We start from the raw sequence: 487,587 nt of genomic DNA on the forward strand, positions 1-487,587 counted from the left end.
GCAGCAAAAGTTGACAACCCTGAGGGTGCAGAACCAGGAACCAACCCACTGTGGTTTTTATGAAATGAAAAACAGGTAAAGAGACGCTTTCCAGTGAAAAGAAATTATACCTGAAAGATTAAGAACTACTTTGACCAGAAGGCTGTGCATGCCACGCCCATTGGGGAAATCATTTTTTGTTAAAAAGTGAAGTGAAATCACGGAAGTCTCGCTAGAACAAACAAGCCATTGAGAAAGGGAGATGAACTTACCCGAAACGCGTTTGGCTTAATGATGGTGTCCTAGTTTCTGCACTGACGGATTGTGGCTCCAAGTATAATAAAGGGAGAATGAACTTACCTGTGAGGCTCTTCATTTGTGGTGGCATTTCCTGCGGAATATATATATATATATATATATATATATATATATATAACAAGAAGAGTTCCCCACTCCAGCAGATAACTGGAACAGGTACAGACCACCACACGCTGAGAAATATGTTTCGAACAGGTTTATTCGTTTATGTCAGTCGGCATGACGCGTTTTGGCCGTGTTGCCACGGCCTTGATCACATGACACCTGAAGAACCATACAATTCAGATATAGTAAAATGTTGACTCCTCCCTCATATATGAGCCAGTGGGATAGCGGCATACAAAACAGCAAACTTCCACATTAAACCAAGGGTGATCTAAAAAAGAGAAGAAATACTCAAGCTGTACAAAATTTAGAAACATGTTGGATGGCAACCATAGTGGTACACAGATAAAACGCACCCTGAAGTAAAACAATGTGCTCGCATATCCTTAACATATGCCTTATATGGGACAACCAGAAAGAATCAAAATTTCAAAATTATAAATGTAATGTAGCAAAGAAATCGCTACATGCGGACAAACCTCTTCATCATAAACCTATAGGGCCCGATTCACAGAACTAACTTAAGACAAAATCCTAAACTTACTACCATTTTGGTATTCACAGAAGGCACTTACTCATTTTGGTATTCACAGAAGGCACTTACTCATTTCGGTATTCACAGAAGTTAGGAGTCCTAACTTTAGGACTCCTAAATGCCTTCTGTGAATACCGAAAGTCTTAAAATTAGGATTTTTCTCAGTTTAGTAGTAGTATAGTTAGGACTCCTAACTTTAGGACTCCTAAATGCCTTCTGTGAATACCGAAAGTCTTAAAATTAGGATTTTTCTCAATTTAGTAGTCCTTAGGACTACTAAATTGAGAAAAATCCTAATTTTAAGACTTTCGGTATTCACAGAAGGCATTTGGGAGTCCTAAAGTTAGGACTCCTAACTTCTGTGAATACCGAAATGAGTAAGTGCCTTCTGTGAATACCAAAATGAGTAAGTGCCTTCTGTGAATACCAAAATGGTAGTAAGTTTAGGATTTTGTCTTAAGTTAGTTCTGTGAATCGGGCCCTACGAGCCCTATAATATACATAATGCAAATTTGATGTAGACCATCATTCAATGATTCCCATCTAGATATATACTGTATTATTGTATTGTTCCTTCATACAAAATCGGCTGCGAACTACAAAATGACATATATATATAAATATATTATCAACTGGCGGTCGCCAGTAGATAGTTATAGTTACAACCTAGTTTCCATAGGAAATCTCAAAATTCTATTTTGAATAACTTTGGCACGGTTGACGAATCCTCGCGAAATTTTCAAAACTAATGGGGCGCTCCGTTCAGCTCCTACCCTGAAAGTCTCGGGGTGATTCGTCAAGCGTACGCCGAGAAAAAGGGGGGGTCCCAAAACGCGTTTTCCCCATGCATTTTTCCATAGGACGTTTAGTCGCAGCTACAGCCCGAACGGCTGAACAGAATTACGTGGAATTTGGCAGAGAGGTAGCCATAAGGTCAAGGAAGTGCCTTTTGCTGGTCTGGTGTAAATCTGTTCAGTATTTCCTGAGAAAATAGCATTTAAAAGCATATCAATATCTATACGCGCGCACCGTGCGCGCACCCTGCCGTGCGCGAGCGCAATTCTGATTGGTTGTTAGATGTCGGTAAACATTCGAATCGGTCGAAACCAGGAAGTGTCGGCCGCCATTTTGTCTCTCGCAGTTTGAGGGGGTGAAAAACAAAGGTGGAGAACGTGAAAAGGGGCCAGAGTGGACATTTCCTGACCCCCTAGCCTTGGTCAGGGGGTCACAGAAGGACCCCCAATGGAGAAAAAAACAATTTTTTTATTTTTAAAAAGTCGCGAGGTGCGCGCAGCCTGCGAGCACTGCGAACCGTGGGCGCACGGTGCGCGCACGGTGTAAAAACTGAAGAAAAAAAAAAAACATAACTTAGCATTTAAAAAACCGTACAAATTCACTGAAAAAAACATAGGTTTCACACACGTTATAGTTACGAATTAGCATTTAAAAAACCTTGCACATTCACTTAAAAAACCATAGGTTTCACACATGTTATAGTTAGCTGGACATTTCACTCGTAAAAAACCAATGAAATTCCCCCGTTATAGTTACTGCAGGCAACTATAACTCACGCGACCGCAATCCTCTGCTGATGACGTCAGATATTACATCACTGATGACATATGTGTCTTTCTGAAAAAAAAATATTTGTAATATATGTATAGCTAAAGATTAATGGAAGAAGACATGGGTAAATAAGTGTCTAAATACAGTGATGTAATATCTGACGTCATCAGCAGAGGATTGCGGTCGCGTGAGTTATAGTTGCCTGCAGTAACTATAACGGGGGAATTTCATTGGTTTTTTACGAGTGAAATGTCCAGCTAACTATAACATGTGTGAAACCTATGGTTTTTTAAGTGAATATATATATATATATAGATATATATATATATATATATATATGTGTGTGTGTGTTTTTTTTATGAGACTTGTGAGGTAACAATGTATTTGACTAGTTTGTATCTGCCGTGCATATGCCCTTGTGCTGTACACACCACCACGTGTAGGTGGGGTTTGTTGGGATTCTTGCATTGTTGAGTCAAAGAAGTGCCAAGAGATAATTTTGATACCCCCCACTTTGAACCCATGCTGGTATGGTACCAAGTAAGCTAAGAAAGTCCTCAAAATCCACCCCACAGAAGAGCCTGCTTGTCTCTTCAATCCAAGTATCAATCCATTCAACCTTTCATCCTTCCATCCACCCGCTGCTATCCACCGTTTCACTTTTTTCTGTCATCCATTCAACATTCAATCTTTCATCCACCAGTCAGTTGTCTCCATTCTGTCTGTCCATCCATCCTTCCAATCCATATCCAAGCCTATCTCTCCATCTTCAAACCTATCCATCCACCATTTCACCCAGTCATCCATTCTTTCGCTTATCCATCCCCTCTTTTATCCATTCATTCATCCTTCCTTTCCCTCATCCATTCATTTACCTTTCACTCATACATCCATTCCCTCGCTCGTCCGTCCATCCATCCTTTCACTAATTTATTCATCCATCCATCCTTTCACTCAACTGTCCATCAATTCACCCTTTCACTCATCCATTCCTCATCCCCTCCATACAGCCATCCTCTACCATCCCTTTCACTCATCCTTCTATTCTTACACTCATCCATCCTTACATCCATACTTTCACTCATCCATCCTTTCACTCGTCCGTCCATCCATTTACCCTTTCACTCATCCATCCTTTCACTCACTTGTCCATCCATCCTTTCTCTCCACATCCATCTGTCTACCCTGTCACTAATCCATCCTTTCACCTTTTCACTCATCCATCTATTCATGCATCCACCCTCCCTTTTACTCATCCATCTTTTCATCCATCCATCCCTCCATTCACTCACTCACCATCCCACCCTTTCACGTTAATTATGAGCCTTTGTCTGCCAAGCTGCACACAGAAGAGGCGACTTGATTGGAGTGAGGCGTTTAGATGGAATGTTGTTTAGGACATCATTTTTCATTGGACAGCGTGGAGGTGATGTGAAACAATGGACCTGTAGCTCCATGAGATTCACATCAGCGACATTGTGGTTGAAGGCCTCGCGGGTTGATGGTGAACCTCTATAGCCTGTGATGTGCTTGTTTTTCATGGCTAAGCGGTAGTTTGAGTTTGGGTTTGCCACCAAGATGATGACAGCGCTCTCATGTATGAGACCCAAGTACACAGAACATTTGAGCTGTGTTTTGGGTGTAGCATATGGTGCAGCTTTGCCTGGTGCTTTTTGTGGCGTATATTGATTAAGCAGGCGTCTCCCAGCCCCAACCCCTCACTTACCGCTGCCCGGTCCTCTGACTAGACAAGGTATTCGCAGACCCCACTCCAGTGCGTCTGAGGCTTCTACCTTGTGCCAGCTGCTTCTCCACTGTATCTCGTTCTTGCTACATTCTCTCTTCAAGTTTGTTTTGCTGATTTTGCCATTGTGTTTCTCTGTTTTGCCTATGTTCTGCCTTGTTTTACTCTATTGTTTTTCTGTTTTGCCTCTGTTTTGTCCGAAGCCATGCCAAAGGCAAGCTCATCTGTGCCCATTTGTGCACCACCCATGTCCAGCGATGGAACCCTTGTCTCCCCTCCCCCACCCACCTCAACCTGCTTGTTCTGAACTCTGGACCCTGCTCGCCACGCTGCCACTGTGCTGCAACAAACAATATTGAAGGGTCATTCTCCTGCACCGCCTGCACGTTATTCTTCAATCTGCAACACCCACTGCTCTTAAGATATGGGACCTGCTCAATGATCTTCCTCAGAGAGACCTGACAGATCCCCGCAATAGCCCCCAACATCGCTACCACAAACCCTTCCAGCTACAAGATCATCAGAGAGGACAGGCTACACACCTCTAGCAGTAAAATTACCATCATCTAAAAGGACCATCAGCTGACCAAAGCTGTGGACCCCCCCCTGCACCCACTCCAGCAACATAGAACACCTGTCGCTTCACAGCACAGTCAATTTCACCCTAAGTCACACCCTCATCTACAGACCGCCAGAAACATCCCAATCTTCAGTAGGTAATACTGCAAGTACTACACCCAAGTCCGTCCTGCAAACACTATTGCACACACCTGAACACGACTGCACTACTCGAAGAATTGGATAATCCTGCCTCACACAATGCATAACAAGCATTGCTATTGCCAATAGGTCTCGCCTCTGGGACCTTATAAGTGTTTAGCCATGCAACAGGTGATGTTGTTGCACCAAGGATATTGTGCTGCATAACTAAATACTTATAAGGTCCTAAAAGCGAGACCTATTGGCTTTGCCAATGCTTGTACTTACTTTGTTTTGCTTAATTTTTCCTGTTTGCCCTTCGGCCTGCCACAGCTTTGACTTATTGTTGTGTAGAGGACCTTACTTTCACTTCCGGCAGACCTAGCTGTTCCATTTCCTTTTCGTGCCACTACCATGCCTCCATTTTTGGTAGGTGGCAGTCTAGTGGTTCTGGGTTCAGTTCACCCAAAGCCTATATTAGGCTAGGCTCATGCTATAACGGATGCACGCAGCCGGCGCGCAAAGGGCAAGCCTGTCTGTCTGTCTCTAACCGTCGCCAGGACACCTGCCTCTCAGGCCGTAGATGTGAGGCCCACAAACAGAATTAGGTGCCCTTCTGCGGCCCTTACTGAACTTAGAGATCATTGTGTCTATTCAGGCAGATCTGGGTTTTCCTGTGACCACTTTCCTTACCAGAAGTTAGAAAGGCCAATTTTGTGCAAAACCTGCAGGCTTTCTTGCCCAAATGCCCTCTCCTGTCTCCTTTAATAACTATTGAGGCGAGCACTGGTTCTATGACAGGGTCCCAATCTTCAGTCCAACAGCCGCCCTCCTTAGGTACTACTGCAAGTACTACACCGAAGTCTGTCCTGTCTCTTCGAGGCATTTATTTGCAATGTCAGATCTAGATTGGATTACGCGAATGGCTTGTTCTTGGGTCTGCCTAAATACCTTATTCAACGCTTGCAACTGGTCCAGAATGCGGCTGCGAGGCTATTAATGCAGATTCCATTCAAGCATTCCATCTCTCCGCATCTTCGATCACTTCATTGGTTACCAGTGGCCAACAGGATCAAATTTAAGGCCCTTACGTTAGCCTTTAGATCCTTGCATGGCAAATGCCCAATATATTTGAAAGATCGGTTGCCAAGATACACACAGTCCCGTTCTCTTCGTTCCAACTGCCGGACCCAGCTAGCAGTGCCTCGTATAAAGAAGGCCCGTCTGGGAGGCAGAACGTTCTCGGCAAATGTAACGATGTTATGGAATTCACTACCCCATGAGCTTCAGCAGGCTCCTTCTGAACCCCGTTTTAAGGATTTGTTGAAGACCTGGCTTTTTACTCAACCTTGTTAATGACTTGAATTCCGGTTTGTCTTTTCTGCCGGTGTCCAGCGCCGGGACACCTCCGTGCAAGGTAGCTGTTCGCGCTCAATAAAATTCTGTATTATTATTATTATTATTACCTAAACATGCTACTGAAATCTGGGACCTTTTCTCTTCATCCTCCCCAAATTTCTGTACCCTTACCGAAACCTGGCTTAATGCCATAGTGCTACAGTATATTCCCCTCGCTCTACATGACAGTTAGCTTGGATAGAGAATTTAGACCTGGAGGTGGTATAGCTATTGCATTTCAAGATAATGTCAAGGTCCAACTCATTGAAACCCCCGAGTGGAAATCTGCATTTTGAGCTATCTGTCGGGATTCACTGGAAGTGTGTGGTCATCTATCGCCCGCCAAGTGCCAAGAGAAACTTTAGCAGTCTTCTTGCTGATCGCATTGCTTCTTTCGTTCTGTCCTCTAACAACTTTCTTTTTCTGAGGGATTTCAACTTCCATTGGGAAGACGTTGTGAATCCTGAGGTTAGCCAGCTTCTCACTGACATTGAGATGCTTTGCCCCTGACAATGCGTAGTTGGACCCACACACATTGCAGGCCATACTCTCGACTTAGTCTTTACTAACTCCATGCATCTAGAAGTGGAAAGGCAGCTGCTGTGACTCAGACAGATCTCTATTTAATCAAATGGCAGAAAGCCCAGATGGACAGGCTAAATCATCCTATCACAGTAGCAAAAAATACCTACAGAGCCTGGAACTATATCTCATCAGAGACCTTTTTCAAATCATTTGCCCAGTCAGTTGGAGACCAGGGCTCCAATATTAATTCTGCTTTGACTATCTATCATCAGGCTCATACAGTAGCATTAGATAAAACTGCACCGACTAAGTAGGCCAAGCCTGTTTCCTCCAGACCCCATGCCCAATGGTTCTATGCAGAACTGCACTTTATGAAAGCAGCCTCTAAAAAGTGGGAAAAACGTTGGCTACAGTCCAAATCACTGAGGGGCATATTATCAAGAACCGGCATTAAAGTTATCACCGCTTTAGCGGCAGGAAACTGCCGCTAAAGCGGCAATAATGGGCTTGATAATTTGCCCTTGTGAATTCCAATAGAAGCCCATGTTCTGGTGTGAACATGGGCTTCTGTTGGAATTCTCAAGGGCATATTATCAAGCCCATTAGCGCCGCTTTAGCGGCAGTTTCCTGCCGTTAAAGCGGCGATAATTTTAACGCCGTTCTTGATAATATGCCTCTGAGTATCTTACGAGATACCACTCACATAATACCAGGAAATCTTTCATCGCAAACATAATTGAGTAGGTTGGAAAATCATCTAAAGAGCTCTACCTAGTCCTCAAGGATTTTATAAACCCCACAACAGCTCCCTGATTATTCCGGCTTCCCAGCAGCTATGTGACTCTTTGAAGAAAAGATAGAAACAATCTATAAAATGTTTCCCACTAGCCAGACTCATATTAAGCCATTGGATTTGGCACCATCTCCACCTGAATTTTTACCCCTCCTAGACAAGGTTGAATCTTGTATGTTAGACCAATTGACTGGGTTATTGGTTAAAGCAAAATCCAGTTCCCCAACCGATTTGTGCCCACCGAGTTACCGCTAATCTCACGCCTTTCATCGCGCCCACCATTCTTTCTTTCGTCAGCCTATCTTTAGACACGGCTAAAATCTCACAAGCCTATAAAACTGCACTGGCCTCCCAGATATAAAAAAAAACAAATGCAGACCCCAAAATTCTAACTATTGCCCCATCTCTCTGCTCCCATTGCTGGGAAAGATTCTGGAAAGTCTAGTTAAGAAACAGCTCATGCATTTAGGACGATAAAATCCTCGATGTATCTCAGTTGGGATTCAGAGCTGGCCACAGTCCGGAGATATCGCTGGTGGCTGTCAATGACACCATTCGCCTCTCTGTATATATGGGCTCACTTCAGAAATGCAGGGCTGCAATATATTTACAAGAATATGGTGCAGCCCTGCGTTTACCCCTGCGATGGCGCTACACTTAGCAGCCTAGCACCAACGCAGGGGTAAACGCAGGGCACCATTGTGCAAGGGTGTCTGCATGCAGGGGAAGATTGTTTATGTGAAGGAATGTGCCCGTTTCTGCACATAAACAATCTTTAAATGCTTAATGCAGCACACATAGAAGTTGCAAAACGGCAAATATGTTTTTATTATTGTTTATATGCAGGAAGGGCGACCTTCATGTACATAAACAATCATTGGCCTTTTGCTATTTTCATGTGTGCTGCGTTGTGCAGCACACATGAAAACAGCAAAAACAAGGGGATATTAAACATTTCTCCTCATTGCGCCAGGGTAAGACCAGGTTTTCCCTGGTCTTTATTCTGGCGCTGCCTCCTATTTATGCCTCCCTTGTAAATAGGGGGCAGCTTCAGAATCAATGGGTGTTGCGGTGGAACGCCCACTGCAACACCCATTGCCCTCCCCTTTCACGCTAAGCATAGCATGAAAGGATGCCTTATTTACAAGGCAGTGTTAAGCCACGTTAAGTGGCTTAATGCTACTTTGTAAATAAGGCGAAGCCCCTATCGCCATCGGAACGTCCTAAAAAGTGACGTTCCCATGGCGATAGGGACTTGTAAATACACCCCTCAGTCTTCAACCAAAACCTTGGCTTTGCTGAGAATTCCTGCCCTCCCTGAGTCTGTCTAGAGGTATTGAGGTCTTGAAAACTGCATCAGAGAAAGAAGGAGACAATGGGAAAGGGGAAGAGAAAACACAGGAGCACTGGCTTTGGTGAAGTGGTGCTGGTAAGACCCAGGCCGACCTGTCATCAGTTATTGGACTGGTAAGCTGACTGACTCTCAGATAATAGGTGGAGTGAGTTCTGGATAGGGATGGTGAGTACCCTCAAATTATAGAACATGCACCAAATATAAACTCAAGAAAGGTAACATCCTTCCCACTCGGGATAAGTATCTTACCCTGCTCCTGGGTGGGAGGAATGGTGATCTCAACTGCAAATCTCAACCAGGATCATTGTGATGATCCCCAGCATGCCATAGAACAGAGAACACTTCAAACAGCAAAAGCCTGATAATAGACAAACAACGCATAAACAACATGGACAAAGCCCAGAAGCATAAGGGCACAGTCTAACCTTGCAAAGGGCAACTAGGAAAGGAAAAAGTAAGAAAGGGGTTTGGATGCAAGGTTAGGTGGACAAACTCAGCAGGAGCAAAGAACCAAAAATATCTAGGAAACATTGCCAGCCAAAGATCCATGAGAGCAGTGCAATTGAATATGCTCTACCACTATTGACCAGGAAGGGTAATCCTACACTAGGAAGCTTCTACCTCCACCGTGGTTAGCAGTCTAGTAGTTCTAAGATATACAATTAACCCATCTTCTGGGATTTCCAATCCCCTCCGCTCCCTAAATATGATGATTTTTGTGATTCACATGGATGATAATGATGTGATTCTGATGTTTATGGCACATATTAGCAGATTTTACATTGTGTGGGTGACAGAAAACCCAATCCCCAGGAAGCGTTTGAGCTTGGCTTTGAGTGTGGGACTTGTGTTGATGTTCTTTAGGATAAGGATGAAGCTGGGATGAGGTTCTGTCTGAATGATTCCCTGCCTGCCTGTACAAGGGCTGCCGCAAGTAGGAGAAGACCCCTTAGCCTGAAGAGCCACGAAAGATTCCAGCACTTGCTGTACTTTCTGCCCCAGACAACATGAAAGCTGCATGGTGGGGCACATGCACTGGCAAAGTAAAGGATCTAACAATTCAAATGGCATCCCAACAAGAAAAGAACTGTCGGTCAACCTCAAGTGGAATAGAGAACCTGACTAGTGAGTTTGTTCCACTGCACAAATAAAAGAAACTCTTTCTCTGAGGGTAAATTACTTTGCATAATGAAAACATGGTATCCTTTGCTGTTGAGGTTGTTTGTATAACTACATTTTCTATATATCTTGTCACCTCTTGGTCTACTAATGTCTCCTTCACGGGGTCCATGTGGGCAGTATTCCTAAAACGGGACTTTTCAAAACTCTAAGGCCCTAATTATGAGTGGGTCGGTGTTTTCCGACCCCTTAGCAAACTCCATTTTGAAGAGGGTTTGGATTTACAAGTTGGGTGTATATTCACAAGGAGCCATAGCCGACTTAACAGCACATTATCGCAGCCAAAGTTGCGATAAAGTTATCGCCCCAATTACAAGCTGGTGTTAACAGCCCACAGCACCAGTTTACCCGCAATAGCAGCTGCAAAAAACATCGCCACAGACGACCCCCGCAACTATCGCTAATGAGATGCAGAGTAGGCATTCCCGTGCCAAAAGCCGCGAGAACACCACACCTCAACATTCTCAACCACCAGCCAGATCGGCGATAAGAACACAAAACAGGCGATAAGGCGCGTTTGCACCAGGAAACTAACACCTGCTCAGACCTGGTGCAAATTCGGACGGCAGCCTGTACCCCAAAACGGAGCACAGCCCACAGCCACACCTGAAGAACTAAAGATGCACCCGGGCAACTGAACATGCAGCCCGGAGGGACGAAAGGGCAACAACACCCGCCGCCACCACCCTCAGGACCCCCCTCCCCGGCACCCCCCCCCGACCACAGACATGCCACATCAGCAACACCTAAACATGTACAAAATAATCTGCATGATGTCGCACAATCACAACTGGTGACATGCATGTGTCGTCACAAAAATGAGCATCACACATTCACTTCCGAAGCAACAAATGAAACTTTATTAAAAGGAACACAGAACTGAAATGAAGACACATGGCGGCTCCCCTCGGGACAATCCGTAGGTCACAGCCTGCAAGACGAAAACCATGATGAGAAGGTGTGTCCTGCGCACATCAAATGACAGAGAGAGAGCGAAGGAGAGAGAGAGGAAGAGAGGGATAGAGAGAGAGAGAGAGAGAGAAGACGAGAGAGAGAGAGAGAGAGAGAGAGAGAGAGAAAAGAAGAGAGGGGGAGAGAGAGAGAGAGAGAAGAAGAGAGGGGGAGAGAGAGAGAGAAGAAGAGAGAGAGAGAGAGAAGAAGAGAGGGGGAGAGAGGGCGAGAGAGAGTGCCGCCCCTGCGCACCCAGGCCACACTGCTCACCTGCTGCCACCGGTGTTTCTCCAACCACTTGCCGGTATGTATTGCAGTCCACCAGGTCACACATCTGAGACAGACCCGTCATTTGAAACAGAGTCCAGATACATGATTGGCACAGTACACACAATTGCACAAGACAACATCCCCTGCCCGCCCCTGGGCAGCCAGGCAGATGCACCCCAGCCCCTCCCACCACCCAGCGGTGCATGCCTGCCCCTGCGCAGCCAGGCAGATGCACCCTAGCCCCTCCCGCCGCCCAGCGGTGTATGCCCGCCCATACACACCCAGGCCTCACTGCTCACCTTCCGCCACCGGCATGCATTATTATTATTATATATGAATTTGTTAAGCGCGCAGCTACCCGAAGGTTTCCCGGCGCTAGAGACACAAGAGGGGAGGAAGAGGTCAAGCAGAAGAGTTTGAGAAATTGAATTACATTGAGAACAGCCAGGTCTTCACTCCTCTGCGAAATTTAAGATAACAGATTTCAGACCGTAAAAGAATGGGAAGCGAATTCCAGAGTGAGGGCGCCAAATAAGAGAAGGAGCGACCGCCAACTCTAGCACGCTTAAAACGGGGGACAGAGAATCTGCATTGAGTCGAAGATCTGAGGGTGCGGGAGGGACAGTATTGATGGACTAAAGTGGAAAGATAGTGAGGGGCTTTACCCGCTTTAATACGATGCATAAAGCATAAAGCTTTAAATTTAAGATCTAGAATCTATACGCAGCCAGTGAAGGCTGCGCAAAGAAGAAGAAACAGAAGAGGTTCTGGGCAGATTGCAAAGTAAGCGGACAGCCATGTTCTGGACTACTTGAAGTTTACGAGAGACCTCCTTGCAGGCGCCCAGAAGTAGAACATTACCGTAATCCAGACGCGATGTCACCAAGGCCTGGACTACTGACTTCTGGGTATCGGGAGGGAGCATCCATAGGATCTTCCTCAGCCACCTGATGATGGTGGTACAGGTGGCGGCTACGTTAACCACATGTTGTCTCATGGATAGCTGACTATCAAAAAGGACCCCGAGATTGCGTGCGGCTGTTGTAGGCACAGGTAGTGGACCCATTTGCTGAGGCCAATGTTGAGGGCCCCAGAGAGCGGAGTCAGGACCAAATAGGAGCAGCTCAGTTTTGTCGCCGTTCAATTTCAGTTTGTTAGTCAGCATGCATGAAAGATGTTCCACCACGTGCCGCTGCAAGCCACAAGCCCAGGGCCCTCCACATCATGCAGCCCCGCTCCGCAGGCCACCAGGTCTCACGTTTGGTTCTGGGTCTTGATTACTCCATGGCAGAGGACATACCAGTGCACAGGGCATCAACGCAGGCTGCACACCCACTCAGCCCAATAGGTGCCACTAACTCTGTGATCCCGGAGGCGAGACCACGTGGTGGTAGGCCCACGCTGCCCGCTGGCTCTGGCCTACACTGCGGTCCAGCAGGGCACACAAAACCTGAGCTGTCCGGACCACCGGGACGGGGCATCATCGCAGGTTGCACACCCGCTCAGCACTACCTCAGTACACCCAAAGTCACCGTCCCATGGCGGGGTGCCTGTGCTAGCCACAAAGCTTCTGGTGCCACTAACCCTGTGTAACCCCAGTCAGTGCCACGTGATGGTATGCCCGTGCCGTCTGCAGGGCCTCGGGTGCCACTAGCCCTTTGCAACCCCAGTCAGCACCACATGGTGGTGGGCCAGTGCCGGACGCAAGGCCTCGGGTGCCACTAACCCTGTGCGCAACAACTCATGGGCCCTTTATGATTGAGAACCGTGGAGCGTCCGTCATCCAGTCACCACTGGCAGAGGGGAATGTGACGTCGTCGGCCCCTTATGTTGGCGGAGTCACATGACCTGTGACGCCTGTGCCGGATGGGTGTCGTGTGTGTACAAACCTGCCCTCAGGGAGTGGCTGTGACATACTGACAACTAGACCAGTGACCTGCACACCACCAGCGAGTACGCCTGCGATGGGTAGCAATGTGGGCCCCCCTCGGAGCATAAGCAGAGTGGTCTGGCCTTCCGTATGCCGGTACAGCGCAGGGCTTGCAACAATGACTTGCGGGCTCTGGGCGTGGTTCAGTCCATGTCCGGACAAGAAAGTGACTGATGCGTGTGTCCCTGTTGTGGTGTCCACGGCAACCGGAACACAATAGGCAATGTAGCACCCTCTGACTGGTATCCCACAGGATGAGCATGATTGACGCAAGGGAAATCACTGTCCCTACATTCATCCACACATTCATACATGGTTGATGAAAGACATGACACAGCAGTGCGTTGCTGGATGTTTATTGCACATCCAGTGCAATTTTGCAGCTGGAGCGGTACAGGGCCATGCCAAGCACACTACATAATATGGTCACGTGGTGGGCCAGCCAGAGTCCATCCGGGAATGACATTTACTGCGGAAGAGGAAGGGTAAAGTCCGCAGCCTGGTCGCCATGTCATTGGCCTTCAAACAGGATATGGCAGTACATGTCACTGTCCAAGGTGAGTGCATCAGAGTGTATTGGGGGTCAGTGGAAGGTCATGGGGCCATGTGCGGCACCAAGCAGAAACAGGCCAGGTGGCGGAAATGAATGCTAGTGCCTCCTTCTGAACACAAACTCATCCACGTCCTCGTCCCCGGAAGTGTGCTCTGCCCCATCTTTGGGTGTTGCAGTACCGGCTGAGGCACTGTGTGCCACTAACACATCAGGGGCTGGAGGAGGATTGTCGGCCGCACTGTGTGACAGTGACACATCAGGTGCCGGAGTGGATACACCTGCTGCACTGTGAAGCACTGGCACACCAGGGGGTGGAGGTGTGGATGGTGTGGGGGCAGCAGCATTCATCAGCGCCATGCCTGGTGGCAGAAATTCCATGATGATGATCTGCAGAAAATGGTAGATCCCAGCTACATTTCGCTGATGTGCAGCGGTGGCTGCCATCCTTTCCGCCTCCATCCGCACCATGTCCAACCATGAGCATCCGCATATGTGCCAGCTCATGGCTGGTATCGTTGGAGCCCCTCAGAGTGGACAGGTGTTCTCTCCGCGTCATGACTCCAGCGATGTCAGTCAGGACTCGTTGGAGACCATGGAGCGGGCCTAGACTCCCAAGGATGACGTCCATTTTGGTAGCCATGTGGCCGAACCCCACCCACACCCGCTCAGCTGTCTCCCTCTGGCCCCCCAGCACACGGCGTTGGAAGGCCGTGTAATGTTCGTGGGGGTCTTGGGAGACTGCCGGGGTCGTGGGTGCCTCCTGCTGGGTGTTTTGGGTGGTGGGTGGGGTGTCCTCGATGCAGCTGGGCTGCCCTGATCCTAGAGGTGTCGCGGATGATGTCAATGATGTCTAGGAGGGGTTGTGCGTCGATGCTGGGGTTGTCCTCCTTGTCATCAGTGAAGAGTGGCTGGGACTGCTCTGCAGGGGGTGTTGACGGTGGCCCTGCAATGTGAAAGGGAGATGGTGTATTACAATGTGTCCACATGTATGTAGCCGCATGGTACATGTTGACTTTCAGACAGCATGGCATTGTACATTGTGACAGTCTGTAGATCTGGGCGATGACCCAGAGTCATTGAGGGTGCGCACTGGGCTCTGCTTGATTGTGCATGTGTGCCATCGTGGCCATCTCCACCCGTCCCCCCAGTACCTGGTGGTCACTCACCCTGTTGCGGTTGTGTTGTGTCCTGTCGAGCAGTGTCCGATCCCCCGACTCCGGCCACAGTATCCACACTGATGACTGTCGACACCAGCTCCTCTATGTTATCCAGCACGAGCTGTGGCGTTGGGCCCCCACCTCCAGTCTGCATTGCTGCCTTCTGGTTGGCTGCGAGTTTCTCCTTGGTCTTTCGCTTGATGTCATTCCATCGCCTCTTGACCTTGTCCATTGTCCTCTTGTGCTCTCCGACGGCATTCACCTTGTCCACGATGTCCCGCCATATTCCATTTTTCGTGCCCAATGACACGTTGGAGGTGCCGAACAATTGTTGATGGTGTTCCATCACCTCCGTGACTATGATCCTGTTCGCCTGCGGACTGAATTTCGTCTTCCTCTTCTTCTTGTCCTTGCCCTTCCCTATCCCCGAGGTCCCGGGCTGGTCGTCCAAGGTGCATGTGGGGTTGCGCTCGTCCTCTGCGCCTGCTCCGGCTGCCTCCATGGTGCTTGGGGGTTGGTCAGTTTGTGTTTGGATGTTTTTTCTACTTTTATGGTGATTTTTCCCACCTGCCAGGTGTGTGTTGCTGGACTGGCGCTGCCTATCGCTGATTTCCTCATCGCGCTTTGGCCCATCACAGGTTTTTTTGTGTTGTGGTTTGTGTTTTTATCTCCATCGAGGTGGTTGTATCGCGGACATTGTCCGCAATTTCGGCAGACTATCACATGGTACCGTCTTGTGGTGAATTCCACGTTAACACAGGGTTATTTTCCCGTGATAGTCTGCGATGTGTAAAGTTGCGTTACATTTTTTGGTGTTGTTTGTCACACGTTCTTGTGAATATACCCCACTGTACGTTAAATGTCTGAACCTTCATTAAATGTTGGCAGGTCAAATTTGCCAGAATTTAACAGGAAAAAGTATATGGTATTTACTGTACCATGGGGAATTTGGTACCTAAGCACCAAAATCCACTTCTTTATCCACAACCAATGCGATAGATGTTATTTATCGCATCCGATAAATAACATACCCTGCGGTCACAATATCAACAGAATATAAATAATAGCACCTAATCTACAATTAAGACATTATCAATATTCAATTTGAAATCCCTTTGGTTAAAATGTGGGACGTTACTTTTTTGTATTACAAGTGAATACCAAAAAAAGCACGAAAAGCCTAATTTTCACGTTTATTAGAAGAAAACTCCACTCCCGGCTCTTGAAAGCCCAGTGTCTAAAGTTTTGTGGCATTCGCATGCTCAATATCAACTACAAATAATAAAATAGTGTGTCATTGTAGAATGTGTTCAATTTGTGTTATTCTTTTATCACAATGAAGAGAATATGTATGAATTTATGGAAGAAATATATGTACAATTTTCTGAATATGGTTTTGAAACCTGGTAGCGCTGAATCTGCCTTTCATCCTTCCGAGTTTTATAAAATGCATGCCATTGAGTTTGTGCATTATGTCTGTTATGTACAGTGCTACGAGGATGCACAACAATGCATTTTATAATAAGTGATTGCTCCTATCTAACTGCCAATCGGAGCTCATAAATCACAGTTTAACTTGAAGACACAGTAAGTAACTGGGTAGATCAGCGGGTCAATGTATCTGCTGAAGCTGTCTGTGTACATACTCAAGTTTCAAATCCAAGTGACGTTAAAGAGCTCCTTTTCTCTTCAAGGTTGACAAAATGAGCTCATGGGGTAACAGTGACTTCTAGTATTTACGTTTCTACAAAGCTGCAAAATGGTGTCAGCCTGAACTACCCAAAAAATGTATTATTATATGGGTCCTTCATAAATCTATTTTTGCATCCAGGTTGAGCTCATTGCAGCCTTAACTTACAGGGAATGCTTCTATATATTTTTCTTTGAGTTACTTGTACAGAGCCTATATACCTCACAGTTGTTGTGGTATATATGAATATGTTAATTACATTTAGGTGCCTCCTAAAACAGCTCAAGCTTATATTGTAGGATCCTGATTCACAGAATTAGTTTCTGTAGAAATTTTTTACCCCACAGAGTAAATGTAGTACTATGGAAAACCTGCAAGTCCTCTGAATTATTCACAGTACTAAACTTAGGGTCTAGAATGGGAAAAAGGGTGCAATACGTAGGCTTTATAACCATTTTGCATGGCTTATTGCAACCCGGAAGCGCTCACAACACTACTTCTGCAAAAGATATGAGTAAGTATGCTTACAGGGTGAAAAAAGGCATCAGAAATGTAGTGAAATGTGTTTGCGCTCTAGGAAATTCAACCATATATTTTTGCGTTTTTTCCACCCTGCAGGTAATCCTCAGTATAAAGTCCAATGGACAAGTTTAAGTAAGCACCACCTTTTCCAATATGGTTTGAATGGAGTGTGAACAGTAAATAAAACCACTTTAGTGCCCAACACCTTCTCTAAAATAGTTTAGATTGTAGGGGTATAGGTAAACCTAACCCTTCTAGTGCCAAACACCTATGTTAAAATAATTTTGTATGAATTAGGAATAGGTAATGTAGTTTTATTAGTATCTAAGAATTTCGGGATAAATGGTTCACATAGGAGTTGGTTGTACATTTTTATATACAGTATTAATAATTACATATTTTATTATACAGTTTGAAATTTATATTTATATTTTTTCTTATTTATTTAATGTATAGATTTACAGTTTTCTTACATATATTTGTATTTAGACAATTTAATTTTTACTTTACATTTTGTAAACATTTTTACAAAACCTTTTTACATGTTTTAAATTTTTTTAATAAATTTTCATAAAACTAAATGTAAACATTTTTACATTAAATTTCCATTGTATTGTATGGGCCGACAGTTTTTTTTGTAGTTTCATTTAGCGACCATTTATTTACTGCTAACTTCCACTTTGTAGTCTTTTTGCCAAATTTTTAGTCCACTTTCCTGGAAGTAAGTTTTGAGTGTAGGGTGGATGTGGCGCTTTTTGTACATTGCAGTTATAGTGTTGTTTTCACTTTTGGTTTCTTGTAAACCAATATATATTTTTTTTATTTCCTTTTTTTGGGGGGTGTCCAGAAGAGTTTCTTTTTTAAAATACTTTTTAAATACTTTTTCGGCTTAGTATGATTTTTATAGACTTTCAATAGCTTCAGTGGATCTCTATTGAACTAGTTTTAATTTTGCATTTTTTTCATTTTTTGGTAGCTTTTTCGAATGTATTTTTCCATTTTTTCTGGATTAGCCCCACCTAAGATGCGTAGTGCTGTACAGGGAAGAACTTCGGCTCCGGGGTTCACTGAGGCCTTAAGAAAAAACAGAAGTGCGTGTAAATGCCTTGAGCGCCTATGGAGAAAAAAGTTTGATCCAATAAGTAAAAACACCTATAAACAGGCACTTAAAGTGCACTATGCAAAAGTTCGGGACGAGAAAAAAAGCTTTCTGGCCACTAAAATTGAACAAGCCAGAAACAGTAGCAGAGAACTGTTTAAAATTGTTAAAGATTTTGCATCCCCCATCGTCATTCAGAGCCTTTTTACTCCCACCCTTGAATGGACGAATCAGGTTGCAAAATTGTTCTTTGACAAAATTAAGACCATTCAGGATTCATTTGACAATCCTATCTGTGTGAGTCAGGACGTTGTGCCAGATCCTAAAGGCCACTTTAGGGAGGAAATACTTTTGGACTTCACGCCTATCTCCTTGGATACTTCACTTACCATCATGAAGGCGCTTAAGTCTGGCTCGCCTTCGGATCCATGTCCTGCTAAAATAGTGGCATCTGTCGTCGAGGTTCTGAATCCAGCTGTTAATCAAGTCCTGAATCTGTCCTTGTTAGAAGGAAAGGTCCCGGCAAGGTGGAAACAGGGTAAAATCCTTCCTCTTTTAAAGAAACCCTCAGCTGACCCAGCAGTGGTAAGCAACTATAGGCCAATAACACTGCTTCCTTTTTTCGCCAAGGCGCTGGAGAAGTATGTGAATGTGGGTATTACTGACTTCATTGAGGCTACTAATGCTCTTCATCCCAGTCAATCAGGGTTTAGAGCAAATTATAGTACTAAAACTGCCTTATTGGAAGTCACTGAAACTATCAAAGCCACCCTTTGATAGAGGAGACAAGGCAGTATTGATACTGCTGGACCTCTCGGCGGCTTTTGATACCGTACCCCACGGACGACTCCTACAGAGACTTAGTGAATGTGACATTGGGGGCATGGTTTTCAGGTGGTTTTCTTCTTTTCTGGAAGGCCGTCAGCAATCTGTCTGGTCCCCACCTTTTTCAGCGGATATTCCACCGCTAAATGTTGGAGTGCCTCAAGGCTCAGTTCTGAGCCCAACTTTATTTAATATTTATATGGCACCGCTGGCACCCCTAGTTGAACGTTACAACAAACAAATGATGGACGGAATGCTGACAATGCATGCATTCTCCCCCAGTCAAGAGATCTGGGTTAAATCCATCGTTCTTTTGCCCACTACACCACCCCAGTTTAGACATGGCCATATGCAAATCAGTCTTGACCCTGTGCCTTCGCCCTAAGTGGGATGGGTATTCCCAGACGTGGGACCCGTGCTCACTACGCCACTGGAGTCGAGCTATCCTGGCTGATGACGGCTGATAGCCAGAAACCGGTCCTAGGATGCTTGATTCCGGTCCAGGGAAGACATGGCTTTGCAGTTCGGGCTGGACTGTTCCCATGAGGCACAGGGTCAAGACTGATTTGCATATGGCCATGTCTAAACTGGGGTGGTGTAGTGGGCAAAAGAACGATGGATTTAACCCAGATCTCTTGACTGGGGGAGAATGTATGCATTGTCAGCATTCCGTCCATCATTTGTTTGTTGTAACGTTCAACTAGGGGTGCCAGCGGTGCCATATAAATATTAAATAAAGTTGGGCTCAGAACTGAGCCTTGAGGCACTCCAACATTTAGCGGTGGAATATCCGCTAAAAAAGGTGGGGACCAGACAGATTGCTGACGGCCTTCCAGAAAAGAAGAAGCCATGTCTTCCCTGGACCGGAATCAAGCATCCTAGGACCGGTTTCTGGCTATCAGCCGTCACCAGCCAGGATAGCTTGACTCCAGTGGCTTGGCAGTTCGGGCTGGACTGTTCCCATGAGGCACAGGGTCAAGACTGATTTGCATATGGCCATGTCTAAACTGGGGTGGTGTAGTGGGCAAAAGAACGATGGATTTAACCCAGATCTCTTGACTGGGGGAGAATGTATGCATTGTCAGCATTCCGTCCATCATTTGTTTGTTGTAACGCTTTTCGCCCTAAGTGGGATGGGTATTCCCAGACGTGGGACCCGTGCTCACTACGCCACTGGAGTCGAGCTATCCTGGCTGATGACGGCTGATAGCCAGAAACCGGTCCTAGGATGCTTGATTCCGGTCCAGGGAAGACATGGCTTGGCAGTTCGGGCTGGACTGTTCCCATGAGGCACAGGGTCAAGACTGATTTGCATATGGCCATGTCTAAACTGGCGTGGTGTAGTGGGCAAAAGAACGATGGATTTAACCCAGATCTCTTGACTGGGGGAGAATGTATGCATTGTCAGCATTCCGTCCATCATTTGTTTGTTGTAACGCTTTTCGCCCTAAGTGGGATGGGTATTCCCAGACGTGGGACCCGTGCTCACTACGCCACTGGAGTCAAGCTATCCTGGCTGATGACGGCTGATAGCCAGAAACCGGTCCTAGGATGCTTGATTCCGGTCCAGGGAAGACATGGCTTGGCAGTTCGGGCTGGACTGTTCCCATGAGGCACAGGGTCAAGACAGATTTGCATATGGCCATGTCTAAACTGGGGTGGTGTAGTGGGCAAAAGAACAATGGATTTAACCCAGATCTCTTGACTGGGGGAGAATGTATGCATTGTCAGCATTCCGTCCATCATTTGTTTGTTGCAACGCTTTTCGCCCTAAGTGGGATGGGTATTCCCAGACGTGGGACCCGTGCTCACTACGCCACTGGAGTCGAGCTATCCTGGCTGATGAAGGCTGATAGCCAGAAACCGGTCCTAGGATGCTTGATTCCGGTCCAGGGAAGACATGGCTTGGCAGTTCGGGCTGGACTGTTCCCATGAGGCACAGGGTCAAGACTGATTTGCATATGACCATGTCTAAACTGGGGTGGTGTAGTGGGCAAAAGAACGATGGATTTAACCCAGATCTCTTGACTGGGGGAGAATGTATGCATTGTCAGCATTCCGTCCATCATTTGTTTGTTGTAACGCTTTTCGCCCTAAGTGGGATGGGTATTCCCAGACGTGGTACCCGTGCTCACTACGCCACTGGAGTCGAGCTATCCTGGCTGATGACGGCTGATAGCCAGAAACCGGTCCTAGGATGCTTGATTCCGGTCCAGGGAAGACATGGCTTGGCAGTTCGGGCTGGACTGTTCCCATGAGGCATAGGGTCAAGACTGATTTGCATATGGCCATGTCTGAACTGGGGTGGCGTAGTGGGCAAAAGATCGATGGATTTAACCCAGATCTCTTGACTGGGGGAGAATGTCTGCATTGTCAGCATTCCGTCCATCATTTGTTTGTTGTAACGCTTTTCGCCCTTAGTGGGATGGGTATTCCCAGACGTGGGACCCGTGCTCACTACGGCACTGGAGTCAAGCTATCCTGGCTGATGACGGCTGATAGCCAGAAACCGGTCCTAGGATGCTTGATTCCGGTCCAGGGAAGACATAGCTTGGCAGTTCGGGCTGGACTGTTCCCATGAGGCACAGGGTCAAGACTGATTTGCATATGGCCATGTCTGAACTGGGGTGGCGTAGTGGGCAAAAGAACGATGAATTTAACCCAGATCTCTTGACTGGGGGAGAATGTCTGTATTGTCAGCATTCCGTCCATCATTTGTTTGTTGTAACCCCTAGTTGAACAACACAGGGCAAAAGTTATAACTTATGCCGATGACACCCAATTGTTGTTCACTTGTGAGAAGGACGAGCTGTTTAATGATAATTCAATTTATCTATGCCTGACTAAAGTGTTTGACTGGTTCCGACAAAACCAACTGGCATGCAATTCCGCAAAAACTGAAATAATCTTCTTCGGACATACCCCAGATGATGAATGGCAGAATGGGTGGCCCCAGGATCAGCCTCCACCTTTAAGTCCAGTCACCACCGTGAAAAACCTTGGAGTCATGCTTGACTCAGATCTTTCCATGAAGTCGCAGGTCCAATCTGTGGCCGGCATGTATTTTAGACTCCTAAAAACGATGAGAAACTTCTTACCACTGTTCCCTTTGTCCCATAGGAAAACTGTGGTCCAAGCCTTGATTATGTCAAGGCTGGATTATGCAAATGCGTTATACTTGGGCATCCCAAATTATTTATTGGACCGCCTACAGGCAGTTCAAAATGCGACCGCAAGAGCTATTTCTCTGGTAGGGCCCAGGACTCACATGAAGACTCATTTAAAAGCGCTGCACTGGCTCTCAGTGAAAAATAGGATTAATTTTAAGTATCTTGTGCTGGCCTTTAAGGCACTCCATAACAGTGGGGCTCAGTACATCAGAAAGAGAATTATACTCTATACCCCAGCCAGGACTTTGAGGTCATCGACCCAACATTTGCTATCGATGCCTAAATTTATCCGGACTAGGAAGGGGGGACATTCCTTCCAGGTGGTAGCTGGAAGATTATGGAACGCTCTGCCTCTCTCCCCCAGACAAGAACAAGAGCTTCTCAGTTTCAGGCGCCAACTTAAGACCTGGCTGTTCCATCAGTAATGAGGACTTGTTAGGATGAGATTGCGTAACTGTTTCTCTTTCAAGGGGGACCTGTTAGCAGCACCGGGACACTCCCTGGAGTAGCCGTGCGCTTTATAAATTCCCCATAACATTAACATTAACATACTTTTTGAGTACATGGATACAGAGGACGAACTGCAGCTACAGAACAGTTAGTCATATTCACATTCTTTGTTCTGGGTGGGAAATATATTTTATGATTTATATGAATTTTATGTGATTGCTATTTATTACATTATATTTTATGTGTTGAAATTAATTTTTAACATCAATTTTAGTTGTGATTTCATGTATGTGGCTGCTGAGCGATTAGCAGTTTTCAAACAATTAATAAACATAATATTTGTATTTATTAGTTTTATTTGAAATAGTAGATTTATGTATGTTTTGACTGATGTATATAAATATTATGTTTATTATATATTTAAAAATCTTTTTGTTATGTTGTTTTGGATTATATTTTTGATTTATTGGGTCTTCTGTAGCTTATTATTTATTTTATAATAGGGTTTTGGCTATTGATTCTAAGTAGTGTACTCCTTTCCAGCTTTTGTAGTTTTTGGAGTAGTAAGTTGATAATATTTGTGTGCTTTTTTTATTGTTATATGTAAACGCACACACATATGTATATATATATATATATATATATTATCTACTGGCGGTCGCCAGTAGATAGTTATAGTTAGGACCGTGTTTCCATAGGAAATCTGAAAATTCTATTTTGAATAACTTTGGCGCCGGTTGACGGATCCTCGCGAAATTTTCAAAACTAATGGGGCGCTCCGCTCAGCTCCTACCCTGAAAGTCTCGGGGTCATTTGTCGAGTGGGGGCTGAGAAAAAAGGGGGGTCCCAAAACACGTTTTCCCCATGCATTTTCCCATAGGACCTTTAGTCGAAGGTACAGCCCGAACGGCTGAACAGAATTACTTGAAATGTGGCAAAGAGGTAGTCCTCAGGTCAGGGATGTGCCTTTTGCATATATGGTGTCAATCTGTTCAGTAGTTCCCGAGAAAATTGCAGTTAAAAGTACATAAATATCTATAAGCGCGCACCGTGCGCGCACCGGGCGCACACCTTAACGTGCGCGAGCGTAATTGTGATTGGTGGTTACATGTCAGTCAACATTCGAATCGGTCGAAGTGTTGTCCGCCATTTTGTGTGTGACAGTAAAAAAGAAAGGTGGAGAACGTGAAAAGGGGGCAGGGTACAGAGTTCCTGACCCCCTAGCTTTTGTCAGGGGGTCCCTGAAGGACCCCAAAGGGTGAAAAAAACATTTTATTTTATTTCTTTTTAAAAAATTGCGAGGTGCGCGTACCGTGCGCGCACCGTGCGTGCACCGTCGCGAGGTGCGCACACCGTGCGCGCACGGCGGAAAAAAATCATTAAAAAAATAGAATTAAAAATCAAATTTAAGTGTTTAGATGTTAGGTGGCTCTAAAAAGAGCCGTTGTGTTAATTGAGGAACAGAGGAACAAAAAAATCAAAAAAAATTATGGGTTGCCGCATGTGTGCTGCTGTATCTTGCTCTCTACTAGTGGAATGCTGGTGTCACCATAAGAGAGAAGAGCATTGCACGCATTGCACCGTATATGCACCCTCTTGAACAGAGGGTGCATATCCAGAGGAACAGAAGCAGGTGAAGCTGCCGCCGCAGATGAAGTGCTCAGCTGAGCTGCCGATGATGTGCTCGCTGAGCTGCTGCGGATGTGCTCCGCTGAGCTGCTGGAGGGTTGTCTCTATCAGCTCGAGCAAAAGCCACAGGATGTACTCCTTTAACGTGCTTGATCATAGTGAAAATACTAAAAGAGTATTTCTTTTTAGGATTTCCTCTTGATAAGACAACACCACAAATAGTGCAGGTGACTTTTGGAGCATTCACCTTCTTCTGCCCCTCTGGAAATGTAAAAAATTGCCATATAAAAGAGTCATTCTGTTTCCTCTGTCTCTGTAGCACAAGGGTCTCCTGCTCACTCCCAGAAGATGACTGCTGCTCTGCCATTCTCAAGTACTGGAGTACTGGAAAAGCTGCTCAGCTCCTTCTCCCAGGGAATCAGAAGAAATAATGAGGGGAGTGGGTGTGGTGTTGGAAGTTTCTTGAACTGAAACTACTATAAACCAATGAAAAGTGTTGTTTCTTAATCACATGACCTGAAACTACTATAAACCAATGAAAAGTGTTGTTTCTTAATCACATGACTTGACGTGTGCACACCGTGCGCGCACGGAGCACGCACGTACGGAGCACGTGCGCATGCGCGTACAGAGCACGTGCGTATGGAGCACGCGCGCATGCGCGTACTGAGCACCCGCGTACGGAGCACGCACGACGTACGCATGCGCACGTGGAGCACGTACGCATGCGCACACGGAGCACGTACGCATGCGCGCACGGTCGAAAACCCTTAAACAAAAAAAAAACATTTAAAGCGTTTATAAGTTTTTAGAAGATATTAACTATGCTGTTCAACTTTATCCAAATAAAAAAAAAAAAGAGCTGAGCCATTCCATATTACAGGATACAGTCAATCTATAACTATATACATAGGTAGCTTATTGTAAAATAAATATTTCAAAAATATAATACATTCATAAATTAGCATTTAAAAAACCTTGCAAAGTCACTTAAAAAACCATAGGTTTCACACACGTTATAGTTAGGAATTAGCATTTAAAAAACCTTGCAAATTCACTGAAAAAACCATAGGTTTCACACACGTTATAGTTAGGAATTAGCATTTTAAAAAACTTGCAAATTCACTGAAAAAACCATAGGTTTCACACATGTTATAGTTAGCTGGACATTTCACTCGTACAAAACCATTGAAATTCCCCCGTTATAGTTAGTTCAGCTAACTATAACTCGCGCGCCCGCAATCCACTGCTGATGACGTCACATATTACATCACTCATGACATGGTCCGTGACATCACTTATGACATCACTGATGACATCTCAAATGACATCACTGATGACATCACTGATGACGTCATCCATGTGATAAATTACCACATCTTCTCACACCCTAATATAACCTTTGATACACCGACTCAAAATTTCAGAGTTCCATTCTCAAAACCATACATACTCCAATACCAATAAATACATACCCACTTATTAACTCTTAGGTCTACATACACCTCCACTCATTCACCTGTACAGTCACTCATACTTACAGTCACTCCATACAAGACTATCATATGCATTTATACACCTATATAGACACTCACACACCACCAATCATCCATAGAGGTACTCTCACACCTAGTCAGTCATGCAAATAATCACACTCCCATTTACTCACCTATGCGGTTATACACACTCCAGTTCACTTACTCATAAAAATAGTACCACATTCTTACACTCTTATAGAATCATTGATACAAGCACACACTCATCCATACAGTCACTCTCACAATCACACACTCTCATATCTACCCACTTATATACTCTTACACGCATATATACTGCCTTTCACATATGTAGTTAGTCACAAATGTACCACTGAGATATACATTCAATCCCTAACACACCCATACATACACTCACTCAACCATACAGTCCATCACAGATGCACTCTTAAAACCATGCACCTATAGAATCACCCACTCACACATCTATGCATAGAGCCACACACACCCTACCCACACAAACACTCAGGAACCCGTACAGATACTCAGACAAGCAATCAATAACTCATATAGACACTCATATAGCTATTCACAAAACCATGCAGCCACTTATACACCAACATACAGACACATACAGACATTCACACAGTTTTGTCACTAGTCCACAGTAAGATACATTTAATGACTCACTTATAGAGTCAGTTACGCACCACAGAAAATCATCCATTTACACACTTGTACACCCACTTATTCTTCAACAGGCCTTTCCCTATATATATTAAACATATTAAAATTGTCGGGAAACACATACTCAATGGATGATGTAATCAGTGATGTCATCAGTGATGTCATTTGAGATGTCATCAGTGATGTCATGAGTGATGTCACTGACCATGTCATGAGTGATGTAATATGTGACGTCATCAGCAGTGGATTGCGGGCGCGCGAGTTATAGTTAGCTGAACTAACTATTACGGGGGAATTTCGATGGTTTTGTACGAGTGAAATGTCCAGCTAACTATAACATGTGTGAAACCTATGGTTTTTTCAGTGAATTTGCAAGGTTTTTTAAATGCTAATTCCTAACTATAACGTGTGTGAAACCTATGGTTTTTACAGTGAATTTGCAAGGTTTTTTAAATGCTAATTCCTAACTATAACGTGTGTGAAACCTATGGTTTTTTAAGTGAATATAAATATATATACACACATATATATGTATATATATTAATTTTTTTAAATAATTATTAAATGTTTGTAGTTATTGGAAATATTTTGTTTTTAGGTGATTTCTATTTATTTTAGTAATGTGGAATTATTATAATGTTAAAATATTTATATATGTTTTAAATGTTTATTTACATATTTTCTTTTACCCCTTTACTGCCAGGCGTTTTCTCACCCCCGTGCTACGCCCTTTATTTGGATATTTGGGGTAGTTTGCGCTTAGGCCCGCATAACTATTTGTCCACATAAGGTATCCATGCCAAATTTGCGCCCTTTTCTTGTAACATGCTAAGGATTCTAAGGGTGCACTGGGTTTGTGGGTTCCTCTGGAGGGGACTGAGAAATTAGGCAAAAGTCTGCAAAATTTGGGATTTTTGGAGAAAATGGAAAAAAAAGTTCTGCAGAGGAAAGCCCCTGTTTTTTTCCTGAAATGGTTTCAATGAAGCGTTTGTGATGTTAAAATCACCATCTTCCCAGCCATTAGGAACAGGAAGACTTTTGTCGGAAACCAACATTTTCTACACAGTTTTGGCGGTTTACTGGGACATAGCCTAGTTTTCTCATTTTTTGTGCCTTCAGCCTCCTTCCAGTTAGTGGTAGAAATGGGTATACATTTGTGAGAAGTAGACACAATTCTGAATTCAGCAAAGGGTCATTTGTGTAGATCCTTAAAGGTTTTCCTATATAAAATAACAGTTGAAAAAATGAAATATTGAAATTTAGTCGAATAAAACCCATTTGTGCCTACATCTTCACCTGTAACTTCTTCTAACTATGGTAGATTTTTGAAAGCTATATACCGTTATATCGGCTGGACCCTTCTGGTTGAGGGGATATATGAGGCTTGTAGGTACCCGACGTACCCAAAGCCAGTAACTTGAGTTGCACCTTGCAATGGTTTTTCATTGTGTACCGGGTATACAGCAATTCATTTGGTAAAATATAAAGAGCGAAAAATAGGTATCAAGGAAACATGCATTTCTGAAATTGGAACAAGATATGGATTTTAGAAACAGTGGTTATTTGTGCATCTCTGAATTTGTGGGTATCCATATTATCATGTGAATTAGAGGGTATTGTTCCAAATGACTTATGTTTTACACACTGTCTTACATTTGGAAGGCAGAAATGTATAGAAAGACAAATGGTAATAACACTTGTTTTACTATTCCATTTGCCCCAAGTCTCTTGATACAAATGATACCTCACTTGTGAGGGTAGGCCTAGTGTCTGCGACAAGAAACATCTCAAAAAGCAATGTGGACACATCACATTTTTCCACAGCAAACTGACCGTTTTTTCGCAATGTGCCTAGCTGTGCGTTTTGGGCCCTAGCTCAGCTGGCACCTAGGGAAACCTAGCAAACCTGTACATTTTTTAAAACTTGACACCCAGGGTAATCCAGGATGGGGTGGCTTATGTGGCTCTCACCAGGTTCTGTTACTCAGACTCTCTTGCAAACCTCAAACAATGTAAAAAAAAACATTTTCCTCACATTTCTGTGATGGAAAGTTCTGGAAATCTGCAGGGAGCCATAAACTTCCACCCAGCATTCCCCTAAGTCTGCCAATGAAAATAGTGCCTCACTTGTGTGGCTAGGCTTAGTGCCCGTGAGAGGAAACGTCTCAAAATGCAACATGGACACATCACATAAAAGTAATACCTCACTTGTTTGGGTGTCCATCTAAACAAAATATGGTGCTTAGTGCTTAGTGTGCTATCCCCGCAATCTCTATGTTTTAGACCTTTCCTAGTCCCAGGCCCACCCACACATGTGAGGTATCATTTTACTCGGGAGACCGAGGGGGACGCAGGTTGGTTGGAAATTTGTGCTGGTGAGGGGAACCCAGACCGAAATGTGAGGAAAATATATTGTGGAGACATCAAAATTATGTATCACAAAACAACTTGGTTTTGCAAGAGGGGCACCTGCGTTTTTTGGTCCAGGGCTCGGCGACCATCTAGGGAAATCTACCCAAAATTTCTGAAAACTAGACACCCGGTTGAGTCTAGGTATGTGTGTCCAATATACGACATTACATTTACAACGCAGGCATTACAACGCAAGTCGTTACAGCGACTTGCACTGAAGGGCGCTGGATTTATGAATAGTATGATTTACTATTCCAACTCCAGCCCACGTTACAGTAGGGAAGAGGTTGGAATAGTAAATTACACTATTCCTTATCATTGTAATGACTTACGTTGTAATACCCGCATTGTAAAGGTATTGCGTTGTAAACACTGCGATGTAACCAATGTTTCCCATGTGTGTCTTGTGTGGATCCCCCAATGTGGTTTCTTACCCAGAATCCCCTGCAAACCTCAAATTTAGCTAAAAAGTCACATTTTCCTCACAATTCTGTGTGGGAAGGTTGTGAGACCACTGCACCGGGACAAATTTCCCACCGCCCAGCAGTCTCCTGATAAAAATGAATACCTCACTTGTGAGGGTGCCCAAAGCAGTCTCAGCCTAAAAACGTATGAAAATAAAACTGCCCTTCTGGACCCGATCAGTTCTTCATTTTATAAGATTTTAGGTTCTCTGCTTTGGGCACCCCACAAGTGAGGTATAATTTTTTTCAGGAGACCGAGGGAAATGCTGGGTGGTGGGAAATTTGTGCCAGCGCAGTGATCCAACACATTTTCCACACTGAAATGTGAGGAAAGTGTGAATTGTTAGCTAAATTTGAGGTTTGCAGGGGATTCTGGGTAATAAAACGCTGGAGGATCCACGCAAGCCATGCCGACAGCCAAGCGCCATCCATGCACACCACCAGCCAAGTGCCATCCATGCACACCGACCTCCAAGCCCCATCCAAGCACCTCGCCAGCGAGGCGACAGTCCACGCACGCCACCAACCATGAGATAGTCCACGCACACCTCCAGACATGTGCCGTCCACTTAGACCGCTAGCCAAGCGACAGTCCACACACACTGCCAGCCAAGCGCTAGTCCACATACACTGCCATCTAAGCACAAGTTCACTCACACCGCCAGCAAAATGCAGGTTCACACACAGCCAGCCAAATACCAGTAACCACAGACTGTCAGCCAAACTCCAGTTTACATACACACGCAGAAAGTTTCGCTAGTGTCGAGTGCTTTTCTGCCCCCCTTGGGATCAGATGTGCCTAAAAATATCGCAGATCTGCCCCAAAGGGGGGCAGAAGCAACCAAAATGTGTTCACAAAGAAAAAGGGGAGCAACCCCTGCCTAAGAGGGTCGATTCCAGACATGTCTCTGGTGCCTAGTGGACTGTCTGCCCCCCCAGACTAAGGCTATCATTTTACTCCTTGTCCTCATGGATGCCAGTTGGTTCACTTGAAATCTATAAGTCTGCAACTACCAGAATTCTTTAGGTTGTTGAAGAAAAGCCTGGGACTGGCAAACTATATCATTCATAACATGGAGTCATCTGCTATCCTTATTTAAAAATGCATAAACTGTCAAGATGGTAGCATCAAGAGCTATATAAAAATAAGGTAAGTTAATAGGCAAAACCTGGAGATGGGGAGAACACAGGAAAGTACTAGTTTATTTTTCAAATTAAGGTCCTGATTTAGAGTTTGTCAGACCGAGTACTCAGTCAACAACGGCACTGGAGTAACCTAGGGGAGAGGAGTTGCCCTAACAACTAGAGCGGTCGGCCTTGAATCTGAGGAACAGGGTTCGAGTCTCAGCAATGACGCTGAACATCCTGTGATTCTGGGCAAATCACTTAGGGGCTCATTATGATGGCGGGCGGACCTGAGTCCGCCCGCCATCGTTGCAGTGTTCGGGACCGCCCGCCACACATGCGGCGGTCCCACCACTGCAATTAGGATGCACCTGCCATACTGGCGGGTGCATCCAGGGCATTTAACATTGCGGACGGTGCTGCTGGCTGCAGCACGGTACGCAATGTTAATATGGCATGCACCCCATTTCCCTGCACTATGTGGCAGGCACCACGTGGTGCCTGCCACTTAGTGCATGGAAATGCAGGGGGCTACCATGGATATCCCCCCAGTGCACCCCCCAACACAGAGGAGTATTTTACTCCATCCGGCTGACAGAGTAAAGACCATCCTCCAGGCCCTAAATTGGTCCACTAAGTTAAGATTTCCACACTGAGGGCCAGATGCATCAAGAATTTTTCTCTTCGTAAATGGGCCAATTCGCAGAATCTGCCCGTTTGCGATCGCAAAAAATGCTTTTGCAATGCATCAAACCCAATTTTGCGATTCGGTAACCTGTTACCGAATTTGGGAGGGGCGTGTTTAGGGCGCCCCTTCCAAATAGAGAATCGTAACAGTATGCATGAATTTTTTGTGACCGTGAATGCAGTCGCAAAACATTTGCATATTACCACCTACTTGAAGTAGGTGGTAAGACATTCGCAAATGGGAAGGGGTCCCTAAGGAACCCTTCCCCTTTGTGAATGTTTGTGAAAGCATTTTTAAGAGCAGGCAGTGGTCCCACGCAGTAGTGGCTCCTGGAGGGAGAGCTGCGGGGCGGCGGGGCGGGGGAGCAGCAGGTTGGGGGGTAGTAAACTACGACATACGGCTGAACAGAGGTAAGTTAACAAATAAATAAATTAAACAAATTTCATTGCACACGCTGCATTGTCAAATGCGATGCAGCGCGCGCTACGAAATTAGTTTTATTTATTTGTTTATTTACCTCTGTTTGGCCGTATGCTGTAGTTTATTACCCCCCACCCTGCTCCTCCCCCGCCCTGCCTCACCACCCCGCAGCACTCCCTCCAGGAGCCGCTACTGGTCCCATGGACCACAGCCTGCCCTTAAAAAATTAAATGAAAAATTTTCATTTTGTTTTGTAAAGCATCTTGTTTTCCTTTAAGGAAAACGGCTGCTTTACAAAAAAAAATGTTGCTTTATTTAAAAGCAATCACAGACATGGTGGTCTGCTGATCTCAGCAGGCCACCATCACTGTGATTTTTGCAATTCCTAGGGGGTCGCAAATTGCGACCTACCTCATTAATATTCATGAGGTAGGTCATTTGCGACCCTTTAGGAATCGCAGAAAGTTTACTGCACACTTTCATGCATGGCATTTTGCGATTCTCTAATTGCGAATCACAAAGATTTGCAATTAGGGAATTGCAAAACATTTTTTGATGCATCTGGCCCTAAGTTTATTGCTTTGCAAATATTGAACCGTACTCTTCCATGCTCACTTTTATTATCTAGCTGTTTTAATAGCTTTTACATTAATTTCGCTGACCCTATAAAGAAGTGTAAATGCACGGTATACATGTATCAATAATTTCCACAGAATACCACATTGTGATTAAATTTCAAAGCCAAGCTGTCAGCTTGCTGCCAGTGCTCCTCCCACCCACCCTCCCTCCAATCTCAGCATGCTGCCTCTGCACGGTATGTCCATCTTCATTTATTAGCTTCCTTCCACAGCCCCGCCTACCCTCTCTTTGTTGTCATCTTGGTGCCCCAATACCTCCCACCCTCCATTGTCAGCTTACTTCCAAGCCCCTCCTGTCTAGCCTCCGATGTCCTTGTGTTTTCCCACCCAATCCTACCCCGCATTGTCAGCTTACTTCCCTATCCCTTCCCACCCCTCCTGCACACTCTCCAGCCTCAACTTACTGCCCCCACCCTCCATTGTCAGCTTGCTGCCCCAACCTCTCCCGTCCACCTTTGAGTGTCAACTTGCTGCCTAACCCCTCCTGCCTGCTCTCTCTTGTCAGTTTGTTTCCCCAACTCCTGATGCCCCACTTTTGTCAACCCTTCTGAATGCCTGTCCACGACTGTCAGCTTGCTTCCCCTTCCCCTCCAGCCCTCTGTTGTCAGCTTGCTGGACCAGCCCCCCACCTGTCCTCCGTTGTCAGCTTGCTGCTTCAGCCCCTTTCGTCCACCCTCAGTTGACAACTTGCTCCCTGAGCCCCTCGCCAGCCCTCTGTTGTCAGCTTGCTTCCCCAGCCCCTCCTACCTGTAAGGCATTGTCAGTTTGGTACTCCAGCCCTTCCTGCCCACCCTCCGTTGCCAGTTTACTTTCCCAACCACTCCCACATCCCATCTGGAGCCAGCTAGCTGCCACAGCCCAAGACACCCGTCCACCCTTAGTTCTCAACATGCTGATTCCACCCCATCCACCATCTGCTGCCAGCTTGCTGCTCCAGCCCCTCACACCTACCCACTATTGTCAGCTTGCTCCCTCAGCTCCTTCTACCTGTCCGCCATTGTCAGCTTGCTGACAGTATTCTGTTCTCAGCATGCTGCTCTAGCCCTGTCTGTCCATCTTCACTTGTCAGCTTGCTGCTCCAACTCCGCCTGTCCACACTTTGTTGTCCTCTTGTTGCCCGTCCCTCCCACCCTCCATTGTCAGTTTGCTTCCCAGCCCCTATTGTCCAGCCTCTGATGTCCTTGTGTTTCCCATACAATCCTGCCATTGTCAGCTTACTTCCCTATCCCCTCACACCCCTTCTGCACTCCCTCTGTTGTCAGCTTGCTGCCCCACCCTCCATTATCAGCTTGCTGCCCCAGCCCCTTCTATCCACCATCAGCCTGCTGCCTCAGCCACTCTTGCCTGCCCTTCATTGTCAGCTTGCTCCCTAACCCTTCCTGCCTACCCTCTGTTGTCAGCTGTTGTGCGCCCTGCATCGCAAAATGCGATGCAGCGCGCGCTACGAAATTCATTTTATTTATTTTATTGTTTACTTACCTGCAATTATCCATATTCCGGTTTTTAGAACCCCCCACCCTGCCCCTCCCCCGCCCCGCCTTTCCGCCCCACGGAACTCTCTCCACGGGCCGCGGCTGGGCCTCTCCTGTCTGCCCTCTGTTGTCATTTGCTACCCCGGCCCCTCACCCCAGCATTGTCAGCCCTTCCACATGCCTGCCACCATTTTCAGCTTGCTTACCCTTCCCCTCCTGCCCGCAGTTGTCAGCTTGCTGCCCCAGCTCCACCCACCTGCCCTTGATTGTGAGCTTGCTGTCCCATGTCTTCCCGCCCACTCTCCATTGTCTCTTTTGTCAGCTTCCTTCCCCAACCACTCCCTCATCCCACCCATCCTCCGTGTCAGCCAGCTTCCCCAGCCCCTGAGGCCCACCATTCTCATTGTGGTGCCGCGCTCCCGCACCCTTCCATTGTCAGCTTGTTGCCCAGCTCTGCCCGCTCACCCTCCAAGGACAGCTTGCTGCCCAGCCCTGCCCGCTCTCCTCCAATGTCAGCTTGCTGCCCAGCCCTGCCCTCTCATCCACCATGGTCAGCTTGCTGCCTTGCCCTGCCCCCCTCACCCTCCATGGACAGCTTGCTGCCCAGCCCTGCCCGCTCTCCTCCATTGTCAGCTTGCTGCCTGGCCCTGCCCGCTCACCCTCCATGGTCAGCTTGCTGCCCAGCCCAGCCCGCTCACCCTCCATTGTCAGCTTGCTGCCCTGCCCGCTCACCCTCTATGGTCAACTTGCTGCCCAGCCCTGCCCTCTCAGCCACCATGGTCAGCTTGCTGCCCAGCCCTGCCCGCTCATCCTCCATGGTCAGCTTGCTGCTCAGCCCTGCCCGCTCACCCTTCATGGTCAGCTTGCTGCCCGGCCCTGCCCGCTCACCCTCCATGGTCAGCTTGCTGCCCAGCCCTGCCCGCTCACCCTCCATGGTCAGCTTGCTGCCCAGCCCTGCCCTCTCAGCCACCATGGTCAGCTTGCTGCCCAGCTCTGCCCGCTCATCCTCCATGGTCAGCTTGCTGCTCAGCCCTGCCCGCTCACCCTTCATGGTCAGCTTGCTGCCCAGCCCTGCCCTCCCAGCCACCATGGGTCAGCTTGCTGCTCAGCCCTGCCCGCTCACCCTTCATGGTCAGCTTGCTGCCCAGCCCTGCCCGCTCACCCTCCATGGTCAGCTTGCTGCCCAGCCCTGCCCGCTCACCCTCCATGGTCAGCTTGCTGCCCAGCCCTGCCCGCTCACCCTTCATGGTCAGCTTGCTGCCCAGCCCTGCCCGCTCACCCTCCATGGTCAGCTTGCTGCCCAGCCCTGCCCTCTCAGCCACCATGGTCAGCTTGCTGCCCAGCCCTGCCCGCTCATCCTCCATGGTCAGCTTGCTGCTCAGCCCTGCCCGCTCACCCTTCATGGTCAGCTTGCTGCCCAGCCCTGCCCGCTCACCCTCCATGGTCAGCTTGCTGCCCAGCCCTGCCCGCTCACCCTCCATGGTCAGCTTGCTGCCCAGCCCTGCCCGCTCACCCTCCATTGTCAGCTTGCTGCCCTGCCCGCTCACCCTCCATTGTCAGCTTGCTGCTTCAACTCTTCCCGCCCATCCTTTGTCGTCAGTTTGCCGCTGCCCGCGTCCCAAGCAGTGGGACATCAGCAGGGCAGCACTCTAGTGGCCGCCCGTCGGAGCCTTCCCCCTTGCTGCCTCGCGCGCGAGGCTACGCCCACTAGGGTTATGACCCCCCAATAGTGTGGAGTTGGAGGCGGGCCGTTGGGGGCGCGGCTTGCCCCCTCTACTTAGGAGGCCCTCTCGCCCAGTTCCTCCTCTGTTCCCTGCGCGCCGCTCCAGCCTGGACACGTGTTATCCCGACGCGTTATCCCGACCGTCACACCTCGGTACCTGCTTGAGGCCGCCCCCCCCCCTCCGGCGACGTCGTGCTTCCGAATTCCTATACGTCCGGTGAGTCTTGCTGTCCTCTCCCACCCCGGCCCTGTCCCTGGGCATGACCAGGTGTACAGGGCCCTGTGGCCCGGGAGGCCATGGGTGTGGGGGGCGCAAGCCGTGGCCCGCGCCCCAGCGGGGCAAAGCGGGTGTTGTGTGGGACGAGGGGGGCATTTGTCGTGGGGCTGTGACGGGGTAGGACACGGAAGGTACAGACCTGAGTGCCGGCCCGTCCCGCGTGCAAGCGTGCATCCACGCCCGGCCTTTGTGCTGAGTGGAGGGTAGGGCCTGGGGGGTATGATTATTTATGTGCAACGCGTGTTGCGGCGCGCGCCTGGTTCAAGCGCCTGGGTTTTGCCCCCATCGATCACGCGACCATTTGGGGTTGGGATCGGCGTGGCCGTCGCGCATTGGGATTAATTTGGCGCCCTAGGAGCTGAGGCTTGCAGGCATAGGGCACGTTGGTGCTCGGTTCGACGGTATGGTTTCCAATTCTGCCTAAAAGTTGTTTTGGCGAAATGCAGCGGAATCGGGGCTCCCCCCCCCCCCCCCTCGAACCGCCAGGTTCAGCAGCCGGAATGGCCCAGTGGGGAGAGCGTTCGACTGATGATCTAAAGGTCCCTGGTTCGATCCCGGGTTTCGTCAGATGCCATTCCCCCCCCCCCTCCCTTCACGTTCAGGGCCCGAGTGTAGCGGGTATGGCGACTTTGTAGGGCTGTGCTCGGGGGGGGCAGACACACGCATGCTCTGTCAGACGGCGGTACCCGGCAGCATACCGTCCTGTTGGCGCACCACCTGAAGCCGCCCCGACAACCGGACCCATACCGCATAAGTTAGTCCCTGAGTCCGTGCTCTTCAGGTAGTGAATGCCCGTGCGGGCCAGCCCTCCGGCCATTGTGGCGACGGCAGCCTGGTCCCCACAGCGGCAATAACCAAGCAAGTGCGATCAGCCGGTGTAGGCAGAGGGTCTAGCGGAGACTCTGCGCCCGGCCCACCAGCGCACTAAGTTACGCCCACCCTGCGCGTCATCGCTGGATGGCGATGAATAATCCGTAATTCCTGGTGGTCAGCGGTAGACACACTAAACACAAGGAGGACGCAGCAAAGAGGGGAGTGCGCCCTTTCGGTATATACGGACGCCTTCAGTACCGAGCTTTCCTTCGGAGCACCGAAGCTGTATACAGGGAATTAATCGTATGGTAATTCCGAGACGTTAGCAATGTTAATTGGCGGACATCGATTCATAATGAAGAGGGTTGCGTTCACAAGGTTTTCGTCACACTGCCATGCCCTGTGTGCAATTAGGTAGCAATGTTAAGATGGCTGCCAGGTATGAGCAAACTGAATGATTGGACCGGGAGGGCAAACCCGCCTTTCTCATGGTTTGTGCCCGCCGTAAAGCGTTCGGCTTCAGCCACTCCAACCAGCCTCCGCCTTGTTCTTTGAGCGGAGTGGTTCTGAAAAACTTTGGCGTACGTAGGTCGCAGGTGGGCGGGGGGCACTTGGTCTGGTTACGGAACACTGCAGAGCGTGTTACGGTTGCAGCGCTACTTTTTTCCCGCTTCCACCTTTTTTACGCGCAAGTGCAGCAAGGGCAACTTTCACATGACCTGGCCTGTTACCGGGAAAGTCCCGCTGCAGGGTTTCCTCAATCGTCAGGGCCGTATAGCTTGAATGACATTGTTGCGGCGCGTTTCAGGAATGCACAGTGTTATTTTGTTTTGTTGTATATTTATATAGCGCGAGCAGGAACGGATGGTATTGGAGCGCTTTGCATGGCACCGTGTTACATCACTCGTTCTGGCACTTGGGGATTGGGTGATTTGTCAAGAATCACAGGCTGAAGACGCGAAATAATAGAGCTCCAAGGCTTTAGGCCTGAGTTCCCTCCTCTTTCCAGATTTGTTTTCTCATCGTGGTGCTTGTCATCAATTAACTACATGCAGTGCAGTCCTGTAAGGCAGGATAACACGCTTTGGCGCTGTATTTAAACATACAAGTGACCCTAGGGCAGTGTAAATAGATGCATGACTGTCTCCGCCCTGAAGGTTGCCGCCAGACCTGATGCGGTGTGCGGGTCATGCACGGATGTGTTTAGCCATGTACCCTGAGAGGGTAATTTTTGCGATGCGCAGGGCCATAGGACAAGCCGTGCGTATCGGGTACTAGCGGTGGGGTTAGGGATAACTAATGCATCACTTCCCATGGCCGGAGGCCTATTCACTGTAACTGCCAAGCTTCTGTGTGTAAGTGAGATGCTTGTCCAATGTACTAACTCTGCTCCTTTCCCAATTGCAGATTCGGTGAGGGACCGCCCGCGAGTATAGGGCTAGGACCGGAGGCGAAGGCGCTAAGGGACGCGCATAGCTGTACTGTCGGAGTATCCCACCCGCCATGGAGAATATCGGGACACCGGGTCCAAGAAACGTCGGTCGAGGAGACGCAGTCGAGCGCACCACAGGAAGGGGTTTGGGCGGACTTTATGGCGTTCGCCCGAGAGAAGGGCACGGCGTGGGCCCAAGGTTTTCTGGAGGGCCGCAGGGTGGAGGATTCGGGCGTTGTCGTAACCCCCCCCCCCTCCGAGGGCGCCCCAGGCTTATCCGGGTCAGAGCCCTGGAGGTCCACCAGGGTGCGTAAGCCCACATCAAAAGACATGCCAGAGGCCCAGCCGGCCAGGAAACGGCAGGCGACCGCAACACGTTCCGGCCTCCCGGCAGTCGCAACAACACCGGTACACGATTCTGCCACAGGACTAACTGACTTGGCCCAGATGGGCAAAGCCATGGACCAGATGCTTGGCCTCATGTCTGTTTTCCAGAGCCGCCTCGACGCGCTGGCCGCACCGCCACAGTTGCCCCCAGCCCCGGCCCCCGCACCTGCTCAGGCGCCCGTGCTACAAGTCTGGGCTGGGCAGAGTACAACCGTTGAACGACGCAATGGTGAGCTGGGGGGAGCCTTGGGGTTGTCAACACCAGGGGATGCTGGCCCCTCCACAAGTATGGCGGCAAGCACCCCCCCGGCCGGCGCACTGGTGCCCCCTCCACCCGCACAGGCGATTGCCACACCCTCCATCCCTGCTGCTGCTGAGTCTGCGCCCGCCATAGCAACAGGTGTGGCGGCGTCTGGAGGGGAGGGTGTAACTCAGGTCCCAAAGCCCCTCGTTACCCAAGCACCGCTGGCATCGGGCCGCTGCTCCCTGGCGTGGTTGGTGCCGCAGGCCGCAAAAGAAGGGATCTGGAGGAGGGAGTATATAGACATCCTGACATTACTTATGCATGGGTCTGCTGGGGTGGACACGAGAAAGATGGGGCGCAAGGAAGAGGAGAGGGTCAGGTACCAGCGATGGCCGGACAAGACGATCGAAAATTGGACATCTGCATTCAATATATTGGCAGCTGTCATAGTGCAGAAATTTCCCGACCAGAGTGAGGCTCTAATGCAGTATGCCAGCACTATACAAGAGGAGGCGAGGCTCTCTGGGGGTTTAGGTTGGTTCTACTATGACCAGGATTTCAGAAAAAGAATGGCCATATGCCCGGACCTGGGGTGGGACCAGAAGGAAATTCAGCTTTGGGTGGAACACATGTGCCGCCCCACCAGGGAGAAGAAGGACCAGGCATATAAAGGGCAGGGTGAGGCATCTGATAAAAGGAAAGACCAATTTCCCAAGCGCCCATTTAAGCAGCCTTTTCGGGGTGGCAGGGGGCGGGGGCAGCGGCAGGGCAAGCGATTCAATTCTGGGACGTGCCGCCTTTACAATGGGGGCAACTGCACCTGGGGGAGGTCATGTAAGTTCGCACATAGCTGCAGCAAGTGTGGCGCGCAGCACCCTGCCACTTCTTGCTCCTCCAGTCAGAGCGCACCGCAGCCCACAGCACCGACCAGGACTGATGCCCGACTCTGAGACCACACATGGGCCCCCTCCCCCGTCAGCAACCCTCCCTCCCACACCAGTCACGCCCCCCGCATTTCAGGGTGTACCACAGAGCGCCATGGCCCCTGTCAAAGGTCCTTCACCCATCATCCTGGGAAATATCCTTCCACTCATTAGGCGGTATCCACTGCTCCGGGACAGACCGCTCCTGGCGGGGGGGTTCATCGATGGGTTTAGGATCCCCTACAATGGGCCGCTGGAGTCCAGAGATGCGAAGAACCTTAAATCCGCTAGGGATATGCCCGGGGTGGTGGACCAAAAGGTGAGGAAAGAGCTGTCAGCAGGTAGGGTAGCGGGTCCTTTTAGCAGCCCGCCCTTGGACAACTTTTTGGTGTCACCACTGGGGGTGGTGCCGAAAAAACAACAAGGCACCTACCGTTTAATCCACCACTTGTCTTACCCTGAAGGAAATTCGGTGAACCACTGGCTGGACGAGGGTATTTGTTCTGTGGTATACTGCTCCCTGGACATGGCCATTGACATGGTCAGGAGAGTGGGGCAGGGGGCGTGGCTTGCGAAGGCGGACATCGAATCCGCATTCCGCCTGCTGCCGGTTCATCCAGCCAGTCAACATCTGCTAGGCTTCAAGTGGGCGGGGCAGTTCTTTTATGATCGCTGCATGCCGATGGGCTGTGCTGTCTCCTGCGCCTACTTCGAAGCCTTCAGTTCGTTCCTTTAGTGGGCCTTGGGGGAACTCCACGGGATCACACAGGTGACCCACTATCTAGATGACTTCCTATTTTTCGGTGCGAGTGGGTCAGACGAGTGTGCAGTGGGTTTGAGTCGGTTTGAGGAGCTGGCAGAGTTTCTGGGTGTTCCCCTTGCCCCAGGTAAGACCGAGGGGCCTGCGCAGGTGCTGACCTTTCTTGGCGTGGAGTTGGACACGGTAAAGGGCGAGTCGAGGCTCCCCGCTGAGAAGCTGCTGGGCTTGTTACAGGATATCCAGGCGCTGCTGGGCAAGGACAAAGCGACCCTCGGGGCTGTCCAGAGCTTGATTGGCAAATTGAATTTTGCAGCGAGAGTGATCCCAGCAGGCAGAGTGTTTTCAAGGAGACTGGCGGGGGCCACGGCAAAGGTGACTCAGAAGCACCACTTTGTAAGACTGACCGCGGGCTTGAAGGCGGACCTTGCCATGTGGGCGGAATTCCTCATGGACTTTAACGGGACGGTGATTTGGAGGGCCCCATGGATAGCCAGTCAGGAGCTCTGCTTGTTTTCAGATGCGTCTGGAAGGGAAGGTTTTGGTGTGATTCTGGGGGAAGAATGGTGCGCGATGCGATGGCCCAATGCATGGCGTAAGAAGAAGGTGACGCAGAATGTGGCAGTGTTGGAGCTCTTCCCAATTGTAGTAGCACTGCATCTCTGGCGGGCGGCACTGAGCAACAGGAAGGTTGTCTTCTGGTCAGATAACATGGCGGTGGTGCACGCCATTAACGGCCTGACTGCCTCGTGCCCGCTAGTCCTGAGCCTGCTGAGGGAGTTAGTCAGGGAGGGTCTGCGCAGCAACGTCGAGTGTAGGGCGCGGCACATCGCGGGTGTACGGAATGTGGCAGCTGACGCTCTTTCTCGCTTTCAGTGGCTCCGGTTCCGGGAGGCCTGGCCGCGGGAAAGGGCGGAGATGACACCATTCCCGGACCACCTCTGGCGCTTGCTTCAGTGGGAGAGAGACTGAGGAAGATGGGGGAGAGGTCCCTGGCGCCAGCGACGTGGCGGAAATACGACTCGCAGCTAGCGACTTTCAGAGCTGTAGGGGAGGCGCTGGGTGCCTCAGCCTTGGGGGCGGAAGAACAAGTGGAGGCCTTTGTGGTGTGGGCCAAGGAGAATGGCAGATCGCACTCCTGGATTAGTGGTCACTTGGCAGCAGTGCGCCACGATGCCAGGCTAGATGGTAGTGGCGACCCCGCGGGATCATCCAAGATTAGGGCGGCCCTGAAGGGTTGGGCCAGGGAGGAGGTTAGACAACCAGACACCAGGGCACCCATTGAATTCAGAGACCTCCAGCTCCTCCTAGACGTGTTACCCCTGGTGACTTTCTCACCGTTCGAAGCCAGCCTGTTTTCAACGGCCTTCTGCCTGGCATTCTTTGGCGCTTTCAGGGTCAGCGAGCTAGTGGCAAAATCTAAAGAAGACCTGTCTGATTGCGCGCTGGGGATTGCGGATGTGACCCTCAATACAGCACTGGAGCTACGGATTCGCAGATCAAAAACAGACCAGGCGGGGAGGGGGAAGACGGTGGTGTTACAGACCCTAGGGGACAACAGGTACTGCCCGGTTCACTTGGTCAGGGAATACCTGGCTCTGCGTCCAGTATCTCCTGGTCCCTTTCTGGTTCATGCGGACGGATCCCCCCTTACCAAATTTCAGTTCGAGCGTCTACTGGGAGCTTCGCTGGCTAGAGCCGGTCTAGCGGGGTGTGGGCGCAGGTTCTCCTCGCACTCCTTTAGGATTGGTGCTGCTACTTCAGCGGCCAAAGCCGGCTTGGGCCCGGAAGGAGTGAAAGGGGTGGGCCGCTGGGAATCGGACTGTTTTAAGAAGTATGTCCGTCCTTAATGCTGTGGTGCAGCCCTGACCTTTGTTCCCGCTACGGGTTTTTTGTCCATTATGATGAGCGTATCGTTTTTTTTTTTGTGTGTGTAATAAAGATACGATTACCTAAAAGCCGTTTCATCGCTTTATTGACAGGTCCCCAGGTCTGGTTGGTAGGCCATTCCTACATCACGAGGCTGGAACGCTGGGCAGCACACAGGAACTGGTCGCAGAACTTTGCTACTACACAGCTTGTGTGGTTGGGTTCCCCGGGCATGAAATGGAGTGAAGCCCGCGGCACAATTGAGCAGCGCCTGGCAGTCGTAGGGGTCCTGCCCTCTGTTATCATCTTGCACTTAGGGGGTAATGACCTGGTTGCCAGGGGGAGGAGGGCTCTGCTCCTGTCAATGCAAACTGACTTGCAGGCCATTAGCCAAGCCGGGGGGTCATGCGAGGTCTGGTGGTCTGAAATCGTCCCCCGTAGGTTTGGAGAGGGGCCAGGTCCCCGGCGGCAGTAGAGCGGTCCCGTAGGAGGCTTAATAGGTCCATGCAGAAATTCATGGAGCGCAGGGGCATGGGCTTCATCAGACATGCTTTGATCCAGGAGAAGGTTGAGGGGTATTATGAGGCGGACGGGGTGCACCTGTCCAGGGTAGGGATGGACATGTTCCTGCTTGACGTACAAGAGGCACTGGCTAGCAAGGGACATCAGTAACACCTATTAGGAGAGGGGGGCTCTGGCAGCGACGGTAGCCTCCCCAGAGCTGTGGCGGAGTTACAGGGCGATCTGGATGCAGACGGGTACAGTAAGGGTACCTCTGCGACAGGCGGTACAGTAAGGGTACCCCTGTCCGGCACAGTAAGGGTGCCCGAGCCAAGGTCCAGGAGCCGAAGGGGGTTCTGGGAAGACCGCGACGGCGCCCCGTTAGTCCTTCGGGCGGTTGGGGGGCCTGACCAACCGGGGGTGTGCCACAACACGCTCCGCCCCTGTCGGAAGGGGCGGGAGTAGGAGACAGATCACGTGACCCAGTGGATGATCTGTAAATAATTATGTGCCACACTGCCGGGCATCGACCCACCGTGTGTGCTGGCTCACCAGGCGGGCGGAGCAGCAAGGGGCTGCCTGCCCTGGATCGCCCGTAAGATAACCCAATTTTATTATCATACTGTGTTGTATGAAATAAACCTGCAGCAGTTCTTCACCCACAAATAAAGTGTCAGTGTAATCATTGGGTGACGTCTGTGTATGCGTGTTGACTGAAGCGGATGACGGTGTGGTCACTATGCCGCTGCCCGCGTCCCAAGCAGTGGGACATCAGCAGGGCAGCACTCTAGTGGCCGCCCGTCGGAGCCTTCCCCCTTGCTGCCTCGCGCGCGCGAGGCTACGCCCACTAGGGTTATGACCCCCCAATAGTGTGGAGCTGGAGGCGGGCCGTTGGGGGCGGGGGGCGCGGCTTGCCCCCTCTACTTAGGAGGCCCTCTCGCCCAGTTCCTCCTCTGTTCCCTGCGCGCCGCTCCAGCCTGGACACGTGTTATCCCACCCTTTCCACTTACCCCACGTGTCAGGCACAGCGCGTTATTGGAATGTTTTAATGTTTTCTTTTGCGTTGCAGGCGGAGTTACAGGGCGATCTGGATGCAGACGGGTACAGTAAGGGTACCTCTGCGACAGGCGGTACAGTAAGGGTACCCCTGTCCGGCACAGTAAGGGTGCCCGAGCCAAGGTCCAGGAGCCGAAGGGGGTTCTGGGAAGACCGCGACGGCGCCCCGTTAGTCCTTCGGGCGGTTGGGGGGCCTGACCAACCGGGGGTGTGCCACAACACGCTCCGCCCCTGTCGGAAGGGGCGGGAGTAGGAGACAGATCACGTGACCCAGTGGATGATCTGTAAATAATTATGTGCCACACTGCCGGGCATCGACCCACCGTGTGTGCTGGCTCACCAGGCGGGCGGAGCAGCAAGGGGCTGCCTGCCCTGGATCGCCCGTAAGATAACCCAATTTTATTATCATACTGTGTTGTATGAAATAAACCTGCAGCAGTTCTTCACCCACAAATAAAGTGTCAGTGTAATCATTGGGTGACGTCTGTGTATGCGTGTTGACTGAAGCGGATGACGGTGTGGTCACTATGCTCCTCCCAGCCCTTCAGTACTGCTGCGCTGCTAAAAAACTTATGTTAAAAGCATGTAGCTCTCATAGGCTAGACCTGCTGAGTTTGCCAAAGCTTGTTTAATGTGAGAGCGTTTTTCCTTTTCAGCTCTGCCTGAGGACAGGCCGCTTATCAGCACCACAGAGATTGTCACTGTACTCTCAGGACAGACTTGGCCAGAAGCTCCCCACCTCCCATATCTGCACCTCCACACTGTGGCCATTGCTTGGGCAACGAGAGCCGCCGCCAGGCACGCGCATTCTATCTTCATCATCTGTGCAGCGGAAACTGACTGAAGATAAACCGCGCTCGCAGATAATGAACATCCTTCCGCGGGCCTGATCCAACGAAACAGAGCTTCAATTGTTTGTGTGTCATGAAAAGAGGTAAATATACCTTTTGTATTACTGCCTGGGGAAGTTTAAAATATGCCTGTGAAGCTGCAGCAGCGACAAAAGCATGGATTGCGTGTGAGGTGCCCTGGGCGTTTGATGAAACACGAAGATTGCAGGTTCAATGGTCATGGAAATGGCGATAATCCCGTAACTACCTGCTCCATCCGCTTCTAGGCACCAAGGACCGGATCGTGATTCCTTATCCTGCGCTGAGCATGCGCAGAAGGGGTCAGTGCGCTTCCTTTTGGCATCTTCAGTATATACATTAACTTGAAAAGTCGTCGAGCTAATGCATGTTTTCACATCGCAGAGTTCAGAAATACAAAGAGGTAATTACTGCCATGCGTGAACCTGGAGATTTTTCAAGTAAACCTATGCGCTGGAAAATGCCAAAAAGACAAACTAACATTGGCACTGAAAGAAAGACTGAAAAACCGAGGCTCTACCGTAGTCGTTTCACTGGAAGAAAGACTGAAAAACCGAGGCTCTACCGTAGTCGTTTCACTGTGGAAGAAAGACTGAAAAACCGAGGCTCTACCGTAGTCGTGGAAGAAAGACTGAAAAACCGAGGCTCTACCGTAGTCGTTTCACTGGAAGAAAGCCCCATAGCTTGTTCCTAGCCTTGGCAGTGCCGCGCAGTGAAACAGCCTTCGTAGGAAGCAAGTGTTGCCCTGAGTCCCAATGGGAGTGATCTCTGTATCACTGCAGCCTTGTCTAACATGGCTCGCTGGCTAATGCACCAGTAACCATGGCAACCCTCAACATCTGGGATAGGTGGAACACCTTTGCTGCGACGGGGGCTGCGCCTGGCGCGCACACATTCAAAACCTTTTGGAAGAGGTTGGCACAGTGGCGTAGCTAGAGCTTGTGGCGCCCGGGGCTATCCTTCAGATTGCCGCCCCCCTGGGGGGGTGCTGGAGAAAAAGGATGGCGAGCACCTGAAAGAGGTCAGAGACACACGTAGTATCGCCGCTAATAGTTACCTCGATCATGCAAGTTACATGCACATACATGACACGGTCCAGGGCTAGACAGCCCCTGTCCTCAAAATATTGCCGCCTGGGGCGGACGCCCCCCACCTAGCTACGCCGCTGAAGGAAAAGCAGAAGGAAACCCAAAACTTACATCAGTTCTACCTACGCTGCTTGTGACATCTCACTCATAAAATCACAGCTTGTGCAGGACCCTTGTCCCCTGTCCCCCTGTCCCCTATCTACCCCGTCCGTGACCTCAGCAATGTCTGCAGACCGGTCCACCAAACTGGGTTTGACCACGATTCCCCTGGCAGGACCTTCAGGATACTACAGGTGAGTCCAATGCACCTGATCACTAGACTAACTTGAGTTCTGTAGTTGGGGCAGTACCAGCCCTGCAGTGAAAGCCTTCTCACTCCACCCAAGCCCCCCATGAGAGCTCAGTAGACGCCATCCCACATGCCCCTCCCAGGAGAGAGCAGTGGAGCCATCCACTGCCCCAGCCGCAGAAGAACTACATACCCTGAGCCCACCCATCCCAGGAGAGAGCAGTGTAACCATTCTACTCCTCCCTCCCGCCAAACAGAGAGCATTCAACACCAACTCAGGGTCGCCTACGGTCACTACAGTATAGTAATGTGAGTTTTTAAAGACTGTCAGTGCTCCGAAAGAATTTCAATAAGCTGGAGTGTCAGGCCAGGGAATGCAGTAGAATGTGTAAAATTCCGTTTTTACCAGGCCAGAAGGGGGATCTGACCCGTGGCCCAGCGTAGAGACAGCCTTGACCCTGCACCTGTCACTACAGACAGCCCCATGCCCGCAAAAAAGATGTAAAAATCTATAGAAATATTTTCCTATTTTTGTGGGGGGAAAAGGGTATACTAGGAGGAGACAACCCACGGAATCTGCAGAAGGAACCGTGGCAATGTATACTAATAACAGTTTAGTTTCCCAATGTAATATTAAAATGAATTGCACCCAAGGTGCCTCGTTTCAATATTCCTGAAAGTTTAGAAAGGAAAGTAATTGAATGTGAGTCCTGATATCATGGTATGTGCCAGTCCTCACAAACATCTCTTGTTAGCACATGAGTAATGCCAAGGTCTCTGCACTTTCATATCGCCCGCGCTCTTTTTGTGTGTGTTACTAAGAACACGCAGGTGTTGCTTGCCACATTCACTCTTCAGCTGTAAATGTCCACTTCAGCACAGACTTACTTTGCTGAGCTGACGCTGTAATCAAAAACAAGCACTGGCAAAGCCAAAAGGTCTTGCTTCTGAGAGCTATTGATTTGGCAATGCTTTGTAGCCATGCTGTACAGCATTGCAGATGCTTTGCAGTGTGGCTAAAACTAATTTTAAATGGCACTAATACACAGCCAGGGCTAATGCACTTTTACCCGATACTTCCCCTTAAACTATCCCAACCATCAGATATCCCAATCTTCCCTCACACTGTCCCCTTCTACCTTCAATCTAGCACTTCTATACTCAAATGATCCCTCCCTTTCAACCTAACCTCCTTCACCCAAACTGCACCAAAACAACCTCTCCAAAAACAAAACTACCCCATCTTCTCGCTACCCCATACTTTTAGACTACCTCTCCACTCAAACTACTTTCTATTGTCAAAGAACTCTGCCTACAGTCAGAGTATCTCCACTTACTACCTTCTAGAACAATGTCACCCCTTCAAACAAACTACACCTACCTTCATGCGAACTCCACCTTCAAACTACCCCTCCAATGCTGAAACTACCTCCAGTTGTAAAGTATTCCCTTCCAACTTCCTCCCCAGCACCGAAGCTACCCTATATTTTGTCACATCCCTCCTGACCTCTAAATACTTCCAACTTTCAAACTGTCCCCACTTCCTACTACTCCTATACTCAGTCTCCCAGTATCAACTTACCCTGCGCACTCAGCATGACCCATTTTACCTGAGCAAATCTTCGATGTCACAAAGTCAGCCTCAATACCCCATGCCCCTTCCCTTTCACTATACCAAGGATTTCTAGAACTGGGCTTATTTACTGATATTGAAATTCTCCCTCTCTCCTCTTACATTTTATTATTCCATAAATTATAATATATATGTAACAACATAATGTTGAGTAATCTAATTCTAGTCGCGTAGCACAAAACCCCTTAGAATTCTTGTAAAGTGGGTGTAATGGGGTAGGAACCACACCAACAGGCCTAGAACTCCAAACAAAGCCATATCAACCTAACTAAAGCCATACAAACTAGCGTAGCCCAGTACAAACAACAGACAATGGGAAATGCCAAAATATTTCAAAGCATATTAGGTGTGATATTTGCTAAAATTACACACAGTGCCTAATTTACCCTTAGGAGTCTGTCTGCACAAAAGAATTACATTCGAGGGTTTACTCAAAACACAAAACTCATACAAAGTATTGTTTCTCTGCCTTTGCATAAATTAAAAATCATATTTGTCACAAATAACAGAGTTATTTGCATGTGTGTGGCTGATGCCATCATTGTGGCACAATGCGCAGTAAATACAATGCAATGCTAATTTTGGTTGTGCAAGAGAGACTATTGCACATAGTTGCATAGTGTGAATCTTGGTAAATCTGCTCACAAGTGTACTGAATTTAGAACGTGCTAGATCAGTAAATGCACACAAACATAATGACCCCTTCAACACCCAAACTACTCCATACTCCTACTACCTCTGCCTTTTATTAACCCCTTCGGTGCTCATGACGGAACGGTTCCGTCATGAGCGTCGGTTGAGCTGTGCTCATGACGGAACCGTTCCGTCATGACCACGCCCGCGCAAGCAGCGCTCAGCACAGCGGGGGAATCCGCCCCGCATGGAAGGGGTTAACCCATCCTATATTTAAACTATCCAACCTTTAAATTACTCCTTCTACCCTCACATTATATCACCAAAACTCACACACTACACCAGGCCCGGCTCCAGGAACTTTTATTTGGGTGGGCCAAGGGTGCATTCGGGTGGGCCACTACAGGCCCGATTTGTCGCTTATATGTCTAGCCAGGCCTGCTTCCAACCCTCCTTTAGCTCTTCTTAGTCTACCAAGGCCCAGTAAAACACACTCTTTTCCAAATCTCTTTATAAATGTTATTACTCTCAAAAAGTGTTTTTTTTCTCCATGATATGTCCCTTTGATGGGAAGAGGAGATTTCTAAGGTGGGAGTATCAGGCAAGTGACACTACTCAGGCTCCCTCCGTGTGACCTTCAGGAAGAATCCCTCTTCATTACTACCTCCACCTGACCCCAGACTCTGCAGCGTGCTCCCTTACAGGCTTGCTTATCCACTTTTCTACCACCCCTCTTCATTGCATCTTATCTCACAGCTGACCTTGGGCCCCAGCCCCATATGAGCCACCATCCAGTTGCATTTTCATTATTCCTGGTAAAAAAACATTAGTAAAATCACCTTCAAACTTGAAGCATTGAATATAGCAGTAAATGTAATTAGCATGCACTTTACAGTTTTCCTAATCACCCGACTGTTAATTAAATATACGAAAACAGAAAGGCCATGACAGGGTTGGATTTAGTGCTGGTGCAAAAGTCTTTTTTGGGGCCCTAACAATGACCTCTTTCTCCGTGGATACCTTTACTACCACCCTCCAACAGTGTCCTTCATCTCTCCGCAGCCCCTCCCCCTCATGACCTCCTCCTCAGACTCCATCACTGCCACCCTCCACCAGTGCCCCTCATCGCTGCGTAGCCCCCGTACCCCATGACCTCCTCCTCGCTTACCTCACTGCCACCCTACACTAGTGCCGCTCATCTCTCTGTACTTCCCCCCCCCCCCCCACCCCATGACCTCCTTCTTGGCTTCCCTCACTGCCACCCTCTACTAGTACCCCTCATCTCTCGGTAGTTGCCCCCCCCCATGACCAGCTCCTCGTATTCCCTCAATGCCACCCTTAACCAGTGCCCCTCATCTCTGTTGCCCCTCTCTCTTATGCATTCAATTTGTTGTATAGCGCTACTCATATCAGTGTAAGGTGTCACAGTACTTTACATAACAGCACACATTATACAGAGAGAATGAATCAGTCTACGGGGAATGTCACATAGGCCAATGAGGATTACAAGTGTAGGAGTCACATGTCATCCATGCTGTTGGGCAATATATTTTACTAGGCTTTGGTCTGGAGAAGCACAAACTCAGGATTTAAAGAGTACTCCAGTGGTTGGGGGTTGGCTTTACTGATAAAAATGTATGACTTCCCAAACAAACTCTTTTTAGCGACATCAGAATAATGAAAGACTGGAGAAGTTCTAACTATATCACAACACAAAAAAAGGTGAAGTTTGTATGCAGCTCTTTGATGACAGTTCTGAGTTCACTGTCCTATTTTAGGATTGTAACTTCTGAACGGCAAGTAACACAAGGATCTCTGTGACAAAGGCAGTAACCCACCGAGCTACCCACATAAAATACAGTTTATCTGCATTTAAAAACTAACAGACAAATGATTGCTCTCTAGCAAGATCATAAATCACCAGTTATCTGAACATTTTTTTATTATTGTTGTACATCGGTTGCAGATTCATTGCCATTGCCCAGGCCCACCCCCTAGAACCGGGCTTGCACTACACTCCAGTTTGAAAAACTGCCCATTCATACGCAGACGCACACTGTGCTCTCCTACCTTAAAGTAAAAGTACATATTGGTAAACGGGTCCCATCCAGGGGTGTCAGGCACCATAGCCGATTCATCCACGTCATCGGGGAATGGTGGTGGGGTGCAGGAATCCATCCCAACCCCTGCACGCGCTCTCCCTGGCTGCACCAGCGTTGTGGGCTGCTCGACGTCGTGGTGCACGCGCTGGAGGCGGAGCTCGTTTCACCGCGCGCCCAAATAGCCTAATCTGGCAACGTGGTGCGTGTTCTGCATGCGACAATTTGTTGCGTTTCCTTTTTTGCAAGCACGTGAGCAGTGCTTGTATGTGAAACGGCGGCCGCGCGGCACAGGCCCGTTGCGGCGGCCTTTATAATTTATTTGGGTACACTGACTGTTAGTGTCTCCAAATAAATTATAAAGGCCGCCACAACGGGCCAGTGCCGCGCGGCCGCTGCCGCCCGCAAAACAGTGCCGCCTGGGGCGGGCCGCCCCCACCGCCCCCCCTAGCTACGCGCCTGGGTTGGCACCTGTGTGCCGGTCTAGAGCTTAGTTACTTAGGGCTGTGGCTGGGCTACTCCAAATAATACTGACTGGCCAAGTACAGCTACAAACATTAGTGGCCCAATTCACAAAGGTAAAATGAGATGAAAGTCTAACTTTACGACTTCCTGTATTCACAAAGGGCATTTACAACTTGTACATTTCCTTTGTGAATACCAGAAGTCGTAAAATTCAACTTTTGGTATTCACAAAGGGCATTTACAAGTAGTAAATGCCCTTTGTGAATACCAAAAGTCATAAAGTTAAACTTTTGTCTCAGTTTACTTTTGTGAATCGGGCCCTAGGTCTTCAAGTGGCAGCAGCAGGACTTTCAGGATGCTGATGTTGAATATCAGGCAATTGTGGTGTCACAGCTCACATATTCATTCACTCATCCACCAAATACATTCTACTTAGTGAGGTAAGCTCCCACTCCAGAGATCTGTCTGTTACCTCTTTGCAGGTCCTCTGAAATGATGCAGTTCAGCAACTGTGGTGCTTCCCAAATCACTATGGATTTGCTGCATTTGTCACATAGTCGATCATCGGCTGCATAATTTGCAAATTATAACAGCAACAAATTGATTCTAGCTCAAATGGATCCGAAGTTACTAAAACACATCACAGTGGACGTTCGCAAAGTTTGCATGTTCACTTTTCATTTGCTTATTGCTGCATTTGAGTGCTTAACTGGTACCAACGAACAGAAGATTGCAGTTGCTGCCTCCTGTGAGAGAGGGAAGCTTTGTTTTTGTTGCTGTGCTGTGTCTGTTCTGCAAGGAAGCAAAGCTTGCACTGCTGTAGTGCTGCCCAATTTCTACGTATCCCAAGCATAGGTTGCGCTGATACATCCCTGACCGTACCTGTCCTCTAAAAGAGGGAAACTTACAGTGTTTCTGCACAGGATGTACCTATTCCACTGCTTTTGTCCTTTCATATATGGGATATATTTACATAACAAACCATATGAATCAGGGACTGTATCACAAAATATGAGGTCAGATACAAATACCTATGGCCCTGAAGAAGATGCATTACTCTGAAGGGACAATATAAGAGTGCCGAAACAGGTTGACGGAAAAGAGAAGGCTAACACTCCTGTTTTTAATCTTTTGGTAGGGTGATACCTGTAAATAAATAGCAACTCACCCACGCACAATCTTAATGCATGTTTGACAGCTTAGTAAAGGGAGAATATAAATGCGTGCACAAGGGACATAACCTCACCCAAATGATGGTATCTATAACTTAGAGATGGTACAACCAGTGAACAGTACTACTCTTAGAAATGAAAAATGCCAGGTTCATTATCTTATGCGAGTACATGAATGGATGCCAATTCCATAAGAGGTTTGGCTGTTTCTTTCAAGTATGCTGAACTTTTTTTTTCAAGTATTTTATATAGGGCGAACTAGACCCGAAGATATCAGGTATCAGAGCGCTTTACATGAGCACCAGTTTCGTTACACAAGGGCACATTCATTTTGTTAGGCACTGGGAGATTAAGATTTGCCCAGAATCACAGGATGTTGAGCGTCGTTGCCGAGACTGGAACCAAGTTCCACAGCTTCGAGGTTGACTGCTCTAGCCGTAAGGCTCCATCCTCGCCCCATCTTCTTGTATGTTTGTTATGTTTGTTTACAGCGAATGTACAGCAGACCTTAAAATACTCTGGCAGGTTTTACCTGTGTTGTACCTGCTTTGCATGTGCGGGAGACTCGTGTTAGGTTTCTCTCGGCTGCCGCCACCTGTCCTCTGCTAATTCTTTGTGTTATAGAAGAAGGTTGTTCTGCTGCTGCCCGTGTTGTACTGTACTGCTTCTTTAATCACAAGAGAAAAATATGTGAAACATAATGATTGTCAAGAAAGTTGCTCCCCAAAAATGCCTCAAAAATCGCAATTGTTTGTTGCACAATTTCAATTTTTATGCCGCAACATTTCCTAATCCCTGCTGCAATATCCTTGGGTGGGTGGGGGTCTGTTTAAAGCTTAATTTGACACACCCCCCAGAACACATTTCTTGAAAGGCAGAGCATCCAGAAATCAATATGATGTCACTTGCGGCTTGAAGAGCTTTGAGGAAGACTTCAACTTGTTTTGTCGGTAAGTGATTTAGCGCGTGGCCTCATTGAGGTGAGCCACAGCCTCAACATATCACATGCTGGGAGACAAATTGGACAGAGTGGGCACAACCCAGCAGGGAGCAAAGAATCTCTACGAAGAAGGCAACCACATGGTGGATGGCCAACCCCAGCGCCATCAATTGTTCCCAGGTAGGTATATGGGGCGATCCTCTGCCCTTCAGCGGGTGGAAATTGTGCTTTTCCTAGCGTCAGCACAGAGGAAATCTATGATTGTATCAAAGTCAAGGAGGCAATTATAATATGCAAATTCGTTTTTCAGGGTGACTCCCAGCAGTAATGAAGAACAAACAAGAATGTTGTGATGTCAATATAACGCCTTCAACTTGTCTTACCTTAAATGTAAGTCAATGTATCCTAGTGACCTAAACTAATGCCTGCATATACACTCTGAAATGGAGGCGATGGTTCCCTGGGGCATCTCCTGGGGCTACACTGCTGCAGAAGGTGAGTTAACAAGGCAGCCCGCTGCTCTAATAAACCGAGTGGGTGATGTGTTGTGCTGTGAAATGCATATGCGGTTTCACCGGAACCATTGGAGGAATGTGCAAGCTGCAGAGACATACTAGTAGTTCTGGATCTTACACACCACCTCCCAGCCACATCCACTGGAGCTTGCCAATCGAGAATTCAAGGAGTACTAGAAGAGGTTCCCGTGGTTGAGACGCGACAGCACCCTGGCTCCAGTAACTGCAATGTGTTGCAGACATGAAGCTGCAATAAACAGGAAAGTCACACTATTTGAATTTAGGCATCCAATAAAAGGTCACAGTCAAACATGAAACCTGTATCCCTGTTTGGGAATTGTGGGTGCCCACCATGCGTTAAATTCCAGTGCCATCGTTGAAATATCGGTAGTTGTTAATCCGGGCCTTGTCCTGTTTGGCAATGAGTTTGATTTAACAATTAGTAAAAGGCTAGCACCATATAGGGTTTTTTTATTTCTATGTATGGCTGTGATGCGCCTTTGTATAACCTCACAGTGGCTGAGCCCGGATCCACCCCTTTTCTCTGAATGGAGGGCTAGGATTCTTGCATTATACTATATGGAAATGGCGCTATACAAACTGAAGGGTCATAGAAGAAAGCAACTTGGCGAGCAACTATGGGCATCGATAACAGGTTGGCTCTGAATAGTGTTGAATGTTAAAAAGCTCCATGTTTGGGAATTTATGTTCGCTTTGCCTTTGTACTGTATAAAGTTTGGCTATTATGTAACCTTTATGAAATCTGATACTGCTGAATAAAAATTTAAATAAAAAAAAAATAAAAAAAAGTTCCAGTGCCATCGTTTGATGATTATCAATGACCTCGTCTGATGATTGTCGGTGTGAGTGGTTGGTGGTTGCTAGTGCCCATTGTTTGCTGGTGACTGATGCCCAATGTATATTGATTGCCAGTGCCATGTTTGTTTGTTTTTTGGTTCACATTGTTTGGTGACTGCCAGTGCCAATTAGTTAGCGGCTACTGGTGTTCATTAGTTGGTTGCTGTTGGTACACAATATTTGGTGACTCTCAGAGTCGATTATCTAGTGATTGTCAGTGCCCTTTAGTTAGTTACCAAGGGTGTTCATTGGTGATTGCTGCTTTGTAGTGACTTTTATACTTGTTTTGGTGATTGGTAGTCGCAAGTGTCTACTGTTTGTTTATCACTGGTGCCCAATATTTTCTGGTCACCAGTCCCCACTATTCAGTTATTATTTTATTGCAGAGGCTCATTTTATGGTCTCTGCCCTTGAAATTCACTATTGGTCCCTGTGCCCATTATTTGATGATTGCCAGTGATCATTTTTGCTGCATGTCGATCTTCATTAAGTTATCAGTACCTACATTGCTTCACTTTGGAGATTGCTGCTACCCATTGTTTATTTCCTATTCACATTGCTTGATGGTCACTGATCCCCTTTGTTTGGCAGCTATCAGTGGCCTTTGAGCGCTGGTTGCTGGTACTTCTTGTTAGGTGGCTGCCGATGACCATTATTTGATTATAAAGAGTGCCAAAAACCACGCCCACAAATCCTCATCTGGGAGTTATTTTGATGTAAGCTTTGTATACTTTCCCTGGTCCATACGTGGAACAAAGGGAGCAGAGAAAGATGCTGAGGGATGGTCTGCCCTTTCCCCTGTTTACATTCTGAGGTCAGTGGAAAAGCTCACAGGAGCATCTGTGCACGAGGCGAAAAATGCATTAGCCTAAGTAGATGTCACAACAGGGCTTTCATTAAAAAATGGATTAAAAAAGAAAATTAGCATTGATCCAGCATGGGCCTGACTCTGCGGTAGCAAATATGAAAGATGGGCAATCGATTGCAAGGAATTAATACTGCAGGCAGCACATTTGGAGAGACAGTGCTGGTTGCAAGTGTGTGGTATCCTTTCGTTAATGAAGTGAGTAGGAGAGTTTCTGGAGGAACAGTTCTTCAAAGATTCAACCTTGTCCATCCTCCCAATCACACCGACGCTCTGTGTCCCTCTGAAGAGGCCTGCATGATCTTGCCTTGACTGAGCTATTTTTATCTCTATTTTATTATACGCTGCTATTTAAATATCCCACACCTCACAGGCGGCCCCATTCCTCAAGTGATAAAGACCCCGTCCGGCTTTAGCCTCATCCTATGTTCTCCCTCTCCTGCGGGCAAGACTCAGCCTCAGGTAAACTGGCGTGACCGAGGTCCATGTGAGAGTAATTGCTATTCTGTTTTGTTCACCATTGTACCAGGGCAGGTATGGACGTTGATTTAATAAAATGTCAGAAGTAGCAGAAGTGACATCACTCACTCTTTGTCATTTACCCCATTCCAACATTTGGCCCTCAACAGCGGGTACCGCTGCCAAGGGGGGCTGTGGTAATGGAAAGCAGTAGAAATTACAGAACGTAAAGTAAGTACCCAAGGACCTCCTTACTTTCTGTTTCTTTTTTAATGAGACCTAGGATGAAGGATAGTGGTACAAAAGGAACAATACTGGTACAGCAGGTGTTACACTTGTCTATTTTTTTACTTTTAACAGGTGGACCAGGAATGGACAAATAACCTATTTTGCAAACACTGCAAGCTGTACCAGAAGTGACATAACACACGATTTGACCGCCCCTATGACATCACAGGATTTACCTTTGTCCCTCCATCTAATCCTCAGCAGCCTTCTATTGCTGCCATTGGGCTAGGAGAACGTCATGCAGTGCAAATTACAGAAAGTAAAGAAGGGTCACAGAGCGCCATAGCAAATGCAGTGGCAATGGTGCGAATGGAAAAGCTTTGGGTAGCAGCCGTTACACTAAGCTACTCCATCGGATGCCTGTAGTCATCTTCTAACCTGGGATGGATAAGTGTAGCTGCAGAATTCCCACCATTGTCCTGTCTTCTTTCCTGTTCCTTTGCAGAATCTTCCACGTGCCTCCCTTAGAGCTATGTGGGGTACAGGCCTCTGGCTAAGTTCTAAAGATGAAAGTGAGATAGAATTGACCATGGTCCCGAGAACTAGGTACCCTGATTATTTGGTGGGGGAAATTCTGGGATGTGCTCAATTCTCTATTCAAGAAATAACTAGAGGAGGTAACCAATAAACCTATTTGAGACCTGGCGTGATCAATTACATGACCACTGGCATGGGATTTGTTCCCTCAAGCATTTTCCAAAACAGAATAGCACTACCCTGGACTTTAAACTTTGATCCCTGCGTGCCGGACGAATTTCACGGCACTATCTACTCCTGACCTTCCAGCACCCCAGATTGACTTTATTTCTCAACTATTTATTTGATTCAGACCTCACCTGAGGTCAACAAATACAAATACATAAAATTAGTATTGTTAGATTATAATAATAAAACTTTTAAAACGCTTTATAAGATGAATAATTTGTAATTTTGTCTGATCGACATGTACAACATACACTTAATAATTTTTTTTAATATTGTACGCTTTTCCTTTAAAATAACTTCAAGAAACTTTTTTAAATCTCATACAAATTATGACAAACGAATTCATTAGCGGGAGAGAAACACAACATGATTAAATCTTGAGCTAAAATAGCATTATGTCTTAGGCGAATTGGTAATATATATCGTCGTCGGGCCTCTCCCAATCTCTGGTTGGGACAAATTAATAAAACATGATGCACATCTTGTTGTCCACCTTTGCACGGATCACATATGCCTTTGGAGTTATTTGTGCCATCTCATCTAGCTGTGAATGTTGTTAATGGGAGAATACCCAGGCGTAATAGAAGGATACAACGCCTTACCCCATGCTCTAACTGAAACTGTAAGTAAGGAGCAGGGGTTTTAATGCTATGTCTTCTGCATAAGTTTTATAGTGCTTTAGTTGAATACAGTATTCTTTATCCTTTTCATAGCTGATTCTCGGGGCCATATGTTTCAGAAAGGGCTACAGATGCGCTGGAGATCAAACCTGTAAAAGTGCTACAGTGCATTTTGATACCTTAAGGGCTTTTAGCAGATTCCTATTAAAAGAATATCGAGGCGCTTCCTCTCTAAAAGTCTCCAGTTTTAGCATATGTCTTAAAGTATCTGGAGCTGTGTGTAAAAGTTTATACTCCCACCTTATAATGTTGGAGATTACTCGGGCGAATATTCCCGTAAGAGATAACTCGAGACTAAGAGCTTGAACTGGGACGGTATGAGATATTTTTATCAATTTTCGAAGGATAATTCCTTCCTTTATTTTTATTTGTTGACATGTTTTAATTTGTGTATATTCCATGGCATAAGATAATATCGGTGGGATTTTCATACCAAAAACCTCCAATAGAGATTTAAAATGTCTATTTCCTGTAGAACCGTAAAATCTCTATAAAGCCCCAACATGGGATTTTACCTTCCACCCTAGATGTTGGAGGAGGGCTGTATCTTGTAGATTATGCTTAAAGATGCAGCCCAAATAGACATACTCTTTTACTGTCTCTATAGGGTTACCTCCAATGATCATGTAAAAGAAAGAGGTTTCCTTCTTCCGCTAAAAGGAAGAGCTTTAGTTTTAGATATATTTGCAACCCAAAACATTTCTTTGCAGGCCAATTGGGGTACGGTCGAGTATGACAATATCATCAGCATACATTAAACAGTGTATGTCGACTTGTGCAAATTTCGGGGGGTAGTTCTTAATTTGAGAAAAGCGCCCCTGTAGATCACTAATGTAGATAGAAAAAAGTAAGGGAGCTAATAACCATCGATGTTTCAGACTGTTCTTCGTTGGAATTGGTTTAGTTAAACCCCTTTCTCCCCCCCATTTGGACTCTACACCATGTTGCCGTATGTAGGGAGATTATTATTATAAGAAGATATATAGGAATCCCCATTCCCTTCAATTTTCTCCATAAAGTCGGTCTATCTACGCTATCAAAAGCGGTTGATAAATCAATAAATGCACAATATAGAATTTGAGCATTTAACGTAACATATTTATCAAGAACTGTCTGAAGAACAGCAATGTTATCCAACATTGAATGTTTTGGGTGAAATCCAGCCTGTGTCATGGAGATCACATTATTCGAAAAAGTCCAGTCTTTTAGATGCTCCAGATTGACTTTACCTTTCTTACTCATTTTATTGGATTCAGTTCAAGCTGCCACAGTGTGCACTTTATTTCATTTAATGGTATAATAGCACTGGATACTTTCCTATGAGCAATTTCCCAATTATCACATTACTGAGCATCTTCTGAATTACATGTAATCTGGTCCTGATGATGACCTAAATTCATACAGGTCAAAACGCTGTTGACCGCTTAGCTTATTCTGTGGCGTTTTTCTGGTTTTTAACATGTTCTACATTAATTGTGTCCACATTACCCGTGTTCTGTAACCATTTTTAATATTGTTGCTCCTTTTTAACTGTTGCTTACACTGGTTATGTGTTCACTGTCACACGAGCACTAATGTGCACACTTGTTCTGGGATCACATCTGCATACAATGTAATAGTGCGGATGTAACTAATATTAAATGTATCTGCAGTTTTTAATGCAAAAAACTTCAATTTTTCTCAAAAAATTGCTGTGGCCTTTTTGGTTTTTGTTTTGTCGCAATTTATTTTGCACTCTATGAAATTGCCTTTAACCATTATCTGTTGAGACTTTGGGGCATATTATCAAAGACCGGCGATAATTATCACTAAGCGCACTTAGCGCTAGGATAATTATCGCCGGGTAACGTGGAATTTTATCGCTGAGATAGCTTGCTATCAGCAACGCTTATCTCATAAGTGATATAATTCCAAGCGCTAACTGCCAAATGTGAGATTAGCACTGGAAATCCAGCGATAATCTCACAAAGTTTGGCGATAGCTTGTTGATAGGGCAGGGCAGACTTAGCCATGATATCCCCCTTACATTGGATATAATGGCTAAGTCAAACTAAAAGCAGGCGTAAGGAAAGTAGCGCTAACCAAGGTTAGCGCTACTTTTTTTAGCGCTATGCCTGTTAGCGTGGCCATTGATAATTGGAGAAATGTCGGTTAGCGACATTTCTCCAGTTATTTTGGGATGGAAAGCCCACTTTGCATCAAATTAGAGATGCAAAGGTGGGCGTTACGGGAAAGGGAGCTAATGCAAGGATTCACGCGATAGCGTGACCTTGCTGACAAGGTGATAAAATTATCTCCGCTTTTCGTCCGAAAACGGACGCAAAAGCCGCGATAATTTTATATCGCCTCCTTGATGATATGCCCCTTTGTTTTTTACAATTCTCAATTTCAGCATCAATTCAACTCACAATACTAAGGTGACTACCTTTTCCAGCCACTTCTGTTTGCCATGGTGCCTTGGATGGTAAAAAGGGATAATCTACGTAGGCAGTGAAACTGACACCCCCACACACCAGTCTAGTTCCCCCATGCTTCCACCCTCACAAATGTGTACAGCACATGTGACATTAGAGCTAGTGCTTCACTTGTTCCATGTTTGCCCTAAATTCAGTGAAAAAAATAAAGGTTAGAGCGAGGTTATATTTAGATGACGAAATGAGACAAGAACTAACGTTAAAACACAAAACTCATGGAAATACAGCAGTTATAGTTTATTTTATTAACTATAACGTGTGCTCCTATCATCCACTGCTTAAGGCCATGTGCAGTGAGTGTTGGTCTCATGCAAGGTTTGGAGCAGGGCTAGGCTGAAGCCAGTACCTGCGGCCAACACTGCTGTGCACAGCCAAAGGCTGTGGGCAAAGAGGGGTGTGGTGGGCCCCCCGCCTTAACCCACATTTAAAAGTCCAAAAATTGACTGACAAATACAAAGGTTAAAGTGATGTTATAGGTAGGTGTTGGAATGGACATGATCTAATGTTAAAGAAAAAACAACTAAATACACCAGTATAATTTAGTAAACTTCCTTTATGACATGGTAAAACTGGAAAAAACAGATTTTAATGTGGGTTGCGTGTTTGCACAAGGATGGGTGCATGGCCTGGCCAAAGGCTACTGCATGATGGGTGAAAAAGTTATACTTTTTTGACTGTGCTATAACTAGTGTATTTAAGTGCTTTTTGGTGCTTTTAATGTTAGCTCATTTCTCATTTCAAATTTGTAAAGGGGGTGGGTATGTTTTCTGCTGGCACCTCTCTGGCCTTTGTGTCTATAGTCACTGGTGGTCACTGGTTCTGGAGATTGTGTCACTGTTAGTGTCCTTTGTGGCAATCATTCCCACATATTGCATCTCCAAGCCATGTACTCTGTGTGCAACTTTGTGTTTTGCCTCCAACCCTTCTATTCATGTTTACATTTTCTGGGTTCCAGTTTTAGCGCTTGTGGGGCTCGGTGCGACAATCACATTTAAAAAAATATATATATTTTTATTAACATTTTCAATTACAACACTATCTGCCATACCATACGGTTTCGTTGTTACATATATCACATCTACAAACTGTAGCCATACCATGAACAGCAAGGACCTGTTCGAAAACATGTCAGGTTTTTGCTCAACCTCCTCTTTGCCCACATTAACACGTGATATATTAATATCTCCTGTTTACACCTCAGCTAGTCGGAGTCTTCTAATAGCGATTCTTCCAGTGGGGGATCACAAATGTTTCCACGATATTCATTCCATTTCCCCTAGTCCCTTGTCCATTTTTTTGGGGCATCTTCTATGGATGTGCACTGATTTTTCAGTTACCATTAATTCGTCCATACTTCGACCCCATCCACTTAATGTGGGGGTCTGTCTGGCTCCCCATAGTTGTGCTATATTTCTTTTCGCTAAAGCCATACCAAGCGCTACCCAGATTTGTGCCGCATGATTGAGATCTGTTGGTTCCCAGATGTTGAGTATATCTCTTCGGCTCCGGCGCCACCGTTATACCTGTGACCTGCGAGATTGTGCGCATGATTGCTTTCCAATATGTGGCAATTTCTGCGCATTGCCAGAGTGTGTACCAGAATGTGCCTTATGCCCCACATTGTGGGATGCAAAGTGGTGTATCTGTCCTGTGTAATTTGTACAGTAGTGTCCTGGTGTAATATGTAAGGTGTAGAGCCTTCAGTTGTACTAATTTAAATCTAGCAGGGATCGCTACCTCCCTGGGGGATGCCATAGCTGCCTGCCAGTCAGTCTCGTCTAGTTCACCCAGGTCAGTCTCCCATCTAGTTTTCAGGATTGTTGTCGGGTCCGGTCGGTAAGAAGCCTGTCCTCGAGGGGTGATGATTCTGGTAGTTGCGTGCCCTGCGGGATCAGTGCCGTAAGTGCATGTCGTATTTGCATGTATCTGTAAGTCTCTGTGTCTGCCAAGCCGTAGTTCTGCTGCAATTGTGTAAACGGGATAATCTCACCCTTCCGCCATAAGTCCCTCACCTTCGAGATGCCTATTAGGTCTCATTGTCTGAAACCCTTCGTATTTCGTAGCTTGCCTAGTTTTTTACGTGTCTCATAGTGGCGTTGCCTGCGTCACAACTCCCTCCCATCCCAGGTCTTTCTGCGCCTCATGCCAAATCTTAATTGTATACGCTGTCGGCCCTGTGAGAGTCTTTGTTTTATTCCTATTATAGAGTTCCCCCATCATACTGTCCACACCCAGGAGATGTCTGTCCATGCGATAAGCCAGTTCCTCCTGCGCGGCGTGAAGCCAGTGATTTGTTACTGCCAGTTGGGAAGCCCAATAGTATGTTTTGATATGTGGGAGTGCTATGCCTCCATCATACCAGCTTTTTACCAGTTTGTGCATAGCAATACGGGTGGCCTTACCATCCCACAACAGCTTGTTTACTTCATTATTAATTGCTATGAAGTATGATGGAGGGACCGGAAATGGCATATTTTGTAGGATGTATAAGAACCTGGGGAGCGCCATCATTTTAAAGAGGGCTGACCTGTCTAGCAATGTAAGTGGTAGGGACCACCGGCGAAATCGTTCCAGAGGTTTCATGAGATTTTCTGCAATAAAATACGCGTCCTGACAAGTTATATGAATACCTAAATATTTAAACCCTTCGGTAGCTATCTGTATGTCACAATTGCGCAGGAGTCGCGAGGGAGCGCCCGAGAGTACGAAAATGCGTGATTTCGCCCAATTTTTGGTATATCCAGATACACGCCCGTATGCCGCACAGATATCCATGAGGCAGTTAAGGGAACGGGTTGGCGAGGCCAGATAAAGCAGGATATCATCGGCATAAAGCGATATACGATCCTCCCATCCCATTACCTACTTAAGACCACAGATTACTGGGTCTTGTTGTATCCATGCCGCCAGGGTTCCAATACAATTGCGAATAAGAGCGGTGATAATGGGCAACCCTGCCGTTTCCCTTTTGCCAATGGGAAGGTAGCTGAGATGCGCCCGTTGGCGACCACTTGCACCATTGGTTTTGTGTACAATAATTCCACCTATCGTATGAATTTGGGTCCGAATCCCAAATGGTGAAGAACCGCGAACAGAAAGGGCCATTCAACCATGTCGAATGCCATTCGCGCGTCCGTCCAGAAAGAGAATGATGGCGTCCTCTTTGATAGTGGATTTGCACGCCAGGACACTGTGGACCCTTCGCAGGTTCAATGCCGTGTTGCGTTGTGGCATAAATTCCGATTGGTCCGGGTGAATCACCATTTCTAAATATGGCTGCAGTCGTGTTGGAAGCACTTTGGCTAATATCTTAGCTTCTGCGTTGATAAGGGAGATTGGCCTGTACGACATGCAGCTGTGTGGCGGTTTGCCCGGCTTGTGTATCGCGACTATCGTTGCCAGGCGCTGATCTCTAGGAAGTTCACCATTCTCTAAACTATCAGAGTACATGTAAAGTAGGTGGGGTGCCAGAATAGCAGTCGTCTGTCTATAGAACTCCACAGGAATTCTGTTGGGTCCCAAGGCTTTACCTTTGTGTAATGCTAGTATTGCCCGTGTCAGTTCGTCTTGCGTAAGGTCTGCCTCTAATGCTTGTGCAGCTGCTTGGGTCAGCGTTGGCATTTTCATATCTTTCAAAAAGGCTTTATTTTAGTCCACTGTGGCCGTGGCTGTAGGTATATATATGTGTTCATAATGGGTCGCTAGTTCGTCTACTATGGCTTGGGGATCGGAGGTCGTGATTCCTCGTTGTGTGTCTAGCTGCACTATCCATCTACTGGCTTTTTCCTTTTTGTCTAGCCAGGCCAGGAGTTTGCCTGCCTTGTCCCCTTGCTCGTATACTGTGTGCTGTGTTGTCTTGAGTCTTGATTTTGTCTCCTCCCACACAAAGGTCTTATATTCTTGTTGTGCTAGCTGGAGCCCATGTGTAGTCGCCTCATTGATATCTGAGGCATGGTCTACTTCTGCCCTCTCTAACTGCTCTTCCAGCGCTTGAATTTGTTGATGTTGTTGTTTCTTGTGATGTGATACCAACGAGATTGCCTTGCCACGTACGACTGTTTTATATGCTTCACATAATGTCGTTGGTGACTCCACCGAGTGTTCATTTTCGGCAAAATATCGTTTCGTGGTGGTGATTAGTTTTTTCTTAATATCCTTAACCATCAAATAGTGTGGGTACGGTGGAAAAACCCTGTATCTACCCGGGATGCGTGAAGCATAAGTCATCAGTATTGGTGAATGGTCCGATATACCCCTATGCAGGTGTGTTCTATCTATCACCCTTTCCATCCCTGCCGCCATCGTAAATATATAATCTATTCTTGAACGCTGTTATGGGCCCCTGAATGGAAGGTATATTGATGCTAGTGTGGGTGTCTGGCCCTCCAAACATCTGTTAGCCCAATTGCATTAACGAAATCCTTCAGCTTGGGATTGGAACTGCTAGACCCTTTGGGGGGGTCGTCTGTCTATGGGTGCATCAATGATTGCGTTGAAATCTCCCCCCCTAATAAGTTCTCCTTGCGGGAGTGAGAGCAAGAATTTGCCTAGATCTGGGAGAGTGGAATTGTGTAAAGCAGGTGGGATATAGACCGATACCAAGTTATATTGCCTTCCTTCCCATTGGCATGTAACTGCGGCAAACCTGCCCTGGTCGTCTGTCCAGGACTTTTGTACTATCAATGGGCATCGTTTCTGTATTAAGACTCCTACTCCCCTTGAGCCCGAGGTGAATTCTGAATGTATCGCCATTTTACAACCCCATCTGTCCAGGGCTTTACAAGTGGAGCCTGTCAAGTGTGATTCCTGTAGCAGTGCCACCGTTGGTCCCCTCCTTTTTATGTATTGTAGGACCAGACCTCTCTTTATCTTGTCCCCCAACCCATTCACATTCCATGACATCACTGTGAGGTGCATGGTGTTCTTTTTATCATCTATTGCGTGCGGGTTGTCGGTTGCCATTGGTGTCCGTTATAGGTTTGTTCCTTGTTACCTTACTATATTGCATGGAGGCTTTGTTGAGAGTGTATGCTGTGGTATTAATGTGTATGATTTCCAGTCGTTTGGTATGCATTTAAACCTTTTGAAACAACAACCCCTGTGACTGATCCCTATCCCCCACCCACATCCCTGCGTCTCTGCCCGGCGGATTTCAAATTACCCACCACCCCAACTGAGCAGAGTGCTTAGTCCCCATAACTTTGTACTTGCGTGCCGGGGGGGTGGGGGGGGAGAGCCATTTGCGACTAGTCCCGGTCCCTCCCTCAGTAGTGTAATATTTCCACGGCTGTGTATATGTCTCATCCTGTGACATCGTCACCGTAGTCTAACAGCTTCTGCAAGTTCGGCACCACCCTATGACACTTTGGAGCTGTTATCTCAGTCCTTATCCGAATTTGGCGGTTCTAGCTTATACTTCAAGGAAGTCCTGTGGGGTCCATCCCTGGTTTCAATATCTCTGCCTAAGCGATCCATGCTCAATTTGAGTCTTCCTGTACGTTTTGATTTAATGTATCACCGGTTGCTCCCTTGCCTGACGAGTCTGATTCTGCTGATCTTTCAACGGACTGTCTGTGCCTCTGTGCTGATCCCCGGTGTCCCTTGGCCTTGCGCCATCCCTCCAACCAATCTGTATCCTCCTCCGACGATGTAAAGAACCAAGTCTTTCCCTCTGCCTCCATTCTCAGTTTTGCGGGGAAGAGCATTGCGTATTTAAGTTCTCTCTTCCTGAGCTCTTTCTTTACCTCCAGGAAGTCACGCGGTTGCTTTGTTACTAGCGCTGTGTAGTCCGGGAACATCTCTATTTTGCTATTATCTACTTGTATAGGGGGTGCTATACATGCTGCCTGTAGGATGGTGTCATGGTCACGAAAGTTGAAAATCCGTGCTAGTATAGGCCGTGGTGGGGCTCCCGGCCTGGGCCTCCCACCAGGCACCCTGTGTGCACGTTCCACCGAGAAGAAACTTGATCCTCGAGGTTGGAGTTTAGTTTTTAGTTTTGACAAGGTCTTCTACAAAGAGACACAAAGCCGGACCGTGTACACTCTCTGGCACTCCCACTAGGCGTATATTATTGCGTCGAGAGTGCCCTTCCTGGTCGTCAAGTTTCGCCTCCATTTGTTTATGAGCTCTTTCCAGAGATCTTACTTGTCTTTGTAACGTCGCTGTCTCTGTGGATAAGGTTGCCGTCGTGGTTTCCACCTCTTTCAGGCTGTCACTGATTTTAGACACGTCCACACGCAGCAGTGTAATGTCCGTGGAAATCATTCCAATCGACGTTTGCATTTGAGTCAGCGTGTGCATTATGTCGCGCAAAGTTATTTCTTTGGTTGTTCGGAGTGCGCGCCATCCTCACTTCCCCTGTGAGTCTCCGGGGACTAAGGTCTATCTCCACGGTAGGCATATTTTTCTAATTTTGTTGCTTGTGTCGCACGTTGGCCTCTTCCTCCAATGGTGTCAGGGCCAGCCGTCAGGTGCAACAGCTAGGCGGCAGGGAAATCGGTAATCGCCGCTGCCAGACTGCGTGAGGAGTTTCCACGCACGGCCTTTCGGTTTTCCCTCCTCCCACCGCCGCCAGCGCTGAAAGGTACAATGTTCGTGATACACCCACAGAAGGGTTAATGACTATATCTGTATCTGATAATGCTATGGCAGCCTGGATCTAGCTGCAGTGGGGCTGCATGACCTGTTTTTCCCCGGATTAAGGAAGGTCTCTGGGGGCCCAGCGTGCGGATATGTCCGTTCCCAATGTCTCTATGCTTCCCGTAATTATTCATCACTCCTTCGCAAAGTGACGTAACATTTATGCCACCCCAGCCACCATGAGTCCATACACACTCCTTTATATGGCGCAGAGCACCGCTTCTATATAGTGAGTATTAAATTGACCTAGGCTAGCATTTCATAATAGTAGGCGCCTGTGCAGCAGTGTTTGCAGCACAGACCTGAGCTCCAGGCCATTTATTAGATATGGGGGCCGGTAGCGGGGAGAGAGGTCTGTTTGCTGGGCTATCTTCTCACCTGCAGGCCCGCATCATCATTATTCCCGATCTACATGCTGCTCCCGTGGTCCTTCCATTTTCGGTTTCACTCCGCGCCCCGATGCGTGCAAACTGATTCTTCGGCCTGTCTTCCTTCAATTGTCCCTCTTACATACGCGATGCACTGGCCGTGTCTCGCTGCTGGGTGCCGTCTCAGGAGGTCCAGTCCCTTCGGAGCGCAGACTCGACCTGGGTCCTCGATCCCTCCGTCTTCGGGTGCTTCCGTTGGTGTTGGGCGTTTAGTAACGTGCTCTGAGCCCTTTGGTAGCAGCTCCGCCGTTACTTTTTCACCCGCTGCGCCTGCGTTCTATGACTGCGTCCGTCTTTAGACCCTGCCTCCTCTTACGTGCGCAGCTCTGTTTTACGGGAGTCCCAGGCAGTGGGTCTTGTGTGCAGGCCGCGATCGTGTCCTCGGCACTGTAGTTCTTCCGGTTGATACAACGGCCCCAGATTTTTGTTGATTCCAGCTGTAGCCTTCCGGCGGCCAATTCTTGATTTTAAATGCACCTTGTTGTCGGATTCCTGCCAGATTATCGGGAGAGACGCTGGTTGCCGCGGAGCTCTCCTAGGCTGCGGCCATCGCTGTTGGCTGCAAGCCACACCCCCCCTGACAATCACTTTTGGCGCCCCCACGTCCATGACTGAGGATTCTCTACTACCACCTGCAAAAGTGCCCCTCATCTCTCCTATCATAAGATATTGCTAAACACAGCGCACCCTGTGATCACAGCACCCCTCCAGAGGTCAGCGAGCAACACCAGTTGCACTGCCTTAAAGCTGGCCCTGCATCATACCATTATTTTCATTTAACAATGTCCATACATTCTTGTCTAAAATAGGTTGTTCTTTCTTTTTTTATTGGAGTAAATTTCAATTCATATAAAATCACAATGCAAAAAAGAGCACTTACCATCATCAGAGAAATAAGAAAACTATGAAACAAAATACCATCAGAGTCAATATGAAAATGCAGGGTGCATCTGATTAACAAAGTATTGCTGAAAAAAACAAAAGAGTTGCTTTGTAGAGAATGTGTCATGACTAGGTATAACCAGCCCGAAAATGGCTACGCATCCCCTTCATTGGGTCCCAGATTCTCCTTAACCTAGCACTATGCTTGTCATTGTTTATAAGGGAGATTTTGAGAAAGCCAGTATTCAGAAATTTATGCCACCAGAGCATAGGATTTGGGGCCTCCTTGAGAAGCCAATGTCATGCCAGCACTAATCTTACCAAAGATATTGCAAAGAAATATATCCACGCTTGCTGCAATGGAATTGCAGAGGAATGTCCTAATACTAGCAGCTTGGGATCCTGAACCACATTAGCCTGAAAAATGCAGTTAATTTTTCCCATAATTGCAACCCAATAAAGTTTAACTGGCAGGCAAGTGACAAAGATATGCACAACTTCCACCAGTTCAGCCCTATCCCGGAAGCATTTTGCACTTTGTCTGACCTTCATAATGTAGAGATGATAGGGTGTAAAATAAAGATCATTGATGAACTTAAAATGATGAGCTTTGACTCTCAAAACATACAAAACACGATGCACCAGTGAATTAGTGTGCTTAATATCATCTGAGGTTATCCCCACCCTGAGGTGATGGCGCCACTTATCTGCCCTGGATTGAAAAAGGTCAGTTCTCTGCCCCGCCTCAGCTGAAGAAATCATTTTGTAGGTGAGGCTTATCCCTCCCTTGAGGGGACCTTTCAAAGAAAATCCAGAAACCTGTATGGAGCACAATAGATGTCTCACGATTTTATATTGCCTAAAATATGCAGGACCTGAAGATACTGAAAGAATCCAGCACGGAGGAGGGAAAACCACTGACGCAAGATCTCATCAGAGAGGAGAACGCCATACTCAAATAATTGCCCTAATGTATGGAGTCGGGAGCCTTTCCTGCATTCCAAAAAACTCATGTGTACCTGCCGAGGCATAATTATGATACAGCATAATATTAAGAATCATCTTTTTTAAATAAGAACAAATAGAATGATACACCCACAGGGTCTTAAACCTTGTCCTTTTAAAGTACATTGAATCGATGATATAGATACGAGGAGCAATGAGGTCACCCCATGGTAAATACTCTGAAAACAAGTGTGACCTGGTAGTACACCCGAAGGTCGTGTAGGGAGAGAACCCCGCTCTCCCGTGGCAGTTGAAGGAAACTGTATCTTGAACCTAGCATTGCGATAGCACAGATGAATTTCTGCCAGGATGCCTCGATCTTATGTAAAAGTTTTAATAAGCTTACACCTCCCAGTTGTCCACAGATGTAATCTATACCACTTAATAAAGGTCTCCATTGTCCTTGAAAAAAGTTAACCATAAGTGAGCTCAATTATTTCTTCCATTTTTAGCAATAATTGAACCCCAAGATAAGTTGCCGAGCGTACCCAGTGCCTATCTTGCCCCAAGCCAGAGGCATTCGTCAGAACCTGGATCTTATCGATATTAAGCTTATATCCCGACACAGCCCAAATGTATACACAATTGTGTCTATTGCCGTTAAAGCGATAGCCATGGAAGAAGTGAAAATGGCCACATTGTCAACGCAGGCTAAGATCTTAAGCTCCAACCGATGTATTTGCAACAGGCAAGTCTTCTCGGCCACACTCAAAGCTTGAATATAAGACTTGATATATAGCGCAAACAACTGAGGTGACAAAGGACACCCTTGCCGAGTATCCTGGTGATCCTTATAGGGTCTGAAAAATTACCTGAACAGAAGACCCTGGCCGTCAGACCTTTATACAGTTGCTGAACACAGTTGATGAACCAAAAGCACTCATAACTGCCCTGAGGAACTAACTGGAGACCCGCTCAAATACCTTTTGTGCATCAAGTATTATCATTTCTTTTTCTTGTCATCTACGTGTGTCGCCTACTGCTAGAGCGCCGGGACACCTCTGTTTGCGGTAGCTGTTTGCGCTTTATAAATGTCGTTATTATTATTATTATTATTTCGATTGGGCCACCTTCGACCAACCCAGCTTTCAGAGCAGTAATAGGAGTATTAACCATCCATCCATCCACCCAATTTGATTAGTATAGCGTGGCAAATCTTCCGTGAGGGTATCCAGGCACTGAGGGAGTTGCTGCCTGGGCTCCATCTAATAACCAGGTCTTGACTCCTTTTTTGCATTCCAGCAGGGAGGATGAGGTCTGTAGGTCAAGTGGGAGGTCGTTCGAGGACTTTGCTGTGAGGTGGAAGAATTGTTGGACAACACAACCACACACACCATCCGGATATGTTGGCCGAAGTCCTGCTAGCTCATAGGGTACCATCTTTACCCCCTAACCTGACCAGGTAGCAAATGGATGTGCATCCTCAGAATATGATAACCCTGACTCCCCAAGAAAATCGTGATAATAGATCGAGACCCCTTTCACTTAGTTACTTATGCATACCCAAAGAGATACACATGAAGTACACAGTAAAGCATTTCAATATCTATTTATTGAAGCATTGTGATTCTTGAGTAAAATACTTGTGCTGCAATTATCAAAAGCTGGAAAGCTGGGTAGCATACCTCGCATGAGGTAAACAGAAATCAGCTTGGCTGGAATTTCAGCATGGGTCGACCTCTCAGTGCCAGCAAAATGCTCCTCTGTCAAAACAAAGGATTGACATCATATATATAATAATATCATCCATGTTACCATGCCAAAGTCCCAGTCAGGCTGCTATTGTTTAGTCTATTGTGATAGTTCTGTCGCCGAGCAGCCAAAACAGATAACAACATCTTGCATGATGAACTAAACCCTTGTACAAATGTTCAAGGTGTTCTGATAGGGTGCCTACAAAGTAGCAGTGTAAGCAAACTGAGTTCGAAGTATATTATACTTTATGTGCACACAAATTAATGAGTGTCAAATGTCATCGTCTTTAGGGAGAGAAGTCAACTTGAGCATCTAAAAATGGCATTTCTACCTCGGCCTAATGTAACCACGTGACAGAAGGAGCGTCCTCCACTGTTGCAGCGGTGGATGTGGGGGGAGTGGATGACGGAAGTGGAGCGCAAGTGTCTGGACGGTAGATGGAAATTCAGTCAGTGGTTGATGTACACTGGTCCTCGGTTGTGGAGGGCTTTGAAGGCGTGGATCAGCAGCTAGAACTGGTATCTCTTCTAGATGGGGGGCCAGTGGAGCTTCTTGAGGTAGGGGCTGATGTGGGTCCACTTGGGGAGGTCAAGGATGAGTCTGGCTGCTGAGTTCTGTATTGTCTGCAACTTCTTGAGGAGTTGTGTGGTGATTCCTGCATAGAGTGCCTTGGCATAGTCTAGTCGGCTGGTGACCAGGGCTTGGGTGACTGTGCATCTAGTGTCCATAGGGTGCTACTTGAAAGCCTGCAGAGTATGCAGAGGGTGAGGAAAGAGGAGAATGAGACTGCGTTGATCTGTTTTTTCATGGTCAGCTTTCTGTTCAGGATGATGCCGAGGTTGCGGGCTTGGTTGGTCGGAGTAGGTCGGAGTCCTAGTTTGGAGGGCCACCATGTGTCATTCCAAGGGGAATTGTTTCCAAAGATCAGCACTTCTGTCTTGTCTGTGTTGAGTTGTAGGCAGTTGGTTCTCATCCAGTTGGCAATGTTCATCATGCACTTGCGGAAGTTTGTCAGCATGGTGGTGGGGTCTTCTGATAGTGTGAGGATGAGCTTGGTATCGTCGGCATAGGATATGATGTTTAGTCCAAGTGATCTTATAACGTTGGCCAAGGGAGTCATGTAGGTTTTGAACGGGGTGGGGCTGAGGGACGATCCTTGAGGGACGTCTCAGATGTTATTCTTGGGTTCTGATATGAAGGGCGGGAGGGAGATTTTCTGGTATCTATCTGTGAGGAAGGAGGCAATCCACCTGAGGGCGTTTCCTCCGATTCAGACGTTGTGCATGCTTTTGATCAGGGTGTGGGTGTGATACTGTGTTGAACGCTGCCGATAGGTCAAGGAGGATCAAGGGTGCCCTTTTTCCTTGCTCGAGGAAGGATCTAATGTCGATCATGGCTGCCAGCAAGGCGGTTTTGATGCCGTGATTGGTGCGGGCTCCAGATTGGGAAGAGTCCAAAAGATCATGGTTCTCCAGATGTTTCGTAAGTTGTCTGTTGATGGTCTTCTGAGGACTTTGATGGGGAAGTGGAGCAAATAGATGGGGTGGTAGTTCTTCTGTTTGTTGGGGTTGGCAGATGGTTTCTTGAGGAGGGGCTTGACTTCTGCATGCTTTCATTCTACTGGGAATGTGGCCGTGGTGATCGATGCGTTGATGATAGTTGTGAGCATGCTGATGATTGTCTTGCTCCCGAGGTAGAAGATGTGGTGAGGGCATGGATCCGTGGATGTCCCTGAGTGAACGGAGATCATGATGGCAGTGGTGTCTTGCATGGTGAGCTGGCCCCAGATAGTGCGCAAGTGGCTGTGTTCTTCGTTTCTGGGGTCAAGATGGCTGGGAAAGTCAGTGGGTTATAATTAAGTTTCTGTCGATGGTGCAGATCTTGTTGTGAAAGAATTCTACCAGTGAGTCACAGAGTTGATGATATTTTCGGTGGCTGAGGGGCAGGAGAACTCCGTGACAATGTTGAAGAGTTCCTTGCTGTGGCTGTTGCTTGCTTCGATCAGGTATGCTTCGAGGTTCTTAGATAGGTCGTGTACCAGCTGGCTTGCTTGAAGGATCTTTTTGACCTGGTGGGTTTGCACGGGGTGACTATGTTGGCACAGTCTGTGAACACAAAGAGATGATGGATGAAGTGCTGAAACTATGCAGACACTCCCCCCCAGTCACAGATCTGGGTTGAATCTTTCATCGTTCTTTAGCTTACTTCGCCACCCCAGTTCAGACCCAGTCATATGCAAATCAGTTTTGGCCCTGTGCCTAAAGGGAATAGCCCAGCCCGAACTGCCAAGCCAGGTCTTCCCTGGACCGGATACAAGCTTCCTGGTACCGGTTTCGGGGTAACACCCCTCATCAGCCAGGCTAGCTGGAATCCAGTGGCAAAGTGAGCAAGGGACCCACGTCTGGGTAAACCCTGCCAACTGAGGGCGAACAACATAAACACAAAGAGTTAATGGACGGAGCACTGAAACTTTTCAGACACTCGACCCCAGTCACAGATCTAGGTTGAATCCATCATCGTTCTTTAGCTCACTTCGCCACCCCAGTTCAGACCCAGCCATATGAAAATGAGTCTTGACCCTGTGCCTCATGGGAACAGTCCAGCCCAAACTGCCAAGCCAGGTCTTCCCTGGACTGGATACAAGGATCCTGGGACTGGTTTCGGGGTAACACCCCTCATCAGCCAGGCTAGCTTGAATCCAGTGGCAAAGCGAGCAAGGGACCCACATCTGGGCATACCCTGCCAACTTAGGGCGAAAAAAGCAAACACAAAGAGTATGATGGACGGAGTGCTGAAACTTTTCAGACGCTCACCCCCAGTCACAGATCTGGGTTGAATCCATCATCGATTTTTAGCTCACTTCGCTGCCCCAGTTCAGACCCAGCCATATGCAAATCAGTCTTGATCCTGTGCCTCATGGGAACAGTCAAGCCTGAACTGCCAAGCCAGGTCTTCCCTGGACCGGATATAAGCATCCTGGGACTAGTTTTGGGGTAACCCCCTCATCAGCCAGACTAGCTTGAATCCAGTGGCAAAGTGAGCAAGGGACCCACGTCTGGGCATACACTGCCAACTTAGGGTGAACAAAGCACAGTCTGTGAGCCAGGCGGAGATGTTCTTGACTGACTGATCGAGGTTGGTTGCAGTGTGAGGGCAGTAGGTGTTGAGAGTGTCAGTCCATTGGCTCGCTGAGATTTTGTTCCAGCTGCAGTGTGACTTGCTGGGTGGTTTGGAGGCAGTGCTAGGGAATCATGAGCAGGTAGTGTCTCTACTCGGTATAAATCCATGCTGGTTCTCATCAACAAGGTTCGAGATCACAGAAGGTAAACTATTGGCCAAGATCCGGGTATAGATTTTAGGATTATCGTTAACGAAATCGGTTGAGATGACCACACAACATAGGGTCTTTCCCTTTTTTAAGAAAAATAACAATGTTTGTCTCTGACCAACATTCAGGCACCTCTCCAAGAGATTGAAAGGAGTTAAAGAGGTCAAATAGGAGAGGTGCGAGGTTATGTCAAAAGGCTGCATAAAACTCAAGGGGAATTCTTCCTGAATAAACGCTGGGTCATTGACCTTTTTTCCCTTATCAATAAGAATTTTGAGAATAGTATGTTTTGCTAGCTCTATTCTCAAACCAGAAGGCGTGTATTCAACCCATCTCTTCGTTATTTTCAAAAGTAGTTAATCGTTTAGCTTGAATCTTCTTGACTGATATGTCCCAAAGTCTCTCCATAAGGGCAGCCTCAGCAATTGTGAGTTGATCTAAGATTGATAAGAACACTTCCCTGGACTGGTTAATTACACTCTGTGCCAAGTGATATTCTATATAGCCATGGGAAAACTGTATATGATCCTCTGTCTTGCGCTGCTCCTTTCTTTAATACAATGAATAGTTTATAGTAAACTCTCCACCACAAACTTTAAGCGTATCCCATACCACCAACGTAGAGGTAGAACCATCGTTAAAGTCTTCATACTCCCTTAGTTCCTTATTCATAAACTGGATAAATTCATCATCAAATAAAAGCCTCCTGTCAAAGGTCCAGTTCTGAGCCTGATAAGTCTGAGATGGTCATTACACTGAAATAAACAAAGGTAATGAATTGCAATCAGGGATCGCTCTTGGATTCAACTGGATACGAAGGCGGGATAATATACAATAGCTGGCAAGGAACATATCAATCCGTGAACATGAGTGGTGAGGGGCTGAATAGAAAGTAAACCCAAGTTCCGTAGGACAACAGATCCACCGGGCATCAATAAGTGCTTTGGAGACCCTTAATAGTCTCAAAGCATCCCTAAGATGCAGCTTGACCTTAGGAGCCATACTCACTTTCCCACAACGCGAAGAGTCTAATCTAGGATGAAGAACAGCATTAAAATCACAATATAGTATCAATGGGTCAGGTCATTGATGCAGCCATGCCAGTAGAGCGTTAAAAAATGCAAGGTCATCCTCATTAAAGCCATAAACAATACACAGATTGCATTGAATGTTTTCTCGGGTAATAGCCACGATAAGGCATTGACTATTAGGATCCGAATTATGCCCCGCCATAGTACAGTTCTTGTACTCCACCAGGAGAGGTGATCCTCGCTGAGCACAGGTGAAGCAGGCGGTACAAAGCACTCAGGGGCATATTATCAAGGACGGCGTTAAAAATTATCGCCGGTTTAGCAGCAGAAAACTGCAGCTAAAGCGACGATAATGAGCTTGATAATATGCCCTTGAGAATTCCAATAGAAGCCCATGTTCTGGTGTGAACATGGGCTTCTATTGGAATTCTCCACGGCATATTATCAAGCCCATTATCGCCGCTTTAGCGGCAGTTTTCCGCCGCTAAACCGGTGATAATTTTAACGCCGTCCTTGATCATATGCCCCCAAATAACTAACCTAGATCATCGAACAGCATAGTTTTCTGCATGGTAAGATGAGTCCCCTGTAGGCTAACAATATGCGGGTGTAAATAAAACAATTCATTCTTGATCAAGTTAGGTTTATGGGGTGCTTTGATCCCACTTACATTCCAAAATTATTTTTTTTCAACTCTACTTTGTAGTTCCTTTCTGAATGGACGTAGGCAGCCAGTGTAGATACCAATATATAGAGAAAGTAAGATATTTCTTTGTGAAGTTGCATGCCTCCATTGTCATACGCTTGATATACGAATCATCTGTAGGTAGCATATGGATTTAGCATGGGGGAGCAGAATAGACACAGCTGTCATTCTACAAGTGGTAATTGATCAGGCTTCAAATGACCTTTGCTTTGTCACACTTAGGGGCATATTTACAAGGCGAGCTCCACCTGAACGTCACTTTAACTGACGTTTCGGTGGTGCAATGCCTTGCATCATATTTATAAAGTGGCTTTAAGCCACTTTTTGTGACTTAACACAGCTTTGTAAATATGGTACCCTTTCACGCAGGTATATGGGTAAACTAGGTGCGCAGTTTGTGTTACTGTGGGCGTTCCACCGCAAATCCCATTGCTTTTTGACGCTGCCCCAGATTTACAAGGATTTGTAAATCTGAGGCAGAGCCAAAAACTAACGTCATGCAATAGCAGGTGTTAGAAAAAGCAAAAACTAGGCAAAATAAAAGTATTTCTCCTTGTTGCGTCATGCAAAACGCCAATAATGATTGTTTATGTGCAGGAAGGTGCCCCTTCCTGCACATAAACAATCATTACATAATGCTGATTTGCTTCTTCTAGTTGTGCTGAAGAATGCAGCACACATAGGAGTAACAAATTGCCATTATTGTTTATTTATGTGCAGGAAAGGACACCTTCCTGCACATAAACAATCATTCGCTGTAGGAAAGGCAACCTTGCACTATGGTGCAAGGGTGTCTGTTTTGGCGCTAGAGTGCAAGGGGGTCTGTGTTGGCGCTACGCAGCTATTAGAGAAAACACAGCGGTGCATCGTATAGTTGTGCCTTTTGGAAATGGCGGAGCGCTGCAAAATTTGCTGCAGAACCGCGCTCCGCCACTTTCTTGTAAATATGCCCCTTGGTAATAAAACAGGATGTGGAAGAGAAGGTGGTTCTGAAATTAAATGACCTTAAGAACAGAATAAATCAATGCCATGAAACACTGTCTGGGATCAAAGAAAACTATGAAACCACAAATATGTTTCCTGGGAAGGTACCTGACGTGGATTAATTTTAACTTTAATGGGCAGCCATTTAAGCATAATGGCTATAACCCTTTATTTTGTGACCTGTCTCAATGTGTTGTCTGTATTTATGCTGACACACGAGAGAGGGATACGAGTATATTGACAATGGCTTGGCGGATAGTTCCTGGCAGGGTGATACAATCTTCTGTGCAGACCTGCATGTTCTCGGAGAAGTTAAAGTCATTTATGTCTAAAGGTGTGGAGGTGTTTTTTTGACCAGATGGGGTATTCCTAAGATTTCGAGTTCTCAGATGCATTGTGAGGAGCAGGTGGTTAGATATCCACATATGTGTTATGGTATAAGGACTGTGGCACAGGAACATGATGCATGTTTTATCTAGCCTTGTGGTGGGGTCCAGTGGTAAGTGGTATTGGTCATCAATCCACGTGGGGGGATGTGCTTTGGGATTTGCAGAGGCCAGGCGAGGAAGAGATGGAGATTTGGCTTCCCAAGGGTTTTCCCATTAGACCTTGGGGATCCAGACTGTGCCCTGATGAAGAGAGATGAGGTCTTGTGGATCAAGCTTGTTGATCCTACATGGCATTACTAATCAGGTCCTCCATTTGGTCCAGTGAAATGATGGTTTAGGTCTGGAGTCCGTGACATTGTGGGGTTATAAGGAGCTTTGGTGATTTGAACTTCTTGTGGGTTCTTGGGAGATTGAGACCAAGCTAAAGTGGTCTCCTTAAACCTCAGTGTGAAGCATATTAGCCCTTTTTAGTAAGCCCTAAATTTTAAAGCCATTTTTAAAAATCTTGAGTTGGCCATCCAAAGGTACGTTTGTTGTCAAACGGTATTGTATTGTAGTGATTATTTATGGAATACTTCCCATACCCTCGAGAGGTCTAAAGTGTTCTCCTGGTTGGTCCAGTTACATTATTTTGGATCGCGCTTTATACACCTAGCAAGCTCCGATTTGCATTGGGTTCCTGGGTGCCAATTGGCATGCATGGTTGAAAGGGTGTTCCTTCAGGTTTGGTCTGGGACATGTTGATGAAGTGTGTGAGGTTTGATGACGGAGGGATGTGATTACCATGCTGCATGGTTTTACCTCAATTCTGTTAGTCCTCCATTTTATTCCATAGAATATGCCTGTCCATAACACGTTACCCACCTAGATGACGCAACATAGATAAATGTGCTTTTTACCTACTGTTTGGCCGTGGTTTAGGGGTCGTTCATTGTTTCAGTTTTGATTTTAATGTTTTAAAAAGATTTTCTTAACATGATCCAAACTTTACCTTATGGTATGAACTTGTATTTGTATACCACATTCCCAATATTTGTTTGGTTCTGAGGGCGTCAGGAATTTGGGCGCCCTTTATAGTTCTGGGATGCTCACTGACTGGATATTATATTTTGATTGTGTTTCATATTTGTCAAGGTTGATCATGTTGGGTAGTGACTGTTAAGGATAAAGTGAATTTCTGATGAGTTCACTTGAATATTTACACACTGGGCCATACACGCAGAACCAAGAGAACCAGAGAGGCAGTAACCACTCAACACATACCTTCGCTTTCTTCATCGCTTTTATCGAGAATGCATTTACTAAACAAAGAGGTCTCGTGTGCCACATCAAACAATCACAAACAGTTGTTAATAAAGAAGCCACATGGTCGGTAGAACTAGGATCTAGTTTATTACTCTAGTTTATTATGTACGAGTAGCAACAGGCTAAAGCCTAAACGGTACAAACTACAAAATACCCATTGTGTTTCTGTGTATACAGGACAAACAATCATTGGCTCAGTGGGATTGTGAATATCACAAGAGGGAAAGCAAGGTAGGAAACAAAAAAGGCATGAAAAGTGCTTTGCATTCTGCGTTTTAAACAATGTTTTTTTCCCTGAATTCGGTCATCCTATCTATTTTCACAGCTGGGACGTCAGTCTAATGTTCTCACAACACTGGCAAGAACCAAATCTTCAACAGAGGGCTTGCTGGTTTTGTTCCCAGTGGCCCACTGTCAGCTGTGTCCCATTCCAATCTGAATAATGTATCCACAATGCGGACGAGTCACTCGCGCCTCGGGTCAGGTACCTAGGTAGGCCACCTAAACATTTAACTTATCAGGGAAAATTATTGACAGACCTGGACATCTTACTGTGTTTGGTTAAACAACAAAAACATATTTCGAGGAGAATACACCGCAAAGGCATTATTGGATGAACCTGAATGAAAGGTGGCACCTCCAAGACCAGCACTGGGACTGGGTGAAACATGTACCAATATGCTAGAGACAAAGAACTGGAGACCCTTAGGACAGAGAGCCATTTCTCAAAATAACCTGGTTAGCCCCCAGGTTCACAACCTTAAAAAATATATTCTCTTTTCATGACAATGAAGCAATAAACACGTACATGTTGTTTCACAAGAATCCCACTTCGCTGCTATGTTTTATTCCAGACAAACACACACTGCAACAACATGACTGTACATAGACGACATCCACCCAACTGGTATGCACACTCCATCCTCCAGCTCAGAGTGGTGCCGATTAGTGAATGGTTAGTTTTAACGACCCTCTTCATCTGACCTTTGGTCGCATTGTATGAGACACACCTATGGGTTTTACAATGAGATGCCCACGCACAGGACAGAAAATTGCTTTTATTCTTACATTCTGGTACATTGGCATTTTAGAAGACCGCAAAGATCCCTAGGGTGTCTGCGTACCTATCATTTGTGAACTTCTATGTTTCTGCCTTGTGGTCAGTGTGTACATATTGTCATGTTCATGTCAGTGAATTTGTGATGTTTCCTGAGAGGTAAAAGTTGAGCTCCAGATCCTAAGAGTACCTGTCTAGAACTACCCCTCATTGCGAGGGGGTCCTAAACCCCTTCCATTTGAAAAGGTTCCTCTTGGGGTGTTCCGCACCGAAGGCCACTGGACAACTAGGTGGAGAAGCCAAATACGAGTCTCAATTGAGCACTTCCCAATCGTCTGGTGGTCTCTCATCATTCAGGAGCATTAAGTAGAGAACTCCTCTTGCCCGCACAACTTGGACATTGCTATTGGAGAATCTGTGCGGCAAATGTTTTGCAGCCCTTTACTTTTCTGTTTTTCCTACAGTCCAAACACAACATCACCTCACCAGTGTTTACTTGCCGGGAGCTCAGTTATCACTCACTGGACGTGGCCTGTAAGGCAGCCGAGCCATTGGACATCTTGTACAAACAGTTCATGGTCTTTATTCTTGTAAAGTCTTCAAATTCTACACTTGAGGCCTTTGAGCTATTGAGATCACTGAACATCTGCATCAAAGTTCGGCCGCAATGGATTCTGGGAATCGGAACTGGACTCTTGACAAGAAGCCGGCTTTAAAATCCTAGAGCAGAGAAGCAGGGGAGTTTGCAACCTTGGAACACATGACACAACCACACTCCAGTGAGGGAAGGCTTGTCTTGGTTTTGTTGGTAATGCTTTGTCTTCCTGAGTGGGGCAGGCAGGCCTGGTTTCTTTTGTCATTGTTCAACTCTTAATCCGCATTATTTACTCTCTAAGTAAACCCAACTGGTTTTAAAAGCATGTTCCCAGGAGCATGTTGATAATCGTGGCATGTCTTTTGTCATTAGTGGGTGCGGGCCATCAAATTCTACAAGTCACCCAGCTAAGGAGGTAGATCATCGGGCAGTATTTGGTGCTCGTCAGTCCTGGCCGGTGCCTGACAGTGCCCGACAAGCAAACAATTCTCACCTATCCCTACCACTCTCTCAGCAATAACAGAGGACGATCCCTCTGCTGTGAAGACGCCTGGACTGGGAAGTAGCCGTAAACATAGCAAACTGGAACATGGTGGCCCAACTACTATGACACATCAGAGGGATGAACCTGCTGAGTCTGACCCCCTGCGTAACTCGCAGCAGGAAGCTGCGGGGCTTCTTTCATGGCTGGTGGCTTGCCACCTTAAGCTGGCCACCATTGAGAGAGGATGGCTCAGGCACTGCTCTTGCCATGACCACAAACTGCAGAAGGGAGCACTAAATGCATGGGGAACAGCCATTACAACGCGGTTTTTACCACGCAGTGCAGTTACATCGCATGCGTTACAACGCATGCGATGTTACAACGCTATGCCATTACAACGCAAGTCTTTACATCGACTTGCGCTAGATGGCGTGCTAACATTACAAATAGTGTAGTTTACTATCCCAACACCTTCCCTACTGTTAAGTGGACTGGAGTTGGAATAGTAAATTACACTTTTTTAATGTTAGCACGCCATCTAGCGCAAGTCGATGTAAAGACTTGCGTTGTAATGGCATAGCATTGTAACATCGCATGCGTTGTAACGCATGCGATGTAACTGCACGCGTTGTAAAAACCCGCGTTGTAATGTCATACATCCTAAATGCACTGTTGTGTACTGCAAACACTTTGGATAACACCCATGTGTATCCAAAGACGCTTTGCAACTGACAATATAACAGATTCATGTATTTCCTAGTTAGAAAATAAAGGGATTCTGTATTCCTTTTTTTGTGGTTGGAGGATGATATGAATCTGAATTTTTGGTGCAAGAAACATATTCCGTAGTAGAAGCAGTACCTGTATGTGTTTGGCTACACCAGGGACAGCAACAGAGTGAAAATCTAGTCTAAATCTGGATATTAGAAAAATATATATTTATACATATGTATTTTACAAAGATCATAGATCCCCTAAACCCTCCCCTTCGAAACAGGATTACCAACACACACACACACACACACATATATATAAGTATATACATATATAAGTATTTATATGTATGATATATATATGTGTATCGGCTTATTGATTGGATTCACAGTAGCAGGTTCTCGTATATTGCTCACCAAGAAGCAATGCAATGTTTAGGTGTGGAGATGCAAAGAGGAAAGCAGAGGCACCTGTTGCATTGTGCACTGTGCATCTAGCTGGAGAGTCCTCCCCCTCCATTTCAAAGCTCAGAACACAGCATGATTGTGCACACATAGCACACACCATGAACTTAGAGGCTCACACTGTCTGTGTGAAGTTTTATAGAAAGGTATTTGCATTATCAGTGCCTATATCGGTTTTGCTCAGTCTGGAGTGATTCTGGGGGGGTTGTCCCGGTCAGAACTGCGCCCAGTCAAGGACACACCAGACTCAACCAGGGATAACCAAACTTGGGCTGTGCGCGGCTCTTGAATGCTCCCTGCCAGCATCCGAAACTGGCAAAAGGAGGGCAGGATCAATGTACTCTGTTGTTGTTAATACTCCAGGTCAGAGGACAACTAAACTGAGCTTCGTGCCAATCGCACAATGCCTGAAAAATGAAATATAGTGTTCTCCACTAACAATGTTTTAACAACTTCTCCATTTAGAATGTCCCGTTTATCTTCTCTTGAACTTCTTTATATGCACATGTTCAATCAAATGCAACTGCACAGGTGCAGAGTAAAGGTCTGCTTTCACAAGAACACACATGGTGAAGTAGTCGCTAGTCGTTCTACTGATTACCATTCATGTCCTCTTTCTACGCCCATTCTCGTTTTAGTGGCATGACAGATAAGGTGACAGTCTCAGTATGAAAAATGCTTACAAAAGGGTGAACATTTCTAATGTAACCTTAATTTATTAGGTATTGCTGGCTTTATTTTTATATTTTATCTTTGATTTGTATCATGTTCTGTTAGCCAACATGGGAAGGTTCGAACTGGGAAGGTGGGCAGTCGGGCATGGGGCAATGGGCCGGTTCCTAAGGGTGACCTATGGATCATGTTTTTTGTTTTCCCCCTGCTTTCGCACTTTCGCCCACGAGGGGGTGGCGGTGGGGGGAGAGGGTGTTTTGACTCTGAAAATCAGCCTCGCTCCAAAGGACTCCTGCATTGTTTGCCTATCACCAGTGCTTTAAATGAGCAGATACTGTCCGGTACGGAGTACCTGCACTTCTTTAATTTGAAAGGGAAAGTACCTGCACTTCTCAGCACTGTTACAATACATTTAATGGGAGAGTACAGGCACTTTTCAGGAGCAAACAGGTACGCTGGACAGTGGGTACCAGCACACCTCTCTTTCCATTTAAAGCACTGCCTGTCACCATGGTACATGTGGAGCAGTGTCTTTCCCCTGACCCCTCCTCCGCCATGCCATCACCTTCTGGCAATGGTGAGCAGGGAAGGGTGGGAATATACAGGGGACTCGCTAGGGGGCCAGGTGGTTTGTGGCCCTGGGCCATCACCCACCTGGCCAAAATACAGTGCTTCTAGTTCTCACTAATCTTACTGGTACTGCAGGCTTTAAAAGGCTCAAGTTACCAAAACATTTCTCTAAAAATGAATCCAATGAGACTAACCAAAGGATGTTTCAAGAAAGTGCACAGTACGCTAAAGTGGGCCACTTCTTTGGGACTGACCCGGCGTAATTGCAATCCCAATCCAAACCTGAACATGGGCACTTTTAGAGATATATATATATGAAACATAAAAATAAAATAAAAATAAGAGATGGAAAGATTTTATTATTGGGAAAGTCAAAAGAACTTTAAAGAATAATACTATATGTTTGGAAAATATTATGTGCAGTTTCAATGATGCTACATCCCTAAAAAGAATAAGGGGCATTCAGAAGATAGAGTTTTGCCCCCTTTCCTGGACAGTCTCAACGAGGCCGAACCCAGCTTGGCACAACAAGTGTGTCTGCTCATCCTTGGTATGAGGAGACCATTTAAGTGAAAAAATAATTGTATAAAAGGGCGTAGCGGACTGCAACAAAATGATGCATTTCAAAAGCAGGGAGACGCATAACCCCTCTTTTATATTTTGTCTAGAACCTATTACCCAGTCATAAAGATATTAATATATACATGGATTTGTAGCAAGGGCATTTGCACAACGTTGGATGAATCAAGAACCGTCCCTCGAAAAAATGTCAGGCCACATCTAAGATACCCCTTATTTTTTTATGAAATTAAACTCTGAGATTATTTGTGTATCTCTTTGTAAGGAGGTCATACAAGGAATTATTAGAATTGTGGAATGTTTCCAGTCGACACACCATGAGGCAGATGTCTATCGAAGCCAGGTGGACCATCAGTGCATGGAAAAAGATCTCACCACCAGGCCGACGGTTCACCAGGGCCCCCTGAGCTGGGACCGGTACTGAAATGGTGGTTGACATAGCTGAGGGAGGCTATGAGTTCTGAGTACATACCGGAGAAGATTTCTGTAGCTAAGCTTCGTAAAATGGCTCACCCCTCCCCCCCTGAAGCTTTACGTACAAAGTTGCACGCCTCTATCATATCACCATATTGAGAACTGAGATGGGGAATCTGGGAGCGCAGGGCAGTCTTGGGGAGATAGTTTCAGCAGTTATTTTTCTGTACAACGAACAAAAGTGCAGCCTTGCCTGGATTGCCATGAGTAGTTACGGCGCCTCTCATGATTACCAGTCTATAACTGGCACTTGCAACATCTCTAAAAACATAGAACCCTCTGGACACTTGACCAAAGAACATCAAGACATCTACAACCATTGAAACAATTCCACGGTTACTGCACACCGTTTTAAATACACTGGATAACTATATAATATATTTATATATATATATATATATAAATATTGCTGATTATTAAGACAATGTAGTCCAATAGCAGATAGGCAAATTCTTCACACAAATAAATGTATGAAGACGCAGCCTCAGTCACTTGGCACAAACAATCTTGGTTCATGCTCCGAATAGAGACATGTGCCACTTAACTCTGTCATTTGCAAAACAATGTTCTTGGTAGGTTCACAGCCAGTCACCGGCCAAAGGTAGGGTCTGGCAAGGTTTGAAGCAGCTTCCGATAAAGGAGCTCAAACTAAGCTAAGGGCTTTTTTCTAGTTCGGGTACTAAAGCATAATGTATCTTTCCACGTCAATTGAAAAACGTTTCTATTGAGTTTGTCTTTCGTAGGAAGGCTCTCCACTTGGATCCACACAAATTCAGCTTGCCCTCACCCAAAAACCCTAAAGGTATACACTAACCATAAGTGACCATTTAGATAACTGTGGGCAGGAGGAAGGCACAGATCATTCCAGATTTAACTGAAATGTAAGAAAGAACCTTTCTGTTGAGCCAAAGGTTTCTTGGAAAATGCAGAAATATACCAGTGAGATATTTGGGCTATAGACAAAACAGCACAAAGGTCTCATGGACCGATGCACCCATTTTACCTCAACACCTCTATTGCTGCTATAGATTTATGTACAATGCACAATGTTGTGTTAGCAGTGATTCCTTGCTATAACATTAACTTGTCTGTCTTTCAATAGTTTATAAATTACAGGCATCCTGGAGAACTAGTTCAAGTCGCCTTCCATGTTTAGGTAATTCACACACTTTTTACTGTATTGCCATAAATAATGAAATTGACCTCTGCGCAAATGAAGTGAAGCCCTACTTTTCAGTAAATGTATAATCTAGGATCTCTTTTATGCAGAGCCACAGTTATGCACCAGTCTTTTGGTAAGGTACAGGTACGGTACAGCAAAGGAATCATCTTCTTTACAGGTCGAGTTATTGAAAATGGTCCTATCCACATACAAGTTAAATCATTCATCCTGTACAGGTACCGTAAATGACAAGTACTGGATAAAGTTAAGGATTTATTTCTTGTGCCGGTATAGTGGAGGATGCTTCTTCTCAAAAGATCAAGTTTAGGACCCCTTCTTTTTACAAGTACAGAATTTCTGAAGATCTTAAAACGTTTGAGGTATGAGGAAATCCTTTAGAGTGTCACTAGCTTTATTTCTCATACCTGGACTGCCATTGACAGCTGCTCTTTCATAGTACAAGATTACTGTGTCTACTCGACTCTGTTTTGATGTTAGGCTGACCAGTGCTGGCTGTGTCATATGGCTCCCCCATAAAACGACAAACCTTGGATGCCTTGGGCTGGGTTTCTTCAAATTGCCCTGTGGTCTTTGCATATCCACATACGGTGTTCTTGCAATCTTCTGTGACCAATGGAATCCCCCGAAGATAATTTGAATGGAAGATCTTCTAATGCATCCCACCAGATGCACATTGGGCTATGCATGCTGCTTCTCAACATGACTTATCAAAGGGACCCAGTTTGTTCACCAGATGTTAGTGAACGCCTGAGCTGTGTTCATGCTGAGCTACCTGATCGCATTCCAAGCAAGGTGTCACGACAAGGAGCAAAGGGGCATAATAGCACTGATGGCAGCATCATGAGAGGTCTGTGATGGAAGTCAGCTATTGTCCATTATTCACAGTTATTGGGGACAGTCCATGCAAAGTACAGTCTTCACAGTGCACCAGTGCTTGAAAAAATGGATTTGGAAGCCAATTAGATGACAGTGTTAGGGGAATGACCTGTGAGAATAAAAGTTTCATCAAACACATGTCTTCGAAAGAAAAGAAGCTAATATTCCCACATGAGGACAGAATCAGCTGGTTTAGGCCCTGTAGCCCTCTTCTCATCTCACATATGTTTTGGTGGTATCCGGGGAGGTTAAACACTTCTCGGCAGATGGATTTATTGCTTTATCACAGCCTGGACTAGCTGCTGCACTGTTCCATGTAGCTGAGCAGAGTGGCTGAACCCTAGTGGAAGGACACAGCCTCAGGCACACTGACCATGTGCGCATTAGATGGAAGAGGCTGGAATCACAAATGGGATTAATAAGGAACTTGATTGATCTTCTCCACCTCTGCCTTGATCACCTGCAACTTATTTAGCAGATTTGGACCACAAAAGAGGCATCATCTGCTATTACTTGGCATTGCGGCATACGCAAGTTATTATTAATGTAATATGCAAGTGAGTATCATAGATGCCTTATTTACATGCCACCGCCTTCTTATTAAAGACAAGTGAGCGAAGAGATGAACAACGATAACATTACTGCACAGTTTACGGATCATCACACAATAAGAATTAAGTCTGTCACTTGACGACTTCTTTCAAAAACTCATCTGAGGTTTGAAATAAGGATGCGGCAATGGGGGTAGGAGGACAAAATGGGACTCGAGACTTGCCAGGGACGCACGGTAGTCATCAATGAGTGAATTAGGGAGAGTCTGTTTAACGGTAGAGTGACAAAGAACATTTTGGTGACTTATGCAGAATAAATTATTCCTATTTCTACACAACAAGGCAGGTAAAAAGATAATTCTCATTCAAGGACCGAAAAGCACCCGATCTATGGAGTTGTGCTTTCCCAATCAGGAAAGGACCAAAAAGACGTTTGACAGCCTTGTTGTATAAAGGTGGGCGGGAGGCATTTTTATCTATAGTGATATCAAAGAAATATGCCCATTAAAAAAAGCCTCACCATTTTTGAAGCCACAAGGTCAATGGGACCCAAACTGTACATGGCTGAAAAGGCAATCTCTCATCAGAGGAAACCTGGAAGTGGCAGGTGCCCCTGTTATTAGGCTATTATAACATCTCTTGAACATTTTAAGGAATGTCCGCGGGTTTACGTTGTCCCATAGTAAACAAGTGGAAGCCTCTTGATTACTGCTAGGGGAAGACTGGCATACTGGGACACTGAGGGATTTATTCCACTGGCTTGCACCGCTGTAGAGCAATATCACAGTTTGCCAGTCCTTCTTCGACTCTTGAGGTGAATGGACCTCTGTGCATTTATGAATAAAATCCATCTGTGGAATATCGTCAGAGGAGTCAAGTTTTCCTAATAAAGAGCAAAACGCAGTTTATAGCAGTCGATCAGTAAATACATGGAAGTATCAGTTTCTCTGATTGAAAGCTTACAGAGACGTATAAACCCCAAACGGCAGTATTATTGGGTCCATTCTGCTTTGAAACTGTACAACTTCCTCCTCCCCAGCCTATACAGCAACACAGAAAATGTCTAAGATTTCTTTGCGGGCATTACTGGAAGTCATCTCTGAAACAGTCCTCAAGGAAAAATATAAAATACAACTCATATGACATTTAAAACAGAACGCAGCGACTTACCAAAAATTATGTATATACCTGGTTAAAAAGCTCTAAAGCTAAAGAAAACACAAGGATAATATTCTCTATACTTGTTTAAAATATCACCTTTCGATTTCGGGTTGGAAACTTGTGACTTTTTTGCTATTTCTTATCTTCAGATAAACCGGTTATATGAAACTCGGGCGGGAGGGGTGCCAGACACCTCTACAGTCCTGTAGGCATCTGCTAGGGGATTCTGCTAATAGGGTCAAAACAAAAAGGCAACATTCGAAACAGAAAATGTCAGGAGGTTCCATTAAAAACTTGAGGTAGAAATTGTTTTTTCTTTCAAAGTTTTGGAAGTGCTTTACAGTTGGAGCAACGGAAACATAACATAAAAGTGAATCAACGTTGAAAAAAAATATTTGTAAAACAAAACCCCAGGGAAATACCCAGGTCAGCTAGATGTGCGTAGCATGTGTTTTTCCTTTTCTGAGGTAGTACCAAGTGAGTGTACTGACCGAGTGTATTTGCACAGTTTATGCAACTCTAGTTGAGTAATGCAGGACTCGCCATTGGCTGCAGCTGCGGTGACATTCAATCAGGTTGAGGTAGATTACTTCTGTTGACCGGAGCAGTCTCTCCTTGTCTTTCGCAGTTGGCTCAGTGAAGGATTATGCTTTTCATCCAGTCCTCCTTCTGTGTGTATGTTTGCTTTTTTGTGTTTTTTGTTGTCGACAGCCAAGCAACAAGAAAACAGGTCTCCTGAGAAAGGGTGTATAATCGTGATACCACAGAAAGTTGCAGGCATCCGTCAAAGGTTGGCCATTTGGATTTTGTTCTCATTTGCTCCCTCCTACTGTCGAGTTGACCATTACTTGGACCAGGAAAGGATATAGTTTTGTGAAAACAAAAGAAAAAAAAAGATAAACCTTAACAAAACAGACATTAAGAATACTGGCGAGTGGCAGTGTGTAGAGTCCTTCAGCTGCCAATAGGATAAGAGACAAGCGGACAGGTGAGACGCAGGTGTGAGAGTTGGAAAAGGGTTTTGTTTAACTTGGTCCCTCTCAACAGGCTTGTCCCAAAATTCTTCTTCTGATAGTTGTGTTTTTTTTTTAGCAGCCAGTGGTAACATAAGAGAAAACGAAATCAGGATCCAGTCCTGATGAGGTCACAATAAAAAATTATTGGAGGCCTGAGATTGAGAGAAACACTTTGCAGGAGGTGGCGATTGCCTCTCCCCTCCTCCAATATATAGGAAATAAAACATTCAAAAGACCACCCCATACAAAAAAATAAAGACATTGCAGGAATCTTCAATTTGACCTGAGATTGAAAACTTGCTGTTCAAGCCAGCGGTGGCAGTTCCTTTGCCGAGTCCTAGAGAACTAGATAATGCTCAGAGCCGTGGGGGGAGGGCTGGAGCGGTATCACCCTTCGCTGGTAGGGTCGTGGTTCGAGGCTTTGCTTTCCAGTGAGACGCTGACTTGGGATCCAGCCTGATGGTCCTCCAATGATGGCCTCGATAGGGGTTTGATGGCCTGCTCTTCAGCGATGCTGAACTCGTCCGGCGGATGCATTGAGATCTGGGTGTCATCCAGTGAGGTAGGCAGTTTGGGAACAGGCTCCTAGAAGACAAGGGATACCCTTAAGTTGTTAATTAAGAACATACTAGAAACATTTTCCACAAGTACCATAAAATGAATAAACGTAAAAATATTTTTCATATGTGTGCAACATGAGGGCTCGGCTGCCTTAGAGCAAACCTGCCCAGTCACGTATCACTTGGGATTTTCTAGACATCTAATGTCCTTAAATTGCAAGTCAGACCCTCTTGAACAGAGAGTCCCGAAATAATGTTACTTACCTGGAACATGGATTTTTAAAGTTGTATCTATTATAAATTCACATAAGGCATATGATCACACAATGTTAAGGCTGGGCTCACAATATGTACTTTCTATTCCCAAAAGTTAAATAAATTATCCACCATAGGCACTTTATGAGCGACTCACTGTAAACTAAAACGCCAAGTCTTGCCTCCTGGTACAGGAAGTCCTAGCTCCCGAAACAGCAAAAGGCCCTCCAGCCTTAAACTCGAAGACTTGCTCTGTGAAACAGAAACTCTAAATGCTCCTTCCTGACAATGGGAAGTCCTGCCCCGTCCCACATTTGAAAGTTGGGATTAGTGTAAATCCCACCTCCTAAAACAGGAACTCCTTCTCTCTACTTCAAGCCCAGCCTCCTCCTGAGGTGACCGAGCATCAGGCATATTTAGTGATTGGGCAATTTTCACACGCCGTGTCCAGCAGAAACGGTCTGCCATATAAAATAAGTGTATCTGTTTCAGAAATAACTTAGAAAGGGGTAAATTGGTATAACTACTGTGGCTAAAGGCAGCTACAGTGACACATTGTTGACTGCTACTAGTAGCCGTCACATACACTCTTGCCAGAGCATTAAAATATAAATAAATTATCTCTTAAAATAGGGCATATTCACTCCACAAAGTTGAGAGCAAACTGCTCTTTTCACATTGAAATGGCCAACAAAGTTTACCGCATGTTTTTATTTGACGACTCTAAGAAATTTCCACAATTGGGAATCCATTTTGAGACAAGATGGTCTATTTTCAAAAATGTTTTGCTGATTTCCTTAAGTGAGCATTCCTCTGATATCCCTGTATCGTCAAATACATGCAAGTCTCTTATGTGGATATATTGGACGCAATGCCTGTAACGTCATGTCATCCATGTAAACCGTTTTGGAATTATCAGTATAAATCCCAGAGACCTTTAATTCTTCAAGCAGACCCAACATTCATTCCTTTTTGTTTATCTAATTGAACATATTCACTTGATCATTACCTCTATGCTACGTAGATTAATATGTATAAATGTAAACATTACTTTTAAAGCAAGGCACAAACGTTGACTAAAACATTCATTGCATGTGGTGATAAACAAACAAGTGTGGAAGCGTCTAATCATGTTTTATGTTTAAGTACCTATACAGCAAAGGTGAATTTCCACGCATATATAATAGGCTTTACATTTGTTTGTATACCGTTTTTATAAAACATGAAACAATTGTACAAATTACACAGATAAACTTTTCACAAATCTTTCCACAGGAAAAATGTGATGGTGCCGAAGTATATGATGGGGGAGGCAGAGAATGGCTGGAAACGCCATTTGCGGATGTGGTGATCCGCTTGTCAGCTGGTGTGTTCTGATATGTTTCGAGAAGCAAACAAAATCACCTGTGATTGATAAATCTGGGTGGAGGCATTGTGATAACGTATGAAGGTGTAGACTTTAATCCACGTGAAAGTGTCTCTGATAAAAATCAAAACATTATTGTTGTTCGGTAGGTAGAACAGTGAAAATGATGGCTTCCCAATGGTGTGTTTGTCTATACAAAGAGCCTCATTTAGAGCTTGGCAGATGTGTGGCGTCTGCCAAAAAGCAGCAGATATCTTCTCCACCCTGTTCAGAGTGCATTAAGGCCCTATACAAATGGCCAACTTAAAGAATATGTGAGAGTGCACAAAGCCCATCAGATGCCTTTATCTCCTATATCAAGCTGCATCTTACAGACAAACTTTACTCCAGATAAAGATATCTAGACATTTTAACCACTGTGTCTTAAGCTGCATGGGATTACTAAGGTTCCAATATTAAAATATACTCCAAACGGGGCAGAAACCTGAGCATATAACCTTACAGGGTCATTAAAATGTGCTGGTTCTGAGCACAAATCCGTCTACACATGAATAATAAACAGCAGCGTAAAAGCAAACGCTTGATAAAGATGAAACAGGGGCATATGCAATGTAATGGTAGTTCTAATGAATAATTTACTGATCTTTAACTTACATTACCTCACAAAGGACTCCCCCGTCAAAGGCTCTTCAAAGTGCATAGTCCTGTGACCACATGTAAAATATTACAAATATGGCCTTGTTCCTAAACATCAATAGTCCTGTCTCTCTTCTGCAAATTAGTAGTTCTGCTTTCCAAGAACCAAAGGCCTGACTCATGCTTCAGAACCATGATAGCCCTCTATGATCAAAGATTTTATAAAAACATTTGATTGTCCTCCTTGAAGGTGCATCAGAGACACTAAAGCACAATAGCCGGGGTTCCTTTTTCATCAGATAGCCCGGTTTCCACAGTTGGCACATGATCAAAAAGCTCTTCCACTAGGATGACCCTTTGGTCCTCACAGTCCTCAGCTCAATGTTTCTGGAGGCCTGAGATGGTGTGTGGTGATATACGGGTACACTTGTCAGAGTCTGCGTACCAAAAAAGAGGCAAGTGCAAAAGATTCAGATGGCAAACCACAAACCAGTTTACCCAATTAGAACCAGGGCTTCCTCTGTATTCCATCAACCAGCTAGAAAATGAACTAGGTTCTGATGGAAGAAGCTTTTGTCTTTGAAATAAACCTGCTCCTGGCTGATCGCCACTAGCCACAACTTGGGATATGTCCTACCCCATGGGATGAGTAATTTGTAAACCATCGTAACTTTGTGCAGACATAGCACATGTATTCTAACAAGACATTCGCAAGATTGCTGCTAGCTGATCCCTCCAAGCCAGGCCTAGAATTTGGAAGACATTCTGCTATTTTTCCCTGCCCTGGTAGAACAAGAAGCTGGAGTGCCCGCTGAAAGTAGAGGAGCTAGCTCCTGAACAGTAGGACAGACTTCAAGCAAAGCCAACTGAAATCTGCTTGGAGCAAATGAACTAGCAGGACCCAAATAAAACCTTGCAGTGATTGTTGCCACATTTGTCCCGAGAAGCAAATAAGTAGCTATAGGCTGAAGAGATGCTGGTTTGATGCCTTGGCTATAGACCAACATTGTCCATTGGGCCCCATATTATTTAGTTTTCTAGCACCCAGCATTTAAAAAGTGCTATTAAAGAATTTGAAGGTGGTAGCACCCACTGCTTCTGTGTATATCTTAATGCCAACTGCACTCTTTGAACAACATGTAAAGAAAACTGTTTCCCATTAGAAGCAATAGCTATAAAAGGACATTTATGTCATCTATGTCTATTGTTGTCATGCTGTATCCGAAACTTTAGTTCACAATCACCTCCTACAGTAAGCCTTGATTATTCAGCTACACTACCTTTAAAGGAGTACCTTGGCTGTCCATTTGGAGTGAAAAAGTAGAAGTGACCCCGGAGCACCAGTAATAAATGGCGGTGGCCACCATGGAGACTGTAGTAAACACTGTCTGCACCAAAACCTAAAATACAAGCCCTATGGTATAAAGGCGTCACTGCATTGAATAATGTGGTTGCACGTAAAAGCTTGATCGCTCAGGCATCAGTAACGACGTGGACAGGTGTGGCTGTGTGGTTAAGTGTAGACATGAACAGAGACTCAGTCAGGGAACAAATGCTATTCCATCACAACCAGTAAAGCCATTCATACTTATGGGGACAATAAAGTGAGTGTCATTGAATTCGGTAAAAGTATCACCTGTTGGTTACAGGAAGGACTTATAGCCAGCAAATCTATTGAATTTTTCATTGTATAATAAACACAAACAAAAAAACAAGAGTGGCTTTGCGTACAAGGAGTGTAACAAAGGCAGGTCTGCATGGACATGCGCGTCAACATAGATGTCACTAAGCATTAGAGATGTCACTTACAATGGTTCCCTTATCCTGAGAGGTTTGAGGATGGGAATCAGGGAACAACATCTCCATTTCATTCAGTTCTGACTGCTTCCCTCTGTCACGCAATTCCTCCACATCCCGGTGGGTTAAGCCATTTAGAACAGCTCCCGGACTCCGCTGGCTTCGTGGCACTTGCGGGGTGGACAGGTGATCAGACCCCTTTCTACAAATAAGCAACCTGGATGAAACAGAGAAGAAAACAGATATGGAGATAGTTGTAACATGGGACGACCTATTAAGTCTAATGCAGCATCTCTGGTACTGATTCACTTGAAATCACCATTGAAAAGCTTTAAATAACAGTATAATAATTACATATGAAGTATATAACTACATAAATACAGCCACTTTGCTCCATTTATCAGCAAGATTTTTTGACCAACCATTGTATTTGTAGCCATTCTTGGAATGGTCTCATGTGTAGGCGAATGTTGGGAATAAAATGAATGCATGAAGCCATCATTCCTAGCAGCTTTCCCACTGTCCTCACTGTCAGAGTTTGCCCCTTCTGGTATAGCTGTGTCCCCTTCAGTAGGGCTAATATCCTCTTCTTGCTTAGGAACACCTTCCCCAATATTGCATCTAATGTTGCTCCTAAGAAAACTTTTTCTTGTTCGGCTCTGGGAAAGATTTGCCCCCAGTGGATGGAAAATCCAAGCTGAACTAGTGTCTCCAATACTTGCTGTATATGTTGTTTGCAGAGTCTGTACGAGCTTGCTCTTACTAACCAGTCTTCTAAGTACAGGTATACATGGATTCCTTGTCTTCTTAGATGAACGGACACTGCTGCTAGGCACTTTGTGAACACTCCTGGTGCTGACTTTAGACCGAATGGCAGCACTTTGAACTGGTAATGTGTTTCGTTAACCACAAATCTTAAGAGCATCTTGTTCATGGGAATGTGTAAGCAGGCATCCTTTAAGTCTATGGTTGCCATGTAGTCTCCTTTTTAAAATTGAGGAATCACCTCTTGCAGTGTTGTCATTTTGAACCTTTGAGTCTTTAGGAATCTGAGGTCTACTATTAGACGCAGTGTTCCATCTATCTTTGGAATTATGAAGTACGTAGAGTAATTTCCTTTGTTTCTTTCCTTGTGTGGTACCTGTCCTATTGCTTCTTTGGCTTGTAATTCTTGTACTTCTTGGAGAAGCTGAGTAACGTCTCTTTTTAAATGTATTTTCCTCTTTGGTCCTTTGTTTGGAGGTTGTTTGATTAGCTCTATGCAGTAACTGTACTGTAGTATGTTTAAGATCCATTCGTCTGAAGTGATCTCTCTCCATTTGTGGAGGAAGTATTTTAACCTGTCTCCTACTGGTGTAGTATGGTGGAGAAACTGTTTGCTTATTTCATGTCGTTGTTCTATTGCGGGCACACTCCGTGGTGTTTCTTGAGTGTGTGTACTGCTTGGAATGCAGTCACTTTGTTGTTGTTGGTGCACCCCCTCTTTGTGGAAGGCCTCTTCCCCGGGGGCGTCCTCGAAAGGATTGTCTTCTTCGCTGGTATTGCCAATTTTGTTGTTGCCCTTGTTGTTGTCTTTGGCTTTCCCCTTGGTAACCCTGCTGATATACCTGATGCGAGGTTGTAGGGTGATGGTTACCTCTGCCCGCTGGCCTCCTTGAGGGGGTGCCCCTACATATGTCTCTGAATTGTAGAGCGCCCACAGATCTTGATGTTTCATTGTCCTTTTTTATCTGGATTAGCTTGTCGTCCACTACGCTTCCAAACAGCTGTTCTCCATTGAACGGTGAGTTCAGTATATTGTTCTGCACCTCTAGTTTGAAACCTGAGATCCACAGCCATGCGTGCCTTTTTTTGGTGATGCCAATCATCTGCCTACTTGATGTTTCTGCGGCATCTAGTGCAGATTTTAAGCATGTATTCGCTATATTCTTTCCTTCCTCTACTATGAGGCTTGCTCTTTTTTGGAATTGTTCCAGCAGGTGCTTTAGTAGCTCCCCTACTTGCTCCCAGTGTTGGTATGCATGCCTGTTCAGCAATGCATTTGAATTTGTTATACCATTGATTTGCCGCACTTCTCTCAACCTTTCTCCCCATAAGGTCCATCCTCTTGCTTTCTTTATATGGTGGTGGACCTGTGGTGGTTGGTACATTAGCCCTTTTCCTGGCCGTGGCTGTTATAATCAAGACAGTTGCCACTGACCCCTTAATGTAAATAGGGTCCTTGGAGGAGTGTTTGTATTTTCTCTCTCCTCTCGGTGTGACTACCCTACATGTGGCAGGCTCCTTAAATGCCTCTTTAACCTGATCCAGTACACTTGGCAACAGAGGGAGGAATTGGTTCCTTGATTGTGTATGCATTAAAGTTTCAAGTAGAAATCATGATTGTGGTTTTTCTTCCTCAAGTGGTACTCCATAGGTATCTGCAGCCTTGTTGATTACTTGGTTGTACATACCAATGTCGTCTGTTGGTGAAGGCCTCGAAAGATAGGTATCAACAAACTCTTCTGGAGAGTCGGCGTCAAGGTCTTGCCATTGTAGCTCTTGAACCTCTGAGGTTTCCGAGCCCACATAAGTCTGATCGTCTTCTTCTTCTTCACCAAAAAAGAATTCTTCTTCTTGCTCCTCAAGCGGTTCGGGTGTCATTGGAGGCTATAACTCCTCAACGCATCTTTCTACTTCTGTCAAATTTTTCAGCAGTATCTTGAATTGCTTCAAGCTTTTGTGGCATTCTTTATTTCTGTGCAAAATACTCACCATTTCAACTTCTAGCCGCTTCTTTTTCTTCTCGATCTCAGATGCGTGAGTTTCGGCACCGAGACTTTCTGCCTTCATCTTCGCGGTCGACAGCGCCTTCACGGCAGTCGAAACTTGTTTTGACCTCTCTTGCTTCGACGTTGAAGCGTCCTTTCCTTGACCGTCTTTCGACGTCTTTGATCCTTTGAGGGTCTTTGCCATTATGGAGTCCTTGTCTAAGGATCCAACCGAGTGTTTCTCTCTGTACGCAACTGTGGACGTCAAGTGCTTCGACGCCGAGGCTGTCTTCGAGGCCCTTGAGACCGTTTTTCGGGACTCGTCTAGTTTCTTCAAGGTCGACGGGTCTCTTACCTCTCTCGACGTCTTCTTTTTGACAACTATCAATTTTACGTCTATGTCCGCGTCGACCTCTGGACCTTCGGCGACATTGTCCTCTTCCTCGCTGGAGAGTCCCAGGTCTCGTAGTGATGGTGCTGCATGTTGTAGTTGGCCCTTCTCTGTCTCTCTCATACCCTCAAAGTGTTTGAGGTGAAAGCCGAACACACGTTGCAATCTTCACTTTGGTGACCCAGTGGTAAGCAAAGGTTGCATACAGGATGTTGGTGTGTGCATCTGTAGCTCTACATGCCAAGAACAGATGCATACTGGTAAGTAGCATTTTCCGTTCGAGGCATATGAGCTGCAGATAACACATTGTGCATAGATTGCATAGCAGTATTCCTCCTTAGCGGCGACCACCAATATCTGTTGCAGTAGTTTGAAATAGCGGTTTGAGTACAGCTTGGCCCACACTAGCTTGTTGTTTTGCCTGCACATCTACACAGTAGTATTATGTGAATGTGTGCGGTGTAGACCATGTAGCTGCTTTGCAGATGTCATCTAAGGTAATGTTCCCTAAAAATGCCATTGAAGCCCCTATCTTTCGAGTAGAGTGGGCTTTAGGGGGAATAGACAGTGTACGTTTTGCTTTGTGATAGCAAATTTGTACACATTTGACAATCCACCTTGCAATGCCAGATTTTGATATGGGATTGCCTTTATGTGGTGGTGAGAAGGATACAAAAAGTTGTTTTGTTTTGCGAAAAGGTTTTCTGTCAGTATAGTAAAGGAGTGCTCTTTTTACGTCTAGGGTATGAAGAGCTCTTTCTGCTACTGTTTGTGGTTGTGAGAAGAACACTGGCAACACAGCAGATTGGTTGAGATGGAAGGGAGAAATAACTTTAGGAAGGAATTTGGGATTTGTCCTGAGAACCACTTTGTTAAGATGGAGTTGTAAAAATGGTTCTTGAATAGTTTGTGCCTGCAGCTCACTGACTCTTCTAAGAGATGTAATGGCCACAAGGAAACCGGCTTTCCATGTAAGAAACTTTAGCTCGCATTTATGTAGAGGTTCGAATGGAGGACCCATTAATCTTGTGAGGACGATGTTTACATTCCACACTGGGGAGGGAGGTACCCTGGGAGGAATTATTCTTTTGAGGCCTTCCATGAATGCTTTAATGGCAGGCACCCTGAACAGTGACAGATGTTGTCTATTTTGAAGTAGGCTGCAATGGCAGCGAGATGTAATCTAATTGATGTGTATGCTAGATTACATCTTTGAAGATGCAGTAGGTAGCATATGATGTGCTGAGTGGAGGCATCTAGAGGATTGATGTTGTTATTGTTACAGTATACAACAAATATTTTCCACTTGGCTGCATCGCAGGCCCTAGTGGTGGGGCGTCTAGCTTCTTTGATGATTTTCATGCAATCAGGTGGAAGATTGAGATAACCAAACTCTAGGACTTCAGGAGCCAGATTGCCAGGTTGAGCTGTGCTGGATCTGGGTGTCTGATCTCTCCATGGTTCTGTATTAAGAGGTGTGGGGAGAGGCGTAGTTTTTGTTGCGGGACTACTGATAGTTCCAGCAATGTTGTGTACCAGGGTTGTCTGGCCCATGTTGGAGCAACTAGGATCAGTGTTAGCGACTGTTGTTACAGCTTGCGCATCACTAATGGAATGAGTGGGAGAGGTGGAAAAGCGTACGCAAATCTGCCTGACCAGTTCATCCTTATCGCATTGCCTTTGGACAATGGGTGTGGAAATCTGGCGGCGAAGCTTGGGCATTTTGTGTTCTAATGTGTGGCGAAGAGATATCTCTGGTTGCCCCCACATTTGGAAGAACGGTTGAAGAACTTGTGGGTGAAGTTCTCACTTGTGAATCTGTTGTGTCTGCCGACTTAACAGATCTGCCATATGATTTTGAATTCCTGGGAGATGTTGGGCTAACAGGAATATGTTTTGAGGAATGGCCCATCTCCATATGCTCTGTGCTAGCTGAGAGAGCTGGAGAGAGTGCGTCCCCCCCCCCCCCTGTTTTTGTAAATAGTACATTGCTGTCATATTGTCCGTGCGGACTAAGACAGCTTTGCCGGATATCTGTTTCTGGAATGATTTTAATGCCAGGAAGATTGCTAGTAACTCCAAATGATTGATGTGGAGTAGCCTTTGCTGAGGTGTCCATGTGCCCTGTATGGTGTAATGAAGTAGATGAGCTCCCGAGCCGGTGAGCGATGCGTCTGCTGTTAGCACAATCTGTGGAATCAGCTCTAGGAATGGTCGCCCTTTGGAAAGTTTTGGGTGTTCCACCACTGTAGAGAGCAATGTGTGCGGCCGTCCACCAACATCAGATCTGTTAACTGACCTTAAGCTTGGTTCCACTGACGTGCCAGGCATTCCTGTAAGGGGTGCATCTGGAGTCTTGCATGAGGTACTATGAATATGCAAGAGGCCATCATCCCTATGAGTTGCATGAACACTCGAGCTGGAAGTGAGTGTTGCGGCTGGAATCTTGTTATAAGGGCTTGCATGCTTACTACCCTGGCTGGACTGGGATAAGCAAGGCCCTTTGAGGTGTTTATTGTGGTGCCCAGATATTGTTGGAAGTGGGATGGTTGGAGGTGCGACTTTGCGAGGTTTATGGTAAACTCTAAATCGTGAAGTAGTTGGATTGTGGCATGTGTGTGATTTACACACTGGGTATGTGACTTGGCTTTTATGAGCCAGTCGTCCAAATATGTGAAGACGTGAATTTGTTGTCTTCTTAGGTGGGCTGCCACTACTGACAGACATTTTGTGACGACTCTGGGTGCTGTGGTGACTCCGAATGGGAGAACCCTGAATTGGTAATGCTGTCCGTCCACCCCAACCCGAAGATATTTCCTGTGAGCAGGGTGAATGGGAATGTGGAAGTAGGCGTCCTTGAGATCTAATGTGGCAAGGAAGTCGCCTTGTTTGAGTAGCAGGAGGACCTGTTGAAGAGTGACCATGTGGAAATGGTCTGATTGTATGTAGAGGCTTAATGGTCGGAGGACCAAGATGGGCCTCAGAGTTCCATCCTTCTTTGGAATGAGGGAGTACAGGGAGTAAACCCCTGTGTTTTGGTGATGAAGGGGAACTGGTTCTATGGCATGTTTTTGTAAGAGGAAAAGTACTTCTTGTTTTAGAAGCGTTAAGTGGTCTGTTGACATTGGACGCTGTTTGGGTGGTATGTTTGGGGGAGTGGAAGTGAGTTCTAGGCAGTAACCTGATTGGATGATTTGTCTCACCCACCTGTCTGTGGTGATGTCGTTCCAGACAGGCAGGAACTGTAGCAATCTTCCCCCGATCGGAGTAGAGTGGTACAGGGGGAGTGGAGGGAAATCATTGTTTAGGGGTGGAGGCGGTACGAGTATTGGTAGTTTTGCCTCTACTTTTGTTGTTATTGCCCCTGCAGCCTCCTCTGTAGTAGCCGTGTTAGATGAGGTCTGGGTGGGACTCTTGCAGGAAGTGGAGGGGTTATTAGTGGTAAAACCTCTAGAGGCGCCCTTATAAGAGGAGCAACGAAAGGAACTTCTGGAAGCTTACGATTGCAAAGCTCCCATTGATTTGGCAGTGTCGGTATACTTTTTCATCTTTTCTAAAGATGAATCTACAGTAGGCCCAAATAAGTGTTCCTGCTCAAATGGTTGATTTAATATGGTGGTTTAAAGCCAGAAATGCGTAGCCAGGCATGTCTGTGTAAAAGGACACTGGTATTATTAGCCCAGGATGCTGTATCTGCAGCATCCAGAACACAACGAATGGAGGTGTTAGTTATGAGCTTGCCTTCCTGGCTGAGATCATTAGCTCGTGTTTTGTATTGGTCTGGAAGGTGTTGTAGTAGTGTCTCTAGCTCATCGTAGTGTGCCCTATCATATCTTGCGAGCAAAGCCTGTGTGTTGGCAATCCTCCATATGTTAGCTGCTTGGGACGCCGTTCTTTTACCAGACGCGTCCAGCAGTTTTACCAGACGCGTCCAGCAGTTTGATTCTTTATCAGGATGTGCGGCATCTCCTTTGGTTTTCCTGGCGTTGGAGACCACTAAGGAATCTAAGGGTACTTGTCCTTTATTATAAACAGGATCAGCTGGAGCAGCTTTGTATTTTTTTTCTACCCTGGGGTTAATGACTCTGGCCCTTACAGGATCCTTAAACACTTCAGGAGCGTGTTTGATTACCCCTTTTAACACCGGGAGAATGGCAGTGGACCTTTGGGATGGTGTGAAAGTGTCCATGAGGAAATCTTCCTCTACAGGGTCTGTGTGTAAGTTCACCCCGTGATATTCTGCTGCCCTGTATATAAGCTGAGTGAACCCTATAGTGCCCTCAGGAGGCGATGGCCTAGATGGGTAGATGTCGTCCTGAGGTGTGTCTGGGACATCTGGTGTGTCATAATCCTCCCATGGGTCTTTTGGGGTACCAGGAGCACTGGGTTCCCCTAAGGGTTGAACATCCCCTAGGTCTTCAGAGGTGTCATAATCATCCGGAGGTGGAGGAGATGGTGAGGGGGGTGAAAATGGGATAGGAGAGTGGTGTGGAGGGGGAGGTGGAGAAGGAATTCTAAAAGGAGATGTTACAATGTCTCTTTTTTTTAAAGGAAGTGGAGCTGGTACAGGTTTGTCCATTTTCCGTTTCTTTGAAGGGCTAAGTATGAGTTGACCTGTTTTGGGGTCTTTTTGAAGGGTTTTTTGTGTTTGATCCGGTCGAAAAAGCTCCTCCTCTGATGTGTGTTCCTTCGGCGCCGATTTTTTCGAGTCCGATTGTTTGTGTGTCAGAGGCTTTGGAGTCGTTTTGTGCTCTTTAGGCCTGGAATTTGGAGTTTTCTTCGATTCCGGTATGGGCTTCGGTACCGGTTGTTTTTTCGGTTCCGATGATGTTTTCGGATCCATAGTCTGAGCGCCAGTGGTGATTGGAATCAGGAGTTTAGTCGGTTCCGAGGATTTTCTGGGCTTTGAAGGCTGAGCGCCCGAGGTTTTCGGAACCAGGTGTTTGCTCGGATCTGACGATTTTTTCGGAGCCGGGGCGTCCGTACCGGTGGATTTCGGCGCCGAAAGCGTCAATGTTGAACTAGGCGTTGGTGCGGAGGAAGGTAGTGGTTTGTTTTTTGGTGCCGGGGATGGAGTTTCGGCACTAACGGCAGGCTGGCTCGATCCCGAGTGGCCTGAAGGCTTTTTTATCTGCTTCTTTGCCGAGCCCGAAGGCGGGGCGTGAGAAGTTCTGTCCCGGTGTGCACCTAGGCCCGAAGGTGAAGGTGTGACAGAAGCCTTTTTGAGAATGGGTGGTGGGGAGGGGTCAACGTCAGTACTATTGACCCTCTGCCCCGGAGTGATGTCTTCGACGTCAGAGTCGTCGGCTTCGGAGGAGCTGATGGTGCTGTGTTGGATCTGCTACTGCTCTGGTACATTGATGCCTTCCTGGAATATGTCGTCAGGAATGGATGTCGATGATCGAGCCATGGTTCTTCGAGCTCGACGATCCCGAATCGTCTTCTTGGAGCGGAAAGAGGCACAAGCTAGACAGTCTTTGGCCTTGTGCTCGGGTGAAAGGCAGAGGTTACACACCTCATGAAGATCGGCGTGTGGAAACTTGGATCTACATTTAGGACACTTTTTGAAGGAAGTCCTTTCCATAAGCCGAAGGCCTGATGGCACAGGTAGGCCCCGAAGGCCTGCGTCGACGACCGGAATCGAAGATTTGAAGTTTGGAGGGATGTGCGTCGAATGGGAACGTGATCGAAACAATACCGAAGTATGGGTGAAGGATTTCACGTCGAAAAGATGATCGGTAACGACACCGACCTGGAGTGCGATGAACACATCGAGCCCGATGGCGGAAAAAAACAATCTGACGATGGAGTCGATGCCCATGCGCACTATTGTCCAAAGGAGGAGCCACCTATCTTGTGACTTCCAAAGACTTTCCAAGACAACAACAAAGTGCAAACATCCGGGCCCAACACCAGATGACGATCTATGCACAGTGTGTGATCTGCAGCTCATATGCCTCGAACATGAATTTTTTCTCAAAGATGCGGTTTTCGGGGGGGTTTATGTCCAGCACGCAGAGATGGCGGGTATGTTCCACAACCAGTGCTGTGTGTAGTACGTATACAAGAGCACATGCATTCGTTTTCCTCTCTATCTGTGTGTATGCATGTGCATTTTCTGGGTGTGTTTGTTTTGCTTATGTTTAATATGTGTGTCAGTGTTTGTGTGTGTTTTTGTGTATGGTTGCTTCCGTATAAGCCTACCTGAATGGAGAGTCTGGATCCAGGCACCTCTGCCCACCTCATGCTAACATGTGGCAGAGTGTGTGCACAGTAGCAAAGGCCGGGGTGTGAAAGGCAAGAGGTCAGTCCTGACTGTCTGGCAGCCCCAGAAAAGGGAAAAAGAAGTTTCAAAGTGCCACGAACTCCCAAAATACCATATCGACGCAGGTGATATTTTAGGGCTTTCCACGTCATCCTAACAGTGCCTCAGACAAGTAAAAATGGAAGTTAAGAAGAAAATGTGCGATAAACAAGTGGAATATCAAACTGCTTTTAAAAAAATACTTGGGTAGAGTTAAATGCTCTTTCTCCACTGCTGCAGACAAAGTGTAAATAAAAGAAAAATGTGTGAAGCCTGAATACACTTTTTTCTTGTATTTTCCTTGCTTCTCCAAACTTCAGTGGAGTTTAAATGAGGGTCTGAATATTCATTGTGCCGCTCTTCTTATAAAATAATGTACTTATAGCCGCTTTTAGCAGGAGTAATTGCACTTTTCTCTCGCTTTAGTCTTATTATTTTTGGCTTGCAGTTTTGTGTTTTCTTGAAAAACAATATAAGGAATATTTTTTTATTATTTGTAGCACCATTTGTCAGAGGCAATATTTTTTTCATTGCTGTGACTAAAACCTAAGACTGCCCCTGATTGAGGTTGCATGATCAGGGTTGGGGGGCTGATGTGCTCTCACTTACTGGTAGGGATGAGCCTCTGTGGCACTGAACTTAATCTGTCTTCATTCCTTGAGAACCTTCATTGACCGATGACCATTGACATGACGTACCCAGCTTCTTTCTTTAATGTGATTATGGCTGCTGCTACCTGCTTCCTCTTTGCTGTAATGTACCCATGTAGAGTTTGGCAAATTGTTGTGTTCTATATCTGTACCATTTTTCCCTTTGCCTTGTTTGCTCGGTATGCAGTTCGGGCTCTGGAGCTCAGAATTCTCAAGAAGGGGAGAGAGAGGAAGCGGGGTGGAGAGTGGACGGTTGGTTGTCTCCCTCTGCTTACTTCGACAGCTGCCGCTGTGCTGTGCTCACTGAGAATAAAGAAGCCAGTGTTGGACTTCACCTGTATCCAGCCGTACTTGCCGCCGTAATAATACAGATGCAGAGCATTAGCCATAGAAAATGACAGATGCACCGCCATCCAAACTTGTGATTCCCCCTCACCATCTTGAGGTGGGTTAAGTGAAGGATTCCCAACAGAAGCCCCTTAATTGACTACACCATCAGAAAACCTTGATCTTACGGCCCTTTCGTCACACGGCTGCTAATTCATGGTGATGGTCACTCAAACCTCTCTAGGTCCGGGGCAGAAAAATCAATTAACAGCCTTCACAAACAGGGCTCAAACTCTCTGCACGTCAGGGCGAATGATAATTTCTTTAATACTAAAAAACGTAGGGAGTTTGTTTGTGTTAAACAAATAGAAAAGCTGAAGAAAGCCCTGAGAGCATGGCATCCTCTCTGCAATTCAATGCCAACAGTAGAGCCTGCAGACCTGTAAACGAACGTCATGTTGAGTTCTTCCGCCACAATCTGTCCACAGAGGTGCTGTCCATCATATTGTATATGTATGAGGTGAATCTAGACATTTGGTCTAAATTTGAAGTCATGAATGGTGGTGCTGATCGGTCTAATGGATGCCTCTACCTTGACTAATGAAGACTATTAAAAAGAGTTAAATATAAGTTATCCTTGAAAAATAAGAAAAAGCACAGAATGCAGAGAAAAACAAAGAGGTCATTCAAATTATGTTATGGAAACCTTACCGTCCCCGGTAACCGAACATGAGAAAGAGCACACAGAAGATGATGCAGGTGACTCCGATGTGTATGCCGATGATGATGCCGGTGGTGGAAGTCTTATTGCTCTGGTCATCCTTGACACAGTCACAGGGTGGGTTCAGTGCTGTTCAGGAGAAGAAAGGGTTTATAAATATCTCTTAGGAGTATGGAAAGTACCATGAGAGAGGCAGAATGAACTGAGAATGGGTCATTCCTTCTACTGGGCTCAAGGATATCAAACGACGGATTAGCGGTCTAGTACCATCATCTGTTCAGACATTTTCTTTAGAGCTGACCAGGCCCCAATCGAGCACTAGAGTTCCTTAAGAGGAGATGGGTTGTGGCAATAATCTACATTTGCCTGACTAGGATCAAACCCAATTTTCTATAAGACTATAATCTATAGTAGAGCACTGCAGTTCTTCTATACACAAACGACTGTGGTACCAACCTAAAGAAAAGTACTGCAGTGATTGCTGTTCAGTAGTAATCACCTACAGGTGGACTGGAGTTGTATTAGATAATGTGGGAACCTCGTACAGGAGGAAACAGCAGTGGTTGCCATTAAAAAAGAAAAGGCTGAATCCATACCCGTTCGCTCCGCAGTCTCCTTCAGGGACACAAAGCGCACAGTTGCATTTCCATCCCCATGCTGGTTATAGGCTAGGAGTTTAACTTCATACACAACTGATGAATCTGAGACAGAAAATATAAAGAAAACAAGCATTTTAGACTTCGTAACTCACCTGCACCACCTGCCACTTTAAAGACCCATAAAAAAGGATTAGGAACATAATTGTCACAAAATAAATTCAGTACAGTGGTAACAATACATATAGTAAACACCCTGTTTCATAAGTGTGTGTTCAAAGTCTTTGGTTCCTCAGACCATGAACAAACTGAAACTTCATTTTGCTGTTATAGATCTTCAACATGTAAACAGAAAAATGAGGTTGAAAGAGTAAAGTTATATTAAAACATTTGACTTAATTCTTGGTTACCTAACAAGCTTCATCATTGGTCTGGTCACAAAAGTAAATATACCTGTGTATTTTTACTCATGTGTATATTTACGCTTGCAACTATTTGTAATGCTCCACTTTTTTGCAATTTACCATTTCACCTTGGTGTAGACATACATGTCTCCACCCCCTTCAATGAGAGGGTGGGGCCTCCTAAGAATGTATTTGCACATGTAAAGTTACTAGGAGTAATTTTATAACTGTATTTTATGTTGAAATTAGCTGACAAGCATGTTCGCCATCAGGGCGGACACCTCTGCCGCAGAGATCACCCTATGGTAAAGTACAGGGAAAGTATAGGTAATGTTTATTACTCAGAAAATAAAAATAAATAAAATTAACTTAATGTAGACTATAAATGTAAATTACAATATTTATTATTAGACTGAAAATAATCCAATACATTTTTACAGCAAATTAACTCCTCAAACCACATTAAAAATGTATTCCATAATAAAATGATTTAAATATATTAATTTAGTTTATAAGTAATCATTTAAAAAAAGCGACTTACTATGACTAACATTATTTTTTATCGAAGATTCAGTAAACTTCTTAAAAGTGATATATTTAATTTATTTAAAAAATGTAAAGTTATCTTAAAAGTTTAAACCTTTATTTATTTTTTAAATAAAGTTATTCAATTTAAAAATAAATATAATAACTATACACAATGTTTAAATCACTTAAAAATTTAAATATTCAATTATAAACGTTGAACTAATTTAATTCGTTTAACATTAGTTCCTATGTGTGTTTCTTTTTATTTCCAGCGTCCATTGTTTTCCTGTGCAGCAGGAACAGTGCTTGGCAACTTGTGGTGCATAACTTACTCCGAGGCTGGGCTGGAGTACATTTGCACTAGTTGTGAACCTTCCCAGCTGCAGTAACTTTATAAGTTTATTTGGTGAATTGCAATTGTCTTGTGGATGTGTATTTTGTTTTACAATGTCCCTACCAAACCCCGCCTTTAATTTTCCTAAACCCTTCTCATTTAGTAGTAATTGTACACTGTTTTAACAACAATGCCCCAGTCACTCCCACATTTACTAATAATTCATACACATGTGAGAAGATCTCTGCACAGAAGAGTTAGGCGAAATGAGGGTGGAGGTTTCTGGCCGTAGATTTGTGAATTGCATTTGGCAGTATGTGAGACAGTTGCAGGTGATTGCACGGCCTGATCCCACACTAGTAATGGTAACACAATGGCGGAATCGGTTCAGATTAAAGTGCAAAGATGCATTGGAGACCTCCAAAGATGAATGGCAGGTAGAATAATTGGTACTGAGCATACCTCGATAAGAGAGCTCTACCGGACCTTCTAGTTCTTAGCCAACTAGAAATATTACAGGATGTCCTCTGAATTACACTGAGATTAAAACTGTTACAGGAGATTGCTTGGCATGAGCCACACTAGAAATGGCAGTAAGTCAATGCCTGAAACTGGTTCAGATACAAATTCCCATGCTCTGAGTAAATGAACCGTGGTTACAAGACTTTAGTTGTTCCCTGGTAACATGGCACACTATAAGATGTACTGAGGCTGGTTATGGACTGACACACCATACCTTCTCAGCACCGACAACTTCTACAAATGGCAACTACCGGAACAAACGGTTTATACCTTTGCTGAGAGCTCTGAGATTGGGTGTAAAGTAAGCTGTGCAGCAGTGGTGAAAGGATTCCTCTAGGAGAAACGCAGGTCCAACAAATGTTGCCTCACAGGGCAGAAGGCGCTACTGCAGAAAGCTACAGCAATCGTTATCACCGCTTACATCTTTGGAGCTTCTAACCTCTTGAAAAAGTTGATTATAATCATCTTCTGTTTCTTGATAACTTCTGGCTGCACTTTTAAAGTTCCTCTGTCACATGATCTTTGTGATAAGTTGGCTATTTTTTGTATTGATGAGATCACTAGAGTCTATGACAACTTTCAGGAGACAGCCACATGGTGGCCTCTGGACTATCAGCTTAGCCTGAAGATTTGGAGACCGCTGCAGATCTCTGCTCTTGCCACAGACATCTGTGGATGAGGTCTGCAGATCAATTATGCGTCTTCAGCCTGGCTTTCCAGATGAATGCTGAGCAGTGGCCATCTTTCAGGCCTTGGCCTTAATTATTGGAGTCTACATCTGTAACCTCATAAACACCTCACAGTGTTTCGGCACTGTACCTGCCCTTTTAAAAGGGCATAGTATTATGTCACTACACATGAGCTAGTGTTATGTCACTAATCCAGATAGTGGAATCTGATTTGGCTGTTCTGAAAAATTATCTCCCCATCACTCTACTGACTGCCATTTTAACAGTGCTCGAAAAGAATATGCAAAGTGGCTTTCAAACTATCTTAATGCACAGTGGTTTTCGGGATGGGCTCAAGGAGTCTTTTGACCCCGGTACAATACTGGTTTTAGCCAGGGGCGGCTCCTCCATTAGGGTGGAGGAGCGTCACACCACTGCTTTCTCACAGTGCAAGAAACAGAAACATAAAATGGTAAAACTAGCATTTTATGTTTGTGCTTCTCGCACTGCGAGAAAGCAGAAGTGTTTGGTTGGGGACGGGAGGGTTGGCGGGTCGGGGAGGAGTGGCTTGCCCAATGTTGCGGGCTCTGACAGTTTTAAACCAGTCATGCGCACTCTCCCTACATGCAGAAAATGGCCTCTCCACAGGCGCCCGGCTGGGCGCCGTCCCTACCAATCACAACGCTGCCATTGCAGCGTTGTGATTGGCTTTTGGGAGGAGAGATAGGCTGCTTGCTTACTGTTCAGCTGGAAAACGGGACCTGGCTAGGAGCTGCGACGGCGGGGGACCCGGGATGGTAAGTTTCTTTTTTTATTTTATTTAACCTCCCCCCTCGCGAACCCCTCAACGATTCATGCCGGCCACAACTGGTTTTAGCACACCTGGATGAATTGTTAACTATTGGGGACAAAGGTGGACAAGGACTCATGTTGTTAGATATATGTGCCACAGGTGAGGTGCCCGAAGACGTCTACCCTCTCCCCATTCTTGAAACTAAATGGGAGCAAAACAGAGGAAATGGGGGTTGGTAATAGCATTTCTTTTGACTTACTGGTCTCCTATTCTGTTCCAGCAGCTTCTGTCATGAACTTGGCAGTCTTGTTTGGCTGAGATCTTTTTTTAAATTCCCACGTGAAAAAGGTTAGGGCCAAATGTTTTTCACAACTTATATTGCTGTGCAAACCAATACCCACCATGCATTCCACATTGACAAGGGCATGAGTGTCATCTCACCTCAGCTTCTGCAATGCCATCTACGTAGGGCTCCCTGCCAGGGTGGGTAAGAAGGACTGCAGTGAGGCTGTGGTTTGGTCTCTGCTGTTATGATCTTCTTTCTGTAGCGTGAGGGGCCTTACACCTTCTCCCAGTCAAAATGTAAGTGCACGTCAAGCTACTGTGCATGGTGCACTAGCTTCATCATTCTACCCAACTTTTCCTGGCACATGTCCCAGGAAGATCCTTAAGATCATTGTCTACTCACAGGCCCTTGTTTCAAAATGGCTGGTTTATCAGGAGAAGTTTCAGAGTCTTCAGCTCCATCTCTGGAATGCACTCTCTTTGGGTCCACACTGCTGCTCTAATTTGGGGCGATTTTACATCGTTGCGAAGATCTTTCTTTAGGTCAATCTTTACCTAATCAGTTGCTTTAGTACTTCTAGCGCCAAGATTTGTTAAAGTTATTGTGCACTTTAGAAATAAATTACAAAGGAAGGAAAGAAGGAAGGAAGCGAACGAAAGAAAGAAACAAAGAAAGAAAGAAATGATTAAAAAAATCCAAATATACATGATCCCTTGAGGTTTTTACCCGGATGGGAACTGTTTTGTAAGAGCATGTTTCCTGACCCTTGTCAAAATGTTGAAGACATTGCCCAAACTTTGCTCAAATTTTAAATGTTAAGTATTGCTACTTAACCATTTTCAAATGAGTGCTACTACAGCAGATTGTATGATCATCTCCTAAACTAGAAATGTCTGGCATGCTGCTCTGCACTGCTCTGACTAAGGTGAGTAGTGTTATAGGATACTTCAGTACTCTTAACTAGAGGATGCGCGAACAGTGTTATCGAGGTAGACGGTGTTACAGGGTGGTGTGATGCTCTTACACTATTACCCAAGTGAATAATGTTACATATTAATTACTGCAGCACTCTTACAGAGGTCAGCAAAGTTATAGGACACTGCAATGCTCTTACCAAGGTGGGTAATGTTGCACAGGGTCACATTGCTAGGCAGGATCTTCGGTCCGGTGTAGTGGGGTGTATGCACCTTGCGGTAGTAGAGCTTAAATCCGTCATGCTGTCCTAGCTTGGCAGAGGGCTCCCACTGAGCTTGCATGGCTGTAGTGTTCAAGACCTTTATGTAGAGCGAAGGCATTGCTGGGACTGAGAAGAGACAGATAGAGAAGTGTAAGTGCGAAGAGTAACAACAAGCTGCCCCCACAACCCACAGTACCTACAAGACATATTCCTTGTCTGCAACCCAAACATCTTGTGTGGCCATAGACATCTTAATACATTGGATTACAAGTTTAAATTGTATCAGTGTGTTGCTGTGAATGTGACGTTTCAGTTACCAGTACTGTGTACTGTAAAACATTTTGAAGTAGTGCGACACCACATGGGCAGCTCTATTACACAGCACCTGCTAACCTTAATTGGAAACACAACAAAGCATTGTAAAATCTTTCTGAATCACTTCTACTCGTTAGCCAGGGAAAGCCTTTTCAGAGAGTTTAAGTCACTGAGATTCAACTCATTTTTTTGCTGGTCCCTCTGACTCCAGGACTTTTGCTGCAGCCTCGTCCACAGCCATCTTGACACTTCTCGGTTTCAACATCCCTACGCTGAGCAGAGCAAACACAAGGAGGTGATGGACAGAGCACTGAAACTTTTCAGACACTCACCCCCAGTCACACATCTGGGTTGAATCCATCATCGTTCTTTAGCTCACTTCACCACCCCAGTTCAGACCCAGCCATATGCAAATCAGTCTTGATCCTGTGACTCATGGAAACAGTCCAGCCCGAACTGCCAGGCCATGCCTTCCCTGGACCGGAAACAAGCATCCTGGGACCGGTTTCAGGGTAACACCTCTCATCAGTCATGCTAGCTTGAATCCAGTGGCAACGTGAGCAAGGGACCCACATCTGGGCAGACCCTGCCCACTTAGGGCGAACGAAGCAAACACAAGGAGATGATGGACAGACCACTGAAACTTTTCAGACACACACCCCCAGTCAGAGATCTGGATTGAATCCATCATCGTTCTTTAGCTCACTTCGCCACCCCAGTTCAGACCCAGCCATATGCAAATCAGTCTTCACCCTGTGCCTCATGGGAACAGTCCAGCCAGAACTGCCAGGCCAGGTCTTCTCAGGACCGGGAACATGCATCCTGGGACCGGTTTCGGAGTAACACTTCTCATCAGCCAGGCTAGCTTGAATCCAGTGGCAAAGTGAGCAAGGGACAAACATCTGGGCATACCCTGCCAACTTAACGCGAACAAAACAAACACGAGGAGATGATGGATGGAGCACCGAAACTTTTCAGACACTCACTCCCAGTCACAGATCTGGGTTGAATCCATCATCGTTCCCTAGCTCACTTCGCCACCCAATTTAGACCCACCCATATGGAAATCAGTCTTGACACTGTGCCTCATGGGAACAATCCAGCCCGAACTGCCAGGCCAGGTCTTCCCTGGACCAACAAGCACCCTGGGACCGGTTTTGGGGTAACACCCCTCATCACCCAGGCTAGCTTGAATCTTGTGGCAAAGTGAGCAAGTGACCCACGTCTGGGCACACCCTGCCAACTTAGGGCGAACAAAGGAAACACAAGGAAATGATGGGCGGAGCACTGAAACTTTTCAGACACTCACCCCCAGTCACAGATCTGAGTTGAATCCATCATCATTCTTTACCTCACTTCGCCACCCCAGTTCAGACCCAGCCATATGCAAATCATTCTTGACCCTGTGCCTCATGGGAACCTTAGCATCACCATCCAGAGCAATGCCAACGTGAAGATGCTGGGTGCTTCTGGAGGAGTGGAACAGCATATATCACTTCTGCGAAAGAACAATCTCCCCAGGTGAGCTAACTTTCTTCCATATTTCAACCTAGATGCAGACAATGCTTTGTACATCAGGCCCTTGACAATAGCACAGGCATTGTGCTCTTGCGGAATGCTCAATGGGTTCCCCATCTACGACTATGTGTACCCTGCAGGCCATCAGTCTCTGGCTCAGTCCTTCATACTTCCAAATGAATCCTGCTGAGCTAGGTAATAATTTGTTCAGTTTAATTTGTGAACTATAAAGAGGGTGAGTGTTATTATGAAGAATCTCATTTAAGTTATGCTCTAAGATGCCATATCCCACAACAGGTGTTACAAATCGTGGTCCCAAACATGCACAAGTCTCATGAAGCAACATAAGCAGACTCCGGGCTGTTGAGACAGCTGACAGGTCCCTAGCCTTTCTTTGTTTTCTCTTTGGCTTACAATATCTGGTCATTTTCTGCATGCAATATCATGCCTGTGATGTCATAATCCTCAGGAGATGTCACAACCAGGCATCTGCATTGAAGTTCATTCTATGCCACTATATTTGATTCCGTACAAAGCTTTTAAAAAGGAATACAATGCCAAAAATGGTTGTCTTGGTCTCTCTGCAAAGCAAAAGCTGATACACTACACACATTCTAGGATAAAGGTGTCCAGAAATAAACAGAAAAGCTATCGATCGTAGGTGTGCAGTGTAGGTAGCAGAGGGCATGATTCACGCAGGACTGTGTGGAGACCCTCTATGTCATGGATTCTATTTAGAAGCAGTGTATATACATTTATCATGAAAGGATATCCTAACACTCCAGCAGTGCTCTGGCCCTGCTGGTCAAGCACTGATCCCCCTACTCTAGACTAGTTTACAAAATGAGTAGGTTTATGTCACATTATAAGTCCTTTCTCTGAAATGTTCTCTGCCTCACGAACCTTAACTAAATCGCCGACAAAAAGTTTTTTTAAGTGGAGAATCTTTATGAGCAACGTACAACTTGTGTTGTTTCGGATTTGGAAAGATCTGCATAAAAAAAGGTATACTAACATTTCCACAAAAGGCATTAAATGCTGCCCCTGAGGCTCCCTTGATAAGTCAGAGGAGCACCTGAAGCGGTGGCACACTTCACGCAGTTTTGTGTAATTAAGAATAATATTCTGGATGTAGATGAGAGGGGTCTTTTCTCTCCTGTCAGCTCTTCGATCGCAGATTCCTCTTCTGCTTCCATGTGGGAGGTAATTACGAGACAGAAGACAGAATGCCTCACTTTGTGGATTGTTGCTGTAACAGGTCGGTAAGAGATGCCAACCTAAAGCATCACAATAAAGCAGCCAATAAGAGCAAGGCAACTTTAATTGAACTTGAGGGTCAGTGCCCATTCTGACACCAGTTTGATACAGCATAAAACACTGCACATGGACAAACACATTGTGAAGCATTCTGTAGCTGCTAAGCACTAACCCCACTCTTGCTACATCAAAGCACACGTTTATTCCTTGTGGTACTAAGGTGTCACTGCATAAAACGGCACAGTATCAGCCATAACGTTTTCAAGATGAAAAGGTACATCCAACACAACCCCACAACAACTCTCCCTTGAGCAATGTGCATACAGCCCCTACTGCTGTCCATACATTACGCCTACAGAGAGAACAGAATGACTGTATAGCCAGACCTAACCGGCATCCATGGCTCAGCAGCTGTATCTTCCTGAGGCAGGTTGACTGATTGCACTAGTGTAGTGCGCTGTAGCTCTCGCTGACTTCTACGGGCCTTGATTGGGAACAGCGACAGGCCACAAACATTCTGCGTGTCCACATACTCAAGCAGGTGCACAGGGGGTTGATGAATCGCAAGCTCAGACGCAGACTGCTAAATAACGCCGATTCATGAACCAAGAAGGAGTGCCCACCTTTTGAGTTTATTTTAAATCTAGTTGCATTCGTCAGTCATTTGTTTGCTGAGCCATATAGATCTCGAGGGAAAATACACTGCACATTGTTTCTCAAGGTAGGTGCTCTTGGCAGAATTTAAATATTAAGCATCAAAGTATAAACAAAAAGAGTCCCTCCATTTAGTGGCCACCACTGCAAGGAGGTTCTAGACCCCAAATAAGTCTTACACCAATATCTTGCACTCTGGTGTTTGAAAATACGTTCAGCTGGTATGCCGGTATAGGGTGCCTGGAATGTAATAGCGCTTATACTGCTATCACTCGATGTGGAATGGAGCAAGAAACAGTTCAACGAGAACAAGAGCAACGCTAATGGCCATGTGAACATGGATATCAAGTAACCTTGTTACAAGGTGAATGGAGCCAGAAGGCCTCAATAGTCTTAAATAGGACAAAACATGTTGAATGACATCCAGTACGGCGTCATCAGGCATGGAGTGCAGTAATAGTTTCTACAACCAGATAGTGACGAAAGGAACTGTGTCTTCAGGATGCTGAGAAGGAAGAAGCCCTTCTGGCAATGCTGCCGGAGAAGAGGAATACATACGGCTTCGCTATACCTTTATAGGTGTCTGAGTGGGTCTTCTGGAGTTATGAGAGAACATCAGAGACAAAGACACAATGTATGAATGTGAGTTATTGTGTCAGACCACGTAACATACAGTGGAGCAGGCATTATAGTTTGTGGTGTTTTGCACTCACTTTGTTTAGATGTCCCAATTTGAGTCTACAATGAGGATATGCGAATACGCTTCTAATTTGCTCTCCATGCAAGACCTGATAAGATCAGCAAGTGAGTTCAGTACTACTACAGTGGGACGGTTTACTCCTTTCTTTCATATTCCGTAGACTCTTTAAAACAATGCAATGAAGATAAAGTAAAGGAGAGAGCACTTTGGTAGATAACGTATTAGAAGCAATGGCACATGATGTGAAATGTTCCCCCTTTTATAATGTGAAATAAAAGGTGGGCACGTCTTAATGTAAGAGCCTCAAGTATCTCTTGGTGCAGAGGCATCTGAATAAATATGAGCCTAATGTTCCAAAGGGAGACAGCATTGCTTCAGGGCAACCTATAGTCCTTCCCTGCAGAGATCTCTGCTAGACATACAAAAAAAGATCTCCTATCTCCCCAGGGGTCTAAAGTGCTGCAGTTATTCTTCCCACCTCCAGGAGCACTCTCCAGACCTTTCGGGAAGCAACCTAGAGGCCACTATATTTCTGGACCTTTTCCTCTTATCTTTCTCATAGCTCTGCCACATTCCACCCCCTGGGGGACAGCAAGTAGTTTCATAAGACCTCTTGCTGGTGCCATGCGAATTCCACTTTTTATTTCATCAATCATACAAGCGCTACTGCTGCCTTACCTTCACCGTAGGTCTGACCCACAACAACCTCTGAGGGTTTGCTGGCCCCTCGCGAGGTGTAGGCCTTGACGTAGAAGCTGTAGCTGGTAGAGGGCTCAAGGTCGGTCACAAGCTGCTGGAAGGTGCTTTTGCTGACCGCCTCCTGATACTCCATTTCCATGGGGTCTGTGGAAGACAAAGCATCATTAGCAGAATAATTCCTTAATATTTAGTTATGCATCAAGTGGATGTTGCAGATGTGAAACACGAGCAATAAGCCATTTCAGAAAGTGGAAGGAGATTGGGTGACAAACAAGACGTACACTACAGCTACCCATCCCATTAATTCATAAGTGTGTCATGTCGGTGGTCACTCGTTACCTTGTTATATCTCACATTATACACAGAATATCTTTATAAGTGCTGCGGACCTACTAATGCTTGTTGGCAATTTATAAAGTGCAAGGAGACCCTTACATGCAGTGCGACGTTAAACCATCCAATGCTCTAAATTTAGATGGAAGGAGGACAGAAGGATAATACATATAGTCAACATCACAAAATCACATATTTTAATGGGCACAGAAGGAACAGATAGAGAGCAAACATCCTATGGCATCAAACAATCACTCAATCTAACTGCTGTAGGAGAGAAAACACACTACAGAACACTCTAACTGTAGAAGGGGAGCAGCAACGTAACCACACCTTGAAACAAAACAAACAAGCATAAACTACTTTGTTAAACAACGTATTAACTTCTTCATGTCCTAATTTTCACCCCCCAGGCTATTCCTAAATTCACCCATTTATCTTCTTCATTCTCTCCTTTGGCACATCATTTGAAAGAAAATACGTAGCGTTTGCATCGTTGACTCAAACAGAAATATCTCAGAAGCCTAAAACTATGACTGTACCAATTATGTTAAGTTATTCTATTTGCTGTACCTGAGTTTGATTTTGTATTCTGTACTTGTTTCACAATAAATGATAATACATTTTAAAATCAAAATATCAAAGAACATTGTAACTACACAGTGGGAGGGATAGGCGAACAGCAAACACACTATGACATCAAACAAACATTTCAATGCACACGTAAAAGGGGAAAGAAATAAAAAACACAATAAGATATCAAACAATCAAATATTAGTATCAATACGGTATAGGTAAATGCGAGTAGAAATAATTTCAGGGAGAAAGTCCCCTCAATTGTTCATTATAGAGTTGCTGCTATTCACAGAGGAATTCCTTCATAAGGTCATGGAACACCAAAGTGACTTGTAATATCCTTTTAACATATGGCAGAGGGTATTTTATTCCTTATAATGAATGGTTACACCATTGGTCTGATGCACCCCCCAAAAAAACATACATTTTTGGTTCCTTGCTTCTTTACATGAAAGAGTATGGTTGCAGCTATGTAGAGTAAATGTGGAATCCATAGTGCAAAAGTTAACACAACAGTATAAAGCTAGTAATTTGTTGCTAAAACATTACAGGCAGATTAAGGTAAATCGCTTTTTCAAACAGTTGTAGTTTAGAACGTTTGGGAACATGCCAAACTTGCCTGATTTCATATTATGAATTAGGGTTGCAAAAACAGCACACACACTATAACAGAACACAATTGAATCTTATTTTAGGTCAAGCCTAGGCAGCGTGCATGCTCTGTCTGCAAGACCTGTTGTTATCTCATCTATCGGCTTTTGGCATGGAATTGCCATTTGTTCGTTGTTGTGCCATTTAGAAATACAGGGTTTTTATTGGTGCAGTGGGTCTGATTCTCCCACCTTTGCCTGCTTGGGTCACGCCCAGGCGATTTCACACATTTTTTGCTTGCGTTGGTCATCCCAATACATCCGCGGTTCCTCCTGGTCATCCCGATCTCCCTTTTTATTTTGTAGGCTATCAACATCGTTTTAGGCCGTTTCACGGAGCAATGCTCTACTCCGCACCTGCAAAGTGGCAATTTCTGTCTGGTAGCTGTTCAGCTATATTAATAGCTCTAACTAAAACAAATTAGAGACCTATTGCATTTCTACTGCTTGTTCTTATTTCCTGTAAGAAATTGTTGTCTGAAGTTGTTACAGTTATAGATCTGTGACCATCCTCAAAGTCCATGGGCCACTACACTGCTAGGTTATATTCGCAGTGAAAAAGGACAATGGTTCCCAAGGTTTCATCTGAATAACGTGTTTTTGTATTAAAATAAAAAGACCTTCTATGTTCATCTCGCATACTTTATGTCTGGAAACTAATAGTTCAGTTGCCTCATAGCATATAAACAGTACGTATTTCAGATCAGCATATCAATAACAAATACAAAATGAACCATTGTACCACACACACACATATATATATATATATATATATATATATATATATATATATACAGAAATATCTATATAGGATATGAAAAGCTGACAGCCCAATGAACGGTATGTACTCAGGTTCCTGTAGGAATATTGGGACTGCCCTTCACTGCTTTCTTTAAACGCTATATTCGCAGACAGCTTCAATTACAGAGTCAGAGAAAGGGAACCCCATTCCAGAATTTGGCTACAGTAGGTTTATTTTGTAATAGCAGGATTTTCAGCTTCTTACCCGTCAGTTGGCTTTATGCTCTATATTCTTTCTTTTAATTGATATAGTGATTTTTTAATATAACAGAAATCACACCCAGAACAAATGTTTTGTTCATTTAATTGTTTACCTTATGGCCTTATGATCATCCTAAGACAACTGAAGGTTCTAAATGAAAAGTGAATGAGACATGATAACCCCACATGCATTATGAAATGAAACAGTACAACATTCTAATTGCAAAAGGGACAGAGAAGCAGTACATGACTTACGATGTCACACAATAGAACATTCAAACTGTAAAGGAACTGACATAATTACAGATGCATTATTAGACTAAAGAGATCAAAACTCTGCTTGCATAGGGAAGGAATTAGAAGAATATTGTGCATTATGACTAAGGGTGGGTGAAGTTTTGGAAAATTATGCAAAAGTATGCATAGTATGCGAAATGCAAACCCATCATTTAGCAATATATTTTAGCAAGATATATGTCGCCAGTCAATTTTTAACGTGAGGACGCATTTCACACTAAACAAATAGCTCAAACAGCACAATTGCAGTGAATATCTTCTCAAGTTATAGTAGTTTGCTTTTGTTTCCATGCATCCAGCATTATATTATTACTGTGAACTACGGTGTAATTAAATGAATGTGGTAATGGTGTAATTTTGGGAATTTCTCATATCAAGTTTAACACAAAATTCCAAAAAGTACATGAATTTTGCTGGCGTAGTCAAAATTTCGACTGAGCCTAATTATGACATCACACAATCAATTACGACACCACATCTATCCACCAACAATGGATGTATGACATTACAAAGCATGCAATTACCACACAAGCCTTTACCATGCATTTCTTACAATGCATGCTTTTACCACGCATATGCCTTTACCACGCAGGTAAATATAAATAAGGTAAGCAAAAAACAAATATATTTATATATATATATATATACGACTCGTGAACAAGGAGGTGTTTCTCCGAAACGCGTAGAGTGATAAGGCTGTAAAGAATAAAAACACGCTGTGAAGGATTTTGTGGCCGTGGCATCGTTTTTGTGAAAACGGATGAACGATTGGTGTTGGATATTGGGAGTCGCTACCCCGCCGTGGCCCGCAATTGAAAGCGGCTCGGGTTTCTAAGCGAACAATTGGAAGTGGATATATATATATATACATATATATAAATCCACGAAGTTACTCCTTCTGAAGTTCAAGCCCCTTTTGGAGGGGTGGTGCGGACCGGCGGAGACAACCGGCAATTTTATCAACAAAAATTGGAGTCCCAAACGCGCTCTCGGAGACAAGAAATCACCAGGGAAACGGGAGGTCACTTAGACACAGGTAGGTTTATTAACGTCATAAACCTGCTGCAACGCGTTTCACCCGCGAACGGGCTTGTTCACACAGCGTGTTCAAAACAAATGCCACATTACATACTGTTTCGTAAAGATTTAGTTGTCATAGAAAGAGGACTTCGTGACTCCCACTCATTGGTACATGTATCAACAGATAATGAGTTGCACCCAGCGCCATGTTATACTCTGTTAGTACTGCTGGTCAGTATTGATAAATAAACATTGAATGCATTACAGTCATAGCAAATCATAACCTTACACAGTGGAAACTGGCATTCTCCATGGTAATGTAATAGTGAGATTAGGTAAAGCTATAAAATTAAAATGACACGAACTTTTAGATTAGTGGTCAAAAGTCGCGTAATTACTCGTGAGGTTGTGTGTCAGTTTGCCCTGCGCTATGTGTCATTCCCCGTGTGAGATCCATTGTGGCACTATGTAATCAAGCAAGGTTTCTTTCACTTTGTACAAATAAAACTTTATGCATGTCCTCTTCAAGAGACTTTAGGCGTTTTCGCATCTCTTCCAAGAAAGTCTTAATTAATTCTTGTTCTTTGTGTTGATTCAGACTCTCTCTCATCACCTCAATCTCTCTTTTGATGTTGTCTCTGTCTGACCAGGCATATTTAACCAAGATGGTCAGCATATTTCTAGAACTACTAGCTGAGTTAGCGGACCACTCCTCAAGCATCTGTGGATCTGGAGACTCGTATGATGGTGTTATGTGAATTCTGAGGCCACGCGGCACCATTGACTTTTCTATATAGTCTTGCAGTGACGTGGCCTCCCACCACTTAGACATCTCCTGCTTGTGTAGTTTTTCAAATTTCGACAGTGTGTCCATAATTGTTTTCTCTGAGGCCGTTATTGTTGGTGTAGGACGGCCTTTGCCAGGTGCCCTGGCAAACAGAGTTGCTGCCGCCTCTCTTCTCTCTCCCTCATCATCCATATTAACGGTTCTTGGGAAAGATTTCCCTGTCTTTGTGACCCCGTAACCCTGGTAAAGAGTACTCCCCCTTTGGTAATAAAGGGTTCCCCTTGCTACTCGGAATCCGGCAATTAAGGAATCACTGTTGCAATATTCTCTACGTGCCGTGGAAAAGCGTCTCGGAATTTTACCGCACCCTTACAAAAAATAGGTAAGTATAAATGTTCTTACCTGCACGATGTCGTCCTACGTGCAGTATTCCTGTAATCCGGGTGCAAAAGTAATCCGATCTGCAAAGTAGCGGCGAACTTCTCAAATTCAATAAATCCACGAAATTACTCCTTCTGAAGTTCAAGCCCCTTTTGAAGGGGTGGCGCGGACCGGCGGAGACAACCGGCAATTTTATCAACAAAAATTGGAGTCCCAAACGCGCTCTCGGAGACAAGAAGTCACCAGGGAAACGGGAGGTCACTTAGACACAGGTAGGTTTATTAACGTCATAAACCTGCTGCAACGCGTTTCACCCGCGAACGGGCTTGTTCACACAGCGTGTTCAAAACAAATGCCACATTACATACTGTTTCGTAAAGATTTAGTTGTCATAGAAAGAGGACTTCGTGACTCCCACTCATTGGTACATGTATCAACAGATAATGAGTTGCACCCAGCGCCATGTTATACTCTGTTAGTACTGCTGGTCAGTATTGATAAATAAACATTGAATGCATTACAGTCATAGCAAATCATAACCTTACACAGTGGAAACTGGCATTCTCCATGGTAATGTAATAGTGAGATTAGGTAAAGCTATAAAATTAAAATGACACGAACTTTTAGATTAGTGGTCAAAAGTCGCGTAATTACTCGTGAGGTTGTGTGTCAGTTTGCCCTGCGCTATGTGTCATTCCCCGTGTGAGATCCATTGTGGCACTATGTAATCAAGCAAGGTTTCTTTCACTTTGTACAAATAAAACTTTATGCAGCCTCGTGATCAATACACATCTTAATCTATTCGCCTAATAGTGGCAAGAGACTGCCTGTAATTGAATCACTTTACCGCCACTTGTACACGCATGCCCCAAAGATGTATAAAATATATAGACTTATACAAGGGGGGGCTAACCAATCAATGCAAATATGCCGATGTAAGAGTAACATGTAGATCGAGAGAAATGTAATATTCAGACATGTTAGTGCTTTAACCTCTAACTTGACCTTTTGTCATTTAGAATACCAAGATGCACTCTTTTCTCCCTCTCTATGATATGATTCCGTTCTTTTACAGTTTTTAATTTTGGCTTACACTGATGGTGTCTATAGGAATATAGATTTAACAGGGCAACTCAATTTGCCACATGCATACTTCAGATAACATCTGTTTGAGAGAGACCCAAGATAGGTGTCTTGACCCCTGTCACCACAAGGAGATCCCTTTGGATGGACAATATTGGATGCACTATTTGCATACAATTAGACATCTTTACACATTTTATGTGCATGACTAAGTGAAATAGAGTCTATGTTGCGCCACTATTGGGCGAATATTACATTTCTCTCGATCTACATGTTACTCTTACATCGGCATATTTGCATTGATTGGTTAGCCCCCCCTTGTATAAGTCTATATATTTTATACATCTTTGGGGCATGCGTGTACATGTGGCGGTAAAGTGATTCAATTACAGGCAGTCTCTTGCCACTATTTTCGGTGAATAGATTAAGATGTGTATTGATCACGAGGCTGCATAAAGTTTTATTTGTACAAAGTGAAAGAAACCTTGCTTGATTACATAGTGCCACAATGGATCTCACACGGGGAATGACACATAGCGCAGGGCAAACTGACACACAACCTCACGAGTAATTACGTGAATTTTGACCACTAATCTAAAAGTTCGTGTCATTTTAATTTTATAGCTTTACCTAATCTCACTATTACATTACCATGGAGAATGCCAGTTTCCACTGTGTAAGGTTATGATTTGCTATGACTGTAATGCATTCAATGTTTATTTATCAATACTGACCAGCAGTACTAACAGAGTATAACATGGCGCTGGGTGCAACTCATTATCTGTTGATACATGTACTAATGAGTGGGAGTCACGAAGTCCTCTTTCTATGACAACTAAATCTTTACGAAACAGTATGTAATGTGGCATTTGTTTTGAACACGCTGTGTGAACAAGCCCGTTCGCGGGTGAAACGCGTTGCAGCAGGTTTATGACGTTAATAAACCTACCTGTGTCTAAGTGACCTCCCGTTTCCCTGGTGATTTCTTGTCTCCGAGAGCGCGTTTGGGACTCTAATTTTTGTTGATACATATATATATATACATATATATATATATATATTTATATATATATATATATATATATATATATTACCTACTGGCGGTCGCCAGTAGGTAGTTATAGTTAGGACCACGTTTCCATAGGAAATCCGCAACATTCTATTTTGAATAACTTTGGCGCCGGTCGACGAATCCTCGCGAATTTTTCAAAATAGGTGGGGCGCTACGCTCCGCTCCTACCCTGAAAATCTCGGGGGGATTCGTCAAGCAGGGGCTGAGATAAAAGGGGGGTCCCAAAACGCGTTTTTCCCATGCATTTTTCCATAGGACCTTTAGACAGGGCTACAGCCCGAACGGCTGAACAGAATTACTAGAAATTTGGCAGAGAGGTAGTCCTCAGGTCAAGGAAGTGCCTTTTGTAGGTTTGGTGTAAATCTGTTCAGTAGATTCTGAGAAAATAGCCTTTAAATCAATATATATATCTGAGCCAGCTTACGGTGCGCTTACGGTACGCTTACCGTACGCGTACGGTGGCATGCGCGAGCGCGATTCTGATTGGCTCTTAGATCTTAGTAAACATTCGAATCGGCCGAAACCAGGAAGCGGCGGCCGCCATTTTCTCTCTCGCACTGAGAGTGATTTCTAAAATATAAAGCCCAAAAACATGTAAAGGGGCTGTTTAGACAGCTCCCACACACATAGCCATGTTGAGGGAGTCCCCAAAGATCCCCCAAGGCCAAAAACGGAATTTTTATTTTTTCGGTAATTTCGCCGATTACGCTTACCGTACGCGTACGGTAAAAAATTTAAAAAAAAAAAAATGATCCACACTCTCTCCACCCCGTGAGCAATTGGTGCCCGCAGTGCACCAATTTTGCATGGCTTATTAGAGATGAGATAAACTAGAATATTAAAAAAAAAATAATTAAAAAAAAAATTATCCACACTCTCTCCACCCCGTGTGCAAATGGTGCCCGAAGGGCACCATTTGTGCATGGCTTATAAAATATACGAAAAATTAAAATATTACCTTTCAAAACGAAGTGCATCATATGTCCTCCATGTGCGCACGGTGCGCGAAGCGCATCGTGCGTACATGGCCCATCTAGCGTAACGTGGGCACGCGGTGCGCGTAGCGCACCGCGTGCCCACTGTGCGTGCACGGCACTAACTGCGTAAAGTGGGCGCGCGGTGCGCGAAGCGCACCGCGTGCTCACTGTGCGCGCACGGCGCACCGTGCGCGCACGGAACGAACTGCGTTAAGTGGGCGCGCACGCCACGAATGGCGTAAAGTAACTTAGCATTTAAAAAAACGTACAAATTCACTGAAAAAACCATAGGTTTCACACACGTTATAGTTAGGAATTAGCATTTAAAAAACCTTGCAAATTCACTGAAAAAACCATAGGTTTCACACATGTTATAGTTAGCGGAAATTTTACTGATAAAAAACCAATGAAATTCCCCCGTTATAGTTAGTGCAGGCAACTATAACTCACGCGACCGCAATCTTCTGCTGATGACATATGTGTCTTTATGAAAAAAAAATATTTGTAATATATGTATAGCTAAAAATGTATGGAAGAAGACATGGGCAAATAAGTGTCTAAATACAGTATTAGCATCAGCAGAGGATTGCGGTCGCGTGAGTTATAGTTGCCTGCACTAACTATAACGGGGGAATTTCATTGGTTTTTTATCAGTAAAATTTCCGCTAACTATAACATGTGTGAAACCTATGGTTTTTTCAGTGAATATATATATATGTGTGTATATTTTTTAATAAATAAATTATGTTTTTTTTATTGGGAGGAAACCACCCCAAACCTCCCTTCATCAAATACCCTTACCACCCTATGCCCCTACCCACCCCTAAACCCTAAAGAAAACTTTTACCACCCTATACTCCTACCCACCCTTAACCCCTTGAAATACCCTTATCGCCCAATACTCTTACCCACCCCTAAACCCTAAAAACACCCTTACTACCCTATGCTCCTACCCAGCCCTAAAAATACCCTTCCACCATATGACCCTACCCATCCTTAAACCCTGTAAAATCCTTTATTACCCTAAAGCCTTAGCTACCCTAAAATCTAAAATACCCTACCACCCTATAATCCTCCCAATACCTAAACCCTAAAAACACCCTTACTACCCAATACCTCTCCCTACCCTAATCCCTGAATATACCCTTACCACTTCATCCACCCAACCCTCAGCTAGACCCTAAAAATACCCTTACAACCCTATTCCCTACCTCTAAACCCTAAACAATTCCCTACTACCCTATGGTCTTACCTACCCCTAAATTCTAAAATACCCTTAACACCCAATACCCGTACCCACCCATAACCCTTAGAAAAACCTTACTCCTATATCCTCCCTACCCATAAATCCTAAGAAAATTCCTTACTACCCTATGCCCTTACCTACCGCTAATCCCTAAAATATCCTTACCACCCTGTCCCCCTACCAACCTGTTAACCCTAAAAATATCCTTATAACCCAATATTCTTATCAACACCTAAACCTTAAAACAAACCTTATCACCCTATTCATATATATATATGTATGTGTGTGTGTGTTGAAATATACACACACACATATACTTACCTTAACTATACTTACCATGCGTAGTAAAGGGATATGTGTGGTAAAGATATGCATGGTAAATGATGCGTGGTAAAGGCATTGAGTGCTAATGACAACGTTGTAAAGGCTGCTTCCCCCAACCACACACATGAGTGTGGTTTCTTACTCTATTGACATAGTATTGTGCTAAAGTAAGTAAGGAAGGTATATACAAACTTGACTATTTGCAGCATCTCTTTGTTTCCATCATGCTTAAGCACAGCCATACGTTCACTACGACATAATAAGAACACAACTCTGAACCTCGCACACAGCAATAAAATACGTCTCCTGTAGCACAAAGACATCACATAAATAACCAAAGAACTGCCTGGAGAAAGGACACACAACTGCACGTTCATTATAACATCACACACAGTGATTGCAGTCCTGCCAAGTGCCACGCATCAGACTTTAGAATAACATATTTTTGGCCAATCCCTCGCATCGCCATTAGTAGTTGACACTGTCCCACAATCAGCTGAGTCCATATGTGTTGTGACTGTGTTCGGGCAATTTATTTATTTCACACAGGTCACAGGCAGTGCAAGCACAAATGGGGTCTGATTGGCTGAGCTAACCAAGGATAGAGGAGCAGTGTTCGGCCTCACTGTTCGTTTCTGATCGTGCTCTCATTGGCTAAAGTATTGAATCACCCATGGCTGCCATGGGTTGGACCCGTTGCGTCTATTCAAAGAGTATTCAATTTGGAAGCTCTCTACAGCAACGAACCACAGGTGACGTCCAAGAGCAGGGCCGGCCGTATATCAGATTCACCCGGACAGCACCCTGGACAAAAGAAAATGTGGTGTTTGTTGTGGGGTGGGGAGTCGGTGCGGTGTGATGGCAGGAGGTGTGAGGAAGATGGGAAGAGGGCAGGGGTATGATGGGGTGCTAACGAATACGCGGAGCTTCCTTACGGGCTGATTACAAAGTCTTTAATGGGAGGAGCCACTGTTTGCATGACATCATGTCAGGCAGCTCCCTGCTGCACCCCTCGGAATACTGGCGCCCCCAACCGGGCCCAGCTCGCCTGATCTCCCTGGCCAGCCCTGACAGGAGGAATGGCGGGAGAAGCAAAGACAGCCCAGTTGCTGAGATTCCAAAGTCAGAAAGGCATGCACCGGAGTAAGAACACAAAACACACGCCTTTGACTTTAAGTTTAACTTCACAGAGTTTGGATCACAGCAACGCCTCCAGTGGCCTCATGCCAAACTCAGCCATGCCTGGGTCTCATGGCCCTGCATGTAACTATTAATTGTCTCTGAGCAGTGGCTTAGCCAGAGCTTCTGACGCCATGGTGATCCCTTACTTTGCCGCCCAGTGGCGGTAAGAGCGGGCTTGCTTACAAAAGACCACGACGAGCCGGGTGGAGTGGGCGCGGTGGGAGGACACATTGCTGGCGAAAGACCACAGCAAGCAGGGGTGGGGTGCGTGCGACAGACGAGAATGAGCAGGGGTGCTTAGCAATGCTGACGAGGGAGAATAAAGAACAAGCATTTACAATGCAATGGTCTCGGCATTGGTAAAGTTAGAGCTATTGGCATTGCTCATGACATTTTTTTTTGTTTATGTTTTTGTTTTTAAAACATTTAAAGAAACGGCATTGTCAATAGCTCTAACTTTACTAATGCCGAGACCATTGCATTGTAAATGCTTGTTATTAATCCCTGACAGCAAACACCGACGGATGGAAAGTGGAGCCAACATAAGATCTTTAAAAGCGGGCAACTAGAGCCAAATTTTGTGGGGGGGTGAAAAAGATTTCGGGGGGGGGGGGGGGCTACGTCTTCCAGCCATAGGCAGAGTGGCTGTAAAAGCCTCATTAACGAGCAAACGGTCTTTTAAAGACCTGTGAAGTACTCTGGTCCGGCTGCAATTAGAGGGACGCCAGCCGGGCTGACACACATGGGGGGGGGGCTGAAGGCCTTCCTACACATAAACAATCCTCCCCTGCACACAGACACCCTTGCACTATGGTGCAAGGGTGCTTGCGTTGGCGCTACACTGCTAAGTGTAGCGCCAGCGCAAGGGGAAACATGGCTGCACCATATCGTTGTAAATATGGTGCAGCCTTGCGTTTTTGAAGTGGCGGAGTGAGGCGTTAAGCCATGAAAGCTACCCCCCCCACTGCGCCACTTCACTTGTACAGATCCCCTAAGTTTGCAAACTTAACAGTCTCTCTGCTTCATGCGCAAGCACTTGTAACGTGCTGCCTGCTTTGGGGCCATTGGAATTATGCTGCAATAGAGGACAAAATTATGCCACAGCATTGACTAAATTATGCAGGAAAAAAAAGGCTGCAGCGTAATGCAATATTTACACTGATACTTTATTATTTTGACATTTTACATATGCTAACAGTCTCTGAGAAAATGTTGCCTCATTAGTACCATTGTAAAAAACAAATGCAGCAGTTAGAGAGGTGATCAGTCAACCTTTGCAAAGGGCCGTCCTCTTTGCAGCAACATGTCACTTTTTTTTAACTTTTGATCCGTTTCAGCCACAAACCAATTATTAGTTAAAATTGTCAGATTATGCAGCAGATGATGTATTATGTGTCATATATGGCAGAGCAATTATATAGAAAACATTTGCAAACTAGTATATTTTGCTATTTATGTTTGAACTGCTCATGGGAAAAAAAGGGAGGAGAAGTGCTGATGACAAACGCCATGGCTTGGAGACAAATAGCTTGTGCTTTCACTTTTAAGCGTATGTGGGACATTCTGTGATTGAAAACATATCCCACTTTGTGAATGTATTTTAATGTCAATAACTCATTAAGCTTTAAATAATCATGTGTATCCATTTGGGTGAATTAAATAACATAATAAACTGTAACTGGTCAGTGTCAAACAAATACACAAAATTGGGATGTTTTGCCCGTTTTGGCCACACCTCTGACTCCGCCCACTGATCCAGTCCTCAGGTTATTCCCCCCTCTGATTCTCCGCCCACAGTTCCCCTACTTTTTTCCCCCCACTTCGACCACTGGATATACATACACGCATGTACACGTACACACATTTATATTCACAAGGCTACGTTTACATGATTCCATGGCATTAGCTACGGCAGGACCTCTACCCTGAACCCCCCTGCCCTTCTCCCCACTCTGTCTGGTCTCTGCTGGGAGCATTCACCCATCTCCTTATGCGTGCCTGAAAGAAACAACTAAAATGCTTAAATTGTTTCAGACTTCCAAAGCGATTGTGGAAAAAAGAGCAGAGAGAGTTTCATTTCAATTATGCTCTGCAGGATGAATTGACCTTTGTCCCAAAAACCGGGACATGTATTAAATGCAAGAGAAGCGTCGGGACACTCCTTTGGAAATCCCTACACACAACGCAAAGTAATGTTAAATAAAAATGGTAATGGAAAAAACATTGGCGATAGACAACATCTGCATAGTGCATACAGATTGTACATTGCATGCTTTTGTAGACTTAAGATGTTTGTAAACTGCTTCAGTCTACAAACAACACTGCAATTGTCTAGAAACGGATTCACTGTAGCGTAGGCTAGGAAGCTCTTGCATGCGAGGCTTCGCAAACCACCCTCTTGTATCCTGTAAACGGGGTGGGACTGGGAGGGAGGGTATAGCCCATCGTGGAATCCCGCCCAGCGCTACGCACGGCTAGGCCAAACGGAGGGTTTTAAATCCCTCCCCAATGCTTGCTTGTTTACTTTTGTTCGTGACTAATTGCAAGATGAGAGTTACAATGGGGCCGGTAGAGCCTCTGGAATGGAAGAGAATTTAAAACCAACCAAGACCAGATAGAACGGACACACGCCTTGCACTGTCGTGCATTCCTCATCTTAGGAATTCCCTGACGCATGTTATTATTACATGCAATCTTTCCCACAGAGACACAGTAACGGATTATTACCACTAACGGTACATTGTAAAAAGAAACGTGCTTAAGAGCACAACATACAGGTGACATTTCCGCGCTACTAAAAAAAACGGAAGTCATAACTGTCTTCAAAGTATTTGTCTGATCACCTTGTACCATTTCTACTAACACCATTAGAGGAGGCCTGGCAAGTGTGCTGTTATCACATTAACTCCTGAGACGGTCTTCTAATTGGATTTGAAGCATATCAGTACTCACAAGCATGGATACGTTAGACAAATGTCAGACACAATAAGTCCCTGCGGAGCCGACCAGAGCAGCAACCGGACGAAGGGGGAGCGGACGAGCACACGACCGCCTTTCTCCGAGGCAGAAATGCCTCGGAGAAAGGCAGCCTCCTTTTCGGATTCGGGGGCGTGTTTTGCTGTTGTCTCCTCCCTGAGACTTTTCGCAAAAAACACGCCCCCCGATCCGAAAAGGACGGGGCATGAGTGGAGTGACGGGACCTCTTCTCCAATGGCTGGCCAGCATTTACGAGGCCAGCCAATGGAGAACAGGGCAGAAGAGGGGCGGGTTCAAGCCCCTCTTCTCCCAAGTCATTAAATCTCCGGACTTCCGGTCTGCCGACCGGATGGTCCCGAGACCTAAAAAACAAAGCTTACCTTGCGCTCGTGGCTCACTGCCAGGGCCGGACTGGCCGTAGCAGGCATCGGGCATTTCCCCAGTGGGCTGACAGGGTGGGGGCCGGTTTTGGACATCTGGGGCCATTTTTGGTACCGGGGGGGGGGGGGCGGCAATATCGACTTCTTGTAACAACATCGGCCAAAACCGGCCCTTGCAAATTGCTCAACCGCACCCACCCTATCCCTCCAAGGGGGGAGGCCAAGCAGTTTGCCAGGGCTGGATTCGGTTCGTAGCCCAGCCCTGCTCACCGCCACCCGCAAAAAAGTGAAGCCTGGGGCGGACCGCTCCTCTCCCCTCACCCTCCAGCTATGAAACTGTCCCTGAGCCAACTTTTTGTGTCCCAAAAGGCCAAAGTCCCATGAACATTGTCTCTATCTGACATGAATGGCCCGAAGGATAATCTCCCTGGTCTCTCTTCTATGCCAGACATCAGATTCTTTCTGACATTACGTTAAGATTTCCTTGCTGCTGCTAAATTTTACATGCTGCAAATTTCTCGCCTGGAGAGAGGGTCTGGTTGTTGGGCGAGATCCCTGCTTCCAAAACGCTGCTTTCATCCATTTGTCAGTCCCCGTCCCTATTTCTTGACACATATACACACATATACACACATATACACACACGCTTATAATGATGCAGTCACTCTGTTCTGGCCTCTGGTAGGAATTTGCAGAAGGCTGTTTGACCAATGCCTCACACAAACAGCCTTTTATGGTTCAAGAGGGACCATATTTGCAGAAGAGTCACTAGGGGTGAGGGAGAGAGAAACAAGGAAAGATAAAGAGGGATATAAAAGCTGCCAAGGGAAGTGAAAACAGACAAACGTGAGAGAGTGGGACTTGAAAGGAAAGGGAGACAGAAGGGACAAGAATGAGAGGCGGGACAAGGGAGACGCAACACAATAATCACCACCATCGAATGTTTGAACTGCACAGGGAGTGGACATCCCGCGCCCACTCTATGGTATCTCTCGACTGAACATTTAAAGTCCACGAACAGTGGACAGAGCTGCACCTAGACTAGGACTTTAAACAACAGCATTTTGAACTGCACAGGGAGAGGGTGTATTGCACCTACACTATGATATCACACAACTGAACAGTCTAAGTGCATGGGTAGCACACAAACTGCATCTGGACTAGACATCACACAATCAAACCTTTCAATGGACATACCACACATACACTCTATGACACAATGGAACATTCTACGTCCACGCACAGTGCACATGGATGAGGATATCACACAATCGAGTGTTTGAACTGCACAGGAGAGGATGTGCCGCACAAACACTAAGATATCACACAACTGAACATTGTAAGTGCACAGGCAGCGTACATAATTGGACTAGGACATCAAACAATCAAACGATTGAACTGAACTGCACATGGACGAGGACATCACACAATCGAAGGTTTGAACTGCACATGGGCGAGGACATCACACAATCGAATGTTTGAACTACACATGGACAAGGACATCACACAATCGAATGCTTGAACTGCACATGGGCGAGGACATCACACAATCGAATGTTTGAACTGCACATGGACGAGGACATCACACAATCGAATGCTTGAACTGCACATGGGTGAGGACATCACACAATCGAATGTTTGAACTGCACATGGACGAGGACATCACACAATCGAATGTTTGAACTGCACATGGGCGAGGACATCACACAATCGAATGTTTGAACTGCATGGGGGAGGGTGTACCACACCAAGATATCACACAACTGAACTGTAAGTGCACAGGCAGCTAGACTAGGACATCACCCAACCGATCATTTGAACTGGACGGGGACCCCACACTATGATATCACACAACTGAACACTCCAAGTGCACACGGGCAGAGGATATTACTGGACCGGGAGCAGGACATCACACAACTGAACTTTGAACTGAACTGCACATGGACTAGGACATCACACAACTGAATGTTTAAACTGCACAGTGAGAGGAAGTAGTGCACATACACTGATATCACACAACTGAACCTTACACGTGCACTAACAAGTGGAAGAACTGCACATGGAATAGGACATTACAAATGCTTGAACTGCACAGTGAGGGCATGTATCACTCAGACACTGTGATACCATACAACTGAACATTCAAAGTGCACGAGAAAAGAAGTGAAGAGTAGTAGCGTGCATTGTGGCACCACACAAGCAAAGGCTCTAACTGCACATGAAAGGGGCCGAGGGGGAGCAGTTAGACTATAATTATGGTACCACACAACCAGATATTCCAACTCTGCAGGAAATGGACTTTGAAGAAGCTCTTGCATCACAACGTCACCCAACTGAGCATCCTAGCTTCACATGGAAGGGGAAAAGTTGAGTTTACTTGCACTTTTAAATCACACAGTTTGACATTTTGAGATGCATGCACATGATAGGAGATTTACCACTTCAGCCAGACTGCCTGCTTTAATCTATTGAGACCCTTCCAAACAGCCTTATCTTCCCGCCCCTCCCTCTTCCAGGATGTAGTGTGTTTCAGAGACGCTCTCATCCCAGTGACTGATTCCTTGTCACCCATCACGTACCTGCCGTCTTCCGAATGTGGACAACATAGCCGATGATTTCCCTGGTGTTCTGTAAAGCCTCGCTCCATGATACCTGGATAGACGTGGCAGAAGTAGTGACTGCCTTCACATTCTGAGGGGGTCCAGGTAAGCCTTCTGCCCAGAGGACAGTCAGCCGGGCGCTGGCCTGGGTTGAGCCGGCGCTGTTTTCAGCGACACACTGGTAGATGGCCTCGTCGTCCTGACTAATCCCATATATGGTGAGGGTGCTGGAAGCAAAAATCACAACACACTGAGGTTAGTCAGGGTCTGCTATTAAATGGTACAAGCTGAAGTAATTCCATAGAAATGTGTAGTCTATCGAGCGTGTCTCATGTCTGGGCAGATATTATTAGGTGATCACATAGATTATTAATTAAATGCAAGCGTAACCAATCTTGTTCCAAAGAAGAAAGGTTTAGTCCCATCCCCTACATATCGAAATATACAGCAACAAGATGGGGCCCCACAGTAAAAGTTGGTCAGGCTCCTAAAATTTCACTTAGACTGGTCGCCTTACAGAGTCCCCAAATGGATGAGGATCCTCAGCCCTACTGGGGTCTGAAGGACATATATTATGTCTTTGCCCCAAACACATATCATAATTAGAACATTTGCTAGGGAGTCAGTACACTTTTATTATGAGGCCATGATGAAGTGCTTAACGTGCAAAACACTTGTTGACCACTACTTAATGACGTAAAATGCTATAGATCCAGTGGTGTAACAGGGGGAGGGGGCTGTCCGCCCCGGACGGCATGTGCTTTTGTGGATGCGGCCTCTCCCCCACCCCCTGCTCTTATATGCAGGCGCTGCAGGCGGCAAACACAGAGACCACCACGGGTGACAAAAGGTCTAGCTACGCCACTGTGTAGATCAGAAGGAAAAGTGAAACCAGAGGTCAAATTTACAAGGGCATAGCAGCACCGGAGCATCATTGAAAGTGACGCTCCAGTGGCACAATGCCCTGCTCCATAGTTACAAAGTGGCGTTAAGCCCCTTTGCGTTGCTTAGCGCCGCTCTGTAAATATCGTACCCTTTCACTCAGGTACCTGCGTGAAAGAGGCATGCAATGGGTGTTGCTGTGGGCGTTCCACCGCAACACCTATTGCTTTTTTTGATGCTGCACCAGATTTACACGTATGTGTAAATCTGAGACAGTGCCAAAAACTAACGCCAATGAATAGCAGGCGTTAGATTGGCACAACAAAGAGAAATACTTTTATTTCTCCTCGTTTTTGCTCTTTCTGTGTGTGCAGCACGCATAGAAGGAGCAAATTGCCTTTAAAGATCGTTTATGTGCAGGAAGGTGTCCCTTGCAAGTCATTAACAATCATCCCTGCAACACGGACACCCACGTGCAAGGGTGCCTGCTTTGCAGGGATGATTTGCTGCAACGCAGGCACCTTTGCACCATCGCGCAATGGTTTCTGTGTTGGTGCAAGGCAGCATTTTTTAACGCCAGCGCAAGGGAAAACACAGTGATGCGCTGTATTCTTGTAAATAAGGCGCATCCCTGTGTTTTTTTTAAATGACGCAGCGCAGTTAAATTGCTTGCAGCACTGTGCTGCGCACTTCTTTTGTAAATATACCCCCAAGTTTTTCTGCCGCTGTTTGAGACGATGAGTGCGGCATGCAACCAACACCGACTGAAATCGGTAAAAAGTAAAATAAAAAAATAAAGAAAGAAATTCGAGAAGTAGAGTAAAAATGTCCTCGGCCTACACCTGTGATCTAATGCTTTCCTGCAGCCACAGTATTGTCGCCTGACAGCGCCTGCGCAGAAGGAAAAGTACTCAGTATATTGTAATGGTGACAAGATGTGCTGGCCAACGCAATCACGTTTATTGCTCGTTGATGAATTTCAGTGCATCAGACGCAAATACATGTACACCACGAGCACGGGTGCGAGCTCGCAAAAACGCTGCACACGAGTGCGCGCACGCACACCTCATTAGCATTTTTATGAGTAGTGCTACCCGAGCCCTGAAGTCGAAGACGTCGAGAATTCGTTCATGTATGACGTTCAGTGCCACTGATAGCAGCGCGAGTGAAGCCTCCTCTTGTGTAGGCGCTCTTCAGAGAGAACCGCTTTGTCTCCTGAGGAAGGATTGCTTTGATCGGCTTTAGGCAAAGCCGTAAATTCTTCACTCTAACAGAGCTCAAAAGATGTTTCAGAATTAGCGCAGATTAGACAATTAACTGGAGCGGGGTCGCTGCCAAGAATTACAGCCCTGCAGCTGCAAGCAATCAACTCACCTGGCCCAGGTTACAGCACTAGAGCGGCCTCTGCCACAGAGCCCCAGAGTTGTAGGCAATCCCTTCACAATTCTAGGGATGTAGGTAATCAACTGACAAGACCGCAGTCACAGCACTACAGCTTTAGGAAGGCAACTGATGAGGCCATGCTTACTGCTTTAGAGCAAACACAAGGAGATGATGGACGGAGCGCTGACACTTTTCAGACACTCACCCCCAGTCACAGATCTGGGTTGAATCCATCATCATTCTTTAGCTCACTTTGCCACCCCAGTTCAGCCCCAGCCATATGCAAATCAGTCTTGACCCTGTGCCTCATGGGAACAGTCCAGCCCGAACTGTCAAGCCATGTCTTCCCTGGACCGGAAACAAGCATCCTAGGACCGGTTTTGGGTTAACAGCCATTATCAGCCAGGCTAGCTTGAATCCAGATCTCTGTACTGGGGTGAATGTATGACATTGTTCTGCATTCTGTCCATCAACTGTTGTTTTTGCTACTGCTTTAGAGCAGCAGCCAATCAACTGAGAAGGTCATCCTTTCCGAACTACCCATGTAGGTGATCACCTGGCCACGCCATGGTTACAGTGCTGGAGCTCGAGGCAATCCACCCAGCGAGGTCATGTTTACACCCCTAGACCTGTAGATGGGCACCTGTTCACGCCATGGTTGCGGCATTAGATGTTTAGATAATCACCTGCTGACCTAGGCTTCCCCTAGCCGCGGCCCGTGCAGGTAAGAGCGGTGGGGCTGGATTGGGACAGGGATTTGACATACGACCACGAGTGAAAATTAAATAAAATAAATAATTTTCCCTCGTCGCCTTCTGTCGACATCCCCCCGTCCCCACCGCCCCACAGCTCTTACCTACACGGGCCGCGGCCGGCTTCACCATCACCGCTGTAGCTGGTCATCTGCGGTTACATACCCAGGGCTACAAGTGTCTGAAGGCTTATTGTCTGTATTTTGGAAATGGCTTAAGGTCAGATCAAAGATCTGAATACCACTCAGGCCCAAACCGAAATGTAAAATATCCACAACTGGGAAAGAGGGAGACGGTGGTCTCTCAGAGTCCACCAATCAATCACTGACCAGCACTGTGCTTTCTATAACTAAACATACTAGGAGAGAACAGATCAATGGGTTGCTGTACAATCAGCTGGTGGGTTGGAGAAAACATGATAGCCATTCACAAACAGCAGCATATTTGTCAAGTACTGTTACACGGTCTACTGCTGTTTTAAAAACATAAAACCATGCTTATGTTTTGTCCAAAGACACATATAGTCTGCCCTGGCCTCAGCTGTGAACCTCCTCTTGACAAAAGAAACCTTATCAAATGACATGAGGGCCAAGCGCAGGTGAGTTATCATAAAATAAAGACGTGTGTATGTTTATGTAAATTTATATATCGGTATGTGCGTGCATGTTCTTATGCGTAAATTGATTTCTATGTATTTTTCCACACCCTCACTATTTTTGTAAAACATTTTTTTATTGGCTTTTTGAAAAAAACATACAGCATTGGGGATGAGAAGAAGTTGTAAGCGTAGTGACAGAGTGGACTGCATCATTTGAGTAAAATATGAGCATCCAACGATGTTGAGAGACTTGTATATTTAGTCGCGAGTCCACGTATCATGGACTAGGATATTGCTCAATGAGTTAAGGGAGTTATTTGCCCTGCATGTGAGAATGAATAACTGGGGACGGAACTACGTAACTGGGGAGGTGGGGATGGTGATAGCGGCAAGGTATTGGCTACGAGTGAATCTCTGCTGTGGAAGAGATGCAGGGTATGGGCTGGTACAATATGGCAAATAGTAACATACTTCACACCCTCACTTGTCATACAACATTCTGGAAAAATCTGAAACCCTCTTTCTAAATTCTGGCTTTCACAAGGGCCATTCACGCCACTACTATGACCTTAATTTCCACCAGGGTTGCCATCTGGCTGGATTTCGTAGAGGCATTTCTGGCACTAAGTGCTTGTGTTACAAATGTTTTTTGGCTTCGCCGAAGACTGGACAAGCGCTGTCTGTTGTGAGACATATCGTTATTTAACAGTGGGCTCAGAGACCACCCATTGCTTATCATTGATTTGCTTCATTTTTACTCTCGTTTGCTGGCTTCTTATTTATCTGCTTCTGAGGGCTTTCCTTCCTCTAATTGTGTTTGTCCCTCACATGGAGTATGGACACATTACTTGTATTCTTCCACTGCTCATTTTTCTGTGGCTACTTTTTTCATTTCCCTTAAGCACTCTACGAGAGAGTGTGTTTGCCTTTCATCTGACTCCCTCATGTACTTCTCCCCTCCATGTTCCTCTTTCTCTCTTTCCATCAGTTGCCATTATTGCTTCCTCCCTGACCACCTTCCCTTTCCCCTCTTGTTTTCCGAAAACTTCTTGTCCGTTTACTTCCCCAGCCCTGCCCACTTTCTACTGTCTGTTTGCTCGTGCAGCTCCTCCCGCCCTCTTTTGTTCATGTGCTTCCCCATATCCTCCAGCCCTCCATTGTCTGTGTGCTTCCCAGCCTCTCCAGGCCACCCTCCACTATCAACTTGCTTACCCAACCCCTCCCACCCATCTGCCATTGTCAGCTTGCTGCCCCATCCCCCTACCTGCCCTTTATTGTCAGCTTGTGTCCCCACTCCCACCCAGCTGCTCTCTGTTGTCAGTTTGTTTCTCCAGCCCCTCCCTGATGCCCTCTGTTGTCTGTGTGCTTCTCTATCCCCTTCCAGCCTCCCTCCATTGTCTGTGTGCTTCCTTAGCCCCTTCCGCCCAACCTCTGCTGTCAGCTTGCTTCCCCAGCCCTTTCCATCCACCCTCTGTTGTTTGCTTGCTGCCCCAGTCCCTCCCACCCATCCCCCATTGTCAGCTTTCTTCCGCATCCCCTCTTCCTGTCCTCTGTTGTCAGTTTCCTGACCCATCCCCTTCCGCCCTTTCTCTGTTGTTGGCTTGCTTCCCCATCCCCTCACAGCTGCCTTCTGTTGTCCGTGTGCTTCAGCAGCCCCTCCTGCTCACCCTCCACTGTCAGCTTGCTGCACCAGTCCCTCCTGTCCACCATTGTCAGCTTGCCATTGTCAGCTTACTTCCCCAGCCCCTCCAACACTCCACTTACTTCCCATCCTCTCACAGCTGCCCTCTGTTGTCTATGTGCCCCTCCTGTCCACCTTCAATTGTCCACTTGCTTTCCCAGCCCCTCCTACCCACCCTCTGTTGTTAGTTTCTTGCCCCAGACCCTCCGACACCCTCCACTGTCAGATTGCTCTTCCAGTCCCTTACCATTCTCCATTGTCAGCTTGCTACCCCAACCCCTTCCGTCCACCCTTAATAGTCAGCTTGCTTCCCCAGCTCCTTCCACTCACCCTGTTGTCAGCGTGCTGCCCCGGCCCCTCTGTTGCCAGCTTGCTGCTCCATCCCTACACCCACTCTGCATTGTCAGCTTGCTTCTCCACCCCGCCCACCCTCTGTTGTCAGCTTGTTTCCCCATCCCACTGCCCTCTGTTGTCAGCTTGTTTCCCCATCCCACTGCCCTCTGTTGTCAGATTGTTTACCCATCCCACTGGCCTCTTTTGTCAGATTGTTTCCCCATCCCACTGGCTTCTTTTGCCACCTTGTTTCCCCATACCACTGCCCTCTGTTGTCAGCTTGTTTCCCCATCCCACCGCCCTCTGTTGCCAGTTTGTTTCTCCATCCCACCACCCTCTGTTGTCAGCTTGTTTCCCCATCCCACTGCCCTCTGTTGTCAGCTTGCTTCTCCACCCCCGCCCACCCTCTGTTGTCAGCTTGTTTCCCCATCCCTCTGCCCTCTGTTGTCAGCTTGTTTCCCCATCCCACTGCCCTCTGTTGTCAGATTGTTTCCCCATCCCACTGGCCTCTTTTGCCACCCTGTTTCCCCATACCACTGCCCTCTGTTGTCAGCTTGTTTCCCCATCCCACCGTCCTCTGTTGCCAGTTCGTTTCTCCATCCCACCACCCTCTGTTGTCAGCTTGTTTCCCCATCCCACTGCCCTCTGTTGTCAGCTTGCTTCTCCACCCCCGCCCACCCTCTGTTGTCAGCTTGTTTCCCCATCCCACTGCCCTCTGTTGTCAGATTGTTTCCCCATCCCACTGGCCTCTTTTGCCACCCTGTTTCCCCATACCACCACCCTCTGTTGTCAGCTTGTTTCCCCATCCCACTGCCCTCTGTTGTCAGCTTGCTTCGCCACCCCCGCCCACCCTCTGTTGTCAGCTTGTTTCCCCATCCCACTGCCCTCTGTTGTAAGCTTGTTTCCCCATCCCAACGCCCTCTGTTGTCAGCTTCCTTCTCCACCCCCGCCCACCCTCTGTTGTCAGCTTGTTTCCCCATCCCACTGCCCTCTGTTGCCAGCTTGTTTCTCCATCCCACTGCCCTCTGTTGCCAGCTTGTTTCTCCATCCCCTTCAGTCTTCTGTTGTCAACTTGCTTCGCCATCCTTTTCCGCCCTCTGTGTCCATGTGCTGTCCCAGCCCCTCCCGCCCACCCTCCCTTGTTAGCATGCTGCCACAGCTCCTCCATTGCCCACGCGCTTCACCAGCCTCTCCCAACCATCCTCCATTGTCCTCATTGTTCCTCGAATGTCCTCTCCCTCCACTGGTGTCCTTTTTTCCTGCCCTCTCTCCCTCCGCATTGCCTTGTTCCCTAACCAAATTACCAATTTTTTTCTTTCACATAAAAAAGCGCATTAGCGCTGGCCACGTCATAGTGGAGCATTAGCGCTTGCCCCGCTGCTGTACAACATAGCTAAAAATCATTGCCAAAGCCAATAGCTCTCAGAAGCGGGACCTACTGGCTTTGCCAATTCTTGTTTCCACGAGTGTCAGTCCAGCTGATTCAACAGAAGCAAAGCAAAACTACAACTAACAGAGTGCAACAGACTGGAAGTCCAGAGCTAGAAGCAGAGTGGGTGACAACATTGGCCAGAGGCCCTCAAACGTGACTGTGTGCTATGGATTCTTCGAAAGCACCCTGTGCTGGAATAAAGGCTTGTACATTAGTAGCCACATCATGTATGTGTATGTATATATTTATTTATTCATGTATCTCTACAAAAGTATATTTTTTTTCGTAGAAAAAAACCCCATAAAATTCTTTGCACTGCTCCAGAAGGATCGGTGGCTGTTGTACAGTTATGAAAAATAGAAATAAAATAGAAAACTAGAAAAAATACTAGCTTAATTGATAAAAGAAACATAAAATGGCACAATAGAAATAAAAAAATTGTGAGGTCAAGCACAGACAAACAATAGATAATATTCAGGGCGAACAGACTGGTGAACAAAGAAAGCAGAAGAGATGCAGCTCCAAGTAGCCCCAAATGATAAGGTAAACATATTAGAATATCAATTTGAAAAAGTTTTTTAGGGGCGATCCTATCTTAAGAGACTGCACCTTTACTGTAGTTGTATTTGTTATATTGCTTTATCCAAGCGCTACACACGAGAGAAGAATCGATGAATATATCGAAGAAATAATGAAACCGCGATTAAACGCTTGGTTACCTGGGGCCTGATTTAGATCTTGGCGGAAGAGTTACTCTGCCACAACGGTGACAGATCTCCTGTCTCCGAAAATATAGGATATAATGAGATTTATATTTCGGTGGAGGGGATATCAGTCACCGTTGTGAAGGAGTAACCCGTCCGCCAAGATCCAAATCAGGCCCGTGGCAAAGGATGGTTAGATATTTGGAGCAGAGGAGCTTTCAGCAAATGTTTGGATGTGGGCAGGTTTCAAACACCTCATGTAAGCTGGGAGAGCGCGCACAGTCTCAATGGCCAAGAGGGACAAAGAGTGACGGCAGGGCCGGCTTTAGTGCTGGTGGAGCCCTGTGCAACAATGTTTGTTGGCGTCCCCCCCAATGACCATCTTTGCTGCAGATTCCTTAACCTCTTCTGTGCCCATGACGAGATAGTCTCGTCATGGAGCACGGTTGCGCTGTGCCCATGACGAGACTATCTCGTCATGAACCCCGCCCGCTAATGTAACGCCCGGCACAGGAGGGGGAAAAGGCGTGGCACTGAAGGGGTTAACCCTTCAACAGTGCCACTCGTGTCTCCATAACCACTCACTCGCTGAGATGAATTTATTTAGGTTTATAGCACCACTGTAGGGTGTCAGAGCACCTTAAATCATAGACACATTACACAGAGATAATCAATCACACATGTGTAATCCATGTATAGGAAAATTACATAACACAGAGGAATACAAGGTGCAGGAGTCACGTCATTCATACTGGTAGACAGTATAGTTTAATCGTGCTTGGTGTGAAGAAGCACAAACTCAGAATTTTAAACATAACACCATAGTTAGGGGTTACATTTAAGAATTGATTTTTTTCTTTTTTACAGAAATTAGCCTATTTAACTGATACACTGCAAGGAACAAAAGGAGCGATCTGACAAAAGCACTGACCTCTTGAGATTCTATGCACTTTGTGATCTGCTCGGTACATGTACTTTGCATCAGGCATATTATCCCACTGAGCTACTTTTGGTTATGTCAAAACTTCCACTATACAAAACTCGGATCTCACTTCAGGAAGAACGTTCATCACCGGAGTTATGTAGGCATTTTTATTGGATGAAAACTGCTGGACACACGGAACGAGGCAGCAGGTGCTTTTAAAAGTATAACATAATTGTAAACATGGCGCCCCCAGAGGTCAGCACCCGGTGCAATGGCACCAGTCGCACGGCCCTAAAGCCGGCCCTGAGTGACGGTGAGATCAAGCACAAAGTAGCCACTATAACCCGATTCACTTCCACCACTTCCAAGGCAATAGCTCACCAAATTTAGCGTTGCGTGAGACAAAAACACGCGACACTGTGGTTCAGTGGGAAAGAAACTGCAAGAAACGGCTAGAGGTCCAGGCAAAAAAAGAGTTCTCCAGACAATCTATCTTCAGTGCGAACACACCTTCAGCGACACCCGGCACACCACTGCCACCCCGGCTTCATCCAGCAGAAGCCCACCTCTGTGGGCTTCAATCCCTCCCCCACAGCAAGCCATTGCCGTTAGACACCCCTCCTCCTCCTCATCGCCAGGCTAGCCCATAGAGCCAGCACCACCCATTTCAGGGTGAATTTTGCCAAAGGAGTCCAGGGGTACGATAAAAGACACAGCAGCAGAGCCAGGAGCTCAAGAGGGGATGCATATTGAAAAAAAGAGAATATGTTTTTGGCAGGGACAAAGATGCACACATTTAAAGACAAAACAAATGAACTTGAACCTAACATGAAAAGCAACCAGTGATGTTGTTTGAAAGAACTTAACTTTGATGCATTTTTTTCATAGAGTAGAAAGAAAAAAAAGATTTGTTTTTTGTATCCTATAGATTACAGACAGACGAGATTTGTTTAAAGAAAGTTAAGAGAGGAGTCAAACACAAAGCTGAGAATATGCACTGAGGGAGAAAACGGCTACTGGGAATGTAGAAAGAAGACTGTTGGAAAAAGCAAGGGAAAGGGAGCGGGCATCAATCAGATTTTAAATGTAAGTGTGGAATTTCAAACCAGAGGATATCTCTGTGCTGCACGATCCTAGTCTCATCAGAGATCAGTGGTGACGAAGATGCAACCAATGTATTTTAGTTAACATGGGAGCGTTTCAATCAAATTTACAAGCACCAGTCATCAAATAGGCCGCAGAAGATTCGATTTAATGTGTTCGGGAAAAGAAGGAAGTGAATCAGCAGAGCGCGGTCACCATTGGCTCTGGGCAAGGATCAACCCTGGATGGGGATTCAGGAGTCCATAGGAGTGATACATGATTTAACTTCTTTGAAGAGTGTTTTCCAACTGAGGCAGAACTTGAAAATGTTATCAATATGAGTTTTGAAATTAGGGTCCGAATGAAGAATAAAGCCAAAGGGATTCATGGTAGGCATAATTGGGACGGAAGTTTTGCTGTGAGGAAAACATATTTTGAACTGGGGTACAGAAAATGATCAGAAGTTGTTCAGTTTCAAGACACTGCTCAAAAAGTAAGAGGCATCCAATTCTCAAATGCACGAAGACTGTCTCAAAGGCGGGATGCATCTGTATGAGAGTCTCTTGGTGCGATTGTGGTCACACAAAGAGATAGAACTGGGTGTCATTCATCAGCATACGGGCGGAGACATACACGCCATGGCATCCACCAGCAGCTCTACATAGATGTTAAACAAGGGAGCCAGGCTAGCACCCTAAAGCTCTCTGCGAGGCATAAGGAGGGAAACTCACCCGGAGCTCAAACCTGTATCTGATTGTTCCTAAAACCAGGAGGTCAGTTAGAAGTCCTGCCCAGACGCGGGAGCATCCCCTGATACATGCTGGGTCCTATTTTCTTGGATGGTGGCTAGAGCTGCCCTGGAGCACATGCTGTTCATTGCCAGATGTAATGTTTATTAGAATATGCCCATCGAAGCCTTTGGAAGATAACTGGCAATTGAGCTGGCTGCTAAGTCAAGCCTCCATACCGCCTCTGCTTCATGCAGTCGGCGGGATTCAGTGGTTAGAAGCACACGGTGGCGCCCCTCACTAGCTCCGGATATGCTGACGAGAGTAGCAGTATCCCCAGTTGCTTTTTATGGGAGGGTGCCACACTGATTTTGAGTTTGTTCTCGGCTGAGCCGGGCAGAGTAGTCCTGATATAGTTCCACATAGAAAATCTTTATGGTTGATTGAATCTGTCCTCGTACAAACGATGAGAACCACTCATGGACATGACCACCAATCCCCATGAGAAAGGGGAATGTGGTTAACAGTGCCCAGTAGTCTACAGATTCAAAGACCACCAAACAATTGAGAAGAATGAGCAGAGAGGTAGCCCCAAATCCAGCATCCTAATGGCGCCATCCACCACCTTCAGGGGACCGTCAGTGTGCGACAAACCAGACTGATGATAGAGACAAAGGAAATAATGGTCAATTCAGGGTTTTTTTTGCATCTACACAGCTTCATAGATTCCAAGGCTGACTCTTTGTAGTCCTGCTTAAGCTGAATTCCCCCACAATAATAGATCTGCAAACATAACATGTGACTTACTGTGACCCTGTCCCACAGACCATTAAGAGGCCCTGTCCGCCTGGAAATTCTCAGCAATTTACTTCTGACAAGTCTACCTATGTACAGAGCTATTGAGAAGGGAATATTGTTATATCTTTATCTTATAGACAAAATATTGAGGCACAATATATCGAAAGGTAAGGTATGTAGAGATGTTTTATGCATAAGTCCACATATATGTACCTCGTGTATATATGTGTGCATGTATGTATGGGGGTGTGCGTGCATGTGCATGCACCTTCACAGTCAGTAGATATGGCGTTACGAATGGTAAATCTATTCTTCCTTGTAAGCACTTACCTTCCTATATTTCGGCCGGCGCTTCATATTTTGGCTATGCGATAAAGGAAACCCGATATCCCTGCACTCGATATGCGAGTAAACATCCGCCAATGTACAGAAATACGGCCTCCCCCTGAGAACCAACCCCAGCAGTGAATAAGGAAGGGGAAATCCCCTCATTGCAATCCAGGCCATGCTTCTCAAGAATCACGCACACGGCGGAAGGCACTGCAGAGTGTGGAGACATTCAACCGGAGACCATCCCCTGGAGCAGCCTCCCGCTTCACACTCCATCAGGATGATGGATCTCTCGGAGTTCAAAGGTTAGGGCCACGCGAGCCCCTCCCCTCCAGCGAGAGAAGCCCGTGAAGCCCGCAGCACCCTCCTCACTTTAGCAGCAGTCTGACAACCACTCACAACGGAAAAGATTCAGTGATCTGAGGGCAGAAAGAGGGAATCACACCTGAAACAATGGATCACCCTCTTACAAAATGCAAGCAGAGACCGTCCAGCTCTGATGGGTGGAAGGAGCGCTCTAGCAGTCTCCGTCTAGATCAGCAGCATTGTGAGAAAAGCAAGGTCGGGTGAGCCAACACTGGCTAAGCAGGCTGCATGTGAAGGATGACTGGTTACCGACCACCATGGCTGGAGAGTGTCCTGGCCAGCAGCCATCCCTAGGCATAGCTCGGGTGCCTGGCAGCAGCACAAGCGTAGAGCCCAGGCCTATCATTGGACAAGACACAACACAGCTCCTTCTTCTGAAAGATCACTTGACGCATTGACAAACCTCTCGTTATAGAGCTCACAAAACCTACTTATCCAACTTGAAGGTGGTCAACTTCCTGCAAATCCATGCGGATAAACAGACACTAGTGCCAATAGGCCCTGGGCACACCACAGAGAGCATCCGGCTCCTGAGTGGAGGGATGCTGTGATGTCAGAAAGGCCAAAGAGCAACAGGAAGCAGAGCTGTCAACTGGAAATCTCTCCATGTGCAAATATATGGGCTGAGCCAGTGAAGGGTCCAAATCAGTGGGTTAATTGATCCGGGGAGCTGGGTAACATAAGGCAACAAGAGCTCATGCCAGGCCTCTTTGGCAAATCTAGAGCTACCAAGGGGTGCTATAGTGTACAGAATGGCCTCGACTTTCATGAGGCAGAGGAGGTATGAAGGCCTGGCTTAACAGCCAGCACAATGGCCAACAGGGCTTCTAACACCTCAGAGGACATGCTTTCATGAGACACGCATCTTGAAATGGCGAGAATGTGCCCTAGTGCTGATCTGGCCACCATGCAAGAATATAGGACCCAGTCACACATTAGGAGAACGGCCCGTCTCTAGGCAGGACTGCTACCCAATGCCCCGATCTTTGTAATGCTCAGTTTCAGGGCTGGCCCCCCAAGCATAAAATGTTGACTAGGAAATGAGACAGGGAAACTGTCCAGGTTGGTCTAAAGTGACCCCCAAACTTCACTAGAATTCTCCAGAACAGAGAGACGGTGGGACATTATTAAACAGAAAATCCCACCTTCCCAGGGTAATTGATATCACCATATGCCGTTGCACTGGTGAGCAGAGAGCATGCAGTTTGTTCTCTCTATGCACACTTCAGTGGATCAGTCTGGAAGGGAAGGTTTTATTCTACATTGTAGGTGTGGAGGCATAACTCGTGCTACCAATTGAGAAGTGAAAAGCCCTCGTTACAAGTTTGTCGAAATAGGGTGGGGTATTTACGACATGCAGTAAATATCATTAACCCAGGGTGAGGCACTTACCACCTCCTATTTAAAGTTTTTAAAAAGAAAATTGAGCACAACATGCAGAATGGTTTTTTAGCTCACTGAATTCAGCATGTTTTGCCTTTCTTCTGGGCCTTTTCCCATGATACATTTCAGCAGGTTTAACCTCCTGGAATTTATCGTGGGAAAACTGAAAGGGCGTGATAATTAGCACACGACTTGTAATTCTGATCTAAAGGGTGCATGGAGAGAACGGGGAAACAACATAGGCGGCTAGTAACTTTGACTTCATATACTAATATTGACCATTTTTGATAGCTGTTGTGCCTCATACTAGTTTTTGTTTCCTGTTCAGGGTCCTTTCTTTTTATTACACAAAAAGTCTTATTGGATTTTTCCACTTCGATGTTCCATTGTAAGTGGGCTAACATATTACCTTTTAGATGTGCTTTGATGTACTTGAGTGAGGTGGAATCTCTAGTTTGTAGTTTGCTGAATGGTTTCAGAGCTCAATCCCACATGCTACCTTTCTAGTAAGGTGCCTTCATCTGATTCTGCATTTAAAGCCTTAGGAAATGTGTCAATACTGTTGAATCTGCCACAACATTTTTCTGATTCTTTTCAACATCATTTGGATATGTTGTTCTTTCCAAAGGTGGTCTCCATCTTTTGTTGAGATCAGTCTATCCTTTTCTGTTTTATTTCCTTGAACCGTGAGAAAGAAGGGCAATAAAAATAGTAAAGCCAAAATGAGTTGTTAGTACTTTTCATGACTCAGAATCCTACTATTTTTTGTGACAATCTCTAAAGTTTCGTGTCCAGCCAACCAATGCTTGGTTCACTCAACGGTATGCTTTGCTTGGGTATTAGACAGCATGATTAGTGGTCAGGGTTAGGACTTCATAGGTCCAGAGATTGCAGGAGTTGTGATAGATCCTTCAAAAAAAGCTTAGAGAGCCACAGTAGTTGACTGTCTGGAAAGGGGGACTAACCCTCATTATACAGCTTCTGACGAGGATGAGCCCGATGAAGGTTAATGAAGAAGCTTTTAAATATGCTGGCAGAGCCCGGACCTCTAGAAGAGAGATTTAGGTCCTGATTTAGTGTTTGGCAGAGGGGTGACAGATGTCCTATCTGCCGTATTAAAAGTACAACAGAATATAATGCACTTGAAATAAGGTGGACAAGATATCCATCGCGTTTGAGACGGAGTAACCCATCTGCCAAATTCTAAATCAGGGCGTAAGTATCATAACTATCCCACTTTCTGAATGGGTACAGTGCAAGGTTCTTGAGGGTTTCTTGTTAACTTCTGCTCCTTGGCTTTCTGGAACAGGAAGTCCTACTGACTGAGAACCTGAATGTCAATAAACACTTACTTTAATTGCTGTTTGTGGAGTTATAAGTCTCTGTGCCTTAAAGGGTAGAAAGGAGGAGTGCAGTAACTCATTGCCATCAATGTCAGATGGAAGTCAATAATGTGTAAGTTTTGGTGATGAATGGTTCTCATTGACCCCAATTATCTTTGCCACAACATCCCAACCCAGCAGTTACTTTTCATCGTAGAAGGAAAAAGTAGGACTCATAGGAAGCTGACTCTCTGCTTCCAATCAGCTAAACCAGCTCTAAGTCCCAGGGATGAAATTAAAGTAATTAATGGAAGTAGAGAATTACTGGAAATTTAATTAGTGTTCATTGCCATCCATTAGACAGTACGACGCAGCTGGGGCCTGTTTTGCTGGTGCATACAACACTCCTGTCTCGTTCCACATGAAAGGGCCTTATTTTAATTCGAGGATGCTCATTGCACTGATACATCTGACTCAGCCCCCGAAGACCACCCACTAATAGTCCAGGTACAATGTGGGAAAGCTAAACAATATGTGCATAGGAAACACTGTGTGAGAAGTTGGCCTGGTATATGCTGGCCACTAATTAAAGTGTGCACCTTGTACCAGTCCAAACAACCCTTATTGATGACTAGGTTAAAGACAACCTTTATTGAAAGCTATCATAGTGGTAGCTATGGAGAGCAGCCTTCAGGCTAAGTCTCGAAGGAATGTAAAGCAGCTTGTTTTACCAGTGTATAGTGTCCTGAATGATGAAATGAAAGGAGAACCACACAAGGAATATATAAAATATATGTATTTATTACTAAACACTCTCTACTAACCTCTTTATGAGATTAGAGAACAAAGCCCACAATATTAAATCACTAGAACAACAGTAAATAGCACAACACACAGTGGGCTCCAAACCATATACTAAGAAAGTGGTATAACAACCAAGACTTGTCTAGACTCAGTGCCTAGAGCACGTAGAATCTCTGGGACCCCAAGGAACCACCCTAGGTAGTGACACAGGGGACCTATGGAGGACGGGTGCAGTGTGAGAACACAGATGCGAGCTCCGTACAACTCTACGGGAAAGTTGCGGTTGGAATTTTAAAGATTAAGGACACTTCGGAGAGGACTTCAAGCAAACCCAGTTAAACATAGAAGGTTCTAAGGCCAGCACCCTTGAGAGTACCGAGATACCCGTGTTACCTATCCTAGAGGAGCCGGCTGCATAGGGGTCAAGTGACATCGGAAACCTTTGTCATTTTCAATGGCTTGAAGCGAAAAACTGGTGCTGCCGGGAAGATGAAAAGTGTCCGGTGCGATCCAAGCCTGGATCGGAGCTGAGAAGAACCTGAAAGCAGAGGGGACAGAGTCTGGGTCACTTCAGAGTGACCAGGGGCACGATAGACAAATGCCCACCGATGTCGGGTGTTTCAGGTGGGAAGAGTCTCTGCAGCCACGGGGACCAGGAGACGATGACGACGACCAAAGTCCAGAGGTGAACTGTCCCACAAAGGATGTCGAGTGCTGGGAGGGTCAGTGTCCGGATTGAACACCAACAAGCCTTGGCAACTGTAACCCACGCGGTCAGAGGAAAGATGCATCGGTGAGGACCAGCAAGGTCCTGGAGACGCTCCAAGCTATGGAGAGTCAGGGCACATCTGGGGCAACCAGGAAAGCCCACGGAAAGTCAAAGTTACCTTCACAGGGACCCACAGGTCGACGGACCAGGGATTGCGAAGGGACCTCGAGCTGAATCACTAAATACCAGCCCACGGAACACTCGTGGAGTGTAGGCCGGAAATCTTCAGTGGATTCACTGCTCGGGGTCAGGACTACAAGTAGCCCAAAGCACAGCCTCAGGGAACGCCAAAAAGTATATGCTGCTGCAAATGTACGCGGTGCACAGGGGTTCGGGTTGCACGGTCCCCACGAGGGATACGGGCCTCAGAATTGCTGAGAGCACAGATCAACCTCAGAGACCTCAGGAACCCACCTCCTATTTTGCAGAAATCTTCGGAGTCCTCAGGAGCTCGGGAGATGCAAATCGGTCAGATGCGTTTCAGGTGCCTGCCTTGCAGGGGAGTAACTCCTTTACTCCAAGGGAGATTCTTCAGTCATCCAGCGTCGTGCAGATCATTGAAGTACTTGGTTTCTCTAGCAGAGTTTAGTCCAGGTAAAATCTAAAGTCCTGTAGTCAGGGGTTCCTACTTTATACCCCAGGAAAGAGTGGGACAAACTCTGGGGACCCACCTATGGGAGGGTCAGGACAGAGGGGTGGCTACACCCATGTCCTTTGTCCAGTTTCGTGCCAGAGCAGGAGCAAATTGCTCCTGCAACCGGTTTGAGCTGGACTATGCACAGGGACTCCAAATGTGCCCCCAGTGCAGACATCAAAGCACTCTCAGAGTGCACCCACCCAGCCCCACTACACTAAAGCCTGTCTGGGAGGTGGTCACGTCTCCCTGTGACAGGAAACCTATTGTTAGGCCTTCCTCTGCTCGAGTTTCGTCCAGCAGCAGGAGGGCAGACTCGTGTTTGTGGCTTGCAGCATCCATTTTGTGATGCCCAGGTCGAGAAAGCTGGTACCGGGTGTACCGGTGTGTTGCATATGTCCCTTTAGGAAAGTGGAATCATACCTTCCACACCAATTACTGGCATGGAGTTATGATTCCAAGGTGTTTGACACCAAACACGACATGTTTCCATGCAGACATTTTAAAGTTAGCATTTACCGCGAGGTTATAATGCACTTAAGTATATATGGTTGGCTGCATCACAAACAACCCCAGAATATAGGTTCTGAAGGCTGCAGAGGGGCTCTGCTCATGCAGGTGCACCCTCTCACATAAAACTCAGCACCCTGCCTTCAGGATTGATAAGGCCTGCCAAAGGGGTGACTGATAGGTTTATATGTGCAGTGATATAGGATAGATATAGTGAACCTATATCTAAGTAAGGGGTGCGTGCACCACGTTACACAGGCTGCTGTAGCAGACCTGTGGTGTCATTTTGAATTGTCTCCCAGGGGTTGCATAATACATGCTGCAGCCCCTGGGAGGCCTCTGTGGTACCTATGCCCGGGGTACATAGTATACCATATACTAAGGACTTATAAGGGTACCCCAGAATCCAATCTGGGGTACCCTTATAGGTACATAAAAGTAAGTAAAGTAAAGTACATACAATCAATTTATAGGAGAAAGCAGCTAGACTGGGGTCCTGGATAGCAGAATCCCAGTCAGACTAAGTTGAAAACAGTGTCACATCAGCAAAAAGTGGGGGTAACTATAAGAAGCAGATCCTACTCTCCTACACATTGCACACATGGTTCGTAATTTTCGAAACTCTACCATTAATAATTAACTACACATATTCTGACTTCTTATGTATTTGAGCTGGTGAGTCAGCATGTGTCTAAGTGTGTATATCTTTGTGTATGCCTGTGCATGCCTGTTTGCGTTTTTCAGTCTGTGCTTCTGGGTGCTTATGTGCAAGTCAATGTAACACTCAAAGACTGTATGTGTGAACATAAATGCCTTTTGTGTATGTATCTGATCTTTATGTGTCTTGTGCATTTGAGTTTGTGTCTCTGCTTATATATTTATGTCTAGATCAGAGGTCTTCAAACATGTTTGCTGTGAGGCCTCCTAAGCAAAAGTTTTGAAGTCAGGCCCCCTTCCAAAACTTTCTGCAAGGCCTGGGAAAGTTGGAAGGGCAGAGCTGAGCTCCAAGGGTGGGGCTTATGAAATCATTTCAGGGGTCCTTTTTCTGTAGCTCATAATCTACACTAAATGCGAGACTTATAACAGAGCAAATGCTTAAAAAACAGAAACTTAGCAGAAAGTACTACTTTTCATACTTGAGGCATTGTGAGCACCCTCACACTCCTGGAACCTTATACAGCTGCACCTGCTACACCAATGACAGCTGTAGCAATGACCAGCACGTTGTCTCCTCTGCCTTATAACCCCTTCTTGACCATGCCTGGTCATCATGTAAACCTTAAAACAGGGTCTATCTTTCATTCACATGTTGCCCCCTCTTTGCTGCAAAGGTGCCCTCAGCCCTAATGCAAGGAAAATGGGCTCTCATTCCTCTAAAGTAAGACAGTGGTAATTGTGATACAGTGAGCCTGTCCCACCCTTGGGTCCCAGTGCCTCTGTACATGCTTCACTTAAGATAGCTATCTCCTCTGCCCTTCATTAAACACATACGTCACCATTGTGCCCCATCCCTCTCTATTTTACTGCCATCTCTCTGAGGCCCAAGGTGAGCTGTCTCCTCTGCTTCAATTTTCCCCTTTCTTAGGCCACTGCTTTGAAGTCCAAGCAACACGGTCACAGCAAGGGTGCACTGAGTCCTAATGAAAGATTGAGGGATAGCAAAACAGCCATGTTGCAAAGTCATCCTGTGCCCTGGGCACCCCCCAACTTTTTGCTGACTGGAACTGGCGGTAACTGACTCTGACTGACCCTGGGCTCTGCCTAACCAGGCCCAGGGCCAGTGCCAAGCTGAAAGGAACACATTAGATTTATATATAATATGGCAGGGGATTGAAACTACCTAGAGGTCCCCAGTATCCTGGGGCATGGCAGTTTAGAGGCCAGCAGCTTTTCTGCACTTGCATGTGTGCTCTGCTGAAGCCTGGGGTCAGTTTAAAACCAGCCCTGGTTGCCAGGACTGCTTTTAAAAAGTAAAGAGCTGCTTAAATTCGACTTTGATGCTAGAAAACCTGGTTAAGGAAGATCTGCAATATTTCTGCAGATTCAGAACCCCTAAAGTCCCCCTTCAGTGCCCGCCCCTTTCCCCGCCCAGTGCCGGCCGTTGCATTAGCGGGCGGGGTCTATGACGAGCTGGACTCGTCATGGGCACAGCGCCACCGCGGCCCATGACGAGTCCAGCTCGTCATGGGCACTGAAGGGGTTAATAAATATTGAGAGGAGAGGACTAGCCGGACCATTCAAAGACTTGCCAGACTGGTAGTAGTAAATCCAACAATATTATATTGTTGAATTTCTGCTAACGTGTACATACAAGAAGTTATAAGACTTTCTTGTTTGTAGTCCAAATTCAGCCTTCCAGTGGTCTGCCCTGATTGGTTAGAGATAAGTGGATTAGCCAGGCTGCTTTGAAGAGGTGATAAGGAACCACTCTGCTCGGAGGGCAGTGTGCTGGTCTATAAGGTATGCCAGGCCAGGAGGTGGAGTCGTAAACTATGCTCTTCAAAGGCAGAGGGGAGGCCTGGGTTTCAGTTTCACTTTGACACTCTTGACCCAGAGTCAGGGCTAGGCTTAAGGAAGGTATGTGCAGATGGTAGGGGGAGAGTCCATGGAAATAAGCCATCCCAGGGGGTGTGTTTAGCCAGCTCTTACCTCCTTGCTGGAAAATCAGCCATTATGGATTTGGAAGAAAGATGCACTCTGGGGCAACATAATGCCACACTCTGCCGGATGTGGTCATAACTATGAGGAGTTACCCTGCTTTCATTGGTCAGAAGTGACCTGTGGAAACTTTAGAACCCGCAAGCAGAACTTCAGGAAGGAGTTCTAACTGGACCTAGCCTGCTGGAGAAGGCTACACAGTGGTGAGATATTCTTCAGAACCGTTTCTAAAGGTGTGTCCCTGTCAGAGAAAACGAAATGACTAAAAGGGGCACTGTTGGTTTCTAAGCCCTAGAAAGTGACTAATATTTAAAAATTCATATCTCTGGTTCCCTACAGTGGATTTTTTTCGTTTTGGTGTCATTTAAAAGATAAAAATATTATATATTTGTATAAATTGGTGTTGGATTTTTATTTTGTGTTGTGTCTTAATTATTTACTGAAATGGTGTTTTTGAATGCTTTACATACCTGTCTTTGAAGTTAAGCCTGTCTGCTCGCAGCCACGTTACCAAGGGTTGAGCATAGGAATAATTTTCTAAGACCTATGCTGGGTCCTATTATGTGTTGGTGGCCTTATTGCTAGTGGCAGACCGACATTTGCCCCTACCAATAACCCACCTTCCAACATTTGGTGTTCAGCGGTGTTGATGTGGACTTGCATTTAAAAAGTACACCTTTCAGTGAAGGGTTTAAGATTATAAAAATCCTCTAAATTGCCTTAGAACAAAACGTCTGAGTTTGATTTTTGGAATTTTGACTAAACTGTTTTTAATCCATTGTTTTGATTTTTCCAAATTGTTTTAAGACTGTTGTGCCTAGTTTTTTGTGACCCAAAACTAGGGAACCATGGAGCTGGACCTGGCTAAACTGTCCCAGTTCGCAGTGGGTGATCTTAGGGTACAGTGTAGGCTTAGGGGGCTGCCTGCTTCCAACAAGATTAAGAAGACAGCGTTGCTTAAGTCCCTAATGGCCTGGGCTGGGGTAGCTGAGGAGACGCAAGGGGGGTGGGAGGATGTTCCCCCCAACCTCACCCAAGAGAGGGGTGAGGATGAGACCTCTCCCATTGTGACTAGTGTTAGCCAGGTGAATGAAGGTGGTGGTGGGAGTGGGGAAGGGTCCCTTACTCAGGTACCACTACTGTCCCTTGCAGAGAGACAGCTTCAGGCTCAATTAGAGCTGATTGCCTTGGAGAAGGAGAAATTCGAACTGGCTAAGAGAAGATGGGAGAGGGAGAGGAGAAGAGGAATGGTGGCAGCGAAAGTGAAGAGGATGTTGAGATGTCCAGGGTGGTAGATATGAACCTAAACTTCCCAAGGGCATAGTACCTAAGTACACTGAGGGAGATGACATTGACAAGTGGCTAGCAGCTTTTGAGAGGGCCCTTAAAATGAGTAGGGTCCACTCTAGGTATTGGGGTGCACTCCTGTGGGAGTTGATTCCAGTAGCTGGGAGGGAAAGGCTCCTGACCCTGAAGGGAGAGGATGCAGAATCATACCAGCAGATGAAGGCATGCTTAGTCAAGAGATTTGGTCTGACTCCAGAGCAGTACAGGGTGACGTTTAGAGGCACCCAGAAATTGAGTTCAAAGTCTTGGGTAGACTTTGTGGACATTTCAGTGAAGGCACTGGAAGGCTGGATTGTTGGTAACACAGTTGGCTCATATGAGGGATTGTATAATTTGTTTTTGAAAGAACATATTTTGACTCATTGTGCAGAAGAGAAGTTATGCCAGTATCTAGTGGACTCTAAGCTGACAGACCCCAGAGAGCTGGGAGAAGCAGCTGATGAGTGGGTGAGAACCTGGGTTTCCATTCAGCACCAGGGAGGTGACCAGAAGAAAGGAGGACAGGTCCCTCCCCAGGGGAAAGCCCAGGGAAAGGAAAGTCAAAACCAAGAGTCCTCCAAAGACCCACAAAAACCTGCACAAGTAGGGGGGGCCCCGAGCCAACCCAAATTCAAAGGGAGGGGGTATCAGGGAAAGAATGGTAGGTTCTTTGATCCCTCAAAGGTGGGTAAGTGCTTTGACTGTAACCAGCCAGGGCACAAACAGGGAGATGCTGTCTGCGCCAAGAAGCTCCCCCCTAAGGGGCCATCCACAGGGATTGCCAGTGTCAGTGTAGGGGTGGAGAGTGGTGCCCCAGAGAGGGGTAGTCAGGTGGTGGAAGCAACCTTAGTGTCCCTGGGTGGGGTGAATATTGCAACCCTTGCTGCCTTACCTCCAAACATGGACAAGTACAGGCAGAGGCCTAAAGTAAATGGGGCTGAGGTTGAGGCTATCAGAGACACTGGGGCTAGTGTAACTATGGTCCTGGATGAACTGGTGCCTCCAGAAAGGTTGTTACCTGGTGAGTTCCACCAGGTGACATATGCAGACAGCACTACCAAACTCCATCCTATGTCTGTGGTGGATTTGGAATGGGGAGGTGTGACAGGCCCTATGAAGGTAGCTGTGTCAAAGGTGCTCCCAGTCCAGTGTTTACTGGGCAATGATCTTGAAGCCTCTGTGTGGTCAGAGGTGGAGAGAGGACTCCATATGAAAATATTGGAGCTCCCTGAGTGGGTATGTGCTGTGACTAGGTCACAGACTAGCCAGAAGGGAGGGGCTGGACACTTGGACCCTGGAACAAAGGGCCAAGCATCCAAGGACAAGGGCACTGGGCCTGGTGAGCCAGCCCAGGGAACTCCAGAGGTGCAGGAAGAATCTAACCCTGATGGGGAGGATCTGGCCTCTGAGGGAGGGACTCCATCCCTGCCAGAGCTGTCAGATTTGGCAGAACTGACAGGAGCAGGTGGACCCTCCAGAGAGGAGTTCAGTCAGGGACAGCGTGACTGTCCCACCCTTGAGAGCTTGAGGCGGATTGCTTCTAAGCAAGAGGAGGGGGATGACAGTGGGTTTCACAGACTCTACTGGGAAGATGGACTGCTTTATACTGAGGCCAGAAACCTCAAGGAGGGGGCCACCAGGAGGTTGGTGGTGCCCCAGAAGTACAGAGAGTTCATCCTGACTTTGAGTCACGATATCCCCTTGGCAGGACATTTGGGACAGACAAAGACATGGAACCGGTTGGTGAACCATTTCTACTGGCCCCTTATGTCTGAAAAGGTAAAGGAGTTTTGCAGCTCCTGTGTCACCTGTCAGGCCAGTGGCAAGGCAGGGGGCAAGACAAAGGCTCCCCTAATACCACTGCCAGTGGTTGGGGTTCCTTTTGAAAGGGTGGGGATGGACATTGTTGGTCCCCTGGACCCACCTACTGCATCAGGGAATAGGTATATCTTAGTGGTAGTTGACCACGCCACTAGATACCCTGAAGCCATACCTCTTAGAACCATTGATGCTCCTGCTGTGGCTAGAGCACTGCTTGGTGTGTTCACCAGAGTGGGTTTTCCAAAAGAGGTGGTGTCAGATAAGGGCACGAACTTCCTGTCCAGCTATCTGACTGCTATGTGGGATGAGTGTGGTGTCAACTACAAGTTCACCACCCCCTATCACCCACAAGGAAATGGTCTTGTTGAGCGATTCAACAAAACCCTGAAGGGCATGATCAATGGGTTGTCAGAGAAACTCAGGAGAAGATGGGATGTTCTCCTCCCATGCTTACTGTTTGCCTACAGGGAGGTGCCACAGAAAGGGGTTGGTTTCAGTCCCTTTGAGTTGGTGTTTGGACACCCTGTGAGGGGGCCATTGAGCCTGCTAAGAGAGTCTTTAGAGAAGCCTCTTAAGGAAGCAAAGGACAATGTGCTTGATTATGTGCTAGGCCTGAGACCTAGAATGGCGGAGTACATGTACAAGGCAAACAGGAAACTGGAGGCCAGCCACGAGCTCATGAAGCACTGGTATGATCAAAAGGCTACTATGCCTGAGTATACTCCAGGACAGTTGGTGTGGGTGTTGGAGCCTGTGGCTCCCAGGGCCCTCCATGACAAGTGGAGTGGGCCCTATCCAATCTTAGAAAAGAAGGGTGAGGTTACTTATTTGGTTGACCTTGGCACCCCCAGGAACCCTCACAGGGTCCTGCATGTGAATAGATTGAAACCCCACCATGACAGGGCAGACATGACCATGTTACTGGTCACGGATGAGGGTGTGGAGGAGGAAACTGAGCCTGTGCCCGACCTCCTCTCCACTAATGTGCAAGATGGGTCAGTAGAGGGAGTTGTACTCTCTCCCAAATTGACAGACCAGCAGCACAGAGACTGTAAGCAGGTGCTGGAGCAGTTTGCTGGCCTGTTCTCTTTGACCCCAGGCATCACTGAATGGTGTGTGCACCACATTGACACTGGTGACAGCCTACCTGTCAAAAATAAACTGTACAGGTTGTCTGACCATGTAAGAGCCAGCATTAAAGCTGAGGTTGCTAGGATGCTGGAACTGGGGGTAATTGAACCGTCTGATAGTCCAAGGGACAGTCCAGTGGTGCTGGTACCTAAACCTAATCCTCAGGGGAACCCAAGGAGTTAAGGTTCTGTGTGGACTACGGAGGTTTGAATGCAGTCACAAAGACTGACGCTCACCCTATACCTAGAGCTGATGAGCTCATTGATAGGTTAGGGGCTGCTAAGTACCTGAGTACTTTTGATTTGACTTCAGGTTACTGGCAGATTGCCCTCACCGATGGAGCAAGGAGAGGTCAGCATTCTCCACACCAGAGGGACATTATTAGTTCAAGGTAATGCCCTTTGGATTAAAGAATGCACCTGCCACCTTCCAAAGGTTGGTGAACAGGGTGTTGTCTGGGTTGGAACAGTTCAGTGCAGCTTACCTGGATGATATAGCTGTATACAGTTCTACCTGGGGGGATCACTTAAACCACCTAAGGGAAGTGCTTCAGGCCATGCAGCAAGCAGGCCTGACTATTAAGGCAAACAAGTGCCAAATAGGGCAGAGTTCTGTGGTGTACCTGGGCCACCTGGTAGGTGGGGGCCATGTACAGCCTCTCCAAGCTAAAATCCAAACTATTTTGGATTGGACAGCTCCTGTTACCCAGACTCAGGTCAGGGCATTCCTTGGACTGACAGGGTACTATAGAAGGTGTGTTCAAAATTATGGGACCATTGTGGGGCCTCTAACAGAACTGACTTCTAAAAAGAGGCCCAAAAAGGTGATTTGGACCCCAGAGTGTCAGAAGGCTTTTGACACTCTGAATGCTGCTATGTGTTCAGCAGCAGTGTTACTGGCCCCTGACTATACAAAAGAATTTGTAGTTCAGACAGATGCTTCAGAGCAAGGGATTGGGGCAGTGTTGTCACAGCTAAATGAAGGGGGCCTTGATCAGCCAGTTGCCTTTATTAATAGGAAGCTTCTTCCCAGAGAGCAGAGGTGGAGTGCCATTGAGAGAGAGGCTTTTGCTGTGGTGTGGTCACTGAAAAAGTTCAGACCCTATTTGTTTGGGACTCACTTTCGTGTTCAAACTGACCACAGACCTCTCAAGTGGCTCATGCAGATGAGAGGGGAGAATCCCAAGCTGTTAAGGTGGTCCATTTCCCTACAGGGAATGGACTTTACAGTGGAGCACAGACCTGGGGTTGCCCATGCCAATGCAGATGGACTTTCCAGGTTTTTCCACTTAGCTGATGAGGACTACCAGGGTGTAGGTTAGTAACCCATCACCTTTCATTGGGGGGGGGGGGCTATGTTGCAAAGTCATCCTGTGCCCTGGGCACCCCCCAACTTTTTGCTGACTGGAACTGGTGGTAACTGACTCTGACTGACCCTGGGCTCTGCCTAACCAGGCCCAGGGCCAGTGCCAAGCTGAAAGGAACACATGAGATTTATATATAATATGGCAGGGGATTGAAACTACCTAGATGTCCCCAGTATCCTGGGGCACGGCAGTTTAGAGGCCAGCAGCTTTTCTGCACTTGTATGTGTGCTCTGCTGAAGCCTGGGGTCAGTTTAAAACCAGCCCTGGTTGCCAGGACTGCTTTTAAAAAGTAAAGAGCTGCTCAAATTCGACTTTGACGCTAGAAAACCTGGTTAAGGAAGATCTGCAATATTTCTGCAGATTCAGAACCCCTAAAGTCTCCCTTAGTTGCACAGGGGGTGGGGGTCCTGTAGAGATTAGGGAAATACTTATAAAATATGTTTTTATAAGCCCTGGTGCTAGAAAACTGACCCAAGTCATTTTCCCCATTGCAAACCCCATGGCCCATAGGTTAACATGGTAGGAAGTTATTGATTAATAAATATTGAGAGGAGAGGACTAGCCGGACCATTCAAAGACTTCCCAGAATGGTAGTAGTAAATCCAACAATATTATATTGTTGAATTTCTGCTAACGTGTACATACAAGAAGTTATAAGACTTTCTTATTTGTAGTCCAAATTCAGCCTTCCAGTGGTCTGCCCTGATTGGTCAGAGATAAGTGGATTAGCCAGGCTGCTTTGAAGAGGTGATAAAGAACCACTCTGCTGGGAGGGCAGTGTGCTGGTCTATAAGGTATGCCAGGCCAGGAGGTGGAGTCGTAAACTATGCTCTTCAAAGTCAGAGGGGAGGCCTGGGTTTCAGTTTCACTTTGACACTCTTGACCCAGAGTCAGGGCTAGGCTTAAGGAAGGTATGTGCTGATGGTAGGGGGAGAGTCCATGGAAATAAGCCATCCCAGGGGGTGTGTTTCGCCAGCTCTTACCTCCTTGCTGGAAAATAAGCCATTATGGATTTGGAAGAAAGATGCACTCTGGGACAACATAATGCCACACTCTGCCGGATGTGGTCATAACTATGAGGAGTTACCCAGCTTTCATTGGTCAGAAGTGACCTGTGGCTTGACCCAGAGAATTGTGAATAAGTATCTGAGAGGGGCAGAGCCCTCCATATCTGCTGCTTGAAACTTACTTGAAGCAAGACGTGCCCTGCTGCGAAGTTCTGCTGTGCAAAGACTTCTAAGGCCTGACCTCTGAAAACTGCGCCATCTGAAAACTGCAGCCCTGTGGATTACCTTGCTACAAAAGGACTAAAAAGTAGACTCCCTGCAAGCTACAGGTTAACAGAGCTCACCTGGACATCCCCACAAAGAATCCCCAGCCTGGAGTGCCAGTGGATTTGAAAGGGTTTTGTTCAAGTGGATTGCGGAATTGAAGTTTCACACTTTCAAGGACCCTCTTGGAGATTCCAGAACCTTGGACTGTGTGTTGGATACTTTGGAACCCGCAAGCAGAAATTCAGGAAGGAGTTCTAACTGGACCTAGCCTGCTGGAGAAGGCTACACAGTGGTGAGATATTCTTCAGAACCGTTTCTAAAGGTGTGTCCCTGTCAGAGAAAACGAAATGACTAAAAGGGGCACTGTTGGTTTCTAAGCCCTAGAAAGTGACTAATCTTTAAAAATTCATATCTCTGGTTCCCTACAGTGGATTTTTTTTGTTTTGGTGTCATTTAAAAGATAAAAATATTATATATTTTTATAAATTGGTGTTGGATTTTTATTTTGTGTTGTGTCTTAACCCCTTCAGTGCCCATGACGAGATGGTCTCGTCATGGGCCGCGGTTGCCCTGTGCCCATGACGAGACCATCTCGTCATGAACTCCGCCCGCTAATAGAAAGCCCGGCACAGGGCGGGGAAAGGGCGGGGCACGCAAGAGGTTAATTATTTACTGAAATGGTGTTTTTGAATGCTTTACATACCTGTCTTTGAAGTTAAGCCTGTCTGCTCGCAGCCACGTTACCAAGGGTTGAGCATAGGAATAATTTTCTAAGACCTATGCTGGGTCCTATTATGTGTTGGTGGCCTTATTGCTAGTGGCAGACCGACATTTGCCCCTACCAATAACCCACCTTCCAACAAGCCATAACTGCGGTTTACTTGGACTCTCACATGGCCTCTAAAATAATGCTGCACGGCCCTGGGTCCCAGTGCTGCTGCGCTTGTAGCACCGTTCATATCTATAGTCCTGTGATGCAGAGGGTCTCCTCTGCCCCCTCCACTGGGCCATTCCTTCTGGGTCTGAGTGACAAAGCAGGCCATCTGCCCCGTTGTGTACTAAATAGAACACTGCACCCCCCCTAGTAAGGCAAATGGGCCCCCATACCCCTTTTTGGTAGTAAGACATCCCTAATTGGGAATACAGTAGCCCTCATACCTCTGGCCTCAGTCCTACTGCACCTGTTGCACTAATAGTAGTGCTGGCCCTTAAGAAAATGAACCTCCATAACCTGCCCGTTCCCAGGAAGCTATCTCTGTCCATTTATAAACAAACACATTACCCCCCACATGGCGCTCTCTTCTCTGGGCCCTCTCTGTGCTGTTATCCATAGATCTTGACCCTTTACTCTTTCTCATGGGCCATTACTCAGAGGCCCCAGCAGTCCAGATGATCAAGGGTCTCCCTCTGAAAGCCACCCTGCTGGTCTCCTCCCTCCCACCTCGAGTGCATTCTTTGAAAGGACACTAATTAAAATATCTGCACTAGGTGCTGTAGTACTAAAATACATATTTTGAAAACACTTGTTTCATATGAAACTATAAGGCCCTGATTCACAATGAGTCGCCGCACGCGGGGAGGAGGCTCCGCCGTTGTAGCGGGATCTTCACACTCGCACTGCAGTGCGGATATGCCACCACGAGTGCAGCGATCCCACTATGACTGAGGAGCCTCCGCCCCGCGTGCCGAGGCTCTTTGTGAACCATGGCCTAAATCATTTTGCAGCAAACCTATCTTATGCTGTGTGCAATACAATTTTTAAATGACTTGCATATTCACAGTACTTTCTGTCACAGGCGGAGACCTCGTAGTACTATAAGTTCACAAGCTACCATTCCTCACTGTGCCAACCGGGATTCAATTTGGTGACTCTGTGGTCACACACCAAGAGAACTGCAGGGATCGTATTAAGTGTGTGGGGTTTCATAACGTAAAATAGTGCATTCACCCCACCAATTAGCTGAACTTGTATATATTTTTAATTTAAATTGACTGCACTCTTTTATTTGCACTTACAAGAAGGCAAAAAAAAAAAAAACATAATGGAGAGAGAATACTTTACTCTATTTAGCCACATCTTTTACCGGGTCCCCACACTCATTGACCCTGCCCCATATGCACTTAGGATCACAGCTCCTATACCTTTTTTATGCACATCAACTGCAGTATGTATATAAAGACAGCCTGGAAATGTGCCAAATAAACAAGTTCATGCTTCCAGGCCATCTTCATTTACAAGTACTTAGACCTCTTTTATTCTGGCGTCGCGTATGGAGCACCTCTGAACTGTCAACTTAGGAAAGGAATTCGTTAACAAGTACTTACAGAGGCGCATTCGCCCCATCAAGTATACAGACATGGACCCCCAGGGGGAGCGGGCCCCACAATTTGAAGACTTTTGGTCTAGATGTACAAATGTGTCCAAGTGTCTGTGTCCATATGTCTGCAAATGTGTCTGTATCAACTGCTATATGTCTATTTATAAATGTGTGTTTATGTATCTGGGTCTGTTCATTTGTTTGTGTACAGGGCCAATTTTATACATTAACCACATAGGCCGATTTCTAAAACACCCCCGCTTGCTGGGGCAGGTGCGGAACTCGAATGTTGTTGTCAGAATATCGTCTGACATACACATCTGAATATCGTTTACAAAAAGATTGCTCCATTGAAGTTAATAATAGAAAATCTTCCCTCAGTGGGATGATGATTTTTGTAAACAATATTTAGAGCATGATAGTTATGTCAGACGACATTTCTGATAATGGTATTCTGACACACAGCTGCTAGGGAGCCGCGGCAACCACCACGTAATCCTGGAGGGTTTTGCAGGTCTGGGGCAGCATGTACATAAAGAAGGGGGAGTGGTGGGCATCAGAAATGTATTACCCTTAGAGCACCAAGATACACTGAGACATCCCTTCTGGTGTTTAAGGCTATTGTAAGCATTGGAAGTTAATTTGAGTTCCTCTCTGCATGCGCTTGCTCGATTTGTTCACTTATAAGTGTATGTTTAAGACTGATTATGGTTAAGTATGTGTGTCTGCCTGTTCCCTGCTGTTCGTGTTTCTTTATGTGTGTTTCTGAATGGGTCTGTATGCATTTGCATGGTCATGCCTATCTGTGTCTGTGGATCTGTGTCTGTGGATCTGTGTTTGTCTGTGAAATTTGGAATATAATGGAGGCCACCGAGACATTCATTGGGACCTCTGTTCTAGCTCGAACAGGCATTACACTCCTGACCTGCATCATCACTCTGTTCTTATAGTAGTAGAACCGACGTGTGTCTGTCCATCCCCTCCGTTGCTGCTCCCCCGGGGTCCCAGGTTTCCATTATTGGCCTGAGAAACTTGATGTTTCTCCCACCCTCAATCTGATAAGACAGACACTGGTCCAACAGGAAGGATGTTTGCATTGTGCTCATGGATGAAATAATAATCATTACATACACCACACATAGTACAAACATCTTCCCTCCAGACCAGCTCAATGACGGCCGCACCATCTCTTGGGCTTCATTCGAGATCCATATTTCAAATCTTATCACAACAGTGACCCACCTGATTTTGGCAAAGCAGGTCAGTATTGAATGCCTTCTCACTGATTGCTTTAGTTCGAGTCAATCATATGCGGCAACTGTCTGTACTTCAGGTCTGCACCAGCCCTACCCCTGTCATGCCGCAAACCAGACTATACCAAGCTGCCACACAACTCTGCCAATGTATCCGAACCCTGATCTCTGCAACAGCATCAACAGACTTAGAATCGCAAAACTGCTCTGCAAGCAAATCCTCATTACAAGCAACCAGAAGCAAACCTGGCTCTAGACACCTTCCAGACCCTGCCGATGGGCCTCGATCCTGTACGGTGCTGATAGCACCCCGTACTATAGCCGTCCCGGCCACATCCAATATCCTGATGCATGTATCTTGATTCTGAATGGAAGTACCCTAGCTGGCTTCCATGTGTTGACTCCCTCAGTGGCATAAAATGGGCCCGCAGCCTCTGCGGTGCGGTAGGGGATCTGAGCTCCAGGGCCCCCCTCAGCACAGTACCCTGGCCTGAGAGCTCCTGGTTGAGTCCGGAGGAGGGCCCGCCTATTTACGTTGCAGGGGGGCCCCTTCAAGTTTCGTAATGACACTGGACTCCCGGCCACATAGCACTGTTTGTGGAGCTGAGTGTTAGCCTGCATTGCCTTGTAATATGCAAGTGCAGCCCACATCCCAATGGCTGACGTTTAGCGCTGGGCTGAGTGACTGAGCCGGTTCATGTCACAATAATCCTTCATCGCAATGAAGTCTCGTCCACTTCCGATGAAGAACCAGAACCCACTCCTCTCCCCAATCTGCCTTCGCACCTGTTATTGTTCTTCAGCTTGATGTGCTCGGTGGGTTCCAGTGTTTGACCGTTCTTCAGCCACACAATCTGAGGCGGCGGCTCCCCCTGGGCCTGGCAGGTGAAGATGGCGGTGGTCCCCACTGGGCGGGATATGGACTGAGGGTGTTGCAGAAACTCTGCAGGGGCTGCAAAGAAAACAAAAACAGAACCTGAGATTAGACATGGCACCAGTAGCTCTCAGTTTTGCTGTTTGACCAGTACATTCATTTATTTGTGATCATTTAATTATAAGGATATTTGTTTATATTCAAAATGGGTCCTGGTGCAGTTAGAGGTTAAATGAGTGGCGGCTCCTCCGCAATGGTGGAGGCGCATCGCCCCACGGCCTGGCCCAGAGCCAGCCAATGAAAAATAAAACGATGTTTTAGGATTGTTTTATTTTTCATTTGCCAGCTCTGAGACAGCTTGCGCAGGGAGGGGCGGGGGCACGGGAGGAGGAGTGCTATGTTTACTCTCTAAGTGCGCATATGTGTTTGGCTTTCTGTCTCAGGCTGACCAAAACATACATGCGCACTTCGGTTTCTCCAGTCCGGCTGCATTGAACAGCCAGGCTGTAGAAACCCCCACATACTCCCTGGCCTAAGGGGAGACTCTTTTCAGCCCACTCAGGCCAATCCCGGTGTTGCTCTCCTAGCATGAGAGCAGTGTGGGGATTGGATGAGAGTCTGTCCCGGGGGCTGCCGGGACCAGGAAGAGAAGAAGAAGCGCGACGCGGAAGGCGGGCGGCGGCTTCAGATAAGGACTTTTATTTTTATATATTCTAGCACCCCACCCCCCTTGCGGGCCATGCCCCCCTGCGCTCCCCCTCCCACGTTCCCTCCACCCGCCTCACCACCCTTTGTTTGTGCGGCCGCCACTGGGTTAAATTGTACTGTTGTTTACCATTGGTGTCCCAGGGTCACAATGTAGTTGCACTTACATTTTTTTAATCAAATTACTCAATTTAAGCACTCGATTCTTCAGTCTCCCAATTCCAGTTAATAAATAGGCATTTTTTTTTTTTTTAAAGTATGAAGATTGGGATTGGCTGGCAATAAGGCCTAACTTTGATTCAGACACCTTTGCATCGAGGCCCTTCCCTCGGTCAAGACCCGACACTGCCCTATAGGCCATTAAAGTTTACAAGACTCAGGCTTCCCATATCTGGATGTATGCCTTTTCCTCTCACGTCACATGCTTTGCTGATAGAAAGCACTGTGAGTTATTTGAACTTCTAGTTGCACGCTATAAAAATCACTCAAATTGAAACTACAGCCTACGGTGTGCAAGGTTTCGGCAAGGCATGTATTTTCACCTATATTTTTGTACTCTATATTTTCACATGATACTTCTCAGACGATATCCAGCCATGGTGGGTAAGGGCATGGACAGGGATGTGTTAATCTGGCACCCATGGCAACAAGGCCCTAGGTTTTAAGTGTAAAGGAGGCCTTGGCTGGAAGAGTACAGAGTGCCCAGTGCAAAGGTGTGCAAGGCATTTGTACCAAAGTGAGGACCAGAAAAAACCCTGGTGTGCTAAGCCTTGTTTCAGGGAGCCTCACTCCTATGACTTGGGAGGTGTCTGTGGGTCTTACTCTTTTGTAAAGGGTAGCATCCAGGGTCTCATCGCGGTCACTAACTTCAAGGTCAATTGTGGTCTTTCCTTTGCTGAAGGTCACATGTATGTGCAGGAGAGAAGTGGTCTGATTTAGAGATTGCCGGATGTGCACTCTGTCACTAAGGTGAGGGATACCCCGTCCGCCTCATTACATGTCAATGATATCCTGCTGCGCTTGTAATAAGGCTGATGGGATATCCTACACATCTGCCAAGCTCTAAATAAAGCCCAGGTCAATATATTTATTTATTAGCTCACTTCTCCTTGCCAGTTTATTGGGTTCATCGTACAAAGAAAACAAGCATTTGCAATGCAATCGGTCTCGCCTTTGGGACCTTATATGTAGCTATGCAGCACGTTAGCCTGGGTGCTGAAACATCTACTGTTCATTTACATGGAGGGAAAGTAAGTACCAAACTGCATGACACGCCAGGTATGGGAACACATGGAGAGAAATATTGCCTTTCAGCGGGAAATGGTGTAGTCCAAAGATCTGGTTTTAAAATAAAATCAGGGCCTTCTGTGGTCATAACACTGAAAATGCAAGATTTGAAAAAAATATTGTCTACGGGTGCACATGGAAGACAATTTCTATGGACTGGAATCTAGAGCATGCTAAAGTGATTCAGGTATTTTACTGACCTCTGCTGGTCGTTTTCTATCGAGAAAGTTAAATAGAGGCAGTTGCCAGAAATTTTTTAAAAAAGAAAGTCCCTCAGCAGAAAGCAATCCTGGTATCTTATTGACCTCTACTGGTCGTTTTCTATCAAGACAGTTAAATAGAGGCAGTTGAACAAGCAGGACGCAATTCTGGTATTTTACTGACCTCTACTGGTTGTTTTCTATCAAGACAGTTAAATAGAGGCAGTTGAACAGAAAAAACAAGTTCCTAAGCGGAAGCAGACAAGTCCTAGGGCTGATCTCCAGAGCCCACAAAGTACATACACATATAAGTATATACTAAAGAATATACAAGATGTCTCGACCTAAAAATATGTTGTAAAGCCACCTATCTTAGTGCTACTCACTGTATCGACCTTGAAGAACCACCCCACGTGATTCACGACTGTGACTTTGCGGTTGCTTACAGGTTTCCAGCAAGTAACCTGCTACCCCACCTCACTGATGGATATTAGCAGGCAGAAGAAACGATGGGCTTTTTCATTTCCTATGACATGGCTGTGCGCAGACAGCTGCCAGGTTCCTGAGCTTCTGGTCTTTGGCCTTTCAAGCAGCCTTGTCAGAGGGAGAGAAATGGCTTTCGTGCTTGAGCAGCTAAGCCCCTGCCTGCAATCCTCAACTGTGCAGTAAATCTGCTAAGGACCCATGGCAGGCCTCGGTGGAGCGCTTCACCTCCTTCAGCACAGCCCTGATACAGCCACACACCGGAGAATGGAGAGGATTTAAAGCATCCCTCTGTGGACCACCCAGTGCTGTTAAATGCATGCATCCCTTGCCATCTATGACGTGGCTTGAGAACCGACCCCTGCCCTCACTTCAACAGGATAATATATCCCATAAGACAGGACTATCCACCCCACTGTTCCAGTGTGTAGGCAAGAGCTGACTACACAGGGAGCAGGCTTGCTCTGAACGCTATGCTATGGTAGAGCAGACAGGCGGTTTTCTGCCTTCCTACGCAGGCAGAGTAGAAGGAGTCCATACGGAAGAGAGGCAGGCCAGGCAAGGAACCCGACGTGTTGGTACAAGAAATATGTTTTGTGTTACTTCATTAATAACCTCTTATATAGCACAAAACAAAGATTTTGGCACTTCATGGAGTGTTTATTACCACCCAACAATACCAAAGTTATAAACCTCAGAAACATGAAAAATTAGGCAAAATCGTCCAAGGATCCAATGGATGCCCTGCCTGTTACATGCAGCTGTTTGTAGTGGGTGCAAAACTCAGAGACACTTTATTTTTGGACCCCCGGATTACACATGGGTCTCTGCAACAAAAGCATTTACGTATTCAGCTATCTTACTTGGAATGCAAGTTTTTAATATTACATTACAAGCAGTGGGCCTTATTTATGAGGCCTTGCGACAGTTTTGCGCTTCCGTTGCGTCACTTTTGGTGACGCATCGGCGGCGTAAAACATGCCTCCTGTTGCGTCCTATTTACAAAGTGACACATCTAAGCAGATGCGTCACTTTGTAAACCCCTGCGCTACATTATACCTGTGTCAGGTATAATGTATGCAGGGTGGGCGTTCCCACGTAAGTAAGCTTCGTTGAAGTGACGCAGTGAAATCTCCGAGATTTCACTGCGCCACTTCTAGGGTGCAAATGCGTCAATATCTTACGCCTGCCTCACAGCCGGCGTAAGACTGACGCAGGCCCTTTCACATGAGGCTTGCCCCATGTGAAAGGACACATTGCTGGAGTTGCGTCACTTTTGTGACACACTCCAGCAATGCGTCACTTTTGCGCCTACAGATACATCAGTAAATACTGATGTATCTGTAACTCCTTGCGACATGATGCGCCATACAGTAAATATGACGCATCCATCATGTCGCCAGGAAGGCGCACTGAGAAGTGACGTATCGCTGCTTTCACGCAGCGATGCGTCACTTCTCATAAATGAGGCCCGTTGTGTGCGAGCAGGCAAATTAAATCTCAAAGTTATTTTTGATAATTCAAACCTTTGACTAGAGATGACGGAGAACTCTGCCTCCAACAAGTGCGTCAATTACCAGAGCTACTCCTAACCAACAGCCCGAATTATTTACAGCACTTCACAACAGCACAGCATGAAGAAAGACTTCACAAACCAATCAGTCATTCGGCGGCTGCTGAATGAAGGAAAACCAGCCTCAAGGTGCGACCAGCCTCGCCAATGCTGCGTTCAGATGGAACACCTAGCGGGCATTACCACACAGAGCCCGTCCCATTCACAAGAACATGGGTGACACCTGGGATCAATAAACCATGCAGTGTATTGATTCGGGGACTGACCTGATTAAAAGCAGTTGACAACTTGCAATGTCAAGTTGTGATAGCACAACCACGCCAAATCAGTTTCTTGTGAGCCAATGACACAGACAAAAAAACTTGTACAAATGAAGGTTTTAGAAGAAACAGCAGTACAGCAAAAATGTGTGTATGATTTGGCATTGCAGAAACATGCTACTCTTTCATCAAATACCCAGCATCCCCCAGTACACCATAACGAGCTGAATTATGTTTTTATTCTGTACAGTGCCCCTTATAAAACAGCTGTGACACGGCCCTATTTCACCTCCAAAAATGTAATTACCGGTTAAGCAGGGGGGTAAAATGTAATTTTAACCGACGTGCAAAAAAGCCATTTCATATGCGCGGAAAAGCCATAACGCTGAGAAACGGCCGCGCAATTATTAATGTTCCTTCTTTTTAAATGCATTAATGGGTTTTGCTGTGATCACAGGGGGGGTGGTAATGGGGAGGGAGCCCGTGTTTCCTGAGGGGAATTCATCGTCCGAGTCACACCGGTGGCACCGCCAATTAACGCTGGACAAAGGGATGGACCAGTAATTTTCATTTCTATGAACTGTCAGGAGGCACAAAATTATGTTTAAATTGCTCATTGCACACCACTCTTTACCCCACTCCCCAACCAACAAACTGAAGGGGATTGTTGGGAGGATTCATAAAAATTACATTTACAGTTAACATGGCAGCGTTTACAGGGCTTCGAAGTCACAAGCCTTTAGCAAGGAGTGCTAAACGAAACAAGCATTCGAAATGCAAAAGGTCTTGCGTAACTGATAGTTTGAGGTATTGGTGTTGCAAATAATAATGCAACGCCAATAGTTCATACTTTCAGTATTGCGAGACCTAGTGCATTGCAAATGATGGCGTAGTGAGGCATGAACCAGCATTGTATGTCTCAGTGCAGTACCGCAAGCTGCTCCTAGAGCTCCGTTGTGAGTAAGGCACAAGCATTGCATGTCTAGGTGCAGTACCGCAAGCCATGTCTAGAGGTCCCTAGTGAGCATCATAAACTTTGAAGATATGGTAAATCCACCCTACCCATAATGCATTGCATGCAAGACAGTACCACGAGTACATTCAAATATCTATGTCCATATATACAATTAATAGCTTTGAAATGTGACAAAACAATTATTATATTAATTCCGGATTAAGTTGTACTCTCTGGGGGATATTCTCAAGAACGTACGATAATCATCGCCAAAATCGGTTATCGCAATGTTTCATATCGCCGTCTATCGCGGGAAAATCACTCCGTGTTAACGTCCTATTCACAACATGGCAATAACATGCGATATGTTCCCGATAACGCGTCAAATGTCCGCGATAAAGTCACCGGGATGGCGATAAAAATGTAAACATCAAAGCGAAAAAAGTTGCGATGAGCCTAACCGCGATAAAAAAAGTCAGCATTAATCTCCGCCAGGCCTGCAAGTCACACACGTCAGGCGGGAAAAATCACTATAAAAGTAGAAAAAAACATACAAACAAAAGCAAAACAACTGTGAAGCACAATGGAGGTAGCCAGAGCAAGTACAGAGGACAACCAGAACCCAACAAGCCCCCCCAATAGGACCAGCCTGGGACCTCGGGGTCAGGGAAGGGCAAGGACAAGAAGAAGAGGAAGACGCAGTTCAGTCAGCAGGAAAACAGGATCCTGATAACGGAGGTGGTAGAACACCATCAACTACTGTTCGTCACCTCCACTGTGTGATTGGCAACAAAATATGGAATTTGGCAGGCCATCGTGGACAAGGTGAATGCAGTCGGAGTGCTGAAGGAGACAATAGAAGAGGTCAAGAGTCGCTGGAATGATGTGAAGCGTAAAACCAAGCAGAAACTCGCCAACAACCTGAAGGCAGTAATGCAGACTGGAGGTGGGAGTCCAGCGCCACAAGTGGAGCTGAACGAGATGGAGAAAATGGTGTCCACAGTCATCATTGGGGAGACGGTGGCCGGAGTTGGGGGACCGGACACTGCTCAACATGACCTGACACAACAGCAACAGGGTGAGTAATGACCAGGTACTGGGGAGACGAGGGAGATGGGCACAATGGCACACATGCACAATTAAGAAGAGCACATCTGCGGACAAACCATGCCCCAGAGTCCCAACTCCCACCAAGAGCCCCATGTACCCAAGTATGCAACATCTCAGCACTGTATAAGCACAGAAGTCAAAGGCACACCGCATGAAAAGGATAAGGGGCAGCAATATCAGAGCTGCAGGGGCGACTCACCCAAAATTCAGCACACACACATAATATACAGAGCACATCAACATTGACAACAATGTGGTACAAACCGCAACACGTCCACAACAGAACAGAGGACACAACTGGTGCCGCTTGTGTGTAGAAACTGGCCAATCACATTTGACATTGCAGGGAAATGTGAGTTGACAATGTACAAGTGCAAACACACATCTGTGACGTTGTCAAAATGTCCACTGTCCCACATCAAATAGGCAGCTCCTCCCAAATAGTCACAATGTACACTGTCATGCAGTCTGTATGTAAACATGTACAATGCATCAACATACATGTGGACACAATGTTAAACTGCATCTCCCCTTCACATTGCATAGGGAAACTCAACACCTCCTGCAGAGCAGGCCGAACCTCTCTTCTCTGATGATGAAGAGGACCACCACACCTTCGACACCGACGCACTCCAACAGTTCATTGACAGCTATGTCAACCCACGTCCAGGAGCAAGGCAGCCCAGCTGCAACGAGGAGACCCCACCCCCTGCACAGACCACACAGCAGGCAGCACCCACAACCCCGGCTGCCTCCCAGGACCCTCACGAAGAACACATGGCCTTCCAATGCCGCGTGTGTTGGGGTGCCAGGAGAAGCTGGCTGAACAGGTGCGGGTGGGGTTCGACCGCATGGCAGCCAAACTGGATGCCATACGTGGGTGTCTAAGTCCCATTAGGGACCACTCACAGGCCCTAACAGACACCCACAGTCCGCTCCATGCTCTTCAACGATCCATGGCTGACATCCCTGAAGTCCTGACTCAGAGACAAGAACAACTGTTTAGTCAGAGTGGCTCTAGCGATGTCACCCGGGAGTTGGGAAACAAATGCAGAGGATCATGGAGAACATGGAGCGGACGCAGGCGGAAAGAGCGGCTGCCACGGCTGCACACCAGAGAGAGGTAGCTGGGTTCTTCCGTGCCTTACAGACTCTACTCATGGCATTGCTGCCACAAGGCCTGGCGCGGATGAATGCTGCTGCTACCACTCCATCCACATCTCCGCCCCCTGAAGTGTCAGTGCCACACAGTGCGGCAGACATTCCACCTCCGGCACCTGAGGTGTCACTGCCACACAGTGCTGGAGACAGAACACCACCACCTACATGTGAGGCCCATGAAACAGCAGAGGACGGAGATGATGATGATTCTGCCATAGTAGTAAGAAGAAAGCTGTATCATTCATCTACGCAATATGGCCTGTTTCTGCTTGGTTCTGCCCTCCGCATCATCACCTTCCACTGCCCCAAATGCACTCTGCAACACTCACCTTGGACCTCGACATGGACTGCCATATTCCGTTTGGTTACCAATGACACAGCAATCAGACTGCGCACTGAACTCTTCCGATGTACTTGTCATTCCCTGAAGGACTCTGGCTGGACCTCCATGGGCCTACAAGGTAAATTGGGGTTTGCAAGGCCCTGTACTGCTCCAGCTACAACACTCCACTGAATGTGCATTAAACATTCATATTCACACAGATGTGCCATGTCTATGATCATTCAAGTGTGGAAATATGGATGAATGTAGGGTCAGTGATTCCCCCTTACGTTCATGTTGCTCATGTTGTGGAACTTGAGTCAAAGGGTGCAACATTACCGATTGCGGTCCGGGTGGAGCCGTTACTACAACAGAGACACTCGCATTAGTTACTTCCTTGTTCAGCCCAGGACGGAACCACGCCCAGAGCCCCGTGGTCATTGTTCACACCCCTATGCTGAACTGGCATACGCCAGCCCAGCCAACTCCGCTTACGCTTACAGGGGGGACGACAACGCTACATGTCCCAGGTCTTCCCTGTAGTGACCTGCTGATCACAGGTCTAGTTGTCAGCATGCCACAGCCACTCCCTTACAGTTGGTTTACACCGACACCACACCCATGCAGCACAGGGGTCACAGGACATGTGACCATGCCAATAAAAAAGGCCAGGCGCACGTGCTGGACGCCATTTCCACTCTCTATCTGGGTGTATCCGTGTGGTTATTATTTATGAATGAGGGCTTGGGCCCTACAACATCACATTCCCCACTGCCGGAAGTGACATGATGGTGTCCGCACCAGGATACCCAATCATAAAGGGTTCATGACTTGCAGTCCACAGACTTGGTGGCACCGGATACACTGCGGCCGGCACAGGCACAACGCCACGGGACGGTGACTTTCGGTGCAATGAGGTAGGGGCACCTTAAGTGATATGATCTCTGCCATTGCAAAATCAAGACCCAGAATCAAGTGTGTGACCTGGTGGCCCGCGGTGCAGGTCTGCATGATGTGGAGGCTGGCAAGGTCGCGGGCCCCGGACTTGGAGCTTGCACCGGTACGTGGTATGCCCTATTGGAGACACGTAGGTGGCCGAAGGTGAGCAGTGCGGCCTGGGTGGGTAATCACCTCTGGGCGGCAGGAAGGGCTGGGGTGCAGCAGCCTGTGTGTGCAGGGGCGGGCAAGCGATGATGGCGTGTGCAATTGTATGAACTCTGCCATTGATGAATCTGGACTCTGTTTCATATAAGGGACCTGGTGGACTGAAGTGTATACCGGCACGTGGTTGGAGACACACCGGTGGCAGCAGGTGAGCAGTGAGGCCTGGGTGTGCAATGACGGCCCTCTCTCTCCCTCTCTCTCTCTCTCTCTCTCTCTCTCTCTCTCTCTCTCTCTTTCTCCATCTCTCTCTCTCCCTCTCCCTCTCTTTCTCTCTCCCTCTCTCCCTCTCTTTCTCTCTCTATCTCCCTCTTGGGTGTCTGAGCTGCATGATCAGTGGCTCCATGGCATCTGTTGGTCTTCAGATGTGGCTCTGGGCTAGGCTCCCTTTTCTGGTGCAGGTTGTCGTCCGACTTTACACCAGGTAAGGGCAGGTGTTAACTTCCTGCTGCTAACACGCCTTATCGCCTATTTTGTGAGCTTATCCCCGATCTGGCTGGTCATTGAGAATGTTGCGGAGTGGTGTTGTCGCGGCTTTTTACACTGGAACTTCTACTCTTTGAAGATATGGTAAATCCACCCTACCCATAATTAATTGCATGGAAGCAGTACCCTAGTACATTCAATATATACAATTAGTAGCTTTGAAATGTGACAAAATAATTTTTATATTAATTCCGTATTAGATTGAACTCTATGTGGAGCTGATGAAGGGAAATTTATAGAAGGTCTAACATAGATGTGTAGGTGCAGTACCGCAAGCTGCGCCTAGATGTTCCTAGTGAGCATCAAACTTTTAGTCACATCTAGACAGTACCACAAGTACACTTAAATATCTTTATATATAATTAATAGCTATGAAATGTGACTAAGCAATTATTATATTAATTAATCTAATTAAGTTGTACTCTATGAGGAGCTGATGAAGGGAAATTTACAGAAGGTCTAATATAAATGTGAGATGTGTAGGTGCAGTACGGCAAGCTGCGCCTCGATGTCCCTAGGGAGCATCATAAACTTTGAAGATATGGTAAATCCACCCTACCCATAATACATTGCGTGGAAGACAGTACCCTAGTACATTCAATATATACAATTAGTTGCTTTGAAATGTGACAAAGGAATTATTATATTATTTCCAGATTAGGTTGTACTCTATGTGGAGCTGATGAAGGGAAATTTATAGAAGGTCTAACATAGATGTGTAGGTGCAGTACCGCAAGCTGTGCCTAGATGTTCCTAGTGAGCATCAAACATTTGGTCACAAATGGTACTCCCCTAATGCATTGCATGCAGGACAGTACCACAAGTACAATAGATATGTCTATATATACAATTAATAGCTATTAAATGTGACTAAACAATTATTTTATTAATTCTGATTAAGTTGTACTCTAGGTGAAGCTGATGAAGGGAAATTTATAGAAGGTCTATTATAAATGTGAGAAGTGTAGGTGCAGTACCGCAGGCTGTGCCTAGACGTCCATAGTGAGCTTCATAATCTTTGAAGATATGGTTAATCCACCCTACCCATAATGCATTGCATGGAAGACAGTACCATGGTACATTCGATATATACAATTAGTAGCTTTGAAATGTGACAAAGGAATTATTATATTAATTCCGGATTAGGTTGTACTCTATGTGGAGCTGATGAAGGGAAATTTATAGAAGGTCTAATATAAATGTGAGATGTGAAGCGAGTAAAGTAACCACTGCCAAGCTTGTTTAGGAAAAAGTGAGTGTCCTCTCTAAAGGCCTTTAAGAAAATAGTGCCTTGAGGTTGTAATTAAACCCTAGGGCGTAACAACACATGTAATAGGGGATGTCATCATGGGAGGTTACAACAAGAGACAGGGAGGTAGTAAGGAGGGTCGACAAAGCCTAATAACCAATGAAAAGCCACCATTCACAAAGGACAGGGACAGGAGCCAATTAAAACAAGCATTGGCATAGCCAATAGGTCTCGCCTTTGGGACCTTATAAGTGTTTAGCCATGCAACAGTTAATGTTGTTGCACCAAGGATATTGTACTGCATTACTAAATACTTATAAGGTCCCAAAGGCGAGACCTATTGGCTATGCCAATGCTTGTTCATCAAGTCAATGAATAGGGTGCAAGGACACAGTTCTTGTCATGCTCCAGAGCACCCGCAGGATACAAAGAGACCTCTGTGCACCTCCTTGGTGAACAGAAGGCTCCGTATTCTGTGTATGTCCTGAACTCTGGGCCTGACAGGAAAGGTTTCCTTGAGCGCCACGGTATCCTATTCTAGTTCCATAAAAGCTCATGGGGCTTGCAACTTCCCCCAGCCACCAAGCGCACCCCCAACCCAGCGCCTCCCCTCCTCGCTTCAACAATATTTACAAAATCCTCTCTTTTTGGTTTACTTCGCTCATGCAGTGTACTGACACGTGAGGCGTATTTTTATATAGGTTGATGCCGCTTATCTGGGTATGTTGGTGATGCCTAGCACCCACAGTGCTTTGATATTCCGGGAGGGGGTTTTGTTGCGCTCTCTTCATTCAAGACCGAAGATGCCAAAATTTTACCCAAGAAGTGTAACTTCCGCAATGAGGTGGAAAGCTTACTTATGCCTTTGAAAACAGATGGCGTGTCCCCACCCCCCTACACTCTTACAGCCAAGCACACTCCTACGGTGTATCGTCCGTTAATGCGCTTCGGCGCCTTCGTCAGGGGTATGAAGCGCTAAAGCAAGTACTAAACTATAAACACAGCATGTAGCTTTGAAATTCAGTGGCTGCATCCATGACAAAGCACCCAGCCAACTGTGGCCAGCGATTAAGCATCACTTTAATCTGGTCAAAGGTCGGGTTGCACCCAGATGGGCCTCTGATCTGCTGGTGTTAGTGCTATCGGCCTACACCAGCCTCCGAATCCAAGCTCTGTGCCCCGGAGATGGCATTGGGGATATCCGAGGATATGGGTCCCTCGAAGAGCCAGAGTTAGGCACCAGCTCACACTGTGTGGGCTGAGGTGGCCTGCAACTCATGACCCACACGCACATGTACGCGTGCAAGATCGGGCCTGCGCCTACTGTGCTGCAGGGCACGGTTACCTACGCGACTATACTCCCACTGCTTCTGACGTAAACATGCACATAGCATTCAGAGTGGGGCCACGGATCATTCAGCGGCTCAACAATAACTGATTGAACAGGACATGTGCCGGGCATTTTCCGCTTGCCTGGCCCCAGCATCTCTCTACACACAGACTAAGACTGTGATGCACAATACATTTACAGAGGATGCATAAATCCGTGACTGGGCCTTAGATGTACAGTACATTTCCAGTCTGTACCCACAGCCCTGCATTCCACTACACACCCACAGAACCTGCAATGCGTGGGACAATTTACCTGTATGCCCATACAGCAACTGAAACCGAATCATGTACATTTGCAGTGTAAGAATAACACTTTGCACAGCTAGACACTGACTGAACCCGAGATGAACCCCGAGTTTACAGTGCCTGTGCACGTAGTGTCTGCCCTTACACCCTCGAGAAGGATAGGGTCTTTACCGCGTGCGCTTGGAGCAATGCACTCTTAGAAACTGTGCACCAAAACTCAGCACATACACAGACTGGCTGAACCGTACCTAAAGTTGTGAAGGGATATTATCGCTTTTTGTAGCACAATTCACACTGGCAGAACATAAGGCATGGGACATTTACAGTGTGTGGACTGAACCCTATACCCCCTACACTCGGACTTGTCCAGATTCGTTAGAAGTGCAGAGCATTCACAGCGTGTGAGCATCCCTATTGCACAGACGCACACAGTAATGCAAGCCCAAGGGTTGACTGTGCATGTTCGCACAACGGTACAAAATGCTGCTGTCCGCAGCAGTAAACAGCTTCTCTTCCCTATTACTGCCTTGCATTAAAACGAGGAAAAACACACACCAGATACACTTACACACGCCGGGCTCGGCGAGAGTCATCCAGGGCCGGCTTCAGCGACATGAAAGGGAAAGCAACGTCGTACAGCGCGAGGAGGGAGAGGACAGGCGGTAGGGGGGAGGTGTGAGGAAGAAGAACAAGAAAGCGAGGAGAGAAAGACGGAAGGAAAGGGGGGAAGGAAATACCAGTGCCATCTTAAAGATTCTGGGCGCTCCAGGCAAGTCTGTATACCAGTATGAGAGATATGGTGTGGCAGTGAGCGCAAGTTGTCTTCTACATGCAGCATCTGCCATCTAGCGGCCGGCGAACGCGCTAATTAGTCATTGGAACAAAAAGCCCGGCAGTTGTGCGTAGGTGCGCACGCAGTCTGCTCCACATATTTGTACTTGTGGCACGCCCCTGCGTGCTACCGCAAGGTGAATGCCACCACAAGCACGGGTAGGTGCTTCCAAAAAGAGCAGAGCGATGGCTAAAGGTCCTCCTAAGCAGCGCCTTCACGCTGCATAGGCGAGACCTAAGAATGGGTGTGAAGTAGGCTGAGTTTTATGCACATATCCTGAATACATGTCTCGAAGAGACAGCACAAGCGCTGCCTAGGCAAGACCTAAAAAATATATACTGCTGCTGCCACTACTATCATTAACATTCTTACGCTGCAGTCTATTTAGGATCAGATCATATTGTTCTCTGAAACATTGCAAGGGCTGGTGGACTGTATGGCAATTCTAAACACACCTCTCTCTATGCCTCTCCCTTTTTTTCTCCTGAAGCACTCTGTCTCTCTCCTCTCTCCATCACTTTCTCTCACTATATTTCTCTATCTCCATCCCTCTCTCTCCACTCATTGGGGCATATTATCAAGAAACGGCGTTAAAATTATCGCCGCTTTAGCGGCAGAAAACTGCCGCTAAAGCGGCGATAATGGGCTTGATAATATGCCCTTGAGAATTTCCATAGAAACCCATGTTCTGGTGTCAACATGGGCTTCAATTGGAATTCTCTGCGGCGTATTATCAAGCCCATTATCGCCGCTTTAGCTGCAGTTTTCTGCCGCTAAAGCGGCGATAATTTTAACGCCGTGCTTGATAATATGCCCCAGCCTCTTTCTCACACTCTCTGCCTTTTCTCCGCCTCTCTCCATCTGTTTCTCTCACCTGACCTGACATGACCTCTCTCCCTCTCCCTCTCACTCCCTCTCCCCCTCTTCCCTCTCTCTCTCTCTCTCTCTCTCTCTCTCTCTCTCTCTCTCTCTCTCTCTCTCTATATATATATATATATATATATATATATTAATGTTTTTTCACTGAAAAAAACAAAGGTTACATGGACATTATAGTTAGGCTCACATCTTAGTAGGTAACATGGTGGTCGGCAGTAGGTAGTGATAGTTAGGACCATGTTTCCAAAGGAAAAGCGATTTTTGACTTGCCTATATCTTTAGTGCTGCTTGACAAACCTTCATGAAATTTTCCCCAAATAAGAACGCCCGTGATTCTTGTTGCGCATGGAAAGTTTCAGGGCGATCTAACAAGCAGGGGCAGAGCAAAAGGGAGAGGTCAAAAAAAGTGTTTTTCCCATGTTAATGCTCATAGGGATGTTGAACACGACTACAGCCCGAACCATTGGACGGAATTTCACCAAATTTAGCAGAAAGGTCGCTCTTGTTCCAGAAAGAATCCTTTTTTGTTATTTGGTGTAAATTCGTTTAGTAGTTTGAGAAATATTAAAGAAAAAACAAATTTGCATATCTAGGGACGCGAAGGCTCCGCGAACCCTGCCATTCTTGTGCTGTGATCTGATTGGCTGCCAACACTCAATCAGGAAATGTTGACGGCCATTTTAGGACTCGGCTTCAGCCGATTCCCTGAAAAATGGTTGGAAAAAAAGAAAGGTGGACAGGGTAGGAATATCTTGATCCCTTAACTCTGGTGTTGGTGTCCCAGAGGTACCCCACCAGGGCAAAAAAGCATTTCTTTTTTAAAATCTTCAGCCCAAAAATCGTGGAGAGTCCGTGCCTCCAGGCAAAATAAAACCCAAAAAATCCAAGAGCGCTTGTTTTGAAATGAGCCCCCAGGTGAGCCAGGTCTTGGGGGTATTCTTTTTTTAAAAAGGAGGGGAGCACATGGGGCCCCCCTTCTAAGGTGCATTGAGCCACAGGGACCACCACTTCACCGGGGCTCTAGCGATAAAAAAGGAGAGGGGCTTTGGCCCCCTTCCTGAGGCTCTACAAGCCTTCTGGACCACCACCTTCCCGGGGCTAAGGAAAGAGTAATGGGATGCTGCGCAGACCCGCCCCCACCCCGAGGCCCTGGGACTACCACCTTCCCAGGGCTAAAAGGCGATTACTGGTTGGGGACCCGCAGACCTCCTGGGCGCCAGGGAACACCAACTCCCTGGGGCAAAAACATTTAAAACAATGGGAAAGGAACCATGCGGCCCCCTCCTCCTGCACCACATACAGCCCGAGGACCAGGTTTCATCTCTTGCCCTGACCACAGACATGCGGGCAAGGAAAGAGATGAAATTATTGTTTTTGTACACAGGGGGCTACATTTCCAGCAGCTCCTTGTGTGCAACGGCAATGCTGGTTCACACAGGAGGCAGGGAGCCAGCAGGGACTGCGGGGGCCTGGATAGGCTCCAAGGCACCTAGGGAAACATGGCCGGGCCACGGGGGATGTGATCCCCATGGCCAAAATCGGCCCGGGGAGGGGGGCCAAGTAGCCCCTCCCCTTTTTGAATATATAAATTAAGGCACCGGGCCGAAATTGGCTTGGTTTTGTAGGAGTAAAGTCTGAGTATAGCTATAATGTCCCTGGAACATTTGTTTTTTTCAGTGAATATATATATATATATATATATATGAATATATATCCCTTTACTTCTCTGCTTCTCTCTCTCAGTCCTCATCTCTCTATCTCTTTCACATTCTCTCTCTCACTCACTCTCCTGATTCCTCTTTTCCATATCTCTCTTTTTTTCACATAACTGGGCTTCCAGAAAATATGAGGAGTTGAAACATTCTGGACAAGCCATACTATAGTTGATCCACAGTACCCACCTATTGCTGCCCTACGTAGCAGGGTTTCTGGTCGTACTTTAATCTGGAGGTACTCCACGGGTTCAATAGATCTGTACCGCTGAGATGTCATTGTGTACCACAGTCTACCCCAGACACAAAGGAGATGGTCACATGCTGATTAAGCGTTGTATTGAACAGTTATTTTTTGCAGTGATGCACAAGTAGAAATTTAAGAATTCATGGATTATTTGTATAGAATCAGAAGCTAGGCCCTAGGCGCACTCCAAAACAGGTGTAAGTCTTTAACCCCTTCGACGCTCATGACAGAGCGGTTCCGTCATGAGCGTCGGTTGCGCTGTGCGCATGACGGAACCGCTCCATCATGGCCCCGCCCGCGCTCAGAACCTTCAGCACCGCGCGGAAATCCGCGCCGCGCTGAAGGGGTTAAACTTTTAGAGGGAACCAGACAACAGTACCCGTTGTGTACATGGCAACATTTAGAAAAATTAAAGAGGAGGATTTTGGGGGAAAATTAGAGGTCTCCTATCTTTTTTTTTTTTTTAAATGGAGGTCTCCCATCTGAATCAACAGTGCCAAGCCTCTTGCTACCCTCTTGGGAGATCTAGTCTCTGGATGAGCAACTTACGTGGCTTTATATCGACAAAGGGTTACACATGAGGAATTGGAATAGCCATGTCTCTGAATTGTGATGTTTGGCTGTTTTTCAAAAACTCGAAGTCCAACCTAGCCACACACTTTGGGACTACAGGTCAGTGGTAATACCATGAACTTGTTTCCCTTTACAGTGAGCACAAGTAAAAGGCAGGAGACTGGCAAGTTGAGATGGTCGTCAAAGCTGATCAAGTCTAACCCAAACAAATTCCCGGACATGGTGAAACAAAGACTAAATGCTGTTTACAGTTTACAATGTCAACTGTCAATTGTCATCCAGAGTAGGCACCCCACGCGGAACTGGTTGAAAAGCGCACCATCTCTCGTGGCCATGTGCACACCCACAGCCAGGACACTATCAGACTGAAGACAAAGAAGTGCAAAAAAAAAAAAAAGGTAACAGGCAGTGATTAATTTGGGCTTGTGGTTTCCGGTCCTCGGCACCGGCACTTAATTGTCAGTACTGGCGCTTATAGCGCAAACTCGACCAAAAGGTATTGGAGTGCTTTTCATGAGAACCAGTTAAGGACACATTCATTTTTTCTAGGCACTAGGAAATTAGGTGATTTGCACAGAATAACAGGATGTTCAGCCTACGCCGAGACTCAAACCCGGTTCCCCAGCTCCAAAGTTGGCAGCTCTGGCTGTTAGGCCACAATCTCTCCCCACTTGCAGGGTTTCTTGGTTAGTGGTTAGTTTTGTTATAGATGGCACTAATAGGAGCAATGGGCTGATGCAAGCTGCCTCCTGAGGAGAGCCCAGGCAATTATTTGTTCACAAGTTAACCACTGGCAACAGGCCTTCCCCATCTGTATACCGAGGATAAAATGTAGGTAAGAGCGGAAGAAGCACCTCATCATAATGCAATAGAAGTCCACAAACCAGCTACCTCTTCTGTTACACGTGGATTGCGTCTTTGATCCTGTACAGCGCTCCACTGCCTTTCGGTTAGATCTGCTACATAAATACCACATACATCCGTATAAACATTATAGAATGTTATGGTGGCATCCTAAATACTACCCCCAGTACTACATTTCCTTCAGAGCATTCCAACTTATCCAGGAGATAGATCTTTAAGAGGCTACAGACATTTCTCGATAGCTCACGCGAGGCTGTGAAGGTAAGCCCGGCTGCCCTGAGGAAGGGCGGTATGGGGGCACCTGCCATTATCCGATACTGTTTGGCATGTTCCTTTTAAAGAAAGCTTGAAATACTTGGGCTAACGTGCATGGTTTATTTTATGTTATGTAATGTGTTCTAATTGAAAAGGCGAATAAATACAGTATTTTACTGTTTTGGCGGGAATAAATAAAAACTTTTTTAAAATGTGTAGCTCATGAGACTTCAGGTAAACAGAGCCAGTGGGCATACATCGTCTCTTGGGCCCCTGTAGCACACGAGGTCGTTGACACAACCTTGCTTTAAACTCAAAGGAACTGCTACTGACTACGGTGAGTTTCCAAATGGGCCCTATGGAGCTCGGCGAAACATTACATTCCAAACGTGTCTGCAGTCCTTCAAAGAGCACCACAAAATATATGCAAAACCCTTGTAGACACTAGTGAATGAATGTGCCACAGAGAACAGTCATTCCATCTGGTGAATTTTAGAGAAACACTTAGCTGTGGAGTGCAACATTGTCGCATAATGAATAGTCCATACCCTTTCGTAATTCTATTCTCGGAGGGGCATTCTCCATGAAGCAGCTAAAAAGAGGAAATGTATTCTCACCACAGTATATTTATATTAGAAGGGGGATTTTCAAGCCGGCACGGTAATCTTAAAGGTGAATCCTCCGTCGAGTATCGTGATCCCAGGGTAAATTCGCAATAGAGTGACATTATTTTTGAAAGACGGATTCTATAGTTGAATCAGAATACAGTAGATCATTTAAATAATTTATCAAAAAATGAAAATGTCATGCAGTTAGTACTACAGACAGGACTATAACTGACAATAACGCAGATTAATCCCACATAATGCATTCCATACAGTGTCCAGTAAATTCACAAAATGATTCCTATACAAAGTTCAGCAAGGCATTTTGGCAAAAGTTCTACAGAGGGATGAGTGTGAAGAGGTGAGTTGTTGATGGAGTGTAGTCTTGCAAGAAAGAGTTCTCTGTGATGGACGTTAATTTCAGAGGGTGAACTATACACATAATGAGAATTCTACACGGAGGCCAACAATTACATAAGGATACTTTTAATTACAGTCCAGTAACTTCAGACAATACATTTTGCAGTTTCCTATATCGAACTTCCCGGGAAGGAGAGTAATTCATCAGCACAACTATCGAGGCCCCCCACAAGTCCTTCCTTATGCTGAAGGTGAGGCTTGCAGGTGTTGGACTGTACCAGGGCACGGTGCCATCAGACACTCAGGGTGAGCCCGGGAGCATTCCCAGTTAACTAAAGGGAAGATGTATCCCCACCCCGAGGCAATATTGAGGGACTGATGAAGCAAATGACGCCAGAGAGTTTGGAACAAACAAGGTCATGTGGCAAGCTTTCTATGGTACCAACTTCTGTTGTGACAACTGCACTGTCTGCGGACGCCACGTGGAAAGCATCAAAAATGGTGGCTCTTGGTAAATGTTCCTTTTCGCATAGCTTTTACTAACAGGGCCAGCCTCTTTCTAATCACTCTCTGATTGGAGCAGGCTAATGAACTGAGGTACAAGAATATATAGGAATTTTCTCAGATCACAAATGAACTACCCTTCAAAATCTCGGGGCTTTTAAACATTCCCATGTGTGAGTCCTAACACCAGTGATATTGAGGCCTTTGGAGGCCGAATCAGAAAGCAGGGCACGTAACTACCAACATCTCAAACCAACATCAACAAACGTATTCAAGTATCTTCCATGTATGGAAATATATTCATAAATGTAAAATCATGCAAATTGAGCTTTGCAACGTATGTAAATGTAAATGTACTACAAACAAGTCGTCTGCGTCGCTTAAAAACCAGGAAATATGCCGTGCTTTGGGTTGCAGAAGAGACACAAAGTGGGATATTTCATATTGCAAAAGAAAACCTTTACATAGTTTGTGTCAGCGAGACAGCAAAAGGCAGGTGGGAGCAGAGGGGATTCAGATGCACTGCCTTTTAGTGGGTGAAAGAAGTTGTTGGAGGAAAGGTGATGGGTGAGCCCACTGAAATCAATCCTCAGGGGGTTTTGTCAAAGAAGAGGAGGGAGGCAAAGAGGATGGTGATGATTCGAGGGGGGGGGGAAGACAGGGAGGAGACAACATGACAGATGGACGGGAGATATGGGGGAAACTAAATGATTGCTGGAGGGGAAGCGGGAGATAAAGAGATAGTTGGAGGGAGGCAGTTCAGATGTATAGAAGAAGGGGGGGGGGGGAGAATGATATGTGGAGGGAAGGAGGAATCCAAGTATTCTTTGGAGAGGAGGAGGAAGACTAGGCGATAGCTGGAGGGAAACAGTCAAGGTGGAGGGAGACGGGGTGATAGTTACGGGCACTAGGGAGATGGGTTATAGTTGGCAGAGGAGCGAGACAGAGACAGGGCTGATAGCTAGAGGAGTGGAGAGTGGGAGGCTGATAGGGTTGGAGGTGGAGAGACAGTTTGATAGAGGGACATTTAGGCACAAACTGATAAAGTGGAAAAGCAAAGTCCCATAATGCAAATTCTTGTTGGCTGAAGAGCCAGGACTGGTAATCACAGATATCAGGACCCTTGACAGCACCGGCCGTTCTCTGTAGTTAAATGCCACTGTACAACCTTTAGCCTGTCACATGTGTATATGCGCATTTTAAAGTTACTTACATTAACTGAGCTACAGAATATTATTTGAAAATAAGCATTGGCAAATCCAATAGGTTGCGCCCATGTGAGGTATTGGCTTTGTCAATGTTTATCGCATTGTTATATAGAGGCACAGCTGCTGTGCAGCATGACACAGTTTTTTTTTAAAACAGCACTTTGATGGGCCAGTGCCTGCCATTTCACAGCACATTTTTAGTGCGGCGAGGTTTAGGCAACAGGAATTGGGGGCAGCAGAGGGGGCAACAAGTACATCAACGATGTGTGTGAAAAAAAGCACTATGATGTGGCTACCACTGGCCACATCACACTGCTTTTTGTTTTGGCAGTTCTGGGGGTAGCACAGACAATGGAGGGAGTCAGGTTGACAGGGGCAACACAGATAATGAGAGGAGGGTGGATGGGAGGGGCAACACTGATAATGGAGGAAGAGCTGGTGGGGGCAACAAGGACGACGAATGGACGGCTGATGGAGGCTACACAACAGGCAGCGAATGGGCGGTGGGTGGGAAGAACATGGAGGGGGAGAAGTATACTAGGTAGACAGCTGAAAAAAACACACTTGTAGTAGAGTGCTTAAACACAAAGAAACAAGTAACGCCTAAAAAATGACAGCACTCCCCCTCAAGTCCTCTCGTATCTCAACGAAACCCTCCGAGTCAAGCGATCTGGGAGAAGATGTGCTGGACATCGAAGCCCCGTTGATGCCAGAACCACACGAGGAAGAACAGGAGGACATCTTTGATTACGGGGAGGAAGAGGCAAACGGGCTAGAGAGAGACAGAGCCGGTTCGATGCCGAGTGGCAGGATTTTGACGCCGAATTCCCCCAAGGAAGGAATCAACAGCTACCCTTCCAGAACTTCGCCCTGGGTCTCCATGTACTTTGCAGGGGGTCCCCCATCAAATTTCGTTTTGCTACTGGTGGATGGAGTACACTACCAATTCTGAGTTCTACCCTTTGGGATAACATTTGCATACCCATACGTGGATGACTGGCGGGTAAAGGCAACCTCAAAACAAAAAAGGGACATGCAAACAGTCATCAGAACGCTCCAGAAACTAGGTTTTACTATAAACCACGAAACCTTGTCACCACTACCAGAGAGAGAGAAAGTGAAGGTGCTCCTGGGGACAACATTTGACTCAAGGACAGTGTGAGCATACCAAGTCCCCAAGGCTGCACCCCAATAGCGGAGCAAACTCTCCTCTACCAGAAGGGTCAGTCTATGGCAGTGAGGACTGCCACGAAGCTGATGGGCATGACGAATTCATGCATCCCCCTCATACCACATGCAAGACTAAACATGCGCCCCGTACAGGAATGGATCTGCAACGGATGGTCACAAGCCACTGGGAGGATCTAGTAGTTGTCACATCAAGAATTGAGAAGGAGATAGAATGGTGGACTCCGTCAAACATGAACATTGGGAGAACTTTTAAAACACCAACTCCAACAGTGACTATGACATTAGATGTGTCCCATAAGGGCTGGGGAGTACACATGGGGGATTTTGAAGATCAGAGATCTCTGGAGCCCAGTGGAGCTCTGAAACACAAACGACATGGAACTAAAGAGGGTCTTCCTAGCTCTGAAGGCGTTTCAGGTGCATGTAAGGGGACAGGCAGGCTTATCCAGACAACCAATACAATGACTATGTTTTACCTCAACAAGAAGGAAGGAACAAAGTTATTCCCGCTGTCAAAACTAGCGCAGGAAATATAGAGGCGGGCTATTCAAAAGGACTAGACCCTGGTAACAATACACCTTCCTGGTAAGCAGAACGCTGTAGTTTGAGCGGGCAAGAGAACACCTCCCATAAATGGGAGATGAAGCAAGAAATGCTGGACGTAGTGTTCAGGCAGTGGAGAACACCAATCAAAGATCTGTTTGCATCACCGGCAAACGCAAAGTGCCTAAACTTCGTGTCCAGGTTTCCACACCAACGGTCTGAGGGGAATGCCCTGTCGATAAACTGGTCAGGGAAATTTGCCTATGCCTTTCCACTGATTTCCCTTATCTGAACAGTTCTGGACAAGGCCAGACAACCAGGAATGTTACTCATACTAATTGCCCCACAATGGGCCAGATAAACAGGGTACTCGGATCTATTAGAGCGTAGAAGTGAGATTTTCTTATCTGTCACTGGTGCAGGGACACTCTAAGTCTACGGGTTCAGTAAATGAGGACCGACACTGGAGTGGAAACAAAACACAAGTTTATTACATCTCATGAGAGAGTCCCATCTTTCAGACACTGCAAGTGCCCAAGGGAGGGGGCTACCAAGTACAAGTTCAAAAATGGCATTTATACTTTTTGGTGCCTCGTGAAACACATTGAAACCACTTCGTCATTGTTACAGAATGCTTACGAAATCCCTTTGTATAATGCTTACATGCTGAACTGCAGAATACTGATAAAGTCCTACCCACGTCACTTTCATAGATAGGCAAGGGAGGTTACAGGCATTGGTGGGCTAACAGATAAAGCATCTGTTCACTTAGGCCCTTCGGCAGGGCTCCTTACTGTGACACGCGAGTATTATCAGTACAACCAGCTTTCAGTGAACACATAACTTCTGGCTTTGCAAAAAGAGGCCCCACAGAAACACAAAATGGGGGCTGATAGACAAAATGGAAGAGGAGTAGAGGCTAACTTAACAGAATACATTTTGTACCGTTCAACAAGAGATGTCCAATGGACAAGTCATGTCAATCATGGCAACTCAGAACCTGGTAACCATGCAGAAAGGAAAAGTGACTGGTCTCAATCTAGCCACACTCAACCTAGTGGTGTGGCTCCTGAATACCTGGAGTTCAGGTACCTTCAACTGCTCCCCAGTACAATGGGAATTCTGAGGGAGGCAAGCAAACAAAGCACCAGAAAGTGCAACACAGCCAAGTGAACCAGATACATGCACTGGTGCAGAGAACTAGGAAGAGTAGGAAAAAGGACTGAACATGAAATGGTGCTAACATACCTTATCTACCTACTAGACTGCGGCCTAACCTACACTTCATAAAGGTACAACTGGCCGCCATAGTCGCTCATACAAGGGGAACTACAGGGAACAGCCTTTTCACACTACCAGAAATGAAAAGATTTCTGGAAGGATCAAAGAGAGTGGCACCACCAAGAACAGCACCAGCACCATTGTGGAACCTGAATACAGTGCTCCTGTAGCTCATGGCAGAACCATGTGAACCAATGTACAAGACACAATTGAAGTACCTAACCTGAAAAACAGCTTTCTTAATAGCCACCACGTAACTCTGCAGGGTCAGCGAACTGTAAGCGCCGACAATTCTAGATCCATACCTTTAAATACACAAGCACAAGATCTTTCTGAGAACTAAGCCACACTTCTTACAAAAGTAGTATCACCTTTCCATGTCAACAAGAGTATCCAGCTACCAGCCTTCTTTCAGGACCCAAAGACTCAAGCAGAGAAGGCACTTCATACCTTGGATTTACAGAGAGCACCTGTACGGAGAGCACCTACAAGAGACGAAAACAATCCAGAGAGGGGACCAGCTCTTTCCTTCACTAGGGCTACTAGCAGTGGTACACCAGCAACCAAAGGGACAATTGTGCAATGGATAGTGGAAACTTTCAAAATATACCATGCAAGGGCTGGGAAGGCCTTGCTCATGTATCCTATGGTGCACTCAACCAGGAAGAATGTCGCAACCTTCGCATTCCTGCCAAACATCCCACTTGTCGACATCTGCACAGCTGCAACCTGGGCTTCTCCACACACTTTCATGAAACTCTACTGGGTGGACATACGTCTGAACAAGGAAGCGCAGAAGGGACAGAGAGTACTACGACTCTTGTTTGCCAATTTACCCTCTTTGCATCCCATCCTTCCCAGAAAACTAACCACTGCTACGTAATCAGATGCACAGCATGTGAATCCAGAAAAGGATTCATACTGCAATACGAAATGGGTACTAACCAGTAGGAGCAGTTTTTCAGTGTGAAGAGTTTTCTGGATTTACATGCGACCCTCCTGCTTCCCTAAGAGGGGAAAGCAAACAGGCAAGAAGAATCAGTGATTCGAGAGAAGAGGAAGCTTGAAGAAAAAAAAGGGAGAAAGAGAGAGAAAAAAGAATCTGAAGATGGTGGCGATGAACGCCATCTGACGTCACAAGGGATGAACCTACCAGCAAATGGTCAACAACGCCCACATACAAAGGGAAAAAAATCAGGAAGACAAAACACGATTCCGGACCCACCCACTAGATTGCGGCATAGAGGCACAGCATGTGAATCCAGAAAACTCCTCAGGCTGCAAAACTACTCTTGTAGTTTTGGTTATCAGTACCAAAAAGACTGGTACTGGTGACCATTCTGTTTTCAAACGTGGTAGGTTCTGTGTGAACCTCGTAGGAAGGAGCCTCTGTCCCAACCATAAAGACAAGACAGTGGGCCCGGTTCACAGACTACTTGGCTTGATTTAGGAGTACAAGGTATTAATAAAAGCTAAACTTGCACTTATGAATCCATTTACTCATACACAATATTGTCTTGTGACGGTGCAACACTGCATATGAGCAAATTCTACTCTGGTAAGAGGAAGAGCACATTGCAGGGAGGGTATCCCTAGGAAAGTTCGGGAACAACGACAACATTGACAGTTTATAAGCAGTTTTTGCAGACAGTCCTGTCAAAGCAGAAGTACACCCCTTTCCAGGGTGGATGAAAAATTAACAGCCCTAAATTGGTATGGGTGTATGGGGAATGTTTCTTGATGGGGAAAACTATGTTCTTTGTGCAGAATAAAAATAGGAAAAAGTAGTACAACACACGTCGAAAGGCATCTCTAGATGCATAATTGTACACTATCTACAATTTTGAATTCATAAATACATCCACATCACCTTAATTTAGAATTCTCAAAGAATTCCTGGAGTATTCAAGAAGACCTACAAGTTTTAGCAAGTTTCCTGTAGTTCTCTTGGAAACACTTGTCATTTCCAACAATCTTCAAATCTGCACCTATCCAAGGTAGTAAAACTGCTAATGGAGACCACAATGTTTAGTGAGATCGGCCCATTTCATTTTAAATGGTTGAGTTGAAGTGTACAGCAGTTTTCCCCCTGGGGTTACTGCCTCGTTTCATGTCGTCAGAACGCCTTATGTTTTCCCTTTACAGGTCTATGCCAAAAGACGCGTTATTCCAATTGGTTCAAAGGCATCCAACTAAGACGACAACTCCCAGGATGCATTAGGCTGTCAGATGAGCACCCAGGACTGATAAAGTACCGCCCGTCACCTGCTTTGTATGATCTTGGACAATACTTAGAAGCAAACGACTACGCGGGACAGTTACTGGAAAAATCATGGAGACCGTTTTTATGCTGTTGATATGCCAAATTGGGCCAGCACACAAATGTTTTAAAAAATGACGGCTGTGGAGCACTGTGCAGCAGGTTCACTTATGCCATGACCAGGAGAGGAAGAGAGGTGAGTCAGTATGCTAATGTGAAGCTTGTTTTTCAGTGTCACAGGGCTCTTTGGAAAAGTGGAATTCAGTTGACAACGTGCAAATATGACAATTGGCCCACGTCATGTGCGACACTTTCAGCCAGGCCTGACTTTTTTGCCAGCAGTACGTTGCTTCTTTTGTTTTAACACTGTTCAAGATGGTTTAAAAATCCCAGCATGTAAAGGAGGGTTGATTAAGGCCCTGAACTGGCCAATGGTACCGCACATGACATGGTGTACCTCTACGCGTGGGCACCATGACATGGTGCACATTTACGCGTGGGCACCATGACATGGTGCACCTTTACGCGTGGGCACCATGACATGGTGCACCTTTAAGCGTGGGCACCATGACATGGTGCACCTTTACGCGTGGGCACCATGACATGGTGCACCTTTAAGCGTGGGCACCATGACATGGTGCACCTTTACGCGTGGGCACCATGACATGGTGCACCTTTACGCATGGGCACCATGACATGGTGCACCTTTACGAGCGGGCACCATGACATGGTGCACCTTTACGAGTAGGCACCATGAAATGGTGCACCTTTACGCTTTCCTGGCTTTCTAGCCAACATCACTTGGCAAATGTGGCTTCTGTCATCCTTGCTGCATTCTAATTCTAGGTTTACGCGTCCCAACACAGAAACTGCTGTTAGCTAAAAAGAAAAAAGCCAGGCTTTGATGCAGGGATGAGGTATCGCACCGACTGGGTGACAAATGTGCAAATCAGGGTTTGTTTCACGTGGACTCAACCTGCTCCTGTCACTGCATCTCCCTCCCGTGCCACTGCCACACGCCCTCGAAGTCGAGTGCTTCGAATCCTCTGAAACGTAGAGATGTATTTACAGAGAAATAGAGCCAGTGGAACCAGAGGGGCGTGGGAGGGGCTTGATCTATTTTGAATAATTGGGACTCTGGGAGAAGGCTCCTCCTCCGTTCCCACGGCCCCCCCACCCTGATCTTCACTGCTTCCCCGGGCCCAGGGGGTAGATAGTCGGGGCGAAACAGGTGTTTAAGTGTTATGTATTCAGGAGCACATCTGTGGTGCTCCCGGTCCCTTCCTTGGGTCTCCTCGGGCGGGGCCTGCCTCCACGGCTGACAGGTGAGCTCTCTAATTGCAGGTGAGAGCTTAGCTGTCACTTCCGAGAGCGCTTTAATGAAAAAAAGCCCCTTCCGCAGGTGTGGTTAATGAGAGGATCAAGCGGGCGCGTGAGGTGAGTGCCAGTGAGCAGAGGTGGGGGTCACAATCAATCAGTTAATCGATGTGGTCAAATTTGATATTGACCTCGGCTTGAGGTTTACACATTCCTAATTTCAATATATAAAAACGTAACACGGTTGTAATACAAAGTGTAAAAAATAACCAACACACTCCTATAGCTAAACATGTTATAAGAGCCAGCATCAACGCCAAAGACTCTTTCACAGATGTTACACCTAATCCTGAACACAGCCCTCTGGAGCTGGACACACAACCAGTTAGCGCTGGAGATCAAGAACTCCAAGGTAACAACGTCACAGATAGTCAACAAGGTGTCAAGAGGCTGGGGTTCACTTCATGCAGCTCTGCATGCCAGCCGTGCTCTCCATGGCATCTTTGCACCCACTAACCACACCCAATCGTTAGATTCTTACCATATCAACTAGGCCAAGTATTATTGTGTATGAAATTCTCACCCGGTCCTTGCTTCTAATAACACCTCAAGGCCTGAGATTTTTGAACTCACAATAGAAATGTACAAGCAAAACTGCACATCCCAGAATGCGGTGTCACTGAATGCAGCGCCCAGAAGGAAGTCACTGAATCCATCCCCCCCAGAATGCAGTGTTACTGAATCCATCCCCAAGAATGCAATGTCACTGAATGCATCCCCCCAGAATGCGGTGTCACTGAATGCATCTCCCCAGAATGCAGTGTCATTGAATATATCCCCCCAGAATGCGGTGTCACTGAATGCATCCCCCAGAATACAGTGCTACTGAATCCATCCCCAGAATGCGGTACCACTGAATGCATCCCACACCAGAATGCATTGTCACTGGATGCAGTGTTACTGAATCCATCACCCTGAATGTGGTGTCACTGAATGCATCCCCCCAGAATGCAGTGTTACTAAGTCTATCCCCCAGAATTTGGTGTAACTAAATGCATACCCCAGAATGCAGTGTCATTGAATGCATCCCCCCAGAATGCGGTGTCACTGAATGCATCCCCCAGAATGCAGTGTTACTGAATCCATCCCCCAGAATGCGGTGTCACTGAATGCATCCCACCAGAATGCACTGTCACTGAATACATCCCCCCAGAATGCAGTGTCACTGAATACATCCCACCAGAATGCAGTGTCACTGAATGCATCCCCCCAGAATGTGGTGTCACTGAATGCATCCCACCAGAATGCAGTGTCACTGAATGCATCCCCCCAGAATGCGGTGTCACTGAATGCATCCCCCAGAATACAGTGCTACCGAATCCATCCGCAGAATGCGGTGTCACTGAATGCATCCCACACCAGAATGCAGTGTCGCTGAATGCATCCCCCCAGAATGCAGTGTTACCGAATCCATCACCCAGAATGGGGTGTCACTGAATGCATCCCCCCAGAATGCAGTGTTACTGAATCCATCCCCCAGAATGTGGTGTCACTGAATGCATCCCCCAGAATACAGTGTCATTGAATGCATCCCCTCAGAATGCGGTGTCACTGAATGCATCCCTCAGAATGCAGTGTTACTGAATCCATCCCCCAGAATGCGGCGTCACTGAATGCATCCCACCAGAATGCACTATCACTGAATGCATCTCCCCTGAATGCGGTGTCACTGAATGCATCCCACCAGAATGCAGTGTCACTGAATGCATCCCCCCAGAATGCGGTGTCACTGAATGCATCCCACCAGAATGCAGTGTCACTGAATGCATCCCCCCAGAATGCGGTGTCACTGAATGCATCCCCCCAGAAGGCAGTGTCACTGAATGCATCCCCCCAGAATGCAATGTTACTGAATTCCCCTTCCCAGAATGCAGCGTTACTGAACACATTCCCCCAAAATGCAGCGTTACTGAATCCATCCCCCAAGAAAGCAGTATTACTGAATCCATCCACAGAATGCAGTGTTACTGAATCCACCCCCCAGAATGCAGTGTTACTGAATCCATACTCCGGATTCCAGTGTCACAGAATCCATTCCCCAGAATGCAGTGTTATTAAAAGTATCCCTCCAGAATGCAGCGTTACTGAATGCATCCCCCCAGAAAATTCAAAATATCCTCAATTTGCTGCCTCCAATTGTTGACTAACGCGCCCCCGCAAACAAACACTCTGTCCAAGGCCCTCCCCTCCCTAGACACCTGTTGGAGTCCATTCTTCCTCTCCCACAGGAAACACTTTTGACATTGATTTCCTCAGTAAAAAGTGGCTCACCTAGGAACCCCGCACCCATGAATGTTCTGGAAAAAGTAGCACCCATAGTTGCCCCTACCATCACGGACGTAATCAATGCCTCACTTACCACACTAGTAGTACCCACCAACTGGAAGGGAGGGGGCTATGGTAAAAACACTCCTGAAGAAGCCTCAACTAGATCCCGCGGATCAAGGTAACTACCACCCCATCTCCCTTCTCCCGGGGATATCCCCCTTCCCAGAATGCAGTGTTACTGAATTCATTCCCCCAGAATGCAGTGTTACTGAATCCACCCCCCCAGAATTCAGTGTTACTGCATCCATCCCCAAAAACGCAATGTTACCGAATGCACACACAGAATGCAGTGTTACTGAATCCATTCCCCCAGAATGCAATGTTACTGAATCCATCCCCCAAAATGCGGTGTTAATGAATGCATCCCCAGAATGCAGTGTAACTGAATCCATCCCCCCAGAATGTGTGTTACTGAATGCATCCCCCAGTATGCAGTGTTACTGAATCCATCCCCCAGAATGCAGTATTACTAAATTCATCCCCAGAATGCAGTGTTACTGAATCCATACCCCCAGAATGCCATGTTACTGAATGCATCCCCCCAGAATGCAGTGTTACTGAATACATTCCCCTAGAATGCAGGGTTACTGAATCCATCCCCCCAGAATGTAGTATTACTGAATCCCCCCAGAATGCAGCGTTACTGAATCCATCCCCCAGAATGCAGTGTTACTGCATCCATCCCGAAAAATGCAATGTTACCGAATGCACACACAGAATGCAGTGTTACTGAATCCATTTCCCCAGAATGCAATGTTACTGAATCCATCCCCCAAAATGCGGTGTTATTGATGCATCCCCAGAATGCAGCGTTACTGAATCCATCCCCCAGAATGTGTGTTACTGAATGCATCCCCCAGTATGCAGTGTTACTGAATCCATCCCCTCAGAACGCAGTATTACTAAATCCATCCCCAGAATGCAGTGTTACTGAATCCATACCCCCAGAATGCCATGTTACTGAATACATCCCCCCAGAATGCAGTGTTACTGAATACATCCCCCCAGAATGCAGGGTTACTGAATCCATCCCCCCAGAATGCAGTATTACTAAATCCATCCCCCAGAATGCAGTGTTACTGAATCCATTCCCCCAGAATATATTGTTTCTGAATGCATCCCCCTAGAATGTTGTTGTACTGACTCCATCCCCCAGAATGCTGTGTTACTAAATGCATCCCCCAGAATGCAGTGTTACTGAATCCATCCCCCAGAATGCAGTGTTACTGAATGCATAGCCCCAGAATGCAATGTTACTGAATGCATCCTCCCAAAATGCGGTGTTACTGAATCCATCCCCCAGAATGCACTAAACTTGGCTTGAAGACAAAACGTGACAAAAATTATTTTTGAGATATTACTGTTATAAACGTGTCATCTGGGCTTCTAAGGATTTACATATATTTTTGGATAGAAAAGATATGCAAATTTGGCTGGCTAAAACAGTTCTGTCCATCATGCTGGCGGTTCTCGAACACTCAAGAGCAGCTTGTGAATTGTTGTCATCTTACTCTGTCACACTTGAACATTTTGTACTCAATGCCACTAGACAGGGAGTACCACACTTGAATGCACGCCATTACATTTTTTTAGGGATGATGAGAGGGGTCACACCCAAAACTCAGGGGGTTCAGGGTCGATCCCGGGATTGTTGAAATTCAACTTATGTAAAGAAAAATATATAAATTGCCACGTTAAAGTCGAGAACCCCAAATCAGTTGTTGAAAGTATTCAAGCACCACAAAAAAGTTAGGCCTACAAAGAATCCAAGAGATGACAGAATTCAGGGGGCCGGTGGGTGGTGTTTGTGTCTAAAGTCTGTTGCAGGTTTTGAGGCCAAAGGCACGGTGCACAGGTCCTCGCTGCAAGCCATGTGCAGCAACCGCAGCCTGCTGCAAATGACCACAGGTCCTCGCTGCAAGCCATGTGCAGCAACTGCAGCCTGCTGCAAATGACCAAAGGCCATGGACAAAGGGTCATGGACTACATACTGGGCACTGGAGGTGGGAAAATGCCATGGGCTATGCCCAACACCGATGCAGGCAACCACAAGTGCAGGGTGTGCAGTCAAGAGGTGTGGGTGTAACGTGTGGTCACGGGTCACGGCCTGCATCCAGGCCACTGTAGTTTGGTGGGAGTGGCTCTGCAGCCAAAAGGAGTGGGCTCTCAGGTGCATGAACTGTGGACTGCTTATGCCTGAAAGCTACAGCATGCATCCAAAATCATCACATAAGTCTTGAAAAAGGGTACTGTGGCACAGGGCCTGGCTGCAGTCTATGCTCTGCACAACAGGTTGATGTGGGTGGCTGAAGGCAGGGCGCAGAAGGCTCTAGTGATTAGAGGGAATGGCACAAGGTGAACCAGAGTTTGGTAATGTTCTAACAGTTGTAAAGCTTATCAAATAGGATTAAAGACTGCTCAGTGGCATCAAGAATGTGCACTGTGAGTACTGATGTTCGAGATGTGAGTGCATTCAGTTCTTTTTAGGAAAGTGGTGTTTTTTCTAACCTTTCAGCATTTTGTTTAAAAAGCTTCAAAATGAGGAGAGAAAGATTGAGAAATAGATAAAAAATACAAAAATATACCTAAGAAGCAAAAATGGTGGCACCTTGTGAAATGCGGGTTGTCACAATGATGTCAATGTGACTTTAAGCTCATCGATCGGTATTGCTTTGCCTACAGCAAGTGAGCCCTTGGGCGATCTGTTGGAAATATGTCTGTTGAGATGGACTACGCTCTGGTCAACGTCCTGAGTTCCGCACCACTTTACTATTGCCTGTATATGGAATGTCATTTTGGCTACAGGTGATGTTGCCTTCTGAATTGCAGTTAAGGGGGTGCCAAAAGCAGGCATGCTGGCAACCAGTTTAACTCCTAGAGAGTTATCTGTTGCACAGTGAGCTAATAGCTGCCTTGGGGTAAATGTGTATATAGACAACAAGGATTAAATTGATATAATTTGAAGAAATAGCTGAAACAAACAGTATTACCAAAAGATTATCACACATCAGAATACATCATAAACATTATTTGCCATATAAATACCTTTTATATTTGATTGTGTGTAATGTGTAGTAGACACAATAAAAAGGGGGAAAAAGTTGAGACCAGACAATATAAATAATCGTTAAATGGTATGTAACAATTTGTCAACCAATATCCCCTCATGTGGAGTCTCTTGCACCAATTGATTTTAGGCAGGTCTTTTTCCTCATAGCACCGCCTTTTCCTTACGTGACCAGTTTGAGAGCACCATGATATAACTCAGCTCAGGATATGCGCTATACAAAACCCCACTCTTGTATGGTCTAAAAGGCACCAATGAAGCTTCACATGTAACAACATTGGACGTATATACAGAGAACATGACAAAATTATACCTCTTGGCAATGTCACCAGAGCCCAATCGTATTCTTGAATGTTTAAAGGTTTATGTTTACAGACTATTATTTGAAAAATGTGTTTCTTAATGCACTGCTATGATCGTATGTATTAAACTGAAAAACAAATGTTGACAAAATACCATGTTTTTTAACATTTTATTTTAAAGAGTGTTATATTTTGACATGCCAATAGTTGCATGGCTTACACCCCAAATCTAGAGATTGCTCCACTCTTGCTCTTGCCCAAACCGGACCCTGGCTCGGCTCTCTCCAGTAATTTGCTAGCTTGACACCCTCCTTCGGAATATGTAGTTTGTCCCACACATTCTCGAGTAGCAAGCCACTAACATGCACAACATGCAAGTCTTCACAAGTGCAGGCGTTTGGAGACCCAGCATAATATCTGAGGATCACAATTATAAAATGTGTGTGCATTAGAGCAATATGTTGGGTCTAGCAATGCTTTGTTCTGCCACAAAGATCCAAGAACCTAAAAACCCGCTTTGTAGCCTCTGAAGGTGTGCCGGAAGCAGGTCTCCCTGGGCAAAAATGATCAGCAGTATTTAATTTGGAAGAGTGGTGGCCCATCAAATACAGGTCCCACACGAGGGCGGGATAGGGAGTCCCAAGCGAAGCTGCACCCATCACATCAAGGGCTGTAGGGGACACTGGAGACCCCTGTCAACAGCACTGAGGGACTGTAGAACAGGCCCAGCAGCGACCGAAGAGAAATGGCTTCTTCTGTAATGACTGCAGAAATGTACTTGTTAATAGGGAGAATGGTGGTGAGAGACTGGACTTAAGTCATGGAGAACAAGCATTTACAATGCAATGGTCTCGGCAATATTATAGGTAGAGCTATTGGTATTGCTCATTATTTTTTTAGCATTATTGTATCCCTAAATAAATGGCATTGTCATTTCTATTGGCATTAGCTTTTTTTTGCATATGTGATACCTATTGCATTAGCAGAGAGAGAGTGAGGTAGTGAGATAGAGAGAGTGAGGTATTGAAATAGAGAGTGAGATAGTGAGAGAGAGTGAGGTAGATAGAGAGTGAGGTAGTGAGATAGAGAGTGAGGTAGATAGAGAGTGAGGTAGTGAGATAGAGAGAGTGAGGTAGTGAAAGAGTGAAAGAGTGAGGTAGCAAGGGAGAGGGATGTTGTGAGGTAGTGATATATAAGCATAGAGTGATGTGATGTAGTGCCTCAGCCAAAGGCCGTCGCATCGCATGGGGACTCGCAGACACTTTTCTCTATGTCTGGTGCGCGCGGAGTAATCAGGCACCGCCCACTGGAGCAGAGCAGTACATGGAGGGAGTGTTTGGAGGGAGTGTTGCTCAAGTCTTAACAGGAAGATACACAATGCTCCGTTGCCCATACAAACGTGAGAGACTAGACCAAGAAATATTCACGATCTCCAATAGCTACAATATAGTGATCCTGTTTATGTCCAGTGAGATAGCTAGCTGCGTGCTCATGCTAAAAAAACGAAGTGATGTGTACACTCCTGTCAGGAACGCCAGCACCACTATAGCGGTCCGCACGGAAAACAAATCACACCCCAATCACTTGAAAGAGAGGAAGGACTAAAAAAAATCTAATGTTGCAGGTAACGCTCGTGAAAGAAATATGTGACAGATTACATACAATTCAATCAATCAGTCAAGTTTGTCAGACATTCCAGAAGGGTGAAAGAATATTTTGACAAGCTTTACCCGTGCTCTCTGGGCTGATTCTACAAGAAGACTCTTGCTGGTGGTGAACTGCGACCGGAACCATGAAAATGAAAAAGAAAAAACAAGGCCGGGTGAGATTACTAGCTGTAAGGGGCCCCACCTACCGAGAGGCTAAAAAGCGCTATGTTGTACTGGGTTCACATACCTGGTGTGGCTTCCAGTGTCACACTATTCCTCTGACGGAGTCAGCAATAGCACTACAGGAGAAGTGCCCACTTATAAGGGCTGAACGCTGCTCCCCGAGTGAGTTGCACATGCTATGCTTCCAGGGCCGAAAGCATAGCGCGGCGAGGGGCGCACATAGGTATAGATAAAAATAGTCGTCATGTTGAGGATATCGGCTGCCATCTTCAGATAGATGCGCACTAACGGACCCTGCGCCGGCTTTATCGAAGAAATTAAAGGATCCGCCGATAAAGAGAGCGGAATGGGTAACAGAGGCGCCAGAAAAATGAAAGGCCAACCTGGAGAGGAGAAGAGGTGGTATCAGCGATGAGGGGGGAAAAAAACGAAGTGATGTGTACACTCCTGTCAGGAACGCCAGCACCACTATAGCGGTCCGCACGGAAAACAAATCACACCTCAATCACTTGAAAGAGAGGAAGGACTAAAAAAAATCTAATGTTGCAGGTAACGCTCGTGAAAGAAATATGTGACAGATTACATACAATTCAATCAATCAGTCAAGTTTGTCAGACATTCCAGAAGGGTGAAAGAATATTTTGACAAGCTTTACCCGTGCTCTCTGGGCTGATTCTACAAGAAGACTCTTGCTGGTGGTGAACTGCGACCGGAACCATGAAAATGAAAAAGAAAAAACAAGGCCGGGTGAGATTACTAGCTGTAAGGGGCCCCACCTACCGAGAGGCTAAAAAGCGCTATGTTGTACTGGGTTCACATACCTGGTATGGCTTCCAGTGTCACACTATTCCTCCGACGGAGTCAGCAATAGCACTACAGGAGAAGTGCCCACTTATAAGGGCTGAACGCTGCTCCCCGAGTGAGTTGCACATGCTATGCTTCCCGGGCCGAAAGCATAGCGCGGCGAGGGGCGCACATAGGTATAGATAAAAATAGTCGTCATGTTGAGGATATCGGCTGCCATCTTCAGATAGATGCGCACTAACGGACCCTGCGCCGGCTTTATCGAAGAAATTAAAGGATCCGCCGATAAAGAGAGCGGAATGGGTAACAGAGGCGCCAGAAAAATGAAAGGCCAACCTGGAGAGGAGAAGAGGTGGTATCAGCGATGAGGGGGAGAGAGAAAAACAAGCACACCACTGCCTTTCTCCGAGGCGAAGCAATGCCACGGAGAAACGCAGCGGTGGTTTTAGATTCGGGGACGTGGCTAAAAAGTGGAAAGAAGAGCACGGAACACGCCCCCGAATCTGAAAAAGACGGAGCCTATTTGGAGGGACAGCTCTCTCCTCCAATGGCTGGCCTCCGTTTAGGAAGCCAGCCAATGGAGGAGAAGCAAAAAGAGAGGCGGGCTAAATAGCCTCTCTAAGAAACATTAAATCTCCGACTTCCGGTTCTGCCTTCGGCAGACCGGACGGTCCTCGACCTAAAAAAGGAATGACTGCTAAGGGAGCCTTCCATTCTCCACCAGTTATCCTTCGGTGCACTCACTCCTTCATTTACCCGTTCCCTCACTCGCCCCTTTACCAGCCATCCATCCTTACACCTATCGGGCCCTCTATTAATGCACTGAGTCACTCGGTGCACTTGTGCGCCCATTGATCCATCTATACGCGCATTCATTCATTCATCCATCAGTGCACTCAATCATTCATCCAAACATTGACTTTTTCACGCATTCACCACTCACTTGGTAATCATGCTTTCAGGCAAGGAGAAATAATTGTTTCCCAAAGACATTCTCATAACGTCAGTGCTCGTTTTTCTATCACCTTAACTGAAATCATAAATAGTGAAATGACTGGAATAACACCAATCACCTCGAGTGCAATGAGGCTTTCCGCACAGAACTTACCGCTGCTGCTAGATAGGTACCAGGGGTCTGAGGCTGCAATCCGAGGAGGTGAGGGAGTTTGTATTCATGAGGGAAGTTCGAGGACTTCCGTGTCTGATGATGATGTCACGCCTCGGCTTGGGGACCGGGAGATGTCTGAGCGACTGGGGATCAGTGAGAAGGGCTTGGAGGGAAGTCATGCCTGGAGGCTGTGGACTGAGGGGGATTTCGGGAGGTCCAGCCATGGGGGGGGTGCAGGAATCAATGTATTAATGTACCGGGACGGGCAGTGGGACCGGAAGTGCTTTTACTTGTTAATGAGTGGAATGGCTTTTTTAATCCCGTTACATTTTGTACAACGGATTTGAAACAGCAGTCAGTGTAAATTGTAATTATTCTACGAACAATTCATAAAATTGAAATAGGTAATTTCGCCACAGTGTTAAACAGCTGTCGTAACACATCTATACACGCATTCATTCATTCATCCATCAGCGCACTCAATCATTCATCCAAACATTGACTTTTTCACGCATTCACCACTCACTTGGTAATCATGTTGTCAGGCAAGGAGAAATAATTGTTTCCCAAAGACATTCTCATGACGTCAGTGCTCGTTTTTCTATCACTTTAACTGAAATCATAAATAGTGAAATGACTGGAATAACACCAATCACCTCGAGGGCAATGAGGCTTTCCGCACAGAACTTACCGCTGCTGCTAGATAGGTACCAGGGGTCTGAGGCTGCAATCCAAGGAGGTGAGGGAGTTTGTATTCATGAGGGAAGTTCGAGGACTTTCGTGTCTGATGATGATGTCACGCCTCGGCTTGGGGACCGGGAGATGTCTGAGCGACTGGGGATCAGTGAGAAGGGCTTGGAGGGAAGTCATGCCTGGAGGCTGTGGACTGAGGGGGATTTCGGGAGGTCCAGCCATGGGGGGGGTGCAGGAATCAATGTATTAATGTGCCGGGACGGGCAGTGGGACCGGAAGTGCTTTTACTTGTTAATGATTGGAATGGCTTTTTTAATCCTGTTACATTTTGTACAACGGATTTGAAACAGTAGTCAGTGTAAATTGTAATTATTCTACGAACAATTCATAAAATTGAAATAGGTAATTTCGCCACAGTGTTAAACAGCTGTCGTAACAGAAGAAGGAATGGATTACTGGACGGTACTTGTGGGGAGGAGCAGGGCAGACAGGGAGATGGTGTTGTTGCAGTTTTATATAGCGCTAAATCGACCCGATGCTATCAGAGCGCTTTACTTGAACACCAGTTACATGACAAAGAACATATTCATTATTAAGGCACAGGGAGATTTGCCCCAAATCACAGGACGTTTGAGCCTCCTGTGAGACTGGAACCTTGTCCCGCATACTATCGACTGCCAGCAATTAAAATTCCTTCAGCTGCTGCACCTCACGTTCTGTTGTTCTCGAGCTCTACTGTGCGTCCGGATGCCGGGACACCACCGCCTTTCTCCGAGGCGAAGCAGAAATGCCTCGGAGAAAGGCAGCGGCGGTTTCGAATTCGGGGGCGTGTTTTTCTTTTCTCTCCTCTTGCCATTGGCTGGAGGAGATAATCAGAAAAGTTGAAAAAAACACGCCCCCGAATCCGAAAAGGACGGGGCCTGTTCGGAGTGAGGAAGCTCTTCTCCAATGGCTGGCCAGCATTCAAGAGGCCAGCCAATGGAGAAGAGGGGAGAAGAGGGGCGGGTGCAAGCCCCTCTTCTCCAAAACATTAAATTTCCGACTTCCGGTTCTGCCTTCGGCAGACCGGACGGTCCTCGACCTAAAAAGGGCCAAAACACGCTCCATCATGATGGAGCGTGTTTTGGCCCTTTTTTGTTCCTTCACCAAGTTCTGAAATTCCTTTTTTTTTGGTTGGAAATCCCAGCGTTTAACTGTTTTTTCACCGGTTTTTCCATGATATTTAAACATCTAGTTAATATAGAATACCCAAATAACAGATGTCACTAGAAATGTAATCGCAAAGGTTATATGTGACATCATGTGTGACGACATGAGCAGTGCAAGGGAAACTTTCGGTTCTATTGCTCGCCATACCTGGCGCATTTCTGTGGTGTTTAGATTTTGCACAGTAACCATAAGGTACATTCAAGTAATACATTTTCAAAATGGGATGGATACATTCAAGTAAGGCTTGTTAGGCAACTACATAGCGCTCACATGCAAACACATGCACGCATGCACAGTCCTGATAAAGGAACAGAGCCCATGCTAGTGGATTAAACTGCTAACTCCCCGCCAGGTGCAGCCTCCTCTGGTGTGCACACTGGCCAGAGCACTAGAGGCAGGCCGGTGTGACGCAGCGCAGCTTACCTTGGACCACCAGCCTGCCCTGAGCTGTCCTGCGCACCCTGGTGCCGGGTTTGTTGGCAGCGCACACGTAGATGCCAGAGTGCTGCACGGTGAGGTCAGAGATCATGAGGTTGCCCGTTCCAAGCACCTGGATGCCCTCGACGCCGATGGGACGGCCATCTGAGGAGGAAAGAGGAATGCAGAGACAGTGTTAATAAACATTTGGAAAGGGTGAATACTGCCCCAAGACAAAGGATGGGCGAGGACCTGGCGCGTCACTCCCAAGTACACTATGCTCTCCAGTGGAGGATGATGAAGGGCCTGGGTAGTGGGTACATCACTTCTAAAACTAACTCCTGGGATGCCAGCGGTCTGGAGGCGGGCGGTAGCGTAGCTAGTCATGAGCCCTTAGTCAACCTAAAAAATTGGCCTAGACGCTCACCCTCAAGATCAGCCCTTCTGGCCCTGCCAGATTCCCCAAAAAGCCAGTCCGACCTTGAGAAGGACCCACCTTGAAAGGAGGAAGGACACGTGGTCTTCTAGGCACTGCTGGAACTAAAAAGAATTTTCTCTGGAAAGCTGGGGCTGTGACAGTGAAAAGGGGGTGGAGTCACGAGGGGCAGAGTCTGACTCTCAACTGAATACATTTATGTTTTTGTTAAACTCTGCCACAAAGAAATTTGCAAAAAGGAGAAATGAGACACTAAATCTGTTGTGGCTTATTGAATTGGTCACAAAGAGGCTGCTTTTCATAATAAAGGGCACCTGTTGCAGAGATCTTTGAGGGCCCAGCAGTTAGTGTATGGAATGAAGTGGCCCCCAGGCTGTTGTATTAAATATAAAATTCATCAATGATCCGGGTTCAGTGCGCCCACCTTATGCCTCTGGGACTAGGTGCCACCGCACCTGCTGCACCAATGGAAACAAACTACTTTCCTGGGCGGCGGACGTAGGGGCAGCTCTACCTCGTCTGGCTGATTCTCTGCCTTCTTAATCACCGCACTAAACTGGAATCTCTTTGGGGTGCGCTGGAGCTGAAACCTGCGCACGGGGCACCACCGGAGAGCCCCTGAAAGCGCTCCATACAAACTGAATATGCAACAGTTGCAGCGCCCCTCATTACTGCTCGCGACAAGATGTAGCGACTTGCAACGGCAGCTAATGTGGACCCCGAACGGACAAAGGCCGCGCCCCGGGCGGGCCTCGGAGGCCGCTTCCAGAGGGCCGGGGCAGGGCTCGCGTGGGCTCCGGGCAGACCGCAATTACCATACCCTCTCTCATACGGCAGCACTCGCCCATTGAGGGGTGAAGTGGTGAAACTCATTCCATTCTTCTCGAAGGCCTTGGAGAAAGGGGCCCCTGTCGAGGTGCGAGAGGGGGGCTCCCCCCGCCACTGGCTTCTGTCTCCAATAAGTTGCCCATTAATTGCCCGCTGCAATTGTGGCACAGTTTATCGTCTGAATAGCCGGATCTCTACCGATTCCCTTCCTGCTGGGTGACCCCTGACAACTTCTGTAGAACAGCATCAGATAATCGCAGGACCTGCTCCGCTTTTGTGCCGGCGTGCACCCCCACCGCAAGCCCTTACATGCGCACCCCCACCCCACCACTGAATAAGAGAAGCAATTCCTCTTCAGCGGCCCAGGAAAGGGCGGTAAGGAAAACACTCTTCATTACTGTAAGAGTCCAGGGTCGGGCTGGCCTACCGGGCAATCAGGCGGTGCCCGAAGGGCTGGTCGAACAGGTCAGTATGTTGGGCCGTTCTTCTGGCTGTTTGTGGGCCTGTTTTAAGGTCTGCCTGGCCGTTTTTTACTGTTTATTTCCCTGATATTAAAACAAAGATTGCCTGCAGCAAGCTCAAATCCATGCAGACTTCGATACATTGCAAAACACTTATACAGCTGTCTTTACAAGTTCAAAACTGCACCAGTTTTCAAATAAAAGCCACTTTTTAGCTTCCTAATTCAGTAATGGGGGCCACGTTTACTTTGGTGCCCGGGCCTATTTTCTTTCCAGTCTGACCCTGTAGGAGGTTTGTTTACTACTAACATGTCACGCCGTGGAACCTTCAATGTCGGACAATAGTATCTTGTGCTGCATTCAGGGCGCGCTCAAGATCTGGACAGACAAAAGACCCGAGGAACAATGGGTTTTATGGAATTGGAGAGGATCACCACATTTGACACAGGGAGGCTGGCATTATAACTCTCCGAGCTCTACCTTGAACTGATTAAACCCTCACACCCAGTGCAGCAGTGCTGGAACGGGAAACATTTAATCCGGGAAGCCATAAATTGGAGGCGTACTAGGGGTGATAATGAAAAGGGGTGTGGTCACGAGGGGCGGAGTCATACATAATAGAGTCTGACTGTCAACTTATACATTTAATTTCTTAAAACCTTTGTCGCACAGAAATTGACAACAAGGACAAACGTGACAGAAAATCTGTTCTGGCTTCATTGGCCACAAGGGCTCCATTTTTAAGTATTTTATGGGGTTAAGGCACATTCTGCAGAAATCTTTGAGTGTCTAGCAAATCCCAAAGGATAATAATAGTGATAAAAGAACTACGGTGGATAATGCATTTGCTGGAAAGATCTGTGTTTCACTAGTCATACTTTTGACTCAGAGTAGCATAGAGAGTTAACGTGTCTCCTACAAAGCACACTGTGTAACATGCAGGTCACAGATTTTTCTTCTATGAAGATGGGTAAGTGGGCCACTGATTTTGGCACAGCGTTCCTTTTGTTACAGCAGACAACCACAAGCACAGCATTATATTTTAAACCCTAACTCACGACCATGCACTCTTAACATAACATCTACCAATGTGGACGACATGTTACTCTTACTGCGTGATATGCAACTTCTACACTTTCTAATTCTTATTGTCTTATGTAACACACCCGTACAATGATTTTCACACATTTTATTTCCTATCAATGAATAATGTGTGTATGTGATGTAACTCGCTCTGCGACCCTCTGCTCGGATGACTGGCAGCATTATAGAAGTACGTACAAAAAATAAACAAGTTAGTGCTATTTAAATCTTTATTGGTGCAATTACTCATGCAGAGTGATACATCTGACATTCTTACGGTGCATAAACATCTCTTATATACAGGGTTTAGGCAAAGTCAAAATCCTACCTCCAACGTTCCTCTTAAGTATTTGTGAAGCGATAACAAGCTGTGGTCCTCTGTTTTCCTCCATTGCATTGGTATCTAGGTAATAGGCTCCAAATAGCCACCAGCCAGGATGATATTCACACAAAAGGAGGGCTGATGGCCCCTTAAATTCGACTTTCTTTTGGGTCCAGATGGAACTGAAAATAAGAAAGCCCCCTTTGCGTGTTGCTGCTTGGAATTGAAAGCAGACAAAATGTGTGTGCTGCTGAATGCCTCCCAGTATAGTAAAATTATACAGTGACATATTCAGCATATTTTACTATGTCCAGTCGGATCCCGGTTCCAGTTCAGTAATAGCTGCCGGACCCAGGATCCAGCTAGACCCCCTCGTTTCCTGCACTGAACAAGTGCCTGAACACAAATGCGGAGACCTCAAGGTGTTTCATGTGAGTCTCAAGCAGTTCACCCGCCCTTCATTTTTTTCTTTCCCATCTAACACTTATGGTTTTTGGTCTCCCATCACCATGATAATAATGAGTTCTTGCATAGGGCCTAATATAATTTTGGGTGTTTCTAAAACATTATGTACGTTTATGTAGCACTTAAAACTTTAGCTATGTTGTTTCCAAGCACTGTAAAAGCAGTTCCTCTTTTTACCTACTTTAATAGCAGTCAATTCCTTGATCTAAGAAAGGATGACACGCCCTGCTGGAATTTGAATTTGTGGTTTGGTGGTCACTCATATATGCGAGCAGCAATGATTATTAACTGAAACATTGTGGATTATTAATCAAAATTACAATTACCAGAATGCAAGACTTAAACCAGGACTGACTGATCTGGTCAGACCTAACGGGGCCAGCTAGGTATCTCTACAAACTTTTATATGACTTTTAGTGTAATGGAGAATGGTCTGTGTTCAGGGATGAATACTCGCACCAGATAAGGAAGCCCCCTCCTGCCACCAAGAATGAAAGTCTGCACCAGCAGGGCTGGACTGGGAACCAAACCCGGCCCTGGCAAAGTGCTTGGCCATCCGCCCTGGGGGTTGTAGTTGCGGCCGAACTGTTTGCCAGGGCCGGTTTAGGCCGATTTTGTTACAGGGGCCGATATTGCAGCTATGCTGCAAAAACGGCCAGGTGGCAAAAACACCCCCTCAGGGGCCCAAAACCGGCCCTCACCCTGGCGGCCCACCAGGGAAATGCCCGGTGCCTGCTACGGCCAGTCCGGCCCTGTGCACCAGAGAAGGCAAGCCATCTGCAGCAGCCAGGAAAGGTCAATGATACCACCGGTATCAAGGGAGGAAAGCCACCTGCAGCTGCAAAAAAAGGAACAAAGCAGCAGACCGGAAGGACATCCTTCTGCAACTAGTTACGGCCATCAGTAGCAGCCAGGGAAGTCCTCCGACAGCCGCCAATCAGGGTCAACTGCAACACCAGGGAGCTTCTGTAGCCATCAGGAAAAGCCAGCTGCAGCAGCCGAGGGAGATAGTAGCCACAGGGGACCAGCAGCTTCAAAGAAGGAAAGACTCCTGTAGCCCCTAAACAAGCCAGTGCAGAAGGCAGAGGAGCTAGCCTAGAGCATCCTTTTAGGCCCACCAGCAATTTGTCAAAAAAGACATGCACAGCGGCGGTTCCTCTATTGGGGCACCGGGGAGTTGCCCTCCTATATCGATTGCAGCATAGTTGTCCTCCTTAGCCCCCGTATTAAATAAATAAATTTAAGTTTAGGTTTTTTTTTTTGAGCCGCAGTGGCAGCATTCCTTTTTTCACCGCTGTGGGCCGGGTTGCCTAAAGTGAGCTGCAAGGGTAAGGCTTAAAAATAATTGACAGCAGGCACTCGTAACATCACACTTCCAAGTGTGCATGTGGGGTTGGCTGGCTCCCTTTCTACGACCAGCCTGACATGCGTGCTGGAGGCCTCTCGCTACCTGCGCAATTAGTGAGCCGGGGAGTTCACTGCCGCAGCAGCCCATTCTCCTAGTGCGCGCTGCACTCGCCTGCCCGAGCCAATCCTGGCGTTGCTCTCATGCGGTGTCTTGGCGCAGGAGCAGTGTCTGGATTGGCTCAGACACGTAGTTGGGCATCTGGCTTAGTGGGTCTGTACATGGGGCAGCGCGGGGTGGGAGGTTCCGGACCACGGAACAATGACCAATTACTGCATGGCTTTATTATGAAGCTGCGCAGTGACTGGCCATTTCCTTGTTCTCTTCCTCCCTCTTCGCTTGCAGTGCCAGTAGTGGCATTGGGCACGAGGAAGGGGTGGAGACGAGACATGAAGCTTCTAAGCTCCAGACCTGACCAGACCTCGCAGGGCGAAAGGCAGTGGATGACACCGAGTCGGAGGCATACGGAGTAAGGAAAATAATCACAGAGGTAAAATGACTGCATCACTATGGAATAGTGTTAACTGAGGCCAGAGTTGAAATACGTGGCTGTCCTAATTATGAGATTGAGTGCATTTATAACACCTCCCTCGGGGGATTGTGAAAGACTCGGTGTGATGGATCTAACAGTAGGCTTGGGGCAGCGCAGGGTGCAGTCTTACTCGGAGTTCCTGTACACACGTGGCAGACCCTTCTCCACACCACTGCGCACAGCTCTGATTTATGCAGCCTGAAAACCTCTAAGTGCTGTAGAAGCACGTGACCAGTAATCACATCAGAGCTACAGCGGGCGGGAGGGGGAAGGCAGGATAGTTTAGGGGCAAAGTCCACAGACAAGCGATCAGGGCATGTACCAGAACTGACGCAATGAGGATAGGGAGGGAGCGTGCGTGATTTGAGTGGAGCCACCGAGGGGAAACGAAAGTGAGGTGGGTGTAATATAAGTAAGAGAGCAGAGAGAGCGAATGTGAGATTAAAAGAATGAATGAAAAGGTTCTATGTTTATCGGGTGGTTCCATGCCACTGATTAGGCTAGGCATATATTGTTTAACTGCTGTGTATTGTAAGCTAAACTTGAAGTTACCACTTCTTAAAATCTTACATGAAATGCTTCTGTGTCTGAAATAATGTGGTTGTAGCGGTCTAGCTTATCTAGGCGCAACCCCCATCGTAGCCCATACCCCGGAAGCACCCACACACTATGTATCCCTCTCTGGCCAGGCGTGGCCAGAGAGCTTGAATAAAGGGGCCGGGGTCGCTCGGGACTTCCGGCCGGCACCCAGAAGCGGCGTGTGAGTGTCTGTTCCTCATGCCGTAGAAATGCCTGTGATCGTAGCGCGCAGCGAGCGAGGACCTACCTCTAAGGTCGCAACACTGGCGACGAGGGTGGGATAACAATATCCCCAGAAGACGGTGAACTACTCCGAATCCGCCCAGGCTGCCGAGACGAAACACAGAGCTGCGAGACTGCGGCCAACGTGTGACGCGTGACGAAGAAAGTTGTAGACTGAGGGCCTGTCCGGAGGATATCACATCCATAAATCACCGGCCCGTGAGTGAACAGCAAGCGGCAACCCCCAGCGCCCGCCTACACGCTAAATCCCCAGCCGTGACACAGAGTGCTGGTGCTCCCGGCAGGACTCCGGTCGAGCCCGCGCTAATGCTGGAAGTGCGCGCATGCGCAGTAATATCCTGACGCCACCAGGACCAATAGACACGAAATCAAAGGCCCGCTGACAGCGCCCCACCAGCACGCTAGGAGGCATCCCAGCCGACCGCAGTCTGTACGGCAAGCAGAAAATAACAAGCACTGGCAAAAACAACTGCCCTGTAAAACAAGAACAACAGACACTAGTCAGCCAGTTGCTAAAACAACAAGCACAGGCCCATCCAATTGCTACATGGAAAATAAATAAGAAGCTCTGGCAACCACGGTCATCACACCCAAAAGTCCAAGATAAGAAAAGGCGTCTTAAAGAACAGAAACTTACCATGGTCGATCAGGCAGCGGCAGCAGCCCAGCAACCAGTAGCCCCTGCGGCACCGCCACCCCACCTGCACTCCCAAGTCAGCGCATTTCCTCCTTTTAGCGAACTCATTGATCCTGCCACTGCATCACCTAGGTGGAAAGTGTAGATTGGCCGTCTCAACAACTATTTCATAGCAACGAGGAAACAGATGGTGCTGTCAAATGGTCACTGCTGCTACATTTCTCAGGAAACGAAATATACAAGTTACTCGCGCATCTCCGGAACACAGGAGCGCATACTGACTACGATGCTGCAGTCAGGGCCATGAACGCCCATTTTGACCCCCAGCTTAATCCCGATGATGAACGATTTAAACTCAGACAAGCCCGTCAGAGAGAAGGGGAGTCCATGGACATGTTTCATGCGCGCCTCAGAGAGTTGGCCAGTACGTGCACCGAAGACGATCAGGTCAAGGAAGTAAGGGCACAGGCCATCCAGGGATGCCGCAACAAGACCCTGCGGACCCTCATTCTTCGACAGCCAAGCATTTCCCTAGAGGACATACTGATTCTAGCACGCTCGCATGAACTGTCAGATGTCAGAGCAACTGCCATGGAAGCCGCACTCAACCAACCAGCTGAACAGGCGGTAACAGTCAAGACGGAGCGAGTAGATGCTATTCGTACGCCGACTCGCGGTGGGCGAGGCAGATGGCCCAATAGGAGCTCGCGACGGCAGCAATGCAGATGCTGCGGGAAGGAAGAACACCCTCAAGATGAATGCCCAGCAAAGGGAAAAACCTGCACGAAATGTGGAATCCCCAACCACTTTGCGAGCGTATGCCGAGGAGGAATGCGAAACAAAGGGACTCCAGGACGGAGACAACTTTCCAGAGCAGTGAGGCACCTCACGCTGGAAGAACCTGCCACGTCGAGGACACCAATGATAGCGGCCCACCACAGACAATGTCTGAAAGACTCGTCCTCAGATGAGGAGGAAGAGTGCCACCTTATATCCTTCGTGAACGACCTCAAGCGAAGATGGCGTCCACAACCAACATGCGCCATCGAAATCGCTGGATCACCCGTAACGGCCCAGAGCATCGGTGAACGTCATGGGGTGCCAGCACTACAAGTAGTTAAACCCAAGACCAGCGCTCACGCCGTCCAAAGTCAAAATCCTTACATACGGAAGTTAGACACCGCTTCCCCTGAAAGGAAAAATGTCCGTCCAAGTTAAGTCGGAAAACCACGAAGTCACGATCACATTCCACGTGGTCGACAGAGAAGCAGATATATTAGTCGGAAGTCACACCGCCGAAGATCTAAGCCTAGTCACATTTGCAAAGGCGGTGAAGTCACTTCAAACAGAAGATATCCTAGAGCTGTTCCCACAGTTATTTGAGGGTCTAGGGAACATGAAGAGACCGCCAGTGAAACTGCATATTGACACAGCAGTGAAGCCGGTCGCCCTACGACATCGACGAATACCGTTTCACCTAAGGCCACTAGTAGAGCAGGAACTCCTGAAGCTTGAGCAGCAGGGAGTAATAGAGAAAGTGACAGGACCGACTCCCTGGGTATCTCCCATGGTTATCTCCGAAAAACCAAAGCAACCAGGGAAGATTAGGATCTGCATTGATATGAGAATGCCCAACCAAGCAATAAAGAGAGAGAGACATCTGACACCGACGGTTGACGACATCTTAGCTGACTTCAACGGTTCCCAGTGGTTTTCAAAACTAGACCTAAATGCCGGTTACCACCAGTTGAAGTTGGCAAAAGAAAGCATGTACATCACCACATTTTCGACACATCTAGGGCTTCGACGCTACAAGAGATAAAACTCTGGAATATCCTCAGTGGCGGAGATATTTAAAAATGCTGTAAGAGAAATCCTGTCGGGAGTTCAAGGTGTCATTAACGTCAGTGATAACATTCTGATACATTCAGCAACAATAGAGGACCATCACCGCCGGCTCAGAGCCACCCTAAAGCGTCTCGCAGAACACGGAGTGACTCTCCACAAAGAAAAATGCCAATTCTTCAAGAAAACCATTGAGTTTTTTGGATGCGTGTTCAGTCAGGATGGGGTGAAGGTGGACCCCAGGAAATCGCAAGCGATCCAGCTCGCTCCCGCTCCCACAAAAGCATCTGAAGTCCGAAGCTTTTTGGGCATGGTGACATATTGCGGGAGATTCATTCCGGACCTTGCCACCATCGCAGAGCCACTGCGGAACCTAACTAAGAAGGAGACCGTCTGGCGATGGACTCGGGAGGAGGAAGAAGCATTCCACAAAGTGAAGTCGGCGCTGCTGGAAAGCACGACAATGGCCTACTTCAACACGACTCGGCCTACAGAACTGATAGTGGACGCCAGTCCGGTGGGTCTAGGAGCCCTGCTAACACAAGAAACCGAACCAGGGACCTGGGTTCCGCTGGCATTTGCGAGCAAAGCACTGACGGCAACCAAAACCCGCTACTCTCAGATTGAATGGGAGGCACTTGCTATTAAGTGGGCATGTAAGCACTTCCATCTGTATGTCAGTGGACATCCGTTCAGGGTGGTAACAGATCATCAACCACTGCTCCCGCTATTCAAGGGGACTGCACCTCACCCACCCCCCAGAATCGAGCGGTGGGCAATCCAACTTCAACATTATCATCTGGAGCTAGTATACAGGCCAGGTGCGAAGAACCCTGCCGACTTCCTGTCGCGTCATCCCGCTCACCCCGCAGACGGGAATTCTGATCAAGAAATGAAGACGGAAGACGTTGTCAACATGATTTCACAGTGGTCGTGTCCATGTGCACTCTCCATAGAAGAGATCCAGGCCCACATGAACACTGATGGTTCTCAAAAGAGTAACCGACGCTCTGCAGAAAGGATCCTGGGAAGGCTTTCTCCAAGATGTCCATGGATGGGATGAGCCGGATCGGACCCGGCTGGGAAAAGTCTGGAGAGTCCGAGACGAACTCAGCGCCACCGAGAGTGGCGTAATACTGAGAGGATCACGCATCGTTATCCCACAAAGTCTCCAAGAGCGGACGACCGCGTTGGCACACGAAGGCCATCAGAGCACAGGACGAATGAAATCCAGAATGAGGGAAAAGGTTTGGTTCCCTGGTCTAGAAGAAGCGGTAGACACCGTCATGCGAAACTGCAGAGCCTGTCAGCTCACCGGGAATCCAGAAGCACCAGCCCCTGTGATAACCAAAGATCCTGCTCCGTCGCCCTGGTCGTGGGTGAGCCTCGATTTTGGGAGCTTCCCAGATGGAAGAGTCACAGCCTTCTTGGTTGACAGCTACACAAAATATCCCATAGTGGAAGTCCTGCCATCTACTGCATTCAATCACCTGCAGCCAATGTTAGAAAAGACATTTGTGCTCTTTGGGTTGCGGCATGTAGTCAAAACAGACAACGGTTCCCCGTTCCAGGGCAGTGAATTCGAAGACTTTCTAACCCGGCTAGGAGTAAAGCATCACCGCATCACTCTGCAGTGGCCGCAAGCCAACGGCGAAGCGGAATGATTTATGCGGACGGTGAATAAAGTTCTGCGAATAGCGGTAGCTGAACAAACGGACCCCAAAGCTACTCTCCAAAAATTCCTGCGGGAGTACCGCAGTACCCCTCACTGCACAACGCAAAGATCGCCGTGGTCACTGATGCTGGCAGGGCCCCGACGGGACACTCTTCCCATGGCTGATAACTGGGAACAAGAACCATATGACCCAGCAAGTACCCAAGCTAGGAGGTTGTTGACCAACGAGAAAGCCAGTCAACAAAGGAGAGCACGAACCCGAGCGCTGAAGCCGGGATGCACCATCCTAATAAAGAACCGTAGGAGCGGAGGGACATTCCGAACCCCTTATGAATCAGGATCATGGACTATAAAGACAGCTCAAGGAACTGCTATCACTGCTGAGTGAAATGGAGAGACAATAACCCAAAACATTTCATGGTTCAAGAGAGTCCCTGTGGCAGATGTCGGAGCACAGAACTCAGAGCAATCGATGAATGGGGGGACCACGTGTGAAGAGACGGAACCCAGCTCCCCGGATGACTTAAGCCAGAGTCCTGCAACACCGACATCAGCTACAGACTCCAGCCCCAGAACCCCGGCTGGTGGACAGGAAGTGGCCAGCCCAAAAAGGAACCAGAATGGTCGCCAAAATCGATACGACCTCAGACCCAACCCCAGACCAAACCGAAGACTTGCTGATTTTGTCTGCTAACTGTTATTAAGTTGATTCTGGTTAAAGAACTGATTTGGGATGGGATATAGCGGTCTAGCTTATCTAGGTGCAACCCCCATCGTGGTCCATACCCCGGAAGCACCCACACACTATGTATCACACTCTGGCCAGGTGTGGCCAGAGAGCTTAAATAAAGGGGCCGGGGTCGCTCGGGACTTCTGGCCGGCACCCAGTAGCTGCGTGTGAGTGTCTGTTCCTCATGCCATAGTAATGCCTGTGATCGTAGTGCGCAGCGAGCGAGGACCTACCTCTAAGGTCACGACAGTGGTGTAAGGTGTTCGAGTTTCAGCCAGAACCAATCATGTTCTTGTTATATTCTTATCCCTCTGCACAGCATGTGAAGTCATTAAATTTTTTTTACATTACTGCAGAGGTCTTGATCGGGGTGCGAACCGATGCTGTCAACTGTTAGTTTTCTATTGCTCGGTTCACTCAGGGGACCCCAGAGTGGGCAATGCATACACCTGGCCGGCGAGGGGGCGGGGCATCAGTAGATTGTAGAAGGGGAGGAGTGCAGGCAGGTGCTGCGTCTGGAATGAGGAGGCTGACACCGGTGCAGGTAAGTGGCTCGTGTCTTGTTGAATATTGCGGTTTCCATTTGAGCACAATCTCTCAAAGGGAAGGATTGGTGCCTGTTGGCCCCTGTGTATCTGATCACAGCAACACACCTCTTGTGACCCAGCACACATCTTTTTTGTTGTTGCAGAGGTGGGGCTATACGACGCGCCATGGAAATACACTATTCCCCCAAGGCTGCCAGGAGTTAGTCAGGCATCGATGGAGCTCTAAATTACTTTTTAAATCTCGCACAGTTGAGCGTTTCTTTTTATAGTCGGAAGTAAAATTGAAAGTTGCATCCTGAGCCTTATTTATCTGTAATAAAATATTAATTTCCGTTGCCTGTTTGTGGCACGTGACTGAGTCCTGTTTTGTAGCTCCGTTCCAGACTCCGACCTCCCCATCTCCAGAGTTCACAAGTGTCCCAGCTAAATAGGTGAGTAGCTCTGGGGGTCCAGGTTAATTTTCTGCATTCTGGGAATTGCAATCTGTATTTTATGGTGGGATCAACAAAACTACAAATCCCAGACTACAAAGAAGAAACTGGAGAGGGGGAGCTATGAATGCATGAAATTGAGTAAAACGCTCTATATGCACCTCTGCATTCATACTCACTGCCTCCACCCCCATCCCCTTTGTTACTGCTATCAGCCCTCCTACTCTGTGGGCCCAGCACCTGCCTAGGCCACTTCCGGTCCTAGGTTACAGCCCGCTGGGTTCTGGTTTGTTTAGAACACCACCCCCTCCCCCATTCCACCCAGCTCTGCTGTAACCTGCCTACTATTCTCTGGTCCCAGCTAAGATTGCCACCTTCTTCGGAGAAAGAATACTGGTGCTTTGTTCATGATCTGAGATTCTGAAAGGGGCAGGATCAGTGGTTAGTAAAATCGTTTTAAAAGTCTCTGTATTCTTTTTTTTATTATTCATATTCTCTCTTTGTTTTTAAAATTATTCAGAAGCCATGTAGCCATCTTTAAAACACCTTTGAAGTGATTTGTATCTGTTGATTTAGGTTTATGTTTTGTATGAGAAAAAAAATATGACATTTGCTGACTTTCTGAGCTTGTTTTTTTATTATTGTTATTTTTTTACCTGCCATGCAATGAAAATAGTCCTGGCCAGTAAAACAAATGGCAAAATGTCAACCAAGTCCCTGCTTCCCTTCCTGGTCTCTGGTGCCAGCACCCCCTTCACTGTCTCTGAACAGGCGCGTTATGCCCATCGTGCACCATCCACCTTTAGAGAAAGACCTGCACCGTCCACCTCTGATGAACCACAATGGCCAACAATTTGTTCTGTGGACTCGTCTTTCAATGCCTCCTGCCTCTATCCCCAATGGCAGGTAAGACTAATTTGGGAAAGGTTAAAAGAGATGCTTTTTGGATTCTCAAAATAGGGGTGTTGTGTATAGGAGTTTGGGACACCTCCAACTGGTCCAACTGAAAAGTAAAATGTTGGAAGAGTAGAGAATCTTTCTTCAGATCCTTCTGTTGCACCTTTGTACTCTGAATACTAATGCACTGTATTGTCATTGTACTTCAGCTGTCCTGCTTTGTGATTGCAATAACTGGTGTACTCTATCATTTTTGTGCTTCTACTGTTTGATCTTTGTTTTTCCAAACCTGGAGTACTATACTATTTTTGTACTTCATCTGTCACAACTTTGCCTTTCCAAAGCCACTATACCATACCGTCTTTGTTCTTCTGTCAGACCTTAGTTTTAGGCTCTTTATTGATGTCATAACTACATTTTACAACTGCTTGATTAGCCTCTTGCTTTCTCAAATTTGCATGAAAATGCACCATTTGCCCACTCTTTTTTTTTAATGTTCCAGGGGGATGGGGAGGGGAGGTGACACACCTAATGTTCCTGGGGGAACTCACCCCCACCTCCCCCAAACCATCTTATGGCAGTCGGGCTCGCTCGCTACACACGCATATTTCAGGGTACTGATCCCGCACTTTTATGCCTCACCACTTTCAAATGTCACAAGCCACCACTGCTGCAGCAGGGAAGGTGACCCATTTTCAGAAAATAGAAAATACCAAAATAGTAAATAAGAAAACCAAATGGTGGCAGCAAGTGACGAAACGAGAGATGGCTTTATCAACTCACCAAGTCGGCTCCACGAAACAATGGGCCTTGGGTTGCCAGTTGCCATACACTCCAGGATGGCAGTCTGGTGCACAGTCCGTGTGAGGTTCTCAGGTCCCACCAGGATCATGGGGTCCTTATAGCCCGTGGAATGAGAGCCTGCGAAAACAAACAAAATTGTTATACTAATGCCAGAGCACAAGTGTGGTATTCATTCCTATTTGTCAATGTGCTCCCTCCATCATTCAATTGATTTAATTACATCAAGATGAGTGAGAATTGCAACTTCTCTCTCCGACCACTCTTTGCAGAGACTGTTGGTATTGGCAGCGCAGTTACTGCCCAGAGGCAAAGGTCTGTAGGGTTTACCACTACTTCAGGTGGGAAACCTGGCTGTGGGTCTCCATAGTAAAGTTCTATTCAGTCCCCAGAACTGGTGAAGGAGAGGTTCCTTGCATTCATCATGTCTAGTACACGTATAGAAGATGTATGTTGTGCTTATGCAGGATGTCTAGTTCCCAAGTGGACTAGTCAAAGAAGGAGTCTATTTCGACTCTGTGGTTGTGTGGGTGTTGGACAAAATGGTGGTCTGTTATGTCTTCGAGCAGATTATATACATCTCACATAGCCACATGCACTCTGCCTGTTTGCCTTCCTAAAGCCTAAGCCTGTTGAAGAAAATGGAGTGGATAGGAAATAATGGAGAGCAATGCAGCGATATCCTGTAAAAAAGGCAAAGTTAATTATTTTAAGAGCTAGAACTTTATGGATCACATCTGAATGTCGAAGAAAGGTGTTTTGTGGGGTTCCTACTGTTCTGTACATCCTTGGGAACTTCGTTATTTCAAGCACAGAACAGATTTTGGGGGAGTTTGGCCAGACATTTTGCCCATGATCTGACCTGCATCTGAATACCATGCTCACGCCTGTCTCTCATCATACTACGCCTAGAACTTTTGCAGTGAACTAAGTACAATATACAAATAGGTAGAAATGTTAAGGGGATTACGTTTTGTCTCCATTTTAGTTTTCCTTTTTACCTTGGCATCTTTTCACAATGGTGGTCTGTGCATATTTTTCACTAACACGAAAAAATGTCACCCACACATTTATTATAGCTAGACATTGGTGTTGTGTAGTGTGAATTGTTAGTTTCAGGAACACATACTAGAACGCAATGGCCTTGCTTTGTTTTGTGCTCGTAGGAGACAACTCTTTTAACCAGACTGAGTAAAGCTGCTTTTCTGCATCTCTTGCAAAATGAGATACGGCTGGTGTTTTAGTATTTAAATAGCGTCCGTTTTGAATTAAGGCGAGAGGTACTTTACTCCAGAGTTATAATGGATGCTGCGGAGAGCTATGAATGAGATGCAGCTCCGCAGGCGCCAACATACTTTCTAAGAAGGAAGCAAGATGCGCAGGCAGAGGTGTGTGGGTTTGCACACTGAGACAAAGTGCATTTGTTAAAGCACTGAGGCAGGCTTCGTGACACATTACACCAAGGTATGAGGTTAGACCACTTCAACTGGGTCTGGCAGAAGGGTTCTCACCCAATGCTCTCGCTAGTGTCAGGGTATTAGAGATAGATAGGGGTAGTATTAGGAATTCTAATAATGTTTCCAACAATAATGAGTCTCATGTGTCTAATAATTGCAGTTCATGAATTAATTACAATGATTAGATATTTTAAATGAACATTTGAAAATGTATTATTGTCTTTTCTCGTTGTGAAACCTTGGGCATGCAAAAGTGACATAGAAAAGGGTTAGATCTGTTTTCATGAATTCCTTGGTAATAAGATTAGTCATGTTAGAGGTTGCCAACAAGATCTGTGTGAGAAGCTGGCCTGGTATGTGATGTCCACAAATGTAACTGGGCACCTTACACCAGTCCAGACAACCCTTATGGTGATTTAAGAGGTCTTAGACAACCTTAGAAAGCTCTCTAAGTGGTAGCTGTGGAGGGCAGCCTTCAGGCTTAGTCCAGAAGGAGTGTAAAGCAGATTTTCTTTACCAGAATGCAATCTTATAGTAGAGATTAAGTGAAAAAGAACCACACCAAGTATTTATAAAAAGATATATTTATTTTATAATACTCTCTAGTACGTTCCAATATCACCTACACAGAGATAAACACAATACTTTAGCAAAGAAACGCAGTAAATAGCATTAAATACACAATGGCCCCGGGGGGGGACCAAACTATATACTAAGAAAGTGGTATAAGAACAACGACTCGACTCAAGACAGTGTTGAGAGGCCGTAGAAGTGCTGGGACCCCAAAGAACCACCCGAGGTGAGTAGATAGGGACCCCACGGAGAGCGTGTGCAGTGTGGGAACACAACTGTGTGCTCCGTACAACTCTATGTGCAAGTCGCGGTTGGATCTTTAAAGATTAAGGACCCTTTCCAGTCGACAATGGAGGAACACCTTGGAAGACAGAAGGTTGGAGAGCCACCCCACCCGTGGATACCCTAGTACCCACGTTACCTACACCAGGGAAGCCGGGTGCATACGCGTGAAGTGGTGTCGGGAACAAAATTCAAACCCAAAAGAGGACTTCAGGAAGGTGCCGCTGCTGGAAGAAGAGAAAGTGTCCTTGGGAATCCAAACATGGATCCTTGATGGGGAGTACCTAAAAGCAGAGGAGACAGAGTCTATGTCACTCAGGAGTGACCAGGAGACTTGGAAGACGAATGCCCTCCGATGTTGGGTGCTTCAGGGGAGATGACGAAGACCTTGACTCTGCAGCTGTGAGGCCCAGGCAACGATGAGGAAGACCAGGACCCGGGTACGAGCTGTCCCATGAAGGATGTCGAGTGCTGAGGGGTCGGTGTCCGGCAGGAGCACCAACAAGCCTTGGCAAAGGTAAGCCATGCAGGAATCAAAGAAGGAGCAACGTCGGGACTAGCAAGGTCCAGGGGACTCACCAAAGGCAGGGGAGTCAGGGCAGACCCTGAGGAATCAGGGAATCCCAAAAGTACCAAGTGTGACCTCAAGTGGACCTACAGGCCAGAGGCACTGGAGTTGCGAGAGGACCTCACGCAGCTCACCAAAAGATGCAGGCCACAATGCACACGATGCGGTGTGGCATAAGATTCTGGTCACCGGAGGTGCTCAAGGTTGGGGCTACTTAGAGCCCGAAGATCTTCTTCCAAAGAAGCCAAAAAGTCTTTGCAACTGCAAGTTGGATGCGGTGCACAGGGGTTCGGTTATTGCAACCCCCACGAGGGATACTGGCCTCAAACTTGGTGAGAGGATAGAGCAGACCTCGGGAGCTGTGGAAAACCACCACCTGTGTTGCAGAGCCCACAAAGTCCAGAGGAGCTCAGGATCTGCAGACCGGTCGACTTAGTTGCGGTGCCTGCAAATGCAGGGGAGTGACTCCTTCACTCCAAGAGAGATTACTTTGGTTGTCTTTGATGCTTCACAGGCCATGGAAGGTTCCTGTATGATGGATAGGCGCAGACGGTGCAGCAGAATGGAAGGGAGATGACGTTAGGCCCAAACAAAGTCCAGCGAAGTCCAGAGTGCCCAGAAGGTAGAAGTACAGTGGTGTCTGATCTGAATCTTATTCCACGACGAATCTAGGGACCTACACCCAGGTAAGCCATTAAGTACCCTAGGGAAAGGGTTGGGAAGATTCAGGGGACCCTCCCAGGGGAGGGTCTGGACAGGGGAGAGGTTACTCCCATGTTCTTTGTCCTTTTTCTTGCCAGAGCGGGAGCCAACAGCTCCCAGAACTGGCTTGAACTGGGCTATGCACAGGGACACCAAGTGTGCCCCTCATGCAGACTTTCTGGCACTGGCAAGCGCACCCACCCAGTCCCAATACACTAAATCCTGTCTGGGAGGTGGTCACACCTACCTGTGACAGGATGCCTATTGTTCAGCCTTTCTCTGCTCGAGCTTGGCTCAGCAGCAGGAGGGCAGAAATGTGTCTCTGGTCGACAGCAACCATTTTGTGCTATCCGGGTCTAGAAGACTGGTACCGGGAACACTGAGAACCTAACGGTGGGCTCTTCCTGTGCTTGGAATTATACTCCCACACCATTTATGGTGTGGGAGTATGATTCCAACATCTTTGATACCAAACATGATAGGATTAGTTGCAGCCGTTTGCGAGATGGTCATAACCTAATTACGCGGTGCCTCTCTATATAGTATATGGCTGCTTCACTGACAACCTGGGGAATGGACTCCGTAGGCTGCAGGGGTGTCCTGCTCATGCAGGGGCACCCTCTCACTTAGAATCAAGCACCCTGCCTTCAGGATTGCAGAGGCCTGCTATAGGGGTGACTTATAGGTTTTAAGTACAGTGACCCTTAGATAGACTCAAACTTTCCCATCCCAGCAGGTGCACATGGGCTTTCATCCTTCCAGGGTTGATACAATGAGTTGGACAACAAACACATTGTTCCTTGCCAAGATACCCCTCTAGGTGAATGTGTTCTTTACACATAATAGGTATTATGGGTCAGACAGTAAAAATAATTGTTCTGACATGTGTAATGGTCTGCAGACTACACGCTTAAATCCCAGGAAGGCCAATTTAACCTTCCAGTGTCAGTAAACTGAGTACACTTAAAATATGTAATAACGCCTACTGTCATTTAGAACACTGGGAGAGAAAACCTCTGGATCTGTGCAAACTCTGAGCAGACTTTTATCCTGAATCTGAGGGAAACATACATTTGTCCCCGAAATGGGATTTTATAACAGTTAATGAGGGCCTTAGAAGTAGCAGAAGTGCAACATGAGGTGCTACTAGAAAAGCAAGTCACCCTCATAAAGGATCACAACATGGTTCTCCTGCGGAGCACGTAGACAAAGACTGAAGTTGCCTCCCTAAGAGGTTTTTTTGTCCGCTAGGGTTGGTGCCTATTTCTCACCTTTCCGACACCGTGAATCCCTACTGCTATCAAACATTTATCTGAGGTGTTGGTTTAGTTACGTACATATAGGTCCCAGTCTGTGGAGTACATGAAGATCCTGTCTCTAGACTTCACCTTAACTTATGCTGATCAAAGGATGAGATAATACTTGATGCTGTATCCTTGCATAGGTATGGGTTACCTGTCTAGGTGGTCATTAGTAGATCCTGTTCCATTCTGCTGGTGTGGGGCAAGAACTGGCGAGCATAGGCCTTCCGATTCCATGCATCCTCACCCTGATCCGGTTTCTGTATCAAAATTTTCAATGCTTTCCAATAAGTAGGTGGTTGGGCTTCCCTGATCTGTCTGTAGTCCATTCCTTTTGTATTTCCCTGGGGCTGACTGTGGTGTCTCTTCCTTTTGATGGGCTCAAATAATCAATTCTTTTCGACCTTTCCAGAGACAAAGCATTCTCCTGCCAGCCGGTGTCCTTCAGGATGGTCAGAATCACAGAACACGGTGGGCAGGATTGTATCTGCAGCCCATGTATGGCACTTTCGGTGATAGCGTCCATGACAACCTACATCCTGCATATAACAATCATAGGAAGACGCAGAGCAGCGTCAAGGAGATCGCCAGGAGGATACAAGCGAAATGAACAGGAAGGCGCAGACATGAAGACACGACCTCCCATCTCCCATCCACCAACAAACACAGAGAGCACCATGGCACAGGGGACACACTCACATGGGTTTGGTGGGCAGTTGCCACACTGGATAACCCACAGGACCACCCTGAACTGGAATAACCGACAATCAACCTTGCACCCAGAAACACCTGAAAGCATAAAAGGACAGTGAAATGGGACCACGGGGCTGTAAAGAAAAGGCATACTCCAACAACATACGTATACAAGAAATATAAAATATGTCATTGCTGTAAAGAAACCGCCATTCTTTGTAGAATATTAATGATAGAAATATTAACATACAACTCATACAAAAGTCAATGGGTAAAAAGAAATAAAGTATGAAAACATACAAGTGAAAATTCAAAATTGAGCTCAACTCGCGTCAAAATAGAAAACAGAACGTGCCCTTTCTCGATGACATCACCCTCTATCGCATCTTTTCTGAAGACAAATGAAAGCTCGGGGTGACCACAAAGGCTCTACAGGGTCTCTGGACCTGACAGCAGGCATGGCGTCGAATGGAACAACTGGATTAGAACCCTAGCGGGACGGTGCTTGGATACCCCGCCATGTTCATCGTCTGGGGTTAACTTCCTGCCCGAATACCCCTGTGAAAGGGCAGCTAAAGCCTGGTGTATTTGTTTAAGGGCTGTTGGCGCCTACGGCTTTCAGGCTTCCCAACCTGCTGAGCGAGCAGCGAAAACAAAGCTCTCCTTGCCCAGAACAGGAGCCTGGTCTTCCAGGAATCCGGGATTCCTCTTCCGGAAGACTGGGCAGAGCTTCCGGGAATCAGCAAATTACTGCTCGGATCTGCGGTTTTCTAAAGGGAGGAATGGGGACAAGATGTTTGAGTAAATCCTTGGGTTATGGGGGCCAGTGGCCTGCTGGGTTCCCTCTGGCAAGAAAGGGCACACCATGAATTGTCTCCAATTTCTGTGAAAATGCTTTAAAATGTGTGCAGTGGCGGGAGGGATGTGGGCAGTGAGATGGGGGAGCCGGGTCCCCCTCAGCCAGAAGAAAGGCCACAGCGCGTGAACCTGAGAATTATTCTGGCCAGTGCAAGCCTAAAGAACTATGGGAGCAAAACGCAAAGCCCAGCTGTGATAAACCCCGTGCCCTGGAATGGGCAACGGATCTGAATGAGGATGAATTAACGTTTCAAAAAGCAGCAGATGGGCAGGCCCATCTTGAACAGGCCGCAGGGGTGCACCTTTGACCTCCGTAAGGCACACATATGCCCCCTCGCACTATCCCCGCATTTGTGTTTTTAATATGTGCTTTGACCCCGGTGAGAGTTGTCACCGTGCATGCCTCCCACGTCCGACACTGCTCTGCCACGGGGCGCTGCCCATCACTGACGCCCTTAGGTCTGTGATGGCAGCATCCATGTCTTCTGATACTAGTGATGCAATATTTCAAACCATGCCGGGGCGGCCTGGGCCTCTGTCGGTCACTGTGCTGGTTGGCTTGTGCTGCACTTTCCTTACTGCATGAAATAGGTCCACATCACTCAGAGGCGAATGGATGCCTCCTTAGGCGCCGAGCCCCTGCACCACAGCGGCTTCTGGGGCCTACTTTTCACCCCTCGTAGGAGGTAAACTCAGCAGTACAGAAAAAATTAACTTGCCCACATAACCATGTCCAGTTTATTACTTTGATTTACTGTTGTGACGCAAACGACCACCCAAGAGTTGAAAGGTCACCGAGCAGACCTGCCAGCTCAAAGAGAGTTTATACTGCAAGTAGTAAATGCTTACTCTTCTGTTTTGGAATAAGCTGCAGAACTTGGAAACATGGGCTCAAGAGACGCAAAGGACTGCACGGTACCCATCTGGCGCTCGTTGTAATTCATCAAAGACGAACCAGTGGTAATGGTGGATATATGAAGACCCGGGCCTCAGTGTCGTCAAAGTGCATTTAAGATTATTTAGTTGACGGGCCCCCACGATTCCCCGCCCTCCTTTACGGTAAGGCCTTATTGAGTCTGGCTTGACAGCACAACTGTTGCCAGATGTAATGTGATCAACCTAAAGAAGAAGTTTCAGGAGTTCTACAAAGAGGGGCTTTGGCTCCGCCCACATGCTGGTAGCCAGGAGTACACATTTTGATTGGGATAAGTTCTTTGTTCCACCAAAAAAAAGTGCTTTTCCTCCACACTGTTGTGATCTCTTGGTTTATTTGTCCAGCTGCCTGAGCCAGCAGCAGAACGGCTGCCTGAGCTTCAAGTTTCAGGGGCACACGCATGACACTGTAATGCTATTACGGTGTCTTAGATCATTTACGGTGTTTTTCTCTGGCAGCAGCACAGATGGGAGGATGTCAGTCATGAGGAATGTAGAGCAGTTCCAGCAACCCGCCTTTCCATCGTTAACTTTAGATATGGATTTGTAGGTTTGGTTTGGCAGTGCAACTACTGCCGGTCTTTATGTGATCAACAAAAAGATCTTTCGAGGGGGCGCTAGGTGGCGCCAAACCAAGATGGCCGTGCTTACGTGAGGCTCTGGCTGCCCGACCCAACGATTCTATAATTATCCGCTGAAAGACCCCTCGCCCACCGCTGCAACGCCTGCGAAAATGACCCTAAAGTGAGATTGAAGACTCGTTGCTGGTTTGGTAACGAATCGCGTTGCTGCCCTGAAGAAATCCGGCTCTGAGACGACCCGGGGAGAAGGCGCCCGTTGCCGCTGGAGGCGAGCGGCGGCTGCTGGGGCTACGAGAGCGCCGGTGCGGCCACGAGGAGGTAGGCCTGAAACTGCGGTGAGTGCGCCGCGGCTCCCCTGAGCGGCCCGCCTGTGAGCTGAGAGTGGCGCGGGCAGACTGAGACTCGCGTCGGGAAGCGGGCTGCCCCCTCCGAGCGCAACGGCTACTGCAACCCTCCGGATGGGAGCGGCGGCCTGGTGCTCGGTCCTGAAGCCGGGGGCCCGAGTGGAGGATCTCGGGGAGATTCCGGCTGAGCGGATGGTCTGGAGTCAGGGCACCGAGACATCGCTGAAGGCGCGCGGTGCACATCAACCACGCAGCTGGTGGGGAGCTGAGAGCGCCGGCGAATAATGAGCTGCGCTTGGACTGGCTGGCCGCGAAGTGGAGGCCCGACTCACCGCCTAAATGAGGGGCCATTGACCAGCTGAATACTGCTTAGGCCACGCTACGGCATATGAGATCAGGCGTTGGCGACAGGTGCGAGGTGCTGACTGGCCTGTGCACGGAAAGAATACGGCCTTAGGAGGGACATACGGCGCCGCACAGAACGCTGGGAGGCTGCCCAATTTGAGGGGATGCTAGCGACTACACGACGCAGGAGCGGGGCATAACTGTAAGAGGGCAGCTCCCAGGTACAGCAATAGAAAGTATATTATCCAAGCTGCGACGAGGGCGGATTGTACTGGCGCCTGGCAAGGCACGGCACTGCTGTTCTGGCTGTGGAGGCGCCCCTGCGCGCAGGGACCTGCGAGACTAGCCTAATGGGGAAGGCGGAGGCGCGACAATCCAGACTGCCTTTCGAGCAGAAGAAGGCGAATACGCGCACCACCGCTGCCGATCAGGATGATACTACTGCGGAGCCGCCGAATCCCCCAGAAGCCTCCCCTTCTGGAGAATTGAAGGCCATGCTCACAACAATGCAGCAAAGTCTTAATGCCCTCTCAGGCAAAATGGACACCATGAACACTCGCCTCGACTTCTTGGTGCTGAACGTTGACAAGCATGATGAACAACTTAAAGAAGTGGAGAAGAGGATCTCAGACACAGAGGACAATGCCACTAACGTGGCCAAGCAGTTGTCGCAGATGGACAAGCTGCTGAAGGTGATAGCGGCCAAAAATGAGGACCTTGAAGCCCGTAGCCGAAGGAATAACATCCGCCTGATAGGGATTCCGGAGACCACTTCCACGGGGAGAATGGAGGACTACGTGGAACGGCTTCTTACCTCTACACTTGGAGCAGACTCCTTCTCGGCGCATTTGATAGTTGAGCGGGCGCATAAATCGTTGGGCCCGCGACCTCCGGTTGGAGCTACGCCGAGACCCATAGTGGCAAGACTGCTTAACTATCGGGACCGTGATGCCGCCTTGCAGAGAGCACGGGACATTCCGACGCTGCAGTTTGAGGGGAATCAGTTCTCCATCTATCCGGACTTTACGTTGGCGGTCCAGGAAGCGAGACGGAAGTACGTCCAGGTGAAACAGAAACTGCTCAAGGCCAACGTCGAGTACGCCCTGCTGTTCCCAGCCAAACTGTGGATACGCCATCGAGACCGCACGATCATCTGCACCAACCCGCAGCAAGCGGAGGAGTTCCTCAGATCCATACGACGGCCTTCCCCGGCACAAGACGGCGGGGACGGGCGCTCAGGATCCCGGTCGCCCATGGGGGATGACTGAGAATGGAGCATTGTACTCATAATTGATTAGCCACGACTTGCCATGTACAGGCTGCGCACCTTTGGGGCGTCAAGGGAAGAGACATTCTGAAACTATTCTGCGGCAGGGAGGACACTGGACGGCTTTGCGGACTGCTGCCGCATATACGTAGCCATGCAGGAGCTGCAAGAGATGAAGTTGCCTTGAGTCTACGAAACCAATGACAGATGAGTACCTGGGTCTGGGGCTGAATTGTTTTGAGGAAATACTGACTGTGAGAGTATCCTATATGGTGAGGCTTGTTATGACCATCACCCCATCTTTGGCATCCACGCCTGGGACTACCACATAACCACCACAATCATCCATGTGGTTGGTTTCTATGGTAAGGTCCATAGTTCCCAGATGATGAAAAGCCACCTTTGGTGGGTGATGGGAACTTAACTTCTTGGCAAGCCCCAGTTGGTCTTTTGTTTCACTCTTTCCATTATATCAGTTTTTTCACACAGAACTCTAGACCCACAGTATTCTTTGTATTATGAGGCTTGTTATGAGCCATGGTACTAGGGCCTGACCGAAATGTCACATAGATTGGGCTTGCAGGGGTCTATCGTATAAGGGGCGGGCACCCTCAACCCTGGCCCTCCTCCGTCCCAGATCTGTTGGGGAGGATACAGGGAGCCCCCGCCGACCGGTGGGGCATGAGGGTTTAAGAGGCACACCAGCAACCCACTATGGGCGGTCCCCACTACCTGTAGATAGGTAGCTCTGAAAGCATTTGAAATTAGACTGTGTTTCTTTTTTTTGTTTTTCTTTTCTCCTTTTTTTTTTTATTGTTCGATGCTATTGTTCAGTTACGCTTATATATTATTGTTGGGGGCAGTGGGGGGAGGGATGAGAGATGCCGGCGCATTTGGGGTGCTGATGTGGGAGGGTAAACTGGGAGGGAAGGGTATGGGAGAGCCTCACGGGAGAATGGAAGTAGGTCATTGTATGTTTGCGTCTCGATGCGCTTTTGGAACTTTACAACACTGCAGGACGACAGCAGGAACTGCATCACAATACATGCCACAGTGGGAGATTGTATCGTATGCCGCGACAGCACGAGCGACCGCCCCTGATACTGGATCACAAGCATGGCAGAGATGCGGCGGGACTCGGTGAAATTCCTGTCATGGAATGTGCGGGGACTGCGGGACCCTAGGAAGAGGAGGCTAATCCTCTCTTACCTTGATCGACATGACATTAGCATTGCGGCACTACAGGAGACACACACTGACCCCAGATGTCCCTTGACCTTTGGCAGCAGGTGGGCGTCCAGTAGGGTTTTTTCAGCTTACTCCACGTATGCACGAGGTACGGCAATCCTGATCAAGAGAGGGACCCCTTTCAGATGTGCAGGGACGCGAAGCGATGGGGGAGGCACATTCTGCATGATGTGGGGCACCCTCGGAGCACACTCGGTGGTCATCATTAGCTATTATGGCCCCAAGACAGATAGCCCTGACATTTTGAACGGATTGTGGGGACAGATACTGGACATTGGGGCCACGCACGTGCTTTGGGCTGGGGACTTTAATACGATCTGCGACCCTGCGAAAAACCGGTCTGCGCACTTGCCTCAGCACTACACACGCAGCCAGGGAACCTTAAAGGGGTTATTGGCAGAGGGTGGGTTAGTTGACCTGTGGAGATATAGACATGTGGAGAGACGAGAGGGAACCTTTCATTCATCAATACACGCGTCCTGGTCGAGGCTGGATTATTGGCTTGGGTCCCAGGGAATATGCCCTTGGGTGTGTGATGTTAACCACCTAGCCCGCACACTGTCCGACCATGCCCCGGTGTGCCTCTCTCTGGACATCCCTAACTTGACCACCAGCCCAAGGTGCGGGAGACTTGCCCCTGAAGCGCTGCTTGACAAGGTATTCAAGACGGAGCTAGGAGAGGCTATAGCTGACTTCTTTGAGCAGAACAGGGGGCCGGTCGAGCGGGTGGGGACAGTGTGGGAGGCGATTAAAGTGACCATGCGAGGGATCTGTATGTCCAAAAGTTTTGGGGTGCTGAGGGATATCCGACGTCGGCTGCGACGGCTGGAGGGGGAACTCAAAGAATTGAAGACGAACATCTGGCGGACCGAATCTGGGGAGAGACAAGCTAGGATGAGGGAGCTACTGACTGATTACTCTGACACGGCAGAAAGAGAGGTGAAGTTTAGAGGGAAGTATGCCCAGGCACGACGTTATGGAGAAGGCGGCAGACCTGGGAAAGCCTTGGCTCAGGACATCAGACTGCCCCGGCATGCTAACTGTATTCTTGAGGTCGAGGATGGGGAGGGCAATAGCCATTATGACAGTGCCCGGATTCTGCAGACCTTTACTGACTTCTACGCGGAGCTCTACAGCTCTAAAGGGATCAACGCAGCGGACTTCCCAAGCTTTTTTGGGGATATCACGCTGGGGTTTCTAGAGGACAATCAGAGGGAGTTTCTTTGCACACCATTTTCGAACGATGAACTGAGAGAGGCGGTCCTTCAGTTACGGTCCGGAAAGGCGCCGGGGCCGGACGGCCTACCGAGCGACTTCTATAAGTTATACCTTGATCAGCTTGTCCCTGTTCGGCAGGAGGTATACGCCGAGGCACTGGAGACGCAGTCACTACCGCCCACAATGAGAGAGGCCCTTATTATGTCAATCCTGAAGCCAGGGAAACCGGCTAACAAGTGTGACTCATATCGACCTTTGTCCCTCATAAACGTTGATAGTAAAATCCTCACAAAACTGTTAGCTAACCGACTGAACCTACTGATGGATAGATTAGTCTTACCGGATCAGGCGGGCTTTATTCCCGGGAGATCCACTTTCCATAACCTCTGCACCCTCTTTTCGATCATTCATCAAGTGGCCCCGCAACTGCCACTGGCGGCTGTCTTTTTGGACGCCACCAAGGCGTTCGACTCGGTGGAGTGGGAATATTTACATGCAGTACTCCGCTGCATGGGGTTTTCGGTAGGATTTTCTGCTTGGATTAAATTGATCTATGCTGATCCGGTGGCTCATGTGCAAATTAACGGGCACACGTCTAAGGCTATACGCGGGGTACTAGGCAAGGGTGCCCGCTGTCGCTGCTGCTGTTCGCTCTGGCGATGGAGCCATTAGCGGCTAAGGTGCGCCAATATCATCAGGAGAAGGCTCTAAGATGTCTGATGCGCCCCATCCTGATTTCGTTGTATGAGGACGATGTCACCTTATATGTCAAGGACCCGATGCACATTAATCCGCTCCTGAGAGAGTTTGTGCGATTTGGGGGACTTTCTGGAATACAGATCAATTGGGCAAAATCCCAAATCCTTCCTCTCACGCCGGCGGTCACCCCCTTCATGGTAGACTTCCCGTTGGAGTGGTGCGACGCGACTGTTCGATACCTGGGTGTAAATGTCACCCTTGATCGGGAGGAATTGATTCACGAAAATTATGGACGTGCTATCGACAAGCTGCGCGACACCATAACCAGATGGATAGCCATGCCACTATCCATCGCCGACCGGATTTCTCTGGTCAAGATGATAGTGCTACCTAAGTTCCTGTACTACTTTCTGAGTATCCCCTACTATCCGGGACGCCCCTTCTTCACTACCTTGAGGACAGAACTTCTACAACTGGTATGGGGTGGTAAGCAGCCACGGATTAAGTGGTAGACGCTGGCCAGTCCATATGCGGCAGGAGGGCTTGAGTTACCCAACTTTGAATTATACTATATGTGCGCGCAGGCGCACTATGCGTACTACTGGTTTAATGGCCCGAAATATACCGCCCATTTGGCAACGGAGCATTGGCTGGCTGACCCCGTCCCGATAGAGGGAGCACTCTTGCGACAGACTTCGCGATGCGAGCGAGTCCCTACGACTGTGGACTGCACGGTGCGGGCTTGGCAGTGGATTGCACACAAAATGCAAGCCCCAATGATATACTCCCCCCATTTGCCGCTCGTGTTTCATCCCCGGCTGTCCCTCCTGCAAGAGGGTATTTTCAAAAAATTCAAACGACAACGGGGCATCCATACTTGGACAGATTTGTGACGATCCTCCACCAAATGGTATGGAAACTTTCCTTTACGCTCGTCTAAGGGAGGGGATGCGGGGCTGCACTCCGGGATACCCGCAGGAACCGTCGGCACTCTCCCAGTTGCACGCACTATTGGGGGTGAAAAATGCATCTCACTTGGTGTCCATCCTATATAGATCCCTCTATGTAGAACTGAGCGCATCGCAGAGCGATGCCCGAGTCAAATGGGCGCAGGAACTGGGACAAGACATCTCGGATCGGGAGTGGCTCTATTGCTGCATGCAGACAGAGAAAGTGTCTGCTAGCAACAGGTTGCGGATCACACATTTCAAATATTTGCAGCGATATTATTATACACCCGCTCGCCTGCACCGGTTTGGACTGCGAAGGGACGCCAGATGCGACAGATGTCGAGCTGATGGCGCTGATTTGCTGCACTTGGCCTGGAGCTGTCCGGCCCTTCAGGAATATTGGGAACAGATATTTAACGCAGTCGGGAAAATGCTGGACACTCCTCTACCACCGAGACGGGCTGATGGGCATACTGGGCTATACGGAGCGGCTCCCGGCGATACACAGGAAGTTCGCCTCGTTTTGTTTCCTTCTTGCTAAATGGAGGGTGGCCTGTAGATGGGGCAGAGGGAGGGCGCCTAAGTTCAAGGACTGGCTAGAAACGATGATATTTTGGCAGGATCAGCTTGCCCTGTATTCTGACCTCCTTCTGTCGGCGTCCCGACCCCGAGACATATGGGGTCCTCTGAGGGGTTATCTGTTGCTAGCTCCATTGGAGACTGCTGCGGATCCCCCTTCCTCCCCATCCAACTAGACGACTAGGCTGCGTGGGACGACGGTGGGAGGGACCTGAGGAGTGCCTGGGTGATGGACTGCTGCTGGGTGTGTCGGCTGAAGTTTCTGACGCTTCGCGCTGTCTGGACGCCGGGGGGGCTGGTTGGGGGCTGCGGGACACGAGGGAGACTACGCGGCTTGCTGGATGTGCTGGTTGGCTTGTCGCTGGGGCATGAGGGGTTGGGCATGCCGTGGAAACCTCCACTGTTGGACTTATGCGCTCAAACCTGTGTTGTGGTGTTCTGGTCGCTCTTTGGGTTAATGTGCTGCTTTAATTTCTGTACCACTTCCACTGTGAGGCTAGTTGGGGTATGTTCTTAGTTTTGTTGTTATTTTAAAACTAGGAGAGGGTGGGACCCCTTGTCCCATTAAACAACAAAGCCTACATGTATTTCTTGACGCGGCCGGCCCTCTTGGGTTGTTGGCGATTCGCTGTGTATGCCTATGCTCTTTCTTACTATAACACGCTGCCGGCCAGAGATTGTTGTAGGCATTAAGCTGTGTAAGGCCATTATATGCTAAATAAAGATTTGGAAAACTTAAAAAAAATAATAATAATAAGATCTTTCGAAGTACTACTGAGAGAGATTACACTATGAGACCAACTGTGGATCTAGAAGACTTGATCTGTGAGAATCCTTGCTCGGCGCTTCTAGGAGAACTTATATTTTGCTTAGCCAACTGTAACTGTGTATACCTTTCTAATGGTATGACCAAGTGTCTGATGGTTGTCTTGTGGAAAAGCTTATGCTCAAAACAGTAGGCCCGACTTGGTTTTGATGGCAAGCTATAGAACTGATTGGTGCACTGGACAACGTTATGTCTCGTGCCATACTCTTGTCTACTTGTGATGAAACATTACAACAAAAGGCAGTTGTTCTAGATTATTAATTGTAAAGAGCATTTGTTAAAGTCCGTAAACTTGTTGATATCACATTGTATTATACGCTACAGACAGGTATTTTGTTACTTGTAATCTCACAGATTACCATAGTAAGCAAGGGTTTTTGGCATTGCCCACCGACTCTGACAAACCCTGGGGGGGTTCACTGTGATTATTCTTGTTAGATGCTGTTGAGAGGGTGTTAGAAGGTGGTTCTGACACTATGGACCGCCCGGATTTTTTGCTTTTTGAGCACCTAATTGTTGAGCTTCTACTGTGGGAAGCCTCATAAATTGGGACTCACCCACAGTGAACTCAGGATGTAAGAGACTGCATGGGGATTTTACTGGTGTTCCCCTGGCTTGACCAGGCCACTGCGCAGCAGCTGGAGTAAGGGACGCCGGGCTGGTTACATGCAGACACGTGTGTACATGCGTGTGCACACGTGTACGGGCTGCGCAGGGGAGATTCCTAGCGTGCGCAGACCAGGAGCAGCTACAAAGTGAATGGAGTGGCAGGACTTATGCAGTATTGGGTGGTGACATGGAATAGGCTTTATACGCTGGAAAGAAACATGCCAGGGAAAGTCAGTGTGTTTTACTGTGTTTTCACTTCATTATTCCCCTAAGGGAATGTGGGGCCCATGGCTAGATTACCTTCCACAAGGCCTACAGTTTCCAGACACGCACTAAAGTCCATTGTATTGGAGGTGAAAAGAAGTATTCTGCAGAGACCAAAGTGATATTTGTACTGCTTTTGGGTCGTCCATAAATGTCATATTTCTCTGAGTCACTGGCTGGGGTCTGGCCCTGGCAGGTTAGATTAATGCCCTTTCTTCCCTGAGCAAAGATCTTCCCTCCAAGGAAGGGAGATAGGTGGAGCTACAAGCCAATCCATCAACCGCTGTCGTGGGTGCCAGGCACCAAGCTGAAGCCAGGTGAAGGCAGCACTGGGGGAAGGGGAGCATGTGGCCAGAGACACTGGACGACGCCATGTTTGAACAAACCCAGAGGCTGGACAAGAAGGAGGGAGCAGGGGCAGGGACGTGATGTGTCGCTGTTTGATAGGACCAACAGAGACTTCCTGCCAGCCCCCTACTCAACTTTTAAAAATTGCTTGCACAGGAAGAGAAGCTCTCTCTGGGGTGTGGTCGGCTGAGGCTGAAGGTGCTGGTGCCTGGCGCAATGGGCAGTTGGAAGGAGAGACCCCCTGACTGCCCCCAGGACCCTATCAGCACCAGAAGAAGAGCTCAGGACTGGTGCACAGAAGCAGGGGCCTCTGCGCAGGGAGAAGAGAGGTCCAGAAGGAGAGCCTGGCGAAAGGCTGGCGCAGGGAGCCAGTGAAGACAGCACACTGCTGAATCTACCCTCTCAGAGACCCAGAGGGCAGAGGAGAGTGTTCCCAGTGGCTGGGGCTGGTAAAGAGGAGCATGAAGCGCCCTATAATGCCTCGCCAGGCATTTGGAAATCTGCCGTTTTGGTGCTTTGTGGCCCCCAGAGGAGGGGGGTCACCCTCACTTGTGGAAAGGTGCTGGGGGAGCTGCTGGAGAAGCGCAGTCTTTCCCCCCCCCCTCCCCCCAGCACGAAGAAATCTGCAATTTTGGTGCCTGGTGGCCCCCAGAGGAGGGGGTCACCCTCATGTGTAAAAAGGGGTGCAGGGGGGCTGCCGGAGCACCGCAGCCTCCCCCAGCATAAAGAAGAACAGTCCACCCATAAGTTTCACGGGGCATCTGACAGAATAACCCATCAAGGGCTCAGCCTGCCTTTAACACCTTCTAGGCTGGAACTTATGTTCTACAGCTGAGGGTGTACTATGAAGTGCATCATGGAGTGAAGGGCTGAGTCGGGGATGTCTGGAGAAGGGCATCCCCTGGAGGTGAAGTGGTGTAATTGCACCGAAACCGCATCTAATACCAGGTCCTTGCATTCTTTCTCGATAATTACTCTACCTCTTATCTGCCTGTAAGGCTGCGATTTTAAGAATTGTGGCTTTTCCTGACGAAGGCGTACTTTTCGCCGAAACGCGCGTAGAAGATAATTATATGGCCACTGACATGTTTTTATTTTGTTCAATTATTGTAATTTGAAGAATATTATTATATTGAATTTTTATATTGTGCATAAATGTATTGTTGAATTGTTTTTAAACAAAACTTTCCCTGATTCCGTGAGAATTACATTAACAATCAAAATTATTGTGGATTTTTTTAAGTATTGTTTTGGCTACACTATTTGGATACGCTTTAGATACCATTATACTAGATACATTAATTGCCTAGGAAGTTATTATTGCATTGTGTAATTGCACCGAAATGCATTTACTATTGGTTATTTCTTTTTAGGTGGACTGGAAGTCACATGTGTAAAGTGAAGTACCTGTGTAAGGTGATGTTAAGCTAAATGGAGTTATGTTGCTGGACCTTCCTGCTAGGGGGTCTGGCTGTATTTACGTAATCCCATGTTTTTACCTGTGATTCCTTTTAAAGTGAAGAGGTGCACTGCAGGAGAAGTGTAGTTGCCAGGAGTACTTCTTTTGAAGGGACTGTAAGTCACAGGTGTAAAGAGATGTCATAAGCCAAGTGGGGTTATGTTGCCAGACAGTCCTGCTAGGGTGTCTGGCTGTATATGCACAATCCTGTGAGTTCATCTGTGATGCCTTTAGGGGCTGTAATTGCAATGCATTCAAATGATCAACCAAGGTGATGAGTACTGTCATTCTAAAGTGTGCGTAAACATGGATTCTTGCTGCTGCGCTTAGGTGAGGACCCCAGACTGCTAGCCCTTAAGATATAGAGGTGCATACTTTATGGTCAGTAGGAGATGCTCAGTCAGGGTCATGTGTCACCAAGGCAGGTTTACCCCTTTTTAATGCTTGTTGAGGTAATGGGGTGGGTCGCCACTGGGATGGTGCCAGTGCGCAGGACCCTCGCTCCAGGTTATGTTCAACTATCTGCATTGGGGGCAAGTTGATGTGCATACATGGGAGTGGTGATACTAGACCCCACCCCCCCTTTGCGGGAGGGGTGGAGATGTTATGCAATGTCACAAAGTAATTCCAACAGCTTATGTATATTTGTAAATTGGTGCATAGTATGGAGTAGTGTGTGTTTAATAAATGTACTCTTACTTTTATAAAGCAAAGTACAGACTGGACAAGGAATTATTGAGTGTTATTTTTGTGCACCTGCAAATGGCGATTACTAGCCCACCCCACCTCCCTTGAGTAAGCCTCAGACTGCTCTGCAACGCTACCCTCTGAGAGTCAGGCGCTACAATTGAGTGTTTGGTTCCCAGTGAAGGACAAATGTAGTCATGTTATTTGTGCAGGCCTCACAGATGCTGCCTCGTTTTCCAACAGAGGGGTTGTATATTGTTTTGCAAGCTGTATTTGTATACATATTTGTAATTTTATAACTATAAACATGATGATTGTCATTTTACATACACTTGAATGGCCTGGGGTTAACTAAAATGTAAAGCTGGGAAAAGTCAAGCCAGACTTCAAAGTTTGATCTCTTTATTATGAAACATTATAACAAAGCCAGTAGGCCCGACCTACTTATTGTGAAAAGCATATGTTAAAGACACAGTATGCTTTTAAGGATGGATTGTGGCTGCACTGTGCTAAAGGCTGTAGGCAGGCCTTTAGCTACATGGAATTTCAGATTACCGTACTAGGCAAGGGTCAGTGGCGTAACACAGGCCCCTGCAGCCCCTCGTGGTGCGGGGGGACCCCAAGCTCCAGGTGGCCAACTTGGCACAATACTCTGTCCGGAGAGCTGCTTATTGAGTCCAGAGGGGGCCCCTCCACGAACCTGGCGGGGGCCCCCTCTCAAGTTTTGTTACGCCAGTGGCATGGGTTTTGGTGTTGTGATCCACCTGAACAAACCAAAGGGCTAGACGATTTGCACTATGGAACGCCTTATTCAGCTCTATTAGCAGAGATTTTATATTTCTTGGACAAGTGCATTTTGTGCATATTTGTAGTTTTATTATAGTATACCTGAAGACCAACACAGGAGGTCTGAGTTTGGTATGGTAAAAAGCCTGTGTATAATTAACGATAAACGCAGTAAGCCTGACATATTTACTGTGAAAATGATATATTAAAGTCATTATGTATTTAAGGATAGATTGTTATTAATCTGTATTGAAGCCTATAGGTGTTTTTTTTTTGTTCCATGGAATCCGACAGATTGCCATAGTCGGAAAGAGGTTTTGGTGCTAGTTGTCCCCTTTGACAAACCGTGGCATCAGAACATTTTGCAGAAATAGAATCCGTTTAAACCCTCTTAGGAGTGATGCTGTTTTGCTTTGACAACTGTAATTCTGTATACTATGTAATTTTATAACTGTATGCATGATGGTTGCCTTCTGAGAAAGCTTAAGGTCAGTACCTTTGGTTATGGGGTCAAGCCAATAATAATAGCTAGAGGCCTGATTGTTTCACTAGGAAAAAATATTTCCCATGCCATAGGTCTGATCAGTTTATTATGAAAAGTAATGATAAACACAGTGGGCCTGGCATATTCATTGTGAAAAACATATGTATTAAAGTGAAAGGGTATTTAAGGGTGGCTTGTTATTTCTCTGTATTAAAGCCTACAGATAATTATTTTGTTCCATGCAATGTCATAGATTACCTTTGTAGAGAAGGATTTTGGTGTTGGTTACCACCTCTCACAAACCATTGGGGGAGATGATGTGCACTGTAATAATTCTTGCTAGAATCTCTCATTAACTGTCTGCTAGGATCTTGTAATTTAAAAATAAAAACCAGTAAATGATATATAAATCCATATATATTAATATATGTCCATATAAAAACACAGAGGACTTTTAGGTTAGCCCTCTTACGTCATTGGTCTTCCAGAGTGTCATATACTCTCTGTTTCCATCCGTATTGCTGGGGGAATGGTCCAGTCATTGGCTCTCTCATTCACTGAATAATGGCATTTTCTGATCACATGTGTACATCCACCTGAAAATCAATGTGGTTCAGCGTCAGGGCTGGTTGGCCAGTACTTTTGTTTTTAATTTTCTCCTTTTATAGTTCCCCCTTTCATTTCGTTGCTTCTCCGCTGTTTTGTTAAGTTTCTTAAGCAGATACTACTGCTCTTCAGGCGGTGCTCGTAGGAGTCTCATGCTTGCCACTCATTTCATCTCCAGTGCAGCTCATGCAACATGCCCACTGCCGCTACACCAGGAGACTACTATAAAATGCTCTTGTCCATAGTTTAGCATTATTTTACCCTTCCAACAAGGCCAACACATTGGTTCTAAATGCGGCGGTCATGCTGGAACTTTAAAGCAACAATAAATTATTTACAATACCTCTGCAATACGGACACACGCTTCTATGTGTAGTTCCTTTATTGCAATCATATGCCCACCATGCATAGAAGGTCTCTTGTTTTCTTATTCTGTATTTTTTTGTTTTCTCGTGCACATGTTATAGAGTTTCTGAATTGTTTTACTACGGTTGTGCCAGAGGGTGAATGCAAGAATGAATCGTTGAATGGATGAATAGATGCATGAGCACAAGGATGAGTGGCAGAGTGTGTATATGGTAACTTATTGAGTGCCTAAACCCATCAGTGAAATAAAAGACACTTTCATTCATTAGCCAGATCTATTGGCATTGCCAGTGCTTGTTTTCAATCGTGGTAGCACAACAAAGAAGCGAGCATTACATTTAATATCGCTGTTCGGCCTTTCATTTAAGGAGCTCTATTTTCTTCTTCCTGTGATGCAATTTTGAAATCAATGGCTCCACATCTTGGGGCCCGGCTCCCTCAGTGAACAGAATGTAGGGCTGGTCTTTAAATAATGCTAAGACACGTACAGGGTCGCGATAAGTGCAGCCTATCGACCGAGTGTTGTATAAAGCAGATGGTCTCCGCTGTGCTTGGCCTCTAGTTACTGGCCAGAGAGAGGAAATGGGTGGTCAACCATACCATAAATCTTTCTGTGGTTGGGAAATTGCATTTTTTATTCCTTTGAAGCCCTCTTTTGCTTGAACAGTATGTATTTTACCACTTGATGTGTAGTCCCCTTTTGTAGTTAATGGCTAGTGCATTTTTTCAAAGAGTTTACTATGTGTAGTAGGATCCGCTAGGTGCAGGTAGGCGGGTGTCTGTGCCTTGTATCTGTCTATGTCCTGAGGATGTATACTTTGGATAGAGGAAAAATGATGGCCTTGTTCACAAAGATTTTGCCATGAACAGGTATGGCTTTCTTTTGTAGTACCCGTGGATTACTCCTGAGTTCCAGGAGTAAGCCAGACGTAACCGCTGGCTCCATCCTGGTTTAGTCCTGGAATTAAGTAGTAAAGCAGGAAAACTAGAAGAGTAAGACACAGCAAAATCGATGGGAATGCATCCACCATGTTTCTATTGCCTGTCGTTTCAAGGGCCTAACTTCAGTGTTCTGAACGCTGGAACATTGCAACCCTGGCATCCTGACACATTCACACACCACCTCCCGATTTTTAGTATGAGGTCATCTTTTTGCTACCTGCATTAGTGGAGATATCAGAACTATGCATGAAAATCACTCTCCGCACCCAACACTTCCTTCACCAACTATCAGTAATCTAACTCCTTTCATTGTAGGAGTTACGTCCTGCATTCATTTCAGTTTCCCCTCCACGATGAGGACAATCTACAGATGTCCACCCTTGCTCCTTTAAACATGGCGACCTTCTTTGAAGTGAATTGTTTGCTACGGTGTCTGAGGTAGCTCTAACTTGCCTCCGTACCGCCATGTCAAGGAGGTCTGAGACAAGCTCAGGGTGTCCAATGCTGGTCCCAGAGAGACAGATCCATGCCAAATTTTCATAACAATCAATGGCAATAAATAACCACAATGTCGATTAGCTGTGTGCTAATTTATTGTATGTAACTACCTTGAAATGATGGCATGGACCCATGTCTCCTGGATATACCTTGCCCTCTGCGGTTGCAGAGTCACAGAAAGCAGAGTGAGCATCGTGCATTAAATAGTATGCACTTGGAGGTGATGCCCTCTGCCTCGTGGCAGCTGACCCCCGCCATGTGACCCTTCACACATCCCAGACAGGTAGCCTCTATATGTAGGTGACCTGCTTGGGACAGCAGATATACTCCGGTCTGAAGGTCCTTTCAGTGCAAATGGCCTAACACAGGGTCTTGTCAGTGCACATGTGGCGAACTGTGATGAATGTGTTCATTTCAGACTAGAGTTGGTCCCTTGTGGGAGTTATTTCACAACCACCCATTTCCCCTTCTATCCCCGTACTGAGTAAGAGTGGGCACTAGATTAAACTCTAATATGCGCAGGTGATAGACCAGTTTACTGAGGGATCTACTCCTTTCACTGTTTGTGCTGGTCTGAAGGGGTCTTGGGCTGAATACCCGGCTCAATCAACAAATGAGAGAGTGACGTGCTTTGATGCCATTTGGGATGAAACATTTTCACCCTCGTGCCCCTCTGGGGGGAAAAACTTTATAAAGGGTTGCTTTGTAAGCACTTTATCGCTCTTCAGGTAAAATTATGTTTAAACTACTTTGAAGTCATTGAGAATTGGCACTGTACAAAGTGTGCCTTGTGGTTTGTTTCCTCAATGCCATAGCCATTCAGAAATAATGGTGTTACATTAAGGATAACTCTTTGGACGGGTCCCTGATTCCTTTAACGCTTTAAAGAGTTACATAAAATAAAGCTGATTCTGAAGTACTTGATGCCTGTGTTCATAAGTGTTTAACAAAGTATGGTTATAGTAAAGTGCCTTGAAATAGGAAATATCACTCAATTGTTAACCACTTCGATGCCACTGAGGGTTCTAAATAGAATACAACACGTGGCGTATTGTAAAGTACCCTGTGAGAGCCACATAAACACACTAAATATGCAGAAGTCATAGCAACAGTGACCCTCCTGTTGGCTGACCTGAGACCACAAGCCGTGCCTCCGGGCTGTACTTGACGTTGGCGATGTTGGTGGCCACGCAGCGGAACATGCCACTGTCCTGGGCCCTCAAGCTGGTGATCTGCAGCACGCCGGTGGGCAGCAGGGTGTACCTGGGAAAAAGGAGAGAAAACAGAGCACTGACTAGGGAGACCTCTCTGATGGGCAGAGATGGCAGGGCGCTATCCCAGATGGAACAGTAGCAGGCATGGTGCATTCATAATACCCAAAGTGCAATGCAGGCAAACAATAATAATGTAAACCAAACACAGTAAATGCAATAGTTTGATTGCAAATCCAAAACATCCAATCCCGTAATACATAAAAAAATCAAAAGAAAGTTCAATGAGCCAACGCTAAACCTACCACTGACAGTAACTCTGGTCCAAAGCCCAGTGCTAAACCCTATGTGTAACCCTAGCCCTGACTCTAAGCCAGTGCCCTTCATTTTTTTTTAAGGCCGCACCCTCTTGTCTAAAAAAAATAATCTAGCCCCCAAGAATCAAAAACACATTTTTCACAATTCCTCCTTATAAAGGGGCAGCTCTGATGAACAGGGTTAACCATTCAAACACTGCATTGATGTTCAGTTGTCCCTTTTCAAATGTGAATTCATGATTTCTAACACACCATGGTCAGACTGCTCTCCGGAACTGTAAAGTATTGTAACAGTATGATCCTATATCAGTAATAGGGGAGAGGGTCTTTGAAGGTTAATTGTACCCCATCCTCACCCTACTTTGACAGCTGCTCCCAGCCAGGACATCAGAGACTGATGTCCTGTTGCAGAGTGGTTCAGTGCCTCTCTGTTTTTTCTTCACTAAAAACAGCAATCTTTTCCGAATGATGCTCCTCTTGGCCAGTGCCTGACCCCCTCCACAGCCCCCCCACCACAGATCAGCCCCCCACCCACCCTAGTGTGAAGGCCTCTGCTCTAAGCCAAGTGAAACCTTCATCCTACGATCACTGCAGCCCTGAATCTAAGTGTAACCTGCTGACCTCCGTTTTACATTTTGACACATTCCACCACCTCATTTCCCAAAAAAGTCTTACCTTGTGTGCAGCGGAGTCAGATGAACAGGGAGGCAGGGATACAAGGGACACGAGGGAGGGTACATTATCACCAAAGTATTGCCCTGAGCAAATCACACTTGCAGAAACACTTAAAACCATGCATCTGGAATTAAACAGCTCACCACCCTAGCAGCCCACTACCAGAATCAACTGAAACACACAGCAAAAAATCAGACACCACATCCACTCACCCCCAACACTCCACTAACATGTAGGAATGTAAAATGAAACCCGTTCATGAGGTCCACCAGGACCACCATCAGACAGACTGACACGGCTGATGTTGGTTAGGAGGAGGGTCGAATGCGATGCCCCATGAGGATTCAACCACAAATATGCCTCACACGAGTTTAGCCACAGGTGGCAATGACTAACCTCCGCTTTGGAACGCGACCACAGAGAACACCCAACATCCAGCCCACCAACACTTTTACTATATTGAGCATGGTTGGTCCATGGACACTCAAATGAGGGGCACTCCATGGTCCAAACCACAACCACAGATAACCTCCATGCGCCAGGAAAAAACGGTGCTGGGCCACGTAAATTATTTGCCATTCACATAATAAAAACATGCAGCAAACATAACACTAAATAATATAAAACAGAATGTTCACCTTTACATTTTCAATATTTGTGCTCTAGGTGTTTTAGATGTAACTATTAAGAATACCAAAAAGCACAATGCTGGCAAAATCGTTCTGAGCTGTGTACTCATATGGTAGAGAGTGTCACTTGCATAAGCCAGCAATCGCATATGCATGCAGGGCAACCGCTGTGTCCTTGATAAAGGACCATGTTCCCCACGCTTACTATATGTATTTTATTATTTTTCCACATAGTACTAATACCAATTAGTGGTGTCAAGATTGTAAACTCCTAGCATACTGTGAATTTATCGTCCTCTGGTTGCTTGTTTTTGGTACCTGTGAACGGTGACAGAACTTGGATGTTGGGAGCTTAAATTCAGTGCAAGCGCTTTACACAATCTGTCCATGTGCCCTGGGATCCTTGTACTGTCTATGTGCCCAGCTTTCCTAACACTGACTGTCCGCATGCTCCAAACTGAGCATGCCACTGCCTGTCAAGGAGCCTGATTCCAGCTCCCTATCTGCCCATGCACCCATAGCCACTCACTCTGCCCATGCAACCTAAGCCCCTCACTCTATCTGCCCATGCAACCCTAGCCCCTCACTCTATCTGCCCATGCAACCTTAGCCCCTCACTCTGTCTGCCCATGTGCCCTAAGCCGCTCACACTGTCAGTCCATGTGCACCAAGCTGGGTTCACTGTCTGAGAATGAGCCCCCAGGTGTTCATTGTTTTGCCACATTCTTAAATTGAGGCCCCTGTCTATCGGCGTGCTCCAGATCCCTCACGGTGGAGGACATGCTCCTCAAGCCATGTTATGCTGTTGGTCCCTGTGTCAAAAGCCTGCTCACGTAGTTGGCCACACACCACTCGTTCTTCACACGTTCTGTCCAGCCTGGTGAGGAGCTTCTATGATATGGGACTCTGTCAAATGTGAATCAGTAAAAAACACCCTACTGAGCACCCAGAGCAGAAGAGAGTAGTGTGTCTGTATTTCACAAATAGTAGGGCCACGTTTTTCCATATCTCCACTTCATTTCTTCATCTCTCTGTGCACTGATGCAGCTTACGAATAGTGTGTGACACCTAGAAAATTCCCAATAAATAATAGTGTCTCATAAAACCATCCTACTTGCCTTGCCTAGGTGTGAGTAACGAAAGACATCCTACCTTCCCTGCACCCAGGATATCAGAAACTAGTATTCAAAGTTCTTCACTTTCCCTACCATTAAAGTTAGGTTCGGAAGGTAAACTCAGTTCCGCACCCTATAAATGAGTATAGGTACTATCCTACTCTAACCATCCAAGGACTGAGTATTGAAAGTCACCCTACTCTTTGAGCCCCAGGGAACACTGGAATCCAGAAACTCTCACAATCCAAGGGCTGAGTATTGAAAGTCACCCTACTCTTTGTGCCCCCAGGGAACACTGGAATCCAGAAACTCTCACAATCCAAGGGCTGAGTATTGGAAGTCAACATAGGACTGAGTATTGGAAGTCACCCTACTCTTTGTGCCCCAGGGAACACTGGAAGCCAGAAACTCTCACAATCCAAGGGCTGAGTATTGGAAGTCAACATATTTCACCAGCCAGAAACTGAGCAATTTTTACCCCACCCATCCAAATACGGAGTATTGAAGCCATCTACACACACACATATATCATATTTCATGTACATTCACCTTGCATTGTCGGTGTCAATGGGAACTTGATTCCTCTCCCACGTAATGACAGGTTCCGGCAAACCGTGTATCTGGCACTGGAACCGTGCAACTCCACCTTCTTCTACCACGGCATTCTGGGGCAGGACATGGAAGTCCAACATGGCTGCAGAGAGAGAAGCAAAACACCACTTCAGCTAACAGTGCAAACAGAGAGCTGCTGTTCACCTCACCAGAGCACAGTTTACCATTGACACCCAAATAGTATATACATATCTCCACTAACAGATGCAAATCTGTATGAAAAGAAGTTATTTTGCATATTTTATTTAAAAAATGTACTTGTTTTTAATAGAAGCAACGACAGGTTATTCATATTATATATGAAAGCATAATTACTACCCAACAACCATTCTGTGGTTTTCATTGGAAAATATATTCTTGTATTTCATTGAGGCAGTGACAGTTTGTTCGCGATATCTTAAAGCATAATTAATATCTCACAAGGATCTTTAGGGAACATAATAATGACCCATTTTTCTGAAAAGGACATAATGAAATACGTAACTAGGCAGTGTATATTGAAAGCCGGAAATTATTTTATTACATTTTGCCACACATTTGTAAGGGCTTATTACATGGTACATATTTTATTGCGCCATAATTAACGTGTCAGTAGCACATTGACATCTAACTCTGATAAAGGAATATCTTTCCATACTGATATAACTTTGAATCTGAGGAATATCTCCTCTTTTATTGGCTGATTTTCTATATTAGTCGCCCTGTTCATAAGTCTTGTGTGAGGTAAAACTCAGATACTGCTGAGATTACTACCCTTGGCATCCACAAAAATCTCGCAAAATCACCACAAAGTGCAAGACGGCTGTTATTTTTTAAGACAGTCACTTATTGACATATTAGTCAGGTCCGTGGCTGCTTTTTATGGGTTTTGTAACCCAAACACATTGGAATAGGGGTTTTGTCACATCGATAGTTGAGTATCGAGGTATTGATCCCGTCCATTTGCATTTAGAAAGGTCATCCCCACCAACACATGGTTATTTCTGTTTTAGGACTATCAACACCTTGAATAGGGGTTTAGTCCTTGTCACAGCTGGTTATGCATATGGCAGTGTGAATTCTAAATATCGAGTAGGGAATATCGTTATACCTCAATATCATAGCCAAAATATCGACAGGTAACTTTCTATATCAAACTCCATACATATATACCTTGATGATATACATTCTCAAGGTATATTGATGTTAAGTTAAGAATAGTAGCTCTATTCTTCCATATATATGAACTTACTTTTCAATATTTTGGTGCCCCACATTTTGGCTACAATATTAAAGTACCAAGATATTCCTGTACTCGATATTCCAGATTACAACAATGTAAGGCAACAATTTGTCACAGAGGTCAGGCATTTTCTGAATTTACTTGTAATGTTATTTCACTATAATGTGTGACATTTGGGAGCAATTTGTGTTTGGGTCACTTTGGCCAAATGAAGTTTTCCACTTTTTCTGCACATGCTTCCCCCGTCTTCCCCCTTCTATGTCTCTTTGCCGCCATGACTTGAGAATGGAGGCACCTGCTTCTATACATGCATCGGTTTGGCTGTATTTAGGCCACAGTCAGGCTCCTTCATGTGCACAAGAAAGCATGCATGTGCATAGAGATGCTCTAACGTGTACACGCATGCCTGCAGGTCTGTAGGTGCACGTGTATAGACACACAAACAGTCTCAATCTGAACCCACGAGGGAGAAGATGTACCCAGAGGAAGCAATCATAGCACCGAGGGGCAACGTTTGGGCATGAATTTAATTCAAAATCAATCTGAATGGGAGAGAAGAAATCTGAGGATGGTTGCTTTAAAGGTGGCAAGAACTCAGCAGTCTCAGCGGGCAGAGGAGGGGCAGTGCATGGCTGAAGCCGGAGAAGGAAGGCGCATTGGTATGGCCCATGGGCATCATGGTGACAGTGTACGCTTTGTGAGGCACAGACAGTGAAAGAACATTTTACTCCAGCAGAGCAATGCACAGTCTATCACCCGGTTCAGAAACCGGTGTCCTGCACACCCTGCCATTCACAGGAGACGGCAAAGGTTTCCAAGATTGAGCGCAAATGACCTTCATACTAATCTACACTGAATGTCACTCAGCTCCAACAAACATTGGACAAACCTAATTGATGAACTGTCTGATCAAAAGGGCCCCCAGATTGAGAATGTGCTGCAATGTCGTGGAAATTGTGGTTGACTCTATACCATTGCAAGCATCACGTGTAATATGAAGATGTGTGCGAAAGGCAACATCAGAAGAAGGACGAGGGTGCAGGGAAGTTTCTCAACTTGTACCTTCACTAGTTGAGACCCCCCCCCCGCACATTGGGAATACTCATACATCTTCAGCATATACCAGCATCATGAAGTATAGAAGTGTGTGTGGGTGTGCTACATATATTCATTCATTCATATTGCAGGCCGAAGGAGCTACGAAACTTGTAGCCTAAAACGCACTGGCCACTTGAAGGCACGTGCTGTTTTTGAAGGGTGGAATGCTGTAAACAAATGTTATTTTTATATTCTACATTTATTACTCCCTACAGGATATTGTAAGCCCTCTCTTTTGTGTGCTTTTAGAACAGTATGTTTTCGGAAAAAAAAACGGTTTCCAGTCCTTTTTTAGGTCTCGCCTGAACCAGCGCATGCACTGGTCTGGCGAGACTTATTGAGAGGGCTCCAAAAAGTGCTACCAGGCCAGCCTAGAGCTACAGTGCCTGTGCGCAGGCACGCGCGCCACTTTTACCGCGATTACTTTCACTTTAGCGGCCACACAGTCGCTTTGATGTTTGATCGCGATCACTTTCACTTTTGCAGGCGCTTGGCATAGCCAATAGGTCTCACTTTTGGGACCTTATAAGTGTTTAGTTATGCAACTGTTGCATGACTAAACACTTATAAGGTCCCAATGGCGAGACCTATTGGCTATGCCAATGCTTATTTTATCTGTGACCTGTTGATGGCTTTTGATGAAAAATCCCATGCCAAAAACTTTGCTTTATTTACTCATGGTGTGATCACGAATAGGGATGTACAAAGAAGGTGATGAGTGTGATTGGTTACAGAGATCCTCCAATCAGAGCTTAGATCACACAGTAGTTGAACTGATTCCATCCAACCCAGGACACAATGTCTTGTGACCACTAGGTCTCTGCTTCAGAACTCAACACACAGCCCTCTCGCCCTTCTTACGCGAAGAGTTGTGCCACAGTCTGTATGAATGTACAGCAGGGTTGGATTGGGATTAAAAATCGGCCTGAGCACGCTAAAAAAAGTGGCCCACATTTGCATATTGCCTTTCCGCAAAACACTGCTTCGGCAAAATGTTATAAAAAAAAGGGGGGAGGGTGCAAAAAAATGCACAGATTAGTTCACACTGGTGAAACACACCTGAAAACAAGTGAGGCCACTTTTGCTCAGGCCCCCTGCCCCCGCTCAATATGCATATATTCATTGGCCGGCCCAGCGAGAGAAAGGGAGTGACACCTCTGCCCATTGATAAAAGGGAGGTAATGGACGCCCATCTGCTTCCAGAACGGCCACTCAGGTACCCACTGGGCCAGTGGAAGCATCCGAATAATGCAGAAACCGCACAAATCGGCCCCCCAGGCGGCTCAAAAAAGCAGCCCACAGCTGGAACTCAGTACCAGCCCCACGACCATTGCCCGAGTGCCCGCGTTACCAATCCGGCCCTGATGTACAGTATTCTGGTACAAAACACACGTTTCCTTGTTTTTATTAAAAGGCGCACTGATATTTTGTGTTGTGTTTGTTGGCTGCAAATTAACAACAGATCTGCTCGCTCTGAGCAGAATGGTGAAGCGGCAGCCATGGGATCCCGTTGAAGCCTATTATTCAATATTTATAAAGCGCTGCACTCTTTGCTGCATGATGAGTGATGTGCATACATCAAACAAGCTCACAATGCAGGCCACACTGTTTGCAGGCAGAGCACCGGTGGTCTGGTTAATGGAAAAATACTGATTGATTTCTCAACAATGACTGTAAAAACCTTTAAGGTCTTCTATACAGGAGACGCAATCCCTGTTTGCATTTCACGTTTTATTTAACCTTGCTTTCTCCAAGAGTATTTGCTTTTTTTCAGCATGAGGCGCCTCCCGGTGTCTGGGACGTTCAGGTAGCAGGTGGGCATTCATGACAGAGCACGAATAAGGTTGCTGAGGCCCCTGCGAGTTTCTCACAGTGACTACCAGAGGGTATTACAGGTGTGCAAACTACATGCACATCCAATCCTTGACTTCTCTGTAGAGAGCACTGTGCGATGGCCACGTGTGGGCTAATTGTGTTACAGAGGTACACAGCTATTGAAATATGGACCGCGCCAAAGGAAACAAAATGCAGCTCTACAGGTGAGTAAGCGAGCGAGTTGTATGTAGGGGGGAAATACTTGAGTGCAGGAGATGAAGAAAGAAGCACCAGCATTGGCACGTCCAGTAGGTCTGATTTGTTTTGGGCGTGTTGTGGGGCTGCAACACCAACAGAAAACTCACAGTGAGGCACCCAAATGCTCGTCAGGTTGCAGCTATGTGAAGTGCAGGATTTTAGTCTACATGTTTTAAGCCACTCCCTCAATTACATAGGCCACTTCCCTTGGGAAGAATTTGTAGTTGTGCTTCTTCAGACACAACTCTTTTAGACACCAACCGCCCCCTATTTTTCATCCCACTTAAAGGACTGCAAGGTTGTGACCTCCTCGGACAACTCCGATGTGTCCAGAGGCACACATGGAGGAAGCATGAAGACCTGTAACTCCTACAGTGGGAGCAAATAACAGAGGCTGAGGGAGCACAGCACATACATAGACCCTCACAAGTGTTGACTCATGCTGGCATTGGGGAAAGGACTCTTTCTTCCAGAAGAGCGGTTCGCTAACCCAATATGGCCCTCTGTGCTGCAGTGAACATTGCCCACCTGATGGCGAGTTACCTGTATGAGGCCTGCATCTGTGGAATCAGTGGGAAATGATAGCACTCAAGTCTGTAACCCGAGAGATGGCTCTGGTGTTAAAGGTTGGATCTTCTGCATAAAATCAGGGGTAGCCCTGTGTTTAGGGTACAAGGTAGATAGCGCTACTGTCCAAAACCCTGAATTTGAGCGAAGTTTGTAAATTCCTGAGTAGCACTGGAGGTTAAAACCACGACATTTTGTCAGCTTGGAGACAGCAGTGTTTGACGCATTAACAGCTGAACAAATGGCGGGAGACTTCTGCTGCCTGTACCAATGTGTTCACTGTAACCAGAGGATTGGGTCTGTTGTCGAGAGCTGGGGACCTGTAATATAACTGCGTGACTGCTGGAGGACTAGCAGCCTGGAAATTACTGCCTCATTTGCATAAATGATTCATCCCAGAATGCACTTGTGCTGCCTTTGCTCCCCTGCATTGTTTTCTGTCCCCTGACAATCATCCGACCTCTCGCCTAATGAAGGACACGCACATATATAATGGCCATGAGGCTGTTAGGGGCCAGAGAAGCATCTGGACACAGCCAGGGAGCTGGCAGAGAGCCGCGATCGCGGTAATTAGGCCAGAATGAGGTAATTAGGCCAATCTTGGTGAATCCTCCGACAGCAGAACGGTTCACCGGGAGACGAGGATGGGTCTGTGCCCGGCCACAGCGGGCAGCTCGTGCACTCGCTATTATCTTCGCGCGCTGCCCCCTGTTGAAGATGAGGCGGGAAAGTGCTCGGCGCATGCTGATTCGGGAGAGGCGACGCTGCCGTGTCCACGGGAGGGCAGGGAGCGTGGATTTATAGAGAAGCGAACAATGAGCGCGCAGAAGGTCTATCTGTCACGAGGCACTGGGGTGAAGGGGCGGGAGCGGGGGCTTGGCAGTCCACGCCTCCATTGTCACGAGCCTGACAGGGCCACGTCTCTCTCCAAGAGCGGCAGCCCTGCCATCTGGCACCCAGGGCCACGGACTCCCCATGGGGGCGAGGGCACCGCCCTCTCATCTCCCTATCACCGCTTCACCATCCAAGTGACGGGTCCTCAGGGGAAATCAGAACGTAAACTTCACATAGTGGTAATGTAATGTCACAGAGAAGGAAACCCGGACCTCGACCTCCGCTTCCCAAAAATGAGCCTTTTGACACGAGGGGGTGGGGGGTCCAGAAAGCCCGTGCTAACGTCCCTCGTGTATACAAATGCCTGCCCCACGACAAGGACACGTCCTCTCTTTCTGCTTCCATTACTCCCAGAGAAGACACTTAGCAAAATGATGGCCAAGGGTGAAACGTGAACCTGCACCTAATCGTGTTGACGGCCGCGTGACTTCAATGGCGGGCGCGCTGTGCTGCCTCTGCTCCAAGCTGGAGGCCTGTTTAATCTGTCGAGCGGCGTGCTGCATGTTGGGATACACGTGGAGGGTACATCATGAGCTGGGATTTGAGGCCGCGGTGAAAGATGGTTAAAGCAGGTGGTGAAAGGGGCTTCCCAGCCTATGCCCCGGATAGGTTTCTGATGTGTATTGGGTGTTAATATATAGTATACATTTAACTCTGGGACCAGTGGGTGCTGTACGGGAAGACTGGATTAGGGTAGGCTGGAATGCGGGGGAGGGGGCAGAGGGGCAATTCTGAGAGTTTACAAAGCCTGGATTAGATCCACTATGAACTTCAACTAAGCTTAGTCAAGGGTAGCAGCTGCGGTCACTGTCTTTGCCTTTGGTACCCCAGGCCTATTCTTGTTACTCCTGGTCTCAGTGGCCATGAAGGCCTGTGGCAGGAACAGAAAGTAAACAGCACTTTTAAGAGATCAGATTACACCCTATAGTTGCTCTGGCATCTTGCTGTTCTCCTACCCCCCACCCCCGCCCCCTCCCCAAGCAGGCAATATAAGGCTGCTGAGGGGTCAGAGTGGGACATGGGACCAACCCTCTTATGACTGAGGTCACAGGGCAAGTGATGTCATAATTAACAGTGGCCTTTCGATGAATCAGCTTCCATGGGTGATACAAGGTTCACAGTCGGTCAGTCTTGTGCCTGTGGACTGGAAAGCTTGTTGTTTAGGGTGAAGATGGAAATGCTCCTTCAAAAGGTGGGTTTTTAACTCCTTTCTAAGAGACTCAGCGAGTAGGGAGCGCAATAAGCGTGGGATGACATTGCTTAACTTCAAACCGTAGATTTTGAAGTGTTTCTTTCCTTGAGTCTGGCTATATTCACAGATGCCCAGTTTTTCCACTGGGAGGGAACACTACAAGGCTAGTAGGTCGTGAATATTTCATTGCATTACAATTGTCCCTGTGTGAAGTGATTGTACATGTATTCAGTCCTTCATGGGTGATGTCAGGTATGTCAGCTAAGTGGATGTTACTGCCGCCACCGCTCTCCTGTGTATAGAGTCGAAGGTTAGGGTTTTCAGAAGTTAAGCACCTGTGGAATCCCACCCAAGATCTACAATTGCCAATTCATTTAAGAAAGAGCGGGAAAACAGTGTTTATCTCCAGAGCACAGCAGTAGAAGAGAACTTCAAAGCTCGGTGTGATTAGTGAATGGACTAAGTATATACTAACCAAACCAACTTCGCTACAGTGCAGGTCTAACTACAGTGGCACATGCACTAAGCACGGGAAAGCACACCCCAGAAGTAAGTGGGTCTTCTGTAGCCTGCTCAAAAAAGTACAGCTTAAGTTGCGAAGTAGTGGGGTTGCATGTTTAATTCATTGGGCACATGATTTAGTAGACTGGCCAGATTACTTCCTTGGCGTTAGGATGCACTGATTTGCATAACGATGATCCCCCTCTTGAAAGACAGGCGAGCAAAGAAATGATAGCATTGCTAACGTAATTTCTTTTCAATGGTCTTGCAGCTTTGGCTCAAACATTTCAGATACATAATTAGTTCTCTGCTGTTGGCCCATTTCTAATATTCCTTTTGCTCAGATCATTAACAATGTGGTGACTAGCGATCAAGGTCTCCCGTCCCCAAGGCCCTTGGTGGTGCTCTGAAATGGTTAATCAATATTCAAAGTGGATTATGTGAGATCCTGGATCAAGAATACGCAGCCTCAGTGATCAATTGGAAATATCCCTACTGTCCCCACCCTAGCGAAAGTGAGGGGTATGTCAGTAGATGTCCAGAGCTGGTTCTGTCAGGCATAATGAGTTGTGGTACCCTAGACGGGATTACTTCAAACTGAACCCCTATAACTTGAAGTCTTCTTCGTAACTCATGTGCGTTGCCAGATTTATTTAAGACCTATATGCAGCCAATTTTTGAGCTAGTAAAGACGTGTAGCATCATTTTCACACCTGTATTAGTGATAAACTGTTAACTATGATTCTAGGAAGGCGGGGCCGGCATCTGACACGCCGCATGTATGGCGGTCCTGCCGGCCCCCGACGACCACACAGGGGCGGGCCTGTCACGCGCAAGGGTGACGCGACAGGCGCGTCCCGCCAATGGTTGATCTCTAGGTTGTTGGGGCGTGCCCCGGAAGTGATTGTAATCACTTCCGGGGCACGCATCGCAGCAAGGCTAGGCCGGTTAGAACCGGCCTGGACTGAATAGGTGTTGAATAAAAGGCTGGGGAGCGGCGGAGTCTACCTCTTTGCTGCCGCTCCCACAGCCTGCCCCTTAAGGACAACAGCCTCGCTAGGAGGCTGTATTTTAATTTCCCCACCCACCGTCCCCTAAAAGCAGGGTTTACAGGGTGTATTGTTAGGAAGTTAATTTTCAGGTTGACATGGTTACGTTTATCAGATGTGTGATGATTTTCTTTCCCATTGTTTTAGGAGATGGTTTTCTTGAACAGGTCATGTTTATTGTTGTATTTTAGTTCCTTCAAGTTGACATGGTTATGTCTATTCATATGTGTGATAGTTTCTTTCCCATTATTATAGGAGATTGTTTTCTTGAATAAGTTGTTTGTTGTCGTATTTTAGTGCTATTCCTTGGTCAGGCGGTAAGGTCATGATTGGTGAGCAGTAAATTTAAGGTCCTTAGAGGGCGGCGCCATTCTTGAATGGCGTCGCCCAAGGGGGAGGGACAAGTGGTCTCTCACAGAACTCCAGGGGCAGTTACAGCCGGTTGGCAGGATGGGTGTGGGGGAGGGGGAGTCACGCTTTTCCAGCAGGATGCTTGGCCACCCCGCACGTGCAGAAGGGCGCAAGTAAATGGTGCATAACTGCAAGGGCCCCTTATGGAGATAATTTACAGGACGTACGGGGGTGACCTGGGGGGGAAGTACCCTCACGGGAAATGGGCCCTCTGCGCATGCGCACTCCGGTTGGAGGGCGGGCATAAGGGCGTACGGGGGCGACCTGGGGGGAAGTACCCTCACGGTAAACGGGCCCCCTGCGCATGCGCACTCCGTTGGAGTGCGGGCATAATTTGATAAGGATCTGGCACCAGTTAATGACCTTGCCGTAGGCTCAAAAATAGGGATACGCAGAAAATGAAATGTTATTGTTATGATTATTGATTATGGAATGTTTAGATTCGGATAGGAATATATTTGTATTAGAGATATGTTAAGGTTCGGAAAATTACATCTGTACCTATCCAAGTAATCAATGTAATGTTTTTTTCTGCGTATTGTTTAAATATTATAATTAAAAATTGTTGATTTAATTTTATGTTAATAAATACGGCCCGGGGTTTACGACTCCCTAATCCAAAAAATTCCTTGTGCTAGGCGTGTTACTGTCTTAGTATTGATAAGGGAGGAGGGGGTCTAGGCTGTACCTGACCATACCACTTGAGATACTGTAAAGGACCGAGCCATCTACAGTGATACTCCGTTTTGGGTGAGATACAACTGTCTCATTGTTAGCAACATTAAGAATCCACTGGTATTTCCCTTCAGTCATGTCTTGGTTTGGCGTGCTCTTCTCAGTTCATCCTCTTATTTCCTAATACTTTTTGTGGTGAATCTCACCTTTCTACCTGCTGGCTTGCTGTCAATGAGGCCAAGTAAGACTTTTTCAACACTTTGCATGGCATTCCAACACAGTGACTTGGACACGGCTTTCCGATGTTGCAGAAGCCTGCACCGTTTGTGGCTATGGGCATCTGTAAGACACATTACAGGAGCCTGGTACGCCATTGTTGTTACTGGATGCCGGTTAAGTCTCAAATTATATTTCATGTTTTCACTATCGCCCATAGGGCACTGGATAGAAAAGTCTTACAATATTTGAAGAACACGCTGTTGTTTTTTCAGTTAGTAATAACCTTCTGCTGTCAAGAAAGCGAGCTCGATGGAAATGTATAGATTCAAATGTGTTGGGTGAAGTGGAAACAGTGTTTTTTCAAGGTTACTCAAGCTTGGGAAGATGTCGGGAGGCGCAATGACTTCTTCGCTGTTAGAAAATAAATGAAGACATCTGTCCTACGCTTTCACTCTGATCCTCACTGTCTCTTCATCGCTAACAGGGACCACGCGGTCTGCACTGCTGCGCAAAAATCAATTGCAATAGCATGGAATGGTGATTAAGAAGCATTGGCTCAAACATTTCCATCATGGTTTATCAATCCTAATAAAAAGTAATTGGTTCTTTGAGAACATTCAGTTAAATATGCAGTTTTCAGTGGTTAGACAAGCACTAAATAATGAAACTCAACCGGCCCGCTACGTGTTAGCGGCTGTCTGCACACGCACAAGACATTCCCTTTCAACGCATTCATGCTGCACAGGGCACTTCCTTCTGGTGGAAGCACAGGTGATACTCTACCTAGCCGCAACGTGGTAAAGCCCTCGTGTTCTGTTCGGGAAACAACCATTACATAGCGGTCATTTCAACGCATGCCATTACAACGCAGATACCATTACAACCCATTACCATTACAACACAAACTTTTACCACGCATATGCCTTTACAACACATGCCTTTACAACGAATTTCGCTGTGAAGGCATGAATGGTAAAGGCATTTGCATTTTAAAGGTAAGTATGGTTTTTTTAGAGTTTAGGGTGGGTATGGGTTTTTGGGTGGCAAGGGTAAGTTTAGGGTTTTGGGTGGGTATGGGTTTTTGGGTGACAATGGTATTTTTAGGGTATAGGGTGGGTATGGGTTTTTGGGTGGCAAGGGCAAATTTAGGGTTTAGGGTGGGTATGGGTTTTTGGGTGACAAGGGTATTTTTAGGGATTAGGGTGTGTATGGGTTTTTTGGGTAGCAAGGGTATTTTTAGGGTTTAGGGTGGGTATGAGTTTCTGGGTGGCAAGGGTGCTTTTTTGGGTGGGTATGGGTTGTGGGGTTTAATGGATATATATATATATATATATATATATATATATATATATATATATACACACACACATCCAATCTTAAATAATGTGTGTGAAAATATATAAAATATATATATAAATAAATATATTTGTGTGTATATATACATGTGTGTGTGTAAATATATAAGTAAACAAACATTGGCAATGCATTGGTTTGCCCTATGTAATGAATAAAGAGCAGTTTTCATCAATCATCATCTGGGAGAAAGGAAAGCGCTCCCTGACAGATAACACAGGAGTGGAAAGGATGTGGTGCAGCGGCCAGAGCTGCTGACTCGAGAGCTAGGGATCCCGGTTCGAGTCTCAGCGGCGCACGGTAACATCCTGTGATTCTATGCAAATCACTTAATCTCTCCGGGTGATGAATTGTTATATAAATATGGTGCAATAGTAAGAGGCAAAACATTTTGAAAATATAGTTCCACCAAAGCAGATGTTAACAGTATTTCGGCAGGGTAAAACTGATAAGAAAAGCAGACGAGGAAGAAACATTGATAAATGCAGGAAAATATGCTACAGCCTATAGAAATGGAGGAAAGGTAAGTGGCATGCACAGGGCGCAATGAGGAGCCAGGAACGAGAGGAAGCGGGATGTAAGTCCCTTTTTAAGTTTATATTAAAAACAATAGATTTCTCAAGCATAGGGCAAGCGCTGAGCAGGCGAAACTTAAAAAAGTGAGTTTACTTACCCATAAATTTATAACAAAACATATGCTGTTACCATTACCATGCATGTCTTAAGCACGAATATGTAATAATTGTATGGGTAAATAGGAATCTATTTATATATATATATATATATATATATATATATATATATATATATATATATATATATATATATATATATATTGGTTCAGTGACCAAGGCGGCAAGTCCGTCGAAACGCGTTTGGCTTTTGGTGTGAATAAAGCATTTTTCTTGATGTAATCTCCCACGGTGTCAGCGCCTTTTCAGTATCGTTTGGATTGGATTGTACAATATATATATATATATATATATATATATATATATATATATATATATATATATATATATATATATATATATATATATATATATATGTTATGCAGCACTTATAGCGCGCACAGATACTCAGGAGTATCCCGGCGCTAGAGCCATCTACAGGAGACAATATATGTGCACACACAAAGTATTTATACTTAACTGTAAAATACTTACATTTGCAAACGCAAACTTGATCACGTATGCCTTTTCAATCATGCTATTACAACGAAATTCATTGTAAAGGCATGCGTTGTAAAGGCATATGCGTTGTAAAAGTCTGCGTTGTAATGGCAATGCGTTGAATGGTAAATGCGCTGTGATAACCGCGTTGTAATGGCAAGGGTTGTAATAGCATGCAATGTAATGTCATATAACCATCCTGTTCTATCAGACAGCATCATATTCTCACAAGTCAACCAACATCACACAGTCACTTTACTATTGAACGGACATGTACACCATACTGCTAGCCGAAGAAGCCTCCAGACTGCAATAGAATCGTCAGAAAAAATGTGGAAGGCATGCAAATCGCTGATAGCAGTCTAGTCTCACTCCATAGCAATAAGGACCATATTTCTAGCCCTAGGCCCGCCCTCAGGTGACAATCTCAAACATGGTGGAGGTTGCAGTCTTGGTGTAATAAAGGGCCCCTGAGGTGCCCATATCCAACAGATAGTAATGAGTCTTGGACTCAATGGGGGGCACTGAAGGGGTGGGGCCCCCTGCACAGTTGGGGCTGCAGGGGCCTGTGTTACGCCCTTGCATTGTCATTTTGTCATTTCATTTACCACTGACTCAAAAGGTGGATTTTTTTTAGATAAGAAACCACCCACAAGTGAAGGAGGCTGTCATTTCATGTACTCCATGGATTTACTTTTGCAGCAGGTGTCTGAGCTGTCGTGCCGGAAGTGCTATGGATTGTATATATGTTTGTATACCTGCTGGAGGGGGTTGAAGAGGAGGCATTCTAAAGAGAGAGCTAGCAGATCTCCTTTTCTTTGCCTGCCTGAAGAAGATGGCGGCTGGCAGATAAGCGGGAATAAACCAGGACAGGAAGTAATTACAGCCAGCGAGAGACATAAATCAAGCAGGGTTCAGTGCGGGGAGCAAGGAGGGTGCAGGCCCCGGGAGCTGAGCAGAACTAGGGAACAGGCTTCTTTCCAGGAAGCCTTGGGGGAGACGCTCGCCCCCTCCCTCTCGGGAGGCTTTTGATGTCAGAAATGGTTTTAATTAGTGTTCACTTTGAGCTGCAGTGTTGAACCTGCATTTTGGGAAACAAAAACGGTATAGCAGGAAAATGTGTGGGAGGCGAGGGGAGGTTTAACAGAGGACACCATGATACGCGGCAGCGCGAGCTCATGGACGGGTCACAGGGAAGGACGAGTGCGCGAGCCGGGGGAGAGAGAATGCACAATCAGGGATAGAGGAGCAGGGAGGAGACAGGCCTGTCAGTGGGTAAAGCTGCCAGAGGGGATCCAAGGCTGGCTCACGTGCAAAACGTTGGCAATATTAATACATCTGTTGAATGCGCCAATAAATCTTGATACCGCGAGGTCTTGTGGTGGTGAGGTTCACTGTCGAGCTATTTATTCTGGAATACAGTGGTTTCTAAGAAGGAGTGAGTATGAGTGTCGGATGACAGGGGGATAGGCCCAGGGCACAAGTCCTAAACAAGCATTTACAATGCAATGGTCTCGGCATTGGTAAAGTTAGAGCTATTGGCATTGCTCATGACATTTTTTTTGTTTATGTTTTTGTTTTTAACCCCTTCGATGCGGCGTGGATTCCCCCGCGGTGCTGACCGTTTCTTGCGCGGGCGTGGTCATGACGGAACGGTTCCGTCATGAGCACAGCTCAACCGACGCTCATGACGGAACCGTTCCGTCATGAGCACCGAAGGGGTTAAAACATTTAAAGAAACAGCATTGTCATGAGCAATGCCAATAGCTCTAACTTTAACAATGCCGAGACCGTCGCTTTCCCTGTGTCACCCGGCCTGAGCCTCCTCTGCGGTTACCTGGGGTGAGGTGTCGCTCCCCAACGAAAGGCAGAGGTGGTGGTGCTCCTTGGGTCTGTTCGTCGCCGTGGGACATCAGTCCGCACCGCTGCGGGGAATGTCCCCCAGGGGACCCAGGCAGCGGAGCGCACCTCCTGCGCTTAGGGGACTGGGACTGCGGGCTAAGCAGGGCCTCGAACTCCATGGGCCGCTTCAGAGTGGCACCGCACGCCATGTCCGCCGCCGCTTACACCGAGCCCCTGGGCAACGAGAGGACGGAGAGACGCCCGGACACAGTCAAGGGAGCGGAAGGAGATAAATCCCCACGCAGCCTACCGCCACCCTGAGCAGCACTTTCACTTTGACGAAGAAACAGCAATGGCGTCTCTCTCCCGGCAGCCTGCCAACCGTCTTCGATTGGGACTTCACCTAAACGTCACACAGGGTACGCCTACAACAGTAAAGCAGGGGGCTCCCCAGGGTCACACGCCCGTGTTTCCTATGGGACCGGCTTTTCTCCGGCCAAGACACTGATACTTTTGGCAGAGGCTTATCTTCCGTTGCCAGTAATAGGTCATGGGGCTCACTCCTCCACTTTTTTTTTTTTTTACATGGATGACGCCATCGTTACAGTTGTATCGGCAATAGGCGAGACTTGTGATCCGTAGCGGCCATATTTAAACGACCAGGAACCTTTTCAGTGTCATACTGCCTGAATTTTTTTTAAGGTGTGCATTGCATACAAACAAACCAGTGGCCTGCTAATCTGTCCTCCCGTGTGTTTGTTCCGCCGGCCGGTGCCTACTCACCTAACCTTGCAGCTTCGTTGGCACTGGCAAGCAAAGACTGCTGTCTGGCGCCACATAAATTAAGTTCCCAGCTGGTCGTGTGTGCAGTTTAAACCGCGCATGACACAACACATCCACCCTGCCCACCCTGAAGGTCACGCATCAGCGCGCACCAAAGCAAGGACACAAACAGCTGAATCCGAATAAAGAGATCAGGTGAGGGAGCAACGCCGGGACACCACCGCCTTTCTCCGAGGCACAGCAGAAAATGCCTCGGAGGAAGGGAGTGTCCTTTTCGGATTGGTGGGCGTGTTTTGCTGTTGTCTCCTCCCTGAGACTTCTCGCAAAAAACACGCCCACCGATCCGAAAAGGACGGGGCAGGATTAGAGTGACGGGACCTCTTCTCCAATGGCTGGCCAGCATTTACTAGGCCAGCCAATGGAGAACAGGGAAGAAGAGGGGCGGGTTCAAGCCCCTCTTCACCCAAGTCATTATGTCTCGCGAGCGAGACTGCGCAAGCGCAGCCATCGCTAGCCGAGACCTAAAAACGTGCAAGGAACACAGACTGGGTTTATTTTTGTAACAAAAACATATGACAAGTCAGGTCATAAAAAAACATTTTCATTCTTAGGATAAAAGGTTTAAATACATCACATTAAAGAAGACAAAAATGAAAGTTGCTGAATTAAAGGGCCCTTACACTGATGACAAAGCGGAGAAACGTAACACTTCGCACACCTAATCACAGTGAGCTTTGGATCCCAAAATTGAAGCGTAATACACAGATCGTAAACATCAGGGCATGAATATATAGAGATAATTATCAGTAGTCAATCTGAAATTACAATTCTTTGAAGTATATGAGATGAAAAAAAATATTCACCACTACCTTTTTGTCATAATTAGGACGACAGACCTAATACAAAGCAATGCAGAACCGCACACAACAATCTGCATGCCAGAAAAACACATGCACTGTACATACATAAACATAATACCAACAATAGTATTTTTTCAATGTAATAAACCGGTTTCAGGAGCTGAAGTGTGTGCATTTTTAAAGGGGACTAAACAGTAACAGTATTTCCTTTGGACAACAGAAGACATGCCCAAAATGGTTGTGTACATAAAGGATCAACCATGAATTATGCAACAATAGAGGCCTATGTTTACATAAATTTGTCTTAAGAGACAATCACGCCGATAGCATAGTAGAGACCACGTCAGAAAGTAAAGGGTCTAACCGGCAATAACGAATTTAGAAAACCATGTCTAATTCATGAACACATTTTTTATTGAGGGTTGAAGATTAAATTTAGAAAGTCATGTCTAACTAATGAAGAGATTTTTTTACTGAGGGCTCAAGATTAAATCAATAAAATATCTTCAACAGCTATTTTCATTCCTAGAAAGAGGATCTGACTCATGTACATATGAACGACAGTTTTGGCCATGTATGTCTGCCCCACCACCTTCATCATCCCTATTTGGATAATGATGATTGAGGTGTCAAAAACACCGCCTCTACGCAGGAAGCAAAACTAGTAGTATAATAATAATACAGATAGTAAAGAGCTGATACAGAATTTAAAAGAGGAGTCGTTGATGCCGGACGCCTAAACCCTGGCTTTATAAACAATACAAATAAAATGACTTATAACATGAAAAAACATTGGTTACCTCCATAACCACCAGTCAAGAAAATCTCCTTATCATAAAACAATCCCACACCAAACTGCGGATCACAGAAGTCAATATTAGAAGTCAAAGCACAAAAAGTACTATTAATATTAGACTCTTTGGTGAGATGAGAAATATATCATAAATGGCCCTCTATATTCAAGTACAGTCCTGTCAATCATGACTGACCAACACTATAAATGAATACCAGGGATAGAAGGTGAACGTTTGAGGGTTACAGTGAAGTAATCGGCACATAACTGTCCAAGTTAGGACAGCCAGAGATTAGCCATCAATTACATATTAATTCCCACCTGGGATATACTGCACTCCAAATATACGTACATCTCCAAACAGCAGATTGAGACTGGCCACGTGCAGAAAAGGTTTACACCTCAGTCAATACACAAAATAAGCACGATGGGCAACCCATACTCCTCCCTGTCGCCCCGGTTGCTTCTGTATAAACTCAGCATGCATACATTTTAAACGCAAACAGAATGTTTTTATTACCCCGATTACTTTCTGACACAAATACCCATGTACCTAAATTGATGTGCCTCGTTCTTCCATGTCACATGATTTAACGTAACATGTGTTCTAGGGTAATGCAATCCGCTTTCCATTTTACTGCCCCAGATTAACTATCTGAAGGACTTAATTTCACACACACATGTTTTTTATCAAAATCGTTCACCTCTGGACCAGGTCCTTACTGAGCATACACCTGCAATCAATATGTAAACACTTGACTCCACTAGCCTTGCTCCCCTTATCCTCACCTGTGCCCTCCCCGCCTATCACAGCACACGAAGCTCTCCTTCTGCAAAATGTACCCTGCTCCACGTTCTTATCTATCCCAAAAGTTGCAAGAATTTTCTGCTCCAGACACTACGCCATCAGTCTAAATCAATATCGAGACGAGTTATTCTTGCTTTTTATGCCAGAGTAGTCCAGGCCTGCACCGGAAGCCATCTTTGCCCTAGAACATCCCACAATAAGAAGCCATCTACATAAACATCTCTACTTGGACAGGTATGCACATGACCCCTAACCTACCGTTCAGTGGCCCCTTCCGACAGAAACCCACTCCTTTTTCTCAGTCACCCATATGTTTACTCTCTGCAGAACACAAGATCGCCCCGGCCCACGTCCTATTTGGCAGCTTGTCCCTGGATTTATTCCAGCCCCCTAGTCTAAAGTTCTTCGTGTTCACATCAGCAATACACTCGTGTTTCTTTATGCCGTCCGTTAGCCATCTAACCAATTCCATTAACACTTCCACGTCACATCATAGCCCGCTGAAGGATATCCCCACAACCACATCAAGTATCTACTGTCAGTTAATTCCGTCCCGTTCTTTATGCTTGGAAGCCCCCAACCAGGCCATTTTCCCATCAATCCACCCTAGCCTCCTTTCACCACCTGTGGCCATCCTAACTGCTGACCCCTATACCATATCATGACCATTCCCTCCCTATGCCAACACCCAGCTCCTACCTCCGCATTATGCCCCCAACCCCTTTTCTCTCTCTACCCACCACCCTCCTTCATAATTTCCAGAGGAGTGCTCACCCCCCGCTGCTTGCAGGTTCGGCCGCTGGGGGGTGCAGTGTGTTTTATTCCCGCTCGCTCTGTGGCCCCCAAGGTCGGGGCCGGCCTCTCATGCTGTGTTATTATGGCTCTAGTGGGGGCGGGGAGCACCCGTCTCTCTTTACTGCCTCTTCCGCTCTCCGTTTAGAGCTCTCTGGATCCAAGATGGCGGCTGAGCTCTCTCTCTCTGCCTTTCTCTCTCTCACTGACGGTGACACGCCCCTTCCTCAAAGCACACGTGTTCGAGAATTTTATTGGTGGATAAACAAGTCAATCAAATAAGGAGACGGCTGAAACCATTGGACAATGATAGCAAGATCTTCCCCTCAAGCCCTTCTCCTGCACCACATAGGTGAAACAGTACCCGCCGTAGACACGATTGGAAACGAGCCGTGCATATGTCACCAGCCCCTCGGAGCCCTCCGTTGTGCGCCTTCGAGTTCAGCACAATGCAATCCTCCCTCCAGGTCACAGTGAAAACAAGCGCAGCCTTCGGTAGCCGAGACGTAAAAAAACAGAGAACGTCCTTGTAAAAAAAACAATGAGATCAGGTGAGAGAGCAACGCCGGGACACCACCGCCTTTCTCCGAGGCACAGCAGAAAATGCCTCGGAGAAAGGGAGTGTCCTTTTCGGATTGGGGGGCGTGTTTTGCTGTTGTCTCCTCCCTGAGACTTCTCGCAAAAAACACGCCCCCCGATCCGAAAAGGACGGGGCTTCAATGGAGTGACTGGACCTCTTCTCCAGTGGCTGGCCAGCATTTAAGAGGCCAGCCAATGGAGAACAGGAGAGAAGAGGGGCGGGTGCAAGCCCCTCTTCTCAAAGTCACTCCAACTCATTAAATCTCGGAGCGAGACTGCGCAAGCGCAGCCTTTCGCAGCCGAGACCTAAAAAAGAAGTGGGGGGACTAACCTAGTTAAGCGGTATGCAAGTGACGTCACAGCACGTGACATCACAGCGCATGACATTACATGTGGCATCACAGGAATTGACATCATAGGAAGTGGCATCACAAGCCACGACTTTAATATGTACGTCTGATGTAAAGCACTCTGACACTGTTTTGGGATGAGTAGCGCTATACAAGGAAAAATAGTCGTACTTAAATTATTTCAACGCCTCCACAGGGGTAGTAAGCGCTATATAAATGACATTTATTTTGTGTAAATACTGGGAGAGACCAACACATCTGACATTCTTACAGTGCATGCATTTCTCGTAAACAGAGCCTGAACAAAGTGAAAAGCTGCCTCTCTTAAGTATGTGTGAAGTGCTAACCTGTGTTTCCCCTCAGCTATATTTGCTTCTAGGTGTAAGGCTCCTGACAAATTCGGCCTTTGTTATGGGCCCAGCAAGAGTCTAAAATAAGAAAGCCCCATCCCAGCCTGCATGTTGTTGCTTGTTGCAGATGGAAAGCAGACAACGTGCAGGCGCTGCGGAAAGTGTCCCGGTGTTTGGAAATTACACCGTGATGAGTTCAGCACATTATTTAGTGGGGCCCAACTTCTTAGCAGGGTGGACGGTGTTACCCTATGAAAAATAGTGGGTGGACGCCATCCACCCGTGTGTATCCCCCGACTCGTGCCCTGGATAGGCCTCAGAAATCCAAAGGCAAATGTAATGGGGGGGTGCAAAGAGGCACAAAACGCTAAAGTAGCATAATAATGCATTGCCGTGATTAAACCTTATCTCTCACAAGGCGAGACATTGCTTGCGACACTTTCAGTTAGTCTTGGCTTTTTCGCGAACATGACTTTGCATACTGAGACTTGTAGTCCCATACTTTCTGACTGAAACTTAAACTATACGTTCATGTACAAAGTAGGCCTGAGCATGAAATTCTGCTCCGCTCGTGTTGTTATTCCACTCCGCGTGAGTTGGAAAAAACACTGCTCCCCATACCGGAGTTTTTCCCTCACTTGGCGAGCTCGAGCGGGGAAAATCTTACTACCCTCCCAGTGAGATTTCTCATCCCTGCCAGTCGCGAATGGCCGCTACTGCTCGCGTTGAGAAAACCTTCTGTTCATGTTGAGGAGGCTGTCGCTTGAGTAGAATATCTACACAAGCAGCAGAACGAAGCAGCGCACTCTTGGGCTGCACGCGGTGCCATTCACACTGATTTTACAGTGCGGGACAAATGCCCAACACTAAAAATCAGCACAAATGGTACGACGTAACGCACTCCGCTGCGTCTCCGCGAATTCTGTCCAGGCCTAGTACAAAGTAGAACCCTAGTTCTTCAAAAACGTACAAATGCTTTGCTGCAAGAGGACTGGGAAGAGTGGCGCTAGCTCTTCCCTCTTCTTACCTAGCCACCTCCTGTCACCTATTTTCTGTTCTCAGGCAATGGATTAGAGTTCTGGTCCAGACAGAATTAAGACTCAAGTTCCACGTGTGTCAAACAAATTGCATGTGTTTATCAAAGAGAATATCGTTGCTTTTAAGAGAGGATTGCATTGGGTGGGGGTGTAGAGAGGATATATATTTTCGTCAGAGCTCAGTGACATGCTTGCCACAAGGGAGACACTGAAAGAGGGTTCATAGTCAGGGCCAAGTCGAGACTAAGACTGCTCGATCCAAGTTGAACCAGGAGCACCGTCCAGGTCCGGATGCTTGAGTTCTCCACATCCCAGCAGGAACAATGGTAAGAACTTAAAAGCGAGGGTTTTCTGATGATTCTCACTGGGCAGTCATAAGAGGCTGCGGGATGATTCCAAGGTGGTTATTTATAGGTCTCCTTGTGTTGTTACAGGGGGGCTTCTGTTCTGCAAACACAAAGTCTCTGATTTCTTCAGGCTTGGCCACAGACTAAGGGATATATACATCTCAGAGTTTCAGCGTGCAGGAATATCATGCCCTGATATACACATGCCTTACTTGCTCAAAGGTGCCACTGCATATTCGGTTTGGGGGAGAGCTAGACAGGGTTTCAGCTCCAAAGTGAAAGTAATCGCGGTAAAACGCGGCGCGCGCGCGCGCCCGCGTACATGCACTATAGGTCTAGGCTGGCCTGGTAGCACTTTTTGGAGCCCTCTCAATAAGTCTCGCCAGACCAGCGCATGCGCTGGGTCAGGCGAGACCTAAAAAGAAAAGGAGTCCAAGTGTGGCAGCTCTTGAATGTCATAAAAGCTGGGTAGTAGAAAAGGAGCAGAAGAGATAATGGGGGCAAGAAAGGTAGGAGGAAGATGCGTGGAGACAGTGAAGGTACACAGAGAACACAACAGAGTTGGAAATCATGGTAAACTGTTTGAGAGTTACTAGTGCATGGCAAAGATGACTCGCAGGAGGCAAGAGACTGCTGTTTCTTCATAGTCTGAAATCACATACCTCATTTCGCCTCTACCTAAGACAGGCTTCTCCAGTGAGTAGCTCGTGAGCTACTAGTAGCTCTACATTGACTTTTAAGCTGCTCTCCTCTGTTCAGGCTGGCCCTCTAAATTAGAGGCTTTTGCTTCGTCGAATGAATATATTTATACTAAAATTGGAAAGCCTATATGTTAGAAAAAAACTAGTGTGCTTTCATGACTCATGAGCTGATGTTTGGAGAAAAATGGCGGGATTTCCGAAATATTTAAAGCTGGTGTTTGAATAATAAATCATGCAGCCTTTGGGAAGACTTATTACCAGTATTATTACCTTGGTGCCAAGGGTTTTGAAGTTGTGGTTGTTATGATTTACTCACATAGAGGCATTCTACATTACTACTGGCAAACCTGTACCCAGGTGATCGCTGCTGGTAGTCTTGCATATCGTGGCCTCTCATGTAATGTTGTTTGATATGATTGCTATTAAGACACTAATAACATTAGTAGCTCATGATGATTTTCATTAAACATAAGTAGCTCTTACTGCAGAAAAGGTTGTAGACCCCTGACTTAAGAGATAGTTTTGGCTGTGTGCCCATGGACAGATTGGCCTTTTATTGCATCACGCATTTCCACGATAGGCTGGAGCCATTGGAGGCCAGTATCGAAAGTCCGGCCACTGTGAATGGATGAAAAGAGAGCGGTAAAGTGAAGAGAGCAAGGCAAAAGGGCTGGTTTGAGAATTTTTGCTAGGACTGGTCTCGTTCCCCAGCCGGCACTGTGTGTACCCAAAGCTGAGGAGGGAGGTTGGGAGAGAGGACGCTAGGGAAATACTTATTTCCCCAGGCACTCAGACATCTGGGAAGACAGTTGTGTCAGGGATAAGAGGAGGAGTCCTCCAAATGGTGCAGAAAGGCTTGGCCATAGCACTCACTTGCTTAAAATTAGAGGAACTGTGCCATCCGTGCTCAATGCATCATCTAAATTACCTACCAGGCGAGTCTGTTGAGGCCCCTGTGCACCTGACCTGGAGTGGATTCCAATGTGGGTTGAAGCTTACTATTTAGGACACACTTGTGACAGTTAAAGGCTCAGATCAAAAACTCTGCCCATTTAGCTTCAGGTTTCCGGTGCAATGGCAAGAAGACAGGTTTGCAGCACCTGAATCACCTCCTGGCTGCTGCTGCAGGAAAGAAGATGGTAGATGGTCGTACCAGCAGAACTGGCCAACTCAGGCCACATTTAAACGTATAGGCACAGAGCCCTTTAAAAATAGTATACTTATTAAGATTACCATTTTCTACCCAATATTGAAGGTCGTGGGAGAAAGTCCATGTTATTGCGCTGCAAGGATTTTACATACGGGGCATCAGACCGCATCATTGGCGTACAGCAAAAAAGTGCTATATCCTCACACATATGTAACACTCTGACACCATCTAGCAGCCACGTCATAATGGAGGGTGAATGGATTGTATTCTCACTGACTATGGTGGGATGTACACTTTTAGAATCATCCAGAAGCTAAAAAGCAAAGCTTGTGTGAAAATGAATAAAATCTGTCCTTCTACCAGTAGAAATGAATATGATTTAAAAAGCTTGAGAAAATTTGAGAGTTCAGCCACCAAGGGAAAGGGAAATACATTGAAACTGTTTACATTATCTCCTTTGGGTGATGTTAATAGGTGTGGTCTCACTGGAAAAAGGGGAGGATTCTATTGAAATGACAACCGGTCAACAAAATGATAGAGAAAACCACTGCGCCTGCATATTAACTAAGAGAGCCATGGGTCGAAAGAGGCATAGGAATTTGTGTTCTTCTGTTAAGCCCCACTTCATAAGGTTTACAGCTTAAATTTCTGGCACACTATTATAACAAGCATTGGCATAGCCAATAGGTCTCGCTTTTGGGACCTTATAAGTATTTAGTTTTGCAGCACAATATCCCTGGTGCAACAACATAACCTGTTGCATGGCGAAACCTTGTACCTTATAAGTGTTTAGCCATGCAACAGTTGATGTTGTTGCACCAAGGATAGATATTGTGCTGAAGTTATCCAGCACAATATCCTTTGTGCGACAACATCAACTGTTGCATGGCTAAACACTTATAAGGTCACAAAGGCGAGACCTATTGGCTATGCCAATGCTTGTTTTTTCAGTTTTGTGTGCCTTTCTGGCTCTAGTTGTCACGGTTTGAGTTTGCCCCCTCCCTATGTGTCTCTCCGGAGTTCTAGTGCTAGGATGCCTGCGGATGACAGTTTCCTCTCTACAAATAACTACATAGAGAAATGAATGAACAAATAAAGAAAAGTACTGCATTCCTGCTGAGAAGTGCTGTTATTTTAATGTTGAAATAAAAGTAGTGTAGGTGCTAGGTACCGGACAGCCCTTGCCCATTTAAATCACCACTTACACTAATTACCTATAGTATTCTGAGTTTTCAAAATTAACTTTCTGCTCGATATCGCATGCTTGAAATCGTTGACTGTCAACTTTTTCTTTGAAACTCTTTGTTAAAGTCAGGAATCACAGAGAAACTTCCTGGTTGGGTTCTTTGCACCAAGGAAACCAGAAGGGGCTCAGTGTGACACTCCCCTACTGGGAAAGAGGGCTCAACTAAACAAGGAAGGCTGTTTCATAATACCATAACTCTGCGTCCTTGCTGCACTTGATAAGGAGCCTCGAAGCTGGTGGGGTGGATTAACAGGAAAACACAAACGCATGAAATAAATAAAGCTATACTTTTTGTAATGGAGGTAGGGACGTTTTAAGGATTTTAGAGGCCCTGGGCCAAATATATTTTGGGGGCCACTGTTTGGAACAGCTTTGATTTTAATGATCCAGTTTCAGCTCTTACATGCCCTCTTTGCTCAAATCCTAAATGTGAGTACTCTGATATTCAGGAAAAGTGATGTTTTGTTTTCAGTATTGTAACACAGCAGCAGCTCACTAATATTACTGTAAATCTCCGTGATACCCTCCCATTTCACATATGTGAGGTCCTGTATTGATCTAAAAGAAACGTTTTATATGGATGTTGCAAGAAACAAAGACATTTTGTCTGCCAAATGTCTGTAATAGACTCTAACCGATTAAAAATAAATGATAGAAAAACGCTCTTTACAACAATCTGTTCAAAACGTATTCAAGGTCATCAGGGCAAGGCCCTTTGCAGAACAGAGCTGGCTCTGTCAGGGCCCCCTGAAAGGCTGAGGCCATGGGCCAGAGCCCACTTTGCCCATGCCTTAAAACTTCTCTGAGTGGAGGGTGGAAATCGCATTACAAATCTGTGCAAAGAAGCTATGCGAGTCTCTGACGTTGATAGCCAAAGCACAGGCAACAGGAGAGAAGAATTTATGATCCTGGTTGTCTCATGAAAAATGGTCCACAGTGAGCGTCCACTTCAAATCAGTATCACGCAGTAAGCAGAAGGGAGGATGAGTGATGAAAGTGTCACTCCTTTCAGCCTTCCTATGTCATTGGGTGAGTAGGTGGGCGAAGCGAAAATGTGCGTAAGGGTGGAAGAATACTAGTGGTATCACAGATGTTTGCAGCTTCCCTCTTCAGGGATTGGATGGATGTATGCGTCGTGACGAACTCTGACCTTTATCTCTATACCTTTCGATAACGTTGAGCTATTTTTTTATTGCAAGGAGGGTTCCGAGCGAACGGTAGACAACATTGTAATATAGGTTAGATTTTCATGTGATAGTTATACATAAAATTGCTCTCACATTGAGCACAGAGGACATCAATACCCCTTTGAGGAATTATGGCTCTCATCAAAGATGGAAAGCCGAGTGGCCGCCCGTGAAAGTTAAACTGATCGCGATCATAGACACAAGACAAGCCCGGCTTCTAAAGTGGTGAGGGCGCGAGTGCCCGCAGCGTGAAAGTGAAAGCAAATATGTCATATGTTTACAGTTACGGCAAGACGCGGCGGGGGAGGATCGTTCAAAGAGCAGGCAAGAGGAAGGCAGATGGCGGTGTTAGCAAATTGGATAAGGAAGCTTTTGAAATGTACAGCGGAAACAATAGTGCTCCTGGGACAAGGTATCTTTTAGGGCTTTGGTGGAATGTGTTTTCCGGCCTGATTCATACAGGGGAAAAAGCAGGGTAGTAATGCTGCGTGGCCACCGTGAAAGTGAAACCGATCGCGATCATAGACACAAGACAAGCCCGGCTTCTAAAGTGGTCCGGATGCGAGCGCCCGCCGCGCTAAAGTGAAAGCAAATTTGTCATATGTTTACAATTACGGCGAGACGCGGCGGATCGTGGCGCGCGCGCCTGGCGGGGGCGGGGGAGCGCATTCCAGGCGGGGGAGCGGACCCTTTGAAGTATGATGCCGAGGCTGTGGCTACACGTGCACGCGCCAGTGGGCTGAAGCGCTTCCCCAAACGGATTGCATGGCAGCACGATGCACGTGATTGTGCGCGTGCTCGCCATTCAATCCACTTTTGGGAGCACTTTGAAATGCCCCTCTTACTAGAGTCTCGCATAGCGATTGCGTAAACGCAATAGCTAGGCGAGACCTAAAAATTGTTTAAAGGTCTTCAAAGCATCATCCGGAGAAGAAGAATCGAATATCCCAAAGCGTATGCAGTGGCCCTTACATTGACAGAGCAGGCCTAGTCTCTCAGAGAATGTATGCTCTAAAAAAATGCAATATTTTTGTACCACTTACAGAATTTACAGGTAAGAGAACTGTTCGACAACAAAAGATAAAGAGTGTCATGCAGTTCACTCCAATAAACAATCCAAGTTCAGCAAACTTAAATGGCTTTGAAAAGATTTTTAAAGAATTGTAAGAAATAGAGGACTCAGGGTCTTTAGTACAATGAGCAGTCCAGATATACACTTTGAAACAGGTTAGTACTCTTCTACTTGTAAATCAGTCATTCAGTGAGTTCATATGGAGTAAAGTTTGTATGTGTGCAGCATGTAGCATGCATTTAGCTTTTTTCAATCACATTAGTTTTCCTCGTGCTTATTCTTTCCTTTCAAACATCTACCAACATACTGCTCTTTATCCCATGATGCAGTCCTCTATTTAGCTTAGTAGTTAGAGATGTCAGTAATACCCCTCCTTCTAAGGGTTTGCCCTGAACCTTCTTTTTCCCTCACACTGGATCTAACCTGGCAGGGTCACATCCTAACTAGAGGTAGCGAGAGACCAGCAGGACCTGGTTTGATCGCGCCTGCAGTCAGCGCGAATGCGCTACTCTGCGAGACTTGCTGTACTGGAGTATGGAAAAGAAGCCCCGACCACTCTCCGCCCATATTTGTCATTGGCTTGTGTAATTGTCCTTTGTAAATGCTGACTTCTGATTCCTTACAAGGCTTGTTAGCCCCTCCTTAGTACCACCTTGTCTTAATTTATGACATCCTATGGCGACTGGCTCCTTTACTTGGGTTGTTACACGGTACGTGTTATTTCGTCTTGTAAGCACTATTTACTTTATTGAGTTTCTCCTACTTCAGGCACGATGACATGCTTTGCTTACATTCAGCGCGCCATGTGCGCTTTTATTTTTAAAGCAGCCTGGACAATGGCAGACACTTGTTTGCAATGCCGTAGGTCTCGCATTTAAATGCGAGACCTATGGCATTGCAAATATTTTTTTAACTACCAGCTCGTGGACGAGAGCTCCTTTTGCTTAACGTCACGTCCTTCTGTAGCTCAAAGTTAGTGGGTGGCTCAAATCCTGGTGGCGCTGCTTGCAAGGCACTGCCGGCAGTAAATTAATATCAGCGATGACCCCGCCGGACCCTCCCCACGAGAACGCGGTGGCTGCTGGAGCCTACTGTGCAGCTCAGATGTGCGTGCCTGCAGCAGAGAGTGAGACTGATGCCCGGGCAGTGCACCATATGTTTGCCAAACAAATGGGTCGTGCAGCCCGACAGAACACTGAGGAGGCGGCTGGCTGGCTCGTAACCGAATTGCCCTGGCTTCCCTGAGTCGTAGGTAAGTCACATCAGTGAGTGCCAGCAAGCCGAGTTTTAATCAAAGTTTGCTTTTAAACGCCTAGCGCGATCAGTTGCCTGCTTGTCAGTGTTACTAGCAGGTTCTGCCATGGCTCACTGAGGCAGCAAATTCTAGTATCTGGCCTAAGAGGCCACACTCCGGATACAGCTTCCCCATACTCTAACATTGTGTGATTCTAGGCAAATGGCTTCCTCTCCATGTGCCTTTGTTCTATACTCTGTAATATCTAGGCTAACTTGGGCATTAGCAATTAGCGCTATACCTGAAGACTATACAGATAATGGACACACTTGTCCAAGCAAGAAACACTTCATGGGTCACCCCGCCATCTCTGGGGTACCTGGAGCAGGCCCTAAACAGCATTTGCAATGCAATAGGTCTCGCGATTGCTAGATTCTGAGCTATTGGCATTGTAAATAACAATGCCTTTCATTTATTTGTTTAAAAAGCCTACAATAATAAAAGGCATGGCCATTTACAATACCAATAGGTCAAAATTTCTAAAATGCGAGACCTATTACATTGCAAATGCTTGTTTTGAGATTTGTAGTACATTTTTTAAATATTCTGATTCCAAGCTAGGAAAACTCGCCTATTCATCATTCTGAAGGTAATAATGTAAGTACTGTTGAGATGGGCAGTGATTATACCTGCAATGTAAGCTCAGGCAGGTTATCTTGTTTGTGGTACTGCTAACATTGTCAATATGTTTTAATCTAAATGACAAAGGTTTTCATTTGGCATTGATTGGTGAAAACTGTAAATTCATGTTTCCATTTCACCCATATCTTCCATGACCCAAAATAGCAGAGCAGTTTTTTTAGGTCTCGCCTGAGACAGCGCTTTAGCGCTGCTCTGGCGAGACTTATAGTAAGCGAGTTTTGGAAGTGCAAACAGTGGCTTTTCAGGCCTCCAAATACAGTGCATGTGCGTCGGCCGGGCGCGCGCACCATTTGGAGGCCTGAGAGCACTCGTTTGCTTTCACTTTCGTGGGCCGCACGGCCGCTTTGATGTGATCGCGATTACTTTCACACACACACATCTTATCTGCCCCATCCCTTTTGCTTCTTCTGTCTCACCCTCGTACCCCTATCTGTTTTTTCTCCCGTCTCCCCCACCCCACTTCTTTATGTTTAAGCACTTCAATAGTGCTTCCTACTTTGGTTATGTTCCTATTACAATACCACCAAATGCAACTGACTGTATTCGATGTTGCTTTCCTCAACCCCCCATACCCTCCTTCTCAATTGCGGCGGTTGGTTTCGCTTCGCACTTGAGAGTTCAGCAAGTGGAGACGCTTCAATGCTTTCCAGGCAGAACACAAACTACAGCAAAAATCAAACAGATAGTATATAAAAGCTTTAATCTGATAAGATTTTAAAGCAAAAATGATTTTGAAAATTTGGGCCCACTACCCATGCAAAATGCGCTGTCTACTGGCAACTTATACTACATTTTCAGTTTTAGAGTCCTGTGTCGTATTTGCTTTCTGCACATTTTCTGTGGCACCACTGGGAAAGTCAGCTGTAATATATTACATTTGTGCACCGGCAGCGGACTGAAACTTCCCTATATGAACGTGAGGGAACGCTGCTGGAAACCCCCACCTGCATTCCAAGGATGCCAGCAGACAAACAACGCCTCGAGACCTGCCAGCAAGAACCGCTTCACAGTTAAGCCTACACTGCTTCTCGCATGATTGACTATCAGGGAAGGCCCTTAACTGGCACAGGATATCTCCAGGGAATAACTTACATTATTATGCTTGTTTCGACAAGTTTCCTTTCCCTGCAGTGTTTGTAGGGGCCTTGAGTAAATGTTCAGGACGTACGCAGCTAAGACAATAAAAGCGACGCCCCCTCCAATTTCCTTCCAGGCCGACCTGTGCTTTCTTCATCCGGACATTTCACCTCACGGGGGGCAAGGAGGTTTGTTTTACAAACCAGAGGCTTCTGTGATGATAGTAGGTCTCCTTAATTGTTCACTTTGTAAACCCAGCAGTCCTCCTGGGGAGATCAAAGCGGCCTTCGGATAAAGGGACCCCCCCTTGGGCCATCTGATAATGAGGAGCCCGGAGCCGCCCTCCTGGGGGCGCAGGCGCGCGCGCCGACACCTTGCTATCTAGCTGGTCCGCCAGGGTCCTTTGCGACCCCCCCCCCTCTCTCTGGGACATCAAACACCGGCCCGCAGCGCCAGCCCCATTCAGATGCAAATGTCACCTCATCATCAAAGAGGGGAGAATCCACGAATGGCATCCGGTGCTCTTCCGGGAGGTCACAGGGCCCAGGCGTGCCTCTGCCCCGGGCCACGTGGAGACCTGTCTAAAGCACTTTCTCCAGAGGAAACAGCGACATGTCTCAGCTGGAGTACAAAACACAACATACCACAGACCAAAACCGGCACTCCGGTCGAATTCAACAAAGCTGGCAGCGCTCAGCTTGACTCTGCCCTTTCATGGAAATCTAAGGCTGGGATTGCAGAGACATCAACAGATGTCCAGGTGAGGGCAGCGCTTACTGGCAAAGACAACTTTACCTGGCCTCTGGCCAACATGTATCGACGCCACACTACAGAACTGGAACTTTCAAGGAACAAATCTGTTTGCACTGCTGTTTCCATGAATTTTATATCTGGAATCTTAACGTATAATTTATAAAGTAAAGCAAAAGGATGCATACACCCCGCATGGAGAAGCTCTTCAAAATATGATGCAATCCACTGAGAAAGAAAATGAAATACATCAAAGGTGGCAATCCGCAGAAAATAAGATTTTACGTAAACTTGAAGTCTAACTTTTAGGACAAGTCAAAAGGTAAAGAGGCAATTGAACCTCATGTCACCCTCAGTCCTTCATTTTAATGAACAACAACATGTACAAACCCCACAGTACCTCCAACTGTGCGATGAAATAGCGCAAACCATACAAAATAAAATGTGACAACATGAACTGATGGCGAGTAACAGCTGCACTGCTGCCTCACTTTTGAATTTCCTACCTTTAGACCATCCTCTTTTATTGGGTTTTAGACCAGCTGATTGAAACCTTAGCTTCTTTCCGTTAATTATGCCTATATTATCAACACAAAGGGCAGGAAAAACAAACATAAATTCATCGACAGAATGGCAAACACGGTCACCTAAGAGCAAAAACTAACAAGCATTTGCAATGCAATAGGTCTCGCATTTACGCGAGTTTCAGCTATTGACATTGCAAATAAAATGTCTTTTATTTTTGTTTTCGTTTTTAAAACATAAATAAAAGGCATTATCATTTACAATGCCAATAGCTTAAACTCGGGTAAATGCGAGACCTATTGCATTGCAAATGCTTGTTCTTTCTTTTTGTCTCTTTCTCCCCCATCAGCGTCCATCTCTCCCTCCCTCCTTGATCCCCCCCCCCCTCTCCTGCGAGACTGCCCTGGGTGCCCCTGCCGCTTCCCCATTAAATCCCGAGCTCACTTAGAGCCAGGGATGGCTGGCCTCCATTAGCCATAAAACAATTAACTTCCTAATTAGTCAACAAATACGTGTTTCGCCCAAGTAGCTATGAAGCCATTAAGCAAACTATTAGTATTTCCAGTGTAATTTCATGCTCGGCTGATGATGAGGAAATCCGGCCTGAATGAGGCCATTTCGCAGGCAGGATGTGCCTTCTGCTCGCTTCGGAATGTCGGCGGGATGCGGGGCCTGCAAGAGAAAGGAGCACGGCCTGGTCGGCGCCGTCCCACAGCCCCGGGGTGCTCTAGTCTGGACATGGGGTTCTATTGCGATAGTGTTATCCTGTCCCGGCTCAGATCGCGATACAGCCTTAAGACTACATTGCTTCATATTCCCTTCTTATCTACCTTGATTTTTCTTTCTTTCCCTAACCAGCTGCACCCTACACGTGGGCACTGCTTTAGAAGGATGCAATGTCCATGTTTCTATATAGTGCCCTTCTATAGCTCACACAATGGTTCATGTAAGGGCAACGTAAACTCTGTACAATATATGTCACTCCTGATTCAAACAACTCGTGAAATTCTTTCTTGAAATACATCTCGAATACAATGCATTATAGACTATAATATAGTGTAAAACTCAGATGCCCTCTGGGGCCTTCTTCACACTTATTTAAACTTTCCAAATAAATCGATAAATAGCCTGTTCCTAGTCACCTTGACTTGTTTGCACCACTAGTTTCTTTGCATGGTTAAAAGGACCCAGGAGCCAAAACCTAGGAAGCTAGGAGGTGGGGGCAGTTGGGGGTGGGGAGGGGGGGGAGGAGGGGGGAGCTGACCAGACCTACCTACTGTTGCTGTAACCTCAGGGCCTGACATTGAAATAAAGTACTTACCTGCTACCTGAGAGGCTCCCGGCTCTTGTATGAAGGCCCTGCCCTCTAATAATAACACACTCATAAATGGAAATTGTGTAGCTAACATCAGTTAGACTAGCTTACTTATCTCATGGTCTTTGCTCTGGTGCAACCTCTACCCTCATTTGAGTGCCCCCCATGTGTCTCCCACATTCCTTTGGGAAGGGGAACCCTTGGGGTAGCAAAGAATAAGCAGTGAAGGAACATGGAAGTTTGCCTGTCAGTATGAGGGTACTCCTAACCCCACTAAGTCCACTTAAAGTGAGGTGTGTCTCAATTTCCATTCTAGGAAACATGTGGCCTGTGACTTAACAACAGGCCAAGTCTGGCGCAGGGCACATATGCCGGCTAATGGAGCACGGTCCCAGAAGGGGCCCTATTTCCCCTTGTGGGGTTAGTGGTCCTATCAAATGGTGAACAGCAGTGTGTATGCCCACTTACTGCTGCTAGACGTCATCATGTCTGGGCAAATTCCACCTATTTTTTGTCTCCTGCATCTCAGTGTCTCGTATAGATGGCTCCCCCAACGAACATTTCCCCCTGTGCTTCGAGGGTTTGTGTCCCTGAGAGTCTTGTCCATTCTCCAGGAGATGCTCTTCTAAGTTTAGGGCCTTCTGTAGACATCTTTCATCGTCTAGCTCCCAGTGTCAGAGAGCAGCAGGACCGGAGCCTTTCTGGCCCGACCTGTTGGCACTGAGCCTGCTGATTCTGTCTCCAAGCACAGGGCTTACTAACTCATTAGAACTTTTCAGTACTCCCATCTCATCCTCACTCAGACTGACCTCTATACTCCTGCATCTCAGGCATAACTAGTGACTGTGTACTTTGCACCAATCTGGGCACAATAACTGCGGTGCCCTGTAAAGAGCCTGCAGGTGCACTGCGCTCCTTCCTCAAACACACCATAGATGAGTCCTGGTCTCCATGCACACTCTATACATACCATAGGGGACAGATCCCTACACTACACAGGTACAACAGTGCTGAACAATGAAAAGCCCTTGTAGTTCTGCAGAAAAAGACAATACTAGCAATTTAAGACTCTCACTCCAGAGAAAAAACTGCACCGTCTCCATATATGCTTCCACCGTCACTGAAACACTGGTAATGCGGCTGTCCCTTTAAACATTGATTAGTCTTGAAGAACAGTACTGCTACTGTCCCTCTTAGAGACCCTGCAGTTTTACTTTCCATTTCATTATAACAAAGATGCACTGGTCTTTAACAGCAAACGTGTTACAATATGCTTCAATCAGCACTAGTCAGTAGCGCTCTCGGCTGTATTCCCGACCATTGGTTTTTTGCTCATCTGTGCCTTTAAAAATAGAGGCCAACCAAGGCTCAACAAGGGTGTAATCTGGGTATGACTCTTGTGTTATGACCTGGCCATTTGTCTGAGTGGCTTCTGCTGGTGGAAGGGGGCGATCAGGATAGGAATGTCTCCTCATGGTAAACAGGCATGAACCTCTGCCCTGAGTGTCTGACTAGATATGAAACTGGTATTCTGACTTTTGTGTCAACCTAATCTAGCATGACGCCTGGGACAAATGATGGAGAGGGGGGTTAGTCCCTGGTATTGCAAGGTCCAGAACCTGTTTTAGTACCTGGAGGGTCTATGCGTGCCTCTATGGCTGACATAGGACCACTGTCCATGCCCTGGGTATGTCGCATAAAGTGGGGGCTGCAGCTTACCCAGTTTGTGTACCTGTAATATGACAAGACCCTTTTCTCTCTGTCAAGAGGGAGCATAGTTTACACTGTATAAAGTTATGGGGCCACATGTACGACCATTTCATTTTGCAGCTCATAAATTGTGATTTTTAGTGACTCACAATTAGCGAGCCACAAAATGAAATGCACTGATGTGTTTCAAACACATTTAGCGATTCCCAATAGGGTCGCAAATTACCTACCTCATTAATATTCATGCAGTAGGTCGCAATTTGCAACCCATTGGGAATGGCCTGTTACTACTGGGATGGTGGCCTGCTGGGGACAGCAGACCACCATGTCTGTGATTGATTTTTTTTAAAAAACAACTTGTTTTTTAAATGCAGCCTGTTTTCCTTAAAGGAAAACAGGATGCATTTTTTCAAAAAAATGAAAAGTTTCCTTTTCATTTATTAAGAGTAGGCAGTGGTCTCTGAGGCCATTGCCTGCCATAAAGTATGAATGTTTTGCAACCGCATCCCAGTCGCAAAACATTCATACATGCCCCTGCGATTTGCTATTAGAAAGGGATGCCCTTGGCACGCCCCTTCCTAATAGCAATTCACAGACCCTATTTTGCAAGTCGGTAATAGGTTACCGATTCGCAAAATAGAGTTAGTACATGCCAGAAGCTGTTTTGCCCTTGATTAAAGCTTCAGGCAGGCTGGTGACAGCCAGATGCAGAGATCTCACACTCCATTTTGACCTTGTTTTGGATACCCCCGGTTGGAGCCGGCACAATTGTTGAATGCTGTGAGAGCTATCACCTTGCACAAAGGATATGTCTGGGGAGCAGCAAATAAATTACACTTGAAAGAGAACCCATTCTGAAGACTTAGACAGGAGAACCACATCCCCTGTCTGTAAAATCAGTATAACAGCGAGATCCAAACCAAGCACTTTGTTCCATTTCCAGCTTCTTCTACGTCAAGAAAGAGAGTGCTCACAGAGTACGCGGCGGAATGCTGTGTGACCACGGCTGGTGTCTGCATTGCAGCCAGTTTCCCAGAATGAGGGGACACACCTGAAGTCTGCAACTTGCTGAAGAAGCTAAGGGTGTGCTAAGGCACCGAGAAGCCTGTTTGTCTGGTCAGAGAGGGAAGAAGAGTGCCTGGCACTACAGTAGGAATGACTGTCCAGGAAGAGATGCCCAGCAAGGTCCCAGAGGGGTGAAACACCCAGAAGTAGCTGACTTATTTAAGGGAGTGAATCCGGTCTTGACCCAAAGTGTAAGGATCCCCTCCCCCAGTCTCCTGGAGCAGTTTCTGCCATGAACTTCAGAAAAGGCTGCACATCAATGTGTCATCATGCTGCTGGCCTTTCCGGGGCTGGCCCCAAAGTGCCACAAGGGCTCCCCTGCACTGGCCTGGAGGCCACAACTGATGAAAACAGGCACCTGCCTGCATCTGCCCAGAGACTGCAACTGCTGAAGACAAGCCCCTACCTGCATCAGCGCTCACAGGCCGCATTTGCTAAAGATGAATGCCCACCGGCATCTGCCCAGAGGCCACCATTGCTAACAAGCCCGCGAGTGTGGTGTTCCAGGAAGTTGCACAACCCCCATGCAAGATTCCCCCATCCCCAACGCGGAAACCTGGGGCTGCAATGTAATTGATGACACATGCTTGTGATGCTGAGTCACAGCGCCATTTGAGCAGGTAAGTCAGGGCTAAGAATTGAGACTATGCTTAATACACGAAAAGAAAGTTTGCGGTTGGAATTCTAATCTTTGCCAATACTTTCCTGTACAGCATAAAAGATTATTGAACTGTCATATTATCTAACATTTTAGGGTAACTAATAAATATCTGCACCTGTGCCTAGTCCATGCCTAACCTCGTACTTTACTTGGGGTTACCTTAGATGGAGGGGAACTCCCAGTAATTCACTTAATCTTGTAGGTAGATTTGTACCGTACACCCAGTGGCGGTTCCTCCACTAAGGTGGAGGAGCGTGGCCCCACTGAACAAAAGGAAAAATAAAATGATAACTATTGTTATTATAATTTTATTTTTCATGTATACTTTAGTGCCTCTCAGGCGGGGTGGAGCTGGCAGAGTAGGGAGAGTAGTGATTTTCCCTCTGAAGTGCGCAGAGCTGCTTTGCCGGCACTCTAGGGCCGCTCCAAGCAGGCCTACGCACTTTGAATGTCCCCCACCAGGCTGCATTACACAGCCTGGTGAGGAACATGCAAACCCTCCCAGTCCCCAACTGAGCAGCGATCCACGGCGCTCAGACCGATTGGCTATGGGGAGGCTGGGAGGGCAGATGCTTCCTGCTGCTGGCCGGGAGTGCAGGAAGATGTCGGAGTAATGGAGGACAAAGGAGAGGCGGCAGCCTTTTCAGGTAAGTGTTTTTTTTGTGTTTATGTTTTCTTTTTTGGGCGTCCCCCGCCCCACAACCCAGGTCTGGTAGCAGCTGCTACTGTGTATACCTGAACTATCTTTGGAGTGTGTAGTATTTTGTTTTGCTGTAAGATTAAAGTACTTGCTTTTAACAAAAAGATAAGCACTGGTCTGGACAACACTATTGTGAGCGCATGCCGCCACACAGTGTCCTTGAGAAGCCTTTAACTGCTGTCCCTCGCTACCCTGAAAGACAGGTGTGGCAAAGGTGCACTTGGTCCGCCTTTGCAGAGCCGCATACTAAGACACCAGGACCCCCATGGTAAACAACTTCTACCACCTTCCCTATCTTGCGAACCCCAGCAGCAACCACGAGGCAAGCGGCAGCTTCCCATAGGCCCTCAGTGGAAAACGGTGACCTGTGCCTGGATATAGAAGTGGGGCCCAGGGGGATTACTGAGCTGACCCTCTATATTCTTATGTAACTCGGCACTTACTTTCTAAGCGGAGCTCACGGAGCCTGACTCTTTATTGGCGCCCACCAATGTATTTTCACCGGTATGTGAAGATGTCCCATTTGACAAGAGGGTAACGATGTTCCACTAGAACAATGGGCTTAGCTGAGGAAACAATCCTAAGATCCAGAGACAATACCACCTACAGAGTCTTGGAGATCAACATACTCGATTTGCCTGACCTTAAGATGGCTGCCAAGCTACACTCCCCTTCCTAACCTGCCACCCTTGCCAGCTCCACCAGCCCATCTCTGGTCTCTAGACTTTTGGGCCCTTCTTGATCCTCTTTTTATCCGGCGGAGTCCGAAATGTATGTCCGGTTCCCAGTGGAGCTGCTCCGACAGCTATAGGGAAGACAGGCTCTGGCACCCCGCTATGGCCGTCACCTACCCAGCTGGACCTCAGACTTATGTCTCGTCTCTTTCTCCGCTGCTGACTCCTCCCCCACCCCACCCGTGGACTCCCTGCTCTCCCGGGCCTTTTTCTTTTTTTTCTTTTTTTGTGGATCTTGTTTTTCATGGCCGCTAATAACTCCTGTATTGAATTTGTAACCTTTCTGTAATTAATGTGATTATTTTTGTAACTTGTAAAACGCTGTTTCCTCATGTAAAGCGCTCTGATACCTCCGGGTCTAGCCAGCGCTATATAAAACTCAAATAAATAAATAAATAAACACCACGTTAATGGCCCAGTAGCCCAAGTGTCCGTTGGTCCCCATAACAGGGTTGTAGTGGCACAGACTAGATAAGAAACAATGAAATGGAATGGAATTACCAGACGTTTAGACTGATTTATTAACTTCCAACCATTACATTTTTCCTAAGTGCGTCTCCCTATGTGGAAGAAGTATGTCCAGATAAAGAGCCAGAGCTCACAGTGCCACGGTGACTAAAGCTAAAACTCACACATGAGACCCAACAAAGTTAAAATGCCTGTGCTTCCCATTCAGAATGGAGGGGCTAGTAGTTTGGCTAGATTGCGCGATTGGGAGTGCGGCCACGGCTGGTTAGAATGAGGTCGCTTCCCTTCTGTAATAGCACGTATGAGCTGGAAAATTATTGTGTGGATCTCTACAGAGGGATGCTTAGACGGTTGCAGGCATTTCCATCCGTCACATTTTGCTGAATAAAGCACTTTGCCTTTAAAGTTAAAGTTAATTCTGTCTTTTTGTAGCAAGCGGTCCTCACGTGCAACATGGAAACACTTCCCACATAGGATTAAAAGAAAGACAACACACTTCCAGCCAAACACCCCACATAGTGCCGTGTGCTACCCATGTAGGCAAGCGCTTCAATGCCCCATATAGGGATAGTAAGCACTATATAAATGTTGCAATACAGTACAATACGAATCCATTTTAATGGCAAGGGATGTGCAGTACAAATGCCAGTAATATAATATAATGCGTTAGTAAGAGATATGCAACGATTCCATGGTCTGTGTTATTTAATTTTGGAACTTAAACCATATAACATAAACTAGTTGAATCCCTATTTTGCTTCAGACCGGTCCTAACTAAAGGTTTTGGTAACAGGACAAATACAGAATATGATATGTGTTACCGCTCTGTAATAGGGAGAATGTTCTGTGCCAGAAGTGGATTTACTTCACAACAAAACATTTCTGTGGGTGGAAACACGGCCAGGACTAATAGTTTTGTGGGTGCTTGCTTCACGTGGAGTGGTGAGTCTCTTGGTTGAAATCACCCATTTTGTGATTTATTTATTCCACTCAGATTTACTGTTGTCTCTCCCGTGCTGGCGAATGACCTGGTCATCATTGTAAAATGATTGAAACATCATCAGGTGAGCAATGCAAGGAGTCATCTAAGAGGGCCGGAAGCAGCAGGACCCAGATGTCAGGAGGCCTTGCCTGCCCAAATATTAAAAGGTATCTTCAAATGCTGCCCATGTGCATTTACTAATATTGACCCTTTACTCAGCCCACATCAGAAACTGAACTATCTAATATTGACCCTTTACTCAGCCCACATCAGAAACTGAACTATCTCTCTGCGTTTTCATTAAAAACGCTTTTATTACCAAAGTCATGGGTACTCCTTTCATCGACCTTGTGCGCTGTAGAAATTTAGGAGCTTATTTACAAGCTGCCAGGGCCTTGTAAATAAGCCCCTTCTTAATTTGCTGGATGTGCACTACAAATAAAATCAAAAACTAAATACATTTAAAGGCTGAGTCAGACTTCCAGCGTTGGTACATGTGACATGAAGGCGGCTAGCATCTCAGCAGGAGGAACTCGAGCCACTGAGCTATCTTACCATCCTTTAGCAGAGGTCGGTGGCCCTAGATATAGGCACTTGGAACAAAAGGCTACATGTATAAAGCATTTTTGAGGTCGCAAACGTTTGCAACCGTAAAAATGCTTTTAGGGATGTACAAAGCCCAAATTGCAATTCAATAACTTGTCACCGAATTTGCAATTTGGGTTTTGCAATTCTGAATCAGAAAGGAGCTTATTGAGGGAGTTCCTTCCTAATACCGAATTGGAATGGTATGTACAAATGTTTTGCGACCGAAATGTGGTCGCGAAACATTCATAATTTACCGCCAATCGGAAGTTAGTGGAAACCCATTCGCAAATGGGAAAGGGTCCCCGACGGATCCCTTCCCTTTGAGAAAGGTTGAAAAAATATTTTTTAAGAGCCTGCCTGCTCTTAAAAAATTAAACTTCCAATTTTAATTCCTTTCTTTTTAAATGCATCCCGTTTCTCTTTAAGGAAAGCAGGCTGTGTTTAAAAAAAATTGCTTTATTTAAAAGCAATCATAGACATGGTGATCTGCTGACCCCAGAAGTCCACCATACCGGTGATGGCTGCGATTCCTAATGGGTCGCAAAATGGCAACCTATCCCATTAATATTCATGAGGTAGGTCTATTTGCGAGCCACTTCGAATCCCTAATGAAACTCAAAAGAGTTTTATATATTATGAATAGCGATTTCATAACTGTGATTCGCAGGGAATCATAATTCGGAAATCACTATCCATAACTTTCGTACATGTAGCATAAAGTTATTCGATGCCTTAAGCGGATACTTTGGATGGGCACTGGGTGTAGTGCCAGGGAAATAACAGCTAGGAGGTGTTGGTGATCACTGGATTACCGCTGGGGAGGCAGGTAGACTCAGATAAACTAGCTTAAAGTGTGGCTAACCGCAACCACAGCAGTCCCTCCCGATTTAAACAGAATGATGAAATGTCGGCGTTTGTTTACATCATTGTCGCTTTCTGTTATGAGGGCGATGGCACAGCCTCGGGAAAAGCCTGGCACGGCTTTGCCAGCTGCGGCTTTGGGGCTCAGGCATCGACCGCAGGGACAGCACCTCTGCCAGGCGCAGTGAGATGTAGGGGCTGGTTACCATAGGGACCACACCTCTGCCAGGCGCAGTGAGATGTAGGGGCTGGGACCCAGGGACAGCACCACTGCCAGGCGCAGTGTGATGTAGGGGCTGGTTACCCTAGGGACAGCACCACTGCCACGCGCAGTGAGATGTAGGGGGGCTCAGGCTGTGACCTGAAGGACAGACAGCACTACAAGCATGTGCCATATGTGAAGTAGGGTCTGGGGTTAGGACCTCAGAGGTTAGGTCGTGAGTCTCGACATTAGGCTGTAGCCTTAAGGACACCTTTGAAATCACGACCCCGGGCTTGACCTCCGGGTCTGTCAGGCACAGGGCCGAGATCCCTGGCCTCAGGCCGGCTCTCCCAGCAGGCATCCTTGTTCTCAGGCTGTAGCATCTGGGGGTGGCCCTCATAGGCAAGGTCCAGACACCTCTGGCTGTCCGCGGGTGCTGCTGGAGCTCTAACCCGCGACTTTCTCGGGCTGTAACCTACCACCAGACTACCACCCTGGGATAGGCATCAGCCATCGGTGGCCTCAGGGCTCTGGCTGTAACCACAGTTGTGACGTCACAGACCTTATGTTGCGATCTCAGTGTTAGTTATACTGAACTGCTCAGCCCAGCCCTCTGTGGCCTCAGTCTCAGGCCTCAGTTCTCAGGTTACAACCTTGGGCTGTGCATCTGTCAGGAAGGCCCTGGCAGGGCTCAGGCTGTAACCACAGAGGAGGGGTCTGTCAGGTTCAGCTGTACTCACAGAGGAGGGGTCTGTCAGGTTCAGCTGTACTCACAGAGGAGGGGTCTGTCAGGTTCAGCTGTACTCACAGAGGAGGGGTCTGTCAGGTTCAGCTGAACTCACAGAGGAGGGGTCTGTCAGGTTCAGCCCCGCCATCTATGGCCTCAGACTCTGGTCTTTCGGGTCCATCAGAGGCCTGCCATCTTTGGCCTCATGTCCACATGGCAACCTCTGGAGTTATGTTCCTCAGGAGCAGTCCTGTCATCGCAGATCTTAGGTTGTTGGCTGAGTGTTAGTTCTACTGAACTGCCGTCTATTGCCTGAGGTTAGGTCAGCCGTACACACTCCTAACATCTCTGGTCTTCGGTCATTGCCTATGATAGGTCGACTGTCAGATACGGCCCTGCCTCCTCTGCCCTTTGGATGTGGCCTCATGTCTCAGACTGTAACCTCAGGGATTGTCAGGCAAAGTCCAGCCGTATCTGGCCTCTGCCTGTCACATCATGGCGCAGGCTGGCACCTCTGGTATTAGGTTCTGGATTCTGCAGTAGCTCTCCTGCAAGGCTCAGGCACCGACTCCGCCCCAGACCCATCAGCTGGGGAACAGTCTAGGACCCTACCAACCTCTCGGAGGTACAGGCCTGTGACGAAATCCTCTAATTCTCTATAGGCTTTTCCATTTTCTCCGTATGCAAAAGAAGGAACTGAGCCACTGTGAGAGCTGTGTTTCTAATGCTTTAGGCCACCGAGAACCCAACACTGCCCAGGGGCCATGGCAGAGTTCTTAGTTGTGCAGTTTTACACTTTCACTCCTCATAATTTTTCAGAAAATAAACTTTGAACGCGTGGAGAGAAGGAATGTAAAAAAAAAAAAAAAACCTTTCTATTGGCGCTTGCGAACTGCTTTCCCGAGTTCATTCCGAACACCTGAAGCAGTCGGCCATTTTATGACGCTTTCAAATTAGCCGGTTACATTTTTTATAAGCATATAAAAGTTCCGCTTTATTGGCCCCAGCAGGGAGACTGGCTGTGCATTAAACCTCTCGAGCACCATAAGTGAGCCTCGGTTATAAGGGCATGCTTTGCGCGCGCTTGTGCGTGGAAAGCAAAGGGCCATAAGGGTAATGTGCTGGCGAGGAGCTGTGATCTCGGAAATGCAGTCAATGCAGGGGGCCCAAACGGACATGCTCACTTCAGTGCAGGCGGCCAGCTGTTCTAATGGGGTGTGTGACCAACAGCGCAACCGGCCTAGGGGCAGGGCCGTTTCTAGGTGTTTTGCCGCCCTAGGCGAGAATTGAAAAATGCCGCCCCCTCCCTTTTACTACCATCACTCTCTCCCCCTGTCATCCAAGATAGAAGAATTACTGCATTAGATCTTCCCAAACTCATGTTTTTGCTGCCCTCCCCCTTGTGCCGCCCTAGGTGGCCGCCTAGTCTTGCCTAATGGTAGAAACGGCCCTGCCTAGGGGTGCAGAAGCATCTGTTCCATGTAGCGGCTCACGCTGACAGGATCACCTCAGTGCACCCAGGCAGGTGTTGTAAGGGTGTGTACCCAGCAGTGCAGCCAGCGCAGGGGAGTAGGAACACTTGTTCCCAGTAGGTAAACCAAGCACAGAGCACGCGTTACGTTATGTATATCTGTATAGCACACAACTCACCCGGTAAGGTATCCTGACTCTGAAGCAGGAGAGTGTGGCCAAGCCAGGGTCGGGATAGGTTTCTTGCAGAGTCAAGGGTTGAGGAGGCGGCACTGGTGTGCGGGGCAGGTCATTTCCGGCTTTAGGAGCGAGGCAGGAGAAGGCACAACCCCTTGATCTGGTTCTGCGTGTGCGGGGGTGTCTGAGTAGGAGTCTGGATAGGTGGCGTTGTCTGGTAGGTTTTTGGAAGTGTATGCAGTTGTTGAGGTACAAGGGGCCACAGTTGTGTAAGGCTCTCCACAGCCCAGACAATGCAGGGGCCCAAGAGGATTAGCTATCTCCCATTTAGGTACCATGGTGCTCTAAGGGTGTGTGTTTTGCATCACTTGCAAGGGAATGGTTTCCCCGAAGTGCAGGCAATACAAGAGTGCACTTTCACCTCGATGCACACTTCAAAGGTTTTAAAGGTGGTTGCAGTCAGCATATGGGTGCAAGAGGCTGCCTTCATCTCAGTGCAGACTGCATGGGGTTATAAGCGGCTGTGTTCCAGCAGAGCAGACCAGAGCAGGTGTGCAAGGTTATGTGTATCCTGTAATGCCATGTAGCAATGGACCACAATTGGCTTAGTGAGAGACTCTGCCATTCATCCTTCCGAGGTCGATATATTGAGTACCATAAATTAGGTAGTAGTATCATCTACTATTACAGGTCTTAGAAATGGCAGATACAGGAGAGGAGAGAAGGTCTGGGAGGCTCATTTATTTGTTGAGCTGGAGCTACAATGGGAACATGTCCTTTTTTGCCCAAAAGCAACTACCAGCCAACCAGTAAAACAAACCCCCCCACCTTCTCATCTGCTCTGCTTTCATGCAAAGGAATGGTCTTCCCAGCCCGAATGTATTCCAAAGCCCCTCCTGGATATAGGTATCAATTAGCAGGGAGAGCCGAGCCAGAGCAGACCACAGGTTTTGTGGGATGGGGGTGGGTCAGGGTACTTTTGTGGGCTGGGGATGGGTGGGGGTAGTTTTGTGGGCTGAGGGTGGGTCAGGGTACTTTAGTGGGTATGGAGTGGGTCGGTAGCTTTTGTGGGTTGAGGTGGGTCAGGGTTGTTTTGTGGGTTGAGGTGGGTCAGGGTTGTTTTGTGGGCTCGGGGTGTGTCGGGGTAGTTTTGTGGGCTGGGGGGTGCCTCGGGGTAGTTTTGTGGGCTGGGGCTGGGTTGGGGTTTGTTTTGTGGGCTTGGGGAGGGTCTGGGGTAGTTTTGTGGGTTGGGGTGGGCCAGGGTAGTTTTGTAGGCTGGGGGGAGGGGGTTGGGGTCGTTTTCCTGGCTGAGGGTGAGTCGGGGTAGTTTTTTGGGCTGGGGGTTGGGTAGGGGGTAGCGTTCTGGGCTGTGGGTGGGTTGGGTAGTTTCCTGGGCTGGGAGGGTTAGGGGCTAGTCTTCAGGGCTGGGGTGATTTGGGGCTAGTTTTCAGGGCTGGGGGACTCGGGTAGTTTTCCGGGCTGGGGGGGTCGGAGTAGTTACTAGGGCTGGGGGAGTGTTGGGGAAGTTTTTTTAATTAGGGGTTAGGGTATTAAGCCTCGGGACAGGGGAGGTGAATGGGTAGGCGGGTCGTTTTTAGGGCTATGGGGAGGGTGGGGCAGTTTTTAGGGCTGGGTCAGGTTAAGGGACTGGGTTTTAGGCCTCAGGGCAGGGGGCACAGCGTGGGGGTAGGGGTATTTGCACCTATAGGCGGGAGAGGGGTTAGGGGGTAGGTACGCTAGGGAGGTAGGGGCGGGGGTGTCGACATTAGCCACGCATACCTCTTTACCATTCATGCCTTTACCTTGAAAATTTGTGGTATAGGCATGCATGGTAAAGGAATGCGTGGTTAAGACACGGTCGTTATTAAGACCGTATTGTTTAGGCATGCGGGCTTAGGGAATTCATGGTTCCATCATACAACCATACAGCGCATATCCTCACTTCGCACATTTGAAGGTGCTATCATATCTGATAAAGAGCGAAACTTGAGCATGGTGAAATAGACTATTTGCCTAGGATCACACAGTTTGGTCAAGCAATGAAGCTGAGATTGATCCCAAATGTTGCAGATTTCCACTGTGCAATTTAGCCACTAGATGGGTATCTCTTTCTGACATCAAAGGTTGACATTTAGGGCCACATGTATCAACCAATTTTGGCTTTGCAAATGGGCAGATTCTGCGAATCGGTTCGTTTGCAAATGGAAAAAAGGCTATTTACATGCATCAAACCGTATTTTGTGATTTGGTAACTTGTTACCGAATTGCAATAGGGGTTAGCTATTCTGTATTTGGAAGGGTCATGTTTAGAGCGTCCCTTCCAAATAGCAAATCGCAGCGGTATGTATGAATGTTTTGTGACCATAAAGGCAGTCGCAAAACATTCGTAATTTACCAACTTCAAGTTGGTGGCAATCCATTAGCAAATTGAAAGGGATCGCCAAGGGACCCTTTCCCCTTTGGGAATAGCATCAAAAACGTTTTTAAGAGCAGGCTGGGGTCCCGTGGACCACTGCCAGCTCTTAAAATATGAAAAAGAAAACGTTTCATTTTAGTTTTTTAAACGCAATCCGTTTTACTTTAAGGAAAACGGGATGCATCTTTAAAAAAATGCTTGCTTTATTTACAAGCAGTCATGGACTTGGTGGTCTGCTGACCCCAGTAGGCCACCATCCCCGTGATTTTAGCAATTCCTAGGGTGTCGCAAATTGCGACCTACCTCATTAAAATTAATGAGGCAGGTCGATTTATGAGCCCCTACGAATCGCTAAATGAAACTCTTGGTTTTCCATACATTTGGAATAGTGATTACCTAATTGCGATTCGCTGAAAATTGCAATTAGGTAATCGCTATTCCAAATCTTGATACATGTGGCCCACAATCCTTAACACTTGGAGGATGACAATAGAGCCGGGTAACCGCCCAAGGACTTTAGAGCACTTCTGCTTCACAACTAACAAAGACTTCATTCCACTTTTTGTTTTCCGCACAGGTACATTTGCTGGGATTCACAAGATGCTGGGCTGAGGCTGGGATTCATGCTGGTGTCCTCATGATGCATAGTTGTCAGCTGTAGCCACTAGGCCACATTGTCTCCTGTAAAAGTGGGGCTCGTTTTTGGGCTTCAGGTTCCAAGAGGACCTTTGGTGACCCAGAGCCAATCATCAGGCTTGAGCCTGGCTTCAGCTCACCCACCTCTACTCCTGGCCAGTGTCTGCTCCTTCTAAACCCTGCCCTTTCCATGGACTGGGAGAAGAATACCGAAGGAAGTGGAGGTGGGCGAGCCTCTGAACACTCGAGCCAGGATCAAGCCTTTGAATGAAGCCTGGCTCTGCCTCAGCTTGAGATTCCTTTGGAATCTCGAGCCCATAAGGAGCCAAGCTTTCAAGCGGCTTGTGCCTGCCACCCATGATCTACCCTCATGCACAGAGGTTAAAACACAGCATTCCAACACTTGGGACAACTTTCTGCCCCTGACCACTGGCACAACGAATTGTATTTGCAGTACATTTTCTTATTGTCTTCATTTCTAAATCACTTTCTTTTCCGTCGTTATTCACTCCATTTATTCACCACTCTCGTACTCAAACTTTCCAATCCGCATGCATGGTATTACGGCACTTTCCCAGGCTTCTAATGCTCCTGCTGGACCATCCGAACCTCTCATCAAGAACACGACATAAGCCAAATTAATCAATAGCAGTTTATTCAAACCCAATGCATTTCGGGCCTGAAGAGGCCCTTCGTCAGGGGAAATTGTAAATGACAATTGATCAATAATTAAAATTCCATACCACCAATGTATACATAAACGTCTCATTTTTACAAATTTTTCTTCTCGTCACAGACTCAGCTATTCATGACCTTTAAATGTATTGTTGACATTACTCGACACAATCACCCCCTCGGTGCCTCTGTCCAAAGTTCGGTCTCTTCACTTTAACATTAACATTATAAAACTTGGTTTCGCACGGTGATTAATTACTATATTGCCCCGACTGCTTATACCTCCAGTCTCATCCTTCCCCATCAACTCTCTCCCAACTAAATCTTCCCTTTCCTCTCCCCCATCAAAACATCCCTCTTCATACTTCCCTTTGCTCACTCCACCCCACTTCCTTTCATATCTTCAACACGTACCTGCTAACAAACAAACTTCCTCCGCTCACCATCACGGACAAATTCTCCTTTTCCTTTTCACCCTCCTGTTTTTAAACAACTTTCGCTCCTCCCATCTAGCAGCCTGCCCCCTAATCTCCACATAATTATCACCTGCACCGCTTTCAAACTCCCGAGCCTCCTCAAAACACTACTACTCCCATAATACATTTCCTTGGAAAAATTATCGAGTACTAAATACGTTTAACATATTTATAACATTTCAAAGCAGCTGTAGTCATTTTAAAACAATTGCCAATTGTATACAACATATGTGTTGATCAAAGTTCATATTGGAAAAAAATAATATAATGATTTCCCATTCTTCTGACAACGAAAAATAAACATGCTTCATGAATTTCGATGTTCCGCCTTGCATTAGGATAAAACACATGATTGCCAAACTGTTTCTTTTAATACATTTTTCTTTTATGGGTGCTAACCTGATAGGGCATATCTCTCATAAATATAGTATATATGCAGTTTGCGACACCTTTCTTTACACAATTCGTCCGAATTTTTTTGAGTCCTTTGTGACGTAGCGTGCTCAATGGTGTCGTGCCCAGCCCAACAGGCACGTGTTTGACTGAACTCCAAAACTTGGGACAACTTTCTGCCCCTGACCACTGGCACAACAAATTGCATTTGCAGTACATTTTCTTATTGTCTTCATTGCTAAATCACTTTCTTTTCCGTTGTTATTCACTCCATTTATTCACCACTCTCGTACTCAAACTTTCCAGTCCGCATGCAAGGTATTACGGCACTTTCCCAGGTTTCTAATGCTCCTGCTGAGCCATCCGAACCTCTCATCAAGAACACGACATAAGCCAAATTCCTCGATAGCAGTTTATTCAAACCCAATGCATTTCGGGCTTGTAAATGACAATTGATCAATAATTAAAATTCCATACCACCAATGTATACACAAACGTCTCATTTTTACAAATTTTACTTCTCTGAATTTGGCTTATGTCCTGTTCTTGATGAGAGGTTCGGATGGCCCAGCAGGAGCATTAGAAGCCTGGGAAAGTGCCGTAATACCTTGCATGCAGATTGGAAAGTTTGAGTACGAGAGTGGTGAATAAATGGAGTGAATAACGACGGAAAAGAAAGTGATTTAGCAATGAAGACAATAAGAACATGTACTGCAAATGCTATTCGTTGTGCCAGTGGTCAGGGGCAGAAAATTGTCCCAAGTGTTAGAGTTCAGTCAAACACGTGCCTGTTGGGCTGGGCACGACGTCATTGAGCACGCTACGTCACAAAGGACTTTCAAACATTCGGACGAATTGTGTGCAGAAAGGTGTCGCAACCCGCATATATACAATGTTTATAAAACACAGCATTAACATCTGAGGTAAAAAAGGAGAGACAATTAGATACCAATTTAGTGGCTGATTTGTACAAGGCGAAATCAGAAAGTCTGGATTAATTGTGGCTTCCCTGCGTAACTAATTTGTGTGATCTTAGGCAAATATTTTATTTGATCTACCTTCCTTTTTCTTCACTATCACATATGAAAGAATCTACAAATGAGTTCAGAATATAGGCTGTGCAAAGGCGTACTGTGTTTTATTTAACAGACTATAACATTGCTCTATCTATGAGTGTCTGGGCCGCATACAGGGTTCACATTACAACTGGTTTGCCTCTTACTTTCACTAATGGCACGGTCGCCAGGATAGGGACGGGGCAGGAATGGTTCTAAGACCATGTTTAAAAACCATCACGTTTCATTAGTACTTCTCAGTGCAGTGCTATAATGTGACTTTTTAATGTTAAAGCTTTCACGCCTTAAAGAAATACACTTTTTTAAAATTTTGAAGAGACTTTACCATATTTACGTGATGTTTGCTGCATGATTTACATGGCAAAAGTTTTCAGGGCTTGGCTTGTACACCGGCTCTAGGAGCATGCCAGACCCTTGGCTCGACTCACTCTGTAAATTTGTTGGCTCGCCAACCTAGGGCCGGCTTAAAACTGGTGGCGCCCTGTGCGACAATGTATGTTGCTGCCCTGCCCCCAATGACCACCTCTGCCACGATTCCCGCACTAGCACCCTTTAACAGAGCCCCTCAAGTCTCCATAACCACTGTCTCTGAGATTCATTTAGTTTTAAAGCACCACTCATACCAGTGTAAGGTGTCAGAGCACTTTATATCACACACACGTTGCACAAAGACAATCATATGCGTGTAAAACAGTGTATAGGAAATGTTACATCAGACAGGACTATAAGTTGTAGTGTATGAGTGACATGTCATTGATAATGGTAGGCAATATAGTTTAAGAGTTTTATTCTGGTAAAGCGAAAATTCAGAATTTAAAACATCATTGTTAGGGGTTCTCTTTAATAATAAGAATTGTTTTCTACCCAAATGAACCCTTTGGCAAGTTTAGGATAATGAAAGACTGGGCAAAAAAATATATATAGCGCTAACATATACCTTGCAGTTTGCATGCAGCTCTTTGATGACAGTTAATAGCTCAGTGTTCTATATTTGGATTTTGACTTAAAAACCACAAGTAACAAAAGGAGCTTTCTTACAGAAGCAGTAACCCACTGACCTATTTCTATTATGTGCACTTTGTTACCTGCATGGTACACGTTCTTAGCAGCAGGCATTTGAACCCTCTGGTCTACCTTAGGATTAGTCAAAACTTCCACTAGGCAAACCTCCAGTCTCTTTCCAAGAAGACGATTAATCATGTAAGTTATCTTGACATTTTAATTGATGCCTGATAATTGCTGAAGGTCAGGAAGGCGGCAGGAGGTGCTTTGAAAAGGAGAATTTACTTGCAAAAATTACGCCCCCGCCCCAAGTCAGCGCCAAGTGCGGTGGCACCGATCGCACCGCTCTAGAGCCGGGCCTAGGAGCCCTGGGGTGGGTTTAATTTCATACTGCCATCTCAGCGGTTCGGTCCGTGTGATTTGTGCACTGAATTATGCAGATCGATGGTCCCCATGTTCTTCCATACCATAAAACATGCAACCAGTTAAAACCTGCTACAAAAGCTCTCGACAGGCAATTTAAACCTCGTCGTTGAACCTGCAGGAGCAGCTACGTCACCTCTGGTTAACCCCACCCCGTCCCATCTGCCGTGGGCCACGCTCGCCTGCTTTAGTGCCACCCTGTTCTCGCGAGTCTCACCAGGTTGGGCTTTATGTTGCAGAACTAATCCCGAGCCGCACAGCCATTAGCTCGCTAATGTCTCCGGTCTCCTGCAAACTGCCGCTAATTTATCAAGAAACGGCAATTGAGAGAGCTCTGCGCATGCGCGCAGTGTTGTCGCCGGCGGGCCTCATCCCAGATGTGTGACTATAATTTTTTTGCCGCACCCAATGCCTGTTAAGCCTCTGAATGAGTATGCCGAGGCTAATCTATACCCCATACGTATGGCAATGGGGATCCTGTGTGGCGTTGGAGGGACAGAGCGCTCTGGCATCCTCTCACTGCACGTCTCAGTGGGAGACACGCCCGTGCGCAAGGACCTGACTGCCTGTGAGGGCAGGAGATGGGGGAATACGCTGCAAGGCCAGAGTGAATACCTACAATACACCGTTGGTCGTTAACGTCCCCGCCAGCATGCTGAGGGAACTTCTGAAATCGAATTCATGCAGACCAGAGACCCTGACCTACAGTCAATAGAGCTAATGCTAAAGCAACAAATGTTCACAAGGAACTCATTCATTCATTATTGAAAGATATCTGCAAAATTCAAATTTTTTGCTCTGATTTAATCTTAATCAAACTAGAAAAAGGCCCATCACAATAATAATAGTCACCTATTACTTACTTCAGCCGAAGTAAGTGACATTTATTTAATTTTGTCAATTATACCACAAAAACATTTAATTATATATTAAACATAGAAGCATTTTTTATATACACATTGTGAGTGATTTGTGAGTCCCAGTGAAATAACCATAACCAAGCTCAGTGAAAAATTAAAAATAAAAAAGGGGTGAAAATAGGTTATTGGGGGAATATTAGAAGGAGAGCTATCTACAATAGCCAATGCATTATTTTAGGCTCTCTCTTATAGTCGACGGCGTTTCGACCCACTCTTGATACGGGGTCTCTTCAGGACAACGATTCTAGGGACGGTACACCACAAGGCATCTATTTCATGTGGATTCTTGAAAATATAGGATATAGCGTGTTACTGGCAGGAGATCGACGGACAGGACAGTGTAATAGCTGTACTTTTATACGCTTCTATGAAGACCAGGAGCGTTATTATGTTCGACGGAGAGCCCTTCTGAGGGGTCTGAAGTTATATAGCTACTGGCTGCAATACCAGGATGGTTTAAGCGTCGTTGTATAAACCTCCGTATGAGCAATGCTCTAGTTCGCTTCCATGGATACCGGGAGCGTTGTTAGAAAAACTACAGTCAATAGAAGCCCTACCTGTCCACAGCAGCTGGCCCCAGGAACTCGACGAATATCAGCAGCACCTACAGGAACATCTTGGAGTGATCATAGACTTCTGTCCAACACTCCTCTCCAGAGTCAATCGAGTGACAAAGTGAACTTGCAACACCATGCAAACCCTTCCAAGCGTTTTCCCATGGAACACATAACCTACCATCCCCCTTGTCCTGGGTCCTCTGCGCTACGCTAACAAACTCTACATAGGTGCCCCTCTCTACCTGCTACGATGACTTAAAAGAATCAAAAATACAGCTGCAAGACAACGTCTACACCTACGTGCCCAGATCTCACCAGCCCTACATGCACTTCATTGACCCATGCTCAGAAGCGTCACTTGCAAGCAACTCTGCATTGCCCACTATCTCACAGGCCCATCCTTCACATAAAAACTTCAAAGAAACACAGAAAAAGATCCCTCAATCTAGAGTGGTACCCTTTCTCATTGTCTGATCCTACACTTATCAGAGGAACCGCCTCCTCTGCACAGGTGGCCTAGCTATAGACTGTCTATCTGGCACAGGTAGGTAGGAAACATCCAAGGCTACATTTGCAACCAACACCCTTCCAAACAGATAAAACAATTGCATATTTTTATACAGCGTTAAATACTTACCACCTCTGCTGTTTCTAAGCCTTAAAAATAATAGATGTCGCCATTACCCAATTTGTGCCACTCACTGTACCCACTTCTGAATGCAATAAGGCTGAGTCAGCCTTGCTACGGTTTGCACTTATACCGTCCGGAACGTGCATGTGTCAATGGTGAGTGTTCATGTCACTGAGCCATCCTGCTGACTGTTACAAAGCTCAAGCATGCTGCCTCTCACCCCGCTTAGCTCCACATCATCTGAAGCACAGCAACATATGAGAAGATAACACCAACACTGGGTTCATCGATCACAGCACCTAAACACTGCCCACATGAGCAACACTACAAATTGTTACCCTTTCAAACAAACACAACCCAAAGACATATGTGGTACCCATCGGCCAAAGCAATTTGGTGCCACAATAGGGGTATAAAGCGTCATACAAATGCAACTACAATACGGTGCAATGCAAGACAATGAACCTGAAGCTGAAACCTCTCAAGTCGCTTTAGTACTCCTTTAAAGTGGTTGGTCCTTGTCTGCTGCATCACTCCTCTTTAACAACAAGGAGAACTAGGCTCTTTAAAGATGCTTTCCTTGTATTTCATGCCCCTAACTTGTCCACTCTAGCAGCACTTGATCAATAGAGAGGAACACTCTCTGACCTGAGTATAGTTTTTCTTATCTTAACCAAGAGGGCATCCTGTACGGTTTTTGAAAGGACTCTCCCCCGCTAGGGTTCCTGGTGGCATGCTTCACCACAGACTCTGCCCAGATACATCAAGTATATGGACAGGCTCAACCTTGATCGTCGAGGGAGCTCTTCTGTTTTTTGAGGGAGGGATTTTAAGATAAAATTACCAAGTGAGACCCTATTGATAAGATGTGAATTTATTTCAGGGTTCCCTTGTAATGTTAAAAACAGGTGGATAAGCTGTTTGAGGGAATTATTGTCTTCGGCATCTGCAGGTCAACATGTTTCAGCCAATAGACCTTACCTCTCTAGGTCAATTGGCTTTCTTCAGGATGTCCTCTCCATACCACCATAGATGATTCGTTGTTTGTGACAATTATTCTCTCAATTAAAGGCATTAATAGATTTCATCAATACTCTTATGTACATGCCTAACACAAAAACCCCACTGAGATCTCTCCTCAGGTCGGTATTTGCTAGGCGTTTTGGTCTAGCACCACAGGGTATTAGAGGCAGGCGAACCTTGTAGTCAAAGTTTTGTTGTAGGCCCATTATTAAACCTAGTCGGCTCCTCCAATTCCTACATATAAGAGCACACAATCACACCAAATGTTCCCCTTTTTAGGTCTCGCCTGACCCAGCGCATGCGCTGGTCGGCGAAACTTATTGAGAGGGCTCCAAAAAGTGCTACCAGGCCAGCCTAGAGCTACAGTGCACGTGCACGGGCGCGCGCGCCGCGATTACTTTCACTTTCGCGGCCGCTTGACATAGCCAACAGGTCTCGCTTTTGGGACCTTATAAGTATTTAGTTATGCAATTGTTGCATGGCTAAACACTTATTAGGTCCCAAAGGCGAGACCTAATGGCTATGCCAATGCATGTTCAAATTGTAATTGTGGTCTTTTGTTCTGGAAAGAAAGGTAGAGCCTAGCTTCAAAAAGAGATTTTTTAATCCAATATCCTCAGGCCAAACTGTAACCTCATGATTCCAAAAGGCAGGTGGAAGGGGTTGCCTGGCTCAGTGTTAAGTCACTAATGTAACCCAGGAGTGTCCTTTCAGAATGGAACTCACAAATTCACGCAACTTCTAATATATGAAACTAACTAGCAAATTACATTTTCTCTTTGGTAAGATTTCTGCCTTTGCCAAGTAAGTAGGCATATGCCAAATCTTATGCCCAATGCACCAAGCACAGCACCATGGCAAAGGATTGGAAAAAGCCTGAACATGTGTTACTATCCGTTGAGGTCAGTGTGTGAGTGGAGATTCAGGACATAAAGTAGGCACAATTCAAGGACTTTACATCTAAATGATGGCATGACCAATCAAATACATGTATATCAAAAGAGGAGAATTGAATTAAAACTCTTCTGCCGATTAGCAATCTGTGTGATTGCCTTGAGGCTGTAGAGCTTAGCCACCAAGGTCCTTTCATCATGCACGAGTCCTCTGCAATATCCAAGAGCACCTCAGAAAGATTGGACTTGTATTTGTATTTGGATTCTGGGTGCCTCACTCCCTTTGTGGTGGCTTGGGGTTTAGCCCGGGGATGCTTAGTCTGACCTCCATAAATGTCATGGCCGATGTGGGTCAAATAAACTTGTCAATATGATGCTTACAGGCTCTGATGCTGAAGTCACATCTCTGGACCATGTTAAGAACCATTGCTCAGTATTGAGTGTTGATCCAGCTCGCATTGAAAGTGACTTTTTCATCAAGATATACTTCCATGCAATCCTCCAGCTTACCCCAGGTTTTCAAGCATCGGGAAAGTTGTCTGTATACAAATATTCCCAAACTGCATCACCCCACACTGATAATGTCGCTCTCGAGGCCCGCTAACAGAAGGCACCTTCATACCTTAATGAACCGGTCTGAGTTGTCACTTCGGTGGTGAAAGCATGCTTAGAACCACTCAATTGGACTGTCAGCTCTGCATATGGAACGGACATCAGTCTCAGTGACTATTATAGGTATCCTGTAATCCATGATGAATATACACTAACACACATGTCCTGGGTATAGTACATTTTAAGGACTATGGAACAGATGATTGAATTAACCCTGTGGAAACACTATCCCTAGAACTTTGATCTTCTCTAGGCACAGAGGTGTCTGGTTTAGTGCCAGACAACTGGAAAGTATATGTGCATCATCTGCCGGAAGGCAGTCAGGCGATCAGTTGCCGAGGTGGAAGACAGAATAACTCCTTTCATGGAGCCACTGATCTCACTTCCGCGGAGCATGATGTGCATAGGCTAAAGTTCATGGAGTCTCCCACCAGCAGGTAGGAGGACACACTACTTTGGTCATGCAAATATTCTAGTCAGTTCACAGTGACCAACTGTGTGGATGTTTCCCTTAAACCTGACACCTCAGCAGCATTTCTGTTTTTTCTACATTAAGATGTTTATTAAGTAAACAGTATGCATGATATGTTGATTACTTTAACAAATAAATTACAATTCAGTTTTACACGGAATATTGCTTAATAGACTATTAAGTTCAAGATAGTTAGGTATCAAGGTAAGAAAACATTAAAATCATTAATGCAGTACAGTAATTTAATCTAAAACAAACACTTTAAAGTCACATGAAAAAAACTTGAATTATAAACATTTTGGTGGGTCTGTTGATACAGAGTGCAACATTTACTCTGCCAGCAATCGCTTTTTAGTCATACGTCTCTATGAATTCATGAAAACTTTTTGGATTTATTGAATGTCGTCACACCTTGTGTATGTTAGGTGCTCAGGAGGTGGCATTTGCACCATTTCAGCAATACATTAATTTATTTTCAGTGTAGAAGATTTCCAGTTTCTGAGAGTGAATCTTGTCATTACCCTGGTGATCTTCCTTTCTGAAATTTGTTACATGAAGACCCAAACTGAATTGTTGTTAAAAGAATGACCGTTTTCGTTAAACACACATCAATGAAGATTGTTAGATGGGTTAAAGACAAAAGTGTTTATACCCGGAGCTGTGATTGATACAAAATATTTACAAGGTGATCTAGAAAACCAAAGTCCTATTTGGAAAAAGAATATTCACTGTATCTAATCTTGGGGCTTTCTTTAAAGGGCTAAAGCAAAAGGAGTAATTTGGGTTTAGCGATTGTGGGAGAGCCACCACAAAGTGCCAAGCGCACAGCTCCCCACCCCATTGAGAGGTGGGGCCCTACCCAGCTTCTGATGGCAGAACATCAGCTGGCTCCACAGTTGGACCCCTTCAGGTCTACCATGTCACAAGGCAGCCCCATGGATATTTTACTGCCCAAGATCGCTAAGTAAAGTATGATGGCTCTGGGCAGGAATATAGCAGAATGTTACTAACCCGAAGGAAATGCTTAATTTGAGCTGGTGTTTCCGGTGCTCGGCACCGGCACTTACTTGTCAGCACCAATGCTTATGACAGTCTGCCTCAAGGTGGCGCTGTCTGGCTAATTCAGAGGTGACCACAACAACAGTTAATTATAAATTCCATATATATAAAAAATTACTATTATCTGCTGCCCAAGCCAATCTTAAAGCTTTGGGGGCCTGAAATAGTCCGAATTGTCAAATTTGTAGGAGTGTGAGGGTTAGTAGTTTTGTTGTTACTATCATTGGCAGCATGGCAGGGGCAATGTGTGGTGCAAGCAGCAGTGGCCTCTTGACGAAAGAAAGCCCTGGTACTTATTCTTTTTACAAATTAAGCACTGCTCGAAGAAGAAAACTCCCTCCACACTGCAAAATTGTTTTTCTGGTTTTCCTTTTTTTAGTAACAAACTTCAGCTTCAAAAGTTTGTTTCTGAAAAAGAAAAAAAACAATGTCGAGAGGGCTTATAAGAACTTGGACACACACTCAGCATTCAGGTTGGACGACAATCCATCTGTCACACCAGGCGATGCACATTCGGCAAAACAAGTCCCATCAGACAGCCAGGGATCTTTAAATAAAATGACACAGTAGTGGCTCCTCCGCTAAGGTGGAGGAGCGTCACGCCACTGTTTTTTTGTAGTGAAATAAAGGGAAAATAAAATGATAGCTTGCATTATCATTTTTTGTCTCTTACTTCCACAGCTTTGCGTGAGGGTGTCGGGGGCAGGGGAGGAGTGGTAGCACCCTCCTAACTGCGCAATGACTGCTTGGCTGCCCCTCTCGGGCCAGCCAAACAGTCTTGTGCAATTTGTATGCTCTCCATGCAGGCTGCATTGCAGCCCGTGTGCAGAACATGCCCAGGCTCCCAGTCAGCGCCTGAGCGTCGAAACACGGTGCTCAGACCAATCACAACGCTGCTAAGGTAGCGTTGTGATTCTCTGACTGGGAGCCTGTGTGCTTCCTGTTCAGGCCAGCAAGGGAGCACTACAAAGGAGAGACGCGGCGAGGAAGCTGCGAGGAGGTAAGTTTTTATTGTATTTTTTAATACCCGCTTCCACCGCGTCCTCCCCCTTTCCTGCCCCCACCCCCTACCTCCGATCCATGCTGGCCGCCGCTGAGGTGGGCAGTCTTCTGACTCGGGGATGGAAGTGAGGGCGTTTACCAACCTGAAGAGTGACTGATGCCCACAATTCTTTTATTAAGTTTTCTAGAAATGCGTATGTCAAACTTTCATGGGCAAGGCTTACTTACATTCAGAAAGATGGATAATAGTTTGGGCAGAACATTAGTCTTTATTGAACTTAATCTATCCAGTCCACACATTCAGACACAAGCAGTGCGTTCAATGGGCCAGTACTGTCAGGTACTGATCACCTCAGTGCTTAGTTTGTAAAAGAATAAGTGCCACGGACCAAAGCTTTGCTCAGAAGCCTGTGTCCGTCCAGTGCAATGAAACGTGAGCACAATGAATACCAAGGCTGCGTAGTCTTACATTCACCTCATGACTCTTTTATCCACTACCAGCTGCTCCCTCCCTCTTTATCTCACTCTTGAAGGTTCCCAATTTGTTCCTTTGTGACAAGTTTTCCAATATTTGTCTTCCCCAGTCTTTCCATTTTGTGTGTGTTTTTCCTCTCTTAATCTCGGTAAATATCTAACACAGAAAAATAAGTGCTGGTCCCTAAAAATGAGTGCTGGTGGCCCCCGGTGGCAACCACCGGCTCAAATTAAGCACTGCCTGCACTTCTTTATTTTGTGAAGGAGGGTTCATGCTCTTCTCAGCAGAGGCACAATACTTTTAATTAGAGAGTAGCAGCACTTCTCAGAAGCCAGTACGTACTCTGGTATACGCAGGGCTTTAAGTGGGCCGGGTCTCACCGGGTCTGAGCACCAGCAGTTTTTTTAAGGGGGCCTCAAAACAGGTCTCTATCGGGCTCTGTTTTGTGCCCTGGCACAGGTGGTCCGTTTTTTCCGGACCTCAGTGACAGCAGGCAGATTGATGTGCGCTGCTCACACTGTTCTCTTCTCGCTAGTGGAGAAGTTACGGCATGACGTCATGCCAGGGGAGTGTTCTAGAGGAAGGGAAATCCTTTAAAGGGAGTCATTTTCTCTCTGGATTTCCCTTCTCTTTTTGAAACTCAGGAGCAGCAAAACTGTGCTGGTGTCACCAGGGCTTTGAGTGGAATCTTTTTCAATATTATATCCAATAAGCAATAGTTGCTGCTTATTTATCTTATGCAACTAACAACCATTGACAAAGTCAATAGTCCTGTCTTGCTGTTGGTATGTTGTTACTTGTTGTATCATATATCTGGATGCCATGACAAACAGCAAAATACAAGTCGGGCGGCACACTATGCTAAGCACAGATTTTTAGCTTATGTGTTTTTAAGCCACGCCCTAAATTACATTGGCCACGCCCCTTTGAGAGACCCCCCAGTTTTTCATCCCACTTAAAGCCTTGGGTATACGGTACCCGCACTTCTATTTTTCTATTTGAAACACGGGATACAACCCTGGCCAAAGGTTAATGCTCTGCTTTATAGCTTGATAGCGGTTTTCTAATACAAGGCAGACTGCTAGGATTTTGTGTGGACACCTTGTGCACTGTGCTGATATAGTAACACACAAATTCAGATACAGACACAACCATCAAGCATAGCCAAATCACACAAACGCACACACGTACATGCAACGGCAAACACATAGATGTGCATACACAAACAAAGTAAGTGTGAAACAGAAAGCAGGAAAAATCCTCTACAGGCCTGACGATTAAGTCTGCAAGACCCACCCTTCCTTACTGGCACACCTCCATCAAAATACCCCCACACCTTGCAAGACACCCACCTGCAGTATCCATGGCTGGAGTATGAATCCAGCAGTAGACCAGCCCAGTGCTTAATTTGAGCCGATGGTTTCCGGCGCTGGGCACCGGCACTTAATTACCAACAACAGCACTTATGACAGCTGCCACATGGTGGCGCAGTTTGTGTCATTTAAAGTTAATCAAAACAACTGTTGTTTATTAGTTCAATATACATTGAAAACAACTAATACTTCCCCCCACACCATTCTTAGAGTTGTGGGGGCCTCGAACAGTCTGAATTGCCACACTTGTGTGGCAATTCAGAGTGTGACGGTCAGCACTTGTGTTTCTACTGTAATTGGCGGCGCTACCACTGGCTATTGGGGGTGCAAGCTGGAGTACACTGCTGACCAGTTTATCCTTTTGACAAATTAAGCACTGGGCCTAGCCCCACTGGAGAAATCACAGCCGTAGACCGTACTATAGAACACACCAAAAGACCACGCCATTGACGAATGCTGTGCTACACCCAGTAACAGAACACAGCATTATAGGCCCCCAAGCAAAACAGAGCACTGGGCCCAGCCTACACAACCACTCACAGGAATAAAAATGTAAATTTTTGATAAAATAAACTTATATGTATTGATACCTACAACAAAATCAGTTTGCGGACATTACAGAAACATGCTGCACAGCAGATATTAATCAATACAAACATTTCTGTGCATAGATTAGCATGGCCCCCCTATGCTCGTGTGCGCCCCCAACCCCACCATCCCCTCCCGGCCAACTGCCCCCGCTTGCCCCTGCGCTAAGACGGCACTGACATAACAGTCACACATTCAGACACATACATAATCACACCTGCATAGGCAAACACCTAAAGGCGCATACAAGATACAGACAAGCACAAAGGCACAGCTACACACTGAATCACAACCACACACGCAGACAGAAACACACAAACGCATAGACGTAAACATGAAAAGATACGAAGTAGCACACTGACAGCGACACACACTGGCCGGATTTTTTCAAATTTAGAAAGTAATGCTCAAAATGTCCAGCAGAGCCGGGAGCTTCTATTTTGTCTTGTTTACATCTGAGAAGGCGAGAGCTTAAGTGCCAGACATATGCTTATATAAGGAACATCAGAGGTCTCGCTGTTTTAAAGATGGAGGCTTCTGTCCACAGCAGAGGCAGGCAGACTGCTCTTAAATGTGTAGCATTAGGGACTAGTTTCACCGGCCTCAGGACGGGATAATAATTCTTAGCGGTTAAAAGGCAGATCATAGCCCATTCCCTAAAGTCCCTGCCAGCAATTAAAGTGAAGGTCATGGCCCCAGCCGGCCCCTCCCGCACCCCCAGGCATGTGAGCGCACAAAAAGCTTTTTTTTCATGGCCTTTCCCTCCAAACAGACACACACATACACACACACCCACGATGCAGACCAAGTGCAAACACGTAGCAGAGGGGCCTGTCTGCCCTGGAACTTATTCAGGGGTCAGTGCATTCAGTCACACCCTCTGTGACCACTGACCTTGCAGACTGAAAGGGAATAAAAAGCAGGCCGTGCCTGTGATGAAAGGGGGACCCTGATGCAGGCTGACAACTGGTCAAAGCCTCCTGCAAATCAAAGCCAGCTCCACTCTCCCAGCAGAGCCGGCTCTCCTGCTCCTGGGGCCCAGCCTAGGGAGGACACGGAAGGCTGCATTGGTGCGTGTGTTGAGCATGTGTTTAGTTAGCTGTTGTGCACTGTCTGTAGTGCCCAGAAACCTCAGAAGTGGCCTCACCAGGGACAGTCTTGGGGTGCCTCTCCATATGGGCCTCCTTACTCTCGTTTTCGGATAGTACCCCCAGAAACCTGAGCTTTCAGGTTGCCCTGGGCAGTTGCCCCTCCAGGCTCTTCTAGCACTAGTGGTAACAGGGCCGGCTTTAGGGAAGTGCGACTGGTGCGGCCGCACTGGGCGCTGACCTGTGGAGGGGGCGCCGACCTCAGGGTTGGGCGCTGTGTTTAAGCAAACATTTCTGATTGGCGAGATGAGGGGCTTTATGCCCGGTCGTAGTGAGAGATTCCGAGGAGGCGTTCATGTGGTGTGGGGGCGCCAAAAATGATTCTCCCACCGGGCGCCACCAGCACTAAAGCCGGCCCTGAGTGGTAACTCATTGTCCAGAATACAGTCAATGGGCATCTGGTGACTAACTATGAAGCTCTGCAGGGGGCATTTCCCCACCCCATTCCAGAGGTATCAGAGCCATATGACGGACAAAGTACTGCCTAAATGCTTGCACACCCTTCACAATTGTCCTGGCAGGTATTGATCTGGACAAAAACAGCTTTTCCAACACCATGGCCTGGCTGGCACCGGTATCTCTCAGAGCAGAAACAATGATCTTATTCACAGTGATCGGATGGAAGTGGTGAAGCCCACCCGTAGGGATCACAAGCCACCCTCTGAGTCGATCTCTCAACTAAAGGAAATTAGGGCATGTTCTAACCGCTGCTCTCTCTGCTTGTTCTTAAGACCAAAGTGGCAACCCCTGTAGGGTTCCCACTAGTGGGTGGTTTCTTAGGACAGACAGAGCCCCCTGCTTGTGTCCTAACTGAGAACAATTAAAGCACCGAGGCTGGAAATAAGGCACCTTGGGCCTGTGGTCACCAGAACCTCCTCCCTGTTTCTCAGATGGGCATGAGAACCCTTCCCCCATCTTATTCTTGGGACCTGTCTTTGTCACCTTGGACATCCTCCTCACTCATATCTTCACCCCAGTAACACGCATTTCACGGCTGTTACACACTGCATATGTCACTGCCGGAGATCTGGTAAAGGGTGTTTAACAACAACACAGCCATGTTGTTGTTATGGGGATCCAACAGGCCGCTGTTTTATCTGGACATTGTTTCAATCTGGAAATTGACACTAGGGTTGCTACCTTTCCAAAAGACAAATATGGCCAATTGTTTTGTTAAAAAGCATCTGCAAAGGCCCGGGCATGATACTTAAATAGAATTTCACATACAATCATCTCTATTCATTTGTAACATGACTTTCTGATTTTGTTTACTTTACAGTCATTAAGGCTTCTCTGGAGCACATTGTAAAGTACTTTTTTTCTTTTATTTGCTGTTTGAAGTATCTGGTGATGAGGGGAAAATATACCAGCTTTCGGTGACTTTCCAAATGTTTCCACTAGTCTGCCCATTAAAATAAATTTCATACCTGTAGAAAACTGGCCAGGTGGCAACCGTGAAACACCTTAAGGTCTGTTATCGACCAAGCTTTTAAATGTGCCTGTGTCATTTGTGAAACTTTCAGCCTCTCATAACATTTTGGCCAAAAGCCTATTTTATTCCAGGACCTGTACTGTTGCTTTTCCCTAGTAAAAATGTGACCCTGAAATTCCTTGCATGCAAAGTATTGATAGCTGCACAGCCAGGACTGGTGTATTCGGGGCCATGGGCCCTAACGAAAGCAAGGAAAATGCCTTCACTAGTCCTGATGTGGTAGTAAAAATGGTGGGAATTAAGCCCGCACACCCCAGGTACTCTGCTGTACTAATGACAGCCGCTCCCTTGGGCTAAAAGTGTCACGGATGGAAGAGGGCAACTGGTCACCTATGAATCTGTACTCCTGGTTTAGCTCCTTACATAATCTTAATATTCTTAAAGACAGAAAAACGTCTTGTGATATCCTGATCAGATCAGCTCTAGTACAAAGCTCTTGATATTTCAGCAGAAAAGTCAGTTCTGATTATTATCTACTCACCCACGCTTACTATAGGACCCATGTCAAGGAGACACCCTCTCCTCTACCAAACGCCGTTTAACAAAACAATGCTCACCAGGATCTGCAGTTCTCTTACCTACCCTGAACAAGTTTTACTTACACTGCTTTGTAAAACGGAATTCCACGACGGGAAGACTGTGTGCCTGATGGCTCGGCGCCCTTCGTGCGCACTGTTGCAATTGGGTTAGCTGTGGTTTTCACAACACAACCAGAGAATGGCTGTAACTGTTCAAATGGTTATTTCCTACTGGAATATATATTGTTTTGCGTTTTAATAATCCCAATTAAATCTTCAGATAGGATCACATTGTAAGAGAAGTGTTACTGTAAAAAGACTTCAACAAAAGAAAGAACGGCAGCCTCCTGAAGGATGTCCAACCATCACAGACGTGACTCGCAATGTCTGGTCTGATCAGTATGAGACACTCCACAGGCTTTCAGTGAAATGAGCAAAAAAGTTAGTTTATATCAAATATGTTCAATGTTCTAGCAAGTAAATTCTTGCTCCATTCCCACAATAATCCCAACTGTGGAGCTGCTTCAATATGCCATAATTCCAATCAGACCTGGATGGCAAAGGGAAGGGGAAGGACTTTTCCAGTCCAGTGGAAGCTCAATGTAGCCTCCAACAAAGCCATCCCTTCCCTGCAGTCCACCACAGACACACAAAAGCCCACCCAGCCATATAGGAGCCAACCTGTACCCTCGAGGTACCCACCCCAGCTCTGCAGAAGCCCACCTCTATTCTCAAGACTTCCAGCACTGAAAGAGCTTACCCCAGCCCTAAAGAAGCCCACCTCGATCCCCAGGACTCCAAGCCCTCAAAGAGCCAACTTTAGCCCTACAGAAGCCCACGTCTACCCTCATGAATCCCATCCCTTAAGGTGCTCACATAAGCCCCACAGCAGCCTATCCCAGTCCTCAGGGCCCCGGTGTAGTCTACCTAGGTTAGGCTGATAGGCTTCAGGGGACAGAACTGCAAGTAACTTGCTTGTTGCCACCATGGTCCTTCTCCTGTCCACCACCTCAAGCTCCCCACTCATCCCAAAATGATTGTTCAGCAAATACACAGACCTCTGGGGACAATTTCACAACGAGAAGCCTGGCACAATCTACCAAAGTATGCCCAAACCTATCCAGAGACAAACTCAGCTAGCCGACAGTGGACACATGAACACATCTATGAAAAAATCACCTAAGTGATCAGGAGCTCACCTAAGCCCGACAGGAGCTCCCATCCACCCAACAGGGGCTCACATCAACCCAACAGGGGCTTACCATAGGCCAACAGAGACTTGCCTCAGCCCAACTGAGTCTTGTCTTAGGCCAACAAGGACTCATCACCCCATCAAAAGCTTGCCTCTGCCCATCAGGACACACCGTAAGCCAACAGGGGCTCACCTCAGGCCAACCATGGATCGCCTCAGCCGAACGGGCTCACCTGCTTTCCTATACCAACAGGGATTCACCTCAGGCCAACCATGGATCGCCTCAGCCGAACGGGCTCACCTCAGCCCAACTGGTGCTTTCCTTTACCAACAGGGTTTGACCTCAGCACAACAGGGGTTGGCCTCACCCCAACAGGAGAGCACCTCAGCCCAACAGGGGCATGCCTTAAGCAACGGGGGCTTGCATTAGCTTAACAGAAACTCACCAAAAGGTGCTCGCATCAGCTCAACAGAAACTCGCCCCAGCACAACAGGAACTCACCTCAGCTCAACAGAAACTCGCCCCAGCACAACACGAGCTCACCTCAGCCCAACAGGAGCTCACCTCAGCCCAACAGGAGCTCACCTCAGCCCAACAGGAGCTCACCTCAGCTCAACAGGGGCTCACCTCAGTCCAACAGGAGCTCACCTCAGCCTAACAGGAGCTCACCTCAGCCCAACAGGAGCTCTCCTCAGCCCAAAAGGGGCATGTCTCAGTCCAAAAGGGGCATGTCTCAGTCCAAAAGGAGTTCACCTCAATCCAAAAGAGACTCTTGTTAGGCCCAACAGGGGATAGTCTCAGGTCAACAGGAGCTCATCAAACCCCAAAAGGTGTACACTGCAGCCCAACAGGGACTCTCCTATGCCACACAGAGTTTTGCTTCAGGCCAACAGGCGCTTACCTTGGCCCTGCAGGAGCTAGATTCGGCTCAACAAGAGTATTCCTCAGCTTAAAAGTTGCCCAGTACATTATATGAGCTTCATTTAACTGGACAGTGGTTCAGTAAAGATGAGCATCATCCATTCTATTTCAGATGCAAAATGTCCAAGTCTGGGAGGATTCTGGTGCTAAATAAATTCTGGTCTGGATGATTGAAAATGGGGATTGACTTCCTAGAGCTAAAAAAGATATGGGAGGGAAAACCATCCAACTTTCTGTTGTCGAAGACCTATTGTAGACTGTTCCAATACATACAGTGTGTTCTGGGCCTGCCCGCTGCTTACCATAGATTGGCTTTCTTCTCAGTCTGATTAACTTGCTTATTAGTCAATGGCTTTCCTTCCTCTTCTTGTGTCTGTCCCTCCTGTGGAGCTTAACTAACTTATTTACCATCTTTTTGATTGGATGACTAATATGCTTCCACTGTTTACTAGCAAGGAACTACTTTTATTTTCTCCTTCAGCAGGGAGTTTGTGTTTTCTTGCTCTTTCCTTCATTTGCTGCACCCCCTCAAATAACTGCCTCCTGCATGCCCATGTTCGCCCCCAACTGGTTCACAACTTCCCCAACCCCTCCCTGCTAGTCTTTTTTCCAGCTTCTTTTTAATCCTCCAGACTACGATCTCCTCCGTGCTCCCCCCTTCCCACTCCCTGTTGCTCCCTCTGTGTTGACTTCTCATCCTGCCTGCTCCTCCGTTGCCCCCTCGCCCCTCCTGTTGGAATATTTAAAAATAAATATTTTACAAAATGATCTTTAACGCTGGTTTATTTTTTAAGTGCTCCAAGACTGACATTCACAATCATAACAGTAAATAAAAAATAAAAGAAATGGCAGCTGTGCATGCACCTGCATGCTTTGTTACGCAAGCGCACTCATGCGTCATCATGCTGTGCCACTGTAGAGTCATGGCGCATATGTGCTCATGGGTGATGATGTATGCGCGCACATAATTCTTTTTTCTTTTTGCCAATGGCAAGTCAGTAGGTCTGCAAAAGTAAGGCCATGTTGGCTGTGTTAATGCTTGTTATTAAATACTTAATTTCATCTTTGTTGCTGGGCATGACAGCCCACTCCATCCCAGTATGATGCTATTATTGGTTCCACTCACTCTCCTTGCAGATGAGGTCGTTGGGAGCTGAGAGTGTCATTTCCTTTGGTTTTTGCTCTGTTCGCCATAAGTTGGCAGGGTATGCTCAGACGTGAGTCCCTTGCTCACTTTGCCACTGGATTCAAGCAAGCCTGGCTGAAGACTGTCTGAAATGCCAGAAACCGGTCCTAGGAAGCTTGTTTCCGGTCCAGGGAAAACATGGCTTGGCAGTTCGGGCTGGACTGTTCCCATGAGGCACAGGGTCAGACTGATTTGCATATGGCCATGTCTGAACTGGGGTGGCAGAGTGGGATAAAGAACGGTGATGGATTAAACCCAGATCAGTTGACTGGGGGTGAGTGCTTGCAATGTTCAACACTCCGTCCATCATTTCCTTTGGTTTTTGCTTTGTTTGCCATAAGTTGGCAGGGTATGCTCAGACGTGAGTCCCTTGCTCACTTTGCCACTGGATTCAAGCAAGCCTGGCTGAAGACGGCTGAAATGCCAGAAACCGGTCCTAGGAAGCTTGTTTCCGGTCCAGGGAAGGCATGGCTTGGCAGTTCGGGCTGGACTGTTCCCATGAGGCACAGGGTCAGACTGATTTGCATATGGCCATGTCTGAACTGGGGTGGCAGAGTGGGCTAAAGAACGGTGATGGATTAAACCCAGATCAGTTGACTGGGGGTGAGTGCTTGCAATGTTCAACACTCCGTCCATCATTTCCTTTGGTTTTTGCAGTGTCTGTCCGCTACCATGTGATGTACTCCTTTCTTCTCCTCCTCCATTATGACTCATGGGTAGTGAGTGGTTCCAAAGGCGAAGGGCCACAGCACCTTAGGGTCACTGTTTGAGGCCATCAGAGGCCAGGGAAGTCCATGAAACATGTGCAGGGACTTATTAATGAGGCTGCTGTGACCTCAGATGACCCGGAAGGTTTGAAGCCCTGCCCTTTTCGGAAATGGCAGCCTCGGGGAGGGGCTAATTAAATACATATTGGAGCTCATGGAGTCTCATTAAGTAACATCATATGCTGCCATACATCATTGCCCCTCTGCACCCTGCTACATCGCTCACAACTATAAAGATTCTGTGAAAACAACATTCCAGCCTCCATGCAGGCGTTCGCACATCAAATGGCGCTTCCACCTCGGAAAAATGTCAGCCTTTTCCAATTACTGTTTAAGTGGTTGCCTTCTCTCTCTCCCACCGCCTCCTGCCCCCCCCCCCCTCCCCCTTCCCACTCCACTGCTCTTCGTGACATTTAACCCCCAATCACTCAGAAGTTCCCTAAAGAAAATAGCCTGTCTTTTTCGGCAGTCACTGCATTTTCTCCAGGTGGTAAAAAAAGCACAATTGTTGAGTCTCCTCCTGAATTTTAAACAATTTCAAGAATAAACACGTTTTAGAAATGCTGTGTGCATGAAAGTGCTCAAAATTGGATCAGAAATATTTCCAGTTATCTTTTTAAGCTTACATATCTGTTAACTGAATTTCAGGCATGGCGAGCCATGGTGCAGGTAGATGAAAAGGTCTGCACAGCAATACTTTTATGCTGGCAGGTGGCACACAAAACTGATGCTAGGGTGCAGTCCACTGCTTAGCAAATAAATGATAACTTTTCTGGGGGAAGGTCGAGGAATGGTCAGTGACTAACACGGCAGTGAGATGATGGGATGAAGAACAAACAAGTAAGATGCGACAAGATAAAATGGGATGGTGGGGTGGTTTTAATACAGATCCCAATGCCGGGATAGACCCTAACTCCTATTGCATTTCTCAAGAACCTGAAATACCTGCTGGCACGTATGTTGGACAAGTAATCACTCACCTGTAGGGTCCTTGCAGCTCAGTGATGAGGTGAAGCACTGCACGGCTGCTTAGAAAATTGTGACACAAAGTCCAGTGCAAACTACAAAGGTTAAACATACAGATTCCAGACCTGAGCCAAGGGTAAAAGGGTGTACCGTTGCACAGACTCAGAGCAGAATTCCAGAAGGACTTTGATATTAGCTAAGTGGATTTACCTGTTGATAATAAGCTTTATCAACAAGTTAAAGCAGCCATTTTGGAATGGGACTCTCCCTATTCCCTCTCATGGGTTCAGACATCTTGGTATCGTTGTCTGTAATGTGATCATGAGCCTGTGATTGGTAGTGTTTTTGGTTTGGTTGGCCATCATGTGAAAGGTGGACGGCTTGGGTTTATGGAAATGTTCCCACAGCATACAGGAAATGGCTATTTACTAGCTGAGGTTGGTGCCACGCTTGGGTGCCATGCTTGCTCTGCTACCCATATCCATCACAGGTGAATCTGGAGAGAGAAAATGTGAATGAGTTTTGTTGCCATGAGAACCAGTAGAGACTGGGGAGTCAGACACAGGACTTTTATGGCATGGCGGGAGTTGCACTCATGTAGGGCCTACAATGGTGAGGGACAAGACAAATACTCAATTTCGTCAAGTGCGGAAGCTGGTTTTTATCGAGAGGTCTCTTCCAAGTGGTAGCTACTAAACCACATCTCATTAGAGAATATGGAGACTTAGCGGCATTGGCAGATCCTACTTACTATGCCTGCTTATCAGTGAACTATCATTGCAGGAGATATGCTGGACAGACTAAGGCCTGGTCATAGCAGTAAATCAAGCCCCACATGTCTGCTGCATTGCTTGCTGTCAGAAAATCTCTACACATGAACTCTTCAGTTAGACTCGTCACCTACCAAATTAATCCTTCACTCCACTTCAATAAGCTGATTCATGTTTTAGAGTTTGACGCTTTCAGGTAGGGTTAGGATATAGGTTTATCAATACCAATAGCAGATATCTCCAAATAGGCACAGCTAGTGCATCACTCACATGACTCCTCCTACAGACAGAGACTCTGCCCATAACCCTTCCATCATGTCATTCATGTGCCCCAGTGGGACTATCCCTTCAGAGTCCTGAGTGGCTCTGTGAGTGGCTTGAGTGGCTTTACCTGCAGCTATTACTGACGAGCCACTCAACAAATATGAAGTCATGCAACAATCCTAGGAATCATTATGCCCATTCATTTATATTAACATTTGCCTTTCTCTTTCCCTAAGATTTTAAGATGACTCTAGGTGCTATCTGTGCTTTATGCCAAATGTAAATAAATAGATCAATTTACCTGGCTTCTGCAACTTCCTAACTTAGAGAATGGTTGTAGGTTTATTTCTGTGAGTCCTGGGGCAGCCAGCGGTTACTGGACTCTGGAGAATAATGTTATTTACCACTGGTGTCCGACAGAATCAGGTATTATTGAACTCGAATTAGGTATGCAAATGCTCTGTGTCAAAGGATAGCTAGGCCAAACAGTCAAGCATTAATTAAGGAGGTGGTACAATGCGTGGGGATCAGATACAGTATGTTACAGTAATGAATTACCAGGAATTACTGGACAATGTTATAGTATGGGTCATTTCGCCCTCAGGTAACCTAGCTCTCAGACTTCTTAATACACTGCTTAGTTTACAGTCCTCACTTAATGGAACTAAAGTTGTTGACAAAATGTTACAGTGCAATAAGTATACCATATCTGCCCTTTATAGCCCCACTCCATATAGTTAATAGTCCAAATTCCTGAACAACAATTGTAAATAGTGTCTAAAGGACTGAAACAAGTAACTTGTAAAACATCAAGTGGAGAATATGAATCTAACCGAATAACATGCTACACCAGTGTTTTGAGGGAGGACATTTTCCTCTACTGATGCCCATGTTGCACCTTTTTGTGAAAGCGGCGGATTGTACTGCAGGTGTCTGTTTCATGCCTCTTCAGTGATCAAGGGAGGCTAGCGCTGCTGATACCCATGTGTTTCTTGCTCTGCTAAAGAAGGAAGGAAGCTTGCTCTGCTACTGCCCCTGATGTTTCAGTTTTGTGACGGAGTAAAGCTTGTACAATTTATGTCCATCCTGTTGCTATTCTGTGAGAGAGGTAAACCTGCACAGCAGATGCGCATGTGTCACGTGTTGTGTTTTGAGTGGATGTGTACTTACATTGCTGATGCGGCATTCTAAGGTGGGACTTAAGAATGATACTGATAAATTGCAAGTGAAACATCTCGTATGTCACAGAACTACACTTTCCATCAGTCGATAGGACTACACTTCCTCTGATCCTGTCATAGAGCGTGACATAGTTATGCAGGAGTACACATGGCATGGATACCCGCGAAGGAAACTCTGATGGACACGCGGCTATAAAGCATCCTCTCTTGACTCACCACTTGTTCGACGTGGCCCAGGTGAGTTATGTATGTGAAGAGAAGAGACGCTGTACCCTTGGAGTTGTGAGTAACCAGATATGAAGAATCTTTTCTTTACTCACAAAGATATTGGCCATTTCTGGGCTTTCGTGCTTTAAAAGAAATATTACTCTGTGTGGCTAAAAGGGAACAAACTCTGTTTCTTTACCATTAGGAGGATGTAAATATCGATGAAAATTATCGACTATAGATGGTGGAAGTTGTGTGTTTGTATACAGTCCAGTGATGTGTCCAAGGACTCGGAACTGATTATCTCTCTGAGCAAAAAAATAATTGAGTGCAAGATCAATTATTTTGATTTTAGGAGGATTTCCTCACTTATGCGTTAATGAGATATAGACGACAGTGATTGGCTCTCTGGGCGTGTTGTGGATTATTATTAGGGAGTAGGATTGCACTTATACTTACACAGTGTGAGCATTCCCTGCTACAGACATGGAACGAATGGGTGAGTTGTCTTCACCTCAGGTTTTCCTGAGTTGATTGAGTATGCTCAAGCAAAGTTAGTGCTTTTATTAAGTAATTAAAACCTCTCTCCTTTTTGGTATCCTGCAGGTTTCGTAAAAATTCAAAGGTAGGAGAGTCATATGCCTACTTATGTTCACTGTTCCCTTAGAAAAAGATAAGGGTATGCAGGAAGGTCTAGGTGTCCTGAAGAAGGCTGAGTGACCAGTCAGGCATTTTAGAATTGGCCAAAACATGTTAACATGATAAAGATGCGAAGACTATTGGTTTCCAGCTAAGAAAGATATTTAGGACGAACCGATAACCATTTCTATACTTGGCTGAACCCTCCCCCCCCCCACACCCCCTGGGATTGTCGAGAAAATTGAATATTTAAGTGCTCCCACACGAGGTGGAGGCCACCCAGGTGGCATTGTCCTACCAGGGTTAAAAAAAAAAGAAGACACCAATGATGAAGCATGCTACCACTTGGTGGGTGAGGTGTTTTCTTTTAACATTATTAATATTCCAGTAGGATAGCAATTAATTCCTGGGCTTCCGCATTTTGTGGTGCTAAGCTTACATTGCTGATGCACATGCTGTTCCATTTTCTGTGACAGAGGGATACTTGCACTGCTGTTTCACTTGCTACACCTCCTCTGATGTGAGGGGGTAAGTGTACCTTTGCTATTTATCATGCTGTATCTGTTGAGTTAGCAAGGAAAGCCTACAGGAACGATGCATTCTGTTCTGAGGCACACAGGCACTTGAACTGCTGATGCTATGTTGTGCCAGTTTTGTGTCAACTGCAGATGCAGTGCTCAAAGTATCCTGGAGATAAGAATGCTTGCAGCACTGTACCTGCTCTGAGAGGGATGGAAATTCTCTCTGCAGGTGATCCTGCCATTGCTATTCTGTGAAAAGAGAGAGGATTGCACCATTAGTCCGCATGCTGCACCCGTTCTGTGTACAAAAAAAGCTTGAACTGCCATGTAGCACCAGTTCTCTGAGGAAGGTAAGCAGGCACTGCTGGTGCTGGCCTGGTATTCAGCTGTGTGTGCGGGAAGCTTGCACTGTTGATGCTCATGTGGTACCGGTTCTCTGTGCCTTACTGAATCTTCAGAAAATACTTTTACCACACAACAGCCAAAATGATTGACATTGCCAAACCATGTACTGTCTTTATGCAAGAAATCACTGGGGCTAGGCCGGATTCGTAGAGTTTCACGCCACGGAGTTCCACGCTGTTACTTGAAAACTCTGTGAGACTCTGCGGAATTCTGCGAGTGGTGGAGTTTTGGTACGTCGCCCTGCTCACTAAGATTTTTAGAGCCAGGAGCTTGTTCTGCGCTGTAAAATCAGTGCGAACAGCACCACATGCCGCACCAGAGGGCACTGCTTCTTTCTTCTGTTCGAGTAGCTTTTTCTAGTTGAGCAGCAGCTTTCTCAACGTGAGTGGTAGTGACCTGCCACGGCCACGACCACCCGTGTTGAGAAATCTCGCCAGGAGGTGGTCTAGCACATGATTTTCTAGCTAGCCAACTTATCGTTGGCAAGCTGCGCGCAACAATAAACTCCACCACACGGCGGTTGGCAAAGATTTTCCGAAACTGGGCAAAACTCCACAAATTCTGCCGGAGGAGCCAAGTTTACTGCCCACCCCTGGAATTCACCCAGAAGTGGTGGAACAGAAGAGAGATTTGTGTTATACAAAGCAACATATATGGAATAAAGGACCCCCTGACACACAATAAAAAGACATTTTAAGTCATTGACGAGTTCCATTACCATGTAGAGGAGTGAGGCAAAAGGCCAAGTTCACTTATAAGGCCATGGAATTCTGAAGTGACTTGAAATGTCCTTTTCATGTACATCAGAGGGTATTGTATTCATTTTAATGCATGATCACACCATAATTCTTCCCGAAAACGGCGTAAATCCCTGGTGTCTTGATCTTTCATGTGAAAGACACAGTATGTTTGCGGACCCGAAGAATAAAAGCAGAACCTGTAATGCACAATTAAACATGCCAAAAAGCATTCAAAAATGTGTTGCCAAAATGGTTTGCAGAATCAGTTTATTTTAAGTCAGATTAAAAAATGCTGTAGCTTCAAATGTGTAGAAACATGCAGAGCATTTTTATCATTCTTGAAACGACTTATATCGTCGAAAAAATACCAAGCATTGGCATAGCCAATAGGTCTCGCCTTTGGGACCTTACAAGTGTTTAGCAATGCAACAGTTGCATAACTAAATACTTATAAGTTCCCAAAAGCGAGACCTATTAGCTATGCCAAGCGGCCGTGCGGCTGCGAAAATAATCGCGATCAAACATCAGAGCGGCCGTGGGGCCGCGAAAGGGAAAGTAATCGCGGGCAAGCGCGGCGCGCGCCCCCGCGCACATGCACTGTAGCGCTAGGCTGGCCTGGTAGCACTTTTTGGAGCCCTCTCAAAAAGTCTCGCCAGACCAGCGCATGCGCTGGGTCAGGCGAGACCTAAAAATGTTGCCATAAATATGCTGAACACTCATGCTTATTTTTTCTATGCTAAAGTATGTCATTATGCGGATGATAAACCTTCTGTATGTTTCTACACATTCTGACCTACAGCATTTGTTGATGTGACTTACAATAAACTGATTCCGATATCTTTTTTGATAGCAAATTTCTAGAGCACAGTAGATCTAAAGAAGGAAAAGCCTGGTCTGCAGCTCTAATGATGCTCTGTGCCCTGCCATTCACTTTGCCTGATTGCCCTAGCAGCAGGCCTTCTAACGTCACATAATAAGTCATTACAATTGCGCCACTACGTCATTTCTCACCAATAGCCATCTATCATTGAATAAATCACAAACATCACTATACAAACACGCACTTACCAATCAGTTCTAACAAAAACTGGTATTATTCCAAGGCATTTAAACACATACGAGGGAAGGAATCTATTTTTTAGTAAAACTTCCTTGTTTTAAGCCCTTGCATTTAATGAGCTCCATAGAAACACTCGGATGCGTGGAGAAATGGCTAATTTGGACTCGGGCAAGAATTTGGTATAAGAGTCCATTCGGCCTATGATTGATTACCACATAGAAAAAATGCATGCACGCTTCGCAGCCGATAGTGGTGCATAAATTGCTGGAAGACATTATTTCTTAGCACAGGCTCTGTGATCACAGAAGATTTTACAGTGGGTGAGCAGGGGCGTAGCTTCAGGGGGTGTTTGGAGTATTACGCCCCCTTAATAAATGTATTTTCTGATAAATAGTTGGGTACAGGTACTTTCAGTCAGGTAGGGTGAGGTCTGTCGGATTTCACCAGGAATGTTTACACACACACAGTAAGAGCACACACACACACTCTCCCTCTATCTATTCAGAAAGAGAATGAACAATTGGTTATTTCACAAAATAATGCGTTTTCTCACTTAGTACCCCCTACCAATCTGCATTACTCTCCCTTTTCACTGCTTCTTAGGCTCCTCTAGAGCCCCATTCTTGTTGTATAATGTATTTTAACATTATGGGGTATATTTACTAAGATTTTGTGCCGTGTTTGTGTCACCAAAGTAACACACATAGCCGCAAACTCTTTTTTTCACAATTTACCTTCCAGCGAAAACTTGTGATGGGAATTCCCTTGGAAGTAATGCAAAGCACTGCATAAAGCTGCTTTGCATTTCTTAGCACCCAGCGGGCATTCCATGGGTGGTACATGGGTGTTACCACGCAACCACCCATTTTGACGTAAAACTCCACTTACTAAAACAAAAAGTAGACAGAGATTTGAGTACAAAATATGCCCATTTCAAATAGCACTATCAAGGAGAAATGCTTTTATTTCTCCTTTCTTTTGTGCTTGTGCATTTCTATGGTTTCAGCTGGCGTATCAGTGACAATCTAATGTCACTAACTGTATCAACTCAGGGCAACATTACACACCCAGTCATCCATTCATTCATTCACCCACCCACGCATTTATCCATGCACACCCATTAATACATTCTCACAACCATTCACTCGTTCCCTTCAAAGACACTCGCGTACACAAACTCAGCAAAAAGTAAAAAAAACACCTTTGATTAAAAAGGTTGACATATTGCCTTGTTGATGCATGCATTAATGTAATTGCTATTTTGCAAATCACTACGATCACGCTTATTTGGGCTAATTTTTTAAGTGTTTGTCGTTTAGTCAAGGATCTGTTGCTGCTGGCAGAACGTGTTCTTTGGGTGGAGGCCGAGCAGAATATGCACCCCTCGGTTACGGTCATTATCAGCCTAGCAGTTTGCAGACTTTAAGGGCACGGAATGGAGAGCTGGTCACAGAGACCAAGCAGCGTCCATGCCTCACGAACCCCCTTCCCTCGAGCAGCGGCGCTCTGACCACTCAAGCTCCAGCCTGAAGAAAGCTTTCGGGACCTACAAATACTCATCCTTCCGATATAAAGCTGGGGAAGAGGAGTGGCGTCTTTTTTATGAGCTAAGCAGCTCCAACATTAACGTGAGGCGCAAAACAACCTTCAGTGAGTTCACTTTACCTGTTCACAACACTGACTGTGCAGCAAGATGTTTAACCAGTAGCGGCTTCTCCTTTAAGGTGGAGGAGCGTCGCCCCACTGCTTTTTAGCAGTGCAAAAAAGGAAATATAAAATGCTAATAGCACAATGTTATTATCATTTTATTTTTCTGTGCTGAAGCCAGTTTTGGGGCACGGCTTGGCTGTCGTCAAAGCCAGCAGGGGGTAGGATGGGTTGCCTCCTCCTCCCCCCCCCAAAACAAAAGTTTGCTGAGGCTGGTGCCGATGTCCTGGGGTGTTTTCACACCCCTTAATAGACGTCAGCAGTACAAAGCCTCTAAGACCGAACTGAAATCAGGTCCGGACTGGCAGTAGTGGTCACTGGGTGTTTCCCTGGTTGGCTGGAGGGGTTGGGCCGGTTTTCAGGCCGTGGGGCGGTTTTGTCACTGGGGGCCGGTTTTGCAGCAGTGCTGCAATATCCGGCCCCAGTAACAAAAGCATGAGCGGTGCATTTTACTAGCATGCCCCCTCCCAGGGCTGGTTGAGCAGCAATCTGCCAGGGATGGTTGCTGTTCCCAGTCCGGCCCTGACTGAAATCCAGTCCCAGCCACCCTGTGATATCGCTCCTCACCGGGAGACCGTATGATGGGTGCCAATATCATGTGTCACACAGTGGTACCGTGTGAGTTGGCAGGTATGCTATTTCCATGTACCAATCATTCTGGCACTATACTGGAGCTTTGTAAAACAAATCGATTCCAATGGAACTATTACTTTTGATCAAATGTAGGCTACACGTCATCAAGTGAACCGAATCGAAACTTAAATAACATTCGGATGTACTAGGCTAGATTTATCAAGGCTTGACAATATGTGTAATCTATCAATTGTACTAGCTGAACATACAAAGTAATCGGTACTTGTTTGACGAAACTTCAAAGTATAGAGGACGCGGTCAGTCCTACACACATCTACCTCGTGCCACCATATAATGTGTGAATACCTTCTTCACGTCGAGAGCATACATGCAGGGCCGGCTCTAGGGCGGTGCGATCAGTACCATCGCAACGGGCGCTGACTTGGTGTGGGGGTGCCATGTTTATTGTTTTAAAAGCACCAGATGCCACGTTCCTTGTCCCAGCAATTTTCAAGCATCAATAAAAATGTCATGATAACTGTAGAGAGACCGGAGCTTTGTCTGGTAGTGGAAGTTCTGACTCATGGCGCAGAAGGTTAATATGCCTGCGCCAAAGAACGTGTCCCATTCAGATCACAAAGTGCATACACTATAAATAGGTCAATGGGTTATTGCTTTTGTCAGAGAGATCCTTTTGTTACTTGCAGTTTTAAAGGTAAAATCCTAATATAGAGCAGTGTGCTATTTACTATACAGTTATACGTTTTTTGCCCAGTCTTTCCTCATGCTAATATTGCAAAAAGGGTTTATTTGGGTAGAAATCAATTTAAACTGGTATAAGTGGCACTATAAAACTAAATCAATCCAAGAGACAGTGGTTATGGAGACTTGGGGTGATTGTCAAGTGGTGGTAGTGAGGGAATCCGGGGTGAGGTGGTCATAGGGAGGGCCAACAAACATTGTCGCACAGGGCGCCACCAGCACTAAAGCCAACCCTGCATGCATGAAGTCCTTGCATCGCCTCGGGTGCATTGGAGTGCATCCCCACTATTATTCAGGGACAATGGGGTGCACCTGTCGTGGATGGGGAACGCATGCCATATGATGGAAATGCGAGATGAAATCAGTAAGTTGTGGAATGAGTCCATTTGGTGTTGCAGGGAATACTGAAGGAGGGTGACAGGTGCACAGGAACTGTTGGGGTGGGGGCAGGTAACCGCCCTACGGTGGTTCCCTGGTTGGCTGTACTTTGGAAGGGTAGTGAGTCACATACGGGCAGATCCACCCTTTGGGGGTTGGGAGGAGGTACACAGGTGACGGATGGCGGGGTGTGGGATTCAATAAGCACGGAAGGAATTCATGAGAGGATGTTTTGGAGGGCAAGTGATGGGAGAATGGTGATATGAAGAAGGTCGCAGAGTGAAAGGGGAGGAGTGAAACAGGTGAGATGGTTGGAGTGTGGTAAATATTTCGTTACCGGTACTATTTTTTATGCGGTAAAGTCTATCAAGAATAACTCAGTAAATATAAGAGGCAGAATCCGTGGTATTAGAGGGTTTAAAAGGCTTTATTCCTATAAAAAGGAAGACAATTCGAATTGTGGGCCTTCTATTCCATCACCACGAAAGTTCAGGAAGGAAGGAACATATATTATTGACAGATAAGCAGTTTTATAGAAAATACATTACAATGAAACAGATGCAAGAGGCGTAACAGCTGATAAAAGGTGCATACGTAGCTAATAGAGGGCGTAATTTAATAAACGTCATCATACATGATGTCATAAGTGGGTGGATCCATAAGAGAATCCTGCAATGTCAGCAGAAATAGTTGGCAGAGATGCGCGCGCAGCCGCATGACGTGTGATTGACGTGTAACTAGAGGGTGAAGGGGACTTGACATTTAGCTCTACATGTGGAGACAGAAGTCTGGGGTTATGTCAACCTAATCCCGAATCATATCTAATATCCTATGTTTAAAGAACTGTGTTATCGAAAAAGAGAGGTCTCTTAGGATAGAATCTTATTCTATACTGACTATACTGACTGTTAGTGCGTGTACAAGCGTCTAAGTGTCTACACTAGATGCGAGGGGGTAGGAATATTCCATGGTGACGGGGCTATGAATTACTTGCATGAGGGCAGCGAGGCCTGGCCCTTTGCACGAGAGCTGGAAGAATGTTTACCTAAACTACTAGACAGGAATGCATCGGATGAGGAGCGAAGGAGATAATCTCGAAGGTGAAATACAGTTTTTGGCAGGCAACTGGCTGGATCAGGCACCGTTAGCCGCGCAGGGAGTAGGACAAAGTTCATGGTCACAGATGCGGGCTCAGACTGGAGCTTTCAGAGGCAGAAGGCAGGAAAAGGCTTGATGACAGAATTCGGGCCTACTCGCCTGAATCCGTAAAATGTGGAAAGTGAACCATATAAAGTCGGTGGCCTTTCATACTTAGGAATGGAATATCTGACCCATTCATGGCGGATCTGAAAGAGGACATGTTGACGGTGGACGCACATATATTTGCGTCTTCAAAAGTGGAATAGGAGGGAACATACATGTACTTATAGCATGCACATGGAGCCGTTGGGGTCTACGATAGGGGACATAACTGATCACAAAATTCATATTTCCTCATTCCCTCCTTGTCCCCTTCGGACCCTTAGGAGATATCGATCTTCATCAATCCATCGATCTGTTCATATAGCATCATTTGTTCTTCTTTCTTCTTCCGGGATCTCGAACGAATACTTGGATGTGGGATACACGAGGTGGCACACAGACCACAAATCGCTGGCCCACATTGTAGACATAAGCAGCAACTGGATAGTATGAGAAAGCCAATACCTAGGAAGGATAGGATTCTCCATCCCCAGGCTGACAACACGCCCCAGAACCAACCGGACCAAGTCCAGGTGCCTGGACTCTGGTGTATCTGGCTTACAATCTTATGAAGGCGAGTTATGGCTTTATATACTGATGGCGAATTTTCTGGGATGAAAATGCAGCAACTTGATCCGATGACCCTACAAGCTCCGCCCCTATCGGCCAGGATGACGTCAAGGACAAGACGATTTTGGAGCACAACAATCCGCATAGCAGACTGCTCTTCTGTTAAATTGCCTAAGGCGGAAATAGTTTCATTCACTACTGCTTCAAGGGTTCTGGTTAATCTACGTATCAGCTTACTATTAGTGACTGTACCTATATAGGGAAAGAAACCTTTATTGAAATCTGTGTATTTCTCCCATGCTGTTTCAGTGTAATCGACAATTGGGAGATCTCTCTGCTGTCTATTGTGTACTAAATGGGTATTTCTATGATAATCAGGAGGAGCTAGGAAAACAGGTGGTAGAAGGAATGCTATGTAACAGGTACCATCCCAATCTAAAGGTAGACGTATATATGCGGTCTGGCCACATATAAAGTAGGAATGACGAGAAGCTCTAAATGTAGACTTGCCTTGATCACTGAATTTTATTACAGTGGTGCATTTACTATGGCCCATGTGTATGGAGCCATTCTTTCTTATACATAATTCCCCCTTTACTGGGAATACTGACATGGCGGGCAAGATTGGTGTAGCTTCAGATTCAACGTTCAGGATCATGAGGTTAAGTGTAAAATTACCTAATCCATATACTTCATTTTCTAGATCAGTTCCTGTTCTTTTGGGAAGTCCCTCCTTGTTAGGGTAGCAGACTTTAAGCAAAACTAAGTTCAGGTTTCCCCATACCCAGTTGTCTTGATAAACTGCGGAATTCAAATCTAGGGAATTAATCAAACTAAACCATGCTCCACAGGAGCCATTGTGTGTGAACGGATAGGGAAAGAGGGGCAAAACTCCCTTATAGTTCTGATAGGGAGGGAGTTGGCCACATATCCAACAATTTGTGGCATTGCTGGTTTGATGGGAATGATGTAACATACTAATGAATGTGTTGTTGCGCAGCGCAAATCTATAAGACAATTCATGTGGAGGTAATTCACTAAAAGAATGTTCTGCAGTTATATTGTAAGCACGCTTAGGAATAGGGTAATACATGTGCAATAGTATGCTGACAATGATGATCAGAAGACTTAGAAAAAACAAAATTAATAATGTTACTGTACAATGACTACGAAATGATTTACAATACGCTTGCTTCTTGAGCAGCATTTGATTATTTCTTTCTCTATTCCGGTCCAGAGGATACATGTCAGAGACAAATTCAACCGATTCACCTTGGAGAGGACTTAAACAATCAAATTGTCTGACTTACTGGACCTCAATTTTAGTTTATATAGTTCTGAGTTCGATTGCTCAACCAAGGGGAGCTTTGAGTCTGTCTGTGAGGGAATACAGGGGTGAGTCTCTACATTGGATGGTAGTCCATAAAATTTCTTGATATGACTCGAGTGCAACCACCCTTTTCTTCCTTCGATTTTCACGGCTGTCCTTGTGGTGAGTAGAACTAACTTCGGTGACTTCCACCTAGGATCCAGTTGGGTCTTCCGGTCAAAGTTCCTGACCAGCACCAGGTCACCAGGAACTACGTCATGGGGCTTCACCTCAGTATTGTCGGGAAAAGCTGCGGATACCTGTGAACGACAAGATTGTAGTGCAGACATCAAGGAAGCCAGGTAATCTGTCAGCATATTACAGTCAACGTCAGTGATTTTGCGAGGTATAGGCGTCCCCCACATATTTGGTGGTCTACCGAAGATCACCTCATACGGGGATAGCCCTGTTCGAGAATGTGCTACCATTCTCATGTAAAAGAGCGCAACTGGTAAGGCTACTATCCAATCGACTCCTTTTTCTCTACATATTTTGGACAATCTAATTTTCAGAGTTTGATTATGGCGTTCTACGAGACCTGCTGCCTCGGGATGTCGGACACAGTGAAATTTCCATTGATAGCCTAATAGAAGGGAAACGTGTTTCATTAGTTCGGATGAGAACGGCTGGCCGTTATCTGAATAGACAACACGTGGTAAACCGTACCGTGGGAAGAATTCTCGAACTAACTGTTTGGCAGTAGTCGGGGCAGTGTAATCTGAAACCGGGTATGCTTCTGTCCAACGGGAAAGAGCACAGACAACTACGAGAACATATTTGAATCCTCGACATCGTTCCATCTGGATATAATCCATCTGGAGGACTTCAAAAGCATGATCGGGAGTTTGGAATCCACCCTGTTCTACGGGGATGCTTTTACCTGGATTAAACTGACAACATATCATACAGGTACGAACTTTTTGTTTAGCTGCGGCTCGTAAATGTTTGTTGAACCAAATGTGTTGAATGCTGTCTAGCATAGCTTTTTCTCCTAGGTGCGCTGGACTATGTATAGTGTTAATGATGACTTGGACCATTGAGTCGGGAAGAAACCATATAGATTTTTCCTTCGTCATCCATCCTTGATCTGTTTGGATCCCTCCTAATTCAGTCCATTTCTTTATTTCTTCTGGTGTAGCGTGTGTCTGTATATCAATTACATCAAGGGCGGGATCCTTAACTGTCATGCAATGTGTTGGTGTCGGAACCATTGTCTTTGTCATGTCAGTTGTGTGAGTCTGATTCTGAGCAGTCTGTTTAGCTGTTCTGTCAGCTAGGTCATTACCCTGAGAAATGATATCGGTAGCTTTTGTATGGGCTTTGCATTTCATAATCGATATTGCAGTAGGTAGATGAATTGCGTCTAATAGGGCTTGAATGAGGGGTCCGTGTTGGATGTGGGCACCGTGAGAAGTTAAATAACCTCTCTCTCGCCACAGTACGCCGAAGTCATGGACGACTCCGAATGCATAACGTGAATCTGTGTATATGTTGACTTTTTTATTTATGGCTTGAATACAGGCTTGTGTCAGAGCGGTGAGCTCTGCTGCTTGAGCTGACAAAGTGTTAATACAATTTGTTTCAATGACTTCAGTGTCTGTTGTGACTGCGTAAGCGGCCACTAACTCTCCTGTACTTGTTCTCATACATGACCCATCTACATACAATGTCAAGTCTGGATCTGTCAAAGGGATATCTGTCAAGTCTTGTCTGGGTTTCGTCGTGATAGTAATGACTTCGACACAATCATGTGCCAATGGATCTGTTCCGCCTACTGGTAACAGTGTGGCAGGATTTAACGTATTACAACGTCTGATTTCTATATGTGGCTGAAACAATGTTAATTCGTAACCGGTGAGTCTTGCTATCGTCAAGTGTTGTGTTTGTGTGCGGTTCAAGAGAACCTCTACTGCGTGTGGTACTTGTACTGTCAGTTGGTGTCCTAACACTATGGCATCGCTTTGTCTGATTGCTAAAGCTGTTGCTGCCACTGATTTCAGGCACGCTGGAAGTGCCTGAGCTACTGGATCTAATGTACTAGAGAAATAAGCACATGGTTTGTGTGATCCTGCTTGTTCCTGAGTGAGTACCGACAAAGCAGTACCTTCGCGTTCTGTAACAAAGAGTGTAAACTGTTTACCGTAACATGGTGTTGCTAGGACAGGTGCTTGGCATAAAGCTTTCTTTAAGCTTTCAAAGGCGTGTGTATGTTCTGGAGTCCAAGGGAGGACAGTCGATGTGGCTGCCTCCTGTGTTGTCAACTGGATGAGTGGTTTTGCTAGAAATGCATATTGAGGGATCCACTGCCTACAGTATGAAGTGAGGCCTATAAAAGCCCGCACCTCCTTTTGTGTCTTGGGTGCTGGCATGTTAGCAATTAACTGGATGCGGTCGGGTGTAAGCTGCCTTCCCTCCTTGGACAGCGAGTGCCCAAGGTAAACAACTCGCTGGACACAGAATTGCAGCTTAGAAGGGGACACCTTGTGCCCCTTGTCAGCCAGAAATTTTAAAACCGTCAGTGACGCTTTTTCACATTCATGTTCGCTTCGAGCGGTGATCAGCAGATCATCGACATATTGAAGCAAGGCAGTGTTAACTGGCATGTGGATACTGTCAAGTTCTCGTTTCAGTGCTTGGCTATAGATGCTGGGGCTCTCTGTAAATCCTTGAGGTGCGCGTGTGAATTTAAAACTTCGTCCATTTAAACTAAAACCGAACAAATATTGACTTTCCGGATCGATTGGGACACTAAAGAAAGCATTCTTGAGATCAATTACAGTGAAAAACGTTGCTTCTGAGTCAATAGCTGTGAGTAATGAAGAGATATCTGGGACCACAGGGTATTGTGGTACAATGCATTTATTTAATTCGCGCAGATCAATAACTAATCGATATACTGGTGGAGCTTTTGGATCCGTTCTTTTAAGAATCGGAATTATCGGAGAATTACATACATTGGAGTCAGTTTCGACAACCACTCCTTGTGCAATGAGCTCGTCAATGATTTGCAGTAAAGCCACTACAGCATCTGGTGGTAACTTGTATTGTCGCATTCGTGGTAGTACTATTCCTGTTTTCAGTGTAACTCGATATGGTGTAATGTTCATGCAACCAACATCAGTGGGGCCTTGTGCCCATAAATGTGTAGGTAAATTCTGCAGTCGGTGATCCATGTCTCTGGATACGTAGTGACCTTTAAAGTCACGTAAAAATAGTCGTACTCCTTCCGGAGAACAACATATTATGGCTCCTAGAGCTTTCAATGTTTTTATGCCTAACAAGTTTTCCGGACATGATTTAGTAAGCAACAAATCTGTTGTACGTGTTAATGGACCTACTGTGAGTGCAAGAGGTTGTGTTACGTCATTAATTATAGGTTTTCCTGAGAATCCAAGGGAAATATTCTGTGAGCCTGAGAGGGGTGCCCCTGGAACTTCACTGCGTCTTATAGTTGTTCTGCTTGCCCCTGTATCAAGTAAAAACTTTCTGTCTTCCCCTAATAGTTCACTATGTACATAAGGTCCCTCTTGGTCTACAGGAACCTCAATAAGGGGTAAGCCAACTTCCCTTTCTAGGCTATCTCATGAGTATCGCTGATAATCGGGATAATCTGCTTGTGCATACTGATACATCTGTTGTGTTGTCGCTTGTGTTGCAGCAATAGGCTGCGCTTGTGGTGGTGCTACGATCTGTTGTGGAGCTGCCTGTTGTGGAGCTAATTGTTGCGGAGCTAACCTAGGTTGTGCCTGCTGAGGCGTCTGTTGTCGATTCTGATCCTGTCTAGGTGGACGTGGTCTCTCATGTGTTCTACCTGTGGCTATATTATGTTTCAGGACTGGACAATTGTGTATATAATGACCTGGTTGTTTACAATAGTTGCATGTCCCTTTCGTTGGACCTGCGGAATCACCCTTTTGATGACCATCGGCTGGAACTGACTGAGCAACAAGCATTTTAATTTTCGTATCTTTCATACGTCTTTGTTCGTGTTCTTGTTCTTCTCGAATTCTATTGTGATGATATTGTAACATCTGTAGCATCTGTGATGGGGTATTACCTTGCCAGGTACTTTCGAATTTCAATACTCTATTCTTGACTTGTAGCAGAGAATTTTCAACTAATTTTGTCACAAACAGATGTGGATATGACTCACTACTGGCTTTTATGCCACTATTTATACTAAAACATTTTTCAAATCGGGAATAGAAATCACTAGTGTCTTCATCTGGTTTTTGTTTACAGGCTGAGATTGCACCCCAGTCTTCCTTTTTCGTAGTTAATAAACGTGGCAGTACCTGTATTAATAATCCTGCTAATGCTGTAGTCTTTTCCCCAAGCCCTGCTCCTGCAGCTCGGGCCTTCTCTTCGTTTTCTAATGCTGTCCAATCTATATTTTGGTCTCCTACCTCCCATTCTTTTTCTTTGAGTTTTTCATAAACACCTGCGGGTAACAGGACTTTTAATATTTTCATAATGTCGGGGTAGGTATACTCTCCCATGAGTAACATGTCTTTTATCTCACGGTGGAAACCTGCTGGATCTTTGTCATGACTGGGTACTACTTTCTTCATTTCTAATAATTCCAGTTTAGTTATAGGCGTGTACACAAACACGCGTGTGAAATTATCGCCGGCACCTCTGATCGGGTGCACTTCGCGTAACGGGTTCTGTCTATCTATGTGATACATTTTTCTTCCCATTATGGGAACTGGAACGTGTTCTGGGCATACGAAATTTAAATATTGGTTTCGGGATTCTAGTATTTCCTTAATCAAATCAGTACCTGACCCTCTCCATATGTTCGTGAGTAGTTCCGTCAATATGTCAGGTAAGGGTCCTGGATCAGAGTGTTGGCTTTTATATAATATAAGGAGGTGTTGAATCATGTATATACTAGCTAAACGCTGTTCATATGGGTCTAGATTCAGAAACGTGTGTGCAAGTACATCATCATTGTATTCGCCGGGACTGTCAGCCCATTGTACTGCTGACCTGGCTAATTCTTGTTCGTCCATGGAATCGAGCACGTGGTACCCCCTTCGATCTCGGAGTAATTTATCAGCGGCTTGGAATAAGTGTTCAGGGGATTTTGTATTTAGCATAGGGTTTGGAAGATGTCTATTATATTCTGGACGTATTGGACGTATTGGGTCGTTAAAACCTCTGGTAGTATTATGGGGTCTTCCTTTACTTACATAAGCTATCGTGTCTACTTGCTCTGATTCCTGCTCCTCCTCCTCTCTGTTTAGGTCAGCGGCGTCTACCTCTAATCTTTCTTCATGTATTCGTTCTACCTCTTTGCGGATCTTTCGGTACATAGCTACTATACATAACTGTTTGTCATGTCTTCCTTCTGATATATTCCGGCCCCAAGTGACAAGTGTTTGCATTTCTTCCGGATTTACCCCAGGCCGGTCTTGATTTCTAATTACACAGTTTATGAGGAAACGTAACAGTTGTCCCTGTACTTCCGCTTTCTGGTACTCCATGGCTCTGCTAATACTTTCAGGACTTCGCCCTGACTGGACAAAGTGATATATATTTTCTAAATGTGTATTAATTCCTGGTAACTTCGTTAAATATATTGCAGCTCGTCTAATACGTAATGATGACAGCAGCATTTCGTCCCGTTTACCGGGCACAGGATCATATCTACAATCTACTAGAAGTTCCTTAAGCATGTCGGGAGTTGCTAGTTTGGGCGTACGTTGGTGTGCTAATTCTCTAAGGGAAAATTTATTTCCTCTGGGTGGCGTAGAAAAAATGTCTGTCGTACCTCCTGTAGCACCGTCTGGGGTGCTGGACGTGAAAGGATTTGTTGAGGGTGAGACAGCAACCGTCGTTGCGGGAAAAGCGGTGGAAACAGATGTGTTTGTCGGAATGTGTGTCGAAGCGTGTTGTTGCGGAGGTACAGACGAATGCTCTTGGCGATGAGCATCATCGGCAAGCGGTCTATGTGGTGCGGTGTTAGCATACTCGGGAGCTGCGTCATCTAAATAGCGGGAAAGGAAAACATCTTCTGCGGTTCTGGGATGTCCCTTGGGATGTGCTTTTATCGGGAACAATGGAGGTGGCAAGTCTTTTGGTATTTCCGGAGTAGCCTTAGGTAACCCTTCGGCCAGAAGTGGATACATACCATTCATAAGGGCGTTTCTTTGTCTATCTACTTGTTCTGATTTTACTCGGGTACCTTCCTCAAGTAATAGATTTTCTCGGACTTTATTTAAATTCTCCTTACCCTTATTTTCCTGTCTGAGTGCTTTTTCTGTACGTCTATATGATTCTTTACGCCATAATTCAATGGCATCTTTCTGTGACTGTCTGGCTTTCTTTTTCCATAATTCTTCTTCTACTCTCATGATGCAATCTGCATCCCAGGTCCCCGCTGCGGGCCATCTCTGACTCTCTGGTAATTCTTTGGTGTAATCCACCCATAAATCAAGAAATAATACGGCATCTAGGCCATGCTTATGATACATAAAGTACCCTGGAGTGTCCCTCGGTGGGATGGGAACAGCTTCTTCGAGTACACCTTTTCTAGTTTTGATTTGTCTTAGTTTCGAAAAGAGCGGCATTTTTAGACCTTATCACTAGAACACACTTTATACAAAAAACACAATAATGAACAGTCATTCATACCACAATATATAGAACGTATTTAAAACATTTAACACTTAATAGTTTTACGAACAATGATAACTAATAGGAAACTGGTTACTGACATAATACTGACACTAGATAATACTTATTTATATGCACAACATACTATATATACTGCTAAACAGTACAGATACACTGCTAAAACAGTGCAGACCGGATTTGTGTACCCAAACCCGTCTTGACCGGCACAGACTATGTGCACGTAAAATGCCTCCCCGGTAATGGTACTCACCGGGTAGCTCGGAACGGAAGGCCTCGAAACGGAACTTGAAACTGGACCGGACTGGACTCGACTCGACTGGATTCGGAACTTCGGAACCTGGCGGGTCTCTGTATACCTCGGATCTTGCTCTCTCAGCTAGGCTCTGGTCGGAATACTTCGCACTTCTCACCGCCTCGTCTGGGTGTTGATCGCAGCCTCAGTCGTCCCCGCTTGGCCGGAAGGAGACACAGGAAATCCTGTAGATACGCGTTTTTGTTGTCCGTTCAGCTGTGGCAGGAGACCGGGCCTGCAACGCACCGCCGGCGCGTGAGATGAGAAAGTGTCCCTGTTCGGGCGCCAATTTATGTGGTAAATATTTCGTTACCGGTACTATTTTTTATGCGGTAAAGTCTATCAAGAATAACTCAGTAAATATAAGAGGCAGAATCCGTGGTATTAGAGGGTTTAAAAGGCTTTATTCCTATAAAAAGGAAGACAATTCGAATTGTGGGCCTTCTATTCCATCACCACGAAAGTTCAGGAAGGAAGGAACATATATTATTGACAGATAAGCAGTTTTATAGAAAATACATTACAATGAAACAGATGCAAGAGGCGTAACAGCTGATAAAAGGTGCATACGTAGCTAATAGAGGGCGTAATTTAATAAACGTCATCATACATGATGTCATAAGTGGGTGGATCCATAAGAGAATCCTGCAATGTCAGCAGAAATAGTTGGCAGAGATGCGCGCGCAGCCGCATGACGTGTGATTGACGTGTAACTAGAGGGTGAAGGGGACTTGACATTTAGCTCTACATGTGGAGACAGAAGTCTGGGGTTATGTCAACCTAATCCCGAATCATATCTAATATCCTATGTTTAAAGAACTGTGTTATCGAAAAAGAGAGGTCTCTTAGGATAGAATCTTATTCTATACTGACTATACTGACTGTTAGTGCGTGTACAAGCGTCTAAGTGTCTACACTAGATGCGAGGGGGTAGGAATATTCCATGGTGACGGGGCTATGAATTACTTGCATGAGGGCAGCGAGGCCTGGCCCTTTGCACGAGAGCTGGAAGAATGTTTACCTAAACTACTAGACAGGAATGCATCGGATGAGGAGCGAAGGAGATAATCTCGAAGGTGAAATACAGTTTTTGGCAGGCAACTGGCTGGATCAGGCACCGTTAGCCGCGCAGGGAGTAGGACAAAGTTCATGGTCACAGATGCGGGCTCAGACTGGAGCTTTCAGAGGCAGAAGGCAGGAAAAGGCTTGATGACAGAATTCGGGCCTACTCGCCTGAATCCGTAAAATGTGGAAAGTGAACCATATAAAGTCGGTGGCCTTTCATACTTAGGAATGGAATATCTGACCCATTCATGGCAGATCTGAAAGAGGACATGTTGACGGTGGACGCACATATATTTGCGTCTTCAAAAGTGGAATAGGAGGGAACATACATGTACTTATAGCATGCACATGGAGCCGTTGGGGTCTACGATAGGGGACATAACTGATCACAGGGTGACAGGTGCACAGGAACTGTTGGGGTGGGGGCAGGTAACCGCCCTACGGTGGTTCCCTGGTTGGCTGTACTTTGGAAGGGTAGTGAGTCACATACGGGCAGATCCACCCTTTGGGGGTTGGGAGGAGGTACACAGGTGACGGATGGCGGGGTGTGGGATTCAATAAGCACGGAAGGAATTCATGAGAGGATGTTTTGGAGGGCAAGTGATGGGAGAATGGTGATATGAAGAAGGTCGCAGAGTGAAAGGGGAGGAGTGAAACAGGTGAGATGGTTGGAGAATGACTGGGGAGAATGAGATGTATGCTTATGATAACCAGAGGGCACTGCTTCTTTCTTCTGTTCGAGTAGCTTTTTCTAGTTGAGCAGCAGCTTTCTCAACGTGAGTGGTAGTGACCTGCCACGGCCACGACCACCCGTGTTGAGAAATCTCGCCAGGAGGTGGTCTAGCACATGATTTTCTAGCTAGCCAACTTATCGTTGGCAAGCTGCGCGCAACAATAAACTCCACCACACGGCGGTTGGCAAAGATTTTCCGAAACTGGGCAAAACTCCACAAATTCTGCCGGAGGAGCCAAGTTTACTGCCCACCCCTGGAATTCACCCAGAAGTGGTGGAACAGAAGAGAGATTTGTGTTATACAAAGCAACATATATGGAATAAAGGACCCCCTGACACACAATAAAAAGACATTTTAAGTCATTGACGAGTTCCATTACCATGTAGAGGAGTGAGGCAAAAGGCCAAGTTCACTTATAAGGCCATGGAATTCTGAAGTGACTTGAAATGTCCTTTTCATGTACATCAGAGGGTATTGTATTCATTTTAATGCATGATCACACCATAATTCTTCCCGAAAACGGCGTAAATCCCTGGTGTCTTGATCTTTCATGTGAAAGACACAGTATGTTTGCGGACCCGAAGAATAAAAGCAGAACCTGTAATGCACAATTAAACATGCCAAAAAGCATTCAAAAATGTGTTGCCAAAATGGTTTGCAGAATCAGTTTATTTTAAGTCAGATTAAAAAATGCTGTAGCTTCAAATGTGTAGAAACATGCAGAGCATTTTTATCATTCTTGAAACGACTTATATCGTCGAAAAAATACCAAGCATTGGCATAGCCAATAGGTCTCGCCTTTGGGACCTTACAAGTGTTTAGCAATGCAACAGTTGCATAACTAAATACTTATAAGTTCCCAAAAGCGAGACCTATTAGCTATGCCAAGCGGCCGTGCGGCTGCGAAAATAATCGCGATCAAACATCAGAGCGGCCGTGGGGCCGCGAAAGGGAAAGTAATCGCGGGCAAGCGCGGCGCGCGCCCCCGCGCACATGCACTGTAGCGCTAGGCTGGCCTGGTAGCACTTTTTGGAGCCCTCTCAAAAAGTCTCGCCAGACCAGCGCATGCGCTGGGTCAGGCGAGACCTAAAAATGTTGCCATAAATATGCTGAACACTCATGCTTATTTTTTCTATGCTAAAGTATGTCATTATGCGGATGATAAACCTTCTGTATGTTTCTACACATTCTGACCTACAGCATTTGTTGATGTGACTTACAATAAACTGATTCCGATATCTTTTTTGATAGCAAATTTCTAGAGCACAGTAGATCTAAAGAAGGAAAAGCCTGGTCTGCAGCTCTAATGATGCTCTGTGCCCTGCCATTCACTTTGCCTGATTGCCCTAGCAGCAGGCCTTCTAACGTCACATAATAAGTCATTACAATTGCGCCACTACTTCATTTCTCACCAATAGCCATCTATCATTGAATAAATCACAAACATCACTATACAAACACGCACTTACCAATCAGTTCTAACAAAAACTGGTATTATTCCAAGGCATTTAAACACATACGAGGGAAGGAATCTATTTTTTAGTAAAACTTCCTTGTTTTAAGCCCTTGCATTTAATGAGCTCCATAGAAACACTCGGATGCGTGGAGAAATGGCTAATTTGGACTCGGGCAAGAATTTGGTATAAGAGTCCATTCGGCCTATGATTGATTACCACATAGAAAAAATGCATGCACGCTTCGCAGCCGATAGTGGTGCATAAATTGCTGGAAGACATTATTTCTTAGCACAGGCTCTGTGATCACAGAAGATTTTACAGTGGGTGAGCAGGGGCGTAGCTTCAGGGGGTGTTTGGAGTATTACGCCCCCTTAATAAATGTATTTTCTGATAAATAGTTGGGTACAGGTACTTTCAGTCAGGTAGGGTGAGGTCTGTCGGATTTCACCAGGAATGTTTACACACACACAGTAAGAGCACACACACACACTCTCCCTCTATCTATTCAGAAAGAGAATGAACAATTGGTTATTTCACAAAATAATGCGTTTTCTCACTTAGTACCCCCTACCAATCTGCATTACTCTCCCTTTTCACTGCTTCTTAGGCTCCTCTAGAGCCCCATTCTTGTTGTATAATGTATTTTAACATTATGGGGTATATTTACTAAGATTTTGTGCCGTGTTTGTGTCACCAAAGTAACACACATAGCCGCAAACTCTTTTTTTCACAATTTACCTTCCAGCGAAAACTTGTGATGGGAATTCCCTTGGAAGTAATGCAAAGCACTGCATAAAGCTGCTTTGCATTTCTTAGCACCCTGCGGGCATTCCATGGGTGGTACATGGGTGTTACCACGCAACCACCCATTTTGACGTAAAACTCCACTTACTAAAACAAAAAGTAGACAGAGATTTGAGTACAAAATATGCCCATTTCAAATAGCACTATCAAGGAGAAATGCTTTTATTTCTCCTTTCTTTTGTGCTTGTGCATTTCTATGGTTTCAGCTGGCGTATCAGTGACAATCTAATGTCACTAACTGTATCAACTCAGGGCAACATTACACACCCAGTCATCCATTCATTCATTCACCCACCCACGCATTTATCCATGCACACCCATTAATACATTCTCACAACCATTCACTCGTTCCCTTCAAAGACACTCGCGTACACAAACTCAGCAAAAAGTAAAAAAAACACCTTTGATTAAAAAGGTTGACATATTGCCTTGTTGATGCATGCATTAATGTAATTGCTATTTTGCAAATCACTACGATCACGCTTATTTGGGCTAATTTTTTAAGTGTTTGTCGTTTAGTCAAGGATCTGTTGCTGCTGGCAGAACGTGTTCTTTGGGTGGAGGCCGAGCAGAATATGCACCCCTCGGTTACGGTCATTATCAGCCTAGCAGTTTGCAGACTTTAAGGGCACGGAATGGAGAGCTGGTCACAGAGACCAAGCAGCGTCCATGCCTCACGAACCCCCTTCCCTCGAGCAGCGGCGCTCTGACCACTCAAGCTCCAGCTTGAAGAAAACTTTCGGGACCTACAAATACTCATCCTTCCGATATAAAGCTGGAGAAGAGGAGTGGCGTCTTTTTTATGAGCTAAGCAGCTCCAACATTAACGTGAGGCATAAAACAACCTTCAGTGAGTTCACTTTACCTGTTCACAACACTGACTGTGCAGCAAGATGTTTAACCAGTAGCGGCTTCTCCTTTAAGGTGGAGGAGCGTCGCCCCACTGCTTTTTAGCAGTGCAAAAAAGGAAATATAAAATGCTAATAGCACAATGTTATTATCATTTTATTTTTCTGTGCTGAAGCCAGTTTTGGGGCACGGCTTGGCTGTCGTCAAAGCCAGCAGGGGGTAGAATGGGTTGCCTCCTCCTCCCCCCCCCAAAACAAAAGTTTGCTGAGGCTGGTGCCGATGTCCTGGGGTGTTTTCACACCCCTTAATAGACGTCAGCAGTACAAAGCCTCTAAGACCGAACTGAAATCAGGTCCGGACTGGCAGTAGTGGTCACTGGGTGTTTCCCTGGTTGGCTGGAGGGGTTGGGCCGGTTTTCAGGCCGTGGGGCGGTTTTGTCACTGGGGGCCGGTTTTGCAGCAGTGCTGCAATATCCGGCCCCAGTAACAAAAGCATGAGCGGTGCATTTTACTAGCATGCCCCCTCCCAGGGCTGGTTGAGCAGCAATCTGCCAGGGATGGTTGCTGTTCCCAGTCCGGCCCTGACTGAAATCCAGTCCCAGCCACCCTGTGATATCGCTCCTCACCGGGAGACCGTATGATGGGTGCCAATATCATGTGTCACACAGTGGTACCGTGTGAGTTGGCAGGTATGCTATTTCCATGTACCAATCATTCTGGCACTATACTGGAGCTTTGTAAAACAAATCGATTCCAATGGAACTATTACTTTTGATCAAATGTAGGCTACACGTCATCAAGTGAACCGAATCGAAACTTAAATAACATTCGGATGTACTAGGCTAGATTTATCAAGGCTTGACAATATGTGTAATCTATCAATTGTACTAGCTGAACATACAAAGTAATCGGTACTTGTTTGACGAAACTTCAAAGTATAGAGGACGCGGTCAGTCCTACACACATCTACCTCGTGCCACCATATAATGTGTGAATACCTTCTTCACGTCGAGAGCATACATGCAGGGCCGGCTCTAGGGCGGTGCGATCAGTACCATCGCAACGGGCGCTGACTTGGTGTGGGGGTGCCATGTTTATTGTTTTAAAAGCACCAGATGCCACGTTCCTTGTCCCAGCAATTTTCAAGCATCAATAAAAATGTCATGATAACTGTAGAGAGACCGGAGCTTTGTCTGGTAGTGGAAGTTCTGACTCATGGCGCAGAAGGTTAATATGCCTGCGCCAAAGAACGTGTCCCATTCAGATCACAAAGTGCATACACTATAAATAGGTCAATGGGTTATCGCTTTTGTCAGAGAGATCCTTTTGTTACTTGCAGTTTTAAAGGTAAAATCCTAATATAGAGCAGTGTGCTATTTACTATACAGTTATACGTTTTTTGCCCAGTCTTTCCTCATGCTAATATTGCAAAAAGGGTTTATTTGGGTAGAAATCAATTTAAACTGGTATAAGTGGCACTATAAAACTAAATCAATCCAAGAGACAGTGGTTATGGAGACTTGGGGTGATTGTCAAGTGGTGGTAGTGAGGGAATCCGGGGTGAGGTGGTCATAGGGAGGGCCAACAAACATTGTCGCACAGGGCGCCACCAGCACTAAAGCCAACCCTGCATGCATGAAGTCCTTGCATCGCCTCGGGTGCATTGGAGTGCATCCCCACTATTATTCAGGGACAATGGGGTGCACCTGTCGTGGATGGGGAACGCATGCCATATGATGGAAATGCGAGATGAAATCAGTAAGTTGTGGAATGAGTCCATTTGGTGTTGCAGGGAATACTGAAGGAGGGTGACAGGTGCACAGGAACTGTTGGGGTGGGGGCAGGTAACCGCCCTACGGTGGTTCCCTGGTTGGCTGTACTTTGGAAGGGTAGTGAGTCACATACGGGCAGATCCACCCTTTGGGGGTTGGGAGGAGGTACACAGGTGACGGATGGCGGGGTGTGGGATTCAATAAGCACGGAAGGAATTCATGAGAGGATGTTTTGGAGGGCAAGTGATGGGAGAATGGTGATATGAAGAAGGTCGCAGAGTGAAAGGGGAGGAGTGAAACAGGTGAGATGGTTGGAGAATGACTGGGGAGAATGAGATGTATGCTTATGATAAAAGTTATATAATTGCAGTAATGTATTATTGATAAAGTTTAATCTGTTACAACCTTCTCCTAATAAAATGGCCTCTGACGCTTCAAGTAACAGCCTGGAGTGTGGATATTGCCAGGGCACAAGTGCTAAACAAGCATTTGCAATGCAATCGGTCTCACCTTTGGGTCCTTATATGCATTTAGTTATACAACACATTAGCCTGGGTGCTGAAACATCTACTGTTCTTTAACATGGAGTTAAAGTAAGTACCAAACTGCATGGCATGCCAGGTATGGGAGCACATGGAGAGGAATATTGCCTTTCAGCAGGAAATGGTATAGTCCAAAGCTCTGTTTTTTATATAAAATCAGGGCCTTCAGTGGTCATATCACTGAAAATACAAGATTTGAATAAAATATTACTATCTACGGGTGCTCGTGGAAGACAATTTCTATGGACTGGAATCTAGAGAATGCTAAAGTGATCCTGCTGGTCGTTTTCTATCAAGAAAGTCAAATAGAGGCAGTTGCCAGAAAAATAAAAAAAGAGAAAGTCCCTCAGCAGAAAGCAATTCTAGTATTTTACTGACCTCTACTGGTAGTTTTCTATCAAGACAGTTAAATGGAGGCAGTTGAACAAGCAAAAAGCAATTCTGTTATTTTACTGACCTCTACTGGTTGTTTTCGATCAAGACAGTTAAATAGAGGCAGTTGTACAGAAAAAAAAGTCCCTAAGCGGAAGCAGACAAGTCCTGGCGCTGATCTCCAGAGCCCACAAAGTACATACATATTAAAGTATGTACAAGAGGTCTTGAATGCTTAACCTAAAAAAGAAGATGGGGGGCTAACCTTTTTATTCAGTGTGCAAATAACATCACGGATCTTAAGCCCTCACATATATGTTTAACATGTGTATCATGAGTACACTGGAGCACGTTTCGAGTGCACAGGGAAACCCTCCTGATTTAGGCAGAAGATTCACACTTTTGTAAGCTACACATAAAACAATGTTGCCTTTTGTCAGTGTAAACTTCCTCTACCCATAGTGCTTTGCAAGAAAAAATAGTGATATTTAAATTATTACAACACCTCCTCAGGGGGAGTAAGCGCTATATTAATGCTATTTATTTTGTCTACATACTGGGAAAGACCAACACATCTGACATTCTTACAGGACATGCATATATCCTAAACAGAGCCTGAGCAAAGTGAAAAGCTGCCTCTCTTGAGCATGTGTGAAGTGCTAACAAGGTGTGAGCCTTCCTTTCCCCTCTGCTGCATTTGCTTCTAGGTGTGAGGCTCCTGACCACTCTCAGCCAGGAGACTCAAGGTGGTATAAGGAGGCCTGATGACCCCTCAGATCCAGCCTTTGTTATGGGCCCAGCAGGAGTCTGAACTAAGAAAGCCCCCTCCCCGCCTGCACATTGTTGTGGCTTGAACAACAACGTGTCCCTGTCTTTGCAAATTATACGGGGACGAATTCAGCATATTTTTCAGTGGGACCCAACTTCTTGGCAGGGTGGACGGCGTCCACCCTGTGAAAATAGTGGGTGGACGCCGTCCACCCGCGGGTACCCCCGACTTGTGCCCTGGTTATTGCGCGAGGAGCCTCAAAGGATTCTAACCTGTGACCTCTCGTCCCTGGTCATCGGAGCACGCGCCTCACGTCAGCGCGTTAAGGCAGTGCTGAAGAAGCGCACCCTGCAGTCATCCCCTACAAACACCTCCTTCTCCGATTGCAAGCATGTATATTGCTGCCTGCATATCATGGTAGATTTGAGTATGGCTGTTCGTTGTGTTCTCGCGCTTTCTGCTTGGAAGCTGCTGCACCTGTCGTCCTCCTGCTAGTAGTTTATGCAATCGTTTGTCCTGTGTACTGCCAATGTTCTTATGTACAGCTCCGATCGAAATGCAATTTAAAAAATAAATAGTCGCATATCTGCAGCGTTAGTTCGAGCCACACTGAGCTGTCTTGCATAACTAGGAACATTACAAATAGTCCGCTGCTTCTCCGGAAAGGTGCGCAGGACGTTGTTTTGCAGCGTGACAGAAAAGTCTGCCGCATGTTTTCATAAAGAAAGACTGTTAAATCTTCATTGAAGCTTCCAGAAGCCTCTTTCCCGGAGAAATGCAAAATATTTTGACGTGCCTGGTGCAGCAGGAACAAAGCCCTCATTGACAGAGTATGTCCTCGCGTGTTTTGGGGCAACTGGGAAAGGGGAAACAGGATGGGAGAAATTAACTATGGGGGTGGGGTCTTGAGCAGCCTTCTAGCCACGTTCTTCACAAGCTGATATGAGAAGCACGGGCCCTCTTCCCCCCCCCCCTCCCCTTGGGATCCTCTGTTAATGATGAAAGCCTTTCATGTCATTTCCCTGTCATTCCCAATTCTCGTCAAATTTCCAGTGGCGCGTGAATATTCTGGCGAGGAGGAAGGATCGAGGCTGCACAGGGTAGGGAGAGGCCTTGGTGGCCTGTAGGCAAATCTCATGGGATTCGCACAAGTCTCTCCCGTTGTGCAGCATGAAATGACGGGTCCTGCAACACCAAAACCTGTCCACTCACGCTCACGCCACTCTCATAAATCACAATGCCTCACTCTGCTTAACCTCTCCTTGCTATCTCACAATATGTACCCTCCTCTGTCTGATTTTCTCCTCCAACATTTTCCACTTATATTAAATCACTCTAATAATTACAAGTCCTATTCTACAAAGCACCCCCCCATAGGGGAGAGCGGCACTTAGGACCTGGGACCACCATGGCCCGGGCCTTATCTCGAGCCGGAGACACGCCGGCCAATTGCTACTTCCCGGGAGACGGGAAATGCAGTCGCACTGGATATGTGTCACTGCCGCCACTGCAATGGCCAGTGGGTATATAAGGTGCCCCTTCCCCTGGCCTCTGCCTTGTACGGGAACAGAGCATCGCGGCGGCGGCCGGAACAACAACTCTTATTAACTAAATGCATCACCATTTCAAAATGAAGGGACTTCTTCAGTTTCCTAAGAGCAGAATACCTACCCAATAACCAACAAATCTCCAATAACAATAACCACTAACTTTGGGCTACGGAGTAGCCTGCTACCCGCCATAAAGCACTTCAACGTCTCTTCAGAGGTAGTCAGCGCTATGTAAATGCAATTACAATACAGAACAATGGAAAGTGAAGGTTCACTGCATATACAGAGAGGCCAGGCAGGCGGCCATTTTGAATCCTGCCGTCCCGCCAGTCCAGAAGCAAAGGAAAAACAAGCATTTGCAATGCAGTAGGTCTCGCATTTGCGAGAGTTTGAGCTATTGGCATTGTAAATGACAATGCCTTTCATTTATGTGTTGGCTTTTAAAAACATAAATAAAAGTCATTGTCATTTACATTGCCAATAGCTCAAATTCTCGCAAATACGAGACCTATTGCATTGCAAATGCTTGTTTGTAAAAGCACCCCATGACGTACTTTCCCTTTAATGGTGGCCATGCCCCTTTGTTTAGATGACCCACGTCTAAGGAAAGGTGCGAAGCCGCCATTAAAGTAAAAACACGGTATGGGGCGCTTTTACATAAAAGCACATTTGTGTGTTAAGTTGACAAACAAATATCTTTTTTGTAAAAGTGCCCCATGCCAGGCGTTCAGTTTAATGGCGGCCCGCCCCTTTCTTTAGACGCAGCTCGTTTAATATATGGTGTGCCGCCTTCAATAAAGTGAATGCGCAGTATGGGGCGCTTTTACAGAAAAAAAAAAAGCATTTTTTTGTCAAGTTGACAAACATGTTTTTTTTTGTAAAAGCTCCCCATTGCGCGCTTTCACTTTAATCGTGGCCAGGCCCCTTTCTTTAGAAGCTGCCATCTAAATAAGGGTGTGTGGTCGCCATTAAAGTGAAAGCGCAGTATGGGGCCCTTTTACAAAAAAAAACAATTGTTTGTCAAGTTGTCCCAAAAATTTTTTGTAAAGTGCCCCATGCCACGCTTTCACTTGAATGTCGGTCACGCTCCTTTCTTTAGAAGCAGCTCGTTTAAAGAAAGGTGCGTGGCCGCCATTTAAGTGAAAGCCCTATATGAGGCACTTTTACCCAAAAAAGCATTTGTTAAGCAGCATAGCGCGTGCAGAAGTGCCGCGATGTGCAGGGAGCATTTTCCAAAGATAAGGTGCCTCAATGTCAGGAAAACAGGGTGGGTTAGGGAGAGCCTGTTGTGCCTGCAACAGCAGCTAGAATAAAGACATTAAAGAAAATAGTGCTCACAGACTGTAGATAAAACAGACCGTTTAACAACACCAGTAAAAAGTCCAGTCCTTATGTATGGGAGATTACAAATGCAGATAAGGCGGTACTAAGGAGGGACTACTAAGCCTATTCATGAATCAAAAGCAACCATTTAGAAAAGACAGTAACAGGAGCCAATTGAATAGATGGGCGGAAATGGGCGGAGCTTCAAGTCCATACCTGAATACAGAATGCCTCGTAGAGCGGTACATGAGCTGCCCAGGTTCGAGCTAAAAAGCTGACTAAAATAACCACTTCCCTCCCACAATGTCAGCCTACCTGTGACGTAGCATTTGCACTGCCCGATCCCCGACTCATTCCTCCCCTATATGCTCCCTTCGCCCACCAATCCCCTGTTGGTGCCTGGTCGGCTCTCACGGGAGTGGGACCATCTGTGCACCTGCATGATCCTTGCGACCCAGTGCCTCTGGCCACAGAATCACAAGAGTGGGGGAGGGTAGAAATCCATGGGTGCCTGCCGCCTAACGCCCTACAGCCTTAAGCAAGGTATGCTTGCTCATATTCAAGGTACATCAAGGGTGTCCTGTTCAGCATAAACTGAAAAACTTGAGGTAACCTAGAGAATCTCGAGCCTACCACCGCTTTTTTAACCTAACACTTTTCAGTGATAGTTTTTTATTTTTCTTCTAGCCACTTAGCTGCATTTTTCAACATTACATATGTATTTCGCCTTCTTACCCTGCACAAAACCCTTAAGGCCTAATTGCAGGCCTAAGGGTCGGAGCCCTCTTCCCACCTCTGGAATGTTGCCAAAATGAGGCTGAGCCCCTTACAGGCTAGCTTTTCAGTTGGCTGTTCTAGGGTGGGGTGGGGTGGGGAGAGAATAACCATATGCAAGCGAGCAGCAGCCACCTCTTGAAAGATGGCCACCTGGGTGTCGGCTTCTCAGACTTGCTCGTTTGAAATGTGCGGGCTTCCCATCAGCACCTACTAGGATAACAGAGCAATGGGAGAGGCAGTCATGTCCTACAGACCACTAACCCCATGGGTTGCCATAGTTGCCTTAGTGCCAAACCGAGCCAAGCATTCAGCGTGTCTTCTTCATCCACAGGTTCAAGGCAGAGCGGCCACCTTCGAAGCAGTTGTGGTCACTGCAAACCCAGGCGGTGCAGCAGCTCCACCGGATTATTATCGTCGAACACTAAACAGCACTTCCTCTCAACACCCATATCCCCTAAATCCACCAGCACTTCCCACAAAGTCCCACAATGCAGATCTTTCTTTTATTCTTCTGTAAATTAACATGTGGAGCGGCTAAAGGGTGGGGGGGACAGGAAAGGAAAATAATGAGGTGATTTTGTGGAAAGGCAAGTCAGTGGAGGGCAGGAACCACTTCAAGCGACACAATACGCACAATACGCGCTACTTTCAGACCCAAGGCTTTCAGCCCTGCCATTAATCGGTGCACCCCCCCCCTATTTACGCCCTTTATCACGGGCATCAGTTGGCACAAATTAGACTGAAATGAACGTATTTACGTTGACAGTAAGTACCTGGAGTCAAGCTGTCAAACTGTCAACTCTGTCACTCATTTGGTCCTGTCCCCACCTTCCTCGCCCCGTCCTCCACTCACACTACACCCTTCTCTGGTCCCTACTGACATGGATGGGAGAATGAAGACCAAAAAGCCCAGACTGACCCACAATGGCGCCATGGTGGAAAGGCGGTAGGCCTCTGTTGATCCGCACACCGCGCGGCCATTATGTGCCGTTGGCCGCCAGCCAAGCTCGGCTCCACCCCACTTTCAGCAGTACACAAAAAGTCAACTTCTACCATTGAATAGTCCCCAACCCCCAGGTCCCAAGGCCTGCGTCTTTTCTCTGGGCCCTTCGAAAAGCCAAGCCTAAGCCATAAGGAAAGAGGGGCTTTTCGTTTGGAGCATGAATAAGTCCTAATTAACTATAGGAAAAGAGGAAAAAATGACAGTTTGCAGGGGTGGTATTCACTTCTTAGAATAACACATTATTGGACATGAACAATCGGAGATTGTGTGGGGGCTGTTTGTAGTGGCAGCTTCATCTCGCCCCAGGCACTCACATTCAATAATGGCGTGAAAGGACGCGTGAAGTGGTTTCTCTCTGTGGGGTTTGTCTTTTCTGTGGCCTGGCTGTTCACATAACCCTCCCCGGGCTGCCTCGGTGTCCACTAGCAGCAGGATGGCACCTCACACACAGTGGTTGCTCTACGGTCGCATAATTGCCCAATCTGTTTAAATTGGTGTTCAGCACCAATTGTCACATGACAAACAAGCATGGGCAAAGACAATAGATCTGTCATTGACTGCAAAAATCACAGTTTTTGTAAAACGTTATTGTTTATGGATCTGCCCGGCCCTCACCAGTATATTAAAAAACAATTGCTAAAAGCAAAAATATTTTGGTCTAAAAAAAGCACCCATTGACATAGTATTCCCTAGAACTGAAGAGATTACGTTCTTTGCGGATGTGCTTCTTGTGAAAGAACAGAATGCTGTCACTCAGAGTGAAGTTAGCCAATGGTTGTAGTGGGCTGACCCATTGCCCTACGCCATATGCTGCACTGGGTGGAAGAAAAACGTGAATGTTACAAGAGTAACAATGGATGAAGACGGCTAGAAGTAGTTTTATGCATATAATTTTAGTAAAATCAAACAGTCCGGGCCAACTGCTGCTCCTTTTTCCAAGGTAATGTGCATAGTCAGAACTGAATTGGTTTAAGAGAAAAGGACCAGATTTCGGAATGGCCCTGTAAAAAGCTTAATGGGCTGAGCACAGTTCATAACTCACCAGGCTGTACCAATATGACTGAAATGGACCACGAGTTACCACTGAACATATTTGATGGTATTTTCCAACAATATCAAGAAACCTAATCCAAGTTAGGAGATTACCTCCTGACTCCCTGCATGGATAGAAAGAGGCACGGCACCCATAACTGGGATGCAGTGGAACCCTCGCACCCATGGGCCCTGGAAGCACTGCTCTCGATGTAACATTGACAGCTATGCACCAGTGCACGTGGCAACGCCAATGGTTGTCCTACTATGTGCAAGTGTTTCTCAACATGGAGCTGCAGACTCTCAGACATCCCACAGTGACCAATTAAAGTAGGACAAGCCCACATTCTCTAAAGACTGTGCTGAGTTCACCATTTTCCACCCGTGTTTGGAAGGAGACACTATGATAGTGCAAAGCCACCCACTTTGTCCAGGGCTACCTTTTCATGCACTCAAAAGTCTTAATTCAGCAGCTCCATTTCAAAGGTCTACGCAAAGTATGGTGTGGTTGAGAAAGCCAAGGGAAGAAAGGACGTGTCAAGTAAATGTCCAGAGGCATTGCATCCATTGGTGCAGCAGGTGCAGTGGCACCAGCATCTCGATACCTGAGGAGCCAACTGGTCCCGGTTATTGCTGTATTTTATCATTCAAACAGCAGCCAGGGGACTCATGTCCTTCCTTGGTGTAGATTCCACGACACACTGGTTTCGTTACTAAAAATAACATTAAAGGAGTTTTGCTAGTAGGTTGATTTGGGAAGAAAATGCTTTTGGTAGAAAATATTCCGGCTTTCTCTGTAGGAGCCATCTTGCTGGAGGCCAACACTTCCGGTCGATAAAAAGCAAGGCTTCCTTCTGCAACATAAATGTGATTATCTTTCAAAATCGGTCGACAACCTCACATGCTATTCCACATGAACTGTCCACGACTGAGGGGTTCTCGGTGAGACCAAAGAGACTGGGGCTTTCAGGAGTAATCTGTGATGCACACTGCCGCTGAAGAAGGCATTGTGGGTTAGGGATGTGCAGTGCAGCCAGCACTTCCTTGGTTGGATACTGAAGGAGGGTCCTAAGTGTTTTGCGAATGCTGAAAGGGAGTCTATGGAATAGACCTACAAGTTTCCAAAGGCCACCATGAGAACCCTTAATGGATCGTGGGAAATGGCTCTAGATAAGACACAGGGAAAGGAGTTGTAAAAGTGCAGTCCATTAGCTGAATCGTACAGTAGCTGGTGTTTCAAAGTGGCTGACTCGACGCAGGTCCTTGCCCCCATAACACCTGCCTGTAGACCACATCATCTCCTTTACCTCTTGATCAAGACCATTGTTGAGTCTGTAGGGACCACTGGCTCAGCCCACTCCAGATTCTCTTAAGTCCCCCTTCTTACTCGACGGGGCAGAGCAGTGTTTAATTTGAAAATAAGTGCCAGGGCCCAAGGTATTGCTTAGGAAACTAAATCAGGTTGCACTACCGACTGGAACTGCCTTCACTGTCACGTGCCAGTATAAATGCTCCTTGCCAAACATCACACTGCTATAGATATGACAGGATGGACGATTCAAGCAATAAAGAATGACCTATAGAATTATTCTTTAAATGTGCATTTAATTGTTAAACTGGTGTGTGCCACACAGAAATAGAAAGATAGCGCCACCATTTGGGAAGTAAGTGCCGATGTCAATAATTAAGTGCTGGTGCAGAGCACCGGAAAACACTGGAACTAATTAACCACTGAGGCAGAGTGACATGAGAAGGATTGAGATGGGAAATAGGGTACTTGATGGAAAGGAGCCAAACCGAGACAATGGAGCCGGGTCCTGACTGAAAGAGGTATGCGGTTGTCACATAAAGAGCACATCCATTGACAAGGAGCCAGATGGGTTAGTTATGTGGGGCATGCTAGATCAGTGAGCACTGGTTGGGCAGTATATACTCTGGAAGCGGGTCAGGACGCATAGCCTATCTTCACATACCTACAAGGATGTTTGTGCACTCGGATTTTATCTGGTTGCACAGTTCTAACTCCTATTGATAAGATTTGCTATTTAGCCACAATTTTACAGCACTACGTTGCACCAACATGCATTAAAATATTCATCTTAAACTCACCCACAGGAAACTAACAGGCAATGAGGTGAAGCACCGACAGAGAAAGGAGCAATGTCAGCTAGTATCATGACATGGCAGGCCAACAGGAGAGAGTGTAGAGTAGCAGGTCAAATGGTATGGAAAGGGAAGGGCAGAAGAGTTATTTACTGCCTTGGGAAGAATTGTTTTCCTATCATCTGACATGATGGTGTCCCACCCACTGCTCTGAAAACAGTTGGAACAATCGCAGAAAACAAAGGTCTTATTTGGTTGGTTGATGCGCCTTACACCTCAAGGCACTCTGTCTCATGGGGTTTGGGTCTCACACTGTGAGGCACAGGCACCATATTTACTTTAATGCAATCACACACCTGGAATAGTCATCCTTCTATTAAAACATTCATGTTTGGCCCAAACCCCTCAGTCACTTATGTCCTGTGGGCCTGCTGATGTTCTCTGCACAGTGACCTAACACACACTAGAAATACAGTGTAAACCCTCTATCCCACTTAGTGATTGCTCTAAAAGTGCACTGGTATGAGTGTGAGAAGAGTTTGGGGGCGGGGGTGAAACTGCCACTGGACTGGTGGAATAGAGAATAAGAAGATACTCTTGTATTAGTGGGTTCTTGGAAATTTGCCCTTTCTGCAGGGTCACCTGGATTGTTTGCCTTTTTTGCTGGTTGTAGAACTATGTGCACTTTACCCCTGTTAACTAGTGGTAAAGTGCCTGTGCTCCCATTTTCAATATGATGAAATTTGGTATACACCCAGTTGGCATATTTGAATTACCTATTAGACCCTAGTATGTGGTACAAAGTGAACCAAGGGCATGTAAGTTAAATGTGGACTTGTGGACTGCCGCACCTATTGTGCCATCCACTCTATGTATTCCAGTGACAATGCAAACATGAATGCAGGCCTAGTTGTTGCAGTTTTAAAACTGCAGATTCAACCTATCAAAATAACCCCTTTTGACAGGTCAAAACCTTCCTTTGAAATATTTATAACCCCTAAGTAGGCCTTATTGTCCGTAAGGCAAGGTTCCTGGTATTTAAAAGTAGGATATGTAGGAATTTAATGTTAAACATGTCCCTACAGAGAAAAGGTCCCAAAAAGGCTATTTTCAAGGCAGCACGCCTGGCTGTTCCATAGGATGTGTGCTGCTTCTGAGACAGGATGGCCTGGGGGCTGGTCCTGCATACTTAATTCATTTCAAAGAGACCTACCCTGTCACAGGCAGATGTAGCTAACACCTAGGCCTGAACTCTTCGGTTTTCCCCAAGCTAGGCAGGCTTCTATCACATTGGGCCTATTTGTTTTTTACATTAGTGTCAAATCCTACTGGTGTGTCAAAACCTGCTTGAAAGGTCTTCTGGGGTGTGAGGCGCACTTCAAAGGGCGAGGACAGGATGCCACAACAATTCTTGTGTATCTACTGTCTAGTTGCTTAAAAACTCAACTTTTTTCTACCAGCGTCTGTCTCTGAATTTCTTGGGTGTACTGGATTTTGATGTTAGATATGGGAGGACACTATGATGACCATGGTACACTCCCACACACCCTCTCCATCGCTCAGAGCCCAAGTATAGTAGAGTGGAAGACTGCGGCCATCTTGAAAATGCCAAAAGTGGTTAGGGTTAGTCCCAGGAACCTTTACCCCATTGGTGAGGGCCTGCCCAGGGATCATTCCCACTCACTGGCATGTGTCAGGCATAAACGTGGCATCTCCGGGCACTTGTTTCAGAACACTCTTGGACCTGAGGAAGATCAGAGGTGGACTGAACCTGCTGTCTACAACCTGAGTAGAGCCATGCAGGACTTGACCTGCTCTCTCTTGTACCCAGGACAAAGAAGTGGACTTCAAGAGTCATAATGCTGACCCTCCTGTTCAAGCTACAGGCATAAAACAAGCTACAAGGGGCCTTTCCTGCAAATGCCCAGTTGATAAGTGGCAACTGGATCTAGAGTTGACTCTAGCTGACATCCTGTGAGTTTATGTGCCTCCCCTGAGGTCCAGGGTGCTTTAGAAGTGTACTCCTGTGGTGAATTGAGACAAAGACAAACTAACCTGGTTGATGTATCCAACAACTAACCTGGTTGATGTATCCAACCCAGACTTCATCGCAGTCTCCATCATATTACACCTTGGGCCAGTTTTATCATGAACCTGGACTATTACTTGCACTTTGTGCTTCTTGGCGCTTCTTGAATTTTTGCCATTGTTGGTGTAATTTTGTTTATTAATGTGTACTCTGTTTTTCTAATTGTGTTTGGGATTTTTATTTTGTTTTGCATTTCAACTTTATTACTGTTTTGATACTGCATAAATACTTTACACAATGCTTCCAATTTAAGCCTGTCTGCTCTGTGCCATAACTACCACAGTGTTGAACTTAGGTGTATTTAGTGATTCACCCTGACATGGATTGTGATTAGTACTTGACTTACTACGACACACAAAACTTTGTTAAGATAATTAACTCACGTTTACATTCTCTCATTTTATAGCCATGGCCACTGGAATTATGAGATTTTGCAGCTGCTTTGTGGCCTACATGATATGGATTTGTCTTACCCGCCATTAGAAGCATACTTTGCAGATGTCGACAAAAATATAAAATATTTTCTAACTCGGGCGAATCAAAATGTTCCATATGTGCGACATCGTTGCAACAGATACTTAACTACTGTTAACTGTGGCTTCCGATTACTCTACTTTATTTACGGATACAAACAAAAGAAACAACACAAGAACGTAATGGCTGTTGCAACTCCCTGTTGATAAATTTCCAAAGTAAGCAAAACCCATTTCCTTTAAAAATAAAATGGAATGTTCGGCCAAAAAACAGCAGAAAAATACAAAACAAGGAAAGAAAGTGACTAAGGCAATGGAGGCGTGGGAGGAATGAGTACTAGGGACTAGGTAGAGATAAAGGCACTAGAGTATAGGTTTGGGTAGAAGTAGGAGGGCAGAGGTACTAAGCTTTAGGTATGGACAGAGATTAATAAGTCTTATATACTGGTACATGTACTATATACAGTAAGGGTAGATACACTAAGGTAATCGAATGGTAAGAGGCATGGACAAAGGTGAGGACTGGAAGTAAAGTAAAAATAAGGAAAGGGGCGAAAGGCGTGTATAAAAATAAAGCAAAAGAGGAGGTCAGAAATAAGGGTCGGAAGTAGTGTCCCCTCAAACAAGACAAAGAGAAGGTAGCTAGAAGGAGACAAAGAAACAAACCCCAAACATAAGCAGAGTGCAATACTGCTCCGCAGAGCTGCTTCTTAACAGAAAGCTGTATCCAGGGGCTCTCATGGACAGAATAAAAGAAGCACACATTCCAATTCAATGATTATATACAAGTAGTCTTATTTTCTGTCGAGGGTAACATTGTAAAGCGCATCTATATGTACAAGCACACCCCGAAAAAACAAATATTTCACGACGTTGCCAAGACCACTTTGGCCAGGTCTATGGCACAGAAGTAATTTCCTAGACCCTGTGGCCAGTGTATGACTACAAGGTCAGGGCACTGAAGGGTCATTTCCAAGGCCTAGTCTCTACTATCAGGGCTTCTCAGAGGCCAATTCCAAGACCCCACTGAATAATTCATGACTTATGACTACTAGGTCAGGGCATCGGAGGGTCATTCCAAGGCATCTCTGAGCAGAGCCAAGTCACTGAGGTTCCTAGGCTCCCTTCCCAGAGCCCCTTGGGCAGAGCATGGCCAACTTAAGGTCATTTGCAGCCGCCCTGGGCAGTGCTTGGTCATCTCAGGATTCCTTGTTCCCTTGTCCAAATTCATTTTAGTAGTGGAGGGCTGGTTCATATTCCTTGAAGTCGTTTTTGAGATTTTCTTTCTTAATCCAGATCCGCTGGTGTCAGGGCATAATTCCAAGGGCTGTCTGCCTGGCACACACAGATTCATCCCAGTGCATAGCTCTGGGTGCCCTGGAAAGAGGGGCGCGGCACGGCGTTTGTGGTGTTTCACAAAACGCAGGCAAGGCCAGCTCCAAAACACCCACTCTAAGCAGATATTAATTTACAGAATTCAACCTCTTCTCTATAACAAGCAAGGATGAATAATGCTCCCCGATGGGAGAGGCGTGTCGTTGCCGTGGGAACGCCTGATTCTCTTGAAGGGCACACGCAGGGAGACCAATCGCCGAATTCCCTTCTTCCTTCGAAGCCCCTCCTGGAACCAGCTGCTATTTCATATCCAGGGAATGAGGCAATCTTATGAAAGGGAAAAGAATCGAGGTGCTATACTGCCTTTTACAGGAAGCCCACTCGCTCCCTGTATGCTTCACTGCGGAGTCTTTCTTACATCATGCATGAGCAGGCTATATGCTGGTGTGAGGAGTTGGACTGGCATATGCTGGTCACTAGTTATAGTGGCCACCTTGCACCAGTCCAATTCGACTCTTAAGGTGATAGGTTGAAAGACAACCTTTAAAGAAAGCTATCCTAGTGGTAGCTGTGGAGAGCAGCCTTCAGGCTAAGTCTTGAAGGAGTGTTAAGTTTATTGTTTTACCATAGATAACCTCTTGAATAACCAAGTGAAAGAGTAGTCCACACAGATATATATATAAAATATATGTATTTATTCTAGGAATAACCCCACTAGTCTCTTTATGAGGCTAGAGGTGAAGATACAATTCAAACAAGCATTGATAGTTACAATAAATAGCACTGGAATCACAGGGCCCCAGGGGGGGACCAAACCATACATCAAAAAAGTGGTATAAGAACCCCTACAATTCTACAGACAATGCCTAGGGCATTTAGGGTCGCTGGCCCCTTGTGAAACCACCCAAGGTAATGAGGAAGGGGACCCACGGGAGACGCGTGCAGTGGCTAAAGCTACTGTCGGTATCTCTATTAAAGCCTATGGAGAATGTCGCGGTTTAATTTTACAAGTTTAAAAACACTTCTAGCAGTAGTTCAAGTTCAATACTTTAGAGTTAAGCTTTTGAAGAGCCCACACCCACAAGAGTACCGAGGTACCACTGTTACCTGCCCCAGGGAAGCCGGGTGCATAGGTCGTTTTCGATGTTGGGTCGCGGGCTGATTTTCAATGGCAAAACGTGAAGAACTGCTGCTAGCAAGAACAGTTGTCATTGTCGTGAAGAATGAAAATGTAGATCATGTAGAGAAGGACCTGAAAGCAGAGGGGACAGAGTCTGGGTCACGGCACAGTGACCAGGGGGCTCAAGAGAAGGAGCCCTTCAATGCCGGGTGCTTCCAGGTGGAAGAGGTGTAGCTTGGATCGTCAGCTACGGGGTCCAGGAGGCGTCAAGGAAGGCCAGCTTCTGGAGGGCGACTGTCCCACGAAGGATGAGGGTCGCTGCGGTATTAGTGTCTGGATTGGATCCACTAAGCCTTGGCAACCGCAACCCACGCAAGAAACACAAAGCAGCTACTGGTGCAGACCCACAAGGTTTGAGCAAGGTCTCTAGCAAGGAGACTGAAGAGCAGGCCTGGAGTAACCAGGGGAACTCTTGGAATCGAAGATTGAACTCCGCTAGGGCCCACAAGTCAAGAGACAAGGGACCGCGGGAGGCAGCAACTTGGCGTGCGTAAAGATGCACCGGAGTGGGCTAGGGCATCGATATTTGGCACAGATGATGCTGAGAGGTTGGCACAAAAATGGGCCAAAGCACAACTTCCCCACTTGTCGGGGTCGGGTGCTGTGCAAGAGGTGGCCGGTGTCCAGGAGTATTGGGGATCTCGGCACCCACGGGGTCCACGGTGCTGAGCTTTGCTGCGCACACTCACTGGCCTCTGGGATGCTTGGAAACCCACCTCAAGGTAGGAAAGAGTCGTCGATGTCCGAAGGAGCAGCGAGGTTCCAACCGGGTCACTTGCAGTGCTTCAGGTGCCTGCCAAGCAGGGGGGTAACTCCTTTACCCCAAGGGAGATTTCTTCAGGTAGCTGTGCGGCAGCAAGTCGAAGTTCACGTCTGTGAAGTTCAAGAATAATCTGATGCTCTGGGGACCCAGTATTCACCTTTATCCAAAGATTTGGGGAGTGTCTAGATCAGCGCCCACCAATGAGAGGTCAGGCGGGAAAGGGTGGCTACACCCTCTCCCCTTTGTGTGTTTCCCACCAGGGCAGGGGACAGGATGCCCCTGAACCGGTTCCAGGCGGTGTAAGCAGAATGTAGGCACTGGAGAAGCCTACGTGGAACTCTGAAAGGCATCCTATGGTGCACCCACCCAGTTCCAATCCACATAGTCTGTCTGGGGAGGTGGGAACACCTCCCTGCAACAGGATTCCTATTGTCCAGCTGCCGTGGCTGGAGTTCTGCCCAGCAACAGGCAGCCAGAGTCGTGTGGGTGGTGGGTAGCATCCATTTTTTACTACGTGTGCACTTTTAAATTGGTGTCTAAATTCTGCCGCTTTTCCCATATCGCCCCTCTAGCAGGGGGGAATCATGCCCTCAGTCCCATGGCTGGATTGGGGGTATGATTCCTACATGTTTGACACCAAACACAATATGGTTCTGTGTAGCCATTCTCAAGTTATCACGCTGTCGCGCTATACTTATAATGCGGTTAAGAGTATATGGAATGGCTACACTACAAACAACCCAGCAATGATTTTACGAAGGTTGCAGAGGGGCCCTACTCAGGTAGGGGTCCCCCCTCACACATATCTCAGCACCCTGCCTTGTAGGATTAGCAAGGCCTGCTCTAGGGATGACCTATGAGGATATATGTGTTGTATTAAGTGGGATACAGGATACCTATATCCCTGTAAGGAGTGCAAGCACCACCTTACCCAGACTACAGTAGTGGTCTGGTGGTGTCATTTGGTATGGCTGTCCCAGGGGTGGCACAATAAGTGCTGCAGCCCCTGGTAGACCTCTGAGGGACCCATGCCCTGGGTCCCTAGGGTACCAACTACAAGGGGCTGATAGGGTGTCCTCAGTATCCAATTGGAAGGTACCTAGGGTACTCACATCAGTTTTAGGGAGGAAGCAGATAGGCTGGGGTCCTGGATAGCAGGAGCCCAACCAGACTAGTCAAAAACCATTCAAATACCAGGCAAAAAGTTGGGGGCAACCATATAGTCAGATTTTTCCTTCCTACAGCTGGGCACGGCATGGCATGCTCTCCTATTAGTGGGGATATTCTGTAAGGGGTTTGGGATTTGGGATATAGTGAATCCATAGTGAAAATCCATAGAGAGAATAGTGAAAGTCTATAGTCGTCTGCCTTCCGAGGACTTTTGTTTTGTGTTGCATTTTCACCCTAAGTGGGAAGGGTATGCCCAGACGTGGGTCCTGTGCTCACTACCCCACTGGAGTCAAGCTATCCTGGCTGAAGAGGGCTGAAAGCCCGAAACCGGTCCTAGGATGCTTGATTCCTGTCCAGGGAAGACATGGCCTGGCAGTTTGGGCTGGACTGTTCCCATGAGGCACAGGGTCAAGACTGATTTGCATATGGCTATGTCTGAACTGGGGTAGCGTGGTGAGCAAAATAACGATGGATTAAACCCAGATCTGTGACTTGGGGTGAATGTTTGACAATGTTCAACATTCCGTCCTTCATCTTTTTGTGTTGCAATTCCGAGGACTACTGCCTGAACACTCATTTCCATTATGTCTTAACATGCCATTTACTGTGCTTAGGGTGAGAAGTGCTCTTACCACTGAGCTATAGTGAATCTATAATTGTTGAGCACACTCAGAAATCGCGACATCAACAGACGAGCGTTGATCACCCTGCCAGGGTTGGACTGGCCTATATGGTAATCGGGCAGTGCCCGACTGGCTGGTCTGACAGCAGGGTTGGTTTGGGTAAAAAATAAGCCTGGGTACCGTACCCCCCCCAAAAAAAAGAGGCCCGCAATTGCGGATTGCGCCTTTTCGCAAAACACTGTTCAGTGTTTTAAGTATAATGAAAAGAAGGAGTCGGGGTTCTCTAAAAGAGGCATGTTTTCTTAACTTCTCTGAGTTTAAAAAAAATGCAACTGTTGCCAGGACTAATTGTACACGGATTAGTTCACAATGGTGAACCACGCCTGAATATAATTAAGACCACTTCTACTCGGGCCCCTCTACCCCTTCTCAATCTGCATACATTAACAAGCCGGCGCAGCGGGAGACTGGGAATGACATCTCCACCCTGTTGGTTAAAGGGAGGTAATAGAGGCCCATCTGCGTCCGAAAAGGCTGCTCAGTCCCCCACTGGGCAGCTGGCGGCATCTGAACAGCACAGACACAGCCCAAATCGGCCACTACGCTGGCCAAAAGAGAAGCCCACAGCTGCAACTCAGATACCGGCCCATTGGCCACCTTACAGATCCGACCCTGTCTGACAGGTCAGTGAGTGGGCTGGGTTTTGGCTGTTTTGGGCCTGTTTTATGGTCTGTCTAGCCGTTTGTTGTACTGTTGATTTCTCAGATATTAAACAATAAACATTGCCTACAGTAAGCACAAATCCATGCAGTCTTCCATACCCTGCAAAACATACTCAGCGTGTCTTTACTAGTTTAAAATTGCCCCCAGTTTACAAACATCTTTTTAGCTATCTGATTCACTAATCTGGGCTGCTTTTATTTTTGTGCCCTGGCCTATTTTCTGACCCAGTCTGACCCTGCATCCATCGGCACCCCTAAACTTGAGCCTTGTCTGCGCAAGCCTTCTCCAGGAATCACTGTAGCAGCTTCTCAGGCAAACCCCAGTGGGACCCAGAGGTCTGCCGGGTCCAGTCCTCCCGAGTCTAGATGAGTACCAGGTACCAGCCTTCATCCCGCTGAGGAGGGATCTTCCTAGTACCTAGAAGCCTTCATCCTTCAACAAACCCGCACACCCCGGGATATAGGGGAGAGTGCACAGAGTAGACCACCCATCCCCCAGCACACACTTCATGTAAATGTATAAGTAAGAGAGAGGCATCATGAAAGACCACACTGCACACTATGTGAGAGATAAAAGAGGCAATCTCTTTTGCCCGCGAATGGTATGCTTTTGCAGCTTCTCATGTGATAGAAATGACACACCAGTATCAAAAGCACAACCATATGCGTTGTCTACTTAACAAGGATGCTGGGTACTGGCTCTAACACAGATAGTTGAGTCTCAGTCGCCTTCTTTCACTCCCTTGTGTAGCTTGACGGAACATTGAAGGCCTCGCAAAGGTAGGTGGTGAGAAAGTTGAGTAGGTGCCTAAACGTTGAGTCAGATATAACTATGACTGTTCAGTCAGAGTTATTACTTAAATAAAAGTATGCTTTAATAAACACCTTAGAAATATAATACAGTAAAAATCAACAGTGAAATTCTACAATCTCTAGCGTTAATGTGACTACTGATAAAGGGTAAAATGGCATTGGCTTAAGGACATCATTCTATGGTTCATGGAATGCTTTGTGGTCTTTCAAGAGGTTAACTTTGGTGAAAAAAGTTCAACATACAAAAAACATAGGCAAAGCCAACAGGTCTTGCCTCTGCGAGAGCTATTGGCTTTGCCAACGTATGTTAGCCATGTTGTACACCAGCATGGTTAAAAGTTACTGGCATAGAGGAGAGTGACGTGGAGTAATGTGTCATAGTGTGGAGTGGCGCAGAGTGGAGTAGAGTGTTGTAGAGTGCAGCGGCATAGAATGTTGTTAAATGGCGTAGAGTGGATTGTAGGGTTGTGGTGTGGGGTAGAGTGGAGAGGAGTGTCATGGAGTGTGGTAGAGTGGAGTATTTTTGAGTAGAGTGTCATAGAGCAGTGTCGTAGTGTAGCGTAGAGTGTCATAGAATAGAGTGTTGTAAAATAGAGTGGCATTGAGTAGAGTGTCGTAGAGAAGAGTGGAGTGGCGTGGAATATAGTAGAGTTGAGTAGACTGGAGTAGAGTGCAATGTCGTGGAGGTTCATGGAGTGAAGTAGGGTGGAGTGGCATGGAGTGGTGTAGATTGGAGAAGAGGTGTAGAGTGGACTAGTGTGTTGTGGAGTGGCGTGGAGTGGAGTACAGTGGCATGGAATGGCATAGAGAGAGTTGCATAGAGTGGAGGAGAGTGGAGTGGACTAGAGTAGTGTAGAGTGTCCTCTGTCTTTGAATGCACAGCAAATGTGACAAGATAAGAAAAAAGTTTATAGGCCTGTTCACAGAAAGCGAGCACTGGTGGAAGAATTTAAGTAAACAGGCTATGATCCACGGGAGGGACAAACTCAAACTGGATAGCCTAAAACAAATTAAGCTAACAAATAGAAAGCAAGCAACTGTGTGTTACAAAAGACAAAGCCAATAGTAAGCAATGAGTAGAATGCAACCCCAGGAAAGCTTTCAGAGTGTCCCTAAGAAGTCTTGAGCAAACCAGACAGCTGTGCTGTCAGTGTTGTTCTGTGCGGGCTCAGCACCATGGAAAACTCTGGAGCTATTTAGAATGCTGAGCTTTTTTAATACTGCATTACACACTATGGATGGACTTTGGAGGGGGATGCTGGTTCAAAATCACAACCACTAATTTTGTTTATACTAGTCACAGTATAAAAACGTCAGTGCCCTTGGGGTACGGGTCTAGCCTCCCACTAGGTGCAGTTAATACTGAAATCTCGGTAATTTCTGGTCACCGTTAAAGATTTTAACACATTTGAGATTCAGGAAGCCCGACTTTCTTCCTATTATCTTAGATGGACCCTAAAATTAAGGACCGAGGAGACTGAGTACTGTAAATAGCATCACAGGATCAACAGTCCTGGGTTCATCTATAACACCTCTGGAAGATCGAAGGTGCTAAGAAGTCCTCCCAACCTTAGCAGGAAATCTTGAGATCCAAACCTGGAAGGGCCAGAGTGCAAACTTACCTTGCGGTCTTGCAGACTAAACTTACTTGTTTGGTCAGAAAATGTTTGTTGCTCCTCAATAATACATACAACAAAAACATGTTTCTAATTGTGAACCTGCTATGTATGAACATGTAGAAGTGTAGCAATTCATTTTATCGTCTGGCTACTAACATGTTTATCTGTCCAGTAAACCTGTGGTGAACAATACTTTAACACATGCATGGATTGGACGTAGGGCCTAATTCATTGCCTTTCATGTCCTTGGTCATTGCCTTCCTTGTCTATTTTTGTGCTAGTCCTCTCTAGAGGAGTTTTTTAGTCTCACCTGTTTTAGATTTGTTGAGTGATATATCGTTCCTTGTATGACATCAGGGTCTGTTTTTTCCTTTTGCACGTTACTGGAATCATTCATTTTTCATGGCTGATGGATATGTTTTGATGCATATATGGGTCTTTTTTTGTATAAATATTATGTGTAGCAACACGGACATCAAGAATACTGTTTAAGATTATCTGCCCTTCTTTCACCTTGGATGGCTGCATGACTGTGAGACCACCTCCATCCACTCGTCTTATCGCTTGGGCACTGAGGAAGCTAATGGTCATTGTGCCTTGTGGTGGGTGAGAATCCTTCCACAGTGATATTGGAGTTATCCTTGCCGTCAAATAGCCAGCACACACCTGCAGCACGGCATACCGTCCCCAAGGAAAGGTGGGTGAAGATCTCACTTAATGCAGTCATCGCTAACATCTGTGCCTCGTAAGTGGTCGTATAGCTCTCCAAGCTCAGCTCTAATGGCTATCCCAATATGGCCGCCAAACATGCAGGTTGATCAATTGCTGATCCTGTATGTGAGTCCGGCACCAGTAGTCAGCCCTAGTACAGCAAAGATAACGCCAACATTGCCTTAGAGTGGATTTTGGTGGATGCTAGACATTTTGGTACCACAAAGTGGTACAAGTTATGTTTTCCTAAAGTTGAGCAGAAAGAACTTTTAGACCACAAATCTTTTTTCCTCAACAACCAGTCTATCATGCAGTGCCTCCTAATTTGTTTTCTCAGTATCTGTATCAAACCTGTGTCAGAAACGAAGACCATATATTAACAGTCTGTTAAACAGCTCCACCTATATTTTTCTGGATACTGCAAAGGATTGTATTACGCATGTATGTTTATAACATTTTGGTAACCACTGACTATCACTTCAGCCTGAACGATTAGTGTAACCTGTTCACATCCATGTAAGCTTCTTCTTTATCCATTCGTGTAAGTAACTATTTATTGCTCATCCATTTCTCATCCATCCATAGACACACTCACTTATTCAACCATTCAATCTATGCACTTACCCATTCATCCATGCTCTCACTCACCAATTATTAGAGATGGGCGGGCAAACAAATTAACAGGGAGAACTGAGCCCAAGACCCATGCACAAGCAGAGCCATGGGAATGTTTGGCATGTAAATTGTACAACATACATTATATGACAAGCATTGAAAATGCAATAGGTCTCGCCTTTGATTAAGTTAAAGCCATTTGCTTTGCTAATGGTATTGTATAGCAAAGCAAATGGCTTTAACTTAATAAAAGGCGAGACCTATTGCATTTTCAATGCTTGTTTTTGTTTCCCCCATCTATACGCAGATGTCTTCATTTGCGGTCTAAGTAACGCGGTCTAATTTAACCCATTCTGAGATGTCCGCCTGGAGCAGACCACTAACCCCTTTCCCCTTCCAAGATGGCCGTATTTTAGATCTTGAAGGATAACATTTTCTTCCAGCACCGGAGCACGACGGCCAAAGTGCTGCGCATATTCTTCCAATATTTTTTGTTCACATTTTGAGCAGTTGAGGTAGGACCCGGTTCCCCGCACTTTTTGATGCATTAGTTCTGCTCCCGTGATAGGCACATCTGATGTTGTAGCTGTAATAACCGGAAGCTCCACTCTGACAGTCTTTCTTGTCTTCCGTCTGGGTTTGTAGTTCCACGTCCTCTCTTTCTCTAGTGCTCTATGATCCCCCTGGTGTTGCGCATGCTCGTTCTAGAGTTTGAAGTTTGGTGTCATGTCTCTTCATATTTGGTGGCGGGCAAGGAGTGGTGGGAGCAAAGGATGAGAGGGGGCACAGGGAGAATGAGTGAGGGTACAGGCGAAACTGGACTGTGAGTAAAAGCGTGTAAAGCACTGGGGCTGCGGGTCATAAAGGGGGAGCCGGATAAGTGCATGGGTGAGAGATCAGGTATCAAGGTGAAAGGAATAAGATGGGGGCATGGGCAAAACAAGGAAAGCCCGTCACCAGCTCATCATGCAACGGAAACAAGTCTGCCTCGCAGCGGAGACTGCTGCTCCTTAAATACACCGCTCGAGACAACGGATCTAAAGAGTCAAATAGAAAAACACGTAGAACTTTGCACCAACGCAGCTCTTAGTCCCCTTTCAATAAAACATATAGGTGGGCACAAATAATGCGTAACGTATATTTTTCACGAGGTTGCCGACAACTCAAACACACATGAAAAGAACACGCCATATTTCAATGGACCCGATTCCATTGAAAGAAACAAACCACAATGTACTATTTACTAGATCCTGTGACGGTCCAACCGAAAATTGCACTATTTAGATAGTTTAACATTTCGCGACATGATCCATTTAAATAATAAAAAAAATGCACACATTGAGTTTTTTACGTTTTCCTCAAAATCGAATTAATTTTCATTTAATAATAATTTGTCGAGCGACGTACATTACGTGCTCGTACACCAGCATAAACGTGCCTTTCAAAATCCATATTTTATGTCTACATATTACAGAACAAGCATCTGTGTCTCTGAGAGAGATAGAGGGAAGGGTCTGCTTGGGGAGAGAGACAGAGGGAAGGGGAAACAAATAGTGGTTTCCCAGTAATTATAGGCCATAGTCTAACGCCGCTGGTAAAAGATCCAATCCCGGTGGGCGGGGCCAAAAGGGGACAGGGTGGCAGCAAGGAGAGATTGATAGGCCTCAGGTGCAATCATTGCACAGCCTTTTGCATAATTAGTGACGCCAAAGGACGCGCACAAATGAAAACTGAAGGCGGAGCTGGGACATGACTTCGGAATCCGTATTGATTCCAAGAAGCACTCTGCGTTGCAAGAGCAGCGCATGCGCTACTTTCGCCAGGCCGAACGTAAAAATGATAAAGTCTCTTCAAAATTCAAAAAAGCATATTTCGTTAGGATGCAAAAGAGTGTAACTTTACTAAATCATATTGTCACTACATTAAGAGGTATTTATTAAAAGTGATAGTTTTTAAACATGGATTTCGAAAAATTAGAGCTTCCTACTACCCTGACCACAATGTCTTTGGTGAGCTAGAACACAAGTTGGTTGTCATGTGCACCCTATGTGTGGCCAGGATTTTTTGTTGTACATGAGGAATGTTATATGAAACACAATAGGTTTTTGTGCAGCACACATCCTGAACTCACATATTTCAAGGTGAACTTGTAAGCAATAATTAAGAAAAAGGTGTCATGGTGTAATAAAATATTTGCTTAGGATCACACAATTTCGTCAAGTGGGGAAGCTAGGATTGATCGCAGGTTTCCTTGTTTCACATTGTCCCATTGAGACACTAGATGAGAATCTCACTCTCCCGTGTTACATCAAAGGTTAATGATTTGCCTTTATTTCTTGGTGCATGAGGTTAGGGCATGGGTGGCAGGCAGAAGTCACATGAAAGCTCGACTCAATTTGGGCTTGAGGGTCCAAGAGGACCTTGAACTGAGTCAGAACTCAAGTGCCTGTCTCCTGGCAGGAAGTCGTGCTTTGAAACAGCAGAGAGAGACACACACGCATGAAGGCTGGGAGACAGCTTCGGTAAATGCCCAGCAGCAGCAGGTCAAAGATGAAAACGAAGTGGTAACTTTCATGTCACCAGTGGAGACGAACAGAGAGGGAACATCGCTAGATAGATAAGTAATTGATACAGTACATTCACGCTGTGTCTATCCGGGCTGTGAGAGGACGCCGTGCGCCTAGAGGCTCCTGGCTGGGGAACTGGACGCCACAGGAAACTGACAAGTTTTGCTGCAAGTTTGGGTCAAGCGGCAGCGGCTCTAGAGAAACTCAGGCGAGTGGACCGGCGGGGACAGATGCAAAGGGAGAGGCTGGGACGGTGAAAAGTAAACCGGGAGGGAACCCGTGAGCCTGGTGCATGTTGACAACCAGCAGGGGACCAGAAGGACACCAGCGCGAGAGCTGAAGGGTCCAGTCTGTGTCTGGCGGCTGAACACCATCACACCGGATTACACCCTAGTGCCTAGAACAGAAATTTGGAGCTAGCATTAAAAGGAGCTTTAGGCGAGTGAGCCGTGACCTCTCACCTACAAGTGAAAGTCGGTGACAGTGCAGGTGAGAGTGGACCGTCTTCCTCGGAAAATGGCTCATTCGCTGCCCTCATTCAAAGGGTGCTGAGGGGGTTTGTTTGGTGTCAGCATTCACAAATTGAAGGCCAGGTCCCGAGTGACACCTTCAGCCAGTCCTGGTTTTGGAGCAAACAGCACTCAGCTTGCGGGAATTTAAACCCCTGTTAAAAGTGAAACTTCAAGTCCCAGGCTGCACCTGCCTGTGAGGGGGCTGTTTTCTGTCCTTTGATCCTGCCGTGAGGGGAACGGCTGAACCTGGTCACCATAGACGCCGTGAGGAAAACGGCTTGAACTTTCCTCCGGACTTCAAATCCCAGCTGCCCCGGCCACGGCGTACTCCTCCTGGCGTCATTGCTTTGCGCCAGGTGTCTTTAAGAGCGCCCTTCATCGGGACGCGCACGGGCCGTGCCCGGGCCAAGGGCGGGCCCATCCTTGCACGTCAGTGACTGCCAGAGGCTGAGCTGGGCCATTTCTCTTTAATTGTCTACCTTATTTTGCCACAAGGTAGGTGCTCCTTAGATATATTTATTTCAAATCTAAAAGGAGTTCCCCTGTTTGATGAACAATGGGCAGGCGTGTAATTATTGAAAAGCCCCAAGAGGCTCCGGCCCCCGTTTCGCCACTGGTTCAACCAACAGCAATTGACAAAATGCTTCAAAGAGCTATTGGTGCCGTCGCTAATGAGATTGAACTAACTGAAAGACGGCTTTCACTTACCCCTATCCTTGCTCCAACAATGACTTTATTCTTTATTACTGCAAATTCTATTCCTCTAAATTTGGATTCTTCAACTTCACCACCAGGCAGTATAGCTGAAACTTCAAAGGAGATAGCAACTAGAGGCGCCCGTCCCAAAACTAGGAAAGTGGCATCCCGGACAAAATCAAAGACCAAGATTACCAAACAATCAAAATCCACAATAGACTTAAGTGATCTGGAACAATCTTCCCCCACTCATGTAGCCCAGGATCGACCATTGTGGGTCACAGAGGTTATATTGGACATACAAATTCATGTGAGGTCTATTGTTAGGGAAGAACTTAAAAATACCTGGGATCGGGTGGACAAGTTAGCTAAAATGGTAGAACAATTGGTCGATGGAGATAACCTCTGTAGAAGGGATAGAGAAACAAACCCTCCAAGGGGGACTACTAATGATCTACCTATTAGTTTAGCTATCTCTGCAGAGCAGGAAATAATTCAGGGTGCCCTAGCTGAGGGGGATATGGTCCCTCTGAGCAAAAACGATACTCAATGCTCACAGATAAGAGCTAGCGAAAATAGATCAACTATAGTATGTATTGAAGCCAACAATCCAGTTGATTCTAGACAAAAGTTTGTGTCTCATATGGGTGCCTCTGAACCATCCTCCCAATTACCCCGTTTAGATCTTCCACCAGCCTCAGCTTCCCTTGCTCTAATTTTGGCAGGCGTCCCGGAGCTAAAAAAAGGGCACAGAGAATCTTTTTCTGAACTAAGAAACAAAGCCCTACATTGGCTAATGCTAAATAAACAATATAAAATCAGGGACGCCAGGAAAATTATTATGGTACGCAGGGTGAACTGGGTGGGCCAAAGACGTAAAGACATCAATGGAGAGTGCATCGTGATTAATTTTAGAAATGAGTACACGGCCTACTCACTAATTAATAGTAGTAACATCAAAGGAGGGGGCAGTATTAGTCTTCTCCCACTTGGTTATTTTTATCCCCCAAATACTCCACAGTTTAGAGAAAGCAGAAATAGTTTTTCCCGGGACAGAGAGAACTGCTCCCAGAGGAATTTTTATCACCAAGCGCAGCAGAATCCTCTGTGTACAACACCCTTTTATAATGTTTCGGTTTTTAATAGATTCGACCCCCTGGATGCTGTAGATTGACATAACCTGACATAACCCCAGGATGTCGTTGCAAATAGATTTGGTCAATCATGAAGAGTCCCCACTTAGGGGGTGGGCTGATGTATCATATGAATGTCATATGCATAAAAAAGAATGCAAAGATTTGAAAGTAGATAACTTGGGCGATGCTCCTAGGTTTGTGACCCCCTAAGATTAAGAACTTGGTAAATGAGGGGTTGAGCCCTGAACCACGCCCCCCTTCTCCTGTAGTGTGTTTGCCTTTAGGCAGGAGGGTGCAATTAGTTGATTCTATGGTTTTAGATTCTTGTGCCCTTAATATACCTCTAGGAACAGGTGCTGCGCCTTTCCGGCTTCTCTCCTGGAATGTCGCAGGGATTGCACCCAAGATGGATATTCCAGAATGGATTGAATTAGTCTAATCATTTGACCTGTGTTTGTTCCAGGAAACTTGGGCCCGGTTAGAACCCTGTAAAGCTGGCTATGAAACCTTTTCTATTCCAGCAACACAGCCGGGAGGGGTAGACCCTCTGGAGGGTTGTGTACTTGGGTGGGAACTCATTTAGGATACGAGGTAAAGCAGGTAGATACACACTCCCAGGACATTTTATGTATTTTTTTAATTTTTGATAAAGGGACAACATTTGCCTTAATTAATGTCTATTCTCGACCAGTTCGTAGGGGACATATTTCTCCAACCTTAGCAGATCTAACCTCTTTCCTTTTATCCATACCTGGTGATATTGAGGTGGTTGTGGGAGGTGATATGAATTGCCATTTTGAACCCCTAAATGGACTTGACATGGGCACATTTGAAGAGGAGGACCGGTATTGGTCCATTCCCGAGTCAAGTTTGCCATCTGTTGACATTTGGACTCCATTAGCCTTGCAACTAACCACCCTTATTTTAAATTTTTCCTTAAGAGCATGCAATGGTAGGACCAAATCAGACAACCCAGGGGTTTGCACATTTAACAGACCTGGGCATACCTCTTTTATTGATTATATAATGGTCTCTACAAGCTCTTGGAATAGAGTGTGTGATTTTAAAATTATCCCTCGCATTGATAGTGATCATAATGCCCTTTCCTTAGAAATGTTATTGCCTTATGTAAAGAGTGCGCAGAAAAATAGTTTACATGAAGACCAGGGACTGATACAGGTTAATGGGGGTAGAAGAGTCCGGTGGTGTGAATTTGTTAAATCCCAAGATAACTTGGCAGCACTATATCAGAAAATTATCCCGTGTTTAAAGGTTGCCGGCCAAGCTGGTGATATTAAGGAGTTTCTTGAAGTCCTGGAAAACAACCACCAAGAGCTTACCAACTCTGTGGCAGTATTTTTCCACACAGAAAGGAACGGCACGGCTGGTATAATTCAAACTGTCGTAAAGCCAGAACCAACCTCCTTTATTCCATCAAACAGAGTGAGAGGTCAAAGATCAGAGAAGAAAGGGTTAAATATAAACTAGAGTTGACGAAGGCCAAAAGTGAGTGGGCATCCCAAATGTGGGATGAAATTAGAACTGCCCTAAAGACCCGTGATATGCGCACCTTTTGGAACCTTATTAATCAGGGCTCTAAAGAAGGTAAACCAGCCCTTGAACCCAATATTAGTGAGGGAGCCTGGAAGGCCCATTTTGAAGCCCTATATGTAGGAATTAGAGAGGGCGAAGCTACCAATACATACGATCAACTGCAAAGGACCTCCAGTGTTCCGGATCATCTCCTGATAACTTTGAAAGAGGTTATATTGGCATTAGGGAAGATAGCGCCGGCTAAGGCCCCATGCCTAGACAAGATTCCAGGCGATCTCTTTCGCTCCGAACCGTCTATATGTGCTCCTTACTTGCTAGTCTTGTTTAACGCAATTCTACAAGGGATGTCAATTCCACACTCGTGGGCTGGGGCAGAAATAATACCTATTTTTAAGAAAAGCTCACCCCTTTTGCCTGTTAACTATCGCCCCATTAGCTTAATAGATGTGTCCCAAAAAGTATTTGCTTGTGTTCTTCTATCGCGCCTACAGGCCTGGATGGAAGACTTTAATGTTGTCACCCCTCTTCAAGTTGGTTTCAGGGAACGAATGTCGACAATCGATCAGATCTTCAGGCTACAAATGATTTACTGGAAAACAGTAAAAATAGAACGAGGCAGTTTATACCTCATTTTTGTAGACCTGAAGTCTGCGTTCGACCTTGTACCACGGGATAAGCTCTGGAAAAATCTCTTAGATATGGGAGCTCCAGAATATCTTTGCCAGTTGATCAAAAGCTTGCATTTAAACAACTTTGCACAAATTCGTTATGGCAAAGTGGGTAGATTAACATCTCCTATCCCGGTGGAGAGGGGTGTGCGCCAGGGCTGTGTCCTGGTGCCTACTCTTTTTTCCTTATATATCAATGGCCAGGTGGACGCCCTTAATGCGGGGAAGAATATTGATGCCCCTAGGTTGGCCAATAGAAAAATACCGGCCCTGATGTTTGCGGACGACACTTTATTGCTTGCCAAGTTCCCTATGGGGATACAGTGGACGTTGGACAACTTTGGTGTCTTCTGCAAGCATAGGGCCTGGAGATTAATCTCCAAAAAACTAAATATATGGCCTTTAACACAGGCAGTACCACTCGCTTAAATCCCAGCCTAAATGGGCAAGCTTTAGAAAAGGTTAATACCTTTGATTACTTAGGCATTACACTTACCGAAAGAATGGATTGGGGAGTACAACTTATTAAAGCCAGTCTAAAACTGACTCAGGTAGCAGGAGGTATACAAAGATTTACAGGAGTGCTGCGAATCGTGCGGTCAGCCCCGCCCTGGAATAATACAAAGTACAGGCAAGGAGTGATACTTTGTACGGGGCAGAGCTATGGGGCCACTGTGCATTAAATAGGCTAACATGTATTGAAAATAGTTTCATCAGACAACTCATAATGTTACCATCTAGTACTCCTCTAGTACCATTACGTATGGATCTAGGCCTAAGACCCATTGCGGAGGAAGCCTCCCTAAGACCAATACTATACTGGCGGCGCCTATGGAGCACCCCAGAATTAATACATTTTAGGGAGGAATTGCAAGAATTGATGGGGCTACCGGGAGCCCAAAAAGTTCTCTGGCTCGGATTTGTAAAAGATACATGTAAGACCCTTGCCAGATCTACTCTTTGGAGTGCTCCAGAAGATTGCTCCATGTCAATTGCTAAGAAGGAATTGGCAATGAGTTATAGAGAATACAAGCTTTTGGCTCTTTTTAGGAGCCCTACTCTGGGCAGATTAACTTCTGAGTTTCTAGCTGTAAAGGAAAGCTATTCCATCGAACTGGTTCTGGGTGATATACAACCCTTTTTAGCTAAGAAACTCTATTTACAGTTTAGACATGGGGTTCTCCCGTTACGCACTTTTACGAAGAAATTGGAAAACTCTGGTATAGAGATCTGTCCTGCGTGCAATATCGCAATAGAAACAGTTCCCCATGTTTTATTTTTTTGCCAAGAATACAAACGAGCCAGATCCCGTTGGTTAAAGCAACTTATCAAAAATCTGGGCTCTGGGAGGTGCAATGAGGTTTATAGAATTCTTAAATATGATACTCAATTACCCATTGTTTTCTCTGTAGCCCGCTTTTTGTTCTCTATATGGTGCACTCGCAATGCGATCCTTAAAAAGGCTCTTTTAATAGTCTGAGCTGTTTTGTAATGAACTATAGCCTATTGATCAAACTCCTGTTACTCCTATCCAATCAATTTTAACACGGTTTACCTGTACTTTTAGAAAGGCTGGGACCTCCTTTTTTTTGGAATGCATATATCGTTACTTTTTTGTACTTTGCATTTTGAGACGATGGCCAAACTGAGCCCTTTGTTTTTTTTTCAATGATCTTATCTGTGGGTGTGGTGATGAAGATTCCGCTTTTTGTAAAATGTGATGATTGTTTTTACATATGTTTTTATATTTTTATTGTGTTTTCATGGCAGTATGCCGAAATAAAGTTTTCAAATGGAAAGGGAGTCAGAGCTGAGCCTCTGTCTCGGGCCTTCAGTGGCTCGCCCACCTCTACCCATTATCCAGGCACTCCATCACTCATTCATCTAACCATTAACTCTTTCTCATATTCACCTACTCGGTTTTAGTTATAAAATGGTGAGAATTGTTTCATTGGAAATGCTCAGTAATATGATCAGAGTGAAATAGCAGTCCATTTGAAAATATGAATGAGTTAAATTTGAGAAATATAGACACCAGACAGGAAACATTTCTTGCATTTTTGGGAAGGTAGCACACACCACTTTTTTCTGTCAAATGCCTGACCCCATCAGAGAGACTGTAAAAAGAAACCCACCTTTAGCAGCACACACCAATAACACCAAGAAATCCCATACCGTGAAAGCCACCTACCACAGCCTGCAGTTCTGCATTTCAACCTCTTCTCCTCTACGAAAAGATGCGCCATGAATGGTGCTAAAGTGCCATTAAAACCAGCCCTGAAAACATGTGCTTATGTTGAAGGAGAAAAAGTATAAAGTCCCCCCATGCCTTTGACGTCATGCTGCATAGGTATCCACCCAGAAGCAGCAGGAGCTAAAGAGCCCCCACCCCAGCCCCGGACACTGATCAAAGCTAAGCACAGCAGGATCTGTCTTCAATAAATACCACCTTGTGTCCAGATGTCCAGAAGCGACACTGGGGGGGCAGCATGGAAGGGAGATCGGGGGTGGGGGGCAGGGTGCCCACCACCCATGCCACCCCATTCCTAGTAACCTCCATTGCAAGGTGAGTAAGGAGATTGGAGGGACTCTGTGCTGGGCAGTAACTTACCTGGCCAGTCTGTTCCCAAGGCAAAGGAGGCATATAAATTGCCTTTAACCTCGCTGCCACTTGGAGGCTGGCACTCACTTGGGGCATGGACATAGGTAAGCTTCAAAAGAGAGGTACTTGGGCGCATTCGGGAGCAGTAAGGGGGAAAGACCTCGCTCTCGTTTGCCCTCTGCTTTGATGCAGAAGGCGGAGCCCTCAGGTTGTGAGAGGATGTATGCACTACACGTAGGAACCGTGGGCAGGTGACAGCAGCTTCTCAAGGACAACTGTGATGAAGAGGGGCAGTAAAAGATGTGAGAGTGTCAGAGAACCGAGGTGACTCAGTGGACTCAGCACATGGCGTCTGTGGTCCTTCCGGGATGCCTGAGTCTGCTTTCCTACATGATGCCAAGCATTACATTCAAGGCATACCCCTTTCCGATCTCAACAGCATCCCGTGTCTTTCCAGGAAATAGCGCCACGCGAGGCTTCCATTTATTAAGAGCTGTATCCTGAGAGCTGTACATGAACTCTGCAATTCATTCTAAAAAGAACATTTGGTTATCTCTGCGCCAGCTTTAGATTATGTATTCGAACATATGTTTAGCCTTCATTCTCCGTGAACGAGTGTATCCTTCAAGTAAAATTGCTTTGGCTGCAGGACGATCTGTCTTCCTGATCACATCTCAAGGACCTGCGGCGATACATTCTCGCTCTCATGTGATTACCGCTTCTCTCGTCAAAACAGACGTTTTGTTTGGGTCTTAGGGATAACGCATTTCACATTTCACCAGCTCTACTAAATGCACTGTTAACAATATTTACAATTTCGGTTTGCTTATATTTAACGCACTGCATGAAACGGCGCTATAAGTATAAGCCAAGCACATCTTTCGAGTTCTTTCTGTTTCGAAGTGCTTTTTGCCACTTCTAGGCGCCGTCAATAAGTGGTTGTAAGGAACCACTTGGTGAGCTACAACTCCTCTGTTTAAACCCCGCTGTCTTTAAAACGAAGTAACTTTCAAGGTGCAGCAGAGGGAATTTTCACATTAAACAGCACACGTTTCAAAATACAGCGCCACTCTTGCAAATAAACTGATTAAAAAGAGTCTGATATACAACGCATTGAACTCCTTACCAACATCATGTCATTAAACATAAACATGCACAGTCTATCAGGGTGTAAACAGTATTTAATGGTCAGTAATCAACCCTTGCCAAGTTGTGAAGTAAATATGCAGACGAAGCACATTGGGAATACACAGAACAAAAACGGAATCATTCTAGAGTAAGTTCACAAATGAATCACACGCACTCTTTTATGTCTCGAGCAAGGCATGTGAAATGCCGCTCTTGGTTTGTTTGACCATAAGGCAATATATTTGGATGATACGGCTATTGTTCAGCCTTGAGCCCGAAGCCACTGCACCTGCTGGACTATTGATAGCGATGCTCCAGTGAGGACCAGGGGGCACTCACGCCAGCACTCCTAGGCAACCCACAAAAGGCCATTTCTTGCAAAGCGCGCCAACGGAAGGAATTTACAATTTGTCTAGTGCAATATCCATCAGGAGTGGAACTTTCATTGTTTCTCATTTGCATGTTCTCAAACTTCAAAGCAGAAACCTAAAGGGAGACCTTCACGCCTAGACCCTAAATTAAAACAAAGTATGGGATGGGAGCACAGAGCTTGTTTCAGTCCCGGGGATGTGGCATTGTTGGGCCGCTCTTGTCTGCAGCGGAGCAGCTTCTGGGCTCAGTGGTTGGTGTCAGCCTCTTATTTATTTACAAAAAGCCCAGCAGCTCTCCCGCAGAGACAAATTAAGGGCCAGGGGGTGTGTGCAGAATCCGCCCGCCTCTGCCCTGAAATGCATGCCCCCACACTTCTGGGATCCCTCACCGAGCAGTGAGTGCTGGCGGGCACCAGGAGGAACTTCCGTGCCGCTAGTTTTACATCAGCACTTCGCAGCACCTCTTTGAGCATGTTTGGTGCGCGCGCTCCAAAAGACCACATGGGCGCTTTTCACAGGGACGGTGCGCGCGGTCACCTTAGAGGGAACCTACGAACCAACCGACAAAACTCTTTTTTCTTGTCACTACTCACTGCCTCTGTACATTGTGTGAAGATCTCTTCCCCCGTGATGTATGTTGGCGTCCATCCGGACTGTGTTCTCGCTATTGGAAACAAGCACTGGCAAAGCCAAGAGGTCTGGCGTTGGCAGTCTCCCTTTTGGCTTTCTCAATTCCTGCTTTGGCTTGTCATGGTTTTGGATCAACTTTATTGTTAGGAAATCTGCTGGGCACTCATTAATCTGAAAGTTACAAAAAATATCCGAAAGAAAAATTATTTTTTTATATCAATTAGTCCACAACGCCACAGTCATCCCTGCAACCGAAGGGAACTCATGTGTGGGATGGCGTGCCCCTTGCGAAATGTCCAATCGCCAACACTAATAGTGAAGTTAGCCAGGCTGAGGTGGGCTTTGCCCACTGTCCAATGCTTACACGCTAGACGAAAGAAAACTATGAATGACACAACAACCGACCAATGGATGAAAAGAACTAGCTGAAAGCCCCTATACGCATAGAATTTTAGTAAAATCCATAGGCCAGACCTAAATACCGAGGACGAAAAAAAGTCTAATAGTAAACAGGGTAGCCTGTGACGTTTACCTGCCATCAGACATGTTATGGTACTTAGAGGCCAAAAGTGATGCCCTTTCCTTTCCTGGCCTCCAAGAGGGCTCGGGCAGGCACCCATGGGCCCTGCCAGTGCTTATGCCTCTTAATTAGAGCGCTCGGTGGCAGCCATGTTGCGCTGCTTCCCTGCATGCATTGTCCCGCTCCCCTGACCTGTGAACGCCAGGCACTGAGCTCGGTGACAGTGCAGAGCGCAGGCCCAACATCAAAGCCGCAGACCGGGGGCCAGGCCAGGGGGACAAAGGCGCGGCATTAATCAGGGAATGCACCAGAAATGCCACCCCATTCAGGCCCGGGAGACACTGCTATTCTTTGCAGACACAAGGAAAGGGGCCTCGGGCTTTCCTATTCAAAGAGGACTACAGCGGCATGCTGGGAAAAACTGTCCCGCCCCAGGGAAAAGAGTTTACTGAAATTCCCCGGCACTCACTACCAGAGGTTGCCCTCTGATCGGTACCATGTTAATATGACCCTCTGCTCTGCGCCCTTGCTGCTAGAAGCGCTACTGGTACCCAGACGGTTACATTTGAACTCATTAGGTGTGAGTCTCACACCTTGCAGCACAATCTCACTCACTGCTGGGTGTGAGCCCCGCGTTCTGCAGCACAGTCAGTCCATGGCTCATGCTTTGTGCTCGAGTCTCACACCTCAGGTATCCCCCGGGCATTTCATCTCTAACTCACAGCGCGGGAATCTCTTGCTGCAGTCCCACGTTAACATCTCAGGTCTTTCTCTTGGAGTATGCCATTTACACATTATCAAGTACAAACTTAGCACTGGGAAGCAATGCAGCGATGAATGTAGCGCAGGGGGCGCACACATACAACATGCATGGAGCAGTAGGGTTGATGAAGGTTGTTTACATGAAAAGTGTTTAGGTGGGCCTTCATGCCAGATTAAGAATGTTTAGAGCAGAGTCTTGCATAAGGCACAGGGTCATTGCCGTCTTGCGGGATGCAAGGTGGCCCTATTGTGTAGGTCAATGGTGCTGTTTGATGGGGTGCGCCTTGAGCTCCTCTCTGAATTGTAGTACAGCGTGGGTCTGGCCCCTGTGTAAGGGCATGGATTGAGAATGCAGACTTCAAAGTCTTTGCATCCGTACACATGTGCAGGTATAGGGTTTTACAAATGGCTCTAATGCTGCAGTGTTGGCAAGAAACGATGAGCCCTCTGCTAAGAAGGCCGCTGATTTTGCCCTACCAGTCTTTTCAGCGGTTCAGCAGGTCTTGGAGATGATGTTGCCTACAGTGGAAGCCAGTGCAATTTAAGCAGGGTTGCGCTATGTCTTCCTCAACAAATCCAAATGAGACCCCGGTATGCGATGGAAGAAGTATGTGTTGCGCTACACTACCAAAAGGCTCTTCATTGCTGAACTAATGGCGGCTATACACCACACAAGAGCCATTTAACAATAACAGCAACAATCAACCTTCATGGAACTTTGAAGATTTGCTGTATCATGTGGGGCAGCATTTAATGGGGCCAGATATGTAGGAATCTGTATCAGGGTCAAGACAGGCGTTTGGAAGTACGTTTCTTGTAGGTAGGGTTTTGACTTGTGCAGTATGAGAAGGTGGATGCAACTCTGTTTTCATAATGGTGGTTTTTAAGCTAGCTATAGAAGCAGGGCATTTGGTTCTAAGTTCAAGAAGGGAGGAAAGCAGTGTAAGTGGGTGGATAGTGGGCTCCTTGGATATGTATCATGGTGAAATCAGTTGTGGTGCTGTAGGATTCAATGCAGCATCAAATATGGTGAGTTTCCCACCTTGCAGCTGTAGTGCAAGTTACTTACCTTCGGTAACGCCTTATCTGGTAGAGACTCTATCCGCAGATACCTAACCTTAGTATTATCCTCATGCATCAAGACTGAATTTGGAAAATTATTAAATGCCAGTAGGTGACATCGATTGGCTCTGTGTGGCATTGTCCGCGCCAGATGTGACTTGCGCTGTGCCTATCTAGGTGCCATCCAAGCGCGCTGTCTTCAGTTACTTTTTGCGACTTTCCATGTCAGGAGCACAGAGCCACAAAAGAATACCGACTACTGGTTTCGAACATTAGGGCCCTGAAAGAGAAAAGCCTGTCTCTAGAAATCTGTTCGCAGAGTGGGTAGGATGGATGGGACCAGATAAGGCGTTACCAAAGATAAGTAACTTGTTCATCTGATAGATACTTCTAGCTGCTGATTCCTTACCTTAGAATAGATACTCAAGCAATACCTCCCCGGAGGTGGGTCTGTGGACCAATTTCACACAAGGAAGTTCTGCAGGACCGAATGGGCAAATAGCCCAGCCCTACGGACCTCACTGTCCAGGCAGTAGTGTTTTGTGAACATGTGCAGGGAGGCCCACCGACCGGACCTCCGCATGCTAACACAGTGATCGCAGCCTTGGCCTAGTGGAATGAGCCCGCAAGCCCTCAGGTGGTTGCTTCTTGGCCAATGTGTAGCAGATTTTTATCTAGAGCATGATCCACGTAGAGATTGTTTTCCTCTGCACAGCCTTTCACTTCTTTACTCCGACATACCACACAAATAGTTGGTCATCCACCCAGAATTCTCTTATGCGGTCAAGGTAGAACAATGCTCTTTTTGGGACAAATAGGTGAAGTCGCGCCTCTGCTTTCGAGAGATGTGGCAGAGCGTAAAAAGTAGGTAGAGTGATGGAATGGCCTTCAAGAAAAGGAGTGACAACTTTCTGGAGAAAGGAAGCTCTTGTACGAAGCACCAGCTTGTCAGGGTAGAGGTTCAAGTATGGAGGCTTGGATGACAAAGCCTAAAGCTCACTAACCCTCTGGCACATGTTATAGCCACAAGAAATCTCCACACAAGAAGGCGGAGCGTTGACAGGTTTGGTGGAGAACCCTCTCCTGCTGCTGTGACAGAAGATCCTCCTGAAGGGGCACCATTACGAAGGACGCTCTCTCTTCCATAGCTCCTTTAGGGGGAGAAAGCATGCCAGTATCTGGAGAAGTGTCCATTTCCCTGGCTTGCGCCAAATCCTCACACGAGTCCACATTAAGGTCTAAGGGCTGGTATTCTTCAGGGTCCAGTGACCCTTCCCAATCCTCCGTTAATCCTAGCCCATAATATTAGGGCTCAGGCCTTGCCTGGAAGGCATGGCTCGAGTCGGCGCCAGAGTCAGCGTCAAGCGATGCCCATCAGGCTTCATGTCAGAGTCAGGGATCAAAATGGGGATGGTGCTACTGGTGGGCGCCTGTGTTGGTGGGAGCGCTGGCATGACAACCGGCATCGGCAAAGTTTTAGGGAGCCGGAGCTAACGATGTGAATCTAGCAGGGCCCCCGTCCCCGAAACAGTGGGGTCCGAAAGCATGCCAGCAGAAGTGGGTCCTTCAAATATGAAGCACATGGTCTCATAAAACTCTTGAAGCTAAGCGGAGGTCACACCGGATCCCGGAAACTCAAAGCGGATCCGAACCAGGCGCTGCCTCAATCGCAGAAGTATCCCTCGCATGCTGATGTTCCCTTGTCTCATCGGCCGACAGACCTCTTCAACTTCTTGTTCTTTTCCTTACCCAAGTGGTCCGATGACATTGAGTGCGACGAAGATTTTGGGCTCCGCAACCGACCACGGGACCTTTATCTCGACCGAGAACCAGATCATCTCAGCATCGCACGTCAAGCCTCAAGGAGCTTGAGGGATCGCTCCTTCAAGACATTCAAGTTCATGGTGCATCAACTGAAGCAGGCTTTCGGATCGTGGTCATTCTCAAAGAAGTCACACGCATACAAGATGCGGATCATCACAGACATTGGTGATAGGCGCCGCTGGGCTTGAAGCCGGCCTTCTGAGATAACATCCCTGCCACACCAGGAGAAGAAAAAAAAACACTTTGGCAAAAGTCAAAAAAGGCTTTGTCAAAAAAACAACTAAGGGGTCGCTCTCTTCGGATCTGCACTGACTGATGCAGAAAGAAAAGAACTTGCGTCAGCGTGCCAGGGTGGTGCATATGCAGACACTGTGCACATCACATCTGACGCAGACGATGATGTAACGTGGAGTCGATCAATGCCACCTACCAATGCGCAGGGGAACTGCTCACAAAATGTTTCTGGAACCAGTCTGACACCAGGGGATAATTCTGAGATAAGGAATCTGCGGCTAAAAGTCTCTATCAGATTGTCTCGTAAAAGTCTTGCTCCTTGAAACACAGAAAAAAATGGTGCTGGTTGCAGCAGAAGAAGAGGTATTATGTTGTTGGCCAAGTAGGCTTTGAGGAGATAATATTGACATGTGGATGAATTGAAGTGGTAGAGAGAGTTTGAGGAGGAGTAGCATCTCAAAAAGGAAAGGTTGTATGTATCGTGAAGTGTAGTGTAAAAGTGGCGTAGGGAGGAAAATGGTATGGTTGAAATCAATATTAATCATTTGTAACCATCCCATCCTCTCCCCCGCCTTCCACCATTTTCATTAACCTTAGGGCAGTGAAGCCTTGGTCTGGCGGGATCATGCATCAAGCCGAGTGAACGTTTTACATTGATGGAGAATGGCCATTAGCCGCTAGGTCAATGACTATTGATTTCTCTTCTGCAAAATGGCCAAAGAAAGTCGATTTCAGTTGCACCTGCACCCTCCCCATTATGAACGTATGCACCAAAAAAAAAACCATAACAAGCCTTTAGCAAGGGAGACTCATTTGTACCACACCAGCCCTAGAAAGTTTCCACAAATAGCCTGCTTGCAGTGCATTGTGCACTGTAATCATCCTGACTGCCTTGACAATGGCTTTTTGTTTGTCTCCAGGCCGAGAGGAGTTGTTAGATGTAGGAATCCTCATCTGAAATCCTTTTTAGGTCAAGCCTGGACTGCACATGTGCTGCTCTGCGGCATGCTTTAGCGGAGTATGGAATTAAAGCCCCGCCCACTCTCCGCCCATATTTGTCATTGGCTTGTGTCATTGCCCTTCGTAAATGCTGGCTTCTGATTCACTAATAGGCTTGCTGGTCCCTCCTTAGTACTACCTTGTCTTCATTTGTAACCTCCCATGAGGACTTGCCCTTTTACTTCAGTTGTTACAGGGTACATCTTTTTTAGTCTGTAAGCACTATTTTATTTATTGAGTTTCTCCTACTGCAGTCATGACGTGCCTTCTTGCAACATTCAGCGTGCCATGCGCGCTTTAACTTTCCGAGCAGCTGGGACAATGGCGGCTGCTACTTTGAATAGGTCTCGCATTTACAAGAGTTTGAGCTATTGGCATTGTAAATGACAATGCCTTTTATTTGTTAATTAGCAAAACAGATAAATAAAAGGCATTGTCATTTACAATGCCAATCGCCTAAACTCTCGCAAATGCGAGACCTATTGAATTGCAAATGCTTGTTATTACAGTGCCATCAGAATGAATTTTCGGACGAGAGCCGTGACATGAGCCACCATAGATTACAAGAACAAAAATCAAGATAAAATGTTTTTGGGGCTGCAGCAGCTCGGGGACATCTATTAATCAAGAGCAGTAGTTACAGCACGGGAGGGGGGCATCCTTTAGGTGGGCATATGATATGAATTGATTTCCGTCTTCAAGCAGTGCATTGTAGATTGTGAGCAGGTACCACAGGTTAGCTGTTTAATCTCTGTGACTGCAACATATTCATATCTCAACACTCATAGAGGGTCCTCTCCCACTCACACTGCTTCTGTGGCCTATAAAAGTACCCAAGTCATCCTTTTCATAGAGTATAGGGATAATCTTTACTCCTCTTTTCATTATTATAATAAATACATGTTATAATTACTAACGCCACCAGCGTTGCTTTTATCATCATTATCAATATTATCAGAATTCAGGTATTCATTACAATAATTTTGAGCAATTTATTATTCATAATTTTCTTCCTTGGCATACTTGTTTTCTTTAATATGATCATCATTAAGATGCATAGAATTGATATCTATCGTGCCAGTATTATTTTTATCATTCCTATTACTAACATTTTTTCAATTAAAAACAGGACGTTGAGAATGCTCATGCATCCTGGCCGTCACAATCATCGCTATAATGTTTTTACTGTCATCATCGTCATCGCGACTATCGTCAATACTATTATTATTGTTACTATCATCATGGTCTTCATTCTTACAGTCATTTCAATACGCAAATGAATATTATAAATCTGTAATTGTCACTGAACCTGGATCTCATCATAATGTGATAACACAGGGAAGAAGGTAAATGACAATGATACTACTACAGTTCAAGGGTCATCAATCAGGATCATTTTCAAAGCCTAAAGTCCACGCCCTAAACCTTCTCGCAGACCTAGGTCATGATTTAGCAGAGACGTTTTAAGGCCTGGGCACAGTGGGCAACCACCCAGGGCCCCCACCTTCCAGGAGGCCCCCTGGGAAAGTAAACTTTCTCTAAATTTGACCTCAGTCTATTGAATTTCTCTTTATAATTCTCCTTCGATCTCTGCCTGCATCTACCTCCGTCTCTTCACTGAGTGTTATCTAAAGGATTTTTGGTGTCCCGGGCAGGACAACAGCTTTTTGTGATCTTGTTAAAGTTCATGGCGTATCATTTGGCATAATGCAGGCTTGATTTAGAAGGAAATGTGAAACAGAATACAAATGTATTCCCTACAGGGTGCCCCAAAGTAATTCTTGATCAGGGGCACCAAAATCCTTAAGATGATACGTATTTAGTTCACAGTTGGTGCTACACGAGAAAACACATGCTGCCGCTCAGCACTTCCAGTTCTCATGTGGCCCGTGGCTGGGCTATTTTCTCCTCTCTTCTCTTCGGCCCATCAAATCATCAACTTTTATAAGGGAAGATCTGGCCACCAAAGACCCCTGTGTTGGATAAAGGCATTCTCTGCTTCTGGGCCTGCTGTACTCTTGAAGTTGACGGATGCGATCTCATGAGAGGCTCTCAATGGTTTTTGGCACTACCTTCTGGATTTCACTGGTCACTGTCAAAGCTTCTGAATCCTAAAAAAAACTCTTTTTAATACAAAGAATTATGCATTTTAACAGAAACTCTTTAAAATAGAGAGGCCCTTTACTTAAGAGACACAATTATAGAAGCACAGAGATCTTTAGTGTTCTTCTAGGCTGGTCCTTTTATGCTCAAGGTGCCTCTCTAGTCTGGCCTTTATTGCTAATATATTCCTTAATCTGCTAATGCCACTCATGCTTGCTTCCAGAAATGTGCAAGTTCCCTCCCAGAATACCTGTAGTTCTTCCAATGGGGAAACATCGTTTACATCGCATGCGATACATTGCATGTCATTACAATGCGGTTGTTACAACGACCGCGTTGTTACATCACAAACCATTACAATGCGGTTGTTACAACGACCGCGTTGTTAAATCACAAATCATTACAACACAAGCCGTTACATTGACTTGCTGTGGAGGGCAGGAGGTGTTGGATTTAAAATCCATCACCTTTCCTATTATTGCACAGACTGGAGTTGGAATAGTAAATTATACTATTTCAACATCCAGCGCCTCCTACAGCAAGTTGATGTAACGACGTGCGTTGTAATGGCTTGTGATGTATCGCATGCGTTGTATCGTGGCCTATTCCTTCCAATGCATGCCTCTTAGATGTAAGAGACTTCTTCCTCTCATATCCTCCTACCTGACAGCCTAACAATGACATATCTCTTTACAAAGAATCCTACTACAGCCTAACTCAATTTCACATCCAACCACTCTTTGCCCCCCTACCATCATGGTGCTGAGTGTTTGTGCTCCTACAGTTTCAGAGACGGTGAATGAAGACACGTCATTTGAGATGCCTACCTACCTACCTGCGAGTCATGCCGGCCGCCACTGATATCAACCACTGGGAGGCATTTCCACTCTCTCTCCTTAGCAGAGCATCGCTCTTTAAAATGGTTGCATTGTCACATTTTACATATGTACTGCAAATAGCCCGTACATGATTCCACCAGTATTTTTTCCTATGATAGATTACTCCGGGCCTTGCTATGGAGTAACAGCCCACCCCGAGTAGCGATGGCGACCTTCCACAGATCAGTCTACAATGGGAGTATAATGCTTCAAAATGGCCGTAGATTCTATGAGGCAGTTCAGGTTACTGTAATCAATGAATGTGTGTGTGCTCAATTGGACGACCCCGCATATAAGATGGACCAGGCCACTCCGGAACACAGAGAATGCCTACACAGTCTATATGGAGGGAAGATGAGAACAAATGCCCCACCATTATGTGGAGTAAGTTAATGAGGGAACTAGGATGAGACAAGAGACTAACCCCTCTTACCCCATTGTGGTATGGAACAAGACCCGGCCCGTTAACTGTTTTACCAGGTTTCCAAAAATGGGACTCAATCGGCTTCACAACACTAGGGGACAACCTCCAACTACACCTCACCCTACAGGTGACAATTCCTACTGATGATAAGGAGACCAAAGATGACTCCCGCTTGAGAGGAGATTTCTGAACGGACTTTTGACCGCAAAGGATATTTCCCTCACATATGCTGCCTTAATTAACAACACACAGGACGGCCTGGGGAGATGACGAGCCTGATTGCAGACAGATATAGGATGATTGGACGATGACGACTGGGGAGACGCATTGCGATTCCCTCAAGCAGTGGCAATAAAGGCGACTTTACACCTCATCCAGCTCTAAATACCCCATGGAATATACTTAGGCAGAGCACTGTTGTTCAAAATAGGTCGAATCCAAGACAATACGTGCCTGAGAAACTTAGGGCAAAAGGGCACTTTCTTGCATTCTCTATGGGACTCCCCCATAATATTATGGGAAGGGGTGGTATGTAAACTGGAAGAGGCCACAAAATGTAACTATTGAAGCACAGCCTCTACTGACATTACTGGGAATATGGAGGGACTCCGAGGCAACATCCTATAAGAGATTACTGATTAACTTAGGATTTCTGTTAGCGAAAGGGAAATGGGGCAGCCAAGCATGCCCAAGACTCCGACATTGGACAATTGGAATGGAATTACGCAGGTTTGAGGGACAAATGGTATACGAGGAAGGGACCCACAAAAATATGCACACAGGGGTCAAGAGCTGCAGGACCAACACACTGGTAATGAAAAGAAGGGTCAAACTCAATATAGCTGAATGGCTCAAGGACGCGAGAAGGAGGCACAGCTCCGGGCACTGGGATGACCTGGGATAAACCATCACAACATAAATGACTGAGGTATCTCCCGGGTTGTGGAAGTGAGAGAGGAGAGGGAAATGTGACGAACATCGCTCTAACCACGTTGTTTTTGTGTACGTTTGTTGGAAATGTTCAGCTGGTAATGTGCTGTTAATTTAAAACTCAAATAAAATATATCCCAAAAAAACAAATGCTGGGTTTCCTTGACTATGTTAGTCAACAATGTTATACTTCAGTAGGGGAACACAGCTAGGACACATACCTGCAACACTCTTTGGTGGGTTTGGTGTAACAATGATTGGCAGGGGCACAGTAATGCATGCAACCACAGAGATTGGACTTGGCTCTAGTTCTGTAATAAACCATTTGCCAGAAACCATTTTGCACACAACAGAGCCTCCGTACAGTTCCAACTTGCCTTTGCACAAAATTATTTATACCATGGAGAAATATCATAATATTAATGTAATAATAAAATACTTATATAGTGCTTCAAAACAAACTTTCCTGATTTGCAAAAGCTTTAAAATAAAGCAGTTACTAGCCCCAATTTAATGACAATTTACCGCCCTCACAAAGTGGAAGGTTGAGTCAAAAAAGGCAATTTAAAGGTGCACATCACAGCAGAAACCACTGAATAATTCTGCCAGCTACAGAAAACTCAAGGTTTGGGATCCATTAGGCTGACATGATCTGTTCCTTTTGAACATTCCGTGAGAAGTTTGGCTGTAGATGGACAGCAAGTGTCCTATGAAAAAAAGTTGGAAGGCTCTCTGGGCAGCAACAAGTACTGTCCTTCACATGACTTGGTAGGTTTAAAGGGAGATCCTGAAGGCAACATGGAGAGAAAAGAACACCAGCATCCAGCTTGGTGAAAACAGGGCTAACCCCGAGCTCTCTGGAGACAATATGCATGATGTATGTGGTATTTCTATAGCGCAAACCTAGCAGAAAAGGCTGCCGAGCACCGTATAAGACAAAGCAATCAGTTATTAATGAGTGGTAGGAGAGGTAGCTGGTTACAGGATAGTTACTGAATTGTGGTGTAATTGTATTTAAGGAGGTGTGTTTTCAAATCTTTCCTAAACTGGAGCAGATTTGGGGTGGTCCTTAAGGATACAGAAATGTTGTTCCAGGTCCTATGGTTTACACGTCTCAGCCTCCGTCTGATAGTGTCCTGGCAGTGAGTGCGCCGACAGCCACCAGAGAGGGTGAGTTTGTATCCTAGATAAGACGGGGGTGCCGATCGTGATGGCTTAGTAAATGATGCAGCTGGTTTTGAAGATGGTGCGGGCTGGCAAAGGGAGCCAATAGATTTTAAAACATGTGGTAATGCCAGCACTGTCCAAGAAACACTCATTAAAATCATGGAGTAAATTCTCCATGAAATAAGGGCTCTGCAACTAGCACAGTGGTTGGAATCTGCGGTTTAACACTTGATGTGTAGTCAGGTCTTATCGCCGATTTCTTCTGGATTTCTGTAAATGTAACCAAACCTATTCTGTATAGGTACATGTATATAGAAATTCATAGCTATGACGTGTCGATATGCGTTCTGGGGATGGATGGCACTCTACTCCAGAGGCTGTGCTTGGTTGGAGCAGTGTGGCTTTATGGAGTGGCTTCTGTGGGAAGGGTCTTAGGATCCTAACCCTTTGTAATATACTTGCGCAAAAAATGTATCAAAGTGGATGTTGATTGTTGAATACTTTTACACAACACTATTTCATGTTGACAAGATCAAGCAGATTGATGGTAGCTTAGCTGAGTGAAGACCACATGGGGGATTATTATCCGCAGCCATCTTTGGAGAAGCAAGGTGGAGGTCAGTCCTGTTTGCTGGTTTTCACTTATCCTGCTGTGCACTAAAATGTGTCACTTTACGTGAACCTGGCATTCCGAGCACCATCTTTATAATGAGTGGCACAAAACTGTGTAAAAACATTGTGCAGGGTTAATCCCAGCCGATCCGAGAGTATGTCATCCTGTAGTAATTACGAGTCTTTGTGCAAGTGGCCTAATTCTCAGTATGGTGACCCATAAAATAATCAGCCCGCTTTGTCTCGCCCTAATCCTTTTAGGCTCCCTTCTTGGCTCGCCGGCTCGATAAATGCTGCCTTTATTTGGTCCCCATAGTTCTTACACAGAGCTCTCCACTCTGAGGGCCTGCCAGGTTAAATACACTGAATGTACCCTCGCCAAGGGCATTGAAAGGATGCTGGGGAGGGAAGCCATGGTGTCCATTCACTTCCTCCTGGGTTGCCTCCCCTAAAGACGAGCCTTGGAAAGCAGAGAGGCAGAGAGGAGACTGGAAGAAAGCTTGTTTTCTGTAGAGGGAACTGTCAGACTCATCTGGTTTGTAGAACTTTGAATGATGAGAATGGCTCTGTGGACTTCACGGCACAGCCTGCTTGCCAGCCAAAGTGTGTAAAGGGGTGGTGTAAGGACTTAAGTCCAGAGCTGTAGCTACCAAGTGCAGCATCATGCATTTTTGGGGGATTTACTCTAATCCCATTGACTACCAGGATGGCGGCTTTTGCATTCCCATCAGAACCCTTAAAAGCCTTTGGCCCATGGGGTATCAAAACTTCCCCATCCTTTGTCCGTGGGAGTGAATTCTCCACTAGAAGATGTAGACATTGATGAATTGATGGCAAACTATCAGAATTTGAAGAGCGGACTTTATAGTAAAGCAAGGGTGAGACCTACTGGCTGCCCTGTGAATGCCCACCCATTTACACTAAAACCTGTTTTTGCAAACATCAACTGCTTAAAAAACGTCAAAACCCCCACACTGCCAAAGAACCGTGGCTCCTGCAGACCCCGATCTTTCAAGAGAGGCCTTAAATTACTAGGTATTCATGCACAGAAGAACATTTCAAATTGAAAAAACAAACCAATGTTAATGTCTGCTTAAAGCCCCTGATCCTAAAAGAATACTGTCTTAGGATAAGGCCCTCCTGGGCAACCCACACATCTCTCAACCACAAGTGGATGAAAATAAGCTACAAGTACATTTTTGATTTTGGTGGAGTCAAATCCTACCCAAGAGGACCACAACTCTTCAGGTGCTCCAGCGCACAGGTATACATTGACTTCCAGGAACCCAGAGATAAAACCATTCCTGCTCCCCCGTGAGCCCTACTCAGCACGACAAGGTTCACAACTCCATAGAAAATGCTGTTCGCAAATATTCAGTGGCATACATGCACCAAAATAACAGCTAACTGCAAGCTTCCTCAGTCTCCAGGACCATGTGGGTGCCAAAGAAGTATGACCACAAATAAAGGCAATGAAGTCTTTTTTTTTTAAAACAACTAATCTTTACAGACTTTGTGCGCAAACCAAATGGTTCCAGCATCAAGCAAACCTAATCATGAAAAAGTGACTCATACCCCACACTTTGAACCTTAGCTCTCAGACAGCCAGTGAGCGAAGCAAGCAAATCCAAACATACCCAGGCCTGCTCAGTGGGAGGAGGGAGATGTGCTACCGCCGAGAACATTTGAAAAGAAATGGGGCCGAATGGCCCATTTTACACCACAGTGTATTAAAGAATTTAGCCAAAAAGCGAAAAGTCTTCCAGGCGGATCTCAAGGGGCAGTCATGAAATAATGCACAAAATAAAGTACTGTTCGCTGACCTTCTCGGGGGGACCGAGGGTCCCCCTCCTCACAACCATTCAGGAAAGATAGGACCCAAAGGTGCATTACAGTACGATTTTCAAATGAAATGGCTACATGGTATACTTTTAACAACCAGTCCCGAAGAGCACTAGTATTCCAGTATTGTGATGGTGTGCCAGATAATTATTATCTTCACGAGGGCAGTAGTCTGAGAGAGAGGTTTATCCTCGTTCCCGAGAAATCTTGCTATAAATCGTGGCAAAATAGAACATTTTTAATCTTATTTCAATACTAAAAAGCTAAGAAAACACCGGTTTTACAAGCAGTTCAGAGATTCTGAATAGACAGTTTCACATGGCCTTCTATCTCTATTTTTCTAGACGTACGTAGCATCTTTCTTCCCTTCTGCCTTCTCCCTCCTTTCCTTTTCCAAACCTGCTATTCCCGAGTAGGTTTTCAGTGGCATATTATGAAGTCAGACAGGCCTCACAGACTCAGGCACTACAGCTACCGTTCATTCTACAGAGACCCTTCAGGTCCAGACAGCAAAATAAATACCTAATGTTCCACTCATCTTACATGCTCTGGTCTCGAACAGCAGAAATTATACAAATGTTGTAAAAATGTATATCACCATATATGATGAAATACCTGCCCATTAATGGTGTAATAACAGGCACAGCGGCAAGAGCCCTCAGACACTACAAAAGAAGCGTCAGTATTGTATATCCACCACTCAGCCTTAATGACAATTCAAATAGTATCCTTAAATATATGATGGGAAACAATACATTTGCCCTCAAACCTCACCCTGACATTCCCTGTAAAAACATTGACCCTGTTCTCATATGGCAGTTTTTTATTTTGGGTAAATGCTAAACATATGCTTATACTAGCAAACAATTTCAGGGATGCCCACTTTATGCCATGATCAGGCGCCAAGGGTAGCCACTGTTTAGCAGGGGTGCCTCATTGTAATTGTATTTCTATAGCGCTTACTACCCCTGACGATGCATGTTCATCATGATACTTAGGATGCTGGAAATAGTCCAAGGGAGGCCATCTTAGGTCATGGCTCCACGCATCCTGGGGGCTTGGTGGGCAGGCACAAGGCAGGCTTATGAAAATGCTCGGTGTCCCCTGCAACTAGCACGAGCTAGAGAAACTGGATGAAGCTGGTAGCTGCACACTGTGGTATAGGGACACGCCAAGAGCCTGAAAGCTGCATTCTGAAAGCAGTAGTCCATACCAGAGCATAAGTACTCCTGGAGACCGCACTCCACCGCCTCTACTCAGGAAATCCATGCAAACTGAAGTGCTTCGTGGCTTTGTCTGCACTCTGAAGCGCTACATAAATGCTACAATGCAAGAAACTGAGCACACACGTGGGTATGATGACAGTACTCCTGGTCAGCCAATGATGTAAGTGAGCCAGAGATGGCTTTTCAAACTTTAAACATCTCTGTAAATACCAAAAGAAAATAGAAGAGACCTCAAGTAGATGGGGCCAAAATATTAACATTATTTCCCATTGATAACATAAATGTATAGGATATAAGACATATACAAAACTGGCCGCTCACACAATGCCATCCATTTGTATAATTGTGCCAGTGTACAACAGATGTTCTATTACTTGTTACCGTTCCACTGCTCCTGCCCCAGCCCCCGCCAATCCGCCTGTCAGGAAAGCATTACTAGGTAGCCTCACAAAAGAAGGGGGTGCAGAACTGCGCCTTCCCGAGACGTGAACGAGCCACACGGCGCACGCCCTCGCATCTCACACAAGCGCCAAGAAGCAGTAACACATCTCCCTGGCTGCGCAGTGTCTTCAGAAGGCGCTGTGTTCTTCGTGGATCCGACAAGGACCTTCTCTGAAGGGGGCCTGCTGCCTTTGCTGCCTGCGGTTTAATTAAGATTACAAACATTAAAAAAACAACATTAAACGCGGCGGAATACATCAAATATTTATTGATTGGCAAGCCAGCTAATCCTGGGTATCGACGGGCTGTTCTCCCCTGGGACAGTCTTTCTTCCTCATATATCAAGCTTTTCCAGGCCCAGCGAGCTCATAATTGTGCCTGCCAAGGATGACGCACAGTGTAGAGCAAAAATAAAACTGGCCACTCTTCCTGCATCTCTGTGAAAGGCAGATGTTTGGGTTTTATTTGTATTACTTTAATACATTTACACTGAAAAATAAATCTTCCATTGCCTGTCTGCAGGGGAAACTCGAGCTAACCTTCGGATTTTAATCTACATTAAATTTGTGTCTTTTCCTTCCTCATCTTTTGTAATCTGACATTGCAAGGAGTAGATATCACCTTATAGGTTCGCCAGATCACCGGAGGAAGTTCCTCCACTGAAAAATCACATGATAATAAAACTATTTTATTATTATTTTATTTTTCATACATTATTTATTTATTTATAGAGGCTTTTATAACGCGCTCTGCTACTAAATAGTATAGTATCCTGGCGCGAAACATTATATCCAGCCGAGCCGAGGTTAAGGCGGGAGTGGGGTCATGCAGACGAGAATCACATCAGCAGTAGGTAGGAGTTGGACGCACTTATAAGTGCGCATGTCAGTTTGGCCCGCCGTTTTAAGCCGGCCAATCAGACATACACACTTACGTTTCTCCAATCCAGCTGTGTTGTACAGTCGGTATGGAGGAAAGCTGCAGGCTCCCTGTGACTGTGCGGGCGTTAAACCAGCCAGCTCAGGCCAATCCAGGCACTGCTCTCATGTTAGGAATAGCATGAGAGCAGCGTCTGGATTGGGTGGAGAGGCTATGCAGTGAAGCCCATCCACATCCGTGACAAGTGGAGCAACGAGGAGGCCGGCAGTGGGAGCGGAGCGGCAGGTAAGTCTTTTTATTTTATATTTAAAACCCAACCCCAAACCCTCCCACCCCGGCTCACCACTTTACTACAGCAGCAGCCGCTACTGCTGATCACTCCAGATCACCAGGACATCATGTATCCAACGAGGGGCAACAAGGGGTTTCCATTAACAAATGAATGTTACCAGGTACCAGATGATTCAACTAAAGGAAACAAAGACGACAGCTCCCACATTGTAATGAACACCCGATGAAGGAAACATGCTGTCCTGCTAACTTGGAAGGATCTAGCAACCTTGCAGTGAGCAGTGGAGCACTTAAGGCCATATGTACAAAGAAGAGGAATTGCGATTTCCAAATAACCATTTTATCGGCATTGCTTTGGAAATCGCTATTCCTTACCAATGAAACCTTTTGTCCCATACTTGCGATTCCTATTGGGTTGCAAATCAGTCTACCTCATAAATATCAATGAGGTAGGTCGCAGTTTGCGAACCATTAGGAATTACAGCCACCACAGGGACGGTGGCCTGCTACGGTCAAACAAAGCAAACACAAGGAGATGATGGACGGAGCGCTGAAACTTTTCAGACACTCACCCCCAGTCAACAGACCAAAATGTCTGTGATTGCCTTTGGATAAAGGTTTTTATTTTTGTTGAAATACAACCCATTTTCCTTAAAGGAAAACGGGATGCGTTTCAACAATAAAAAACGAAACATTTTGTTTTCATTTTTTAAGAGCAGTCAGTGGTCTGTTGCAGACCCCTTTCAATTTGCGAATGCAATACCACCAACTTTGAGTTGGTGGTAAAGTACAGATGTGTTGCGAACGCATTTCGGTCACAAAATATTTGTACATGTCAATGCGATTTGGTATTTGGAAGGGATGCCCTAGGCACGCCCCTTCCAAATACCGAATCGCAAAACCCAAATTGCGATTCGCTAACCGAATCGCAATTTGGGCTTTCAACATCTCAAAATGCATTTTTCCAGTCACAAAAGAGCCAATTCTGTGAATCGGCTCATTTGCGACCAGAAAAAATGGTTGGTACATATGCCCTTAGGTCCTTACTTGCGTGTATGTAAGTGGGCACTTGTACAGCGCCTACCTATCCGAGGGCATTGGAGAACTGAAAACGGGCAGTGGGCAAGGTTACGATCCATATTCGTTACAGAGGGGAGGGGAGCACAGTAGTCTGTAGAGGGAAAGGATATTTTCCAAGGTATCCGGCTGTGGTGTTCTTCAGCAAGGCGAGTCTTCAGCTCTTTTCTGCACTGGGAGAGGGTCGGGCATCTCTGATGGTGATGTCTAGTCTGGGTGAGGCTCCAGCCTTTCAAGCTGTGTGCGGAATCTCATTTCCGCTCCTGCCCGTTACTGCACACGGAGTGAATGGCTGGAGGTTGCCTGGGTCACTCACTTTCATCAGACAGAGAGTGGAGTGCGAGATGGCGTAGCCAGGGGGGAGCTTCCGGCTCTGCTTTAAACAGGAAGTGTGTTGAAGAGAACAAGAAAAGGGGGATATCAAGCCTGACAGATAGACAGACAAACACACACACACACACACACACACACACCACGCACAGTGAATTCCAGGTCCAGGATATTTCTAGGAAAAATTCACACAAGCGAGGAAATGCACTTTTAATACAATTTTATGATAACGCTCAAACAACAGTACTCATTTTAACATTCTTGGAATGATAAAAGCGTTTACCAACCCCCTGACACTAATCTACTGTTCATCTGATGTCAGTAGTTAACTCATCCTAAGAAAACTTCCAACAACAAGCCATTGGTCCCTGCTAAACAGGAAGTCGCGCCAAGGCCTTAGCCCCACCCAACTCCAGCAAATACTCTTCCAAATATGCAGCTTCCATTTCTCAGCAGGGAGATTTTAACCCTCAACATTGGTGGTTTACAACTCTCAACGCAGCGGCTTTCCTACTCAATATGGTGGTTTGATGTACTCAACCTGGCGCTTTCCAGCTCTGGACACAGCTGCTCTTAATCCTTAACACAGCAGTTCAAGCTCTCAATATGGCTGCTTCCAGCTCTATGACGGCAGCTTTTAATAAAGTCAATGTCATTTCCCCAGGGCGTAAAAGAAAACATATCTGGTAAAGTCGGCAGGGGGAAGGGTATGGGTGAAGCAGGGATGAGGTGCGTTAGTACGATTCTAAAGTCAGGATCATTTAGTACGCAATACTGGTCTACTCTTTCCTTTTGGAATGCTGTTGGTCATAGTTTAGCTTCTTGATGCTCTACTTAAGAGATGTTTCAGGGTCATCATGCTTGGTATTGCATATATATATATATGTGTGTTTGTGTGTCTGTATATGTGTGTGTGGGTGGGTGGTAGCGACAGGGTGTGTGCACATGTGAACACACAATATGTGCATAGATGTGGGCTAGCGTGTTAATATTACTGAATAACTGAGTGTAGGGGTTAGCGTGTGAATGTGGTAGCGGTTGACAATGCTACCGTTAATGTGTGCTAGTACACATTTGTGCTTGTGTTTGTGTGGATTGTGTGCTAGCATGTGAGTGCAGTGGTGAGTGACTCACTGAAACTCATGGACAGTGTTAATTTAGAAGGATTACCCGCCAATCACCCTGGGATGGGTCAGCAGAAGGGGCTTAAGAAGCATTCACTCATGCACTGACTACAGCTCACATATCACTGACTTGTAGTTATGTAACCAATGTATGCAATAGTGTAACGAAACATGAGGGGGCCCCCTCCACACTACATCGAGGGCCCCCTCATCAGTAGCTCTCACGCCAGGGTAATGTGCTAAGGGGGAACTCTGGAGCTCTGGGCCACCCCTGACCGCGGGGGCCTTTGTTACGCCACTGAATGTATGTGTCTGTACACTAAACATATGCACTACTCATTTCTGCCACACAACAGTAGGCAAAAGTAAACACAGGGACTCTGCGTGCCTGTATATTCTGAACATAGGCCAAAGACCACCTTCATGTGGGCTAGTCCATACTTCGAAGAGCAATATGTATTGGTAATGTCCTGATTACTTACTGGTAACCTGCATTCCTCCACATCCTAATTTCCTTCTCACAGGCCTCATGCACTTAAGGAATGGGACAAGGAAGATGGACAGGGTGGTAATGAGTACAACAGGGATATATTCTCAAAGGTGCTATGCAGACTGATAGAAAACGCACAAACTATCACCTGTAAATTTGCCAAGTTATGTTTTTTACGAGGTGAAACAATGTATTCGACTAAGGGACAAAATTGTCTCAGAATTCTGAAACCACCTCAGTACCTCAGACCGCACCAATCCCACTCAAGAATTCTGCAACTCTGCAGTTGAGCAAATGATTTTAAAAAAGCAGTTGGTTGAGACCCACCTCCTACTGCCAAGAAGACAAAAGTTGTGTCCATTTTACTGCAGAACGAAATATCTGCTCCTTGACATTGCGTTCCATAAAACTAACCAACGATCTTATCAAAGGTATCAGCTTTAGTGAGTGACTTGCCGACTCTTGCTTACCAATACATTCACGAACATGCTCCTAGCATCCTCTGCGATGGTACCAGCCAGAGGGAACATTAACGCACCCATTTCACCTGGAGAATTCCACAGTGAATTACAATCAGCCTACATCAAGCCAACCCTAAAGAAACAAGGACTTGGCCATGCAGACTTAAACACTATATATCTATATGAACTGGACCAGTTCTCGCTAAGCTAACTGAAAAAGCAGTTTGATTCTGACTTCAGAAGTCCATGAGCATAAGAACCTTGTCTGTGACAGATAACCCGTGAGATATTTATCACACATGATAAAATCCAGCTCCTTCGAGTCGGAATTTATTGGGTGCAAAAATACTACCCAAGTACGAGTTTTTTCCTGATAATAGGGCTTAACATCCAGATGTTAGTGCTTACTCCACATATCCTGATATTTACCAAACATTTTTCCCCTTTAAATATCAGCAGATTTGATGTGCTAAAAATTATCCTAGGCGGTGCAATTTTCTCTTGCAAAACTCGTAATTCTGATATGTGTGGTAACTGGAGCTTAGAGGTCAACTTGTATTGGGGGCCAAAATGACAGGAATTCAGGGCACTGCCCTAAACTATATAAAGTGCCTCCTCCTAGATAGCACAAATCGCGACACTGCCTCCTTTCTGCTCCATACCATTCTCGCAATAGATAAGCGCTCCCCAAGGCTCAATAACCACCCCTCTTTTCTTCAATGTAGTCTTTTCCCTACTCCAGGATCGTGTCATTTCCATCAGGTGTGCCTGTTGCAGCTAGGAGTCTGATGCCCAGATCATATAAAACTGGGAAGCCATTCACTCCGGTGTAGTCTCTAGATGGCGTCACCTGGTGGCATGACCTAGCCTTCAGTGGCTCCGGGGTGGACTCCATATACTCTCCCTTGGAGGTGTATACTCACCTGTTGACATTATAGAGCCTTAAGTGGCTCTCGGGTGGACCCCATATACTCTCCCTTGGAAGTGTTTAGTCGCCTGGTGGCATTATAGAGCCTTCAGTGGCTCCTGGGTGGACTCCATATCTCTCCCTTGGAGGTGTGTAGTCGCCTGGTGGCACGACAGAGCCTTCAGTGGCTCCCGGGTAGCCTCCATAAAGAGCTCCCTTTCAGGTGTTTAGTCGCCTGGTGGCATGGCGGAGCCTTCAGAGGCTTCCGGGTGGACACCATATACGGCTCCCTTGGAGGTATTTAGTCACCTGGTGGCATGGCAGAGCCTTCAGAGGCTTCCGGGTGGACTCCATATACTCTCCCTTGGCCTTCGAGGTGTTTGGTCACCTGGTGGCACAACAGAGCCGTAAGTGGCTCCCGGGTGGACTCCGTATATTCTCCCTTGGAGGTGTTTAGTCATTGGTGGCATGACAGAGCCTTCAGTGGCTCACAGGTGCACTCCATATACTCTCCCTTGGAGGTGTTTAGTCGCCTGGTGGCATGACAGAGCCTTCAGTGGCTCCCGGGTGGGCTCCACATAGAGCTCCCTTGCAGGTATTTAGTTGCCTGGTGGCATGACAGAGCCTTCTGTGGCTCACAGGTGCACTCCATATACTCTCCCTTGGAGGTGTTTAGTCGCCTGGTGGCATGACAGAGCCTTCAGTGGCTTCCGGGTGGACTCCATATACTCTCCCTTAGAGGTGTTTAATCGCCTGGTGGCATTATAGAGCCTTCAGTGGCTTCCGGGTGGACTCCATATACTCTCCCTTGGAGGTGTAAAGTCACCTGGTGGCATTATAGAGCCTTCAGTGGCTCCCGGGTGGACGCCATATGTCTCCCTTGGAGGTGTTTAGTCACCTGGTGGCACGACAGAGCCTTCAGTGGCTTCCGGGTGAACTTTATTTAGAGCTCCCTTGCAGGTGTTTAGTCCCCCGGTGGCATGGCAGAGCCTTCAGAGGCTTCCAGGTGGACTCCATATACTCTCCCTTGGAGGTGGTTAGTCGCCTGGTGGCATGGCAGAGCCTTCAGAGGCTTCCGGGTGGACTCCATATACTCTGCCTTGGAGGTGTATAGTCACCTGGTGGCACGACAGAGCCTTCCGTTGCTCCCGGGTGGACTCCATCTACTCCCCCTTGGAGGTGTTTAGTCACCTGGTGGCACGACAGAGCCTTCAGTGGCTCCTGGGTGGACTCAATATACTCTCCCTTGGAGGTGATTAGTCGCCTGGTGGCACAACAGAGACTTCAGTGGCTCCCGGGTGGACCCCATATACTCTCCCTTGGAGGTGTTTAGTCACCTGGTGGCATTATAGAGCCTTCAGTGGCTCCTGGGTGGACTTCATATACCCTCCCTTGGAGGTGTGTGGTCACCTGGTGGCATTATAGAGCCTTCAGCGGCTCCCGGGTGGACTCCATATACTCTCCCTTGGAGGTGTATAGTCACCTGGCGGCATTATAGAGCCTTCAGTGGCTCCCGGGTGGACTCCATATACTCTCCCTTGGAGGAATGTGGTCGCCTGGTGGCATTATAAAGCCTTCAGCGGCTCACAGGTGAACTCCATATACTCTCCTTTGGATGTGTTTAGTCACCTGGCGGCATTATAGAGCCTTCATTGGCTCCCGGGTGGACCCCATATACTCTCCCTTGGAGGTGTGTGGTCGCCTGGTGGCATTATAGAGCCTTCAGCGGCTCGCGGGTGGACTCCATAAACTCCCCCCTTGGAGGTGTTTAGTCACCTGGTGGCTCGACAGAGCCTTCAGTGGCTCCCGGGTGGACTCCATATACTCTCCCTTGGAGGTGTGGTCACCTGGTGGCATTATAGAGCTTTCAGTGCCTCCCGGGTGGACTCCATATACTCTCCCTTAGAGGTGTGTAGTCACCTGGTGGCATTATAGAGCCCTCAGTGGCTCCCAGGTGGACTCCATATACTCTCCCTTGGAGGTGTGTGGTCGCCTTGTGGCATGGCAGCGCCTTCAGTGGCTTCCGGGTGGACTCCATATACTCTCCCTTGGAGGTGTGTAGTCACATGGTGGCATTATAGAGCCTTCAGTGGCTCCCGGGTGGACTCCATATACTCTCCCTTGGAGGTGTGTAGTCGCCTGGTGGCACGAAAGAGCCTTCAGTGGCTCCCGGGTGGACTCCATATACTCTCACTTGGAGGTGTGTGGTCGCCTGGTGGCATGACAGCACCTTCAGTGTCTCCCGGGTGGACTCCATAAACTCTCCCTTGGATGTGTGTAGTCACTTGGTGGCATTATAGAGACCTCAGTGGCTCCCAGGTGGACTCCATATACTGTCTCTTGGAGGTGTGTGGTCACCTGGTGGCTCGACAGAGCCTTCAGTGGCTCCCAGGTGGTCTCCATATACTCTCCTTTGGAGGTGTGTAGTCACATGGTGGCACAACAGAGCCTTCAGTGGCTCCCGGGTGGACCCCATATACTCTCACCTGAAAGTTTTTAGTCACCTGGTGGCACAACAGAGCCTTCAGTGGCTCCCGGGTGGACTCTATATACTCTCTCTTGGAGGTGTGTGGTCGCCTGGTAGCTCGACAGGGCCTTCAGTGGCTCCTGGGTGGACTCCATATACTCTCTCTTGGAGGTGTGTAGTCAGCTGGTGGCATTATAGAGCCTTCAGTGGCTCCCAGGTGGACTCCATATACTCTCCCTTGGAGGTGTATAGTCACCTGGCGGCATTATAGAGCCTTCAGTGGCTCGCGGGTGGACTCCATATACTCTACTTTGGAGGTGTGTAGTCACCTGGCGGCATTATAAGGCCTTCAGTGGCTCCCGGGTTGACTCCATACACTCTCCCTTGGAGGTGTATAGTCACCTGGTGGCATTATAAAGCCTTCAGTGGCTCCTGGGTGGACTCCATATACTCTCCCTTGGAGGTGTGTGGTCGCCTGGTGGCATCATAGAGCCTTCAGTGGGTCCTGGGTGGACTACATATACTCTCCCTTGGAGGTGTATAGCCACCTTGCGGCATTATAGAGCCTTCAGTGGCTCCCGGGTGGACTCCATATACTCTCCTTTAGAGGTGTGTAGTCACCTGGCGGCATTATAGAGCCTTCAGTGGCTCCCGGGTGGGCTCCATATACTCTCCTTTAGAGGTGTGTAGTCACCTGGCGGCATTATAGAGCCTTCAGTGGCTCCCGGGTGGACTCCATTTACTCTCCCTTGGAGGTGTTTACGGTACTGCCTCTGAGTCAGGACCTTCATTATTACTGAGCGGACTCCACAGAGGACAACTGCTCATTGTTCACTACAAAATGAACACAGAGTATGCACCTGTGGACACACTGATGCTCATCAGCTGTGGTTTCTAGGTATGACACAACCCATCCTACAGACGGTAAGTACCTGCCTGCATGACAGCATCTCTTCTCCCACTCTCGGCAATATCCCACTCGAATGCACAGCTCAGTCTCGAGGCGCCATGCTTATGTCACGCCTTCGAGGCTCACGCACTTCCCCCACGTGTTCCCGTAGGCGTCAAAGTACAAACACACCCTTTCCAGCCTTGCACTCAAAGGGTGCACAGGAACCTGATGTCATTAGGAGTGCCCTCGTCAGGGGCATGAAGTCTAATATATATAAGGTTCAACCCAATAGCTTCGGACTCTTCAACCTTTAAGGCGCTTTGGGCTTAACAGGCGTCGGGAAAGTGCTATACAAATATCAATGCAGTATAATGCGGTATAACGTGACAGTTCTTATGAGACTGAGTGACGTCCTCGACAGCGTGCCTCGTTGGTTCCAGAGCCTGTCTCCTCACGGGGAGCGCAGTCAGCATGTAAATGAAGCCATATGCTCGCTCCGCCGCGCCTGCGATCACACGCGAAGCCTGCGGGCCTGCCTTTCAAACCTAGAGCCCAGGTTAGGCGCCTTCCTTTCACCTCATTTATTTACCACCTGCTTCCTTCCCTGCTCCCGATTTTTTCTGCCTCGCTGGTTAGCGCTTCATTAAAACACAGCAGCTCACAAGTCGCGTCTTCAGCTAATTTAACCAAGTTTATGCCTCAGCTTGCACAACACAAGCAGCGCAGGCCTGGCGAGCACTTATCCAAAGATTTAACCTCTCAGGTCATGTGCACTTATCCACTTATCCTGGGGGTCGATATGTGGGGTCATGGGCACTTATCTACCGGATCAATAGCTGGGGTCGCAGGGATCAAACCCCATCTGTGTGATTTAGCTCCATGTGGATTCCCTCTAAAATGGAGGAGGGTGACTTTAGGTGATTTTATCACGGCTTTAACAGGTGCCTCAGGTCCGCCTTAAGCATCCTTATTGGACGAGGTGGTGGGGGAGGCGGGGGGGGGATAGGGAGAGAGGTGGTGGATCGAATGTATCGTAAGACGGCACGGTGGCTCTAATATCAGCGCAAAATTGATTTCAAATCAAAAAAGGCCTTTTCAGAGAAGACACAGTGAAAAACAACAGGCACAATTCTACCGGTGACCATCCGACAGCCCCATGCCTCCTTGAACTTGGGTCAGTCGTCCTAAAGTTTGACGCATTATTACTGTGACCTGGCCTGGTCGCTTTATGATAAATAGACATAGGGAGGACAACCTGAGATGTCCTCTTTAGAGAAAGGGAAGGAAACCTCTACAGAGTGCGGTGGAAGACAAGAACCTCCTCCCCAGAGGGAGGTGAGAAATGAGGCCAGCCTCTCAGGGAGGCGCTTCCAGAGAGAGGAGTGGGGTATGACCCCCACGCCCCGTGATAAGTGATGGAGAAGATGCTCCCTCGAGGGCTAGAATAGAATTCCTTAAACTCCCACCCTCCCCCACAAAAAGGACGATGGGGGCGATGGACGTTTTCAGAGAGAAATGAAAGATGAGATGTGCCCACGTGACAGTAGGACTGGGTCTGAGGTAAATGGATGAAAAGATCTCCCCCAGAGAAAGGTAGCAAATGAGACCTCCCCAACATGAAGAGATCTCCCCCAGAGAGAGGTGGCAAATGAGACCTCCCCAACATGAAGAGATCTCCCCCAGAGAGAAGTGGCAAATGAGACCTCCCTAACATGACGACATCTCCCCCAGAGAGAGGTGGCAAATGAGACCTCCCCAACATGAAGAGATCTCCCCCAGAGAGAGGAGGCAAATGAGACCTCCCCAACATGAAGAGATCTCCCCCAGAGAGAAGTGGCAAATGAGACCTCCCCAACATGAAGAGATCTCCCCCAGAGAGAGGTAGCAAATGAGACCTCCCCAACATGAAGAGATCTCCCCCAGAGAGAGGTAGCAAATGAGACCTCCCCAACATGAAGAGATGTCCCCCAGAGAGAGGTGGCAAATGAGACCTCCCTAACATGACGAGATCTCCCCCAGAGAGAGGTGGCAAATGAGACCTCCCCAACATGAAGAGATCTCCACCAGAGAGAGGAGGCAAATGAGACCTCCCCAACATGAAGAGATCTCCCCCAGAGAGAAGTGGCAAATGAGACCTCCCCAACATGAAGAGATCTCCCCCAGAGAGAGGTAGCAAATGAGACCTCCCCAACATGAAGAGATCTCCCCCAGAGAGAGGTGGCAAATGAGACCTCCCTAACATGACGAGATCTCCCCCAGAGAGAGGTGGCAAATGAGACCTCCCCAACATGAAGAGATCTCCCCCAGAGAGAGGTAGCAAATGAGACCTCCCCAACATGAAGAGATGTCCCCCAGAGAGAGGTGGCAAATGAGACCTCCCTAACATGACGAGATCTCCCCCAGAGAGAGGTGGCAAATGAGACCTCCCCAACATGAAGAGATCTCCACCAGAGAGAGGAGGCAAATGAGACCTCCCCAACATGAAGAGATCTCCCCCAGAGAGAAGTGGCAAATGAGACCTCCCCAACATGAAGAGATCTCCCCCAGAGAGAGGTAGCAAATGAGACCTCCCCAACATGAAGAGATCTCCCCCAGAGAGAGGTAGCAAATGAGACCTCCCCAACATGAAGAGATCTCCCCCAGAGAGAGGTGGCAAATGAGACCTCCCCAACATGAAGAGATCTCCCCCAGAGAGAAGTGGCAAATGAGACCTCCCTAACATGACGAGATCTCCCCCAGAGAGAGGTGGCAAATGAGACCTCCCCAACATGAAGAGATCTCCACCAGAGAGAGGAGGCAAATGAGACCTCCCCAACATGAAGAGATCTCCCCCAGAGAGAAGTGGCAAATGAGACCTCCACAACATGAAGAGATCTCCCCCAGAGAGAGGTAGCAAATGAGACCTCCCCAACATGAAGAGATCTCCCCCAGAGAGAGGTAGCAAATGAGACCTCCCCAACATGAAGAGATCTCCCCCAGAGAGAGGTAGCAAATGAGACCTCCCCAACATGAAGAAATCTCCCCCAGAGAGGGGTAGCAAATGAGACCTCCCCAACATGAAGAGATCTCCCCCAGAGAGAGGTAGCAAATGAGACCTCCCCAACATGAAGAGATCTCCCCCAGAGAGAGGTAGCAAATGAGACCTCCCCAACATGAAGAGATCTCCCCCAGAGAGAGGTAGCAAATGAGACCTCCCCAACATGAAGAAATCTCCCCCAGAGAGGGGTAGCAAATGAGACCTCCCCAACATGAAGAAATCTCCCCCAGAGAGAGGTAGCAAATGAGACCTCCCCAACATGAAGAGATCTCCCCCAGAGAGAAGTGGCAAATGAGACCTCCCCAACATGAAGAGATCTCCCCCAGAGAGAAGTGGCAAATGAGACCTCCCTAACATGACGAGATCTCCCCCAGAGAGAGGTGGCAAATGAGACCTCCCCAACATGAAGAGATCTCCACCAGAGAGAGGAGGCAAATGAGACCTCCCCAACATGAAGAGATCTCCCCCAGAGAGAAGTGGCAAATGAGACCTCCCCAACATGAAGAGATCTCCCCCAGAGAGAGGTAGCAAATGAGACCTCCCCAACATGAAGAGATCTCCCCCAGAGAGAGGTAGCAAATGAGACCTCCCCAACATGAAGAGATCTCCCCCAGAGAGAAGTGGCAAATGAGACCTCCCTAACATGACGAGATCTCCCCCAGAGAGAGGTGGCAAATGAGACCTCCCCAACATGAAGAGGTCTCCCCCAGAGAGAGGAGGCAAATGAGACCTCCCCAACATGAAGAGATCTCCCCCAGAGAGAAGTGGCAAATGAGACCTCCACAACATGAAGAGATCTCCCCCAGAGAGAGGTAGCAAATGAGACCTCCCCAACATGAAGAGATCTCCCCCAGAGAGAGGTAGCAAATGAGACCTCCCCAACATGAAGAGATCTCCCCCAGAGAGAGGTGGCAAATGAGACCTCCCCAACATGAAGAGATCTCCCCCAGAGAGAAGTGGCAAATGAGACCTCCCTAACATGACGAGATCTCCCCCAGAGAGAGGTGGCAAATGAGACCTCCCCAACATGAAGAGATCTCCACCAGAGAGAGGAGGCAAATGAGACCTCCCCAACATGAAGAGATCTCCCCCAGAGAGAAGTGGCAAATGAGACCTCCACAACATGAAGAGATCTCCCCCAGAGAGAGGTAGCAAATGAGACCTCCCCAACATGAAGAGATCTCCCCCAGAGAGAGGTAGCAAATGAGACCTCCCCAACATGAAGAGATCTCCCCCAGAGAGAGGTAGCAAATGAGACCTCCCCAACATGAAGAAATCTCCCCCAGAGAGGGGTAGCAAATGAGACCTCCCCAACATGAAGAGATCTCCCCCAGAGAGAGGTAGCAAATGAGACCTCCCCAACATGAAGAGATCTCCCCCAGAGAGAGGTAGCAAATGAGACCTCCCCAACATGAAGAGATCTCCCCCAGAGAGAGGTAGCAAATGAGACCTCCCCAACATGAAGAAATCTCCCCCAGAGAGGGGTAGCAAATGAGACCTCCCCAACATGAAGAAATCTCCCCCAGAGAGAGGTAGCAAATGAGACCTCCCCAACATGAAGAGATCTCCCCCAGAGAGAAGTGGCAAATGAGACCTCCCCAACATGAAGAGATCTCCCCCAGAGAGAAGTGGCAAATGAGACCTCCCTAACATGACGAGATCTCCCCCAGAGAGAGGTGGCAAATGAGACCTCCCCAACATGAAGAGATCTCCACCAGAGAGAGGAGGCAAATGAGACCTCCCCAACATGAAGAGATCTCCCCCAGAGAGAAGTGGCAAATGAGACCTCCCCAACATGAAGAGATCTCCCCCAGAGAGAGGTAGCAAATGAGACCTCCCCAACATGAAGAGATCTCCCCCAGAGAGAGGTAGCAAATGAGACCTCCCCAACATGAAGAGATCTCCCCCAGAGAGAAGTGGCAAATGAGACCTCCCTAACATGACGAGATCTCCCCCAGAGAGAGGTGGCAAATGAGACCTCCCCAACATGAAGAGGTCTCCCCCAGAGAGAGGAGGCAAATGAGACCTCCCCAACATGAAGAGATCTCCCCCAGAGAGAAGTGGCAAATGAGACCTCCCCAACATGAAGAGATCTCCCCCAGAGAGAGGTAGCAAATGAGACCTCCCCAACATGAAGAGATCTCCCCCAGAGAGAGGTAGCAAATGAGACCTCCCCAACATGAAGAGATCTCCCCCAGAGAGAGGTGGCAAATGAGACCTCCCTAACATGACGAGATCTCCCCCAGAGAGAGGTAGCAAATGAGACCTCCCCAACATGAAGAGATCTCCACCAGAGAGAGGAGGCAAATGAGACCTCCCCAACATGAAGAGATCTCCCCCAGAGAGAAGTGGCAAATGAGACCTCCCCAACATGAAGAGATCTCCCCCAGAGAGAGGTAGCAAATGAGACCTCCCCAACATGAAGAGATCTCCCCCAGAGAGAGGTAGCAAATGAGACCTCCCCAACATGAAGAGATCTCCCCCAGAGAGGTGGCAAATGAGACCTCCCCAACATGAAGAAATCTCCCCCAGAGAGGGGTAGCAAATGAGACCTCCCCAACATGAAGAGATCTCCCCCAGAGAGAGGTAGCAAATGAGACCTCCCCAACATGAAGAGATCTCCCCCAGAGAGAGGTAGCAAATGAGACCTCCCCAACATGAAGAGATCTCCCCCAGAGAGAGGTAGCAAATGAGACCTCCCCAACATGAAGAAATCTCCCCCAGAGAGGGGTAGCAAATGAGACCTCCCCAACATGAAGAGATCTCCCCCAGAGAGAGGTAGCAAATGAGACCTCCCCAACATGAAGAGATCTCCCCCAGAGAGAAGTGGCAAATGAGACCTCCCCAACATGAAGAGATCTCCCCCAGAGAGAAGTGGCAAATGAGACCTCCCTAACATGACGAGATCTCCCCCAGAGAGAGGTGGCAAATGAGACCTCCCCAACATGAAGAGATCTCCACCAGAGAGAGGAGGCAAATGAGACCTCCCCAACATGAAGAGATCTCCCCCAGAGAGAAGTGGCAAATGAGACCTCCCCAACATGAAGAGATCTCCCCCAGAGAGAGGTAGCAAATGAGACCTCCCCAACATGAAGAGATCTCCCCCAGAGAGAGGTAGCAAATGAGACCTCCCCAACATGAAGAGATCTCCCCCAGAGAGAGGTAGCAAATGAGACCTCCCCAACATGAAGAAATCTTCCCCAGAGAGGGGTAGCAAATGAGACCTCCCCAACATGAAGAGATCTCCCCCATAGAGAGGCAGCAAATGAGACCTCCCCAACATGAAGAGATCTCCCCCAGAGAGAGGTAGCAAATGAGACCTCCCCAACATGAAGAGATCTCCCCCAGAGAGAGGTAGCAAATGAGACCTCCCCAACATGAAGAAATCTTCCCCAGAGAGGGGTAGCAAATGAGACCTCCCCAACATGAAGAGATCTCCCCCAGAGAGAGGCAGCAAATGAGACCTCCCCAACATGAAGAGATCTCCCCCAGAGAGAGGTAGCAAATGAGACCTCCCCAACATGAAGAGATATCCCCCAGAGAGAGGTGGCAAATGAGACCTCCCCAACATGAAGATGGGAGACAACTCCTCCGCAGAGCGGTGGAAGATCATTGCAAGACGGCTCTGGAGGGTTGGGATCTCCTGCTTGTTGCAGTGAGTTCCCCCTCCCCTCCGCCATCTATCTACACACGGCACACTGACACGCCTGCTCCCACCCTATGCCGGCATTATGAGACTTGGGGATAATCTAAATTGTCCACTAATGTATAGAGAAAATGGCGCCATGTTATTACTGCCTGGGGCTTTCGCGGTGATACAAAGTGTTAGCCAAAGTCACCATGGAGCATCTCAATTCTGGTGCTTTTTAGAGAGGAACATGTCATTAGCTGGCTGCAGGGCAACTGTGGCTGTGATAATGGTCTCAGAGTGCATCAAAGACTTGTTTTTTTTGTCAAAAACGTGTTTTAGTGACTAGGTACATGACATGACAATAGCATATTAGCATGTGCACACTACTGTTGACTGAAATGAAACATTCATAAAAGTGGCCCCAGTCTGTGTCTTAACCCTGAAACAGGGGAGCGAAGGTACCCAAAATCCTACAGTGCTGCAAGGCCGTACCAATGGTGACACAGCGCTAAATGGAACTTGGTAACAAGGAACCTGAATGCATTTTTCGATTATCCTGTAGACTGATAATTGAAAATTCTGTTTCCTTTAGTTACCTTTTTTGTAGTAATGCAACATTATGTTGGATACATTTCGTTATCAAGATGCAAGACCGACATTTTACGGCACCGCCATTATTCTCACTGTGTCTCCACCTTGGAGTGGACCTCAGTGGACTCTTTTTAGTCGACGGTGTTCCATCTCGTGCATTCTTCCTTGGTGCCATCTATTGCATGGGCCTTATTGGCTCTATGCTGGACAGGAGCTGACACAGGTTGTACTACTATAACCACACAACATTCCTTGTGCATAAGTCATAGAGCTTCGACCTCGGTTTTTAGCCACCAAGTCCTCCTTTAAGACTCTTTCACGGAAAGCGAAGACCTATTTTAATTCATCCCACCCCCTCTTCCACCCACTGCTTCGGTCTCTTTTCCACGGCTCTGGCACACTCGGCGGGCCCTCTTCCTCTGCCTGCTATCTGGGGCTTAATCCTTCAGCCTCCGATCCCAGGACTCCTTGCGACGCCTTTCCCATTTCTGGGGTTTGCAGTTAGTTGTATCGTTGCATCCGACACATGTTTAAATACATTAATAAAGTAAGCAGGATATTTATGAATAGCACGACCACGGAAAGGGCTACGTTCAGATGACACCGTCCGAGCCTTGGACGCCACTATCCTGCCATGGACGTCATTAAAGTACCACTGCAATGGCTACTGTGCCTCTCACATCATCCTTGTCCCCAGGCATCATCAGTGTGGTGGGGTCACTATTACTGCCCACAGACACGGTTAGAGTGGCTCTCACGCCATCCTATCCCTCAGGCATCATCATTGTGGTGGGGTCACTATTACTGCCCACAGACACGGTTAGAGTGGCTCTCACGCCGTCCTATCCCTCAGGCATCATCATTGTGGTGGGGTCACTATTACTGCCCACAGACACGGTTAGAGTGGCTCTCACGCCGTCCTATCCCTCAGGCATCATCATTGTGGTGGGGTCACTATTACTGCCCACAGACACGGTTAGAGTGGCTCTCACATCATCCTATCCCTCAGGCATCATCAGTGTGGTGGGGTCACTATTACTGCCCACAGACACGGTTAGAGTGGCTCTCACGCCGTCCTATCCCTCAGGCATCATCATTGTGGTGGGGTCACTATTACTGCCCACAGACACGGTTAGAGTGGCTCTCACGCCATCCTATCCCTCAGGCATCATCATTGTGGTGGGGTCACTATTACTGCCCACAGACACGGTTAGAGTGGCTCTCACGCCGTCCTATCCCTCAGGCATCATCAGTGTGGTGGGGTCACTATTACTGCCCACAGACACGGTTAGAGTGGCTCTCACGCCATCCTATCCCTCAGGCATCATCATTTCTGTAGCGCCCGCTGTGGAGGACGGTCTTTCCATGTGCAAGCAGCCCGCGCCTGGAATACCCTGCCTCTATCCCTGAGACAGACCACTACCCTTCTGGAGTTTAGAAAGCAGTTAAAAACTTGGATGTTTCAACAATTACCATAACTTATCACCTCAGCTAATTTTGGTCTCATAGTCTTTGCTCTTTGTCTCTTCTGTCATAGCGCCGGGACACTCTGTCGAGTAGCTGCGCGCTCTATAAATCCTTGATTAACATAACTTAATATTGTGGCGAAGTCACTATTACTGCCTACAGACATAATAGCTGTGTCCCTCACACCATCCTATCCTCAGGCATCATCAGTGTGGCATGGTCACGATTACTGCCCACAGACACAGTTAGAGTGCCTCTATCTTCACTCTATCCCGCAGGCATCATTACTGTGCCATGGGCATCATTATTGTCCTACAAGTGTCATGACTTTGTTTCTGATGACTTCCTGTGCCTCAGACACCCTCACTGTGCCAAGAACACGGGTCACTTCATGAAACACTCACAGAAACTGAAGTCCTAAATTAAAGTAATCACAGGTACTGAATCGCGCGGATGGTACATGCACTGATACTGTAACTCACGCGGATGGCGCATGCACTGATACTGTAACTCGCGCGGATGGCGCATGCACTGATACTGTAACTCGCGCGGATGGTACATGCACTGATACTGTAACTCACGCGGATGGCGCATGCACTGATACTGTAACTCGCGTGGATGGCGCATGCACTGATATTGCAACTCGTGTAGATAGTGCATGCCCTGATACTGTAACTCACATGGACGGTGCATGCACTGGTACTGTAACTTACACGGATGGCGTGTGTGTAATAAAGTAAATCCACACCAGATGAAGATATGTGGTAAGAGGTATTTATTACAGCCTCAACCAACAGCCAGCATATCAACTGTCATCATAGAACCCTCACATGACAGAACCTCAGAACAAGCTGGTTCCATGCCTAGTGTTCTGGCATGGAGCCATGTTACATCATTACAGTGTGTCCCAAAGTCATGCCCTCGCCAACGCTGAAATAATGAGCCAACACCTTTCGGGGGGAGACATTTGGATCGCTCTTAAATGACATCATCCACCCTAATTTCGAAGTAAATATGATTTGGGATTAGCAGTGACACCACAAAAAACGCTGCAAGGGAGACAAAGTGCACCCACCACAGTATTGCTTGTGCGTGAAGAGGAGTTCAGATAACAACTCATATTTCAAGAGAATTCTTCATTCATGCTGAGTCGATCTCGCACGCCTATACTTTGTATCAGTTTATGATTCATGCAGGGGTGTCCATTAAACAGCTGCGAGCACAAGAAGGACCAGGAAAAAGAAGCATCGTATGTGAACCCCCTCCTCTAAAGCTGCACATCAGAACCCAGGGTTCTTATATATTAAAATTCGGCACTTGTGCAGAAAGTTATGGAAAATATGTGCATAAAATACGTTCAGCATACATTTGGTGAAGAATGACATTCTGGAGGATTGCCAGTCAGGCTTTTTTTTATTGTAGAAAATTGTATTTAGATGTATGATACAAAAAACAAAGAAAAGAAACTAGAACATAAAAGGTAAAATGCTAAGGCGCCAACCGGGACTCGGGAACGCTGCACTTATGGCGGTTGTGCTGGTCCCCGACGCCATAGAGGGGCGGGTGACGGCGCACGGTGACACGGCCGGCACCCGCCCCGACCTTCGCCACTGATTGGGGGTATGGGCATGGGGAGGCGGGTCCCATCTGGATCGTGCCGGTTTCTCGGGGGCACGGTCTTTTCCCTCGCCGCTCCACATCGCATTCCAGCAGAGACCGTCCACGTGACGGAGAGCGCCTGTTACCCAAGACAACTGTGTCGATGTACATCTATGCCTCGGGGGAGAGTGGAGGGGGTTGGTGTACCCATGGGGCCATGGCTGGGAAGGGGTGTCAATGCTGGGAAGGGGTGTCAATACTGGAGAGGGGACTCGGCAATACCTGGCCACATGGAACAGCATTAGTTGTATGTGCGTGTGATGAGCATGGTACATACGGTGCAGCCAGAGGGATTTGATGTTATCAGGGTATAGCAAATGTGCGTGTTGCTGATGGCAGACTTGTTGTATGAAGACATTTAGCGGAATGGATAAGTTTGACACGCCAAGGCATTACTGGTAGAAGTCGTTTTAATAAAAAACGAAGAAAGACGAAGGGAAAGGAGAGGTGAGGTGCGAAGAAGAGCAGAAACCACAGAAATAGGTGGGGGGAGGGAGAGGGGAGGTAGTTGGGAGTTGCGTTTTAAGCCCCAGCCATGATGTGCATGGGCAGCACAGGCTCATGACACCATGATTTTTGTTGTTGAGATTATTAGGGGTTTGGAATCCCTGTAGTGCCTTATACAATGGACCATGAACTACTTCTAGAGCGAAGAAATACACGTGTGCTATAAGGAGACTGGGTTCTGTAGATTGTCTTATCTTGTAAGATCATAAACCTCAAGGCAAGATGAGCAAGCTGCAGGCTTTAAAAAGAAGGAATGAGGGGCGTGTATTCCAACAATACACGAGTAATACCAAACACACACACAAGTGCACACACATAGCATGATTGCTCAAAATAACATTTTATGGGGCCACATTTACTTTTACTGGTATGGCATGTATATAGATAAATGTATATATTGATGCCATGTCAGTGAAAGAAAAAAAAAAATATATATATATACACACACGATACATATATAGAGAGAGATAGAGATAAATTATGTATACATATATAAAACATGTTACTATTAACAACACTTATAAACATAGTCACACATTTATAATTACAGTGCAAGGATCAAATTAGCGCCAAGGTATCTTTGAGGTTTTAGTTGTGCGTTATTCATGCTATTTCAATTTCAATTCAATTTCAAATTCTGTGTTATTAGCAGTATAGTGAAGTTGACATGAGATGGACCTGGGTCACTGCTTCACAGATTGCAAATGACAATGACATTGCACAAGGAAACAGCTCTGCTAATAGTCACAAGGCCTGTCCTTGCGATTTCACTTCACAGCATAACTTTAGCACCTTGCATCCTCGTTTGCATAATTACTTAATCAACAAACATGTAAAACGCCATGACATAAGACATATGTGTCGATGTGCAGAATGCAACAAACTATTTATTACCATTTCTTGAGTCATGCTTCCACCCCAGATCCAACAATGGCAATAAATATTACAGTCAGTGCATCTGCATATATACTGTGTATACAGACGGACAGACAGACAGAGCTAGATAGATAGATAGATAGATAGATAGATAGATAGATAGATAGATAGATACGCCTCATCAGTAGCCACAAATATACCGTATAATCTATTACAAAACGGTTAGGACAAAGCAAACATGTTCAATGAAATCAAATAAAAATTAAACATGAATAAAACTGATATAATAGTAATTAATACAACAGACAAAACTAAAAAGACCGAAAGTGAAACTCCACTTACAGTGGCGGGATTTAAATTAAGGTCAGTGCTTGGACCTAAAACTGCCTTTTGAGTACAGAGCAAACAGCATAGTTAGGGTGACAGATCTGAACTGAGAACTCTTTGGAAGCTGAAGCATGTAACAACCACACGAGGTTGCAAGACTACCATTGGTGCCGCTTTCTGTGATCAATACACACTGCGATTATTAACCAAGGCAATAAGGAAACACAAGTATGTGATAAGAAAAAGACTACATTCAGTGGACACCAAAACCATCAATATACAGGCGTGGGGCTTCCACTAGTGGGAAAGGCAGAGATGCAGAATACATAGGCTGTGATGACCCAGGGAACCGTCATCTCCCGCCCAGTTCAGGGGGGAAATTCTACAGTACATCCACCGAACATACGGATAGTTCCCGCCAAACTTCCAGTAAAGTTGGCACCCAACAGTGATCAAAATACACTGAAGGCAGCTCAAGCGTGCCCTGTACCGCTACATGAAACAACCGACAGCATAAAAAGAACATTCCCAGCTATTAATGCATTATTAATATAGATGAATGCATTATTAATATAGGGTTACATCTAGCACCCATTGCAATGCAAACCACTTCTATGCACTTCACCGCTACACATGGAGTACTGAGTGAAGATCTGAAATGCTGTATGCATGCCAGTTCTCTGCAGCACTGGTTCCTGGCACATAGGTGTCTTACCTAGAGTGAGTACAAACACTTCAAACTACTGTTCAGAACTCACTGCTATTTCGCACATTAATCGGTGGATTCATTAACTAACTTTCACCAAAATTCTGAGAAATGAGGCCATGTTATACTCACTTGCTGCTTGGACCTTGGCCCGGCGGCTCACCACAGAGCCAAAGCGGTTCTGGGCCAGGCAGTCGTATTCACCTTCATCTGAGGAACCGTCGTCCAGCATCTTCTGGAAGCGATCCAACTGCAGCGAGCCATTGGCCAACATGGTGGTGTGCCCACCATCCACCAGCAGCACCCCATTTCTCCGCCACGAGATTGCAATAGGCGGGGTGCCTTCCACAAGGCAGTGCAGGAGAAGCGGCTGTTCCTGGACCGCCACATCATCACTGGGCTCGATGGCAAAGGCCAGCTCTGCAGAACAGCTCGGGTCTATGGGAGAAGAACAGAGCACCATAAGAAAACCCTCTGGTCTCAACAACAGAACCTCCACCACCATGATCAGAACTGTTACAAGAGCCATGAACACAAACACAGCATTTGACAAAACATACAACCTGCTCACCAGAGGCAAGAGATGAAATGTAAATAAGAGAACAAGTCGGACAATATGCGCCATGCCCATACCAAGATGGTAGCCTCTGACGAATCTGGCTCTTCAGGAAGGGCCACTTAGTGACGTCACACTTCAAGAACAATTGAAAAGGCTAGAAAGCACCAACAGAAACCACAAAATAGAAGTCGGGAAGTACATTCCATAGATTGCTTAGTGTTTACATGAGCCCTTCTGTCCATGACGTCGGGGAAATATTCTTGAACTGTTGGATGAACAGCTCACTGAACATTTGCTTCCATTCGCTCGGTGTAGATTTTTCACAGTAGTTCTTCCTACTGCTATTGGCAACTCTGCCTTTCATGTTTTTTCCTCAGACTAAAACAAGCATTAGCAGAGCTAATAGGTCTAGCTTTGGAAAGCTGGTGCAATGGTTACTTTTTTATTGCAAGCCTAAGACAAAAAATAAAAAGTAATAAAACATGGCTGCCATATGCTTGCAATCAACAAAATTAAATTCAAAAGCCTTCACTGATGTGGCCTTTTTGCTAGTGATGTTTTTTAAATACCAGAACTTTCAGCTGTCCCATGTATTTTAATATTATTATTATTTACGAACCAGACAAAAGTAACCACGTCAACCTCAGGCAGCAACAATGTTGCTTAAACACTTTATTGCAGCAACTTTGCATTTAAAGGGAATACATCGCCATCTAATTAGGCAACGAAGTGTTGGCAAAGTAAATAGCTGGAATTAAAGTTAATATTAACAATTTTTAGGGCGACATAAACAAAGTGAACAGGCTTTGTACAGTCACTCAGAGTGCAGGGAGCCAAGGGATAAAGGGGGCTGACCCACTGTCCCATGCTGTGTGCAGGGGTGGGAGGAAGCAATCGGTGAATTACAATTACCAGGCCAATGTATGGAACCTACCGAGCAAAGGACTTCTATCTACATATAGTGGGTAATATCTTTGTTGGGGGGGATAGTCTGTTGAGCTAAATCTATCCTAAATGTCAAGCCTAAAAATGAAAGAGAGGGTGCCACCTGGTCTCTCACCTAAGAATCGTTTGTATTTTTTTGTCATTTAAGCTAAGCTTTACACATGGAAGGTTTAATCTTTCAAAAAACTAGAATCACTTTTGCCAAAGCGTGCCTTAAACTGTCCTACTAAAGTAGTTTAATGGGTTAACAGAGATGTCTAATATGAAAATAGTAGTTGTAATTTCCAGTGGTTTAACACATTTCACTCTTAAGAGATTAACAAATTGGAATCTGTTCATTTGGCTATAGCACTGTGTTTTACATGTCAGCAGAAAGGAGTTGCAAATCAGACAACTTATGTTCTATATATAGATTTGTGCATACAGTTTGCTGCCACCGACCTGTGGCTTTGTGTCAATCTAAACAAGCACTGGCAAAAGCTCGGTCTAGCATTAGCTGCCAGCCTTTTGACTTTGTCAATGCTTGTTTTGTCATAGTTTTGAGAATACTTTATTTTTGAAGCGCTGTCAGGCCCTCACCAATATGTATAATAAATGGCTAAAAGCAAATATTTTTTGGCCTCACAAAGCACACTTTGTACATAGACTTGTACAAACTTTCAGTTTTGTAGCAATATAAACAAGCATTAGCAAAGCCATTAGGTTTGGCATTCACTTCTAGCTTTTTGGCTTTCTCAATGCTTGTTTGTTTTGTCATGCTTTTTGTAAAACTTTAGTTTTTAGGAACTGCCAGGCCTACGCCAATACTAAAAAAAAAAGTTTAAAAGTACAAATACTTTTGGCCTCAAAAAAGTACACTGTCATAGTAGTCCCTGGTACTGAAAGGCATTACTTTGTGTCGGATGTGCTCCTTGTTGGAGAGTGGAATGCCATCTCTCACAGTAAAGTTAGAAAATGGCTGAAATGGGCTCATGCACTGCCTCGTGGTATGAACTGTAGTAGGCAGAACAAAAATATAAACAACATAACAGACCTTTGTTTGAGGTGGCTGGCTGTGTGGAAAAGTAGGTCTGTTATCTTGCCATTCACTCATTCATTTTGTGCTATACCCTTCATGACTGACCTTCTCTCTGTATCACGAACACTCTGGAGCTCCACTTTTGACCTCCCACATTCCTGCACGGACGCTCACACCCTGTTCGTGCTTTGACCTGCCACAAACTGACCAGCCCATGCTCAACTAGTCAGACAGGGAGTGTCCCAGATGTTTATCGTCCTCACCCTGCACACTAGGCCCTGCAGGCGTCCAACAGCTATCATCTGCAGGCCTATCAGATTGACCTCTGCTTGCTGTGTAATCATTCCTCTCGCCTGTGCCCTGCAGGGATCCAACAACTACCATCTGCGAACTTATCCGATCGAACTTTAGTTGTCGTATAAACATGCTTTTCGCCTACACCCTGTAGGGGCCTCACCGCTACCATCTGTGGACTTATCAGATTAACCTTTGTTTGACATATAATCATGCCTTTTTCACCTATGCCCTGCAGGGGCCAAACAGCCACCACCTGCTGATTGTATCAGAACTGACCATTGCTTGTCTGGAAATTATTGGTGTTTGTTATTGTTCACCTAGCACACACAGGGTGGGGATGAAGGGTATATAAGGTGCAGAACCAAAGCACTCAGCAGACTGCCTCCTCAGACAGCTATGGGTGTCTGTTGTTGATGCTTTCTCTCTCATGAGATTGTAATAAATACCCTTTCTCTCCGTGCTCCAGTGTTAGTCTTAGTTTGTATTCCGGACCCGTGGACTATAGGGTGACCCTGCATCTTTGGTTGGTCCCCCAAAAGACCCCCAAATCCACAGCTGTAAGCCCCTTTAAGCATATTTTACATGTACTTGTAGTAAAAATCTAAAGGTCTTGGCGAATGCCAAACCTAAAAATTTAGCTGAAGCCATAATCTGAAAACTCATTAGTGCTTCTGATATCAACCACTTGAAGGATGAAAGGATGAGGTTGGCTCACACCTGCTGTGCTGTTTTAACTCGAGATCGCACGTTGCATGCAGACTTCAGCAGCAGGGTGATGTGCTTATGTGTCGATCTTACAATTCAGTTTGCAAAGGGAGTATTACTTTTTGTCACTGGTATTACTGAACCCCAACTGCAGCATTTGCATATCAGAGCAGCTTGCTCACTGATAACAAGGTGTGACCCTAGCGGATTGCGGCACATGTTTCAATTTACCTTATAACATGGATCGTATATATTATATGACAGATTTGCAAAAATCATGTACAGAAAATTGTGGAATAAATTAATTTCAATTTTAGAACTGACATTTAACTAAACACTGAAAAGGATCTATATACACTAGATAAAATTACCTTGTGCCACTTGAGAACAAGCATTTGCAATGCTATAGGTCTCGCATTTACGTGAGTTTAAGCTATTGGCATTGAAAATGACAATGCCTTTTATTTATGCTTTAAAAACCACCAAAACATAAATAAAAGGCATTGTCATTTACAATTCCAATAGCTCAAACGCACGTAAATGTGAGATTTATTGCATTGCAAAGGCTTTTTTTCACTCGCTAAGATTGCCCCTAAGCCCCGCCCACTCATGCGAGGGAGGGAGTGTGCCAAAAGAGGAGGCGAACACGGAGGGAGGGAGTTGGCAGTGAAGAAGCCGAAGCTGCTCCTGGTTCAGCATGGTGTCCCTGAAGCGGGTGCCGCGCTTATTATGAAAGTTGAATAAAACATAAAAAAGAGAGAGTGTGGTGCCCGCTTTAGAGATACCGCGTTTAGAATTAAAGTAAAAACAAAATGCAACTGAGTGCGGTATCCCTGAAGCGGGCGACGTGCTCTGTATTAAACTTTTTAAAAACGAATGCAACCGAGCGCGGTGTCCCTGAAGCGGGCGCTGCGCTCAGTATTAAAGTTAACAAAACAAAAAAAACGGAGTGCGGTGTCCCTAAAGCGGGCGCCGCGCTAAGTATGTACATACAAAAAGAGCAGCCGCCATTGTCCCCAGTGTCAATAAATAAAATAGTGTTCACCCACTTATAATGCAGACTGTGTAACAAGCCAAGTAAAAGGTCCAGTCGTTTTGGGCGGTAACAAAAGCAGACAAGGTGGTACTAAGGAGGAACTAACAAGCCTTTTTACGAATCAAAAGCCAGCATTTAAGAAGTACAATGACACAAGCCAATGACAAATATGGGCGGAGAGTGGGCGGGGCTTCCACTGCATAGTCTATTACAGCATGCCTCGCAGGGCGAGCGGCGCATGTGTGCTGCCGCTAGGCTCCTCTAAAACATAAAATTCTTGTGCTTATGCGCCTACAATGAGTCAAGCACCCATTTGGGAGAAAGGTCAGGTCAACCGCCAAACCCCAGATGCACTCTCTGAGACTCCTCCTTTCCCGGTCCCATGGACCCAAGGCTGGAAGTCACAGAGGCAGAAGGAAGGGCGTCAATGTTCCCCACATCCCCCACCCCCCAAAATCAACTCTCCTAGCCAACACTTAGCGAAAATGATTTAAGCTATTAATCTTCAATAACCACAAACTGAAATACAGTATACTCAAAACCAAAAAGGGCTATTACCATGCCACCTGAACTCAAATTCTACCCCTCAAACAAGCAAAAGGGGTACATAGCATCTTCTCTTTAATAAACTATAAGCACTCCAAGCTAATTCTTGCAAAAACAGAGATATCAAGCGGTGCCTGGCCTCCAGAAACAAAAGCAGTGATCAAACAGAAGTCTCAACATGCACTGGCAAGATCAGGAGCCCTAGGGTTATTAACACATGTAGCATTACCATATTAGTGCGAGACACACAGGAGGGAGCCGACAGGAATGGGCAGAGAGTGCTCTAGGGTTAAGTTAGTGCCTCATGCAGTTCAGTATCATCACTCACGTGGCAGCATGAGGATACATCCAAACAGCCAATTGAACTTACGTGAGAAGTTAATATTCCACTGAGGGAGAAGCAAGATGTGAAAGACAGTCTAAAGCCAAAGGCAGAAGATGAGAGACGTAGAAAGCCAATAGGTGAAAAGGCGGGCTCAAAGCCCACTCTTGTATATTGTAAGCAAAAGATGTTTGACACCTGCGATGTCAAAACTCTGAATTAAAAAAATCTCTGAAAAATTAGACACTCAAAAAGACCCTCTGTGAAGCAGCACTGAAACTCTGGAACATTAGGAAACATCCACTCTTCACACATTCAAATATGAACTCAAAACATTTCAAAGAAGGCAGCTAGATTTATTGTTTAATCTCAGCAAGTGTCGCACTGGCTTGTATTGTATGCAAGGAATTTCTCATCTCTGATGGACCAATTGCTGCCTTGTTTTTTCTTGCACCTGTGGATACACAATATGCTTAGCTCATACGCACAACCGACATATGTGCTGTTACTGTGCATTTGCACTGTTCAGCATTTATTAAGCCATGCCTGTACATCAGTGGTTAATTTGTAAAAGAATAAGTGCTGGGGTTCTCTTCAGGAGGCAGCCTGCATCAGCCCATTGCTCCTATTAGCACCACCTATAACTGAACTAGCTACTAACCACGAAACGCTACAAGTGAGGAGAGGATGTGGCGTAATGGCCAGAGCTGCCAACTTTGGAGCTGGGGAACAAGGTTTGAGTCTCGGCGTAGGCTCAACATCCTGTGATTCTGGGCAAATCACTTAATCTCCCCGTGCCTACAAAAAATGAACGTGTCTTTAACTGGTGCTCATGAAAAGGGCTCCAATACCTTTGGGTCAAGTTCACGCTATAAGCGCAGGTGCTGAAGATTAAGTGCCAGTGCCGAGCACCAAAAACCACTGGCTCAAATTGAGCACTGCACGGTCTACATAGAAATTGAAATCACTGGTTTTGTTATATGTTCTGATAATAGACGTTGACCCCCTTTGTACATTGCTACACTGCCCTTGAGGCCTGGTTGCTACTATAGAAAGCTATACAAATGAACAACTCACCCAATAATAAAACCAAGCAATGGCAAAGACAATTGGTTCAGCGTCTAGCATAGAACACAATCCCAACACCAAGACTGCTGCATTTCCACTACCACTACCAAGAGTGGCCATTGAAAATAATGGAGTAACCCAGTAACCCTCAGTACCAAGAGTGAAGCTTACTCCCACCTTCAAGATGACGGCCCTCACTCAGTCAGAAACAACATGTATCTCACTTCCACTAAAACCTAGCCTGCAGGCCAGTTCCACCAGCTAGTCTATGTAACGCAATACCACTAACCGGGGCAGGGAACTTGCTACCACCACCTATATGTTGGCCCTCACTCTGATCATCCAGAGCACTGAGTTTATTACCATCACCCAGAGTGTAATTCACTAGCATCCAAACTGAGCAGCTCCTTCCCACCACCCAGGCTACAGAACTCAATCTCATGACCAATACCGCAGAACACAATTTCATCTCCTGACCAGCGGCAGCTCCTCTGCTATGGCGGAGGAGCGTCGCCTCACCTGCCAGCAGCCCAAAAAAATGAAAAATAAAACGATAATAAACTCTTGTTTTGTTATCGTTTTATTTTTGCTCTTGGAGCCAAGTCTTGGGGTCTGGGCCAGGGGAATGACAGGCTGGTGGGGGAGTGGTTGCACTGTCATTCACTGCACATGATAGTCTGGCCAGCCGTCTCCGGATGGCCAAACCGACATGCGCACCGAAGCTCTCTTCAGCCCGAGCTGCATTGCCGGGTTGGAGAGAGCAGGCACCGGCTCCCAGTCAATCTGGGAAACCAAATCATCGGTGCTCAGGCCAATCTTGACGCTGCTTTCAGCAGCATGAAATCAGCATCAGGATTGGCCGCAGTGGCCTTTGGGAGCCTGCGCCTGCAGTGGACAGGAGCGCAATGCGGCGATGCTGCAGGTAAGTGGTTTTTTTTCATTTGCCTCGTCATCCGTCTCTCTGTCCCACCCCCTCTATCGGCATACTGGCCACTACTGCTCCTGACTTCCACCAATCAGACACTGAAAACACCTCCTAAAACCCTTCTGAACAGTCTGCAGGTGGGTGCGGGCTTCTGAATGGATGCTGTTAAGTATGGGTCATTCATCGCTTCGTGAACTGCAGCCAGCAAGGAAGACTCGTTCTCTTGCAGGAGCGGGCTGTATGTATATAGTTGATGTACATAGTGTGAACCTGCGAGGCAGGATGGGGAGGAGCACGGGGGAGTGACAACAACATAAAAGAACGAGAAGGAAGTCATGAGTGCGATCTGGAAAGGGCAGCTGGTTAGTCAGTAAGATTGGTGGTGTGGGTGAGCTTTAGATTTCCCAACAATCACACTGGCATATCATGGTAAAATATACATTGCATGAGAAGCAGCACGTAAGGGGGTCTTAAGAAGCAGTGAAATGTGAGAAGAGTGCGGATTGTTAAGGGAACATACAGCTCATCATTTTGTAAAATAAAAACAAAATTAAAGGCCTTCAAAACAGAGAAAAAGAGAGAGAGAGAAAGAGAGCAAGAGAGAGAGAAAGAGAGCAAGAGAGAGAGAGAGTGTGTTTTAAGAATCCCAGGTGAAATCCAACCTCATTTACCCAGCTGAAAGCACCTGTCTCCAGCTATTTGTTCGAAAATACATTCATTATGGGGGGTATAACACCCCAAACACCTCCCTTGAAGCCAATATAGACGGGGGGGACGGGAATGAAGGCCCGGAGGAGAGCGCAGGTGTGGCTCCAATATTGGGGTGGGGAGGTGGACGAGGGTGCCGTGGGTGCCGGGACTGTATTGCAGATTACATCAGCACCATTGGATGTGGATTTCTTTACTTGGAGGCGGGTGGAAGAGCTGTTGTGATCCATCAGACTTAACTTGAGTGTGATGGAGGTGTGGGTGACAGAAGAGCAGCTAGGGAAGGGGCTGGTACTTTCCTCTTCCGGTGCGTTAAGTCCTTCCGGGGTTAGAAAGTACACGCAGTGGGGGCGCGGCTTGGACGCCGAACAAGATGGCTGCCTGACTCCGGAGCTCCGCTGCACCGAGACGGACTTCTCTTCCGTTTCTGCTGATTTTCCGCCCGTTCCTGTGGATTTCCTTCGGCTGCCCCCTACGGACCGTGGTGTGCCTCTGATGTGACCGCCAGACCCGACCTTCGTGCGGTAATGCTCCATTTTTCGTTTGGAACCGTAGGTGCCTCAGCGCGTCCGCCATTTTGAGGCTGGCGCGACGTTCGCGCGCGGCCGATCTGTGTAAATTCTCCTCACACGGAGAACAGTCGATAGCGCCTGATGGCTCCTCCTATACCTGCCCGCTGCCTCTGATCATTTGCTCCTCCTTTTATCTATATTTTTGACAGCTGCTTCTTTTTTTTGATAAACAAGTTTTTATTGTTCTTTTTTGCAACAAAAACAGTGAGCCTTTCAGACCAACAATATACATTCGTCCCATCTGGGAATCATTACCCCTCTCAGCCCCCCCCCGTACCACCCCGCCCCCCACCCCGCCCCACCAGATCACATTACATTTCCTAACCATTTCCCCCACACCCTACGGTATTTTTTGTGGCAGCCCCGAGCTTGGTAGAGAGACCGCTCCTGCGCCGCACACCAGTCCACTCCCGCGCTCCACCTGGTCAGACTGGGCGGCTGCGGCTGTTTCCAGGCTGCCGCAATGTCCCGCTTTGCCACCATTAGCGCTGTCATAAGGAACAGTTTTTCAGCGCGGGAGCCGTCTAGTCCATCAGTGATACCCAAGAGGATGTGCTTGGGGTCGTGCGGCACCTCCCACCCCAGGACATCCGTCAAGTCAGTTTCAATGCTACGCCAGTACCCCTCCAGTTCCGGGCATGACCATACCATATGGATGAAGTCGGCCGGGTCAAATCCACAGCGAGGGCAGGCTGCGTCGGTGGAGAGACCCGCACGGCGCATGCGCGCTGGTGTAAGGTATGCCGCATGTAGATAATAGATTTGAATGAGCCTCAGCTTGGCGGAGGCAGTCACCAGCCTGGGGGCCATAAGGGCGTCCCGCCAGTCGATCTCGTCCAAGGGACCCACCCATTCCTCCCATCGCTCCTTCAGACCCTCCTGGGGCACAGGGGTATTGTTAACAAGGGAACGATATATTCTGGATATGCCTCCCTTTCCTAGGTTACCCATCAGAACCTGAGCCTCCGGGGGGCTATGGTCCGGCAGCCGGATGTCAAGCGGGGTGTGTACCCGTATGGCGTGTCGCAATTGGAGGTATCTATAGAATTGGGATGAGTGGAGAGAAAAGCGCGCCCGCAGTTCAGAGTATGAGCACATGCGCCCCCCTCGCCACACGTCCCCCAGCTGGGAGATACCGAGCAGATCCCACGATCCGAAGCCCTCCAGCCCCACAACCTCCCGCAACCATGTCCCATGCCAGAGAGGGGTGGCGCGCGTCAACGTCCCGGTCCATCCAGTGTGGCGGAGCGCAGCCCGCCAAGCCAGGAAGACCGCCCTAGTGATGTCGGGGCAGGAGGTGGGAACCGGGGCGCCGTACATGCGGTCCTGAACGCTGGAGAGACCCAGGGCTTCCAGTTCCACCCTGTAGGCCGGATCGGACCATCCCCCCCCAAACCAGTCGTGGATGACCAGAAGCCGGGTGGCCAGGTAATAAAGGTAGAGGTTGGTCATACCAAGCCCCCCATCAAAGGTGGGGAGGCGGCAGATCGGCAGGGCCAACCTCGGCCGTCCACCACCCCAGAGGAACCTGGTGGCCATCCCGTCCAACTCGCGAAACCACGACCTCGGAAAGGACACCGGGGTGTTCTGCAATACATACAAAAACCGAGGGAGGATCATCATTTTGTAGAGCGCCACGCGCCCCAGCGGGTTCAGCGGGAGCGAGTGCCACCGGGTGAGGTCCGCTTTGGCTTTTTTGACCAAAGGGGCCACGTTGAGTGCCCAGCTCAATTCCGGGAGGAGGGAAACCCAGATGCCCAGGTATTTGAAAGACAGTCGGCGGAGGGGAATCGTAGTCTGCCAATCGAAGCATTCGCGGGAGGGGTGGAGAGGCACGAGGACCGACTTGTGCGAGTTGAGGCAGAGGCCAGAGGCGCGGGCAAAGCGGCCCAAAATGTGGAGAGCCCGAGGACCCGAGCGCGCTGGGTCACCAAGGTACAGCAGGACATCGTCCGCGTAGAGGGCGATCCTGTCCTCCTCGAGGCCCGGCCACTCCCATCCCCGAATGAGAGGATCCGCTCTGATGAGGGCGGCAAGGGGCTCCATTGCGAGCGCGAAAAGGAGGGGTGAGAGCGGGCACCCCTGCCGCGTGCCCCGGCCGATCCGGAACGTTCCTGACAGCGCCCCATTAACCAACACTCTGGCGCGAGGGCGCGCGTACAGAACCCGCACCATCCCAACAAACTTGGGACCAAAACCCACATGAGCCAAGACGTCGAACAAGTAAGGCCACCCCACCGAGTCGAAGGCTTTCTCGAAGTCGGCCAGCAGGAGAGTGAGGTATGGAGATAGACGGTGGCGGTGCGCCAGAGCCACATGGAGGCGGCGGAGGCAATGGCGAGTGCCTCGATCCGGCATGAAGCCGCATTGGTCTGGGTGCACTAAACGCGACAGGAGGGGCCGGAGCCGCTGGGCAAGGACCGCGGCATATAGTTTGATATCGGTATTGATCAGAGAGATCGGCCGGTAGGCCGACCTGTCACTGGGCGGCGGAATGGATTTAGGCAGGACCACAATCGTGGCAATGTCGGCCTCCGGAGGGAAGGAGCCTCTCTCGACCGCCTCCGCGTACAGGGCACCCAGCCGTGGAACCAAGTGCTCCTTGTAGGTGGCATAAAACTCCTGCGGGAACCCGTCCGGGCCGGGGGTCTTCCCTGCGGACGTGCGCCCTATCGCATCTCCGATCTCCGCAGGGGAGATGGGAGCCTCCAGGCTCTCCCAATCACTCGGCCCCAGCCGGGGAAGGCTGAGGGCACCAGCGGCGAGCAAGGAAGCCAAAGACAGATCCGATGCCCGTGCCCGGTAGAGTTGCGAGTAATACTGAGCGAAAGCGTCCGCTATAGCCACGGATGAAGACTGAAGCGCGCCACTCGAGTCGGTCACCGCCGGGATGATGCGCGATGCCCTGGGGTAAGTGGCCAGCCGGTGCAGAAGTGCCCCGTTTTTGTCGCCCCAGCCGTATACCCGCGCCACCGAGGATTGCCAAAGAAGCTTAGCTGCGTCAAGCGACCGCTGACGAATCTCTTCGCGTAGGAGCCGTAGTTGCCGGGTCTCGGCCGGGTCGCCAGAGTCAGAGACGGATTGCTCCAGGCGCAGCGCCTGAGCCTCACAGGCCGTGAGCTGCTGCAGCTGCGTCAGGCGGTGTTTCATCACCTGTGCCTTAGCGACCCCCCTAACCGTGGCCTTACAAGCTTCCCAGAGGGTGCCCGCCGAGGAGACCGACCCGTCGTTGTCGCCAAAATAAAGTGCCAGCGCGGTCCCCACTTCCTTACGGAGCGCCTTGTCTTGCAGGAACCATGCATTAAAACGCCACAATTGGCGAGCACCGTGAGGCGGGGGGCCCAAACCCAGCAAAAGCGGAGAATGGTCGGATATCCCCCGGGGAAGGATGCGGACGTCTTGGATACCCAGACAGTCGGCCGAGGGGACAAAGATCGCGTCAATGCGTGCCTGAGTGTGGTGGGCGGCCGAGGTGTGGGTATATTGTCGCGTGCGTGGGTGCCAGAGCCGCCACACGTCACAGAGGCCCTGTGCCTCTGCCCACCCGGCCAGCTGCTTCGCCCGCGCCGCGCGGGAGTCCGAGACCGGACCCGAAGAGTCGAGGTGCGGGGCCGAGACGGCGTTAAAGTCTCCTCCGAGAACAACAGTACCAGGTGGAAAAGCAGCTAGCCAGGACGCGGTCAGAGATAAGGCCGAGGACAGCCCCGTGGACGGCACGTAAAGTGACAGGAGGCTGAGTGGCCGGCCCTCGAGCGTGCCGCTAATCGCAACCCCCCTCCCCTGGGAGTCATGGACCACTCGGGCCAGCACAAAAGGGAAGGAACGGCGCAGGAGGACCGCAACTCCCCGCGACCCGCGCGAGAACCCGGAGTGCCACACCCGGTCGAAGCCGAAGCGCGCCAGAAAGGGACAGTTCTCACCAAGGAGGTGGGTTTCTTGAAGCAGGAGCACGTCCGCACCCGCGCGCTGGGCGTATTTAAGGACAGCAGTGCGCTTAAGCCGGTCCAGCAGGCCGTTCACTTGACAGCTGCTTCTTACTCTCCCTCATGTTAAACTGCAGCTTTTCTCCCCCACCAGCCATTATTCCTGCCTCATGGGTGACTTCTGCTTCTCTGCCCCAAGTATGAATAAGAAGTTTTAGACTTTCCCACTTCAGTTAACAAACAAATATACCCTGCATGGCTCCTGGATGTCCGCAGGTCATTTTTGCTACTCTTTGATGGTCAGCTCATCGTTGGTTGGGACTACCTTTGATACCTGGTGTGCTGCTGCCCCTCAGTAAATATTTCCGCTGGTTTCCACACATCACTATGGACCGTTATTGAGCTCTACCACACATAGTTGAACATTGTTGCTCCATTTTTGAACTTTGTTATTTGTGGTACACGGCGCTCGCCAGGGTCCTTCTCACTCTGTTTTCTGCACGTTTGGGCTCTATGGGCAAGCTACGCAATCCAAAGTTCGTCTTTGTGCCCTCGAAGTCTTCTTCTACGCCCTCTTCCTCTTCTTCATCAACAGCGGATCAATCTTCACCTACAGATACAATGGCGGCAGCGGCTTCCAATCGCCCTTCTCCACCATCATCAGCCCCTAACAAAGCGTCTCCTTCTACTACTTCTTCTAAGCGCTTGAAACAGGACTCTCCTCCTCCCGATAAACCATCGTCTCCTATTTCTATGGAACTACTGCTGGAGGAAATTCGCGCTTTACGCCCGTTTGTGGAAGAGACCAATACAAAAATGCAACTTTTTGAGGCAAGATGGGCGACTATGGACACCCGAGTATCCTCCGTGGAGCAGCAGATTACAGATATCCACACTAACTCTCAACGCATTTCCTCGCTGGAAAAGTTTGTTCTCACACTTCAACAGCACACTGAGGACTTGGAAAATAGAAACAGGAGGAATAACCTACGTATTTATGGTCTGCCGGAATCTTTGGAGGGAGATGACCCTGTTACGTTTTTCTCTTCTTTTCTTTTGAAACTTTTGGACATCCCTACTACTACTTCTCTTAGAATCCAGAGAGCACATAGACTTGGCCCTCGTTCCTCGACCTCGACTAAACCACGAGGAGTCATCATCCTATTTCTGAAGTTCACTGATCTCCTTCTGGTCCTTTCTGCAGCTCGATCCAAACGCCAAGTCTCCTGGATGGGCCAGAGGGTGTTCCTCTCGCAAGATGTCTCTAATGTTACTGCCGCGAGAAGAAAGGAATTTTTGAGTCTTCGACCTTCTCTACGCTCTCTGGGTGCTAGGTATGGTTTATTCCATCCCTGGCTCTTCAAGGTGACCCATCAGAATCAGACCTGGACTTTTCATGATCCTGCCGAACTCAAAAATTTCATTCATATTCAGACTAATGCTGGCATGGATACCTCCAACTCTGCTAATGGTTGACTATTTTAACCTCTTTTCTTTTCTTGCAGGTTTTTTCGGTTAATGTTCTGGTGTGGGCTTTCCTTTGTCGCTTTTGTCGTTGTTTTTTATTAAGCTGCTGGATTGTGTTTTCGCTTCCTATGTATATTTTCTGCTTTTATATTGTTGTTTTTAGTCTTATTGTCTGCATTATCTTCTTCCTTCCCTAGATTTGCTGGTGTATTATTCTCCATCCCATGTGGTTCGTTTTGTTCTTTCCCCGTCCTGGTGCAGTTGGCTCTCCTGGCTTTGGGTGGTCATTCTTGTCGAATCCTTCCATAACCCCAATATCTCCCCTTTTTCCCTCTCAGGTATGTCTCTTTCAGTCATCCTTTTTGGATATGTACTGTCTCTTCTTACACTTCCTTCTTCCTGTCCTTCCTCTTCTTCCCCTTCTTTTTCGCTTCCCCTGTTATTTATTTCTATCTTTCCTCTGCCTGCTCTATTATTACATCTTTTTTCTTATTCCCTTTTAACTGCACCTTTCATTCTTTTTTTTCTTTCTTCTCTTCATATGTATCTATTGGCATCTTTTTCTTCTTTTCTGTTACTGTGGCTTTATTTCCATGTTCATAATTCACTGTTTTTGCCTTCAAAGTTATTTCATGGAATGTAAAAGGTTTTATTAACCCGATTAAGAGACAGAGAGTCCTTTCCCACCTAGCTTCTTACAACCCCGATTTAGTACTTTTACAAGAAACTCATCTTACTGAAGCGGAATCGCTTAATTTGAAAAGAAGCTGGGTGGGCACGGTTTTGTTCTCTCCCTCTTCTAATAAAAAGAATGGTGTTGCTATTTTATGCCATAAAAGGTTAACATGTAAAGTTGTTTCCCAAGATACTGACACTGATGGTCGATGGGTATTAGCTAAGTTGTTAATCAATTCTGTATCTCTAACTGTTCTTAATGTTTATGGCCCTACTCACCCTGATTGTAATTTTTGCCTGTAGTTACCTCGAAATGTTTTCAGCATAAAGATACCATGTTTGTTTTAGGAGGTGACTGCAACCAGGTTGTTGATCCGTTTCTTGACCGCAAATCCTCTGTCCGTTTTAACCCTCACAAATCACACAAACAATTTCTCGACACCATTTCGCAGTCACATCTCATTGATTCATGGAGACTCTCACACCCTGATACCCTTGATTACTCCTTTTTCTCGCCTCCTCATGCCTCCCTCTCCCGCCTTGATTATATCTTTCTTTCTCAGCCCCTTTCTCAGAACCTCTTATCCTCTTCTATCGAACCCATAGTTATTTCTGACCATGCCCCTATTGTCACGACCTTCGATCTTCTCCCTGCACCTCCTAAGCCTTCCCGCTGGCGATTTAATAACTCCCTCCTCACAGATCCTCTTTTCTCTTCCTCTTTTCTTTCCTTTGCTAATGAATTCTTCTTACTTAATTCTGACCCCTCTTTGGCTCCTCATGTTATTTGGGATTCTTTTAAGGCGACTGCACGGGGCTTTGTTATTGATTTTGTTTCTAAAAAGAAGAAACATTTTCTTAATAAACAGAAAGGCGTGTTGGCTCATATTAAATCTTTAGAGCATAAATTCTATACTTCCTCTAGCAATTCTGTTTTGCCAGACCTTATACGTGCTAAAATGGATTTCAACAAAACCACGACTGACAATGCCTCTTCAATTTTGCTTCGGAGTAGTGCTCGTTACTATGGGGGTCGCAATAAATCAGGTAAGCTTCTAGCTAACTATCTTAAAACCCGCAAAGAGCGTACCTCTATAGATTCCATATACTCTTCGGATAACCTACTTCTTCATAAGGAACAGGAGATTCTTAACCAATTCCAACTTTTTTATCAGTCCCTTTATACACCCGAGTCTCCGCCTTCCCCTTCACTTCTTCAATCCTACTTTGAAAAGCTCCCTGCCCCCTCCACCTCCCATCTTAATTTCCCTGATCTTGAGCATGACCTTTCTATCACTGAACTGGATAGTGCCTTAAGGACTCTCACTAAAGGCAAAGCGCCGGGCCCCGATGGCTTCTCTGTTGAGTTTTACATGCATTTCTCTGACCTTTTGCTCCCCAAACTTCTATCACTTTTTCAATCCTTTTTTCTCTCCGGCTCTGCAGCTGGCTCTTTTCATGAGGCCACGATCTGCCTTATCCCCAAGGAAGGTCGTGATCCTCAACTATGTAAAAACTACCGTCCGATATCTTTAGTCAACGTAGACTATAAATTATTTGCCAAACTCCTTGCCCTACGTCTGGACCCTCTTATGCCCCACCTTATTGGGAAGGAACAGTGTGGTTTTGTCAAAGGTAGACTCACTTCGGACAATTCTCGCCTCTTCCTTAACGTTTTAAATATAGTCACGTCTCTTTCCATTCCTCTTGCTGCTATTTCTGTTGATGCTGAGAAAGCTTTCGACAGAGTGGATTGGTCCTTTTTGTTTGCTGCTTTGCGTTGGCATGGCTTTGGTCCTAATTTTATTTCCCTTATCTCCTTACTTTATTCGCCCCTAAGGCATCTGTTCTTGTCAACGGCCATCTTTCTTCGTATTTCCCTCTCCAACGTGGTGTCCGTCAAGGTTGTCCTTTATCCCCGCTTCTTTTTGTTCTTGCCCTTGAACCATTTTTGACGTCTATTCGGAATAATGTATCTATTTCTGGCTTTCTGTATGGCAAGACGCATCTGAAACTCTCCGCATATGCTGATGACATTCTTTTATTTATCTCTGCCCATGAAAAGTCTATCCCAGCTCTACTATCTGAGTTTACCTCCTTCTCACAAGTCTCTGGATATAAGATCAACTCTGATAAAACTGAGATTCTTCCCCTTACAAAATATTGCCTCCCCCATCAGTTTTCTTCTACTGGCTTTGCATGGAATTCCTCTAAAATTAAATATCTCGGAATATGGTTCTCTAATTCCATCGCCACATCCATTCAATTGAATATGTCTATAGTTCTTTCCCGTATTGATAAATTATTATCCTCTTGGAACCCTCTTTATCTTTCATGGTGGGGTCGGCTTGACTCGATTAAGATAATGGTATCTCCTATTCTCATATATACTTTATCCGTGCTCCCTGTACACATTCCGGATGTCCATTTTAAGCGCATTGATTCCTGTCTTTCTAAATTTCTGTGGAGGAATAAGAGGTCCAGGATTGCTTTAGCCATCCTTCGTAAACCTAAACCGAACGGGAGTCAACTTCCCAGATTTCCGTCTCTATCATAAGGCTTTCTCTTTACGTCAGGCCTCTAGATGGCTTATCTCACAACCCTCTCCTTTTGACCCTCTTTGGCTTTCTATTGAACGCTCACTACTCTCTCCGTTTTCTCCTCTTGAAACCATATATTTCTCTGTTAAAAATCCATTCACTTCTCTTCCTTTATTCAGATATACCTCCTCCCTTCTACATTCTCTAGTCTGTTCTACTCCTATTACTCGTGATTCCTTTTTAGAATCCCCTATTTGGTATAATTCACTTATCCTCTTAAATAATAGGCATAATTATTGGTCTTCTTGGAGGTCAAAGGGTCTCGTATGGGTTAAACAGCTCTTTGATGGGTTTCTTCCATGCTCCTTTCCTAGCTTTCGTCTTTTATTTCACTGTCCTCAGTCTTTCTTGCACAAATTCACTGTTCTCATGACTCTCATTCTCGATGTTTACTATTCCCTCCCTCCTTCATCATCTCCTATCTCCCAGCCTCCTCTCCTTCAAATTTTGCTCAATCTTCCCAAAGCCTCTCTTATATATAAATCTTTCTCGTCCCCTCCTCTGAGCCGTTCTAAATCTAAGCTGGAATGCGCTTGGGAGTTAGATCTAGGTTGTGACTGGTCGACTGCTCTTTGGGATAAAATTTGGTCCAGATCTTTGAAAACGTCTCGCTCTGCTTCCCTGACTCAGTCTTTGTTTTTTCTTTATCACAGATTATATCTCACCCCGGTTTCGATTTCTCGTTTCTCCCCTACTCATGGTTCTAATTGTTGGACCTGTGGTTCCTCTGATGCGGATCTTCTTCATCTTCTCTTTCTTTGCCCTCCTGTTGCTACTCTGTGGAGTGAGGTTTGGTCTTATGTTTCTCGACTATTTTCCATCTCTCTCCCCTACTCTATTCCTCTCCTTTTCTCAGGCAGCCTTTCTGACTCCTTAGGTATCCCCTCAGACTGCTCTGGTCTATTAGACCTTATGCTTGCCCTGGCATTCCAACACATAGCCTTTAACTGGAAATCTCTTACCAATCTATCCATAAAATGCTGGTGGAACTCTCTTTGTCACCATCACAGGCTTGATGTACGCTTTGCTGCCTCCTCCACTCCCTCTCTTAATAGAGACTTGTTTTGGTTGCCCCTCACAACATACCTTGATCGCATGGCGTCGAGGCGTACTTCACATTGTTCTTCTGAGAATTTCAAACCTCCATGAATGATTGTTTCTGCTCTGTCCTCCTTATCATATCTCCTATATTGTTTATCTTTTCCTATACTCAACTGATAATCGCTTTTTGACTTTTTTATCTGCTTGTTCTATTTGCCATGTTTGCTTCCTACCTCCTTCATATTGTTTCCCTTTCTTCTTTTCTTCTGTTCTCCTTCTTCCCCTTTTCTTTTTCTTTTCTTTCTTTCTTTCTTTCTCTCTTTCTTCTGTCCCTCCCGTCTCAATCATAAAAACCTTATAAAATGATTTTTGTTTATTTATTAGATAGTATTGACCTACTGTCCCTTTCATTCATCATCGTTAAGATCATATGTATTGGTCAGTATCTCTGTATTCTTTCAAGTTATCTCAATAAAGCATTTCAAACTGAAAAAAAAAAGAAAGTACACGCAGTGAAGTGGTCATTTTGTACACGAAATTGGGTCTGACAGAAAGAGGGCAGTAGGGCTTTGACTGGGGGCCTTGTCACATTCAAAGGGGCTGCTTTGAACCCAAACACAAAACAGACACGAGTTCCCAATGTGTGGGATATGCAAATGAGAAAACGTGTTTCTGGGAGAGAAGGAACCTGTGAAAATGTCTGTGATGAGGCAGGCTCGGCGCACACCTCTTGGTGCCCTTCTTTGCATAGAGGGTTTGTGTCAAACCATGCGACGCCATATTAAATTCCCTCAGGAAAGGGGTAAATGCATGGAAATCCATTTCCTCAAATTAGAACGTGTTACATTTCCTTCCTGCTAGCATGCAATTTCTTCCTGAGGGGAGAAAGGCAGTGTGCTCAGCTTTACAGGATTGACAAATTAGTTGCTTGTTGTTCGTGTGATTAAACAATCTTCCATTTGCATAGCAGCTGGCCGGGGTGTGCCGTGTGGGGCGGGCGTTGGAAGGTTATAACTTGTTTTTATAAAAGCATGCTACCACTGTTTGGCAGCTGCACGTCGCTGCGGCTAATCAGTTTACTACTGACCTACTCAATGGCAGTCTTTTTGCCTGCTTTGGAGGATGAAAGGCTAAGCCAAAGGTCCATTTGTTAGGAATGTGCAAGCCGATCACCAAAATGTGAATATGGTGCAATCCATTTTTTTTCAGCTGTGTGAAGGGAGACCTTGTGTTTCCAATACATAACATATACTTAGAGTTGGCGCTGAGTCAGCACCTTGTTCACATGGATGCTTTGTAGTCCATCTCAGTTGACTGCTGTTGGTTCAATGGTTTTCTTCCCTATTCAGGTGCTTATCCTATCCAGGAGCATTTTGGTCTCACCGTGTTCTGATTTAGTGAGTTCTGGTTTTTCAAGGATCATGAGGTTCTGGCGGATGGTGCCGTCTTTTAGTCACACTTTCTTAAAAAAAACAGCACTGCGGAACTACCTGATGTCGTCTCTCTGACCGCCGCCGAGCCAGAACAGAGGAAAATCCCCAGAACAGGAACCCTTAGGCCTCACAAGTGTGCATGCATAGATAGGCAGAGATACATTTAACAAGAGCTGACGAAAGCCCCAGACCCGAACGGGCTCGTAGCGCGAGCCGTAACAGGCTGGCACAAATTTATGAGGTTTAATTGAACACTTGTTTTCAATAAAAAACCTCAACAAAATGTTATCCATACCACAGGAACACTATGAATAAAAATAAAAAACTGTGGGTATACTTGTAGGTATTTTTAACTGCATACCTTTCATCTGGATCTCTGCTTATCAAGCTTGATTTAATCTAAGAACTCCCATTCTATCTTTGGTTGAGTTCGCCCCGGTGGTATCATCCTACCAGGGTGTGGCTGGGCGCCAATGATGTAGCATGTCATGATAAAGTGAATGAGGCGTCCATGCCAATATCTTTGGATATCCAAGAGGTTTGAGGAGAAACATCTTCCATATAATAGGGTCCAATTTCCTTCTCCCCCTAAATCATTGCACATTCCAATTGCTTTTGTGTGATATTGTCTTTGGGAGACTGCAACTGGTCTTATTGTTTCTCTCTCTCTCACTCTCTCACTCTCTCTCTCTCTCTACATTGTGGTAAAATAAATAAAACCTTCTTGTTACAGCCATGCCAAGAATGGAATTATGAGCTTACGGAGGCCTTGTGTGGGCCAAAGAGGAAGGAGCGTTGTTTGCACTGTAAGGCGGCATGTTCTGAGATGCTTTCCTCAGCATGTAGCTGAGCATCTGGACTGCCGGCCTGTAGGAAGGATGCTATCAGATGAGGTTGGCGGTCTTTTCAAGCCAGAGTGTAGACCAGCCAATAAAAATAAATATAGCCAATTATACATGTTGACTGTAGCAAATGTAAATGTAATCATTTATTACTGCAGTGCAAAGGATAAATATATCAGTGCAGTGGTAGAGAGCAGATGTGTCAGGGCTTGGGTCCACCTCTTGATCTTCATTGTTCACACTGTGGGCCTATGCAATGAGATTGCACTCTAGTTTCACTTAAATACCTGTTTTTATAACTAATCCACTTGAAAAAACAAGTAATAAACCATGTGCACAGATGTGCAGAACGTAATATGCTATTTATTACCAATATTGAGAGAGGGGAGACGCTGGATAGTTATGCCATGCCAGGGTTCATTTGTCAAAAGTACTGCAACAATAAACACAAAGCTTAGGATATTTGGTTAAAGTGACTGTTGAAAAAGTCACTTTAACCTTCACATTTGAGTAATTTTAGGCTTTTAAGGGATGGCAGCTATCTTGTGCAAAGGGTCAATGTGCTAAGGTATTAAAGGTTGCAACGTTATAGCATTGCATAGAGTCCAAGTACTGACCCATGGTTCTTCCACAGCGGTATTTAAGTTCAGAGGTGGTCTGTGATCATTCTCAGGGGCTGGGCACACTATTGCATACAATATGAGCACTGTGGGTGGACGCGCTCAAACATTCAACTATAGAATGTTTGTGTCAAGGCCAGCGGCGTACCTAGACCTACTGCCACCTGAGGCAGACCGTAAGTTTGCCACCCGGTGTAGGTAAGGGGGGGATGGCGTCCGACGGACGACTTGTTCCAGGGGGAGGGGAAGAAGGTGGTGGACGACTTGTTCCAGGGGTGGGGGGGTCAGGGGGTGGGGAGGTGATGGTAGTCGACAGACATGACTTCCTCACCTCCACCGCCCCCAAACACAGTGCCACCCGCGTGGACCGCCTCAGGGCCTCTTTGAGTCTCAGGTCTCACTTGAGGCCTCTACCACTGGCGCAACACAATATGATGAGGCCCATCTAAAAAAAAGTGGTGAGGGGAGCCTAAAACTTAAGTACACCGACTGTCATACACATGTACAAAGGCGGAGGAGGGCTGGGATGCAGACCAGCTCTGCTGTCAAGGTCTACATTGCATATCTGGCCCCTTCCCAGAAACTTGGACACACTGAGTACAGGCCTCATGCGTGCATGGGTTGCATCCCATCTATGTATCACGTGTACCACATGTTGCACTGGAAAGACCTATGAGTTCTGGGCCCTTCAGAAGGCTGTCTATTCCTGAAAAGACTGTCTCCCTATGGTTGCTATTCAAGGTCAAAGCTCCTCTCCACAAGGATGGTTACATTAGCACGCAGCCCACAAGTTCCTCTGACCTGCACTAATGTATCTATCCTCTGTAGCTGTGCTCTGCATGCCCAACAAATAGACGAAGGAAATATTCTAATTTTCTCTGGTGAAAGAGGGTTGCTTAATGGAACCCGAGTAAATAAGCAGAGAGGAGACTTGGATGGAAATAGGCCCTCAACTCTGCCTTGGCCCCCACCCACTTTTCATTTGGATAATCAGATTTTTCCATCTGCTCGATTTAAATTAGCTTTGTTGGCCTCCTGCGAAGGCCGAGCAGGGGAGCACCTGCCGGGTTTCCCCAGGCGCAGGCCGAGGTTTATCGCTCCCTGCACCTTCCAGGCCCCGTCGGGTCCCCCCGCATCGCTGCTTCGTTATTGGGGTATTTCATTTCACAGGCCAATTTATTACAGTAATGGAAAGACAAGACAGCGCTGGGAAGGTGCGCGCGGGAGCCCGAGCGGAGGCGAGGAAGGCAATGCAGAGAGAAGAGAGGGCGCGCGGCCTGCTGGCGGGATCCACCTCTGCCTTCCCTGGCCATCACTCCGCGCCTGCCTGAGAATTAATCAGCCTGAAAATTGCAATCAATCATGTCCTGAGGGCAGCCAGCTTCACAGCTGCAACTCTGCAGCAATCAGAACGGCCAGCATCCAGCCTGCAGCGGGTCAATATTAGGCTGCAGCGGGTCAATATCACGACTGTAGCAGGTCAATATCAGGGCCCCAGCAGGTCAAGATCAGGCCTCCAGCAGGTCAATATCTGGGCCCGAGCAGGTCAATATCAGGGCCCCAGCAGATCAATATCACGACTGTAGCACATCAATATCAGGCCCCCAGGAGGTCAATATCAGGCCTGTAGCATGTCAATATCAGGGCCTCCGCAGGTCAATATCACGACTGTAGCACGTTAATATCAGGTCCCAGCAGGTCAATATCAGGCCTCCAGCAGGTCACTATCAGGGCCCTAGCACGTCAATATCAGGCCTCCTGCAGGTCAATATCAGGCCTCCTGCAGGTCAATATCACGATTGTAGCACGTCAATATCAGGCCTCCAGCAGGTCAATTTCATGCCTCCAGCGGGTCAATATCACAATTGTAGCACGTCAATATCATGCCTCCAGTGGGTCAATATCACGATTGTAGCATGTCAATATCAGGCCTCCAGTGGGTCAATATCAAGTTTAAAGTGGGTTGGAATGCCACTTTTCTCATTTAATGCAAGCTTACCCTAAAATCAGTCTGACCAAAAGACTGTCAATAACAAGGAGGCAAAGGGTCTTTGTAACATCCACAGATGGTTGCCTGGAGTGGTCCATATACTTGTCAGGCAGCAATGCCGCTAGGTAGGTATGCATCAGGCTAATACCAGTTTGCCACAGGACAACATCAGGTCTGCAGTGGCTACTCAAGGTCAGGGGCTGTAGCAAGTCAATGTCAAGTCTTCAACAAGTTAGATCAGGTCTGCATTGGGTTAACATTATGTGTGCAGCGGTTCAATGTACACCTTAAATCAGGTCAGTATCAGGCCCACTGCAGGTCAATAACAGGTTTGCAGCTAGTTGATGTATGGATCCAAAGTAAAGAAGCAGTGGGCCAATATCAGGCCTGATGATGTTGAAGGCTGAGAGGCTGCAGGAGGGCGTTCTCGGGCTGCAGCTTTAGAAGTGGCTTCCAATGGCAGCCACACTGTGTAGGGGGCCTAAGTGACACCGAACTAGACTTTAAAGCCTTCAGATTTGGCACAAAGATGGCTGTGAGCTGAAGAAGTCGCTCACAAGCAGTGGGGTCAGGGCTAGCAGATAGACGTGTTTATTAGTACCACCAAATAGCCAGTCTAATGCAATGCATATAACAAAGGCGAACAGAAGCTGCAAAGTAAATGGAGTCAGTATTACCCATCTGACAGATAACCAATTTATCGACCCAGAAGGATGGAAAGATGAGTCAACCCTCCTGGGATTCAAACATGCAGGTCTCTCGAAAGGCATTCAATCCACTAGAGAACAAAGCACTATAAATCCAAATCTAAATAAAATTGTTGAAGGCATTGGTGGAAATTACTAAATGAATTGAACGGGAAATAACCACCAGCTGATAATTGTCTGATGTCTTTGGAGGAAATGAAGCTAACACTGGATAAATTGACCTTAGTCCCTGTGGATATTCCTGGGCATTATGATATATTTTACAGCGTATTGGCCAGGTTGGGCTGATAGCGGGAAAGATCTAGAGATGCCGAACATAGGTATTTCAGAGGAGTCCTCGAGAATACTATATAACTTTATGGATGTTCTTGTCTGTTTGCTATTTCCACTGATCTGGAAGGAGGGATCGGGATAGGAGGCCAAGGGCAAAGAAAAGGACCAGTGGAAGGGGTAATGTAGAAGTTGTTATAAAACAAAGACCATGAAGCCGGAGGAGGGCAACTCACATTAATTCTAAGTCCATGTGATTCCATGAGGTGAGAGCCAATGTGAAGTATGCAAAATGGACAAGGATGGGATTAGAGCGCTTCAGAAAATTCCTTAAGATCCCAGAAGAGACAAGAAATTTGACAGAAATAAGATCATCTGGGTGGGAGATAATCCTATCACTGAAAAGGCATGTACAAACAAACTCTAGCACCTGGAGAAGGTGGAGAACACGAAGAAGACTGCTCAAGACCATTTAAGACACTGAATGGATGAAGGCATGTACACCTGTTTGAAAGGTCACGTAATGTGAGGTTTAAATACTTCACCATACATAATGCACTCCAGTGACCATTTACAAATGTTACCCGGCGAGATCATCTAACAATCCAAACTATGAGGTAGAGGGATCAACCCTTATTAACATCAACTGGTCCATCCAGATAATGGAGAAATCCTGTAAAGAGAGAGAGAGCAGGAAGGCCATGGAACCAGTGTTGACCTACAGTATGTTCATTAATTACCAAAGAAGGGCAAGATGAAGCTCAAAATAGCACCTCTAGGCCTTCTGATAGCCAAGGGACGGATAGCTATACACTGGCTACAGCCTACATTCCCCACATCAAGACAGCTGGTGTGAAGACTCCTGGACTGATTGCTCACCAAGGAGACCCAAGTGCTGCCCCAGCAACCAGCCCACTCCGGGCTCCTGCGCTTCGTTTTCTTCGGCCCTGGGGTCCCTGTGGGACCCCCTGAGCAGGCCAGGGGGGTCTGGGTGTTTCTACCTTGACCCTCTTTGTTTTCTAACGTTTTTTTACTTTTTTTCTTGAGACTCGGTTCAACCGAGTCACAATATGGCTGCCAAGACTTCCTGGCTTGAAGTGTTGGCAGCCAATCAGATTGCAGGCATGAGATCGGGAGGGTTTGTGGATCCCCCGCGTCCCCACTTGGATTTCTGAAAAATATTTACATTTCTCAGGAACAACTGAATGGTTTTACACCATTTAACAAAAAGAGGGCTTTTTGAGTCAAGAGCTACCTTTTTGCGAAATTTGGTGTTGTGCCGTTCAGCAGTTCAGGCTTTAGCCGTGCCTAAAGTTTCCTGTGGAAATTAACATGGAGAAAACACGTTTTGGGACCCCCCTTTTTCTCGGTCCCAGCTTGACGATTCATCCCGAAACTTTCAACACAGCAGCTGACCTGACCGCCCCATTAGTTTTGAAAATTTTGTGAAGATTTGTCAAATGACGCCAAAGATTTGGCAAATCAACAAAAGCTTTCCTATGGAAACTAGGCCCTAACTATAACTACTTACTGGCGACCGCCACTAGGTTATGTGTGTAAAACCTAGCCCCTCGCATTGGATGTATAAGCCCCAGGGAAGTGGCGGTCCCCGGGGCTGCAGGGGCCCATGCCGCCCCCGCATCTCATTTTTCTCATTGCGGGCAGGGAAACGAATCCAAAGTCAGCTCCCTGCGGCCTACCACCCCCATATAAGGTCATTTCGGCCATGGGGTGGGCTCCCAGGTGCATCTGCAGGAAGAGAGGCTGCACAGCCCCCCTCCTCTTTACCAAAAGAATGCCCCAGGGGGGGCTTATAGTTATTGGATGCAGCCGGCCGCAATTTATTTTTATGATCCCGCAAGAGTCTTGCAGCATTTTTGGCCGCTTCATTTTCCATTTTGGTTCCAGGCCCCCCCCATGGGTCCTAGGGGGTCAGGGTATCCCTACCCTGCCCCCATGTATTATTGTTTTGTTTGTAACTTCAGGACAGGGGACTAGGCCCCCGAGTTGTGTAATGGCTGCCAGTAACATTTTTCTCATGTTGCTGGTAGTCAATCAGAGCACTCGCTCTCGCATGAATCTGACTCCTACAGGAGTGAGATAGCCCAAGGAAAATAAAGCTCCCTGGGCCAATCAGAACACTTTTTAAATTATCGCACCCGCGAGAGTCTCTGAGACTCTTGCAAGCCCAACCGTCTAAATATCTATATTTTTTTATCCTTAATATTTCCATAACTACTGAACGGATTTAGACCAAATCACAAAAGGCAAAATCTGTAGACCAAGGTCTAGCTTCTTGCTGAATTTGATATAATTCCATTCAGCAGTTTTTGCTGTATCCCCTCTTAAAGAAGTCTATAGAAAAAGCATGTTAATCTGCACCAAATGTGACAGTTTTTTTCCATTTGTAAAAATCTCAGCATAGTAAATGTCTTTGCACCGGTCTTTCGTCCAGGTAGCATAAATCTCACGACAGAGGCAGCGATGCATTTGAGGAACAGCAGGGCCACGTTAGAGTGAGCGAGAGCCGTGAAAGCTGCGCCTTCTCACTGCCTGACGTGCGCATAATGGTCCCGCAGGAGGGAGGCGCAAAGGGCACATCAGCCTTTCTGTCAACAGCTCCCCGAGTGTATGTGGGCGTACGGGGGGCTTTCAAGGCGCCGCGGCAGCGGTGGGTGACATATCACAGACCAGCGACCGCCCTCGGGGACAGCTAAGTTACTGTGGCTACCAACACTTCCAACTCACTTGCAGTGGCCTGCCCAGGGAAGACGCCCCCGCACCAAGCCGCCAGTCAGAATGGTTTAATTATTAATCCAGTGATATAAGACTCACGCGCTGTGCTTCCCCTCCTGCAGTCTTCCGCCACAGTCTACGTAATCAAGGCTAGAATGTTCTTTCTAGGCTAAATTCTCTTAATGAATTTATTCTAACTTTGCTTAAAATGAGCCAATTTTCTCGTGATTGTGTATCTCATGTGTGATGCGACAAATGATGTAATCAGTGATGTCATATAAGGAAAGACTACGGTTGAGTTAGTCTTCTCATGCTGAATTTCGCACCCCTTATATTTTGCAGCTATCACCTCCCTTTCTACGTATTCTCGTCTCTAAAAGCTTCATTTTTCGTCGATATCTCGCGCCCTCATCTCCCGACCCACAGAGACCTCTATAACTGCCTTACACACTCTCCCCCCCCCGCCCGAGCTCGGCCCAGAATCACCCATTACCAGGGGAAAGAAAGGTCCGCCGGTACACCAGCCACTCTGTTTCCACTGATGGTACCACCGCCCTCTCCAAACCACTGGAATCTCTACACAACTGTGACGTTGGGACCTAGAGCCAGCTGCATTAAGGACACACACACAACATGAACAGGTGAACTGGCAATTGTCAGTGCAGGCTGTGCAACTCCTTTTATCTGGTATATAAGGTCGCCGCGGAGCATACCCATACTCTAACCCCGCGGGTGCGTCCAAGCAAACCAACCACACCCTGTCTGGGTACGCGCATTGGGAACGCCCAATGCCGCACTCCTCCTTGAACCTAGATGAGGTAAAACAAAATGAAGACATAATAAGAAATGAAAAGAACTACATCAGAACTAAATCGATGGATGACTTCTTAAGCCACAAAGTCTTTCTATCTCAGTTCTTAGGTTGCACTGGTTCGTGCATCTTCGCTGGTTCTGGGGTTCCGATCGATGTTCTGCTTCTCTTTCACTGCTTTCTTCCGCCTCACCTTTCAGTCTGCTTTCCAGGCTCCAAAACTAAAAAAACATTTTGAGCAAACACCATGGCTTGGGTTTGTAGGACTTTCCAGGGCGTAGGTTAAAAAGGGCGTCAGAATTTGCTGCCGGGTATCTGAGGACTAAGTCTCTCAACTGCAGCTTCTTTACTCCTGCTCTTCATCACCTACTGGCCTTAGCATTTTGAAACTGCCGCCGCTGGTGCAGCACGCCCCCTTTAGGGGTCATCGGCGTCTACTTCCCGGACACCTCACACTCGGAGCTACTGTCGTAGTCACATGAGTAATTTGTCTGTATTCCCCTAGGACTAAAAATATGGCCCACTTGTAGCCGGGGATATGCAGAAGTCTTTGCCAAATTTCTCATGAAGTGTTGACCATTGGCATGCCGCCACCTAGGTGTGACTTTTCGATGCTTGGTACACCAGGACTGAAGGTATTCAGCAACCTTTTGCCCATTTAATAGAGGACCATTGTCAGTGCAGAGTTCCCTGATAAGGCCTTGTGTCGCCATCATCTTTTCCAACTTTGGGATCACCTCGGCAGCTGCTGTGGACAACACCACTTCCACCTCAGGATATTTCAAGTAGTCGTCAATGACAACCAACATGTACCATCTATCCGGCAAATCCTAGAAATCAGACCATAGCTTGATACTAAGGAATCTGCAGGATTTCTTCTGACACTACCAGCACTGGCAGCTACTTTACACATCTCGCACCAATTTGTGGAGCAGCAGGAATCGGACCCTACTTCTGATTCTATTCTTGGTATTCCTTGATGCGACCTATGAGCCAAGGAGACTACTTGTCAGGCCAAACTCTGGGGCATGGCTAACCTCTGGCCCCTTAGGAGGCATCTTCGTCTGATACTGCCATCTCCCGTCTCTCATGTTAGCATTTGCTTGGCCTCAACAATCTCATGAAACATTTTGTTTTGGAGGGTTTCACAGTCCCATGACTGGACTGCCTCCACGGGCAGCTGCAGACTGTCATCAGCCTGTGTAGCTTCAACTACCTCTTCAAAGGATTTTGGCAGAGGTCTGGAGCGCTCAACCACTAGTTGGAAATATTCCTCAGTTTCCAGGGCGATCTCTTCCTCCTTGAAAGTGGCAGGCCTGGCATGATCTGAGGGGTAGTCTGAAGGGTTTGCACTCCCAGCTTATACTTGACGGTAAGCTAGTACTCTAGAAGTGGGCGAATCCATTTCTCTATTTGATGTGGTGGTTTGGAGGAGGATCCTTGGAACAGTGGGATGAGGGGCTTATGGTCTTTGTAAGCTGTAAAAGGGTAGCCATATAATGTGCTCAAGTTCGATATATGACATCCACAGTGATTGACCATGCCCAAGAAACTCCAAATTCCAGTCACGGCCATCGGGTGGGATAGACGGTGTGTCCTGTTACCTAGTTGGATCAGATGCTACACCTGCTGCTGAGAACCGGAGAACACGCAGATCTCATTCTTCAGGAATTCACATTTTTCCCTGTGAAGCTTGAGGCCACTATCTTGGTGTCTGTGGAACTCTTCCCTCAAATGCTGTAAGCGCTCTTCCAGGGTGGGGGTGTACGGTGTGCACCATGGCGTCATTGCTGACATTGAGTACTCCGTGAATCCCAGCCAGCACCCCTCGTATAGTGTCCTGAAACCCTTTGGCGGTGCCAGATATGCCAAAGTTGGGGTGCTTGTCATGTCAGTGGCCCAGGTGAGCTATATACGTGACTCAGGTGCCAGCAGGATTTGGTGGTACCTCGACCTGAGATCCATCGTCAAAAACCAACAGGACCCCATGACTTTACTCACAGTGTCGTTGACTGTTGGGGTTGGATGCCTCTGTTGTTTGATGAATAGGTTTGTAAGGCACATATCCACACATATTTGTACTGCGCCCAGTTTTGGTTTTAAGGTAGCAACAATCAGGGATACTAGTGGGGTTGGGTGTGGGGATACCATCTGGATGATGTCTGCTGCTTCTAGGTTCTTTAACTCCTCCTCCACATTTGGTAGGATTAATCAATTGATATAGAGTCGCATCATCTTCCCTTTCAGGTATCTTATTCTTTGGAATAGTATTTGAATACTGCCAATCAACTCATCTAGACTTGACGTGGGCATGCTAATGTGAACCCTTTCAGTTGGAGTCTCTCCGCCTTCTGACAGCTGAACAGCATGCCTTTGCCTTTTCGAGTAACGTACACTCTGGCAGAGGTCAATTGTCTATTGTAACCATTGTCAATCATGAACGCAAAGCGCTGCCAAAAGTGTACACCTTCACTCGGGTTGCTGGAAGGTTGGGTTTCCTGTTTAGATTCTTAAAAAGTTCTTGTGCCATAATGTTTATAGATGCCCCTGTGTCGAGGACAGTGGTTAGGGTTTTCGCTTCTAGCTGCACACAGCACTTCAGGGTGGCTTTGATCTGTATATGGCTCAGCTCCACCGCCTGGACATGTATGGTACCATCCGCCCCATTGTCATGCTCTGGAGTGTCCCGCTCGGTGTTGTTCACCACTTAAACAACAAAATGATCTGGCTATGCAGGGCAATCACCTCACTGGACATCTGACTTTCACCGGAACGAGACAAAGCTCGAGACACGTGCGAATGCGGTACATTCAAAACAACGGAGGTGCTATAAATAGGGGTTTGTTTGTATGAGATATACACCCCCTGGCTTGGTGGGAGCTGGTACGAGGGCTCGTGGCTGCCACCTGTCACTCTATGCATAAAGTCAGATGTCCAGTGAGGTGATTGCCGACCTCGAGCCCTGACGAAATTGCCGCATCGAAGTACAGGCAATGAAACATGTTGGCCTACTTTGAATTTGTCTGCAACATGCTGTGTTTTTACTGCTGAGTAAGATCACAATTCTGATTGAAAAGGGTCAAGCCATATACATGAGTCTTAACTCAATTTTAATTTTGAGATATATACTATCTCTCACGTACACGGGGTCTTCTTGTTGATACATAGATCACTGTTTTTCAGCTTTTCATTATTTTTCTATACACTGAACACAATTTCTTTTCTACAGGTGAAAAAGCTACCAATGATGATAAAACGTGGGCAAGCTGGTGAGAACCTGCAAGTAGCTCCTCAGGTGTAGCGCACGTGAGGTACTTTCTCACCTTTACACAATTTTTTTGTGGGTTACATACACCTGTTTCAGTCTAGGGTATGTATGTGCTGAGTGATCTGACTTACATTTTAAGTAAAATTAAGATATTGGGTAATTAGGACTGGATTAGACCTGGAAATTGTTTAGACCAGCTGTTGGGTAGAGGGGGACCCCCCCCCCCCAACACCAGCCCTATGTAATAAAGTGGATGTTGCCCTGCTTAGCCAGATCCTTTTGTTGTTTAAGTGATTTACGGGTGGAGGGTGATCTGGCTATAATTTTTCCCTCTAAAGCTCCTTTGTGTTAAATCGGTGTTGTTCACCACCTACTTCATGTTGAGCATTTCTTGCCCATTGTAGGGCATTCTCCTGTGTGTGGGAAGGGGCCACCACAGCATCCACAGGATCTGCACAATGGCTGCGTTTGTTTCTGACTCATTTACCTGGGGGTGGCCCTCTGGATTTGTGGTTGACTGGTTCGACTTTGATCCGTTTCTACAGGGCAGATCCATGTGGGACCCTTCGGCTTTTGGGAGTTCTTTGGAGTGTCCTAGTGTGAGTGTGTCTTACATGGATTTCCTTAGGTCTGGAAGAATTAGTTCCCCTAGCTTGGCTGAGAGACATTCTTGTATAAACTGGGCCCTGAATTTGTCCATCTTGTCCTGGAGAGTGCTTGTCCTAGCCAGTTTTCTGAGCCTCGTATAAAAAAAAACCCACTGACTCCTCTGACCCTTGTCTGGCTTGGCACAGTAGAAACCGCTCATACTTAAGGTGGACCATCTGTATGAAGTAGTTGTGAAGGGCTGCCTTTAGCGTGGACGGCTGTCCAGCTTCCACAATATTCCTGGAAATGTATATCTCTTCGCCTGCTAGATGGAGTAACATGGGCCTTTTCCAGTCACTGTCAAATGCCACTGCCGCAAAGTACATCTCCGACAGCTCAACCCATAGCTTCCACTGTAGGGCTTGTGCAGACAGAGGTCCATTTATAGTGAACAGCTCCACGGCCAGGATGAATGCCGTTGTGATGGGGACTGAACTTATTCTTTTCCCATGAGTTTAGGCATTGCAAGCGGGCATCAGTTAACGTTTCCCTCCCTCCGTTTGGTAAATAGGTCTTCTTCCTAGGGGCAGGCGTAGTGATGGTGGCTCAATTGGGGCGAAGAGCAGCTTAGTGTGTCTCTTTTGTGGGCCTGGCTGCTTCCAGGTGCCACTGTGGTGACAAATGGCAGTGTCAGATACACTCACAAACCTGCAAAGGGCATTGGTGTGAAGAGCTAGGTGCTTGTGCCGGGCATGTGTTGACTGAAGGGGACATGGGTCCAGCCTGCCATGCTGTGAATAATGCTAGCTTTCCTGCAGGAAAAGTGCTAGGGGGTTTCACTGGGCAGTCCCCCTTTGCCGCCTCCAGTCATGCTGCTCTCGGGTCAACTGCAGTGTTCACAGGGCCCGATCCCCTCCAGTGCCCTCGCTGGTTGCTCTACGCCCTGGGATAGTATTGGGTGAGGTGCGTAGGCCCAAACACTGTTTGCACCAGCGGTGAGCGTTAGTTTGAGGTGCCAAAAGAGGGGTGATTCTGCACCCCGGGGAGGTAGCTCGAGTGTGCGTTAGAATGCCCTCCTTGTCGCCATTCTGTATGTTGGCGTTAGGCACAGCTGGAATAAGGACACAGACATGGCATGTACTGGTTAACTGGGAACTGCCCACATGGACCAAGGACCCCCTTTTATTTGTTATATGATATAATCGCAGAGTGTACCATCACACTACACTTTACGGGTGCGTCCAAGTAAAACAGCCACATCCTCTCTGGGTACTCGTATTAGGAACGCCCAATACCAATACAGACAAGGACAAGATAACCGCGGCACAACCAAGGCCCCATCCCATCAATCCTTGCCTCAAGTGGAAGGGCTGAACCTACCACTTCGCTTATTCAGCACTTTTAACCTACTTGAATTTTCAGTTTCTTACCCTGACAGATAGCTAGATGATCTGAAAAGCTTCAAGGCTTGGTTTCTCTGTTTACGCCCACCGTTATCTATTGACTTGCAGGATGCTTAGGGTGCTGCTCCTGCATACAGCCCCGTTAACTTACGGGAAGAGTATTGCACAGATGGGAAGAAGTAAGAGGGCGGACACCCTTAAACAGAAACCTTAGCCTGCTCAAGTACACTGCATCTCATACTGAGGACAATCAACTGAGCCTCTTGGGAACACAAACAGAGCACTGTGGACATTTTCCACATTAAATTGTATTTGTGCCTTAATACTTTTCATTTTGTACATTGAATTCACACATATGGACTGGCGTGGAGCGATTGGAATTGAAATAAAATCATTATGAAGTGGTTTAGTGCATTTTTTAATGGCTTGGGCTAACTATGCCTTACTTAGGACTCATCTCCGTGTTTGTTAAAATGGCTGCCAAATCATGATGTTCAATCTGTGTCTGTATTTTCTAGCTTGTTATCACATGCAGCAAGATGTGCACTGTTTATCTTGTATGACATATTATTCTTGAAGAACTCGCTGGAGAGAGCCTATTTGTTACTTTCAAGGCTAAGCCTGTTTGCTCACTGTATTTCATTCATTCACAGATGTTTTCTGTTGTTTATGTAACTAGTTTGTTGTAAAAGTTCTAATGACATTGAGTCAAAAAGAGGCAAATAAATATTCATTTGTAGTGAGTTAGTTCAGAGATCGTAGGGTTCAGGGACTTTTTTTATAACATGAATAGTGATTAGTTGTAGCAATGCTCACACCATGCTGACTTTGCAGTTTCTTTGATTTCATACGCTGAAAGTGGCTAAATAAACCCTTTTTTTTGCAGAGTTTTATATAGCGCGAACTTGACCCGAATCCAATCAGGTATCAGAGCGCTTTACATAGCACCAGTTCCAGTTACGTTACATGAGGACACACATTCATTTTTGTTGGGCACGGGGAGAATAAGTGATTTGCCCAGAATCACAGGATGTTCAGCGTCGTTACCGAAACTCGAACCCAGTTCCTCAGGTCCGAGGTCGAGCGCCCTAGCCGTTAAGTCAACTCCTCTCCCCTAAGAGAAACCCTTACATTTTAGGGTGAGCCAGACTTTTGATTTTGTAACTAACCTAAATGGTTTCCTCTTATTTTTTTAATGCTATTTGAATCTTGTCTCTGGGACACATTGCCTCATGAAGGGTGAGGTTAACACGACACTGACCCCTGCAAATGGGCATGCTACCATCATGCAGATTATCTAAGATACAGCAAAACACTAGAAGCAGGGACCTGGGCCAGGCAGAACACTGACTATAAGTACAGAAAGATTCCATACTCAAGTCAGACACCATCGTCACTCACTTTCATACCTTCTGCACGGGTGCTAGCAACAATGTAAACGGGCCCTCGACACCAGTGGCATAATGCAAAATGATGGGACCCACCTGCAGAATGTGAAGAGGGACCCCTTGTTCTCTTGCATTTCACAGATATTCATTGGTCTTGGGATACATAGGGTCCCCTGAAGGGTTGATGGACTCTGCGGAGTGCCCCCCACCACCATCACCGCACCGCAGGGGTTTGCATTACGCACCTGCTAGGCGTATGTTCACCCAACAGGCACAAACAGGTGGTACTAATCACTGTGTGCAGTATGGGGGTCAGCAGGACCCTACATTGTGGACCACACCTCAAATCAAACTTGGGTTTAGACTTGAAATCAAAAGACCTACATGTCCACTGTGATGCACCCCACAGAGACACACCAGGCACCAACCAAGTAAATACAGGTGTGTGCAGCAGGTCGTACAACATCCCTGGCCCTGGGGGAAACCCCTAGGCAGGCTCCCTTTCATTAAAGAGACTTCCACGTGTGTCCTCAATGGTTGTGGTTGTGGATATCCGCAACAAAAAGTGCTTGATGTAAACAGGTCCCTGCCTGGAAATGACACTGGATGGATTTATAAATGGCCACGAGCTCCACGTCATGTGCGTCCCTTAGCCAGCCCAGCTTTACAGCCATATAGGACTTGTAGATAACATTTACACACAATACATATCTTTTTAAACGCCCCACAATATAAAGTGCTTTAGACTAAAAAGTGAGCACATTTGAATGGGCTGTAAATGGCATGAGGTCATTTGGCAGCTCATTGGAGCCTATTCCAGAGGATGTCGTATCCCATCACTCACTTCTCTTGAATCCAATCAGATAAACAGAGGCACCAAATCGACATGTCTGATATCATAAGGTTTGCCAGCAGTACAGCTGGGATTCAATGACAAACTTAGAGCAATACCTCAAAGTACAGAGATGTTTCCACGACATCTGTGGATAGCATTATTTCACTCTGTTACAGAAAGGCATAACTATATTATCCTGATGGGGGCGCAAGTATGCAGATATGGAAGCCGTGCAGGGACTTAACTTTCTGTAAACAGTGTGTTGCTCCTGATCACATGGAAGCAGCTCAGATACTTGATCCCTGAGAAAGGTGATCTCTCTGTGCCTGGACAGCGGCACGCTCCGTGGCAGGATATCACGTCAGCGGTGGGGGAGGGACGTGCCGGGCCAGGGAGTAAGGAGGCCAGTGGGCGGAGCCGGCCAGGCATGGAATCAGACGCACTCCCAGGCAGAGCGAGTGGAGTTTACGGACTGTCCGCTCTAGATCACCAATTCAAGACCGGCGTTGACATTTACCCAGAGGAAATGGCAGTGCTAAGGCGGACTTATATAAAAGAAAAAGAAAAAAAACAAGCACTGATAAATGAACAAGTGTGGTTTTGTTTGAGGAATTTTAGCGTCATGTGTACCAAATGCTCAATTAAGTCACAAATAACCGACTCTATGTTTTCAGCGGCAGATATGGGATTTTGAATGGGTCGTTCGAATTATTGGTTGGTAGACCCTTTTTTAGGGGGGTCGTTCTAGCCACCACCAAACAATAAAAAATACATGTATGAAATGAAATAAACTTACAGGCGCGGGTCTCGCACAGGACTATTCCAGATGTTACACATTCACCACAACAGGCGCCAGAGCAATCACTCGGGTGGCAGAGGCTCAGAGCACACCCAGGAAGGCCTGCACAGATCTTACAGGCGTCAGCTGTCGAACAGCAAAGCTTTATCTCAGGTTTCACAAACCTTACAGGATAGAATTACCCTTCAAGCGACAAAAAATTCTCGTGCTTTGGCTTTGAGCAGCAAAGCCAGATTCAAACCTCATAGAGCTTACAGATGCCAGATTCAAAAGTGGCTAGCCCTCTAGCGATAACTAACAAACGCTTTGGTGGAAGAGTGGAGTTATCGATAGTGCTATAGAGGATTCACAGGTTTGGGCCTCAGAAAAGCTATCGCTCAAGTGAGACATAACGGATAAGCCCAGCCTTTAGAGGCAAAGCTATCCTGCATGTGCAGGCCTCGAGCAGCAGAGATATCTCTCGGGCTACAGAGGTATGACCCTCTAAAGCCTTCACCAACCGAGCTATCCTAAGGTGACAGAGACCAACAGGAGCTGGCTATTGAAAGTAGAGCTATCCGACATAAGCCTTCCGGCTCAGGAAGCACAAAGCAAATAAATCACTCAGAAGATTAGGACCCTATAGCCACAGGCCTCACACAACGAAAATATCCATAGGTGCTGCTTACAAACAGGACAATACACCATAGGTGCTGCTTATAGGTAGGACAATCCTCCTTAAGTGTTGCTTATAGGCAATCCTCCCTAAGTGCTTCATACAGACACTCCATAGGCGCTGCTTATAGGCAAAGAAATCCCCCCATAGGTGTTGCTTACAAGCAGGACAATCCTCCAAAGGTGCTTCTTACAGGTAGGGCAATAGTCCATAGGTGTTGGTTAGAGGCAGGGCAATAATCCATAGGTGATGTATACGGGCAGTACAATCCTCCATAGGTGCTGCTTACATGCAGGACAGTACAACGTACATGACTCATTACTCTGCAAGCCCCAGTTAGCAAGGGGGGACATAGGTCCCGGCAGGCCCAGTAGTGCAGGGACCCCCTATTCACTCCAAGCATTATGTATATTAGAAGGTGTGGGAGTCTCAGGGGCACCTCACCAGACTCTGCAGGGGTGCCCCATCATTGTGCGTTACTGGTCTAGGCAGAGTACGCTTCGGCTTCTCTGAACAAATGTTTTTGTGACATACTCAACATGTGCGATAAAGGTCTGATGGGACTTCGAGGTTTAGGACTTAGTGACGACAGAGCTGAAAGAGCTATGGCCCACTCAGATTGAGCCTGATGGGATGGATCCCAGACTTGGCATTACCGGGGCCAAGCTGCTGTGGTTCACCCGCGACTTACTGTGCACGCGACAGGCATATAATCGTAATGAGCCACTGTAATTAGTGCTTAGTCTGTGGTCGAGGTGTATATAATCCATGTACATATGACACAGAATATTGGGAAAGCAAATTATTTCAGCATTTTTGAAATAGGTGTTTGAAAAGAGTGGAGACAGTAGTGATCCTTGAGGGACACCTCTTAAAATTCTGGATGTTGAAGATTTCATTTGACATTGTGCATCCCATCTGGAAGAATGGACTTCACAGAAGCTGAGGCCCAGACGCGAACATCTTCAAGGTGCATTATTACAATGTATTCTGCGACTGCAGAACAAATGCTTATGAGATGGGGAAATATTGCCATAAGTCAGTTTTGCAACACTTTTGGGCCGGTAGAGGGGTGATTATGGCTTCTTTGGGGTCCTGTTGAATTGCATGTTAATTTGATCTGAAAGATCACGTGACTGGCACCCACAAGACAGGTTTGTGATCAGGTACTGCAGCAGAGAAGAGCTGGCCTTCAATGGATCTCCAGTCTAGATTGGCATGTGCCTCCAAAATGCTAGTATAGCAAGAAATATTGTGTGTGTCCGGAGAAAGCCCTGTTTTATTAGTCTAATCTGCTGCATGACAGGCTGGGTGGAAATCCTTATGAACAAATGTGCCAAACCCATACCCAGTATTCCTGTAAGAGTATCACTAATTAAAATTACAAAAAGTCTTATACATGCATTCGGAACAAGCATTTGCAATGCAATAGGTCTCGCATTCACATGATTTTGAGCTATTGGCATTGTAAATGACAAGGCCTTTTATTTACGTGTTGGTTTTTAAAACATAAAAGGCATTGTCATTTACAATGCCAATATGTTAAACTGTTGCAAATGCGAGACCAATTGCTTTGTAAAATTCTGAAGAAATTAAATGTGAATACATTAGAAAAAAACAACATTTATACGTAAACTGTGATCAAAACGTTGTGTTTTGGATTGTAGCATGGTCTCGAACAGAAAACATGGTGCAGTGTATACATATGTACATTGTTAAGTTTAAAGGGAAATAATAATACAACTTGAGAATAAGGGGGCTTACACACGTTTAGCATATTAAAAAGCCACATAGAACGAGAAACTCTGAATTGAACATGTATTAAAAGTGCTTTTTTTAATCCTTGATGCAGTTGAACATCTTAGCAGAAAGAACAAAATAATAATAAACCTGAGGATTACATCAGCGTTAAATTGCATTAGAAAAAGCTATGCTTCTAAGGGCCTTCCTTCTTTTTAAAATAATATCCTGTATTACAGGCCCTAGCCCTCCTAGTGAGCCCCGTGTCCTTAGGCTACCTCCCTAGAACCCCGTGCAGACCCTAATAGCCACCATTAAATTGGCGATCTATTTGTTACAGATTAATCACTTCACTCTGCACGTCAGACACACCGTCCCTCATCTTTTGCATGCGTATGCTCACTGCCAGGGTACAGCGCCTCGCAGTGGGTGAGGCACTTGAAACCTGAGTGCTGGAGACGTGTATAAGATTTATACCTCTATAATTGCAGCACTTCGGAAAAGGGAACAACCTTATAGTTTACTCCGCAATTATTTTACTTCAAAGATCAATGTTTTTAATGGCTTCATGCCAATAGTTTCCTTTTTGAGGGAGTCTTAGAAGGGAGGGGAACAACGTCACAATAATTCACCTCCAGAGTGTGATTCATGGATAGACAGGTTACACTCTCACGGTGATGGCGAAGGGGTTGATTAGCATGTTCCCCGTTTTTATTGATTGTAAGTTTTCACTTTGAATGACTTCATTGTGATAGAGCAATGTACATAACACTTGCGTTAAGTGATTTTAAAGATGATGCAACCAAATTAACTTCGCCTCGTGGCAATTGTCATTTCTGCGATGAAAGAATTGTAATTTATTAATTCATCCTGAAACCAAACACACCAGTGCCATTCTAATGCAGATGGTGCGCTATATATAAGTGGCAAGTAAAAACAACAACAGTACTTTTGGAGCCCTGGGTTTCATTGTTAGAGTTACGGATTCTGAGAGAGACAGTGAGCATGGCGCGCTCGTAACAAATTAGAATCACCCGGCGTCCCGCGACTGCAGGGGCGAGGGGAGGGATAGCCACAGTGAAAGCGCTGCTAACATATTGCGGGACGCTGGGAATGGCGGCATCTTGTAAGTGCTTGGCAGCCACAGTTAAAGCGCGTATTGCGCTGTTAATTCTGATAAAAGCATTTTAATTTATAAATTGTAAGTAAAACAACAACAGTAACAATGTACCTTTGGAGCTCTGGGTTTCACTGTGATTAAATACTGCCTTTCCTTACTGCCTTACTTCCCTCTTGCCGCTAATCTCTGGGTATGCTTGATGCAACGTGGCGTACGCTGCATCTGAAAAGCGCGCCGTCCAATTGCTTCAGGCAGGTACATTTAGAAAAAAAAACAAGACTTTGGAAACATGATCCGTCATTACAGCGTCCGTTAGATAAGAAATACCCTCACGACAGCCGTCATGCAAACGATCCAGTCCGGATGGGCCGTCCGAAAAGGAGACAGGGCGGTAAAAAAGAAGCTTCATTATCAATCGGAGGCCACTGTTAAGCATAAACGATGACGCCAGCCAATGAAAATAATGGGCGGGGCTTCAAGTCCCCTTCTGAAATCTACTTTACCACAATATGTCTCGCAGAGCGACCAGCGCATGCGTTTTGCAACGCTAGGCGAGACCTAAAAAGGGACAGTAAATATGGTACTTCATTTTCAAAGAATTAGAAGCACTTAGTCAAACAAAGTTGCCCATTGGAAGATAGTTTGTACTTGAGTGCAGTATACAGGCCTCGTTGTTGACTCTCCATTGAATTCCAAGGATTTATGGGGGTTCTGTAGCACTCCTCCTCGCAGCACCCCTCCTCCCAGCGCCACCGATCCGTAGCACTTGTATACCTGTTGCTCCAGGCTGCTGCTCTTCAGAAGGCATGTGCCATATAAATGTATTGTAATAAAGCACAGCTTCTTGTCGAGCAAAATAAATGAAGGGAAAGTGTGAGGCTGTCAGTCAAAGGCAGATATTCATTAGAGCTAGCCTGGGGGTAGATCCTTGTTTGAAGAGGGGGGCTCTTCAAGTGATGCAGCAAAGGAAGTCGCACACCCAGGACATGGTGTGTCACATGTGTTACAGGCTGCCTCCAAGGCTAAGAATTAACATCTAAAAATCATTTTATCACATGTGAGCGTCCAGGAATATATATTTTTAAGTTCTGGATCACAGACATCGCAGATCATCGAAATACTTAATTACAGTTTGGTGGAATATAATTCACATAACAAAGATCAAACTTGGTATCGTTTACTGGGCTGGGAATGTGTCATTTATCCAGTACCCTGGTGTCATAGTACAAATGCACAAATAAAGGGAAATGCCTGACAGCTATGGAAGTACTGAGGACGAACACAAGACGTCAGAAAATTAATCCCCCATCAAATCAACCTTCATCTAGGACATAGGCACAGTTGGTAAGGTTGTTATGCCATGCCAGTGAAAATAGGTGTGACAAATAATTTCATGTTTCACCATACTAATTCAACACTAATCCTTAAGGGTTCCAGAGTAGTGTGCTACTTGCGCTTCAAAACCCCATCAGGGGTAGCAAGTGCTATATAAATACAAACCTCTTTCCCTCTTCTATCCCGCCACCTACCCTTCTCTACCCAAATAACTGAATAACATATCCACTACTCAAATTACTTCATATTTTACTATACTAATTTTCAACACTAATCCTTTATGGGTTCCGGAATGGCGTGCTACTCGCCAGAAAAGCGCTTCAACACCTATCAGGGGTAACAAGTGCTATATCAATGCAAACCTTTCTTCCCTTTTATCCCCCCGCTATCCTTCTCACTCCAATTAACTGACTAATATCCACCACTCAAATTACTTTCATATTTCACCATACTAATTCACTACTAATCCTTTATGGGCTTCCTGAATAGCATGCTTCAACACCCCATCAGGGGTAACAAGCGCTATATGAATACAAACCTTTTTTCCTCCTCTATCCTTCTGCTATCCTTCCAAATCCAAATAACTGACTAACCTATCCACCACTTAAAATGTACTTGCATGTTTCACTATAATAATTCAACACTAATCCTCTATGGGTCCCGGAGTAGCGTGCTACTCGCCGAAAAAGCACTTTGACGCCTCGTCAGGGGTAGTAAGCGCTATATAAATGCAATTTACAATACAATACAATGATATTTTGAATAATTATGCTAATAAACACATGAGCGCACATTTACTTAAACAGTTGAAAAAAAGGTTGCATTTTACCTTTTTTACAGTGACATAGCCTCACTCATTTCAAATGTCTCTGCTTTCTGGCCTACAGATTCGACGCTACATTCATTTTACAGAGGATAACAACTTGGCCTGTACTCACAGGATATTGAATGGCTGAATCTCTTGAACACCCCGCTCACAGGTTCTGGTTGAATAACTGGTTATATTTTCTACACTTGAAAATCCTGCGTGCACAATCCGAATTTGCATATTCATAGCTCATTCCAAGATTAAGGAATGGGAGGAGCATCGTGACCCATTGGAGCCTCCACCTTACGTGAATCACGACCCCTCCGCCCACCATGTTAATAAATAGCACTAACTGGACGCATACATGTATAGACCTGTATATACTGGTGCCTTGAAAAAAAAACTTAACAAGCAATCGAGGCCAACAGATTTCTAAATTAAATGATATGTAAGTGAATCTTAATGGAATTCAAAAAACGAACTTTAGTTGGCATAACATTATTATTTTATACTAGGCACAAAAATAGGAAATCCAACAGGCAGGAAGCCAGGGAAAATTCATCTCCTCCCCAACGAATTGCTTTGGACACACCACGTGACATCAACTTTAACCCCAATAGCGCTTGGAGGTCTTCTATCTGAGGCCAGATGGGCAGGTAAATGTTCCGATAACATGTGTGTCTGTATCTCTGATAAATCCCTATGGTTAAGACCAGGCGCAGTGATTTCTAGCACTGCCTCCCCGAACTCATAACCAACTACAGAGCTATTAAGAGAAGCAGCACCCCTTCCCACGCTGAGGAGAGGAGCTGCTGCTAGTTTATCCAGGTCCATCGGTGTCAATGAAAGGAAGGCATTACCAGTCATCTCCCTTCGCCTTCAATTAGTGCAGCATGATGTGGCCTACTGCACCCCAGGAGTCAGGTCTCTTTCCTCGCAGACCTCCTCAATCTGGGCCGGTGAAGGGTGACCAAAACATTTCAATTGGTAGACTGCTGTTTATCTATGCCCAACACGCCATCTCAGGCGTTGGAAATCCAGGCTAAGCTTAGTTGATCGATAAGCCAACTCACGAGAGTGCCACATCTTGTACCGTCTGTCGCACTAAACAGATTTCTGTTAATAAATTCTACCCTCTTTCCTTGAGAGATCCCCTGCCCACCCTCCTCGAACCCTGGTCGCTCCCATTTGTGGCTCGGGATCCTCTCAAACACGAATATGGACCTTTTCTCAAATATGTTGACACCATCAATTTTTCAGACAACCGCTCACCGATCGATATGCCCCTCCCAACTAAGGGGGCGATATAGGAAAGGGTAAAGTAATCTTACTAAATATATGTACATCTAAGCACATCCCAAGTCACTTGATAACTGATGAATCCCAGGCACTGACCAGACGTAGAGGAGCCTTGGAAAGGGACTGGACGAGGCATCTTCCAGCTGGCAGAACGCCATGCCTCACACGCATCACACATGGAAATTAATTGAAGCAAGTGTCTTACTGAGAAGATAGTCATCATTAGCATGCCTAGCAAACCCCAACGCAAGCGTGTGATGGGGTCATCAGATTGGTCTGAAGTTCCTTTCGCCCCAGAGCTATCGCCCGTGAGGTTCCTCTCCAGTACCGTGAAGAGGAGGTGCATATCCTGGGCACAGCGCTGAAGTGCTTCTCGCACAATATGACATTCAGTACCCACCAAATAAAACCGTGTACTCATACATGCAGTACTGCCAAAATGACATGTGTGTTATCACAGGGAAAAACCTCCTCTCCAGTCTTGTACAGTACTTGCCTCCCAATATAAAATTAATAAAAATAAACAAATAAGTGCTGGGGTCCAAAGTTTTTCTCAGGAGCCAACCACCAGTGCTGCAGAACGCTGGGAGCATTATGGCAGAACACCAAGGATATCTGGTCTTGATTCCAACTATAAATTTATCTGCCTCTACTCTACACATCCTGTCTCCTTATCTCACTTTTGCAGGTTTCTCCCTATGTCACAGTTTTCCTATCTTTCTCTTTCTCTTTCGTTTTCTCCTTTATACCTTCCTCTTTCTTTGGCACTCAAGGTCAGGTGATGAATAATAAGTCCGCACCCCATAAACGAGTGCTGGGGCTCTCCATCTGCACATATGCGTCTCTGTACATGCCTCTTCCAGAGCAAGAAGTCGCTTGTCTACCTTCGGCAGCAGCACCGGACAGCCAGCATGGCTTTTGCACAATTTCATATTTTTCAAATGCACAAGACAGTTACATGAAGGGGGAAAGCTGAATGAGAGTTGAGTATAAGTGTGAGAGACATTTCCAGGGAAGATCTGAGTTTATCACTGGGATGTATGCAGCAACGACTCCACCAGAAGGAAAACTGCAACTTCAACCCTGTGATACCCATAAAAACATGTTAAAATGGCATCTGAAGACGAAGTGGGTGTGCCCCAGGTCTGAGTTTAGCGTGGACATGGAGGGCTGTGTGTGGCACGCATAGTCAGACAGCGGTACTGGAAAGACATGTTTGAACCAACTGTGCCTAATCCAAGGCATCCTGCCTTGTGAAGAGCTGCAAGACGTTCACTCTCTGCTTGGTGTCGGCCGAAGGTCACGTGCGACCAGGGGCCCATCGAGCCCGGTCACGAGGGGTGGCATATGGCAACAAAGTATTGTAGAGGCGGGATGGCCCTCTACATGCCTGTGTCCCTTCCCACCAAAGGAATGGTCACGGCCCCGACAGTACAAATGTCACATCTAAGTAAAGGCGGTCATCTATCCGAGTCACCCTAGCTCCCTAGGGCCTAGTGGAGCTACAAGGAGCCCGAAGCGGCAGCTTGCGTCATCTCCGTTTGCGTCATCTCCAAGCGTCTACTCTGACCCACGGGCTCTTCACGCACAGGCTGCAATAAGACACCGCGTCAGAGCTCTCTGTGCAGAGTACAGCGCAGCAGCGAACATCTCAGGGCCAGGTCTGCTCCCGGGGGGTGTACGTAAACATCAGCCTCCTCTCTTGCCTTCAAAGAATCTCTCCACACACCCGATACCAGCTCATCTACAAGAGCGGTGGATTTAATAGGGGTGCAAAGGGGCAAGCCCCTCCCCCACCTTGTTTATCTAGGAGTGTCCCGATGGGCCCCTGGAGTCTGGGCCAGTGTACAGCTGGCAAGTCAAACAGCATGAAATAGCACGACTTTCAATCTACAGCAGCACAGTTCATTCTGATTGTCTTCAGGGGGGTCAGGCTGCTTACTGAAGGGAATAGAGACTTTCAGTTAAGGTGTCAAACTGTGCTTGATTTGTAAGAGAATGGGCGCCAGTGCCCAAAGCTCTGCTTAGATGCTAGTAGCCGGAGCTATTGAATGTCAGCGCGCCCACTACCAAGGCTGCGTAGTCTTGAAACCACCCCATGCCTCTTTAGTCCACTGCCAGACACTGCTGCCCCTTTACCTCACTCTCTTGGGTTCCTAATTTCTTCCTGGGGATGGGGGAGAGATATTTTAAGGCATCGGCAAAGTGGGCAATTGCCCAGGGCCCCACTTTCCAACCGGCCGCTGTGGAAGTGAACTTTTTCTCTATCTCACTTCTGTCTATTCTTGTATCATAACCATTAACAAATATTGCCTAGCTTTAAGGGACTTACTTGCGTAATCAAATGTAATGTTATCATACTGGGGGGTGGGAGGGTTGATATTGCTTGCCAAGGACCCCCTAAAATCTTAAAATTCCTCTGGATATGAATGTGTACGGGAAAGGGCTAATGACAGATGTGGGGGCAGATGGACAGTGATTGAGATGAGGGCAGGTACTGTGGCTAACGCGGGGGCAGGTGCAGAGGGGATGGGCCACTAATGAGTGTGGAAGGGGTAGAAGGACGTAAGTGCATAGTGACTGAGGTATGGGCAGTTGTGTGGGGGTAGGTGAGTAGTGAAAGAGAGAGTTGGAGCAGCGATGAGGGGTGGGCATCTAGCAGTAGGTGAGGGGGTATTTGGCATAGTTGGAGGACCTGGCTTTCTCTACACCAGCAGTTTCTCTCTTCCTCCAGAGGGAGTACTCCGGTTATTTCCAGACATGAGGTGCAGGAATCAAGTGTGGGCCCGGGAAGTGTTGGTAAAATTGGCCCTTCAATAGCTGTCATTTTGCCAATCCCTATAACTCTGAACTCCTGTCACAACCACATCCCCGGCACCCTTCTAACCTCTACCATAATCCTTATCACAATCTGAATTCCTGCCCTAGCCCCCCTGCCTGTCACTCTCACGCACCCAATCTCTGTCACACCTCTAATACCTCCCACCTTCCCTATCTTTGCCACATTTCTAGTCCATGTCACCACAATGGTAACCACTCCTGGCAGAATGCAACCACTGACATAATGATGGAAATTCTTTGTGCACTGGGGGCAGTGGCGGCTCCTCCGCTATGGCGGAAGAGCGTCGCCCCACTGCTTTCAAGCAGTGCGAGAAGAGGAAACATCACATGATAAAAACTTTCATTTATGATCATGTGATGTTTCCTTTGAGGGCGGGATGGTGGGCGGGGCTGCTCTGCTCATGGACCAAGGCAGGGGCGGAGTGGTTTGCCCACTCAAGTGCCTCTCGGGCAGCCCAAAGCAGTCATGCGCACTTCCCTGTTCTCTATGCAGACTGCATTACAGCCTGCATGGAGAACATGGAGAACCCCTACAACCACTGGCTGACCGCTGTGTCATGACGCTCAGACCAATCACAACGCTGCACTGCAACGTTGTGATTGCTTAGGGGAAGGAGCATGGCTGCCTGCTTCCTGTTCCTCGAAGCGGACTCAGGAGAGCAGGAGCACTGAAGACGCGGGACCCGGCCTCAAGGTAATTTTTTTCCCTGTAAATTTCTAAACCCCGCGGCCCCTGCCGCCCCCATCACCCGACCCGCAAGCCATGCCGCCAACCCCTGACGGCGGGGGAAGGGGACATATGTCATATTATGCCACCCTTCCTCCAGTGTTGGCCATGGAATAACTGTAGTACTTTTTGCAATATTATGGGATACTCTGAACAATGATGCCCATCGCTGGCTTGCCTTGTTATAATGGTTGCAATTCTTGGCATATTGTGGACAGGTATGACACTTTTGTTCATATAAAGTTGAATATGGCCTATAGGTGGTAATTATTTTCCTATTGTTTATATACATGGCATGTGGCAGAATGATGCCCACCCCAGCAAAATGTTCTTCTAGTAGTGGTGATAATTCGTGCCATATTGTGGCCGTCCATCATATGATGAAGTCTACTCCTGACATAACAAATTAAATGGATCAAGTGTGCAGTTGCGGCAATCATGGGAAGCTAGACCCACCTTGAGAGTTCATATGCTTCTCACTGGTCCCAGGGCATCCTTTTCAGGATGCACATGGCCTCACCCACCGAGATAGCATATTTCATCATCGGGCCATGCTCCTTGTTGGGTGGGCGATGCAAAGCCCCACAGGCTCCTCAAACGGGGCTCTTAGCCAGAGAGGTTTTTTTGATTCAGATATGAAGCGAGAAACTTTAAAAGACAGACATGTGCTCTCAGGATTTTTTTAGGTGTGGCCAATAGTAGATTGTAGAGAAAAATTGAAAGTGAGTTAAAATGACCTAAGGACCTCAAAACTACATTTAATGTATCCAGATGTCCTTGTTAAGATTAAAATCAGAGTGGTAGAGCCAAATTAGAAATAATGTTCCTTAGGTTCGCAGAACGGTCGACTTGTTTCTTGCCCAGGTGTCCCCACAGGGATCAGTGGCAATTAATCAGGACCAAAAGGCGTACTTCTAATCTACTTGGTGAAGCCCCTATATTGTTTACGTTGTGCTCAACTAGAATGTTTAGTGTTCCAAAATCGATACCAATTGTTAGAAAACCCATGTTACTTGCATGAATTGATAGCTATCCCCATTGGAGTGTTTCCTGGGGAATACATTTGGAGCCAATAACCCGAAACCCTTGTGAATCAGGTCCCTTGGGTAATCGTGGAAAACGTCCTCACTCAGGAATTTTCCATGTTTCGGAAGACTACAAAGATTCTATCCGTGTCCATGACCCCGTCCTTTCTTAGATATTCCTGAAATAATGACAGCAGAAATATTTGGCATGTAATAGTTATTGCTTTCTTGTGATGGTGCTAGATATGCATATGAGGCAGAATCTGTCCACGTGTTGAGCACCCATAACTGGGAATAAAATGTATATTTACTAATAAAAAAGTTACTTATTTCAGGACAAAATAGCGATTTCACGAGGATGCACACTGGGGTTTGGGACAGTTGATATTTATTTATCCAAAATTAGAATATAAAGTTGATTTCATAGTGTCTATATAAATATATGTCTGGGAGCTGATATTTGAGAACAAAATGATTACAATTCAAGAAGACATCTGGAGACTTATTATGGAACTGTTTTTCCTTCGCCCTAACCCTTTCATTTCATGACTGGTGAGACATTTCATAAACAATATTGACTAAGCTTTTGATGATATTATACCACTGCTATTTGAACCCTGAGCCTGCAATATTTGTGGTGGTCAATCGGTTCTATGACTCTTACAATCTGTCAAGCTCAGCCATCTGCAGCCTAAGGTTGTGAATTATGAGGAATTTTAAGTTTTCCACACTGCCACTTCACAGTTGATTTTCATCATAACGTATGCCTGAGCTATTGGCCTTGTCAATGTGAATGCCTTTTAGACATGTTGTCTAGCAACACATCTGCTGTTCACTATGGCTGGCAGTTACTGAAAGCCCAGAATGACACACTGTTGAGTCGATGCCGAGTCTCTTCACCCCCCATGTTGAGTTTATTGTCCTGCGCCTCCTAACGTAAACGCAAACCCTCTATTCAGTAGCAGGGCTCCCTCCGGCGTGTCCGCAGAGGAGCCTCAGCCCCCAAAGCGTGGTTTTACTATACCATGTTGACATTCTTCATGATGGAATTATGACTTATATACACAAGATCCACACTTAAGAAAATAATTCTGGAATACACTAAATCTTGGACACAGTAATCACTGTTGCCCTTTACTGTGCAAATATCACTGGAGTACTAGAACCCATTCCGGGTCAGAAATACAACCGGAACTGAGGATCCATGCAAAGAGATTAGAGCCCTTAAGAAGTTGCTGCGCACAACTATTAAGTGCACCGAAACTTGTGTTGGCTAAGGATCTCAAGATTAAACTGAAGTGACTGTTTCAACGGAGGAACAAGAGTGTTTTTCATTATTGGCAATGATACATAATATATACTGTCGCCGTGTGCAAGGGACTGTTGCTTCGGTCCTCTGAAAGTCTGCAGGCCTGAGTGAATCAGCCTTCCTCTGTGTACTGACCGTACCTCACCCAACACTTCATTCATCTCTACAATTCGGGGACCATTAGAAACACTCACACCGTATTTACTACCATGTCCCAGGTGGGAGCCAAGGGCGTAAGGCAAGCCATGAAACCCGAGGCCAATGAATAGTTGTGAGATATGTGAGGCTCAGGGGGCCCTCTTCACATTCTGGAGGGGGGGGGGGGGATTATTATTATTTTTTTGCACCACTCGTGAGAGCTAACATCTCGCCTTGATTGAAGTTGTGAGTGGAGTAAAAAGAGTGAACAGACTAAGAAATGTAGTAAAGACTATTTGTACAGTCCAAAATTAACCAAATGTTCCCTCCTTTAATTTTATAATTGTGATTGTATATGTAACGTGTTAGTGTGCAACTTCCATCACCTGTAGCTTGTGCGACTTACTTGGTTCTGTTGTAAAGCGCTCTGACACCTCTAGGTACACTTCCCGCTATATAAAACTGCATTAAATAAATGCATGCGTGGCGCCTCTAAAGGACCGGGGCGTCTCACGTTTATGACTGCCAGGGCTTCGCCGGCCTTTCAGAGCCACGCAGCTGTCAAAAACGTTCCGAATTCCCCTTACGGGGGATTTCATTCTCGCACGATGTGAGAACCCAAAGTGGCTCCACACGCATGCTTGCTTTCCTGATTTAGATGGGAAACTTCCGATTTCTTCCTAGCAGCAAATCGTATTATGTTTGCTTTCTCCCTCTTAAAACTGCCACCATTCCAATGGAAGTCTACGGGGAAATTAAAGACCGACGATTTTTTCTCTGAATGTCCCCTTGGTTTTTCCGTATCCAGGAATCCCAAAACAAAGTTAGTTTTATCATCATCGGACCTATTTTGGTGTCTAACAGAACACGATCCACGAAACAAACGGAATATTTTCTCGGATCCGAAATCTCTTTGTGTTGCATTTAGAGCCCAGGCAGCTGACTAAATAGGGAACCTCTTTGTTGTTGTAGTTCCGCACTACACCAGCACGCGCGGTGGCGCTGCTAGGGGCGTGCGGGCCCGCTGCCAAGTAGTAAATGGTTGCAATCAAGCACATCTCCCCCTCTCTCTCTTAAAACCGCTGTTTACTACAGCCCAGGCCTTCCCACTTAAAACTACACACAAAAAATATATGCGATGCGGTTTCACGATTGGCAATTATAAACCTCAAAAAAACACCAGCAGGTTGCAGCCGCGGAAGATGGGGTGAATGGTGGATGGGCGCGAAAGGCTGCAACTGCACTTCTGATCACCCTGCGTTCCCGGGCTTAATTGGCCTGGCAGCCTCCACGAACACTGCTCATCCCGCATGCGCGCCGCGAGGCTGACTCTTGACGCAATATCGACTTGATTTTAGAGTCAGCGACAGGGGGGTGAAGGGGAGAAGAGGCCCCCCTGGTCCTGCAGTCCAGAAGGACGCTGGGGGAAGGCGCGTGGCTACGCAAACAGCACTTGAAATAATCAAATCACAAGGTTTTAAAGGAAACGTATGCATTTGCCTTAATTCGTCAGTGTTTTCTTTGATTGCCAGCAAGACCAATCGGGTCCTTGAGATCTCTGCATATGGGATTAGTTCTCGCACACCATTACGGTTGCAAACGGGCAACCCGGTCTCTCAGAATTAAACAGTCCCTGCACACACACACAGCAACCAACAGTCATCCGGCATTTAGCGCTGGTGTATGTTTGCATATTAACGCACGTGAGGCCGGGCGGTGTGATTTATTACAGTGCTGTCTGGCCGGCTGGTTTGGTTGGTACGTGCTGCAAGTGGATGTTTTTTCTTCGATGGGTGGATTTATTGGGCGTCAGATCCCCGGAGACAATAAAGACACGGCCTAACTGTTATTGCTTAGCACACATTAGAGCATGTTTGAAAAGCGAGTTCGAGAAAGCCCTCAACAACAAAGGTTGCCATCCAGTCAGCCTTGTATCCTCCGCTCACCTTCTCCCTCCTCAACACCTTCCATAGAGACATCTCTGCATTTGGCTTCTCCTACCTCTCACTTTACAAGGAAACACTTCGATGTTATCCTTCGTATGCCTTCTTTCACACTAAGGGGCAGATTTATGAGCCCCTTGTGCCACTTTTGCGTCACTTTTAACATGGGCGCAAGGGGCTCATAAATCTGCCCCTTCATCTCTAAGCCTCCACATCGAACTTCTCACAGCCACTTAACAGTGGAACGCGTTCATGGTCACTGCTCAGCTCCACAAAAGCGGAGATAGTTTACTTGTCTCCTTCACTCTACGCCCCTTCCTGACTTATAGCTCGACAGCCTAGAAGACCCCCTCTCTGCCTGGAACTGCTACCAACAAGTGGCTTACCTCAGCCTGGGACTTGAGTTTTCATCATGGTCGGCTCTGCTGTTGCTGCCAAGTTCCAGCTCCTAAATATTCTCTGCCCTCCCTTTTCAGTCAACCAGTGCCTTGACCAACAAGGGTTATAAGTAAGTTTTAGGACTGAATCTAAGTGCACTTGAATAAGCGGACTCACTGTGTTCCTGCGTGATTCCTAAGTCCTTGATCAACACTTTTGTCAAGAATTAGCTTGAGTACTAAGCCAGCTTACTTACTGTGCTCCTGCGCTGCTTCTAAAACCCCGATCAGCGCTCTTGTTGAGAGACAGCTCGAGTACTGACCCAGCTAACTTACTGCACTGCTTTTAAAACCCCGATCAGCGCTCTGGCTGAGAGACAGCTCGAGTACTGACCCAGCTTACTTACTGTGCTCCTGCACTGCTTCTAAAACCCCTATCAGCGCTCTTGTTGAGAGACAGCTCGAGTACTGACCCAGCTTACTTACTGTGCTCCTGCACTGCTTCTAAAACCCCGATCAGCGCTCTTGTTGAGAGACAGCTCGAGTACTGTCCCAGCTTACTTACTGCGCTCCTGCACTGCTTCTAAAACCCCGATCAGCGCTCTTGTTGAGAGACAGCTCGAGTACTGTCCCAGCTTACTTACTGCGCTCCTGCACTGCTTCTAAAACCCCGATCAGCGCTCTTGTTGAGAGTGTAATGTTGTGAGCATGCTAGTAGTTGGTGGGGCGGAGCTGTGGTGAGGGGAAGAGGAGGAGTGACGGGAAGAGCGGGCAGTTAGAGTAGGGACGAGAAAGTGAGAGGAAGGAAAATAAAGGATTCCGTCAAGTAAGTCCCTTGTGTCGGTCGTTCCTGGGGGGGCATCACGACACGACAGCTGGCGATAGTCGTCCGAAGTCGTCATCAAGATCATCGCACTCCAGTAGGGAGTCGCGGACATCGCGATGGTCAAGGAGATCACCCTCTCGGGACTCTAGATCGACATCAGACGAACAAGAATATTCAGTTGAATACGCGAGCATGGTCGCTGACCCGGACCAACTGGAGACGTATTCCCGACTGGACATCAGCGTCGGCGGACATGCCACAAAATTTGTGATGGATAGTGGAGCGTCACTAAATTACATTCCGGTGACGGAGTACAAAAAAATGAACCCCCTCCCGCGTCTGAGTCCTGCATTTGTTCGGGTCTACACCTGGATGTCCAGGAAGCCCCTTCCCTGTCTCGGGAAGTTTTCAACTACGCTGAGACACAACACAATGTCAGTTCCCGCTGTGATCCACGTCATAGAAGGGCCGGAGGCTGACTGTCTTCTTAGCCTGCCGACGGCCGAGCGGCTGCGTCTGGTGGAGGTTCTCTATCGCGTCAACAATGGCACTGACATCGCGTACATGCCAGGCAAATCAGTCAGCCTGGCTGATTACAAGTCGCGACACCCCAGGGCACCACACCCACTAGGACTGTCTGGTGTAGAGGAAGATGTCCATCTAGTGGAGGATCAAGCGCGACCGCCTGCGGTCTCCCTGGAGACCACCCCACATGTCACCCTGAAAGAGTGTCCGCAGTGTCCAGCAGTAGGGCACGGTGATCCCCCGGCCCCGAGTCAGATGACACCGCCGCCGCCTGAAGTGTGGCACGAACTAGCCCTGGACTTTTATGGCCCAATGCAATCAGGCAAATATGTTCTCGTAATAATGGACGAATACTCCCGGTTTCCCATTGCCCAGTTTGTGCCGTCCACCAGTGCTGCCGCCACCATTGCGGTCCTAGATGAAGTCTTTGCAGCTTGGGGTGTGCCCAAGGAACTGAAAACAGACAACAGTCCATCGTTCACTGGACGGACATTCAGCGAGTTTGCGAAATCCGTGGGTGTCCGGCATCGGCGGATAACACCTGTGTGGTCACAAGCCAATGGCACTGGCGAAAGGTTTATGGCCATACTGAAAGAGACTTTCCAGCAGGCTACCCGTGATAGACGAGATTTGCAAATGGCTCTCAACGAAGTGCTTCAAGCATATCGAACAACACCCCATGCCGCGACAGGCAAATGTCCAGCGACACTCATGTTAGGGCACCCCATCTGGACGCGGATACCCACGTGGGAGGATGCATTAAGACCGGTGCCATCAGGTCGTCCTCACCAAGGAGTAGCACCTGATGCTGATCGCGCTGACGAGGAGAGCACGAAAACTTCTACGGACCACAAGAGACGAGCTAGATCCCTCTCGCCTCATGAAGGGGACTGCGTCGTGGTCAAACAAGAGCCAATTAAGGAAACGGACTGTTGGTTCTGGGCAAAGCCCCTCACAGCCACTAGACGAACGGGCACCGCGCCGACGGCCGAGTCGGAGAACAGGTGCACCACTCGCAATGTCCCCCACTTTCAAAGATGCAGTCCCACCATGAAAGAGACACTCACGCTGGGGCCTACAACGTCTGTGACTAAACACTGTGAAGGACATGATCGGACACCTATAGGTCAGGAACGGGACACTGAGGGCGACAATGGAACTGTGTCTGAAAGCATGTCCCTCCGGCCAAGAAGAGACATTCAAAAACCGAGACGGCTGATCGAAGAGATGTGAGCACTGGTCACAAGCTTTATTAACAAAGGGGGAGATGTAATGTTGTGAGCATGCTAGTAGTTGGTGGGGCGGAGCTGTGGTGAGGGGAAGAGGAGGAGTGACGGGAAGAGCGGGCAGTTAGAGTAGGGACGAGAAAGTGAGAGGAAGGAAAATAAAGGATTCCGTCAAGTAAGTCCCTTGCGTCGGTCGTTCCTGGGGGGGCATCACGACACGACAGAGAGACAGCTCGAGTACTGACCCAGCTTACTTACTGCGCTCCTGCACTGCTTCTAAAACCCCGATCAGCGCTCTGGCTGAGAGACAGCTCGAGTACTGACCCAGCTAACTTACTGCACTGCTTTTAAAACCCCGATCAGCGCTCTTGTTGAGAGACAGCTCGAGTACTGACCCAGCTTACTTACTGTGCTCCTGCACTGCTTCTAAAACCCTGATCAGCGCTCTTGTTGAGAGACAGCTCGAGTACTGACACAGCTTACTTACTGTGCTCCTGCACTGCTTCTAAAACCCTGATCAGCGCTCTTGTTGAGAGACAGCTCGAGTACTGTCCCAGCTTACTTACTGCGCTCCTGCACTGCTTCTAAAACCCCGATCAGCGCTCTTGTTGAGAGACAGCTCGAGTACTGTCCCAGCTTACTTACTGCGCTCCTGCACTGCTTCTAAAACCCCGATCAGCGCTCTTGTTGAGAGACAGCTCGAGTACTGACCCAGCTTACTTACTGTGCTCCTGCACTGCTTCTAAAACCCCGATCAGCGCTCTTGTTGCAAGACAGCTCGAGTACTGACCCAGCTTACTTACTGTGCTCCTGCACTGCTTCTAAAACCCCGATCAGCGCTCTTGTTGAGAGACAGCTCGAGTACTGACCCAGCTTACTTACTGTGCTCCTGCACTGCTTCTAAAACCCCGATCAGCGCTCTTGTTGAGACAGCTCGAGTACTGACCCAGCTAACTTACTGCACTGCTTTTAAAACCCCGATCAGCGCTCTTGTTGAGAGACAGCTCGAGTACTGACCCAGCTTACTTACTGCGCTCCTGCACTGCTTCTAAAACCCAGATCAGCGCTCTTGTTGAGAGACAGCTCGAGTAGACGCAGCTTACTTACTGTGCTCCTGCACTGCTTCTAAAACCCCGATCAGCGCTCTTGTTGAGAGACAGCTCGAGTACTGACCCAGCTTACTTACTGTGCTCCTGCACTGCTTCTAAAACCCCGATCAGCGCTCTTGTTGAGACAGCTCGAGTACTGACCCAGCTAACTTACTGCACTGCTTTTAAAACCCAGATCAGCGCTCTTGTTGAGAGACAGCTCGAGTACTGACCCAGCTTACTTACTGCGCTCCTGCACTGCTTCTAAAACCCCGATCAGCGCTCTTGTTGAGAGTCAGCTCGAGTACTGACCCAGCTTACTTACTGTGCTCCTGCACTGCTTCTAAAACCCCGATCAGCGCTCTTGTTGAGAGACAGCTCGAGTACTGACACAGCTTACTTACTGTGCTCCTGCACTGCTTCTAAAACCCCGATCAGCGCTCTTGTTGAGAGACAGCTCGAGTACTGACCCAGCTAACTTACTGCACTGCTTTTAAAACCCCGATCAGCGCTCTTGTTGAGAGACAGCTCGAGTACTGACCCAGCTTACTTACTGTGCTCCTGCACTGCTTCTAAAACCCCGATCAGCGCTCTTGTTGAGAGACAGCTCGAGTACTGACCCAGCTTACTTACCATGCTGGCTGAGAGACAGCTCGAGTACTGACCCAGCTTACTTACCGTGCTCCTGCACTGCTTCTAAAACCCCGATCAGCGCTCTGGCTGAGAGACAGCTCGAGTACTGACCCAGCTAACTTACTGCACTGCTTTTAAAACCCCGATCAGCGCTCTTGTTGAGAGACAGCTCGAGTACTGTCCCAGCTTACTTACTGCGCTCCTGCACTGCTTCTAAAACCCCGATCAGCGCTCTTGTTGAGAGACAGCTCGAGTAGACCCAGCTTACTTACTGTGCTCCTGCACTGCTGCTAAAACCCCGATCAGCGCTCTTGTTGAGAGACAGCTCGAGTACTGACCCAGCTTACTTACTGTGCTCCTGCACTGCTTCTAAAACCCCTATCAGCGCTCTTGTTGAGAGACAGCTCGAGTACTGACCCAGCTTACTTACTGTGCTCCTGCACTGCTTCTAAAACCCCGATCAGCGCTCTTGTTGAGAGACAGCTCGAGTACTGACCCAGCTTACTTACTGTGCTCCTGCACTGCTTCTAAAACCCCGATCAGCGCTCTTGTTGAGAGACAGCTCGTGTACTGACCCAGCTTACTTACTGTGCTCCTGCACTGCTTCTAAAACCCTGATCAGCGCTCTTGTTGAGAGACAGCTCGAGTACTGACCCAGCTTACTTACTGTGCTCCTGCACTGCTTCTAAAACCCCGATCAGCGCTCTTGTTGAGAGACAGCTCGAGTACTGACCCAGCTAACTTACTGCACTGCTTTTAAAACCCCGATCAGCGCTCTTGTTGAGAGACAGCTCGAGTACTGACCCAGCTAACTTACTGCACTGCTTTTAAAACCCCGATCAGCGCTCTTGTTGAGAGACAGCTCGAGTACTGACCCAGCTTACTTACTGTGCTCCTGCACTGCTTCTAAAACCCCGATCAGCGCTCTTGTTGAGAGACAGCTCGAGTACTGTCCCAGCTTACTTACTGTGCTCCTGCACTGCTTCTAAAACCCCGATCAGCGCTCTTGTTGAGAGACAGCTCGAGTACTGACCCAGCTTACTTACTGTGCTCCTGCACTGCTTCTAAAACCCCGATCAGCGCTCTTGTTGAGAGACAGCTCGAGTACTGACCCAGCTTACTTACTGTGCTCCTGCACTGCTTCCAAAACCCCGATCAGCGCTCTTGTTGAGAGACAGCTCGAGTACTGACCCAGCTAACTTACTGCACTGCTTTTAAAACCCCGATCAGCGCTCTTGTTGAGAGACAGCTCGAGTACTGACCCAGCTAACTTACTGCACTGCTTTTAAAACCCCGATCAGCGCTCTTGTTGAGAGACAGCTCGAGTACTGACCCAGCTTACTTACTGTGCTCCTGCACTGCTTCTAAAACCCCGATCAGCGCTCTTGTTGAGAGACAGCTCGAGTACTGTCCCAGCTTACTTACTGTGCTCCTGCACTGCTTCTAAAACCCCGATCAGCGCTCTTGTTGAGAGACAGCTCGAGTACTGACCCAGCTTACTTACTGTGCTCCTGCATTACTCGTAAAACTTTGACCAACACTCTTGTCAAGACTAAGTCGAGAACTGAGCCAGTTGCTCCTGGAGTACGCTTAAGACTATTGTTAAATGGTAGCGGCAGTTTCAGTCGATATCTTCCAAGTATTTTGCCCGGCGATAATCGCCTCTCATACCACTCGATAATTTACCAATAAAAGAGGCAGGCGCCGGAGACTGGAAGGCAGGAAACAAGGTTTTATTCCGTCGGAGCAGAACACATCAGATCAGACAGCAAGGTATCGTCACGAGGTGCTCTAACTGCATCTCTGAGACCTGGTCTCTTATACACTGGTTTATTGCTTTATTACACATAGTACATTCTTGTGATTCCCTTGATGTGCGGGGAAATATCCCCTGAAGCCCCGGTTCAGATCCGATCCCACACATAGATACAGTAGAAGTTCTCACCCTACCCGCAGTGGGAGATGGCTATCGCGCAGCAGGGAATTCCGCTAATTCCCGGGGGTGTGTGCAACTGGCCGGGTCTCAGGGGGTAGGGGCTTTGATTCTACTGTAATCCCTTTGATGTGGGGTGTTTCCTTTACAGTAGGGGCAATAAACTGCATCCGCAGGGCTAGGTGATGGCCTGGGACCAGTTCGGTCAATGGGGCGCAGAGGAAGGGGGTTATCAAAGGAGAGGCATGACCATGTATGGGTTTGTCGGTCGGAAGTGGTTCCGTAGCAGGATCGCGCAGAAGGAGAGGGTTTATGGCCTGTATGAGAGAGCGGGGGTGGCCAGCGCGCGGGGGATGCTCGCAGCGCCAAGGGGACCGCGCTGGCGATTGACAATGAGTGGGGTGTCTAAAATGGCGGCCGTGCATTCGTTGTGCGTGACGCTGGGGAGAGGCAAGATGGCGCAGATGATGTTCAGTTTGCACGCTAAATTTCCACAGTCCTCCCTTTTAACATATCTCGCCAGCTTGCCTAGTTTGGATCTATCCCCATAATACCCCGTACCTCCACCTCGTTCAGAGCTTTCATCCGCTCGGTTTCAAAGTCCAAAGTCTTAGGGCAGATGCAGTTCATAAAAAGCGAACATAAAGGTGGCAGACACTGAATCCCCAAGCAACATCCACATAGTATCACAATGGGTATCAGGATAAATGAAAACAGCCTCCATCCCCAACCTTTAATAGTGTCCCAAAACCAACTCCCCAGCGACCATTCTTCTTGTTCTTGATGGACCTCTGCGGACAGTCTGTGGAGGTGTTCAATTGCTTTGTAGACTGAGGGTGAGTTATCCGGTACGTAGGTACAACAGCTGGACCCAATGATGCGGCATGCTCCTCCACGATCTGCTAGAACCACGTCTAGAACAAGGCGGTTCTGGAGAGCCACCAGGCGGACGGCCTGAAGCTCAGCGGTGTTGTTGGCGAGGGCGCCAGCTGTAATGTTCATTGCCGTTTCGACTGCCTGGGTTAAGTGGCGGATGGCACGGCTGTTTGCCATTGGACCCCAGAGAGGAACAAGGCCTTTGACTGCGTCCATGAACTGTGCTCTGGTGGAGTCGGCCTGAACAATGTCTTTGGCCCGTTTCTGTCGGTGATGGTTTGCTGGAGCCACATACGTCGGAGGAAGGACAAAGGCGATGTAGCAGGTGCCTCCCCAACCTTTCGGAAGCCAGGTATAGGCCTTAGTACCGCAGATGAAGTACATATTCGGGGAGGCAACAAAGGAGGGTGGGTCAACTGAGTCCAATGTTCGGGTGATGAGGCAGGAGCTGTGGCCCACCAGCTGTGCCCCCAGGCCTTCGAGGCATACAGACCCAGTGACGTTGATGACGGACAGGGCCACTGTTAGGGTGGCGGCCGTTCGTTTCCGGAGGTAGGAGAAGGTGGGTCTGGCTGGATTGTTGAACACTTGCATTTCAACTCGTTCTTTGGCAGGGATGTCCATGTGAAAGGAAGTGTTCGATCTCAGAGGGCAGAAGAGGGCAGAAGTTCTTCCAGTTTTGTTCAGCCAGAACCCATGGTAGAAGTGTGATATGGTTCTGCCGGAAGTGGCATTGTCCTTGTAGCTTTCTTGCAGGAGGATTAGCCAGGCGAGGCAGGAGCCATGGACAGAAAAAGGTGAAGGGATGAAAGGGATAGAGTGTCCAGTGGCATGTGGTAGCAGTCCACAGATCCAGCAATTAGTGGCGTTGGTAGCAAGATTGTGTTGGTGGAGCAACTGCACAAAGGAGTTATTCCAGAACTCCTTACGCCTTTCTCGGAGTTGGGGTGAAAGCGAGATCAGATGATGTTCTTTCGTGGTGGTAGGTTGAACGGTGGCCAGTAATGTCTTATGAGCGGGTGTGCTCTCCTCCATGATCCAGAAGGCGACCATGAGGAGAAGGCAAAAGAGAAGGGTAATGAAAAGTGCAATAGTCTTTAAGCTGTGCATTCGGTCAGTTTTTGGGTTTCTGTAGTGGATCTTCGGACGTCCGGTTGCTTCCATCATCTTCAAGAGACTCGGTAGCGGGCAGAACCACAGACTTTGTTTGGTTTCTCTCCTGGTGGCCTTTGGGGTGACTAGGCTACCGCTTTGAGATTCTCACTTAGCTTGTGGTCTGCTTAGCCGAAGTTCTCTCCTTTCGTCGTAAGTTATACCCTTCTTTGGATGGCACAGTGGGATCAGGATATCTTACTAACTCGAGTGTCTCTGTATCTGGGCAGCGGTTCAGGGATGGTCGATCTTTGTCCAGGAGTTCTTCTTGGGCGGTGATGCTGTTCAGGGTCGGTGATACCTTCTTGCAGTGGTGTGCATGCAGCCAATTGCGTTTCCCCTCCACTCGAAGAGCTGTTCGGGTGGTGATCAGGACTTGCAGGGGACCCGTCCACCGGGGCTCCAGACTCTTGGTGCGTTGGAAGTTACGCACTAAGACGAAATCGCCGGGTTGGATGTCGTGTCCCGGGCCCCTGGAAACATCGGGAATGGCGTGCAGCACCTGCTGATGGATAACAGACAATGTCTTAGTTAGGTTATACAAATAGTCAGACATGAGGACGTCCGGGACGTCGTGGATGGATGATGGTTTTGGTGCAGTCCAAAGGTTCATGGGCCGCCCGAAGACGACCTCGTAGGGGGTTAAGTGGTGTTTGGTGGGGGTGGAACGCATTGATAGCAATGCTAGCGGGAGAGCGTCTGGCCATCTTAGCCCTGTGGTGGCGACTATTTTTGCTATCTTAAGCTTCAACGTGGCATTGTGTCGCTCAACCAAGCCTGCAGATTGGGGATGGAAGACCGCGTGGAACTTCTGTTTTACCCCCAACCCTTTTAAGATGAGTTGGATAACTTCGGCTACGAAGTGGGGGCCATTGTCGCTCCACAAAATTCGACAAAGGCCGTATCGGGGGAAGAATTCCTTCAGTAGTACTTTTGCAGTAGTCATAGCGGTGTTGTCGTGGGTTGGGTAGGCTTCCACCCACTTGCTGAAGGCACACACAACGACAAGCACATACTTTAAACCTCGGCACCTTTCTAGCTGGACGTAGTCCATTTGTAGGACTTCAAAGGGGTGATTGGGGACCCCAAACCCTCCCCGGGGTACAGCAGTTCCTTTCCCAGGGTTGTGTTGGAGGCATACTAGGCATTGTTGGACCAGTCGTTTGGCTGAGTCTGGTATTCTGTCGTTGTGCCAGACTTTGGAGATGAGTTCGATCATGGGGGCAGACCCTATGTGTGCGGGGGAGTGTGCCATGGTCAGCATGGGGATCAAGTATGAGTCGGGTAGCAACCATTTGTTCGAGTCTTTAGTTCGCCAACAACCGTCATCGTCCTTCAATCCTACCCGGGCCCATTCAGTTAATTCGTGTGGTGTGCTGGCTAATTGGATATCCCTAATCGTTTCCCTAGCATCCTTCCAATTCTCAGTTTGTGACCTGGTCACGTACATGCGGGTCGTGGACCTATTCTCGGCTGTGGTTCGGGCAGTAACGTCAGCTAGTGCATTTCCCTGTCCTACAATGTCTGTCACCTTCTTGTGTGCCTGGCATTTGATCACAGCCAGCCGTGTGGGGAGGAGGACTGCTTCGGTCAGGGCAGAGACTAGATCTCCATGCAGGATGGGTGTGCCATGCGAGGTCAAGAATCCCCTCTCTTTCCATAAGAGCCCAAAGTGGTGAACTACCCCGAAGGCATACTGACTGTCTGTGTAAATGTTTGCGGTTGTCCCTGCTGCCAGGATGCAGGCTCGTGTGAGGGCAATAAGTTCAGCCGCCTGTGCGGATCGCTGGGTGATGCGGGCTGTCTCAACAACGGTTCGGGCCGTGGTGACTGCATAGGCAGCTGAGGTGGTGCCATCGGGGAGCTTGATACACGAGCCATCCACCCACAGTTCTCCGTCAGGGTTCGGGAAGGCAGTATCCCGGAGGTCAACCCTACTCTTGGTCTGTTCGTCGGTGAGGGTCACACAGTCATGTATAGGGGACGCATTAGGGTCAGTGTCAGGGAGAGGTAGTAGAGTGGCTGGATTCAGAGTGGTGCATCGTTTCAATGTGATGTGGGGTGCAAGCAGAGTCAGTTCGTACCCAGTCAGTCGTGCGCTAGTCAGGTGTTGAGTTTTGGTTTGGTTCAGGAGGGTATCAACAGCATGGGGCACCAATACAGTGAGGGGGTTCGAGAGCACGATCCCCTCACTTTGTCGGATAGAGACAGCAGCGGCGGCTACTGCTCGAAGGCAGGCGGGCAAGGCTCTGGCTACGGGGTCGAGAGTGGCAGAGAAGTAGGCACAAGGGCGTTGTTTAGGGCCTATGGACTGGGTTAGGACAGACAATGCGCATCCCTCCCTTTCGTGGGTGTACAGGGAGAAAGGTTTAGTGTAGTCTGGGGTTCCTAGGACTGGGGCTGAGCAGAGGGCGTCTCGTAATTCCTTGAAGGAGGATTGGCATTCGGGTGTCCATGGGAGGGGGAAGGGGGTATCTTTGGCCAGCAGGGAAAGCAGAGGTTTTACGATAAGACTGAAATTTGGCAACCACTGACGACAAAAGGAGGTGAGGCCCACTAGGGACCGCACTTGCTTCTGAGTTTTGGGAACAGGGGTTTCTAGGATGGTTTGAATTCGGTCAGGGGTAAGTTTCCTCCCATCTTTGGATAGTAGGTGGCCTAGATACGTTACTTGGGGCTGGCAGAATTGCAATTTCTTTCTGGAGACCTTGTGACCGTTCTCCGCAAGGAAGCGAAGGAGGTGAATGGTGGCCGTGACGGCAAGAGGGGTGGTGTCGGCCGCCAAAAGAATGTCATCGACGTACTGTATCAATGCCACTCCATCGGGTAGTTGGACTGCATCTAGCTGCCTCTTGAGGGCTTGGCTGTAAATACTGGGACTCTCAGTGTAGCCTTGGGGTGCCCTACAGAATCTGTACGAACGGGCTTTTAAGGTGAAGCCGAACAGGTAGCGGCTGTCTGGGTGGATGGGGATGGAAAAGAATGCGTTCTTGAGGTCAATAACAGTAAAGATGGTGGCGGTGGATGGAATCAGGGTGAGGATGGTGGTGATGTCTGAGACTACGGGGTACTGGGGTATGACTACTTTGTTAACCTCCCGCAAGTCAACAATGAAACGGTAGGCTTTCTCATCCCCCTCGCCTTGCTTCTTTACAATGGGTAGGATAGGGCTGTTGCAAACATTACTCACTACTTCTTCTACCACTCCTGCCTCGACCAGGGACTCGATGATTTCCACCAATGCCTTCTCGCCTTCGGGGGATATCCGATACTGAGGAAGTTTTGGGAGCACTGCGTCCGGTCGGACGGTTATGTGTACCGGGTCGATCACCATGCGCCCTACATCTGAGTCGGTTTTAGCCCATAGATGTGAAGGTAATGTGTCGAGTAGGGACATATCAGCATCGGTTATAGAGAGCATGTGCCGAGTGTGACAGGGTCTGAACAGATCTGGGTTATCGTGTAGGATGACTCGAACTCCGTCTGGGGAGCATCTGATAGTGGCTCGAAAATGTTTTAGCAAATCGAGTCCCATAATAGCATCGGGGGTGTTGGAGGAGAGCAGAAAGGTCGTGTCAGTGGTGTTATCTTCCAAGTCAAAGGGGATTGGTGCCGATAAGGGGTTAGTGGAGGGCGTTCCGTCAAAGCCTATTGAGGTTACGTGTGAGCCAGACAAGGGTGCCCTAGGAATCAGTCGTTTAGATAACGCACTACGTGTCGCCCCAGTATCTACCAGGAATGGAGATTTTGTGCCCAAGACCTTAGCGGTGACGTAAGGACCTTGCTGGTCAACACGGAGTTCGACTGGATCCCTCCCTTGCCCCTGGCGGTCCTATGCGAAGTCATGAGTGCTTTCATAGTCGGACTGCTGACACTGGTTTTGCCGGGGGCGATCAAAGGTGTTTGGTCTGCCTGGCCTGTCGTTGATGGTGTTGTTCGTGTGCCCTCGTCCCTGTTCTCTATTTCTGGGGTCATATGCTGCGTCTCTGGGGCCCCTATTCTTGTTCAATTCCAGAAGGACCGGGCACTGGGATTTCCAGTGTCCGAACCCTCTACAGAACGCACATTGATTTCCATCTAAGTCTCTCCGTCCGTTGTAGGGTGTAGGTGTATGGTCTCTAGGGGGTAGCTTTCTAGGGGCGGTTGGTTGGTAGTTCTCTTTCGGGGGTTCCCTTCCTATGGTCACCCCTTGCAACTGAGCTATCATCACCCTCTCCTTTAATTCCTTTTTCTTTTTCTCCGACGCCCTATCGTTCTCGTTTTTCTGGTTTTCGTAGTATTGGGCCATCTGGAGAATTGCTGCGGGTTTGGAGGCTGCCCAACTACTCTCGCTGGTCTGTAGTTTCTGGGAAACTTCTGGCGACAGACCCTTTACATAATTCTGGACAAAGAGGTGGTGTCCGGTTGCGGTGGTCATGTCTTGGCCACTGTAGTCGGAAAACACAGTCTCGAATCGGGAGAAGTATTCAGACACGTCTTCCTGGGGTTTCTGGCGGCAAGCCGTCACTATCGACCAGTCTACCTTTCTTTCAGGGATTAGAGTCTTCAGCTTTTGTACAATCTTATCTGGGAGCTCTAGGATGGCTTTCGGGGGTTTCTGTCCTGGTTCTCGCTGTTTATCTATGGTATCGAGTTGTACCCAGGTATATCCGAACGGCTCAGCGTGGTCAACTTTCCGGATTTGTTTCCACACATCAGCCGGCAGACATAGCCCAAAGAACAAGTCGATATCTGCTAACGTCATTATCGTTGAGCCTAAGGCTGTACCTAATTCAGTGTAGAAGGCAGTCGGGTTCTTTCTCAAGTCGGGTAGGGTCTTTCTAAAGGTCAAAATATCTTGCCGGTCCCACGGCTGGTAGACCCAGTTATATACAACCCTTCCCTTCGCATCTTGGTGGTTGATGTCGTCGTGTGTTCCCTGACCCCGTGGGGGGACCCAGTAGGGGGCAGCTTCTTTAATGGGCATCATGGCCTCGGCCCTTCCTCCCTGGGGCTTAGTTGCCATGGGGGTTTCCGTTGTGGTTGTCTGTCCATGTTCTTTAAGGTGTCGGTAGACCTCGAGTGTACGAGTGAAGAGGTTCGTTACATCGCCCTCTCTTTCTTCCCCAATGTCTACCTTCCTATATAGGGCCGCTAGGCCTTCGGGACCTTTATCGTGGTACCTATTCTCATATGTATTCAGGGTGCGATAACAGAGCCGTACGACGAAGTGTCGTCTGCGGCTGTCGGCATACGATTTATACACGTCCGTTATATACTCCTCACTTTCTTTTCGCTCCACCAGCGTCCCTACTATCTTGTCAATTCCTGCTCGTTCATCTTTAGTTAACCGATTCATTCTGGTGGACTCTTTCTTTCCTATCTCATGGTCGTCTAGCGTTGTAGTCGACGTTAGGTTCAGTACAAGAGGTTCAGCCGGCGCGGAGGCCGTGAGGGCCGAGGCCCCTGTACTGCTTTCGTTCGTGTTCGGGGGTTGTGGGTGTTGCACTACTGATTGGGAGGGTGCATACGGAGGGGGCATGTAAATGGTCGGGGGACCTAACAGTAATTCGTCATTCGTTTGCTGTCTGGAGGACAACACAGGGTAGAGCAAAGAAGGGGACCTAACAGCGTACTGGCCTGAGGTTTCGGGCTCCTGGCTTAGCTTAGTTTCCCTTCTCTCTTTTATGTCTTCTTCTAACTTTTTAGCGGCAAGGTGAGCTGCCTTTCGTAATTCCTTTTCTGCTTTTACTTCTTCCCTCTTTTTCCGTTGCGTCGCTTCTTTACGCCACATGCCAATACTGTCAAGCATAGTAGGCGTCGTCTTATTGCTACGCAGAGCTACTTCTAGCGCTTCTATCTTGCGATCGTCGAAGGATCCCATCAGTGGCCACTGACTTTCGGGCTCCTTCTTGGTATATTTATGCCACAGCTTGCTATAAGCCACGGCGACTAGTCCATATTTAGTGAACATGTCCTTATTAGGGGTGCCTTCCAGTGGAGCCGGGTGGTTCACCTCTAATAAGCGGTCCGGGCAGAACCAACTACCAATCAGTGGGGAGAAGATAGGCATGACGGGTTTCAACGGGGACAAAAGTCAGCACTACCTATCTTTTCACTGCTTGCAAAGACTAGACAGAATATCTCTATTCCTCGTTATTTGTAAGCAGAGAATACCTCCAAAGAACCAATATCGAACAACTAGTGTTCGGACAATCAATCAATCAATCAATGGGGAGATAAAGATAGGCACGACGGGTTTCAATGGGGACAAAAGTCTGCGTTACCTACCCTTCACTATTTGCAAAGACTAGACAGAATATTCCTATTCTACGTTATTTGCAAACAGAGAATATCTCAAAAAGCACTATTCTTCAAAACAATCAATGTTCGGACAATCAATCAATGGGGAGATAAAGATAGGCACGACGGGTTTCAACGGGGACAAAAGTCTGCGTTACCTACCCTTCACTATCTGCAAAGGGAGAGAGAGAGAGAGAGTATTTCTACTCCTCCCCGTTTGTAGACAGCGAATATCTCAAAAGAGAACAATCAATGAGCACAATCAATGAGCAATACTAGTATTCAATCAATCAATCAATTATTTCGCACTTTTGTCGTGTTTCACGACCTTACCCGGACCGCATGGACAGTTTCTCGTCTTCCGCCTCCAGCGCCCGATCGTCCTCTATTCTCCGTATTTGCCGCGGCACTCCTGATGGTTCCCAGTCAGGACCGTAGATCACTCGAGAGAGGTCTGCTCGGAACCAGTGAAGTTCGGATGATCGGCTGCCAGACGAGGGTCTATTGGGCAGGAGCTCTCCCGATCGTTGCAGTCGTTCACTCTGTCGTCGGGACCTCTCCCACTGGATCCACGTGTCGCTGATGGGCCCCACGTTTGGGACGCCAATTGTTAAATGGTAGCGGCAGTTTCAGTCGATATCTTCCAAGTATTTTGCCCGGCGATAATCGCCTCTCATACCACTCGATAATTTACCAATAAAAGAGGCAGGCGCCGGAGACTGGAAGGCAGGAAACAAGGTTTTATTCCGTCGGAGCAGAACACATCAGATCAGACAGCAAGGTATCGTCACGAGGTGCTCTAACTGCATCTCTGAGACCTGGTCTCTTATACACTGGTTTATTGCTTTATTACACATAGTACATTCTTGTGATTCCCTTGATGTGCGGGGAAATATCCCCTGAAGCCCCGGTTCAGATCCGATCCCACACATAGATACAGTAGAAGTTCTCACCCTACCCGCAGTGGGAGATGGCTATCGCGCAGCAGGGAATTCCGCTAATTCCCGGGGGTGTGTGCAACTGGCCGGGTCTCAGGGGGTAGGGGCTTTGATTCTACTGTAATCCCTTTGATGTGGGGTGTTTCCTTTACAGTAGGGGCAATAAACTGCATCCGCAGGGCTAGGTGATGGCCTGGGACCAGTTCGGTCAATGGGGCGCAGAGGAAGGGGGTTATCAAAGGAGAGGCATGACCATGTATGGGTTTGTCGGTCGGAAGTGGTTCCGTAGCAGGATCGCGCAGAAGGAGAGGGTTTATGGCCTGTATGAGAGAGCGGGGGTGGCCAGCGCGCGGGGGATGCTCGCAGCGCCAAGGGGACCGCGCTGGCGATTGACAATGAGTGGGGTGTCTAAAATGGCGGCCGTGCATTCGTTGTGCGTGACGCTGGGGAGAGGCAAGATGGCGCAGATGATGTTCAGTTTGCACGCTAAATTTCCACACTATGACCAATCAAGCTTGCTTACGAGCTCCCACGGTACCCCTAATTCTCCACTCAGAAGGCTCTCATTCATGCCCTCCAACATAAATCAAGTTCATTGCAAGCACACTCCTCAACCATCCAAGGCTCTAGCCATGTCCTTCCACAGACGCCAAGCATTGTGACTCTCGGCTAAATATTTTGTCAAACACATACTACTCATACTTGTACGTAAATCAGTCCCTGGCACATCACTGCCACCTCCAGTGACTCTTCCACACCAGGTCCCTTGTCCATGTTCAGAAAACCCCAATCTCCTAACATCCCGAAATCACCCGATGCTGTGAGCAGATTTCGATCCTTTTAACTACTTGGATCCTTTCTTCAGAATTGTCCCCAAAGTCATCTGCATTCAATGTGTGAACTCCTTGAGTTCATGCCGAGCCTGAAATGCCACACCCTCAAACAAGACAACACAGGAAGTAGTGCCTGCAGGGCACACAAACCTCATCACCTAGAGCCCTCTCACTGCTTGCCTGGTGCTTGCCACATTCCCTCCACCCTACGCAGATAGAAAGATGCCTATATAGTGTCTCTATCACTACATAAACATGCGTTGTGTGAAACGTAACAACTCCCCAACCATGTATCAACACCAAAGCCCTTTACAGCTACCCTCGTTCCACACTCGCCCCCGTATCACTAACATCCTCACCACGCTCTACAACGCAGGACAGCGTTTGGACAGTGTGATATCTTCTAGGTGACATGAAGTGATGGGCTTGTCCCTGATAGGGATCATTCTAGGGCCCAGGGGGGCTTGTACTGCCTTCTCGGGGTGCTGAAGCACCGCATGGCAGTGTCTGTGCCATGAGTACAGCAGCAAAAACAATGAGAATAATCTTGATAATAGTTAAGGTTCTCTGCTTTCACCTTTTACTGGTGTTTACATATAAATACAACCAGAAAACAATATTTTCCTTTATGCATTTATTTAAAAAACAAAAATACAGAAAAATGTTTTTTTACATTATACACCAAGCCGCCATTCAAGACTTCCTGTGGAAAAGGCAGCATGACGAGTTATGAAATATTCTTAACCATCTTTATGTGTGCAGTTGTTTGCTCTATAATACTAATATTTTCACATGAATGTCTTCTATACTATTTGGCTACTTACAGTGCTAAAACCTCTACAGTCATCAAAGTACAAGTGCACATTTTCTGTAAAATATATGAGGTAATGTACTAAGCACAACTTCCTTTAACGTCCAATAACATGGGAAAAATATAAATATGTATAAATACAGACATACAAATCCAAGAAATAAATACCATAAAATCGGAAGCCCTAATAATAGATATATTTTTAGTAGCAGTTAACACAGAGGTTGTTGTTTCTAAGCACTGTAAATAACAAGAGTTTCTATCACCCAGTTCTACTGCACCATACAAGAAAAAAATACATAGGTGGCACATCCTTTTCTTTTCAAGCACCCAAACTATGGAACTCTTTACACCCAAACATAAGATCCACCAATAACTAACTTATCTTCAGAAGACTACTCAACAGTTGGCTCTTCCTCAGATAACCACCATACTCAAACATAAATATACAGCATATCCCTGGGTATACAAGTAGTTATTTGGATTATATATGTGTACCTAGGTATGTGCATTCCTTTGTATAAATGCGTATAATAATCTTGTTTATAAATATATACATGTTCATTAATTCTGCTTCACAAATGTGCGTATTACTTGTGGTTATATTGTTCTATGTTTAACATGCATAAAGGTCACTGCATACATAAGTACATTGTATAATAACTGTTCACCTACAATTGCTTCACTATTGTGGGGGGAATATATATATGTATATAAATAAATTAGCTTAAAGTACAGCAACACTTGAAAGTCTGAGTTTATTTAATACAACTTAAATCTAGATATATTACCTTACTTATACATGCATACCTTGAGCCCCCAAATAACCCATTCTAGGCTCTTTCCGACACTACCCCTCCCTTGCATCATCTCAAACCTCTTAACTATTCAGATCTCCCAAACAAGCCTTTCTAAACTCTTCCCTCTGACTCTTCCCCCCTTACTCATCCCAAACCTTCTCCTGCTGCTATGATCTCCAAATAAACACCTTCTGGACCCTTCCATCTTCTATCCCTCCACTATCCTTTTCAATCCAACTCACAGACTCACAAATCCACCGCTCAAATTAATTTCATATTTCCCTATACTAATTCACCACTGATCCTGTTAGGGTTCCGGAGTAGCGTGCTACTTGTCGAAAATCACTTTGATGCCTCATCAGGTGTACCAAGCAGTGTCATAACATAGGCTCCCGCAGGGGGGGAGGGGGGGGGGCAAGCTCAAGGGGGCCTCCCTCAGCCCTTGCTGGAGAGCTCCTGACTGACTCTGGAAGGGGCCCCTCCATGTACTTTGCAGTGGGGGGTCCTCAACTTTTATTATGCCATAGTTTCATATCGCAATATGAACGCAAGACCCTCCCTTTTCACCCACACAACAGACTCACATGTCCACCGCTCAAATCAATTTATCTGTACTAATTCACCACTAACCCTTTTTGGATACTGGAGTAGCGTACTACTCGCCGAAAAGCGCTTCGACGCCTCGTCAAGGGTAGTAAGCGCTATATAAAATGCAATTACAATTCCTCTCTCTATCGGCCGTGGATAGTTGGCTGTGACCTCCAAGTTCTATCAGACATCAGTGGCAAAGGTTTAAGTCGATAAAACACCCGCGCCCGAACAGACTCCAATCATGTCTGTCCTTATCCTGCCTGCTCCGTCTCAACGCGGCCTCTGCCTTCACCCTTCTTTACCCTGGTCCATTGCTCCGCTTTCTTTCTTAGCCTTCCAGGGGCTGTTTTTGGCTCCGCCAGGTCTGACACTCCAATAATGTTCAGCTATCCGTGACACCCGCCCACGCCTCTGAAGAAGCGCAGGCAGATATAAAAGTGCGCGCAGAAGTCGCACTGGGCCTGCTCTGCTGCCTGCGACAGGCTAGGTGCGGCTCAGCCCACACAGCATCAATGATGGATTGGGCCGTGGGCCTGTGACGTGGAGCCGAACGTAGCGAGAACAAAGCGCGAGGACGGCTCGAAGCCCTAAAAACATGGCACTTGCATTCTGGGGGGGGGGTCGCACAGCACACCTCAACTCTGCTGCGAAAAGAGGGACCTCCAGGTAGGACAGAAGGGTACCTTCCTTGCAAGTGTTGGGCCCTAGACCCAGGCCGGCCTGTAACTGGGAGTACTTGCACAGGAGTGTAGAGAGCACGTGTCAGCTCTCAAGCTAGGCTCAGTGCTTGGATGTGCTGCTGCTAGACGTTTATTTGGACGTTTTTCATTTGGTCCAAGAAACAAGCATTGACAAAGTCAATAGGTCGGGCGTTAGCAGGCAGCCTTTTAGCTTTGCCAAAGCCTGATTTGTTTCGCAAACAACTTTTGTAAAACGTAATTGTTCGGGCAGCTGCCAATCCTTGCGAATATAGAAAAAGAGCATACAAATAATGTATTTTATTCTCAAAAAGCACCCATTGCAGTTATAGCCATAATCATGAAGGGAAGTACTTTGCGTGCAGCTGTGCTCTTGTGAAAGAGCAGAATTCTGTCATTCACAGTAAAGTTAGCCAATGGCTGAAGTGGGCTGACCCCCTTTAAAACCAGGACTGCATTCTCCTTCCTATTAGAGATAGCAGCATCTTACCACAGTTAGGTAGAACACAAATGGGATATGTACTGTGAAAACGACCAATATGCAATATGAATTTTGCCATAAACCCAAATTGTGAGCATTGAAACACGTCAGTTCAAACCCCAGATGTAATTAAAATAACATACAGCTATAGTCCAGCTTTCTTTTAAGAAACTCCAGAAGTGCAATAAATTAACACACTATCATATGAATTCTCCAGGGAAAACCAGTTGGTAAAAAGAAAGGTAAAAGCCTGTTTTCCCCTGAAATTGATACGCATTTTATGCCCTTCAACAGACTTGTTTTTCACACTGTCTGTTGGCGCTGGCATGAACATTGTGACGTGACAACCCAATTTTAATACAAACTACCGGTGAGTAGTTTATCATGTTCTCATTAGAGGGGAGTAGTGACGTCACAACTAGACTGTCAGACCCTCATAGTACAGTAGGGATTCTGTGTTCTAATAATAGTGCGCAGTGACACAATCAAAATGCAACAAACGAGCTTAGGAATCCTGTTCTAATAATGGGAGTACTGATGCCACAACTAGAGTGTAATAAACCATTACGTTGAGTAGTGACGTCATGTTCTACTAACAGGAAAGTAGTGATGTCACAACTAGACCAATCAAGGATCACAGCAGAACAGTTGTATTATGTTCTAATAATGGGTAATTGTGCCTAGTGCTATCACCTGCAAAGTAGTGATGTCACAACTAGACAAACAATCACGGTAGAGTAGTGATCAGGCGCGCAACACCCATTGGGCTCACCGGGCTTCAGCCCCCCCCGTCGTGTGTGTCAGCCCGGCTGAGACAGCTTCGCGGGCTGGCGTCCGTCTAATTGCTGCCGCACCCGAGTACTTCACAGGTCTTTAAAAGACCATTTACTCGGTAATGAGGTTTTTGTTGTGGTTTCACCCCTGCTTATAGCCACTCTGCCTATGGCTCGAAGACTTAGCCCCCCCCGAAATATTTTTCAGCCCCCCCCGAAATTTGCCTCTAGTTGCCTGCCTGGTAGTGATGTCATGTTCTAATACAAGGTAACTAACGATGTCATGTTTCTATTATCGGAGAGTAAGTAAGTAGTGAGGTCACAACTAGACTAACACTGTAACAAACAATCACGGTAGAGTAGTGATGCAATGTTCTAAAACAAACTGACTGGCGATGTCATGTTTGTATTATCGGAGAGTAAGTAAGTAGTGAGGTCTCAACTAGACTGTAACAAACAATCACGGTAGAGTAGTGATGTCATGTTCTAATACAAGCTGACTGGCGATGTCATGTTTCTGTTATTGGAGAGTAAGTAAGCAGTGAGGTCACAACTGGAGTGTAACAAACAATCACGGTAGAGTAGTGATGCCATGTTCTAATACAAGCTGACTGGCGATGTCATGTTTGTATTATCGGAGAGTAAGTAAGTAGTGAGGTCTCAACTAGACTGTAACAAACAATCACGGTAGAGTAGTGATGCCATGTTCTAATACAAGGTGACTAGCGATGTCATGTTTCTGTTATTGGAGAGTAAGTAAGCAGTGAGGTCACAACTGGAGTGTAACAAACAATCACGGTAGAGTAGTGATGCCATGTTCTAATACAAGGTGACTGGCGATGTCATGTTTGTATTATCGGAGAGTAAGTAAGTAGTGAGGTCTCAACTAGACTGTAACAAACATTCACGGTAGAGTAGTGATGCCATGTTCTAATACAAGCTGACTGGCGATGTCATGTTTGTATTATCGGAGAGTAAGTAAGTAGTGAGGTCTCAACTAGACTGTAACAAACAATCACGGTAGAGTAGTGATGTCATGTTCTAATACAAGCTGACTGGCGATGTCATGTTTCTGTTATTGGAGAGTAAGTAAGCAGTGAGGTCACAACTAGAGTGTAACAAACAATCACGGTAGAGTAGTGATGCCATGTTCTAATACAAGCTGACTGGCGATGTCATGTTTGTATTATCGGAGAGTAAGTAAGTAGTGAGGTCTCAACTAGACTGTAACAAACAATCACGGTAGAGTAGTGATGCCATGTTCTAATACAAGGTGACTAGCGATGTCATGTTTCTGTTATTGGAGAGTAAGTAAGCAGTGAGGTCACAACTGGAGTGTAACAAACAATCACGGTAGAGTAGTGATGCCATGTTCTAATACAAGGTGACTGGCGATGTCATGTTTGTATTATCGGAGAGTAAGTAAGTAGTGAGGTCTCAACTAGACTGTAACAAACAATCATGGTAGAGTAGTGATGCCATGTTCTAATAGAAGGTGACTAGCGATGTCATGTTTCTGTTATTGGAGAGTAAGTAAGCAGTGAGGTCACAACTGGAGTGTAACAAACAATCACGGTAGAGTAGTGATGCCATGTTCTAATACAAGGTGACTGGCGATGTCATGTTTGTATTATCGGAGAGTAAGTAAGTAGTGAGGTCTCAACTAGACTGTAACAAACAATCATGGTAGAGTAGTGATGCCATGTTCTAATAGAAGGTGACTAGCGATGTCATGGTCCTATATCAGAGAGTAAGTAGTGAGGTCACAACTATACTAACAAACAATCACGGTAGAGTAGTGATGTCATGTTCTAATAGAGAAGGTGACTGGTGATGTCATGGTCCTATATCAGAGAGTAAGTAGTGAGGTCACAACTAGAGTGTAACAAACAATCACGGTAGAGTAGTGATGCCATGTTCTAACCCAAGGTGACTAGCGATGTCATGTTTCTGTAATCGGAGAGTTATTAGTGCGGCCACAACTGGACCGATGCACAAGAGAAGTGATCTCAAGCTCTAATAACAGGTGAAATAGTGGTTTTAGAACTAGCGACTACTAAATGATCACAGTAGAGTATTATTTTATATTGCTGGCACTTTAATGGACTTGTTTATCTAACTAAAGTATTTTTCATATTCCAAAGTCAGTAGAGTAGCCGCATCAAGTTTCCATAACCTGTGGGTAGGGATGCCACAGGCCGCTTGTACTGTGCTTTACAATGCTATGGAACACTTTTCTACAGGTCGGATCCCGGAAGACGTCGAGCATGCATGCAAAGAGCACCCTGGTTTTAAAGATAGGTATGTTAGGTATGCTATGGTATGTCAGGGGGCGCTAGGGGTGTCAGGCCTGCTGGCAGGCAGCGGTGCCAGGACTAGAGAGGCGCCGGCTGGGCAGAGTCAGTCTGTCCCCGAGCGGCTCCGATCCCGGAGCTGGCTCGAGGGCTCTGGCGCCCGGCCCAATCCGCGACGCTTGTTCACAGGGTCCATGTGCTACCAGCACCAGCAAAAAATGTGCGACACCGAAAAATAGCATTCTCTCGGGAGAGCATATCTACGACTCGTACTCTCCCATAGGGATACCGCGGTGCTGGTACTCTGCCTTCATGAGAAAGAGGTTCTGGGAACCTTTTTTGAGGACACCGGGGTGCGGGTGCTCTCTCCGGACGATAAAGAGGTGCTGGTACTCTCTCCGGAGGATACCGAGGTGGTGGTACTCTCTCCGGAGGATACCGAGGTGGTGGTACTCTCTCTGGAGAATACAGAGGTGTTGGTACTGTCTCTGGAGGATAACGAGGTGCTGGTACTCTCTCTGGAGGATACCGAGGTGCTGGTACTCTCTCTGGAGGATACAGAGGTGCTAGTACTCTCTCCGCAGGATGCCCAGGTGGTGGTGTTCTCCCCGGAGGATACCGAGGTGCTGGTACTTTCTCTGGAGGATACCGAGGTGGTGGTACTCTCTCCGGAGGATAACGAGGTGGTGATACTCTCTCCGGAGGATACCAAGGGGGTGGTACTCTCTCCAGAGAATACAGTGGTATTGGTACTGTCTCTGGAGGATAACAAGGTGCTGGTACTCTCTCTCCGGAGTATAACGAGGTGCTGGTACTCTCTCTGAAGGATACAGAGATGCTGGTTCTCTCTCCGGAGAATACAGTGGTGTTGGTACTCTCTCTCCGGAGTATAACAAGGTACTGGTACTCTCTCTGAAGGATACAGAGGTGCTAGTACTCTCTCTATGGAGGATACCGAGGTGTTGGTACTCTCTCTGGAGAATACAGAGGGGCTGGTACTCTCTCCGGAAGATACCAAGGTACTGGTACTCTCTCCGGAGGATACCGAGGTGTTGGTACTCTATCTGGAGAATACAGAGGGGCTGGTGCTCTCTCCGGAGGATACCGAGGTGCTGGTACTCTCTCCGGAGGATACTGAGGTGCTGGTACTGTCCCTGGAGGATAACAAGGTGTTGGTACTCTATCTGGAGAATGCAGAAGGGCTGGTACTCTCTCCGGAGGATACCGAGGTGCTGGTACTCTCTCTGGAGGATACCGAGGTGTTGGTACTCTATCTGGCGAATACAGAGGGGCTGGTACTCTCTCCGGAGGATACCGAGGTGCTGGTACTCTCTCCGGAGGATACCGAGGTGCTGGTACTGTCCCTGGAGGATAACAAGGTGCTGGTACTCTATCTGGAGAATACAGTGGTGTTGGTACTGTCTCTGGAGGATAACAAGATGCTGGTACACTCTCTCCGGAGTATAACGAGGTGCTGGTACTCTCTCTGAAGGATACAGAGGTGTTGGTACTCTATCTGGAGAATACAAAGGGGCTGGTACTCTCTCCGGAGGATACCGAGGTGCTGGTACTCTCTCTGGAGGATATTGGAGTGCTGGTACTCACTCTGGAGGATACCAAGGTGCTGGTACTCTATCTGGAGAATACAGAGGTGTTGGTACTGTCTCTGGAGGATAATGAGGTGCTGGTACTCTCTCTCCGGAGGATATCGAGGTTCTGGTACTCTCTCTGGAGGATATTGAGGTGCAGGTACTCTCTCTGGAGGATATTGAGGTGCTGGTACTCTCTCTGGAGGGTACCAAGGTTCGGGTACTCTCTCCGGAGGATACCGAGATGCTGGTACTCTCTCTGGAGAATACAGTGGTGTTGGTACTGTCTCTGGAGGATAACGAGGTGCTGGTACTCTCTCTGGAGGATATTGAGGTGTGGGTACTCTCTCTGGAGGCTATCAAGGTGCTGGTACTCTATCTGGAGAATACAAAGGTGTTGGTACGGTCTCTGGAGGATAACAAGGTGATAGTACTCTCTCTCTGAAGGATAGTGAGGTGCTGGTACTCTCACTGGTGGATATTGAGGTACTGGTACTCTCTCTGGAGGATCCTGAGGTGCTGGTACTCTATCTGGAGGATACAGAGGTGCTAGTACTCTCTCCAGAGAATACTTAGATGCTGGTACTTTCCCCAGAGGATACTGAGGTCCTGGTACTCTCACCGGAGGATACCGAGTTGCTGGTACTCTCTACGGAGAATACAGAGGTGCTAGTACTCTTCCAGAGACTACAGAGGTGCTGGTACTCTCTCCTGGGATATTGAGGGTCTGGTACTCTCTCCTGAGGATACCGAAGTGCTGGTACTCTCTCCAGAGGATACCGAGGTGCTGGTACTCTCTTTGGAGAATACAGATGTGCTGGTACTCTCTCTGGAGGATACTGAGGTGTCATTACTCTCTCCGGAGGATACTGAGATGCTGGTACTCTCTCCGGAGAATATTGAGGTTCTGGTATTGTCTCCGGAGAATATAGAGTTGCTGGTACTCTCTCTCCGGAGGATACTGCGGTGCTGGTAATCTCTCCAGAGGATACTGAAGTGTTGTCACTCTCTCTGGAGGATACCGAGGTACTGGTATCCCTCCAGAGGACACTGAGATGCTGGTACTCTTTATGGAGGATACCAAGTTGCTGGTACTCTCCCCTAGGGGTACCAAGGTTTTGGTACTCACCCGTAGGGATACCGAGTCGCTGGTATTCCACCTTCAGAATAAAGAGACTATGGTACTTCCTCCTCAGAATACTGAACTACTAGTACTCTCTCCGGGAGATACCGAGCAGCTGGTACTCTCTCTGGAGGGAAACAGCCAGAACACTGCAGCCTCAGCCACACGTGTTCCGACTACGCAAGTGCTACTATGCTTGCCTTAACCATGCATATGCCTTAACCATGCATACGCCTGGTTACCGCAGTGTGCGGTCTAGCTACTGGCTGCAGCCCAGCAGAACTCGGAAGCAAGAAGACCTCGGATGAGGAAGTGGAGGATATGGTGAGGTTAGTGGGGCTGGGGTCGAGTTTTGGGGTAGTTTGTATTGGTTGAGGGCGTTAGGGTAGTTTCCAAGGCTGGGGGGCAGGTAGTCTTCAGGGCTGGAGGGGCGGTCAGGGTAGTTTTCAGGGCTGGAGGGCTTGTTGGGGTAGTTTTCAGGGCTGATGGGGTCAGGCTGGAAGGGCCGGGGGTTGGGGTAGTTTTTTTAATTAGGGGTTAGGGTGTCAGGCCTCAGGGGAATGGGTAGTCAGTGTCGTTTTTAGGGCTAAAGGGGGGGTCTGGGTAGTTTTTTTTAAATTAGAGGTTAGGATTTTCAGCCTAAGGGCTGTGGAAGGAGTTGGGGTAGTTTTGGGGACAACGTGGGATGGGAGGGGGAAGGTTTTGAGCCTCAGAACAGGGGGTGGGGCAGGTAGGGGGTATGTAGCTTCGGGCAAGGGTAGAGGCTCATAGTAGTGGCGAACTTAGCCACGCATACCCCTTTACCTCATGCCTTTATAACAAAATTGCGTGGTGAAGGAGTGCGTGGTTAAGACGCATTCATGGTTCGGGCTGCCTGGTAGAGCCAAGCGTGGTTTAGCCATCTGTGCATCTATCATACAACCCTCTCTGGAGGATACCGAAGTGCTGATACCCTCTCTGGAGGATACCAAAGTGCTGATACCCTCTCTGGAGGATACCGAAGTGCTGGTACTCTCTCCGGAGGATGCAGTGGTGAGGGTGCTCTTTCCTAAGGATAGGGAGGTGCAGGTACTCTCTCTAGAGCATGGGTACTCACATGCATTTTCCTGGGGGCCATTAAGTTTGGTCTATGGCGTGATCAAGGGCTGCAAGCAGGGGGTGTAAAGTGGGAGTAGGGGAAGCAAAGCATGTATATGTAGTAGCTGTCTTTAAAAATAAATGTGTTCATAAAGTTAAGGTCCTAGTTACTTCTTTTCCCTAACTGCAATTAACCTTTGAATAAATGTTAGCTGTATATTTAAAAATGTTTTCCATGTTAGTGCTGTGTCGATAAAAGGGCAGCCCAGTGCTGCTGTTGCCCCGTGGGCCGCATTTAGAGGTCAGGAGGGCTGCATGCGGCCCCCAGGCGGTACTTTGAGTATCACTGCTCCAGAGGATACTGAGTGGCTGGTACTCTCTTCGGAGAATACAGAAGTACTCTCACTTTTAAGGATACAGATGTGCCTGTACTCTGCCTTCATGACACAAAGATGTTGGTACTCCCTCCCGAGAATGCAGATATGCTGTGCTGACACTATCACTTACTAAGTGGATGTGCCGGTACTCTGCCTTCACGACCCAAAGAGGCTGATACTCTCTCCTGAGGATGCAGAAGTGCTTGCACACTCACTTAAGTATACAGCGGTGCTAGTATCCTGCCTTTGGTACACAAAGAGGTTGATACTCTCTCCTGAGGATGCAGACGTGCTTGCACACTCACTTAAGGATACAGCTGTGCTAGTATCCTGCCTTTGGTACACAAAGAGGCTGATACTCTCTCCTGAGGATGCAGAAGTGCTTGCACACTCACTTAAAGATACAGCTGTGCTAGTATCCTGCCTTTGGTACACAAAGAGGTTGATACTATCTCCTGAGGATGCAGAAGTGCTTGCACACTCACTTAAGTATACAGCGGTGCTAGTATCCTGCCTTTGGTACACAAAGAGGCTGATACTCTCTCCTGAGGATGCAGAAGTGCTTGCACACTCACTTAAGTATACAGCTGTGCTAGTATCCTGCCTTTGGTACACAAAGATGCTGATGCTCTCTCCTGAGGATGCAGAAGTGCTTGCACACTCACTTAAGGATACAGATGTGCTAGTATCCTGCCTTTGGTGCACAAAGAGGCTGATACTCTCTCCTGAGGATGCAGAAGTGCTTGCACACTCACTTACGGATACAGCGGTGCTAGTATCCTGCCTTTGGTACACAAAGAGGCTGATACTCTCTCCTGAGGATGCAGAAGTGCTTGCACACTCACTTAAGTATACAGCGGTGCTAGTATCCTGCCTTTGGTACACAAAGAGGTTGATACTCTCTCCTGAGGATGCAGAAGTGCTTGCACACTCACTTAAGGATACAGCTGTGCTAGTATCCTGCCTTTGGTACACAAAGAGGCTGATACTCTCTCCTGAGGATGCAGAAGTGCTTGCACACTCACTTAAGGATACAGCTGTGCTAGTATCCTGCCTTTGGTACACAAAGATGCTGAAGCTCTCTCCTGAGGATCCAGAGAATACAGAGGGTACAGATATGATGGTACTCTTTTCGGATGATACTGTGGTACTGGTACCTTTGCCTCAGTATGCAGGGGTGCCCGTGCTGCACCCCGAGGAAACAAAGATGCTGGCGCTCTCCTTTTCAGTAGCAGAGCCGAAGCCATTCCAGTATTCCTTTCTCTCGAGTATATCAAAGGTCTGCTCCTGCCCCTTGAGGGTAAAGATGAGTTGGTGGTTGCCTCTCCTCGTGTATTAAGAAGTGCTGGTACCCTTATCCACTCAAGTAGTAAGAAGTGCTGGTGCTGTGCTCGAGTACCAACAAGTTCTGGAGCTCTTGTCTTCTTCAATCTTAAGATGTACTGGCGCGTTCCTTTCATGGAGCATGCAAACCGTGCCGTCCCACTCCTTTGGAAAAGAAATATGCGGGTGCTCCCCGCGTTCGAATCCATCTTCAGAATAAGAAAGTGTTGGTACTCTCGACTATAGAATGGACCTGTACTGTCATCCTCTCGTATGGAACAATGAAGTACCGGTACACTTCAACTGGGAGTAAACTGAGAATAAAGTCGTGCGTGTACTACCTACTTCACAATTGTACTCTCCCTTTTAAATAAATACATCCCCTTTAGAAGTGCTGGCACTCTCGCCATTGGAATAAAGGAATAAAACAGTGCCGAGGCGCCCCGCTCCCCCACACCCCAGAGTATAAAGAAGTGCTCACACTCTCCTCTTGAGAAGGGATGGGTACCGGTACTCTTTGTATAAACAAGGGCCCGTACTCTGATCCCCTCTAGAAGTGCTGGCACTCTCGCCATTAGAATAAAACAGTTCCGAAGCGCCCCCCTTCGTGTAAAGAAGTGCTCACACTCTCTCCCCTGAGTAGTGCGTTTCTTCCTCTTGAGAAGAAACAGGTACCGGTACTCCTATAGAAATGCTGTCCTGGGAGTACTGAGACGCGGTGAACATGTATGTAAACACCACGAGCGAGCCCCGTCAGTCGGTCACTAGGGGTACGCGTGAGGTGGTGTGGGTGCAAAGCGAGGTAGTGGATAGACTACTCGGGGTACTCCCCATCCCCTGCCACCTGTCCCACTCCCCGTTATATCCGCCCTCCCCCACCAACATACAGAGTGACACAGAAACCTACTCACCCACAGCAAAGCCCAGGAGCAGGAAGAGAAGCCCCGGGGCGGGGAGCCCCCAGCCTCCCCCAGCAGCCATCAGCTCGACCTCCACACCGGGCTCCTATTTTCTGCCAAATCCCAAAAAAGAGGGTGGGGTAGAATCCGCTCCTCGATATTAAAGACACAATATATAAATAGGTGTGTGGTGTAAGTCCGTGTGCGCCTCGTGCCGCTTCCCTAGCTCGGCTGCTGCCTGCTGGCCGCTTGCGCCATCTTACAGACCAGCAATCCGTCAGCAGCATCCCCGGCTCGGCTGCCAGAGAGGGCGACGAGGAATCGCCCTCCCCCACCTTTCCCCTCACTCATTCCCTCCACCTCCCTCCCTCCCTCGCGCCACTCCCCCTCCCCCTCTCCTTCTCCCTCGCTATTCTCCCACACACCCCCTTCCCGATACCTCACCCTATTCCTCCTTTTACCGTTCTTCACCCTTTCCGTGGCTCCGTCCTCCCTTC

At 46.7% G+C, this 487,587-nt stretch overlaps 1 protein-coding gene and 1 non-coding gene across 2 annotated transcripts; one reads left to right on the forward strand and one right to left on the reverse strand.

Moving 5' to 3' along the window:
• The first annotated feature begins 36,337 nt into the window (after positions 1-36,337).
• TRNAI-GAU (transfer RNA isoleucine (anticodon GAU)) lies at positions 36,338-36,410 on the forward strand. The gene has a single exon. It is a non-coding gene; the product is annotated as a tRNA-Ile (tRNA).
• Positions 36,411-81,024: 44,614 nt separating this feature from the next.
• IGDCC3 (immunoglobulin superfamily DCC subclass member 3) lies at positions 81,025-487,383 on the reverse strand. Its single transcript, XM_085644584.1, has 14 exons — positions 487,103-487,383; positions 406,661-406,966; positions 243,109-243,253; positions 239,745-239,875; positions 216,122-216,259; positions 202,228-202,386; positions 163,093-163,258; positions 131,722-131,969; positions 114,836-115,000; positions 109,651-109,839; positions 105,002-105,106; positions 104,396-104,534; positions 93,275-93,479; positions 81,025-89,233 (listed from the first exon to the last, which is right to left on the reverse strand). Exons 1-14 carry the CDS (start codon positions 487,170-487,172, stop codon positions 89,036-89,038), a joined length of 2,364 nt encoding a protein of 787 aa, XP_085500710.1. The 5' UTR covers positions 487,173-487,383; the 3' UTR covers positions 81,025-89,035.
• Between the last annotated feature and the right edge of the window lie 204 nt (positions 487,384-487,587).

Source organism: Triturus cristatus, chromosome 3_1 (assembly GCF_964204655.1).
Source record: "Triturus cristatus chromosome 3_1, aTriCri1.1, whole genome shotgun sequence".
Classification (NCBI taxonomy): domain Eukaryota; kingdom Metazoa; phylum Chordata; class Amphibia; order Caudata; family Salamandridae; genus Triturus; species Triturus cristatus.

Excerpts from the sequence above, each read along its gene's own strand:
- IGDCC3 (XM_085644584.1), bottom strand. The coding sequence starts at position 487,172 with ATGGCTGCTGGGGGAGGCTGGGGGCTCCCCGCCCCGGGGCTTCTCTTC. Across the intron at positions 93,480-104,395 it reads ATGTTCGGTTACCGGGGACG|GTTGCTTATTTGTAGAAAGG; the intron begins GTAAGGTTTCCA and ends TGTTTCATCCAG. Across the intron at positions 89,234-93,274 it reads CTCAGGATAAGGGAACCATT|GAGCCTGTTCCCAAACTGCC; the intron begins GTAAGTGACATC and ends CTTGTCTTCTAG.